Source organism: Polypterus senegalus, chromosome 8 (genome assembly GCF_016835505.1).
Source record: "Polypterus senegalus isolate Bchr_013 chromosome 8, ASM1683550v1, whole genome shotgun sequence".
Lineage (NCBI taxonomy): Eukaryota > Metazoa > Chordata > Cladistia > Polypteriformes > Polypteridae > Polypterus > Polypterus senegalus.
This window is the reverse complement of record NC_053161.1, coordinates 56,968,588-57,530,119: the sequence shown is the minus strand read 5'-3', so window position 1 is coordinate 57,530,119 and position 561,532 is coordinate 56,968,588. Positions and strand designations below refer to the sequence as shown.

The following is a 561,532-nucleotide window of genomic DNA, read 5'->3' as shown; positions in this document are numbered from 1 at the left end:
AGATAACTACTTTCCTTTGAATATAGAAAACAAACAAAACTGTTATTAATTGGTGGAAACATGCAAACAGCAAAAAAGTCCCGACACTTTTTCATTCAGTTTTACTAACCCAGCATGTAATTTAGCCATTAAGCAGAAGACACCTGTCCATGTTTTAAAGTACTTGTTACAACTAAACCATCAAAAATGACTTTTTTCAGCTAAAAATATAAGATAATTAAAACAATTAGTCTGTAAGTAGGATTTGAGAGAAATTAACTCATGCTTTTATTTCCAGCAGAACTGATCAGTGTTAGTCCCAGGCAGTTCAAAATGTTCTGTTTGTAGCCCTCAGTTAATTCAAAATGCTACAACAATAAATAAAAGCAGAATTAGGAAGTATGACCAAATAATTTCATTCCTTTAGTCAATAATACCCCTAGCTTCCATGTAAATTTAGACCTGATTTTCCTCTCACATTTCAGATACTCCCACTTTAGGTTGATCGGTGACCTTACGTAAATGAGAGTGGTTGTACGCGACTGCCTTGTGATGAATGGACTACTCGTTTAAGGTTCATTCCTTCCTTTCATCCAGTATTGTCAGAATATTTTCTGTCTCCTCCAGCCCCATTAAAATTATTAGATCTGGAAAATTAGTAAATTTGCATAGCTGCACAATGTGGTATCTACATTTACAGTATAAATGAAAAGTAGAGTTCACAATTTAAAAACTCTTCTTTGTAACTTTCCTGGACAAGACACTAGTGTTCGGTAAACTGAAGCATTCCACCTAGTGGAAGTGTTGAAGTACAATCAGGGTCTTGTCAATTAATTAGGAACTATTGGATTGGGCAAGAGCTACAGGACAGTTGTATTGGACCACAGTAAATGAAATGGAGTTCAAGTTATTAATAATTGACATACCAATCTTTAAATATGGTCATGTGGTTGGTAACAAAACAAATAAGACTGTATGTCTCTTCTTCATATGGTTGCCGTGTTTACTTCATCCATTCAGCCATCCATTTTCCAACACTTATCTGAAGCCAGGTTGCAGGGGAAACAGAATTAGCAGTGAAGCCCATATGTCCTTTTCCCCAGTCACACTTGCCAACTCACAGTGTAGTATCCCAAGGCATTCTCAGGCCATCTGGCAATATAATCCTCCCAGCAAGTCCTGGGTCTTCCCTGGGGTCTCCGTCCAGCTGGCCGTGCCCAAAAAAACACTACATGGAGGCATCCATAACAGATACAAAAGCCACCTCATCCTTTGGGTCAATACCCAAAGCTCATGACCATATGGGAGAGCAGGTACGTAGATCGACTGGTAAATATACTGCTTTGGCTTCTGTCTCAGCTCCTTCTTCCCCACTACAGATTGGTGTAGTGACCACATAACTGTGCTCTCCACCCCAATCCATCTGTCAATCTCACCATTCTTTTGTTCCTCATTTTTGAACAAGACCCCAAAGTACTTAAACTCATCCACTTGAGATGGTAACTCATCTCCCACTCTGAGAGGACAATCCACCTTTTTCCAACTGAGGACCATGACTTCAGATGTAGATGCTGATTCTCATCCCTGCTCCTTCAAACCGTGTCAGTGTATGCTGGATTTCACAGCTCAATAAAGCCAATAGGATCACATCATCTGCAACCAGCAGTGACATGATTCTAAGGCGAATGAACTGGATTATTTTCCCACCACGACCGTGCACCAATATCTTGTAGACAAAGCACGTGTTTACTGGTATTGTGACCCATCACATGATCACTGTCTAATTAATTCTTTTTTTGTTTTGGTAAAATCTCCTTCTTAGTTCGAAAGGTAGCTTTGCCTTTTTGTTAATGACCTTAACCTGCCATTTGACCTCAGTTTAGCTTTCCCCCCATTAACAATTCATCTGCAAGTCGATATCCTCCTTATGCATGTGTACACATTTTCCATCCATAGTATTCACAAAATAAAAAACTAGAGTACAAATGGATTTATTTATTTTTTAAGGGGTGAGTTTGTTAACGACTGATCCAAAAGAGTAGTCAGGCAGAATAATCAGAAAATGTTACATTTATGAAAAGAGATAACCAGAAAAAACAAATTCTTTAGGAAGCAATTTAGCGAAACCAAGAGAAAACCTGAAAACAAATGAAATTGTATAAGAAGCTAAGCTGCTAGTTCCAATAAAGGTCATGTTACATTATGTGACTTTTCTAGTGATTTTTAATCATAACTTTCATTTAAATAATCCTAGTGAGTCGAAGGGAGATGGCAGTGCACTTCCATGAAACCTGTTGTAATGATATATTATGTTACTCTGTACTTGATTATGTCACTTACGAGTTTGGTCTCGTCCGATGCGAGTGATGGACGTCTGAAGTGGAGCTCCGCTAGCAGCGGTGTTATTTTTCATATTATTTACTTATTATCCTGAGATATCCTATATTTATTCAACCCGAGAGGGACTGCTACAGTATATGTAAGCACATATAAACATGGCCAACAAGAAGGGGGGTCCGAAAGAATCAAAAACTAAAGCCACACCCAAGCTAAGATCAGCAAGCCCTAGTTCAAGATACAGCCTTTCAGAGACAGACCTGGATCAGACGGGGGAAAGTACAGACTCCTCGGGACCACGGTCTGCTACATCGTCGCCGGCTGAGAGTGAAAAGGGGAGCAAAGGTACGATTGTGAGTGCAGATCTCGATAGCTTGCCAATTGGAGAAGATCACCTGAAACTGGAAAAGGCCTTGAAGTTCGCGGCTTCAATTACTCCATGCAAGCCGGGAGCAGCGGGAACACCGGCTACAGTAGAGTCTGCTGCTTCATCTACGATACAAGAAAGCACAATTGAAATGTCTAAACTGCAGGTGATGCTCGCTGAGCTCATGCAAGAAATAAAGAAAAACGGGAAGGCTAATGAGAAAGCAAGGGTAAAGGCAAATGGAAAAAATGAGACAGGAGGTGAGACAAGAGTTGAAACAGGCAAATGAATGGCTGCGACAGGAATTTCAACAGGCGATGCAACTTGAGCTGCGACAGGTGCTGGGTAAAATTGAAACGCTTACTGATCAATTGGAGGATCTCAAGGAGACATTCACGACTCGGATTGAAATAGCTGAAAATTTAGCTGCCAGTGCCGAGGAAAAAGCAGTAAATGTCAGCTCCGAATGCAAAAAACTCGGAGAAAGACTGGCTGCTTTGGAAGATGGAAGCAGAAGGTATAATTTAAGAATTGAAGGTCTGCCTGAGAATCGAGAAAGTTCAAACCCTGTGAAATTCGCAGCTGAACTTTTTTCTAAAATAATCAGGGACGACTTTAAAGCAGAATCTGAGATAGCAGCGGCTTACCGCGTATGCGGATCAAACACCGTTAGACCCAGACCCAGATCTTTTATAATTCGTTTTGAAAGATTATCATTTAAGCTAGAGGTGATGGCACTCCTCAGAAACAAGGAAGATATTATATACGAAAATAACCACATTCGTATCTTCCCTGACTTCTCTCCAGCAACAGCTACTAAACACGCAGCCTTCTACAACATAAACAGCGGTTACGGCAAGCCAGCGTCAAATACAGCCTCTTGTATCCGGCAAAACTGAAAGTGGAATGGCAGGGTAAATTCTATGTCTTCACTAACAAGGAAGAAGCAGAAAAGGAATTAAGAAAGCTGATCCCGGGACTAATCTGATACATAATAGTGAGTCATGCTGGTTAATGATAAAGCAAGGATTAATAATCTACTGTCTGATCTATTTGTTTTAAAATACGGGTTTTTATCAGTATATATTCACATATATTCTCATTATTACTTAGTATTACTAGGGCGCTATCTGTTTATGTTTTATTGTGCTTAATTACTTTTTCTTTTTTTTCTTTTCTTTTTTTTTTAGCTAATTATTTCATCTCTACCCTAAACGAGACTGTTCAATATCATACCCTTGGTTTATTGTTATTGCTATTACTGCATTAAGACTTGTTATGCTTATTCTGGACACATTTTTAACACCATCCCCTGGGTTTATTATCTGGGTGTATCATCTTAATGAACTAAAATTGCTGAAGACTATATATATATTTTAAGTGCAAAATTCTTTTTTTTTTTTTGACTATATTGGTAATAGATATCTCTATCTTTTAACCCTAAAATGCCGCTACATGGGGGCTTGTTTTGCTTTGGACGTGCTCTGTCTCTGGGTATGTCAGAGGACTGGGACTGTGTGAAGTGGGCTTTAGCCTCACTTGGGGAGGCAAAAAAGGAGGGTGGGGTTTGTTTGGAAACAGAGCAGGCCTGATCTATACCTAATCTATCCTGTCAATCTTAGGGGAAATAGGAAATTAAGACCTAAACTATCTCACTTCCAGTTAAGACTTTAAAATGACATCAAAAACTCAGAATCAGTGTCTCCATGATGGGACAGTTAACTTCGTAAGCTGGAATGTTAAAGGCCTGAATCACGAATTAAAGAGAAAGTACTCTCTCACCTAACAGGTCTAAATGCTAAAATAGTATTTTTACAGGAGACCCACTTACTAAGCAAGGATCAGTTCTGGCTGCAAAAAGACTGGAATGGCCAAAGAAAACTAGAGGTGTGGGAATTCTCATACATAGAACAGTACCATTTATAGCATCAGATGTAGTATTGGATCCTGAAGGGAGATATGTAATGGTCATGGGAGACTTATCTAACTGTAAAATGATTTTGATAAATGTTTATGCACCTAATGTTGATGATATGGAATTTATACAAAATTTATTTGCATCCATTCCCAATCTGAACACTCATAAAGTTATAATGGCTGGGGACTTTAATTGTGTTCTAAATCCACTTTTAGATAGGACTTCCTCCACAGGGGGAATTGCATCTAACACCGCAAAGATAATTACAAAGTTTATAACTGATCACAACTTATCAGACCCTGGAGGTTTTTAAACCCAAATTCAAGAACATATTCTTTCTACTCACCAGTACATCATTGCTACTCAAGGATTGATTACTTCTTTATAGACAATAACTTCTTGCCTATGATTAAATCTTGCAAATACGATGCTATTGTTATTTTGACCATGCACCTATGATCTTGGAGCTAAAATTACTAAGCCCCATACAATCACCCCGCAGATGGCGCCTCAACCCGCTTCTATTAGCTGATAAGAATTGTACAGAATTTATATCCAAACAAATCAAATTCTATCTAGAGACAAATACATCCCCCGAGATCTCTGCAGGAATACTCTGGGAAACTCTTAAGGCCTTCTTAAGAGGACAGATTATCTCATATCTTTCCCACAGAAATAAATCTGAAGCCAAGAAAGTAGCAGAGATAAAAGCGAAATTACTAAAATAGATGAAGAACGCCAGACTACCAAGCGAGACTCTACATAGGAGGAGGCAGGCTCTACATTCGGAATTAAACCTCTTGACAACTAAAGAAACTGAACAACTAATCTACAAATCCAGACATCATTACTATGAACATGGAGAGAAAGCTAATAAGCTTTTAGCTCAACAAATTCACAAGCAAGAAGTGTGCAACGCAATCTCGTAATCACCAACGCGAACGGAGATAAAATCGTCAAACACAAAAATATAATGCACTCTTTCAGAGACTACTATAAATCCCTATATACTACTGAGTTTAAAGAAGACAATGCACAATCTAATGCATTTCTGGATACATTACAGATACCACAAATAGACACTTTTAGTGCGGAGGAACTTGATAAACCTCTGCCGTTATCAGAATTACTAGATGCTATAAAGTCACTCCAAGGTGGAAAGCAGCAGGCCCTGATGGCTACCCTGCAGAATTTTACAAGAAATTCTCCGCTCAGCTAGCTCCCTCCTATTAGCAACATTTACAGAAGCCAGAGATAACCAATCTCTTCCACAAACCTTTCACCAAGCACTAATCACCGTTTTTCCAAAACAAAATAAGGACTTATTACAATGTGCATCATACAGACCAATTTCACTTCTGAATAACACGTTAAAATACTTCTAAAATCATAGCTAGAAGGATGGAGAAAGTTCTCCTTGGTAATATCACAAGACCAAACTGGATTTATTAGGGGCTGACACTTATCTTCAAATCTTCGACACCTGTTTAATGTAATATACTCACCAACTAAATCAAACACCCCAGAAATATTATTATCATTGGATGCAGAAAAAGCATTCAACATGATTGAATGGAAATACCTTTTACTACATTGGAGAAGTTTGGGTTTGACCCGAACATTTGTGCATGGAATTAATTACTGTATACTAACCCAGAAGCTTCAGTTTGCATCAACATCATTTGCTCAGACTACTTTAAACTAGAACGTGGCACTAGGCAAGGATGCCCCTTGTCACCGCTGCTGTTTGCGATTGCCATTGAACCACTGGCAATACATTGTGGAAATACTGATCAGATAAAGCGGATTAGCAGAGAAGGACTGGAACAGAAAATCTCATTATATGCAGATGATATGGTACTGTATATATCGGACCCAGAAAATTCTGTGCCTGCAGTCTTAGCAGCACTCACAGAATTTCAAAAGATCTCTGGTCTCAGAATTAATCTGAATAAAAGTGTACTCTTTCCAGTGAATTCTCAAGCATATAATATTAGAGCAGATACCCTACCTTTTATCATTGCAGAACAGTTTAAATACCTCGGGGTAAACATCACAAGTAAACATAAAGCTCTTTATCAACAAAATTTCGCCGTCTGCATGGAAAAAGTTAAGCAAGACTTGCATAGATGGTCAACCCTTCATCTCACACTAGCTGGAAAAATTAACACAAAAGGCAGAAGGCGGCATGGCTCTACCTAACTTCCAGTTTTATTACTGGGCAGCAAATATACAGGCGATAAGAACCTGGACACAAATAGAAGAACATACACAGGCTTGGACAGCAATAGAAGTAAAATCCTACAGTACTTCTTTGTATTCCTTGCTCTGCGCTCCAATAAACACACGTTATCGGCAATACACTGATAACCCAATTGTGCTCCACTCACTTAGAATCTGGAACCAATGTAGAAAGCATTTTAAGATGGAGAAGCATCTATCTGTGGCAACTCTGCAAGAGAACCACCTCTTTCAACCTTCACAAACATATGCAGTTTTTAATATCTGGAAAAAATTTGAAATTAACTTGCTTAGAGATCTTTATATAGACAACGTTTTTGCATCCTATGAACAATTACATTACAAATTTAACATTCCAGCTACACATTTTTTTCACTATCTTCAAATCAGGAACTTTGTTAAACAGAACCTTCCAGATTTTCCTCATCTTGCACCCTCATCCACGCTGGATAAAATATTGCTCAATCTGAAGGACTTAGACTCCATCTCTACAATATATAAAATCATTTTACAATCCCTCCCTTTCAAAGATCCAAGAGGACACTGGGAAAAAGATCTCTCAATTAATATATCAGAAGAGGAGTGGAAAGTAGCAATGCAGAGAATTCACTCGATGTTGCTCTGTGAATCAATTTCTATACAGGAAGTGGTAGTAGGAATTAGAATGTTTGCAGAAGTTGTTCAACAAAATGTGTCTATGATGGTTCGAGTAAAGAGTTACGAGTTTTCCAAACAAAGTGTTGCTGAGTTGTTTGAGCCAATGATAAAAACAATACACTGGTCACCTAACATGACACACCCAGCGACTCATTCCAACAAGCCTATGACTCATTCTGATAAAAATCAAACAGTTCTGATTTTGTGTTTAATTGCTGGGGTGGACAACCAATGAATGTTCATCTATACTAATAAAAGGCAAAGCCCTCACTCACTCACTCACTGACTCACTCACTGACTCATCACTAATTCTCCAACTTCCCGTGTGGGTGGAAGGCTGAAATTTGGCAGGTTCATTCCTTACAGCTTCCTTACAAAAGTTGGGCAGGTTTTATATCGAAATTCTACACGTAATGGTCATAACTGGAAGCAGTTTTTCTCCATTTACTGTAATGGAGATGAGCTTCAACGCCGTGGGGGCGGAGTTTCGTGTGACATCATCACGCCTCCCACATAATCACGCAGTACATAGAAAGCTCTTAAGAAAACACGCATTATATAATTGAGAAGGCAGCGAAACAATAAGAAGCAAGCGAGTGACATATACAACCATATTCATGAGTTCTGCTACTTCGGAAACAAAGCATGATGTAAACCTACACTTTAAATTAAGTTCATAGACAGGCTGCCGCTGGCATTTGTAATTTAGTGCCCACCCATATAAGGCCGTCCGTCAGCGGCAATCCAATAGCAAACTGCCACGGGTAAATATTCACGGGTGAAGGACTGTGCTTATGGAGAGGAAGATGAGATGGTCAGGGTGGTGTTTGGCACAAACTCAGCGAAACTGCGAGAGAAAGTTTTAAGTGCCAGGACTAAGGTAACATTAAATACAGCCATGGACATAGCATGAGATGGCACCAGCACAGCTGGGAACCTTCGATGCATGTACACCGAGTGGCTCACGTGAACTGACGCAGTGCACAGATAAAAAGCAACAGTTCCAAAGAGCTGAACAAAACCGAATTACACAATTGAAAAGGCAGCAAAAATATGAAGCGTTTGATACATACAAGCATATTCATAAATCCAACTACTGCGGAAACAAAGCACACGTTGGAAAAAGTCAATGTCCTGCTAAAGGAAGACAGTGTAAAAAAAACCCGTGCATGCAGTTTGTCACATCTCAGATAAAGAGGAAGACGAGCTGTTTATTGATGCAGTAAGAAACTAATCGATGAATGAAACCTCTTATCTTTACAACGATTGACAAACACGGAATGTAACTTGAACACAACACATCGTACAAATACGACCCTGATTGAAACAAATAATGATAATCAAATCCTTGATGACAGCAACATTCAATAACACTCACAAAACAATTACTGTATATTGACAATCATGTTACGTTATTTTTAAAATGTTCCCTTTTTCATAACTTCTACTTCTCCTCCTATACGCTGGTATATATATAAATGTATATATATACCCGATCTACAGTACATACTCGATAGACAAGCCACATGTTGTGGCAATTGTAGAGTCTTAAGCCTCTAATGCCGACATTCGAGGTTCGATTCCCGAGAGGGATGCACTGAGTATATACGCTACCGATTCATTTTACCTTCGCATCTCCTTGGTTTGGGACGTATGAAAAAATATTCGGTTAATGCAGAATCATGTTACGTTATTTTTAAAATGTTTCCCTTTATTAGCACAAGCACAGCTGAGAAGCTTCGATGCATGTACTCCATAACGCGTTAAAAATAACGATTTAATCACACTTTCAATTCCAAGCAAACGGGAACTTTTGTCAATGCATGATTTCCTGGTACATCCATTACACTGATGCACACATCACAGCTACAAAAATGTTAGAGTCGGAATAAAGCGCGTTCTTACGACTGATCATTTCGACTTCCAGCGAAGCCTTGATAAAAGCATGGTTTTGTGCACACTGAAAAGCAAGCAAAATTAGATGCATTACAGAAAGCGGACTTTGTGGCTCTTACTGGGGATCATTGGACTTCCGTGACCGTTAGTAATTCTAATTACATCTAATTACAAAATGTTCAATGATCACACGGTTTTAGCCTAATGTACAAAATAATTTTGGCTAAGGTTACTCAGAGTTTAAAGATTAAGTTGGTCAAATTACCTTTTATGTTTCTGACTTATTTTTTTAAGAAGAAAAACTGCACTTTATGTTGAAATTTTGGTTATTATTATTTAAAGACAATACTATTCTGAAAATCTACTTAAAGTACTTAAACTACCACTTTATTTTTAAGTCTGCCCAATTTTAACCAGGGATGATATTTTTGTTTCTGTTTTGAATTCAAATGCAATTGAAAGGCTTTTTTTTTTTTCAGAAATTAAAACAGCTTCAGTTTACAATATTCATGTACATGTCTATTATTTGATTCTGTCGCCCACTAAAACACTTTTAAATTAAAAAAAATTTGCGATTTGGGGCAAATTTACGTGTCGATTACATACGGTTAATCAAGATTAATTCTTACACAGCCTCTAATTAATTGGATTAATTTTTTTAATCGAGTCCCACCCCTAATATATATATATGTGTATAGATGTATATATATATATATATATATATATATATATATATGTATAGATATGTTTATATATGTGTCTGTGTGTGTATATTTATACATACATATATATACATATATATATATGTATATATATATATATATATATATATACATATATATATATATATATATATATATGCCAGCAACACTCATGACAATGACAAAACAATTACATTGTCAATCATGTTACGTTATTATTAAAATGTTTCCTTTTCTTTTTACTTCTCCGCTGCCAATCGCAGGTATTTTGCTATATATATATATATATATATATATATAATATAAATAGATAGATATGACAACAACACTCATATCAATAACAAAACAATTACATTAACAATCATCTTACGTTATTTTTAAAATATTTGCTTTTCTTTTTCATAACTTCTTTAACACACTACTTCTCCGCTGCAAAGCGCGGGTATTTTGCTAGTCTATACTAATAAAAGGCAAAGCCCTCACTGACTGACTGACTGAGTCACTCATCACTATTTCTCCAACTTCCCGTGTAGGTAGAAGACTGAAATTTGGCAGGCTCATTCCTTACAGGCCGTTTCATTTCTAAAATCTACGCATAACGGTCATAATGGTTGACAACATCCGCCATGTTGAACTTTCTTATTTATGGCCCCATCTTCACGAAATTTGGTAGGCGGCTTCCCTGCGCTAAACGAAACCAATGTACGTACTTATTTCGGTTATAGGACGCCACTGTCGGCCGCCGTATTGAACTTTCCAACGGTCTTTGTTACTTATGGGCCCATCTTCAAGAAATTTGGTACGCGGGTTCTCAACGCTAACTGAATCCTACTTATGGGCCCATCTTCAAGAAATTTGGTACGCGGGTTCTCAACGCTAACTGAATCCTACTTACGTACATATATACGTCCATAACCTGCAGCTCAGTCACCATGTGAGGTGGCATTAGGTCCCCCATCCCAACACCTCCCACATTGTTGGCTGCCTGCCTATATAAGGACGTCCGTCGCTCCAGTCTCTTCATTCCCTTCCTTGCTTCGCCACGGGATTCACGTCTCCCTGCTGATAACTATAGCCTTTTTATTTAATCCACGGCTTCTCCGCTGTTTTATTGTTTGTTTATTACGATTATAGTTATTGTGTAGGTCAGTGGTGTCCAAACTTTTTTCAAAGAGGGCCAGACTTGATGAAGTGAACATGCGTGAGGGCCGACCATTTTGCCTGACATTTAAAATTAAGTACAAATGAACTATTTTATGTAAACTTTATTGCAAACGATTTGAATTACAATTCTAAACAGTAGTAAAATCACTCTGCCTTTCATATTTAAAGGCCAGATGAAAAAAAACAACACAGGATGCTGAAATATATGCCAGGAACACAACTAACATTAACTGAGATTTTTTTATCATGTATTCATCTCTATTGAAAAAAATGGCCTCCACTAATGTGAAGGGTGAAACTGAGATCAGAGGGGTATTGCACAAAAGTAGAATTAAGAAAGCCAGGATAACAGAACAGTCGCGGCTTGACCTAGTTTAATCAGTGCATCCTGGCTTAATCCGTTGCACGTTTGCTGAGCCAGGATGAGAACGCGCGGATATGTTAAGCCAGGTGTATATAGTTTGGATAAATGCGCGTTCATGGTATTCTTAAAAGATCACGAAATCGATCACAGAATCACCGATGCAAAATGGACAAAACCCGTGCGGCATACTTTTCGCCTAATGAGCAACAGCTTCTTATGGAAACGTATGAAGAAGTGAAACATATAATATGTAAAAAAGGCAATACAGCTGCTGTAATAAAGCAAAGAGAGAATGCCTGGCAAACAATAGCGGACCGATTGAATGCGTAAGTAGTCCAAATAACCAGTGCTCCACTGAAACCCTCATAATTACAATTCAAGGAGTTACTTGTCATTTTCAAAAATAATTGTATACTTTGCCTTAAATGTGTCCAGTGGACATGCATTTAACATGAAGAATAATTGCAAACACTTACCCACTATATGCATCTATTTGATATATTTAGTTTATTTTATGTCTCTAATGTGTTTAATCCTTTTACTCTTATCTATTTGTATGTAGGTTTTGTTTCTAATTAATTTGATGTAATCTATAATCAGATAATTTGCTCTATTTTTATCCATCTAATCTATTTTATCATTTGTATCTTTCTATTCCTCTTAAAGAACAAACATGTCTGGCCAAAAAAGGACTTGGCAGCAAGTCAAGATTAAATACAAGAATATTTTGCAGGCTGGTAAGTGACTTGTTTGCTGAGAACATAGGTGACATGTTTGCTGACATTTTATTATCTGTGCTGTTTTAGCCATAAAAAGAAAAGTCATATTACTGGTACGGTGTGGCCCTCCAACCCAAGACTTCACCCCAGCAGAGGAGCTGGCCCTGGACTCAAATAAAGGGAAGCCAGTGATTGAAGGGATCCAGGGAGGGACAGCCACTGACTCTGGCCCAGCAAGGGATACTGGCCTCTTCATACAATGTACATTATTGCCATACTACTGCGCATGGAAAATATTAAAATCCATTTATATTTTGTTATGTGGACTGTGTGACTTTGCTTTACCTTGCAGTGGCTGGTAACACTCTTACACTTTTGGATCCCCCAGACTATGATTTGCCGGTGAGTATTCTTTATTAAATCATTGGCTTTGCGTGTTCTGTCAAAAATATCAATACCAGTAATGAATATGGCAGAGGGAAGCCACATCTACAGCAGTGGAGTGCACTTCTGCCGATGATGAGACCGTGTCGTTGGACTCTAGAAGGCTCGAGGTATCATGTCAATTTTGTGGAAATGGACACATTTTTAAGTTTATAATAGATAAGAAGTCAGGAAGTGGTACTAATAGAAAATATCATTTGTCAAAGGATCCTGACATTGGGCAGTCTGATAAGCAGCCTGGTAACATAGTGAGTATTGCCTAAAGTAAATTTACATTATGCAAAAATTGTGCTATGCTAACAAAAAGGTGTTCACAGAATTCACAAACTGTCAGACATCTCTACACAACACATCTTAAGAGACAGATCGAGCTTTCAGAAGTCAAGATTGATGTGAACAAAAGAAAGCTGCAGGACATGGACCTTGACATGCAAATTAAACGCAAGACACTGAGGAAACTAGAACTGGAAATCCAGAAACTACAAACAGAAGTAAGTGACTTCAGTTCATACTGTAACCATGACTGTAACCCAATGTATTAATCATCATAATTTGTTCTGTCCACAGCTCCAAGCTGACAAGTGATAACAGCAAAATAATAAAAGAAAAATATTCCAAAACCATTGTGGTCTTCTACAATTTTTTTATGACTGTCAGGTACACTTTATAGTGATCGATCCAGTGAAGTGGAACTAGAATTTGGGAAGATAACCACAGTGTGTGCTACTGATGCCAAATAAAATGCATGTACACATGAAAAGTTATATAGCCTACATTATCCTTTATTAAGGGATGGGCTAAATCAAAACTAAATTAACTGAAATAATTTGCAATGTATTGTTCTCTAACAAGTCTACCATTTCTGTTATCTGGGAATATGGCAGCATTGTCCCAATCAACATCCAAAGCAACTCTGGGAGCCCTTTCTTTTCTTAGGCTGGCAATATTGTGCAGCACTGTGCAGGCAACAGTCACGTCGCATGCTCTGTCTGGGAAGACCCTCAGGTGGTGCAGGCACTGAAATCGGGATTTCAGGAGGCCGAAGGTCATTTCAATTCGAGCCCTGGTTTTGGCATGGGCATGGTTGTAAGCTTGCTGTGCTGGGGTTTGGGGGTCTGTAAGGGGAGTCATCAGAAATGTCTCACAGGCATAACCTTTGTCCCCCAGCAGCACACCAGAGAACTCACCTGTGAATACAAAACATAATTCTTACAAGTACTGTACTCTTGCTGTTCAAGGTGCTTAAAAAAAATGGGGTGGTTTACCTAGAGAGAGTCTCTGGTAAATTCTACTGGCCCGAAAGATTCTGGAGTCGTGGACTGAGCCAGGCCACTTTGCCTCTAAATTTGTGATAAGGCAGTCAGCATCACAGATCATCTGTAACAATATATAGCCTATTAAGGTAATTTAATGCACAGAATAATTATGTAGCTGACAGTAACCATTACTTATTCTTACCTGAACATTGACACTGTGGAAGGATTTCCTGTTCACATAATCTCCCTCATGTGCCCCTGAGGGCGTTGGATACTGAATATGGGTGCAATCCACTGTACCAATTACATTAGGAAAAGCTATAACACAAAACAATGACTGTCATACTGTGACTGTGCTAATGTAACATTTTGTAGTAATCTGTTATTATTCATGTTACCTGCAATCTTGTAGAACTCCTCCTTGATGTGGATGAATCTTCTGTGGCCAGGGAAGGTGATAAATATGTGCACAAGAGATTTCAATGCCAGACTTACTTTTCTTATTGTGCGGCAAATAGTGGCTTTATTGAGGTTTTCTGCATCACCGACAGAATACAGAAACATGCCACTTGCAAAGAATCGCAGTGCTATGCAGACCATCTGTGGGACAGTGAGAGCATGGCTCCGTGCGGTCCTGTGCTGTATGTTTGGACCCAGCAGCCTACACAAATATCTGATGCCATCACTTGAGAATCTGTACCTCTCAGTCAGATATTCGTCTGAAAAGGCCAATGGGTCTGCCCTATCTCTGAAGACTCTTTCATGCCTGAATGCTCGTCTGAGTATTAAAACTTCCTCATCAACTACATCATTCAACAAAGGGCAAGCCATTGTGGATAGGAAACACACAAATCTTTAGTCTATATATACTACGTATTGACCTCGTTACGGACTTAATTGAAACCACATTTGCAAATTGAGGAGCCATTTCTTATTATCTCATCAACTGCAATAAAATATAATATATTGATATTTTTTATCATTCAACAATACATTTCTACTGTATACTTGCATATATAGATATACATAGTCTATATTCTATTTCTCATATTGTATAGTATAGTTCTTTTGCACTGTGTTGGCATTCATTGTGGACAGCAAAGTAATAATTGCTCAGGAAAATGTGCTTTCCTCACTGGGTGTTTTAAATCTCTTTAAATCTCGAATAATATATATTTTCATCAAACCTCTGACAGTGAAATGAACAGCAGTTTTCAATAATAACTAAAATGACAGTACGCATAAATAGATGAATGACAGTATATCTAGTTTTTTAATGCAGGACCATGAAATGACTAAAACACATTAATATCTAGTAGGATTTAGGGAGGAACTAGCCGATAAATCACTAAGATTAATCTTAGCCTGGTTGTTAGCCTGCTCTGGAGCAGGCTAGCTGCAAAGTGTAAATCTCCATAGTAACTTAATGTAGATTAATTTAGCCTCCCTTCATGCAACCGAGTCAGGGCTAAATTCAGCCCGGATAACCAGAAAATCCCAGCTTAATTCCTTATCTTGGTTTTGTGCAATACCCCCCTGGACTTCAGCACATAGGCTAGGTCTGTTTCAAAGGCAGTGGTTTTGATACGCAAAATGTCACGCAGGTGAGAGTCACTTAGTCTTGTCCTCACGTGGTTCTTGTTAAAGTTCATAGCAGAGAATGTCTTCTCACACAAATATGTTGAACCAAACAAGCTCAGCATTTTCTTAGCAAATGTTCGAATCTCTGGAAACCGGCTCTTATCCAGTTGGTGGTAAAAGTTCACAAGAGAGAGCTGTTGGTGACAACTGCGTAACTCGCTGTCGCAATGCAGCTCAATGAGCTCGAGCTGCAGCTGATCTGGAGCATCATTGGGGTCAACAGAGAATGGAGAGGAGAAAAGGCTGAGTTCTTTTTCAATAGCTTCAAAATCCTGAAAGCGCCTATTAAACTCCCCAGCCAGAGATGTGATGTCTGCTGCATATCTGCTCATTTGCGCACTGATGTTATCCTGTGAAAAACTGTTCATTATTTCCTGCAACGCTGAAAAATGTATGGTAATGGGCTGTGTTTGTGACAACTGCCTTATGAAAAGTTGCAGCTTTGTTCCAAAGGCTTTGAGGTGTGAATAGAGCTGGTTCACCGCTGCATCTTTCCCCTGAAGACTTGTGTTCAGTACATTCAGATGCTTTGTTGTGTCAACTAGAAACCCCAAATCAGCCAGCCAAATAGGATCAGATAGTTCTTGCATCGGTTGTCCCTTTGTGTCTAAGAATTCTTTAATTTCCTTCCTGAGAGAGTAGAAACGCTGAAGTGCAGACCCCCGACTGACCCATCTTACATCGTTGTGATATAAAACATCTTCGTATTCAGCCTGGATGTCCAGAAGAAACTGTTTAAACTGGCGGTGGCACAGGGATTTAGAGCGAATAAAATGAATAGTCTTTAGCATCGGTTTCATAACATGATCATATTTGAGATGTTTAGCACAGAGAACTTGTTGATGAATGATACAATGGAGTTTAATAGCTTTGCCTCCTTCTTCCATCACTTTGTTACAGATTAGGGTTGATAATCCACTTCGTTCACCAGCCATGGCAGGTGCCCCATCAGTAGTAATCCCAGTAACTTTGTTCCAAGGCAGTTTCATGTCATCTATGGCAGAACTAACAGAAACAAATAAATCTATTCCTCTTGTTTGGCCCGTAAGGCTCTGAAGGTCAAGTAGCTCTTCAGTCACATTCATTTCATCGTCAACCCCTCTCATGAAAATCAGCAACTGGGCTGTGTCAAATAGATCCGTGCTTTCATCACAGGCTATTGAAAAGAAGTCAAAATCCACTCCTTTGGACGTCAACTGTCTCATAATATCTGATGAAATATCTTCAATTCTCCGTGCTACAGTGTTACGAGCCAGGCAAATGTTGGCAAACTCTTGCTTCTTCTCAGGACAGATATTCTCAACCATTTTCATAATGCATTCTTTGATAAATGCACCCTCAAGAAAAGATTTGCCATTTTTAGCAATTAACGTTGCAACCTCATAGCTCGCCCTTGTGGCATTTTCATTTGACTCACGGGCTCTTGTAAAAAATCGCTGTTGCGATATTAAAACAGCTTCAAGTTGCTTACACTTTTCAGCGGTCACGCCCTTTTAGCTTGTCATATGTGCTATGTCTCGACTGGTAGTGTCTCTTGACATTAAATTCCTTATAAACAGCCACAGTCTCTTGGCATATCAGACAAACGCAGTAATTCCGTATTTCAGTGAAGAAATATTCTACTTTCCATCTATCTTGGAAACGTCGGCCCTCACTGTCAACTTTTCTTCTCTTATTTACAGTCGCCATTTTAGAAATTGGCCAGAAGGGGGAGAAATTATGAGCGCAGTGCCAGAGGTTTTGGTTCAAGTATGTTCACCCAAGCCCTAAGTGTGTTTGCCCGAGCACTAATAGATGTGCGCAATGAGGACGCAGCACAAGGAGAAGTGACGCTTCTATGTTGCAACAAAGACGAATAAAAAGGGAAATCAAGGTCATGTCTCGCTGTGCATACAGAATTGCTTCCTCACAGTGGATTCAACACCATACAGGTGGCTGTAATAAAGGAAAAAAAAACAATCCGCGCATACAAAGTGATCAAATAAATAAGAATTGCAGTGCCATTCTCCAGCGCCATTGATATTATCCAAATCACTTTTAAAAAAGTCCAGGAAACAGCAGCGAGAGGTAGAAGGGGGCGGGGCAGAGGATAAGGAAGGACGCACTGTTATCGGAGGTCCCGGCGCCGCCCCTCCCCTTCTACCTCTCGGCGCTGCTTTCTGCACTTTTTTTATTACATTATATACATATATATGGAATTATATGAAGCAACAGGGCTTTACGGATAAAATTGCACTTACTAAAACAGGAAGTAGACCTCCTCGGTCAACTCTACATGGGGCTACAGGTGGCTGCGTGGTAAGAGAAGGAATGCAGATTTCAAATCCTTCTGCATTCCCGCGTCGTAGGCGGCGCCAGGCACAAAGAAAAGAGCGGGGGCGGGGATGTGCGATGGCTCAGACACAGAGAAAGACATTGCTCAGCCGTGTCTCTGGGGGCCGTATGGAAGTAAAGGACGGGCCGCAACTGGCCCGCGGGCCGGACTTTGGACATTACTGGTGTAGGTATTTTAGACTTACTTTACATTGTTCAGGTACCCATTTCCTTTATCATTCCAACCGTACCCCAATTAATATGTCTATCGAGGTGATCACCATCGATCAAAGAACTGCCACTTACCAAGTGGTTTCCATGCCCGGAGATGGCACCTACCTTTTCCTTTCTCTTTGTTACATATTGCACGGCCATATCAGGCTCCCTCTTGATATTTGGAGGAACATTGTGTCTTATGTATTGAATGACTGGGACAGGTTCAAGGTGTGGACTGATGACGGTACAGGAGATAATTATACTACACAGGAGCACTATAAGAGTGAAATGTTTAAGCCCTTCACCTATGGTTCTGCATGTGAGTTGATGGCTGCTGCTGAATTGTTTCTTTCTCGCTTTCAAGTGTACCGAAATGGCCAAATATTTTACACCTTTCGACAACCGCCAATGCCTCTTAAACATCTTAGATTCACAGGTGACGATTTCAGTAGTGGACACTTTGATGTTTATGAATGTTTAAACTCTCAAAAGCTGGATGCGAAGTTATCGATGAAACCGGTTGTATGCTTACAATGCTTGACAGATGCCGAATGTCTCTTCAACACAAGTCCTAAAAATACTGTCGTAATTGAAACAAACCATGAAACTCAAACCGATTATGACAGCAGATTTGAGATTTGAGACAAGATTACTGTTCACATGGCCAACTGTACATTGCATGCTCAAGAGTAAGCTCAGAGCACAGCTTGGTCATATTACAACCGGAGGGCCAAACCGACAACGTGGTATACAAAGAGATCCTTAACAAATAATTATTGGTATATTTTCCCTCAGTTTAAAAAGGTTTACCTTTCTTCTTAATAAAAATTTTAAGGCAGTACTTCGCCGCTGCGAATTGCGGGTATTTTACTAGTCAATTCATATAATGCAGCAATGAGGAATAAGAAACTCAGGTGTTTTGGACCTCACAAACAGGAAAGAGACTTGTCCCTTTGATGCCTTGTGTTTACCACGCCAAAATGGAAAAGGAAAATAAAAGGAGCTGAGATTGTAGCTAAACTTGCTATTCCATTTATCCCTTCATACAACACCACCTTCATCAGGCAGTACATCATTGGCTCTCACAGAAATGGGTGAGCATGACTGCGCTGAAAGGTCAGAATGCAATCACTAAACATGACATGCCTGACGATTTCCAGTTATGTATATTGACATGGTCCATTAATGAGATCAGCAACTGGAATCGGTACATCTGACATATCCTGCGACTAAAATTAACAAAATGTGACATTGGCTCAGGTTGTCTTCATTGCAGAAGGCCAGTGTAGACACTTTTTGAGTACATGACCCAGTTCATGAAGAGGTTTGCCATGACCACGTAACACATATATGTAGGCCACAACCTCTAATGACATGTGGCATAACACAAAATTTGTGGTGAAGATATCATTTACCACAGCACCCCAAAAAAAATTATTTCATTCTTGGCAGTATTAATAAAAAAAATATTTATCTATTTGAATAATTGCATTCATGCAATTTATACTCTATTTTGTACTTGTTACAAGTACATGTAAAGCTAAATAAGAACATTTCTTTGGAGCTGCTTTAACCTCCTTAGTATTAGTCCCTAGCGTCATTTGGGCAACTGTATAGACACATCTTGCATAAGCAAACAGTAGCTCAAAGTGCTTTACATATTAAAGAATAGAAAAATGAAAGACACAATTATAAAACAAAATAAATCAACATTAACATCGAATAACAGTAAGGTTCAATGGCCAGGGGGGACAGAAAACAGTGTTTGTGAAGCTCGGGAAGCGATGTATGTGTGTCTTGCATAAGCGACAGGCCTGAGCTTTACCCAGGCATTAGTGTAGACATGACTTCTCCTAACATCATCATGGCATCTCGTAAGAAATGTTTTTCAGCAGCCCAGGTATTGCAAGCTCTTGTCAGTGATACGAGCAGTGATGAAGAAGTGAATCTCTCTTCAGGCAGTAAAATTGAAATGGTAAAGTGAAACACAAAATGATTCGGATGAATATGAAAGTTAACGCTCGTGTCAATTGCACTTGTGTAGTGTGCTGTTGAAAAGCTGATCAGTTTGGAAAGAAAATCCACAAAGAATCATTTTTATTATTATTAATCATTGTTATTATTTGCGTCATTATTATACTTTCTATGTTTTGTATGAGATTTAAAAAAGGTGTAATTTTTCAAGCCAAAAAAATGCAATGCTAAGGTGGTTAATTTACACCTAACTCATTTCAGATGACTTAACTTGGCTCTCACTTTCACTTTCGCCTACTAGGTTTCCACAGTCACAGTTTTGTGCTCTCTGCCACACGCCACCGTGCCCCCTCGTTAAGCTGCAGTTGCAGTGATTATTTATTTTAAAAGTGGCATTTTTGACGTGAGCTGTGGACCTGCTACACCACAGACCACTGATTTGAACTGAGAGTTTATCTTTTGAGGTGAACAGGAATGAATTTTGGACATCCTCAAAAAGGTTTCGCTGTAACATTCAATGACTTAGGTAGGGTAGGATTTGGAATATAAATTTCAACTTAATCATGAACTTGATATTACTATGAAATGGTGTAGAACATTCAGTATCAACAGTGGATATCTTTGGGAGGAGTAAAGAAGCATTTTAAAGAACTCCTAAACCTGGTGGTAAACACTGATTGGAGCAGGCTGTACCAGAAAATTGGTTGGGGTGTGTTGAGTCTACCTCCATGGCTGTGGGAAGGCCTTAGGGGTATATGAAATACGAAAAGCAATGTAATTATGAGAATATTTTGACTAACATGCTTTTCCAGTATTGGCTGGAACAGGTGGCGACAGTGCTTGTGGGCTGCCATAATGGAAAAGGCACAAGTGGTTTTGTTCCAGCCATCGAGTGATTGCACCACTCGATCTATCTAGGTAAACAAGTGCTGGGGTACTGGAAAGTACACATCTGACTGTATTTAGCCTGTACAATGTTTGTTTTTAATAGACAATATTTTCTCATCTCCCATAAAACAAGTCAAAGTTATCATGCTACTAAGTAACAACAAAAGGTTCCAAACTCAAATATCACTTAGTTTACGTTAAGCACCTAAACATTAACTAATTCGGCATTTCTTAAACTTTATAGGACTGTGGAGTTGCATACAAAAATGTTTGACCCAAGGAGCTACTATGAAAATATAAAATAAAATAAAAAACAGAAAATAGGCAGTTATGAGAATATTTTTGTGCTCTCACCTTGTCGTTCTCTCTTTTACACTTTCCTAACAGAATGTCCTAACAGTTCAGCATCCTGTCACACTTGTAGGTATACCGAGTTTAGTAAATAGAAACCTAATAATGACTAATTGAGAAAAATATGTATTTATTGTATGTTGGTTGCCATTAGTATGTCATTGGATTATGGCTGTGCTGTTTTTTATATCAGAATATTGATAATGAATCTGAGGATCAAATTTTTACCTGTTGCCTTTATCTGTTGCTGTTTTGCCCTTGTAAGAATTGTAACTGCTTTTACCACAGGTATTTTGAAAATGATATGTTTTTAAGGATCATTTTACTATCCTGAAGGTTGTTGTCTTTTGTGGTTAAAATTGAGAATGTATTGTTTATTTTGGGGTTCTCCTGTAACACATTGAGTGGTTTTATTTGGTTGTTGTTTTGCAGTTTCTAATGGCAAAGTCAGAAGTTACAAATTACGTGATTTTGGAGGTCCTGGTTTTTGACTTTGGCTTTGGTGTCTTGACTTCCATTTATCTCCCACTTCTTTCACTCTTTCTGAAATGGAAGGCTTGCTTTTTTGTTTTATGTTTTGACTAATATTTTTTTGATTATGAAATTATAAAGATTTTTTCATTTGAAGTTTCAGTTTTTCCTCTTCTTTATTTCTGTGACTTTCTGGTTATTTTGACCTTTTAACAACTTTAGCCTCAATTCTAGAGCTATACAGGCCAAAGCCTTCATTTTGAGCAGCGGTTAGGCTGCCTAGGGTGAAGCCTAATCCAATTGGTCAGCCTGAATTAAGGACAGTTCTGATGTTTCATGTGGGTTTTTGGTGGCCTGCTCCCCTTATTGTGCTTTGTTGTGACAGGAATTAACAACAGGAGATACGTGGAAAACTATGATTAAAAGAAACAGCCTGCTTGTTCTGAATCCGAGGGGTGAACTGTTTGTGGATTTCTGTGGTAGACAGGGATAATCCACAACTAACACCATGTTGGAACAAAAGCTTTCTCGTATGTATACCTGGTTCCTTAGTTCGAAGGCTAATGACTATTGTGACAGATAGGGGAAGTATCGCTCCCTTGAACCCTTGTCCAAGATGCCAGACACAAGATAAAAGTGCAAAAGTTGACTTTATTTATAATCCCCAGTGCACAAAGCACCCGCTCCACCACAATACTCATCCAATAATACACAATACTCATTAATAAACTCTCCACCACTCCCAGACGCGTTGCCACCCTTCCACCCAGCTCAGCTCGCCATCTGGGAGCTGCCACAGTCCTTTTATAGTGCATGATCCGGAAGTGCTTCTGAACCCTCAGTCCATGTGACTTCTTAGCACTTCCGTGTCAGATCAAAACTCTTCTTTTTCTTCACCCTGGAAACACATCATTCCCCTTGTCCATGTGACTTGGACGTACTTCCGGGTCGTAGGGCAAATAATATTCTTGGCTCCTCCCTGCAGCTTCCTCTAGCGGCCCCTGTGTTATCCAACAGGGCTGTGGAAGAAAACTCCATTGTCCATGATTCCCTGATGGTCTTCAGGGCACCTCCATGCTGCAGGAAGGGTGCCATCTGGTGGCCTGGGGGTATTACCCAGGATGACAAGCCAGCCATAGACCACACTATCTTTAAAGATGTGTTATCTGATTTGAAGCTATATGGTCAGGATGTTTGCGCAGATGACTGGGTCACCCAGTAGACGGACCTAGAAGACCCAAGGTAGTAGTGAGAAATTATGGAAATGGCTAGCATATGTGTCTGATTAAGTAGAGATTAACCCACAGTTTTGGAAGAACTTTGGAAGAGCTTTTTCTATGATTTGGTAGACGTCAGGGCAGCCAGTGTGGTGTAGTGGTTAAGGCTGTGGACTTCAAATCCTGAGGGATGGGGCTCGAATCCCGCTGCTGACACTGTGTGACCATGTGCAAGTCACTTGACCTGCCTGTGCTCCAATTAAAAAACCAAAAGAAATGTAACCAATTGTATCATAAATGTCATAAGTCACCTTGGATAAAGGTGTCAGAGAAATAAGTAAATGTCAGAGACACAAAATCTAAGTGGACTCTGAGCTGTGACCAAAATGTTGTTAGCGCCTAAGATGAAAACGACCTCTAGAACCTGTTTTTGAATATGTGGACTAAAAGCAGGTATCCAACTGAAAAGGTTTTCCATGGAATATTTTCAGGAGGTCCATGTGACGATGCGGGTTTACTCAATTCTCCCATCTCGCTTTTGGGAGCCCTTGAACCCGACACCGTCGGTAATAGCACGGACGATTTTGGCATTGAGGATCAACAATGAAACAAGGGGATGGTGTAAAAGTGCCAAGTGCTTTTATTTTAAAACCAATAAAACAGTGTCCAAATAAATAGTGCAGTGCATCAATTCCTTAAATAAATAATTCATAAAAACAGAGGTGAAAAGTGGAGGTTAAAATCCAATAGAAAAAAGCCTTTAAAAAAACAACAACAAAGTTAAAACAATGGCTGGAAGCAGTCTCTTTAAAAACACAAAGCCCGGTGCCATCTATTACTGGTGACTCCCCCGTTTCTCCAATCTAGGCTATGCACCAGGGGAGTCACCATAAATGCAGCTGACCTTCTTTGCTGTACTGGTCTGGTGGCCTTCCAATCCCTGGCTCCAGTTCTACTCACCTAGACCGAGACTTGGGCTTCTCAGCGACCAGGACGGTCACACTGGGGCTTCTATTCCAGATCTCTGACTCCCTCTGCCTTCGCTGTGGCGAGCCAACCTTCTCCTGGTCACTCCTGCTCCAAACAATTGCTCAGCAAGAGCAACCACTACCGTTGGCCCTCGGGTGCCAGCCAAACACCCCACTCGGACTCGCCTTTCCCAGCTGCTTGTTATCAGTGCGAGCCTGAGCTCACTCTTTCTCCTTCTCTCCTGCACCTGCTTTCTCCCTCCTGCTTCCTGCCGTCTTCTCCTCCCTCACCTACGTCTGTCTTTTCTTTCTTTATCCTCTCCTACTAGCCGCCTCTCGCTTCTATATATCACAGGGACGTGAATCAGCTGTGGCAGTCAGCAGCTCCCGGGAACAATTACAGATGCGGACAACTCCTCACCTGTGCACTTAAGTGAGAACCGCCCGCATCACGAATTCCCCGGGAACCGCTCGGCCACACGCCACCATGCCACCACACCCCCCCACTAAGATGCAATTGCAGTGATTATTTATTTTAAAAGTAGCCTTTCTGACATGAGCTGTGGATCCGATACACCACAGACCACTGATTTGAACTGAGAGTTTATCTTTTGAGGTGAACAGGAATGAATTTTGGACATCCTCAAAAAGGTTTCACTGTAACGTTCAATGACTTAGGAAAGCTAGGATTTGGACTATAAGTTTCAACTTAATCATGAACTTGATATTACTATGAAATGGTGTAGAACATTCAGTATCAACAGTGGATATCTTTGGGAGGAGTAAAGAAGCATTTTAAGGAACTCCTAAACCTGCTGGTAAACACTGATTGGAGTAGGCTGTACCAGAAAATTGGTTGGGGTGTGTTGAGTCTACCTCCATGGCTGTGGGAAGGCCTTAGGGGTATATGAAATACAAAAAGCAATGTAATTATGAGAATATTTTGACTAACATGCTTTTCCAGTATTGGCTGGAACAGGTGGCGACAGTGCTTGTGGGCTGCCAGAATGGAAAAGGCACAAGTGGTTTTGTTCCAGCCATTGAGGGATTGCACCACTCGATCTATCTAGTGTGGTCCCCGGCTGGGGCTGGAGCCCGGCCTGGACGCCCAGGAGGACCAGAGGAGGGCTTGTGCCTCCTCCAGACCGAGAGGGGGCGTCCGTCCTGGTTATGCTGGAGGCCTCGGGTAGAGGGCTTGGAAGCCCAGCCCTGTAAGGGCCCATGGCCACCGCGAGGCGGCGCCCCAGTGCCTTATTATCCCAGGAGCCCGGCACTTCCGCCACACCAGGAAGTGCGGGGGGGAAGACGACAGGGGACACCCGGACAGCTTCTGGGTGCGCAGCCGGCACTTCCGCCACACGGGGGTGTGTCTGCGGGAGATTGCCGGGAAGCAGCTGGAGCCCATCCGGGTTCCTATAAAAGGGGCCGCCTCCCTCCAGTCAGCAGTGGAAGTCGGGTGGAAGAGGACGGAGCTGGAGTGAGGACTGGAGGCAGCCAGGAGGAAAAGGAGGCACAGGACTGTGTGGCCTGGACATTGGGGGAATCGGTGCAAGAGGCACTGGGGTTTGTGCACGTGACTTGTTTGGAAATAATAGTTGTAAATAAACAGTGTGTGGTGAAAATATGATGTCCGTCTGCCTGTGTCCGGGTCAAAGTTCACACTAGGTAAACAAGTGCTGGGGTACTGGAAAGTACACATCTGACTGTATTTAGCCTGTACAATGTTTGTTTTTAGTAGACAATATTTTCTCATCTCCCATAAAACAAGTCAAAGTTATCATGCTACTAAGTAACAACAAAAGGTTTCAAACTCAAATATCACTTAGTTTACATTAAGATCCTAAACATTACCTAATTCAGCATTTCTTAAACTTTATAGGACTGAGGAGCTGCATACAAAAATGTTTGACCCAAGGAGCTATTATGAAAATATAAAATAAAAAAAAACCCAGAAAATAGGCAGTGATGAGAATATTTTAATCAAGAATATATTTCTTAACATCCACCCATTTTCCAACCTGCTGAATCCGAACACAGGGTCACAGGGGTCTGCTGGAGCCAATCCCAGCCAACACAGGGCACAAGGCAGGAACCAATCCCGGGCAGGGTGCCAACCCACCGCAGGACACACACAAACACACAAAGCACACACTAGGGCTAATTTAGAATCGCCAATCCACCTAACCTGCATGTCTTTGGACTGTGGGAGGAAACCGGAGCGCCCAGAGGAAACCTACGCAGACACGGGGAGAACATGCAAACTTCATGCAGGGAGGACCCAGGAAGCGAACCCGGGTCTCCTAACTGCGAGGTAGCAGCGCTACCACTGTGCCACCGTGCCGGCCTATTTCTAAACATACAGCATACATATTGTGGCCAGCAGTAAGGAGGCAGTGAGTGGCAGGAAAAAAGTTAGGGTACCACCCCAGTAACCCCATTTAATTGAAATGAAAGTCCAACAAAAAGCAAAACAATTGTAAACTAAAGTGGGAAAAATACAACTGAAAAGAAGCTGAAAACCATCTCAGGCTGCTGCCGATCCTGTCTTTTCTCATTCAATCAGTCACAACATCCTGTGCTCAGGATCAGTTTGAGAGAAAAGAAAAAGAAAAATAAACACCATCTTTCTGGCTCACCGCTTTTTATGGTGAACGGACGAGAAGGACAGTGACTTGTCTGTGTCGTCACAGGCGTTTGTGCACGTCCACACGGTGGGGGGGTCGGTGTCTTCCCTGGGCAGTAGAAAAAGAAGAGGATACTGTTAGTGACAGCACCCCCTCTTGCCCCTGAGTGATAGTGCTTACCTCAGTTGAGCTTGTCAGGGGATACATGTGTGACAATATTTATACAAAAAGACATAAAGACAAAAAACTATTAATGTAAATGAGAAGGATGTACTGCTATTGTATGGCAGAAATCTTCAATATGTGGTGTAAGGTTTGTTAAAGATAACCTTAACGGAAGTGTCCTATTTTGATATCTTTTTCTTCTTATTGCAGTGCCAGTCAAAAATGTTTCATATAAGCATTAAGAACCTAAATGCTTACTTACTTATTTAAAATGCACATTCACTGTATTTTTATCTAGAATTTATCAAGAAGTAAACTAGTCTTCAAACTTTTTAGTATAACATATGATGACAGATCATTCAACAGATCTGCTTCAGTTGTAGGCAGATCCCTCTTTACTTGTTCACAAAGATTAAACGAATCTAGAATTCACAAAAAAACTTCTCTTGAGTCCTGGTTTTAGGAAAACAGTCTTCTAATGTAACAAATGACATTATGTAAATGATTGATCACTAAGTTTTAGGTGCTTATAATTATAATCTTCGTTTACCTTTGCTATCTCATTCATTTGTTCAGTTAAATTAAGACAATATTAATTAAGTTGTTTTAAATTCTTTGTGTGCATAGTTTAATCTTTTTCTTTGGGCTGCACACAAAATAGTTTCTCCCCAAAAAAATAATAAATTGCACCATGTCCCCTCAGGGGCACTGTAAAATTTTATTATAACTGGAAAATGGATGGATGGATGATAAATATTCTTTTATGCTTTTCAAAGCAGAAGAATGTCTGCAGACTAACATAACTTTGTGTTCCAATCTGTATCTTTCAAGAATTGCACAAGGTCACAGTTTTTGTTGGATAGGAAAATGATTATTTCTTTTCTGATACCATCACAAAGCCTTTTCTTTTTAAATATGACCTCACAAAAAACGGCAAACATCTGCATATATTAATAAAAATTGTAACTTGAGTTGTTGAAGTGGATCAGTAATAAAATTTAAAGAAATAATAGCCACAGTAATATTAATACAGTATGTTCAGCTACGTTAATACGCTCATCTATATGCAGTTGACAAAAGCAACTCAGCATGTATCTAATAACAGAGACATTTTCAAACTAATTTGTTTTTCTAGGTTGGGTCAGATCAGATTAGTGTGACCAGAGATGTAATCAGTGTTGCGTTAAATGCAGACTATTCATTGCTCATCTCTAATTTTTCCAGTAGCTGCAGCTGCATTATGGTGGATGCTTCATGGAACTTCTACATGTTTTTGTGGAACCCCAGGATAACACAGCACTAATGTAATTCTTGCGACTTATGTTAATACTGTAATGTCTCAGCCCTTCTAAAAAAAATCTAATAGCTGCAAGCAGGATTACTTACTGTATATGATAAAGCACTTACTTATGAGGCTCTCCTCGGCAGCATCTCTTTGTGTGGCTTTCTGGTGGGACTGATCCTCACTTGGATTGGCAGTTCACAGAGATGAGAAAACAAGTGGACTGTGCAATGCACTCTCAAACAGAGAGGGGCAGCAGAGCTGACTTGCACCTGAGGAGATAGGCGGCAGGTTCTGAGAATTTTGTTTCTCGTGGTCTGAGAGTCCTTCAGGTGGGCTGCCATGTGCCTTTTACTAAGGAGTGGCTTCTGTCTGGCCACTCTACCATACAGGCCTGATTGGTGCTGCAGAGATGGTGTCCTTCTGGAAGGTTCTCCTCTCTCCACAGAGGACCTCTGGAGCTCTGACAGAGTGACCATCGGGTTCTTGGTCACCTCCCCGACTAAGGGCCTTCTCCCCCAATTGCTCAGTTTAGATGGCCAGCCAGCTCTAGGAAGAGTCCTGGTGGTTTCGAACTTCTTCCACTTACGGATGATGGAGGCCACTGTGCTCATTGGGACCTTCAAAGCAGCAGATATTTTTCTGTAACCTTCCCCACATTTGTGCCTCGAGATAATCCTGTCTTGGAGGTCTACAGACAATTCTTTTGACTTCATGCTTGGTTTGTGCTCTGACATGAACTATCAACTGTGGGACCTTATATAGACAGGTGTGTGCCTTTCCAAATCATGTCCAATCAACTGAATTTACCACAGGTGGACTCCAAATAAATCTGCAGAAACATCTCAAGGATGATCAGGGGAAACAGGATGCACCTGAGCTCAATTTTGAGCTTCATGGCAAAGGCTGTGAATACTTATGTGCATGTGCTTTCTCAATTTTTTTATTTTTAATAAATTTCCAAAAATCTCAAGTAAACTTTTTTCATTTTGTCATTATGGGGTGTTGTGTGTAGAATTCTGAGAAAAAAAATGAATTTAAACCATTATGGAATAAGGCCGTAACATAACAAAATGTGGTAAAAGTGATGCGCTGTCAATACTTTCCGGATGAACTGTACAGAGGTAACAACAGTATTTTACATTCTAGTACTGCGGGTGACATAGCAGTACAGTACTGTACAGTATGCAGGTTTATCTTTACATTCTTTTTTTTTAGGTTATGTATTAAGCTAAGTTTGAAATTAAATAAAAGTGTTTTGGGGGCATATTTAGGGTTTAAACAATAAAAATAGGCATTTTTTAACCACATCCAAAATTCACGGTTTTTCACAATTCGCAGATGCTCTGGTAACGTAACCCACACAAATTATGGGGGTCTACTGTATGTCAGACCGAATCTCTAACAAGCATAACTGTCTTTATTTATGTTGAACTTATGTAATTTGAAGATGTCGTTGCCATGTCTGTGATTTTTGACCCTCAGATCTTGCAGATGAGCATTCCATTCTTTGCATTGTAGTCTGCAATAAATTAAAAGTATTCAAAATTGATCATGGTGTTGATCCCTCAATTTCTGTTGCCCTCCAATACACTGATTAGTCCTGATGACTTATGCAGTTATGGAGAGATTAGAGTATATTAGCAGAATGTAAATTAAAGGAATTCAATTTGAAAAATAATGAGTATGATTCTATAATTTGAGACTAAATAAGTTATTTATCTTAAATCACTAGTTACTAAAATTAAGACTAGAGACCGACTCCAGTCAAGACATTTTGAGAACAGAGGTGACTGACAAATTAGCACATTGGCAGAAGCTTTATTCTGTATATGTTCTATGTTGTCCATGATAGTGAAGTGACTGCTAAGCCCTTGGGCAAAGCTTTAACATATTTTCACAAGCATTGAGTAATGACCAAAAAAACGAGTTTATGCCCAAGATTATTCATCTCACTCTCTGTTATAGGATGAGGCGCTCAGCAGGAACTGCTGCTTCTCCAGACTGAAAGTAACCAGTTAAAGTTAACTGAAAAAGAAACTGGGATACCCACTGGGCCCCTCCCATGGGTTGTGTAAAAAGTACCACCCACTGGAAAGAAGAATTTAAGGCAAACCCAGGATATCCTGGTAGGACGGTATTTTCTGACTTGTCAGGAAATGTGTGGAAATTCCCCAGAAGGACTTGGAGCACGTTGTTGTGGGTAAGGGAACCTGCTAGTCCTGTTCAGGCCACCAAAGTAGGAGAGCAGAAATAATTTAATAGGGCACAGGAAATGAGAACAGCTCACGAAATAAACAAGGGTCAAAACAAGAAAAAAAGCTAATCTTTCGTCAAGCCAAATAAAGACATCAAGAATTCAAAGTCTAAAGAATATTAGTCTGTTTGACAGATGACCATTTAGAAAAGATGCACAAAATATACACTACTCATCCACAAACTTTGACAATGAGATCCACATTGTGTTGGCTTATAAACAACCCCCATAGCAATGCCGACTTACATCTTAGCAAAGAAACCCCAGAATGGTGGCATCTACAAAAACAAAATGGTGTTTTCACCATTTCAATTACCAGAAAAGCAACTTTAAAACAAGAAAAGCACGTTATTCCCTCATGTTTAAAATATAAGTAAACCCAAGAAATCAGTTAGAAATTTTTACTAAGCCCAGAAAAAAAATTAAATGCAGCAAAAGCATAATATAAGTTATCTGTGCTTGTTACCACCATTAGTCTCACCAGGAGTGGTGAAATGAACATAAGGGTGTAAAAGCCAACCTAGAAAGTAATGCTTTAAATTAAGTTAAATTCTCAATAGTGTTTGCTTAGTCGTAGCCATAAACAATATAATGGTGTAGTCTTTTGCCCCGGTAAGTTAATAAGAGAGAGAACTTTCTTGCTATAACTGAGATACAGTGTGTTAACCGAGTTGAGTTGTTGTTTAGGACAAGTCCCAGTATACGGGGACTTATAAAACCCATTTTCAACATAGAAATAGGATAGGCGTACAGTTTTACAGTAATTTTGTAAAGATTAGAAATGTAACAAGGTTTAAACGTTGAACCGAACTTTTCTTAATAAGCATTTTTCTTTTTTTTTTCTACTTTCATTTTATTTTTTGTGTGAACTGTTTTACTTTGAATTTTAACTAAAACTTTTAAAAAAGAAGATATTTTGTCTGTGGGATCATTTCAGCACGTCAGGCTTTTGTTGAATCCCATGTTTATGGTTAGAGCTGCTGAACTTTGGTAATTTTTGGAAAACGCAGCTACAAAGGATATTACTGATGGAGAATATCTATCGAGATAGCATTATTAAGCATTGCCTCACATTCTTTTGTTGCAACAGTTTAATTAATTGTACTTAACAAGATAACTGGGGTAATTAATTACCCAATGAAAATGTCTTACAAATCCAAAAAACAGGAACCTCACACTGCCATTGCATGTCAAGATACAGGTGCTTTCCAGATCTAGATTTCATTTTTGTAAATAATCTTGTTCTGTTTAGCTTGTGTCACTGCTAAGATTTAGGGAAGCAGGTAGAGAAATAGATCTTGTAGATAAAAGCTGACATTTTTGATTTACATCTTGGAAAGAAACAAGTAAGTGACAGCATTTCTATAGTCTCCCTGATGAAGAGATTTTCAGTCTTGTGATGCACCAACTGGAGAACACACAGAGTGTTCACATCACAATAGCTGCAAAATTTAATCTCCACTGAAATTCTAAAGATTCATGTTTTACCTTCACGACATTCATTATCTACTTGACAGATGGGACTGGAGGCAAATCTTGCTAAGGAGGAATTGAAAAGAGACATATTTATTTCTGTTAGAAACTAGACACCAGAAAAACTTGATTATCCACAATTAAAACAATGCATATCACAAAATGAACAACTGTCATATAATTAATTCATGCTGCAAGGTCAGGAGCACCTTCAGAAGTTGTTGAGATATTACATGAAAGTGCACTTGGGCAAAGAGTTCATACTGCAAAGATTACGTAGAGTAAGCTGTCAAAGTGTGTATTAGATGGCGTGCCTACACACAGTTTAACGAGGTAGCTAATTTACTGTGGAATTCACTTTTGTTTCGCAATGATATGAATGAAAACCTATTGTCTGAATATAGAGCACAAAAGAATCATTTTTCTTAAGTAATTTTCTTTCTAGTTGTGTTATTTTAAATGGAAGATTATAATGTGCTATTTACTTTATGCTTCAGGTCACTGCATTGGCTCCCTGTAGCAGGACACGTTAAGTTCAAACCCTTGATGCTTGCTTAAAGATTAGTCAGTGGGTCAGTACTTGTGTATATGGAAACACTGGTAAGGCCCTATGCTCTTGCTAGCCCGCTCATGTCTGCCAGTGAACAACATCTGGTGATGCCACCTCTGTGTAGTATCAAGTCTTAATCTAGAATCTTTTCATATGTAGCTCCTAGTTAGTGGAACGAGCTGCCTGCGTCCATCTGAACTGCTGACTTCCCTCAATGTGTTTAAAAAGTGATTGAAAACCCTACTGTTCTGTGAATATCTGTCAAATTGTTAAAGATAGATAGATAGATAGATAGATAGATAGATAGATAGATAGATAGATAGATAGATAGATAGATAGATAGATAGATAGATACTTTATTAATCCCAAGGGGAAATTCACATAATCCAGATGAATGTTTTTGCTCTATGGATATCTCTCATATGGTCAATTGATATTTTTTGTTATGCTTGTTTTATAGATCTTCACTTCACGCTGTCCTGCTATGAGCACATGTTCAAAAAAGTCCCTAGGTTGATGTTACACGATTATGTTTACCTCCTTTGTAAGTCAGTTTGGATAAAAGCATTTGCTAAGCAAATAAATGTAAATTCAGTTTAACTGCTTATAAATTAAAATGATGCAAGGTCATCAGGGAAGACTGTAATTTTACTACTCTTTAATATACTAGTAGTACATCTTACACCAATGTTACCTGGAAACTCGTTTGCTTGTTTGGACATGGCCCCGGGAGCTCTTTGTATACCTGCTGCAAGCTGTTTAACCTGTTGGGTGTTTTTGATTTTTGATTTTGTACTAAATGAAGCAGTTTTTTTTTCACTCACCCTTCTGCATGAAGGTTGGAACAAATGCAGAAGCCAAATATGTGATTTTCTTCATCAAAACACATTCCAAACTCTGTTAGAGACTAGACATTGTAAACTCCAATATACTGAAATGTCTGTCTACAATATGAATCTCTTACAAAGATGGCAGATCATAAGGAAATGGGTTTTTTTGTTTTTTTTTAAAAAGCTTTGCAAAATCAATTATTTCAATGGGTAGATTTTAAATTGTTCATAATCTTAAAGACACTGCAATAAGAATGCCACGGATAAAAAAATGCCAGAATGCAATTCTAGAGAGAATTAATATACTGATATTTAAGGTGTTTAAGTACCTACTGTGTTTAATACTTGTGTTTCCCAAAGTGGAATCCAATATCTAAGACACTGAAGTCCTGGAAGGGACATGTGAATGTATCCACTAAGCAGAGCTCAATGAAACATTAACGAAAACACAAGGGACATTATTTAACAAGCCAGCACACCAGATTTACAAGTTTGTTCATATATATCGAAATCTGATGCTGTTAAGTGTGCCTTCCAATTATTTCAGTGCCCTATTGTTCTATTGTCTGCACTTCTTCTACAGTACGTTGTTTGGAATTTAACAACCAACCCGTGGTTAAATATCTTATTACTTTTCTAAGCATCACACTTAAGGATTCGATAATGACTTCTAGTCAGAGTGGGTGTCAAATATATTGGCCGTTGTTCCTTAATCTTGTTTCCTCTGTGGGTGTCCTATCTTATAACCAGGAATTGCTGGGAGGAACTGATTACCCAATTCCCTCTCAACATTTTCGCAAGTCTCCTTCTGTGTGACAAAAATACTGCGAGGTCACTTCATTTTGGCAGCTAAATGATATGGGACACATTGGACTAAGAAGAAAAAGTATTGCATTGAAGTCAACATGAAATTATTAACAGACATCTTTGGTGGCTCCAAAATTCAACAAGATTCTCCTCCATTTGCACAGTCCAAAATACTTGGACTGGGATTCAAATGTCAAATTTTTGCTTATTTTGTTAATTGTTTATGCCAATATTGTTGATTATTCACCCTCTGTATATTTATACATCTTTTACTATGTGCCATGTGTTTTGTGGGTGCTTCCTTAAGGGGTGGGGCCATATGCCTGTGACTGTCGAGGGACTGCCCTCATCCCGTTAAAAGACTGAAGAAAACCTGCAGTCCCTTGCGGTTCATTGAGAAAGTTTCTTTTGAATTATTTTGCGCTTTGCTGAATGTCTACATTTTTTTTACATAGTTTTATGGAGATTGGTTCAGGTTTAGACCTCTGCATCTCCGTGATTCGGTAGCTGCACTAGACAGCCAATTGGATTACAGGATTTTGTCACTTGGTTTACGTGACTTGAGTCAGATATCCCTCCGCTGACCCTAATCTTAATCATAGAGTAACCCAGGCATTATCATTGGCGTCTGATATAAAGCGACAACCTCTTCAATGAACTGAAGCTCTGGAGGTCTTCACCCGGAGTCTATTTTTTTTGACTTTTAACTCTCACATACACAAGAAGCCATCCCAATGCCTTGTGACTTACCATGGGAAGATGAGACCAGTTTGATTTTGCTGTGGGAGCTGTTAAGAATGCGATGACTAAGGAGACTGAACTATGGAACCAACGGCAACAGGCACACACTATGCCTGCCTGTGACTTGCAGTGATTAATGAAAATCATTGAAAAAGACATATAGTGTGATGCTGGGCTAAACTACTATTTTTCTATTTATTTTTTAAACTCTTAATGTTTTCTGTGTCATGCAACTGTTGACATGGACAACAAAACTATTCATTCAGTGCATTGATTTTATTTTGTTTTATTTTGATTCTTTACGTAGTTTCAACAATACTCCACGTCTGCTTGTAATAAAATTTTTATTGTCATTTTATAGCAGTTTATAATTATATTTTGTTATAATTACTGTAATTTTGTGTTCCTTGTAAAACACCTTGTAATGGCGTTTATCGTAAAAATAGTTCACTAAGTAATAATGACTAAGTTAAATTCAAAGTCCAGTATCCAACCCGCTATATCCTAACTACAGGGTCACGGGAGTCTGCTGGAGCCAATCCCAGCCAACACAGAGCGCAAGGCAGGAAACAAACCCCGGGCAGGGTGCAAGCCCACCGCAGTAAATTCAAAGAGAATTCTTTAATTACAAACAATGCAAAATATAAACGTATTCTGTATAAAATATTGTGGTGTTAAGGACATATATAATATTTTGCTACTGGGAAATAAATTATATAAATGGAAACAATTATTTTATGAAACGCATGGCATAATCACACACACACCCAACAATTTACATTTAATTGACGCCCATACAGTTCATTACCAGAGTTCATAAACAAAATTTCGCTAAACACTGAGACATCATGATGTTTTCTAAAAGGCAGTTACCATGCCAAGAATTCAACTCATCTACTTACCTGCTTTGCCCATTAGGTTCTTCATCCCAATGATACACGCCATCCCGTGACTTAGAGCTGCACACCAGATGTTACTGATGCCGTTGGTAATGCTCCAGGTGTAATTAATTATAAAAGCAGGTGTTTTAATTGCTACAAAGCATATGATAACTTTTTACTTATGCCAAAAAATCTGCACTGCAAGGTTAGCCAAAAATGCGGAAATGAGATACTGTATTAAAAGTGTAAAATTGCTTAACATTTAGCAGCAGGGATACATTTTTACAGAAAATAAGAAAAAAACTCTCTGATTTTAAATATGCAGTCTTCTCCCCAATTATATACCCAAATTTGTCACACTTGATTATATAAAACAAAACCTCTGAAAGCTGGTGTTAATTATGCGAGTAAACACAAGGCAGTAACCGACACCACTGATGCTGCTAGTTAGTGCATATTAACACTGGGACAATTCACCAGCATCTGACTTGCAAACATATAAAGAACAGCAAACACACACACACACACACCACCTATAATACTGGAAGAATATGTATACAATGCATAGATGATGCCACGTGTTGGAATTAAACTAGAGGTGAAGCACTATAATTAAGCAATGAAACCCACTGCACCTCTGTTCCACTATAGTACCATCATTAAGACATTTTTTTAATTTCTGGGAGACATCATCAACGTGTAAACTTTCTTCAGGTTATCAGCAGAATCACAAAAGAAGAACTTCTGTAGTGTCCCTTTTTTCTCAAATTCTAAAGAAATGTATCTTTGCCAGATTTTGAATATTTTTTCAGATAATAAAACATAGAGAAGAAGAAGGGTCCAAGACTACAACTGATTTACTTTGTTTGTTCTATATTACCATTTACTGACATCTGTTGAAACAAAGTGAGCTAATGTTAAATAGAAAAGGCAGGTTAACTGAAAACTAGCATAAGAACATAAGCAAAATTAACACACATCCTCCGTTAAAATTTTAATCTTTTTTCCCCAGTGTCCCTTTGTTGTGTTGTGTTTTTCAAAAATACATCTTACATTGCAAAATATGATGGAATGGAGGTAGAGAAATGGAGTAAACATGATCTATTTCTGACTACCTTACAGGAAGTAGATTTACCCAGGGCTGTTTCTGGTCATAGGCGGTCTAGGCAAGTGCCTCATGTAGAGATTCCTATCTTTATTTTGTTTAAAAAAATTTGTCCAGACCAGACGAGAACACAAAGAAATGTATATATGGTGTGTGCCTCAGCAGCACCTGCACTGCCTGCACTATGCACAGCACAATCAGTTACCTGGAAAAGAGCCTGGGAGACGCAACATTTTTTTTAAACAATGCAGACCTAAGAACACTCGGACTCAAAGTGAATGTCTGATTATGTTGTTTTAAATTCACATACTACCAATGTTTGTTTTTAACGTCTGATGATCAATAATGAGGATGATGATGCTAATAATAATAATCCCCAAAATGTAGCATAGAAGTGACAGACATGGCAATATAAAATTAAATGATCAAAATACAACAGGAGTCTGTAGCTCATAAGTTAATTGCTAAAAGCTGATTTAACCCAAACTATGATTGTCTCCCAAATAGACATACATTAAAACTTGTTCTAAAACTTAGCAAATATCATCCTCTGTTGCTCACCGCCATTGGCGAGACTCTCTCTGGGCACGTTAAAGCAGTTGTGCATTTTTTTGGAGTGGCACATTGTATCATTTGCGTTCACGAGCATATGGTAAATACGGAATTGTGGGCAAAGATTCCTATTTAAAGAGATTCATTATCTTCTCAGTTTCAATAAATGTTGTCATCATGCTAAGTTTTCAATTAATTACATTAATTTAAACAACATGTATATGTTACGGTAATGTCTTTGTTTAAAAAAAAAAAAATTACATGTAGAATGTCACCATCATAAAGAGGCAGATGTTTATCTGGTGGTTTAAATAGATAACTACAGACATTGCACGATATTTTTAGCAATAGCTTAAGTGTTTCTTAATTTTCCTCAGAGAAACATTAACAGTATTAAATAAAGATTACTAATACAGTACGATTCCTACTTATTTTCTGAGATGGCGTATTTTTCTGAGACAGTGTCGTAAACAGACGTTGCTACAACTCGACATTCTCAAATTATGAATTCAAGGTCCTAAATTCTTTGCTCTCCCAGTCCTGTCTCCAGGTCTCAATGTACAGTTCTGGCAGTGACGATTCCTCTCAAAGCAAAGGGGGTGGCAGGGTGCCATTTACAGCTTTGCCTAGGGCAGCACAAATCCTAGAAAAGGCTCTGGATTTACCCAACGATGTATCTCTTCTGAACGTTGTGAAAAGAGCTAAAATACACTGAATGTGATCCCAAAATTGAGGTGTAAATGACAGCAGTGATTACAATACGCTGAACTACTTCCCCGAAAGAGTCAGTTTGTGTACTGAACTGTAGAGAAGAGACTTGCAGGATATTGTATCGCAGTTCAGTTCACTGATGATATATGTATGGCAGATTGCATCAGAAAAGACAGGATATAAAAGGACATTGCAGGGGATCAATCCAAAACTGAAAGCAATTTTATTTAGGCATTTTTCAATGTTCTCACAGTTTTATTGTGATGTGTGCACAATCATTTAATAGACAGATTAGGAGTGTTTACAAGACAACATCATAGTCAGAAGATTTCTCTTTAATTTATTTTCCAAACTGCACTATGCTTTATTTTACAATGATGCCAACATTCAAACATGTGGAGTGGAGCTGACATTAGCTAAAAGACACAAACAGATGTTTACTTAGGACTAAAACCTCAATTTGTCCACAATTGACCCTTCACATGTTAATGTCAAATGCAGCATCTGCAATGGAGCACAGCTCCTTGTTTTGTATCAGTCCAGAAATTACAAGCTGGTTATGCAAAATTTTTACTGTATGATGAAAAAACTGAAGTGGTAGATGCATAGAAATTATTTTTATTATTATTATTATTTTGCTTTATAACTTTTTGGGCATTTAATCCAGTTTTTGCTAATAAGGAGCCAAGAGGGTAATGCTGAAATAGCTGCTGTCCTTTGCCATTTATTGTTTGGGGCCCTGCTGTGCTTATCATCAGTTCTTAGTATATGGATACAATTAAGAGAGCAAGCACACAACGTTAAAAAGAAAATAACAAAACAAAGCTTAAACATTTAAAGGACATGGCAAAAATACAGATGTTTCTTTGTTGCTCATACATGTAAAGGGTAGTCCAGATCTAATTATGCAATTTTCATTATGCTATAACTTATTAAGTTTATTACATAGAAAATCACCCGAAAAATCCTGGACCATCGAGAAGTGTGCGAACTGACGACATGAAGAATCGTCTTCACGCCGAACTGGAATCGTCCCCGCATAAATCATAAGTCATCCAGACGATCAGGATCTGCATAATTAGATCTGGACCACCCTGTACCTATGACATTACTGCACTTTAATCAATACTAAAAAGAGAAGAAATACAGGTCAGATAATTAAAAAAATAAGATCAATAAAAAGTAAAAATGCTTTGTTGATGGTGAATTTTCCTGAAACAAAAACCTGTAGCACTGGGGAGTGGTTTGTAGGACTGAACCTGAGTGTGCTACATGACTGAACTTATAAATCAATAGAGAATAACATGTGGACTGAAGTGTGCTCGAATAACAGTAGTCTGGCCATTTGTGGCGTGCTAATCTGGACAAAGGTTCAGGGCCATTTTTTGATGCCAGTTCATCTCTGATTACTTGTCACTAATGCCAATGAAGAGTACACTTTATTTTATGCCATAGCATGCTTTGAAAAACTACAGGAAAGACTCAATGGTCTGACACTGATACCCTTCAAGAGTGAGATCCTTCAGCAAAGGGAGCCTGCAGGACTTTTTATAAAGGATTTTGCTGCTGCAAACAACACTATAATAAAAAGCTTATGAGAGTAGGAACATTTATTTGGCTGATGTTCTATTTTGTGTTACGTATTCCTCTGAGGTTTCTACATGTTGCTGGTTGAATGGCTAAAGAGCATTAGGCCTCAGTGTTCACTAGCAGAACTGACCTTTTTGTTCATATTGTGTTGTTTGTAAGTGATTCTCAATGCTTATTCCTTCAATCACTGTTGCTGATATCATACGGTTGGTCTAAAAGCTGCCTTGCTGTTTCATAGACCTTATTTCTGAGGCCCATAATATGTTGTCACACTAGTATGTTAAAATAGATGTGTGATTCAAACAGCACACAGTCATTTGTATTTCATGCTTTCTACAGGTTCCTACCTGAAGTCAAGGCACAGAGAGTTGTTTGTATTATTAGGCCCCAAAGTTAGTTCATGTGCCCCTGCTTCTGATCTAAACAGACTCATCAATGCCAATAAACTGTACCAGTGTATTTAGGACTCTAAATACTGTATAAACAGAACATTTTCTATCTGACCCCTTTAAAATGAAATGCAGAGATTTGTAATTGATTCCAGTACTAGGGTGTTGTACCGTGTTAGCCATTATGAATGTAGAGAAAAGCCAAGCAAAATGACACCTTTTATCGGCTCACTAAAAAGATTACAATATGCAAACTTTCGAGGCAACTCAGTACATCTTGCCTGAAGAAGGGACCTGAGTTGCAGTGAAAGCTTGCATATTGTAATCTTTTTAGTTAGCCAATAAAAGGTGCCATTTTGCTTGGCTTTTCACTACATTCAATTGACTCTAGAAACCTCTTTCATTTTCTAAATCAGGACAGGAGAAAGCAAGAACCATTCCGGCAGAATTAAGCATGATCAAAAAAAAAAAAGTTCTCAGGATGAGCTGGCTGTTCGTTGCAGTCATGCACACCTCACCTACTGGACCAGTTTAAAGTCAGCAAAAAGCCAGACTTGCATGTCTTTAACATGTGAGAGAAATACCAGAGGACTAGGATAAGAACTGGCAGACACCACAAAAACGGCGTTCTAGTCAAGGTTTGAATCCTCGACTCAAGAACTGAAGGGCATCTACCCTAACTACTGGGCCACTTTGCTTAAGTAAACTCAGCAAAGCGAGAATCGATTAACTTTTATGCCAGAATATTCAAACACATCCATTCATGTAGTAAATGTCAAACACTAGCAATAGCTAAGCAGCCTACTTATATCTCTCTGTTGCTGATAACAACATGCAGTTGCAGCAGGAAACGTGTCAGGGCAGAAAGTCTTGTTCTTTACACCATGCAATCAGGCGTAACAACATAAGGAACACTTAACTTAAAAATGTTTGGGATGTTGAAGGAAACTAGCGTATCCAAGGTACCCACGTGAATAGTAAGGAAATGTGCAGACTCCACCAAAGCCGTGTCCAGGATTTGAATGGACATAAATTCCATATACAGTATAGAGTCCCAGTACTCGATTAACAGTTAATGGTAATGGGCTGTTAATATGGAAGAAGGTCTGTTGGTGCTCATCTGGTGTAGTTCTAATGCAATGTGGTCTACAACGTAAAATTTAAGGAAGACAGGAACCACACTGAAATCACTTTCACTGTTGTGGGTTTCTTCAGACTTAAAGTGTGAGTGTTACTCCAACCATTGAATAATCCAGTAAAATAAGCTTACTTATCACTGCCTTATATTCATCCAGGTTTCTGCCCTGGTTATCCTGCTCATGGCCTAGAGGTGACATCAAGAAGCTTGCAAACGCAAACACAATAAACTCATTTTGGATCTGGAGGCCCGGGTAATAACTTTCTATGTGGTCTGGTATTAAAGAATCTATAAAAGGTGTATTTTACTTAACCCCTTTCATTAGTGTATTTTACACTTTAAACATAATTTCCCGTTAGAATTTTAATCTCATCTTTTACTACAGGGTTTATATATTCACCAGTTTGTTCTCTGTTATTTTTTCAGACGCTCAAATTTCCTTTCCCATTTGAAGGAAATGCTTTTAAATTCCTCCACTGAATGGTGTAACTGTGTTACCTATTTGCACTATAATCCTTTTAAATGTCGTGTAATTCACTTTTTGATGGTGTGTACTAAAAAGAGATTAGATGAAACAAAAGGGTGATTGACTGATGTGCCACCTAAGCTGGCACAAGTCCCATTCAGGTTCTTGCCTCGTGGCAATTGCTTAACTTCCCAGACATCTCAAATATAGTCTACACATGGATGTCTGACTTCAAAAATTCTATTTATTCCTCCAATTTCTGAAGCAGCTTTTTCATTAGAACACAAAAACATAAGATGTTTGAGAAATGAGAGGAGACGTTCAGTCCATCAAGCTTGTTTGATTACCTAATAGCTAAGCTGTCCCAGTATCTCACCCAGATACCTTTTCTGCTTCAAGTACATGATGATGAAATTTACTCCAGATCTCCATGACTCTTTGTGTGAAGGAGTGCATTCTCTCTTAAATTTTGATGATGTCCTCAAATATTTCATTCCCTATTGAAAGAATTCTGCTGGATTGACTTTATCACCAGCGTTGTGAATTTTCAACATGTTCATTAAGTCTAAATACAAACTTCTTGGTTCAAGACCAAAGAGCACAACTTTAATTGCTTAGCCTGTTAGAGTGGTCCTGGAATGCCCTCAGTTGCTGTCGTCTGTGCAGTTTCTAGTGTTGCTGTGTCTTTCTTTTTGTGTGTTTGGGCCAGAACTGCACACAATACCCAGCATGAGGTTTCACTGCTCATTACAGTCTGAGCATAATGTCCATTGAATCACTTTCAGCATTTTTACAATATAAACGTGATATTCTGTTAACCTTTTTTAATTGCTTGTGTACATTGCCTTGATGGTAAGAATGATGCAGCAACATAAACTCCTCTTTTATGGAGGTTGTTTCCTGTAAGACAGTATCTCCCATCATATGATTATTAATATTAATGTTTCTTTTGCCTGCATGTAGCACTTTACACCTTTTTTTTTTTTTTTACAGTAAACTGCATTTTTATCTGCCCTGTTTTATGTTTGTTCAGGGTTTTTAATTTTTTGCTGCCTCCTCAGTATCTGTTACCCCTCCAATATCAGAGTCATGTGTAACTACGTCATAACTTTGCTAACTATACCAGAATAAATGTCATTGATATAAATTAGAAAAAGAAACAGTCCAAGGACAGACCCTGATATACTCCACTGGGGACCTCACCCCACATGGAGAATTCTCCTCTACATTCTACATCAATGGCCAATTAACCAACTTGAAATCTCACTTTGTAAGTTACCTCAGGTGCCAACTGCTCCTATTTTTACAATTAATAATCTGTGGTGTAATACTGCATCAGAGGGCTTTTTGAAAGTCTAAGTCAATGATGTTGAATATTTTTCTTCTGGCAACTACTGTATTCCGGGAGACCTCTTGGGGACAGCCATCGGTAGTGTGTCTGTGTGTGGAGAGAATGTCAGCCTTGTCGAGAGCTTTACTTACCCTGGCCACAATATTAATGTCTCTTCCACTGAAGTCAGTAGACAGTTTGAGAGAGCACTGTGGTTCATGAGGTCGCTGGAAAGGGGTTGCGAGACATGGACACTATCCAGTGACCTGAGATGAAGACTAGACTCCTTTGGTACTGTGTCTCTCCTGAAAATCCTTGGGTACCGTTGGTTTGACTTTGTGTCGAATGAGCGGTTGCTCATGGAGTCCCGAATGAGGCACACTACCTGCATTGTGAGGGTGCGTCAGTTACGGCACTATGGCCATCTGGCACGTTTCCCCGAGGGTGATCCAGCTCACAGGATTCTCATTGTTGAAGATCTGAGCAGCTGGACCAGGCCAAGGGGATGCACACATAACACCTGACTGCAGCAGACAGACGGTCATTTCTGGAGGGTGGGACTGGACTGCATGTCTGCCTGGGGGGTTTCCAACCAGGATCCCAAGCTGTTTCGTTGTATGGTGGGTGCGGCAACAAACTGTACCAGTGCTTGTTCCCCAACCTGACCTGACCTGATTATTCCAATTCAAAAAAATCTAACAATGACCAGGCAAATATCTGAATTCAAAATTGGCAGCCAAGGGGTCAAAGAAATACCACAGTCTTGGCCTAGAACTGTATACTAGTCATTCTTAAATAAATCAGTCGAAGTGTTAGTTTCATTTCTAGCTTCATAATCTATTTACACATCTGTTTTCTCCTGGGTCAATTGGCACGAGCATGCATAACAAACATAAGGCAGGAAAACCAAAACAGGATGATCATTATTAAATAAATGTAAGTCATTTTTAAATTAGCCTGCACAATCTCCAACACATTATTTCTTGTTTATTAAGTCAAAACCAAACAAATAAATCTCTCAAATGTGGCACGTCGCCACTTTCAGCCTGCATACAACTAACATGCTACCTGCCTCTGAAACATTTGCTTGAAGCACAAATTTTATGTACGACATACCTGTAGGTTTCTGGCACACCCTGCTGTTTCAAACTGCCCCAAACACGAATTACACTGCAAAAAATCCAAGGACATCAACTCTTAAAGAACTTCTGATCCACTTTGATGAACTGTGTCTTCTACCGGTGCTGTAAGTGGTATCAGATATGGGGATTTTCAAAGATGGGAAAGATGAACATTTTTAACAGTTACTATAGTAACTGATGAAAAAGTACAATCTAATCTAATCTAATTATGCAACTGTTCGACTGACAACCGTCTCCCCGCCATTTTGGAATGCAGGGCAGGTGCTGCTATCTATCGGCAACAAAAAGAATTTTAAGTGAAATCTCTATGTGCAGGGCAGGTGCTTTGAATTCTCTCTGTAATAAACTTAATAAGTTATGGTGTAATGAAAATTGCATAATTAGATTTGGACCACCCTATACTTATTTGTCACATGAAATTGTTCTAAGGGGAAGCATTTTTCACAAACTTTCAAAAATGCCTAGTCTGTTCTTGCATTTTACAGTGGGGTTTAAAGTGTCTAGAGGTGAAAAAACACCAAACGTATCCTTTAATCAGATTTTAAGGTCTCAACAAAACAGCAGAAGTCCTTTTATCTGACCATATATCTGATATCATATTTTGAGTCACAGGGGCAGGTTCCAACAGCAGTGGCCATAACCCAGGACCCAGCCATGGACGAGGTGTCTGTCCAATGCAGTGTACACTCACTGGAGTGAACTTTAATATTTCACCCAAATGACTATGAATTGCAGTTTGTCACTGTTGCATTTCAACATCTTTCCTGGCATTTTTCTATCTTCAAAACTTGACTTTGCAGAACTGGGTGGTGTTAGAGTAGCAATGTATCTGAGCTGCAAAAGCACAATGCAGGGATCAACTATATGGGATACCAGCTGTTACATAGTATTACTAGCAGCAGCACCTGCCATTGCCCAGATAAGAAAAGTTTGAGGAAAAACAATCTTACTTCTATAAATGGAGTTCCTAAATTGTCCCCTCCAAGAGACAAATTAAATGTAACCTTTTTCAGGGTTCAAAATTTTGAAAAAGGCATATTCCCTAAAACTAAGAAAAAAGGACCCCTCAAAGGTGCCCCCAGAGCCAAACATTTGGGTTCCATACTAGTCTATTGTCTCTTCCTAACAAAGTGGGATATGTGTGCAAATTGTGTTTAGATTGGACCAAGGGTGTGGAATTGTATAGCGAATAAAAACCTAGATGTTACATTTTGGCCATGGATACTCCCCTGGCTAAGCCATGTCTTGCATCCTTTTTGTTCATCATTAAGCTGCTTATTTATGTCAGTGCTACTTTTCTAAGCTGTCTGGTGTATTTTCTTGGCCTGTGTTACGTTCCATGTCTTTTGTGTGTGGTCCTCCAAGAGGCGTAGTCACCAGCCAATATAACGAGAGGGTCTCCCACAGTTCCTGGCCATTCATTGTGAATGCAGTCTGAAGTTGTCAGGTTCTTGTGGTTGCTATGCTTGTATGATTTACTGGATTTTGACTTCATGCCCTGTTTTTGACTTCATGTTTGGATTCTGTATTGGGATGCTGTTTGCCTTGGATTGTCTTACTGTCTTTAGGCAAGTCTTTTTTGCCTGTTGTGCTCCATGGAGCTTCTTTTATGCGACTAAGCATTAGGAGAAAATAAATCTTTTAATTTTTATAAAGATTCCATGTTTGCTCTTATTCTAGCTGGAGTTTGGTAGGCATTGTGGGAAGTGTTTTTAAAAGATTTAGGACTATGTGCTTTGGGACTCCTAGTTCATAACAATTGAACTTTATATATTAGATATGGTGGGTCAGTTTAGATTAAACAATTCATTCTTCACACAGAAATATTGTGTGAAGAGTCAAGCTGTACATGAAGGACACACCATCCATATTATATATAGTGTCAATCTTATATATATATATATATATATATATATATATATATATATATATATATATACATGCACATATATATACACAGACATATATATTATATATATATATATAAAATATACATATATATATATATTAAGATTGATGCTATATAGCGCCTGACCTGACACAGATTGGTGTGAGTAAAATAAAATAAATACTTTAATAATAAATAATAAAAAAAATAATTTTCTTTGTCTGTGGGATACGCCTTCCTCATACCCACAGACACAACACAGTCCCAAGCACAAACACACCGCTAAATCACTGCACCTTCTCTTCCTCCTTTGTACCATCACTCCTTCCCAGCAACCTGTCCTCCTACACCTGACTCTGGCCACTGAGTGGTGATCGCTGGCTCCCTTTTTTCAGGCACCCGGAAATGCTAAAGGTGGTTGATTGCCGACATCTGGCTGCACTTCCAGGTAAAGCGAAACCAGTGCCCAAAAGGGGCCAGCCACTCTTGCAGCAGCACCCCCTGGTGGCGCCTGTGGATTCCCACAGAGATGCACAGAACTCAAACCCCCATGAAGCCCTGGGGGAGTCTGAGGCACAGCTGCAACCCAGGGAGGCTGCCATCTAGCATCCAGGGGGGAGATACTGGGTTTCCCACCCTTGTCCCCCAGGCAGATGTGGTGAAGGGGTGTCCTGGAAAGGCATGGGCCCCGGCCATCCGTCACAATATATTGTGGCCACAAGGGTGCGTTCTAGCTCCTCAAACACCTGCCACAACAGATACAGGCACAAGTCCAGTAACACACAAGGATATATTTTCAAGGGGGAAATGTTTTTTCTTCATTCCCCACCAATGCACAGCATAAAGCACACAGCACTTTATCTTCATTCTTTGTCTTCCTCTTTTCTGTCCCTCCTCCCAGAAAGCATTGTTTTCTCCCTCCCAGCTCCTTTTATATAGAGCACCTGAAGTGTCCCATGATCTCCTTCTGGCAGCACTTCAGTGCACTGCAAAAAAGGGCTCAGCAGTTCTCCATGATTCCCCTCGCAGTAACCACGCACCCCGACAGGGCCCATGGCATTGTACTAAGCTAGGTGGGGCAGCCCTCTGCCATTCAGGGGAAGGTATTTCTCCATACAAGATCACCCCCATGTCCTTCCATCACCTTGTAACAAAAAAATGCACGTGTCAGGTTACAGGACATTGCATTCTTTTGGTTTTTTTGTAAATATGTAGTCTACATTTCTACATGGCCTTTGCAGGCATGTTTTTCAGGATTTCTTTTTGACAGCTTTTTCCACATCTTTGAAATTAAAATGTTAGCAAACAGAACACAAACAATACTGCTAACTAAGAATGGATTAACATTCTAGCCTCCTTCAATCAGTGCCTGATATGGCACTAAAACTGTTATTTAAACAGATATACATGAAAGAAGAGTATATTCTTTGAATGTTTAAATGACATTCATATTGTGACAAAAAAGGCCTTTGGCAAAGTTTTGCCCTTTAAAAGTACATTCTACAACGGTAAAGAGTTTTTATTCATCTCCAGAGAGACCTGTTTAACTCTTTGCCTGCACATTATGTTTTTCTACTAATTCCAGTGTTACTCTCACATGTTAAAAATAAGCTGCTTAGGTTAACTGGTAACTCAAAATTAACATAATCACTATAGTAATAACAACAGTATGCACTACCATCCCAGAATCTATTTAATGATAACATGGTTTTCACTTAAATTAGATCTATTAGATATCTGGTTCTCAAATTATGTTTCAACATCTTCATAACTGCAAGTTTTTATTGCTAAATTGCGATATTGTTACTATTATATAATAAAAATGTACATCTGATCTTGGTCTCTAACAAATCAATGAAACAAGTGTGCTTTTATTCATGAATAAAACTGAACAGAAATCCTATAAAAAAATCAAACATAAAAGCACACTTGTTTTGTTATATCACGTCTTTATTTGAAAACTAACAGCGTCTGATCGGAGGGAGCGTGAATGTGACTCAATGAAAAAAGTGAGTAAAAAAACACTAACTTTTACAAGTACCAAAACTTTACACATGCTGTTAAGAATCTAACTTATGTGCGATTTTTTCATCACGACACGGGCCACGATTTTCAGTTGTTCAAGTCGACATGTTCTGGCGATGGGGTCAGAGGCTATGTGACATTTCCCATGACTAGCAGTATAGTGTGACATCAGCTTTAATTGAAGAAGCAGTGAGCTGTCCTTCATCTTTATCAGACTCCTCCTATACTACTTTAGGAACGCATGACCACAAGGGGCTGGTACTCTGACCTAGTCTTAGACCTTCCTTGGCCAGGCTTGTTCTTCATCAATTTCAGTCATCCTTCTTGGGGTTTCCAAAATCACATGCTTCCAGTTCCAACCTGAAAAGAGAGCAGAAAAATCTCCAAAGGTCTCTCTTAATGTCTCATAAACCTATTCTATGGCTCCACAAGGAAGTACATAAAATTACGACACTGATTTGAACTGCTATCTGTGGCCTGCAGAAGGTGCACCAGCTACTCAATCTTAACACAAACAGAAACCAGGACACATGTTTATTTCGTAGGGAAGGACTTTCCTTTCACTCCCCACAACAGCACAGTACAATAAACAAAAAGAAAGTACTTCTTCTTCCTCTTTCTCTCTCCCATTCCTCTTCTCCTCCACTCCTCCTCCAGCAAGATTTGTCTTCTATCTCCCGACTCTGGCTCACAAAGTAGTGGTAGCTAGCTCCTTTTACGGAACACCCGGAAGTGCCCCAGGTGTCCAGTGATATCATTCCACTTCCCAGCACTTCCCAGTTGTGGTGGCATTCCTGAAATAAAGGGTTCTGCCATTTTCACAGAATCCAACAGGGCTGCAGTGAGCTCCAACTCCAAGCGTGCCCTGTGGGAATCTGTGGAGCCACAGCAACCCAGGGGGCTACCCTCTAGTGTCACAGGGGAGATAATGCCCTAACCACACTCTGTCCCCTGGTCCTTCCATCAAGCCGGAGTTCTGGTCGGGCACGGCCCCTGGCTGTACATGACATATTATAACAACTGCTTGTGTGATATGCACATGGAGATAAATGAATTTCACTTTCTCTTACTTCTTTTAAAATGTTCAAGCGGTTGTGGTTGTCATCCATTTTTAGTATTTGTTATTGTTTGAGCTAATATTTGCAAACAGTTTTTGTTAATTGTCAAGAATTGAATGCAGTAACATAAAAAATTAGATAATGAGTGTTAAAGGTAGTATTGAGAAGCACCACTTCTTGTCAGTTTCTTTCAGAAGTAAATCGCACAGAGTTTCTATAGCAGCATATTACATAGAGGAACAGGAGAGCTTTTTAAGATGATAAAATGAACATTTTTGAGATAGTTAAGGTAAACTTTAGCAGTCAATGCCCCCTAATTAATTTATTAATGTGATAAAAATAAAATATTGGTAACTACTTACTGACACTTGCAGGCAACGCTTAATTATAGTAATTTAGCAAATACCCTGAAGTCATCAGAATCCCAGCAGAAAGGACTATAAAGACTTCACACTTGGACAGATACTGTATGTGTTATGCAGTTTGATGTAAATAAATGTAAGATTTCACACAAAGGAAACAAAATATTTGATGTTGGGGAATAGAAAAGTCGCACGTTACAAAAAGGACCTAAGAGTCACCATTCACACTAGGACAGTGTACAGAAGCGACAGGACATTAGGTTAGAGTTCCTGATGTGTGGAGTACAAGTCAAGTGAGGTTAAGATGGCACCTGGAGAACTGCGTTCAGTTTTAGTCTCCATCTTAAAAGAAAGGTGTAACAGCTCAAGACAAGAGCAACTCCAGAGAAGATTCCAAGACTACAGAGGATGAGTTATGAGCGAAGATTGATGCAGCTAATTCTCTTTAAAATGATGAAGAGAATTAGTGCAGTGGAACTCAGTTGTTACTTTAAAATGAGTTCATTGACAGAGACACAGATGGAAAATGCTTAACAGTAATTTTTGCTAGCAAATATTTAGTTTCACAGAGAACCACACCTTAAAAGCGGCATCTTGAAGGCTTTTAATTCCTCAATAAATGACATGTTTGTAACATTAAAGGAGCAGAAAAAAACAGGCATTGTAAGGATGATTGGACTACTGAAAAATCTGCTTTAATTGTTAGATTTTGAACATAAAGCAAAGAGGAGTCACTGATTAAAAAATCAGTTTCAAACAAATCTGTGCAGGCTCAGTCACACGCAGCAATGGGCCTGAGAAGCGGGGGTTCAGATGTTTTTTAACAGATTAATTAGATGAATATAAATTGTAGTAAATTATTAAAATGATGCAAATAGCCAAAATAACGTGTGTGTGACATTAAAAAGAGCACAGGCCAACAAGAAAGCTTGAGATCTGGACTGAAATCTGAAAATCCGGAAATTATGACTTTTTTAACTACATTATTTCAAATGTGTCATCTTCTGACCTGGAGGTTGTCACGTATCTTAAATGTGTTGTGAAATGCTCTTACAGGTGATGATGCGGAAAACCATTATCATCCTAAGATATTTGCATTTGATGATTAAGAGCACAAAGAAAAAGTACTCAGCCTTTGTATTTCACAATTCTTTCCTGGTGTTAGATGATACATCACGACTTGCATTATTACTTGAAGACAGATTGATTGTCTGATAGGAATGATATTTTCTTTCACTTTTTCCATTTTACACTAGTTATTAATGGTTAAACAAGGACAAAAGCTTTGAATAATTTATAAATCCAGCAATAGAAATTAGAATAATGGTTGAAGCTAACTAAGCTCATGCACACTCCTACAGTTGTCAATGCAAAAAATAACTGGCAAAAACAACTGCTGCTATTAAAGAAAATTTTAAGTGTTCCAGTGTGAAGAACTGATTTCAATTTCAAAAAGAGTGATTCTCCTGACCTTTATATAAATGGAAAAAAACAAAAATGAATTTCAAGGTTACTAGGCTCTGTATCATATTTACTATATGAGGGATTCTGCTCAAATAGTTTGCCTTTTAAATGATTTTGCAGTCTCAGTGGCATATAATTTAACACTAGAATTACCAGAGCCTATGAAGAAACTCGTAGATCTGACCCACCTTAAACCCATTTGCACCTCTCCATCAGCATCTTTTGTCCTGTAAATGTGCCAATAAAGACAAGCATTAAGTAGCCTGCTACTCCATCCCCGCACCGACTTAGAATGTGCACGAAGTTCTCCCAGCTCGTGCCTTGATCGATTATCTGGTAGTGAAGTGGCGGTTTAGAGTGGAAATAACAGATTGTTATTTGGAACACATGCATTTCATGTGTGTTTCGTTTCTACAGTAATCTGAGTAAACACATTGTTAAAACAGAAACGTTTTCATATTTTAGTAATACATGAAAAAATGTACAAATAAACTATATAATGTGTGAAGCCTGAAGTCCAAAGATCAAATAAACACTTTCACAAAAGGTTCAAGGACAATACAACAGCTTCTGTGGCGTAATGGTAAGATTTGCTGACTTGTAATCAAGGGGCCACCAGTTCAATCCCCACTGCCTCCTATATTTGCCATTTTCAGTAGTGAGCTGCTCTTATTGTTAATATTATACAGTACACACATACATTTGGTTTGTGTCTGTAACAGACCGTGTACATTTATAGTACCGTACTTGTAAAAGTTACCTTTTTTTTCCACTTTTATTCTCTCACTCACGATCATGATACATACTACCACCCCACCACTCAGGGATCTGACGCTGTTAGTTTTTATTTAAAACTGGGAATAACTATTGATGTGAGTGGTGTTCTGAGGCAATGGAACTGGACATTCTCTGATCTGGAGGGATAAAAGCTGACACACAAATGCTGGTGAATCTGCCTTCTTCGTATCTCACCATCGCTTTATTATTTTTTTTTATTCAGTTTTATTGAGTGTTCCTGCTCACGCAGAATTAGTATACACCTTATGGTTTATGATGTCAAAAAAACAAAACAAAAAAAACAAAAAACAGAGACATAGGTATATAGGATATTTGGAGTTATTCATTTAGAGAGGTCAGTTCAGCACTATATGCAATCATCAGATCCAAATGTTAACAGTTCACACACACTCAAGGACTGAACTTCCTACATTTACGACATGTGTAGCTCACGCCTTCTGGTGCACGATGTCACCACAGCATGGAGAAAAAAGAAAGAGACCAATTTAGCTTTTTTCAGTTTTACTCTCAATCATGATCACACTGTACTCCCCCTAGACACCCCCCCAAAAAAAACACTCACACACCCAACCCCCTGCCCCTTCTGATCTGACTCTAACTAAGAGTGCCAGTATAAATTCACACCCGATCTGACACTGTTCATTTTCAAATAATATTGCATTAGTGCGATGATGTTTTCTGATTGGTAATATTCAGGTCATAAAATGATTTCTTCAAAATGTCACCTATATTATCTCTTTCTTTCAGGTGTGTAATAGAAACCATAGCATAGAGAGAAATGTGCGTATTGCAACAGGTACACACGTCGTAAATGTAGGAAGTTCAGTCCTTGAGTGTGTGTGAACTGTTAACATTTGGATCTGATGACTGCATATAGTGCTGAACTGACCTCTCTGAATGAATAATTCCAAATATCATATATACCTATGTCTCTGTTTTTTTGTTTGACATCATAAACCATAAGGTGCATACTAATTCAGTGTGATCAGTGTGAAAGTTACCTTTTTTTCACTTTTATTCTCTCACTGACGATCACGATACATACTACCGCCTAGGGATCTAACACTGTTAGTTTTTCTTTGAAACTGGGAATAACTGTAGATGTGAGTGGTGTTTTGAGGCAATGGACATTCTGTGATCTGGAAGGATAAAAGCTGACACACAAATGCTGGAGAATCTGCCTTCTTCGTATCTCACCGTCACTTTACATTTTTTTTAATCCAGTTTTATTGAGTGTTCCTGCTCTCGCAGAATTAGTATGCACCTTATGGACATAGGTTGGATCTACGAGTTTTTTCATAGGCTCTGGTAATTCTAATGTTAAGAGATGCAGAATCCATTGTTTAACATATTTTGCAATGTCTTTTAATTTGAGGATTGTCATTTTGTATTTAGTTTTTTCCCCATGATGCTTTGTGCGCTTTATTGACAGTCACCACCATATTGCTGTTGATAACATTGCTCTAGTTCTACCACACGGTGATGGGACGCTGGAGTGCATGATGCCCTTACTTAAAATAGAGGGGTGCTGTCAGCGATGTCCATAGGGCATTAAGACTGAATCTGGTTCATGGTTAATGGTTTACCTATGACTAGTGCTTTTCACTTCTTGCCAAGTATTGTGAATTACAAGCACTCTCTGATCCCCTGGTGCTTCTGCTAAACACGGTCATTGTGACTTCACCTCACTCTGACCTCATACGCTGACTGGAGGATGAAGATTAGGGAAATAAATGAGAGAAATAATGAATGGATTAAACTGAATTGAAGAGCTCAAGCATTCAAATCTGTCTGTTTATTGTTCAAGAAAGAAAATTATTAAAATTTTTAAACATAAAAAATCACCAAGAGTAGACCAACATGTTTAATGCTGCTTTCTTTTTGTTTTAATTTTACAATTTTTTCAGCACAAAGATATGTAAAATAAACACACATTTACAAAGTCACATTGCATGATAAAAACTCACAATGAACAGAGATACAAAAACTAAATAAATAAATCAAAGATAAACAATATGGTTAATCTTATTCCTCAAGCATCATAAGGCAATGGACTCAATACAAAACCAGTAAGCACCATTCCTTTACACTGCCATACTTACAAATAACACCACTCGTTTTAGGTTTCTTTAACTTGATATTGGTAATGCGCAGGAGTGTCTCTGATGTATTGACCAGAATGGGTAACAGGTGGGCAGACTGCGAAAGAAAACTAGTAAAAATATTTGGGGTGCCAACCTGGCTACCCTATTTAATTGTTGGTGTTGCTAGAAACTAAAAAGGAAACAAAGGTGCTTCAGTGCTTTTGCGCTCATAAGCAGACAAAACAACAGCCCAAATTGGCCAAGTTAAGCAGTTAAGGAGGAGAAATAAAAACCACTCAAGCCTGTTTCCATTGTGCGGTTCCATCTCAAAATGGCTGTGCACCGACGCTTCCCATCCAACCTGATGGAGCTTGAGAGGTGCTGCAAAGAGGAATGGGCGAAACTGGCCAAGGATAGGTGTGCCAAGCTTGTGGCATCATATTCAAAAAGACTTGAGGCTGTAATTGCTGCCAAAGGTGCATCGACAAAGTATTGAGCAAAGGCTGTAAATACTTATGTACATGTGATTTCTCAGTTTTTTTATTTTTAATAAATTTGCAAAAACCTCAAGTAAACATTTTTTCATGTTGTCATTATGGGGTGTTGTGTGTAGAATTCTGAAGAAAAAAATGAATTTAATCCATTTTGGAATAAGGCTGTAACATAACAAAATGTGGAAAAAGTAATGTATATATATATACAAATCGGATTCAAAAAAAGTTGGGACACTATACAAATCGTGAATAAAAACAGAATAGAACATAAATCAAGGAACAAAAGTTTAAACTGAGAAAATGTATCGTTTTAAGGGAAAAATATGTTGATTCATAATTTCATGGTGTCAACAAATCCCAAAAAAGTTGGGACAAGGCCATTTTCACCACTGTGTGGCATCTCCCCTTCTTCTTACAACACTCAACAGACGTCTGGGGACCGAGGAGACCAGTTTCTCAAGTTTAGAAATAGGAATGCTCTCCCATTCTTGTCTAATACAGGCCTCTAACTGTTCAATCGTCTTGGGCCTTCTTTGTCGCACCTTCCTCTTTATGATGCGCCAAATGTTCTCTATAGGTGAAAGATCTGGACTGCAGACTGGCCATTTCAGTACCCAGATCCTTCTCCTACATAGCCATGATGTTGTGATTGATGCAGAATGTGGTCTGGCATTATCTTGTTGAAAAATGCAGGGTCTTCGCTGAAAGAGATGACGTCTGGATGGGAGCATATGTTGTTCTAGAACCTGAATATATTTTTCTGCATTGATGGTGCCTTTCCAGACATGCAAGCTGCCCATGCCACACGCACTCATGCAACCCCATACCATCAGAGATGCAGGCTTCTGAAGTGAGCGTTGATAACAACTTGGGTTGTCCTTGTCCTCTTTGGTCCGGATGACATGGCGTCCCAGATTTCCAAAAAGAACTTCAAATCGTGACTCGTCTGACCACAGAACAGTCTTCCATTTTGCCACACTCCATTTTAAATGATCCCTGGCCCAGTGACAACGCCTGAGCTTGTGGATCTTGCTTAGAAATGGCTTCTTCTTTGCACTGTAGAGTTTCAGCTGGCAACGGCGGATGGCACGGTGGATTGTGTTCACTGACAATGGTTTCTGGAAGTATTCCTGAGCCCATTCTGTGATTTCCTTTACAGTAGCATTCCTGTTTGTGGTGCAGTGTCATTTAAGGGCCGGAGATCACGGGCATCCAGTATGGTTTTACGGCCTTGACCCTTACGCACAGAGATTGTTCCAGATTCTCTGAATCTTCGGATGATGTTATGCACAGTTGATGATGATAGATGCAAAGTCTTTGCAATTTTTCGCTGGGTAACACCTTTCTGATATTGCTCCACTATCTTTCTGCAACATTGTGGGAATTGGTGATCCTCTACCCATCTTGGCTTCTGAGAGACACTGCCACTCTGAGAAGCTCTTTTTATACCCAATCATGTTGCCAATTGACCTAATTAGTGTTTATTGGTCTTACAGCTCTTCGTTATGCTCAAATTTACTTTTTCCAGCCTCTTATTGCTACTTGTCCCAACTTTTTGGGATTTGTTGACACCGTGAAATTTTGAATCAACATATTTTTCCTTTAAAATGATACATTTACTCGGATTAAACGTTTGATCTGTCATCTACGTTCTATTACAAATAAAATATTGACATTTGCCATCTCCATATCATTGCATTCAGTTTTTATTCACAATTTGTTTAGTGTCCCAACTTTTTTGGAATCCGGTTTGTATATATATATATATATATATACAAGTGACAAATACTACCAAATTCATGAGTGCTGCTACTTCGGAAAGAAAGCATGGTGTAAACTTAAAGTTTAAATTAACTTCATAGACAGGCTGCCGCTGGCGTTTGTAATTTAGTGCCTGCCCATATAAGGCTGTCCGTCAGCGGCAATCCAATAGAAACACTGCCGCTAAATATTCACGGGTGAAGGACTGTGCTTATGCAAACGAAGATGAGATGGTCTGGGATACACTAGTGTTTGGCACAAACTCAGCGAAAGTGCGAGAAAAATGTTTAAGTGCCGGGTCGTGGAAGACACGCACAGGAGTGGAGGACCGACAGTGCCATCCCGGCCGGTTAATGGCAGAGCTGTCTCTCCAGTCTACACGAGACCCGCCGCAACGCTCCCCAAAAGGCACTCATATCGTCAGCGAAGACATCTCTACACTTTGTAAAAGAAAAAGGCAAGTTTCCTTTCTTTACACCTTTTTTCCTTTTATCCCAAATCAAAGCCTTTCTCTCTTAACACTTCAGAGGACACAAAAATGATTTTCTTTTAATTGCTGGTAATGCCGGTAAGGTACATTACCAGAGGCAGAAATGTGAACGTTCACATAGAAAATGTAATTTCTATACCACAGCCGTCGTGTAGCGCCTTTCAAAAGGGATCTACTACCGAGAGATGATCCATATACATTTTAGCTGCTGTTACTTACTTACCTGTTGTGTTACACAGTCTTTAAAATGTAGTTTAGCCGGCAAGCGCGTGTGGCTGTGCCGGCCTTTGAGACGCTGACTGCGCTTCTGCCTTAAGTCAAAGTGAGCACTTTTAATTTTTTACTCCTTCCCCTGAGCTATAGCCCAGATAACTGCAAACACGGGATCCCTTTTCTAGACTGAGGCAAACTAATATTATTACTACAGGCAGAAATTTGGACGTTCACATAGAAAATGTAATTTCTATACCACAGCCGTCGTGTAGCGCCTTTCAAAAGGGATCTACTACGGAGAGATGATCCATATATATTTTAGCTGCTGTTAGTTACTTACCTGTTGTGTTACACCGTCTTTAAAATGTAGTTTACCCGAAACCACTCCAGTAGTGCTCAATGTACCTGTACTTTTTAAAACGTTAATGTTTTACTGTTTAATAACTCATAGACTACATTTTATTTTTTTCCCTTGCATTTAGTGAGTGAAGCCAATTGGTAATCAGCTATATATATATATATATATATATATATATATATATATATGTGGCCCCGGCCGGCTCCAGCCAGGAGGACATGAGGAGGGCTTGTGCCTCCTCCAGACCGCCAGGCGTCCGTCCTGGTTCTATTGGGAGCCACGGGTCGAGGGCATGGAAGCCCTACCCTGTAGGGGCCCGTGGTTACCGCCAGGCGGCGCCCCGATGCCGGTTCATCCCGTGTGGCCCTCGGCCGGGGATGGAGCCCGGCCGGGACGCCTTAGAGGACCGGAGGAGGGCGTGTGCCTCCTCCAGACCGAGTGGGGGCGTCCGTCCTGGTTAGACAGGGGCCTCGGTTACAGGGCTTTGAAGCCCAGCCCTGTAGGGACCCGTGGCCACCGCCAGGCGGCGCCCCGGTGCCTAATTATCCCGGGAGCGGCACTTCCGCCACACCAGGAAGTGCCGGGGGGAAGACTTATTGTGGCGACCGGAGAGCTGCGGGAGGACAGCCGGCACTTCCGCCACACTGGGGCGTGGCCAAGGAATGGATGCCGGAAACACCTGGTGCTCATCCGGGAGCACTATATAAGGGGCCGTCTCCATTCATTCGGAGCGGAAGTCGGGTGGAAGAGGACGGAGCTAGTGGGAGGACTGGAGGCGGCCAGAAGAGAGAGAGAGAGAGGCATTGTAAGGCCTGAGAAGAGAAAGAGAGGCATTGTAAGGCCTGGATTTGGGGAATTGGTGCAAGAGGCACTGCGGACTTGAGCGCGGGACTGTTTGTAAATACTGTAAATAAACGAGTGTGTGGTGCAAACAACGATGTCTGTCTGCCTGTGTCCGGGTTCAAGTTCACAATGGCGCCCAACGTGGGGCCATCCGTCTGGTGCAAGACGGGGGCCCCATAACGATAAATATTTTGTGAATAACCCGGCACAGCAGGGGACTCCACGCTTGTTGCAGGTGTGGCCTGCAAAACCGCGGGTGCGTTTTGCTCCGGAAACCGCCGCCAGACCGCTGCATGGATATCCCCGGGTGCGGAGGAGGAATAGACATCGCCGGAGCGCAGCGGCTTCGAAAGTCGCGCTGTCGACACGGACAGCCAGGCGGCGTGCGGCGCAAAGGCCACACCGAGGTGGGGCCTCGGCAAGACGGGATCCGGGAGGTGAGTACCCTGCCCTGCAATAGTCGGCCCTTCGGGGTCGGTCATACCTTGTTTTCCACAGGGAGGGACAGACCGGATCCGCGTCTGTGGCAGGAGCGCGCCGGGCCACGGGCTGTCGGCAGTGCGGCTACGGAGGCAGCAAAGGAGGCTGCGGAATCGAGCCGCTGCGGCTCGAGGAATTGCTGCAGCTACAGCGCTGTGAGGAGGCACGTCTCCGTACCCAGCGCAGGGGAGACAAGATGGCCGCGGGCCGGTGGTCCCGCCCGCTGACAGGCACGGGATTGGCCGGTGTGTCTTGCGTGCCCGCCGATGATTGGAGAGAGGCGGTCCCAAGGAATGCCAGTCCGGCGGAGAAGAGACCCGATTGGGCCAGGAGGAGTGGCCCACAGGAGGCAGGCGTTGAGTGCAGCTGATCGACAGGTAGGCTCACCGGCGTCTGTCTCTTTGTTCCCCACCAGCGCTCGGCGTGTCGGGGAATCCTCGGCCCGCCGAGTCGTCTATGATGCAGATGCTGAGTGCTATCGCCGCTCCGTTGGAGGAGCTGATGGGGAAGGCGGTCGCGCCGGGAGAGCGCCGGGTGAGACGGAGGATCGGGCGGGTGCTGGAACCGGAGGCCGGCGGAGCACTGCGGGGGTGGTGAGTGTTGCCGTCCCCGTAAAGCAAGTAGGGGGGTTCGCCGAACACGGCCGTGACCGTTTACGGGAAGACCGGCTCCAAGTAGGCAACTTCCCAACAGCGGGCGCGGTGGTGCAGATGGCTGGCGAGGCGAGGAGGTCGTGCGCAGGGGCTGGTAGGATCAGGGCTGCAAGGTGCCCCGGGTCCTAGCGCCCTGCGCTCCAAGCCCGCAGCTGTTTCCCGTCGCTCTGCAGGGACGCAGACGGGGCTGGGTTTGAGCTATTGCCATGCTCAGACCCAGACCGTCAAGGCGTCCAAGAAGAGAGGGAGGAACCGAGGGGTGAATGCCGGTTCCTCGGACAGGGGGGGACGCTGCGCTGGGTGCGCGTCCGGAAAAAGGCCGTCCTCTGTGAGGGCAGAGGAAGTCCCCTGGGCGGCTGGGCGAGCTGCCTGTGAGAGCGGTGCCTCGGACAGGCGGACGGGCATGGAACCTGCGACGGAGGACTTCAGCAGGCAAGTCAGGGGCTCTCGGAGGGGGGCAGGAGCACTGCGGAGGTCGGAGACCGGCAGGGCACTCGGGCTGAGTGTCCTGGCAGTGCTTCTGGCCCTCTTTTCCTTTTCCACAGGCCCAGGCCCCGACGAGTGCTGAGGGCGACGCCGTCAGGGACCTGCCCTCCTGAAATGGGCCCGCCGCGGGGGCTCCACGAGAGGCCAATAGTGTCCCAGCTGCGGGGAACAGCGGGGCGAAGCGCGAGACCACAGGGCGCGTTTGCCGGGCGGGGTGCCGAAGACGGATGTCCCAGGGTGCCGTGTTGGACCCTGGGGCATAGTAGGACCCTCACCGGGACGTGCTGCCCTTCGGGTTGTGCCGTTCGACCCGTGTCCTCGCTAGCGGTGGGGCACTGGGCCCCGGCCGGGCTGGAGCCCGCCGGGGCCAGGAGGACATGAGGAGGGCTTGTGCCTCCTCCAGACCGCGAGGCGTCCGTCCCTGGTTCTATTGGGAGCCACGGGTCGAGGGCATGGAAGCCCTACCCTGTAGGGGCCCGTGGTTACCGCCAGGTGGCGCCCCGATGCCGGTTCATCCCGTGTGGCCCTCGGCCGGGGGTGGAGCCCGCCGGACGCTTAGAGGACCGGAGGAGGCGTGTGCCTCCTCCAGACCGAGTGGGGCGCCCGTCCTGGTTAGACAGGGGCCTCGGTACAGGGCTTTGAAGCCCAGCCCTGTAGGGACCCGTGGCCACCGCCAGGCGGCGCCCGTGCCTAATTATCCCGGGAGCCCGGCACTTTCGCCACACCAGGAAGTGCCGGGGGGAAGACTTATTGTGGCGACCGGAGAGCTGCCGGGAGGACAGCCGGCACTTCCGCCACGCTGGGCGTGGCCAAGAATGGATGCCGGAAACACCTGGTGCTCATCCGGGAGCACTATATAAGGGGCCGTCTCCATTCATTCGGAGCGGAAGTCGGGTGGAAGAGGACGGAGCTAGTGGGAGGACTGGAGGCGGCCAGAAGAGAGAGAGAGAGAGGCATTGTAAGGCCTGAGAAGAGAAAGAGAGGCATTGTAAGGCCTGGATTTGGGGAATTGGTGCAAGAGGCACTGCGGACTTGAGCGGGACTGTTTGTAAATACTGTAAATAAACGAGTGTGTGGTGCAAACAACGATGTCTGTCTGCCTGTGTCCGGGTTCAAGTTCACAATATATATATATATATATATGACAGCAACACTCATAACAGTGACAAAACACTTACATTGACAATCATGTTACATTTTTTTTTAAATGTTTCCTTTTCTTTTTCATAACTTCTTTAACACACTACTTCTCATCTGCGAAGCGCGGGTATTTTGCTAGTATACATATATACTGTGGTGGATTGCCGGCATTTTACTCCGGCCCTCACCCCCAGGCCGCCAGGAGGAGCTCTCCTGACAGCATGATCATGCCCCGAGTTCCAGCAGGGCATCATGGACTTTGTAGTGTTTATACACAGCCCTGCTGAATACCTTGGGGGCCACCAGGTGTCGCTGTAGGGAGTACGTCATAGTCATGTGACAGGAAGAAATGACGTGCTCCCGGGGTGAAGAAAAGGACTGTTTGCCCTGACCCCGAAGGAATAAGGAACTGTGGACTGATTGGGCAGGAACACCTCCGGGTCAGGGGCCATAAAAGGACTATGGGCCAGTCCAGACACTGAGCTGAACTGGAAGGTAGGAGGGCGAAGTGTCTGGGCAAGGAGGAAAGAGAATAGTGTTGTTGTGGTTAATTTATTTGTGGTTTATGAGTGTAGAGTGGAGTGTGCTTTGTGTACTGTATAATAATAAAAAGAATAGTTATTATACTTTCACCTGGTGTTCAGAGTGGTACCTGAGGGTGTTAGAAGTGGACCACGCCTCTATCTGCTACAATACACACATACATATATACACACACACACATATATATATATATATACACACACACACAGACACATACAGTATATATATACACATATACATATAGATACATATATATATATATATATATATATACACATATATATATAAATTAAGTCTAGCATTATTGTACAGAAGCAATGACGTTTATTCATGTGTAAAACTTGAACAAGTATCTTGTATCATGATGAAAAACAAATTAAGTGATTTTTGAAGGTTTACTCCTCAATTTGTTCTAGTCGTTCCTAAATCTTAGCACCACTGAATCACAGCTCCTCTTTGTTAAATGCCAATGAAGTGCACTGTAAAGCTCCTTCAGGTTTTTAGCTTTATTAATATTCATACAGCTTTCAGGGTCAGGATCTACTGTATTTGCACAGGATCTGTATCAGTGTGCCCTGAGGCAAAATGAAACTCTAGTAGGTTTTTCATCTTACATGTAGCTATTTGTTTATTGTACTCATTCAGCTGTTAATCTAAATGAGGAGATTAAGAAGATATGTCAATATACTGCCATGTACAGTACAACTAAAAAGGAATTAAAGCAAATAATAACAAACCTTTAAACAGATAATTACATATTGTAAATACTGTGTATAAATATACAGACATTATAAAGTTATGTCTTTAGAGATAGAGTATACAGTAAATGCAAAGTCTGTCAGCATACACATAAAGTTACAAATATGACTATTTTAAAAAAAGAAAGAAAAAAGCAAACTTAGGCTCACTGAAGGGTTTAGCCTTCTAAATGTCATTACCTTCCAAATTTAAAAATAGCGCAAGCCTTGTGACCCTATAACTGGATTCCTCACCTTTAAAAACATGGAGGTGCAGGGGTTATGGGTGCTGCTTTCCATTTTCAGGCGAATGGACTTGTCTAGTTGTGTTTGCCAGTGACTTCTCTGTGTACTCTTGTTTGCTTCTACATATGAACATGTTCATGTTATGTTATTTTTTTCTGGTTCAAACCTCAGCACTGACTAGTTCTTTGACCTAGAGGAAGTCACTTAAGCCAAGGGTGTCAAATTCTGGGCCTGGAGTGCCGCAGTGGCTACAGGTTTTCATTCTAACCCTTTCCTAATCAGTGACCAGTTTTCACTGCTAATTAACTTCTCCCCATCACTTTAATAGCCCTGTTAGAAGAGTTCAGCCCTCTGAATTGATTCATTTCTGCATTAAATGACAGCCAAGAAGAAATGAGATGTGAAATGAGCTAACAGATAACCAGCTAAACTGGGTCTTCAAACTCCAACCAACTTCCCTCCAATTACTTTCTTGATGAGAAGCCAATTCTTGCTGTTAGTTAAACCCGTTATTAAATTCCACGGTTTATTGCTGCTTTTATTTTGGCACAGCACGCATTTTGAAAACTTTTGTTTTTCTGTTCTTTCCAAGAGCACTGTCAAAATTTTTTGGTGACCTGAGAGATCAACCTTACCAAGACCATCACCTCTCTTTAATTTCAAATATTGTGTAATGGGCACAGAGGAGCTGGTCATGTGGTGGCTTGTTTTGTGTCTCATTATTGTTTGGCTGCTAATTAAGGAAAAAGAAACAACTATGGGACCTGAGTCAAGTGAATTAGAACTAAAGAAAAAGGAGTTCATTAGCAGCCAAAACTGGTCACTGATGAAGAAGATGGTCAGAATGAAAACCTGCAGCCACTGCAGCCCTCCAGGACGGGAGTTTGACACCCGTGACTTAAGCCATCTGTACTCAAATTGTAAAAAAAGGATGTACATAAGTGTGCTGTATTCTGATCTTGTAAATCAACTTGCATAAAGATGTCAACTAGCTAAATCTTAAAAATAATACATGTGCCCTGCAATTGACTAATTGACCTAAGAATTGATACTTTGTTGTGATTAAAGGCTTACATCCCTCAATGACTCCAAAGGCTATGCCATAGGAGCGCCGTCTCCCAGCAGGGTAACCAAGCTGGATAGCTGAAAGATCCATTCTAAGTATGGAGTGCGGTGAGACAGGGCTGGCTTCTGTCACTGGTGATTTTTTACTCAGTGTTTACTGGATAATGAGAAACCCAGGAACTCAAAAGCCCAAGTTAGAAATACAAATATACACAGTGGACCTTCTCCAAGCAGATAGAGGATGTTGACTACACAAATGACATGCAGATACCAATATTAAGGTATTGTTAAGGGTAAATTTCGAACAAGCATTAGGAAGTTTTTCTTTACACAAAGAACAATAGACACTTAGAGTAAGCTACCAAATAGTGTGGTAGACAGTAAGACGTTAGGGACTTTCAAAACTCAACTTGATGTTTTCTTGGAGGAAACAAGTGGATAGGACTGGCGAGCTTTGTTGGGCTGAATGGCCTGTTCTCGTCTAGCCCAGGGGTCCTCAATCCCAGTCCTGGAGAGCCGCAGTGGCTGCAGGTTTTTGTTCTGACCTGGTTGCTTAATTAGAAAGCAATTCTTGCCAATAAAGCACTAACAAGCTATGAAATTAAATTAACTCTGCTATGTCAGGTCATTCTCATATCCTAGATTTTCTTTCCCTTTCTATCATGCAAAATGATTTGAAGGCTAAAATGGACGAGTAATTCTCAGTCCTTCACTTTTTTCTCTTCATTTTTCTTCTAAGTATTTAATTAAACCCAATAGTGCAGATAAATACACACAGGTGTAAATGTAAATAAGCTAAATGGAGAAATGCTGCTCTCTCTTGTCATTTGCATGTTATTGATAATAAGGAGCAATTAAAATAGCTGTTTAAGACAAAATTAAGCAATAAGGGCTCAAAATCACTAAAGTGAAGCAGAAGTGTTACTTTAGCAATAAGTGCTTTTTATTAAGCAACTGGGCTGGAGCAAAAACCTGCAGCCACTGCGGCTCTCCAGGACCGTGATTGAGGACCCCTGGTCTAGAGTGTTCTAATGTTCTAATATTCACAAAAAAATTCAATCAATTGCTTATGCAAGCAGGAAAAAAAATGTCTGAAAATGAACATCAAGAAGACTGATATAAAGAAGATAAACAATAAACCCAGTTCAGAAATGAGGGGATCAGAGACAGCCAACGATCTGTCTAAGCAGTGTAATCAGCAAAGACAGAGACATCAAAAGCAGAAGTAACAAAGAAAGACATGTAATGCTAGAGACTATTTGGAATTCTGCAGTCCTGTCCTGTCAAAGGAAGATGACAATCATTAACACGAATGTCAAGTCTGTCCTTCTTTATGAATCAGAAACATGGAAAATTAAATATCCATAAACTCCAGACCTTTATCAACAAATGGTACCTCTACAGTCTCAACATCAGATAGCCAGTATTCTGCTAAAATGCAAAAAATAGCAGGCCACAAGGATAAGGAATGACACATCAGAAGACGGAACACAAGTAAGAAAAGAGGGAAGTCAAAATGTCATCAGAGACAGATAAGCAGGGGCCTTAGTTCATATATTAGCAATCAATACTAAGAATCACAGTAAAATTAAGGAATAATCCACAAACTTGGACGTCGTGTTACCCACAATCAAGGCCTTAATGCATGGGCAGTTGCCTGGGGGGCCCCATGCTAATCTATGTATGTCGTGACTTGCTGAGTGGATGTATAGGTAGAGGCCCCAGTGCACTGCTTTGCCTGGGGGGCTATAATGAGGTAAAGACCACCTTGTCCACAATGCTGGTTTAAATATGGTCATGGTGACGATGTTACATGATGTGACTTCTGGGATACTATCCTCTAGCAACCTGAAATTATGTCCTAGCAAAGGTTGCTCAAAATGTTGGTTTCTGTTATAAAGAAAATGATGTCAAAGTAAATAATTTGAAATTATGCAAAAAGTTTTACTTAGATGATATTTTTAGAATCTTTGTGGTTCAAAGCATAAAGAAAAATACAGTAGTTTGGACAAAAAATAATGTATAAAATAACTGTTATAACAGCCAAAAATTAGATCAAATGCCAGCCTATAGGAGATATCAAACCAAACTCCTATTAACAAAGAATTCAAAAAAAGCGGATGGGACTTCATAGACCACACCTGAGTGAGTCCCACAGTAATATCAGCAGATAAGTCCTAGGCTGAAATGTCCAGGGGAAACAGTAAGCTGGGCAGACCGAAACAAACCTAGAAAAGGCAGTTTGAGGGCAAACTGGAGCCAGCAAGCTGGACGTGGACCCAGCTGAAGAGAACAGTCATGAACTGATTCTTATTGAAGAGGGCAATTGTATAGACAACATTTAACACTCTTGTAGCATAAAAGCTTGCCACCAAACTAACCCTGTTTATTACCCCACCTTCAGCATGTGCAGCATCATCACATCATCACATCCTCCCACACGGATCCTTAACTCAGGCACTCCACCGGGTATTGTGCTGAGCTCCCTTCTCTATGCCTTGTTCACCTATGACTGCATGACCTGACACAGTTCCAACTCAGTTACTAAATTTGCACATGACACCACCATCATATGCCTGATTACCAACAATGATGAGAACGTTTACAGTATCAAAAACAAGTCAAACAGAAGGGTGACCACAATTATATCTAAATAAGAGGGGATGCTGTTCAGAAGTTGAGCAACATCTCTTGCTAAGAAGGCTCACCTGTATGAAGACAGCTCAGATTTCGGCATCTATTCATATGAAATTCTACAGGTGCACAGTGGAGTTCATTGTTTCTGGCTGAATCACATCCTGGTATGACACCTATTCAACTCATGACTGTAATGCAGGGCAGAGGGTGGTAAAGGCAGCACAGAATATTACTGATACTAGCAGCTTTTTGTTCAAGACATATATAACACCTGCTGTCTTATATAGGCAAACATGATCACCAAAGACCATAGCCATCCTACACTCCTCTCTTGTGGCCAACAGTACTGAACCATTGACACTCACATCACCATATTCCGGGACAGTTTGCAGCCATCCATCCATCTTCTGCCACTTATGCATGTCTGGGTTGTGAGCAAAGCAGTCAGAGCAACAATGTCCAGATATCCCTTTTCCACTTCCTTCAACTTCTATGGGGGGGATACCAAGGCATTTCCAGGCCACCTGAGAGATAAAAGTCTATGTCTGCCTCAAGGCTTCCTCCCAGCTGGACATGCCGAAAACAGCTCCCTAGGGAATCACTGAGGAGGCAGTCCAATTCGATGCTCAAACCATCCTCAACTGGTTCCTTTCAAATTAGAGGAGCAGTGGAGCTCCTCCTGAATGTCTGCTCTTCTCACCCTCTCTCTAAGGCTGAGCCCAGACATCCTGCTAATTTCTGAAGGTTGTATCTATAATCTAGTTCTTTCAGTCTCAACCCAAAGCTGTTGGGCATATGTGAGGACAGGAATGTGTATTGATCAGTAAATCAAGAGCTTTGTTTTTCAGTTCAACTCTCTCCTCACCATGACTAATGGTACAACATCTATATGATTGCAGACATTGCTCTCATTCGCCGATCAGTCTCCTGCTCATTTTTTTCTTTCACTCATGAACAAGACTCTGAGATACTCACTTCAGGCAGCACCTTATTCCTAGCCTGGAAAGACCTGGAGGTGCAGGTTCTTATACTAGCCAGTTCACACTTAGCTGCAAACCACCCCACTGCGCATCTGAGGTTAAGCCAGATGAAACCAACAGGACCGCATCATCTGCAAAAAAGCAGACATCTGATCCTGTGGTCACAATGTTTTACTTTAATGACAAAATAATCTACAAGATTAAACTTTAATGTTCCACTTTAATCACAAAATAGACCAATTTTTCATCACTGTGTTCCTAATTTTTTTTCTCTGTGGCTTCAGTATATTCTAATGCTGTTGCACAGAGGATAGTATGTGAGACATTTAAAATGTATTGTGTCATTACAATGGGGAATATGTGATGCCTGTGTGGGAAATAAATGAAGAAAACCACCATAAATACATTTGTATGTGAGCATTTAGGTTTGATGATTTGCTTCACTGCATCTAACCATTCATCAACATTGAAGCACACGCATTGATCCCTTAGGATCTGCAAAGCGGCTTGCTGTCACGTGTTGATAGTAAACAGAATGTCACATTCCAACTTGAACACACTGTTTTTTTTTTTTACTGGTACTGCAACTTGCATGCATGTCACGTTAATTTCTGAGAACATGCCCACAGAATGCGTCAAATGAATGCTGGGAACGTATGGCAGCCATGATCGTGCACGTATGCATTCTTGGCATGAAGTATAAACCCGGCCTAACTCAGAAGGCACCAAGTTATATCCTACGAGCAGGTCACCAGGTCAGGGTAAACTTTCAGTACTACCATCCATCCATCATGTCAATGATCATTAGAAGATGTCATCCGATCCCAGAGCAGTGCGACTCTTCACACAAAAGTCATGTCAAACAAGCTTGTCTGTTTTTTCTTCCATTTTTGAGGCAGAGTTCAGGGATCAAGTCTTTAAGATGTAATGAAAAGTGAGGTTGAAAATCTTACCATTTCTCCAAAATTGTGTGACCAGTTACAGGATTTTTTGCAACTTCTGTAATAAAGACAGAACTCCAACAGCCTACCTGAGGCCAATGTTAAGTACAGAGATAGTCTGAATTTGCTACCTTATTACTATTATTCTTTCCTCCTATATGTGTTTGTTCATTACCTTTTGAACACATTTTACCGGATTAAATAAATAAATGACACTTTTTTAATTTATAACTACAGTATAGTATACTGTTCCCTCTGGCACGAACAATTATTTCTAATGTAAGAGGTAAATATTTAGACAACAGTAAGGCAATGACAGGTGTCAGGTTCTGTTTTCTGTGTGACCTATCCCCTGACACCCACTGTCTAATTTTGCAAGTATTTTTAATAATAGGATATCCTTGATGAAAAGTTGCTAAGCAGGATAAGGTTAGTTTGTGGTGTAAAATATGCACAAGATGGAATGAAAACAGCCTTAAAGAACAATTGATGGCTTATTTCCTTGTGGCTGTATCAAAATAACCGAGCATACTTCCTTTTAACCACAAAAGTGAGAAAAGCAAAAGCAAGAATAAACCAGCCAGCTAAGCACACAAAACAAGCAGATCTATGCGTGAGAGCGTCCCATTCACAGTGCATCTCATTATTGTGCACATGTGCCCTAAAATGGAGTCACACTTGGCATGGAAGTGTGCAATTTGTTAGGTGTCACCCAGCAAAGTGCGGTGTAGTGGGTAGCATGGTGGCCTCACAACTTCGGAATTTAGGGTTGGAGTTCTGTTCTGGTCCAAGTCTCTATGAACTTGTGTGTTCTTGTGGCTTTGCTTCTTGGTGCACAGGTTTGCCTTTGTCTTGCCTATTCTACATTAGTCTGGTGTAAATTGCGTGCCCTAATGGATTGACCAGCACTGAGACATTGACATTCTCCTACAGAGAGTATTCGCACATCTGTGAAACAATCCCTGAAGGCCACAGGATTTACACATTATAAACTACTACTATAAACTGTAGTGACCAATAAATTATTTGCCTTATATGCATGTATGCTGCATTCAAACTGTGCAAAACGTAATTTAGATGCACACAGGTAAGCAACAAAACAAGTGCCATAGAAAGCAACACCAGTATGTTAGAATATGGTTTTCTTCTGTCAAGGCTGACCAATCAGGGAGAGAGATGTTGTAATGAGTAGGGTCCAATCAGGGAAGGGTCACATGAAGAGCACAAACAGATGCAAGCTCCATCAGAGTCTACATTTTCAAAACTACAATATACGTTTTTGTCTGTGCACACTAAAATGTCGAACTAGCATTTTCAGAAGTACAGTGCTTTCAAAAGTATCTGTTTCTGGAGGTTAAAAACACTGACATAGTGTGGATGGAAAATAAAAATGAAGACTGATGTCTGCATTTGTAAATGAAAATGTAGTGGTCTGGACGTAACCTAAAGGGCAGCAGGCTAGCCATTACTTGGCCCCCGCTGCCATCTTCATGGGACTTGCATGTTCTGCCAACAACATGTTTGAGAACCCACATAGCAGGAATGGCAAGAAATGTGAGGATCACAGCCCCTAGCTGCATCTTTCCCCTTATCAAAACAGGTCTAGAAACAGAAGCTTTGTACACTGTCAGAAATATGACCGTTGCATTTTTAAAACTGGATAAGGTTGAGGAAGAGGAGCACCATATCTGCATAAACCTCCTTCAAGGGCTGGGGTCACCAACCCAGAACAGAAGAAAGAAGAATAAGAAGGGTTTTAATCCTAATGAGCCAGGAGGATGACTGGGAAAACTGGAAAAAGAGATTAAGAAGAAGAAACCCTAGTGACTGTGTATTAAGCAGATTGCAACTGTCAAAAAAGATGAATTCAACAAGGTTTTTTTCTTAGCTGGAACCCCAAATTGTATCTGTTTCTTTCCCACAACAGACTTCCAAAGAAATAAAACTGAATGCATAATCAGGACATTAGCGGTCTGTGTGGAGTTCTTAATTAACTCCTGTTAATTTTCCCACGTCTTAAAGATATAAGCCGAGTTACCTGATGATATTAAAATGGCTACGTGTGAGTGGTTTGGAGCTCAAATATGCCTTGTGGATGTTACGGAGCCATGTGATTATTGTTGCAACGTCTGACTGGTGAAACAGTCCTGCAGTAGATCCACTGGCAGCTTCTCTCTGGCAAAAATATAGCGTATCTAATGGAAAAAAAAGTAACGATTTGAGTGTTGCCCAATGTTGCGGAGTAAGAGTAGTGTTTCTTCTTCACAAATGTACTCAAGTAAAAGTAAAAAATATGGTGCAGTAAAACCACTCTTAGAGGTACAATTTTTTTAAAAAGGTAATCACGTAAATGTAACGGAGTAAATGTAACTCGTTACTACCCACCTCTGCTTGCAATGGACTGTTGTTGCAGGTTTGGTTTCTACCTCACATCCAGTGCTGTCATCCCTGGTGTTTATAGTTGGATGAGTTACTGAAATAGGTTAATGGGGTCATTATTGTTATGTGTGATGTACAGGAAATTTCTTACTTGCACGTGCTAACATATACAATATGTCACCATGGTTTGTCAAATGATGGTTGGAGTTTAAGAATGCTGAGTAGCCTAGTCTCTACCTGTTCAGAAGGTGAATTTCTACCAGAGCACCTACTTTAGGGAATCCCACCAGCAAATTTTCCACAAAGATTAATTTGACTGAATGTAAACCCAAGAGCTGGAAAAGTACATCAGAGGAGTTGCCTGGTATTTGCGACAGCTTGTGATGTGACATACTGATAACCAACAGGCATGGCAGGTTTCTTAGCAGATAGTTTCTGAACAAACAAGCGGATTGTGTTGTGCAGAAATTCTTTGAGGTGTTAGGATGGTAAAAAAAAAAGAACATAGTACAAATTAGAAAGTTTTAAGATTTGTTGTTTCCTTTAGAAAACAGTTCATTATGTAACAGGAATATTCAACACAAGAACTGGCAGAGTGATAATTAAAGCCAAATACCAGTAGTCACTTTCCCCCAGCAGCCAAGTCTAAGGCTGGGTTGTCCTATCTGGCACTGCCATCCCAATGTCAGCTTGATGAACCTTGTTTGGGTCAAGAAGCTTAAGGAGATGAAACTTGAATGAATAAGAAAGTTGTACAACAGAATACAATATGGTATATCAAATTAACTCACTTTTTATATCTAAAATGTCATTATAATGCATTTTTACAGAAGCAGCATAGCTCTTGTAATTAATCCACTAATGTCTTTGGGCAAAAAATAAGTCCCAACCAGGATATCCTGGTTTACATTTAAAATGAGAAAAACTGGAATAAACTAGAATCTGAAAGAATGCAACAATTTTGCACATTCAGCCATATTAACAATACCTCATTCTTTTTCTTTTTTTTTTATCAGCCCATCTTGAAAGAAACTATAAAGCAACTTCCAAGTTTTTACCATTAAAGTGTGTGGCCACAACTGAGTGAATATTAAAAGCTTCACTTAAATTGGTGATAATGAAACTAAAGCACCTAACTGTAGTGACTGCTTTCACACTTTTACTTTTAAGACAGGATCTCCCCTTACTAATAGAATTATTTTCATTCTTACATCATAATAATCATGTTTTAAATGGCAGGCTACAAATTGCTCCAAGTCATTTGGGAAGCCCGGCTGACACACAGAGGTGATTTAATGTCATTTAATAATACAGTGTGTTGTGTTGGCATAGAGGACTGTGTCAGAGCAGCATGTCATGTTTCACAAAATCATTTCGCTTCATTAAGAGAAACAGTTTTTAGTTTAGAAGATGAAGCGACTATCACCATCTGATAAAATAAGGTACAATTTTAATTTATTTATCCATCCACTCACTGTCCAATCCCATTTATCCAGGACTGGGTTACCTGGAAGCTGAAGCCTACCCAGCAATCATCAGGTACAAGACAGAAACAATCCCTGGACAGGGCGCCACATCATCACAGGGCGATCACACACTCGCATGCCCAAATACACTTTACAGCCACTTTAGCAATGCCAATTCACCTACTCTGCATGCTTTTAGAGGGAAAACATACAAACTCCCCGCCAGAAGCATCCAAGACTGAACCTTGGTCTCCTTGTTGCAGTTTAGACAAGAAAACCTGCTGCGTGAAGCCTTCATTTTTTTCATACTTGTCTTACAGGATGGCTGCATAACTTCCACATTGTCATAAAAATGAAAAAAAAATATATAGGGGTTGGCACTGAGCACCAAACCACAGACACAATGTCACCCAACACAACTCAGGGTGCAAATAAAGTTTTGTTTTTGTTTTTTTTTTAAATTATTTGTCACCAACCTTCTCAAGTGAACACAGCTAATAAGTACACAGCACAATGCTCTTCTACTGACCTTCGCCCACTGCCTCCTTATGCTGCTTCACCAAGACGATGTGGTGGGCTTCTTTTAAACCAGAGCTGGGAATTTTTTCCATGTAGCAGAAGTGGTTATCTGGAGAGCTTATGGAAACCAGGGAAGGCTCCCCAGACAGCTCCCTCTTGTGGCACCCAAGGACCCTGACCAGGCTGCACTCTTGCACTCTTTTTCACTTTTACACTCCAACTCCTATGCAGCCCTGCGGGAGCCCTAACTAAGATCAGCCTGGACAGACATTGCCATCTAGCATGTAGGGAAATAATCTGCCTATGACATCCATGTTTGCCCATTCTAATCATTAGCAACCCGGGCAAATGGTCACTGTCCATCGGGATACCAGTTCATTCACCTTGCCACCTACTGTATAATCTTTATATATAAAACTGTAAGGTGACTGACTGACTAATAGATCAATGCACATGCGTAAAAACCGCTAGAGCTAGAAACGTGAAAATTGGACAGTAGATACCTTTGGTGATGTAGGCATCAACTAAGAAGGGATTTTTCGAAATTCAACCCCTGAGGGGGTGAAAAGGGGGGTTAAACTTTTTTAAGGTGAGACCCATGAACCAGAAACTACTTAAATGAGACACACAAAAATTGGCATACAGACACTTCAGGGAAAAAAAATAAATAAACATATTTTTGGATTTTTTGAAATTCAATCCCTGCAGGGGTGATACAGGATGTGCCAGTTTATATGCAAAAAAATGAAAATAGGAATGTTGTCTTCAAACCTGATATGCTCTACAAAAGCAACAAATGAGGGGGTGAAAAGGAATGTTAAACATTTTTAAATTAACACCCGTATATCAGAAACAACTTGACTGAGTTATGACAATGCCCGGCCTCATGTGGCGAGAGTATGCAGGCAGCTCCTGGAGGATGAAAAAATTGACACCATTGACTGGTCCCCATGCTCACCTGACCAAAATCCAATATAACACCTCTGGTCATTATGCTTTGGTTCATCTGACGCCACCAGGTTGCACCTCAGACTGTCCAGGAGCTCAGTGATGCCCTGGTCCAGATCTTGGAGAAGAGCCCCCAGGACACCATCTGTCATCTCATTAGGAGCATGCACCGACGTTGTCAGGCATGCATACAAGAACGTGGGGGCCATACAAACTACTGAGTACAATTCTGAGTTGCTGCAATGAAATTTTAGCAAAATGGACTAACCTGCCGCATCATTTTTTCACTATGATTTTTGGGGTGTCTTTGAATTCAACCCTCTATAGGTTGATAATTTTCATTTCCATCAAAAGATGTGGTATCCTAAAACATTACCCAATCCTTATCAGTATAGATTATCCGTGCGCTTCAGTTCCATCAAAAGGTCCCTTTCTATCGCCATCAAAGCTAATGCTGAAAGTCGAACCTGCCCTGTCGTATTTCTGGCACAAGTTTTAATTCGCTTTAGGGCTGAAATTGTCCACTCGACAGAAGCAGTGGACACGGGAATGGTCACCGCCAAATATACCAATGTGAACAGCAGCCCCATGGTCTCATTCAGATTTTTCTGATGAAGGAAGTCAAGGAGATCAGTGGGAAATTTTCCTGCAAAATCATCCTTGGCAAACATTACAGTTAGTTCTGTAATGGAAGGATGAAATTTGGCAGGCTCGTTCCTTACAGCTTACTTACAAAAGATCGGCAGGTTTCATTTCGAAATTCTACGCATAATGGTCATAACTGGAACCTATTTTTTCGTCCATATACTATAATAGACTTCTGCTTGATGACCGTGGGAGGCGTAACTAATTTAGTGCCTGCCCATATAAGGCCGTCTGTCAGCGGCAATCCAATAGAAACACTGCCGCTAAATATTCACGGGTGAAGGACTGTGCTTATGCAGAGGAAGATGAGATGGTCAGGGTGGTGTTTGGCACAAACTCAGCGAAACTGTGAGAGAAACTTTTAAGTGCCGGGTCTTAGCTAACATTAAATACAGCCATGGACATCGCACGAGATGGCACCAGTACAGCTAAGAACCTTTGATGCATGTACACCGAGCGGCTCACGTGAACTGACGCAGTGCACAGACAAAAAACGAATTACACAATTGAGAAGGCAGCAAAAAAATATGAAGCGTCTGACACATACAAGCATATTCATAAGTGCAGCTACTGCGGAAACAAAGCACACGGTGGAAAAAGTCAATGTCCCGCTAAACGAAGACAGTGTAAAAAAAAACCTGTGCATGCAGTGTGTCACGTCTCAGATAAAGAGGAAGACGAGCTGTTTATTGATGCAGTAAGAAACGAATCGATGAATGAAACCTGTTATCTTTACAACGATTGACAAACACGGAATGTAACTTGAACACACCACATCCTACAAATACGAACCTGATTGAAAGAAATAATGATAATCAAATCCTTGATGACAGCAACACTCATAACACTCACAAAACAATTACTGTATATTGACAATCATGTTACGTTATTTTTAAAATGTTCCCTTTTCTTTTCATAACTTCTTTAACACACTACTTCGTCTGCGGCGCGCGGTATATATATATATATATATATATATATATATATATATACACCCCGATCTAAATACTCTGAAATAGACAAACCACACACCGTGGCGCAATGGAAGAGGCTTTGCCTGTAGCGCCGACGACCGAGGTTTGATTCCCGAGACGGGGTGCACTGAGTATGTACGCCTGATGACCCCAAAATTAGAGCGAAACACGTGTCACGTACTCTTTGCATTATTTCACAGTAAAACTATTTCAATATATATATATATATACATACTGTGAATAAGGCGTTATATAAAGCGCCCGACCTGGCACAGATTCACAATGAGGCACGTGTAAATTGAACTCCACAGGTATAACACAGTCCCAAAGCACCTTACTTTACACACAGCAATCCTTCCGCTGGCACCACTACTCCTCCTCTCAGGCAACCTCGTCCTTTTCCTCCCGATTCTGGCCCAGAGTGGTGGTTGCTGGCTTCTTTATGGCCCTCCCGGGAGTGCTCCTGTTGCTTGTTCACCTGTTCCCAATTGCACTCCCGTGTGGGCCTTATGATTAAACCAGCTGGGCTTAATTATCTCTGTCTTGTTCCCTGGCGGCCATCCTGGGTCCCCACAGGGTTGGGGAGAACTCAATTTCCCATGAAACCCTGTGGGAAACTGAGGCATCATCAACCAGGGAGGCTGCCACCAAGCGTCCCGGGGGAGGTACTGAGAAGTCCATGGCTGCTCCCCCGGACCATATACAGCAGGATCATTCCGACCGGGCATGGGACCCGGCTGTCCATTACAATACATATATATATACACACACACATACATATATATCAGCGCTTCCCGATTCATTTTACCCTCGCACCCCCTTGGTTTGAGAAGAAGTATGAAAAAATATGCGGTTAACGCAGAAAGACAGATCACCAATTGAAGCTTTATGAATAATGGATACTTTATTCGCCATCAATGATTGTTTTCGTAAAGCCATACTCAGTGTAATCATTAGATGAACGGTAAAAAAGTAAGAGCAAGGGGAGGGTGACTTATTGAGGCACGCAGGCTTAAAGCACAATAGCACGTAAGCTCGATGTAGTGCTGGCGTCAACTCGATCTGAATTGCGATCACATTGAAAAAATATATCTTTTCGAGTTCTATTTAGTCGACACAAATATCTTTGGTTGGAATGTAAGGCGAATTTACTCTTTACATTTCTATGGTAAAGAAAAAATTATGCAATGATGCCTACATTTAACTTACATTCCTACAAAAGATATTTTTGTCGACTAAATAAAAATTCCTTCTATTTAAAATTTAAATAGAACTTGAACAGATACGATAGTTCATAATATCCACGCAGACTTGCACGTAAGAGCGGGAGTCATCCATTTTAACAAGCAGCGTATTGCACTGATACGAAATAGCCTGCTCATTTAATTATTTAGGAATGGATAAATAAATTAAGATTTTGTAGAAATAATGTTTTTCATTTTTCTTTCTTGATGGATTCTGGCACCCCCAGCAACAGTTGCTCACACCCCAAAGAGTATATATATATATATATATATATATATAATATATATATATATATGTATATATGTAGATATGTATGTATATGTATATATACGTGTGTGTATATGTATATATGTAGATATGTATGTATATGTATATATACGTCAGTTATGTGTGCGTGTCTTCATAATCCACCTAGAGCTGGCGACCTTATGTGTGTGTGTATGTTTGTATGTATATGTATGTGTGTATATGTAGATATGTGTCTATATGTATATATAGACGTCCCCGCCATTAATCGGTTGTGATGGCACTGTCAGTCCTCCACTCGTGTGCGTGTCTTCATAATCCGAGCTGACGACCTTATAATCGTATACGTGCAAAAGAAAGTGCAAATCGCCTTAATATTAGTTTCCCGCGGTGTAGAAAAGGGGTCCTGTGTTTGCACTTGTCTGGGCTATAGCGCAGGGGGAGGAGGAAAAAAATTAAAAGTGCTCACTTTGACTTAAGGCAGAAGCGCAGTCAGCGCCTCAAAGGCCGGCACAGCTACGCACGTGCACACGCGCGCCGGCTGCCCGACTTTTGTAGTATTTTTGAAGTGCAGGAAACGCCACTTTTTGCAGACACGTTCACGTGATCAAAAGTCTCTGCGCTCTTTAGAGGTCTTGCTTTCTCTGCGTACTGCATTCATAGTCAGTTCACGTGGGCCGCTCGGAGTACATGCATCAAAGCTTCTGAGCTGTGCCTGTGCTATCTCGTGCGATCTCGCGATGTCCACGGCTTTATTTAATGTTAGCTAAGACCCGGCACTTAAAAGTTTCTCGCTACAGCAATTTTAACTCCGTTACAAAGTGATCCAAAGTCTCATTTATACCTCGTGTCTTCTCATTAAACTTGTACCTCGTGAATAAAGTATTCTGCGTTTTTCTTCAGCGCTGTTTGGGAGCTCTTCCTTCTTTTCTACGTACTGCAGTCACAGTCAGTTCACGTGATTACGTGGGAGGCGTGATGATGTCACACGCAGCTCCGACCCCCACAGCCATCGAGCTAACGTCCATTACAGTATATGGAGAAAAATAGGTCCCAGTTATGACCATTACGCATAGAATTTCGAAATGAAACCTGCCCAACTTTTCTAAGTAAGCTGTAAGGAATGAGTCTGCCAAATTTCAGCCTCCTACCTACATGGGAAGTTGGAGAATTAGTGATGAGTGAGTGAGTCAGTGAGTGAGTGAGGGCTTTGCCTTTTATTAGTATAGACTAGCAAAATACCCGCGCTTCGCAGCAGCGACGTACTGCCTTAAAATTTTTATTAAGAAGAAAATTAAACCTTTTTAAACTGAGGGAAAATGTACCAATAATTATTTGTTAAGGATCTCTTTGTATACCACATTCTGAGTTCGGCCCTCCGGTTGTAATATGACGAAGCTGTGTGCTCAGCTTACTCTTGAGCATGCAATGTACAGTTGGCCATGTGAACAGTAATCTTGTCTCAAATCTCACAGCTTGGATTGCTGCTATCATAATCGGTTTGAGTTTCATGGTTTGTTTCAATTACGTTAGTATTTGTAGGACTTGTGCTGAAGAGACATTCGGCATCTGTCAAGCGTTGTAAGTATACAACGGTTTCATCGATAACGTCACATCCAGCTTTTGAGAGTTTAAACATTCATAAACATCAAAGTGTCCACTACTGAAATCGTCACCTGTGAATCGAAGATGTTTAAGAAGCATTGGCGGTTGTCGAAAGGTCGTCGAAAGCGACAACCGAACAATTCAGCGGCAGCCATCAACTCATATGCAGATGCATAGGTGAAGGGCTTAAGCATTTCACTCTTCTAGTGCTCCTGTGTAGTATAATCATCTCCTGTAACGTCATTAGTCCACACCTTGAACCTGTCCCAGTCATTCAATACATAAGACACAATGTTCCTCCAGAAATCAAGAGTGAGCCTGATACGGCCGTGCAATATGTAACAAAGAGAATGGAAAAGGTAGGTGCCATCTCCGGACATGGAAACCACTCGTTAAGTGACAGTTCTTTGATCAATGGTGATCACCTCGAAAGACATGTTAATGGTGGTACGATTGAGACGATAAAGGAAATGGGTACCTGAACAATGTAAAGTAAGTCTAAAATACCTACACAATAACTATAATCGTAATAAATGAACAATAAAAAAACGGAGAAGCCGTGGATTAAATAAAAAGGCTGTACTTATCAGCAGGGAGACGTGAATCCCGTGGCGAAGCAAGGAAGGGAATGTAGAGATTGGAGCGACGGATGGCCTTATACAGGCAGGCAGCCAACAACATGGGAGGCGTTGGGATCGGGGACCCAACGCCGCCTCACACGGTGACCGAGCTGCAGGCTATGGACGTATATTTGTACGTAAGTAGGATTCAGTTAGCGTTAGGAACCTGTGTACAAAATTTCTTGAAGATGGGCCCATAAGTAACAAAGACCGTTGAAAAGTTCAAAATGGCTGCCGACAGTGGTATCATACCAATGAAATATGTACCAAATTTCAGCCTTCTACCTACACGGAAAGTTGGAGAATTAGTGACATTGTAAACTTCAATATGGTGGCCGACAGTGGCATCATACCACTGAAATAAGTACGTACATCGGTTTTGGTTAGCGCAGGGAAGCCACCTACCAAATTTCGTGAAGATGGGGCCATAAATAAGAAAGTTAAACATGGTGAACGTTGTCAACCGTTATGACCGTTACGCGTAGAATTTCGAAATGAAACCTTCTTAACTCTTGTAAGTAAGCTGTAAGGAATGAGCCTGCCAAATTTCAGCCTTCTACCTACACGGGAAGTTGGAGAATTAGTGACGTTTGAAAAATTCAATATGGCGGCCGACAGTGGCGTCATACCACGAAATAAAATACGTACATCGGTTTTGGTTAGCGCAGGGAAGCCACCTACCAAATTTCGTGAAGATGGGGTCAGCTTTCTACCTACACGGGAAGTTGGAAAATTAGTAACGTTGGAAAGTTCAATATGGCGGCCGACAGAGGCGTCATACCATCAAAATAAGTACGTACATCAGTATTGGTTAGCGCAGGGAAGCCGCCTACCAAATTTCATGAAGATGGGGCCATAAATAAGAAAGTTCAACATGGCGGACGTTGTCAACCGTTATGACCGTTACGCGTAGAATTTCAAAATGACACCTGCTTAACTTTTGTAAGTAAGCTGTAAGGAATAAGCCTGCCAAATTTCAGCCTTCTACCTACACGGGAAGTTGGAGAATTAGTGACGCTGGAAAGTTCAATATGGCGGCCGACAGTGGCGTCATACCATCGAAATAAGTACGTACATCGGTTTCGGTTAGTGCAGGGAAGCCGCCTACCAAATTTCGTGAAGATGGGGCCATAAATAAGAAAGTTAAACATGGCGGACGTTGTTGACTGTTATCAACCGTTATGACCGTTACGTGTAGAATTTCAAAACCTGCTTAACTTTTGTAAGTGAGCTGTAAGGAATAAGCCTGCAAAATTTCAGCCTTCTACCTACACGGGAAGTTGGAGAATTAGTGATGAGTCAGTGAGTGAGTGAGTTAGTGAGTGAGGGCTTTGCCTTTTATTAGTATAGATATAATATATATATATATATATATTAAAATATACCAAGCAGTTATATGGGAATTATGTATTTTTTTCTTTTTAACAATATTTTCATATTGATTTTCATTCTGCTTTTCCAGGTGTTCTAATTGTTTAATTAATCCATTATTTACTAATTAGTGGGTCTGACGCTAAAGTAGTTGCAGCCTTTAATTATTGTGTTGTTTGCCAGCGTGTCTGCTCTGCCCATTTTGTCATTAATAAGACACAAGGAAGGGGAAAACTGCACAGAGAAAAGGCAAAATATAATGAAATCAATAAAAGAGAGTTAAGCATTTAAATCTACAGTAAAAGCAGAAATATTTCTAAATGTCTTATAAATGTAAAAATCATGCTGCTGTGCTTTTCTGAACATAGAATAAGAGAAAATAATCCCAGCTAATTAAATGAGATCAGTGCTATTATCAGGTGTTGTCACTGATTAGGAATCTGGTTGGAACAAAAACTTGCAGTCACAAGGGGTCTCCTGGACTGAGGTTGGGAAACACTGAACTACTTCAACCTGCATGTGGCCCCATTATCTCCTCTACTGAAGTCGGCGAAAAATTCTTCCACTTTTTCCGCAATAAAATGAAAGATCTAAATAATTCAACTAACATAAGTCCATCATCCATTTATATCCTTCCGTCTTCCCACTCCAACCAGTTCCTTTTCTAAAATTTCACCAGACATATCGCCATTTCTTAATGACTTGCTTTGTCAGATAAGGCCAACTACTTGTGTACTGGACCCCATCCCCACCACACTTCTTAAATCCTGCCTTCATGCCATAATCCCGACTGTTACAATAATCAATACATCCCTCGACACTGGGTTTGTGGCAGCCACTTTTAAAATCACTTCTGTAACCCCATGTTAAAAAAGTCTGGTCTTGATGGTGACGATCTTAACAATTTTCGCCTATTTTCCCACTTACCTTTCCTGTCAAAAGCTCTTGAGTGTGTTGTAGCCTTCCAGCTCACCAATTACTTAACCACTAATAATTTGACGGAACCCTTTCAGTCTGGCTTCAAGGCGCAGCACAGCTGTGAAACTGCTCTTCTTCGGGTAACGAATGATTTGCTTATGGCAGCAGACTCTGGACAAACCAGCATATTAATTCTATTAGACCTCAGTGCAGCATTTGACACTCAGGTCAGACATGACATTCTACTGTCCAGAATGGAGAACATGCTGGGTGCACTGCCCTCCACTGTTTCAAGTCCTATCTGACTGATAGGCAAGAGTTTGTTAGTCTAGGCAACAGCAGATCCAGGAGTTCCTCAGGGCTCTGTACTCGGCCCTCTTCTCTTCTGTATTTACCGTATTTCACCGAAAATAAAACCTACTCCGAAAATAAGCCCTAGCATGATTTTCAGGCTGCTCTGTAATATAAGCCCTACCCCAAAAAATAAGCCCAATCGGCAGCTGAAAAATAAGGCAGGTTTATACATAATGTGATGCAACGCATGTGCCCGGAACATCCATTAAATTCCGAGGACACCTTGCCACAATACCTCTGAAAAGAATGTCTAATGATTACATCCATCAATTCGGGGATGGACCCATTCTAGCAGCATTTGCTCAAGGACAGAAACAAAATCCCTGGACAGAGCATCAGCTCATCGCAAGGTGAACACAAGCACACTCATACACTAACATCATTGTAGCTTCACCAAATCCCCAAACCTTCATGTCTTTGGATGGAAAACTGAGCGCACTGTGGAAACCGACCAGAAATACAAGCAAACTCCAGGCAGGGAATACCAGCGACATGACTCCCTGCAAGACAGCAGCGCTACCGCTCTGCCACCGTGCCACCCCATATGTGTAACTATTAACAGTATTCATTATTTAAACAAAGTTAACGATTTATCTGTAAAATGTAACATACATATTTTAATGTATTTCATCATGAAAGTGATATCAGGTATAAATCTAAGAACTCTAAATGTGCAGAGAGCTGGAATATCATAAATGTAATGTGTTCTGTGTGGTGATGCTGCTTGCCACTGCTGTCACGTCAGGAGGAAGCCCCAGAAGCAAATAGCGATTTAACAGCTGGGTAAGTTTTAAGGTGACGTCTGCTTTAATGATAAAGTAAACTGCAAGGTTAATGTGACCATTTCGAGGTTAAAGCCCAAATTTTTTAGTTAATCACAAAATTATGACCTTTTTTTTTCTCGGTGGCGCAAATACACTGTCGTAGATTCTGATGGTACAAGGTGCAAAAAAAAAAAAAAAAAAGACAGCAAAGATGGTATGTGAGACTTTTAAAATATATCGTGTCATTACTTTGGGGAGTATGTGATGCTTGAATATAAAAGCACCACAAATGCATTTGTATGTCGCCATTTTGCTGCATCACATTGAACCATTCATCAAACGCACATCGATCCTGGAGGATCCTAAAAGTGGCTGGTGTAGCAAGAAATTCAGGCTGGAATTCAAGGTTTGAATGTTGAGAGTTATGACGATATTCCAGAAGAAGATGACATGACTGTATTTGGATAAATGTATATTGTTATACATGAATAAATATAAGAAATCCCCTGAAAATAAGTCATAGTACATCTTTTGGAGCAAAAATTAATATAAGACCCTGTCTTATTTTGGGGGAAACATGGTATATGCCATATCATGCCATATCACTCACAGCTATGGACTGGGTTATCAGGTGTATGCAGATGATAGTCACCTCTATTTCAGTGTTAAAAGTGGAACTTCATCAGGGCTTTCTCAGCTCACAACCTGTCTCAGTGAAATTAAAACATGGATGAAAGAGAACTCCTTAAAATTAAATTGTAACAAAATGGAACTCCTGCAAATTGGCACTAAAGTGCTACTTAAGATAATAAGCTCCTTCTCAGTCACTCTTGACAATGATCTCATCAGACCTTCTTCTGATGCAAGGAATCTTGGTGTCATTTTTAATTCCTCCCTTTCTTATTCCACCCACATAAACCACATTAAGAAACTTTCCTACTTCCACCGCCGTAACATATCCAATGTTTGTTTATTCCTCTCCTTTTCTAATGCTCAGAAACTTGTCCATGTTTTGTTCACATCCTGCATCAATTATTGTAACTCCCTACTGGCAGGTACCGCTTCTAATCTTGTATCACAGCTCCAGCTGATTCAAAATTCAGCTGCAAGAGTCCTTATACAAACCAGCAACAGCGAGCACATCACACCCATCCTGCCTCACCTGCACTGGCTCCCTGTGTCTTACAGGATCGAATATAACATTCTGTTATTAACCTACAAAGCTTTAAATGGCCCTGCACCAGAGTACATCAGTGACCTTCTCCATCACTCTGCTCCCGTTCACCCTCTAAGGTCCTCTGATTCTGGCAAACTTGCTGTGCTCCACATTAACCTGCACTACATGGGTGACAGGGACCAGCTCCATAACACTCAGACTTTGGAATGACATCCCAAAATTAATTAGATCAGCTGTCTCCATTCATTCTTCTAAAAAACAACTTAAAACTCATCAATTTAGTGGAAAGTAGCAATGCAGAGACTTCACGCGAGCTCCATATGCGCAAAGCATACAATTATACAACTCAAAATTATATATCGAGCACATCTGTCTCGCTTAAAACTGTCCAAAATGTTTCCAGGTCATGATCCAACCTGCGAACGCTGCAGTCAAGTCCCAGCCTCACTGGGTGACATTTTCTGGGCCTGCTCCAAATTAACATTATTTTGGGCCAAATTTTTAAATGCCTTTCAGACAGCCTTGGTGTCACAATCACTTCTAACCCATTAACAGTTGTGTTTGGTGTACTTCCAGATGGGTTTAAAGTGGAGAAGGACAAACAAATTGTGATTGCATTCACTACATGTCTGGCACATAGACTTATGTGTATTTTGCTAAACTGGAAGAAATCTAAACTCATCAATTTAGGTATGTTTACAAGCCTTAAGTTTTACTCCGTTGGTAATAATCTCTCTCTCAGGAGTGGGGGTCGATTTGTTTTCAATCCTATTTTTTGTAAAAATTAATTTATTCATATGGAATGATTACAATAAAATTAACAAAATTAAAAAAAACAACAAAACTCATCTATTTAGGAAGGCTTTTAAGTTAACTTAACATTCTGCCCTTTCTTTCAGTTTACCTCTCTATCCAGGTGCTCAGGATAATTTGAGTGTCTGTCCTATCACAAATTAGGTTATTTTTTAGGTTTTTCTTTCAGTACTGAATTTAGTATTTTACTTTGGTTTATTGTCCTTTATTCTATTTAGTGCTGTGTTGTCTGTTTCATTGTTCTATTCAGGAAAATGTTTCTATCCAATGTTACATATACCCTGCTGTTTTTTTCTAAGACTCTGTGAAGCACCTTGAGCATGGGAAAGGCACTATATAAATAAAATGCATTATTATTATGTACATATATATACATACAGTATACACATATTCATATTTACAATATATACATATTCATACATACATATACATATATACATACATATGTGTGCAATAAATTATTAAAATACACATATAAAAAGAACAAAATAACAAAAAAGGCCAAATTAATTTAATTAATCAATTTAACCTATACAGTTAATGATCTTCAAATGGGCTCAAAATGTGAATTACATGCAAAAAAGAACCATAATGAGGAGGGATAGGAAGAGGAAGTGACACTTTATCAAACAGAAATTAAAACAACTCTTTGAGGAGGTGGGAAAAACAAGTTTTGCTTTCCAAGGTTCATGGAAGGCCTACCAACACTGAGTTGGAAAAAATGGGATTAAATTGCAGAAAGGATAAGTGCGTGTAGTCTTCAAAGAAGGCCTGGCATTGAAATCAGGAAGGAATTATATAATTTTGCTAGTGTCACAAAAGGAATGGGAGCTGAGGTGACAAGACCAAAGCTGGTGGTGGCAGTTTCACTCACCTCAGGAGGAGGAGCAGGTCCTAGGCATACTAAGGTCAACTATAACTGAAGGAATATCTAATGTGGTGAAGGTATGTTCAAATGAATTTCCATCCACCTCACCCAAACCTCCCTGCTCCAGTGCTGGTCCATCTCCAGGGTTCTCTCACATTGGGTCAAGTCTCAGGGCTACTCCAGCAAGTATTCCATTTAATGCATATGTGCGTGCAGTCACTTTCCAATTTGTCCTGCACTAGGCCAAGGAGTGTCATAATTTCATCCCTGGGTAGCCTGTATTTTTCTATTAATTGTTAGTTACTAAGATGGTTCTAGGGGTTCATGTCTAACCGTAAAACAGCATTTACAGTAGACCAGAAAGTTGATTTCTTGGATAGTCCCATCTCAAACAGCATCTCCAGTTGAGCTGCAGCATTCTCTGGATGGCTGCCATTATTATTGCTGGTTCTAAGGGGTGATTCACATTTCGACTTTAAAGGATGTGACTGAAGACATGGAGAGTTTGACTGGTTAACTCATTAATTCTCTACAAGTTTTGAAGGTTAAAAAGTGACTCTTTTGCATTGCTTTATAGCTTAGAAATTACATAATTGTCTAATTATTGTTTTATTGTTTATATATTTTTTTATTTTATTCTTACATTTTCCTAATGTTTTTTGTGTTTCACTTGGGATGACATCTAAGCCTGTGTGATAGAATTGCAGATAAAAAGCCAAATAAAGAATAGCATTAAAAACAACGAGTAGGTCGGATTACTTATTAATTAACAAGTGAGATTAAGAACTACTTTAATTAGGAAGGGTTTTGGGAAACACTCTTTAATTAATGATTAATCTTAAGTAACGAGATAACAACCTAAGCTTTATGAAACATTTGCAAAATGAACCCGAGCATTTGTGGACAGCTTCATATTTATGACAACATCAGTTCCAGGCAGTTCTCCTTAGCAGCTGCCCAAAGGCTGATGGAGAAGGCTGATACTATTGGTGCCACAACCCGATGCTGAAGGCAGTTGCTGATAGATTAACTACTACAATAAACACCAGCAGGCAAATTCATCCACTGTAGAAGAATATCTTCTTCATTAAGACAGGGAAGAAAGCCATGCTCCACCAAAATCTAGGAATGGTCTTCTTACGACAGTTTCTGACTGGCAGATCAGAGTAGATTTGGTGAAGCAGCTAAAATTTCCAGAACACACACAAACAACACTCTGACCAGTGCCTGGAAGGACTAGGAGAGGGATTATACCTCCCCTGGGCCATGAGATGGCAGCCTCCCTGGTCTGTATGGTGACACGGGAACCGAGCATGGAAGCTCAATCCTATTGGGGCCCGTGGCCACCACAAGGGGGTGCCCAGAGGATTGAGGAGCCCTGGATGGCAGCAATTCCGCCACACCCGGAAGTGCTGCTGGAAGGAATGCCAGGGACACCCGGAGTGTTTCCGGGTGCTCATGCGTAGGGCTGCAATGATTAGTCGACGTAATCGACAATGTCGACTACAAAAAATTGCTGACGCAGATTTTTTTTTTTTATTGTCGACACATCATAAACAGAACCTTCAATAGAGACTCCACTCACAAAGAACCACCTTGTATTTTGTAACTGCAATGCACTTCATGAACATCTGGGGGCAGTATCATTTGTCAAGACTGCACACAGTCCTACCAACGAAGAAGAATGTCTGAGAAGAGAAAGAATGTAGTGGAACATAAATGGGTAGATAGAGGAAGGGGAAGGAAATGGAAAAAAATTTGAGACAGAAGCTTTCTAAAGTGTGGGAGCACTTAACCGAAAAAGAAAAAACTGTTGAATGCAGAATATGCAAAGTGGAGCTTCTTTTCACGGCAGCACCTCCGCGATGCATGAGTATCTGAAACACAAGCATCGTCAAGCTGTGATACTGCCGTCTCTTGGGAGGTAAGTTTTAGTAAGTAAAGTTAGTGTCAAGTGTTAGGGTTGATGTTTGTACTATAATGTGTATATCAAGGTTTCGACCGAGCTAACTGCGCTTGAACTGGCTGCATGCAAACATACAGAGGTAAATGCTGATGATTGCAGGCTTGTCTAGTGCAGAGGATGAATCCCAGAGCCAATGGTGCTGTAGTTCTGCCTGGGCCAGCAGTGGCCTTGAGCTGGCTGCTCAACAAATGTACGGCACTGACTGATCAGCTCCGGCGTGCAGGCAAATTGCTCTGTAAAGCAAATATAGCCGGTTGTGGGGTTCAATGAATGTACATTGCCGAATATACTCGCCCCCTGCTCGCTGGCAAATTGCACTGAGGCACGACTACAGCCGGTTGCAGGATTCAATGAATATACATCGCCGCATATACTCGGCTCCGGCATTCTGGTAAATTGCACTGAGAAACAACTTTAGCCAGTTGTGGAGTTCAATGAATGTACATCACCGAATGTACTGTATGTCGCCATATATACTTGACATCGCCGTGCTTCCAAATTGTACTGGAAACCGACTCTAGCCAGTTGCAGCGGTTTAAAGGTTAAATGAATATAATTTCAGTTATGTTTGCTAACGTGATTGGAGCTATAGTACACGAGTGAATAATTGTAGCTGAGCCGTCCCAGTTTTTTTTCTTCTTTTAACATATAATATTTGAGTTCATATGAATAGTAAACCATCTCTAACTAACGGTAGGTAACTTGTGTTTTGGAGTATATCAGTAATTAGCTTGTTACATATTTTAGTCCATTATTTTTTTACTTTGGCATAATATAGTACATGATGTGATAAACTACAACACTTTTCCTTCAGAGTGTAATGATTAAAACATCTTTCTCTGTCTACAAAATCATTCTTGTGTATTCCTGCTACCTCTACTCCCACTGAGCGTCTCTTCTCAGCAGCAGGGAACATTGTCTCAAAGACGAGAGCCAGCCTCACACCAAAGCATGTCAAAATGCTCACATTCCTGCACTGCAATCAGGAATATATGAACTGAATCTTTTTAAAACAGTACATTGTTTTATTTTATTTGTATTGAAGCTTTTTTTTTAACTTTTGAACTTTAAGACACACCAGTGGCCATTTTTGATTAAGTTAAATGCACTTTACACCCTACCTTTTATCATTGCAGAACAGTTTAAATACCTCGGGGTAAACATCACAAGTAAACATAAAGCTCTTTATCAACAAAATTTCGCCGTCAACATGGAAAAAATCAAGCAAGACTTGCACAGATGGTCAACTCTTCATCTCACACTAGCTGGAAGAATTAACACTGTTAAGATGAATATTCTTCCTAAGCTCCTTTTTTATTTCAAAATATTCCAATATACATTAATAAATAATTCTTTAAGCAATTAGATTCAACAATAACCTCATTTATTTGGAATTCAAAACATCTACGCATCCAAAGAGCGACCCTACAAAGACAAAAGGCAGAAGGCGGCATGGACAGAGACAGTGGTGCTGTGAGAATTATGTTTTTGGACTTCTCTAGCACCTTTAACACCATCCAACATCTGCTCCTTAGGGACAGGCTGACAAAGATGGGAGTAGACTCACACCTGGTGGCATGGATCGTGGACTATCTTACAGACAGACCTCAATATGTGCGTCTTGGGAAATGCAGGACTGACATTGTGGTCAGCAACACAGGAGCGCTGCAAGGGACTGTACTTTCTCCGGTCCTGTTCAGCCTTATACATCAGACTTCCAATACGATTCGGAGTCCTGCCACGTGCAAAAGTTTGCTGATGACACTGCTATTGTAGGCTGCATCAGGAGTGGGCAGGAGCCGGAGTACAGAAAGTTAATCAAAGACTTTGTTAAATGGTGCGACTCAAACCACTTACACCTTAACACCAGCAAGACCAAGGAGCTGGTAGTGGATTTTAGGAGGCCCAGGCCCCTCATGGACTATGTGATCATCAGAGGTGACTGTGTGCAGAGGGTGAAGACCTATAAATATCTGGGAGTGCAGCTGGATGACAAATTGGACTGCACTGCCAATACTGATGCTCTATGTAAGAAAGGTCAGAGCAGACTATACTTTCTGAGAAGGTTGGCATCCTTCAACATCTGCAGTAAGATGCTGCAGATGTTCTACCAGACGGTTGTGGCGAGTGCCCTCTTCTACGCGTTGGTGTCCTGGGGAGGCAGCATAAAGATGAAGGACGCCTCATGCCTGGACAAACTTGTTAGGAAGGCAGGCTCTATTGTAGGAGTAAAGTTGGACAGTTTAACATCTGTGGCAGAGCGACGGGCATTAAGCAAACTCCTGTCAATCATGAAGAATCCAGTGCATCCACTGAGCAGTGTCATCTCCAGGCAGAGGAGTAGCTTCAGTGACAGACTAAGGAGATTGTTCCTCTCCCACACTATGAGACTCTTCAATTCCACTCGGGGGAGTAAATGCTAACATTACTCAAAGTTATTGTCTGCTTTTTTTATTTTTATTTTTTCATTTTTATTACTATTTAATGTAATATTGTTTCTTTGTATCAGTATACTGCTGCTGGATTATGTGAATTTCCCCTTGGGATTAATAAAGTATCTATCTATCTATCTATCTATCTAACTTCCAGTTTTATTATTGGGCAGCAAATATACAGGCGATAAGAACCTGGACACAAATAGAAGAACATATACAGGCATGGACCGCAATAGAAGTAAAATCCTGCAGTACTTCTTTGTATTCCTTGCTCTGCGCTCCAATAAACACACGTTATCGGCAATATACAAATAACCCAATTGTGCTCCACTCACTTAAAATCTGGAACCAATGTAGAAAGCATTTTAAGACAGAGAAGCTTCTATCTGTGGCACCTCTGCAAGAGAACCACCTCTTTCAACCTTCACAAACATACGCAGTTTTTAATATCTGGAAAAAATTTGGAATTAACTTGTTTAGAGATCTTTATATAGACAACGTCTTTGCATCCTATAAACAATTATATTCCAAATTTAACATTCCAGCTACACATTTCTTTCACTATCTTCAAATCAGGAACTTTGTTAAACAGAACCTTCCAGATTTTCTTCATCTTGCACCATCATCCATGCTGGAAAAAATATTGCTCAATCTCAAGAACTCAGACACCATCTCTGCAATATATAAAATCATTTTACAGTCCCTCCCTTTCAAAGATCCAAGAGGACACTGGGAAAAAGATCTCTCAATTAATATATCAGAAAAGGAGTGGAAAGTAGCAATGCAGAGAATTCACTCGAGCTCCATATGCGCAAAGCATACAATTATACAACTTAAAATTATACATCGAACACATTTGTCTCGACTAAAACTCTCCAAAATGTTTCCAGGGCATGATCCAACCTGCGAACGTTGCAACCAAGTCCCAGCCTCACTAGGTCACATGTTCTGGGCCTGCACCAAATTAACATTATTCTGGACAAAAATTTTTAATTACCTTTCAGGCAGCCTTGGACTCACAATCCCTCCTAACCCATTAACAGCTATGTTTGGGGTTCTTCCAGAGGGGCTTAAAGTGGAGAAGGACAAACAAATTGTGATTGCATTCACTACACTCTTGGCACGCAGACTTATTCTGATAAACTGGAAGAACCCAAACTCTCCTCTTCTAAGTCAGTGGGAAACTGATGTGTTATACTATTTAAAATTGGAAAAAATCAAATACTCAGTTAGAGGATCTGTGCAGACTTTTTTCAAAACATGGCAGGATCTAATCAGTAATATTTAAAAATAATCTCATAAAGCACAGAGAATTTATTAATTTAGGTATGTTTACAGGTCTTAAATTCCATGCCGTTTGGCTTGCTCTCTCTCCCGGGAAGGGGATTGATTTGTCCTTAGCTCAGTTTTTCCTTATGTAAAAAATTGATTGATTTGTATAGACTGCAATAAAATTATTAAAAAGGAAAAAAAAAAAGTTAAATGCACTTTTTTTGTTTAAAGACTATGTGCATATGTATTTCTTTTTTATTGTGATGGTCACACTAATGTAAAACATCTTATTATTTTCAAATTCATAAGTTTCACTGGTTGTTATTTTAATTTGATTATGATTAATTTTAATCATGTTAATACGGAGACATCAGGGTGACATTCACAGGTGGACAGACGTGAGCAGGTGAGGTAAGACATGTACTGGAGCCCAAAACAGAATGTCCAACAACAGGTCGCAGTCATCAGAATTGTCAGGCATGAAATAATCGTGACTAATCGGAAGTAAAATTGAACAATTAGTCGACTACGAAAATAATCATTAGTTGCAGCCCTACTCATGCTGCACTTCCGTCACACCAGGAAATGCCACAGGGAGATTGTCAGAGGGCACCTGGAGCTGGGCGGATATATAAGAGGCTGCCTTCCTTCAGTCATTAGCCAGAGTCAGGAAGAAGAAGACAAAGCTCAGCGGAGAGGAGTTGCGGCAGTGGAAGAAGGACCAGAAAGAGGTCCGGACTTTGAAGGGGTGTTTTGTGCAGGGACACTGTGTTGTGTGCGGTGTCTATCAGTCATTCACTCAGGCGCCGCCGCGAGTGGCAACTTTGTGTATGACTTTATCTTTTTACCTTTTTCTTTATTTTTGTCCATTTCACTGATCCTACCACCTTCTTTTATGTGGACTCTCTCCCTGAACACTTTTAACTACTTGGACATCGATTTTTACACGCCGAGACTCATCTATTCAGGTAGTCAACTTCAAGTGCTGAGAACGAATTCCTGCGCCGGTATGGTTCCCTATTTACCTGACGAGGTAAAAAGGAGGTATCGTGGCAGCAGAGCTGGTGCCAAGTTAAAAGCCAAGCATTTAGCTAGAAAGTGGCGCTACAAACCTTTGGTGCCTTCTGTAATCCTGAGAAATGTGAATTTATGTGAATTTCCCCTTGGGATTAATAAAGTATCTATTTATCTATCTTGGGATTTATTTATTGCTTCTGGTATTTTAAAATGTGCAGCATAAATTATAAATTTACAAATCTTACATTTATTAAACTGTAAAAGATAATGCTTTATTTAATGAATACTGTCCACAACAACACTCCTCTCCCAAACCCATTGACATAAAGTATCTAATCTGCACATTTCCTGATCTCTTACCCTATGGCTAAGCTCTTCTTGGTTGCAGTGTTCTCAAACTAAAAATTGAGTTGAAAGACAGAAATAAGAAATGAGGCACCAGCCAAAAGAAGCTTTATTCAAGTGTTATGAAGCTGGGCAGATCAATTTATAAATGGGGGTGCACCTTCTAGTTGCCAGCTGAACTCCCAGCAGCCACCACAAATTAAAAAATAAATGCTTATCCAAAAAAACCTAATAAAAGGTTTTATTTTTCTATCAAAATTACACATTCAGTGTCCTTAAATTTTAAAGGAATTAGGACTACTTTACATTGTATCAAAGTGTCATATCTTCAGTGTTGTCCCATTAAAAGATATAATAAAATATTTACAAAAATGTGAGGAGTGTACTCACTTTTGTGAGATACTGTATATACACAGTGGAAACCCTTAAACATATGACCCACACGGGAAAAAATGCATATGCGAAAACTAGCCTAAAAAAAACTTGAAATGGGAGTTTTGTTTTTATTTAGCAAAAAAAAAAAAAAAAACAGCCAAATGAAGTAGGCAAAATTTACTTGACAATATTTCGTAATTGTAAACGCAAATTTTTTGATAAGGCAATATCTCTTACAATAAGGAAAACAAGATTTAATTACATGATATAAATACTTTTCCAATTGCTTAGATTTCATTTTTTGCAGTGCACATGACATAACCTAACGTACTGTCCCATCAAACTTTCCACTATACCGTCACTCTTACTGTAATATGCTCACACTGATAGATTGGTTTAGGACTAAAACTTGTCTTTAAATGCTGGGTCAGTCAGCTCAAGGTAAAACTGTCAAAACTGCTCTTGCTTCACCTTGGGGAAAATGAGAAATCTGATACCAGGAGGTTTCAGTTGTTCCTGGAACAACATCAAAGTTATTGTGACATCATGGTAGCCTTTGAGCATAAAGTGCCTCCTTAATTATGGCAGAAGCAAACTTTAAAGGAGAACGACAGTCCTAAAATACTTATTTTGAAGAACAACATAAACCTTATGATATCAGATCAACCAGGACAGGATAAGCAGTTGCAACTGTGGATGTGCTCTAGTTCCTTTCTACAGATAGCCCCAGCTACGACTGAGATGCTAAGTGTGATTTTCATATACCCATAATAAGAGGATAGAGCACTGCAGTTCACGTTTATTATTATTACAAAGAAAATTCCTCTCATTACAAAAACACATAAGGACAATATTTGCAATTTGAGACAGAAAGATCAAAAAGTTACTTTTACCATGCACTTACACATAAATATCATTGTACAAAGCAAAAATACATATGTCTTGTCACATTTATGAAGGGAAAGAAATAAATTAACAAAAGAAAATTTTCAAAAGCAAAGTGAAAAGAATTTTAAAATCATAAGAGTCAACACTTTTGGAACACTTGTTTATTTCAATTTTTGCTTTTTACATTAATATCTCTTTTATCAATTCATACATACATATAGGGGTAGCTCATGCACAAGTACCGCCACAAGTTCAGACAAAAGCATTTTGGGAGCAAACTGAAGTCCATGTAGTGAACCACACATACAAAAGTAGAATGGGAAAACAGAAGGGGTCAGGTGTTCAACTTGGAGTTCAAATTCAATAAAGTTAAAGTTAATTCTTTCTTTTTCATTTTGTTACGAATAATCCTTCATAACATCGATATTGACACTCTGTATATATCAACAGCCCAAGTTAGGAAAAGACATCCCAATTTTGATAGATTCTGGTATTGGGCCAAATTTCTCAAATGTCCTAGCTTGTACAAATGTTGAAAGCAGCTTACATTTTAGTACTGAGATGAAAACAACTCCTAAAAAACATTTCAGAATGAAACTTTAAGGATATAAAAATAAATATTGAGAAAAAATAATTTCAGTAAAAAGTCCTGTGCCACATAATTCACTAATATTTATTAATTATTATATTACATACATTACCCAATTAAGAGTTCCTAAGGACCAGTAGCCTATCCATGCAACTTGTCTAAGATTGGGTCCCCTCTCCACGGCAAGCCAAAGTAGTACAGAAATACCAGCAGATGTATCAGGTTGTTTTCAAATGTGAAATCTAAGACATCCGTTAATGTTTTCAAATCTTACAAAAATCAATTTCAATTTGAAATAAATAACAGCATAGCAATTATCATTGATCTCCCAAATGAGAAAATGTTCTTCAAAGATAAATTTTAATTTGTCCCCTCAGTCAGTGTTTATTGTACTTTGAAGGAAAATAATGTACAATAAATATATAAATATTTTTTCAGACGAGATTTGGAATCCAAGAAGTTATTCTATCTGAAAAATACAACAACATAGATCATAAAAATATCCACAACATGAGAATAAAAAAACTCCTCTAAGTAACTGTTGCATGTCAACTCCATATCCAAACTTAAATGAGAATAATGTCTTCCAGATCTCATACATAATGAAACTAACCATTCACTTTTACTTGATGATTTATCCAATGTAATTAATGCCGCTGTGGGTGATCATAGATATCTATGATATCTGAGAAGACAGAAGAAAGTAGAAGATATCTTAGCATCCCTTGCTCCTGCAGCATCTTCAAACAGAAGTCTGGATTCTAAACCCAAACTGAATTAAATGGCAAATCTCAGCAAATGTAGCCATCTGTTTAAACTTCTGTCTGTTGATGCTCACTTTTTTCAATCAAAAAAGACATAGTCCACATTCACTACAGTATTAAAAGCAAGCATCAATAGACAAAATCAAAATCCACCTAGATCATACCTGCTGCTAATAAGCAATACTGACACTTCCTATGGGAAAGCTTAAAAAGAATCATTTCTGTTTTAGCTTATTGGCATAAAACACAGAAAAATGAAAGAGACTTATTTTTTGTAATTTACTATACAAATTATGGGATGCACACCCCCAAAGTTAAAGGGAAACACAGAAAAGTAATCAAAAAATAAAAACTGTGAGTCAGTTTATTAAACGTAAATTAGCTCTGTGGTACCTATAAAAATCAGAGTCAGTTTTAATGTGTGGAAATTTCTTGAGGCTCTAAGTTTCTACTACATATGGTATAGACTCCTCCAAATGAATTGGACAAAGTTGTTACCAAAGATGAGTGGAGAGCTGTTTACACATGCATGTAATTCGCCTTTTGCATGGTTTACTTTATAGTCAACGTAATCAATGCCCAGTCATATTTCTGCAAAACTTGTTTGCAGAGGTTTCTGTTTATAAACATATAATTACTTCACAAATTTAACTCCTGTTTACAGACCTCTCTCTTCTTTATTCATTTTTCAGCTCCTTTGAAGAAAGTGAGAACTGGCCTTAAATCTAAGTGTTGTGATAGCAAGCACATCATCTGTTTATTAGTTCACAGAATTTTTTTGTTTGGATTTTGGGTGATATTGTGCTATAGCTATGATTTAGTGGAATAGTTCTCTCTGTGTGCAAGTCATCGATAGAAGGACAAGGTATTTGAAAAGTAATTGGGAGCGGGTTAAAAACTATCAGTCCCTCATTTTTTACTATATATACTGTGGTCAATGGCCGGCTTGTCATCCTGGCCAATACCCCCAGGCCACCAGATGGAGCTCTCCCAGTAGCATGGGGGGGGCCCCAGATACCAGCAGGGAATCATGAACAATGGTGCTTTCCTCTACAGCCCTGCTGGATACCACAGGGGCCAACAGAGGACGCTACAGGGAGACCCAGAGAGTCACATGTGCCTTATAACCCAGTACTTCCAGGATGAAGAGGATTTTATCTGACCCAGAAGTGATAAGGAGTCACATGGACTGAAGGATGAGAAACACTTCCGGGTCAGGGACTATAAAAGAGACTGAGGAACACCAGAGCATTGAGCTGAGCTGGGTGGAAGGGTGGCAATGCGTCTGGGAGTGGTGGATTGTGATTATTGATTAGTGTATTGTTATTTATATTGTTATTGTGGAGAGGAGGGTGTTTTGTGCACTGTGCAGTTCAAATAAAATAATAATTTGGACTTTTATCTGGTGTCTGGCATATAGTCTGAGGGTTCAAGGGAGCGATATCGCCCCCTATCTGTCACAATATGAATTTTCAACAACAAAAGTATCTGTCAATAAACTATTTATTTTGTTCATAAAAGAGATTAAGAGAACTTAAATAAACAAGCATAAAAAGCTACCCCTTTCTATTTCTTCTTTGCTTAATCAGATTGAGGTAAAATCATTTTTACCTAAGTTGATGTAAGAAGTGTTTATATAAGAAAGAGAAATGAATGGAAAACTGTGTTTATCACTTCTAATCGGCTCTGATCAGGTGTGAATTTATACTGGTGCTGTTTGTTAGAGTCAGATCGAGAGAATAAAACTGAAAAATAACCTTTTAAAAAATATAACTTTTAGAAATACCATACATTTACAGCTGATGCTGTTTGTTTTTAAATAATAGTGCATCAGTGCGACAATGTTTTCTGATTGGTACTATTCAGATCATAAAATGATTTCTTCAAAATGTCACATATATTTGTCTCTATCTTTTTTTGTTTGGTGCTGTGTTGACATTGTGCACCAGAAGGCGTGAGCTTATTCAGTGCGAGCAGGAGCACGCAGGTGGCTGGTTGCTGTGTGCTATAACACACTTGACCTGGCAGCGATCAGCATGTACTGTACAAGACATGCACGAGGGCCACTGAGAAAATAAGAGCGTTAATGGCTTACATTGTAGTCGCTTCGTACAAGAAAAGGCAATGGATAAAGCAAAAGAGGATGCAACATCGAAAAGCTTCTGTTCCAAGACCAAAGCGTCCCCAGCCCCTTCAGTGTAATAGTAACCACAGCACAGAGAGAAGTGTGTACATTGCAATAGACGTGGGAAAGACAGTCCTTGGGTGTGTGGGGACTGTTAACATTTGAATCTGATGATTCCATATAACGTGGAACTGATCTCTTTGCACTATTCTTTCCTCTGCATGTCCTGGAGCACAAAAGAAACAGCACTGTGCACCAAAATGTGGAGACTGCATGGGCAAGATCGAAGAAAAAATGCAGTCACTGATTATTAGCGCATAAAGGCATGCAAATGAATATGAATGATATGAATAATGTTGCATCAGTGCCACAATGTTTTCCGAAATGTACTATACAGGTCATAAACTCTATTCCAAATATCACATATACCTATGTCTCCGTTTTTTTTGTCATTGCGGCTTTGACATCATGGACCGTAAGGTGCAAACTAATTCAGCGTGAGCAGGAACACTCAATAAAACTGAACAAAAAAATTTCAAGTGATGGGGAGATATGAAGCAGGAAGATTCACCAGCGTCTGTGTGTCAGCTTTTATCCCTCTTGATCAGAGAATTTCCATTTCCATTCTCTCAGACCACCAGTCACATATACAGTTATTCCCAGTTTCAGATAAAAAGTAACCACGTCAGATCTGGGGTGGGGGGTGGGTGTTGTATCGTGATCGTGACTGAGAGAATAAAAGTGAAAAACAAAAAAAAAAAGCTAACTTTTACAAGTGCTATAAATTTCCACAGGCAGTTACAGATTCAAATCAAATGCATGTTTTTATTGTATAATATTAACAATAAGTGTAGCTCACTACTTATAACAGTAAATTTGCAGGGGAAAGGGTTTCAAACTCAGGACCTCTGGATTATAAGTCGGCAGATCTAACCGCTACACCATGGAAGTTGTATTATACTTGCACCTTTTGTGAAACTGTTTGATATTTGGCCATCAGCCTTCATACATTATACAATTCATGTCTACATTTTGTCATTTATTACTAAAACATGAAAAACGTTTCAATGTGTTTACATAGATTGTTGTAGACACAAAACATACATCAAATTAATCCAATTCTGGGTAGCCCACTCCCAGATAATCAATCAAGGCAGGAACTGGGAGAACTTCTTGCTCGTTCTGAGGCGGTGGGGGGGATGGTATAGAAGGCTGCTTGCTGCTTGGGTGTATCGACACATTTACAAGACAAAAGAGGCTGACGGAGAGGTGCGAAAATATTTAAGGTGGGCCAGATTTGAGAGTTTTTTCATTGGCTCTGGTAATTCTAATGTTAAAAAGATAATTCAGGATAAACTAACTCATCCCAGTGCAGTGGGACAGAGAGCAACAGAATGTAATTTTAATCTAATGAACATTTATGAAATACCTTAAAAGTCAAGTAATTTAAGAAACAACATTGGTTACCTTAAATTTGTTCAATGGAACCTAGCTTCATTTTAATTGCAATTTGCTCTCTTGTTTCAACATGCTTCTTCAAGTTTTGCACTTCAAGTGGAAGGGCACAGTTCCAGGCAGACAAAAGAAAATTTCTTTCTATTGAAAAAGTGAAAAATAATGAATTTAACAGATTATATAATAGGCATACTCGAATGACACAACTGTATGCATCTGTACACATAATACTTACTAAGGATAAGTGATGAATTTTATTTCTAGGAATATACAGTGCATCCGGAAAGTATTCACAGCACATCACTTTTTTCCACATTTTGTTATGTTACAGCCTTATTCCAAAATGGATCAAATTAATTTTTTCCTCAGAATTCTACACACGACACCCCATAATGACAATGTGAAAAATGTTTACTTGAGATTTTTGCAAATTTATTAAAAATAAAAAAATTGAGAAAGCACATGTACATAAGTATTCACAGCCTTTGCCATGAACCTCAAAATTGAGCTCAGGTGCATCCTGTTTCCCCTGATCATCCTTGAGATGTTTCTGCAGCTTAACTGGAGTCCACCTGTGGTAAATTCAATTGATTGGACATGATTTGGAAAGGCACACACCTGTCTATATAAGGTCCCACAGTTGACAGTGCATGTCAGAGCACAAAACAAGCATGAAGTCAAAGGAATTGTCTGTAGACCTCTGAGACAGGATTGTGTCGAGACACAAATCTGGGGAAGGTTACAGAAAATTTCTGCTGCTTTGAAGGTCCCAATGAGCACAGTGGCCTCCATCATCTGTAAGTGGAAGAAGTTTGAAACCACCAGGACTCTTTCTAGAGCTGGTCGGCCATCTAAACAGAGCGATCGGGGGAGAAGGGCTGTGGCTATGGTTTTCTCTAAGGCATTTTTAAATAGTCATGAATGTGTGTAAAGTTGCAGAACTTTTATCCACAAAGAGCTGGCATCCTAGCTGGGGCTGGTTTCCATCTTTTGTCTGACTGTTTCTGACTTACCTTGGGGGTGACCACATCTACTTCCATATTTTGTATACAGTATTTTCCTCATTTACTTGCAAGATAGCCGCTCCTGTCAGCAAACAGATCCTCAGTAGTCAGTCTGAGCTATTAAAATGGCCGTAGAGTTGTGCATGTGTTCCTGTGTCACATGCCTAAATAAGCTGCCTCTACAAATAGCGGTCTGAGCAAACCTCTATAACACATAACAAACCACCTTGACAAAATATTCAATAAGCAAAAGTAAACTAGAAACTTTCCCATATATCATGCTATATATATCATACACCCATGTAACAGTGTGGATATTTGGGAATTGATTTCTAAACACTGTAGTTAGCAGTAGTGCTTCAGTAACTATCAGACCCCGAATCAGTAACATTTTTGGAAAAAGAAAATGAACAGGGATAGGCAATCTACATTAAGTTGAATTGCCTGTTTTTACTAAAACCTGTCTTTATTATGTTCTTTTAATATTAAATTGCTTCTCCAAAGTGAAAAAATGGCAAATTTACAGAGAGAAGAACCAAACATAAATTTTAACATATACCCAGCTGCCCCTAGTTACCACAATTGCTTTTTCTGTGAAAAAAAAACCCACTATATTTCTTAATGTATTTCACATGAGAAATTGCTCATGAAGCACATATACTCTCTTTGTGTATTATAAGGACTATTACCATATTTTAATCTAAAAAAAGTTAAAACTATAAATTATAAAATACTTTATACTTTTAAAAGTAATAATTTAGGAATGTTTCTATGTGAATGTTTTTATGTTTGGTGAGAACTTCTCAATAATTAAGAACACAATGCATAACCAATTCAGAATTTGATCATGATTCATAGATAACCAGTATCAATCTCAACAAATATCTGATTATCTATCTTTTACAGACTGAGAAATCTACTGCACAGATATACAAGTATTAATTATCTTCTTCTAGCTGTTTATAGATCAGTGGAAGGTTTGAATCGTCATTTGGCATTGCACTTAATAAACTGTACAAAAAAAAGGAAAAAGAAAATGCAATACAAATAAATACGTCTAGTATATTTTGAGGCTTACCCTGTTCATGTAGACGATGACAATGATTACCTAGTATGACCACAACATTTTTCGGGCCATATCGCTCTGAAAAATAAATAAAATGGTAAGGATTTATAAAAATGAAAATATGTAGCTATTGTTCATACTTTTTCCACATAACATATAATATAGGGTGAACAATAGCTTCAACAGATTGCATGTTTACTATATTTCATCTACAAAGAACACATGGTTGTTGAAGAAATGCATATACAGTATAAATGTAATGATTTATTATTATTCTTACAAAAATTGCTGAGTGCATTTACTACGATATGTTTGTGACACAACAAAATCAAACAAGTAAGAAAATATATTACAGAAAAACTGCAGTTCCAAATATAGTCATGTGCCGATTTATGGTTGATCGAGTTGAGGCCATTTGCACGTACAGTGGATCCGGAAAGTATTCACAGCGCATCACTTTTTCCACATTTTGATATGTTACAGCCTTATTCCAAAATGGATTAAATTCATTTTTTTCCTCAGAATTCTACACACAACACCCCATAATGACAACGTGAAAAAGGTTCACTTGAGGTTTTTGTAAATTTATTTTGTAAATTTATTAAAAATAAAAAAACTAAGAAATCACATGTATGTAAGTATTCACAGTCTTTGCTCAATACTTTGTCGATGCACATTTGGCAGCAATTAGAGCCTCAAGACTTTTTGAATATGATGCCACAAGCTTGGCACACCTATCATTGGCCAGTTTCGCCCATTCCTCTTTGCAGCACCTCTCAAGCTCCATCAGGTTGGATGGGAAGCGTCGGTGCACAGCCATTTTGAGATGGAACCGCACAATGGAAACAGGCTTGAGTGGTTTTTATTTTTCTTCCTTAACTGGTTAACTTGGCCAATTTGGGCTGTTGTTTTGTCTGCTTATGAGCGCAAAAGCACTGAAGCACCTTTGTTTCCTTTTTAGTTTCTGGCAACACCAACAATTAAATAGGGTAGCCAGGTTGGCACCCCAAATATTTTTACTAGTTTTCTTTCGCAGTCTGCCCATCTGCTACCCATTCTGGTCAATAAAACAGAGACACCTCTTTGCAGCACCTCTCAAGCTCCATCAGGTTGGATGGGAAGCGTCGGTGCACAGCCATTTTAAGATCTCTCCAGAGATGTTCACAATCGGATTCAAGTCTGGGCGCTGGCTGGGCCACTCAAGGACATTCACAGAGTTGTCCTGAAGCCACTCCTTTGACATCTTGACTGTGTGCTTAGGGTTGTTGTCCTGCTGAAAGATGAACTGTCGCCCCAGTCAGAGGTCAAGAGTGCTCTGGAGCAGGTTTTCATCCAAGATGTCTGTGTACATTGCTGCAGTCATCTTTCCCTTTATCCTGACTAGTCTCCCAGTTCCTGCCGCTGAAAAACATCCCCACAGCATGATGCTGCCACTACCATGCTTCACTGTAGGGATGGTATTGGCCTGGTGATGAGTGGCGCCTGGTTTCCTCCAAACGTGATGCCTGGCATTCACACCAAATAGTTCAATCTTTGTCTCATCAGACCAGACAATTTTGGTTCTCATGGTCGGAGAGTCCTTCAGGTGCCTTTTGGCAAACTCCAGGCAGGCTGCCATGTGCCTTTTACTAAGGAGTGGCTTCCGTCTGGCCACTCTACCATACAGGCCTGATTGGTGGATTGCTGCAGAGATGGTTGTCTTTCTGGAAGGTTCTCCTCTCTCCACAGAGGACCTCTGGAGCTCTGACAGAGTGACCATCGGGTTTTTGGTCACCGCCCTGACTAAGACCCTTCTCCCCCGATCGCTCCGTTTAGATGGCCGGCCAGCTCTAGGAAGAGTCCTGGTGGTTTTGAACTTCTTCCACTTACAGATGATGGAGGCCACTGTGCTCATTGGGACCTTCAAAGCAGTGGAAATTTTCTGTAACCTTCCCCAGATTTGTGCCTCGAGACAATCCTGTCTCGGAGGTCTATAGACAATTCCTTTGACTTCATGCTTGTTTTGTGCTCTGACATGAACTGTCAACTGTGGGACCTTATATAGACAGGTGTGTGCCTTTCCAAATCATGTCTAATCAACTGAATTTACCACAGGTGGACTCCAATTAAGCTGCAGAAACATCTCAAGAATGATCAGGGGAAACAGGATGTACCTGAGCTCAATTTTGAGGTTCATGGCAAAGGCTATGAATACTTATGTAGATATGCATTCTCAATTTTTTTATTTTTAATAAATTTGCAAAAACCTCAAGTAAACATTTTTCACGTCATCATTATAGGGTGTTGTGTATAGAATTCTGAGGAAAAAATTAATTTGATCCATTTTGGAATAAGGCTGTAACATAACAAAATGTGGAAAAAGTGATGCGCTGTGAATAATTTCCGGATGCACTGTATGTTCTAGAAATTGCCAAAACCAGCTGCTACAAGCTGCAAAGGCTGTATGTCTTTTTGTTTCTCATGTACTTCAACATAAAAGTATAATTCAAGAAATACACTACATAAAAAAGAACATGACAGACAGATTGATATGAAGACAACACACTGCAAGTCAGCAGCCAAAGTTCAGAATATCAGTTTTTGCGTTCTTAAAATCACAGAGATGTGTTCCACACTCTTACGTCATGACTTCCTTCATACTCTGCTGTCCATGTTGTAACTGTCCTGTTTACGACAAGAGTGATCAATGTCAGTCCTGAAAGGCCACAGTGACTGCAGATTTATTTTCCAACACAGTTGCTTAATTAGAAAACAATCCTTACCAATAACAGGTCTTATTTAACATAATGACTTGTTAGTGTTTTAACTGTGCAATGTCAGGTAATTCTTAAATTACAGATTTTGTTACCTTTCTAATGATATCACCCAAATGAACAGAGGAGTAATTTTCAGTCACTCACTTCATTCTCTTCAGTTTCCTTCTAAGTACTTTATTATACTAAATATTGCATGATGAAATACACATATGTAAACGGAAATAAGCTAGATGGAGAACTGCTGGCTCTGTTGTCATTTACATCTTATTGATAATTAAGACCAATTAAAAACGGTGAGTGCAGCCATTTAAGACCAAGATAAGAAATTAAGGGGGCAAAATTTCAATAAGTGAAAAAAATAAAATAAAGCAGAAAATTGTCACTTGAGCAATAAGTGCTTTATCAGCAATAAATAACTTCTCCTGAAGCAACTGGGTTGGAACAAAAACTTGCAGCCTCTGCAGCCCTCCAAGACAGATGTTTCTCACCCCTGATTTAAACAGCCTGAGTCTCAAAAGCAAATCAATAAAATTAAGTTAAAGAGCAGAAAAACTGGTCACTAATTAGGGAAATGGTTAGAATGAAAAACTGTAGCCAATGTGGCCCTCTAGGTTCAGATTTGAGCAATCCGCTTTACATACTATGTTATTCTTATTCTGAAAACTGATTGTATGAGGGACGTTCAAAAATTTTATGCACTTTAGATTTTTGTTGGAAACGGTGAAGGCAGGAGGAGTAGTAATTGGGCATTAAAAAGTTGGTATGACGTTGGGAAAATTGCATCACAAACGATGGTGACTATGTAGAAAAATTATGTAATTTGTGTTTGAAAGTCTTAATAAATAGAGTTAAAAACAGTGCAGAAACGTTTTGAATGTCCTTCGTAGTTGGGTCACAGTAATTTATTTTAAACTAAATTACATTATAAATCACACACCACCTTGACAAAACACACTAAAAAAATTTAAAAAACACACTAAAAATGAAGTTGTACAGAATCTTCAGTCTCAACATTTAGACATACTTCAAAGAATTATTTTAGCAAAAAAAAATTCAAAATATGTTATTATAAAGTAAATGTAATATCACAAGCTGGACATAACCCTCCATTAATTATTCATATCAAACAGGCTGTTGTTTCTATAAAAGGCGAAATGCAACTTTGTACATCTGAGTGTACGTCAGTTGCAAAAGTTATTCCAAAGGAAAACAAATTGACATTATGGTTACAGTATATTCCAGTGATAGATGAGATCATTCAAAGAAATATATGGCATGCAAGGTTACATAGAAAATAATTCTGCAAAAATAAGTTAATGTTTCCTTAAGAAGTAGGCTTCAAATAAACCCATCTTCAGTATGTTTGTCTCTATTGCCTTAAATCTTTTGAGTCCCACAAGCATTTCTGTCTAATACAGAATAATAAGGACTATAAATGTAGTAAATAAACATAAAATAAATTTATTTTACAGCTCCTGACTGAGTCAAGTAAAAGTTCTGTGTGAAGAAAAAATCTTGCATTTACTAAACATTCTTTGTTATTAGGTTAATTTACAATTCAACAACGCACTAGGCAGCGAAGATATACTATATACACAAGATACAAGTGTCTCATAATTCTACACATACAAAATTTTCATAAAAGCTGCAATTGGAAGGATATTCAAGAGGTATTAAACAGCATATTAGCATTTAGGAAAGACAAATAACAAGGTTGGGGGAGTAGTAAAGTACCTCTTTGACAACAAACTGTTCAGCATGTACTGTTGCTCATCTTAGTGCTAAAAATAAACATTTTCCTCCTGTATTTAAAAGTAGTTCCTGGAACGTTTTCCTGTAGCAAAACAATCTGCACTCTAACATTGTTAAGAAGTCAACAGAGTTCACATCAATCTATGTAATAAGCAGGGTATCCTACAGACAATGCCATATACACATACATACACACACACACACACACGTACGCACACACACACACACACACATATATATACCCATATATATACCCTATATATATATATATATATATATATATATATATATATATAAATGAAATCCAACGTTTGTCTGTATGTCTGTCCACTTTTCACAAGAGAACTACTTATACAGATTTAGGTCATTTTTTTTACACTTTCCTTGAACATTCTAGTTGATTTTGCGACTTCTCTCACTGCGTATCACAGTTTGCTTGCGGCAACAATTTATTTGTGCAAATCTAAGAGATGTCTACTGATTTTTAATATTTGTCCTTTTTCACTACTACATGGGTACAGCCATGGTGTACAGCTAGTTTTAAATAAAAGTTACAGCAAAAGGCAGAAATGGCTTCCTGGTTGTTTAATTCAGGTTAGCTGCTGTCAAGAACCACATGACAATACACACGGCAAAACCATATGTGATCCTATAGGGAAATAAATGCGCTACACTTTTATATTCAAATCATAAGAAAAAAAAGAGAGAGAGTGACAACTTATTTACAGGAAAGAGGTGCAGTTTTCTTAAAGAACTGCACCGAAGTAGTCAATAAAGATGTATGGTCAGTAATTCCAACACAAAAATGTACTGTGCCAGTCGATAGAGCCCAAAAAGGGTCTGCTAAACTGCTACAGCCCCAACAAATTCTATCTTCTTTTTTTAGTCATGATGTTAACTGGACCAGGGGCCTCATGTATAACGCCGTGCGTAGAACTCGCACTATAACATGGCGTAAGCACAAAAGCCGAAATGTGCTTACGCACAGAAAAATCCAGATGCAGGAATCTGTGCGTACTCCAACTTCCATGTTCTTCCGCTACATAAATCCCAATCAGCGTGAAAACTAACGGTCGTGCACGCGCTTTATGTAACGCCCCAACTCCTCCCAGAATCACGCCTCTTTGAATATGCAAAATAATATAAATCACCCTTAAGCGCAGCCTTCTGTGAAAAGACAATGGGAAAAGCACGGGGGAAATATAAGAATTTTAGTAAATACCAAGTGGAGGCAAATGAAAAACATACTATTTGTTCAAATAAACCGTGGTATAATCAACAAAAGGAAGTTGATCGAGTGACATAGCGTGTTGGAGAAACTTGAAAGCTCACGTTCACAAAATCGCACAGTGCCGGAAATAAAAAAGAAGTCACATATCAAAGTCGCCGTGAAAAGCCGAGTTGTACCCCTACTATTTGAGTGTCATATGAAAGCTTATTAGGGTACAGAGAAAAAAAGGCACACAGTGGGGAAAAAGCACGAAATGTCAACTTCAATCTCGACATTTCCACTTTAATCACGTAGTTTATTTTGTAATTAAAGTAGAATATCATAAACTTCATCTTAAAATCGTTTAATTAACCAGTTTCTCAAATCACATCGTAATTAAAGTAGCACGTTAAATGCTTTGTTTTGTATTTGATTTTCTATGTGCTCTGTGTGTGTGAATCACTACTTGCTTCTTAAACCGGCTCTCTTCCTCCAACTGGACACAGAATCCATTACATTCGTGATATTACATCTCTCTGAATAACTAAAATACTGAGATGTATACGTGATGTCATTTTCATGATGATAGGAGTTAAAGCACGTTATTAAACATGTGTTTCACTTCGATGAAATAATTTATTGCAGCAGTACTCAGGGCGCTCTAGGCTTGTGGTGGCACTGGGCAGAGGAAGAATCGGTGGCTCCTTAGCCCGCCAATGTCATGCACGGTGGATGGCCACGTCCGTTGCAGACACTGCATAGCCGCCTTGTGCTCATGACACAAGCATTTAACTTTTGCCGAAATTTGTCGCTGCGTTTTTTGCTGTGTTGTTATTTTCTCTTTTTGTTTTATGTTCAATATATATTGGCGTAGCTGTCACTGCAGTCAGTGCTTTTCTTTCTCCAAGTAACCGATCGCCATACAATCAGCTCTGTAATAGACGTTAAGCCTTCTGTAAGCTTAGCGCCGATTCTTCAAAACGCGTTTAAAGAACATTGAAATATCTTCGTAGTACATGTTTAATTATTCTATCCTTAACGACACTCCCAGTGAAGAATATAGATTATTTAAATGAAGTTAAAGTTTTATCTGTATAATTTAACAAACATATTTTGCTGCATTTCACCTTAAAAATGATATCGTCATCATATGTAAATACGTGCTTTATAAAGTGGCTCAGGTTGTGCGATATTATAACTGTAGTGCAAGTTTACAGTGGGGTGATTGTACTTATAAGTACAAACAGTTCTACAAGGAGCACTTGATTGACTGCATTTAAAGTTCTTGGGATTAAACTGTTTCTGAACCGCGAGGTCTGTACAGGAAAGGCTTTAAAACGTTTTGCCGTGGCTGAGACAGCGTGTCCTTGAAGCTGTATACCGATAATTCTCTTTCCGATCAGCTGCTGCTGTGATTCACACTCAGATACAGTGATATAAATACTCTGCGTGGTGCAGTGAGAGTAATATGGAAAAAGATGATCCACTGTGGCAACTCCTAACGGGAGGAGCTGAAAGAAGAAGAAGAAAAATAATAAGAAGAGGAAGGTGCAGTGAGAGTAACAACGCTAAAGCAGTTATGGTATTTGGAATACTATGGCTGTTCCCTGGACCATTATATTGTTACGAGTTAATTACAATCAGATGCATTACACTAATAAACAATATGCGGTTAGTTTCGGTGTATTTATAAAGCCGCGTCATGAAAATAATGAGTAATCACACAGGAACAGTACCATTGCTTTGACGCTGGGTGCCGTCAGTCTGTAAAACCGAGCGGAGAACTTGTGTATGACAAGGCATGAGGTACTGTGGAAAAGTGCGTGGCTTTACGCCAAGTGTAGGTTTTGTACATTCGTGATTTGAACGTGGAAAAGTTCTTACGCAACAATTCTGTGCGTACGCACCGTTTATACATGAGGCCCAAGGAGATGCTTGTGCATTTGAGAAACTGAGAGTCAATGACTAAGACTATGAGAGAGGAATGGCCCAAAAACCAAAAAGCTAAACTGTAAGTGATGTCAAAACAAAAATTGCCAGGAGCCATTAACTGAAAGTCATACTGTCACCAAACCTACATCCTAAAATCATAAACAAAAGTCTAGAGATGGAGTGCTATGAGCTATTACCCAAGAGACATAAAATACTATGAGCACAAAGACTGAAGTAGTTTGTGAGATGAATCCATAATCTAGGACATTGCATTGAATGTCATGAGCTACGAAATGACAGAGTTAAAATTAAATATTAAAAGTGTTTATACTGGTTCACATGTATATTATGAATACACAACACATAAAATTGCCTTAGGTTAAAACCTTCCAAAGACCCTCAAACAGAGAAACAGAAAAAAGCATTTAAAACAAGTAAAAGTTGTCCCAATTTGGTTTCCCTATTTGTACCATCCCAATTTGTATCAAAATGGATCTGTAATTATTTATCCAACACCTACCATAACACTTGAAGAGTCAGAAAAAATCGGAGGTCAAGATTTAAACACATATTTGCCTGTGTATTTAGTATAATGGTGCAATGTTAAACACTATTCTTTGAGATTCTATATATTATTTTCAAGAAAATGTTCAGGACATATCTTGCCACATAATATGTTTTCTATATAGCATACCATCGCTAAGCTTGCTATTTTCAATTAATTTAGTCAAGCTGATATATACAGTGGAACCTTGGTTTGCGAGCATAATTCGTTCCGGAAACGTGCTCGCAGTCCAAAGAACTCGTATATCAAAGTGAATTTCCCCATAAGAAATAATGAATTAATACAAAATATAAAGTAAAAATACATAAAACAAATTAACCTGCACTTTCCCTTTAAAAAGAATCATGGCTGGTGTGATTGAGTTTCTAAACTCTTGTGGGATTCCACCCAACGGGAAGACACGCGGATGAGTGTCCCAAAGCAATCGCAGTCTCCCAGCGCTATAGCAGTTCGCCGTAAAAGCGTATCCAAAAAGATTGCGGGCATGCTATAAGCGCCTGCCGACGATGGTTAATACAAGGAACATTATAAAGATCCAGCTACAAAAAATAACCGCGCTGTTGGTGTTTCAAGCTGAATAAAGCTGGTGTTGTTAAAGTACTGAGACTCAGCTTTGTGTTTTGGGGCAAGGCGGGACTCGCTTCACAGCACACACGTGCGCGCGCACACACACACAGTCACAATGCCGTAGTAAACAGTATACGCTCGTACGGATGTTGACTGATATGAGTGAGGTACGCACACTCAAGACGGAAAATAGGAAACGATTATCCTCAAGAGAAGAGAGTTAGAGAGAGAGAGACGTGAGAGAGAGAGAGAGACGCGCGTGCGAGCAAGCGAGATAAGGAGAGAGAGAGACACGTGCGAGCGAGAGAGATAAGGAAAGAGAGAGATGCACTCGCGAGAGAGATAAGGATAGAGAGAGAGAGAGACGTGCGTGCAAGCGAGAGATAAGGAGAGAGAGATGCGCGCGAGAGAGAAAAGAACCATAAGCTCAAATGTGATCACATGACGCTCAGCAGACAAAGTGTATCCATACTACTCGTATTGCAAGACATTGCTCGTTTATCAACTCAAAATTTATTACAAAATTTAGCTCGTCTTACAAAACACTCGTAAACCAAGTTTCCACTGTACTATGAATTATGAAAACATTAAAATATAAACTAATTCAAAACTGAATTAAGTTAGCACTTTAAATATAAAGATGATTTTTTGAGAAAAAAAACTAGTATACAGTGCATCCGGAAAGTATTCACAGCGCATCACTTTTTCCACATTTTGTTATGTTACAGCCTTATGGATTAAAGAGTGGCCAGACGGAAGCCACTTCTTAGTAAAAGGCACATGGCAGCCTGCCTGGAGTTTGCCAATAGGCACCTGAAGGACTCTCAGACCATGAAAAAACAAAATTCTCTGGTCTGATGAGACAAAGACTGAACTCTGGTGTGAATGCCAGTGGTCACGTTTGGAGGAAACCAGGCACCGCTCATCACCAGGCCAATACCATCCCAACAGTGAAGCATGGTGGTGGCAGCATCATGCTGTGGGGATGTTTTTCAGCGGCAGGAACTGGGAGACTAGTCAGGATAAAGGGAAAGATGACTGCAGCAATGTACAGAGACATCCTGGATGAAAACCTGCTCCAGAGCGATCTTGACCTCAGACTGGGGCGATTGTTCATCTTTCAGCAGGACAATGACCCTAAGCACACAGCCAAGATATCAAAGTAGTGGCTTCAGGACAACTCTGTGAATGTCCTTGAGTAGCCCAGTCAGAGCCTAGACTTGAATCTGATTGAACATCTCTGGAGAGATCTTAAAATGGCTGTGCACCGATGCTTCCCAAACAACCTGATGGAATTTGAGAGGTGCTGCAAAGAGGAATGGGCGAAACTGGCTAAGGATAGGTGTGCCAGGCTTGTGGCATCATATTCAAAAAGACTTGAGGCTGTAATTACTCCCAAAGGTGCATCGACAAAGTATTGAGGAAAGGCTATGAATACTTATGTACATGTGATTTCTCAGTTAAAAACCTCAAGTAAACTTTTTTCACGTTGTCATTATGGGGTGTTGTGTGTAGAATTCTGAGAAAAAAAATGTATTTAATCCATTTTGGAATAGGGCTGTAACATAGTAAAATGTGGAAAAAGTGATGTGTTGTGAATACTTTCCATATGCACCGTAAATCCAAGATGCGCAGTAACATGATGTGTAATAATGACACAATGCAAGGATCTACAAATAGAAGAGAAAATAAAATCTAATTGAGGAGTGTCTGTAAGCACATTCTTCTGCCAAAATCCAAACACAAATGAAACTAGCACAATACAGTATAGCTGATAGAAAAACTGGTACCCATGAGAAACTATTTGCCAGCATGATAACATGAGTTAACCTTACCCATCTGTGAAACTGTGATGGAGATGACTGAAGTCCAAAAGCCAGAAATGACTTTGATATGCTGGCGAGTAGCTAAATCTATCAATATTATATGTCCTCTTTCTGTCCCAATCCAAAGAGTAACGTTTTGCTGAAGGTGTAGTGATGTAACTCTGGAAACTTGGTCATCAGCCGCCAGAAAAAGTTTGGGGGTTCTTTTTGACTCATCTCTAAGTAGTATAAGAGCATATATTCAACATTAGAAAAAAAGACATTAATTAACATAGAAATAAATTCAAAGCAAGAGAATGCACATAGAAGCTGAAAATCATTTTTTTTTATTTGTATACTGTGTATACAGTACAACTACACAAATCATTAACAGATGTAATGAAAGGTAAAAAGGTATTATTTCTGGAGATGTATTCTGATGATGCAATTGTCATTCTTTCACTTTAAAACACATCTGCATGTGTCTTCCTTACTTAAGTTCTCCTCAACTTAATTTTTATTAAGCTCTCTCTGGGGCCCCAGATTTTTCATGTGGTACTGGTTATTCTAAATTATGGTATAATTAGATAATGAGGTATGGAAATCTTGATATTGTTGCCTTATTTATGAGTGGATATGCTGAAGCAGTAATATAAATTGGCACATGCTAGCAAATTGCTTAAGAAATGGTCATAGAAAATAATCTTCAGCATTTCTTAGAAGCATGCCTGCTAGTATATTTTATTAGTTTAAATGAATTAATAATATTAATATAATAAGCAAGGTAACTGTGACAGACAATCTTTAGAACAACTCTAATTTAGTCATACGTAAGCATACAATTAAAGAAATATATATATTTTTTCTTCATTATGTTGCAATTTTGGTGACAATTATATACAGTAAAGTATTCATCCATTTCTTTCTCCATCCAGGGTTATCTGCAACATATATAGTATATTTTTTATCAAACCTTTTCTTACAACTTTACATGTATTTTTTATATTTACAGGTACATAGATTATTTAAATTAGTCTGAAGCAGTAGCATGTTTAAAACTGTTAAATCCTCTTTGTATTTGCTTTTTTTTTCAGTTTTATTTAAGATAAAGATCCTATAATACTAAAAATAAAATGGTCAACCAAAAAGTCTGACAGACTTCCTCAACTTAGGTTTATTGCCTATCATCCTATTATTGACTAAATAATAGTCAAAAGTTTCATTTCACTCTTAGAAAGTCTTTCAATGTCAAAGCACATTAATAATAAATTGTCACTCTTACTTTATTATACCAGAACAGTTGATAAGTCCAGACATTTTTTCTGTTTTCTTGTCCCATATTTCCACAATGTGACTTCCTTGTTTGCTTAAGTAGATGTATTTATCAATCACCATTGTGGTTATATTTGCTTCACTAAAAGATCTATGCTGAAGCCTGAGGATTAAAACAAAGTGTCAATAGATTATATACTAATCTAGGGCTACTAAAAAGAAACACATTCTTAATATAAGTAATGTCATCCCACAAAGGACATGCATTCCCTTATTCATTCGCAAGCAATTAAAATTCACCAATCCCGCCGGAAGTGGAATGTATACACACGCACAGTTGAAATTAAGGAGGAATGAAAAAAATTAAAATAAAAGGGCGTCATGATGAAGTAAGCTGGCAGAGAATTTAGGCTGTTAAAAATCTGAGATTCTACATTAGGAAATGCTATTGTAATAAGACTATCACTGTGTTCATAAAAAGAAAAAATATAAGGTATTTATAGAACCTTAGAGTGCAGTCCCTTATCCTCTGGAATGAAAGGAAAGGGTGCCCCACTAATGGCTGCCCATGTAGCTGCTCTGGTTACATCACAATTGGCAGAGACACTGTGGCAGATCTAGTATTCACTTGGGGGATTATCTCTCTCATCTGGCATGAAAACGCCTGGAAATTCTCTTTGAAAAGCTCAAATCTGTAGCTGGGGACAGGAAAGTCTGGGCTGACCTGCTTGGCCTGCTGCTCCAGTGACCGTCACCTGGGAAAGCAGTTTCAAAAAATGAGAAGACCTGAGATGACATGAGATGAGATTAGACTATGTTTTTTAAACTGGCTTTTTCCATTACAAGGTTAGCTACCTTCATTGCATCAAGCCCTAGGCAGGAAGCATGTATTAGTTGTGATCGTTAAGGACAATGCATATTTGAAATATTATTTACACATGTGTTGTTCAAAACAATCTATGTCATTTGTTGTTTTATGTAGCCAATTTAAATAAACTGGGTGTGTTATTTTCTATCTAACAAAAGCATTGTATGAAGTCAACAATGGTGTTGTTCTCCAATATGAGCGAGTATAGCAAATATTTTTAGGTGGTCAGGAGAGATTGTTTTCATTGGGTGGTGAACAGGTTTTAAGCAAGGTATTGAATTGTGCGGATATTGTAACTGGCTAAGATTAGCACCTGTGTCCTAAAACATGTTATTTACAAGCATTTGTGGTGTATAAACTAAACAGACCCCCGTGACCCTGTGGTTGGATTCAACAGGTTGGGAAATGGATGGATATTCCAGCGCTGACATTGTATATTCCGACGCTGACTTTATATATTCAAGATTTGTCTTTATATATTCCAGCGCTGAGTTTATATATTCCGACGCTGACTTTATATATTTAAGTTTTGACTTTATATATTGTAGCGCTTACTTTACATATTCCGAAATATTCCAACACAGTCTTTATATACTCAGGTTTTGACTTTATATATACCGACGCTGACTTTATATATTCAAGTTTTGACTTTATTTATTCCGACAGTGACTTTATATAATCAAGTTTTGACTTTATATATTCGGGAAGGACTTTATATAGTTAGATTTAGTCATCATTGCATAACTTTTTCTTTACCATAGAAATTTAAAGACTAAATTCAACTTCCATTCCTACCAAAGATATTTCTGGGGACTAAATAGATTCTACTTATATCCAAATTTGAGCTATTGAGCTGTCGCCTGCCTGCCTGCCTGAATAAGTCACCCTCGCTTCGCTCTTACTTTTTTACCGTTCATTTAATCATGGCTAGTGGCGGAAAATTTATAAAATGGAAGGAGGATTACACTAAGTATGGCTTTACTAAAACAATTATTGATGGCGAATCGATTATTCATAAAGATTCAACTGGTGATCTGTTTTACTGTGTTAACCTATCAAACCAATGGGGTGCGAGGGTAAAATGAATCGGGAAGCACTGATCAATGTAATCGGTGTACCAGGAAATCATGCATTGACAGATGTTCCCCTTTGCTTGGAATTGAAAGTGTGATTAAATGCATTATTTTTTAACACGTTATGGAGCACATGCATCGAAGCTTCTCAGCTGTGCTTGTGCTAAGAAAAGGAAACATTTTAAAAATAACGTAACACGATTGTCAATGTAACCTTTTGTAAGTAGTGCCTGGAGGATTCAGTGTAGAGAAACTCTACAGACAGCGTGTGTATTAACTTGTGGATTTTTCTGTGAGTATTTGGTAGCAGCGTCACAAAGTCACTTCTGTAAGACCGCGTTAGCTGCGGAGCTCAGCTCAGAGCGAAATGAGGTGAATGGGAGGGGAGATAATGACGTGACTCCCCCACCCGCCTTAACTGTCAATCCCCCACAAACACAGTCTCTCGGAATTTGCATAAGCACAGCCTTTTACCTGCAATTTTAACTTAGTTACAAAGTGATCAAATTTATATTAAGAATGAAGAGGATTACTGTATGCTATGAGATACAGTATCATATATTATTTGATTAATTATGTGTCAGTTCAATCGATTCTTCATGAACTATTAAATATGAGTAAGGCCAGTGCACACTAGGTGTTCAGAATGTTGACTCCAATGAAATTAAACAGTCATATAGTCAATATTCCAAGAAGAATCTGAAGATAATGGATTCAGATAGGGAGAAATTTAAGATTAATTTCATAACTGGGAATAAAACTTCGTCACAATAACCTAGAGTCTAAACAACAACTGAAACAAGTGAAGCATACTAAATCTTCACTGGCAATGAAATTGGAGGTCAGTAACAATATACCCTTAACTAAAATTACTGCTATTACAAGGTTAAGACACACCTGTAAGGCCCATTTCCTCCCTGCTTTCGAGTTGTCCCTTAGTATCTCTTGGTGTCATTAACACTAGAATTACCAGAGCCTACGAAAAAACTAGTAGATCCGTCCCACCTTAAATCGCTTCTTAAATCCGTCCTCAACTCTCCGCCAGCATCTTTTGTCCTGTTAATGTGCAGATTTAAAGCAGCAAGCAGCCAGCTATTCCAACCCCCAAAGTCGCAGAACATGCACAAACTTCTCCCAGCTCATCCCTTGATTGATTATCTGGGAGTGAAGTGGAGTTTTAGACTGGAAATAATAGATCGTTTTTGGAACACACGCATTTCATGTGTGTTCCGTTTCTACAGTAATCTGTATAAACACATTGTTGAAAAAGAACCTTTTTCATATTTTAGTAATAAATGTTACAAAATGTAGGTATAAACTATAGAATGTGTGAAGCATGAAGTCCAAACTTCAAATAAACACTTTCACAAAAGGTTCAAGACCAATACAACAGCTTTCGTGGCTTAGCGGTATGATTTGCAGACTTGGAAGGCAGTAGGTTTGTTGTGCGACAAAGACTTGAGTTCGATTCCCCGTTGGAGGGAAAAATTGCTCTTTTTTTTCTTTTTAACCTCAAACGGACATACAATTTATAAACTGGTATGCACTGTCAGTTAATATATTATATATATATAATATGTATAATATGTGGGATGCTCCTTTTAAAATATTTTTTTAACAACTGAGACTGCAATTAACATGAACAAATGTCCTTATAACTGTTATTTTTAAGATCCATAACACACAGACAGACAGAGCACTGCGTAATAGAGAGACAGACAGACAGTAACAGTTTCTCACCAATGGGGAATCGAACTCAAGCTTCTAAGGCACAGTAGACATCTACGACAGTAAATCTTAGCGCTTCACCACGGGAGCGCTTCACCACGGGAACTGCTGTGTTGTTCTTGAACCTTTTGTGAAAGTTTTTATTTGATCTTTGGAAATCAGCCCTCACATATTCTATAGTTTATGCCTACACTGTGTAACATTTATTACTAGAATGTGAAAAAGTTTCTATGTTAACAATGTGTTTACACAGATTACTGTAGAAACGGAACACATATGAAATGCGTGTGTTCCAAATAACGATCTATTGTTTCCACTCTAAAACTCCACTTCACTCCCAGATAATCAACCAAGGCATGAGCTGTGAGAAGTTTGTGCATGTTCTGCGACGGTGGGGGATGGAATAGCTGCTTGCTGCTCTTAATCTGCACATTAACAGGACAAAAGACGCTAGGAGAGGTGCGGACGGATATAAGTATAGATTTAAGGTGGGACGGATCTACGAGTTTTTCGTAGGCTCTGGTAATTCTAGTGTTAATAACCATTTGGATTTTGCACTATTTTATGAATTACTGACTTTCCTCAGTAGAACAAACTCTATGTCCATTTATATTGTATTAAATTCTCACCAAGAACCTCAAAACATGAATGTACTGCATATAATATAGACAGATCACTTATAACTCCTGCCACTACTCTTTAGACTGCCCACTGGCCTAAATGACATTAAAATTAACACCAATATTTTAAGTTTTATTACTTACTGGTAATTTGGTTTCGTATCAACAGTTTTCCAGATTTCAAAATCACTAGTAAGTGAAACAATCTTTGATCCACAGCCAGCCCAGATGGTATTTTTATCTTGAGAATAAGCAAATTCACTCAGACACACCACAGGTGTGTTGACGTTTCCTATATGGAAAATCTTTTGTGGTCTTCCTTCAGTGCACTGTTGAAACAATCAGTTAAATTTTCAAATTGAAGACAAATATAGTGAGTAAACACAAAAAGCCAGTAACATGGTGCTATCCCAAAGGTGAGAATCTAACTACAGATATTGGGTCTGCACCAGATACTGCATTATTATAATAAATAAATAAAGATGGAAACACAATTGCAAATGGAATTTTATAAGCTTCTCCATTAAGTAAGATTGTGGTGTTTTGAAACAGCCATTTAAGTATGTCTGTCTCTGTTAATCTAATTTAGATTAAAGAGCCAATATCCAGTGATGCTAGTATACTGCACAGTGCACTTTTCTTATCTTCTGTGTACACAACAAAACATTTATTTAACCATTCTAAAAAGGAAAATCTAACTTAAGTGTACAATCACTGCTTTATTAACTGAAAAATATTTCACACAAGGTAGCTGCCCGAGAACAGCAGAGTGGTCCCTGGTTTTACTTTAAAACAATTTAGAGAGAGCAGTAGTAATACTTCTGTAATAATGAAAAAAATCAGTGCTTCTAAAAATAAAGCTATTTTGTGGACGAAATTAAATGCACACTTCGACAATATATATATATATATATATATATATATATATATATATATATATATACATATATATATATATATATATATATGCAGTGGAACCTCGAGATATGTATCACCTCTGTATACGAGAAATTCAAGATAAGAGGAAAGTATGAGCGAAAATTCAGATCTAAATTCAGCATTGCCTGCGTAAAGCTAGCCACGAGCCAGGCTGTGGGTATGCGTGAGCGTTCTCGATCCAGGCTGTGGGTATTCACGTTTCTCGGCTGGCGCTGCCAGCCCGTCAACTCACTCAGTGTTCCTTGTTCTCCCGTAGCATGAGGATCTACGTGTTTGTGCGCTTGTGATTTCATTGTTTCACTGTAGCAGTTCGCCGTATAAGCGTATCCAAATGGAGAATAGGAGACGATTGCCCTCAAGAGGAGAGAGAGAGAGGCGCGCGCAAGCAAGCGAGCAAGAGAGATAAGGAGAGAGAGAGGCGAGCGAGTGAGAGAGATAAGGAGAGAGAGGCGAGAGAGATAAGGAGAGAGAGAGAGAGACGCATGCACGAGCGAGAGAGATAAGGAGAGAGAGACGTGCACGAGAGAGAAGAACCATCAGCTCAGTTATGATCACATGACGCTCAGCAGACAAAGTGTATCCATACTACTTGTATTGCAAGACATCGCTCGTTTTATCAAGTCAAAATTAATTTAAAAATTTAACTCGTCTTGTAAAACACTCGTAAACCTGGTTACTTGCAAACCGAGGTTCCACTTGTATATATTATTTACCAATGTTATTTGTTAGGAAAATTGATTTTTATGTTGATATTTTTGGGGGTGTGGAACGGATTAACTGGATTTCCATTATTTTCAATGGTTTGTTCTAGATATGAGAAATTCGCTATATGAGCTCAGTGCTGGAACGAATTAAACTCGTATGTCGAGGTTCCAGTGTAATATACATATATACTAGCAAAATACCCGCGCTTCGCTGAGTGAGGAGAAGTAGTGTGTTAAAGAAGCAATGAAAAGAAAAGGAAACAAAAATAACGAACCTGATTGTCAATGTAATTGTTTTGTCACTGGAAACATTTTGAAAATAACGTAACCTTCAGATTGTCAATGTAATTGTTTTGTCACTGTTGTGAGTGATGAGTGTTGTTGTCATATATATATATATATATATATATATATATTTACACACACATTGACATAAACATATATATATACATATCTATACATATACATATATAAATACATATATATCTACATATATACACACACATTACGGACACTTGGTGAGGCATATATACACACATATACATACATACACACATATATACACACAAATACATATATATATATATATATACATACATACACACACACATATATAAACATATATATACATATACATACATATCTACATATATACACACACAGCTATTTCAGATCAGTGCAATACGCTGTTTGTTCAAAACGTTGACTCCGTCTCTTACGCAATAACAAATCTAATCATTCAGTTGTCTTTGCTCATATGTCATTTTAGAGCTGGACGCCTGGCATCTTTTTGGCCACAAGTTCGTTTCTGTTTGGTGTGAGGTTCTGTGTTGTGGAGATTCTCAGGATGGACTGCAGGTGCTCATCAGTGAGGCGACTCCTGTGTGCTGTTTTGTTAGTCTTTATCACTGAGAAGAGCTTCTCACACAGATATGTGCTACCAAACATGCACAAGGTTCGAGCCGCATGTAGACGGACTTTTTTTGTTCTTCAAAGTCACCAAAGCGCCGTGCAAACTCAGTGCGCATAACTCTAGCTTCGCAATAACTTGCAGCATCATAAGGTAGACTTGATTAACGTGGTAAGTGTTAGGCAAGGCAGCTGAAGCGCTGCATTATGGGATCTGTAGTTTATTGTGTTACCAGCGCTTCATATACCCGGGCTTTAATAACAATAATACAGTATATAAAATGATCTCGCCCTTGAGTTTGACACATATGGACTAAATAGAACTTGAAAAGATATATTTTTCAAATGTGATCGCGCAATTCAGATAGAGTTGACGCAAGACTACAGCCTGCATGCCTCAATGAGTCATCCTCCCTCGCTCTTACTTTTTACCGTTCATCTAATGAATACACTGAGTATGGCTTTACCAAAACAATCATTGATGGCGAATAAAGTATCCATTATTCGAGTATGTAGAGCGGGATATATATATATACATATATATATACCCGCGTATCGCAGCGAGAAGTAGTGTGTTAAAAAGGTAGAAAAGAAAAAGGGAACATTTTAAAAATAACGTAACATGACTGTCAATATACAGTATTTGTTTTGTGAGTGTTACTGAGTGTTGCTGTCATCAAGGATTTCATTATCATTATTTCTTTCAATCAGGTTCGTATTTGTAGGATGTGTTGTGTTCAAGTTACATTCCGTGTTTGTCAATCGTTGTAAAGATGACAGGTTTCATTCATCGATTCGTTTCTTACTGCATCAATAAACAGCTCGTCTTCTTCTTTATCTGAGACCTGACACACTGCATGCACATTTTTTTACACTGTCTTCCTTTAGCGGGACATTGACTTTTTCCACCGTGCTTTGTTTCCACAGTAGCTGCATTTATGAATATGCTTATCAGGCGCTTCATATTTTTGCTGCCTTTTCAATTGTGTAATTCGGTTTTGTTCAGCGCTCTTTGGAACTGTTGCTTTTATCTGTGCACTGCGGCAGTTCACGTGAGCCACTCGGTGTACATGCATCGAAGGTTCCCAGCTGTGCTGGTGCCATCTCGTGCTATGTCCATGGCTGTATTTAATGTTACCTTAGTCCTGGCACTTAAAACTTTCTCTCGCAGTGTTTGTGTCAAACACCACCCTGACCATCTCATCTTCCTCTCCATAAGCACAGTCCTTCACCCGTGAATATTTACCCGTGGCAGTTTGCTATTGGATTGCCGCTGACGGACGGCCTTATATGGGCAGGCACTAAATTACAAACGCCAGCGCAGCCTGTCTATGAACTTAATTTAAAGTGTAGGTTTACATCGTGCTTTGTTTCAGTAGCAGAACTCATGAATATGGTTGTATATGTCACTCGCTCGCTTCTTATTGTTTCGCTGCCTTCTCAATTATATAATGCATGTTTTCTTCAGCGCTTTTTTGAGGTCTTCCTGGTTTTCTATGTACTGCGTGATTACGTGGGAGGCGTGATGATGTCACACGAAACTCCCCCCACGGCGTTGAAGCTCATCTCCATTACAGTAAATGGAGAAAAACTGCTTCCAGTTATGACCATTACGCGTAGAATTTCGATATAAAACCTGCCCAACTTTTGTAAGGAAGCTGTAAGGAATGAACCTTGCCAAATTTCAGCCTTCCACCCACACGGGAAGTTGGAGAATTAGTGATGAGTCAGTGAGTGAGTCAGTGAGTGAGTGAGTGAGTGAGGGCTTTGCCTTTTATTAGTATATAGATATATCTATACTAATAAAAGGCAAAGCCCTCACTCACTCACTGACTCACTCACTGACTCATCACTAATTCTCCAACCTAATGGCCCGGGTATATGAAGCGCTGGTAACACAATAAACTACAGATCCCATAATGCAGCGCTTCAGCTGCCTTGCCGAACACTTACCGCGTTAATCAAGTGTAGCTTATGATGCTGCAAGTTATTGCGGCTAGCTCACACGATGCTGAAGAGAAAAGTTGATTCTGAAATAGAGCCTTTAAAAACCGATGGGAGGCTGAGTATATGTTTACTGAACCCGTGTGTCTCATTTGTGGCTGTAATTACAGAATTTAATCTAAGACGGCACTATGAGACAAAACATCAGGGTAACCTGAATGCAATGCAGAAGATACAGAAAGCAGAAGAATTAAATAAGAATCTGACACTTCAGCGGACGTTTTACCCGTGCACAATCACAAAGTGATTTCAAGTGAAGCTGCTTTTATGGGAGACACAAATGCACCCTTGCACTTTGCCCCACTTTCCCTGTTGCCAAGTAATGTTAAACCAAGTCGTCACTACGGTGTTCCCAAATACGCACTTTGCTGATAAACTGAGCGTACTGAGTTTGCACGGCGCTTTGGTGACTTTGAAGAACAAAAAAAGTCTGTCTACATGCTGCTCGAACCTTGTGCATGTTTGGTACCACATATCTGTGTGAGAAGCTCTTCTCAGTGATAAAGACTAAGAAAACAGCACACAGGAGTCGCCTCACTGATGAGCACCTGCAATCCATCCTGAGAATCTCCACAACACAGAACCTCACACCAAACAGAAACGAACTTGTTGCCAAAAAAAGATGCCAGGCGTCCAGCTCTAAAATGACATATGAGCAAAGACAACTGAATGATTTGATTTGTTATTGCTGAAAGGAACACATTTTATTTATATTTCTAGGTTTTGTTATGCAGCATGTTCATATTTGAATTTGTATAATTTTGACAGGATATATTTTTATGGAGAGCAAAATCTTTTGGGATATTTAAAATCTAAGTTTATTGTTTATATAAAATTACATAAGAGTAAAGAAATTTGAATGTTTGTTCTTTTAACGTTTACTTTATTTCTAACTTGTATAGTTTAGACAGGATATATTTTATGGAGAGCAAAATATTATAAGTTGTTTAAGGTTTGAGTTGATTTATTCACAAATAATATTCCTGTCTGTTTTTACCATTCCTACCAAAGATATTTCTGTCGACTAAATAAAAATTCCTTCTATTTAAAATTTAAATAGAACTTGAACAAATACTGATAGTTCATAATATCCACGCAGACTTGCACGTAAGAGCGGGAGTTATCCGTTTTAACAAGCAGCGTATTGCACTGATACGAAATAGCTGTGTGTGTATATATGTAGATATGTATGTATATGTATATATATATGTTTATATATGTGTGTGTGTATGTATATATATATATATGTATTTGTGTGTATATATGTAGATATATATATGTATGTATATATGTGTGTGTGTATATTTATGTGTATATGTATAGATATGTATATATATATGTTTATGTGTGTGTGTGTGTGTGTGTGTGTAAATATATATATATAGATATATATATAGATATATATAGATATATATATACTGTATATGACAGCAACACTCATCACTCACAACAGTGACAAAACAATTACAATGACAATCATGTTACGTTATTTTCAAAATGTTTCCTTTTCTTTTTCATTGCTTCTTTAACACACTACTTCTCCGCTGCGAAGCGCGGGTATTTTGCTATATACTAATAAAAGGCAAAGCCCTGACTGACTCACTCACTCACTCACTGACTCATCACTAATTCTCCAACTTCCCGTGTAGGTAGAAGGCTGAAATTTGGCAGGCTCATTCCTTACAGCTTACTTACAAAAGTTAAGCAGGTTTCATTTCGAAATTCTACACGTAATGGTCATAATGGTCAACAACATCCGCCATGTTGAACTTTCTTATTTATGGCCCCACCTTCTCGAAATTTGGTAGGCGGCTTCCCTGCACTAACCAAAACCAATGTACATACTTATTTCGGTGGTATGATGCCACTGTTGGCCGCCATATTGAACTTTTCAACAGTCTTTGTTACTTATGGGCCCATCTTCAAGAAATTTGGTACACGGGTTCCCAACTCTAACTGAATCCTACTTACGTACATATATACGTCCATATGCCTGCAGCTCGGCCACCGTGTGAGGTGGCGTTGGGTCCCCCATCCCAACGCCTCCCACGTTGTTGGCTGCCTGCCTATATAAGACCGTCCGTCAATCCGGTCTCTACATTCCCATCCTTGCTTCGCCACGGGATTCACGTCTCCCTACTGATAACTACAGCATTTTTGTTTAATCCACGGCTTCTCCGCTGTTTTATTGTTTGTTTATTACAATAATAGTTATTGTATAGGTATTTTAGACTTACTTTACATTTCTCAGGTACCCATTTCCTTTATCATTCCAACCCCCATTACCATGTCTATCGAGTTGATCACTATCGATCAAAGAACTGTCACTTACCGAGTGGTTTCCATGCCCGGAGATGGCACCTACCTTTTCCATTCTCTTTGTTACATATTGCACGGCCATATCAGGCTCACTCTTGATATCCGGAGGAACATTGTGTCTTATGTATTGAATGACTGGGACAGGTTCAAGGTGTGGACTGATGACGGTACAGGAGATAATTATACTACACAGGAGCACTATAAGAGTGAAATGCTTAAGCCCTTCACCTATGGTTCTGCATGTGAGTTGATGGCTGCCGCTGAATTGTTCGGTTGTCGCTTTCAAGTGTACCGAAATGGCCAAATATTTTACACCTTTCGACAACCGTCAATGCCTCTTAAACATCTTAGATTCACAGGTGACGATTTCAGTAGTGGACACTTTGATGTTTATGAATGTTTAAACTCTCAAAAGCTGGATGTGATTTTATCGATGAAACCGGTTGTGTGCTTACAACGCTTGACAGATGCCGAATGTTTCTTCAACACAAGTCCTACAAATACTGTCGTAATTGAAACAAACCATGAAACTCAAACCGATTATGACAGCAGCAATCCAAGCTGGGAGATTTGAAACAAGATTACTGTTCACATGGCCAACTGTAGGTTGCATGCGAAAGAGTAAGCTCAGCGCACAGTTTGGTCATATTACAACGGGAGGGCCGAACTCACAATGTGGTATACAAAGAGATCCTTAACAAATAATTATTGGTATATTTTCCCTCAGTTTAAAAAGGTTTAATTTTCTTCTTAATAAAAATTTTAAGGCAGTACTTCGCCGCTGCGAAGCGCTGGTATTTTGCTAGTATATATATATACACACACACACACACACACACACACACACACACACACACACACACACACACACAAATACAAAAGAGTTAAGATTAGCATAAAATGTTTTATCCTGAAAAATTGCATCTTACTTTCTACCTTAAAATATAATGATATACATATGTATACAGTGGAACCTCGGTTCACAAACGTCTCAGAACACGTACACATTGGTTTATGACCAAAAAAATTGCCACCTGTTCACGACCACAGACTCGGTATACGAACAAGCCAGTTTCCCTTTCGGTTTGTGCGCGCCGATGATTTCCACACATGTTCAGTCTCTCTCTGTGCATTCCCTGAGTAGCAACCAAGAGAGAGAGAGAGCACGACACACACACACACACAGGTGTGCGGGAGAGAGATACACACACACACACAGGAGCGCGGGAGAGAGAGAGACACACACACACACACACACACAGGCACAAGTGCACGCGCGTGCTAGAGAGAGCGAGAGAGGGAGAGACACACACACACACACACACACACATAGGCGCACCTGCGTGCGAGAGAGAGAGAGAGAGACACACACACACACAGGTAATTTTTAGGCAGTGCCTCCTTTTTTACTTCAGTGGTGATTGCATGGGTAAGTGGCATGTAGTTAATGCAAAAGAATAACATAAGCAGAATAGTGCCACTGCTCAAGCTGACACCATAATTGCACAGAGAAATGGGATTTGCAGAGAGTGAAATATAGCACAGGAAAATGAAATATGAAGTGATGAAGGTAAGTTAAGAGAAACTCAATAGAAGAAATAGTTAGCAAATGCCCTTCTTGGTAACTCGTAGCACTCCAAATTCTGTCAGTTTCTTAATCCTCACAATGCAGTAAAACACAGCCATGTGCCAGCTTACAGCTTCATTTGTCAAATTGTCTGTATGTCATTTATAAAGTGTACAGGTCATTGCAACTGAGGCTGTCTGGTATGCATACTTTAACTGCCAGTACGGAGTACCAAAAACTGATATACATGCCTTGGCAGCTGCTCAGCTGTTATCATGCCACTCATTCCCCTTTTCATGCAGCAGCATATAAAGTGCTGCACAGCTGTGCTTATGAAAGTCCTCTTGCCCAAGGAAACCGTTGCCTGTTCACTTGTTGGTGCAGTGCAGCAATAAGTTGTTAACTTCATGAGGGACACTTCCCATGCTTATCATACACGTGTTGGGGCTTTAAGGTGTTCATTACATCATGGGGAAAACTTGTCATTCATTTGTTGATGTTTTGTGGTGATCAATCAATATTTCACAAGGGAAAGCTCATGTAGTGTAAAAGGACTGAAGAAATCGGTCACAAAAGAGCTTATCAGCTTATCATTATTCACACCCGCTCATCAGTAAAATAAATAAATATATAAATAAATTAGAAGGAACACTGGCCGTAAGTATGAATGGCCTCAAATTGGTCAGCTGTAAACCAATGTATGACTGATCATACAAAATGAATGCCAGATTGTATTGTTGAGCGTTCTTATATACATATACTGGAGTGTCCCCTTCAAAGTCAGACTATGATGTACCAGTATGCTCCAGTTCGTAAAGCAAAAACTGGGAACTGCCAGTAAAGCTTTTAGGCCCACTTCAAGGCCTGCGTACAACACAAGTCAGTAGCGATGGCACACCTTCGCTTGTTAAATGCTTGCACAGCAGCTCACAAAAGGAGTTCCTCATGGACAGAATATAGAGGAGGTGGACATTATAATATTTGCTTTAGGGATTACTATGTTAATCTGGAATTTCTTGGGAATGTGCATTGCTTGAGGTCTTCAGGCAGACCCTATAAATGGTCATATTATACATGCATGTGTGGATAAACAAAAGACTTTTTGAACATGTTATAACTCCTGATTCTTTAATTAAAATTCTCTCTGCTGAAACAGAACAGAATAATATTAACCCTGGCTTTGGGGGTAGGAGGGGGGTTTGAAACAAACATTGTATACAAAAAGACCTAATGTCTTAAGAACACAGCAATAAATTACCTTGATTGCAGCGTCATTAAAAACAGCTAGACTTCCATCTGCTATGCCAGCTAAAAGAAAATTCATCTCTTTGCTAAAAATAAAAGCATAAAGAAAAAGAAATATAAGACAAAAATATTTAATTGAAACAAGCCACCAGTGGATAGTAATTTAATGCTAGTAGTTTATTGTAAACTCATATTCTTTATTTTAACAGAATTTAACTATTCACTGTTATTTAACACTGAAACAGTTTGTCATGTAGCAGGAAATTTATTTTAAAATAAAAATTTTAAATCAATACAGTTATCTTAATAAATCATTTACCACATTTACATGCGCTTCAACAACCCAATTATTCACAGAAACATTATTTCTGAAATGCCATGCATACTTTTATTCCAATTACAGAAATCAGGTTATTGGCCTCTGAGAAACCTGATTATGTGACTATGTAAACCCTTAACCAGAATTTTGTAGTCAGAGCATATCCATTGAACTCTGTCAGCCTGCACAAGTATTTGAAATGCACACATTTTCAGTAGTTACAGGTAGAAGCGCCCACTAAATACATTTCCAGAGGGAAATGTTTAACCATTTGCATTATTCCTTCCCCTGGCAGAAATAAAATGTCTCGATGTTACAGAAATAGCTACATTTATGTTGATGACCTGAATGTACAGTGCTAAACTCAACAACACAATCTTGAGAGCAGTTGGGTATTAAAAGAAACGTGCATTACGTTATCCGATTACCTTTTAAAGTAACAATCTAACACAATATTTATCTTACTGAAGTAAAAATACCTGTGTTATTATTATTCCAGCAGTACTAAGTATAAGGCAAGAAGCTCACATTTCAGCTCCTTTGCAGGGCTCAGTCGCACAGCCAAGCAGAAAAGAGTGTGCTGTGTGTAACAGAAACCTATAAGTAAACCATCAATTTGTCTAAACATATTTACTAAACATAAAAAAATTACCATAGACATCATGCTTATGTTCAAATACAGAATGGCCATTGATGACGTTCAATCCTTTGTTGTGCAGTTTAATGACGTAAGTGCGTTTTGCCAAAGAACTCCAGAATGATTATTTGCCTAAAAATCAGGTTTCTGTCTTAATCAGGTTATTCACCTTAACATGTGCTACATGTGCTTGTAAACACAATGATTGTGAACTACCTATTTATTTTACTTTCTTGATGTTGTCAAGTCAATGTTATATATTGCTCTTGTTTTGCTTTCTAGCTTAAAAAAAAAAATTAGCTAAATGTAGGACATTACTGGAAGGAAGCAGGAATGTAAAAATAATTCAAGCAAAAATAAATTCTCTCAACGTAACAATTACACAAAGCATGTGTCCCACACGTCCGATTGGAAGGCAGCCAGAGGGTCTGAATATTCCATGGAATATGTAAAAAGTTGAAGGACTTTTTACATTAACTTAGAGCAATGGACAACAGTGTTATACTTAGTAACACAGGAACATATATATATGCCACATAGTCCCACAATATAGTAGAATCCCTGTATCTGAGGATTCGGTTTCCACTGATTCAGTTATTTGCGGTTTATCGTGGCCCGAAAATATTAAATGGAAAATTCCAGAAATGAACAATTCATAACTTTTGAAAACTAAGAGCGTGCCAGCACATGCAGGTGTACCACTGTGTCTAACATTATTTTCACCACTCTGACAGACAGAGAGAGGGAGCTCAAGTATATATAATTTTAGTAATGTTTTATTATGCATAATTTATCAATTAAACTTTATCATAGGTATGTACGTAAATGAAAAACAGCTCATATATAGAGTTCGCGAATACCCGTGGTTTCAGACATTGGCAGTAGGTCTTGGAATGCATCATCTGAGGATATGAGGGGACTGCTGCAGTTTATAAAGGTAATTCTAAATTGAAATTTCTGAAGTTTAAATATAACTTAAAAATGATATCTTTAGTTAATGTGTTCATGGAGTAATAAATGCTACTGGACCTTCACAATATTGTAACTCCCAGTGACAATACCAGTCAAGAATATAATGAAAACTAAACAAAATTGTTTAAATAAGTTTTTAGGGGTGAAAGACAGAAGTATCTTGCAAACTAAAGTATATTAACATGAAAAGGCTTACCTGTGTTTTGGTTGAGAGTAAAAAAGCAGAGAAGTGATGGCACTCGACATTTCTTGCAATTCATGTTTAGCCGCAGAGTTAGCTGCACTGAAGACCAGGAGCCTCCCAGACTCTGTACCAGAGACAAGCCAGTCTGATTCCTCATCAGGAAGATGGACAAGTGTGAGGCATGTAATCAGACAGTCAGGAGCAGGCTAAAAGAATGATTATAGGTTAAAAGTGCAAATCAAACCAACAGAATAATTACATAACTATTGACATTTAAATAATAATGCAAGAATTTGATACAACTATGTGTGAAAATTAGTTTCAAAAATGTAAAACACAGCCTGTGATTCATCTAATTTTCAACCTGCTTAGAGCCGAAAGAAGCCAGAACTACCAGCATCAGAGGATAGTAAAGTTGTGACAAAAACAGGCCATTCAGTCCTATTCACCTAATTTCTCCAAAGTAACAAGCCACGTTTTGAATGTCCCTTGAGGCCTACTGTCTACCACATTACTTGATAATTAATTCTATGCATCTACTGTTATTTGTGTGTAGAAAAACTTTCAGATATTTGTGCGAAATTTACCCTCAATGAATCATAGGGGACCAAAAATTATTGATAGATGCGCCTGTCGATTGTTGAGCAGACTAGTACACAAACAGCTACCCTGTTAGGAACATTAAATACTTTGCACATAATATGGTCAGTTTTGGGATACCCGAATATCCAAATAAAACCCCTGCAGACTCAGAGAAAGCACAAGCTCCACATTTTCAGTTACCCAATTATTTGGACACTACACTGTGCGAGCAGCGAAATCGCCCCCCTCCAGCCACCACTTGCAGCATCCCCAGGCTGAAGATGACGGAGCGGCAGTTACTGAGGCACATGCATCATAGCTGTGTCCTCGTTCGTAAGTCGTACATTGGATGTCCGTAACCTGGGGACTACTTGTAGTTTATTTTGTAATCAAAGTGGAAATTTCAAGATTAAATTTAACATTTTGAATTTACTGTAATCTCAACATAGAATTTTTTTTCTTCACTGTGTCCCTATTTTTTCTACTCTGTAGCCACAATATGCTTCCGTAAGACACTCAGACACTCGCCTTTTCACATCAACTTTGATATCTGACCACTTCTTTTTTTTATTTTGGGCACTATGCGACTTTCTGAATTTGAACTTCTGAGTGACTTACATGCTGTAACACTCAATCAGTCTTCTTTTGTTGTTTATGCCACTGTCTAAGCCACCAAATAGTATGTTTTCCTTGCCTCCACTTCACTGAGCAGGCCCTCCATTTCGAATTCGCTGAAATTCTTCTTCTATACACATCACTTCGCCTTTGTCTTTTAACAAAACATGGAACGGAAGGGGCTATTTATATTGATTCACATATTCGAATATGCAAAATCTGGGGACAAGTCATGGTGGGGCTGTAGGCGTGTGTATATGCATTAAGATTCACATTCATTGGGATTTCTAAATAGAAAGTGCGTGGAATTTTGCTTACAGACAGTTTTATGCATCTGACTTTTTTTGGGTGTACGCACATTTCTTGTTTTGTCCATACACTATGTTATAGTATGAACTCTATGAAAGGTGTTACACATAAGGCCCGCTCATCACAGAGATACTAGCACGATGGGGATCAAGGCAGAAAATAACTGAGAGGGTTCTAGAAAATTACAGAGCACTCTCAAAGTCCTGTCCTCCGACAAAAAGTCCAGGCATCTTGTCCCTACTTGGCAAGATTTAGAAAAACTTGAAGTGGTCCAAAAAGCTCTGAATCCTCTTCAGGAATTCATAGATGCTTTGTCTGGAGAGGACCATGTCAATCTTTCATGTGTCTAACCAGTGCTTAAAGTTGAAATTCAATTCTACCATCCTGGTACACAATGAAGGAGACAGTGAGCTTAGCAAATCCATCAAATCTACCATTGTGGGCTACCTGAAAGAAAAGTATGCTGACCCATCACCTACTGACCTGTTGGACATAGCATCATTTGTTGATTCATGATTTAAATCCACTTACTGTTAGCAACACTGAGTCTAAGCCTGCAGACCAACCAACAGGGGCACCACTTAAAAAGAAAAAAACTCTTGCAAGCTTTTTCACGCAGACAATGACCCCCACCTGCCCAACAGCATCAAAGAGGCAAAAAATTGAGAATGAACTGTCCAACTGCATAGTGTCAGGGCCAGCAGAGCACAAAGCAGATCCCCTTGCATGGTGGAGGGAAAATGCACTCATCTTCCCCACTTTAAGCTGCCTTGCACAAAAATACCTTTGTGTTCCTGCCAACAGTTCACCATCACAGAGGATGTTTATTTGCAGTAGCAGTATTGCCTGAGACAGTTGACAGGCTAGTATTTCCATCTCAACATCTTCAGGCAATGATGAAATGCAGAAGTCAGCATTTACCTTTGTATCATATTTGCCAGTTTCCATGTCCAACCGCAAAATTCTTCCTTTATGTTTATTGCCACTTCCTATCCATGCTGTTTCTCCACTGCATATTAGACAGGAGGCTACATCATTTTCATTAAGTGCTTCAGTAGGAACTTTGACTTCCTTTATAAGACAAAGCAGCTCTGCTGAGTTAAGAATATTAAATATCTGCAAAATAAAATACATCATTAGTCAGTCAGTCATTCATTTTCCAACCCTCCATATCCTAACACAGGGTTACGGGGGTCTGCTGGAGCCAATCCCAGCCAATACAGGGTAAAAGAAAGGAACAAACCCGGGCAGGGCGCCAGCCCATCGCAGGACACACACACACCCAACACATACTAGGGACAATTTAGGATCGCCAATACACCTAACCTTCATGTCTTTGGACTATGGAAGGAACCTAGAGCACCCGGAGGAAACCCATGCAGACACAGGTAGAACATGCAAACTCCACGTAGGAAGGACCCGGGAAACAAACCCAGGTCTCCTTACTGCGAGGCAGCAGTGCTACCACTGTGCCACCGTGCTGCCCTCAAATACATTATTACTTGATTTAAAATAAAGCAAAGAAAATAACTACTGCATATATACGCACAAGTCTTGAAACCAGAAAAATCATTCATAAAATTAGACCCTGACTTATACGCCCGCTCAAAAATGTGACACTTATTTTATTTTTTTTTTTTCACATTCTTGTCTCAATCCAGTCTCGCATCAGTTTCTCATCCATCCATTCCATCCATCCATCCATCTTCTGCTTATCCGGGGTCGGGTCGCGGAGGTAGCAGCTTAAGCAGAGAGGCCCAGACTTCCCTCTCCCCGGCCACTTCTTCCAGCTCTTCCGGGAGAATCCCAAGGCGTTCCCAGGCCAGCCGGGAGACATAGTCCCTCCAGCATGTCCTGGGTCTTCCCCGGGGGCCTCCTCCCGGTTGGACGTGCCCGGAACACCTCACCAGGGAGGCGTCTAGGAGGCATCCTGATCAGATGCACGAGCCACCTCATCTGACTCCTCTCGATGCGGAGGAGCAATGGCTCTACTCTGAGCCCCTCCCGGATGACTGAGCTTCTCACCCTATCTTTAAGGGAAAGCCCAGACACCCTGCGAAGGAAACTCATTTCAGCCACTTGTATTCGCGATCTCGTTCTTTCGGTCATTACCCACAGCTCATGACCATAGGTGAGGGTAGGAACGTAGATCGACTGGTAAATTGAGAGCTTTGCCTTAGGGCTCAGCTCTTTTTTCACCACGACAGACCGATGCAGAGCCCGCATCACTGCGGATGCCGCACCAATCTGCCTGTCAATCTCACGGTCCATTCTTCCCTCACTCGTGAACAAGACCCCGAGATACTTGAACTCCTCCACTTGGGGCAGGATCTCTCCCCCAACCCTGAGAGGGCACTCCACCCTTTTCTGGCTGAGGACCATGGTCTCAGATTTGGAGGTGCTGATTCTCATCCCAGCCGCTTCACACTCAGCCTCGAACCGCTTCAGAGAGAGCTGAAGATCACGGCCTGATGAAGCAAACAGGACAACATCATCTGCAAAAAGCAGTGACCCAATCCTGAGTCCACCAAACCGGACCCCTTCAACACCCTGGCTGCTTCTAGAAATTCTGTCCATAAAAGTTATGAACAGAATTGGAGACAAAGGGCAGCCCTGGCGGAGTCCAACTGAGTCCAACTCTCACTGGAAACGGGCTTGACTTACTGACGGCAATGCGGACCAAGCTCTGACACCGGTTGTACAGGGACCGAACAGCCCTTGTCAGGAGGTCCGGTACCCCATACTCCCGGAGCACCCCCCACAGGATTCCCCAAGGGACATGGTCCACAAGTCCACAAAACACAAGTAGACTGGTTGGGCAAACTCCCACGCACCCTCCAGGATTCTGCTAAGGGGTTAGAGCTGGTCCACTGTTCCGCAACCAGGACGAAAACCACACTGTTCCTCCTGAATCCGAGGTTCGACTATCCGACGGACTCTCCACTCCAGAACCCTCGAATAGACTTTTCCAGGAAGGCTGAGGAGTGTGATCCCTCTGTAGTTGGAACACACCCTCCGGTCCCCCTTTTTAAAGAGGGGGACCACCACCCCGGTCTGCCAATCCAGAGGCACTGTCCCCGATGTCCATGCGATGTTGCAGAGACGTGTCAACCAAGACAGTCCTACAACATCCAGAGCCTTGAGGAACTCCGGGCTTATCTCATTCACCCCCGGGGCCCTGCCACCAAGGAGTTTTTTTGACCACCTCGGTGACCTCAGTCCCAGAGATGGGAGAGCCCACCTCAGAGTCCCCAGGCTCTGCTTCCTCATTGGAAGGCATGTTAGTTTGATTGAGGAGGTCTTCGAAGTACTCCCCCCACTGACCCACAAGTCAGATTCTCAGACGCATCGAATTTTATTGCAGCAGTGCAGTTACCAATTTCTTTCACTAATTTAACAACGTTTAATTTAAAACCAAATTTTCTTCTGATCAAATGCTCCATCGTAGATAAGGGATGCTCTTACGATAAAGGTGTATAAGGGTATGAGATACAAAAAACACAAATCAGTGCAAACGTTGCTTAGGAATAGTTTGGGTATTACAGTGTGGTTACATGGGCACAATAGAGAGAGAGAGAGAGGGGTTAGGAGCATGCTCTGATACAGCGCATTGCCGTACCCACATAGGAAAAAAAAGGCACTGTGCTCCTTGTTACTCTCTCAGGTGGGCGTTGGTCATATAAGTCGAATGCTGACATTATAAAATACCAGAAATTATACAATAAAATCAAGTCCCGACTTATCTGTGGGAGAACTTATCTGTGAGTATATACGGTAGTTAAAATTTATAAAGGCAATGACTCTGTACAAATTAATGTATGATTGCCCCCAAAGCAATTATTTAAATTTAGTAAAGAAACAAATACATACAGTATAAATATAGTTGAAAACAGCAATTGAGGTTATTATACCATGACAGTCAATGCCTTGGCTTCTTTCAATTATATTGCAATTGGTTATGCCTAGACAATTAACTGAACAAAGAATTCAAGAAAAAGTAAGAATTAGTTACTGAACATTGGTTATGATTTAAAAGTGAATTATCTAACCTATGATCAAATACATATTGTGGTCCATGGCTGGCTTTTCATCCTGGCCAATACCCCCAGGCCGCCAGATGGAGCTCTCCCTGCAGCATGGAGGTGCCCCGTATACTAGCAGGGAATCATGGACTATGGAGTTTCCCCTTACAAACCTGCTGGATACACCAGGGGCCAACAGAGGACACTGCAGGGAGGTTTAGAGAGTCATATATGCCCTATAACCCGGAAGGGCGTCATAGGCAAAGTGACAGCAGAAGTGACGTACTTCCGGGATGAAGAAAAGGACTTTTTATCAGACCCTGAAGTGATAAGGAATCACATGGACTGGGGATTGGAAAACTTCCGGGTCAGGGACTATAAAAGGACTGTGACAGCTCCCAGACAGCGAGCTGAGCTGGGTGGAAGGGTGGCAACATGTCTGGGAGTGGTGGTGTGTATTATTGATTATTATTAAAAGTGAGTATTGTGGAGAGGAGGGTGCTTTGTGCACTGTACAATTGTCCAAATAAAGGATTATTGAACTTTTACTAGGTGACTTGAGTTGGACCGAAGGGTTCAAGAGGATGGCAAAGCCTCAATCTGTCACAATATGTAATTTCTATGAACTGTGCAGAATCTTGGATGTATTCCCCAGATTTTATCAAATATATGGGACATTGGGTATAAATTTATGGTACTTGCAATAGTTAGCTTTTTTCAGTTTTATTCTCTCAATCACGATCACGATCTAAAACCCCCAAACACCTCTCCTGATCTGACTCTAAATATCAGTGCCAGCGTAAATTCACACCCGATCTGACGCTGTTCGGTTTCAAATAATATTGCATTAGTGAGATGATGTTTTCTGATCAATACTATTCAGGCCATAAAATGATTTCTTCAAAATGTCACATATAATGTCTCTTTCTTTCAGGTGTATAATAGAAACCAGAGCATAGAGAGGAAGGACTGTCCTTGCATGTGTGAGAACTGTTAACATTTGAATTTGATGATTGCATGTAGTGCTGAACTGACCTGATAATAGGTCATAAAATGAATAATTCCAAATATGACATATACCTACGTCTGTTTTTTTTTTAACATCATAAACCATAATGTGCATACTAAATCTGCCTGAGCAGGAACACTCAGTTCAAAAATAAACTGACAGTGAGATACGAAGAAGGCAGATTCACCAGCGTTTGTGTGTCAGCTTTTATCCCTCCAGATCAGAGAATGTCCAGTTCCATTGCCTCAGAACACCACTCACATCTACAGTTACTCCCAATTTCAAATAAAAACTAACAGCATCAGATCCCTAGGGCGGTAGTATGTATCGTGAAGTGAAGTGAAGTGAAAAAAAAGGTAACTTTTACAAGTACAGTACTATAAATGTACACGGTCTGTTACAGACACAAACCAAATGTATGTGTGTACTGTATAATATTAACAATAAGAGCAGCTCACTACTGAAAACGGCAAATATAGGAGGCAGTGGGGATCGAACCGGTGGCCTCTTGATTACAAGTCAGCAAATCTTACCGCTACGCCATGGAAGCTGTTGTATTGTCCTTGCACCTTTTGTGAAAGTGTTTTTTATTTGATCTTTGGACTTCAGGCTTCACACATTCTATAGTTTATGCCCACATTTCGTAACATTTATTACTAAAATATGAAAAAGTTTCTGTTTTAACAATGTGTTTACATAGATTACCGTAGAAACGGAACACACATGAAATGAATGTGTTCCAAATAATGATCTATTATTTCCACTCTAAAACTCCAGCAGTTAACTCCCAGATAATCAAACAAGGCATGAGCTGGGAGATGTCTGTGCACGTTCTAAGTAAGTGGGTGACGGAATAGCAGGCTGCTTGCTGCTTGTCTTAATCGGCATATTTACAGGACAAAAGTCGCTGATGGAGAAGTGCGAACGGATTTAAAGTGGGCTGGATTTACGACTTTTCTCGTGGGCTCTGGTAAATCTAGTGTTAACTAACTGCATGATGGCCTGGTACAACAGCTGCACCAAGGCTGCTAAAGGAGCCCTGCAGCGGGACGTAAAAACAGCAGAAGTAATTAATGGGACTGAACTGTCATTACTCGAACTCTTGTATAAGACTCGCTGTGTGAGTAGGGCCAAAAACATTCTCAAGGATAAAACTCATCCTGGAAATTCTTTGTTTGAGCTCCTCCCGTCACGCAGACGTTTTACGTCAATCCGCGTACGCAAAAAAATAGCTATTTCTCATATGACTATAAACTTTTTGAACTCTGAATCTCCTCAGTCTGAGATAATTTTTAATTGAACATGTGCAATATTGGTAATGTGCAATATACTAATGTAATACAATATATAATATGTAATGTACTACTTATTAACAGGTGCAATAACAATTTATATTGCTGTACTTTGAACAATAATAATTTGCTCTGGTTACTTGATCACTTAACACTGTATACAACATATTTGGAATTATTTTAATTTGTTACTTTTATTCAATTCTTTAAATGCACCTTCGGGCTGCCACAAAAAGTAATTTTGTTGTGTTACACAATGACAACATTTTTCTGAAGTAGAGGCCTGGATTGATACGCTTTCTGAAGGAAACTGTCAGAGTCAGTCATAATTGCAGGACTTTGGCAATAAGAATGAAAAACTGACAACGATTTACATTTCTGTATCTATACTAATAAAAGGCAAAGCCCTGACTGACTGACTCACTCTCTCATCACTAATTCTCCAACTTCCCGTGTATGTAGGAGGTTGAAATTTGGCAGGCTCATTCCTTACAGCTTACTTACAAAAGCTGGGCAGGTTTCATTTCGAAATTCTACACATAATGGTCATAAATGGAACCTAGTCCATATACTATAATAGACTTCTGCTCGATGCACACACTGAGGAGAGGCAAGACACATAACAGCCCGCATGGAGTTTGCTAAAAGACACCTGAAGGACTCTGAGATGGTGAGAAATAAGATTCTCTGGTCCGATGAGACCAAGATAGAACTTTTTGGCCTTAATTCTAAGCGGTATGTGTGGAGACAACCAGGCACTGCTCATCACTTGTCCAATACATTCCCCACAGTGAAGCATGGCGGTGGCAGCATCATGCTGTGGGGGTGTTTTTCAGCTGCAGGGACAGGACGACTGGTTGCAATCGAGGGAATGATGAATGCAGCCAAGTACAGGGATATCCTGGACAAAAACCTTCTTCAGAGTGCTAATGACCTCAGACTGGGACTAAATACTGAGAAAAGGGTCTGAATACTTAGGACCATGTGATATTTCAGTTTTTCTTTTTTAATAATTCTGCAACAATTTCAAAAAATTTTTTTTTTGTCTGTCAATATGGGGTGCTGTGTGTATATTAATGAGGGAAAAAATTAATTTAAATGATTTTAGCAAATGGCTGCAATATAATACAACAAAGAGTGAAAAATTGAAGGGGGTCTGAATACTTTCCGTACCCACTGTGTATATATATATATATATATATATATATATATAGATATATATATAGATATGTATTTATATATGTGTATATGTATATTTATGACAGCAACACTAAGTGACAAAATAATTACATTGATTACATTGACAATCATGTTACGTTATTTTCAAAATGTTTCCTGTTCTTCTTCATTACTTCTTTAACACACTACTTCTCCGCTGAGAAGCTATTTTGCTAGTAAACTATAAATGGTTACCCGGTTCTCACCAAACTATCCAAAAATGTTTCTTTTAAAACCTGAGCACAAGTTAAACACGCAAAATATGCCCACACGTTTTTCAAGACATTTTACTTTCATAGTAACTAAATGAATACGAAGAATCAGACATTGTTATCACGTTTTTTTGTCATGTCATCACAGCACCGGTTTTCTCCCCACATTTCACATAATACACGTAGAATTCATACATGTTTAAAATCAATGCAACTTTTACATTAAACTTGGTAGAATAAAAAGACCACCTGAAAACTAATTTCTGATTTGAGCTACCTACCTGAGCAGAGGTAGGTCTTTCATCAGGGTTTTCTTTCATACAATCATTAATTAGACTTTCAAATTGAGGCCACGGAGAACAGTTATAATGCTTCACGGGATCTAAAAATACAGAAGAAATTCATACATGTATTTTAAATGTTAAGATTCTATATCATAAATAAAAAATGAAATAAATATATTTCAGTTTACTCAACGTGGACAGTTAAACACAGTAAAGAACAATACTGTTCAGCTGATAAAAGACCAGCATTATTATATTATTTAAAGTAATTTAAAGGGTATACATTGCTTTCCCTAAAGCACCTCTTCTCCATCTGGTGCCTTCTTCTACTACCAATAACAATTTATAGAAAATATATTTTCTGTGGAAATAGATAATAAGGGAACAGTATCTTAATCCAAAACATTAGAGACAATTATAACTACTGCTGGTTGAAATGACTGATTTCTAATTTATTTTTCACATATGGCTATGTAGCCCCATTTTCAATAGCCATTTCTTCAGTGCCCTAATGGTCAGCTCTCTTTGCTTATCCTTAATTAGTCATGTTTACATGCTAATTGGTTATTAGGAAAACCTTTTAACTGGCATTAGCACCTGTGAAAACTGTTATTCTGTTCACTTGTGCTGCAAGGTACTGGCATTCCAAAAGTTCATGTCAGGAATTAAAAATGGCCAAAATGAAAATGGTTTAACAAGAAACATGCTAGTCTTTTTTTTTTTACAGAAAGAAGGTGATTCCCTGCAGAATATTGCAAAGATATGGCAGGTTTTATAAAAAAATGAGTCTATTACTGGCATGAGAGACCTAACCAGGACAGAAAAAAGGGGAAGGCCCAGATTCACAACTGTACAAAAAGATAAGGAAATCAGAGTCTGTTTGAGATACAAATGCCTTAGTGGTCCTTAGATGGCTTCTTCCTTAAATACACCTCGAACACCTGTGTCATCAGCGATGAACTAAAAAGTCAGTGCAAAATGCTATTCCCATATACAGATATGCCAGATAAATTCATGAAGATGAGAAATGTTGGGTTATAGGTTGTTAATGGTACATCACACCTAAAAAGTTATTTTGGTCCTGGAGCAAGCCAGGAACCACGCCAATCTGGTGACCAACATCATAACATGAATTAATGCTACTTTTAGTTAACCACTTAAATGCTTTTGGTGCCTAAAATCATGTCTTTCCCTGCCTCTGCATTACTAAAGTTACTTAGTGTATTTTTTAATTCCAAGTTGGATTGTTTTAGTTTAAATACAGTTATACTTCCCATGCTGCTGACTTTTTGGTTTCTAAAAATAATTGAACCTAGACAATCCTTTTAATATGGGCCATCTACATTATAAAAACTTGGTTTAAATAGACCAACATTTAAAAAAAATCATATAAACAAAACAGATATAAATAAAGAAGAACAAGTAGACATATTCCAAGATTCTGGGATACGAGCTATGAGAAGTAGAAAGAGTTTCATCTCTTCAGTATAAGCAAACAATTACTAAGAGGTGATATAAAAAATGTGTATAGATTTATAAATTGGGTTAATGTCAACTACTAGTTTGAAATGTACTCTTCAGTTAAAGCATGTGACATAAATTGAAGCTACTCAAGGAAAAAGTTATTTCATATCTTTTGGTATTTGGTACATTTTATTAATTCCTCACGTGAAACATACGCAAACATTTTTGTTTCTTTTTTCATAGACTAAAACACACAAACAGAATGAAATACCCAGCACTGTGGTAGACAGTAGTACTTCCGAGACTGTCACACACGTGCAAGCAAGAGGCAGCTAAAGTGTCTGAATAAGTATAATGAAACATCTGACCAGGGGGCGGCGGAGTGCGCTGACTGTCTTTCTTAGTTCCCTACAGACCTTTCCTGGGAAATCCTGCAAGGTTCCGGCGCCTCAGAAGACATAATTTCCAAAGCCAGCCCCTTTCATGATGCTACTTCTGAAGCCCGCCCCTTTGATGACGTCACTTCTGGTTCCGGCCCTTTTGCTGACATCAGTTCCTCTCCAGACCTTTAAAGCCTCCATCTTGGGCTACTATAGCCAGGTCTGTTGTGGACTCTGTTCTATGCACATCATGCTTCAAAAAACAAACTTTTGCAGCTGGGAAAAACAATATATGGGTGGATGCCCCAAACCTTTATGATGTCTTTGGTGTATTATTATCACATGCTAACAATCTGAAAAAAATAGGTGATCAGGGATTGCTGAGATTCGTTGGACTGAATGACAAGTTCTCCTCAAAATTATTCTTATGTTCTCATACTTTGCAGTCTTAATGTGATGAAGGCTATGCAGCTGAAAAGGGTGTGCCTTCATCCTTGTTTTCTGTTTTTTTTTACACTGTGGGAATGACCTTTACCTTACCTTCATAATATTAACTGGATCTACTCCAGCACTTACCTGCTATGAATTTTGTACGTTGTGCACCAACACACTTGCACAAAAGAGCTGATTCCCTAATATGAAGACTTCCTTCATTCTGTCATTGGTCTAGTGGTAGCCTGATTAGACTTTTTAGCTTTGCCTATCAAGCCACATGCACTGGGACCTCTACACTGTCCTGCATATCTTTCTCTTGTGTACTGTTCCTTCCCTTGGCTATGATCTTTACTCTCAGAACAGGTATCTTCTCCCATGTAACTGATGGGGTGTCCAAAAATAAATAATACAGGCAAGTTCCACCACTTCTCTGAAGCACAAACTAACATTATCCACCTACAGATTTTATCCATTATGCTGAACTCTTCTGTAAACCTGTTTGGATACTAACTTTTGCTATGTGAATAAATGTAAATCTGATTTTGAGGTAATGAGGAATAGGAAACTTTTTACAAATGAAGATTCCTTAAAAGGGAACTTTTGTGAACTCAAACATCCAGAAAATCTGATATTGATTAATCTTTAAGTAAAGCATTCCAAATCAGTCAATTTTAATATAAAATCTTGAGTCCCAAAATCCAACCTTGTTGCATATGCATAAAGAAAAGCAGCAACTTTGTTGGGTGTGCCAGTCAATTGCACAGTTACAAACACCCTTGTTCTTTCACACTGGGCCAGTTTAGACTTGTCAATCAACTTGGCGTGCATGTGCTTTGGGAAAGAGGAAGCAGAGTAACATCAGAGATAAAGCATAAGAACATGGCGATTAATTCTACGAAGATAATGATCCGGTCACGAAATGAACCAAGAGCATGGGTGTTTAGAACCAGCACCATTCAGCCATATATCTTTTATCAATTTAAATCTATAAAACCTAGAGAAAAAAAAAACACTATCAGTTTTGGGTCTAATATTCATCTCTGACAATAAATCTTCAGTTAAATTTGCATTAGCATGAAATTCAGTATAACCCAAAGTAATCAACAGAACAGCTATAAACACACTTTTTCTTTTAATTCTTCTTTAAAAATCAAAAATGCATATTTTGAAAAAACAGTTGAAGGAAACAATACATGCTGTTCAAAAACAAAATATTTTTGTTTCATTTGATAGAATATTATTACACAAGATTTTGCACTTCTGTTACTTTCAGTTTCTTGCCATTATTCATTCCAACCTTTTTAAGATCCCAATTTAATTGTCATTTGCTCTTAGTAGCATGCAGTCTTTTAGTATACAGTGCTCCACTGAAGATGCAAATATTAAAAAAAAAATCATGCATTAATGCCCCCGGATTGCACGATATTTTCATTCTCAGGCTTCTTTTAAATGGCAAAAAGCCACAATGGTAAGCAATACCACACTTGACTCTCAGCTGTTAACAAAGCCTCCGTATTGTAGGGCCACATTGCCCTCTGCTGGTGCTTAATTGTACTGTACCAATGGACAATTCCTTTTTATTTTAAAGAAGCAGGAATCCTAGCCATAATTACTTTTCGGCTGCCTGTTCTCTACTATAGGCAGCAGGATATCATATGGACCTCACTGGGTTTACTTGTGTTCATGTGGTAAGTTAACACAGACATTGTGACATTTACCCACCCATTTTAAACTGATAGCCTGCTTCTAGGAGTTGCTATAAGTGAAACACTATATCACGTTTAATTAAAAGTAATTAATGCTGAGTGTTAGTTAATACTTTTGTTTTTATAATAATAACTGTACAATTCCTAAATGTGGTGATAAACTTATAATATATATGTTATCTTTATCTCATACAAGCACAAAAAATAGCATGATGAGGAAAATCCTTAAGACTCACTTAAACACATTCAAGTATGGACCTTGAGTTTGAGGATTACTTATAATACAAGTAAGTAATAATTAATATTACACAGTTCAAATGGGAAACTGTGTGCTGTCTGTTTGGTCCAGAGATGATATGCATAAGGTGGTTGATGATTTGACCACCAATGATACAGTAGTTAAACATTGTGATGTGTGACATAACTAGTTGCATAATTATTTGCTTTTATTTAATTTATCATAATTGTACAAAACAACCTTACAAATTAAAATGCATAGCCTGAATGAACTACACAGCAAAATGTTAAAAATGTGAAAATATTAAGGAGAAAAGGTTGATTATTTTAACAACTTAATTTCATTCTGTGGTTCTACCAGCTATTGTTAAATAGCCTTGTCCTGACACCAACTGCTTGGTTCTTCAGCTAGAATCTTTAGCCAAGACTTCATTTACTATTTTTTCCTTATTGCAAATGTATATTTATACATTAATATTTTTAACTACTTCTCAGGCTTTTAATGCTTGTGGATGCTGTGATGTCCCTGGCAGAAATAAATGGAAATGCCTGTTGACTCAAATCTTCAAATTCCATGAAAAGCTAAATTTTCCTCTTGTGACAAATAAATACTATCTATCTGTATGTCTACGTCTACCTTGATACAGTAGTAAAAATATCCACTTTTTATTGCAAAGAGAGCCAACAATAGCATTTGACAAAAACTTAACATCTGGAATAGACTCAATGACTGATGATTATTGCTTCTGAAATTCAAGGTTAAAAAATGTTATGTAAATACAAACAAGAGTCTGATTTAGGAGCTAAACTAAAACCATACCAGAGGAATCTACACTATACAACTGGAATACAACAGACTAAATTTCAGTAAAAATGTTGAGTATGTCAAATAAAAAACAAAGACACCAATTCACTTCTTAGCAACATTTCCACTCTGTTATACAGCAAAAAAGCATGCTAAAACAAGACACACACAGATTTAAAGGCACATCAACATGTTTCATGTCAGTCAGATATGCAAGTACGAACTTCCTTGCTCTCTGTAATTTGAACTTGAAGTTTCCAAAATGTTTACAAGGAAGCTGGCATATACTGAGAAAGCTACTGAAAGCATAGCTGAAAAATATAATCTCTCAAGCGTGTCCTGGGTCTGCCCCATGGACATGCCCAAAACACTATCCCAGGGAAGCATCCAGGAAGCATCCTAAACAGATGCCTGAACCACTTCAAATGGCTCCTTTCAATGCAGAGGCTCTACTTTGAGCTCCTTTCCGAATATCTGTGCCCGTCATCCTATCACTAAGGATAAGCCTAAACACCCTGTAACGGAAATTCACTTCTGCTGCTTGTACCTGCGATCTACTTCTTTTGTTCACTACTCACAATCTACTTTGTGACGATAGATGATAGTAGTTATGGCTCACTTCTCTCTTTACCAGAACTGACCAATACAATGGCTACATGACTGTGGACATTCTTTCAATCTGTCTGTCGAATCTCCTCTTCCTTATTCCCTTATTTGTAAACCCAATCCAAAGATATGTTAAACTACTCCAGTTTAGGCAACATGTCATCCCTAACCCAGAGAACCATAGCCTTTGTCTTGATGGTGCTGATCCTCATTCAAGCCGTGTCACACGAGGCTGAACGATCCACAAGTACGTGCCTAAGCTCACAACCTGATGTAGCCAACTGGACCACATCATCTGCAAAAAGAACAGATGTGATCCTGAGGTCACCAAACTAGACACCCTCCACTCCATGGATGTGCATAGAAATTCTTTCCACAAATATTATGAACAGAATCAGGTGACACAAAGTAATCATGGCAGAGTCACGAATATACTGGGAATGAGTCTGGCTTACTCCTGGCAATGCAAAAAGCTTTTGCTAAAGTTATCACAGGGTCCAAATAGCTTGCAAAAACACAGCCTGGTGCATCATACTTCTGAAACACCCCTCCAACAAGACACCCCAAGGGCTGAGGTCCTATGCCTTCCCCAAGGGCTGAGGTCCTATGCCTTTTCCAAGTCCACAAAACACATGTAGACTGGCTGGGCATACTCCCACGAATCCCCAGAATCCTTGTGAAGGTAAAAAGCTGGTGCAGTGTTCTGTTACTAGGTGGAAATCTGCATTGTTCCTGCTAAATCCAAAGCTCAACCAATCACCAGATCCCCCTTTCCAGAACCCTGGCACAGTATTTTTATGTCATTCTGTTCCTACCATTTCATATAAGACTTTTGAACTTCAGATTGTTAAAGTTGGGCATGTAACCCAAGTCCTTTTCTTATTGATTTTCAAGATTTTGTATCCACCATTATTAAGCTGGATAGAATAATAATGCTTGGTGACTTTAACATCCAATCGGATGATATTTTATGCAGTGCGACTTCTGAATTTCTGTGCATCACTGACTCTTTTAATTTTGTACAACATGTTGTTGGCCCTACCCATAGTGGGGGGCATACATTGGATTTGTTTTTTTCTTATGGAGTTGGCTTGAATGATGTTACAATTTGTAATGTAACCTTTAGAGATCATAAGTGTGTTTTGTTTGACTTGTCTTCAAATTTAGAGCTGTCACCCTGTGTTAACTCTAGGCGTACTAGTTTTATTAATGAGTCAGTGATCAATCAGTTTGTTGATTTATTTGTGGCATCTGATGCCGGCAGTACTATTGATAATGTTGAGTTAGCAGTTCAATGTTTTAATGACTATTGTACTGATATTTTGGATAAGATTAAGATCAGGCAGCGTTCTGTTACCCACTCAGTTCCTTGGATGAATGACTCCATTCGTAATCTTAGCAGCGTTCTTGTGGGGAGGGCTTCTGTTTTCTCCGATCTGAGTTCACTTCTGTCTAGCTCGTGTTTATTTGAAAGCAGCCGTGTCAGATCAGGGCGAGCGTGAACGCAACTGAGAGAATAAAACTGAATAAAAAAAACGCTACCTTTGACATAAATCAAATGTATGTTTTTATTGTATAATATTAACAATACTAGCAGCTCTCTACTCAAACCGGTAAACTTGAGAAGCTGCCAGCATCAAACCCAGAAGCTCTTGATTGGGAGTCAGCAGTTCTTAGCGTTGCACTACGCCTGGTGTCGCATCAACCGCCTACCGTAACCTGCTTTTTTTTCTTTGGTTATAAAAGCACACATGTTTTGTTATACTTGTACTTTTGTGGAAGTGTTTATTTGATATTTAGGCTTCAGGCTTCATAACTTATACACATGTTGTAAAGACGGGCCTTGGGTGTGTGTGGGAAATGTTAACATTTGAATCTGATGATTGTATATAGCGCAGAACTGAACTCTCTATACTATTCTGTTCTCCGCATCTCCTGGAGTTCAAAAGAAATACCAACATGCAGCAACATGTGGACACTGGCCAAGATCAGAACAAAAAACTAAACGCAGTCACTAACTACAACCGCATGAAGGTATGCAAATTAATATAATATTGCATTAGTGCAACAACGTTTTCCGAAATGTACAATGCAGGTCATAAAATGAATTATTCCAAATGTCATATATACCTAGGTCTTTCTTTTTTGTCAGCGCGACTTTGACATCATGGATCAGAAGGTGCATACTAATTCAGCGTGAGCAGAAGCACTCAAGAATAAAACTGAATAAAAGCAAATTGATATCCACAGTCATTCTCAGTCACACACACCACTCACATCCACGTCCACAGTTTTTCATGTCCCAGTCTCGTTTGCACACAAGATCTAACACGGTTTTCAAATAAAGAGGGGGCATAATAAAATAAGTTTGTTTGTCATACCACGTCTTTATCTGAAAATGGCGTCAGATCCAGGGGGTGTATGGGAGCTTGAACGTGAGAGACAGAATAAAACTGAAAAAAATCCCCACTAACTTTAACTAAATTTACAGACGCATATCAAATGTATGCTTTTATTGTATGATATTAACAATAACAGCAGCTCACAACTGAAAATGGCAAATTTGGGAAGCAGCTGATATTGAAACCGCAACCTCTTAATTGGAAGACAGCAGTTCTTAGCATTGCACCACGCAAGCTGTCGTATCAACCGCCTACCGTAAGCTGCTTTCTTTTTTCTTCGGTTAAATTCTTGAATAAAAGTGCACTTGTTTTATTATACTTGTACCTTTTGTAAAAGTGTTTATTTCGTATTTGTATTTCACGCTTCACACATTATACATTTCATGTCTACATTTTTTCAATTATTACTAAAACATGAAAAACTTTTTTGTGTTAACTACGTTTTAAATAGATTGTTGTTGACACGGAACACATATGAAATGTATGTATTCCAAATGATGATGTACTATTTAACCCTATAAACCTCCAACACTTCACTCGAAGATAAACACTGAGCACTGAGAAACTTCTTTGCGAAATGAGCTGCAGTGGTGGGCGGGGGATGAGATACCAGGCTTCTTGCTGTTAATTGTCACATTTACAGGACAAAAGACGCTGACGGAGAGGTGAGAATGGATTTAAGGTGGGCCAGACTTATGAGCTTTCTCGTAGGCTCTGGTAATTCTAGTGTTAAGAACTCTGGACAAATATTATCCACCTCTGGAGCATTGCCAGCAAGGAGTTTTAATTACCTCAGAGTCCTCAGTTCCAGTGATGGGTGAGCCCTCCAAGTCCCCTGACTCTGCTTCTTGAATATATCCCTAGATAAGGCCAGCAGCACTCCATCCCTTCTATAAAATGCATGGGCGAAACACTGATTCTCCCTCCTGAGTCACCAGATAGTTTGCCAGAATCACTTCGAGGCCAACTGCAAGTCATTTTTCATGGTCTCGCTGAATTCCTCCCACACCCAAGTTTTTTGGTTTTTTTTTAAAACAACTGCCACTACTGCACTTCACTTGGCCTGTTGGTACCTGTCAACTGACCTCTGAAGTGCCACAAGCAACCCAGGTTTCAAAGACCTCCTTCTTGAGTCTGACAAGCTCCCTTTACCATTGGCATTCCACCATAGGGTTCTGGGATTGCCACCATGACCAGCACCAATGACATTACAGACACAGATATGGAATCAAAGAACATGGCTATTTTGGGTTCACAGGGTTTGAATTTCAAGTCCAGTTGTTGCCTATGTGCAGTTTGCACATTCTCCTTATTCCAACTTCAAATAATCTAAACTTCCTCTCACAATTTGCAGTTGTAAATCGGTTCTTTGTGAAAATTAGGGAGGGTTTGCCCATGTGTTGACCCTATGATGAACTGGTAACTTTTCTTAGTGCTGCTGGCATAAGCTCTGGCTGCCAGAGATACCTGTGTGGATCAGGAGTTTAAGAATGTTTTAACATTAACATACAGTAGCTGTTGTGTCATGAAAGCACCCCAAAATCTACTTCAGCTTGCACATTTTGAATTATGGTAGCTGCCAGTGGTCGGCCATAAACCTGTGATGCCTGTATCTCAAAGGCCCTCAGAAGCAGCTTCCCTAAAACATTAGCTAAAGAAGGAATTCATTAACTGTTCCCGCATGGACAGGCTGTGAACACTGCAAAGCAGAGCACTTCCTGGTAATGTTCTCTCTTCTCTGTCAAGATGCTGACAGGTAAGATTCAAGATACCTCAACTACTGTGATGGAAAAAGCATGCTTGGAAAAAAAAAAAAATGGACAGATATATTTGGCAACTCTGAAGGTGAAAAAAAACTATTTTTTCCCTTTGCTGAATAACAATAATTTTTTAGTTTTCTGTTTTTTCCATTATTTTTTGTTTTTTAATGGTTATGAAATTTCTAATCGTCTTCTGGTGTTTTAGGGTACATGAGGTATGTATTTTGCTGTGAAGTACTTTATTACAACCTGTACTGAGATTGCCACTACAAAATGAACATAAAATATTGTAAATACAAAATTACTGCCTAGATGCAGTATGTTTACTCGGTCTTAACAAAAAAAGACATTGACAATGTGCAGGCAATCTATGCATTGCATGATTTACTAATTGATCAGTCCATTTGGTTGGCAGTTAAACCAAAATGGGACAGCAGTCTTTTACTAAGTCTATACAAACACAGAATCACACTGGGTTGTTTAGAGGCACAAGTTCAAAGGTAAAACATTTCAGAAATTTGCATGAGGATTCCCATTACCTGGTAAGTTTCCTTGCACTGCTATCTCATCAAACTCGCTGGGGAATCTCAAACCATCCAAAATCCTTTCACCACATGTTAAGATATCATATAAAAGAAGCCCAAAGGAATACACATCTGCCTGCTTGTTGTAGATAACATTTCCACGAGCAACCTCAGGTGCACGGAAGCCTACAAGAGAAATATGAATTAGGACTACTTTTCTATTGGCAAGATTTTCTTTAAGGTCAAGTAGTATTCCAATACTGCATGTGTTTCATTTATGGAGTATTGACATAAAATAGTTACTTCCTGTTTGTGTTTCTATAGTCTAAAACTTGCAATATAAAGTAGAGTCCATAATTACTTAAATTTCTCTAACAGAATAGCTGATACCGATTATGGGGTTAAGTTTATTTTGAACTGTCACAGTTTATTGCCTTACTACTGTTTAAATGCTTTCCAACCTATTTGTAATATTGATGCAATAAAGAACTGTAGGACACACGGGCATCACCCATGTTGTCCTTAGCTTAAGGGGCAGCTGTCAGACACCCTTAACTTCAGCTCCTCTGTCAGTGATCCTCACTTTAGTCCATCGTTGGACACCTGTTAGCTAGAGTTTGGCCATGAAAAAGGCTGGAATGATGCCTTTCACCCTGAAGGGCAACTTGGTGCTGGACTGGAAGAGTGAAAGACTGTCTGCGATGGAGTTGGATGATAATACTATAATTCCAAACCAAGCTAAAGTAATGTAAGTTATCTTTAGAAAAACAGACCATACTTGAAGCCACATGTTCGTCTTGCTAAAGATGGGAGTCAACTGATCGACAACTACCCAGCACATGTATGTCATATGCTAGGAAATGAGGTCAATGTGTTTGAAACCTATGAGAAAACTGCAGTATTGCCTGTAACAAGGAGTGAATAAGAACCAAACTGTAACTACACCTACTTTGATTCTTAGAACTCTTAGAACTATTAATTATAACTTAGTAGTTAGGATAAAGTAATCTAATGTATTCTGGTTATTGGCATCACTGTAACTGAAAAGTAATAACCTATGTGAAGGATAAGTTTATAGCTGTTCTACTCTAAGGTTAATTTCCTAGCAACTTCACATAGTAACTCTGTGTGTGTGTGTGTGTGTGTGTTTGGGGTAAACCATTGTAGACTAGCAAAGAGCAAATCAATACCTCCACCACTTTGTGGAAGCTACAAACTTAATAACTAGCTAAAGAATTTATCCATCTTGACCACATCATTTGAAAGATCAGAATTGATTAGTTATGTGTCTTTTTCTATAGAACAGGAAAAGTTCAAACTAAGTGAAAGTAAATCTATATTCTTTGTCGTTTGTTATTGTCCTTCATCTCTTTATCTACACACATATACTGTATATCTAGAAACACTTGCACATATCCATCTTCTATTATTCTATGATCCTTATGGTATGAATAAATTGTATTATTTGGTTTATTATAGCAAGCGTGTTTGAATTATTTGTTGAAAAATAGTCTATCACCATGTCAGAACTACAAAAAGTAAAAGTTGTTCAATGTAGGCTTTTGCCAATTTATGAACTATGTTCATAAACTGTACAGATCTCTTCAAAGTTCTGTCATTTTGGGAGGATGGGTAAACAGAGATCACCCACACATCCCACAGAATTCATACAATGCACAGTGCTTAACACAGAAAATTTTTTTTTTTTTTTAACAGCCACTTGCTTCAGATTAAGCTACATGCAAAGACATCAGCTTTAAATTGGGAAAGCTTGCAGAATGGCATACTCCCAAAACCGAAAATAACAATTCTGAAGATTTGTCTGGAAAAATAAAACCTCACTGGTGGTCACAATCTGTTTTTAAACAGGTATGGAATGAAGGAAAGGGAGACACAATAGTCAATTACCCTTATACTGCATCATTTAATTTTTGTACATTTTGCACAAGAATCTATCAATAATAGTGGAAAGGTTATCATCCCTCAAAGAACATTTCTGAAACTCATGTAAGCAAACAAGCAGATCAAAAACAATTTGCTTTGTTTTTGGACCTATTTGATCTGCGTTACTTGTAAAAATTAAAAAGTAAATCTGAAACACCTGCTGCCAAAATTATTTTGGCTCATATTCCAAACACTGTGCAGGCTTAAAGGCATTTAAAGAACCTAAAATAGCAGAAGTAGCCCTGAATAAGTATTTAGATATGAATTAAAATGAGCAATGAGCAGCAATCAAATGTGTAAATGATTGCAAAAAGCCCTGAAAGTGAAAAAAATAATTACTCAAATAAAATGTAATACAAAATACATTTATTAATGAACTTCCCAAAACATAAAGATTGATGTTGGAAATACCTGGTGTGCCCTCTGATGTCTTAATGCCCATGCTGCAGCAGTACTGAGAAATACCATAATCAGAAATTTTTGCAATGATCTCAGAATTGGTCTTAAAGTTAAAAAGGAGGATATTGTGAGGTTTTAGATCTCTGTATATTATCATTGATGAATGAAGATACCTGTTAATAAGAGAAAAACGTTTTAATTAAATTAATTTTAATGAAGTATAACAAATACTTTTTCTGAATAGTTGACACATCATACATTCTCGATAAAACCAAACATCATCAAAAACAGCAACAGTTTTAAGATGTTTATGCATGTGAGAAAGAATACACCAAACTAAAATATACCAGTGAATGTGGTGCAAACAAAGAAGAGAGGAAGGAGGATCTTTCTTTTGGTGGTATACTATTTTAAGCAATGACTCAATGCATGTCAAAAAAAGTTGTTATAAACAAAGCTGTGAAAGACTGAAGTGAACGCTGGCTATATTATCACTAAGAGTTTAATGTGACTTTGACAGGTGTATCACAAAGTAGAATACTGCTACGCAGGGAGCCCTAAAATACCACTTTTAAGTTCATTCTAGCTTTACATGAAAACTTCATTAATATAGTAACTAATGTAGTTTATTTAGCAGGTGTTGATGCAATGAATACATACATTTTAAAATACAATTTATTCTTTTTAAATGTTTTCTGTTTTCTTTTAATTTACTAATTAGTAAATACAGCGAGGTCCACATATACTATTTCCTCCACAATTATATACACCCTTGATAAATCCATCCATCCATCCATTTTCTAACCCACTGGATCTGAACACAGGGTCACGGGGGTCTGCTGGAGCCAATCCCAGCCAACACAGGGCACAAGGCAGAAACCAATCTTGGGCAGGGTGCCAACCCATTGCAGACCCTTGATAAAGAGGAGTAAAAAAGAATTATAAAAAAATTCAGGTTTTGATAAAGTACCTTAATCTCACATTAAAAAAATTAACAAAACGATGCCTCTAACTGAACTAAATTTATTCTGAGAAGAAATAATCCTGTATCAAGAAATAACTTTTAACAAAACCACAAGTGCTGTAACTATGCAACAGCCTTGCATTTAAAACTTTGTACAACCACCTTTTGCCAATAAAACAACACTGAGTATTTTCTTATTATAACATAAAGAACACACAGCAGGGAATCTGGGAGTATTCCATCTCTCCAGATCATCCCAAATCCTCTCTTGTTCACGCTCCTCTTCAGCTTACCCCACAGGTTTTCAATGGGGTATAGGTACAGGGACTGAGACAGCAATGGTAAAAATTTGATTTTGTGTTCCTTTAACCATTTCTGTGCTGATTTGGATTATATGTTTTGGATTATTGTCCTGATGGAACATCCAACCACAATTCAGGTTTAGCTTCTTAGCAGAGGCAGCCATGTTTAAATTTAAAATCTCTTGGTATTTCATTTAGTCTGAGATGCCATGTACCCTTACAAGGTTCCCATGGTGTTTAGAAGTAAAACAGCCCGACAGCATCACAGAGCCTCTACAATACTTGACAATAGGTATCATGTTCTTTTTGGGATAGCCATCCTCCTTTTTTTGCCAAAAAGCTCAATTTATGCTTTGTCTAATCACAGTAGATGGTTCCAGTTAAAGTTCCAGTAATGTTTAGCCAACTCCAGTTGCTTACATTTCCAGTTAAATAACAGGAAAGGCTTTTTTTCTGGTACGCCTTCCAAATAATCTCTTGGCATAGAGGTGGCATCTGATGGTAGTTATGGAGACATGTTAACCCCATTTCTGTACTTCTTCAACAGAATCATTGATCCTTGGGAATTTTTTTACCTTTCATATCCTCCTCCTCACTGTGCGTAGAGCAAAATAAATTTGGGTCCTCCTCCAGGCAGGTCAGTAACAGTTGCAGTTGCTCTGAACATATTTATTTGTGCCTTGTATATATGGGCATTTTCAGGTGAGTAGTTATCTATATGTATAATTCACTAAGGCAAGACAACCATGGAAAGCACGCCGGAAGAGGTGTGGATTCACTAAGCCGCTGACAAGTGAGACACCTATGGCGCACGCAGGAAGAAGCCACGCCCACCAACTCCAAGACCATTGGATACGACGACAACTCACAGAGCCACGCCCACCAATCGGACGCAACGAAACAGAAAAACCGGCGTCATTTACATTCGTCTGTTGTAGAGGTCACATGCAGCTCCGACCCACGTTGACTGTTAATAGAGGCATGTTTCTCGGAGGTGAATCGCCATATGCGGCGTGTAAAACTGTTTGCGAGGGGTATCCCATGGGATCCTTAAAACGTTCCTTTACAACTGAGGTTAAAACACAATGAAGTGAGCAATCTTTAAAAAATGAGTTTTCGGTTACGACGCACAACCGCGTGCACTATAGCAAACTCTTTTACACGCTACATACAGCAATTCGCATCCGCGACAAACATGCGTTTTCTTAGATACTCCTGCACTTTGTACACACCCCCCACCCACCGTGGTCAGGTGTCTTGGTGGATTATATATAGAAAAGCAGCCAAAACCGCACAGAGCAATAAAAAGTCTACGTGAGTCACAGGTGCATCTGGACTGTACAAAGACTCGAGTGACGAGTTGGAGGTGGGCACATGAGTAGGCAGTGTATACTGAACGAGAAACCAGCAGACTAGCACGGCAGAGGGAGCGGAGTGGATGTCCTTCTCCCGTTCCACCCTGAGCGCTGCACGGACGATTGTGTGTTGGTTCGTTCCGTGCATTGGTTAAAACCCAATGAAGGAAGCAGTCTTTAAAAACCAATAAGCCCTGTCCCTCTGTTTCATTACCATCTCACCTGCTTCACCAATGCAGGCCCCGCAACAGCGATCCGGGGCGTCATTCCCATGACCCGCCGGGCAGCCAACCAGGTAACCAAAGTCTTTGGGTTCAGGGGGGAGTATGGTTACAAAGCTGAAACTTAAAGGAACTGACGGAAGGGCACCACCAGGTGTGGAGCCTTTCGCTTCATTTGACTCAACACAGGAAACCTCACCCGGCCCGGACACGGACAGGATTGATAGATTGATAGCTCTTTCTCGATTCTGTGGGTGGTGGTGCATGGCAGTTCTTAGTTGGTGGAGCGATTTGGCTGGTTATTTCCGAAAATGAACAAGGCTCCCGCCTGCTAAATAGTTACATGACCCAACAGCGGTCAGCGTCCAAATTCTTAGAGGGACAAGTGGCTTTTAGCCACGTGAGATTGAGCATTAACAGGTCTGTGATGCACTTGTATGTCCAGTACTGCACGCGCGCTACACTGAATGGATCAACGTGTGTCTACCCGGCGTGGGTAAGCCATTGAACCCCATTCGTGATGGAGACCGTGGCTTCCAATTGTTCCCCACGAATGAGAAATTCGCAGTACATGCAGGTCAAAGGCTCGCACTGATTACGTCCCTGCCCTTTGTAAAGCCCCCCATGGTCGGGTGACTTGGTGGATTATATATAAAAAAAAAAGCAGTCGGAACCGCAAAGAACAATGAAAAATAAACGTGGAAACCGACTGAGGCGGTGTTTGGAAAATTAACAGTCAACGTGACTCACAGGTGCGTGTGGACTGTACACAGACGAAAGCGACTCAGGTAGAGAGTTGGGGGGGCACATAAGCGGCAGTGCGTACTGAACAAGCGCCGTTCAACCGCGTCCTTCGCTTTGGAAGAAGAAAGCGCGACGGTGCTCCTCCGGTTTTCAGTCACGGACAATTGTATGTTGGTTTGTAGCATGCATTGTTGCAATGTTACTTTTCTTGGTGGTTTATTAAATTACGGATTTTTCAAATGTTTATTTTTTCCTCTGTGCTTAAAAATAATTTAAAAAGCAGCCTGATTATGCGGCGTATGCTACGTCGCGGGTTGGCTAGTTTTTTATAACAGTTCATTGACTTATAAAGGTCAAAAAACACTTCTCTCATTTGAAATGTGTGTTCTCTTATCTTTCCCATGTTGATAAATGAAAGTGGTAATTTAGTCTATGTGCCACCTCATATTTAAACCCCAGTGAAACAGGAAGTCACTGCTTCCAACACACACTGATCAACTTAAAAAGACATAGAATTAAAAGTGCTTCAGTTACTCTTTGTTCATAAGGATTTTATAGGGGTGCCAATAATTGTGCCACATGTGGTTTTGTTAAAAACATTATTTCTTGATAAGGGATTATTTTTTGTCATAAATAAATTTGCTACAATTAAAGGTTGAATTTCTCTCATAGTTTCAGTGTTAGATTAAAGTTAACCCAAAGGTGATTTTTTTATTACTCTTTATATTCATCATTCCCAGGGTGCCAATAACTGTAGACGGTACTGTATTTGGACAGTGGAACAATGTACATAATTTAATAAAATGTACATAATTTAATCTTTGTACACCACCACAATTTGGATTTGAAATGAAGCAGTCAGATTTGATTGACATGTATACTTTTGGCTTTAATTCAAAGGGTTTAACAAAAATATCCTATGAGCTATTTACAAATGACAGTTATTTTTAAACATACAGTGGGGGAAATAAATATTTGATCCCCTGCTGAATTTGTAAGTTTGCTTACTTACAGTACAAAGAAATACACAGTCTCTAATTTTTATGGTAGTTTCATTTTAATGGAGAGAGACAGAATATCAACAAAAATCCAAAAAAAAAAAATCTAGAAAAAACACATTATATAAAAGTTATAAATTGATTTGCAAGTCATTGAGAGAAATAAGTATTTGATCTCCTACAACCCAGCCAGAATTCTGGCTCCCACAGACTAGCTGTGTGCCACAATCAACTGATCAATTACAGATACTCCTGATCACAGAATCAATTCCCTCTGCTCAAGAAGTGTGGGTACAACAAATAGTTCTGAACAGGCATCAGCCACAGTGCTGCTCTTGTGAAAAGAATGGAAATAAATGCCATCAAATCAAAGAGGGAGAGGCAAGTTTGTTCTACCACGTGAAGATCACTGAGAGAATAAAACTGAATAATTACAAACCAACTGATAATGTTTACAAGTAGCAAAAATTTAAAGTGGGTGTTACAGACTTAAATCAAATGTATGTTTTTTATTATACTGTAAAAATTATAATAATAATAATAATAATAATAAAAGCAGCCATTAATCAAAACGCGGAGCGTGAAAATAAAAAATGAGTGGAATTGATAATGAAGATTGCAAACTATAGAATAGTAATAAATAGGACAAGATTTATGAGGTTTTGTAGAGTTTATGGAACATTTTATGGAATGGATGTATATACCTTAAAAATAAAAAGTTTATGAACAGAGCCGTGTACCCATGCAAGCCTTCGGGCAAATATCCCCTACCCTAAGCCTAACCCTGTGATCTTTGGGTTATAAGAAAGCATTTCTTACCTCTGCACCATTCAAGAATACGCATAAACTTTCTGTCGATTAACATTTGAGCTTGAGTTTTTAATTCATTGACAACCACATGTAAATCAAATGCTTTTTTTTCTTTGGTTATATTCTTTAATAAAAGCACATGTGTTTCTTTGATATTTGGACTTCAGTCTTCATTCATTATAGACTTCATGTCATTATTACTATAACATGGAAAAAGTTTCTGCTTTAGGTATGTGTTCAGCATTTCTTGCCTTGCATTTGCTTTCTTCTTACACTTATCGAGATCTTTGTAGACACGGATCACACATGAAATGCATGTATTCCAAATAACGATATACTGTAATATTTGCCCTATACAACTTCAGGAACCTCACCTCACATGCAAATAAGGAGCCTTGGCTTAAGCTGGGAGAACTTTTTACCCGAGCTGAGCTCCATCAAGGTGGGAGATGGGACAGCAGGCTGCTTGGTGCTTGTGTTGATTGACACAGTGACAAAACAAAAGACTCTGAAGGAGAGGGACAAAGGGATTTAAGGTGGGCCAGGTTTATGAGTTTCTCGTAGGCTTCAGGGGTCCTAGTGTTAAACCAAAAATTAATTCTATAACTTCAACTCCAATATTTTTTTTAGTAAAAAGCTAAAATAACAATAGCTTTTTAAATATCTAAAAACTTATGGACCTAACTGTAGATTTTACAACCATCAACATGAAATTAAATTTTTTTCTAACTAACCTCTTATGGTCTCTGATCTATCGGAAATCTTTGTCACTGTCATCATTTGACTTACTTCTGTTCTTTTCTGAAGATTACTTTGGGCCATGGAAAATGGATTTATTGTACACTCTGTGCACTGTAAGATGTCTGCCTGTAAACAATCAACTACAAAAAAAAACAAAAAAACATGGCAAACGGAGAGATTGCTTCATGTCTGTTTCATGCCAGGGAAAGAAGTCTATAAGCACTTGGCATAAGATATGCAGGACAACAGAAAGGTCATACTCCCATTTATAAAAAGGAGCACTACACAAACATCACATAAGATAGTGCTGCCTATGATATGTATTAATTAAGTTTTTGGAACAGCTAACTACAGGGCAAGATGAAGGACCTCTCCTAATGTCAACCCACTGTCAAGAATGCTGGGATACAGGGGTGTAATGAAGTCAAGGAAGCAAGTGAGATAGTGACCATAGTAGCATAGATGTGACTTCTGACCCTAGAAATGACCCCAGGATAACAAACAAATGGATAAAAAAAAGTATGAATGGAGGCTCTTTGAGTCATAAGGTAAGTGAGATAAGGGATAAGTGGAAAGGTAGTTTAAATGTATTTCAAGACAGAGGTGAGCAAATGAAAGCTGCTTCTCCTCACAAAGATTGTGTTTATTGTCTACTAAAACATTTATTATGCAATCAGTCTTTATTTTTTACTAACTGTTGTTTTGACTTCTTTTATATTCATTTTGCCACTTATAAATATGTTTAACTCACACATCAAAAAGGGCAATAATAGGCAGAAGAGTTGCATTACTAATAATTTATTAAGGGTTTGTTGTGACATCTAGAGAAATACTTCTTTTAACACAAATAATTTATGACAGGGCTAATCAGCATAAGATCACATCCTGTTTCATTTTTCATTACTTTAATTTTTTTTTCTTTTTCGCTAATTAAATGTTCCTTTGTGTGCATTTTTTATGTCTGACCCCTATTAAATTACTTCTCAGTGGATAACTTCAGTTGACTATAGCAGGAATAAGTTTGTCGTTAGGCATCCGATTGTCTTATACTATATTATCTGGTAACGATAATAAATTAATAAAAATTGTTTACCAGAAAGGTTGGCATTTATATTTACATCAATAATGTAAAAGTACCTTCATCATTATTTATTTGAATTGGAAATCAGATCACATAATCACATAGCAGTATATTTGATTATTTAGCAAGCACAGACCTTGAAAGAGATGTTCTTCTGAAATGAAATGCTTAGTAAAATAATTCTGAAACAAGCAAAATGTGCTAATGCCATCAGACAAATTCCACATAACATGTCTGAGACCTTAGCAACTCAGGCACATCCCTGCATTCAGAAATGACAACTGTTCTTCACAAAAATTAGATTCAGACATACGTATACCTTAGTCCATCAGCTACATGCAGTGCTATTCTGTGTTGAAGGGTTTTATTTAAGTTGCTTTTTTTCTGGTTGAAAAGTGTATCAAGGGAGCCTTTAGGTGCCAATTCCATGACGAGCATACGTGGTTGATAACCAACTGCTAAAAGAGAAATAAGGCTAGGATGGTGCAGATGACTTAGAACTGCCAACTCCTGTGCAAAGAAAAAAAATGATAATAACGCAGAATGACAAGTAATATTATTATATTACTCCTAAAAGCTTAATTAATTTAACATCATGTTATTAGTTCTATGATTATCCTGGATTTTATAATGATCCAAGGAATTTTATAATGTGTTGAAATAATCTAATTCATTTTTGAATTTCTGAAATTACAAGCTACGTCCAATAAAGTGAAACCATGTTTTTTTTTTTTTTACTTTTTGAAAACTGTGGACATCAGTCCAGTGCAAAGTTAGTTTAACTAGTGATAAATGTTTTGAATTGTCTCAACACAAACTTTTTCCCCATATCATATTATGCAATCTAATTTGAAATATCTCAAGCTGTATAAGTAAAACTATTGCGTAACACAGTAGGACAAGAGGCAAAGCTGCCACTTCACTACTCTTGAATTCCTGGCTTCACTCTGGTGTCTCACACATTCTGTCCTCATCTGTCTGTATACACCTCCCATGTCTGAATGGATTTACCTCAGGCACTCTGGATTTCTTCTGATGTCCAAAGGTTGTTTCTAGGTCAACTGTCAACATTAAATTGCCCAACTGGATGTGTGTCTATCTTAACATCTGTTGCTACTTGCATACCCAGGCAGGGATGGATATGCAGATTGTGAAAAAGCAGAATAACTTCATTTTACATCTGTGTTTACATCTAATCTAATATTTAGCTATCCCATACCAGTTCACTGCACAGCCTAGTCACTGATGTTAGTTAGTTGCACTTACTGTATTTTAATGTTTTAAAGAATTTAGTCAAAATAATGTGTATTTTATATTTATGCATTTTAAAATCAAACACATGTTGTTAATCCAATATTTTCCAAAACTAGAGATTAACTGCAAATAATTAACTTATTAAGTAAATGCCAAATCATCACTTCATGTCAGCAGGAACATATTACTTATAATAATTAATGCCACAATAAGAAAATAAAGGGCATCATTACCAGTGTACCAAGTAAAATTTCATTTTCCTCTCTTTTATACTGTATGTTGGTAGAGTTTACACAAGATGAATAGCTTCACACAAATAAGCAAACAGTCTGACAGTGGAAATTCAATTCCTTTACATATTTTGCATAGCTTTGACTTGTTTTTCTTGAAAATACTCACTAAAAAAACAAATGCTTCGCTGAGTTATTTTTTACAAACAAAATCTAAGAGTTCAAAATAATAATAATACAGTACAATTCCTGATGTTCTGACTGACAAATGAGTTACAGTATCTTTTCAGTCATCAGAAATATGAATTTTACCAATGCATAGTTCACACAAAATGTCATTATTTAAAATGCGTGTTGTATGATGAAAATATTTTACATTTGCGACATCTGCTTGACAAGTGAATTTATTGCAGTTTTATGTTATGTATACTTTCTTTACTGGTAATGGAGGTTCAACTAGTTATTGTTTAAATACATTATGAAAATCCAGGGTTAATATTACGAAGAAAAAGCAAAGAATGATATAAATATAAAATCAACTTAAATTGTTGTGTATATGGTATCTCATTTTAATCTTCAAACTAGAAGATAATATTTTTGATGTGCAATTGGTTTCTTTGTTCTTTGTAGTTAAACAAAAATCAATCATTGATAATCTTTTCTATTAACATTGGGGTCACATTCCTGTACCACATATGCATCACTGACTAAATAAAACAACAATGATAAAACTAAGCCCTCAATTTATGATACCAGTATTAAAAACATATAGTTTTATTTTTATAATTACTAAAAAATGATTAACCAAATAAAACACAAATCAACTCTTTGCACAGATGATGTCTGAAGCAACTTACTGCTTCCATAGAACTTAACATTATGCTTTACTCCACCCAGTGGTTAAAAGGCAAAGTGAAGTGTACACAAAAGTATACCTGTCTTAGCAGTCTGTGTAGATACATTTCTGATGCATGTTTGTTAAATATTTTCACCGCAACATCTTCATTTTTATACACAGCATGGTACACTGATCCAAATCCTCCATCACCTTCAAGCCAGAAATAAAATGTAACGCTAATACTGGTTCTCAAAATAAAACACAAGGCGTAAACTAATAAAACCAAAGAAGAAAATGCATACTTACCAAGGAGGTATTCTGCAGTTAGGTCCATTTCTAGCTGGTCACTGATGAGCATAATGTTTTCAGGTAAATCCGCAAGAATTAAATCTGGAGCTATCTGAGATATGGGAATTGTGGATCTTGAATCTTCTGGATTAACTAAAAGGCAATCTGAAATTTTATATTTTCAATCATTAAATTTAGAATTGAAATAACAAGCTGGTACACTTAACAAAAAATAAAAATCATCAGTACAATGAAAACATTTTAATTGCTTTCTAGTGTCCCTTAATTCTTTACTTTAGTAGTATTCTCAGGTGTGTATATAGTACATTGAAATTCTTACATGCAACAGATCTATTCAGTGTCATCATAAACAAGATTACATTGAACTATAAATATATTTTATTTAAATGAAATTACAAATCAGTTTAACCAAGAAGATACCATAACAGATGTATATTTACAAATTATTGTTACAAATATCTCATGTTACACCAGAGTAGTATTAAGGTGTTAGAGTGAAATTAGATCTCTTTAGAAAGGCAAGAAAGAGAAATCAAAGAATCCGTTGAAAAGGTTTGTTGGCAATTTATTCTTGACCATAAATACACTTAAAAGTAAAAAGATAAATCAATGGATATATTTTAGTTAAAGTGAAAATACAACAGGCCCTCCATAAATCCAAAGAAACTGCAGGTGGTATAACACTACTGCGCTTCCTTTGTGGAGTGTGTTTCTGGTATTGGATTCTGGCAGTTAACTGGAAATTGACCTTTTTCTACAAGTACAAACTACGATTTAAGAAATATTGTCCCTGTCCAGGACTATTTTCACCCCTTCTCCCTGTGCTGCCAAGATAGACTCTGGCCCCAAAAACCCTGAATTGGAGTAAGCAAGTTTGAGAACGTTACAGAATATTATGTTAAGCTGAATGGGTAGAAATGTATTCACTTTAAGAGAGAATCTAAACTGAACTAATGTCAACTGTATCCAAAATCTAATAAAGTGAGGCTTTTAAGCTACTTGTATATTTAAACTATAAAAAGTGTTTAATTACAGTGCATCTGGAAAGTATTGACAGCGTATCACTTTTTCCACATTTTGTTATGTTACAGCCTTATTTCAAAACGGATTAAATTCATTTTTTACCTCAGAATTCTACACACAACACCCCATAATGACAACGTGAAAAAAGCTTACTTGATGTTTTTGCTAATTTATTAAAAATAAAAAAAACTGAGAAATCACATGTACATAAGTATTCACAGCCTTTGCTCAATACTTTGTCGATGCACCTTTGACAGCAATGACAGCCTCAAGTCTTTTTGAATATGATGCCACAAGCTTGGCACACTTATCCTTGGCCAGTTTTGCCCATTCCTCTTTGCAGCACCTCTCAAGCTCCATCAGGTTGGATGGGAAGCGTCGGTGCACAGCAATTTTAAGATCTCTCCAGAGATGTTTAATCGGATTCAAGCCTGGGTTCTGGCTGGGCCACTCAAGGACATTCACAGAGTTGTCCTGAAGCCACTCCTTTGATATCTTGGTTGTGTGCTTAGGGTCGTTGTCCTGCTGAAAGATGAACCGTCGCCCCAGTCTGAGGGCAAGAGCGCTCTGGAGCAGGTTTTTATCCAAGATGTCTCTTTACATTGCTGCAGTCATCTTTCCCTTTATACTGACTAGTCTCCCAGTTTCTCCCACTGAAAAACATCCCCACAACATGATGCTGCCACCACCATGCTTCACTGTAGGGATGGTATTGGCCTGGTGATGAGCGGTGCCTGGTTTCCTCCAAACGTAACGCCTGGCATTCACACCAAATAATTCAATCTTTGTCTCATCAGACCAGAAAATTTTGTTTCTCATGGGCTAAGAGTCCTTCAGGTGCCTTTTGGCAAACTCCAGGCAGGCTGCCATGTGCCTTTTACTAAAGAGTGGCTTCCACCTGGCCACTCTACCATACAGGCCTGATTGGTGGATTGCTGCAGAGATGGTTGTCCTTTTGGAAAGTTCTCCTCTCTCCAAAGAGGACCTCTGCAGCTCTCATAAAGTGACCATCAGGTTCTCCGTCACCTCCCTGACTAAGGCCCTTCTCCCCCGATCGCTCTGTTTAGATGGCCGGCCAACTCTAGGAAGAGTCCTGGTGGTTTCGAACTTCTTCCACTTACGGATGATGGAGGTCACTGTGCTCATTGGGACCTTCAAAGCAGCAGATATTTTTCTGTAACCTTCCCCAGATTTGTGCCTCAAGACAATCCTGTCTCGGAGATTTACAGACAATTCCTTTGACTTCATGCTTGGTTTGTGCTCTGACATGAACTGTCAACTGTGGGACCTTATATAGACAGGTGTGTGCCTTTCCAAATCATGACCAATCAACTAAATTTACCACAGGTGGACTCCAATTAAGCTGCAGAAACATCTCAAGGATGATCAGGGGAAACAGGATGCACCTGAGCTCAATTTTGAGCTTCATGGCAAAGGCTGTGAATACTTACGTACATGTGCTTTCTCAATTTTTTTATTTTTAATCAATTTGCAAAAACCTCAAGTAAACGTTTTTCACATTGTCATTATGGGGTGTTGTGTGTAGAATTCTGAGGAAAAAATGAATTTAATCCATTTTGGAATAAGGCTGTAACATAACAAAATGCGGAAAAAGTGATGCGCTGTGAATACTTTCCTGTATTTAAAATTCAGCTAATGATATATCTAATTTAAAATAAACAATTTGCAGCATATTCTAATTAATGATAACTGATAGATGTCTGTTTTAATTAGGCAACGGTAAATGATTTTTAACTGATATTCTGTCATTTTTTTATATTATGTTTCATCTGATTACGTACATATTTAAATACTTTATGCAGTTGCATCACTCAGCTCTGTTTGAAAAAGAACCTCTTAGACCCGCATTTCAAAATGGTTTCCTACCCGATTTAACCAGAAACTGATATACAGTATCATCAAAAAAGGCCATGTTTCACATGATTATGTACATATTTAAATATTTCATATTGCTGCATCACTCAGTTCTGTTTGAAAAAGAACCTCTTAAACCAGCACTTTAGATCATCTTCCCAGCTGATTCAGCTTAACCAGTAACTGATATACAGTATGTCAAAAAAGTCAATTTTCTTATGTTGGGGAAGAGAAGGTGAAAGTAAAGCTCCGGTTAGCTAAAGGACAAGCACAGAGTGAAGAAAATTAATGATGTAGTTGATCAAGGATGGCGGATTTTTTTAGGGCTTGTAAAGAATAACCACTGGATATTCTGCAGCAGCTACAGACTAGATGATTTCTTTACTTACCAGGAGTAGCTTTAGCTGCATCCTTCACCCCAGAAAAAATGGCACTTAAAAAAGATAGCAATATAATCAGATTTTTTTTTCCCAAATAATGCAGCCCACCTAGAAACATTCCATAAAGTAGTAATTTGAGGACTACATGAAGTATCAAAGTATACAAAGTTGTATAGTCCATTTTGTGTAAATTTTTAATACATTTCATTATTTAGTTGTTTTTTTCTCTTATTTGAATTATAACATGGAATTGGAATATCTACCATTATGTGTACACAATACCTTTCGACCAAGCACAGAACCTGTCAACATAAATTAAAAGAGTATGCATTATACCTTTATCAGCACAGTCAAGGAGATCATCAAGAAGAATTTTCTGACATCTCTGGTCATCCCCAAAACTATATACAGCCCATTTCTTCAAAAGTGTCCCTCCTTCCCTACATATGTCTGTAGCTAGAAGTCCAGGAAACCATTCTTCTAGAAGAGAATCAATGTGATCCACAATCTGCCCCAGCAAAATTCGACCTATATGAAAATGATTTGGGAAATACAATAAATGAAAGTCAGCAGAGCAAAAATGTAATGTGCAGGCATAATAAAAACAGTAATATATTGAGTAAGTAATTAATTTCATGTAGGTAGTAAAACAAAAATACAATACATATAAGAGTGAAAAACTGAACATTGGCTTTATTGTTTTTTATTACAAACTACAGACTCAGCAATAATGTTAATAAATATTCAATGCTGAGGTCTTGTGACAAGGACTTGTGCTTATATACAAATAAGGTATATTAATACTAACTCTTTTTAAAAAAAAAAACATAGTATTACATATAAGGCAACACTTTAATTGCCTTACGCCCCCGGTAACCCGTAGGTTGGACCTGTTATGTTTCAACCAGGATTACATTCGTAGCTCAAGGACGTGTTCTGTTGTTTTTCAAATATATTGTTTGGTACATTGTTAATTTTGTATTGGTTTGTTAATACTGTATTTATATATTGATTATTGTGTATATTATTTTGCTATTGTTTATGTTTTTGTTGTCTGCCCTGTCTCCGTTATATAGTGCCTAATGAGGATGGGCCACCTAATCATGCAGTTTTGGGCCTGTATAATCTGGAAGCCCACCATTTGAGTTTAGGGCTGCTTTTAGTGGTGAGACATGCTCTGTGAAACCAGAAATGGGTGAAGAGCTATTCTGGTTTTTGCTTTTTTTTTGAGGGATGTGCTTCTTTTTGACATTTTTATATGGTAGAATAATAACAGGAAGGGGCTGCATCCAACCCAGAGAGAGAGATTCATTGGAAAAACACACTGCCGAGAGAGATACTGGATGAACTGAAATACATACAGGACTTCTGGATCACCCATCAGGCAAACTACTACACCAGTCCTTCACTAGGACGTGAACCACTCCAGCCAGCTAAGGATGATGGGGCAGAAGGATAGGAATCCTGCAGGATGGTTGATAATGGGGACGAGTCATTAAAAATCATCAGACCTGTGCCTGAGTTGAGTAGAGAAAAGGACATGCTCTGAGAAATCCGGAGTTCCTCATCTGTTTCCCCAGGTTTTCCTTGTGCTCCCAGCTCACATGCTATGAAAAAGATTAGCAAACTGGGACAGTTGCTATACACTTTTTTATCAGGGACTACTGTAGAGACTGGAATTGGTTAATTACAATTGAAACGAGTCATCAAATTATAAATTACCAATTTGTCCATAAAATATATTATGTCATCAGTATTTTAAAAATAATGCTTGCACGTGAAATGTCAACTGAACTAAAGTCAATGAAGAATTTATAATGTGCAACAAGGTTTAGTTGGGTTAAGAAGCTGGATGGATTGATGGTTGGATGGATGGATGAAAATAACATTTTCATTCATCAGGCCAAATTTGCTTCTACAATTTCTGCCAAAGAATTTTTAAAAAATTACAATATAATCACCTAATAAATGTATTCACATGAGATGTAGTCAATTATTTAAAGTGATAGTTGGCACTGCTAGAAAATGTATACATGAGTTTTATTAAATGTTAGTGTTAAACATGTTAATGCATGATCAATGCCCATTATTATACTATTTATCATCACTTCAGAGAGGGAATTAAAACATGAAATACATTTTAAATACCTCTTTGGGCTGAAGGCACTGTGATTCTGAGGAAACTCTCAGTTTCATTATCCAGTATATCTGACTCAACTAGGCAATATGCTTCTGGTGACCAGTTTAGGTATATGCCTTGTCTCCAGTACATCCTATTGAGGCGAAGAGCTTTTTCTAAAATAAAAAAAAAGTTGGCTTTATCCTAATGGTTGTAAAATACATAAGAAGTCGCCATTGTTGATTTTCTTGAAATTCCACAGGTATTTCAACTGTATAACATGCACAAATGTACAGGTATAAGATGGCAAGCACTGCAAATTCTTGTAGGATTCCCTGAACATTTACTGGGTTTGTGCTCTCAAAAAGCTACAGAATCTTCCAGTTGAAAGGTACTCCTCAGGCAAATTATATAAAGAACCTTGAATTTACACATCATGGAACAATGAAAAGTATATTATTAAAGGATAAGTTTGGTATTTTTCAAGTCAAAGTTATTTCTTCACAATCATGGTGTATATATTAGTTTGCCACATAAAACTGTACCCGAAAGTGAAGCATATTTTATACATTTTTAAAAATAAATAGCTGATTCTTGCATTTATATTTGAACTAAATACAATGTACATGCCATTTCTCAAATGTACCAATTCTTTAACTTTCTATCCCACTGATCCAGTTCTTGGTTGCAGGGGAGCTGGTTGCTCTTCTGGCAGCACTGAGTGCCAGTCCATCAAAGGATATATACTGTACATCCACATACATTCCAAATATAGAGGGTAATATTTAACACTGTCATGTAAATAGAACATTTAAAGCATGGCATACTAACAATGCCTCAAAAGTTATTTACTTAGCAGGAATCCAGTGGTACATGTAAACAAAAGTGCTAGTGATTTCTGTGTTGTCAGTAACATTAAGAAAAGTAAAACTGTAAATTTAAATATGTTAAAGTGTACTACCAGATGGGCTTAAAGGGGAGAAGGAGATATTGACTGTAATTGCCAATACCACACTACTAGCACACAGACCTATCTTGCTCAACTGGAAGAATGGCAGCCCACCTATTATAACTCAGTGGGTAACTCACTTAGAGGATCTGTTCTTTTTAAAATATGGCAAGATCTAACTGATAAAATCTTAGAATAAGCTTTTATATCAGGGAATATGACATTCTCTCTTCTTTGTTATTTTTAAAGATTTGCTCTTGTTGTTGGCTCTTATGTCTTTCTCTCAGGCAAATGTTGAATTCTGGCTTGTTAAGTTTGACTTGATGTTATTTTCTTTGTTGTCTTGATTATATGTAATCTTATTTTCTTCCAATTAAATCAATAAAAAAATGAAATATGTTAAAGTCAAGTAATATTAATCAAAATATTACCATTCTATCTGAAATGTTATATTTATTTTTAATTATTTGCATTATCATTTCAACTGGGCATTGCATTATTTTCTAGCACCATTCTGTTTTGTTACAGCCTATTGTCAGATGAGTGTGTCATAGGAAGGATTCCACAGGGGAAATCTTTACAGGCTAAACATTTACTTATCCATTTTCCCTCTTTATTCTCATAAAGGAAGACTGTCATTCATTGACCAGCACTTGAGGGAGACACTTTCCTGGCCCTTTCGTATTTCTGGCAGACTAAACAAACTTGCAATGGCTACTGAATGGAGCTTTTAGCCACTGATTCCCAAACCTGAATGTGTCTTTTTACTCTCTTTATAATAAAAATGATTCTTACATATTTTAAATATCTAATATACTGAGATTAAATAGCAGTTTAAATCACCTACCTCTTCCTGCAAAGAAGAAAGAAGAAACTTCAAGCAGACGGTTGATTAGCCTGGACCAGAATCCCATAGGAAAGTAGGGCATCTCATAAAGCCTCACTATGATCTCTGAATTTTCACAATGGGGAAGCTCTATTACTGGCTTCTGGTCAGACAAGCTGTGAAAAGAATAAAAAAGCTAAATTTTAATATTTATGGAAATTAATGTTCAAAAGTATACCTTAAAATGCAACTGTTCCTCTTTAATATATTATGATTTACAATTACATAATTACCTGCTGGGAATAAGAAGCTGTTCTTCTCCCAAAGGCAATGCAATCTGAAACCTTTCAAGCAGCTTGAAATATTGTGATATGTAATTTTTTGGAAAGTTCTTGTGTTGAAGAATACATTTTTCCACATCTGAACGCTGAATAATTCCTTTGGGGAACTTAGAATTTGAACCACCTTTAATGGTTAGTATCTTAGATTAAAAATAAATAGAAAGAATCATGTGAACTCTACAGAATTAGCAAGGCATACAATAATTTAACAGTTTTAAACATTTATACGACCGGATAGAAAAAGGAAAATATTTATTTAGTAATTACTAAAATTATTGATATATTTTCTAAAAATTAGTCAATGAGATCTGATAAACAAGAATGAAACCTTCCATTTATTTTCTGTGGCAGTTTGTCCTTAAAGCTAGTGTGTCTTATTCTAAACAGTTCACCAATTTCATTTTCTCCTTTGACTCACAATTCGTTTAACCTGCCTGTACTCCAGTTGTTAAAAAAAAGTTCACACCACATAAACTAATGGTGCAATACGTCTTGCATAAGGGGGTTATCAATGAAACAATCATAAATATATTTCTAAGATTTTAAAATTTCAAATTTTAAAAGTAAAACTTTTCTTATAATTAATACCTGTGAAATTATGTTACATAACCACTGGGGATCCACAAAATAAAGATCCCTAAACTGCAGTGCTGGGTCTTCAAAGTGGAGGAGAACACCTGAAAAAAGCAAATGTAGGCTTTTTAACGTTGTGCCTTTTTAGTATAACTGTATTTTATATAAATGTATACCCTTAATATTGCACTTAAAGAGTACTATACTTCATTATGATGAAAAAATCTAGCTGAAAATTTAAAGACCTGCTTATCCTGAGAAAATGTGTAACATTTTATAATTTCAGTTTTAAGTGAAATACAAACATATAAAAATTACAACATTAATAAATGTTTACAGGTTATGGTGTTTCTTTTGTTTTCATTGATTTTTCCTGGAAAAAAGTGTCCTCATTATTGTTCCTATGTATTACTGATCTTGTATATTTATGATCCACCTGAAAGTGTTTTATTTACTTGACACATACCTCTTTCTGATATTCCTAATGGTGTTATCTCAGGTTACAACGTGAGTTACCACAGCTATGCTGATGACACACAGCTGTACTTATCTATAGCACCTGATGACTCTGACTCTTTTGATACACTAACACAATGTCTTACTGGTATTTTTGAATGGATGAATAGTAATTTTCTCAAACTAAATAAAAAGAAAACTGAAATTTTAGTAATTGGCAATAATGGATTCAATGAGGTTATCAGAAATAAACTTGATGAACTAGGGTTGTAAGTTAAGACGGAAGTAAAAAATGTAGGGGTAACCGTTGACTGTAATCTGAATTTTAAATCGCATATTCATCAGACCACTAGGACAGCATTTTTTCACTTAAGAAACATAGCAAAAGTTAGACCTCTTATATCATTGAAAGATGCTGAGAAATTAGTTCACGCTTTTGTTTTCAGTAGACTAGATTACTGTAACGCACTCCTCTCAGGACTACCCAAAAAAGACATAAATCACTTGCAACGAGTGCAGAACGCAGCTGCTAGAATCCTAACTGGGAAAAGAAAATCCGAACACATTTCTCCAGTTTTGATGTCACTACACTGGTTGTCTGTGTCATTCAGGATTGACTTTAAAATACTGCTTATAGTTTATAAAGCCTTAAAATAATCTCGCTCCATCTTATATATCAGAATGCCTGACACGTTATATTCCAAATCGTAACCTTAGATCTTCAAATGAGTGTCTCCTTATAATTCCAAAAGCTAAACTTAAAAGAAGTGGTGAGGCGGCCTTCTGCTGTTATGCACCTAAAATCTGGAATAGCCTGCCAATAGGAATTCGCCAGGCAAATACAGTAGAGCACTTTAAAACACTGCTGAAAACACATTACTTTAACATGGCATTTTAATAACTTCACTTTAACTTAATACTGATACTCTGTATGTTCAATTCATCATAATAACTATTCATAGTGGCTCTAAAATCCGTACTGACCCCAACTCTCTCTTCTGTTTCTTTTTCCGGTTTCTTTGTGGTGGCGGCCTGCGCCACCACCACCTACTCAAAGCATCATGATGTACCAACATTGATGGACTGAAAGCCAGAAATCTACGTGACCATCATCATCAGGTCCTTCCATGAAAACCCTAAATACAAAGAGGACTGTTTGATTTATGTTAGGTAGATTGCCAGAGGGGACTGGGCAGTCTCGTGGTCTGGAACCCCTACAGATTTTATTTTTTTTCTCAAGCCTTTGGAGGTTTTTTTTTGTTTTTTCTGTCCACCCTGGCCATCGGACCTTACTTATTCTATGTTAATTAATGTTGACTTATGTTTATTTTTTATTGTGTCTTCTATTTTTCTATTCATTTTGTAAAGCACTTTGAGCTACATTTTTTTGTATGAATATGTGCTATATAAATAAATGTTGATTGATTGATTGATTGATTATAAATCAAATACATATTAAATTTGTTTGAAGAAATTTAATCTTCACCCTGTTCTTAAATAATTCAGTAAATAATGTTTATACACTGCGGTGGGTTGGCACCCTGCCCGGGATTGGTTCGTGCATTGTGCCCTGTGTTGGCTGGGATTGGCTCCAGCAGACCCTTGTGACCCTGTGTTCGGATTCAGCGGGATGGAAAATGAATGGATGGATGTTTATACAGTAGGACCTTGGTTCACGACCATAATTCGTTCCAAAAGTCTGGTCGTAAACCGATTTGGTCGTGAAGCGAAGCAACTTCCCCCATAGGACTGTATGTAAATACAATTAATCTGCTCCAGACTATACAAACTGTATGTAAATATATATATTTAAGTTTTTAAGCACAAATATAGTTAATTAAACCATAGAATGCACAGCATAATAGTAAACTAAATGTAAAAACATTAAATAACACTGAGAAAACCTTGAACAACAGAGAAAACTAACAGTGCAATAGTTTGCGCTATAGCGCTACCAACCGCCGGCTAAAAGCACTTTTTAAATGAGTTGTAAGCACAGAGAAAATAACGAACATTTGAAAAAATCTGTAATTTAATAAACCACCAAGAAAAATAACATTGCAACAATGCACGCTACGAACAGATCGCTGGAAACAGAAGTGAAAACAAAATCAAGCCCAGTGCATTCTTTAACTGCCTTCCTACCTTAATGCGTCCAGCTCTCTCACGCTGCCTGTGTGTCTGCATCTCGGGCTGCCTCTGTGTGTGTGTGTGGGCGTCTCTCTCGCACTGCCTGTGTGTGCGCGTGCGCGCACCTCTCTGCGCTGCCTGTGTGTGTGCGGCGTGCGCCTCTCTGCGCTGCCTGTGTGTGTGCGTGCGCCTCTCTCTCGCTGCCTGTGTGTGCCTCTCTCGGGCTGCCTGTGTGTGTGCGTGCTGCCTCTATGTGTGTGTGTGTGTGTGTGTGTGTGTGTGTGTGTGTGTGTGTGTCACGCTCTCTCGCTCTCTCTCTTTCTGGCTCGCTGCACAGGAAATGCACAGGGAGAGACTAAACATGTACAAACTGAAAGGGAAACTGGCTTGTTCGTATACCGAGTGTGTGTTCGTGAACCGAGGCAAAAGTTTGGCGAACTTTTTGGTCGTAAACCGAGTTGTACATGTACCGGGACGTTTGTGAACCGAGGTTCTACTGTATATACCAACAGTCTACCTAGTCGTTTCTTACCTCCCAAAAAAACAATCAAAATAAATGTTTTTTAAAGCTTCAGAAGCTGGGTTGACTTTTTTGAGTATGTTTTGTTTAAGATTAAATTGTGTATGTTATTTGTCCATGTAGACACAAATACAGTATGCATTCAACCAGTTTTCTTGTATGTGCATTGTTTTTGTTTAAATTCAGCTTGAAATGCATAAGTCAAACTTCATGTTTACATGTGATGCATTGCCTTATTTGTTCATAAAGCATAATGTTTATGAAGAAGACATTGGTAACTAGACTGCTATATACATCCTTCAATTTTTAACCAAAAGAAAATAAGAAAGAATATAAATGTGTGAACATCACAACACAACCTGCTTACTGCTCTGGAAATAACAAACTTCTGTTACGTTTTGAAATACATTAAAAAATAACAGACATAAACTTCTTAATGACTGTAACTTATAAATTAGGAATAAGTCCACCTGTATACCAAAATACAGTATTATTACAAAACAAATATATAAGGATTTGTACCAGACTCATTCAGGAAGTGAACAGCATGAGAAAGTTCATTCTCCTCTAGTAAAATCTGGTTCTCCACAACTATGTCCAGTAAGCGACTGTGGCAAATGACTGGAAACTCGGCAGCCACTTTCTTCCGTTCCTGCAGAATTCTTTTTTCAAGTTCCAAATAACTATATGGGATCAGCTGGCCCATTACTGGTTGGTCTCGAATCTGTAATAGGACAAGAATGAATTTGGAAAAGTTCTGCTCCTAGTAAGAGAAAGCTAAAATCAAAAATGAAAACAAACTATGGTCGAACTAAATGGCTATTATTATTTATGAAAGTTAAATAATCAATGACAATTTTTTAAGGTCAATACAGCAAAAAATTAAAATCATTACCAAACTCTAAATTGTAATATCCCTAGTTTAAGCAACCATCACTACAACAATTGAAATTTATGACAAGGCACAGATTTGCAGGTGGATTGAGAGAAAATGTTTCCCATTTAAATGTGTTTACACTTTTTTTTACTAAATTATAGCATATTAGTAAATCATTTTTATCTCCATAAAGAATTTCATCTGGTATTCCAGATCAACTGGCTTATTGCCAACTCCAAAAAATAATTATTGTTTATAGTTTAGTGGTCCCCACTGAAAAGAATAGGAAAGACCATTAGCTAAAACAGCAGCTCCTTGATATCTATATATATAATTCACTAAGGCAAGACACCCATGGAAAGCACGCCGGATGGTGCGTAGATTCACTAAGCAGCCGACAAGTAAGACACCTATGGCGCACGCAGGAAGGAGCCACACCCACCAACTCCAAGACCATTGGATATGACAACAACTCGCAGAGCCACGCCCACCAACTCCAAGACCATTGGATACGACGACAACTCGCAGAGCCTCACCCACCAACTCGGACACGACAACACAGAAAAAATGGCGTCATTTATATTCGTTTGTCGTGGAGGCCACATGCACCTCCGAGCCACATTGACTGTTCATACAGGCATGTTTCTCGCGGAGGTGAATTGCCATATGCAGCGTGTAAAATGGTTTGCGAGGGGTATCCCATGGGATCCTTAAAACAATCCTTTACAACTGAGGTTAAAGCACAATGAAGTAAGCAAACTTTAAAAACAGAGTTTTCGGTTACGACGCACGACTGGGTGCACCATAGCAAACTGTTTTACACATTACATACAGCAATTCGCATCCGCGACAAACATGCGTTTTCTTAGATGCTCCTGCGGGAACACGGAAGACGTTTCCCTGTCCATCAACACTCCTTTTTGACCGGCCCGCATCTACCCTCGCTCTCTAGGCATTCACACTGCCTGCCCATGTGCCCGGATGGAAAAACTCACCGACCACCCAGTTAGTCCCTTTCGTCTGTGCTTGGAGTCCACATGCACGTCTGAGCCACGTTGACTTTTCATTATTCTTTTCAGTTTTGACACCCGACCGCGTCCACCATGAAAAACCATGCAAAAGGAACAACGAAGCCCCGCCCAGAAACTCTACCCCTCCTCCCACGTGCTCAGGAACGCACCTCAGATCACTGCCCGCCAACTCAAACAGCTCATCAAACACATACTCACTCACTTTTGTCTGTACTGCGGTCCGAATCCAGCTGTGAGCCACGTTGACTATTCTTTTGCCCTCCATGGCTATCGCTTCAAATGTATTTCATGGAAACAACACTTCTTTCAGTATTATAGAAATTCCTGCTTCAGGTAACTGTTTGTTTCTGTCAGTCGGGTTTTTTGGGAAAAATGTCATTGACGAAACTGTTGGTCTCAAACTTTGGAACATGGCTGTTAGCTTTGTTTGCCAACATTGGGATAACTTCGGTGACGTGGTGTCCGTTGTTAGTCACAGTGGCATTGTTATACAGTTTGCTCAACAATACGCTGACTACATAAGTACGTCCGGAGTCTATGGTGGCGAGGCAGAAATTGTGGCAATGTCCCAAATCCTTCCAGCTACTATCAGCATTTACTTCCAAGAACGTCCTCATGCCTCTCCTCGAGTTTATAATCCGGCCCAACGTCTCTTCATATCCCTGCTCTTTAGCGGTCCTTTGGATCATGGGCATTACAAGGTTCTCATGCCTCTCAAATACCCACGTGATAACCTTCTGGTGACATCTTTTGACTGTCGGTATGTGCACACAGGGTGCACACTAACTTGCTCGCCACACTAATGTGACGTCACCTGCCCACTCTCCTCTTCCTGAAAAACATTTAAAGACACACTCCCCTGAACACATGCATTCCACACAGGACTTTCAATGCACCTTTGTTCCAAAAGCTTCAGAGTGCACAGATATCTGAACACACATTTAAAAAAACACAACACTAACCGAATGATGCAATGTGGACATTACCAACAATGCTTCAAAACAACTCGCGCTCTCAAGAAACACTTACAAACTCATTCCACTCTCACCTTCAATTGCACATTTTGTAACGAGGACTTGACAGGTGAGATGTATCTCCACAACCATATGCAGATCCATTCAACACAAAGATTTGTATGCAAAATTTGCGACAAACACTTTCAAGAAAGCAGATACCTTACTAACCATCTCAAAACACATTCCCTGATGAATTCTTTTCAGTGTCAACACTGCTCCAAAACCTTCACACGCCAAAAATATCTCAAAGCACATTTAAGCACCCACTCCACTGAACAAACGCATTCCAAACAGATCTTTGAATGCACGATTTGTTCAAAAACGTTCCGAGTGCAGAGATTTCTCAACATGCATTTAAAAACACCCTCCACTGAACAAATTATGCAATGTGAACATTGCCAGCAATGCTTCGACTCAACTCATTCCAATTCGCTTCAGAAAAAACACAACACTAACCGAATGATGCAATGTGGACATTGCCAACAATGCTTCAAAACAACTCGCGCTCTCAAGAAACACTTACAAACTCATTCCACTCTCACCTTCAATTGCACATTTTGTAACAAGGACTTCACAAGTGAGATCGATCTCCACAACCTTATTCAGATCCATTCAACACAAAGATTTGTATGCAGAATTTGCAACAAACACTTTCACGCAGGCAGATACCTTACTAAACATCTCAAAACACATTCCCTGATGAATTCTTTTCAGTGTCAACACTGCTCCAAAACCTACACACGCCAGAAATATCTCAAAGCACATTTAAACACCCACTCCACTGAACAAACGCATTCCACGATTTGTTCAAAAACATTCCGAGTACAGAGATTTCTCAACATGCATTTAAAAACACACTCCACTGAACGAATTATGCAATGTGAACATTGCCAGCAATGTTTTGACACAACTCATTCCAATTCCCTTCAGTGTCAACACAGCACTAAATCGTTCATGCACAAACATCGCATTCACTTTTCTGCAGCTTTTCAAGAAGATACCGCCATTCACGTCCAAGAACATAACATTGGCCTACCTACCGCACTATGTGCTTCTTGCAATGCTCTTAATTGGCCAGCAGAGGTCAACAAATCCGGACATTACACAAAGTGTTGTCATGCCGGCAAGGTGTCTTTGCCACTGCTATCCAAACCCCTTCTTTTATTAGAAGACCTATTGACTGGCAAGAACCCGCTGTCCCGAAATTACTGTGATCATATCAGGGAATACAACTCTGCTTTAGCTTTCGCGTCAATGGGCGCACACATCGCTCAACCATCTGGACAAGGACCGTATGCTTTCAGAATCCACGGTCAACTTTATCACCAGGTCTCTCCTTTATATAACAATCCTGACGCGTCACCACAATACGGTCAGCTATATATCTTCGATTCTGCTGAGGCTACCAGTCAACGTTTGCAAAAGGAATGTAATAGCACTTGCAGTGACATTTTGTTGCTTCAACTAGACAACATGTTACGACAGGATAATCCCTTCGCAAAGTCTTACATGCAAATGCATGACATTATCACTCACGGTAACCCTGTTACTGCTGTACAAATGGTGTTCATGGAAAATCCAGGTCTGGATATGAGAAGTTATAACGCCCCGTCCTGTCAAACTGATGTTGCTGCTATCTTTGTAGGTGAAGATGAGGAACCTCCTGCACAAGGTGACATTTGCATATATCCAACGGGAGATGCTTGCAAGCGTATCTCTGTTCTTAATATGAACTGAGACCCCATGGTTTATCCACTGCTATTCCCTTACGGAGATCCAGGCTGGCACATACAATTAACCCATGTTGAGGAAAAGCGAACCGCGAAAAGAACGTGAGTCACACATCTCCAACTGTATGCTTTTCAGTCACGGATGATTGTGTGTTGGTTTGTTCCGTGCATTGTTACAATGTTGCTTTTCTTGCTGATTTATTACATTACCAATTTTTCAAATGTTAATTTTCTCCCTGTGCTTAAAAATCATTAAAAAAACGGCCTGATTATGCGGCGTATGGTAGTCGCGGGTTGGCTAGTTGGCACTAATTTAGAATGGCCCCCATCTTGAAGACAGAAAAATATAATTCTGTTTCTAAAATTAGAAGAATAGCAAAACAAACAAGGTAGTATTCCTTGAATTAATACCATCTGAGTGAAGGAGTGAGGCATATGAGTGATACAGTAGGACAATGGTTACCAGTGCTTTCATACAGCTCCAAAAAACTATAGTGCATCCGGAAAGTATTCACAGCGCATCACGTTTTCCACATTTTGTTATGTTACAGCCTTATTCCAAAATGGATTAAATTCATTTTTTCCTCAGAATTCTACACACAACACCTCATCATGACAACATGAAAAAAAGGTTTACTTGAGATTTTTGCTAATTTATTAAAAATAAAAAAAATTGAGAAAGCACATGTACATAAGTGGCGGCACGATGGCGCAGTGGTAGCGCTACTGCCTCGCAGTTAGGAGACCTGGGTTTGCTTCCCGGATCCTCCCTGTGTGGAATTTGCATGTTCTCCCCGTGTCTGCGTGGGTTTTCTCCGGGTGCTCCAGTTTCCTCCCACAGTCCAAAGACATGCAGGTTAGGTGGTGATTCTAAATTGGCCTTAGTGCGTGGTTGTGTTTGTGTGTGTCCTGCGGTGGGTTGACACCCTGCCCGGGATTGGTTCCTGCCTTGTGCCTGGTGTTGGCTGGGATAGGCTCCAGCAGACCCCCATGACCCTGTGTTCGGATTTAGCAGGTTGGAAAATGGATGGATGTACATAAGTATACAGCCATGAAGCTCAAAATTGAATTCAAAATTGCATCCTGTTTCCCCTGATCATCCTTGAGATGTTTCTGCAACTTAATTGGAGTCCACCTGTGGTAAATTCAGTTGATTGGACATGATTTGGAAAGGCACACACCTGTCTATATAAGGTCCCACAGTTGACAGTTCATGTCAGAGCACAAAACAAGCATGAAGTCAAAGGAATTGTCTCGAGGCGCAAATCTGGGGAAGTTTACAGAAAAATTTCTGCTGCTTTGAGCACAGTGGCCTCCATCATCCGTAAGTGGAAGAAGATCGAAACCACCAGGACTCTTCCTAGAGCTGGCCGGCCATTTAAACTGAGCGATCCGGGGAGAAGAGCCTTAGTCAGGGAGGTGACCCGATGGTCACTCTGTCAGAGCTCCAGAGGTCCTCTGTGGAGAGAGAGGAGAACCTTCCAGAAGGACAACCATCTCTGCAGCATTCCACTAATCAGGCCTGTATGGTAGAGTGGCCAGACGGAAGCCACTCCTTAGTAAAAGGCACATGGCAGCCCACCTGGAGTTTGCCAAAAGGCACCTGAAGAACTCTCAGATTCATGAGAAACAAAATTCTCTGGTCTGATGAGACAAAGATTGAACTCTTTGGGGTGAATGCCAGGCATCACGTTTGGAGGAAACCAGGCACCGCTCATCACCAGGCCAATACTATCCCTACAGTGAAGCATGGTGCTGGCAGCATCATGCTGTGAGAATGTTTTTCAGCGGCAGGAACTGGGAGACTGGCCAGGATAAAGGGAAAGATGACTGCAGCAATGTACAGAGACATCCTGGATGAAAACCTGCTCCAGAGCACTCCTGACCTCAGACTGGGGTGACGGTTCATCTTTCAGCAGGACAACGACCCTGAGCACACAGCCAAGATATCAAAGGAGTGGCTTCAGGACAACTCTGTGAATATCCTTGAGTGGCCCAGCCAGAGCCCAGACTTGAATCCGATTGAACACCTCTGGAGAGATCTTAAAATGGCTGTGCACCGGTGCTTCCCATCCAACCTGATGGAGCTTGAGAAGTGTGGCAAAGAGGAATGGGCGAAACTGGACAAGGATAGGTGTGCCAAGCTTGTGGTATCATATTCAAAAAGACTTGAGGCTGTAATTGCTGCCAAAGGTGCATCGACAAAGTATTGAGCAAAGGCTGTGAATACTTATGTACATGTGATTTCTCAGTTTTTATTTTAATAAATTTGCAAAAACCTCAAGTAAACTTTTTTCACGTTGTCATTATGGGGTGTTGTGTGTAGAATTCTGAGGAAAAAATGAATTTAATCCATTTTGGAATAAGGCTGTAACATAACAAAATGTGGAAAACGTGATGCGCTGTGAATACTTTCCAGATGCACTGTATGTTTGAACAATGGCCTGTTCATTGTTTGTTAAGAGAGCAACTTTCCATGATGTGTTTGTATGGATTTCCCTAGAGGTGCTCCCATTTTGTTCTTCCATTCAAAGAACGGGTATTTTACATTTACTGACAACTTTAAGTTATATACTGTACTATACTTATAACGATATAGCTGATTGTGCAGGTCCATGAATATGCTGTGAAAGAGACTGATGCACCATTTCTGCTTTACACCTTATAATTCCATGATATCTATTGGCTCTCCATGACTCTAAACTGAAGTGTGTTCTATAAACTGAAAGACTGCTGTCTTAATCAGCAGTCCTGTGAGAGCCAATTGCACGGTCAATTAAAAAAAAGTCTGGATAAGTTATTTTCATCTGTTCTTTTAATTTTTAACATATATTATTAATTTTAAGAGCTGTATTACAATCAAAGTTGTTGTTGCACCAAAAATGACACAAACATTATTAGAATATGCAATATACAGTGGTGTGAAAAACTATTTGCCCCCTTCCTGATTTCTTATTCTTTTGCATGTTTATCACACAAAATGTTTCTGATCATCAAACACATGTAACCATTAGTCAAATATAACACAAGTAAACACAAAATGCAGTTCTTAAATGATGGTTTTTATTATTTAGGGAGAAAAAAAATCCAAACCTACAAAGCCCTGTGTGAAAAAGTAATTGCCCCCTGAACCTAATAACTGGTTGGGCCACCCTTAGCAGCAATAACTGCAATCAAGCGTTTGCGATAATATGCAATGAGTCTTTTACAGCGCTCTGGAGGAATTTTGGCCCACTCATCTTTGCAGAATTGTTGTAATTCAGCTTTATTTGTGGGTTTTCTAGCATGAATCGCCTTTTTAAGGTCATGCCATAGCATCTCAATTGAATTCAGGTCAGGACTTTGATTAGGCCACTCCAAAGTCTTCATTTTGTTTTTCTTCAGCCATTCAGAGGTGGATTTGCTGGTGTGTTTTGGGTCATTGTCCTGTTGCAGCACCCAAGATCGCTTCAGCTTGAATTGACGAACAGATGGCCGGACATTCTCCTTCAGGATTTTTTGGTAGACAGTAGAATTCATGGTTCCATCTATCACAGCAAGCCTTCTAGGTCCTGAAGCAGCAAAACAACCCCAGACCATCACACTACCACCACCATATTTTACTGTTGGTATGATGTTCTTTTTCTGAAATGCTGTGTTCCTTTTATGCCAGATGTAACGGACATTTGCCTTCCAAAAGTTCAACTTTTGTCTCATCAGTCCACAAGGTATTTTCCCAAAAGTCTTGGCAATCATTGAGATATTTCTTAGCAAAATTGAGATGAGCCCTAATGTTCTTTTGCTTAACAGTGGTTTTGCGTCTTGGAAATCTGCCATGCAGGCCATTTTTGCCCAGTCTCTTTCTTATGGTGGAGTCGTGAACACTGACCTTAATTGAGGCAAGTGAGGCCTGCAGTTCTTTAGACGTTGTCCTGGGGTCTTTTGTGACCTCTCGGATGAGTCGTCTCTGCGCTCTTGGGGTAATTTTGGTCGGCCGCCACTCCTGGGAAGGTTCACCACTGTTCCATGTTTTTACCATTTGTGGATAATGGCTCTCACTGTGGTTCGCTGGAGTCCCAAAGCTTTAGAAACGGCCTTATAATCTTTACCAGACTGATAGATCTCAATTACTTCTGTTCTCATTTGTTCCTGAATTTCTTTGGATCTTGGCATGCTGTCTAGCTTTTGAGGTGCTTTTGGTCTACTTCTCTGTGTCAGGCAGCTCCTATTTAAGTGATTTCTTGATTGAAACAGGTGTAGCAGTAATCAGGCCTGGGGGTGGCTACGGAAATTGAACTCAGGTGTGATACACCACAGTTAGGTTACTTTTTAACAAGGGGGCGATTACTTTTTCACACACGGCCATGTAGGTTTGGATTTTTTTTTCTCCCTAAATAATAAAACCATCATTTAAAAACTGCATTTTGTGTTTACTTGTGTTATATTTGACTAATGGTTAAATGTGTTTGATGATCAGAAACATTTTGTGTGACAAACATGCAAAAGAATAAGAAATCAGGAAGGGGGCAAATAGTTTTTCACACCACTGTAATTAGGTAACAGAGATTGAAAATGCAATGCAATTTACACACAGATTACTCAGGATACTATGAACACATATACTGCTTTTAATAATGCTTTTTAACTCTGTAAGTAAAATTTACTCAGCAATTATTTAGGAGAAAAAAATAGCACCTTAAAGTTCATGATCTCTTTAACTATGGCCTTCCGAAGCTTCCCTATGGAGTCGGACTCATCTTTCGCATTTATAAGATGATGCTCTCGGATAATGGGAAAACCAAAATTATTCAGTAGCTCACTTGATATTTTCCATGTACATGCTTCCTGATGCTTTTCATCACTCACATCTGCGTGAGTGCCAATTAGTATAACTGGAGATGATGGGGCTCTAGCCTGAAATATAAAAGTTAAAGTACAACAGGATTCGTGACATTTCTCAAACCTTTATGCAGTTAAATGAAACTGCCAAATAAATTATCAAGATTTTATGCATAAATAAAAGACATGTTCTCCTTACACCAATGTGATCCTTATATGGACTTGTTCTTAATCAGCATTATAATTTCTTTATAATATAACATACAAGCTATAAAACCAACTGGAATTTCTTGTTGAGAATTATGGGCCATGGTAAACAGTCAAAATCATTCAAGCAATACCAAAATCCGGGCCTCACTGAATGATCACTTAAATTACAAATGAGTGTGATGGTCTGTAAAAAGCTAGTGCATAGTTAATGCAATGATCATATTAAGGCAGATTAGCTTTTGCTTAAAAAAATAGCAAAGAGAACTCAAATAAAGTTAAAAAGCACAGGAACCACAAGAATAAAACAGTAACATTTCACAGGTTAGAAGTCTAAGTAAAAACACCTCAGATAATGTTCTTGTTTAGCAAATGAAACTACCCGTGAGGTCAGTAAGATACTTAATACCTGGCAATTCTTGTGGAAAAGGAGTTTTATTAAGGAAAGAAGAGAGGTAAAGTGCAAGGCACAGAAGGTATACCTTAATGTTAAACAGCCAGGGCTTAATTGCATCCACTTCAGTTACACCTTTACTCACATCATAAACAACAAGATACAAAGCACGCTGTGTCATGAAGTGAGGATGAGAACTGTAAAACTCTTCTCGACCTTCAACCAAGAAAAAAAAAAAAAAAAGAGAGAGAAGCTGACATATTATTGAAAAATGTTATTGAAATATGTTGAAATTGAATATCTTATCATTTGAAGTAAATCTGCTGATACTATAAACCTTCTGTCTTAGCAGGAAGAAAACATTTTTTACTCTACATCTCTAATATTTTCGTACTGAACTGAAATAAGCACTACAGATGAATATTTGAAAGTGAACTGAAAATTTTACAAAGCCTCCAGTTAATACTATTTAATATTGTTATGTAACACTACAAGATTTATCACTATCTTGTACTAAAACATCAACAGCTTACTCCTAATTTTTGTTTTTTTCTGTTTCTCTTCTATGAAACAGATAATACTCTACCCAGTAACATAAGAGTATCCCTTGGTGAATTTCCCCTTGGGATTAATAAAGTATCTATCTATCTATCTTTTTGTTTCATATGCAGGGTTCCTATTGAGCCTTTCTTTCAACTGAAGACGTTGAGCTGTAGATGGGTCTCCTCCTTAAGTTGATATCAAAGTGAGTCAGAAAATCATTTTCTTTGTATTGTAAGTCACATTGTGCCTGCTGCACACAGTATGGCTGCTGGAATTTTCATCAAGAAAACAAGATTGCTCATGGCCAAAAACAAAAAATAATAATAAATGTACCCCAGTTCTTTCTAAGCTCCCTAGAAATAGAATCACCAACAGTTTTATAGCAGTTCAAAATTAACTTATATTTTATTATTTATATTTCAAAATATAGGACATAATTGAATATCAGTGCATTCCAAGGATCATGATTAAAGACTTCCCCTTAAGCACTAACATGAAAAAAAACTTTGTAGTGTACATTATCTTGCATTCCATTAGTGTGCGTACTCATATATGGTATATAAAGCAAGTATAAAAAACTATGAGGTGCTGCTACCTTAAATTACCTGCCTCCACTGCTTCAATGCAGATCCTGCCCATTTATCTCAGTACAAAAAGCAATGCAGGTACTCTATTTAAGCAGGCAAACTAGAAACAGAAGCTAATATGGGAAGAAATATATGCAAACTGTGTAATACAAGAATAATATGTTGTAACAAATATGAAAAAGGATGAAACATTTAGAAATGCCCAATATAAAGAGTGGTGTCAGCTAATTCTCTCTAAATACTATACTCAGCAAAAAAAGAAACGTCCTCTGACTTTCAACTGTTTTTACTTTCAGTAAACTTAATGTGTAAATATTTGTATGAACACTAAAAGAGTCAACACCATAAGACATAAACTAAAAATGTTTCACAATGTGTCCCTGAATGAAGGGAGGCTCAAAATCAAAAGTACCAGTCAGTATCTGGTGTGGCCACCAGCTGCTTGAAGTACTGCAGTGCATCTCCTCCTCATGGACTGGACCAGATTTGTCAGTTCTTGCTGTGAGATGTTACCCCACTCTTCCACCAAGGCACCTGCAAGTTCCTGGACATTTCTGGGGTGAATGGCCCTAGCCCTCACCCTGCGATCCAACAGGTCCCAGACGTGCTTAATTCCTTCGACGATAAACACGAATCCGTCCATCACCCCTGGTGAGACAAAACCGCGACTCATCAGTGAAGAGCACTTTTGCCACTCCTGTCTGGTCCAGCGAAGGTGGGTTTGTGCCCCTAGGCGGCGTTGTTGCTGGTGATGTCTGGTAAGGACCTGCCTTACAACAGACCTACAAGCCCTCAGTCCAGCCTCTCTCAGCCTATTGCGGACAGTCTGAGCACTGATGGTGGGATTGTGTGTTCCTGGTGTGACTCGGGCAGTTGTTGTGGCCATCCTGTACCTGTCACGCAGGTGTGATATTCGGATGTACCGATCCTGTGCAGGTGTTGTTACACGTGGTCTTCCACTGCGAGGATGATCAGCTGTCCTTCCTGTCTCCCTGTAGCTGTCTTAGGCATCTCACAGTGCGGACATGGCAATTTATTGCCCTAGCCACATCAGCAGTCCTCATGCCTCCCTGCAGCATGCCTAATGCACGTTCACGCAGATGAGCAGGGACCCTGGGCATCTTTCTTTGGATGTTTTTCACAGTCATTAGACAAGTCTCTTTAGTGTCCTGCGTTTTTAGAACTGTGACCTTAAATGCCTACTTTCTGTAAGCTGTTAAGGTCTTAACGACCATTCCACAGGTGCATGTTAATTAATTGATTATGGTTAATTGAACATGCATGGAAATCATTGTTTAAACCCTTTACAATGAAGATCTGTGAAGTTATTTGGATTTTTAAAACATTATTGTTGAAATACACAGTCCTGAAAAAGGGACGTTTCTTTTTTTGCTGAGTATATTTATTTCACAACTATAGCAAATTTTTGAGGTTACTGTATCTGTCACTTATCTGAATACATCTGTAAATGTGGCATGCTGAGGCATGATTAAGTATAGCATTTGCCACACTATTATAGAGAGATCATGTGGTTCCACAACATACCGATCTGAAGCTATACTAACTCATGAAAAGGATAAATTTAATCAAGGTGGTTATCTTTTGAATTCTGTACTGGAAATTGGCTAATATGAAGTACCTGCCTGCCAAATTTATTACTTTATTTTATAAACAGCATTTACACACTTTTAAACAGTTGGAGCACAGGTGTGTTATTTTATTTGCTCATGACCACACAGTGAGATGAAGTTAGGAACTGAGCCAGCAACTTATGGTTTAAAGTCCAGATACTTAGTCACTACAACATATTGCCTACTTAAGGAACAAAAACAAGTATCAAGTTCACATTGAAAGTACTGCATATATATATATAGAGCCATGTGAAAAAGTATGTGCTGTGTTTCAGTCTTCATCTATTATTAGAAATGTTTGACACTTAATGTTTCCAGGCTATCCACTAAAATCTCATTTTAGATAGAGGACATTTAAGTGAACAAGAAACACTTTAAGCTTAAGCTACTTCTATATCTACTGTGATAAAAAGCAATTACTTCCTACTTAAATCAACCTAAATAAAGAAGTCATAGCTGAATGAACACAACCAGGCTTGATTACAGCCAACCCTGGCCTGCTCAATATAAACCTCACTCATTTGACCCTTACTTATTAGAGTCGAGTTGCCAGTTCAAAAAATTACGTGAAAGCAACATAACATAATCAAAGAAAATTCCTGAAGAGATAAGAAAAAGTTTTTGGAATGGTCTACAAAGTCTATTGTAAGGCCTCCGAATGCCTACAAACTACAGTACGAGTCAAAACCTTTAAATTGAAAATACTTCAACAGTACTGAATTCTCATCAGGAGTGGCAAACCTGTCAACATTACTAAATCGGCACATTTAGGATGCTAACATATCCAACTAACTGCAGGTTTCTCTTGACTCAGCAAAGTTCAGTGTTTATGACTCCACAGTAACAAAGCCACTGGACAAAAATAGGCTTCATTCTACAGAAGTGAGGAAGAATCCACTGCTAACCAAGTAGAACGCAAATACTCTCTCATTTGCCAGGATCCACCTAGATGTCCCAAGCCTTCTGAGAGAATGTCTTATGGAACTTTCTGGATGACATAGGTCCCATTATATTTGATGTAAAGCAAACAAAGCATTCCAAAGTAAGAATATCATAAGAGTAAAAAATGATATTTCCAAGAAGGTAATATATTTCTCTTAAAATATCCAACAGTTAAACACTTAAGCACATTTATACTTTCTTCACAGTCTCATGATATTTAAGACTGATTTTCTTCACTTCATGTTAGCAAAGGGGAGAGATAAAAACAAAAACCAACTGCCATTATGAGCAATGCTGCACAATCCTCTCTCTGACACTGAGGACTTTCAGCCAATGAATTATTCAGCAGAAGTGTGTCAAGAAATGCTACTGGAGAATCTATCTATTCCCTCATTTCAAATGAAAGCAATTAATTGACCAAAATATATAAAATAATTTAAAACGGCCTGAGAAACTACACTATTTTTAAAACTTGGTATAATGTTTAAATGTTACTTGTTCTACCTGTGTTTTTATATATTTACACTTTCAAAATTTGATAAAACTACATGTTTTTTAATATCTATTGCTACTGTTTAGATAAATAATCTCTGTGCACAACACCATGTTGTTGTACTGTCTGCAGTATTATCACTGCTTGTGCTTGACACGTCTCTGTTCCAACAGTAACAGTAGCAAATACTTTTCACAGTACTACAGGGTGTGAAAACCATAAATTAAAATGAACAGAAAATAAAATGCATATTAAACATAATATTTGAGGATACCTGAAAAATCCCAGACATTTAAAACAATATTCGTTTTTCCTTTGTCTTGAATTTTCCAGTCCTTTACATCAATCCCAACTGTAGTCCTTTCTGAGCGAGAACGCAAGCGTTTTAGCTTCATTAATCGATGTAATAGGGTTGTTTTTCCACTTCCTGTGTTTCCCACTAGCATTAACTTCATGCGATAGTAGGGTACAGCCTTCTTCAGACGCTGCTGAAGGAACCTAAAAAATAAGTATCATTTAAAGAAATAAAGTGAAAGAGGGGACAAAGAAAAAAATCTTGGTCTCAAAACAACATCACAGCAATGGCAAATGGAGATAATCTAAACTAAGTTACAAACAGTGTGTTACACTAAAGATACAGTAACCTTTTCTTCTGTTTCAGTTCATCCATCCATCTTCCATATCTATTTTTAGATGGGTCAGTTCAGTTTCAGTTATTTTTTATGTTTAAGCTTATTGTTAGGTGTACACAGTACAATGAAAATCTGTTTAATGTCTCATCAATAGACTGCAGGCAATAATAGAATAATGAAACCTTGTAACATTGAGCCAACCTTATTATATCTTTTGTTTTACTTCCAATGTGCTTCAAGTCCAAATCAAGCTGTAAACCATCAAGAGGTAAGTCCCAAAGACGTTCTAGCTTTCCCATTTCATCTGGGAAACATTTTAAATCAGAGTTGTTGCTGACATCAAAAGATGATAAATTTTCTAAAAGTCCAATTTGCGGAGGAATCTACAAAACAAAGCATAGAATGCTGACATTTTCATTTTAAAAACACTATAATACTTTTATTTGTGTTGGGGTCAATTTACAGTCCACCTGCTTGAGTAAGTGTGTCTGGCATTCTTCATAAAGTTATATGATTTGGCCAGCCATCAAGCCATTTTTCAAACATTCATCAATGACAGACATTTTGTAGAACTAATTAAAGCATTTTTTTCAATTGTTGTGGAATCGTCACCCAATTTTAATACTTCCATGAGGGTGAAGAATGCCACTTGGTGAATTCTGTGCACTCGTCTGAGCTGGTGGAATGGGTTGTCTCCTACAGTGAATCAAGTGTAATCATCAAAGCAGGGGGTTGGGACCATGGGGCTTCCCCCCTTTTTATTTGTGCCTCTTTAGTCCCCATTTAAGTGTAAAGAGAGCATCAGCATTCAACAGAAAATGACTCGGTCAGGTTATATCTCCCCAATTCAAATGGCTGACTGGCAGTAAAAACTTTATTCAGAAATTAACATTTGCACCTAACTCCGCTGCCTCCAGAAATACATTCTCTTTCAAAACGATGTAAGTAAAAGTCTTACCTCCTTCAGTTTATTTTTACACAGATGCAGTTTTTCAAGTCTTGACCATTTGAATACACCTTCTTCAAGATTCAGAACACTAATTTGGTTATAACTGAAAATCAGTTCTCTTAAGTTGACTGACTCCCATTGTGAAGGTCCAGGAAGTAAACTTATATCGTTGTTTCTCATATCCACTGATCTCAGGCTGAAGTTTAAAGGCAAAATACAAGTTACCATTACTAGTATACCTAATTTTGTTTAATTAATTATAAAATAAATTAAGTTTAAATATTATTTTTGGGTTAATTAAGCATGTAAAGGGCAGTCAATGAATATACATGCATGTTTAATTATGGTTATAAGTGTTGGTTAACCTCTTTGTGGTTATAACCCTAGTTTTAAGTATTATCTAGAGAAACAATCACAACAACCCAATTAAAGCAATATTTTTGAAAAAAGATTCAGAAGCCCAATGGTGTAGGTTCAGTTCCTGGAGATTCACAACCTTCAGCAGTTACAGAATGAAACTCTTTCATGAGAAATAAACTTTGATGTACAATCAACTGAATAAAGTACTTTGTCTTAAAAATGCAAGAAGATTGTCACAGTATTTGGTTTTCTATGCACTACTACTATTCTTAGCTTTAAGTTTAGGTAACTTACTAGGGAAGATGAAGAACAACATCTGGAACACATGTGAACTTGTTGTAAGACAGATTTAAAGTTGTTAGTTTTAGTGGTAACCTTGGGGAAGAACCTATGAAGGCAAAACCAATATGAAACAGAACTTTATTTTTCTTTATTTAAATATAATGCAGTTAAATAATGATATGCTTGTGGAAAATACTAGAACTTACACAGTGTGTTTCTGGAAGCGTTGAGCATTTCCAGTCTGAGGCAATCGGAAAGCACATTATCAGAAATCACAGAAATATTATTTTTACTAATATCCAGGAGTTTGAGCTCTGACAAGAACAGGTGAATGTTTAGGTCTGTCAAGTTGTTCCTTAAAGTTAAAAAAAGGGTTCCTTAATTATATGTTACATTTGCCAAAAATTGTCACAAAAAGTGGTAAAACAAAAATACAAAACATTTATTAATGATTTTGCTTTATTTTAAGGCAGTATGAAAGAAGGTGAACTTGATTTCTAATTAGAAATTGTAAGCATCTTTCAAGCCCAGACAGTAGCTAATAACTTTTCTAATGGTCACAGTAGCTGCAGGCATTCACTGCAGTTAGCTGGCCATTTTAATAATTAGAAGACATAAGAAGAAAACTGAAGCTTTTGAAGAGCAGTGCTGGAATACTTTACAAAATATACCCATGGTACAAATATAGCAGTTTTTTAAAATTTATTTTTAATATTTACTCAACTGCACAAAAACATTGTCCATAGTCAAACTGAGGCTAAAGTGTTTAGGTCATACTATGAGCTAGAGCTAAGCGTGTAACAGAAAGCACTGATGCTCAGAGGATAGATGGCTTTCATCATGGAAGATGCTAAAAATTTAAATTGAAGACTCAGAAACATCTATATGGATAACTAGTGGGCTTTGCTCGCCAACCCCCCTGGCCTGCGCTACACGCCAGCCACTTTGTGTCACTTGCACCGAACAACAAATCTTTTAATTCTCATGGATACGCCTCTTCATTGGGAAGAAGCACTACTTTTCCCTAATGGCAATACGAATTAGACAATCAACAAGTCTCTGACTTAAAGATTAAATCTGAACAATATATTCAATCTCTTTTCGCTGTTCTGTTATTTCACAGTGTAATAATTTCCATTTGTTTACGCTAATTAAATCTTTACTATCATTTTTTTGAGACTTTAGAATATTAGTACTTTCTTTATCTCTAACCTGCTCTGCATTTGTATCACGGCAACATTTTTTAATTCTTTACGATGTTCTACTTTGTCATCTATTTTTTGTCTTTTATTTCTGACCCCGGGCATGGTTAAATCAGTTGGCACAAAGTCTTGTCTGGTGGGACATGAAAGTATCTTTCTGAAAAAGTCACGTCTCATCCCAGGCTAAAAAGTCTTGTCCCAGGATTTTTTTTTATTATAATAGAGAGTGTGGTCCCCGGCCGGGACGCCCAGGAGGACCAGAGGAGGGCTTGTGCCTCCTCCAGACCGCAAGGGGGCGATCGCCCTGGTTGTATTGGGGACCACAGGTAGAGGGCTTGGAAGCCCAACCTTGTAGGGGCCCGTGGCCACCACCAGGCGGAGCCCAGGTGCCTGAGGAACCCTGGAGCCCAGCACTTCCGCCACACCAGGAAGTGCTGGGGGGAAGAGAACAGGAGACACCTGGACGGCTTCCGGGTGCACAGCCGGCACTTTCGCCACACTGGGGTGTGTCCAAAGGAGAGTGCCGTGAAGCAGCTGGAGCCCATCCGGGTTCCCATTTAAGGGGCCGCCTCAGTCCAGTCATTAGTGGATGTCGGGTGGAAGAGGACAGAGCTGGAGAGAGGACGGGAGGCGGCCAAAAGAGACTCACTATGCTAAATGGCAAAAATATTTTTAAAGGAACTTATTCTCAGGTTTTTCTATTTCCCCAAATTTTTGGTTGAAATGGAAAAAAGAAAACTATTGTATTACAGTGCCCAAACTCAGATGTTAAACGTATGGAGGCAAGACATTAACACAATGCACAAAAAATTGTACTATATGTTTTTAGGTGATCATAACATAAATTGAAATAAAAAATAAAATAGCATGGGTCTGAAAATCTTTTACAGAAAAAGAACGAAACCTTCTGCCCCTGCTGAACATTACCTGCCCAAGCCCATTATTATTCATACATAGAGAAGAAAACAAGCTATCATAAGTTATACTATATAGCTTACAAACTACAGAACAATTTGCAGCCTTTAGAAATGATGGTGTATAAAGAATTAAATGGGGGCTTCCAATTGATTTAGCAAAATAAAATATTCTCCACATATTGATACCACCCTGCTGCATTTAATGGAAGTAGTTCACTTTATGCCATCTATACTAATAAAAGGCAAAGCCCTCACTCACTCACTCACTCACTGACTCATCACTAATTCTCCAACTTCCCGTGTGGGTGGAAGGCTGAAATTTGGCAGGTTCATTCCTTACAGCTTCCTTACAAAAGTTGGGCAGGTTTTATATCGAAATTCTACGCGTAATGGTCATAACTGGAAGCAGTTTTTCTCCATTTACTGTAATGGAGATGAGCTTCAACGCCGTGGGGGCGGAGTTTCGTGTGACATCATCACGCCTCCCACGTAATCACGCAGTACATAGAAAACCAGGAAGACCTCAAAAAAGCGCTCAAGAAAACATGCATTATATAATTGAGAAGGCAGCGAAACAATAAGAAGCGAGCGAGTGACATATACAACCATATTCATGAGTTCTGCTACTTCGGAAACAAAGCACGATGTAAACCTACACTTTAAATTAAGTTCATAGACAGGCTGCCGCTGGCGTTTGTAATTTAGTGCCTGCCCATATAAGGCCGTCCGTCAGCGGCAATCCAATAGCAAACTACCACGGGTAAATATTCACGGGTGAAGGACTGTGCTTATGGAGAGGAAGATGAGATGGTCAGGGTGGTGTTTGACACAAAACTCAGCGAAACTGCGAGAGAAAGTTTTAAGTGCCAGGACTAAGGTAACCTTAAATACAGCCATGGACATAGCACGAGATGGTACCAGCACAGCTGGGAACCTTCGATGCATGTAAAAAGTGGCTCACGTGAACTGACGCAGTGCACAGATAAAAGCAACAGTTCCAAAGAGCTGAACAAAACCAATTACACAATTGAAAAGGCAGCAAAAATATGAAGCGTCCTGATACATACAAGCATATTCATAAATCCAACTACTGCGGAAACAAAGCACACGTTGGAAAAAGTCAATGTCCCGCTAAAGGAAGACAGTGTAAAAAACCCGTGCATGCAGTGTGTCAGGTCTCAGATAAAGAAGAAGACGAGCTGTTTATTGATGCAGTAAGAAACGAATCGATGAATGAAACCTGTCATCTTTACAACGATTGACAAACACGGAATGTAACTTGAACACAACACATCCTACAAATACGAACCTGATTGAAAGAAATAATGATAATCAAATCCTTGATGACAGCAACACTCAGTAACACTCACAAAACAAATACTGTATATTGACAGTCATGTTACGTTATTTTTAAAATGTTCCCTTTTCTTTTCTAGCTTTTTAACACACTACTTCTCGCTGCGATACGCGGGTATATATATATATATATATATCCCGATCTACATACTCGAATAATGGATACTTTATTAGCCATCAATGATTGTTTTGGTAAAGCCATACTCAGTGTATTCATTAGATGAGCGGTAAAAAGTAAGAGCGAGGGAGGATGACTTATTGAGGCATGCAGGCTGTAGTGCGTCAACTCTATCTGAATTGCGATCACATTTGAAAAATATATCTTTTCAAGTTCTATTTAGTCCATATGTGTCAAACTCAAGGGCAGGGGCCACATCCGCCCGGCGTGTAATTATATCCGCCCCAGATCATTTTATATACTGTATTATTGTTATTAATGGCCCGGTATATGAAGCGCTGGTAACACAATAAACTACAGATCCCATAATGCAGCGCTTCAGCTGCCTTGCCGAACACTTACGCGTTAATCAAGTCTAGCTTATGATGCTGCAAGTTATTGCGAAGCTAGCTCACACGATGCTGAAGAGAAAAGTTGATTCTGAAAATAGAGCCTTTAAAACCGATGGGAGGCTGAGTATATGTTTACTGAACCCGTGTGTCTCATTTGTGGAGCTAATGTGGCTGTAATTACAGAATTTAATCTAAGACGGCACTATGAGACAAAACATCAGGGTAACCTGAATGCAATGCAGAAGATACAGAAAGCAGAAGAATTAAATAAGAATCTGACACTTCAGCGGACGTTTTACCCGTGCACAATCACAAAGTGATTTCAAGTGAAGCTGCTTTTATGGGAGACACAAATGCACCAGTGCAATTTGCCCCACTTTCCCTGTTGCCAAGTAATGTTAAACCAAGTCGTCACTACGGTGTTCCCAAATCGCACTTTGCTGATAAACTGAGCGCACTGAGTTTGCACGGCGCTTTGGTGACTTTGAAGAACAAAAAAAGTCCGTCTACATGCGGCTCGAACCTTGTGCATGTTTGGTAGCACATATCTGTGTGAGAAGCTCTTCTCAGTGATAAAGACTAACAAAACAGCACACAGGAGTCGCCTCACTGATGAGCACCTGCAATCCATCCTGAGAATCTCCACAACACAGAACCTCACACCAAACAGAAACGAACCTGTGCCAAAAAAGATGCCAGGCGTCCAGCTCTAAAATGACATATGAGCAAAGACAACTGAATGATTTGATTTGTTATTGCTGAAAGGAACACATTTTATTTATATTTCCAGGTTTTGTTATGCAGCATGTTCATATTTGAATTTGTATAATTTTGACAGGATATATTTTTATGGAGAGCAAAATCTTTTGGGATATTTAAAATCTAAGTTTATTTTTATATAAAATTACATAAGAGTAAAGAAATTTGAATGTTTGTTCTTTTAACGCTTACTTTATTTCTAACTTGTATAATTTAGACAGGATATATTTTTATGGAGAGCAAAATATTATAAGTTGTTTAAGGTTTGAGTTGATTTATTCACTAATAATATTCCTGTCTGTTTTACCATTCCTACCAAAGATATTTCTGTCGACTAAATAAAAATTCCTTCTATTTAAAATTTAAATAGAACTTGAACAAATACGATAGTTCATAATATCCACGCAGACTTGCACGTAAGAGCGGGAGTTATCCGTTTTAACAAGCAGCGTATTGCACTGATCCGAAATAGCTGTGTGTGTATATATGTAGATATGTATGTATATGTATATATGTTTATATATGTGTGTGTGTATGTATATATATATATATACTAGCAAAATACCAGCAGAAGAGGAGAAGTAGTGTGTTAAAGAAGCAATGAAAAGAAAAGGAAACATTTTGAAAATAACGTAACATGATTGTCAATGTAATTGTTTTGTCACTGTTGTGAGTGATGAATGTTGTATATATATATATATATATATATATATATATATATATTACACACACAGACATAAACATATATATATATATACATATCTATACATATATACATACATATATATCTACATATATACACATACATATACACACACACATATATAAACATATATACATATACATACATATCTACATATATACACACACAGCTATTTCGTATCAGTGCAATACGCTGCATTTGTTAAAACGGATAACTCCCGCTCTTACGTGCAAGTCTGCGTGGATATTATGAACTATGGTATTGTTCAAGTTCTATTTAAATTTTAAATAGAAGGAATTTTTATTTAGTCAACAGAAATATCTTTGGTAGGAATGGTAAAAACAGACAGGAATATTATTCGTGAATAAATCAACTCAAACCTTAAACAACTTATAATATTTTGCTCTCCATAAAAATATATCCTGTCTAAATTATACAAGTTAGAAATAAAGTAAACGTTAAAAGAACGAACATTCAAATTTCTTTACTCTTATGTAATTTTATATAAAAATAAACTTAGATTTTAAATATCCCAAAAGATTTTGTTCTCCATAAAAATATATCCTGTCAAAATTATACAAATTCAAATATGAACATGCTGCATAACAAAACCTGGAAATATAAATAAAATGTGTTCCTTTCAGCAATAACAAATCAAATCATTCAGTTGTCTTTGCTCATATGTCATTTTAGAGCTGGACGTCTGGCATCTTTTTGGCCACAGGTTCGTTTCTGTTTGCTGTGAGGTTCTGTGTTGTGGAGATTCTCAGGATGGATTGCAGGTGCTCATCAGTGAGGCGACTCCTGTGTGCTGTTTTGTTAGTCTTTATCACTGAGAAGAGCTTCTCACACAGATATGTGCTACCAAACATGCACAAGGTTCGAGCCGCATGTAGACGGACTTTTTGTTCTTCAAAGTCACCAAAGCGCCGTGCAAACTCAGTGCGCAGTGCGCCAGTTTATCAGCAAAGTGCGATTTGGGAACACCGTAGTGACGACTTGGTTTAACATTACTTGGCAACAGGGAAAGTGGGGCAAGGTGCACTGGTGCATTTGTGTCTCCCATAAAAGCAGCTTCACTTGAAATCACTTTGTGATTGTGCACGGTTAAAACGTCCGCTGAAGTGTCAGATTCTTATTTAATTATGCTGCTTTCTGTATCTTCTGCATTGCATTCAGGTTACCCTGATGTTTTATCTCATAGTGCCGTCTTAGATTAAATTCTGTAATTACAGCCACATTAGCTCCACAAATGAGACACACGGGTTCAGTAAACATATACTCAGCCTCCCATCGGTTTTTAAAGGCTCTATTTTCAGAATCAACTTTTCTCTTCAGCATCGTGTGAGCTAGCTTTGCAATAACTTGTTCGGCAAGGCGGCTGAAGCGCTGCATTATGGGATCTGTAGTTTATTGTGTTACCAGCGCTTCATATACCCGGCTTTAATAACAATAATACAGTATATAAAATGATCTCGGGGCGGATATAATTACACGCGGGCGGATGTGGCCCGCGCCCTTGAGTTTGACACATATGGACTAAATAGAACTTGAAAAGATATATTTTTCAAATGTGATCGCAATTCAGATAGAGTTGACGCAAGACTACAGCCTGCATGCCTCAATAGTCATCCTCCTCGCTCTTACTTTTTACCGTTCATCTAATGAGTACACTGAGTATGGCTTTACCAAAACAATCATTGATGGCGAATAAAGTATCCATTATTCGAGTATGTAGATCGGGATATATATATATACATATATATATACCAGCGTATCGAGCGAGAAGTAGTGTGTTAAAAAGCTAGAAAAGAAAAGGGAACATTTTAAAAATAACGTAACATGACTGTCAATATACAGTATTTGTTTTGTGAGTGTTACTGAGTGTTGCTGTCATCAAGGATTTGATTATCATTATTTCTTTCAATCAGGTTCGTATTTGTAGGATGTGTTGTGTTCAAGTTACATTCCGTGTTTGTCAATCGTTGTAAAGATGACAGGTTTCATCGATTCGCTTTCTTACTGCATCAATAAACAGCTCGTCTTCTTCTTTATCTGAGACCTGACACACTGCATGCACGGGTTTTTACACTGTCTTCCTTTAGCGGGACATTGACTTTTTCCACCGTGTGCTTTGTTTCCACAGTAGCTGCATTTATGAATATGCTTATCAGACGCTTCATATTTTTGCTGCCTTTTCAATTGTGTAATTCGGTTTTGTTCAGCTCTTTGGAACTGTTGCTTTTATCTGTGCACTGCGCCAGTTCACGTGAGCCACTCGGTGTACATGCATCGAAGGTTCCCAGCTGTGCTGGTGCCATCTCGTGCTATGTCCATGGCTGTATTTAATGTTACCTTAGTCCTGGCACTTAAAACTTTCTCTCGCAGTTTCGCTGAGTTTGTGCCAAACACCACCCTGACCATCTCATCTTCCTCTCCATAAGCACAGTCCTTAACCCGTGAATATTTAGTGGAGTTTGCTATTGGATTGCCGCTGACGGACGACCTTATATGGGCAGGCACTAAATTACAAACGCCAGCGCAGCCTGTCTATGAACTTAATTTAAAGTGTAGGTTTACATCGTGCTTTGTTTCAAGTAGCAGAACTCATGAATATGGTTGTATATGTCACTCGCCGCTTCTTATTGTTTCGCTGCCTTCTCAATTATATATGCATGTTTTCTTCAGCGCTTTTTGAGGTCTTCCTGATTTTCTATGTACTGCGTGATTACGTGGGAGGCGTGATGATGTCACAAAAACTCCGCCCCACGGCGTTGAAGCTCATCTCCATTACAGTAAATGGAGAAAACTGCTTCCAGTTATGACCATTACGCGTAGAATTTCGATATAAAACCTGCCCAACTTTTGTAAGGAAGCTGTAAGGAATGAACCTGCCAAATTTCAGCCTTCCACCCACACGGGAAGTTGGAGAATTAGTGATGAGTCAGTGAGTGAGTGAGTGAGTGAGTGAGGGCTTTGCCTTTTATTAGTATAGATATATATATATATGTATTTGTGTGTATATATGTAGATATATATGTATGTATATATGTGTGTGTGTATATTTATGTGTATATGTATAGATATGTATATATATATATATATATATATATGTGTGTATAATATATATATATATATATATATATATGACAGCAACACTCATCACTCACAACAGTGACAAAACAATTACATTGACAATCATGTTACGTTATTTTCAAAATGTTTCCTTTTCTTTTTCATTGCTTCTTTAACACACTACTTCTCCGCTGCGAAGCGTGGGTATTTTGCTAGTTTATCATAAGCCCCAAGAACTTAGTTAGGCAGGTCCCTGGCCAATAAAGCTTAATTCAGTTGGCAGGCAGTAGGCAAATTATAACATGAATATACAGATGACTAAGTTCCCTTAATTTTAAAAATTAGTGGGATATTGTAATACTTTACCCTTCCAGTTGTAGCTCTTCGAGGCTTTCCAAAACTCTGCCAAGATTGTCAGGCAAAAATGAAATACTGTTAAATGACAGAACCAGCTGTTTTAAACTTGAAGATCTTATCTTAGAATCCAGGGTCAAAGACGCAATTTCATTTCTTGAAATATTCAAATAGATAAGGCATGGCATTTTCATCATGTAAAATGGAAATATTGTAAATCTGTTGCTGTGAAGATCAAGATGTGTCAAATGCTTCATAACCTAAAAAAAAATCAAAAATTTAAGAAGTAGATTTACAGGGTGTGTCAGTTGTAAATATCTGCAAGTTCAAGAAATGTGACTCTATAAGATTAACAGAGTCAAGGATGTACTTTTGTCATTGAGGTAATGAATAAATGTCATTTTATTAATACATTGTCTCTTCTTCAGAAAGCTGTAGAAAACCTCAACAAAGTATTACAAAAGTACATCATGTACTAGAATGTGCAGACTGAGGATAATGCTTTTAAAAAAGTGCAGTGAACATCATGTTTTACCAGATTGTTTTTCCCTGGACAATGTAAAGACAAGATTACATGTTTACTTAACAATAGAATTACCACAGTCTACGAAAAAACTTGTAGATTCGGCCCACTTTAAAACCGTTTGCACCTCTCCGCCAGCGTCTTTTGTCCTCTAAATGTGCCAATAAAGACAAGCTGTAAGCAGCTGGCTATTCCATCCCCCCACCAACTTAGAACGTGCACAAACTTCTCCCAGCTCATGCCTTGATTGATTATCTGGGAGTGAAATGGAGTTTTAGAGTGGAAATAACAGATTGTTATTTGGAACACACACATTTCATGTGTGCTCCGTTTCTACAGTAATCAGTCTAAACTTATTGTTAAAACAGAAACGTTTTCATATTTTAGTAATAAATGTTACAAAATGTAGGCATAAACTATAGAATATGTGAAGCCTGAAGCCCAAAGATCAAATAAGCACTTTCAAAAAAGGTTCAAGAATGATACAACAGCTTTGGTAGCGTAGCTGTAAGATTTGCTGATTCAAAGTGTAACAGGCCTGCTGTGCCTCAGAGACCCGAGTTTCATTCCCCTCGTTGGGGAGAAAGTGTTTTTTTTTTTTCTTTTTAACCTCAAACGGACATAAAATTTATAAATTGGTATGCACTGTAAATCGTTAAGTTTAAAAAAAAATTTCGATCACGGTGATTTCTGTTAATTAATTCATGCTTTCATTGATTATAGCTAATACTTTTGTCAAGTGGTCTCTGTTTTTGCCTGTTGTATACAGTCTATCTAGAGTCTTTCACATCTGTCTCCACTCTCACTGCCCGCTTGCCTGCGTGCAGTGTGTGTCAATTGATTTTTGATTTAATACATTTCTTTTTGACAATTCTCTGAGTTGTAAAATACATATACATTATACTGTATATAAAACAAAACTACTATATAGCTAATGCTGTTATTTATCTGTCTAGTGCCTTCTCTGTCTGCCTATTATATAAGTGCCTTTCCTATCTATCCATTTATCTAGTGCCTTTCACATGTGAATGTACTCTCACTGACTGCTTGCCTTTTTGCAGCACCTGTTTTACAGTGCCTTTCAAATCTATCTATCTATCTATCTATCTATCTATCTATCTATCTATCTATCTATCAACTTCTGTCTGTGCATTATTCAGTGATCTGTCTGACAGTGTCTGTCTTACAGAACTTAAAAATAAGAACAGTTATAAGGACACTTGTTCATGTTAATAGCAGTCTCAATTTTTTATTTTTTTAAAAAAAGCATCCCACATTTATTATACAGTGACTTTCCAATTTATCTGTCTATCTAGTGCCTTTCAGATCTATATGTACTCTAAGGGCCTTCTTGCTTTCCTGCAGCATGTGTTGAATAATATCTTCTATCTATACTAATAAAAGGCAAAGCCCTCACTCACTCACGCACTGACTCACTCACTCATCACTAATTCTCCAACTTCCCGTGAAGGCTGAAATTTGGCAGGCTTATTTCCTTACAGCTTACTTACAAAAGTTAAGCAAATTCTACACGTAACGGTCATAACGGTCGATAACGGTCAACAACGTCCGCCATGTTGAACTTTCTTATTTATGGCCCCATCTTCACGAAATTTGGTAGGTGGCTTCCATGCGCTAACCGAAACCAATGTACGTACTTATTTCGATGGTATGACGCCACTGTCGGCCGCCATATTGAACTTTCCAACGTCACTAATTTTCCAACTTCCCATGTAGGTAGAAGGCTGACCCCAACCTCACGAAATTTGGTAGGTGGCTTCCCTGCGCTAACCAAAATCGATGTACGTACTTATTTCGGTGGTATGACACCACTGTCGGCCGCCATATTGAACTTTCCAACGTCACTAATTCTCCACCTTCCCGTGTAGGTAGAAGGCTGAAATTTGGCAGGCTCATTCCTTACAGCTTACTTACAAAAGTTAAGCAGGTTTCATTTAGAAATTCTATGTGTAACGGTCATAGCAGTCAACAACGTCCACCATGTTAAACTTTCATATTCATGGCCCCATCTTCACGAAATTTAGTAGGCGGCTTCCCTGCGCTAACCAAAACCAATGTACATACGTATTTCAGTGGTATGATGCCACTGTCGGCTGACATATTGAAGTTTCCAATGTAACTAATTACCCAACTTCCCATATAGGTAGAAGGCTGAAATTTGGCAGGCTCATTCCTTACAGCTTACTTACAAAAGTTAAGCAGGTTTCATTTCGAAATTCTACGCGTAACGGTCATAACGGTCAACAACGTTCGCCATGTTAAACTTTCTTATTCATGGTCCCAGCTTCACGCAATCTGGTAGGCGGCTTCCCTACGCTAACCGAAACCAATGTACGTACTTATTTCGGTGGTATGATGCCACTGTCGGCCGCCATATTAAACTTTTCAACGGTCTTACGTGTTACTTATGGGCCATCTTCAAGAAATTTGGTAAGCGGGTTCCCAACGCTAACTGAATCCTACTTACGTACATAGATACGTCCATAGCCTGCAGCTCGGTCACCCATCCCAACGCCTCCCACGTTGTTGGCTGCCTGCCTATATAAAGCCGTCCGTCGCTCCAGTCTCTACATTCCCTTCCTTGCTTCGCCACGGAATTCACGTCTCCCTGCTGATAACTACAGCCTTTTTATTTAATACACGGCTTCTCCGTTGTTTTATTTTTCATTTATTACAATTATAGTTATTGTGTAGGTATTTTAGACTTACTTTACATTGTTCAGGTACCCATTTCCTTTATCATTCCAACCGTACCCCCATTAACATGTCTATCGAGGTGATCACCATCGATCAAAGAACTGTCACTTACCGATTGTTTTTAATGCCCGGAGATGGCACCTGCCTTTTCCATTCTCTTTGTTACATATTGCACGGCCATATCAGGCTCACTCTTGATATCCGGAGGAACATTGTGTCTTATGTATTGAATGACTGGGACAGGTTCAAGGTGTGGACTGATGACAGTACAGGAGATAATTATTCTACACAGGAGCACTAGAAGAGTGAAATGCTTAAGCCCTTCACCTATGCATCTGCATGTGAGTTGATGGCTGCCGGTGAATTGTTCGGTTGTCGCTTTCAAGTGTACCGAAATGGCCAAATATTTTACACCTTTTCACAACCGCCAATGCCTCTTAAACATCTTAGATTGACAGGTGACGATTTCAGTAGTGGACACTTTGATGTTTATAAATGGTTAAACTCTCAAAAGCTGGATGTAAAGTTATCGATGAAACCGGTTGTATACTTACAACTCTTGACAGATGCCGAATGTCTCTTCAACACAAGTCTTACAAATACTGTCGTAATTGAAACAAACCATGAAGCTCAAACCGATTATGACAGCAGCAATCCAAGCTGTGAGATTTGAAACTGTTTGATTACTGTTCACATGGCCAACTGTACGTTGCATACTTAAGAGTAAGCTCAGCGCACAGCTTGGTCATATTACAACCGGAGGGCCGAACTCACAATGTGGTATACAAAGAGATCTTTAACAAATAATTATTGGTATATTTTCCCTCAGTTTAAAAAGGTTTAATTTTCTTCTTAATAAAAATTTTAAGGCAGTACTTCGCCGCTGCAAAGCACGGGTATACTGCTAGTATAAAATAAAACTAATATATTGCTAATGCTGAGATCTATTTGTCTAGTGTGTTCTCTGTATGTTTTCTTATTTAGTGCCTTCGCTGTCTGCCTATTATACAGTGTATTCCCTGTCTATCTGTCATTGTAGTAATAATAGTATTATTACTTTTTGGTTTCCCTTTCTGACTAGTATATATCTGTCTTATATAATGCCTTTCATGTCTGTCTATTTATCTACCTATCTTGTGGCTTCTCTGACTGTATATAATTTACTGTATACTCTGTTTTTTTCTGACAGTTTTGAATCTGTGCCTTCCGTATCTATCTGTCTGCATAGTGATTTTCACATCTACATGTACTCTCACTATCTGCTTGCCTTCCTAAAGTATCTGTTGATTAATAAAAAGGCTGTACCATTTTTCATTTAGTAGAGCTTTCTCTGTCTGTCTTTTATACAGTGAACTCCCTGTCTATCTATATAGTAATAATAGTAATTTTATTATTATATAGCAGCTTCCCTGTCTGCCTATGATATAGTGCCTTTCCTTCCTATCTTCCGATATATCGATCCCCTTAGCTGTTTTTTATATATCTATTATACAGTGCCTTCCCTGTTTATTTATATATCTAGTGACTTCTCTGCCTGACTGTCTGTCTGTCTCTCTATTACGCAGTGCTCTGTGTGTCTGTGTGTTATGGATCTTAACAGTTATGACACTTGTTCATGTTAATTGCAGTCTCAATTGTTAAAAATTATTTTAAAAGGAGCATCCCACATGAAAATATAACTGACAGTGCATACCAATTTATAAATTTTATGTCCGTTTGAGGTTAAGAAAAAAAAAAACAACACTTTCTCCCTAGCGGGGAATCAAACTCAGGTCTCTGAGGCACAGCAGACCTGCTGCACTTTGAACCAGCAAACCTTACCGCTCCACCACGGAAGCTGTTGTATCATTCTTGAGCCTTTTATGAAAGTGTGTCATTCTTGAGCCTTTTATGAAAGTGTGTATTTCATCTTTGGACTTCATACTTCACACATTCTATATGAAAAAGTTTCTGTTTTAACAATGTGTTTACACAGATTACTGTAGAAACGGAACACACATGAAATGCGTGTTCTCCAAATAATGATCTATTATTTCCACTTTAAAACTCCACTTCACTCCCAGATAATCAATCAAGGGATGAGTTGGGAGAAGTTTGTGCACGTTCTAAGTCAGTGGAGGGATGGAATAGCCGGCTGCTTGCAGCTTGTCTTTATTGGCACATTTAGAGGACAAAAGACGCTGGCGGAGAGGACCGAACGGTTTTAAGGTGGGCTGGATCTACGAGTTTTTTCAGAGACTGGTAATTCTAGCTTTAACTGTGCACACATAAACCAATGGAAATGATTACACAGTAATACTGATTTTATTTACGTCAGAAAATGTTTACCATAGGATGGAGACATGGTAGTATTGTCTATATTTTACTTGTAGCACAGCTGCTTCATCAAGCTTAATGATTTTCTGTTCGACTGTGGGTACTCTACAGTAAATGCAAGCCTCTAACCCTTCAGCCATTCACTTTCTGAAACTATTTTTTCCATTACGCATTTTTAGAGTTTGGGCTCATATGATGGGTTAAACAGGAAGAAGACACATAAAGTTGCCTATAATCACTTATTCAAAGTGAATTCTGAGTTACCAATTAGCCAATGATATGAATTTACTGTTGTATGTTCAGTTTAGAAGTGGCGGTTGCACAGTTGATTGCGTTCGTACAAAACAGCTTTAGGAGACAACTTAGGAATCCTGGCTCGGCCACTGCCTGTGTGGAGCACATTCTGCATGTGTCTACATGGGTACTTTATGTGTGGATGTGGACATGATTGTGCCTTACACACTATGTGTGGTGTGTGTTTGTTGTTATTTTTTCTGTGAGGGTCATCATTTTTCCCCAAATATCCCAATGATCTGTATGTTAAGTTAATTGGCAGCTGTAAATCAACTTGTTGGGGCCTAATGAGACTAGCATGGAGCATTCTTGAAATGTTTGCTTGTTTTAAAGTATACTAGGAGTTCATGCTGGTAATAAACTGAGGTCACTATTTGCAACAAAAACAGCTTTGATTAAAAAAAAATTAATGGTTATACAGTGATCCCTCGCTATATCACGCTTCGACTTTCGCGGCTTCACTCCATCACGGATTTTAAATGTAAGCATATCTAAATATATATCACAGATTTTTCGCTGGTTCACGGATTTCTGCGGACAATGGGTCTTTTAATTTATGGTACATGCTTCCTCAGTTTGTTTGCCCAGTTGACTTCATACAAGGGACGATATTGGCGGATGGCTGAGAAGGTACCCAATCAGAGCATGCATTACGTATTAAATAAAACTCCTCAATGATATATGATATGCTTCCCGTGCGGTGCTTCGCAATCTTAAAAGCTCTAGCAGCACGTATTGATTTTTGATTGTTTACTTTTCTCTGTCTCTCTCACTCTCTCTGACATTCTCTGCTCCTGACGGAGGGTGTGTGAGCAGAGGGGCTGTTTGCACAGAGGCTGTTTGCCTAGAGGATACGGATGCTCCTCTCAAAAATGCTGAAAGACTACCTTCACATTCCTCCCTTCTTCTTGCAGCTGCTTTATCGCGGTGCTTCGCATACTTAAAAGCCCAACAGCTCGTATTGATTTTTGATTGTTTGCTTTTCTCTCTCTGTCTCTCTCTCTCTCTCTCTCTCTGACATTCTCTGCTCCTGACACGCATTCCTTTGAAGAGATATGTTTTCATTCTTTTAATTGTGATAAAGAACTGTCATCTCTGTCTTGTCATGGAGCACAGTTTAAACTTTTGACTAAAGGGTGTTCTTTCATGTCTAGAGGGCTCTAATAATGTTTAAAAACGTATTTAGAAGGTAAACAGGTTTTCTATGCTCTAACTGAGAAAATATTAGATTTATAAATAAAGAATCCTACTTTGTGGAAATTCATTTATCGAGGTACAGTTTGGAACGGATTAACTGCGATAAACGAGGGATTACTGTATTTACAATATTGATTTAAAAGAGAAGACTGGTGCTTTACTCATACTGTCAGATAAACAGTTATCCTACTAAACCATATTTGTTACATCTGTTGAGTCATCTAATTTTATTAGAGATATTGGTCTTATATCATCTGTAAAAGCAGAAGAAATAAATTAATAGTCTGATTTTCCCCAGCTGCAATTTCACTTAATTCATCTTAGCAAATGTCAGTAGCACAATGAAAAATAACCTATTCTAGAATACCGAGGAGGATTTTAATGCACACAATACCTTCAGCAATAAGATAGTTTGATTTAATTGTACCTTTCTTATTTGTTTAAATTGTATAGGGATAAGGATTCTAGTGTTAACCAACTAATAGTTGTTGATTTTGGAATTATGACACAGAAATGTGGAAAACTGAACTGCATACAAATATTGCATAAATAAATCACAATGATCTCTGCTTTATCTCAGAAAGCCTTTACTAAATTAATTTCCCATAAAAAAAACACAGTGTTTAAGAGCAGAGTGCATGTAAGGGTAATGTAGAAGATTCTAGAACTATGAAGGCCTTTGACCTAAAAGGCACTGGAATATACAGGTGCATCTCAATAAATTAGAATATCATTGAAAAGTTAATTTATTTCAGTAACATCCATGTTCTCTTTAGCGAGCAAAGCCCCAGAAAGATTAAACTATACTAGTCACTTTACGTTAAGCACAGAATCGCTTGTTGCTTCATAAAAGTTACTTCAAACATTATTTTAAGTAAAGCACTTACAATTTTGTCTCATGTCCCAATGAAAAATAAAATATATAAACTTTACTAAAAATATATATGAATGTATTATAAATAATACATATTTTCACATACTTCACAAATCTTTTCTGGAAACTCTAATAAGTTGTTATGGTGTAGCTCCAGTCTTTGTACTTGTTCAAGATAGCAATTCAAGGTTGTCTTCCCACAAAAAGCATTCACGTTGTCCAAGTCATTTCCAGAAAGGTCAAGCAATTTTATACACTCCTTCTCTATTCCTAATAACGATGACAGTTCAGGCGATCTAGATGGTGAAGTATACTTGCCTTTAAAATAAATAAAAAAATGTAAAAAAAAAGTAAAGCAAATACTACTTTCAGTAAGTAACAATTTGCTGGGAATTCTGTTGTTGACTGTTGAAAATCAGAATTATATATATAAAAAAAAATATATTGCATGTTTATTTTAACTTGCACAATTATAAGGTTGACTGGGACAGAAAAATGTTCATGTGTAAAATAATAGCCATTGATCCATGAATTTCATTTTCAGTTTTCACAAAAAAGAATTTAAGATTTAGTAAGTTTTTTTTTTTTTTTTATAAATTTCTCTTTACTTTTGTTTAACATAAGTATGGGAACTTATGGATCCTATTCTTTATATAAGACATATTTGTAGCATATCTAAATTTTTCATGCATACTTTCTTATACTTAGATTACACCTAAATTTACAAAGTCAAACTGGTGTTTAAACATGGGTCTTTAATTACCAAAGGATTATTTCAATTGTCTATGAGACAGCATTCTTGCTTACCATAATAATATTAATGCTCCTCTCCTTCCTAACCAATATTATTTTCCAATTCCAGTGAACTGCACATACACACGTGGACAAAATTGTTGGTACCCTTCAGTCAATGAAAGAAAAACTCAAAATGGTCACAGAAATAACTTTAAACTGACAAAAGTAATAATAAATAAAAATTCTATGAAATTTAACCAATGAAAGTCAGACATTGATTTTCAACCATGCTTCAACAGAATTATTTAAAAAAATAAACTCATGAAACAGGCCTGGACAAAAATGATGGTACCCCTAGAAAAGACTGAAAATAATGTGACCAAAGGGACATGTTAATCCAAGGTGTGTCCACTAATTAGCATCATAGGTGTCTACAATCTTGTAATCAGTCAGTGGACCTATATATAGGGCTCCAGGTAGTCACTGTGTTGTTTGGTGACATGGTGTGTACCACACTCAACATGGACCAGAGGAAGCGAAGGAAAGAGTTGTCTTAGGAGATTAGAAAGAAAATTATAGACAAGCATGTCAAAGGTAAAGGCTATAAGACCATCTCGAAGCAGCTTGATGTTCCTGTGACTATAGTTGCTCATATTATTCAGAAATTTAAGATCCATGGGACTGTAGCCAACCTCCCTGGACGTGGACGCAGGAGGAAAATTGATGACAAATCAAAGAGACGGATAATATGAATGGTAACAAAAGAGCCCAGAAAAACTTCTAAAGAGATCCAAGGTGAACTTCAAGCTCAAGGAACATCAGTGTCAGATCGCACCATCCGTCATTGTTTGAGCCAAAGTGGACTTCATGGGAGACGATCAAGGAGGACACCATTGTTGAAAACAAATCATAAAAAAGCCAGACTGGGATTTGCCAAACTACATGTGGACAAGCCACAAAGATTCGGGGAAAATGTCCTATGGACAGATGAGACAAAAATTGAACTTTTTGCCAAGGCACATCAGCTCTATGTTCACAGACGGAAAAATGAAGCATATCAAGAAAAGAACACTGTCCCTTCTGTGAAACATGGAGGAGGCTCTGTTATGTTCTGGGGCTGCTTTGCTGCATCTGGCACAGGGTGTCATGAATATGTGCAGGGTACAATGAAATCTCAAGACTATCAAGGGATTCTAGAGAGAAATGTGCTGGCCAGTGTCAGAAAGCTTGGTCTCAGTCGCAGGTCATGGGTCTTGCAACAGGACAATGACCCAAAACACACAGCTAAAAACACCCAAGAATGGCTAAGAGGAAAACATTGGACTATTCTAAAGTGGCCTTCTATGAGCCCTGACCTCAATCCTATTGAGCATCTTTGGAAAGAGCTGAAACATGCCGTCTGGAAAAGGCACCCTTCAAACCTGAGACAACTGGAGCAGTTTGCTCATGAGGAGTGGGCCAAAATACCTGCTGAGAAGTGCAGAAGTCTCATTGACAGTTACAGGAATCGTTTGATTGCAGTGATTGCCTCAAAAGGTTGTGCACCAAAATATTAAGTTAGGGGTACCATCATTTTTGTCCAGGCCTGTTTCATGAGTTTATTTTTTTAAATAATTCTGTTGAAGCATGGTTGAAAATCAATGTCTGACTTTCATTGGTTAAATTTCATAGAATTTTTATTTATTATTACTTTTGTCAGATTAGAGTTATTTCTGTGACCATTTTGAGTTTTTCTTTCATTGACTGAAGGGTACTAACAATTTTGTCCACGTGTGTAAATGAACTGTGGCCATTAAATTGCTCCTTGCCTTGAATCCCCACATATTTTTAAGTCTTCTTTTTACATTCCTTATAGTTCCAAAAACAAACCGCAATAGTGAATTGCAACTTCTGAAAACTCAACATAATAACTTGCAAAGTTTTTTGAGGTGAAATTTACTATTGTTATTTTAAAGAGGCTGCATGCTCTTACCATTCAAAAAATATTGAAGTTTATCCATCCATCCATTTTCTAACCCGCTGAATCTGAATACAGGGTCATGGGGGTCTGCTGCAGCCAATCCCAGCCAACACTGGGCACAAGGCAGGAACCAATCCTGGGCAGGGCGCCAACCCACCACAGGACACACACAAACACACCCAGCACACACTAGGGCCAATTTAGAATCACCAATCAACCTAACCTGCATGTCTTTGGATTGTGGGAGGAAACCGGAGCGCCCGGAGGAAACCCAGGCAGACACGGGGAGAACATGCAAACTCCACGCAGGGAGGACCCAGGAAGCGAACCCGGGTCTCCTAACTGCGAGGTAGCAGTGCTACCACTGCGCCACCGTGCCGCCCTTGAAGTTTATTATTTTGCAAATTTGACCAAGTTCAGAAATGTACAGCTTTATAACATCATTCGGGCATAGGCTTTTTTCTTCTACATATAGGTAAAACTGATTCATGAGAATTGTTACCACCAATACAGTTTCAGCAATCTGTATATTTATATAAGGTACATGTACTTCTATTCCAAACAAAAGGGAAAATATCCAGTGAGAAGCAGTTCTCTGGGCAAAAATGCCTTGTTGATGCCTGAGGTCAGAGGAGAATGGCCAGACTGGTTCAAGCTGATAGAAAAGCAACAGAAACTCAAATAACCTCTCATTACAATTGAGGTATGCAGAAGATCATCTATGAATGCACAACACGTCAAACCTTGAAGCAGATGGGCTATTGCAGCAGTAGACCACACTGGGTGCCACTCCTGTTAGCTAAGAACAGGCAACTGAGGTTATAATTTGCACTGGCTCACCAAAATTGGATAATAGAAAACTGGAAAAACCTTGTCTCCATTCTGTGGCACAATTTAGATGGTATGGTCAGAATTTGGCATCAACAACATGAAAGCATGAATCCATTCTACCTTGCATCAACAATACAGGCTGCTGGTGGTGGAGTATTGGTGTGAGGGATATTTCCTTGGCATACTTTATACCCCTTAGTACAAAATGAACATAATTTAAATGGCACAGTCTGAGTATTGTTACTGACCATGTCCATTCCTCTATGACCACAGTGAACCCACCTTCTGATGGCTACTTCCAGCAGTATAACGTGCCAGGTCACAAAGCTCAAATCGTCTGAAACTGGTTTTTTGAACATGACAATAAGTTCACTGTACTCAAATGGCCTCCACAGTTACCAGATCTCAATCTGATAGAGAACCTTTGGAATGTGGTTAAACAGATTCGGATCATGGATATGCAGCTGATAAATCTTCAGCAAATGTTTGATGCTATCATGTCAATATGGATCTAAATCCATAAGGAATGTTTCCAGCACCTTGATGAATCTATGCCACAAAGAATGACGTCTGTTCTGAAGGCAAATGGGGTCCAACCCGGTAATAGCAAGGTGTACCTAATAAAGTAGCTGGTAAGTGTGAGTGTGTACTGTATGTGTCTACACACACACAAAAACAACATTTCTTGATTAGTTAAGAGTCTGGTTTTTGAAAGCATGGTACATCAAAAGCACTAGGTATCCACTAGGAAAGGACATTTCAAAATATCAATATTTAGGGATAACTCCTCCCAACAGAAAAATTAAATACCCAATAATTTCAAAGTGCCTTGACGGATTTGAATGGAATTTGGAGACATTTTAGGAAAATGAAAATTAGCAACAATGTTTAATTGTTTGTCGATGTTTATTAATATTATGCTAACTTACAGGATCTGCACTGAGAGAGTGTTTTATGTAAATGAAGAACATAGCAGAAGTAATTGACAGCCTATTCAAATAGCAGCACTAACCAATAGGGTGGACAGATGACTGAGGATGGGGAGCAGCATTCTAAAGTGAAGTGATCATGTTTTGAAATGAGAAGAGAAAGTTCAGCAAAGCTCAAAGAAGATGCAAAGCTCATTGGTTAGCAAGTACTGCTTTTGCTGTTGACTAACATCACTCTTAGATATGCAGATGTTCAGTTCGGTCAACCTCCTGGTACATAGTGCCAAGCTTCTTAAAGCACTCTCGCACAAGTGAAGAGTGATTGGGGGGGGTTTGGCATGATAACTGCTGCATGGCTGTTTAAAAAGGAACATAGCACAGCTTACAGGGAACACAGCTGATTACTGGTTTCAGTTAAAAGGAATACACTTTCTAGTAAAGTTGTGTTTTGCAATGATAATCAACAAAAGCCAGGTCACTAGGAAAAACAGGAAAAAGCAGAAATTGACCTAATGCAGGAGTGTTTTACTTGGCATGTTCAAGATTAAACAGCTCCAGGGATCAAATAATATTATTATTACTTATTATTTGACTGATGTCTTTATCCAAGATGGCTTACAACATTTGAGTCACTAACAGCAATTAAACAGTACATCTGCAAAATAATGCAATTGTTTTTGGCAATTAAGGCAATTAATTGTTTTCAATATTCATATTTCAGGTAAACGTGCTCTATAATAGGCAGGTGCACTATGCAGAGTTGTCTCCTGCCTTGTGACCAATGCTGCCAACATTGTAAACAGCTACACCTCTTGTTTTTGTGTACTTAAATTATATTTCTTGGAACAATTAATAATAATTTAACATCAAGTCAAAAAGTTGTTTTTTTTAACAGATTCATCCATTTTCTGGTTTTACTGAGTCCAATACAAGGCTGCAAAGGGCAAAAGCCTTTCCAGGCAGCACAGGACAGAAAACAGGGCCCCACACTAACTCAAACCATGCTACTTCATTGACACCACTATAAAATTCCAATAAGTCAAAATTATAACATTTTTACACCTAATCCAATTAAAACATCCAATTTACGGTTACAGGGAGTTTGAGCTTATTCTTGCAGCACTTGGGACAAAGCAGAAATCAGCTCTGAACAAGAAGCCAGTCCATCACTGGGCCCACGCACATATGCCCACATTCACACTCACATGCTATTTTTTTAAAACAATATCATTGGGTTCAAGGTGGGAATTAATTACTTTTTAGTTTAATATGCTTCTCAAGTCCCACAATGTCCTATGAGTAACCCATTTGCATAAACTAGTTGAATCTGTTAACAACTTCATACAAGATTAAAGGGAGAAAAAACAAAAGAAATATTTTTTAAGACAAAGCATATATATATGATTAACAAGATTCCATGACCTCTTAAATATTTAGGAAAGAACAAAGTGATAGTTCACTGTTCCAAGGCCAGGAGATCCAGTAGCAGGTCACCATTCAAAGTAAGTCAGGTAAGATGTTACTTCCAATCACACCCTTACTGGTGCTTCTGTCATATCCCACATCAGATCTGAAGTTTCTTGATGATACTGCAAAATCGGTATATCTTAACTATTTATTCACCTAACCCAATGTCATTAAAAAGTTCACATATTCTGAATTAATGTTTGATGCATTCAAATAAACAGCACCTCAGAGTTTCATTCAGATGACCATCTCATACAGAGAACAAAATTTAGCTGTATAGCCCTTAATATTCCCACACCTATCTATTGCCTCTCCTGTGGGGCAACAGCAGAGTAGGAGAAAAAGACCACCCTTGATTTGATACTGTAGTCAACTGAGGTATGTTTATCTAAGTTAAGCCAATATTTTTCGACAGAAGTTCTGGTTAAATCTCAGTCAGAGAAGTTATACTCCACATCCCAAGAAACAATTTTCATTGCCAGAGTCAAGAAAGTGTGGACCCATCCCATTCTTGCCTATGCTACAGCTGCATCTCACACAAGACCCTTACAATTAATTTTGATGTTGGTGAACCCACCCTGCAGTCCCACGCAGATTTTTCAGATTGAGCCTACCTAGAGTATTTAGGTCAGTAGCCACTAGGAGCTTGCTGCTGAAAATTGGGTTCATATCAGACTCTGAGAATCGTTCTTGGCCTCTCTGCTTTAGGCAAAGAGCTCTTGGATTTAATTGGGATTTTCACAAGTGCCACTTATAGATTGCACTTTGACAGGCTCCTCACATTAGACCAGTTTGTAATTAGTAATGTTGTCAGAAGAACGCATTTTGAGATAAGCCCTCCTACCATGCCATGGTCACAACTCTAGGAAGTATTTTCAGAATGTCATCAAGTAATTCCTTGCTCCATACTACAGCACATACAGTTATGACTGGGTAGTTTCATTATCATTATTAAAATTATACACTCAAAGTCTAAAAGCGACACAATAAGTCAGTTTTATAAATAAATATAAATATCCTTGTCATGTCTTGGCTGAATACATAAAAAGCTTTACAAGTAAAGAAATATGCTGAAACAATGAAGCTGAACAAGCAAAATAGTGACAAATTTAAATTTAACAGCTTACTTCTTTGGCTGGTTGAGGCCTTTAAGTATTTCATCTGAAACAATGGATTCGGTTCAGACTCTGCAATTTCGACCTTTACAAAGAAAATAAACAGTAATTTAGAAGAGCTATGGTAATTCACATTTGAAGTCAGATTCTTTAAAAGTCCTTAGTTCTTTGTCGAGGCTGACAATTTTCATTAAAAAACAATTGCTTTCTTTATTCAGCTCCTGCTAGAAACATCAACTGTTAGACTTATGCCATTTAAAATTTCCAAATATTATGTTGCCATAGTTTCTAGTTGATAGAAATGCTCTTATTTTTCTGTTCCTATTTAAATTTAATGAATTACTAAAATCAATTCATCATTTCATTTTCTATTTAATTGCTTAATAATAGAACAGGAGGAGACAAAAGATCAAGTGAAGAAATTCTTACATTTTGTTAGGCACACAAAAAAAGTATTCTTAAGAGAAAGGATCTCATATGTTCATGCATGTTTTCATCATTAAGAGAATTTCAAAATAAATCAAGTGCGGGAATGATTTACTACCTTTGATTTTAGAAATGTATGCACTATGGTATATTTTTATTTGTGCAGTCAAGAGAGCAAAAGCAAGCTGTTCAGTTAATAAAATAGCTCTGCTGAAACTGGCTTTAAGGCTTTGGCATAAATAAAACTGGCTGCAATGGAAAGAAGCCACCAGGGGCCTCATGTATAAACGGTGTGCACCCACAAAGATATTGCGTATGCCCATTTTCACGCTCACAAGGTTGTGGTGCATAAAAACTAAATTAGGCATAAAGCCACGTTCATTTTCACGCCAGCTCGATCCCTTGAGTATACAAGTTCTCCGCTCGGTTTTGCAAACTGGCAGCACCCAGTGTCAAAGCAGTGGTACTGTTCCTGTGTGGTTTCCCTTTATTTTTTAGTTTCACATCCCTGACACAGTTTTATCAATTATCAGCATATCATTCATAAATTTAAGGCAATTGATAGTAATCAACCTGTAACAAAATAATGGTTCACGGATTGCCCAAACTACTCCAAATACCATAGCTGCTTTAGCATTGTTACTCTTAGTGACCATTCAGAGAATTTTACCCCATTGTACCGAGTGTGGAATCACAACTTACAGCAGCTGATCAGAAAGAAGATTATTGGGATACAGCATTTAGCACACACCTCAGCCATGCGCACAGTCTATTTCAACTTCTTCCATCTAGCAAATACTTCAGGGCGTTTTCTGCATGAACCTCGAGGTTCAAAAACAGCTTCATCCCAAGAGCTACAAACACACTCAATTAGTCCATCAAATGCTCCCAGTAGAACTGTTTGTAATTAGAATTACAATTACCTCACTGTAAACTTGCACTACAGTTGTGCTATCTGCACTATATGTACATGTATATTGTACTTATGTTTTCATATTGTATAATGTTCTTTTTTTTATCTTACGATTATTATTATTTTTTTACAGGAACATAAATGTATGGAGGATCTGCATTATTGCATCTCATTGTACCATATAACAACAATAACTTCTCAGTCGATTTAGATTTTCAAGCACTATCTTCTTGGAGCTCTTGATATCATTTTTAAGATGAAATGCAGTGAAGTATGTATATTACATTATACAGATACATTGTAAACTTCATTTAAATAATGTATACAATATGCTTGCTGGGACTGGGGCGACCTTGGATGCATATATGGATGGAATAATTAAACATGTACTATGAAGATATTTCAATGTTTCTTAAAAGTTTTGAAAATTCATTGTTCTAAGCTTAGAGATGTCTGGACATTAATTACATAGCTGATTGTGTGACAATTAGTTACTTGGAGAAAGAAAAGGGAGGACAGGAACTGGATTAGAACGTTTGAAAGAGACAGTGCTGCTGCAATAAATTATTTTATAGAGGGTCGCACAACACAGCAAGCATCTTGCGGGGGGAAGGAACAATCTCTGGAAGGGGCGCCAGCTCAATCACTACCACTGTGCCAACGTGCCCTCATGTTTAATACATGCTTTAATCATGAAAATTATATCAAGTATACATATTAGTATTTAAATTGTTCAGAGAGCTGTAATATCATGAATGTAATGTATTCTGTGACCTATTGGTGTAAGAGAAAGCAAGTTTAAGAATCACGCTGTGATACACACAAAGAATACATAGAAAAACACATTGAATACGAATTATTTAACATGATTCTTTAGTTACAATGGAATTTGAGAAACTAGTAAATTAAACTATTTTAAGATGAAGTTTATAACGTTCTACTTTAAAGAAAAAATAAACTACATAAATAAATTGGAAATTTCAAGATTAAAGTTGACATTTGGATATTTTTTCCATTATGTGCCTATTTTTTTTTTTCGGTTTTCTGTACCCTAATACGCTTCCATATGACACTCCAACAGCAACTTTGATATTTGAGCACTTCTTAATTATTTTGGGCACTGTGTGACTTTCTGAACTTGAACTTTCGAGTTTCTCCACCACACTGTCACTTGATCAACTTCCTTTTGTTGTTTATATCACTGCTTAAAGCAACAAATAGTAAGTTTTTCCTTGCCTCTACTTTGTATTCACTGAAATTCTTCTCTACCCTCCCCCACCCCCGTGTTTCTGCCATTGTCTTTTCACAGAAGGCAAAACTTAAGGGGCTATTTATATTGATTTGCATATTCAAAGAGGTGTAATTATGGGAGGAGTCAGGGTGGGGCGGTAGGTGTGTGCACGAGTATTACTTTTCATGCTGACCGGGATTTATAGAGCAAAAGAAGCTAGCATATGCATAGATTTATTCATCTGGATTTTTTTGTGTGTACGCACATTTCTGCTTTTGTCTGTACGCCATGTTTTAGTGTGAATTCTACACATGCCATTATGCATGAGGTCCCAGATGGGGACACCATTATATTATCAGAAAGCATGTGTTTTGGATCAAAAGACAATCTATCAAATTGCAAAGCAAAAAGCAAAATGCCTATTAGTAAGAGCAATGTATTTTTATTGATGAGATAATCATACACTGGAAAAACATACACTTAACACAGACCCAAAGATGTAATAGTCTTTGAAATATTGCAGAATCTCAGTGGCTAAAGCATCAGATTGTACTATGAAAGCAGGATCCCAAGCTAAGCTCCACAAAGTGAAACTTGTTTATCTAGCAGTCATTTCATATATACCAAAATCTAGGATGAATAGATGAAATTATTATTGAACTGAATATATGCTTTCAGAAATCAACTACTAAGGTAAATATATATACCAATAATTATTTTATCTTATTATGAAGAACTTCTTTAATTGGAGGAACTGTTTATATTAAAGTAACTTCTGGAAAAATTGTAAATGTACAACTTCAAAAATCTGCATTAAAATAGGATTTTCTATAATAGTCTTACCTCAGAAGAAGGCCGCCTACTCCTCCGATGCCGCAGGGAGGATGATTCAGTTACAGAGTCAGACTGGATTTTTTTGAGGCGATAGAATATTCCACTACTCTCTGTCCAAAAAAAAAATCTCAGCTATGAAAACATGAATTAGAATACAAAATTAAACAGATATTTGCACAAGTCAAAGGCACCAAACTGCTTTGGCATTACATACAGTTTTTCAGGTGTGTTCTCTTCTTTATCCTGCCCTATTAGGAATGATTTAGCAAAGGAAATTGTAACCTTTTTGAAAGTAGTATTGTGATACATAAACTCATCCTATGCTTTTTCTGCAGCTTGATCACATATTCACAATATATGTAACTTAAAACGCAAATAGTATTTAAGAATTTGGGAACCCTTCTCAACCGTTGTATTGGGGCATGTGTGTGTGTGTGTGTGTGTCACTGCCTTAAGGGAATGGAGAGCAAAGCCTGAATGAGCAAGAATACAGAGTAAAGTAGTGACAAACTCTAACTAAAAATACTGGTATAAATTATAAAGGTATATAAAAAGGAACAAGATCTGAAAAGACATTCAGATGTCTCCAAATATGCAAATAAAAAAAGCAATAAAAAGGACAAAGAATCTGGTATCTCAATTTACAGTATAACTCATTTTTCTTTGATGCACAAACTGTAAACGTCGATGCTTGATGCAAAGTCCCTGTCCAGACATTTCAGACACTTGTAGCTTCACACCTTTTAGCTGGTTCACCAGTTTTCTTTCCACAGAACACTTTTGGTAGGTATTTAACTACTGTATATCAGGAAAACCACACAAGACCTGCCATTCTGGAGTTGTTCCCAGTTGTCTATCCATTACAATCTGGAGTTTGCCAAAGTTGCTCAGATCCTTACACAACAATTTTTCTTGCTTCCAGTGCATCAGCTAAAAGAACTGACTATTCACTTGCTGCCTAATATATCCTACCACTTGATAGGTGCTAACAAGTTTATCAATGATACTTCACCTGTCAGTGATTTTAATGTTATGGCTGATTGGTACAAATATGGAAACAAATGTACACAATACCAAGCAGGTGGCAGGAAAAGTTTATTGTGATTTTGTCTTTTGGGAGGAAACCACACACTGGGTGTGAACGGTTGTTGCAGTGCAAGACTAAAACTGAGTTGATGCACACAGCTGATCTTCTTTTAAAATATGCCAAATTTTAAAATTACTGGAGTTTCTCTGATAACTTTCCTGACTTGAAAAATGGATGTATTCGACAAGCTTTTAAGTGTTTGTTTTCTGGTGGTGCTAGATGCCTCATAGCTTCCATTAGAGAACACCAGGACAGGAAATGTACTTTTTAAAATTTAAAACATGTAACATACTCAACTACTTCAAATGAAAACTCTTCATTCGGAGAAGCAATGTGTACTCTCTTGGGTCCTCACATAGTGCTAATCTATTTTTTATTATCACAATCCCATGCAGATTTACAAATTTTCTTTTTAGTGGCGAACTATTTTAATAAAGAAACTTTAATTTATCAATCCTATTGGAGGTCTTTTTACCAGTTGCTGTTATACTGTATGTTACAACATATCCTCGGTATAGTTTTCATTCTATTTTAATAGGTTTACTTTAAACTAGCAAAATACCCGCGCTTTGCAGCGGCAAAGTACTGCCTTAAAATTTTTATTAAGAAGAAAATAAAACCTTTTTAAATTGAGGGAAAATATACCAATAATTATTTATTAAGGATCTCTTTGTATACCACATTGTCAGTTCGGCCCTCCGGTTGTAATATGACCAAGCTGTGCACTGAGCTTACTCTTGAGCATGCAACGTTCAGTTAGCCATGTGAAAAGTAATCTTGTCTCAAATCTCACAGCTTGGATTGCTGCTGTCATAATCGGTTTGAGTTTCATAGTTTGTTTCAATTATGACAGTATTTGCAGAACTTGTGTTGAAGTGACATTCAGCATCTGTCAAGCATTGTAAGCATACAACCGGTTTCATCGATAACTTCACATCCAGCTTTGAGAGTTTAAACATTCCTAAGCATCAAAGTGTCCACTACTGAAATCGTCACCTGTGAATCTATGTTTAAGAGGCATTGGCGGTTGTCCAAATGTGTAAAATATTTGACCACTTCGGTACACTTGAAAGCGATAACCGAACAATTCAGCAGCAGCCATCAACTCACATGCAGAACCATAGGTGAAGGGCTTAAGCATTTCACCCTTATAGTGCTCCTGTGTAGTATAATTATCTCCTGTACAGTCCACACCTTGAACCTGTACCAGTCATTCAATACATAAGACACAATGTTCCTCTGGATATCAAGAGTGAGCCTGATATGGCTGTGCAATATGTAACAAAGAGAATGGAAAAGGCAGGTGCCATCTCCAGGCATGGAAACCACTTGGTAAGTGACAGTTCTTTGATCGATGGCGATCACCTCGATAGACATGTTAATGGGGGTACGGTTGGAACGATAAAGGAAATGGGTACCTGAACCATGTAAAGTAAGTCTAAAATACCTACACAATAACTCTAATTGTAATAAACGAACAATAAAACAGCGGAGAAGCCGTGGATTAAATAAAAAGGCTGTAGTTATCAGCAGGGAGACGTGAATCCCTTGGCGAAGCAAGGAAGGGAATGTAGAGACCGGAGCGACGGACGGCCTTATATAGGCAGGCAGCCAACAACGTGGGAGGCTTTGGAATGTGGGACCCAATGCCGCCTCACACCATGACCGAGCTGCAGGCTATGGACGTATATATGTACGTAAGTAGGATTCAGTTAGTGTTGGGAACCCGCGTACCAAATTTCTTGAAGATGGGCCCATAAGTAACAAAGACTGTTGGAAAGTTCAATATGGCGGCCAACAGTGGTGTCATACCACCGAAATAAGTATGTACATTGGTTTCGGTTAGCGCAGGGAAGCAGCCTACCAAATTTCGTGAAGATGGGGCCATAAATAAGAAAGTTCAACATGGCGGACGTTGTCGACCATTATGACCGTTACGCGTAGAATTTCGCAATGAAACCTGCTTAACTTTTGTAAGTAAGCTGTAAGGAATGAGCCTGCCAAATTTCAGCCTTCTACCTACACAGGAAGTTGGAGAAGAATGAGCCTGCCAAATTTCAGCCTTCTACCTACATGGGAAGTTGGAGAATTAGTGACATTAGAAAGTTCAATATGGAGGCCGACAGTGGCGTCATACCACTGAAATAAGTACGTACATTGGTTTCAGTTAGCGCAGGGAAGCCGCCTACCAAATTTCGTGAAGATGGGGCCATAAATAAGAAAGTTCAACATGGCGGATGTTGTCGACCATTATGACCGTTACACGTAGAAATTTGAAATTAAACCTGCTTAACTTTTGTAAGTAAGCTGTAGGGAATGAGCCTGCCAAATTTCAGCCTTCTACCTACGTGGGAAGTTGGAGAAGAATGAGCCTGCCAAATTTCAGCCTTCTACCTACACGGGAAGTTGGAGAATTAGTGATGTTAGAAAGTTCAATATGGAGGCCGACAGTGGCGTCATACCACTGAAATAAGTACGTACATCGGTTTCGGTTAGCGCAGGGAAGCCGTCTACCAAATTTCATGAAGATGGGGTCAGCCTTCTACCTACACGGGAAGTTGGAGAATTAGTGATGAGTGAGTGAGTGAGTGAGTGAGTGAGTCAGTCAGTCAGTCAGTCAGTCAGTCAGTCAGTCAGTCAGTCAGTGAGGGCTTTGCCTTTTATTAGTATAGATAAATTATTTCTATTTACTGTTTAGACTACATTCTGTATTTTTGGGTGTTTACTGCAGTAATATTTCAATCTCAACTTATCGCTAAAGTATCTGTAGGCATCTATTTATTTTCAGGACATTTCTTATTTATAATAGGTTTGTGATGAGCCAAAACCAAAACTATCACCACTGAGTACAGGATTCAAACCAGTACTGGATAAGATGCTAGCCCATTACAGAGATAAACAAGTCCATTTAAGAGCTGCCAGTCTACCTTAAGTTTCCTGGCACTGTAACATGGCACCCTCTGTGGCAGATGTGTTTGCTGGCTCTGCTCCATGCCGTGTTTTGTTTTGTGTTTTTGTTTTTCACCCTCTCTACAGTGCACAAATGCTTTGCACTACTATCATACAGCAGACAGGCATTGCTGGACATTGCTAACTCTCACAGTCCCCTGGAATTTACCGGTTTTATACCATTTGAGCTACAATTCATTGTTCACTCCTGCAGCCAAAACCACAACCACAAACAGTAAGACCCCGTAGCACCGAGCTCAAGTGACGAAGCTGACCCCAGAAGAGTGCTCCACAGACAGTCTGCCGGAACACTTTCTACAACCGCTTTGAGACATCCAGCAACAGCACAGAGTGGAGAAACAGACACACCTGGACCACACAACCCCCCTCCCCTCCCCCAATGGTCTCGTCAGGTCAGGTACACAAAGCACTAAGGAAGATCAACAACTCCGTAAGGCAGCTGGACCAGACAACATCCCTGGGTGGGCTCTCAGAGCATGTGCCAACAAGCTGGCTGATGTTCTCTCCTCCATCTTCAACCTTTCCTTCAGTCAGAGCATCGTTCCATCTTGCTTTAAGACTACGATCATCATTCCCCTTGCTAAAAAAAGCCCACCCACCTGCCTGAATGATTGCAGGTAGCACTCACATCAATCATCATGAAGTGTTTTGACAGTAGTGCTGGCCCACATTCAGAACAGCATACCAGATACCCTGGACCCCCTGCAGTATGCCTAACGGACCACCCCTGATGCCAATTGCGGCCACACTAAATTATTCCCTCTCCCATCTGGAGAACAATGACTCCTACATCAGGATGCTCTGTGTTGACTACAGTTCCGCCTTTAACATGCTTATCCCCCATAAACTCACCCATAAACTGTGTGCACTTGGCCTGCACCCCATCTTTTGTGACTGGCTCCTTGACTTTCTGACTGGCAGGTGCCAGTCTGTCAGGATTGGTAATAGGATTTCAGCAAGCATTATCACAAACACAGGCACTCCACAGAGATAGGACGCATCACTGGTGGGGATGAGGTGGCCTACAGGAGGGAGGTGGCCAGTCTAGTGTCATGGTGTGAGGACAACAACCTCACCCTTAACACAGACAAGACAAGGAGATGATATAGGACATGAGTAAGGAGAGGGGACCTCACCGGCCACTGTTCATCTGAGGGCTTGAAGTGGAGAGGGTGAGCAGCATTAAGTACCTGGGTGTTTACATCAGTGAGGACCTCACTTGGACACTTAACACCACACAGCTGGTCAAGAGGTCAACAGCGGCTGTACTTTATGAGGAGGCTGATGAAGTTGGGTATGTCGACTAAGATCTTAGGCAACTTTTACAGCTGCATTGTTGAGAGCATTTTGACCAGCTGCATCACCGTGTGGTACGGCAACACTACTGCTATGGACCGCAAACCCCCTGCAGAACGTGGTAAAGACTGCTGAGAAGATCACCAGGACTCCACTGCCCTCTCTGCAGAGCATCTACAACTGCAGAGTCCGAAGGAGAACTGCCTCGATCGTCAGGGACCCCGCCCACAATACAAACTGTTTACACTTCTACCCTCAGGCAGGAGGTATAGAAGTATGAAATGCAGGACTTTCAGGCTAAAGCACTATTTCTTTCCCAAGGCCATTAGACTTTGTTGAGAGATTTACTTACCTTGGCAGTGACTTTCATGTCTCTGGTGACTCTTCCTATGAAGTCATTAGACGGACTGGGAGAGCATGGGGGGGTCATGAGGTCGCTGGAAAGGGGTGTATGGTGCTCCTGTCTTGGTACAGGGTTGCGAGACATGGACGCTATCCAGTGACCTGAGACGAAGACTGGACTCCTTTGGTACTGTGTCACTCCGGAAAATCATTGGGTACCTTTGATTTGACTTTGTGTTGAATGAGCGGTTGCTCATGAAGTCCTGAATGAGGCACATTACCTGCACTGTGAGGGAGCGTCAGTTACGGCACTATGGCCATGTGGCGCATTTCCCCGAGGGTGATCCAGCTCGTAAGATCCTCATTATTGGGGACCCGAGTGGGTGAACCAGGCCAAGGGGTCGACCACGTAACACCTGGGTGCAGCAGATAACAGTGTCATTTCCAGTGGGTGGGAGTGTACCGCTGGTCTGCCTTGGGGGGTTTACAAACCAGGATCCCGAGTTATTTCATCGTGTAGTGGGTGTGGCAATGCACTGTACCACTGCATGCTCCCAAATTTGACCTGACTTGACTTACCATTAGACTCCTAAATAACTGACTAGAGTTTATATCCATGGTTCACCTCATTCTGTCTACCTCACACAACTGTATTTGACTTGTCCAACACACACCTACCTGCACATTATACTTTATACTTCTATTCTGTTTTTATACTGTATGCTGCCTCTGTTACTTATTATCTGTTTTCTACTTATTATTTATGTTTATCTTTATACATAAATTTGTTAACCATTGGCTTTTGGTGTGGACAGCAAACAGAATTTCATTGTACAGGGAAAAGTCTTTCCTTACTGTGCACATGACATTAAACTTTGAACTTGTACCTGATGTAAATGACTGTGTCAGAGGAAACTACACTGTGTTAATAACATATAGTAAAATGTATACATTTAAAAAGTAACAAACCAAACAGAATGCACTTTTGAATTCCACTCACCCCATGTAGTGCATTCTTCTCTTATACACAGAGATGGGGACAAGTCGCATATGATCAAGTCCAAGCAAGTTTCAAGTGTTAACCATCAAGTCTCGAGTCAAGTCTCAAGTCACAGTTAAGACAAATCAAGCAAGTCAAGTCAAGTCAAGGGTTCACCCTAAGCAAGTCAAGTCGAGTCCTGATAAGTTTCAAGCCAAGTCAAGTCAAGTTGCAGTACTAAAACAAACAGAGGTTAAATTTTCGATACGTTTATTTTTGCACAGAAAAATTTTTACAGAAAAGATGAACTTATATACATATATTATGTATCTTATTTGCATTGCTATATTTAAATTATATGCATATCTGTACTACATTAATATCTGAAAATAAAATTGTGTTGCTTACACAAAATGTTTAAAACTAAGAAATCCAGTCTAAAATGTATAATGCAATTCAATCTGAAAGGATTAGTTTACTTTGACAACAACAATGTACAGATAATGTACTCACCCCCTTGTCATCCAATATGTTCATGTCTTTTTTTCCTCAGTCATAAAGAAATTGTTTTTTTTTTGTTTTCAGGAAAACATTTCAGGACTTCTGTCTATATATAATGGATATGTATGGCGCCCCGAAGTTTGAACTTCCAAAATGCAGTTTAAATGCAGCTTCAGAAAGCCCGAAATGATTGGTTATTTTCCAAACAAATTAATGTATATACTTTTTAGCCTCAAATGCTGGTCTTGTCTCCTCTCTGTGCAGTCTGTGTGATTCGGGTAAATACAGTTAATAGATGTCAAAAAACAACAATCACTTTTATATCTTTAATGTCAAAAATTCTGCAATGCTGTTTTTACCTTTTTTTTGTAAAGGGCATTTGAGCTTCTATACATGTTAACTGTGTAAGCACTGTGTCTGCACTTTTGCTGCAATCTAAGACTGTATTTACCCGAATCACACAGACTGCGCAGAGACAACACAAGACCAGCATTTGAGGTTAAAAGTAAATAAATTGTCCATTTGTTTAGAAAATAACCGATTGTTTCGCTAGATAAGACTCCTCCTCCTCGGCTGGAATCGTTTAGAGTCTTCTGAAGCTGCATTTAAACTGCATTTTGGAAATTCAAACTTCGGGGTGCCATACATATCCATTATATAGAGAGAAATCCTGAAATGTTTTCCTCAAAAACAATTTCTTAATGATATGTACTATATGTACTGACAGAATGTAAGACTTAAGTATTTATACAGGCTATGAACCTTATAAATTAAAGTATTGTGACTGAAGATTTATCTAGTATGTTTTATATATGATGCTTTAATACTTATGCTGTCCATTATAAGGCACAGTAGGGGATTTATCCACTCTTTTTAATCTAACGTTAGTGATGAATCTCGTTAATTAAAATGAACGGATCTTTTTCATTTCAGCAGAATATAAATATAATGTACAAAGTATGTTAATATAGCCCAGTGATGAAGTTATGAAGCTTAATCGTCATCTCTACGGTGGACGCAATATACACGTTTCATACATAATATATATTCTGATATATTTGTTTTCTATTTGAACTGGTTTCATTGTTATACAGCACACAACATTTTGTTGTTATTGTGAGTGTACACAAAAAAATTATAGGCACTTAACGTAACCGATTCGAACGATGAAATTATTCTTGTCTGTATGACCAAAAAGTTTTGAACGAGTTATTGAAGGAGAAGTGATTGCACCGACGCTTTCATCTTAGATTTTCATGCAGTATAACGTTACACGAGCTGCCATCCAACTAACCACACACAGTCAGTCCATACAAATGCTTGAAAATGCACACATTTAATATAGACATTATAGTTTACATATAATATCGAGAAGCCCTTTCATTTCAAGTTGCACTCAACATTAAAATGTGGCTACGCCACTGGTAACGTTATAGCGTTTTATTTATGAGATGATTATCACATTTCTGATAAAAAAACATGCAACCAAGGCTAAATTATGACAAACAGAAAAGATTAATTTAATTAATTAGTAATCGTTTTATTAAATTGACTATGAAGAATTCGACTTTCTTACCTTTCCTTGTGGTTTTTGAAGTGCCGGATGAAATTTGATGTTGTGGTTGTCGTGTCTGATACTCTCGCGTTGCATTCTCTGCATCTGGCAAATCTTTTTTTGTTAGTATGGTCTAGTTCAAAGTCCTTATAGCCAAATGTGACTATATGAGGAGCTCGACTATTGTCTGCCATGTTTGGCGCGGTTTGAGTTGTGCAGCGTTCTTCTTCTTCTTCTTCTTGGTAACGTTAAGAGTTGTGCAGCGTTAAGGGCGCAGGTGCCAATTATGGTGCTGCTGAGTCATAATTATTTTATTAAATTATTTTATTTTATTAAACGAATTATATTTAATTATATTTAAAAGTTCAAGTCATTGTCGAGTCTTCCACTTTAAGTCAAGTCAAGTCTCAAGTCACTTACTCTCAAGTCAAAGTCAAGTCAAGTCATTTTCTTACTTCAATCAAGCAAGTCTCAAGTCCTGAAAATTGTGACTCGAGTCTGACTCGAGTCAAGTCATGTGACTCGAGTCCCCCATCTCTGCTTATACATACTCTTTATTTCAGCCAATTACCATCTTATAAAGTACAGTAAGTACTACTTACCATCACTTTCAATATCTTCATTCATAAATACACTGCTGCCCTCTGTCACAAAGCCACTGTCATCAGCTTCATCTGACATGTATCCGGAGCCAAAGGTATCAAGATTGCTTGTCACAGACTTAGACAAGTTTCTCTGTTTTTGATATTTCATAATTACACGAACTAAAGACATTCCTTTGCCTACAGAAAAATAATGTTTAGTTTAAGTAGCTTGCAAAAAAGCTATGTTGACACAGGTGATGATCTCTTGGCAGCAACTATATTTAAACAGTGAAAAATTGCATGAGCAAGGGGACAAATGCACTAAAAGCTGGTGATGGCAATAAGCATGCCACAAGTGACCTACTGGTACAGCATGTTCTTAGTAATTTGATTTATTTATTTTAAAATAATTTTGTTTCCCTTCCCTTACGGGCACATAAGCAATGGCATCAACAGTAAATAAACTGAGGTACTAAAGCTCAACAGAGAGGACTATCAGTTTAAGACATTATCCGGGGCACTTTGTTTTTTAAATGCATCTACCCATGACTACTGAGGAGTTAGCACAAGAAAAGACCATCTAATGAGGGGACAGCCATGGCAATGCCAGAGAACCAAGCATTGCTTAAAACAATACAACAGATATACAAAGACGGTTACAGACAGATTCAAGAAATGTGAAATTAGCAGCTGATACCAGAGTAAAAGCAAAGAGCAGGAATAAGGACAACAATGCAAACAAGGAAAATGGCAAAGTTTTAAAAACGTGGAATCATTATCCAAAATGAAGAAATAGCTGGATTTCACACAAATTTGCTAAAAATTAGCAATAAAAAAATGTAAGAAACATACCCTGTAGTAGAAAATACATAAAATGTCCACCTCACTAAAACAAAACAGTGTTAAAAAGATAAGGGTTTATTCTGCTCAAATATACACAATCAACTCGCCTAATCAAAAAAAAGGCTTTTAGCAACAATTACAGAGGGATAGGGCTAGAGGAGAGATTAACAGAAGGCTAATGCAATGCAAACAAGCTGCTCCAGAATTAAATCTAATGTGTCAGAATGCATTCCAAAGGGTTTTCCTTGCAAAGTATTGAACAACCAGCAACCTTCTTGTTTGTTACTAGAGAAAACATGCTGCCTCATTCTTGATTGTAATATATGGAATGAATACCATCTTGTTATTCTAAGTGCTATATATCTTTCATTTATAAAATGTCTGTATTTATGAGTCCTAATGTTACATAATATTGTAAACTTTATTCTGAAATTTTTCAGGTAAGGAAGAGGAAAGCTTTGAAATAAGGCAGTTCTATTCACTCACTAATCATGGCAATGGAAAATGGCCATATGTTGTATATTGAATAACAAATGCAAGCAAGAAATTCACAGTCTTCTATACACATGACAAATATGAAGAGTCAGTACCTCAGAAATACATTTATTGCAGCCAAGAATTTAGAACTTAGAAATCTCAGCAAAGACAATGTCTCAATGTGCACTGAATATGCAGATAGGAGAAATACAAAATTAATCTTACACTAAGATTTTAATTTCACTTGTGACAGATGGACTTGTTTGAACTCTCAGCCTCATGTGCTGGCTCCAGTATGTATCAGGGCAAGGTTCCAAACACTGTTCTAAACCCACCAAGCAAATTAAACTGAAAAGGTATTGGAAAACCAATAACATAGTGGCCTGCAGTAAATACACTCCCAAGCAGCAAAAGTAAACATGCCTCCAATGAATCAATATGTTCCACTATTAAACTGGTAGTCCACTCAGTGCAGATTTGAAAGATGTCGAAGTTCAGATATGGATGATGCACTAAAACATAATAGTGCATAATATTGACAAAATGTCCAATTTCCAATCCAACATAAAGTTTTTATTGAAAGAATATCAAATGATAACGCCAACATAGAGTAAAAGGTTTAGAATAAATTGTACTTTTAGATATAAACACTAGTTTTCACCTAGTCCAGTGCTTCCCTTTCATCAAGGGGTTGGCATCATTGTTATAAGGTTCCTTTTATTCAATAAATGAAGCAAGAGTTACAGGGAAAACAAACTCAGGTAGGTAAAATAAAACAGAAGAAAGTGTATTTTAGAAGATTTAAAAGTGACAAAAAAATTAACCTTGCAGCATAAAAAGCTACTCTAGAGCTTATAAAAAAGAAAGACACTTGATAATGCTCAGTAAAAAAAAATAAACACAGTATGAATCTTATTATCAATGAATAGAAAGAGCTGAGAAACCAGTCAGGAAAGCTCCAGTTAAGTATTTATAAATAAAGCTACACCAAAAGGTGTGTAAACACAGCAGAAATTTTCAAGTATAACTGCTTCCAGAAGTGCTATCAGCATATATTTTCACATCCTAATACTTTTTTTTTTGTTTTGCATTTTTATAGTACAATACCACTGACTGCAGTTTGAGAATGTAAAATTAAAAGCATATATAACAGAAAAATGCTGAAACTCAAATCAGTTATGACCTAAATTTAAATAAAAAAAAAATCACTCACTTGTTTGCTGTCTGAAATTAAGTGTCTTGCGCTCAGAAAATAAGGGATTTAGCCAGGATGACTCGAGATGTCCCAGTCGAAAGCCACCTAAACAAATTGCACTGTTTGCTTGATCAAGGCCAAGTTTCCTCAGTATTAAGCTAATAATTAGATTATTGCGCTTCTTAACACTGATGAATAGAGCCTTTCGAATGTCCTGTTCATGTGTCCCACTGTTTAAAAGTAACTCTACTAATTCTGAACTACACTCTTTTTCACAAACCTGTTAAAAGAAAAAGAAAATATGAAATTGATACTTAACCTGCAAATGTCACAATTTCAGCTGACATAAATACTTGGGTAAAGATATAATAAACAAACACTGTTACATCTGAAGAAGTGCAATTAAAATCTACTGATTTGCAGATCTAATGATTAGACATTAATTGAAGCTGAAGAAAGTGAAACGTGCAAATGTGTTGCAATAATGTTACCAAGACAATTTGATATCAACTAAACCATCATACACTGCATAGTAAAGTGAAATTCCATTTTTTTACGCAGTACATTTTGTCACACTCTCTCCTAAAGACATTTAGCAAGTTTAAAATTCATTGTTTCTGGCTATATCACAGGTGAATATTACACTATGAAGCTATCAATTGTAGTATGAATACCATCAAAAGTAATTTGTTAAAAACTCTACACAGGTTTACTAAAAATATGAAATACCCCAAAAATGAATAACACTAATATGCAAATGTGCTTAGCTGGTACGTAGCCCAATAATAGTGAGAGTGGTTGTGTACATGCTCTGTGATAGGCTGCAGACATGTCCAAGTATGCTTCCTGTATTGTTGCCAGCGTTGCTGCAAAACTCTCTAGTCTCCCCATGACCCTGCATTGAATTAAATGGGCTACAGGATGGATGTACATACGGCAATATGAGGAAGTATTCAAACCCCTTCACCTTCCCATACTTTGTGTTGTACAGTAGATTTCATTTTAAATTGCTACATTTGCCCTTTTTGCCCATCAGTCTACACTCAATAACCCACAATGACAAAGTGAAACCATGTTTTCGTAAAGTTTTGCAAATTTTTTTAAAAACAAAATACTGAAATATCTTATTAGGCATTGTAAATTTTGGTTAGGTGTACCGTGTTTACTTTAATAGTCATTGAGATGTGTATAGAACTTGACTGGAGTCCACCTGTGGCAAAGTAAATTGTTTGGACGTAGTTTAGAAAGAAACACACACCGCACTTTTTAAGGTACCATAATTTACACTGCATATTAGATGATAAACTAAAGTATAGAGTCGAAGGAACACTCTGATAGACCTCCATGATCAAATTGTGATGAGGCATTGATCAGTAAAAGAGTACAAAGACATTCTAAAGATCTGAGCATTCCCAAGAGAACAGTGGCCTCTGTAATTGTGAAATGAAAGAAGTATGGAACCAACATGAGCTTCTGTTCAAACTGAGAAACAAAGTAGCAAAAGGGGCATTGGTCAGGGAGGCGACCAGGAACCCTACGGTTACCCGAACAAAGCTTCAGAAGTCCTCTGCTGAGATGAGAGAATCTGTTGGAAGGATGACCGATCTCAGGTCCACTCCATCAATCAGGCGTTTATGGTTGAGTGACTAAGTCCAGCTTGGAGTTTGCAAAACGACATTTAAAGTACTTTGAGAGCATGACGAAAAAGATTCTCTGGTCCACTGAGACAAAAATTGAACTCTTTCAGCAGAACTCCAAGAACTATGTCTTACAAAGACCAGGAACTTCTTATCACTTACTTAATACTGGTAGTGCAGTGCTTCTAAGTGGCAGGGACAGGGAGATTGGTTTGAAGTAAAGATGAAGGCTGCCAAATACAGAGAGGTCCTTCAAGAATAAAATGGTTATACTGGGGTGACAGTTCTCCTATCAACACAACAATGACTCGAAGCATACAGCCAAGACACCATTGAAGTGGCTTTGGGAGAAGTCTGACTATCCTTGACTGGTCCAGCAAAAATTAAGACCTAAAACCCAAGGAACTCTCTGCCCTATGGAGAGACCTGAAGATGGCTGTTTTCAGATTTTTCCTACCCAATCTAATGAAACTGTGATAGGTATAATGGGATACAGTGCAAAGCTTGTGGAGACTTATTCCATTAAGATTTAAAGCTGTAATTTCTGCCAAAGGGGATTCTACAAAGAACTGGACTAAGAAACGTAATGCTTATATGAACAAGATTTCTGTTTTTGATTTTTAACAAATTTGCAAGCATTTCTGAAAACATGTTTTCACTTCATAATTATAGGTTATTGAGTATACAGTATCTACAACACAACAAAATGTACAAAAAGAGAAGCGGTCTGAATACTTTCAAATTCCACTTCATGTAACAAACAAAATTCTGCAAAACTCTTACATTCCACTAGGACTATAGTAGTTTGTTTTTTCAAGCATTTGTAAAGCAGTACAGTGATCCCTCGCTATATCACGCTTCGACTTTCGCGGCTTCACTCTATCACAATTTTTTTCTCATACACGCTTATGTCACTACGCATGCGCTTTCTGAGAACTTTTATCTAAGCCCTACGGTGGCTCTTAAACGTGCTGCTTTTTCTAAGCCTTCTGACAATAAAACTAAGCGCCGGTGGAAGATGCTAACTATCCAGGAGAAGGTGAAACTCTTGAATGTGATTAAAGATGGCAATACCCTACAAAAGCCTCCTCACTCATATGCGCACCCAGACACCCACTGCATACTCCTAGTACTTCTTCACTGAAGACAACAACTCACCTGCTGAAGATACTGCACCACCTCTGAAGACTCTCCTACTGAGGTCGTGCCTTCATAGGTTAGTGGTTGCGTGCAATTAAATGTACAGTACAATAATCTATTATATAAAAGCGTTCGGGATTGTCCTTCCATCCTGTGAGTGCAAAGCGTAGCAGTATTCCACTTATCACAGACTTACTACTTGCGGCTTGAGGTACGAAGCGACGCGATGTGAGCAGAGTTCTGGTGCTCTCATCGTTCCCTTGCTTTTGTGCGATCGCTGGAAAAATAGACAAAATTATGTCTCTGGAAATAATTAATGTTGATGGAGTACAAATGCCTCACCGGGTAGTAAATATCAGGGGAGATGGTGCTTGCTTATTTTCATATATAGCTTATTTAGTGCATGAAACTCCGTCTTTAGCGGTACAGATTCAGGCTGACATTGTACGACTTTGGACAGGCACTTTAGGGGATAAAAAAAACGTAGGTTTTCGGGAGATGTTATGAATGGGCACTTTGATGTTCTCATTCCCTACACTTACATGCCTGATGTACACATGGAGCGCACAAAAATTGAGGATAAAAGTCGGGTCGCCTTAAAAAAGTATATTTGTAACGTCTAATATGTCTTATTTTCTCTTATTTTGTCTAATATATTGGGTAATACGAGTGTAATGGTGACTAAAGAGTGCTATTTCATGTCTAGAGGGCTCTAATAATGTTAAAAAACGTATTTAGAAGGTCATAAACAGGTTTTCTATACTCTAACTGCGAAAATATTCAATTTCCTAAAGAATCCTACTTCACGAAAATTCATTTATCACAGTAGAGTCTGGAACGGATTAACCGTGATAAACGAGGGTTCACTGTATACCTTTTTCAAATGTGTAAATCACCCTTTCCACAAAAATCCATTGTTCATATGTTAGAGACTCATTTTCATATTATTTGATTTTTTATACTAGCAGCTAGAAAAATGGCTAATAAATACCTGCCTTTTATATCCATTTGAACAAAAACCAAATTTCCTAGGTACACAGCAGAAAGATTCAAAAGTTACATTAAACCAGAATACATGGTTAAGAGTTGTATGTAAGGATTTCCAATACTGTTTTACAAATAACCTCCAACACTGTGAAATTCAACCTTTTTATTTTTGCATAAATTTAAGGTGTGATTCACATTTTCCCAGGAAAGATTTCTCCAATTTCGTTAGTCTGTAGAACCCTGCTGCAAAGAGCACATATTAATCCCACTGCTCTATAAAGACTGATATTAATTTCCTTCTCCCTTTTTATTTTATTATATTCCTTTGAAACTTTTTTATGTGCTCAACACTATTTTACAATTTTGATATTATCTTTTCCAAACATCTGTATTGATAAGCAAATCTAAATGATCAAATAATGCATTTTACTTGCCTTTTATATAGATGTTACCTCAATTTATTTGCATAATGTCTGATTTGAACGTATCTGTAGAAATCTTTTTTTTCCTAACCTATATTGTTGTGTCAAGTCTTCAAAGTGTATCAAGAGGTTTTGTCTAAATGGTATGCAAATTGCTGAGATCACTTTCATTACCCAATTTCTAAATTGTATATTTGATGTCCGTGATAGGAACTCCAGGTTTGAAATTATCCACCTTAGTATTTAATGTCTATCTCCATATTGTAAACTTTTTTATTATTTTAAACCAAATGTGTGACACAATTAAGCAGGGTGTATTTTTTTATATATAAATTCTGCCAATGACACGCCTTCTAAAGATGTAGTCAGATACCATATTAAAACAAGGTGGGCTGTTATTGGAGCTTTTAAACAAAAGTGATATATGTGTTTTATTTTGAATTACAATGCACCTCCAAAATTCGCAGGGGTTATGTTCCCAGAGCACCCGCAAATTGTGAAAAACCTCAAATTTTGGATGTGGTTAAAAAATGCCTATTTTGAAAGTTTAAACCCTAAATATGCCCAAAAACACTTTAATTTAATTTAATACATTACCTAAAAAAAGAATGTAAAGTTAAACCTGCATATTGTACGGTACTGTACTGATGTGTCACCTGCAGTGCTAGAATGTAAAATACCGATGTTACCTCTATATGTACTGTAATTCATGCAAGCGCGTTTTTCATTGCCAGAAGCCTTAGAAGGTGCAGGACGTTTCAACGGCATCTTGGGGCTTTAACCCTTAAACTGCCACATACTTGGGGGGTTAATGCATCCCAGGATGCCAAATACTTTTTTTGCTGCACTTTAAGTAAACGTCACAATTCACAAAGAAAAAGTGAAATTTTAATGGAACACATTTTTTTCATACAAAGAGCATCACAATTACTGCATCACTAATCATTTTACACACTGCTAGTGAACTGTAAAAACTATTTAAAAAACTACTGGAACAATATGTACAAAGTGCAACTAACGCCATGGATATAAAACACAGAGCCAACTGCGCTTGAACTGGCTACACTCAAGCACACAGAGGTAAGCACTTATGCTGGCAGGCTAGTCTAGTGCAGCGGCTCAATACCAGAGATAGTGAGGCTGCAGTGCTGCAGAGTGTCACGCTTGGGTCACAGAATTTCACAGAAACACAGGAGATTGCAGAGACAGGAACTTTATTCAAACACTTCAAGCAAACATGTCACTTTCAGAGGAAAAACTAGCTCAGTATGCAGTTAGTTCTCAATTAAAGAATAGACAAACATCATAGGGGAGCACAACAGGAGCAGAGGATGTCTGGGGGAGGAGAGAGAAACAAAACAATCAGCCAAAAAGGACAGGTGCTGCTCATGCTTGTAAGTATGTGTAGCGTCGCGCGAGAAGCATTATCACGCGACAGAGCAGCCGCAAGTTGCAGCGTTTTTTAAGAGGGTTTCTTTGAGGAGCGTCCGTGTCTTCTAGGGGTACGTTCAGCCCTCCTGCTTACAAGGGTTTGGCAGTGGTCATGAGCTGGCTACTCAATGAATGAACGGCACTGACTGATCAGCTCCTGCGTGCTCACAAATGGCACTGGGAAACGAATATAGCCGGGTGTGGTGGATTAAGGGTTAAGAGCAACAAAACGGAAAACACAAGAACACTCATCTGGGGATGCATCACAGTCAATCAGCAGGAAAAAGATGGTGATTTATTTATTTTTATAGTTTACATTATGTCTGATAGGCTGCTAGACTGAATTTTTCTGTGATTGTTGTTTGCATAATCTTATTGCTAATAAGTTCATTGATTTAGCTCCTGTTATATAGAACATTTTTGTAAAATCTTCAGCTGTAATGCATGCATTTCTTCTCTACTTTTCCACAGTAATTATAGCAATATATTAGGTAAGTGTTTTGTTTTTTTTTATACTTTTGTCCTACAGATTTGAATTCATCTTGTAGCTCTCTCAGTTTAGTTAATTTTGCTTTCTTTTTACATGAACAGTTAGAAATTAGTTTCCCCGTAAGCACTGCTTTAGTTGCATCCCATAGTGTTGCAGGGGAAATCTAACCATTATCATTGTTTGCAGAAAAAAAATCAATTTCAAGTGCAGTTTGTTCCTTAACCTCATTATCATTTAGGATACGACTGTTCATCTTCCAGTAAGTGTTCTTACTTACAATTAAATCTAATGTCAAATAAATTGTCAAATGATCAGACTAATCTGTTATTCCAATTTCACACTCATTTACTCTTAAAACTACAGTAAAACCTTGACTATCAGTCACTCTATTAACCATCAGTGTCCATTAATCGTCAGGGAAAAAAAAAACATAGCACAGACCAGCATCTACCTATTACTACTACTGCACGATACGCTGCGAGCTCTGCACATTGAAACAACTTTCCCTTCTGCTAATGCGTACTGTTTTTCCCCAGCAAAACGTGTCATGCTGCATTTTGAAATCACAGTGTAAGTTACATACCTTCAACTTTAATAGTGTTTCATAGCTTTTCTCTTTTGTTATAATTAAAATACTATACATTGTTATGGCCCATAAACATATGCATGTGGTGTTGGAATTGTCACAAAAAAATTGAAATTATTAAACATTTATGAAACGGCAAAAGCACTTCAAGTATTGCTTCATTTTACAGAGTAGGAAAAACAGCAGCAAACGATATAAAGTGTAATACCGACAAAACTGACAAACGTGTCGTAAATGGAAACCACTGACGGTAATGTTATTCTGTATTAATGTTCTTCTGCATTGTAATTTTCATTTTAAATTCAGTTATACAGTAATCCCTCCTCGATCGCGGGAGTTGCGTTCCAGAGCCCCCCGCGATAGGTGAAAATCCGCGAAGTAAAAACCATATGTTTGTATGGTTATTTTTATATATTTTAAGCCCTTATAAACTCTCCCACACTGATAACATTATTAGAGGCTTCTAGACATGAAATAGCACCCTTTAGTCAAAAGTTTAAACTGGGCTCCATGACAAGACAGAGATGACAGTTCTTTCTCACAATTAAAAGAATGCAAACATATCTTCTCTTCAAACGAGCGCCGTCAGGAGCAGAGAATGTCAGAGAGATAGAGAGAGCGTGACAGAAAAACAAATAATCAAAAAATCAATATGTGCTGTTGGGCTTTTAAGTATGAGCACTGCGATAAAGCAGCCGCAAAGAATGGAGCATTGTGAAGGTAGTCTTTGAGCATTTTTTAGAGTGGCCTCCGTATTTTCTAAACAAACAGCCTCTGTGCAAACAGTCCCTCTGCTCACACCCCCTCCGTCAGGAGCAGAGAATGTCAGAGAGAGAGAGAGCGCGCGAGATTAAAGCAAACAATCAAAAAATCAATACGTGCTTTTGGGCCACCGTGATAAAGCGGCATTTCTTAAAGGAGCGTCCATATCCTCTAGGCAAACAGCCTCTGTGCATACAGCCCCTCTGCTCACATCCCCTCCGTCAGGCGCAGAGAATGTCAGAGAAATACCGAGAAAAGCAAACAATCCACTCGGGAAGCACATCGTATATCATAGAGGAATTTTAGTTAATATGTAATACATGCTCTGATTGGGTAGCTTCTAAGCCATCTGCCAATAGCGTCCCTTGTATGAAATCAACTGGGCAAACAAACTGAGGAAGCATGTACTTTAAATTAAAAGACCCATTGTCCGCAGAAATCCGCGAACCAGCGAGAAATCCATGATATATATTTAGATATGCTTACATTTAAAATCCGCGATGGAGTGAAGCCACGAAAGTTGAAGCGCGATATAGCGAGGGATCACTGTATTATGTTTTGTTAATATAATGTGACGTGCAGGCAGCTTGTGATGCACTGTGCGGAAGCAGAAAGGGCGGAATACTGTGTAAGTGATAGGACTGAGTGAAGGGCTTCTGTTCTGTTAAGGGCGGACACGCCTCTTAGGATAGGAGATGAGTGACAGGAGAAGTTAGGAGAAAAGGAAGGAGCAGCAAAAGCAAGTTTTAGGAAGTATAGTGCACCTTAAAAACAACGAATCAGATTTATGCAAATGACATTTCAAAATACTCAAATTATTTTCATCTCCTATTTTATTATTTGACTCCCCATTCCCACCCACAGCAATAAAATTAAATCCTGTGTCACAGAGAATTAAGTTGGATCTTACGGGACTACCACAATGATAAAAGTTTTTGTAACAGAACAAGGAAGCACTATAAAAAACTAACTAAAGCACAGTAATAATGTTTAGGGAAACTGGAAGAGCACCTGACAAGGAAAACAAAAAGTAGTCACAGAGACTATATATACTGAGAAAAGCCATGTTGGTAAAACAGATTCAACCATCATGTAATACTACAACTTGCCACACTGAATATCTGTAATGGGGCATGGCAGAGAAGCAACAGTAGAACTCTTTTAGGGTCATTCAAGCTGGAAACAGAAAGTGAGAGTTGTTTAAATTAATGTTTAGTTATAAGTTCTAACATGACAAAACACTGACATGGTGAAACAATGTTCAGGAGTTCGGCTAGCTTGAATATTTTACTAAAAAGAACAGATTTATTCCTGACAAGAAACTTATTTTGCAGTTTACTCCATTACACTCTCTGGTAAATATATTTAGACATGGTTGTGGTAAAGTGAGGTCTGCAGCTGTATGGCGTTTTTAATAAATAAATTGCTGCATTTGCGTTTTCGTGTGCTGGGGGTATGGTAGCGTGGTGAGCGTTTCCCAGGTGCAATATAGGAGTGGACGGCCCTGCACATAGTGCACAGGTATAGGATCGTCTGTGACCCTAATTGACGCCAGGAGCTTCTTGACTGCCCAACTGTACCACATCCCCTTTTTAAAAAGGAAGTGTGAGTGCAAGAGGGGAGAATCATGAACTGAGAAAAAGAAAGACGGAGGTTAAAGGAAGAAAGAAGGGTATGTCGACTACTTGAGTAAAAAGACTCAGAGCACCATTATAATAGGCAGCAACCCCCTACCATATTATGGACCTTGGCTCACTATTGCAAATTATATTTTGAATTTTGCGCAGCCCTAATCACTAAAATAGTGAACAGTATTATTCAGGAAAAGTGAAATATACAACAACAAAAAAAAAAGAAATACAATCTTAGTACCTTATAAATTAATGATTCATTCTTTGTTTTCTTATTGACGTCAGCACCCAGATGTATTAAACATTCAGCCATAACAAAGTTATCTTCTGCACAAGCCTTTTCAAGCATGCGATGTCTAATCTCTCCATCAGTTGCTAATATTGAAAGACACATACAATACAACTTCTGCATCTATAAATGTAATGAGATATAAAAATTTCTACTCAGGTATTAACAAAACAACAAATAATATCCATCCATCAAGTTTCTGACACAGTTGTAGAGGATCTGTATATGAATGAATAAATACCTGGTTAAATCTTTCTTCTAAGGGACTGAAGTTCACTTGTTGAAAGATAAACAAATCAAATGATTCTCTTTCTAGCTGCTCAGCAGATGCTGGTGATGTTTCAAGCAAAGCTAGTACTGCTCTAAATCCCTGAAAGAGATAGTGAATGGGTGTTTTAAATAACCTTTAGGTAACAAAAACTTAACATACTGTAAATTACTATTTTCAAACCTGCTTAAATAACTCAGAATCATGAGTGGCTAAAGGCAATCCATGGCAGAAAGCAACTCTGGAGGGGGACCAAGTTAACACTAGAATCCCTGAAGCCTATCAAAAAAAAAAGTCACAATTCTAGGCCACCTTAAATTCCTTCGTACCTCCTCATTGTTTTGCAAATGTGTCGATGGGCGCCTGCTTACTCATTCCCCCACTGAGGCAGCTAAAGTCAATTCAGACGCTGAAGTCTCTATTTGGCAGTGAGGTGTTTGGAATTGTACAGGGTAATAATATATCATTATTTGGAATAATACATTTCATGGGTGTTCCATGTCTAAAACAATCTGGAAATGTAGGATGACAGGACATGCGAGGCAAAAAATGTTGAATCCATAACTAAAACAGAATCTTTTTTCATCCATCCATTATCCAACCTGCTATATCCTAACTACAGGGACACAGGGGTCTGTTGGAGCCAATCCCAGCCAACACAGGGCACAAGGCAGGAAACAAACCCTGGGCAGAGCGCCAGCCCACCGCAGTGCACGCACACACACACCAAGCACACACTAGAAACAATTTAGGATCGGCAACGTTTTTCATCCTATAGGAATTAATGACAAAATGTTGACGCGAAGTGTATAACGTGTAAACACTTTCACAAAAGGTATAACAAAAGAAGTGTGCATTTATTCAAGAATTTAAACAAAGAAAAAGAAATAATTCTATTTACATGGTGCTGTTAATGAGTAAAAACCAAAGTCCAAATATAAATCTATGCAAAACCGATATGTTGGCTCGGCTGGTGCAGATGTAAGAACTGCTGCCTCATGACATTTCCTGTCATCCTACATTTACTCAGATCGTTGTAGACACGGAACACACGTGTTTATGTGTAACGATACATTATTTACCCTATACAATTCCAAATGCCTCACTGCTATATAAAGAGACTTCAGCATCTCAGTTGACTTCATCTACTTCCGTGGGAGGATGAGTGAGTAAGCTGCCTGCTGTCAGTGCTGATCAAAACATCTGCAAGACAAAGATGTTGATGTGGAGGTGTGAAGGAATTTAACGTGGTCCGGCATTATGATTTTTTTTGTAGGTTTCAGGGATTCTAGTGTTAATCACAGGACCCAGAAAAGCATTTATTCATACTAACATTCAAGCACAGCTAGCCATGAGCTGCAGAGAGTTGTTAGTTAAGACTAACTACCACATTTTGGGGATGTGCAAAGAGGAAAAAAGTACCCAGAGGAAACTTACACACACACAGACACAGGAAGAACATGCAATCTCAACATGAACAATCAGTGGGCCTGGGATTCAGGCCCATTACTCTGGATAAGTGAAGCTTCCTCTACACCATCATGCTGCCAAACACTGAGTTATAGACTAATGCAAAATACAGGTAAAAGTTTTCTTGTAGATATATTTTACACTTTAGAATGAAAACATACCCATAGCTGCACCTCTAATACTTCTCTGAATCGAAGTAATGACTTAACCAAAACTGAACACAAGATAGCAATCGTTCCCAGGGAGAGCTTCTTCTTCGGAAAAAGACAACAGAGGAGATTAAGACCTAACCAGTTGATTTCTGAAGGAAAAATAAATAACAAGTTTTATTAAATACATGATGAACAATCAGTTCTTACAGATATATTTACATTCACCTACACATTTTTTGAATTACTTTTAAACATTCTTAGTTAAGTTTCTTACATTTATTACATATTTGGCCACACGTGTAAAGACAGATATAATAATCTATAAATATAATAAACATTGAATTGTATAATCAATTTAATTTCACAGAGTGAGCTTTAAATACAATAATATGAAGTGCTCTATAATTATAAAAATACAAATCATAGAAAGTGAAAAGTTTTTTTTCTTGACTTCATCTTTGCCAATTTAAAAACTTTTTTTTTTTAAATTTATTGTTTGGGCGAGTTCATTTTAACTGAAAAAGATAAATCAACTACGTGTACATATTTCCTACAAAAGACTCTTGGAAAGTCTTTCTGGTATATAAAGACCAATAATTGTTAATGAATTACTGCAGTAAAAATTGTATATATACTGTATGTACTGTACCTGTAAAAACAAGAGACTGGTATGCTTTCTTTTTAATACTTAACACTAATTTCACAAATCGTTCATATCAAGGCCAATATAGAATAATAATAATTATAGTTATACTCTATATTAACATTGATGTTATAAATTATGCTTATAAAGTAGACATATACCTTTAATACTCAGACAATTCTAATCATGCTGCAGAATAGCATATATATATATATATATATATATATATATATATATATATATATATAATTAACTAAGTGGTGTGTATGCTGTTTACTAGAACACATACAGTTATTTTGCGCTAAGTACAGTAATCCCTCGCTATATCGCGCTTCGACTTTCTCGGCTTCACTCTATCGCGGATTTTATATGTAAGCATATCTAAATATATAACGCGGATTTTTCGCAGCTTTGAGGGTTCTGTGGACAAGGGGTCTTTTTACTTCCTGTACATGCTTCCTCAGTTGGTTTGCCCAGTTGATTTCATACAAGGGACGCTATTGGCGGATGAATCAGTTCCTGTATGCTGAATGGCTCAGCGATGGAGCCCTGAATTCAATTCTGCGGCGTTAACCAGGAAGTCTCGTCTTGCTCATTCAGCATCCAACGTGTTTCGCTGTGTAAAGAGTTAACTTTTGTGCTCTTTTGTGTTTATCTTTGTGCATAGTCAAGCCCTTCATTATGGCTCCAAAACGATCTGCTCCTGCTACTGCTTCAGGGGCCATGCCCAAGCACCAACGGAAGATGTTAATGATTGCCGAAAAGGTAAATGTTTTAGTTATGTTGAAGGAAGGGAAAAGCTACACTGCTGTAGGACGCCATTACAAAATCAATGAGGCTATGATTCTTTTTATTTAAAAAGTAGCAAAGGAATATAAGATCTACGGCCGCAGTGTCCTTTTAACCAGGGTGCAAAACGAGTTGTAAGTGGATGTAATAAGGCAGTAGTCTGGATGGAATCTGCTTTAGGGATTTGGATTGAAGAAGAACAACGGCAGTGCTACACAGTCGCCTGAACAGGCTTCTTTAGAAGAGCTGTAACGCTCTCCTTTGTTATGCAGTAAAACTAAACTCATCGTTATTGGACAAGTCATCGTGTCATTGTTGGCGAGTAACCATAATTAATTTTCTACTTAAAGTACTTAGTACATGTACGTACGTTTAGTGTCACTGTACACACATTTACTGTATACAATTTATTGCTGGTGTCCTGTCTATCGTAATAGCTGTAACATATGTGATATCGGAGACACTCAGTATCTTTAAAATAATATTTAGGTTTTACTGTATATAAACAGTGTGTTTACATACATAATTTCAATTAATCTTACCTAATAACTAGGAGAATACAAAGGGTTTATGCTGCATAACTGTGCGGGGAATATTTAATAAACAGTTTGGGAGAGTTTATAAGGGCTTATAATATATAAAAATAACTATACAAACATATGGTTTCTACTTCGTGGATTTTCACCTATAGCGGGGGGGTCTGGAACCTGTATATAAACATTTCCCTTTGCAATATTTCCAAATATTTATTTTTACCTACTTCAAATTAATTAAATGTGAGCATCAACTAGAATATATTACTTCCCAAATGTTATAAATACATACAAACACAAGGCTGTGCACTATTATTTATTCATTCTTATTGCACTTTCATTTTTATTGTATCCCTTTTGATTATCTGTGCAGCCGTCTCAGACCATAGTAAAGGTGCTAAATAAGGAAGTGAAATGCATTATTATTTGTTATAATTATTTCAATAGAATGGGCAGGCAGTTTGCTTATGTATGATTTTTAAATATGCTTGTTGTCCATGTTTCCTTGACAAATCATTCACTAAACATTTTCGTTTATTCGAAAAAGAAAAATAAACAACTATATCTGCAATGTAGGATTCAAAGCACCGTTTGTTGAAGAGAAAGTTTTTCTTTTTCCATACGGCAATGTGCCTTGAGCGGGATTCAAACTCGGGTCCCTGCAAAAATTTCTGGTAGATCGTCTACAAAGCCTCGACTAATGCGCAATATCCTTGGCACAAGACAAAACTTATAGGTTGTGCTGATGACAACATGCATTGCACATTCCTGTGGAACTCTGGGAGTACTGCCTTGGCAACAGCTGACATTCTTACCTCAAAATAAAAGTACCTTAGGGAAGAAAATAAAAAATAAGTTTTACAGGAAGTCCGATAGAGACAAACTAATATCAAAATTGAATTCTCAGAGAATAAAACCTCAAGTGTGGCCACATAGATCACCAGGAAATAGCAAGAGAAAAGGAACAAAAAAATTAATAAAATGTAACAATCATAACAGGTTTAGTTGATTCTCCAACATGGGTATATTTCCTTGCAGATAATAACCATCTCCCATGACAATTATTTAATTTTTGCTGACCACAGCTCATATGTTGCCATCTTATGAGATTATGCTTTGTGACCTGCTGTGAAGTAACAATTGTGCACCCTAAATTTTACATCATAGATACTATATATATATATATATATATATATATATATATATATATATATATATATATATATATATATATATACTGCTCAAAAGAATTAAAGGAACACTTTTAATCAGAGTATAGCATAAAGTCAATGAAACTTATGGGATATTAATCTGGTCAGTTAAGTAGCAGAGGGGTTGTTAATCAGTTTCAGCTGCTGTGGTGTTAATGAAATTAACAACAGATGCACTAGAGGGGCAACAATGAGATGACCCCCAAAACAGGAATGGTTTAACAGGTGGAGGCCACTGACATTTTTCCCTCCTCATCTTTTCTGACTGTTTCTTCACTAGTTTTGCATTTGGCTAACGTCAGTGTCACTACTGGTAGCATGAGGCGATACCTGGACCCTACAGAGGTTGCACAGGTTGTCCAACTTCTCCAGGATGGCACATCAATACGTGTCATTGCCAGAAGGTTTGCTGCGTCTCCCTGCACAGTCTCAAGGGCATGGAGGAGATTCTAGGAGACAAGCAGTTACTCTAGGAGAGCTGGAGAGGGCCATAGAAGGTCCATAACCCATCAGCAGGACCAGTATCTGCTCCTTTGGGCAAGGAGGAACAGGATGAGCACTGCCAGAGCCCTACAAAATGACCTCCAGCAGGCCACTGGTGTGAATGTCTCTGACCAAACAACCAGAAAGACTTCATGAGGGTGACCCATGTCCTCTAATGGGCCCTGAGCTCACTGCCCAGCAGCATGCAGCTCGATTGGCATTCGCCATAGAATACCAGAATTGGCAGATGCACCACTGGTGCCCTGTGCTTTACAGATGAGAGCAGGTTCACCCTGAGCACGTGACAGAAGTGAAAGGGTCTGGAGAAGCCATGGAGAACATTATGCTGCCTGTAACATCATACAGCATGAGCAGTTTGGTGGTGGGTTAATGATTGTCTGGGGAGGCATACCCATGGAGGGTCACACAGACCGCTACAGGCTTGACAAAGGCACCTTGGCTGCCATTAGGTATCAGGATGAAATCCTTGGACCCATTGTCAGACCCTATGCTGGTACAGTGGCTCCTGGTGCACGACAATTCCTGGCCTCATGTGGTGAGAGGTATGCAGGCAGTTCCTGAAAGATGAAGGAATTGATACCATTGACTGGCCACCACACTTTCCTGACCTAAATCCAATAGAACACCTCTGGGACATTATGTTTTGGTCCATCCAATGCCACCAGGTTGCACCTCAGACTGTCCAAGAGCTCAGTGATGCCCTGGTCCAGATCTGGGAGGAGATCCCCACAACACCATCTGTCATCTCATTAGAAGCATGCACCGATGTTGTCAGGCATGTATACAAGAACACAGGGGCCATACAAAGTGCTGCGTACAATTTTGAGTTGCTGCAATTAAATTTTGGCAAAATGGACTAGCCTGCCACATAATTTTTTCACTCTGATTTTTGGGGCGTCTTTGAATTCAGGGCTCTGTAGGTTGATCATTTTCATTTCCATCAAACAATGTGGCATCCTTTCGTTCCTAACACATTACCCAGTCTATATCAGTATAGATATCCAGGAGGATTTCTTTTTCCCATTGAGATCTGATGTGTTTTCAAAGTGTTCCTTTAATTTTTTTTGAGCAGTTTATATATATATATATATATTGTGGTCGATAGGGGGCGCTCTCACTCCCTTGAACCCCTGTCCACGACTCCAAACACCAGGTAAAAGTCCAACAGTTGACGTTATTAATACACATATACAGTAATCCCTCCTCGATCGCATGGGTTACATTCCAGAACCCCCTGCGATAGATGAAAATCCGCAAAGTACAAACCATATGTTTGTATGGTTATTTTTATATATTTTAAGCCCTTATAAACTCTCCCACACTGATAACATTATTAGAGGCTTCTAGACATGAAATAGCACCCTTTAGTCAAAAGTTTAAACTGTGCTCCATGACAAGACAAAGATGACAGTTCTTTCTCATAATTAAAAGAATGCAAACATATCTTCCTCTTCAAAGAGTGTGTGTCAGGAGCAGAGTATGTCAGAGAGAGAGAGCGAGAGTTTAAATTAAGTTTATAGACACGCTCCCTCTGCCGTTTGTCATGCCTTCGACGAATACTTCATTCGCGAGATACAAGTTTAACAAGAAGACACGAGGTATAAACGAGCCTTTGGATCACTTTGTAACGGAGTTAAAATTGCTGTAGCGAGAAACTTTTAAGTGCTGGGTCTTAGCTAACATTAAATAAAACCGTGGACATCGCAACATCACACAAGAGAGCAGCTCATGTCAACTGACTGAACGCAGTACGAGTGATCACTTCCATGCATCAAACCTGTTCAAAAAACACATTACACAATTGACAAGGTAGGAAAGGAATATGCTCCGAGCTGAGCTCCACATCTAACGCAGTCTTGCGGAAGCAACTTCGTCACACTGCCACCAAATACTCACAGAAAAATCCACAAGTTAATACACACGCTGTCTCTAGAGTTTCTCCACACTCAATGTATTCCTCACATCCCCGTTATACCCTCTGATCTCCCATTTCAATTCAAATGCCTCCAATTTCCAGTAAGGCTTGCTTCACGATGACAAGTAATAAGTCTCAGGGACAGACCCTACAAAAGGTTGGCATTGATTTGAGGCAAGATTGCTTTTCTCCTGGACAACTATACGTTGCATTCTCAAGAGTGAGCTCGCGCAGCTTCGTCATATTACAACCAGAGTGCTGAACTGACAACGTGCTATATAAAGAGAACTATAACAATAGTAATAAACGAACAATAAAACAGCGGAGAACCCATGGATAAAAAAAAAAAGCAGCTTCCTTGGCGAAACAAGGAAAAAGGATGGCCTTATATGTCGTTCGTTTATAAAACAGCGGAGAAGCTGTGTAAAGGCTGCTTCACAAAAAACCAGCGGAGCGCCTTATATGGGCAGGCAGTCAGCTATAGAAGGGAATCTAATAAATACCTATAATCATAATAAATGAACAAAAAATAGCGTTGAAGCCGCGGATTAAATAAAGGAGATGGGTACCTGAACAGTAAAGTAAGTCTCAAATAGGTGCACAATAACTATAACAACCATAATAAACGAACAATAAAACAGTACAGAACCGCGAAGCAAGAACAGAGGACGGCCTTATAAAGCAGCGGAGAAGCTGTGTGAAGGCAGCTACACAAAAAAACAACAGAGCGCCACACTCTGAATGCATTCCTCGCATCACTGTTGTACCCTCTGATCTCGCATTTCAATTCAAATGCCTCCAATTTCCAATAAAGCTCTGCTTCGTGGTGACAAGTAATAAGTCTCAGGGACAGACCCTACAAAATGTTGCCATTGATTTGAGGCAACATTGCTTTTTTCCTGGACAACTATACGTTGCATTCTCAACAGTAAGCTAGCACAGCTTGGTCATATTACAACCGGAGTGCTGAACTGACAACGTGGTATACAAAGAGATCCTTAACAGATAGTTATTGGTATATTTTCCCTTAGTTTAAAAAGGTTTTCTTTTCTTCTTAATAAAAATTTAAGAGCAGTACTTGGTTGATGCGAAGCGCCGGGATTAGGGTTGAAGATATGTATATACTAGCAAAATACCGCACTTCGCAGCTGCGAAGTACTGCCTTAAAATTTTTATTAAGAAGAAAATTAAACCTTTTTAAACTGAGGGAAAATATACCAACAATTATTTGTTAAGGATCTCTTTGTATACCGCAATGTCAGTTTGGCCCTCCGGTTGTAATATGACCAAGCTGTGCGCTGAGCTTACTCTTGAGCATGCAAGGTACAGTTGGCTATGTGAAAAGTAATCTTGTTTCCAATCTCACAGCTTGGATTGCTGCTGTCATAATCGGTTTGAGTTTCATGGTTTATTTCAATTACGACAGTATTTGCAGGACTTGTGTAGAAGTGACATTCGGCATCTGTCAAGCGTTGTAAGCACACAACCGGTTTCATCGATAACTTCACTTCCAGCTTTTGATAGTTTAAACATTCATAAACATCAAAGTGTCCACTACTAAATTTGTCACCTGTGAATATAAGATGTTTAAGAGGCATTGGCGGTTATCGAAAGGTGTAAAATATTTGGCCATTTCGGTACACTTGAAAGCGACAACCGAACAATTCACCGGCAGCCATCAACTCACATGCAGAACCATAGGTGAAGGGCTTAAGCATTTCACTCTTATAGTGCTCCTGTGTAGTGTCATCTCCTGTACCGTCATCAGTCCACACCTTGAAACTGTCCCAGTCATTCAATACATAAGACACAATGTTCCTCTGGATATCAAGAGTGAGCCTGATATGGCCGTGCAATATGTAACAAAGAGAATGGAAAAGGTAGGTGCCATCTCCAGGCATGGAAACCACTCGGTAAGTGACAGTTATTTGATCGATGGTGATCACCTCGATAGACATGTTAATTGGGGTACGGTTGGAATGATAAAGGAAATGTGTACCTGAACAATGTAAAGTAAGTCTAAAATACCTACACAATAACTATAATCATAATAAATGAACAATAAAACAGCGGAGAAGCCGTGTATTAAATAAAAAGGCTGTAGTTATCAGCAGGGAGACGTGAATCCGTGGCGAAGCAAGGAAGGGAACGTAGAGACTGGAGCGACGGACGGACTTATATAGGCAGGCAGCCAACAACGTGGGAGGTGTTGGGATGGGGGACCCAACGCCGCCTCACACGGTGACCGAGCTGCAGGCTATGGACGTATATATATACGTAAATAGGATTCAGTTAGCGTTGGGAACCTGCGTACCAAATTTCTTGAAGTAACAAAGACTGTTGAAAAGTTTAATTTGGCGGCCGACAGTGGCATCATACCACCGAAATAAGTATGTACATTGGTTTCGGTTAGCGCAGGGAAGCTGTCTACCAAATTTTGTGAAGATGGGGCCATAAATAAGAAAGTTCAACATGGCGTACGTTGTCGACCGTTATGACCGTTAAGCGTAGAATTTCGAAACGAAACCTGCTTAACCTTTGTAAGTAAGCGATAAGGAATGAGCCTGCCAAATTTTAGCCTTCTACCTACACGGGAAGTTGGAGAATTAGCGACGTTGGAAAGTTCAACATGGCGGCTGACAGTGGCGTCATACCACCAAAATAAGTACGTACATCGGTTTTGGTTAGCACAGGGAAGCCACCTACCAAATTTCGTGAAGATGGGGTCAGCCTTCTACCTACACGGGAAGTTGGAGAATTAGTGACGTTGGAAAGTTCAATATGGCGGCCGACAGTGGCGTCATACTATCGAAATAAGTATGTACATTGGTTTTGGTTAGCGCAGGTTACACTGTACCGGAAATGCCTGTTAAACATCTTAGATTCATGAGTAGCGATTTGGGTGGTGAGATGTCTATCGAGGTGATCACTGTAATATTTATATGTCATTGAAATGTATTATTATCAGGAATGGTTTAGGCACCTATGTCATCAGGAAGGCACCAGAAAAAGGGACCTTAAGGTTACTATTATAGAAGTTAATTTAGAGCACAGATGCCGTGAATGACGAGCTGTAATAGATAAAGTTCCCCTGCATACTTTAAAAGAAAGTCTTGCCACAATTTCATTTTTCACAATTTGTGAAAACAAGACATGGTGTCAGAATAGAGGACAGTGATGGATTTTGTTGGAGTTCCCACGCCACGAATTGACTGAGATTCTCTTAGCCTGCCGGGAGAATGAAAAAAGTTCCAACAGCACGTGGAGCTGATGTTTTCAGGCCCGCTAAAAGGCAAAGACGAGAGTGAGAAATGCAGCTACCTGCTCCTATGGACTGGGGAAAAAGGAAAATACATTTTTAACACATTGACTCTCACCCAGGAGGAAGCCAAGGTACTGAAAACTTATTATGACCGCTTTGAGGCGTTTGTCATGCCTAAGACGAATATGATATTTGCGAGATACAAGTTTAATAAGAAGACACAGGGTATAAATAAGACTTTTGATCACTTTGTAACAGAGTTAAAATTGCTGGTGAAGGACTGTGCTTATGCAAACGAAGATGAGAAGGTCGGGGATAGAATAGTGTTTGGTATATTCATAAGTGCAGCTACTGCGGAAACAAAGCACACGGTGGAAAAAGTCAATGTCCAGCTAAAGGAAGACAGTGTAAAAAATGTGGTAAATTGAACCACTTCGCTAAAGTTTACAGGACTGGGAAAGGTAAACCTGTGCATGCAGTGTGTGGTCTCAGATAAAGAGGAAGACGATCTGTTTACTGATGCAGTAAGAAAGGAACAACCCTCTGAAGCTGAACAAGCCTTTGTTGACATATCAATAGGAAAGCAAGGTGTAAAGCTTAAGTTTAAATTAAGTTCATAGACACGCTGCTGCTAAATATTCACAGGGAGATCCACAACTTAATATTAGGAATGCCTGTTAAACATCTTAGATTCACGAGTACCGATTTGGATAGTGAACACTTCGATGAATGAAATCTGTTATCTTTACAATGGTTGACAAACACGGAATATAACTTGAACACAACATATCCTCCAAATACGAACCTGATTGAAAGAAATAATGATAATCAAATCTTTGATGACAGCAACACTCATAACAGTCACAAAACAGTTATATTGACAATCATGTTACGTTATTTTTAAAATGTTTCTTTTCTTTTTCATAACTTCTTTAACACACTACTTCTCCGCTGCGAAGCGCGGGTATTTTGCTATTTCACACATACAGATACAGACCGAGGCAGTGATAGATAAGAGAAAAGAAAGATAACAAAACAACTACTTTAAAAATGATATACAATAGATTAGTTTAATGAACAGTTGTATTTATTTACAAAACAAAATATCGTATTAACAAAATTAATTAATTCATATAATATTGTAACAAACTTTTCTAAGTCCTCATTCCGCAACAAACGGTGCCCTGTCTTATACTCAGTTATCTGGGTTAAAAATTTGGAGCACACCTCCAAACCAATAAGTTTATCTCTACCATTTTATCTTCTGCCACTCACATTCTGTCTTTCTCTATACCTCAAACACTCCTGTTTATTGTCCTGACTCCCTAGTCAAAACTTCCTTTTGCCACACCTTACTTTTTCTCATTAATTCTTCTATCTGCTCCTTACAGAACAGAAGCCCTTCACCCAGTTCCATCACTTACACAGTATTCCACACTTCCTGCTACCCCATAGCACATCACAATTTATCACAGTTCTTTTTAACAAAACATAACAGAACTTAAAAAGAAAATTACAATAGAAAAGAAAATGAACATTAATATATTAACATTAATACAGAATAACATTACCATCCATGTTGTCCATTTTCAACATGTTTTTCAATTTTGTCGGCATCATGCTTTATATAGTCCACTGTTGTTCTTTCTCCTCCATGACTTGAAACAATACTTGAAGCACTTTAGGTGTTTCCTAAATGTTTAATGCTTTCATTTTTTTTGTGACAATTCAAATACCACACGCTTACGTTTATCAGCCAAAACAATGTATGGTAGATTAATTATAACAGAAGAGAAAAGCTACGAAATGCTATTAAAATTGATCGTATATATCTGACAGCATGATTTCAAAATGTAGCATGACATGTGGTGCTGGGGAAAATCACTTCATGGTAGGACAAGGGAGAGTTTATCCAATGTGCATAGATCGCAACGTCCCTGTTGTGGTGTGAAATTTTTCAAATAAGTGGATAAATATTTTGTATGTCTTTATTTGTAACTTAGACAAATCTCTCTTACCAAATGATGAAAGAGCACCTCACACCATGAACTGAAAAGGACAACACAATGAAAAGCACAGCTCGGCAGACATATTGAGACAGGTATGTGGCCTGTTCTGGAGAAAGCTGACTAAAAATGAGGACTTAACTTGAGACATTTTAAGTAACTAACTAGTCTGTGTGCCACCTGAAACTACACATAACCATTTATCTGGTTGTATGGTTGCCAATATTCAAAATGTACTTTGCATATTGTTATTACTCCTTACTGGTGGAGGGGTTTGCGTGTCCCAATGATCCTAGGAGCTATGTTGTCCGGGGCTTTATGCCCCTGGTAGAACCACCAAGGCAAACTGGTCCTAGGTGAGGGATGAGACAAAGAGCGGTTCAATAAACCTCCAATGAAAATAAAACTTGGACGCGTTTTCCCTTGCCCGACGCTGGTCACCGGGGCCCCCCTCTGGAGCCAGGCTTGGAGGTGGGGCTCGATGGCGAGCGCCTGGTGGCCGGGCCTGCACCCATGGGGCTCGGCCGGGCACAGCCGAAGAGGTAACGTGGGTCCTCCTCCCCATGGGCTCACCACCTATGGGAGGGGCCAAGGAGGTTGGGTGCAGTGTGAGTTGGGTGGTGGCCGAAGGCGGGGACCTTGGCGGTCTGATCCTCGGCTACAGAAACTGGCAATTGGGACGTGGAATGTCACCTCTCTATAGGGGAAGGAGCCTGAGCTAGTGCGCGAGGTCGAGAGGTTCGGCTAGATATAGTCGGACTCACCTCGACGCACAGCTTGGACTCTGGAACCAATCTCCTTGAGAGGGGCTGGACTCTCTACCACTCTGGAGTTGCCCCCGGTGAGAGGCGCCGAGCAGGTGTGGACATACTTATTGCCCCGACTGGAGCCTGTGCATTGGGGTTTACCCGGTGGGCGAGAGGGTGGCCTCCCTCCGCCTTCGGGTGGGGAAGGGTCCTGACTGTTGTTTGTGCGTATGCACCAACAGCAGTTTGGAGTATCCACCCTTTTGGAGTCTCTGGAGGGTTGCTAGAGGGCATACCTTCTGGGGATTCCCTCGTTTTGCTGGGAGACTTCAATGCTCACGGGCAATGACAGTGAGACCTGGAAGGGCGTGATTGGGAGGAATGGCCCCGATCTGAACCCGGCGGTGTTTTGTTATTGGACTTCTGTGCTCATCACGGATTGTCCATAACGAACACCATGTTCAAGCATAAGGGTGTTCATATGTGCACTTGGCACCAGGACACCCTAGGCCTCAGGTCGATGATCGACTTTGTGGTGTGTCGCCGGACTTGCGCCATATGTCTTGGACACTTTCGGGTGAAGAGAGGGGCGGAGCTGTCAACTGATCACCACCTGGTGGTGAGTTGGCTTCATGGTGGGGAAGATGCGGTCAGACCTGGTAGGCCCAAGCGTGTTGTGAGGGTCTGCTGGGAGCGGCTGGCAGAGTCCCCTGTCAGAAGTAGCTTCAACTCCCACCTCCGGCAGAACTTCAACCCGTCCCGAGGGAGGTGGGGACATTGAGTCGAATGGGCCATGTTCCGTGCCTCTATTGTTGAGGCGGCTGACGGAGCTGTGGCCGCAAGGTGGTCGGTGCCTGTCGTGGCGGCAATCCCGAACCCGTTGGTGGACACCGGCGTGAGGGATGCCGTCAAGCTGAAGAAGGAGTCCTATAGGACTTTTTTGTCCTGTGGGTCTCTGGAGGCAGCTGATAGGTACCGGCAGGCCAAGCGGAACGGCTTCGTTGTTGCTGAGGCAAAACTTCGGGCATGGGAGGAGTTTGGAGAGGCCATGGAGAGCGACTTTGGACGGCTTCGAGGAGATTCTGGTCCACCGTCCGGCGTCTCAGGAGGGAAGCAGTGCAGTGTCAACACCGTATATGGTGGGGATGGTGCGCTGCTGACCTCGACTTCGGGCGTTAGGGTCGGTGGGAGGAGTACTTGAAGACCTCCTCAATCCCACTAACATGCCTTCCAATGAGGAAGCAGAGCCTGGGGACTCTGAGGTGGGCTCACCTGAGGTGGTCAAAAACTCCTTGGTGGCAGGGCCCGGGGTGGATGAGATCGCCCGAGTTCCTTAAGGCTCTGGATGTTGTAGGACTGTCTTGGTTGACACGTCTCTGCAACATCGCATGGACATCGGGACAGTGCCTCTGGATTGGCAGACGGGGTGGTGGTCCCCTCTTTAAAAGGGGACGGAGGGTGTGTTCCAACTATAGAGGGATCACACTCCTCAGCCTCCCTGGAAAAGTCTATTCGGGGTTCTGGAGAGGAGGGTCCGTCGGATAGTGAACCTCGGATTCAGGAGGAACAGTGTGGTTTTAGTCCTGGTCGCGAACAGTGGACCAGCTCTTCACCCTTAGCAGAGTCCTGGAGGGTGCATGGGAGTTTGCCCGACCGGTCTACATGTGTTTTGTGGACTTGGAAAAGGCATTCGACCGTGTCCCTCGGGGAATCCTGTGGGGGTGCTCGGGAGTATGGGGTACCGGACCCCTGATAAGAGCTGTTCGGTCTCTGTACAACCGGTGTCAGAGCTTGGTCCGCATTGCGGCAGTAAGTCAGCCCGTTTCCAGTGAGAGTTGGACTCCGCCAGGGCTGCCCTTTGTCACCATTCTGTTCATAACTTTTATGGACAGAATTTCTAGGCGCAGCCAGGGTGTTGAAGGGGTCGGTTTGGTGGACTCAGGATTGGGTCACTGCTTTTGCAGATGATGTTGTCCTGTTTGCTTCATCAGGCCGTGATCTTCAGCTCTCTCTGGATCGGTTCAGCTGAGTGTGAAGCGGCTGGGATGAGAATCAGCACCTCCAAATCCGAGCATGGTCCTCAGCCGGAAAAGGGTGGAGTGCCCTCTCAGGGTTGGGGAGAGATCCTGCCCCAAGTGGAGGAGTTCAAGTATCTCGGGGTCTTGTTCACGAGTGAGGGAAGAATGGAGCGTGAGATCGACAGGCGGATCGGTGCGGCATCCGCAGTGATGCGGGCTCTGCATCGGTCTGTCGTGGTGAAAAAGGAGCTGAGCCGTAAGGCAAAGCTGTCAATTTACCAGTCGATCTACGCTCCTACCCTCACCTATGGTCATGAGCTATGGGTAGTGACCGAAAGAACGAGATCGCGAATACAAGCGGCTGAAATGAGTTTCCTCCGCAGGGTGTCTGGGCTTTCCTTTAAAGATAGGGTGAGAAGCTCAGTCATCCGGGAGGGGCTCAGAGTAGAGCCGCTGCTCCTCCGCATCGAGAGGAGTCAGATGAGGTGGCTCGGGCATCTGATCAGGATGCCTCCTGGACGCCTCCCTGGTGAGGTGTTCCGGCACGTCCAACGGGAGGAGGCCCGGGGAAGACCCAGGACACGCTGGAGGGACTATGTCTCCGGCTGGCCTGGGAACGCATTGGGATTCTCCGGAAGAGCTGGATGAAGTGGACGGGGAGAGGGAAGTCTGGGCCTCTCTGCTTAAGCTGCTGCCCCCGCGACCCGACCTCGGATAAGCGGAAGAGGATGGATGGATATTGTTATTACTTATGAATATTATCAATAACACATTATTTAAATAGTAACTTAACTCCTGCTTGTCTTTTACTGCACAAAATTGCCTCAGGTAATAAATGTAAAAGGGAAGGTGGGGCTGCGGTGGGCTGGCACCCTGCCCGGGGTTTGTTTCCTGATGCACCCTGTGTTGTCTGGGATTGGCTCCAGCAGACCCCCATGACCCTGTAGTTAGGATTTAGCGGGTTGGATAATGGATGGATGGATGTGATGGTAGGGAGAAGTTATATGGTACAATACCTTATAAACAGTGGTAAGTCTGTGAGATCTGAGTCATTCTGACAAAGGCTACATATTAATAACACAAAAGGGGAGAAGAGTAATATACTGTATTACTCTACCAAAACAAAAGAGTACCTCACGGCAGATATAGTTAACAGAGACTGACGGTTAATTGAGTGCTGGGATGCCCGAAGGACAGGGAAAGACAATTAATGCAGGCACAGTCTACCACAAAACCCTCCCTGGGTTATGATATCACCATGGATTCCCACAGGGCACATTGGGAACTGGAATTCATTGGCTCAGCCTTGTTGGCTTCTGTGGGAGTCACCAGTGGGCATTAAGTGGACTACTGAGCCCTGCTTTATCGGGCTCCAACCTCACCAGGAAGTACTCCCAAGCTGCAGTCTTGGGAAACAGGAAGTATTTCCGGGTTTTGTAGAAGAGCCGCTGTTGGCCTCAACTCAGAGAGCCTAAGCTGGGAGAAGGAGGAGGAAACTTGCTGAGAGGAGCAGAGGAAGAAACGACAGAGTTACATAAAAACAGGGCTGTATATATTTTATATATACAGTATCTTAGAAAAGTGAGTACCCCCCTCACATTTTTGTAAATATTTTATTATATCTTTTCATGGGACAACACTGAATATATGAAACTTTGATACAATGTAAAGTATTCAGTGTACAGCTTGTATAACAGTGTAAATTTGCTGTCCCCTCAAAATAAATCAACACACAGCCATTAATGTCTAAACCGCTGGCACCAAAAGTGAGTAAACCCCTAAGTGAAAAATGTCCAAATTGTGCCCAATTAGCCATTTTCCCTCCCCAGTGTCATGTGACTCATTAGTGTTACAAGGTCTCAGGTGTGAATGGGTAGCCGGTGTGTTAAATTTGGTGTTAATCGCTCTCACACTCTCTCATACTGGTCACTGGAAGTTCAAAATGGCACCTCATGGCAAAGAACTCTCTGAGGATCTGAAAAAAAAGAATTGTTGCTCTACGTAAAGATAGCCTAGGCTATAAGATGATTGCCAACACCCTGAATCTGAGCTGCAGCACGGTGGCCAAGACCATACAGCGGCAGGTTCCACTCAGAACAGGCTTCGCCATGGCCGACCAAAGAAGTTGAGTGCACATGCTCAATGTCATATCCAGAGGTTGTCTTTTGAAAATAGAAATATGAGTGCTGCCAGCATTGCTGCAGAAGTTGAAGTGGTGGGGGGTCAGCCTGTCAGTGCTCACACCATACGCTGCATCACATTGGTCTGCATGGCTATAGTCCCATAAGGATGCCTCTTCTAAAGATGATGCACAAGAAAGCCTGCAGTTTGCTGAAGACAAGCAGACTAAGGACATGGATTACTGGAATCATGTCCTGTGGTCTGATGAGACCAAGATAAACTTATTTGGTTCAGATGGCATCAAGCGTGTGTGGCAGCAACCAGGTTAGTAGTGCAGTAAAGCATGGTGGTGGGAGTGTGATGGTTTGGGCCTGCATGAGTGCAGCCGGCACTGGGCAGCTACAGTTCATTGAGGGAACCATGAATGCCAACGTGTACTGTGACATACCGAAGCAGAAACTGGGCCGCAGGGCAGTATTCCAACATGATAACGACCCCAAACACACCTCCAAGACGACCACTGCCTTGCTAAAGAAACTGAGGGTAAAGGTGCTGGACTGGCCAAGCATGTCTCCAGACCTAAACCCTATTGAGCATCTGTAGGGCGTCCGCAAACAGAAGGTGGAGGAGCACAAGGTTTCTAACATCCACCAACTCCGTGATATAGACGAGTGGAAGAGGATTCCAGTAGCAACCTGTGAAACACTAGTGAACTCCATGCTAAAGAGAGTTAAGGCAGTGCTGGAAAATAATGGTGGCCACACAAAATATTGACACTTTGGGGGCAATTTTGACATTTTTTGTTAATTTCCCCCTTGAGTTAATAAAGTATCTATATACCTATCTTTTTCACTTAGGGGTGTACTCACTTTTGTTGTCAGCGGTTTAGTCATTAATGGCTGTGTGTTGAGTTATTTTGAGGGGACAGCAAATTTACACTCTTATACAAGCTACAGTATACACTACAGTAACTACATTGTATCAAAGTGTCATATTTTCAGTGTTGTCCCATGAAAAGATGTGAGGGGTGTACTCACTTTGTGACTTTGTGTGAGATATATATATATATATATATATATATATATATATATATATATATATATATATATATATATATATACACACACACACACACACACACACACACACACACAGTATCACACTTTTGCATTCATTGGATAGAACTTCGGACATGACAGTACACACAGGTGCATACACCTGACAAGCCCATATAAGGACAAAACACGTATTGTGTACTTTTGGTATTATTATGCAGGTACTGTATTGCATATCTATGATCTGCTTCTCGCAACGGAGAGGACATGGTGGATGTTTGCTGACTGGCCAACCAACCACAATCGTTACTTGGTAGGTAAGCACCCAAAATAAAACACAAAAACTGTATATAAGTATATGCATAGCAGTACCATTAGTATTAACGCAATTTTGATTCACCCTGTATATATACACCCCCATACACACACAGAGAGAGAAAGAGAAAAATAGATACACACATACAGCAGCAGACATACAGTAAAATATGATCAGCAGCAATTTACAGGCAAATAACTTATGAATTTGAAATTTTGACAGTGGCCATATTCAACACATTTATCAGAGAACAAAATACTACTTCTTATCTATGTTTTATAATATATTTCTGAACAAATTCATACAAATTAAGCTTTGCTCTTCCTTTGAAAAGAACAGTTTCACTCAAGTAATAGTTAAGACAATCACTTTAAGTTAGCTTTAATTTCTTACTCACCTTTTTCATCTGGGTACATCTGCAAAGTATGTAGAATGGTGTCTATTGCCCCCTGCTGAGACATTAGCTCCAGTGCTCCAGAACAATCAACTAATGAACAAAGAACACGCAACCCACAGTCCTGAATGACTGGGCTCCCAATAAACTAAAAAGAAAAAGAGAAATATCTTTGATGCATGTGCAATTATAGCATAATTGTGGTTTTTCTATATGAAATTCTAAATGTTTAAACAGACTTACACTTTTGATATATCAGGACAAACACTACCTAATATCAAACTACATATACATGTATAATGCCATATGAGTTCCTTAAAAGGTTCCACTGGATACTTGCTAATTTAACATATAAACAAGGGTTTTAATATTAAATTAACAGTAATGTAACAGAATAAAAAGTACTCAATAACAGAAATCCTTAAATTGTATTTTTGGAGGACTTACCAAAATGCTTCAACTATGGGCTTAATTACATTAACAATGTTGCTGTCACTCTAACCACAAAGGTACAATACACACAGCACATATCAACAATGTCAATAATAAAGAACTCTAGCTCTAAGCAGCAAAGATCAATGGCCAGTTCTCCACAAAGAAACATGTTCTCGGTCCATTTAAGAAGTATTATATTCACTTTTCTTGACCAACTACAAAAGAAACTTAGAGGAAGTATGTAATGGAGAATTGGAATTATAAATAATCACTAATTACTATTAGCTGCTGTCCTTTATGGCCATTCTTCAAAAACTGAACGTATGTCTTTTAGGCAATAAAAATTTGAGAAAAATACAGTCCAAACACACTTATGAAATCCAACCATATCCCTCATTGTCACTTCGGGTTTGAAGGATTTTTCATTCAATTTCTGTTTTCAATATTTTAGCATTGGTGAGATCTTCATTTTAGAAAAATTAATTAAATAATACCATCCAGGCACAAGGTTGGAACTTCCCATGGAAAGGAATCCAGTCCATTACAGTATTACAGTGCACACACATGCAGAAACCCACACTCACTTGTGGGTGCGTGAAGTCACAACAACCGTTGTTTCCCCCTTTTGAACAAAATGACAATGTTGACCTCATCAACAAGCCAAACACTATCAATTATGATCACTAAGATTAAAATGAGCTGGTGTGGTCAACAGATAAATCACTAGGCTGAACAGACAAAAAAAAGAAGAAACAAAGTAGTTTCTGTACTGAAGTCGTCATGGGAGCAAACTGTCAACTTCCTCTATGCTAAAGAAAGGAAAATAACTAGGAGGCCAGAAGAGAACAGCAAGAGTCCTGAGACAGGAAAGAGACTAGAAATCCTTGAAGTCAGAAAACTAAACAAAGCTAAAATCAAGGCAAACAAGCAAAACAAAGGTCTTTTAACTAGCTTGTTCTTCATTGAGGACATGCAGGTGGTAGGTGTAAGGTCGGGGTTATACTTCACGTGACGCGACGCATGTTGCAGCGGACGCTCCTGCTACGCAAGCCTTGTACTGTTTATACTTGCGCATGTACTTTACATAAATCTGGAGAAATCCACCAGGTGGCACTGCAAGATATTATCATGATGAGAACATGTTTGGCTTCTCTGTGTTGTGAATTGCCTAGAACACCCATTAAATTCAGATGACACCTTACCGCAATATCTCTGAAAATTATGCTTATTGATTAAATCCATCAATCCAGGGATGTGTCCATTTCAGCAAGCATTGGGAACAAGTGAGAAACAATCCTTGGATGAGGCCTTAGCTCATCGCAAGGTGAATACAAGCACACACATACACTAGCATCATTTTAGCGGCACCAAATCCCCAAATCTGCATATCTTCGGAAGGAAACTGGAGCACAGTGTGGAATCCAAGCAGGGAATACCAGCGACATGACTCCCTGCGATACAGCAGTGCTACCGCTCCGCCACTGTGTCACCCCCATATGTGTAATTATTAACAGTATTTATTATTTAAATGAAATTAACGATTTACCTGTAAAAACATGCACACTTTAATGCATTACATCATGAAAGTGATATCAAGTACAAATCTAAAGATTCTAAAATGGCAGAGAGTTGGAATATCATACATTTAATGTGTTCTGTGTGGTAATCTATTGCTGCTTGCCGTAGCGATTAAAAACTGGGATGACGTTTACGATGGTCTGCTTTAATGATAAACTATGAGGTTAAAGTGGACATTTCGAGATTAAAGCCGAAATATCCATTTTAATCACAAAATACACGTTTTCACCAAGTCCTTAATGTTTTGTCTCAGTGGCTAAAATACAGCGCTGTACATTATATTGTTGTTGTGAAGTTGCAAAAAAAAAAAAGAAAAAAAAAACAAGGCACAGAAGACGGCATGTAAGACTTTTAAAATGTATCGTGTCATTACGTTCGAAAATATGCGACGCTTGAATATAAAAGCACCATGAATACATCTGTATATCTGCATTTTGCTTCACCACGTTGAACCATTCATCAAACATCGAAGCGCGCACTCCAAACTCGTAGGATCCGCAAAGTTTTCTGTCACATGTAGATAGTAAACAGAGACTCTGACGTCACATTCCAACTTTTAGAACACTGCGCCCCCCTGACTTTTTGCTGGTACTGCAACTCGCACACGTGTTGCATTAATTTCTGAGGACCTGCTCAGAGGATGCATCAAATGAACGCTAAGAACACGTGGCAGCCATGATGCAGGTGCGTACACGTTCTGAGCGTGAAGCATAAACGAGCCCTAACACACCAAGATGCAGAAGACAGGACAATATGGAAGAAGATGATCTGCTGTGGCAAACCCTAACAGGAGCAGCCGAAAGAAGAAGAAGTTCTTGTTCTTCACTGCCCCTAACTAAAATCCTAAAAACATTTGGTTTTTAAAACAATGATATTTCAGTATACAGAGGAGAGTAAAAGGGTGCCATAATCCTTTATAGATGGGTAATGATAACTCAGTATGGCGTATCCACCATGGTAAGTAACCAGCAACAATAACAGCAATAGTAACCAACATGGCCAGCACCATGCAGCACACATTGTGAATTTTTGATTTTCACTTCCAGGGCAAAAAATCAAGAATGGAATTAATGGATTATAACGTGTTGGTGCCCTTTATACCTACATTCATGCACTTGGGGTCCCATATTGTGAGTATGCATGACATGACAAGGGCACACTGTAATGACTTAAGAAAAGAAATAGTTTGATACAAGAGACAGCACAAGCCAGAAAAAACATTCAGTGTTAACACTAGAATTACCAAAGCCTATGAAAAAACTTGTAAAATCGTCCCATCTTAAATCCCTTCGCACCTCTTTGCCAGCATCTTTTGTCTTGTAAATATGTCGATAAGCAGCAAGCAGTTTTCTCAGCTCAAGTCTGTTTACCTGTGTGTCAGTTGCTTAGAGTTGTATAGAGTAAATACTATATCATTATTTGGAACACATGCATTTTATGTGTGTTCCGTGTCTACAACAATCTATGTAAGCACATTGTTAAAACAGAAACGTTTTTAATGTTTTAGTAATAATTGACAAAATGTAGACATGAAGCGTATAATGTGTGAAGACTTAAGTCTAAATATCAAATAAACACTTTCACAAAAGGTACATGTATAACAAAATAAGTGCGCTTTTATTCAAGAATATAACTGCAGAAAAAGAACCCGTGTTAGGATGCGACATTGACGCGTCTTTAATATGACTGCTTTGGTGGTGCAACGGTAACAACTGCTGACTGGTAATCAAAAGGTCATGAGTTCGAGCTTGGACAAATCCATTTTGAGAAGTGAGCTACTCTTATTCTTATTATTTTACAATAAAACATACATTTGATTTGAGTCTGCAACAGCCGGTGTAAATTTATGGTACAGTGGAACCTCGGTTCACAAAAGTCTCGGTTCATGTACAACTCGGTTCACGACCAAAAAGTTTGCCAAACTTTTGCCTCGGTTCACAACCACACACACGGTATACGAACAAGCCAGTTTCCCTTTCGGTTTGTACATGTTCAGTCTCTCCCTGTGCAGCGAGCGAGCAAGAGAAAGAGAGAGACAGAAATAGAGCTAGCCAAGTGCCTGCTGGGGAGGGGGAGCGGGAGATTCCTGCAGTGTTTGCCTGCCTATCTGCCTGCCTGTGCGGGGGTGGTGGAGTTGGGGGGAGGGGATGGTTTGGGTGCACGTACTGCCTGCCTTCTGCATAGGGGGAGGGGGGGTACAGGTGAGACTCTCTCTCTGAGAAGCAGGCAGTACATGCACAGGAACCATCCCCCCAACTCCACCCCCCCGCACAGGCAGGCTGAGAGAGAAAGAGAGAGAGAGCGAGCAAGCCGCGTGCCTGCCTGGCTTTTTCATTTAACCTGTTCATTGTTCTCAGTCAGACGTTCACTCTCTTTGTGCTCTACAGTATTCCGTGTGCTTTTGCAGTTAACTATGGCTTCTAAACAAGTGAAGAGTGGTGAGAAGAAAGTTTTGAAGAAAATTGAAATCGAAGTAAAGAAAGAAATTACAAGAGGTGGAAAAACTCTTTACCAGTTTACTCATTTACCAATTTGAGAACCCTTGTGCTTTCAAGCAGCATAATGTAAACAAAGCCAGACTGCCAGTAATGTGGAGGGCAAACATGAAGGGTTGGGTCACAAGAACCTTCTTTTTGGAATGGCTGCATGAGGCTTTCGCTCCCACCAGCTAAACAGCTAAAAACACCAGAAACCCAAGAAATCACAAGAGAGAAAACCCCTGAAGAAAAACACTTAATGCCAGAACTCAACTCATGCAAGGTTAGTTTTCTTGATGGTTTTTGTATTACGGATTTTTCAAAAGTTAATTTTTCAGTTCGTAGCTTGAATTGTTGCACTCTTACTTTTCTCTTTTTTCAAATGTTCGCTTTTTTCCCTGTGCTTAAAACTCATTCAAGTGTTTACAGATGGAGTTGTTCATAGCGCGATTAGTTGCAATGTTACTTTTCTCTTTTTTCAAATGTTCCTTTTTTTCCGCTGTGCTTAAAACTCATTTTATAAAAAGTGTTTACAGCGATCGGATTGTAAGGTTAAAATAGCGTGATCTTGTTACTTTTTTGGTTGCTTGTAGTTGGTTTTTAAATATACTTCGGATTTGTTCTAATGTTACTTTTTTGTTCCGCTGTGCTTAAAACTCATTTTAAAAAAAGTGTTTACAGCGATCGGGCTTTAAGGTTAATATTGTGATCTCCTGAAATCTTACTTTTTTGGATGCTTGTGATTGGTTTTTAAATACATGTCAGATTTCTTCTAATGTTCCTTTTTTTTTTTCTCTGTGCTTAAAACTCATTATAAAAAAAGTGCTGCATATGCTGCTGACAGTTGGCATATGCTGCTGACAGTTGGTGTGTGTGTGTGTGCTACAGAGAGAGAGAGAGAGTGCGAGCGAGGCAGCTCGTGTAGCTGAGCAGGGAGTCTGGGTGTTTAGTGTCAGTGTTATTCAATGTTTTTACATTAGTTTACTATTACACTGTGCATTCTATGGTGTAATTAACTATATTTGTGCTTAATCTTTACATATATTTACATATTTACATACAGTTCCTACGGTCTGGAACGGATTAATTGTATTTACATACAATCCTATGGGGGAAACTGCTTCAGTTCACGACCAACTCGGTTTACGACCAAAGTTCTGGAAGAAATTATGGTCGTGAACCGAGGTTCCACTGTACTTCTAAAGGTTAGCTTTGTTTATTTTTATTCAGTTTTATTCTCCCAGTCATGTTCACACCCCCCACCTGATCTGACACTGCTGTTTTCATATAAAGACACGCTATAGCAGGGGTGAAATTGGGTGATGATGAGGGTTCTACATTGGAGAAAGAATGCACGCCACACTTTTGCCGTCTCTGTACTTTGTATATGTACACGGGAAGCTCTGCAATCTGCTAGTGACTTTACACTGTAGGAAGATAAGTAAATAAATCAAGGTAAATAGGTAAATAACATTCGATCTGGCTTTTATATACAAAGTACAGCAGTGTCAGATCGAGGGTGGGGGTCATGAACGTGACTGGGAGAATAAAACTGAATAAAAAAAAACAAAGCTAACCTTTAGAAGTACCATAAATTTATACCAGCTGTTATAGACTCAAATCTTATGTATGTTTTTATTGTAAAATAGTAAGAATAAGAGCAGCTCACTTCTTAAAATGGAGTCACCTGGGATTGAACTCATGACCTTTTGATTACCAGTCAGCAGTTGTTACCACTGTGCCACCAAAGCAGTCATATTAAAGACTAGCAAAATACCCGCACTTCGCAGAGGAGAAGTAGTGTGTTAAAGAAGCAATGAAAAAGAAAAGGAAACATTTTGAAAATAACGTAACATGATTGTCAATGTAATTGTTTTGTCACTGTTTTGAGTGATGAGTGTTGTTGTCATATATAAACATATATATATATATCTATACATATACACATATATATACACACACACATATATACATACATATATATATCTACATATATGCACATACATATACATACATACACACATATATATACACACAAATACATATATATACAGAAATCCCTCCTCGATCGCGGGGGTTGCGTTCCAGACCCCCAGCGATAGGTGAAAATCCTCGAAGTAGAAACCATATGTTTGTATGGTTATTTTTGTATATTTTAAGCCCTTATAAACTCTCCCACACTGTTAACATTATTAGAGCCCTCTAGACATGAAATAACACCCTTTAGTCAAACGCGTTTAAACTGTGCTTCATTACAAGACAGAGATGGCAGTTCTTTCTCACAATTAAAAGAATGCAAACATATCTTATCTTCAAAGGAGCACCGTGAAGAGCAGATAATGTCAGAGAGAGCGCTAAGAAAAGCAAACAATCAAAAAATCAATACCTGCTTTTAAGTATACAGAAGCACCGGATAAAGCGGCATTTTGTAGAGGAGCGTCCTATCTTCTAGGCAAACAGCCCCCTCTGGTCACACCCCCTCCGTCAGGCAGAGAGAATGAGAGACAGAGAGAAGCAAACAAAACAAAGCGCCACGCTGGAAGCATGTCTTATAGCATTGAGGAGTTTTAGTTAATATGTAATACATGCTCTGATTGGGTAGCTTCTAAGCCATCCGCCAATAGCGTCCCTTGTATGAAATCAACTGGGCAATCAAACTGAGGAAGCATGTAACCTAAATTAAAAGACCCATTGTCCGCAGAAAGCGGCGAATCAGCGAAAAATCCGTGATATATATTTAGATGTGCTTACATTTAAAATCAGCGATAGAGTGAAACCGCGAAAGTCAAAGCGATATAGCGAGGGATTACTGTATATATATATACATACACACACACATATATAAACATATATATACATATACATACATATCTACATAAATACACACACAGCTATTTCGTATCAGTGCAATACGCTGCATGTTAAAACGGATAACTCCCGCTCTTACGTGCAAGTCTGTGTGGATATTATGAACTATCGTATTTGTTCAAGTTCTATTTAAATTTTAAATAGAAGGAATTTTTATTTAGTCGACAGAAATATCTTTGGTAGGAATGGTAAAAACAGACAGGAATATTATTCGTGAATAAATCAACTCAAACCTTAAACAACTTATAATATTTTGCTCTCCATAAAAATATATCCTGTCAAAATTATACAAATTCAAATATGAACATGCTGCATAACAAAACCTGGAAATATAAATAAAATGTGTTCCTTTCAGCAATAACAAATCAAATCATTCAGTTGTCTTTGCTCATATGTCATTTTAGAGCTGGACGCCTGGCATCTTTTTTTGGCAACAGGTTCGTTTATGTTTGGTGTGAGGTTCTGTGTTGTGGAGATTCTCAGGATGGATTGCAGGTGCTCATCAGTGAGGCGACTCCTGTGTGCTGTTTTGTTAGTCTTTATCACTGAGAAGAGCTTCTCACACAGATATGTGCTACCAAACATGCACAAGGTTCGAGCCGCATGTAGACGGACTTTTTTTGTTCTTCAAAGTCACCAAAGCGCCGTGCAAACTCAGTGCGCAGTGCGCTCAGTTTATCAGCAAAGTGCGTATTTGGGAACACCGTAGTGACGACTTGGTTTAGCATTACTTGGCAACAGGGAAAGTGGGGCAAGGTGCACTGGTGCATTTGTGTCTCCCATAAAAGCAGCTTCACTTGAAATCACTTTGTGATTGTGCACGGGTAAAACGTCCGCTGAAGTGTCAGATTCTTATTTAATTATTCTGCTTTCTGTATCTTCTGCATTGCATTCAGGTTACCCTAATGTTTTGTCTCATAGTGCCGTAATTACAGCCACATTAGCTCCACAAATGAGACACACGGGTTCAGTAAACATATACTCAGCCTCCCATCGGTTTTTAAAGGCTCTATTTTCAGAATCAACTTTTCTCTCCAGCATCGTGTGAGCTAGCTTCGCAATAACTTGCAGCATCATAAGCTAGACTTGATTAACGCAGTAAGTGTTCGGCAAGGCAGCTGAAGCGCTGCATTATGGGATCTGTAGTTTATTGTGTTACCAGCGCTTCATATACCCGGCCATTAATAACAATAATACAGTATATAAAATGATCTGCGGGCGGATATAATTACACGCCGGGCGGATGTGGCCCGTGGCCCTTGAGTTTGACACATATGGACTAAATAGAACTTGAAAAGATATATTTTTTCAAATGTGATCGCGCAATTCAGATAGAGTTGACGCGCACTACAGCCTGCATGCCTCAATAAGTCATCCTCCCCTCGCTCTTACTTTTTTACCGTTCATCTAATGAATACACTGAGTATGGCTTTACCAAAACAATCATTGATGGCGAATAAAGTATCCATTATTCGAGTATGTAGATCGGGATATATATATACATATATATATACCAGCGTATCGCAGCGGAAAAGTAGTGTGTTAAAAAGCTAGAAAAGAAAAGGGAACATTTTAAAAATAACGTAACATGACTGTCAATATACAGTATTTGTTTTGTGAGTGTTACTGAGTGTTGCTGTCATCAAGGATTTGATTATCATTATTTCTTTCAATCAGGTTCGTATTTGTAGGATGTGTTGTGTTCAAGTTACATTCCGTGTTTGTCAATCGTTGTAAAGATGACAGGTTTCTTTCATCGATTTGTTTCTTACTGCATCAATAAACAGCTCGTCTTCTTCTTTATCTGAGACCTGACACACTGCATGCACGGGTTTTTTTTACACTGTCTTCCTTTAGTGGGACATTGACTTTTTCCAACGTGTGCTTTGTTTCCGCAGTAGTTGGATTTATGAATATGCTTGTATGTATCAGACGCTTCATATTTTTTGCTGCCTTTTCAATTGTGTAATTGGTTTTGTTCAGCGGTCTTTGGAACTGTTGCTTTTTATCTGTGCACTGCGTCAGTTCACGTGAGCCGCTCGGTGTACATGCATCGAAGGTTCCCAGCTGTGCTGGTGCCATCTCGTGCTATGTCCATGGCTGTATTTAATGTTACCTTAGTCCTGGCACTTAAAACTTTCTCTCGCAGTTTCGCTGAGTTTGTGTCAAACACCACCCTGACCATCTCATCTTCCTCTCCATAAACACAGTCCTTCACCCGTGAATATTTAGTGGGAGTTTGCTATTGGATTGCCGCTGACGGACGGCCTTATATGGGCAGGCACTAAATTACGCCAGTGGCAGCCTGTCTATGAACTTAATTTAAAGTGTAGGTTTACGTCGTGCTTTGTTTCGAAGTAGCAGAACTCATGAATATGGTTGTATATGTCACTCGCTCGCTTCTTATTGTTTAGCTGCCTTCTCAATTATATAATGCATGTTTTCTTCAGCGCTTTTTGGAGGTCTTCCTGGTTTTCTATGTACTGCGTGATTACGTGGGAGGCGTGATGATGTCACACGAAACTCCGCCCCCACGGCGTTCAAGCTCATCTCCATTACAGTAAATGGAGAAAAACAGCTTCCAGTTATGACCATTACGCGTAGAATTTCGATATAAAACCTGCCCAACTTTTGTAAGGAAGCTGTAAGGAATGAACCTGCCAAATTTCAGCCTTCCACCCACACGGGAAGTTGGAGAATTAGTGATGAGTCAGTGAGTGAGTGAGTGAGTGAGTGAAGGCTTTGCCTTTTATTAGTATAGATGTGTTAATGTCCCATCCTAACATGGATTCTTTTTCTGCACTTATATTCTTGAATAAAAGTGTACTTGTTTTGCTATATTTGTGAAAGTGTTTATTTGATATTTTGACTTCAGGCTTCAATATGATACGCTTCATGTCTACATTTTAACAGTTATTACTAAAACACGAAAAACGTTTCTGTTTTAACGATGTGTGTACATAGATTGTTGTAGACACGGAACACACATGAAATGAATGTGTTCCAAATAATGATAATAGTATTTACTCTATACAACTCTAAACAACTGACATGCAGGTAAAAAGACTTGAGCTGAGAAAACTTTGTGCGGTGGGGGGGAGAGTGTGTTAGCATCCTGCTTGCTGCTTATCGACACATTTACAAGACAAAAGACGCTGACGGAGAGGTGCGAGAGGTGGGACGGATTTACAAGTTTTTTCTTAGATTTTGGTAATTCTAGTGTTAAGTAATTATTAAATATATTATGTCTTTGATATTGGTTAAATTAGTAGGCAAAATGTAGGATTGCACATTATTTGAAAAACAATCCCTCTGCTGTGATAGGAACCTTTACTGTGTTTGTCTCATTCTGTTACTTAGCAAAGAGCCACAACTACATTTACAGGCATGAATTAAAAAGTGTAGAGATTTCTACTGACAATCTTGAACAGAGAGTATCCATGTTTAAACAAAATGTGAATGTTTTAAGTTCAGCTCTGAAAAAAAGAAGGTAAAATGATTTCTGAATAGATCAACAGAGGTATAAGTTACAGGAAGAAAATAACAGAATTAGAGAAAAGGCCACAAAAACGAAAATGAGTATAAGTAAAGAATGCAAATCTACAGTAATGACCCAAATTTTGTCAAAAGTAATATGAACTGCAACAATCAACTGGAATGTACTGTTTTTGAAAAGCAAAAGTTTATGATAGCTCAAAACTGTATCTTAGTTTGCAATTAACCTTCTTAACTCTTTTAGTGTGGATGTCAACTTTTGTCGACAGGAGGGGTTGAGGGCGCATGTCGACTAAAGTCGACATCCAGGGATAGAGGGCGATAATCAGCTGTTAATGGCGACAAATCTCACTGTCACGTCACAGGCATTCCCTCTGTGCTTGGAGGAATGCTAGACTCATTGACTCGGCAACTAATCCTTGCGTGTGCGTGAGTTTCGAAATGTAAACAATGGCAAGATGGCATCGACATGTGACAAGGGAGCGAAGCGAGTGCAGAAAAGAAAACACTCGGCAGACAATGTTTTAGCATTAGCGTGGAGTCGAACTCTGATTTTTCAGAATCTGATTTTATTGACAGTGATCAGATCGAACAAGAGAGTGAGAAGCCGGCATCAGCTGATCAAACACCAGCCGATGCCGCGCCAGCGGATCTGCTGCCAGTTGACGCCTTCGCGCAGCCGATGCATCTACGGCAAGGTTCGCGTGGGATAAATACACAGACATTGATCCGTTGAGAGCCGATCTGGCTACTGGACTTCACAAGACGGCATTGCTTGATGTTGGACACGACAGATCACCAGCTGCTGTACTTCAGGCTGCTTTCTCCAGATGCTGCTTTTCAGCTACCGTCAGACGAGACAAACAGGTAGGCGGAGAAATTTTTTGAATCGCGGGCTGCGTTTGCATCGCTTTCTCGTTTTTCAAAGTGTAAACCCACAACAAAAGAGGAGATGAAGCGTGCTGTGGTATTACAAATAGAGATGGGACAGAACTGGTGATATAATGTTGGGAGCATTGGTCCAAACGTGCTTTGTTCCCTGGTGGCTTTGGACAGGTTATGCAGCATGGTGATAGGTACGTGCTGCTGCAAAGTTTTATTCACTTCTGTAATAAACAGAAGCAAATCCCATGAGGTGAGCCAGGCTATAATGCCATGCATAAAGTTCATAAAGTTTCAGAAGAGAAAGAGGTAACAATATGGTTTTCATGCGGGCAGAAAACTTGGTGGCAGTGGAATGGCACAATGGCAAAAGGGTGACTTGTCTCTCTACAGTACACACTAATAATACATGTGAGTGCAGCAACAGACAATTGAAAAGTAGGCAACAAAGCAACACGTATTGTAAGTAGTGCAATGTGGCAATGACTGAAATTGGCTGCTTTGAGTGATATCAGACTTTGCAGGACTTTGCTGTGTAAAATGTATGTGATATGTATGTGAAATAATAGAGTATGTAGGCTCATACAACATGCAAGACAGTAAAATTTGTCAAAAGTAAATATTTTTGTTGATTTGATATGTAAAACAATTGCTTTGTGTTCTTTTTTAAAAAATGTTAGTTTTTGGAAAAATATTCAGCCCTGGGAGATAAAAAGAAAAAAAAATTAGCCCTAAAAGAGTTAAGCATGAACTTAAAACTAAAGTACAGAACTGCAGCACTGAGTGAGTGAAGACTGAAGTCCAAATATCAAATAAACACTTTCACAAAAGGTACAAATATAATAAAACAAGTGCACTTTTATTGAAGAATATAACCGTAGAAAAAGAAATCGGGATAGAGTGTGACACTGACACAACTGCTTAGGTGGTGCACCAGTAAGAACTGCTGATTCGTATTCAAGAGGTTCCCGGTTCAATTCTGAGTGCCTTCCGTTTTGAGTACAAAACAGACATGATGGAGAGATGCAAAGGAATTTAAGGTGGGTCAGGATTACGTTTTTTCATAGGTTTCAGGGATTCTAGTGTTGAGCACCACTCTTGCTAGGTCATTACTTTGTCAAATATTTTTGGATTCACATTTACTCTGATGTTTTAGTAGCATTATTCAAACTAAATAAAAATGATAATAGTAATAATACCAGATGAATTAGTAGTCAGCAAAAAACTATGTGATTTCTTACACTAAACAACTCACTCAACATCTTACTTTTACTCAGCATAAAGAATTTTAATCCATCCTCCACAATACAGTGATAAAGGACAATAAAATTAGAAAAAAAATCCAATTGTCTCTATTGAGAAAGGTCCAACACTTTTTTCACAACTAAGCAGTGGTGCAGTCATAGCGCTGCTGGCTTGTAGCAAGCCAGGTCCTCTCTGCATGGAGTTTGTATTATTTGCAGGATTCAGTGGGTTAGATGATGACTGATTTACTGAAAGCAATAATATTGTGCACAGGAGTTCACAGTTACATATTTTCTACAGTACAGTACTTTAAAAACACCAAAGGAAAAAAGAACAAAGTTTGCTGTGAATTCTTCAGTGTTTACTACTACATGTGGGTTATAAATTGGGATTTGCATTTTTTTTATTACAAGGAGTATGTAAAGTCACAAAAAAAGTGCATTTCTATTATAAATATTAATTAAATTTAGTATTACCTTGTTAAGAGTATCAAGGACAAGGGTATGTGCTCCTTCTAAAACACATTGGTTTTTAATCACTTTTAAGGTAACATTGATCATATCAGATTCTTCTATGTCACACTGCAATGACATCTTTGTTTTTCCACTTTTGTCTAAAGCAAATAAAAACAAAAAAGACACACCACACTTCAAATAAGTTAACAAACAACAAAAAGGTTAACCTGTCAATTTCTTCATCTTTGGTCTAACTAACATGTACTACCAAAATGATCTGGAATGTATACTTTATTAATGTATTCCATTCAATTAGCCTTAAAGAAAAGATAATTTAACATGAGGAATATTGTAAAACAGTTTCATAATACAAACAATCACTTTTATGTCCTCAATTCTTCTTTCACCTGTAGTTAAATATCTTGTTTTGGGATCTATACACTGCCAGATTAGCAAATACACACGCCAGACCTTCCATCTCAAACCCAAAACATTCTTATCTCAATTCAGGATAAACGACCTTGCATCCATTTATGAATATTTCAAACTACTTATCTAACAGAGAAGCCTAGAGCACAAACCAGTAGCACTGGAGTTTAAACAATAAATAATGCTTATTGATGAGTCATACTCATGCATACACCTGCATTCACTTACACTTGGAACAGTTCAGAATTACCAACTAATCATACACAGCTTTTAGATAATAATGGGGAACCAAACTATCCAGAGAATATCCATTAGACTAGGATGTGAGCCTAAGATTGTGGGGCAGTAATAAGACAGAAAAAAATAATTAATTAATTAATTAATTAATGAAAAACTACAAGGCTATATGAGTACATATGTAGGTTCTAAATTGCATTTGGTTGACTAAATATTCTGCACAGTGAAAAGTGCTTTATAAAAGAGATAATTAACAAAAAGACCTGCTTGTGTCTAAGTGAACAATTAAAAAATGTGATCTCAGCTTCTCAAATGGGCCATGCTATGGGTGTATATGCTGAACAGGGTTTAAATCAGGAAAAAGTTGAGGAACTCTATTTTACAGCATCAACAGTGAACTTCTTGATCATGCTCTTTGTTTGGAAACATGATTATTAAATATATTACTCCCAACTAAACACACATAAATATTATATAGGAAATGCATACTCTTCTCTTTATTATTTAATTCTTTTCTACTAGCTTGCTTTCCACATTTCATATTATATGAAAGAACAGTTTGCAAACAAGCCAAAACATTTCAAATTCACTATATTAGATTTCCCTTCAAAAAACTATAATAGGAATTCAAATAAGGAATGACTTTCTTTTAATCGGTTTAGAATTTAAGTAATCTGATAGCTTAATTAAGGTTAATCTAACTGAGATCCAGTACCAACCAGAACTGACAAAGAGCAAGGCAGCACGAAGGGCTTCAAGCTGAACTGAAGGAGAACACTTATGGACTTTCATAGCATTCAGAATCTCAGCCATGGCCATGGTAGCCACATCAAGGCATGCCACACTAAAAAGCAAGAGGTGAGAAATATGTATCAGGAACTGCAGTAATTACTTTAGGTATTATGACTTTCCTGAAGCCAGTTACTTAAAATAATTAATTGTATATATAATAGCATTAAGCAGATTAAGGAAAAAAAAATAGCTTTAGGAAGCAAATTTTGGAATGGTCTGAAGACAATAATCCCACATTTGATTAATACCTTTTTGTTATGACATACAAATTGAAGTGTATTGAAAGAAGCTCAGCATATGCTATTGAAATTAAACCTTTACTTTGGTTAACACTAGAATCCCAGAAGCCTACGAAAAAAGTCATAATGCCGGGCCACCTGAAATTCTTCACACCTCTCCATCAGTGTCTTTGTTTTGCAAATGTGTCAATCAGCACAAGCAGCAAGCAGCCTGCTATCCCATCCCCCACTGACACAGCTGAAGTTCTCCTTGCTCAAGTCTGTTTAACTGGATGTGAGGAACCAATGTGTATTGTGTGAAGACTGAAGTCCAAATATCAAATTATTTATTAATAATTAATTATTATTATTTAATTTACACGTTGCTGTCAATAAGTAAAAACTGACGTCCAGATATCAATTGCAAGGTTGGTGTTGAGGTAAGAACATCTGTGGCAAACTCAAAGTAAATGTATGTTATTATTATATTAATGTAATAATAACAGCAGCTCACTACTCATAATGGTAAATGCGGGGAAGACCTGGGATCAAACCAGCAACCTCTTGATGTAAAAGCAGCCATTCAATTGATATTTGGACTTCAGTTTTTACTTATTGACAGCAACATATAAACTGAATAACTTCTTTTTCTTCAGTTATATTCTTGAATAAAGGCACACTTGTTTTGATATACCTTTTGTGAAAGTATTTATTTTTGGAATTCAGCCTTCATACATTATACATTTCATGTCAACATTTCATTAATTTTTACAATAACATGAAAAAAGTTTGTTTCAGTCATGTGTTCAACATTTCTTGTCTCACGTTTTATTATCCTATATTTACCTAGATTGTTGTAGACATGGAACACACATGAAATGTATGTATTCCAAATATCAATATATTACTTACCCTATACAACTCCAGGCACCTCACACCCAGATAAACAGACTCGAGCAAGGAGAACTTCAACTGCATTGGTGGGGGATGGAATACAGGCTGCTTGCTGCTTGTGCTGACTGACACTTTTGCAAAACAAAGACGTTGATGAAGAGGTGAGAAGGAATTTAAGGTGGCCTAACATTACAACTTTTTTCGTAGGCTTCTAAAATTCTAGTGTTACTCTTTTTTCATATCACATATTTAAGCAGTGTTAATAACGTAATGAATACTAAACATTTAAATATTAACTGTCCAGGCAAAACAAAGACTTAATCTAAATATGATGTTAACTGAACACATTATTAAATGAGACTTTACCATTTCTGTTCAGTAAAATGCATAAAGAATTTAACTGTAATTATGTAACATTAATACAGCATGACAGGGAAGTGGTTGGTGCTAAAATATCTTTACTCTCGAGTTTTGGGAATAAATCCCATATCTTGTTTTTCATGTGTAATTCTCTTTCAATTATCCTCCACATCCACAAAGACCTGTGGTGATTTTAAATTGAGCCTATGTAAGCGTGAGTGTGTGAGGGATAAGGGAGATGCCTTTTCCTGACTCTTATCCTCCCTGGATCCCAGAATTGGATTACGTTGGTTTAAAAATGTAGTTTTGTATTATTCAGAATGTTATCTGCTGTATATTAAAAAAATACTACACATAAACTCAAAAAACATTTAAGTGGCACTATTTAAAATGATCACTTAAGGTTTGCTTCTCCAGGCATGACTGAGAGCTGCCTAGAACATCTTATCCATAGCTCCAGGGACCTTATTTCATTTCCTGCCTCAAATAGGATTAAGAAATGAAAAGATTTTTATCCCCAACACAAATAATTAGATGCTAGTAAAGTGGGTGGGCAAAATGTAATGCTCTTCTCTGAAGAAAAACAGAGTTCATGGAAAAAAGTTCATTCATATCAAAGACCATTAAGACAGGTCTCCCAGTTCAATAACATTCCAATAATGAAAGTATTGTACATTATTTGAGCCCTTCTAATTATAGGGACATGAAAGCAGTTTAGGTATGTTTGTTTTTTTATTGACTTTTTCTTTAAACTTTTTTCAGGTGTATTCTGTTAATATCATTAGTAGCATATTTATTAGTTACACAATGTGCTCTCTGTAATCACAGTACATTGTAATTGTAGCCAATGTATTATAGGTCCATATGTTATGACTCAATAATACCTATGCATTATCTGCTTAAAATGTATTTGCTGGTTATTACTTGTAATACTGTATGTGTTACACAGATGCTACCAATAAATGGTTCATGCTGGTAATGCACTTTCTGCTTTGACCTGGCCAAGAATGGAGGACAAATCTTCAATGTGCAAGTGTTACAGTGAGATGACACAGCACTAAATGTTTACTTAAAAAAAAAAAAAATCACACACACTATAAAATATTGCCCTTCACAAATCCAAAGTTCAGGAAATGTTAAGACAGGCCATCAAGGCCACCTTGAACACTGGTCATAATGTAAGGAACACTGTTGGTCTTGTAGAGCATCAGCTATATATTCAATATTTTCTATTTTTCTTTTCAAAATACATGCATTACAATAAAAGAGTTATAACCAACCACACAATTCTATAAAATCACATTACAATATATAAAATATACAAAGCCATGAGAAACTGGCCAAGAGCAAGATTGAAAACATTCAAAATGTATTATACATCTTGTTATATTTTCAACTAAATGAACTGCAAAAAAAATAAGAGAAAAAGGCTCGAGTCTCAAGGATTTTGCAAGTCAACAAGCAACTCTGGTATAATGTAGATGTAACAGACAGGCCATTATGGCTTGCAACTTGGAGTATAAAGAGAGCAGGGCTGTCCGGAGGAGGGATCGATCCCTCTCCTTCCACGGTTTCAGCAGGTTTACATGATATATTCGCCAGCTGGTCGGCGATTGGGCTGTTTCACCAAATAGTCGACCAATCCCTTCCTCTCCTTAATTTCAGTAGGGGCCTAGCCAATGTGCGAGCAGTTTAGAGTGTGAAGTAGGAACCAATACCATGACGCATCCCCGGTTGGAACTCCCGGAGAGTCGTACACGGTCATACAGGCGGCCTGTGCTGATTGTGCCTCCTCGATATGATTTTTAGTATAGGTCTTATTACATCAAATCTATCGCGCAATTGGGCGATATACTCCAAAATGTTAGTGGAGGGCTGTGCCTCCCCTTCCCAGCCCTCTTTTAAAATATCTAATAAGCCCCGGGGCTGTCTTCCGTATAGTAATTCAAAGGGAGAGAACCCCGTAGAGGCTTGAGGACTTCCCGTAGGCAAAGAGGACAAGGGGAGGAGTTGGTCCCAATTCCTCCCATCCTTGCTGACTACCTTACGTAGCATTTGCTTGAGAGTTTGATTGAATCTCTCCACTAGCCCATCGGTTTGAGGATGATACACCGAGGTTTTTAAATGCTTTATTTTCAGTAACTTGGCAGTCTCCTTGAACGCTTCCGAGGTGAAAGGCGCTCCTTGGTCCGTCAGGACTTCTAGGAATGCCCACCGTGAAAAGACTCCTACTAGTTCCCGGCAATATTTTTAGTGGTAGCCGAGCAATGGAACGGCTTCAGGGAATCGGGTTGCATAATCCACGAGGACGAGTATATATTTATATCCTCGGCTGAGGGCTCCAGGGTCCTACTATATCCACCCCAATCCTGTCAAAGGAACGCCAATAAGGGGAAGGGGAATCAGAGGAGCACGGTCCTTCCTAGGAATTTGCCGCAGTTGACACTCCGGCAGGAAATGCAAAAGCGCTAACCTCCTCATTAATCCCCGCCAAAAACGGAGCTTAATGCGCTCTAATGTTTTATCGGAGCCGAGATGGCCTCCAAGAAGGTGAGAGTGGGCTAACTTCGCAAACCTGCCGCCGTAGGTCCGCTGGACTAGCAACAACTTCCGGACCTTCCCCTCATGTTCAGCAACCCGATACAATAATTCATTATCCATGACAAAGTGAGGTCCCTGTGGCATGGGCAAATGCGTGCTGGCGTTAACGAGAACCACTGCATTCTTTATGTGCTTCAGAGAGTCGTCATTCCACTGTTCTCTCTTGAAAGAAGCCGGAGTCGCTCTAAACTGAAAGTGCAACTCAGAGAGCGGGTCCGGTCTGACCTCAAGGGGCGGAGAATCCTCCCTCGCTGCGGGGCGCTAGTGGATGACGTAGTAGCCCGCGACGGTCCGGGAGTATCTTCGTCACTCTCTTGGCCTACCGCCCCACTCCCTGTCGGCTGATTACACGGTGCTTCTTGCCGGAATCAAACAGCGCTGTTACCATATGTCCATTAATAATAAGCTCTCCCGTATGTTTATCCGCCAGGGATTGCTAAGGGCACACAAACAACCCCGCCATTGTCCCCTACGGTCCGCCTTGTTCCTCGACCACTTTCTTTTTGCATGTTGTAATAGATGAGGAGCCCTCATGGCATTCCTCTGCACCAAGGAAAATATTGAGGAGGCAAAAAGTAAATAAAAATGGTGTCTTTATTAACACAATAACTACAGGGTAGTAGATATAAAAAGAACAAGGCAAAGTACAAACAAACCTAAAATATATTAAGACCTACTGCTTCTCCAAACTGCAGTGATAGTCCACTCATCTGCTTACAACAGCAGCAGTAGTAATAGTAGTTGTAGTTGAAGTAGCACACAAAGACCTTCAAAAAAATCTACCTCCAGATAAACCAATTCCTTTATCAATCCGGCAATAGCACTGGATTGGTAATAAAATTTTGACTTTGGTATCAATACCAGCTTTTCAGACAGTACCAACACCAAATTAGTTAAGAAGCAACTGAGTCCCCCAGGAAGTTGTGGATAAGTTGAAGCAAAAAGCAATAAGTGGGGGTAGAGTCCCCGTGAACTCCAAATCACACCATACTTGATACACTGTGCCATGTACCGTATTGATTCAATAAATCCCTGTGAAGTTGTGATTTCTTTGAAGCAAAATGAGGGAGGGGTACCCATGAAGTGGCAAGCACGTTGAAGGAATAACGGGATTGGGAGGAGGTCTCCTGTGAACCCAAAATCGCACAACACTTCGTACCACATCATATTATGTCCTGAGCATGTTGAAGCAAAAAAAAACAGACATTTACTTCCTGTATCAAAAATACCAAATTGCTGGTACTGTACCATTTTTAACTTGGGTTTGTTTGGTACCTTTCCAGGACACTTACTTAAAATTTTACTTGCTTTTTTATTTAATGCTTCTGTTTCCTAGATTTTCAACTTGTACTGATTTACATGCCATTTTAAAGGTATGATGATGCGTTAGTTACTGTTTAGAAGTGATCCTTCTGTGCATTTTCACTACTTCAACACACATCAGGTCACAGTGGTGCCAGATGAAGGCCTACCCGTACTCTGAACTGTTCAGAGTACAATGAAAACCACACAAAAACTCAACTGATGTACTCTTTACTCAAATACCACACAAAAGCACTACCTTTCTTACCCATCATGTTTCTTAACCCACTTCGAAGTGAGTGTTTGCCCCCTTTCCTTCAGGTTCTGAATTTAACTAACTACTAGCATGGAGGTGGCTTTAAAGCTCCTTCCAGGGTTACCTCTGGCCAAGGTCCAGAATCACTTCCAGGGTCAGAGACTACCTTCTATTTCCTCTAAGGTCGCCAGGTTAAAATTGCTATTAGATGGAACTGGTTTCCCTGAAACTCTAAAAATACAATAGGACCATTTCTCCTGGGCAGCTCCTCTGCTGCATGCACTCTTCAGAGGACAAAATGGGACCATACTTACCCTACTAAAACTGTGTGCCTCTATCTGCAATGACATTTTGCTACATCTGGCATTAGTGGCATCTCTATACTGTATGTTTCTCTCAAATTGAGACCTTGAAATGAGAGTAGAGGAGCTCAAAAAAATACCTAGATGGATATAATACAATTGGATGTACAAGTTAAAATCCAACCCTCATTCAATAGTATTTGTAAGCTATTAAATTATTATTAAATAATTTTAACTTTGTAAAGGCCTGTAAACTTCAATTTCTTATAAACTTCCAACTGTCTGTTTTTTGACATTATAAGAGGATGTGCATGTGCAGCAGCTGCTAACTCTGAACTAATTTCTGGTTTCTGCTGTAAGACACCTTAGTTCTATTATTATGATTTTTAATTAGCTCCTTAAAAATATTGTTTTTTTAAATGTTGTGAGGAGGATATTAACAAAGTGACACAGGGCAGCGCTAATCTTTCAGGTAACTTTCAAGGAAAAGATGGAGTAGAAGAAGTCTTGCATTTGCCAGTGCAAAACTCTAAGGACTGCTATAGGGCTAAACATCCTGCATGAATGCTTAGTATCCAAAGAAGGCAAAAGACAGAGGTACCTGTATATATATGAGAAACAGTGAGAGAGAAAGAGAGAGGGAGGGAAAGAGAGGCAGACTGGATGCAAACATAATATATTTCTGAGGATGCTAGTTGCCAGATGATCCAAAGGAAGGGGGTTTCCTTGGTTACCAGACTATTTTCAAGCATAGAGACCACAGAGAAAACACCAGAACAGACAACACCTCCAGGCTGCTAAAAGACACACAGTTAAAGAAGAGACTGTGTAGGTTTTGTTGTCCCTCTGTTAAAGCAGGTACCAGGGGAACTGCCTTGGAGGCCTTGCACTGTAAGAGCAATGTAAAGTCCAGAAGCTGCTAGAAGAGGCTCTAGTCTGGTGTCTCTGGAGAATAACTGATGGCAATCCCTGCAGAAAAAACTGATTACAGAGTCTGGCTGAAAGCAATCTCCAGGTGCAGCTTAAAGTGTGTCTGTTGAGTACAGATTTTGAAGTAAAGGTCATTGGACAGTGAAATGAATGAAGAAAGACTAAGGCCTAGAGCAAGAAAGAGTGAAAAACAGGAGGTGTGAAAGAGGGAACTTTGCTGTGGCACTTTTATTACCCTGTTTATGAACTGACTTTTGTTCAAATAACATCTCCCTCTGTTCTAAGGCTGAATGCTAATTTCAAACAAAAACAAAATGCGAAGAAGTAGACAAAATTAGTCTAACACCCTCACAAATAAGTTCATAAATAATCTGAACATGAATATCTCAAACTGAAATACAGATTATTCCCAATAACACAAGACAACATATCTAGAGTTTTTATTTGAATCAACACTCAGAAATGCATAGTGGGGGAAGGAGGCCTGATCAGAGCCGAGACTGTGGATGCACACACTTGGTTCAGGATTGAGTTGGACTGTAAAAGCACCCAAGTAAAGACTAGACCAATGGTGGATACTTGCCTGGACATCTTGGTGTAGCTAAACCAGTGCAACATACAAACGGATATATAATAGACATTTTCTTGCATGAAGAATTTTGTTGCAGCTATGGCTATATTTATATGTAGCAGTAACACATTTTGGGTTTGCACATTGGGGGGTGCAAAGGAAGGACCAACCATACACTTGAGAACACTGCTGAAAACAACAAGCAATTTCAGCAGAGGTTTCTTATACAATAGTAGCAGTGCACCAACTAGGGAAACACATAAGCAATGTATGCGAGAATCAATAAAATGTATTGCTTCTGTACACCCAAGGATGAAACAAAATTTTTTTTGTAATGTGTAACTGAAAAACTGCACAAATATCACAGTACTATACTGTATTTATTTTTTTCTCCCATTGCTAATGTCTACCTGTCTTCCTCCTTTCTCATTTGTCTTCATCCAATTCTTTTTCTATTCTAAAAGAATTAAATGTATATTAAAAACCACTCAGGATGAAGCACACACAGTGTCAGAGGTAGGTCCTAGAACCATTATGTCAGTATGGTCTAGCAGATCAGGTCCATAATACGTCTATGAACCCTAACCGATCATTTTGAAGGATCTGACTTGAACAGTAGCTTCTGAGCTACCCTCTCTCTCTCTCTCTCTCTCTCTCTCTCTCGCTCTCGCTCTCTCTCTCTCTCTCTCTCTCTCTCTCTCTCTCCTTTTAAGCACCAAGGTCTGACTTTCCTCAGTTTCAGTTTTCTCAGAAGTTATGTTGTCTCCATATAAGAGTACTCCAATCAACCTAACCCCTACCTCTCCATCTCACATATACATAACAAAGTACTTTAGAGACAGGACTTACTGTAGTATGGTGGAAGCTGTCTGCCCATACTGATATGTATGAAGTATCACCACGGACAGCATGGGTTGCTCATTCCCTATCCTGTGCCCCAGCACTTCTTGTACAATTATATTAAACAAAATGTTCCTAATGTGTAGGTGTACAGAAGGACACTCTTCTGGTTCAAAAGGAAAATAGCTATTTATGTGAACAACTGAAGCCATCTGTTAAAATTAATTGTATAACAGCTAGAGACATTGCTGAACTATAGTGATTTTCTTTAACCTTCTCCCCAAGGCTTACATAATTCTTGAATTGTGGCTACCATGGCAACCAGTATTGCACCATCAAAAAAATACTGATTCACCTTGAATCTAATGTTAATCAAAGTCAGCCTGTGGAACACTGAGTAGAATCCTTTTAAAGAAAGACATTAGTTTTAAATTTTAATGGTCAATCCAGGTAAAGAACAACTCATAAAGCAGTATTCATCTCAGAAGAGGATCAAAAAACTGTTTTTATATATTTTTTTACCTCTTGCTTAAAATTTAAGCTACTATCTCTCGGGTTTTAATATTCTACTCAGACAATCCTTTGCACACATGAATATTTCTACAAAATTGAGAGAAAATACATAACAAATGAAAATATTACTTACTTCACTTGGAACAGATTGTACAAAAGCCGACACGCACTCTCTGCCACTTCTGGAAAGCCAATGTGCTTCTTCATTAGTTCAAAAATGTTAATGTGTATCCCACTGGATAAAAGTACTGATCTGATTTTAACTACAAGGCACACAAAATAAGATTTACCAAGACATTTAAACTACTGTGTCACACATTTAGAAAAAAATCCAGTATGTTAAATGTGACCAAAACTGTAATTATACATTTTCCAGTCTATAAAACAATGCACATATATTAATTTCACAAGGCTTTAAGTTGTATGTATATATTACCATTTTGTCCTGCCATGGTCGCCAGAGTGTTTGCTGTAGCCTGAAACACTTCTTTTGAAGATGAATGTAAAAGCATAGCAGCCATCACCTGCAGATGCACAGGATACCTACAATGAAGAGAATTTAAGCAACAAACTGTATAAATAAATGTTCAGGGCATCTGTTAGTACTGCTCCCTTACAGTTTCTGTTCCTGTCTTCAAATCCTAGCCCATGCTGTTGGCATGGAGAGTTATGTTCTCCTCATGCCTGTGTGGGTTTTTCTCTTTTGCATTCCAATTTTCTACCCACATGGCAAAGACAGATGTGTTAGGTAAATGGGCATCTTTAAATTTGTTCCATTTAAATGACTCTGGATGTATGTTTAACATGATGCCCCATTCAGGACTGGTCCACACCTTGAGGCAAATGCTGTCAGGATAGGCTTAATTTCCCAAAATTTTGAAACAGATTTGTCAGATTTGATAATAAATGGAAGGACTGGAAATTTACGGCAAGACTTGTGCATCAGTTTGATATACAGTATGTGTTGTCCATGAATAAAACTCTCTGCATAGCACCTGGTGATCTATCAGATAAACTAAATGTGTCACCAGTGCTGCGTGTAGCTATAAATAGTGTACATAATCATCATTAATATGAAAGACTTCTCATTGTTTAAGGATTGGAAAAGAACTGCAAAAGGAATGTATGTTTATGTACACAAGAATGAACAAAACCAAAATAAAATCATAGCTTTAAGAGATAATTTGAGAAAGTGAACAAAAACAATCTGTCAATTAGCAAACAGAACAGATGGTGTTGTCAAGTAAATTATTAGCATTCAACAAACTCTCTTTAACATTCCATAATTTGGAGACAGCCAATCCAAGTGATTAAGATGCATTTGGGATTAAATGTGGATAAAGAATAATTTTCAAACTTGGAAACCAAGTAAATCTTAGCCAGTACCCGTGAGGCAATAATACAAATGGTGGTTCTTAACTTGAGGTGGAATGGCTGGTAAGGGTAAAGGTAATGCCAAATATTTTTGAAGGTAAATAAACGCACAAAACCTGTGCACCTAAATACCAAGTACGTCTACTTTTACTTCACAATCACACATGGGAGCAATGCCACTTCTAAGTACCTTCTGCCAGGAATTTGCCTACAAAAGTGAAAAAATAATCTGCCTACTTCAGTGAGTGCTAAGCAATTCATTGCCTGTTTACTGCTTTTTAATGAAGCAAATTTCACTGTTTATCTTTTCTGTATTGAAGAGACTCCCTCTTGAAAAAAAATGTCCATTATAAGTTTGAAATATACAAAGAAATAACTATGCTTTAGTCCAGGGATGGATCGTTAAATAATGAAGCCTGAGACAAGGCAATTTTTTTCTGTTTCCAGCATATACTGTATGCTTCCAGGGCATGAGATGATACACTTAATCTCCACACAATACTGTAACTTCCTGGGTCTGAATCTAAGAGAAACAGGTTTCTCAGGAGGCCAAAGACTGTCAGAATGGGTGGGAGGACCTGGAAAAGCCACCAATAAAAACAACTCATGAGAGTGTGGAAACCGGGTGTGAAGATGAAGAGAAGCATTTACAGAATGTCAAACTTTAGCTGCTAACTCTCTTTCAGCGTTGGCTATCATCCTGGCATCGAACAGACTTTTGAAGCTAGGTAAGGTGTGGCAGATGGTAATGCCACTGACCAGTCTGAAGTAAAGATGACGGTGTGTATGTGCAGGCTAGGGATGAAGCTGTTGGCAGTATGTGAAGTCATCAGACATTGTAATGGCACTGCAGAAAAGCCAATGCGGAAGGTAATAAGTTTGAATGTGAAAGCACCAATGATACTTTTAAGGGACAAAAATTTTCTGAAAAGTTGAAAATCATTAGTTTTAAATAATAAAACACACAAAACAGGCATTAACAACAAGAAAAATGTACTCATTGTTTTATCGTTACTGCTTGATCCCCCAAAATGGCTGTTGCAAGATTGAAGGCAACATTTAACTTTTGCTCATCCTGAACACTTCTTTTAATGTTATGACTTTTTATTTATGGTTAAATTTCGGTCTCAACTGTAACACTAAATACCTTGGCAGTTTTCGACTGCCCTGCAAGCTAAAAGTTTTCTGCCCTTTTTAACTAAACATGAGTGGGGCAAACTTAAGAGGCATTTGGCAGAAATTGTACATGTGGCAGACTCACGAATAACATTCTAGAAATTAGGTACTTTTTTCAAAATCACTTAATCAATATGTGCACATCACATAATAAGATACAGTATATGAAAATCAGGAAAATTAACAGTATTACAATTGAATATTAAATATTTCCTAGCCTATCATAGTACAATTCTACAGGGCCATAAATTAAAAATGTGATCACATTCTCCATTATTACTTAGGATGAATTAGCAATGGGCCACTCCAAAAATGATTTACAGCATTATGTGAGGTCTGCTGAGAAAATAATTGGACGTGCTTTTCCAAACCTGTATGCATCTAGTGTCCTGAACCACATCAAAAGGATCACCACAACTCATTACACCCAGGTTATCACTTGCTCCAATACCTTCACTCTAATAAATGCTTTAGGTCAATTACAACTGATATTAATACACACCTAAACAGTTTCTTTCCCAGAGCCACAACTCTCACAAACCAGTAATGTAGGCTATTTTTCTTGCTTATTCATGTTTTCTCTCATATGCTGCATGAAGCTGTAAATGTGTGTGTGTGCGCGTGTGTATGTACAACTCAATACAAACACACACTCTCATTTGCACATTTCCTTTATAACTGTACTGTTTTGCAACTGATTATAATGTATGTTGTTTAACTTATTTATGTTATTTGTAAGTGATGTTGTTATAAGAAGCTCCAAAGTTATCAAGTTAAATTTCTGTACATAAAGTACTGGAAAAAAAAAGGCACTCTGATTCTACTGACACCCTGCCACAATAAAAATACATTTCTGATAAACTCCTAAACAAGGAATTTTTGATATCTATTACTCTGAGAATTTTCTAAAGTCATTTCTAAAGCACAAAACTGCAATCACTGCCATTTAGGAGAATGCTTCAGGTAACGGTTACTTGTCATAAAATACAGTGGGATGCAAAAGTTTGGGCAACCTTGTTAATAGTCATTATTTTCCTGTATAAATCATTGGTTGTTACGATAAAAAATGTCAGTTAAATATATCATATAGGAGACACAAACAGTGATATTTGAGAAGTGAAATGAAGTTTTTTGGATTTACAGAAAGTGTGCAATAATTGTTCAAACAAAATCAGGCAGGTGCATAAATTTGGGCACCACAAAAAAGAAATGAAATCAATATTTAGTAGATCCGCCTTTTGCAGAAATTACAGCCTCTATAAATGCTTCCTGTAGGTTCCAATGAGAGTCTGGATTGTGGTTGAAGGTATTTTGGACCATTCCTCTTTACAAAACATCTCTAGTTCATTCAGGTTTGATGGCTTCCGAGCATGGACAGCTCTCTTTAACTCACACCACAGATTTTCAATTATATTCAGGTCTGGGGACTGAGATGGCCATTCCAGAACGTTGTACTTGTTCCTCTGCATGAATGCCTTAGTGGATTTTGAGCAGTGTTTTGGGTCGTTGTCTTGTTGAAAGATCCAGCCCCGGCGCAGCTTCAGCTTTGTCACTGATTCCTGGACATTGGTCTCCAGAATCTGCTGATACTGAGTGGAATCCATGCGTCCCTCAACTTTGACAAGATTCCCAGTCCCTGCACTGGCCACACAGCATGATGGAATCACCATCATATTTTACTGTAGGTAGCAGGTGTTTTTCTTGGAATGCTGTGTTCTTTTTCCTCCATGCATAACGCCCTTTGTTATGCCCAAATAACTTAATTTTAGTTTCATCAGTCCACAGCACCTTATTCCTGTTTGTGCTGTGGGCGGAGAAAAGGCTTCCTCGGCATCACTCTCGCATACAGCATCTCCTTGTGTAAAGTGCGCCGAATTTTTGAACGATGCACAGTAACTCCATCTGCTGCAAGATGATGTTGTAGGTCTTTGGTGCTGGTCTGTGCGTTGACTCTGACTGTTCTCACCATTCGTCGCTTCTGTCTATCCGAAATCTTTCTTGGTCTGCCACCGAGCCTTAACTTGAACTGAGCCTGTGGTCTTCCATTTCCTCAATATGTTCCTAACTGTGGAAACTGACAGCTTAAATCTCTGGGACAGCTTTCTGTATCCTTCCCCTAAACCATGATGGTGAACAATCTTTGTCTTCAGGTCATTTGAGAGTTGTTTTGTGACCCCCATGTTGCTACTCTTCAGAGAAAATTAAAGGAGGAGGGAAACTTACAATTGACCCCCTTAAATACTCTTTCTCATTATAGGATTCACCTGTGTATGTAGGTCAGGGGTCACTGAGTTTACCAAGCCAAATTGAGTTCCAATAATTAGTTCTAAAAGTTTTAGAACTTCTTATATAGATACTATAACAAGATCTGTAATCAGCATTTGAGGAGTGTCATCTGGGACATTTCGGTTAAAAAAAATAAAAATAATGAAAAAAAAAAGATTGTTTTGTGTTCAAAGTGGATTTGTTTCTTTAGCAAACAAATTTTAAGTTAATCAGAAGTAAGTAACTTGAACCAACTATCAATTCATGTGGAGAAAGTAATGTAATGACAATTTTCCATGGGCAATTTACATTATTTGGTATTATACTGTATCAAATGGTCATATTTTGATATACATTTTTACATTTGGTAAGTAAATTAAGCATACTCATAAAATAATAATCTTGAAAAAAATCTGTTTATATTTCCTAATATGAATAGCTCTGAATTCTAACTACACTTAAAAAGATCATAAACAGCTGCTTTGTTGTGTTCTTCTTTACCTTTCTTAATGCCTTACTGTTAAATTTTTTTCTGTTTTGATCTCTTTTCTGTTCATTAACATATTATTCTTAAAAACTGCACTTTTCTAGGTTTGTGATTTTTCTTTGCCTTAAAAGCACAAGGCTTTCTGGGACCTTTTCAAAGGAATGGAAAGTGCTGTTGATGAATTCCATTGTCACCATTCCTTCAACTACAATCTTTCGAATAATAATGTGATCAACCTGCCTCAATAAGTAGCCTCAGTTGCCTTGAAAGCTTGCATATTGTAATCAGTTCAGTTAGCCAATAAAAGGTGTCTGTCACTTTGCTTGACTCCTCATTGCATCCATAATGGCAAACAATGTACAACACCCTACTACTAAACACAAACTCTAATAAAACATTTTTCTTTCAATAAGCACTATTTAATAAAGTTGTATGCCTATACTTTAGCATTTTCAGTTTCATACTCTAACAATGGCTTTTTGATCCTTCTTGTACTTTTCTAAATATTCCACAATTTTTTTGGCACCTTGTTACAAGAAAACGCTGGAAAACACATATGTTGTATTACTGCAAAAATTGTGATCCCATATTCTTCTTCTTGATCCCCATTTCATTTTCAAAGGCTCTTCAGACTAATAAGAATTTTATTTAACAAACATGTCTAAGGAGCATATTATGCAAGGATTAGTCCTGCACTGCCAATCACAGATATGCTAACAATTCTTTGTTCTGGCAAAAACATTATAAATATGAAAATACAAGAACATCTTTAGTATATACAGTAGCTGACAGCATGCAACTCTTCCACAAGCAAAGTTCTTAAGGAGTAAAGTAGGATGATCTAAACATTAATAATGGGATATATTCATAGTGTTCAGACTCAAAGTAAGGGGCTGCACTCTAGAGAAGTGCCAGCATACTTTAAAACAGACAGACAAAAGTCACTATAATACCTTTTTTAGATTAGCAATCATTTAGTACTCTTTCAAGGATACATTTAGGACAGCTGCATCCTTTAGAACAACAGTCATTCATTTAAAAGATCTATAAGACCTGCTAAGCCTAAGAGTTTAAGATATTAAAGTGTTCTAAAAATGATTTTCAGCAATAATGATCAAAAGAAGCGACAAGCTTACTGATCCACAGTACTTGAATGTAGCATGTGGTTTTACAATGAGTGAGGCTAGGACTGCTCCTCCTCAATATCCAATCATGCCCCATACCTTCAGCCCCACTTTGGTCCACAGACCACAGTAAGGTGTATGACTGCAAAGATGTTTGCGTGTTTGCACTAGCAGCTCACAGTTGAAAATCAACCAAGACACATGCAGGACTTAGTGTTTTAGCACATAGTAGATTCCAAAATTGTAATGATGAAAACAATTTTTTGTATAATGCTTTTGAATAACTTTTAGTTGAATAACATGTTCTATTTTTTCAGATTTGTTCTATTTGTGTTTCTGGAATAATCTATTTTTTCAGATTTTTTTTTATGTGTGTTTATGGAATAATAAAAACTGTATACTTTTTTTCCTTAACAGATCATAATCATCATGTAATGATTATGTGACACCACTGAGTAGATAAAGAAACTAAAACTCTCACAACTGGGTGATGACTAACCTGAAGGGAAACATACAAGGATGATCAATATACTGGATGGCAAACATATAAAGCAGAGCAACACCTCAACAAATTCTTATTGCAAAAACATTAAGTGTCAAAAGGCAGATCATTAGCCACCATCTTTGGGAGGTTAACATGCAAATTTTAATTGAAATGTAATGTTTATAATTGACACTTTAGAATTAACTGCAAAGACCTGTTTGGCATCAAGAAGGATTCACCTACAAAACAACAAATCACCATTTTATTCCTTCTTCTTCAGTGATCAGCCTCATTACTGTTGGGGACAAAGTGATCAATGACAAGGAGTGTGCAGAATGCTTCGAAAATGCCTCTTGTAAAGACCACTATCAAAAGGCATAATTTCTAATACCTGGCAGCATGATTTAGGGAGCTAAAGCAATTTGTTAGTTGTTCCCATCTGGTAAGGATTAATTATTGTGATGTACTATTCAAGTTTGTTGGCAGAAGCACAAACAAAAAGGCAAGGTTAAGGAATGGAAATGCAGTGGTCAACCATGCAAACTGAGAGCAACAAACAAGACATACATCAAACTTGCTTCATTTTGATATCTGAAAGATGCCCAGCACTGTTATCAGTTAACTGGCAGAAACCACTAGGTTACTGACACAGTTGAAGCCAAAGGTCTTCATCTAATTAGGCCAATAACTTTCAAAGTCTGTTTCAAAACTTCACACGTCATGTTGCCAAACATGTTGAGAATTAAGGTATTAGAAGAGGTCTTCATGAAAGAGCCAAAAAGCCATTCCCCTGAGATGGAAATAAAGCCAGATGAGTTGCCTATCCATGAAAACCTAAGGAGTATGGTGTAGAAAAATGCTATTGACTAATGAGTGAAAATGTGAATTTGTTTTCTCTAACAGAGGGCAGCTCATGTGCCACAGGACTGAAAAATGGTAAATGGATGAATGTTTTCCAGTATCGGTAAATCAAGGTGGAGGCTACCTGCAGGTTTGTGGCTACAATTCCACAAAATTAGTGATTTGATCAAAATAGTGGTTTCCGCATTGTTGAGAAGTACAGATAAGATTCATACACATCATTGTGATAAGAATGGCATAATAAAATTAAGATAAAATATTTGCTTACAAAAATGCTTTAGAACAAACAGTATTACTGCAGTTTTAAAGTAGTATAGCTAAAAAAAATCTCCAAAATTCTGACCATCTGGCCTGAAGGAATACAAGAGGGCTAAAATGAAATGGCCATTGACAGGTTGGTGAAACCTGGAATGAAAGGGATACGTTGGTAGAATTTATGACGTCCCTTTTTCAGGAGGAAAACTTGTACTAGAATGGGGGCAGGACCGGAGGACTGAAATGTGCCTGAATAGAGCTGCTATGAAGCAGGGTGATGCTTATTCTGGATAGTGACAAGGTAGGATTGGTCACTGAATCAAGAGGGCCACTATATATCAGGGTTTTAAGTGACTCACCTTTCAAAGACAGTTTATGCAGTAATGGCCATCAATTAGTTTTGCAGACTGTGTAAATATGCTCATTAATTGCATGTCTTTCTGTGACATTTACTCCTTTTCTTCAGTTACACTCCTGATGTAACATTTCTTCAGTTTCCATTACTGATACAGTGATCCCTTGCTATATTGTGCTTTGACTTTCGCGGCTTCACTCCATCGCGGATTTTAAATGTAAGCATATCTAAATATATATCGTAGATTCTCTCTCTCTGTCTCTCTCTGACATTCTCTGCTCCTGACGTGCACTCCTTTAAAGAGGAAGATATGTTTGCACTCTTTTAATTGTGAGATGGAACTGTCATCTCTGTCTTGTCATGGAGCACAGTTTAAACTTGACTAAAGGGTGTTATTTCCTGTCTAGAGGGCTCTAATAATGTTCAGAAACATATTTAGAAGGTCGTAAACAGGTTTTCTATGCTCTAACTGTGAAAATATTTGATTTATAAATAAAGAATCCTACTTCGCGGAAATTCATTTATCGTGTTGAGTCTGGAACGGATTAACCGTGATAAACGAGGGTTTACTGTACACAATTAATTGTATGTTTTGATAACGTTCCCTTTCTTTTAGAAATCCGTTGATCACCCATCCAAACACAATTTTCACAGCACACTGACCATCAGCTGTACTGTGTATGACTTTCCAAGGCTCCAGTGATTTAGGGATGTTGGCACCTAGGAACGATTCCGCTTCTGCTTCTATATGGGGTAGATACACAAATCTGAGGTAAGGCCATCTTTAATATATTTCAACTGCGAACTGTTCTCCTTCTACATTGGGATAAAGCTCAGTGTATATTGTATGGACCTTTGGCAATTCAATAAATACTTTTTCTCCCACTCCACAGACTTGTAAGTTGAACAATATGGAACATTTGATTAGTTTCTGTTTATTGATTGTATCTCTTTATACCATGCTGATGTCAATCTGAGTTATTCTTCCTTAGACATTTAACTGTCTTTGAAGATCTTCTCTGTAAAATTTTGCTGTATTGCAAGGATCTATTAAAGCATAAGATTTTTTTGCATACCTTTCACTCATCTTAGACTTGACTTTGGTTAGGACTATGGCTAGTTCACATTTCTTGCTGGCCCCAGTAGCTGTACATGTCTCTGCTTCCACAGAGACACCAACAAGAGAAGACTTTCGTTCCAGTACCATTTTCTTCTTTTTTAGTAGAAAAACCATTTTTTTTCTTTATTGTAATATGCAAGATATCTGGGTGTAACTGAGAACATATCTACCATTTAATTCTGCCTCCACGGACTTGAATAAGGCGTTATTGTTTAAGGTACTTAAAACATAAACGTTTGGATTTCAAAAATTCAGTCCTACCTTAATTTGCTGTTCTATTTGACCATGGTGTCTTGAGTCTCCTTTTCAACAACAATAGTAATGCTTGTAGCAAAACCGCTTCGCTTTTCAGGGGAGACTTCCTTCATTGTTCTTTTTTTGTTTCTTTCTTAGCTTTCTTAGGTGTACAGTATAGCTTTGATAGGTTTTTCCATAGATAGGAGACAACAATTTTTTTAGCCTGCCAATGTAGGAAGTCAACTAGATCTGCAAGTTGTGCCCTTCTTATTTCATTTTCCTCAATATCATAAGCTATAATCTCCCACTTGTCTCGCATTTGGCAAGTTGGGAAACAAGTATGAATGTTTGTATTACTGCCTATACTTTAGATTAGACATTGCAATCACGCAGCTACCAAGAAAAGTGTGTAATCTCTCAACACTGCTCCATCATCTGCCCTGATTGAAGGCCACTTTAATGCTTTATCTAAAAATGCAAAAACAATCAGTATTTGGTTTCTTTAATAACTCTCAAGCAGCTTTCTTGCTTGTGTATAACTATGTTCCATTGGCAAGTGTTTAAAGCCTCTCAAAATGGCTTACCATGTGGGATTTACCATTACAAGCTTCCTACTGCATAGTTAAATGCCCTGATAAAATTTGTGCAAGCCAATGGGTCGCCTTCAAATACTGGAATATATGGTACATTGTTTTTTGGGTTATATACAACTTCAGTAAGCGTCCTCTGATTCGTTATCATCTGGCAAAATACATGTTTACTTCCACTGCTCTCCAAAGACCTGGTGCTGCTTGAGTAATTAGGCAAGGTTGAAATGCCTTATTTTTATTTTTTTTTTGACTCCATATGTTTGAGCATTATACAGTAGACCCCCCGAGAAGTCGTGGTTGAGAGTTCGTGGTCTCAGTCATTCGCAGATTTTTTTCCTTAGAACCTAACTAATAATTGTTAGTGGAAACCGCAAATATCCTTTGCAATTTTTATGGCTTTTTTCATGGCAACACTGTACTGTAGAGAGAAGAGGAAGCAACTGTAGAGGAAAACGCAGCTTGGGATGGTGAAAGTAGCCAACAGAATTTGAAACTGCAACACCCAGCAGTCCCTGCAGTGGCTCTGATTGGTCTTCTGCTGATGGTGCAGGTGCTGTTGGGGTCAAAGGATGACAGTGTAGCTTTTAAAATGGGGGCTGGTGACCAAAAGCAAAAAAAAAGTTTTTGTAATTTGTGCTTCAAGTTCCTGTTTGTCCGCCTTCTATTGGGTTACCTGTACTTAATCGTTTTGTCCTGGATCGTTTTGTGGTTGGCATCTGGATTATCTGCCGTCTGCCTGTGTACATGAGGACTGTAAGTGGATTCATGGCCATCCTGCGAAGAAAGGAGCGCTCCTGAACTCGTCCACCTGTCTTCACCATTTCAGGAACTATTGGCAGGACTATATTTACATTCCCATTCAATGTGCAGATCTCTGGACTATCTATTTTCATCATTACCATTTTTCATGATTTACTGTGTGTGTTTTGTTTGTGCTTTGTTGTATTTAATGTGTAATCGCCATAAGGGGAACAGGGGTGGTATCATTGTTTTCATTTATTTTATTTGTTTTCATTACATTCTTTATTTTCTGTGTGATTACCGGTTTCCTTTGTTTTTGTCTCTGTTTGTGAGTGTATGTGAGTCTGGCCAAATCTGGGTGCGTCCCTGGAATCTCCACCATAAAAATAAACAAATCACCGTCTTCTCGATGGTGTGAATCTTAGCGGCACCGGACCGCTATAGCATTATTCATTTCTCCTTGCTGCTGATTGACAGTAACACATCTCCAGCTGAATGTTCTTGTATTTTCTGTTTTGTTCTTCTTAACCCTTAAAAAGCCGCAACCGGCTATAGTCGTTTCCCAGTGCCATTTGCAAGCACACAGCAGCCGAGTGTATTTGGCTACGTACAATCATTGAACGCCACAACCAGCTATAGTCGGTTCCCAGTGCAATTTACCAGCACGCCGGAGCTGATCAGTCAGTGCCGTACACTTGTTGTTGTTTTGCAGCCAGCTCATGACCACTGACACCACCTGCAGCTTCAATGTCTCTGGGATTCACCTGCTGTACTAGACTAGCCTGCAAGCATTAGCGTTTACCTCTGTGTGCTTGAGTGTAGCCAGTTTATGTGCAGTTGGCCCGGTGATTGACTGAATTTCATCAATGGCGTCAGTTGTACCTTGTACATTGTTCCAGTAGTTTTTTGAAATAGTGTTTAATAGTGTTAAATATGTTAAAAAACATATTTAGAAGGTCGTAAACAGGTTTTCTATACTCTAACTGCGAAAATATTCGATTTATAAATAAAGAATCCTACTTAGCGAAAATTCATTTATCACGGTAGAGTCTGGAACGGATTAACCGTGATAAACGAGGGTTCATTGTATATGGGTTTACCATGTATTAAGCTGAGTTTGAAATTAAAGTGTTTTGGGGGCACATTTTGGGTTTAAATTATAAGAAAAAGCATTGTTTTAACCACATTCAAAATTTGTGGTTTTTCACAATTCGCGAATGCTCTAGGAATGTAATCCCTGCCAATTTCGGTGAACTGTAATTATTCAAGTCACTTTGAATATTATTGTGCCTTTTAAGAGCTTGTCAACTGATCTCTTATGGCTTTCAGCTATGCCTCTTCCTGCTCGAGAGCCTGCTGCTTTTTTAAAGCTTCAGCACGAGTAATCAGCACTGTATGTTCCACCTCCTGCATCGTGAGAGCATTAACTGAGAATATTGATGATAGTTTTGTTTTCACTTTCACTCATGAAAGCTGAGAGGGTGTGTGTTTTAATTGGTGAATTGTCAGTACATATAACAAACCTTAGACAATTGAAAGCCATATTTACAGCTGACACTTCAGATGCAAGCTCCTAATGATGAATTTGTAATTTATATCATTAAAGTAGCTGCTCCACATTGTAATCCTGGGCAACATTTTCCTGCACTCATCTCGACATGCACAGTCACAACTCTGAGCATGCACATGTGCCATAAGGTTCCCGTGTCAAGCAAAGCACATACTTCCCCTCTGCATACAATTCACCAGACAAAAAACAGTACTGCTAAAGCCCGACCTCTAGGTTTTGAAGAGCAAAGTTCTTCTTCTTTCGGCTGCTCCCGTTAGGGGTTGCCACAGCGGATCATCTTCCATATCTTTCTGTCCTCTGCATCTTGTTTTGTTACACCCATCACCTGTATGTCTTCTCTCACCACATCCATAAACCTTCTCTTAGGCCTTCCTCTGTTCCTCTTCCCTGGCAGCTCTATCCTTAGTACCCTTCTCTCAGTATATAGCACATGTTCAAACCAATGCAACCTCGCCTCTCTGACTTTGTCTCCCAACCGTCCAACCCGAGGTAACCCTCTAATGTACTCATTTCTAATCCTATCCATGTCACACCCAATGCAGTAGAACAGTGAGTGCCCTCCAGAATTGTAAGAGCTGTTACTAGTTTAATGCATCCTTCTGAGATAAAGGTTAACTTCACTTTTAGGGTCTAAGGCAGAGGTGACTATGTTCAGTGAGGTACCCTTCTGATTCAAAGAAGCTATTCCACCTGGTGTTTCCTGTCTTGGGGGGTTCCTGGCAGGCTTCTTGAAAAAGGCAAACTTTACCCAAATCACTAGTGATACTGCCTCACTGAAGTAACTCCCAGCAAACTGATGACACTACACAAGCAGGCTGAATGTACTTTGTTGGGCATAACCCCTTTTAAAACTTCCTGGTATGCTTTCAGACAGTATGATACATTGTCTGTAACCACCGCTAAAACTTCATTAAGTACTGGTCTTCAGTACCTGTAATTATAATTATGTAAATTATTTCTAATGATTCGTAAACCTTAAATGTTTACAGATTGAAAACATCTATCATTACATCTTCATCTACTGCATACCTTAAAATAATTCACTACAAAGCAAAAGCAAAGTAATCTGCAAGACGATAAACCCCAGAATTAAACAGGAAAAAAAGAAACAGAGACCCACTTTTTAAGGGATCGTTGCATCTGAGGAGACGCCTGCTCTTCTGCCCTGGTTTGTAGGTGCCGAGATTATAACGGAACAGTCAAATATGGACCTCATCACCGCGAGACAAGACATTTATCAAATCCAGAAACATTGTTCTTAATTTTTAAAAGGGAACCCATTAACAACCAGTGTCATTTGCTAATAACATTTTTAAGACTGTTCTTCTTCTTCTTTTGGCAGCTCCCGTTAGGGTTTGCCACAGTGGATCATCTGCTTCCATGTCTTTCTGTCCTCTGCATCTTGTTCTGTTACAGCCATCACCTGCATGTCCTCTCTTAACACATCCATAAACCTTTGCTTAGGCCTTCCTCTTTTCCTCTTCACTGGCAGCTCTATCCTTAGTATTCTTCTCCCAATATACCCAGCATCTCTCCTCTACATATGTCCAAACCAACGCAACCTCGCCTCCCTGACTTTGTCTCCCAACCGTCCAACTTGTGCCGACCCTCTAATGTACTCATTTCTAATCCTATCCATCCTCATCACACCCAGTGCAAATCTTAGCATCTTTAACTCTGCCACCTACAGCTCTATCTCCTGCTTTCTGGTCAGTGCCACCATCTCCAACCCATATAACATAGCTGGTCTCACTACCGTCCTGTAGTTCTTCCCTTTCACTCTTGCTGATACCCGTCTGTTACAAATTACTCCTGACATTCTTCTCCACCCATTCCACCCTGCCTGCACTCTCTTTTTCACCTCTCTTCCACAATCCCTATTACTCTGTACTGTTGATCCCAAGTATTCAAACTCATCCACCTTCGCCAACTCTGCTCCTTACATCCTCACCGTTCCACTGACCTTCCCCTATTTCACACACGTAGTCTGTCTTGTTCCTACTGACCTTCATTCCTCTCCTCTCTAGAGCATATCTCCACCTCTCCAGGGTCACCTCAACCTGCTCCCTACTATCACTACAGATCACAATGTCATCAGCATACATCATAGTCCACAGGAACTCCTGTCTAATCTCGTCTGTCAACCTGTCCATCACCATTGCAAATAAGAAAGGACTCCGAGCCGATCCCTGATGTAATCCCCCCTCCAACTTTAATGCATCCATTGCTCCTACCGCAGACCTCACCACGGTCACACTTCCCTCGTACATATCCTGTACAACTCTTACGTACTTCTCTGGCACTCCCAACTTCCTCATACAATACCACAGCTCCTCTCGAGGCACCCTGTCATATGCTTTCTCCAGGTCTACAAAGACACAATGCATCTCCTTCTGGCCTTCTCTAAACTTCTCCATCAACAACCTCTTTCTTGGCATAAAACCATACTACTGCTCACTAATTATCACCTCATTTCTTAACCAAGCTTCCACTACTCTTTCCCATAACTTCATGCTGTGGCTCATCAATTTTATTCCCCTGTAGTTACTGCAGTCCTGCACATCCCCCTTATTCTTAAATACCGGCGCCAGTACAGTTCTTCACCACTCCTCAGGCATCCTCTCACTCTCCAAGATTACATTAAACAATATGTTTAAAAACTCCACTGCCACCTCTCCTAAACACCTCCATGCTTCCATAGGTATGTCATCTGGACCAATGGCCTTTCCATTTTTCATCCTCTTCATAGCTGCCCTTACTTCCTCCTTGCTAATCCATTGTACTTCCTAATTCACTATCACACTAATTCACTATCATCCAACCTCTTCTCTCAGTTGTTCTCTTCATTCATCAGCCTCTCAAAGTACTCTTTCCATTTGCTCAACACACTCTCCTCGCATGTGAGTACGTTTGCATCTTTATCCTTTATAACCCTAACCTGCTGCACATCTTTCCCATCTCGGTCCCTCTGTCTAGCCAATTGGTACAGGTCATTTTCTCCCTCCTTAGTGTCCTCATGCAGTGTACCTCTCGTACAACTCATCATATGCCTTTTCTTTAGCCTTCGCCACCTCTCTCGTCACCTTGCGCCTTATATCCTTGTACTCTTTTCCTTTTGGCAAAATCCACTATCCTCTGACCTTCCTTGACACCATACCTACCCATCACCTCCTCGTCGCCACTGTTCCCTTCACCAACATGCCCACTGAAATCCGCTCCAATCACCACTTTCTGTCCCTTGGGTACACTGTTCATCACTTCATCCAACTCACTCCAAAAATCTTCTTTCTCATCCATTGCACACCCAACTTGTGGTGCATATGCACTAACAACATTCATCCTCACACCACCAATTTCCAGCTTCATAATCATTACTCTGCCTGACACTTTTTTCACCTCCAAAACACTCTTGCCATACAGTTCCTTCAGAATAGCTCCTACCCATTTCTCCTCTCATCCACACCATGATAGAATAATTTGAATCCACCTCCAATCCACCTGGCCTTACTCCCCTTCCATTTAGTCTCTTGCATGCACAATATATCAACCTTCCTTCTCTCCATCATACCTGCTAACTCTGTTTTGAAAAGTAAAGTTACAGTTTTAAATTCAAGCTGTATTTCATGTTGCCTTATGTTGAAATATTATGGACAAACAAATAAGCAACAAAAAATATTCTGTGACACATTTATTTATGTATGCTCATGTTATCTGTCTTAATTCATTGTCACAGTTCACAGAACTTTTATTTTATTTATTTGCACATCTAATGTCTGAAATATTCCTCCATACTGAGCATGATGCAGTCGTTTCATTGATGCACTAGGATTATCACCAACTTCTACTAATAGCCCCTTTCACAGTACATAAATTGTACAGACTTGAGAATGTAAGCCAAGCTTATTTTTCTTATTTAAGTTACACAAAGGAGTGTTTATGCTTTCTATCTCTATTTCAAAAGAAAAACACTAATCAGCTAATTCTAGAATTCTAACACTACTGCGCTGGTTGTGTCTTTCAATATTAGTTTTGCTGTCACTGATTTTTTTCATCATGAGCTAGCTTTAAATTTACACATGTGGTTTCCCACTAGAAAGTGTAGCTCTATCTTTTCCATGTTCCAAAAATTAAGTAGCTACTGAGTAGGCAATGTAGAATCCAGATTAAGTGAAGTCAATAGCATAACAAATGAAAATCCACAGTGCAATAAAGTTTGCTTTGAAAAGCTTTGATGAAAATTCAAAAAAAGAACAAATCACAAACATTCAGGAAAATGAGATTATACACACAAAATAAAAAGTAGAAAAATTACGAAAAATTGTTCCATTTCATTACAATGGTAGCTTTCCCATGTTAGACTTCTGTTACTTTCAACGGCGTTTGTTAATAAAATTAACTATGTTAAACTATGCAGAATACAGAAAGACTAAACTAATGTAGCATACTAGAATAAAAAAATATGCCAGAATGTTCCATTTGCATGACAGCTTGTACAGGTTAAAGTACAACCTTCCACTATCGATGCAGTAATAAATAGTGAAATATTTTAACATAATTACATAAGTACTTAAAAAAATGTAACATAATGGTCACTAACTAAAAATGACTCTTAAACACTGGTTATCATATGTTTTATGTATCAGTGTCATCTAAAATACCAAATTTGGAAGAAATCTAAAGATGCCTGCTTAAATTTCCAATTTCAATACAGTATATATTGAGAAAAAAACAAAGTAAAATGAAAACAAAAAAAATGTACTGCCTGTTTAGGCTATCTGAACTTGTAGTTGCCCTATCTATCAGGCACATTTGCTAACCAAGTAGTCATCCTCCCAAATAATGAAATAATTACATTTATATATCAAATATAGTTTTCTAACTACTCAACACACGTTACATAGAGAGTGGGGAACTACTTCAGCCACCACCAATGTGCAGCGTCTACATGGATGATGCGACAGCAGACATTTTTGCACCAATACACTCACCACATATTAGTCATTAGGTGGTGAAGGGATGAGAGAGCGATAATCAGTAAAACACAAGACATCCATTAGGGGGCCAGGAAGGATGAGACCATGATGGGATAATTTAGCCAGGTCAATAGAGCAGACACTACTTTTTTGAAAGATGCCCAAGGATATTTTATGATCACAAAAAATCAGGCCCTCCAGTTTATGTCTCATCCAAAGGACAGCAAAATTTTTTTTCGATACAGTGTTCACATCATTGCGCAGGGGTATTGGGGTCCACACACAAACCACGGGATTGCACCACCTGCTGACCTCAGCAACACCTCTTCAGCAGCAACCCAAGCTTTCCTGATCAAACTCTGTCCTATCACTTGTTTATGTCAAGCCAGTATTAAGGCTATAGAAATGTAACAACTTACACACTTACAAGTGCTTATCACTTAATCTGTTTTAATGCCAGACCTTAATAACTTCTCATACCATATATTATTAAATGAATTAATTTTGTAAAATTGATATTTCAGGCTTACCTTCCATCTTCATCTCCAAACATTTCATGAAGCTTACTTTCATAAACAAGAAGGTTATTCAGTGCCCAGCAAGTAGCAGCCTGATTTGAAAGAGACACAAATTTTCACTTATTCAGACTGAGATTTTTCCTTTTTGGCAGCAGTAAGAGTAGTAGGAACATTTATTAAAATATACACACCTGGACCTCTTTACTGCCAATGTGTAAATCCAATGCTCTGCAACATACATCAATCCAGCACAAGTCATCCTCCTCTTTGTACTCATTCAAATCTTTGTTTAAAACTATTGTTTCAGCTCGAGAGAGAGAAATTCATTTTATTATAACTGTTTCTTATAATATGATACAATATGATAATAAAATAAACCCGTTTACTATACCTACATTACTATTAAAACTGCATTTATATACAACATACCAATCCAAAGTGTAAACAGAACAAAGTAAACTATCTCTACCTGTCTTAAAGCAGATGTATTTTGTGATACAACTTACAGTATATACTGATTTAAAAATGCAATATCTTTCTCTTTCATAAACCTCTTGTTTTTTTCCTAATTTGAAGTCTTCAAAGAACTCTGTCATACATTGGCCTCTTGTAAATGGGTTTGGGATTAATTTCTGTGGCTGAAGTTATTTCTAGAGGTCTAGAGACAAGTCCAAAAAGACAGTGTAAAACAGATAAGGAATGACAGTAGTCATTAAGCCCTTTAGGTGTATTATGTACCGTAGTAGTAAAATGACAAGCAGCACTGGTAGAATGCTGCTCCAGAATGGCAACATAAGCATCCTGTCTTGCCCAGATGGACTTGACTGCTTAACATAAAAAGCAAACAGTCCAACAAATCTGCCATTGGGGCATGACTGTTTTACAGGGCATGTCCATTTACAGGAATGAAATGGCCTCCGAGGCCATTAATGTAATATATATCTAGCAATTTCCTGAAAATAAACACCCTGCAAAGTTTAAAAGTTGCTCAGCGGCAGGAGGGTATTGGGGTTAACCAGGCAAAGGTTCATATGGCAAGTGGGTGAGTCACCCAACCTGGAGATCTTTAATTTTTTACTGTTGGATATAATTATATTTTCCTTGCCTTCATATTACTATTCTTATTATTTTATGTTTTTGGATAAATCCCTTATTAGAGCAAAATGTGTGGAGCGTTATTTTGGGGGTACATGTATCTTGACAATGTTTTTATCCCTTTCACTCTTTTAAAATAAGCTTAATAGATGGGAGTAATACAGATATTATGGAGGGAAAGACATAATTTAAACTAGATTGTCAAAGACCTGATCACACAATGTACCATTACCATGAATATAAAGGAGTTTACATGAACTTACTGAGAGAAGCCAGGCACATGAGAGCTGATGCTTGCAGTTTTGCATTAGTCTGGTACATCATGGCCGCTTTGATAATAAATTTATGAACTCCATTAAGTACAAGAATGTTGTGAAAACTTTCTGAAATCATAAAATACAATACAGATCATTTAACTTCTAAATATTTTATGTAACATTTTAACTAAAACAACTTTAGCTTGAGTGTAAAGAATAACTTGCAGATAACCTTAAACAAGAAAACTGTGGCAAATGATCAACAAATGTGAGACAGTCTTACAAAAAATAACAATATGTTAAAATTTAAATGTAACTGGGTAAATATAACACTGCATTTCAAACATGTGCAGCAAACTCAAGGCATGTTTTTCACTGCCATGTTCGGAATGCTAAACACATTAAAAATTAGAAGTGACCGGATAACATATTTAAGGTTCAGCATTTCATTTTAAAATTACAGTGCTATAATTCTATTATGTGTTTCTGTCTTAACTGCTTTCTTAAATAGTAACCAACACAATTTTTTGCTTTGATTTTAAATTAATTGTTTTTTAAAAGTCAACATCTTAATTGTATATTTTTCCATAATAAGCAGTGTGGCTACCGATAACCTACTAACTCAGGGATCTCAAACTCAGTTCCCACAGGGCCACCATTTTTGTTCCAATCAGTTTAACTATAGGTCAGTTTTTACTGCTAATAAAACACACCATTGAATTTGATGGCTTCTTATTGCTCTTAGGCTATCACACTATACATTGCCAAAACTGTTAATTTTTTTTCTTTCTGAGAGAACTAACCAAATGTTTTATGGGCCAGTACAGATAGATACTTATTCAAATTTTACTTTCCCTTTTTTGCATATTTTATTTAAATACTGCATGATGGACAGAGAATGACACATGAGATCAAATTAGCTGGTCATCTATTAGCTCGCTTTGTAACTCATTGTTGTTCAGCTGCTAGAATCTATTTTGATTGCTCTGGTTTTTAAAGACAATAGAAGTATGTGTTTTTTTCCTGATTAAGAAAATAGTTGGAATTAAATCCTGCAGGCACCAAACATCTCCAGGATTGTAATACCCCTGCTCTGCAATATTTTCTGCCTTACACTCTGCTTTTAACCATGCTAAACGATTTATATTCACATGCCAATTAATTATTGAAATAGTATTTTTTGTCTACTTCAGGGCTGGGAGAAAAAAAGAATTGATCCTGGAGCCAGCCCATGATGAAACACAAGCCAAGTTATGAAAAGGGTTGTTCAAATACCATGTAGTCTACAGACACTAATACAAACACAATTGAATTTCTGTAATCCATGTAACAAAATATACATTACAGTATGTGCACAGAGGAAAGTGGAGTCCTGGGGAAAAAACACATGCATGTGGAGGAACAAGGCTTTTGTTTTCCTCTCCTTCATCGAAAACAGAGTACAACAATCAATTTAAGACAAATATTGTTGGCTTTTATATATATCGATTAGTTTCTACTTTGTTTTTTGTGTGTTTTAACAAATCTGTGTCTTTACATGTTTATAAAATGTATACCTACATTTTATTTAAGAATTAATCACAGCACTCTACACCTACATTCAGTGAAGTGTACTAAATAAAAATAACTTGAATTTAACCGAAGGACATTGTGAACAAAACCTGGTCTGGTATGTTGTAATAAAGCAGACCAGCCTTAAATATTGTAATACAGCAGTCCCAGTCTCTGTGCCATTGTGATAGCCAGTTATATATTGGTCAGATATATTCCGAAGAATATTCCAAGTATAGGCAAAAAAAAGAAATGTGGAAAAGAAGTAAATCAGCAACCACAATGGCAAACTATGTGATTTTCTGCTAACAAAGCACATCCTTATGTGCTTTATTATCAGTTCAGGTTGGGAAGTATGCACTGGTACAGCACATTGCTGCCTGCACCACAAAACAAAACACACTGGGATCCTTGCTGGCAAACCCCAGGAAGACACAGGTCTAGTCCTACGCTCTAAAAATGACCATCTATCAGCCACATCCAGGTGCTGTGTGGGCATCCCCTTGGCCTGGTCCAACCACTCAGGTGAGATTGAGCAATGAGGATCCTGTGAGTCGAATAACCCTTGGGGAATCGTGATACATGGCCGTAGTGCTGTAACTGACGCTCCCTCACAATGCAGATAATGTGCCTCATTCAGAACTCCATGATCAACCACTCATTCGACAAAATGTCAAACCAGGGGAACTGAAGGATACTCAGGTCACTGTATAGTGTCTATTTCTCACACCCATACAGCAAAATAGGAAGCAAAAAGGAATCTAAAGACTTGGACCTTTCTCTTTTTGCAGAGATATTGGGATCACCACACAACACTTTCGAGCAACCTCATGAACCACCATGCTCTCTCAATCCATCTACTGACTTCATAGGAAGACTCACCAGAGACATACATGTTGCTGCCAACATTCCCTCTGCATACAGACACACTGCTGATGACTGTACCCAAGAGGACATTAAACTCCTGGTTCTTGGTTTTTACCCAGGATACTTGCAAGACCAGACACTCAGACTCCTCGCTTGTCTTTCAAGAGCCTGATCAGAAATGCGGAGATCACAGCATCATCAGCAAAGTCAAGATCAGCAAATCTCTCTTCACCAACAGATGGCTCACTTCCACTGGACCCCAAGACCCTGCCCAACAACCAGTCCATGCAAGCACTGAACAGAGAACAAGCAAGAACACACTCCTAATGAACCCCAAAATCTAAAGGGAAAAACACAGCGTTTCCAACCTCCACTCTGAACAGCACTCATATTACCAGTGTTCAGACTGGCCATTGTATCCAGCAACTTCGGAAAGATCCTGCGAAGTCTCAGGATGTCACACAGGGCACCTCAATCAACTGAGTCAAACACTTTACAAAAATCGACAAAGGCTGCAAAGAAACTCTGCCTATATTCAATTTGTGCTCCATGAGAACCCTCAGTGCCAGGATGCGGTCAATAGTAGACTTCTTAGGTGTAAAACCAGACTGCTCCGGTCACTGGTAGGTGAGCTAGTGATCATGGATCCTATTAAGAATGACCCTAGCAAGGACCTAATCAAGCAAAGAGCAGTATCCCCCTGTAGTTGCCGCAAACCAGGTTATCACCCTTCCCTTTGCTGATAGGGATGACAAGTTCCGTTTTCCAGTCAGTTGAGGAGACACCTATGTCCCAAATAGAACCAAAGATTGTTTGCAATGCCAGGAGGATCATGGAGAAGTTCGCCCTGGATACCACGGATCCCTGCAGCCTTCCATACCCTTAACTGCTTTAACAACTATGCAATCTCTGTTAGACTGGGTGGTTCACAACTAAATGGAGGATCACCTTCAAGATCCATGGACCTGGAGATGTCCAATGTCCTAGCTGGAGGATCAGCTTTAAATAGGATTATTCTGTTTGATCAAGTCAGTTGTCAATGTCAGCAATTTAGAACTGTAATAATTTATGGTGAGATTGTTCAAATTGTTCATTTACTAATTGTCTTAAATAACTAATATTAGAGAAGCCCTATCAGTCTCATCATTTACTTGGTTGAAGACATGTTACTTTGCACTGCATACTCTTGCTAGCTTATACTTTAAAGCTCCTCAAAACTGGGATGAGGCACTGTAATGCATTGGATAGCAAGACTGCATTATATAACAATTGCCTAGTTTTGACCCATGTTGTCTGTGCATTTTTTACCAGCATCTACGTAGATTTTCCTCCACCACCTCCACACACTTATAGATTAGGTTAACTGGTGACTCTAACCCAGTGTGACAGCAAGTTTAAGTGTGTGCATGACAGAACACTTTAATAGACTGTTTCTTGTCTTACACACAATGCTTCTTGAATACAGATGTGAGAAGGCAAAAACCAGAAAAAGATTATCCAAGTATGAGAATATTATTTTCTGATTGTATGTTAGTCAGACATTTAGTCAGCCCTGTCAGGTGGGACTTGGTCTGCCTTGGAGTGAATGTGTTATTAGTACTGATGGCTTATTTTAGACTTAATTCTCACTCTTTGCTTTAGAAATGATGCATTTCATAACAGGTAGAAAATTGACTTAAAATTGAGTTATTGTATGTGTATGCATGAATAATATATATAAAATATATATAAAATGGCATATATATAAAAAATATATATCTACAGTATATCTCTCCATCTACAGCATCTATATCTATCTAAATAGATAGATAGATAGATAGATAGAGATATATCTATCTATCTATCTGTCTCTCTCTCTCTCTATATATATATATATATATATATATATATACATATAATATACACATACACACACACACACATATATACATACACTAGGGGGTTCACCCCTGCTCGCTCAGCTCGCCAGCCGGTTCGCGTCTCTGCCACTTGTGTTGTGAAGAGGGGGCCTGAACGCACCCCAAGGAGATGCTGTCGCTCCTCTGAAACCACCTTAAATCATGATACAATGGGAAACAAATCATTTTTTTTCCTCCTCCTCTTGCTGCTGCTCTTCCAACATTTAAAAGCCTGCACAGCAGCTGTCCTACTCTTTGTCTTTTATTTCCGGCCTGGGCATGGTTAAATCTTTTGGAACAAAGTCTTGTCTCATGGGCCGCAAGTTCTTGATATTTTTTGTTTATAATTTAAAAATTGAATAAGAATCTGAAAATCTAACAACATCACATTAAAGTTCAATAAATTCTGAAAAGAATAATACCAAACACATATATGTAGTTTTAAAATAAGTCAGACTTAAAGTGTAACAAAAAACATGACATAAAAATGTCACTGTTGCACTTTTAGGCTTAGGATTTTATAAAGTAGATATATATATATATACACACACACACACACACACAGATTGCATAATGTTTACATCTGTTTATGCTGCAAAATTATGTTTAATGAGTATGTTGTTTGTCTTTTGTGTAAGCCACTGAGATCTTAGCTTGAACTGATCTGATAGCTAAATTGATAAATACAAGGACCTCAGTACTATAAACTGTATGTGGCAGAAATTAAATGCATGTGTAATTGTGTGGGATGGCTCCATGCTCCTGTTGCACCCAGGAGTCTTGCAAACCCACTGTCAATAGACATGAAACAGAGACAAGCCGGGCAAATGAGGACACAAACATCCAAACAATGGGTAAGGGAAGATAAAGTGTTCAGTGCTTTTATTAAAACAAAGAAAACAGTGCTCAAATCCATGTGTAGTGCATCATCATTGTCAATAAATGAATAAATAATCCATAAAAATGAGCATTTGTCAATAAACAATTCCTAAAAACAAGGAAAAATTGTAAGGCAAGGAACTGTCCTTTAAAATCACGTCCCCGCTGATAATACTGTATGTGCCATTAACATATGTGTCGGTACGGGCTCCCCTTGCATATCCCTGAGCCGCTTAAAGGCTGGTTTATATCTCGTGCTGGATGTGAGGGAGTTGTGGTGAAAATGATGTCAGCCGTGGAGATGCACACAGCGAAATTTCTAATTACAAGTCGCTGCTGAGGGGACGGCCGTGAATTTCAACTATAGGATGGTTACACTTGTGCCGGAATAATGACCTGAGGGCTAAATATAATACAACCGGCCATCAAAACAAAAGGTAAGCATGCAAAACATTTGAAATTCCTCTGCCCATCATATAGGTCCCCTGTTATGAAGATATCTTTGCCCAGTGGATTTCAGGTGTCCCTTCTGATTTCACGCAGGCACACTAAGGTGTGATCTTCACCAACCTCCTTGTGTTAGCTCGTCTTTTCATGCTGATTATCTTTTGATTTAAGGCACACCCCATGCAAAATGCCTGCCTGTCCATCAGTAAACATGTACAAGCAGTCGATTGCCCGCTGTTTCGTCATACACAGAGGGGACTGGGCGGTCTCTTGGTCTGGAAACTCTACAGATTTTATTTTTTTCTCCAGCCTTTGGAGGTTTTTTTTGTTTTTTCTGTCCACCCTGGCCATCGGACCTTACTCTTATTCTATGTTAATTAATGTTGACTTATGTTTATTTTTTTATTGTGTCTTCTATTTTTCTATTCATTTTGTAAAGCACTTTGAGCTACATTTTTTTTGTATGAATATGTGCTATATAAATAAATGTTGATTGATTGATTGATACACAGAGATGTGATGAAGTCTGTGTTTTAAGGTTGCAGGTGTATTACTGTCGCTTTACTTGGCTGCTCTGTGATTGACAGCGGTCAGTAAACTTTGTTAAAATAGTATCAAAAAATTCCTCTTCTTTAGTTGTTACTTCAGTTATTTGGGTGTGTGAACAAAAGGTTCTGTTACCAATAAATTCATCAGCTGGAGCTTATCAACAAACAAACATGGAGAATGATTTAGTAAAATTAATAAATTGTGATTCATTACTTGACACCAAAGAACTCTGTACAAAGACATTTTAAAATAAATGCATTAATCCACTTTCACGACATACATGCGCCTTGCTATTAAAAATTTACTCAGGTTGTTTTTTTTCTGGAAAAAAAAATTCTATAGGAAAGGCATTGGTACGGAACTCAAATTTAACCTCTGTCATACTGTATGAGTGATTAAAACCATGTGAAATAAATAGTTTAAGTTCTATGAAAAAAAAAATCCCTTGCCCTGTCATGACCACCCCCTTTAAATTGAGAGTCGATCTCATATTTCAAAATGGTAACAAATGTTACTGTTAAAACGGTGCACTTTTTTGATCTTTATGCACTTTGAGATGGGCCTGGTTCAGATATGACCAAAATGTTTATTTTTTTAATTCAAAAGTGGAAAAAAAATATTGCTACTACCTCAGATTCTGTTCAGTTATAGCTTTTTGTTGTTTTTTTATACATTTTTTGATGTGCCAGTCTCAGATTTGACAAAATTTAAAAGGGAAACAATAAATAAACATTACTTGTTTATAAATACATTCATCTTGATTTAAAATTTGTCATTACCTGCTGCTTATCGCCACTGAAAATGTCTGGAACAGATAAATTTCTTGGTGTAAAAATCTAGGCAAAAACGAATTTGTATTGGACTAGGCCTGCCCTAGGGACACCCTCCCGGCTGCCTGCCTTCTCATTCACTAACTTGCACCGGCTCTATCCGCCTCCTGCCCTCTCTCTGTTCTCCAACATCCATCTACAATCTTTTTCTTTTCTTTCATTTTGTTCTTCCAATCCCCTTCTGCCATGCCGGCTCCCCTTTATATGCCTCCACGGGCAAAGCAGCTCAATCGTAAGTGGCACAAAGCCAATGAAGCATTTAATACAGACCACAACCTCACATGCAGGTGTGCTCTGTTTTAACTACCCCACTAACCTACCACAACCACACAAGCACATACACCTATGGAGACTGAGCTGGCTTTTTAATTGTTTATTTATTTATAAACTGACCATTATCTGATAAGCCACAGCTCCATATCACAGTAATTCAATAACGTGTTGCTTGAATTTATAACAAATTCTCAACGAGTTAATAAATACTGGGTTTTCTCAATAGTTTCCATGGTTTATGGAGTAGTGTGCATAAAGAGAGGGAAAGGTATCAGAGCCCCTGTCAAAACTTAATTCATGCTGGTACAGACAAACTAATACAAGATTAATTTCTAAATACCAGAAAACAGCCCAGCAACACCAGGCCCATTATTTTTCAGTTTTGTGAAGCAGCAAGTTTTTCCCTCAGTTGAGGGTCATTTCTTATACAGCAATACAACACTGGTTTTACAGAAATATTCCCTAATTATTAGTATTTATTACAGTTATTTTAGGTAGTCAAGTGTTAGAGTTTTTTATTTAGAAAACATATACAGTAGCTGGACAGTCTTGAATAATGCACAGTGTGACAATAAAGAGCCCAAGACATCATAAAGATTTGGGGCAGCCACCCATATATTGTTTTTTCCAGCTGCAAAAGTCGAATAAGTAGCACAATGTGCATAGAACGGAGTCCAAAACAGGAGCTTTTAATATTGGTGCTGAAGTAAGAGCCTGTTTTAAGTCACAGAATGTAGCGTCCGTCTTATCAGTCCATACCACATGATTAGGAGCCCTCTTCTTTGTTAGAACAGTCAAGGGCGCCGCTCTCTCGGAAAACCTAGGTACGAACCGGCGGTAGTACCCGGCCAATCCAAAAAATGCTTGGACTTGCCTCTTGGTTTGCGGACGGGACCATTTTAAAATTGCATCTATTTTTGAACACTGTGGTTTCATGGTACCCTGGCCCAACAGGTAGCCCAAATATTTAGCCTATTTCAGTCCAAAGAAACATTTCTTCGGATTGATATGAAGCCCGGCTTCTCCTAGCGCCCGCAATACCACATGACCTGCTGTATGTGTTACTTCCACGTGCTGGAATAGATGACAACGTCATCCAGATAGGCAGCACTATACGCATTATGGAGGCGGAGCACTTTGTCCACCAGATGCTGGAAAGTCGCAGGAGCCTTATGTAACCCGAATAGAAGGACCTGATACTGCCAGTGTCTGCTAGGGATGCTAAACACTGTCTTGACCTTCAATGAGTCCGTTAAAAGAATCTGCCAGTACCTTTTCGTCATGTCAAGTGTGGTCAAAGATTTTGTTTGGCCAACCCTTTCGAGGAGGTCGTCCACGCGAGGCATGGGATAAGCATCAAATAGGGAGACCTGGCTTTCCTCTCCTTAATTTCATAAGGGCCTTGCCAATTGGCGAGTAATTTAGAATGGGAGGTGGGAATTAAAACCATGACACGATCCCCCAGATGGAATTCTCGAAGTGTCGTGCCGTGGTCATAATAGCAAGCCTGTGCGGATTGTGCCTCTTCCATATGATTTTTTAAAATAGGTCGGATTTTTCTAAATCTATCGCGTAATTGCGTAATATATTCCAAAATATTTGGAGAGGGAAGAGCCTCTCCTTCCCAGCATTCTTTCAAAATATCCAATATACCTCGGGGATGTCGTCTGTATAATAATTCAAAAGGTGAGAGCCTCGTAGAGACTTGTGGGACTTACTGATAGGCAAAGAGAACACCTGAAAATATCCAAGCTGTAAGGGCATCAATTTTGAAGTTTCCTAGATGTTAAGTGCGCAAACATGCTTCTCCCTTAGGCATTTCCAAAATGTCTTTGAGGAGGAGTTTGCATGTGGAGCTTGATTTCCATTCATACAAAATGATGGTAGTGCAGGAACTCACTGAGAGAGTCTGGGAGAGCCGTAGAGAGTTGTGTGCAAACATTCTGAAAACTGTTCATTGAGATGCCATCGTTGTGCAGTGACAAGCACATTTCCATTTTAATGGTTGCAAAAACAAGCAAATTGGGCAGAAACTAATCCTTGTGAATTTCATCAGAGACTCCTGCATTGTCAGCGTGTTACAGTTTGATGCGCCGTTGCAGAATTTGGCATTGTAGGCCATTACTTTTTGAGGAGGGGGGGGAATAACTGTCACCATCACTCCAGAACATTATACTGAAATGCTAGAGAACTTTTTACAATCTCCTACTAGAAGAAAAGGATATGGTGAATGCCTAGTTTCAACAGGATGGAGCAACAGCTCATATGGCTCGGAGATCAATACAAGTTTTGTGGGAGATGTTTCCGGGGAAGCTAATCTCCCTGAGTGGCGATGTCGGGTGGCCTTCACACTCGCTTGATCTCGCTCCGTGTGATTTCTTACTGTGGAGATATCTCAAGTCAAAGGTATACAAACATCGACCTCAAAAACTTAAAGCCCACAAAGACACTATTTTCCACGAAATGGCCGAATGAATCATGCGATTGTTCAGAAATCATCTCTAAGAGCATATCGCTAATGATGCCCACCACCTTGAAGACACCATTTTTAAAACACAGTGAAAAAAATCAATTTTGTATTTTTTTTCTTGTGTCATAATGAAATGTATTTTATCATGTAGCGTCTTTGTAGAATAAATGTTTCAAATGTGGTACTTCTTTTTGGCTCACTCTGTATGTATATATGTACTGTATGTATGTATATTTTAGTTTTTGAGATTAAAAAAACAAATGCAAATGACCTGCAGTAGAAATGATGCTTAGTCAACTGAAGATATTTCACCAAGAATGAAAAATGTGTCATACTTTATATGCTTTTAAGAAGTTGTGGATTACTGAAGTTAATTACAAATAGATGTTAATGGTGATGAGGACGCATCTATGTCTGGATTAAGGATGCAATTAAAATCATAACCAAGTACAAAATTAGGAGGTTTAGAAAAGTTTAGAAAAGAAACTCTTGCAAGCCTGTTTCTTAGTAATTGATGACGGCAATGTATGCTTGTTTGAAAATAAAAAGCTTTATTTCTTTAAAGAAACTATAAATGCAAGTACCACAGAGTTTTTGTTTTTATTTTCAGTGATTTGATAGTCTAGAAACAAGGAATACATATAGGTTTCCTTCACAAATGATGTTAAACCACAACTGAAAAAGTAATAATTAAAATCTGAGGGTAGGTTTAAATGTAAAAGTCAACATCTATATCTAAAAAATAAAAGAGAAATTGTAGCATTTAAGTGACATAACTGTTATTTGCATTTTCATATGTGCATTTTTGCAAAACCCTGAAATTTGTAGACTTTCTTTGAAAAATATTTACCCACTATAAAGGATACATAATACATACAGATTTAGAAGGGCAACATATAATATTCAAGACGTCAGTCACTCTGCAAAGGAATTTTTCTTTCTCTTTCATTCTGATAAATTGTAGAGAACCATTACCACTTGCACCAGCACACAGTTTTATGCATAGGCCATTAGGCTTCTGAAATACCACTTTTATGGACATTGTTTCTTGTGTATATCATCTGATACTGTACTTAATTTATGATGAATATGGCTATTTGTAGTAGTGTATCACTCTCATTAGGTTGTTGGAAATTTGCAAGTAGGATTTTAATTTAGTAAGTATACATTAAATAAAATATGAACCTGAACTTTTTAATCTATTAAAAATTCAAAATAAGCACTAAATGTTATTTGGCTATAGTCAGTTCCCTCACATTTCGCATATCAATTTAAGAATACAAAACACTGACAATGTTAATGAATCTTTTATCAAACACAGATTAAAAACAAACCTGATGTAAATTTCTGGAACAAACAGCAACCAATTTCCTGTACTTTTTCATTTTTTGAGAAAGATTCCATTGCGCTCATTATCAAGCTGTAGCATCTTTCATTTCCGGACATCAGAACTTCTACATTGCTAACTAAAATAAAAGAATGAAAATGGATTATAAATAGTGATTAAATTGATATAATTTATAGAAATAGCATGAATAGAATTCTACATCCATCTGCTGCATACTCGTTTTAATTAGAAGAAATTCATAAAGACCATGCAGTGATATTTATTCAAATGTTCTTGTGTGAAAAGGATTCTGTTTCTGCTAAAATGAAACAAAAGGTACATTTGGATTTTTTTAAACATGCATGAAATTAATTTAATTTACCTACTAAATATTTATAATGATCAAATATTCTGCTGTTAAAAATATAAAATCCATTTAGAAAAGTTTTGTAGGTCACTACCAAAACTTGTATTTCTACAAAAATGTTTCAGTAAATTTGGATTCACGCAATCTCTTACCATCAACCTGAATGCACATGTAATACCTTTTTTAAAGTCCAAAGCTCCCAATCCATACTTTTCTAATTAAATACAATGCTATCTTGGACTAGTCTGTGTCCGTTTCCACTGCTGTCTATATTATGTAAATGATCTGTTCCGTGGGACAATGAGTTTAAAATGGAGCAATCAAGCTGTGACTAAGGTGCAGACTTTTCAACAAACTAACGATCATAAATGTTTTTTAATAATTGGTTGGTAATCATTTGTGGTAAATGAATGCATTAAATCTAAAACCCATGCACATCATTAAAGTGCTAGGTTTACTCCCTAGAAAAGTGTTGTCAGTCCTTTCCTGCAGTTGTCTTCAGTTGCTGCATGTTTGTTGGTTTTTCTGCCTTCAGTTTTGTCTTCAGCAAGTAAAATGCATGTTCAGTTTGGTCGAGCTCCAGTGACTGATCCTGTCATTAAAAATGTTCCACTTGTTGACCTTTATAAAGCACTTGGGCTGCTTTCACAGGTTGGTTCATTGTCTATCTTTAACATGTAGCACCAACTTGTCAATTTTTGCAGCATTTGGATGAATCTGAGCAGACAGTATAGCCCTATACAATTCAGAATTCATCCTGCTGCTTCTTTCAGCTGTCATATCTATACTAATAAAAGGCAAAGCCTTCACTCACTGATTGACTCACTCACTCACTCACTGACTCATCACTAATTCTCCAACTTCCCATGTGGGTGGAAGTCTGAAATTTGGCAGGCTCATTCCTTACAGCTTCCTTACAAAAGTTGGGCAGGTTTCATTTCGAAATTCTACGTGTAACAGTCATAACTGGAAGCTATATTTCTCTATATACTGTAATGGAGTGGAGCTCGAAAGTCGTGGGGGGGCGGAGTTTCATGTGACATCATCACGCCTCCCACGTAATCACGTGAACTGACTGTCAACGCACTACGTAGAAAACAAGGAAGAGCTCCAAAAAGCGCTGAAGAAAACATGCATTATATAATTGAGAAGGCAGCGAAACAATAAGAAGCGAGCGAGTGACATATACAACCATATTCATGAGTGCTGCTACTTCGGAAACAAAGCACGGTGTAAACCTAAAGTTTAAATTAAGTTCATAGACAGGCTGCCGCTGGCGTTTGTCATGCCCACGGGTAATGCGGGATACAAGTTTAATAAGAGGACGCAGGATATAAACGAGAGTTTTGATCACTTTGTAACTAAGTTAAAATTGCAGGTGAAGGCTGTGCTTATGCAAATTCCGAGAGACTGTGTTTGTGGGGAATTGTCATTTAAGGAAGGTGGGGGAGTCACGTCATCATCTCCCCTCCCATTCACCTCATTTCGCTCTGAGCTGAGCTCCGCAGCTAACGCAGTCTTATGGAAGCGACTTTGTGATGCTGTCACCAAATACTCACAGAAAAATCCACAAGTTAATACACACGCTGTCTCTAGAGTTTCTCCATACTGAATCCTCCAGGCACTACTTACAAAAAGTTACAGTGACAATCGTGTTACGTTATTTTTAAAATGTTTCCTTTTCTTAGCACAAGCACAGCTGAGAAGCTTCGATGCATGTGCTCCATAACTCGTTAAAAAATAATGCATTTAATCACACTTTCAATTCCAAGCAATGGGGAACTTCTGTCAATGCATGATTTCCTGGTACACCGATTACATTGATCAGCGCTTCCCGATTCATTTTACCCTTGCACCCCCTTGGTTTGAGAAGAAGTATGAAAAAATATGAGGTTAACATACAGATCACCAATTGAATATTTATGAATAATCGATTCGCCATCAATAATTGTTTTGGTAAAGCCATACTCGGTGTAATCCTCTTTCCATTTTATAAATTTTCCGCCACTAGCCATGATTAAATGAACGGTAAAAAAGTAAGAGCGAAGCGAGGGTGACTTATTCAGGCAGGCAGGCAACAGCTCAATAGCTCGAATTTGGATATAAGTGGGTTCTATTTAGTCGCCAGAAATATCTTTGGTAGGAATGGAAGTTGACTTTAGTCTTTAAATTTCTATTGTGAAGAAAAATTTATGAAATGATGACTAAATTTAACTATATAAAGTCAAAACTTGTATATATAAAGTCATTTCTGAATATATAAAGTCAAAACTTGAATATATAAAGTCAGCGCTGGAATATATAAAGTCAAAACTTGAATATATAAAGTAATTCCCAAATATATAAAGTCAAAACCTGAGTATATAAAGACGGCGTTGGAATATGTAAAGTTAAAACTTGAATATATAAAGTCAGCGTCGAAATATATAATGACAGCGCTGGAATATTGTTGTGATGTGAGATTTTACATATAACTTGATAAATGTTTTGTATATCTTTATTTAGGCAAACCAATGTAATTTAGTGGTACCTTGGTGAGAGGCATTCTTGTTTATCCCCCCCATGTTTGTGACTTTTCTTTGGGGGATGTGTCTTAAACCAGTTTGATGAGCATTTCTTTACTAAAGTCTTTTCCCCCATCCCCCACACAAAGCCAGGTTAGTGTAATATATGGTCTGGGGGGGGGGGCAGGAGATAAGATGTTCTATTTCACCCATTGGTCTGAGGTATGGCTGTTTGGAATTGGCTTGTCTCAGAGGCCTTCAAGTACCATGATATCCTATTCGCTGTAGGGAGTTGGACAGAAAACCTATAAATTTGCTTGCTCAACCACATTCTCTCTCTCTGACTGACATATGATGAAGAAGCATCTCTCTCTCTAACCAACATATGATGGAAGAAGCATCTCTCTTGCTAACCTGTGATGATGAAGACAACAGAATGAAGAGCACAGCGCAGCAGCCATATTGAACAGACATGTGGCTGAAAGCTGAGCACCAATGATGCCTTAACTAGAGACATTTTAAGTAACTGCAAGTCTGTGTGCCACCTGAATTACACATCACCATTTTATCAGGTTGTATGGTTGCCAATATTCAAATGTACTTTGCATTTTGTTATTATTTATGAATATTATCAGTAATACATTATTTTATGTGTAACTTAACTCCTGCTTGTCTTTTTACTACATCTAATTGCCTGAGGTTATAGATATAGAAGGGAAGGTGGGGATGTTATATATAGTGGTAAGTCTGTGAGATTAGGCATTCTAAGGCTACATATTAATAATACAATAGAGGAAAGTAGAGCAATAAATATTACTCTACCAAGATAAAACAAATATATAAAGTCAAACCTTGAATATATAAAGTCAGCGTCGGAATATACAAAGTCAGCGCTGGAATATCCATCCATTTCAAAACATTAACCGAACAGTGTTTTTTTAATTTATTTTTCTGAATACGTTTTTGTTAACTTAGTTCAGTTCGGAGTCGTTTCAATCAATATATTTTGACTTTGACTTTATATATTCAGGAATGAGTTTACAGTAATCCCTCGCTATATTGCGCTTCGACTTTCACGGCTTCACTCTATCGCGGATTTTATATGAAAGCATAACTAAATATATAATGTGAATTTTTCGCTGCTTCGCAGGTTCTGCGGACAATGGGTCTTTTTACTTCCTGCAGATGCTTCCTCAGTTGGTTTGCCCAGTTGATTTCATACAAGGGACGCTATTGGCGGATGACTGAGAAGCTAACCAATCAGAGCACGCAGTTAAGTTCCTGTGTGCTGAATGCAGTGCTAACCAGGAAGTCTCATCTCACTCATTCAGCATCAACGTGTTTCGCTGTGTAAAGAGTTAACTTTTGTGCATAGTCAAGCCCTTCATTATGGCTTCAAAACGATCTGCTCCTGCTACTGCTTCAATGAGGCTATGATTCTTTTTATTTAAAAAGTAGGAAAGGAATACAAGATCTATGGCCGCAGTGTCCTTTTAACCAGGGTGCAAAATGAGTTGTAAGTGGATGTAATAAGGCAGTACTCTAGATGGAATCTGCTTTAGGGATTTGGATTGAAGTCTACCGGAAGAAGAACGGCGGCGGTGATATACAGTTGCCCAAAGAGGCTCCTTTAGAAGAGCTGTAACGCTCTCCTTTGTTGTGCAGTAAAACTAAACTCATCGTTATTGGACAAGTCGTCGTGTCATTGTTGGTGAGTAACTATATATTCAAGTTTTGACTTTATATATTCCAGTGCTGACTTTATATATTCAAGTTTTGACTATATATTCTGAGGCCGACTTTATATATTCAGAAAATCAATGTATTTGCCTGTTTGGCACCCCATAGTATATGTGTGTGTGTATATATTTTTAAAATCTTTCCTTTTCTTTTTCATAATTTCTTTAACACACTACTTCTCCGCTGCAAAGCACGGGTATTCTGCTAGTCATCAATAAAACCACTTCCGTTGTTTGCCATACATGCTGTAACACTGAATCTAACCTGTTTTCACAGATGATACATGATGTTGGCATAGCATAGTATGCTTCGGATCATGAGCCTTTCCTTCCCTTCTCCATACTCTTCTTTTCCCATCATTCTGGTACATGTTTAACTTTGTTTCAGCTGTCCAAAGAATATTGTTCCACAACTGGGCAGGATTTTTTAGATGTTTTCTGGCAAAGTCTAATATGGACTTCCTATTCATGATGCTTCTTGTTGTGTTATATCTTGTGGTAAATTCGATTTGCTTTCATGAAGTCTTCTCTTGATTATAGACTTTGACAATGACACGCTTACTGGAGTGTTCTTAACTTGACTACATGTTGTGAAGAGGTATTTCTTCACTAAGGATAGAATTCTGTTATCATCCAGCACAGTTGTCTTCTATGGTTGTACAGGCTTTTTGGTGTTGCTGAGGTCACCACTGCATTCATTCTTTTTAAGCATGTGCCAAAATAACTGATTTGACAATTCCAAATAGGAGGATAAATCCAAAAGTAAAGGCAATTTGAAAATTATGAGGAACCACAAAAGACAAAATACAACATATTTGCAATGGCTTATGAGTTCTTTGAACATGTGCAGTGCTCTGCCATTAGTCGGCCATTAGTCTGGTTAAAAAAAAGGATAAATGAATACAGATGATCTGCTGTGGGATTTCGCCATTTTTAAACAATGTGCCATAGTGAGATTTCTTTGGGCAACGGGGAGAAACCTGTTGAAATTCAGCAAAGAATAATTGCTTATGTAGATCAGTAAGATGTTTGGGTACCCAGCTTGCGCAAACTTTATAGTACCTCAAGTCATTATGCACTACGGCATGTGCATATCCACAGTAGATATCCAAATGTGCTATAACAGCAGACAACACAATCCATCGTTCTTCTCGGATGAAGGCTTTTGCCATGATGATTTGGGCTTCATCAGTTACACTTGTTCTTCCCACTTTAAACCTTTCTACACATCCATAAACATTTTAAATTGAGTCACACTGTTTTCACTTCTGAACTGAGCCAGAAAACTAAATATGGTCCACTGTTCAACAATGGTGCAATCCTGCAGTGGAGCGTCCATGTTCATCTGACCTAAGCTTCAACTAGACTAACAGCTCTGCACCGTGCATTTTCGAACATCTCAAATGTTTTATTGCATCAGGTTCTATCTGTTGTGGTTACTGCTCAATTTTGAAATTGCCTTAAGTTTTCAATTTATCCTCATATTTAAACATTCTTTGTGATGGACTGTTTTGTTTTTTCAGCCTAACGATGATGGCCTGCTTTACTTTCATTGACAGCTCTTACACTGAGAGTTCACAGAAACAGCTTCCAAAAGGAAATTTCACACTTATAACTGCTTAATTATTAATAACATGATAAGGGAACTTCCTACACCTGGCTGTGGAACAGATTGCCAGTCAATTGTCTAATTACTTTTGATAAGGGGGTTTGAGGGGGCAACACATTAAGAAGTGTTGTAATTCTTATAGCATTCGTCCAATTTAAATGTAAATATCATCAAGTTAAAGCTGACAATTTGAAGTTTCAGCGCAAATTCATTATATAGCTTCAACTCAAGTATGTTTTGTTGAAAAGCAAAAATAACTATATGTTTAAATACTAATGCACAAATATGCACGTCAAGACTGCTGAGTTACATGCATTTATCTCTTAAAGTAGAAAAATGTAATGATCTGAATATAATTTACAGCCTAAATGACAGTACAATTTTAATAAGTTGCATAATCATTGTTTCTAAAACAACACAGCTCTCTCATGAATGTGCTCATATTTACTCAAATACACTCTGCTTAGAATAAAAAGCAAATATTAAATATACCCTTCAAGTCTGGGAGATGACATAATGGCAAGAAATAACAATGTGTGAATACAAACTAACTCAAAGCTGTACCAGAAATTTAAAATATATAACCATATTTATCTGGAAACTATACTATTAGTAGTAGTGGTAGTAGTAGTATTAATAAAAGTAATAATAATAATGCCTTATAAGACAAATGTTTAACAATAAAATATAGCTATAGGATTTCTTTCTCATCAATTAGAAGGTCAATTTAAAAGTAAATATATTCCAATCTTAATTGTAGCTTTGGTTGAATATAATAACAGTTTTAAACATCTAACATATACTAACTTAAAATAAGTTTTTATCATTTTTCTATTAACATCGGCCAACTCTTAGTGGACCTTTAGTATAAAACAATCATTTTCTGTGAAGGTAATGTATCTTTCTTCAGAGAGGTTTACCATTGTTCAAATAATGTCATATTTCTAATTTAAAATTTATGGCATCTGGCCATGTAGAGCCAGATTAGTAAAGTAAACCTTCAGTAGTGGCAGGTACACAAAGAAGCAAAAACAAAAAAAGTTTGAATGGTATTTCCTTTCCATGGCCATCTATCTACAACTTTAGGATTATCCATCATGGCACTGTTTGGGGCAGCCACAGTTGTTTGGTCTCTGCTTATGTGTTTACTGTTTTTGTTATTAACTTTGATTCTTGTAATAAAACAAGTAATACATACATCCAAAATCAAGTACTGACTATTTGGAATGGTCTGCAAACACCCACAACTGAAAAAAGCATACTTGCATGCAGAATTACTATATCTGAACCCTCTGGCTGCAAATGTGCAGTATAGACCCGGTAATGCACACCTGAAGCAGAGGAGGGCTAAGGGTATAGGATCTCTCATGCACTTCAGGAGCCACAATATCGAGCACCTTTTCCCATCTGCTTTTATATAAAGCCACGATCACTGTTTAGCACTGTTGCTCTCTCACATGTGATGAAGACCATGGAGCGGCTGCTGCTTCGAGACCTGAGGCCACAGGTCCGCCACGCCCTCGACCCTCTACAGTTTGCATACCAGGTGAAGGTGGGAGCGGAGGATGCCATCATCTACAGTGGGTACGGAAAGTATTCAGACCCCCTTCAATTTTTCACTCTTTGTTATATTGCAGCCATTTGCTAAAATCATTTAAATTAACTTTTTCCCTCATTAATGTACACACAGCACCCCATATTGACAGACAAAAAAAAAGAATTTTTGAAATTGTTGCAGATTTATTAAAAAAGAAAAACTGAAATATCACATGGTCCTAAGTATTCAGACCCTTTGCTCAGTAATTAGTAGAAGCACCCTTTTGAGCTAATATAGCCATGAGTCTTCTTGGAAAAGATGCAACAAGTTTTTCACACCTGGATTTGGGGATCCTCTGCTATTCCTCCTTGCAGATCCTCTTCGGTTCCTTCAGGTTGGATGGTAAACGTTGGTGGAGATGCTCAATTGGGTTTAAGTCAGGGCTCTGGCTGGGCCATTCAAGAACAGTTACAGAGTTGTTGTGAAGCCACTCCTTCATTATTTTAGCTGTGTGCTTAGGGTCATTGTCTTGTTGGAAGGTAAACCTTCGGCCCAGTCTGAGGTCCTTAACACTCTGGAGAAGGTTTTTGTCCAGGATATCCCTGTACTTGGACGCATTCATCTTTCCCTCGATTGCAACCAGTCCTCCTATCCCTGCAGCTGAAAAACACCCCCACAGCATGATGCTGCCACCGCCATGCTTCACTGTGGGGACTGTATTGGAGATGAGCAGTGCCTGGTTGTCTCCACACATACCGTTTAGAATTAAGGCCAAAAAATTCTATCTTGGTCTCATCAGACCACAGAATCTTATTTCTCACCATCTCAGAGTCCTTCAGATGTCTTTTAGCAAACTCCAAGTCCCTGACTTGCACCCCAAAACACAAGGCTTGTCTGAGTACTTTAGCAAAACCAGCTTTATTCAGCTTGAAACAGGAACAGCACGGTTATCAATTGTAGCAGGAACTGCCACTCTCCTATACTCAGACACAACAGTAAGGTAGGGTTGTGCCCAAGTTAATGGCCAAGTAATACTGTTCTCTGCATCACCAATTGAGATCTTTTCTGTTTGCTTCGGTAAAGAGCTGCCACAGCTCTGTGAGCCTACTGTTGCCCCAGAAGGGCAATGATCGCACTTCAGGATGCTCTTCGGTGTGTGTTCAGTTGGAGGAGGTCCCAAGAGAGTTAAAAAACCTCACATTTTCGTGAATGAGTGCCGCATTAATAGGAATGTTTCTTGAACGAGCATCACTGAACCACACAAAAATGGCATTTTTTGTGCCTTCAAATGCAACAGTTCGCATACATTTGCAAACCAAGATTTTTCTTCTTTTTTTGCTCGGTCTTTCAAGAAAGTCGACAGTGTCACTGGCGAAACTCCAAATTCACTGGCAAGGTCTTTTTTCTTTTTGCCGCAATCGGGAGCTGCAAAAATTTGAAGTTCTTGTTTCTAATATAAACTGTTATCGTTTCTTCATATCTGCCGTTTCAATAGGAGAGTGACAATGAGTTACATTCCGACGGATGTTTTTCAAATGTTGATGAGCAATAAGCAAAAGGTATTACTGAAAACCATCAAAAACAAAAACAGCAAAAAACAGTACGAGGAAAGTCCAAAGAAAGAAAAAAAAAAATTAGGATGTTTCTGTTTGGGGATCATTGTGCACAACTGAGCTGCGACCACAGAACTAACTGCTCTATGGATGATTTATTCAACCATTTCAAGGTTAATTCGTTGTAATAAAAGTATCTGCTGAATGTACTTTGTAGTAACGACATTTCTATAGACTCGTGTCATATGGGGAAACTGTCGTGACCATCAAATACTTCATTGTAATGAAAATTTAATTGTAAAGATATTCATTGTAACGGTATTTAACCTGTAATAATAAATACAACAGCATTGGTGACTACTGGCTGGCTCCTCATTCTAAAGCAAAACTACTTTATAAGAAACTAGCAAAATACCCGCGCTTCGCAGCGGCGAAGTACTGCCTTAAAATTTTTATTAAGAAGAAAATTAAACCTTTTAAAACTAAGGGAAAATATACCAATAATAATTTGTTAAGGATTTCTCTATATACCACAACGTCAGTTTGACCCTCCGGTTGTAATATGACCAAGCTGTGCGCTGAGCTTACTCTTGAGCATGCAATGTGTACGCCATGTGAAAAGAATCTTGTCTCAAATCTCACAGCTTGGATTGCTGCTGTCATAATCGGTTTGAGTTTCATGGTTTGTTTCAATTATGACAGTATTTGCAGGACTTGTGTTGAAGTGACATTCGGCATCTATCAAGCGTTGTAAGCATGCAACCGGTTTCATCGATAACTTCACATCCAGCTTTTGAGAGTTTAAAGATTCATAAACATCAAAGTGTGCGCTACTGAAATCGTCACCTGTGAATCTAAGATGTTTAAAAGGCACTGGCGGTTGTCGAAAGGTGTAAAATATTTGGCCATTTCGATACAATTGAAAGCGACAACCAAACAATTCAGCGGCAGCCATCAACTCACATGCAGATGCATAGGTGAAGGGCTTAAGCATTTCACTCTTATAGTGCTCCTGTGTAGTATAATTATCTCCTGTACCGTCATCAGTCCACACCATGAACCTGTCCCAGTCATTCAATACATAAGACACAATGTTCCTCCAGATATCAAGAGTGAGCCTGATATGGCCGTGCAATATGTAACTAAGAGAATGGAAAAGGCAGGTGCCATCTCTGGGCATGGAAACCACTCGGTAATTGACAGTTCTTTGATCGATGGTGATCACCTCGATAGACATGTTAATGGGGGTATGGCTGGAATGATAAAGGAAATGGGTACCTGAACAATGTAAAGTAAGTCTAAAATACCTACACAATAACTATAATCATTATAAACAAACAATAAAACAGTGGAGAAGCCGTGGATTAAATAAAAAGGCTGTAGTTATCAGCAGGGAGACATGAATCCCGTGGCGAAGCAAGGAAGGGAATGTAGAGACTGGAGCGACGGATGGCCTTATATAGGCAGGCAGCCAACAACATGGGAGGTGTTGGGATGGGGAACCCAACGCTGCCTCACGCGGTGACCGAGCTGTAGGTTATGGACGTATATATGTACGTAAGTAGGATTCAGTTAGCGCTGAGAACCCGTGTACCAAATTTCTTGAAGATGGGCCCATAAGTAACAAAGACAGTTGAAAAGTTCAATATGGCGGCCGACAGAGGCATCATACCACCAAAATAAGTACCATATTTCAGCCTTCTACCTACACGGGAAGTTGGAGAATTAGTGACATTGGAAACGTCAATATGGCGGCCGACAGTGACATCATACCACTGAAATAAGTACGTACATCGGTTTTGGTTAGCACAGGGAAGCCACCTACCAAATTTCGTGAAGATGGGGCCATAAATAAGCAAGTTCAACATGGCGAACATTGTCAACCGTTATGACCGTTACGCGTAGAATTTCAAAATGAAACCTGCTTAACTTTTGTAAGTCAGCTGTAAGGAATGAGCCTGCCAAATTTCAGCCTTCTTCCTACACGGGAAGTTGGAGAATTTGTGACGTTAGAAAGTTCAATACGGCAGCCGACAGTGGTGTCATACCACCGAAATAAGTACGTACATTGGTTTTGGTTAGCGCAGGGAAGCCACCTACCAAATTTCGTGAAGATGTGGTCAGCTTTCTACCTACACAGGAAGTTGGAGAATTAGTGATGAGTGAGTGAGTGAGTCAGTGAGTGATTGAGTCAGTGAATGAGTGAATCAGTGAGGACTTTGCCATTTATTAGTATAGATACACATATATACATATAGTAAAATACCCGTGCTTTGCAGCAGAAAAGTAGTGTGTTGAAGAAGTAATGAAAAAGAAAAGGAAACATTTTGAAAATAACGTAACATGATTGTCAATGTAATCAATGTAATTGTTTTGTCACTGTTATGAATGTTGCTGTCGTATATATATACACATCTATCTATCTATCTCTATATATATATATATATATATATATATATATATATATATATATATATATATATATATATAATAAATAAATATATATATATATATATATATAAATATATATATATATATATAAATATATATATATATATATACTAGAGAATACCAGGCCAGGAGAAGTAGTGTTTTAAAGAAGGTACTAAAAAGAAAAGGAAAAATTTCAAAAATAACGTAACATGATTGTTAATGTAATTGTTTTGTCATTGATATGAGTGTTGTTCTCATATCTATCTATCTATCTATCTATGTTGTTCTCATATCTATCTATATATATATATATCTATATATATATACCTCTATCTATCTATGTATATATATCTCTATCTATCTATCTATCTATATATATATCTCTATCTATATATATCTCTATCTATCTATATATATATAGCAGAATACCAAGCAGAGCCGGAGAAGTAGTGTGTTAAAGAAGGTACAAAAAGAAAAGGAAAAATTTTAAAACTAACGTAACATGGTTGATAATGTAATTGTTTTGTCATTGATATGAGTGTTGTTCTCATATCTATCTATATATATATTTCTCTATCTATCTATATATATATATATATATACCCGCGCTTGGCAGCGGAGAAGTAGTGTGTTAAAGAAGGAAAGAGAAAGAAAAGGAAACATTTTAAAAATAATGTAACATGATTGTCAAAGTAATTGTTTTGTGTATTTGGCGGCAGCGTCACAAAGTTGTTTTCGTAGCTGCATCAGAAAATGTACTACGACGTCTGAAACGCCTCCTTTTTACTGTTTTCTCACAGCTTGGATTGCTGCTGTCATATATATATACACACACACACACACACACACACACATACATACATATATATATATATATATATATATATATATATATACACATAAATATATATATATATCTTCATATCTACATATCTATATACATATCTACATATACACACACTCGCACATACATACCTATCTACATCATATATACACACACATACATACATACACACACACAAATTATATACATGTGTGTATGTATGTATGTATGTATGTATGTGTGTGTGTGTGTGTGTGTGTGTGTGTGTGTGTGTGTGTGTGTATATATACACATACATATACTTGTGTGTATGTTTGTATGTGTCTATATGTGTGTGTATAGGTTTGGTCACTGAGTGCAAGGGAAAAATAAATTATAGTCTATAAGTTATTAAACAGTAAAACATTAACGTTTTAAGAAGTACAGGTACATTGAAATTACATTTTCTATGTGAACATTCAAATTTGTGCCTCTGGTAATGTGCCTTACCGGCATTTAAAGAAAATTAGTTTTGTGTCCTCTGCAGTGTTAAGAGAGAAAGGCTTTGGTTTGGGATAAAAGGAAAAAAGGTGTAAAGAAAGGAAAGTTGCCTTTTTCTTTTATATAGTATAGCAAAATACCCGCGCTTCGCAGAAGTAGTGTGTTAAAGAAGCAATGAAAAGAAAAGGAAACATTTTGAAAATAACGTAACCTGATTGTCAATGTAATTGTTTTGTCACTGTTGTGAGTGTTGAGTGTTGTTGTCATATATATATATATATATATATATATATATATATATATATATATATATATATATATATATATATATATATATATATATATATATATTACACACACATAAACATATATATATATATACATACATACACACACACATATATAAGCATATATATACATATACATACATATCTACATATATACACACACAGCTATTTCAGATCAGTGCAATACGCTGTTTGTTAAAACGGTTGACTCCGCTCTTACGTGCAATAACAAATCAAATCATTCAGTTGTCTTTGCTCATATGTCATTTTAGAGCTGGACGCCTGGCATCTTTTTGGCCACAAGTTCGTTTCTGTTTGGTGTGAGGTTCTGTGTTGTGGAGATTCTCAGGATGGATTGCAGGTGCTCATCAGTGAGGCGACTCCTGTGTGCTGTTTTGTTAGTCTTTATCACTGAGAAGAGCTTCTCACACAGATATGTGCTACCAAACATGCACAAGGTTCGAGCCGCATGTAGACGGACTTTTTTTGTTCTTCAAAGTCACCAAAGCGCCGTGCAAACTCAGTGCGCAATAACTCTAGCTTCGCAATAACTTGCAGCATCAAAGGTAGACTTGGTAAAATACCCGTGCTTTGCAGCAGAAAAGTAGTGTGTTGAAGAAGTAATGAAAAAGAAAAGGAAACATTTTGAAAATAACGTAACATGATTGTCAATGTAATCAATGTAATTGTTTTGTCACTGTTATGAATGTTGCTGTCGTATATATATACACATCTATCTATCTATCTCTATATATATATATATATATATATATATATATATATATAAATAAATATATATATATAAATATATATATATATATATACTAGCAGAATACCAGCCTTGGAGAAGTAGTGTTTTAAAGAAGGTACGAAAAGAAAAGGAAAAATTTCAAAATAACGTAACATGATTGTTAATGTAATTGTTTTGTCATTGATATGAGTGTTGTTCTCATATCTATCTATCTATCTATCTATCTATCTATGTTGTTCTCATATCTATCTATGTATATATATCTCTATCTATCTATCTATCTATATATATATCTCTATCTATATATATCTCTATCTATCTATATATATATAGCAGAATACCAGGCTTACATGGAGAAGTAGTGTGTTAAAGAAGGTACAAAAAGAAAAGGAAAAATTTTAAAACTAACGTAACATGGTTGATAATGTAATTGTTTTGTCATTGATATGAGTGTTGTTCTCATATCTATCTATATATATATTTCTCTATCTATCTATATATATATATATATATACCCAGCGGCGGAAGAAGTAGTGTGTTAAAGAAGGAAAGAGAAAGAAAAGGAAACATTTTAAAAATAATGTAACATGATTGTCAAAGTAATTGTTTTGTGTATTTGGCAGCGTCACAAAGTTGTTTTGGTAGCTGCATCAGAAAATGTACTCTGACGTCTGACACGCCTCCTTTTACTGTTTTCTCACAGCTTGGATTGCTGCTGTCATATATATATACACACACACACACACACACACACACACATACATACATATATATATATATATACATATATATACATATATATATATATATACACATAAATATATATATATATCTTCATATCTACATATCTATATACATATCTACATATACACACACTCACATACATACCTATCTACATCATATATACACACAATACATACATACACACACACAAATTATATACATGTGTGTGTGTATGTATGTATGTATGTGTGTGTGTGTGTGTGTGTGTGTGTGTGTGTGTGTGTGTGTATATATACACATACATATACTTGTGTGTATGTTTGTATGTGTCTATATGTGTGTGTATAGGTTTGGTCACTGAGTGCAAGGGAAAAATAAATTATAGTCTATAAGTTATTAAACAGTAAAACATTAACGTTTTAAGAAGTACAGGTACATTGAAATTACATTTTCTATGTGAACATTCAAATTTGTGCCTCTGGTAATGTGCCTTACCGGCATTTAAAGAAAATTAGTTTTGTGTCCTCTGCAGTGTTAAGAGAGAAAGGCTTTGGTTTGGGATAAAAGGAAAAAGGTGTAAAGAAAGGAAAGTTGCCTTTTTTCTTTTATATAGTATAAAAAATACCAGCGCTTACATGGCGGAGTAGTGTGTTAAAGAAGCAATGAAAAGAAAAGGAAACATTTTGAAAATAACGTAACCTAATGGTCAATGTAATTGTTTTGTCACTGTTGTGAGTGTTGAGTGTTGTTGTCATATATATATATATATATACTGTATATACACAGTGATCCCTCGCTATATCACGCTTCGACTTTCGCGGCTTCACTCTATCGCGATTTTTTTCTCATACACACTTACGTCACTACGCATGCGCTTTCTGAGAACTTTTATCTAAGCCCTACGATGGCTCCTAAACGTGCTGCTTTTTCTAAGCCCTCTGACAATAAAACTAAGCGCCGGAGGAAGATGCTTACTATCCAGGAGAAGGTGAAACTCTTGGATATGATTAAAGATGGCAATACCCTACAAAAGCCTCCTCACGCATATGAACAGACAACACCAGCAACTGCCTATCAAGATGTTCTTCAGCCGCGCACCCAGACACCCACTGCCTACTCCTAGTACTCCTTCAGCGGAAGAAGACAACAACGCACCTGCTGAAGATACTGCACCACCTCTGAAGACTCTCCTGCTGAGGTCGTGCCTTCATAGGTTAGTGGTTGTGTGTAAGAACTGTGTGTGTTTGTGTTCAATTAAATGTACAGTACAATAATCTATTATATAAAAGCATTCGTGATTGTCCTTCCGTCTCGTGAGTGCAAAGTGTAGCGGTATTCCGCTTATTACAGACTTACTACTTGTGGCTTGAGGTACGAAGTGACACGATGTGAGCAGAGTTCTGGTGCTCTCATCGTTCCCTTGCTTTTCTGCGCGATGCGCTGGAAAAATAGACAAAATTATGTCTCTGGAAATAATTAATGTTGATGGAGTACAAATGCCTCACCGCATAGTAAATTTCAGGGGAGATGGTGCTTGCTTATTCTCATCTATAGCTTATTTAGTGCATGAAACTCTGTCTTTAGCGGTACAGATTCGGGCTGACATTGTACGACTTTGGACAGGCACTTGAGGGGATAAAAAAAAACTTAAGTTTTCGGGAGATGTTATGAATGGGCACTTTGATGTTCTCATTCCCTACACTTACATGCCTGATGTACACATAGAGCACACAAAAATTGAGGATAAAAGTCGGTCGCCTTAAAAGGCGAGTGTGCCTAGCAATATGATATTTGTAATGTCCAATATGTCTTATTTTCTCTTATTTTGTCTAATATATTGGGTAATACGAGTGTAATGGTGACTAAAGGGTGTTATTTAATGTCTAGAGGGCTCTAATAATGTTAAAAAACTTATTTAGAAGGTCATAAACAGGTTTTCTATACTTTAACTGCGAAAATATTCGATTTATAAATAAAGAATCCTACTTCGCGAAAATTCATTTATCACGGTAGAGTCTGGAACGGATTAACCGTGATAAACAAGGGTTCACTGTATACTAATAAAAGGCAAAGCCCTCACTGACTGACTCATTCACTCACTCACTCACTCATCACTAATTCTCCAGCTTCCCATGTAGGTAGAAGGCTGAAATGTGGCAGGCTCATTCCTTAGAGCTTACTTACAAAAGTTAACCACGTTTCATTTCGAAATTCTACACGTAACGGTCATAACGGTCAACAACGTCCGCCATGTTGAACTTTCTTATTTATGGCCCCATCTTCACGAAATTTGGTAGGCGGCTTCCCTGCGCTAACCGAAACCAATGTACGTACTTATTTCGGTGGTATGATGCCACTGTCGGCCGCCATATTGAACTTTTCAACAGTCTTTGTTACTTATGGGCCCATCTTCAAGAAATTCTATCGATCAAAGAACTGTCACTTACCGAGTGGTTTCCATGCCTGGAGATACCACCTACCTTTTCCATTCTCTTTGTTACATATTGCACGGCCATATCAGGCTCACTCTTGATATCCGGAGGAACATTCTGTCTTATGTTTTGAATGACTGGGACAGGTTCAAGGTGTGGACTGATGATGGTCCAGGAGATAATTATACTACACAGGAGCACTAGAAGAGTGAAACGCTTAAGCCCTTCACCTATGGTTCTGCATGTCAGTTGATGGCTGCCGGTGAATTGTTCGGTTGTCACTTTCAAGTGTACCGAAATGGCCAAATATTTTACACCTTTCGACAACCGCCAATGCCTCTTAAACATCTTAGATTCACAGGTGACGATTTCAGCAGTGGACACTTTGATGTTTATGAATGTTTAAACTCTCAAAAGCTGGATGTGATTTTATCGATGAAACCGGTTGTGTGCTTACAACGCTTGACAGATGCCAAATGTCACTTCAACACAACAAATCCTGCAAATACTGTCGTAATTGAAACAAACCATGAAACTCAAACCGATTATGACAGCAGCAATCCAAGCTGTGAGATTTAAAACAAGATTACTGTTCACATGGCCAACTGTAAGTTACATGCTCAAGAGTAAGCTCAGCGCACAGCTTGGTCATGTTACAACAGGAGGGCCGAACTGACAACATGGTATACAAAGAGATCCTTAACAAATAATCATTGGCATATTGTCACACAGTAGCGCGAAGCGCGGGTATTTTGCTGGTATATATATATATATATATATATATATATATACTGCTCAAAAGAATTAAAGGAACACTTTTTAATCAGAGTATAGCATAAAGTCAATGAAACTTATGGGATATTAATCTGGTCAGTTAAGTAGCAGAGGGGTTGTTAATCAGTTTCAGCTGCTGTGGTGTTAATGAAATTAACAACAGATGCACTAGAGGGGCAACAATGAGATGACCCCCAAAACAGGAATGGTTTAACAGGTGGAGGCCACTGACATTTTCCTTCCTCATCTTTTCTGACTGTTTCTTCACTAGTTTTGCATTTGGCTACAGTCAGTGTCACTACTGGTACCATGAGGTGATACCTGGACCCTACAGAGGTTGCACAGGTAGTCCAACTTCTCCAGGATGGCACATCAATACGTGTCATTGCCAGAAGGTTTGCTGTGTCTCCCTGCACAGTCACAAGGACATGGAGGCGTTTCTAGGAGACAAGCAGTTACTCTAGGAGAGCTGGAGAGGGCCATAGAAGGTCCATAACCCATCAGCAGGACCAGAATCTGCTCCTTTGGGCAAGGAGGAACAGGATGAGCACTGCCAGAGCCCTACAAAATGACCTCCAGCAGGCCACTGGTGTGAATGTCTCTGACCAAACAACCAGAAAGACTTCATGAGGGTGACCCAAGGCCCCCATGTCCTCTAATGGGCCCTGAGCTCACTGCCCAGCAGCATGCAGCTCGATTGGCATTCACCATAGAATACCAGAATTGGCAGATGCACCACTGGTGCCCTGTGCTTTTTACAGATGAGAGCAGGTTCACCCTGAGCACGTGACAGAAATGAAAGGGTCTGGAGCTGCCCCATGCTCTCATTCAGATTTTTCTGATGAAGGAAGTCAAGGAGATCAGTGGGGGATTTTCCTGCAAAATCATCCATGGCATACATTACAGTCAGTGCTGTTTTTAGCCGAGACAGATCAAAAAGCGCTCCGTAGTTCTTGTATTAAAGTGGAGAAGGCAGCATGCGTGAAATTTCTCTTGTATTCCCAAAACTTCTGGGGCTCGAGGAGCGTGACAAACATCAGGTTTTCGGGGTCTTGAAATCTGGTCTGTGCCTGGCAAATAATATTGTCCACAATCCTGCCATGGAGTTGGCCGTAGTGCACGTGATGATCTTTTCGCGGTGCATTCAGTGGCCTCGGAGAGTTCCTCATATCGGCTTCTATCCAATCAATGGGTCTGAATACGGTGACGTTGCCGTATGCCTGCTAGAGGCTGCCCAGCAGCATGCAGCTCGATTGGCATTCACCATAGAATACCAGAATTGGCAGATGCACCACTGGTCCTGCACCATGTTAAACTGCCTAGAGCTGGGGGCTATACTGACCCTCTCTATCACATTGTACTTTTCACAGCCTCTTTACTATACAAAAGTAAATACAACTAAAAGGTTACAGGTCTCACTCAGGAGAGGATGTATATGGTACTTAATCGCAGGTGTATTTTAATAAAATGACATACCCTAGGAAAGTTATGCTATAATAAAATGTGAAATATAAATCTTATATATATCATGTCATAATTTTAGTTTACTTTTTAATATATCTTGAATAAAACAAAAGAGATAAAAGGATTGATACATGTTTCATAATTATTTTCTTTTTAAAGAGATAAATAAAAAGGACTGTTACATACTTCATAATCATTTTCTTTTTGTATGTAGCTGTATCTTTTGTCAAAGATTTAACCAAAGAACTTGTAACATAGCATTTGTTTCTTAATGTAATTGTAAGCTCCATTTAGCTATAATTGGTGGTTAGATGCATATATTCCTAGACATTAAAGACAATACCTGTACTAAACCACATACAGGACTATCAATAAGATCACATTTAATTTACAACCTATCCAATCCAGTCTCATTTTCATGAAAAAGATTTTTTTTGTTTTAACTCTATCCACTCTACAAACATCTGCACCTGTGTACACAATACACTTCTCCAGGATGCAGTATTCTTTTAATCCATAAACGATAGAACATCAAATAATTCCAATTTGATATAATGTAAATTTTTGGCAGCAACTTACTTGGACCAGCCAGAGGAAGTAAGGCTTTCAATGCTTGCAGCACAGTGTCTTCATTATTTTGGAACTGTTTTATAGTATTCAGAATTGCCATATGATCCCCCGTTTCAACAAATTCAATTAAATGCTCATCTGCAACTGTATGTAAAAACATCAAAAAGAGTTATTTATTTATAAAGTATTCAATAAAAATAAATTATAGTTGTAAAAAAAAAATCAGAAAAGAACAAACTGAATAAGAGTGTGCTGAAAAAAAGAAAGGGAGGGGAGAATACACTTCCTCATGACGCATGTTGTGTTGCTGCTATTCACAACTGATCACATTACTCAGTACTCACATTTGGTATACTCATTAGTTATTATTATTCCTGGCCACTGCAGTGTGAAAAGTATATCCTAATTAAAATGAACTATGATCTGTAACATAAAATGTCGTTTTTGTTACTTTTGATTTGAGATATTAGAGAACAGCAAAATAAATTAAAAATTGACAGAAAGCAAGAAGTTTATTATGCTTAAGCTAAAGTTAGCATAAAAACAGCCTTTTTCTAATAAAAGGAAAAATATTTCATAAATGTTAAGTATGAAGGAAAACCTTTAATAAGATTTTTAAGCAAAGTTATGAAAATTGTATGATCAATGTTTCTCATTTATGTTGTGTTTGCTATATTAAGTCAACCTTTTAATGACGAAATGTATGTACTGCTTAGCACTCTCTGAGGAAATGCCTATGCTTATGATTATTGTTATTAAGTATTAAGATTTCTATGTGCTTTGACATAACTGTCAAACTCCATTCCTCACCCAGCATGACCCAAAAGGGCATTAAATAAAGGCTCTAACAAACATCTGAAGAAAAGGACACACCACATAATGAATCTGCATGTGTGCTGCACTTCTTTTAAATCACACCAGTTGCACTGAATGCCTGGGTATCTCTGTTCTTCTGCCCAACCAGTCACATCATTTTGGCAGGTGTATTAAAGACTTGTACATAGTTTCACCAGGATCCCTGTAAAGATTATGATGATCTTCACTGATACAAACAGTTGTCTGTGTCAGTGCTCAACCTATCTGTCACATGTGAACCTGGGTGCTGTTCTTCCCTAACAGTATTATAGAAATCAATACTGAAGGACTACGGAAGAGCAAATGCTTTCATCATTTAAGAATCAATATAATTTATGCTATATTTTTGAACAGCAAAAATCATTAACTAACATCAATGAGGTAAGCATAACAATAGATGTAGAGTTAAAAAAAATCAAAAAACCAATGATCATAATAAAGTTAGAAAAACATTTTACCATTGCACACCATATATTCAGACAAGTACCACACATTTTAATACAGGATTTGGAAAAAATATCATCTGATCACAAATTAAGAACAAAATCACCTGATTATAGCCTCAAAGAGACCAATACATTCATTTCTACAAAACAGACATTATCCTTTTTTTCCCCCAATATTTAAAACTTTGGCATTTAAGTCAGAAGTACAGCACTAACTGGATTAAAGACAGAGGTAAATGGTGAAAAATGAAGCAACAACTAAATTAATTTTACTTATATAATATGCTACCATGGCTGTCCGTTTGTCTGTCCAGGATTTTAAATCATCTGTGGCTCGCAAACCAATTGACCTGAAATTTGGTACACATATCTTACGTGACCTCAACTGTCCGCTATCAAGGTGATTATTTTTATTACTCTTTTTATTTTTATTTTATTTTATTGTAGAATCAACTCTCAGGAGCAGACTACAGGGAGGACGTGTGGAGCATAGGTACAGGCGTCGTTCTCATCACTACCACTTTCACCGTCACTTCCTTCCACTTCTTCATATCTTAAATCATTCTTGAGGGAGATTGAACACTTAAGTGCCAGGTTAAGTGAAAAATTAAGAAAAATGTACTAAGTAATTGCAATACAAAAACTGACTTAATCAGTTTTAATGCGAAAAGATGTCGACGTAAGAAGAGAAGAAGTGGGCCACTAGAGTGGAGAAAACGAGCTGCTCACGAAGCAGCAAGTGCATCAACCTCTGAGCAAACGAATGCTAAACGTACACAGAAAGAGTATGAAAACTGTAAGTGTATTCACTGCACGTTATCGTTCAGTCCGCCGTTACTGTTATGTTATCTATACTAATAAAAGGCAAAGCCCTCACTGACTGACTGACTCACTCACTCATCACTAATTCTCCAACTTCCCGTGAAGGTAGAAGGCTGAAATTTGGCAGGCTCATTCCTTACGGCTTACTTACAAAAGTTAGGCAGGTTTCATTTAGAAATTCTACACTTAACGGTCATAACTGGAACCTACTTTCATCCCTATATTGTATATGGCCATAGCCTGGAGGTCGGTCGCCGTGTGAGGCGGAGTTGCGTCCCACGTCATCACGCCTCCCACATAATTGAGTGCCTGTCGATATAAGGTAAATATTCGCGGGTGAAGGACTGTGCTTAGCATATTCATAAGTGCACCTACTGCAGAAATCGGCACGCCTCCCACATAATTGACTGCCTGCCTGCGAGCGAGAGAGAGAGAGAGAGAGAGCGAGCGATACACACACACACAGGCAGCACGACAGAGAGACAGACGCACACACACATTCTGAAGTGATGGTGACCATTGCTCCCCCCTCCTCAAAAAAGTAAGGGCCTACAATGCCAAATTCTGCAACGCCGCACCAAAATGTAACACGCTGACTGTGCAGGGGTCTCTGATGAAGCTCACGAGGATTGGTTTCAGCACAATAGCGAACGTTTTGCTTATTTGCGCGACCATTCAAATGGAAATGTGCCTCGCCACTGCACATGATGATGGCATCTTGATGAACAGTTTGCAGAATGTTTGTGTACAACTCTGAACAGCTCTCTTAGTGAGTTCTTTCACTACCAAAAACTTTGTATGGATTGAAATTAAGGTCCTCATGCAAAATCCTCCTCAAAGAAAACATGTTGGAAATGCCTAAGGCAGAAGTATGTTTGCATATTGAACATCTAGGAGACTGCAAAATTGATCCCCTTACAGCTTGGATGTTTTCCGGCGATATTATAGTCCAAGGGCGGTCTGGAGATTTTCTGTTCAATGTTGTACCCATCTGACTAAATTTAGCCACCCACTGAAGAATTGTTTTCCAATTTGGAACATTACTATTAGAAGGAATGCTGAAGTGCATTCGGAAGACACATTGCGCAGTGATAATGGACTCTTGTCTTTGAATAACGCTTCAACAACAAAAGCATGGTGCGCAATGGACCAAGGCATGTTGCATTTTGTCCCAAGAAAAACTTTTGGTGAGCTAACTATGCTCTCAGGCAGAAATGTCACAGTAGGACAGAAAACTATAAATTGTGTTGTGTGAATGTACTGAATAAACACTGACCAGGAGTGCAAAAATACGCCAAACAAAACAGACTGATAGCAGCAGCAAAATGAAAGGTCACTCTAGTCAAGCCAATAAGTGAGAAGAGGCAATAACAGAGTCAAGTGGACAAGAATTAGGAGCCACCAGCCAAATTAAGGTATGTATATAGTTATATAGGCTTGGAGAGCAGAACCATATCTGTCCTCATGCACTACGCATGTTTGTCTTATCATACTACCATCTGACTAGCAGTTCACTCCTCTAACTTATTTGTAAGACCCATTGTCCTTAAACTTTGCTGATATTTGCACAAACTGTCATCAAATTAAGACAAATTCAGAACTGGATGCCTGTTCACCTCATCCTCTATCTGATGAGGCACATTTAGATATTTTGTGTCTTGGTATATATGCAGCCTTAATGACAGTAAAGATGACTTTACTTAAAAAATGTTTAGTTAAATTTCAGTTGATGGAAAAGTTGTGTTTGGAAAGACCATATTAGGAAATTATTAGGCAAGTTGAAGATTTGATTGATTGTTTGTTTATATAACTCAACAATTGTATGATTTATCTAATATTCTCTCCAGGTAAAATTGTAGTCAGGTCAGTAAGATGCTTTCAGGATGCCAAGCTTTCTTACAAAAATGAAGTATCAGCCTTGTTTGTGCATGTTAGCACTCATGATACTGGTTTAGAGCAATTTACAGTAATAAAGATTCACATATGTGTGTACCAAAGCTTAATTTAAATAAAAATGCATCCTTTACGAACAATTGGAGCAATTTTTAAAAGGTTTAGAGTTTGCAAAAAAATGGCCTTCTTTCTAACCAGAGGGGAATCTTACATTATCCTATTCCAAAACATGGCTGCAGAATTAGAAGAATTGACTGATCACAGTACCATTAAGGATGTAGCTTTAAATTGTGGGCTGATTTTTGTTATACTTGCTGTTCATAATTAGCAGCTAATAGATTTATATAAAGGAACTAACGGATTGACAACCAAATGACATTGTAATTATATCTAGAGAAAATGTGTTCTCCCACTATGGGTGCGTATCCTTTTTAATAAAAGCCCTGTGTGCGTCCAGGTGTCCGTGTGTGTGTCTTCTGGTGAAGTGCGCATGTGCAGGGCCGCAACGCACATCGCACCGTGCACCACCCATGTGCACGGCACCTTGGTCGCACACACACTGAAAGCTGGGCACACACTGAATGGCCTTGCTGCGGCAGCGCATGATAAATAAATGAAAGACATAATTGCTGGGAGAGTGCTGATTAGGATGTCGCAGCTGCGCACATAAAATTCGTTGTTGGGGAGACACCACATATACAATAATCAGCTACACGCCAGCACAGATTAAAATACTTGCTGGGGAACTGCACAGTACTTGCTGGGGAGACGACACAGTCACGATTATCAACTGCACTCCACACATTACATCAGTTGCTGGGGACACTCTGATTGCCCACTGTTGTGACAGAAAATTAAAGTCATATTACGGACATCAAAGCTAGTATTACTGTCAGAGCAAATTACAGGCATTTTACGGAAATACAAACCAGCAATCCTGCGAGAGAAATTTAAAGGCACACAATACACTCACGCATATTACAGCCACATACAAGCCAGTATTACTGTAAGAGAAAATATTACGGACATATCTACTAACAACATGCCACCCAAAAAAAAAGGACACATCAAGTAGGACAAAAGACACAGACAATCAAATCCTATATAAGTAGCATCTCCTGGAAGAACGGTCAGCTCAACAAGTAAACATCAACAAAAGAGAGGCTGAAAGACAAAATAATATAAAATACGAACAAATAGATCGATTGAAGAAAAAGAAAATGAGCGTCAGAAAAACGCTAAAAGAGAGAGACTCAGAAGAGCAAACCTTACAAAAAGTTGGCATTTACTTGCCAGAACCAGTATTCAGCCACGGTCAGTTATATGTTGCATTATCAAGAGTTAGAAGTTATCCAGATGTTGTTGTCAACGTTGTAGATGGTCCTGAACAAGGCAAACTCTTGCCAAACTCAGACAGAATATTTACAAGAAATGTTGTCTATAATGAAATTGTATAGAAGCATTTCATGAGGTAAAAAAACAGAAAATTTTTCCTAAATATCTTCTTCAGATATTGTGTATTACAGATTGTTGCAAAGGTTTACACAAAGGCAATATTAATTATACTTACTGTATTGTCATACGTTTCTATTTTTATTATTATTTTACTTAAGGCTTCTTGCAAAAATATTTTTGACAAAAAAAAATTAACACAAGAAACAGAATGAGGTCAAGGTCCTTGCCATTTAATATAGACTGTTCCTACTAATGTTTATGCACTACTGTTTTAGCCCCGTTATTGTAACAGGCTTAATGTCTAGTATGAGTATATTTCTGACCTCCCTGGCCATCAGGCCTTACTTTTATTATAGGTTAATTAGTATTTCCCAATTGTATTTTCAATTTTGCTTTTTATCTCTTTCTTCATCCTGTAAAGCACTCTGAGCTACATTATTTGTATGAAAATGTGCTATATAAATAAATGTTGTTGTAACATTTGTTCACATTAAAAGGTGCATAAAAATATATAAAAAATGTTTTTGGCTAAACTCTTGTTTACTTGGAAATAAAACTGATTTTAGTAACATATACTAATTATACAGTCAGATCGATTTATTTACATTTACTTACTGAAACATGACTTAATGATACAGTATTCTAGAGTTGAGGCTGAACCAGATGGTTTTATCTTCCTTCAAAATGTAAAAATATTGATTAAGTATGTGACTTTGGAATAGTTTGATGCATATTATTTCTAAAATAACTGACTTTTTTGATGAGCTCATATTAATAAAGAATCAAGCAAAACTGTAGTATTTAATTACTAATAAATGGTCTAGGCCACATTCACTATTTATAACTAAATGTATTGGCTTTTACCAAGCCTAGATATTAAATGTGATCATGTAGTGTTAGTGGATGATTTAAATATTTTAATATGGTACCCTTAGCTTATCCATATTGAACACAGTATGATTTTCTCATATTGTTAAAGGTCTGTTTCCACTAACAATTATAAATTAGATGTTAATTATCACAATTTAAGCATTATTCCATCCAATTAAATGAACTCTGGTCACTACTTAATTGCATTTGACTGTCCTTTGCCTTGTCAGTACAATTGCAGGTTAACACTACAACAATGTTGCATCTAGATTAAATTGCTCTATCAAAAGTAAATGATACTGTAAGAAACTCAAACATAAATCTGTTAAATAATAATCACTAGATAATATAGGACTACCATATACCGTGTCTATGAAAAGAGACCTTAGATAAAGGAGTATTTCCTTAAAGGTCTTGAAATTAAAACACAATGATACTTCCCTTGCACCATTAATAATCCTTAGACCAGTGAGAATAACACATTTATAGGTATTCCAGCCAGTCAGTTGGTTCAGGTTAGCATGAACTAACAGTATAGATAGATATAAAAGGTTACTTTCAGCTATTAAAATGGAACAGAAAAGTAAAATTAACCCATATATCTACTCTATTTATATAAAATCCTAACCCTGTTTTATACTATTTGAAATTGGAAAAAATCAAATACTCAGTTAGAGGATCTATACAGATTTTTTTTCAAAACATGGCAGGATCTAATCAGTAATATTTTAAAATAAGCTCTTAAAGCACAGAGGAAGCAATTACTTCTGTATTTCTTTTTCTTCTCCATTCATCTCTATTGGCTTATCAAACTTTCAATTTAGGTATGTTTATATTTTACTCTGTTGGCCTTGCTCTCTCTCTCTCAGGGGTGGGGGTCAACTTGTTTTCAATTATACTTTTTGTAAAAATTGATTGATTTGTATGGAATTATTGTAATAAAATTAATAAAAACTCAAAAAAAAAAAAAAATCCTAACCCTCAAAGTGCAGCGATTTTATGTCATGTTTTAAATGGCCTTATTTTAAAACCTACATATATATGTTTGGTACCATTCTTTTCAGAATTTATCAAACTTTAATGTGATGTTGTTAGATTTTCAGATTCTAATTCCATTTTTAAATTATAAACTAAAATATCAAGAACTTGCGTCTCGTGAGACAACACTTAATGCCAAAAGATTTAACCACGCCCGGGGCCAGAAATAAAAGACAAAGAGTAGATGAGTAGATGCTGTACAGGCTTTTAAATGTTTGAAGCGATCATGCGGCACCACAGCAGCAGCAAACCTGCAGTTGATCGAGCAAAGATGGAAAAAAAAAAAAATTTGCTTCGAAGAAATGACTGCATCTCCTTGGGGTGCATTCATCCCCCCTCTTCACAACGCGAGCAGCAGAGACGCGAAGTGGCTGGCATGTAGTGCAGGCCATTGGGGTTGGCAAGCAAAGCAAGCAGGGTGTAAGCCCCCTAGTACGGTATAGAATAATTGCTCATTTGACAACATATTTCAGATTCCAAAAGAGGTCTTGAAAACCTAGTAAGGGAGAGTCAAACCCTGCCTTTTTTACCTTTATGTAACTTACCTGGAAACCCTAATTATACAATCAAACATACCACCTGTCCCTAAGACCCAATTTCAAAAAAAAATACTGGTACAATCAAATGTTGTTCTTGCAGCAACCATTCTATCATAAAAAGTGTACAAAATGTGTTCATTTTCAGACCATTATTGAAAAATATCAGTTGAAGATCTAAATATGCCTAGTAATAGTATGTTAGTTTACATATGACAAATGGTGTACATTTGAAATAAACTACATTCTAAAAATGTGTGTTTACAGACCATAATTTTTTATCACAAATATGATCATATTAGGTATATGTTTTAACTTGGCATTCAACAATATGACTCCATAGTATACTGAAAAGACAAATGCTAGAAATTCTCTGATTTTAAATTATATTTTGCAAACAAAACCAAATATAAACAAAGAAAGACAGACATGTTTAAATATATACTAACCTCTTTCTAAAAGAAGCTGCAAAGACTTACATCCATATAACTGAACTTCTTCATTGAAGCAGAAAGTGTTCATTGCACTCACAATCAGATAGAAAACATCCACCTCATCATCTAAAGTCAGTAAAACAATAGCATCTGGGGAAAGCAAAAATCTGTTCAAGATACAAGTGATGAATCTTTCTCCTAGAAGGCACAAATCCTACAGACAAAATGAATGTTATCCTTCTGTTTAATTAAACATTCCTTAAAGTTAAACTGAAATGATATTGCAGAGAAATTAATTTTTACACCTTACAAATCATTACTTATATGACAACCACTTAAACTGCACACATAGGTTGTTAAAGAGCAAGATATTATTATTTATCCAGTATAACTAAGGCACATAGCTACAAATACAAAATGCAAATATTTTACCAAAATATCTTAATTACTGAATACTGTATAAATCAAACCTGAATACAGAAGAAGAGATAACGCTCTTAGGCCAATCATCATCAGTTTAACATGGCCACTGTGCACAGCTAATATCCTGAGAATCTGCCTGTAAGAAAAAAATGTACATTTTTGTTTTGCTGATATTGCAATTGACTCACAAAAAACGAGGATATTGATATTGCTATTGCTATTATAGTAATTTCAGATATATTTTGGATTATTTTATTTTGACAATTTGTGTATTAATTTTATCTGAATTACTGATGTTTTGTACATATTTAAGAAGAATGAATATTATAAAATGATCAAATTCCACTCCTTGCCTGAGATTTTGATAGTGAGGTTTCTTTTCCTGGAATTGCCAAAGGCAGTCTAGTGGTGGAATATTAAACTATTGTGAGTGTTGATGGAGGATTAAGGAAGGTACATAAATTCTTTTTAAACAAAGTTTTTAACTTGTAAATTCGAATATAAGGTGTGTTAAAGGAAATTGCATATTTGAAACTAAGCTGACCAAAAGATGCTAAAATATTATCAAAGTTCTCTGAAGCTTGAGCTGTTATAGACATTCAATATGACAATGAACAAATCATTTAAACTGCAACAGGTCCGTCTGCAGAAACATATTGGAAGGGCTGTACTGACTAAGCACACATAGTAACGCATTTCTTGAAAAACATGAATGCAAACGTAACTTGGATTTTACTTACATGTGTATACTGGATACATTCTTTGAGGCACTCAATTTGTCAAGAGTTGATGGACAAATTTCAATCAGTCTGCAAAGTAAAGACCATCCAACCTGAAAAAGTAACAAACAATAATCTTAAACTGAAAGAGGAGGAGGTTGGGACGTTGTCAAATGAAACATTGCATTGATACATCCACTTAAACTAAAGCAGTAACCTTTTTACCTCTTTTGGAACCAACAATATTTCAAATGCAACATTCCGCTGAACAACCGAAGTACATCTGTGCATAAATGATAACACTTGACGCATACAAAAATGAACAGAAGGAAAATTAAACCAAGAATTCTCCCAGATAGCCAAGAGGGAAAACATCCTGCGTGCATTAGCTGCTATTTACCTGTTGAACTCCCGCATTATCGATGAAGGTCTTCAGCACTGTTGATAGAGGATCGTGGAGTTGTTTGTCTGCAAAATGTTCTTCAACTGTTTGAAACAAAAAGGGAAAATAAGTTCACCCGCATAGCACTAATCTCTCCTCCATCTGCACAACTTACCACGGTCCTCGGCAAAAGTGAGAAAAAGCAAGTCTTCAAGGATCTGAATGAGAGTTTCTATCGGTTTATCTTCCTGTGTGTTTTTAAGTCTTACGATGAGCTTTTTTAACTGTTCCTCTCGATTATCCTTACAAGCCATCCTCTTCATATGATTGTGTCGACAGGAAACAATGCCTGTCAGTTTTAAACTGGCGTAGAAATTACTGATTTATTCATTTCCCACAGCCTTTTCTTTAACCTGAGTTCTTTCCGTAACAACGTATTGCTTATTTGATCACTCCCATGCTATAATTGTCGATCATATGACTGAGTGCAGCTCTGGTGGTAGTCCTCCCGGAGTGCTGCACACGAGGAAAGGCGGCGACGCGGTGGTTAAGGGAATGTTTTTCCTTCACCGGTTAAGCAGAAGCACGAACGATGGATCCTGTTTCGGTTCAACGAAGCGATTTCAATCTGTTCCGGCCAAAAAATCGATCAGTATGATTATAAGCGCACTGCTTTACGGCAGTATAAGAAAAATGTTGCTGGAATGTAAAAGAGTGGCCGGCTAGATGCAGTGCAGATAGCGCTGTATCGCGAGGCGGAACTGTGGGCTCTCCCTGCGACGCAGCGCACTGTAAAATACCCCCTTCCGTTTAGTTCTGTTGACAGTTACTGACCCGTCTTAATAATGTGTTGCTGGAGTTCCAACTGAGTTGTGTCTATTAAACAGGCTTATAGTCAGCCCTGCGGTATGTCTAGCTAAATTTGTATTCCCATATAGCAGCGATGCACTTTTCTATCGTGAGTAAGTTTAGTGATTGTATTGTAAAACTTGCACCGTATTCGTCTTACAGTCCGTTCAGTTTGCTGTATTTTTCAGCTGTTGACATGACCATGTAATGTTTTCCCATATTTTAGATGAATCATTTACAGGAATGCAGTGAGTTTACATTTATTACAGACTAATTCTTGCTAGAAAGCAGTTGTAAATAAAAAGATACATCTAGGATGTCTGTAACCAGTCTGACTGCTTTTGTTGTATATGGTGCCACATGATAGTTTTGGCATCAAACTAAATTGTGAGTTCAGGGTGGTGTTATTAGATGCATGCAAAATTGGCTTGGACACAGGAAGCAGAGGATTATGGTGTGAGAAACTTTTTCAGAATTGACTGATGTTAGAACAATGGTCAGGGCTAGGGCCACTGCTGTTTTGTATATATATAAACGATTTGAATAGGAATATATTTAACAAGTTGGTTTAGTTTGCAGATGATAACCAAGGTAGGTGGATTGGCAGATAATCTTGAATCCAATGGATCATTACAGAGGGACTTGGTCAGCATACAGGCTTGGGCAGATTTGTGGTAGATGAAATTTAATGTCAGTAAATGTAAAGTATTACACAAAGGAATTAAAGGTGTCAGGTTTGAATACACAATGGGAAGACTGAAAATCGAGAGTAGACCTTATGAGATGGATTTCGGTGTTGTGGTGGATGCTAAGTTACTGACTTTCCGACAGTGTTCAGAAGCCATTAAGAAGGCTAACAGAATGTTAGGATATATAACACGATATGTGGAGTACAGGTCCAAGGAGGTTATGCTCAAGCTTTATAATGCACTGGTGAGGCCTCATCTTGAGTACTGTGTGCAGTTTTGGTCTCCAGGCTACAAAAAGGACATAGCAGCACTAGAAAAGGTACAGAGAAGAGCGACTAGGCTGATTCCAGGGCTACAGGGGATGAATTATGAAGAAAGATTAAAAGAGCTGAACCTTTTCAATTTAAGCAACAGAAGATTAGGAGGATACAAGATTGAAGCATTTAAAATTATGAAGGGAATTAATACAGTGGATCAAAACTGATATTTAAAAATAAGTTCATCAACAACATGGGAACACAGTTAGAAACTCATTAAGGTTAAATTTCTCACAAACATTTGGAAGTTTTTCTATACACACAGAATATGCTACCAAGTAATGTAGAATGCTAGACAAGGACTTACTGTTAAATTAATTACATATAGGGATATGCATACAAAATATGAATTAAGTTTCCCTAGTGGTAATTATTTTTCTTGCTTTTTGTTTATTCTTCTCCAATATTTTTCATATTAGCATCCCTCTTTTCTCATAACTTACTGAAATTTCTAATGTTGAACTTTGACATAAATACTGGCACATTTTTTTATTGCTTAGAGCAGGTGTACTTCTATTCTGCACAATACAAAAACATGTAAAAAGTACTTTTAAAAATGATACTCAAAAAAACAGTACTTTCACCACAGTCATGTGATATGTTTGCTGACATGGGCTAAAACCATCCTACACATAAGGAGCAAGAACCATGCTGCCTTTACACACAATTTGGAATAAGGCCAGCTCCCCTGCTTCCAGACGTTTATCTATTACGAAAAAGAACTGTAAGAAGGGTGACACTTGTATATTCACGAAACACAAGTAGGGCATTGTACAAAATAAGGGCCACCAGCTCCTCTGGTTTCTCAGATGTCTGAGGTTAGTTTGCTTTGTTGTATTTCACTTCACAAATTTCTGTAGGTAAACAGTTTTGTCCATCATCACTTGCTGTGTCACCCACTGGTACAACACCTCCTTAGCTGAAGAATGGTAAATAAAGGTGTCTCAGAATATTACCAGCAGTCAGCTGTCTTCTGTCCAGGAAATATATAACATTCACCGTCCTACAAAAAGGCAAACAATATTATTAAAAACCCCACCCATCCTACACAATTCATTATTTTACTTCTCCCTTCTAGCAAATGATACAGGCCCATTTGCACTCAAAACTATAAAGTCATAAAGTTGTCAAACAGTTAATCATAAGAAATATATATATATATATATATATATATATATATATATATATATATATATATATATATATATATATAGATGCCAACCAGTTATCACAGAAATTTGCATGTGGGTTGCTGTTGTTCAAACATAAAATACAGGCTATACAGCATTTCACAAAATATAATCAGGAATAGTGGTTGTAATGGAGGTGAGGCAAAAAATGCATCACTCCAAAACTCCTGAGTAGAACGTCTTGCAATTTTGCATGCATATTGTGTTCATAAGAATTTCTTATTGATACTTTGAGATCACCTCATATTTTTATTTAACCACAGCCAAAGTATAACCATCACAGATGATTTAAACTTCTTTCTCTCTCCCGTGACTCCTCCCACTGAGATTCATCCTCTGCCTACCAATTCTGACTCCCCAAGGTGAGGCAGAATGGTCCTCTTGAGTCAGACCTCGGAGTACTTCCAGTGCCATGAGGAAAGCACTTCCAAGTCAAAAGGAAACTGCAGAAAACAGGAAGTCAGCTCCCCACAGTGCACCCGGCAGCACCCAAGGACCTTGACAGGGTTGCCCTTCTGCATTACATGTCCCAGGCAACACTGCAGGTGTCCAAGTGGGCAAGACCAAGCCAGGGAAACACAGCTACCACTCGTGCTAGGGTGCTGGGGAAGAATCAGTTTTAATAGAGCATCCCCAATCCATCCATTATGGCATTCACACGATATATACTGCTCAAAAAATTAAGAGAACACTAAGTCAATTAAGCATGAGGGTTATCAATCTGTCTGGTTAGGAAGCATAAGTTATTGTGAATTGCTTTGGTGCAAATGAAAGTGACAACAGCTGCACTGGAAAGGGAACAGCAAGACAACACCCAAAAAGGGAATGGTTTTGCAAGTGTTGGCCACAGACAATTGCTTTCTCCTTATCCTTCCTGACTGATTCTTCTTTAGTTTTGAATTTTGAGTTACACTGGTGCAGTGGCCCTAGGGTTACTCCTGATGCAAGACAAAGCCTGACCTAATGTTGCCAGAGGGTGCAGGCAGTTCTTGGATGACTATGGCATTAATGCCATTGACTGGCCTGCACGTCCTCCAGCTCTCCTCATGTAATGACCCATCTTCTGGTATCTCCTCCTTGGTCTTGAGACTGTGCTGCGAGACATAGGAAATCTTCTTGTGATGGCACATAGAGATGTGCCATCCTAGAGGAGCTGGATTACTTCTGCAACTGGAATCGCCTGCCAGAACCACCTCATGCTACCAGTAGTGTCAAGGACACTAGCTAAACTTGGTGGTTTATTAGCTTGTAGCCATTTGCTTTTGATGTCTGCCACCGTCCCATTCTTGCGCACAGCAATGCTGATGTTCTCTCACGTCTGGCTGAACTTGGCTTAGGCAGTTGTTTTGTCCACACTGATGTGACCAAAGATAAGGGGGGTGGGGGGGTGAGATTTTTGAGCTCTTTTGAAACCTTTACCAATGTTGCTGCACGCTGAAACGCGATTGACACATTTGTCAAGGGTTGCTTGTCTGTCACCAAGGCAACTGCAAGTTCACAGCCTCCCCACGTAACATGTCTGTCACCCGATGGGTGATGCAGGGAACAGTATAACCTGACCACTGACCTGGCCCCATCCCTGCTTGATTGCTGTGTCTGTGTGTATTGAAGTGGTAGCTCCCTGTTTTGATTGGAATAAAGCTGGTTTTCTTGAAGTCTTTGGACTCAGCGTCTTCTCTCAGGTGCAGGACAGTGACTTACACGTTACTATATATATATATTTATATATGCTATATTACACGTTACTATATATATATATATATATATATATATTTATATATACTGTATATACACATATATTATATATATATGGTAGGCAAAAGTAGGTTTACAGTTGTTCATATGGAAAAAGACTCATAAGTGCTAATCTCTGTGTTCACGTACTTACAACTATACACCTACTTTTTTCCAGTCCTGTATATATCCCAAGCACCTCTTTACAGTCTTCCCAATAATAAGCCACAAATATAATTACAACCATGATAATTAAATGAATCTTCATCCATCTTTCCTCCAGTTGAATGTTGCCCACTTCTTTCTGACTTTGAATACAAGAACTATGGAAGTACGCTCCTTTTCAGGTGAACCCAGGAGTACTTCCCGTAACATTAAGTGAACAGTTGGAAACACTTCCAGGCTACAAGAAAGCCAGGGAGATTCTCCCCTGCCAGTACCCTCTACCGTCCCCAAGGGAACACTACTGGGCTATACTTCCGGACTCCAACTCCCATGCAGCTCTGTGGGTATACAGATTGGGACCCTATATGAGGGACACTGCTACCTAGAATGGTGGGGAATGAATTGCTCTCCTGCTGGGTCCTGACGTCTTTTCAGACATTCCACTCAGGACGGGAATCATAAAGCATTCCAGCTGGGCATTGTCCCTACTTATTCCATCCTTTCGTTATGGCATCTTGGCCGGGTAAACAATTCAGTTTCATCCTTGGCGGGACACCCAGTTATTCTTCGGGGCATCTACTATATACAGTGCATCCAGAAAGTATTCACAGCGCATCACTTTTTCCACATTTTGTTATGTTACAGCCTTATTCCAAAATTGATTAAATTCAGTTTTTTCCTCAGAATTCTACACACAACACCCCATAATGACAACGTGAAAAAGGTTTACTTGAGGTTTTTGCAAATTTATTAAAAATAAAAAAACTGAGAAAGCACATGTACATAAGTATTCACAGCCTTTGCCATGAAGCTCAAAATTGACCTCAGGTGCATCCTGTTTCCCCTGATCATCCTTGAGGTTTCTGTAGCTTAATTGGAGTCCACCTGTGGTAAATTCAGTTGATTGGACATGATTTGGAAAGGCACACACCTGTCTATATAAGGTCCCAGAGTTGACAGTTCATGTCAGAGCACAAACCAAGCAAGAAGTCAAAGGAATTGTCTGTAGACCTCCGAGACAGGATTGTCTCAAGGCACAAATCTGGGGAAGGTTACAGAAAAAATTCTGCTGCTTTGAAGGTCCCAATGAGGACAGTGGCCTCCATCATCCGTAAGTGGAAGAAGTTCAAAACCACCAGGACTCTTTCTAGAGCTGGCCAGCCATCTAAACTGAGCGATCGAGGGAGAAGGGCCTTAATCAGGGAGGTGACCTAGAACCCGATGGTCACTCTGTCAGTGCTCCAGAGGTCCTCTGTGGAGAGAGGAGAACCTTCCAGAAGGACAACCATCTCTGCAACAATCCACCAATCAGGCCTGTATGGTAGAGTGGCCAGACGGAAGCCACTCCTTAGTAAAAGGCACAAGGCAGCCTGCCTGGAGTTTGCCAAAAGGCACCTGAAGGACTCTCAGACCATGAGAAACAAAATTCTCTGGTCTGATGAGACAAAGATTGAACTATTTGGTGTGAATGCCAGGCGTCACGTTTGGAGGAAACCAGGCACCGCTCATCACCAGGCCAATAATATCCCTACAGTGAAGCATGGTGGTGGCAGCATCATGCTGTGGTGATGTTTTTCAGTGGTAGGTACTGGGAGACTAGTCAGGATAAAGGGAAAGATGATTGACTAGTCAGGATAAAGGGAAAGATGATTGAATCAATGTACAGAGACATTTTGGATGAAAACCTGCTCCAGAGCGCTCTTGACCTCATACTGGGGCAACGGTTCATCTTTCAGCAGGACAACGACCCTGAGCACACAGCCAAGATATCAAAGGAGTGGCTTCAGGACAACTCTGTGAATATCCTTGAGTGGCCCAGCCAGAGCCCAGGCTTGAATCCGATTGAACATCTCTGTAGAGATCTTAAAATGGCTGTGCACCGACGCTTCCCATCCAACCTGATGGAGCGTGAGAGGTGCTGCAAAGAGGAATGGGAGAAACAGGCCAAGGATAGGTGTGCCAAGCTTGTGGCATCATATTCAAAAAGACTTGAGGCTGTAATTGCTGCCAAAGGTGCATCGACAAAGTATTGAGCAAAGGATGTGAATACTTATGTACATGTGATTTCTCAGTTTTTTTATTTTTAAAAAATTTGCAAAAATCTCAAGTAAACTTTTTTCACGTCATTATGGGGTGTTGTATGTAGAATTCTGAGGAAAAAAATGAATTTAATCCATTTTGGAATAAGGCTATAACATAAAAAAATGTGGAAAAAGTGATGCACTGTGAATACTTTCCGGATGCACTGTATATATACATGTTTTGAGGAGACATGTACAGTAAGTAAGAATTTCATGGAACCATGGACATGTGAAAATAAACTTAACAAAACAAAATCAAACAAAGTGAGTTTTCACACAAAGAACAGACAGAGGATTAAATTTCAGGTCATGACTTGTCATCTACTTGATTTTACAAGCTATAACATATCAGTGACAGTAGAGTACCCAAGGCCATTCTAAAGTATTATAAGGTCAGCATTGGTCTCACATATGGAGCAGAATCTGACTGTGAGTTGTTTCACATTTAATCTGGAGAAATTTAATGGTCTGACTTCAGGTTGTTATTCAGCAAATGGCACAAGTGAGTTATAAAACTTAATCAGTAGATTGATGAATCCTAGAAAATAAAAGTAGTGGGAATAAAGCTAATCATACTTAGTTAATTCTGTGTCCTATATACCTACTGTACATATGTAGGCTTACAGTAAACTAAGTTTTAATGTGCACCTGAATGTTTGTCCTTGATATGCCTGGTAGTTTTGTGAGTAGAAAGAAAAAAGGGTGTTGCTGTCTATGGAGTAAGTGTGGAATTACCTAAAAAGTGTGTCCACAATAAGTGTCTCTATAATAAGCCCTACATTAGACATGATTTAAATACATTAAAAATATGTTGTTGTGTACACCTTCACACAATCAAGAGATGTAGGTTACAACTGGCTAACAGATGGCATCACTTGTGGTTAAAACCCCTTATCAAGCAGGGTCATTTTTGCTAAATCGCTTGTAATTTGACCTCTCCAAATTAGAATCATTGCTGTTATTGAACTGGAGTATAAACACATGTTTGGTCTCTTTGTAAAGCTAACATTCTCTAGTTTCACCCTTAGTAGTCAGAATCAATGTAGGTGTGACTGATCAAAAGTTATGCACATTAGAACTCACAGAAAAAATGAATTTTTTTGTTCTCGCCTAAGTTTTTTTGTGAAAATGAAGGCCTCTATAGCTGCAGTAGGTAGGTGTGGACAGAAACACACTATGTACCAACAGAATAACTTGTTGACTACTCACATTTCAAATTTGAAAAGAATACCTGTAAAATGACATTTTACACCAGTTTTATGTGGGCATGTCCAGGTGCTTTTTAGAGGGACCTATGGTTTATCCATTATCCACATTTTGGAACGTATGGAAAACGGGTAATAACTTTTGAATGCTTCAACCCACAGATATCAATGAGGGCTCTACTGAAAGCTTACACCTAAAGGAAACTATATCTACACACAGTGTCACTCTATTAGTTATGGAAATTCATATTCCATAATAAAAACAATAAAAATACACATTTCAATATAAAAATAATCAAAACAAGTCTTATGGGCCAAAAAAATATATATATATTTTATTTTTTACTTATTTTTAATAAAATGCACACAAACTATATACATTTTTTTACAAACTGTTACAACACAGCTCAGCGTTTTTCCATGTGCCACTGATTGTAGCAATCCCTAGCAGGCAGAAAGCACAAGGGCGTGTCACATGTCGCTCTCTGCCATTAGACGTCTCCTGGTCCGATTGATCACTGTCAAGCTGCGTACATGCCTCTACTACTTAATCGAGAGTGTATTTAAAATGTCGGAGCTAGTCTCAAGTTAAGAAACGTTTTCTGGAGTTTTTGTCCCTGAGGATCTATCGTGTGTTTTGGACCTAATCGTTTTACTGGATTATATTCCCTGGAGCCTTACGGACAGAATGAGATCAATATTGCTCGGAAATATTGATGTTTGACTTGCAGAGAGCCTTCAAAGGTAGTCAAAGGTCGGAAAAGTCATCTCTTAAAAGTATTTACTTCTCTGTAAAAAAGGATTTAGTTTCAGTGCTGTGGTTGTTGTGTGTCAAAATGGTTTATATCATCGGAAAGACGAGACTCTGAATTTTCATTTGATGTGTAGTATGTCGAGGTGCATGACAGAGGGGCATGCACACATGGCTGTGACATGATTGTGACGTTGTCCAATCGTCGTTATGTACCGGGACCGGTACGTGTGCATGTTAAGCAAATATATCTTCCATCTTTAGATATCTTGCCCTGCCAAAACTTTACTGCCCAAATCTTGATGAACATTTGTGAGAACAAAAAAAGTTTCACAAACAAAACCACAACGTTCCCCTGTCAGTTGTCCCAATGTCTTATCTAGAGTTCAGCAGGGACTCCACCCACATGACTGGATAGTGTGTTCTAGGCTACTGCACCCCTTATAGTGCTTCTTAGGTTTTGTCTTCTATGAACTTAAAAATGTAATTGAAACTGCTATTCTCAAAAATGTAATTCAGTACTGTTTAGCTTGAAGTATTGAACTGATTTGCTTTATTGATTACTTTGAGAAGGTTGAAGAGCCTTTAAGGTAACCTTGCATAATCTCCCTTTAAAGATAGAAGAAAACCATTTTATTTAGTGCAGTATGCACTCTACATAATTGGTAAATGTTTTTCCTACACAATGTCAGCAGACACTTTGTGTTTTAAGTATCTTGATGACTAGAACTTCATACAAAATTATTCATGCTTAGTAGCGTGTAAGCATTAATATTTCACTTGTAGTAGTAGGGGCAAGATTATAAGATTACATCTCACCTGAAGAGTGGGCCTATACTGCCTAGAAAGCTTGCATATTCTAATCTTTTTAGTTTGCCAATATAATGTGTTATTTTGCTTGAGTTCTCACTATGTTTCACTTGGAAATTGTAATTTAATATGCAAAAGCATAAAAGAAATAATTATACCTACACGATTAACTACCAGAATTAAACCCTGAAGACAGTTTAAGCATATGCAGTACATTAATATGACAATCTCTTCCTCTGTAGAAATGTTGCACCAAACAATTTGGTACATAGTTATACAATATCATAAAAGCTGCTGAATAAAACAAAAAATCAAGAGATATTATGGATGCTTCACGTCCTCTCTCTGACACTACACTAATACTACACTTCATCCAACAAAACATTCAACAGAACTGTGTCATGAAACACTACTGGGGCTCCTTTATACCAACAGCAATATGTCTGCATAAAGCTTGTCACATACGGCAGGGGGTGGAGCCCAGCTGGGACACCCAGGAGGACTGGAGGAGGGCTTGCACCTCCTCCAGACCACGAGGGGTCAACCGCCCTGGTTGTATTGGTGGCCTCGGGTAGGGGGCTTGGAAGCCCACCCCTGCAGGGGCCTGTGGCCACTGCTAGGCGGCGCCCCGGTGCCTGAAGAACACTGGAGCCCAGCACTTCCGCCACATGGGGGCGCGTCTATGGAGGAGTGCCGGGAAGCAGCTGGAGCCCATCCGGTTTGGTATAAAAGGGGCCGCCTCCCTGCATTTGAGAGCGGAAGTCGGGTGGAAGAAGTACGGAACTGGAGAGAGGACTGGAGGCGGCCAAAAAGGAAGGCATTGAAAGACTGTAAAAGGCCCGGACTTTGGGGGATCGGTGCTGGAGGCACTGGGTTTGTGCACTGAACAAATTGTAAATATTGTAAATAAACGTGTGTGTTGGGTGCAAAACCATGTCCGTCTGTCTGTGACTGTGACTGCCAAGACAGAAATATCTATACTAATAAAAGGCAAAGCCCTCACTGACTCACTCACTCACTCACTGACTCACTGACTCACTCACTCATCACTAATTCTCCAGCTTCCCGTGTAGGTAGAAGGCTGAAATTTGGCAGGCTTATTCCTTACAGCTTACTTACAAAAGTTAAGCAGGTTTCATTTTGAAATTCTACACATAACGATAACAGTCGACAACATCTGCCATGTTGAACTTTCTTATTTATGGCCCCATCTTCACGAAATTTGGTAGGCGGCTTCCCTGCACTAACCGAAACCGATGTATGTACTTATTTCGATGGTATGACGCCACTGTCGGCCGCTATATTGAACTTTCCAACGTCACTAATTTTCCAACTTCCTGTGTAGGTAGAAGGCTGACCCCATCTTCACGAAATTTGGTAGGTGGCTTCCCTGCGTTAACCAAAACCAATGTACATACTTATTTCGGTGGTATGACGCCACTGTCGGCCACCATGTTGAACTTTCCAACGTCACTAATTCTCTAACTTCCCATGTAGGTAGAAGGCTGATATTTGGCAGGCTCATTCCTTACAGCTTACTTACAAAAGTTAAGCAGGTTTCATTTCGAAAATCTACGTGTAACGGTCATAACGGTCAACAATGTCCACCATGTTGAACTTTCTTATTCATGGCCCCATCTTCATGGAATTTGGTAGGCTGCTTCTCTGCGCTAACCGAAACCAATGTACGTACTTATTTCGGTGGTATGACGCCACTGTCAGCCTCTATATTGAACTTTCCAACGTCACTAATTCTCCAACTTCCCGTGTAGGTAGAAGGCTGAAATTTGGTACTTATTTTGGTGGTATGATGCCACTGTCGGCCCCATTATTGAATTTTTCAACGGTCTTTGTTACTTATGGGCCCATCTTCAAGAAATTTGGTACGCGGGTTCCCAACACTAACTGAATCCTACTTACGTACATATATACATCCATAGCTTGCAGCTCGGTCACCGTGTGAGGCGGCGTTGGGTCCCCCATCCCAACGCCTCCCACGTTCTTGGCTGCCTGCCTATATAAGGCCGTCCGTCGCTCCAGTCTCTACATTCCCTTCCTTGCTTCGCCACGGGATTCACATCTTCCTGCTGATAACTACAACCTTTTTATTTAATCCACGGCTTCTCCGCTGTTTTATTGTTCGTTTATTACGATTATAGTTATTGTTTAGGTATTTTAGACTTACTTTACATTGTTTAGGTACCCATTTCCTTTATCATTCCAACCGTACCATTAACATGTCTATCGAGGTGATCACCATCGATCAAAGAACTGTCACTTACCGAGTGGTTTCCATGCCCAGAGATACCACCTGCCTTTTCCATTCTCTTTGTTACATATTGCATGGCCATATCAGGCTCACTCTTGATATCCAGAGGAACATTGTGTCTTATGTATTGAATGACTGGGACAGGTTCAAGGTGTGGACTCATGACGGTACAGGAGATAATTATACTACACAGGAGCACTATAAGAGTGAAATGCTTAAGCCCTTGACCTATGCATCTGCATGTGAGTTGATGGCTGCCGCTGAATTGTTCGGTTGTCACTTTTAAGTGTACCGAAATGGCCAAATATTTTACACCTTTCGACAACCGCCAATGCCTCTTAAACATCTTAGATTGACAGGTGACGATTTCAGTAGTGGACACTTTGATGTTTATGAATGTTTAAACTCTCAAAAGCTGGATGTGAAGTTATCGATGAAACCGGTTGTATACTTACAACGCTTGATAGATGCCGAATGTCTCTTCAACACAAGTCCTACAAATACTTTCGTAATTGAAACAAACCATGAAACTCAAACCGATTATGACAGCAGCAATCCAAGCTGTGAGATTTGAAACAAGATTACTGTTCACATGGCCAACTGTACGTTGCATGCTCAAGAGTAAGCTCAGCGTACAGGTTGGTCATATTACAACTGGAGGGCCGAACTCACAATGTGGTATACAAAGAGATCCTTAACAAATAATTATTGGTATATTTTCCCACAGTTTAATAAGGTTTAATTTACTTCTTAATAAAAATTTTAAGGCAGTACTTCGCCGCTGCAAAGCGCGGGTATTTTGCTAGACTATATATATAATTCACTAAGGCAAGACACCCATGGAAAGCACGCCGGAAGGGGCGTGGATTCACTGAGCCGCCGACAAGTAAGACACCTATGGCGCACGCAGGAAGGAGCCACGCCCACCAACTCCTGGCACCTCTGAGCCACGTTGACTGTTCATAGAGGCATGTTTCTCACGGAGGTGAATCGCCATATGCAGCGTGTAAAACAGTTTGCGAGGGGTATCCCATGGGATCCTTAAAACAATCTTTTACAACTGAGGTTAAAACACAATGAAGTAAGCAGTCTTTAAAAACCGAGTTTTCTGTTACGACACACGGCCGCGTGCACCATAGCAAACTGTTTTACACGCTACATACAGCAATTCGCATCTGCGACAGACATAAGTCTTCTTAGATACTCCTGCAGGAACACGGAAAGTGTACGTGAGTCACAGGTGCATCTGGACTGTGCAAAGACGACAACGACTCAAGTGACGAGTTGGAGGTGGGCACATGAGCGATGGCGGTCCGCCAGTTTTCAGTCACGGACGATTGTGTGTTGGTTCGTTCCGTGCATTGTTACAATGTTGCTTTTCTTGTTGATTTATTTCATTCCGGATTTTTCAAATGTTAATTTTCTCCCTGTGCTTAAAAATCATTAAAAAACCGGCCTGATTATGCGGTGTATGGTACGCCGCAGGTTGGCTATTTCTTTTTAATTTTCTTGCTTTTTAGTCATTCTGATATGCGTTTAAACTTTAGTGTGTGTTTGTGTGTGTCTATCTATCTGTCTCTCTATCTATCATATTAGAACATTAGAACATTAGAACAAGAAAACATCAAGTCGAGTTTTGAAAGTCACTAACGTCTTACTGTCTACCACACTACTTGGTACCTTATTCCAAGTGTCTATCGTTCATTTCTTTATCTATCTATCTATCTATCTATCTATCTATCTATCTATCTATCTATCTATCTATCTATCTATCTATCTATCTATCTATCTATCTATGCTCAAACTCTGTTATAAAACATTATAAGACGAAATGCTGTTTAGAGAAATTAAGTGTATAACTGGACTAGCTGGGGGGCACGGTGGTGCAGTCGTAGTGCTACTTCCTCGCAGTAAGGAGACCTGGGTTCGCTTCCCAGGTCCTCCCTGCGTGGAGTTTGCATGTTATCCCCATGCCTGCGTGGGTATCCTCCGGGTGCTCTGGCTTCTTCCCACAGTCCAAAGACATGCAGGTTTAGATACATTGGCGATCTTAAATTGTCCCTACTGTGTGCTTTGTGTATGGGTGTGTGTGTGCCCTGTGGTGGGCTGGTGCCCTGCCTGGCATTTTTTGCTGCCTTGCGCCCTGTGTTGGCTGAGATCGGCTCCAGCAGACCCCCGTGACTCTGTGTTAGGATATAGCAGGTTGGTTAATGACTGACTGACAGACTGGAATAGCTGTCACCACCATCTGACAGAATAAGAAAAACTAACATCTTTATGTTAATTAGTGAAAGCTACATAGAGTCCAGATGTTCAGACTTCTCAAAGACATCAATACAATTTATCAATCCGAACATTTGTTCATTTTAGTAGTGAATTCAAAATGGAAAGCATTTCACAAAAAGTCATGGAAAAAATCTAGTCATGTTGCTAAAGTAGTATCCCTACTTTACTTGGATGAAGTAATAATAGATAAAGTATGTTTCTACTTCTGTTTATTTTAAATTTTGGCAGTAAGTATCACCTCCATGAAGGTAAAATTTTGAAACAAATATTCTAGCATACTCCTTTATAATCTTACTTACCTTTCTTTTTTCTCTTTTGGTATACAGTTTGTGGCGAGTGGCTGGGAGTGCTACCTAGCCGGGACGCCCAGGAGGACCGGAAGAGTGCTTATGCCTCCTCCAGACCACGCGAGGGCAACCACCCTGGTGGCTTTGGGGACCTCGGGAACTGAGCTTGGAAGCTCAACCATATAGGGGCCCGTGGTCACGGCCAGGGGGCACCCCAATGCCTGAGGAGCCATGGCCCTCAGCACTTCTGCCACACCTGGAAGTGCTGGGGGAAAGAAGACCAGAGACACCCGGAGTGCTTCCGGGTGTGCAGCCAGTACTTCTGCCACACTGGGGAGTCCCGGCGGAAGATTATTGGGAGGCACCTGGCTGTAGTCGGGAAAGGAGAAGGACAGAGCTCGGGAGGAGAGGAAAAGAGGCGGCCTGAAGAGAGTGAGGCATATTGTTGAGGCCTGGACTTTGGGGGAGTTTGGGGTTGTGTGTGAGCACTTTACTTGTAAATAGTGTACAATAAACATGTCAGGGGTGAATTAACGATGTCTGCCTGTCTGTGTCCGGGCCAGCCTCCACAAGTTCTTGAAGTACTAATTGTAATATTCAATACAGAGTAGACTCCAAATGGATTATTTTCCTAAGTTTATTTTTCTTAGTCACAGGCTGATGTGTTTTCCATTGTTAAGTTATTAAGCTGTGATTTATCATATTTTCATTTTTATTTTATTGCACATTATTATCCAATTGTTTTAAATTACATGTGTGCAGGTTTTGTAAAGGATAAAGTATATGACATCCATTTATATAAAATGCTTATTTTATATTGCATATAATTTGAATGGGCAAAGAAGCAAGTGCTGCTGTCTCCCTGCTCATGTAAACAGGGTTTAAACGGCCTGATCAAGATCTGTGTGGAGTTTCTACTGTACATTCTACCTATTTCTGTGGGGCTTTTCTCCAGGTAACCTGGTTTTCTTCCAACATTCAAAAGACAAACAGCTTAAGCTGATTGATAACTCTAACTTGGCAGAAAGTAAATAATTGCGGGTAAATGAGTGTGCCATTCAATAAGTTGTTCCTTCCTTACACCCAGTACTGCTAGAAAAGGCTAAACTTCATGTGATACTGAACTTGTATATAAGGATGGAAGAAAGTTAATGGTAAAAGACTTTTGAAACCAAATTAAGGACTTTAAAACAAAATTTTTATATGAATTATTATTCTGTATCTCACAGTGGCTTTTACCATGTTTAGAATGACATGCTCTGTTCCTGGGAATTATGCATGGAGCTAAGCCAAACTTAATTGTATTGTTACAAGGGATAATTAAAAAGGTGTGGCAAAGTTTTCTGTCAAAATATTTAGTTAAATCTCTTCCATTCTCAATCTATATTCATCCTTATACTTAGCCACATTCTATTTTAATGCATATCATCCATCCATTATCCAACCCGCTATATCCCAACCACAGGGTCACAGGGGTCTGCTGAAGCCAGTCCCAGCCAACACAGGGTGCAAGGCAGGAAACAAACCCCGGGCAGGGCGCCAGTCCACCGCAGGGCGCACAATTTAGAATTGCCAATGCACCTAATCTGCATGTCTTTGGACAGTGGAAGGAAACCAGAGCACCCAGAGGAAACCCATGCAGACACGGGGAGAACATGCAAACTCCATGCAGGGAAGACCCGGGAAGCACACCCGGGTCTCCAACTGCAAGGCAGAAGCGCTACCCACTGTGCCACCCTTAATGCATATCACCTAGGCCTTTAATGTCTTCATTTTAAATATATTTCTGCTGGCTCTCTGAATTCAATTGGTATTTTTCTATTGAGTCACATGATTTTCATTTCATTCCTTTTGTTAAACATGATATGCCTGATACATGTCTTTGTTTTTGGTCAGTTGAAGACCTTTTTTCCTCTAAATCTTCCATCTGCTATCTTAGATTTTCAATTAGTAATACCATTGACAACTCTTATCACCTGCTTGTTAGTACAAGCCATCAATACTCATTCAAACTTGAACATCTATATAAAGAGTGAGTGCTGAAGGGAAGGTGAAGACCCAGCACAAAATAACATATTCTTATGATGACTGGAAAGTGTGCAATTTGCTAGACTCCTTAAAATATATACTATACTTAACTTTCTGACAATTAGATATGTGCTATACTAACCAGTACATTAAGCATTAAATGGAGATTTTAATGTATTCCATCCATTCAGTTTTTTGAAACCACCTGTTTTTATTACATGATCACTGGTGTCAGAGCTAGAGCGATCCCAGTAACACCAAAAAGAAATACTAGCCAGGCCATTGCAGGACACATTCATTAAATATAGGTTCAACCCCAGAAGTTTTGATGTCTCCAGATTTCAATCACACTGCAGTTGCTTTCCTCTCCTCCATTGTCATTTACTGTTAAGCATTTTTAAGAAGGTGCAGTGTACCATATGGTGTAAAATTTTGCCAAATCAATATGCGGACAACACAAACTTCCATACTGGATTGGTCGAGCCCTGGGTTAACAACAACCACCACCAGTACTGTTAGCCAACAGGGTGATGGGAGAAATTGGGCTACTGTTGGCCGGAGAAGAAGAACAAAAAGGAGAAGAAGAGAGGGAGATGTATCCGGAGGTATGAGAAGAGGAGGAAGGTAAAGAGAGTGGAACTGAGGGTAGTAACTTTGAATTTGGCAGTATGACTGGTAAGGAGAGAGAGTTAGCAGATATGATGGAGAAAAGGAGTGTTGATATATTGTGTGTGCAAGAGACTAAATGGAAGGGGAGTAAGGCCAGGTGGATCAGAGGTAGATTCAAATTGTTCTACCATAGTGTGGATAGGAGGAGAAATGGAGTAAGGGTTACTCTAAAGGAACAGTATGTGAAGAGTGTTTTGGAGGTGAAAGAGTGTGAGACAGAGTAATGATTATGAAGCTGGAAATTGGAGGTGTGATGATGAATGTTGGCCCGGAAGTTGGGTGTGCAATGGATGAGAAAGAAGATTTTTGGAGTGAGTTGGATGAAGTGAAAGGCAGTGTACCCAAGGGACAGAAAGTGGTGATTGGAGCGGATTTCAATGGACATGTTGGTGAAGGAAACAGAAGAGATGAGGAGTTGATGGGTAGGTATGGTGTCAAGGAGAGGAATGAAGAAGGTCAGAGGATAGTGGATTTTGCCAAAAGGATGGACATGGCTGTGGTGAATACGTATTTTAAGAAGAGGGAGGAACATAGGGTTACATACAAGAGTGGAGGAAGATGCACATATGTAGATTACATCCTATGCAGAAGAGTCAATCTGAAGAAAATTGAAGAATACAAAGTGGTGGTAGGGGAAAATGTAGTTAAGCAGCATAGGATGGTGGTCTGTAGGATGATGTTGGAGATCAAGAAGAGGAAGAGAGTGAGGGCAGAGCCAAGGATCAAATGGTGGAAGTTGAAAAAGGAAGACTGCAAGGTTGAGTTTAGGGAGAAGGTGAGACAGGCACTGGGTGGTAGTGAAGAATTACCAGACAGTTGGGAAACTACAGCAGATGTAGTAAGGGTGACAGCAAGAAGGGTGCTTGGCGTGACATCTGGACAGAGGAAGGAGGAAAAGGAAACCTGGTGGTGGAATGGGGAAGTACAGGAGAGTATACAGAGGAAGAGGATGGCAAAGAAGAAGTGGGATAGTCAGAGAGATGCAGAAAGTAGACAAGAGTACAAGGAGATAAGGCACAGGCTGAAGAGAGAGGTGACGAAGGCTAAAGAAAAGGTGTATGATGAGTTGTATGAGAGGTTGGACACTAAGGAGGGAGAAAAGGACCTTACCATTTGGCTAGACAGAGGGACCGAGCTGGGAAAGATGTGCAGCAGGTTAGGGTATAAAGGATAAAGATGGAAATGTACTTACAAGCGAGGAGAGTGTGTTGAGCAGATGGAAAGAGTACTTTGAGAGGCTGATGAATGAAGAGAACAAGAGAGAGAAGAGGTTGGATGATGTGGAGATAGCGAATCAGGAAGTGCAACAGATTAACAAAAAGGAAGTAAGGATAGCTATGAAGAGGATGAAGAATGGAAAGCCGTTGGTCCAGATGACATACCTATGGAAGCATGGAGGTGTTTAGGAGAGATGGCAGTGGAGTTTTTAACCAGATTGTTTAATGGAATCTTGGAAAGTGAGAGGATGCCTGAGGAGTGGAGAAGAAGTGTACTGGTGCCGATATTTAAGAATAAGGGGGATGTGCAGGACTGCAGTAAACAGAGGGATAAAATTTATAAGCCACAGCATGAAGTTATGGGAAAGAGTAGTGGAAGCTAGGTTAAGAAGTGATGTGATGATTAGTGAGCAGCAGTGTGGTTTCATGCCAAGAAAGTACACCATAGATGTGATATTTGCTCTAGGGTGTTGATGGAGAAGTATGGAGAAGGCCAAACAGAGTTGCATTGCGTCTTTGTAGACCTGGAGAAAGCATATGACAGGGTACCTCGAGAGGAGTTGTGGTATTGTATGAGGAAGTTGGGAGTGGCAGAGAAGTATGTAAGAGTTGTACAGGATATGTACAAGGGAAGTGTGACTGTGGTGAGGTCTGCGGTAGGAGTGACGAATGCATTCAAGGTGGAGGTGGGATTACATCAGGGATCAGCTCTGAGCCCTTTCTTGTTTGCAATGGTAATGGACAGTTTGTCAGACGAGATTAGGCACAAGTTCCCATGGACTATGATGTTTGCTGATGACATTGTGATCTGTAGCAATAGTAGGGAGCAGGTTGAGGAGACCCTGGAGAGGTGGAGATATGCTCTAGAGAGGAGAGGAATGAAGGTCAGTAGGAACAAGACAGAATACATGTGTGTAAATGAGAGGGAGGTCAGTGGAATGGTGAGGATGCAAGGAGTAGAGTTGGTGAAGGTGGATGAGTTTAAATACTTGGGATCAACAGTACATACCAATGGGGATTGTGGAAGAGAGGTAAAAAAGAGAGTGCAGGCAGGGTGGAATGGGTGGAGTAGAATGTCAGGAGTGATTTGTGACAGACGGATATCAGCAAGAGTGAAAGGGAAGGTCTACAGGACGGTAGTGAGACCAGCTGTTATATGGGTTGGAGATGGTGGCACTGACCAGAAAGCAGGAGACAGAGCTGGAGATGGCAGAGTTAAAGATACTAAGATTTGCATTGGGTGTGACAAGGATGGATAGAATTAAAAATGAGTACATTAGAGGGTCAGCTCAAGTTGGACAGTTTGGAGACAAAGTCAGAGAGACGAGATTGCATTGGTTTGGACATGTACAGAGGAGAGATGCTGGGTATATTGGGAGAAGGATGCTAAAGATAGAGCTTCCAGGGAATAGGAAAAGAGGAAGGCCTAAGAGAAGGTTTATGGATGTGGTGAGAGAGGACATGCAGGTGATGGGTGTAACAAAACAAGATACAAAGGACAGAAAGATATGGAAGAAGATGATCCGCTGTGGCGACCCCTAGCAGGAGTAGCTGAAAGAAGAAATAGTGTACTATATGGTACTGCTGTACATGTACATACAGTGTATTTGTTTGTGTTATTTCAGTCTTTCAGATAATCTCTGACCAGCTGCATATTTGCCAATGTGTTTAGCTCTTGGAAGCAACCTACTGTAAAAGGTGCTATGCAAAAAACCTTATTTTGTAAAAGTTACACAGAATTTTAACCAAAAAAATTTAAAATATTGCAGTGACCCATATGAATTACTGATATAATAAAGAAACTGGTAATTATTTCTGTTCAAGAGGTTAGGAGGGTAATTGTTATGTGAATAAATGCATTTCAGATACAGGGCTGAACCCTAGACAGTGATCCTTCCAGTGCCACTCGTGATTAATTTGCAAAACATTTCATAGTGTGTGTCTCTTTTGGACCTTATGAGTTCCCCTTAGTAGTCAAAAGACAGGTACTTAAAGAGAAAAGGAAAAAATGTAGAGTGTACAATGATTCCATTCTTCCCAAGCATTATGCTTTGGGAGTCAGACAGATATGGGATACAGAGTATGTTACATAAAAAAAAAAATCATGTACAATTGCACATTTACTTTTTTGCATTGTCGCCTTACAACTTAATGCCAAGTGAATGGGAAAAGTAGACACAAAATTCAAACAGGCACAATAATACAAATAACAACTTCTCTCTTATTTAGTGGCTTTCAATAGTGAACAACATCCCCAAGAGTTTTATAGTTATAGCTATAGTATTATTGTTTATGTTTACAAGTGGAATACAGGGAGGCTAAGTGGCTTGCTCAGGGTCATATTGTGATTCAGCAGTGGGGATCAATCAGGCAACTGTTGGGTTTGAAGTGGCTTGTCTTAATCGTTGTGTGTCACTGTCAGTACTGATACTACAGAAACTCTACTAATAAAAATGGGATGTTTTAATGAAACATTTCTCTTACTTCAGACTTACTACTATCCTTGACATATTGTGAGCAACTTTGGTTAGTGCTAATTTGCAACAGACACAGCACCTTGTGTTTGAAGTTCTTCCTCCTTCATTCTCTATGTGGAGTTTACATGTTGTGTCTGCATTGGTATTCCACAAAGTACTTTGGTTTTCTACAAATATGTGTAGTTTTGACATTCTACATTAACACAGCTGGCATCCAGTCCAATGCTGGTTCCTGCCAAGTGCTACTGGGTTAGCCTCTGCCCCTGCCCTCGGCGACCCTAAAATATATTAAGTGGGTTTGAAAATGTAATGTAATGTTATTGTAATAGTATGGTGGAATTAAGTGTTTTGTTAAAAAAGACACATTGTTTTATAATTATATCTATTTTCAGTTACTTACTTATACCATCCATTTATACATTCATCTGTCTTCCTGACCCACTTTTCCAGGGCAAGGGCACGGTGCTTACTTATACCTAGTGTTGTAAAGAGAAACTCAGAGAACAGCTGTGTTAAAACTGGTTGATTTGTTCAAAATAGGTCAATAGTTCAATACAATCACATATACAGTGGTGTGAAAAACTATTTGCCCCCTTCCTGATTTCTTATTCTTTTGCATGTTTGTCACACAAAATGTTTCTGATCATCAAACACATTTAACCATTAGTCAAATATAACACAAGTAAACACAAAATGCAGTTTTTAAATGATGGTTTTTATTATTTAAGGAGAAAAAAAAATCCAAACCTACATGGCCCTGTGTGAAAAAGTAATTGCCCCCTGAACCTAATAACTGGTTGGGCCACCCTTAGCAGCAATAACTGCAATCAAGCGTTTGCGATAACTTGCAATGAGTCTTTTACAGCTCTGGAGGAATTTTGGCCCACTCATCTTTGCAGAATTGTTGTAATTCAGCTTTATTTGAGGGTTTTCTAGCATGAACCGCCTTTTTAAGATCATGCCATAGCATCTCAATTGGATTCAGGTCAGGACTTTGACTAGGCCACTCAAGTCTTCATTTTGTTTTTCTTCAGCCATTCAGAGGTGGATTTGCTGGTGTGTTTTGGGTCATTGTCCTATTGCAGCACCCAAGATCGCTTCAGCTTGAGTTGACAAACAGATGGCCGGACATTCTCCTTCAGGATTTTTTGTTGGCAGATAGTAGAATTCATGGTTCCATCTATCACAGCAAGCCTTCCAGGTCCTGAAGCAGCAAAACAACCCCAGACCATCACACTACCACCACCATATTTTACTGTTGGTATGATGTTCTTTTTCTGAAATGCTGTGTTCCTTTTACACCAGATGTAACGGGACATTTGCCTTCCAAAACGTTCAACTTTTGTCTCATCAGTCCAAAAGGTATTTTCCCCAAAGTCTTGGCAATCATTGAGATGTTTCTTAGCAAAATTGAGACGAGCCCTAATGTTCTTTTTGCTTAGCAGTGGTTTGCGTCTTGGAAATCTGCCATGCAGGCCATTTTTGCCCAGTCTCTTTCTTATGGTGGAGTCGTGAACACTGACCTTAATTGAGGCAAGTGAGGCCTGCAGTTCTTTAGACGTTGTCCTGGGGTCTTTTGTGACCTCTCGGATGAGTCGTCTCTGCACTCTTGGGGTAATTTTGGTTGGCCGGCCACTCCTGGGAAGGTTCACCACTGTTCCATGTTTTTGCCATTTGTGGATAATGGCTCTCACTGTGGTTCGCTGGAGTCCCAAAGCTTTAGAAATGGCTTTATAACCTTTACCAGACTGATAGATCTCAATTACTTCTGTTCTCATTTGTTCCTGAATTTCTTTGGATCTTGGCATGATGTCTAGCTTTTGAGGTGCTTTTGGTCTACTTCTCAGTGTCAGGCCGCTCCTATTTAAGTGATTTCTTGATTGAAACAGGTGTGGCAGTAATCAGGCCTGGGGGTGGCTACGGAAATTGAATTCAGGTGTGATACATAACAGTTAGGTTATTTTTTAACAAGGGGGCAATTACTTTTTCACACAGGGCCATGTAGGTTTGGATTTTTTTCTCCCTAAATAATAAAAACCATCATTTAAAAACTGCATTTTGTGTTTACTTGTGTTATATTTGACTAATGGTTAAATGTGTTTGATGATCAGAAACATTTTGTGTGACAAACATGAAAAAGAATAAGAAATCAGGAAGGGGGCAAATAGTTTTTCACACCACTGTATATGCATTCTTTGGATATCATTGATTTAGAATTAAACCATGATGCATAGGCAACAGCTTAAGCCGAGATGCCCAGACTTCCCTCTCCTTGGCCACTTCTTCTAGCTCTTTCTGGGGAATCCCGAGGTGTTCCCAGGCAAGCCGGGAGACATAGTCCCTCCAGCATGTCCTGGGTCTTCCACGGGGTCTCCTGCAAGTTGGACGTGCCCGGAACACCTGACCAGGGAGGCGTCCAGGAGGCATCCTGATTAGAATCCCGAGCCACCTCATCTGACTCTTCTCGATGCGGAAGAGCACTGGCTCTACTCTGAGCCCCTCCCAGATGACTGAGCTTCTCTCCTTATCTTTAAGGGAAAGCCCCGACACCCGGCGGAGGAAACTCATTTCAGCCGCTTGTATTCGCGACCTCATTCTTTCGGTCACTACCCCATAGCTCATGACCATAGGTGAGGGTAGGAATATAGATCGACTGGTAAATTGAGAGATTTGCCTTACAGCTCAGCTCCTTTTTTACCATGACAGACCAATGCAGAGCCCGCATCACTGCGGATGCCGCACTGATCCACCTGTCGATCTCACGCTCCATTCTTCCCTCACTCGTGAACAAGACCTCAAGATACTTGAACTCCTCCACTTGGGGCAGGATCTCGCTACCAACCCTGAGAGGGCACTCCACCTTTTTTTGGCTGAGGACCATGGTCTCAGATTCCCATCCCAAACGCTTCACACTCAGCTGCGAACCAATCCAAAGAGTGCTGAAGATCACGGCCTGATGAAGCAAACAGGACAACCTCATCTGCAAAAAGCAGTGACCCAATCATGAGTCCACCAAACCAGACGCCTTCAACGCCCTGGCTGCGCCTAGAAATTCTGTCCATAAAAGTTATGAACAGAATCGGTGAGAAAGGGCAGCCCTGGTGGAGTCTACCTCTCACTGGAAACAGGTTTGACTTATTGCCGGCAATGCGGACCAAGCTATGACAACCCTTATCAGGGGGTCCGGTCCCCCATACTCCTGGAGCACCCCTCACAGGATTCCCCGAGGGACACAGTTGAACGCCTTTTCCAAGTCAACAAAACACATGTAGACTGATTGGGCAAACTCCCATGCACCCTCCAACAAGGACCCTGTTAAGGGTGTAGAGTTTGTCCACTGTTCCACGAACAGGACAAAAACAACACTGTTCCTCCTGAATCTGAGGTTCGACTATCCGACGGACCCTCCTCTCCAGAACCCCTGAATAGACTTTTCCAGGAAGGCTGAAGAGTGTGATCTCTCTGTAGTTGAAACAGATAGATAGATAGATAGATAGATAGATAGATAGATAGATAGATAGATAGATAGATAGATAGATAGATAGATACTATTTTATTTGTCCCCAAGGTGAAATTAAAACTTCACAGCCACTGAAGAAAAATATAAACATTTGAGATAACTACCAGTCAGCAATCATGCTATGGTAACTATTAAGTGCTTCCTCTGGAATTCCACTGGTGGGAAAGCTGTCTACTGTTGCTCATCCCCTTCATTATTGCAGTGTCTGATTTAAAGCATTATCGTTTTTCCAAATTTATCAATGTTAAGTTTTAAAAATGTTCATGATATCTCAATTACTGTACATTTAAATAGATGTATTATGTATTCATGTAAAAATGTAGGTATAGCTCTTTCAGTTGCATGATTTTACATATCAGAAAATAACTATCAATCATTTAATCCGCATCAAGTCCTGAAAATGGGCAATTCAAGCTTTTATTGACAGACAACACTCAAGGGTTTTTACTCTGTTTTTATTTATTTAAAAAGCAAAAGCTTACATTCAGATGGATTGTGTCAGAAATTAAGAACATCCCATTAATCTTTAGGTTGCAGAATCAACTTTTAGCAGCAGTAATTTTATTTGTTTTCTGCAAGAGTTTTAATATAATGTATTGGAAGAATTTTTTTCTTCCTCCTACTTTCTGCATTACTTCAGTTCATTGATGTTTGAGGGCAGTCGCCTATGCATGTAAAAGCTGCATGGCTATATAAATCTATGTACATAAATGATCTGAATCTATCTTCATTAAGGTGCACTATTCTATGATATACTGAATAGAAAATAATTAACAATAAATATCTAACCATTGATTTATTGAACTACTGTAATTGTCAGTCTAGAACCTTTTGAGTCTTTCTTTTCAGGAGTTTACTCAAGTCAGGAATCAGCTCAGTGTGGAAAACTACAACAAAACAATACTAAACTTTTTTTTTTAAGAAATATAAATGTTACACTGATGAGAGCAGGCACAAGTGGCCTCAATAGTCAATGTAAGGTAGTGGCAATAATTGGTCAATTATTAATACTTTTACTTAAGTATGTAGTTGTATAAGTTTTAATTAAACATCCTTACCAGCTGAACAATGCCAAATTCTTCTGTTTTTTAATGCTACCCCACCCAGACAGTCAGGTATAATGTTATTTGTTGGATTTTTAGGACTTCATGCCCCACTTAGTATTTCAGAGTCCTCTTTTACTTTTTTGATCTGAAGCTGGGTCTATGCCAAATACAGTTCTCATATGCAAGGCTACATTTAACGAAAAAGAAAAAAGGTAAGTTGTTTCCAATCTATTCTGCTTGGCATCTCTAATTCAGTACTCCGTTTATCTAAACCTGAATTTTGGCCCAGTCATTTTCTGTGTCAAACTTGTACATTCTCCACTATGGTGGTGAGAGTTTCCTTACTTAATAGTTAATACTGCCTTTAAAATTCTGATTTATATAAATTCTTATTATAGAAATGTGGCGAATCAAATTGAATATCTTTCTGCATTTTAAGGCACTGATAACTGTACCAGGTTTCACTGAGTAATTCATTCTTTAGTTAACATGTCCACAGGCTCATAAACTGACACACTACTCCGAAAGTAGTCAGATCGTGTTCAAGATTGAATAAAACGTGAAAGTTTGTTTAAAAATCGTAACTGAAATTTACATGGTAGTAGAAACAATACACATGCTACCCTCATGACACCAAGGTTTAAATCTATTGAACATAACGGCTTTAGAGGATGCATTGTTATCAAGTATACAAGTACTACAATTGCACGGTAATGTCTATTGCACGGCAAAGTTTTGATTCTTATGATTAAGTTAAAATTACTTACGTAAAAGGATGCTACTGTATATTCTTATTACGTTAAAATTCCTTACATAAAAAAGATGCTACTGTATTTGAAAATGATGTCATTAAAAATAAAATACCTACAGAGGGCGCGTGTTGCAAATGTGTTTTCAAAAGGCACCCCCATACAAACTCCACGGTTGACCGAAAAACAATTTTTGTTTCTGTTTTAGCCCCTTTGGAGTAAGCAGTACCGAGAATGGAAGTTCTTTATTCATTAATTATTATTATTAATATTACGTGAAATTGAATAAACTCAATCTGGAAAGTCACTGTAACAAGAAATCGCACAATCTAAAGTTATTGTCAATAAGGCTGAGCAGAACGTATTGGCGCCCAGAAATTAGCTGTATTTCTCACCCAAAATATCTTAGCTATAGAACGTCGCCACAATCACCATTCAGTTTATTCGGCACAGCGTGCACACGACCGTTCAAATTAAAGGAAATGCTGGTAGCCTAATTTTACATCTTGTGCGGCTGTTACACCTAATCTCACAGAGTAGTACTTATCGACGTGGCATTTTAATGTATAAGAATACAGAATAATATCAGGGTATTATTTCCTGTTTCGACTGGTAATTTAGTCTTATGTGACGACTTTACAGATAATGCAGGTTTGCGAAACATTGGACATTTTTTTTTACAACGAAAACCTATACAACACAATTTAATATTGTTTCTTGATACAACGGGTACTTAGAAAGAAAATAATAGTTACCACGCCGCGCTATGCCAATGATATATTGTAATAACAGCTGTGTTGTTGGAATGTGTCAAAGCTTTTAAGTACTGTAGCCCGAAGTATACTGAGCAGAACATGTTTACTCCACAGAGAGTGATCGGACCGTGATTTGAACCCAGCACTCCGAATCAGTAGGTGCACAATCAACACAGCCTAAAGGACTTCCGCCTACTTTAGTATATAGGCTACGAAGTTAATCACTTATAAAACAAATCTTTGAGAGCATTTTATTATTTTTCTTAGTTACTCTTTGTATATACAGTACTCCTTTAGGACTGCTCTCTTTTATGGATGCAGCCAAAGTGACTTGTCTGCCAAATGAAACGGGCTAGTTTGCAAGACAGACGTATTTATATATAGTTTAAACGAGTGGAAGAAACCTGATGTTTACCTCACTGAAGGATATGTTAATTACTTGCTGAGTAAAACAATCTTCATGTGGCAGGAAAGAAACGTGCTGCGTATTCCACTACAGGTAATAGTAAAGTCTTATGTGAGGTACACGCCAAGCAGCATTTTGGATATGACATAAGTACATAATCTAGGCTTTTATCGTTTATTAAAACTGTATGTCGATGTAGTTGTACGATCAGTCTTTTTTTAAAAAAAGCAAGAGAATAACGCGTACATATGACATGCCTTTCTTTCATCTTTCCTTGCAATCACAGGTTTCACGCCTGCGAATGTTTTTCAGATGTGAAGCTGCCACGACAGGAAAGCATGAATCTTTTTTTTTAATGATCCATTCAAGATTGCCTATTTAGGTGGGAAGAGACACAGAGAAGAAGGAAGTAAGAAAACGAAAATAATCATATGACAGCGTATGTTCACGTGACAGGCGGGCACTGGCCCCGCCTGCTTCAGAGGTGAGAGCGGAACAGAGCGGCAGTCACTCCTTCTTCTAGTCCGTATTCGTAGCCGCTGTGTGGGTTGTCAGTTGGAGCGTCGCTGCTTAGTACTCAAGTGCGGAGTTGGCCAAAGAAGTACGAGACTCTTGTAACTTTTACAAAGTGGGAATTTCCAGGCACTGCACTTAGTCGCTGGTACTTATTAAAGCTCTCGGAGCGCCTGTCATATTTTTGTAAAGGTCTTCGGCGCAATACGTGTGAATCAAGCTGCACCCGATCTTGCTCCCGCATCCCAACTCTAAACTAGTGAGAATTGTATGTTTGTTTCCTTATGTCCCGCAAATCCAGTGACAATGAATACACCCTTCGGAGCCTGAGCAACCTCATGGGAGAGAAGAGACGAAACGCGAAAGATGACAGCGGCGAGAGAAGTCTTATCAAGGCTGCGTCCAGCTCCAGCATCAACAGTCAGGGTCCCGCGCCTCCTGTCGCTTCTACCTGTGATTTGGAGCGGGCAGCCCGCAAGCAATTCCAGGAAGATGTCACACCGGCCTTCGTATTTGTCTTGGCAGGCTTTTCTGCATTGGGGGGCTTTCTCTTCGGCTATGATACCGGAGTGGTCTCGGGAGCGATGTTGCTACTCAAAAAGGAGATGAATTTAAGCGCCTTGTGGCAAGAGTTGCTTGTCTCTAGTACAGTGGGTTCGGCAGCGCTGTCTGCCTTGGCTGGCGGGGTCTTGAATGGACTGTTCGGGCGCCGACCCTGCATCCTTCTGGCGAGCTTTCTGTTCTCCCTTGGTGCTATAGTGCTTATGGTTGCACCAAATAAAGAGGTTCTACTTGTGGGACGAATTATAGTTGGACTTGGAATAGGTAAGTCTGATCGCCCAGTTTATGTTTCCTGTCATGATTATATCTCCACTTCGTTAAACAGCCGAAGTGCTCAATCATCTGTCACTGTGAACGTATATATTTTGGCCATGTTTCATGTACCAACGTCGATTATGTAGCAAGGTTTATGTGCAGGTGATACTGTTCATCGGGTGTAGTTGTTACGGCATAAAGCTACAAGTGGTGGATATACAGCGCAAGCATCAACCGGAGAAGCGTCACCAAAAACATTACAACGACAGAATATGACATAAACCACTTTTATTTTACTACCTTTATGTCTCCCACGTCAAAGAAAGGTGAAGTGAAATAAAGCCCGATCTTTTTGAATTCATTTTTAAATGAAGTCTTCTTGTATCGATTCGATGGTGCAGTTGATTTTTAAACTTAAAACAAATTAGGGTTAAGAGTGTAGGTTACCACTTTAGGCGACCTTGATTACCATTTTATTGTATTTCGCTTTGGAGCTGTCATCTCAGTGATTTCTATATAGAGTAAGTGAAATGAAAGCGATGGAGACGAGACAGGTCTTTTGCACGCACCAAAGCGTCACATTTACACCTGTGTATGTGGAGATTGTTTTCAGGTCAGTAAAGAAATCATTGCCAATTTCCATGAATGTCTTTAATATTAAATGAGTACTGTCTCATAAGTGTAAAAGAAGTCATGTTAAAATTAAAGAGACACCACCAATAAAGTGACAATGATGACTAAATTGCAGCCAAAGGCGTACGAGGTTTTTAAAACGATAGGATAAAGAAGTATGGTATAATGTTAACAAGGCCGATTCATCAGATGAACTTTAAAAATTTTGCAAGTCAGCCCAGCCCCTCAGACTCATTTGGTTTTGTTGTTCCAATATACGAACTAGTTTATTCTCAAATGCTCTCGGGATATCTCCTTCACTTACGTAACTGTAAGTTGTGCCAGATTTCCATAACCTTTTTTGCATCAAGATTATTTTGGTTTACCCTTTAAACACACTTTACCTCAATTTTACTCAGTTTTTTTCTCTGAAATTTTGAGCCGAGGTGCATGTGTTCATGAGACTGTATCAACTGTAACCTTTTTAAGTTGAGAGTGAATATCCAAAATATTAGTCATTCTTGCTTTATAACACTATTCTCACAACATTATGTTTCTGTAATAAGCTGCACTTTATCAAACTATTACAGAGGCTCTCCTGGTATCTTGCCCATTTCAGGCACCTCCTAGTATATTGCTAGTGCTGTATTAATTTTGTCTAAAAATATATTTGTATTCAATGTATAGCATCTTCACTTACTGTAGATACATTATTGTACTGTTGCTTGTGTTGTTAAGTATCTAGTGATATTAAGAGCTTGAACTGGTGCTTTATGCAGTAAGTACTGGTTGCTTAAAGCTTTTAATGATACTATGATAAAATAAGAATTGTTAAAAATGTATAAAACCAGTGCATTGTGCATTTTTATAATTTTATAACTTTTGATTTTCAGCAGTTGTTTTAATGATTTAACCATACATCTTAATGGAGTTGAAAATTTGCCAGGTGATAAGGATGTTGTTTTCACAGTCCTTTTTTGTAGTTTGCTTCTTTTTGATAATGTTGATAATCAATGCAAATGAAAATGTCAGTTTATGAATGGATTAGAAAAGTACAGCTACTTTATGGATCTATCACCCTGATTTTGGTTTCATGCTTTTGTCAATGTGGAGTTTGCATGTTCTGACTGTGTCTGACTGGATTTTCATCTGGGTATTCCAGTTTTCCTCCCATATTTCCCAGAGATGTGCAGCACAGGTTAGGTTTTCTGGCAAATCTGAAATGGGCCCATTGTGATTGTCAGTGTGTGAGTGAGTGTGCCTGTAATGTATTGGCATACTGCCTAAGGATGGATTTTGACTTACTCCAAATATTGACCGTGTTGGGTCTGGCATACTAGGATGCAGTATTTGATTAAGTAGGTTTAAGAATACTGTTGTGTGGGTAAGTAGAAATCAGGTAACTGCATTTGCTTTTCTGTGTTAAACATCATAAATTAATAAATGTGAAGTGTGCCAATAAATTAAAAAATTATGATGCCCTTAAGTAAAGACTGTTTAAATAGTAGTAAATTAAGATACTCTGTTCATTAAAAGGTTACACTTTTTCAATTGAGTTTTCTTTTATAACTTGTGCAGAAGGAGTGGTGTCAAATGTCAGTGTTTATTAAAAAATATTGCTTTTTTAAATCTTGACTGTCTGATTATTCAGACTGTTCAATATGACTGAAATCCATAATCACTACTGCACATACTGGTTCAGTTCTCCAGTTGTCATTCCATGAATTGAATTCAAATAATTTATGAGCGTTTGTGGATTACCAATGTGCCAGTTACTTAATGCAGATTCATTTTTAATTGTTCTACAAGCAACACTATTAAAAGATGGTATAAGGTCAATGGTTGGATAAACTGGATAAACTAAACTAATTTTGTTTACCACACCTTTGAGGTGTATATAGATATCCAAAATGTACATAAACTTATTGAAGTTTCAGTGGAAAGTGATGTAAAGGCTAAAATTAGACAAATCATGCCAGAATGTTTTCACCTTTAATAAGACTTTGTAAACATCAACATTTAAATGAAAAATTATTTATTTTCTGGAAAAAATGAAAAAAATATTATTTTTGGTTGCTTAAAGTACGTACCCCGTTTAACTGATACTTTGTGGAAACAACTTTAAGTTTAATTGCTACAGGAAGTCTGTTGGGCAGTTTTTTTTTCTCTTCACACTTCAGCTTCATTTTTAATTTTGTGTATTTGCCCATTCCTAAAAGACTGAATCTAGTCAAATTCTGAGGATGTCTGCTGAGTATAGCTCTCTTTAGTTGACATTGCAACCCTTCTATAGGTTTTAAGTCAGAGTTCTGAATGAGTCTTTCCAAAACATTGAGCTTCCTTTTTTATACCATTCCTATGAATTGGATGTGTGCTTCAGATTATTATCCCATTTAAAAGTGAAATTCTTATTTACCTTCAATTCTCTGACAAAGAGAAATAGGCATTGAAATAGCTTGATATTTGGAGCTGTTTACTTTCCTCTCTTTCCTGACCAGGGCCCCTGTCTGCACAGAAGAGAAGCATTTCCATAGCATGATGTCGCCACCACCATGCTTGACAGCAGGTACTATGTTTCTGTTTTAGTGATGAGATGTGTTGGTTTTGTGCCACACAAATCTATTCCAATTAGGGCCAAAACATTCTACTTTGGTCTCTTAAGGCCATAGAACTTTTTGTCAGTGCTTTTGGGAGATTGAGTGTGGCTTTCTACAAAATTCGTATTCGCTTGGATGATCCTTTTTTGTCAGATTTTGTCTGTTTCCTTTATGCCACCTTACCCCCTCAGAAGCGAGCCAACATGGTGATAATATGCAATGTACAGGCAATTATTGCCATAAATTCCTGCATCTCTCTCTTTTGAGTTTGTCATTGGCCTTTTGGGAGCTTCCGGGTTGAGATTTCTCCTTGCCTTATCACCAGGTTTTGGAGTGACATCCTGATCTTTGCTGTCTCCTGGTGGTATCTTATCTTTTCCATATCTTAATCCTGTGATATCTATAGAGCTTTTTTACTCATTGTTAACCATTGATATCAATAAGCTGTTCAGTTGAGAGAAATTCAGAAAAGTGCTACAAAACCACATTTTATTTTGGGCTTTTCAGAATCACCAAGAGGTCAAGGCAAATTTTTTGAGTCATAATTTGAAATGTGATTGGTTATATTTGAACACAGTCACATACCAAGTTAATAATGGGTCTGTACACTTACACAACCAAGACTCTGTTTAAATTATTTTTACTTAAAGTGAAGAGTTTGTTTTTCAGTTAAATGTTGTTGGTTTCTAATTAAAGGAGGTTGAAAAGTCAGGCATGATTTATTTTTAGCAATTACTTCCACAAAATCTAATTTCAGTAAGGTTATGTGCATTTATGCAGAAAAGTGTTTTAAACATTTTAATTTTTTCTGTTGCCATTTCTATGGCTTTGCAGTCATTTTAAGTAATACTTGAAGGAATTGGTTATTTAAAATTTAATGCAATCTAATATTTTTTAAGTGTATTTGTATTTATGATTGATGCTTGCATTAGGTATTGTAAAGTGGTCTTGAAGATCAATAAAACTTAAAGAAAACTACAACATTCATTTCTATATTTTAATATAGAGGATCTAGTTCAAAATGCTTTACAACATGTCAAAGAAGTAGTTTCAAGCAAAGAAAAACATATTTAGATTAAAAATACTTTTTTCTCCAGAGCAGGTAAAACATAAAACAAAAATACCGACCCCTGAGAGTCTAAGCCCTATTTGATTTTAGTTCTAATTATGCATATGATTTTTTTCATTTGGAAAAGTGGAGGACCAAAAAGTGAAACTAAAGACGGTCCTAGTCAGCAAAGCAGCGTGCTGATATGTGTCCTATGGGTTGAATGCTTGGGGTACAATATGGACAGTTAAACAGATAAGATGTTACAGGTAATAGTTGTATAGCTGGTGGTAACATTTCTTCATATTCAGCCCTAAGAAAAACACCTAAGAGGGAAGTTGGTACCATTCATGCTAGGTGCATGTTACATATGATATGGTAATGTCTCCCAGTGATTTGGATTGAAACAGGTGTTCAGATCATTAATAATGCTCAGAATGAAGTTATATTTTAAGTCATTTAATAGATGCAACATTTGTACCTGATGTTTGTGTTGTTTTATTCAAATATTGTTTACAAGTTGCCCAGTTAATGTTCCGTTTATTCTGTACATCCTGTCTCTTTCTGTAAGCACACAGAATATTCTAGCAAGTTGAAACTATTACAGTCTAAATGATCTAATGTGTCTCTTTTTGGGTGTTTACATTTTAGAGGATCTTGTCTTATAGCTTAAAAGTCACACATTTCCTTATTTCATATATTATCTGATGTAGAGTAGAAACGTTTTGCCTAGTTCAGTCCAAATAGTTTTTAGTGTTTACATAGAAAACTCTTTTTTTGTTGGGGTCTGGGAGTTTGGCTGTCACCTCTCTAAGAAGGAACCCTAAAGTACAAAAATATATATATATATATATATAAATTTACATGATATAAAATGTGAGGCAATTTAGGCATTGCCCATTTTGCAAGGCTTTTAGTGGCACACAAGGCCTGTTAAGACAGCAGATTTAACAGGGATGTAGAAGTTCATGCTTCTGACAAAAAGGGCCCAAATCAACATTCATTTTAGGCTTGTAACTGCAAGTTGAACCCTGGCTGGATGTGATGGACAAAATAAGGAACCTATTAGCAAGCACTAGATCTGTAAGTAGAAGTAACTTTGATCATTCAGTCAAGTGAGGTTACACCTGTGTTCATCTCTTCTGTCTCCTTTTAGGAGAAGCTAAGTGCTGACGATCCACACTCTTTGGGGTAGCTGAAAGATGATGATCTGTACTCTCTAAGGAGGAAAAAGCTCAACAACTTTCTTTAGCCTGGAAGATACTCTCAGTAGCCAGGGGTGGGCAATTATTTTTTATGGGGGGCTAGATGAAAAAAAAACAGCTTGTTGAGGAGGGCCAAACACATTGTGTCAACTGTTACATTACGGTAAACATGCTATATTTCTTTTTTCATTATATTAATATTAATATAGACCACATATTCACAGATTGTGTTTGCTTTATTGAACTATGGAACATATACACACTATAGTATGCTTTCTAACACAATCTTCTATTCCTGAAGTGTGTAAAACAAAGAAACAAAACAAGAAATACATTTTACTCCATTAATCATTGATAAAGTATTTTACTGCCTCTGTACCTTTGCCAACTTAGTGGGAAGAATTAAGTCTTTGATGATCTTTTACTAGTGCACTGGTCAGATGTAATTTCTGATGTGATTGCAGTACAGAAGGCACATGGTCATCATTGAGAGAAGATTTGTATCTGTATTTGTTGAATTTCTGTACTGAGAATGTCTTTTCACATCTTTCTGTTGATCTAAAGAGGATAAGCATTCTCTGAGCTAATCTTCTCAAATGTTGGAAATTCTCCTTTTTGAAAGAATTATAGAATGTCAGTAATGGCACTGACTTGAAGTGTTCTGCCAGAAATGCACCAGACTGCAAGTCTATAAGCTCCAGTTGAACTTACTGGGGGCACTCTCCATTGTCATACTTAAAAAGAGAGGAGATGGTGAACATTTCCGTTTCCACTGTTTTGAAGTCTTCAAATCACCTGGAAAACTCACCATGCTCACCAAGTAGTGCTTGGAACATGGCTGCATATCTGTTAAGCTGATCAGCAGATAGATTTCTCCCTCTCAGTATGGAAGGTATGTGAATGTGTTCCTCTCTATTTGTTGAGAGAGAAGCAGCAGCTTCCTCACAAAGGCCTTGACTAGGCTGTGCATAACATTTACAAAAAAGACCTTTGCCTTACAATTTTGTATTCAGTTCATTCATAAGTGCAGTCGCATCAACAGCAAATGCTAATTCTGATAACCACTCTGTGTTGCTTAGTTCGGGGATGGGTTTTCCTTTCATTTCACAAAACTCTTGAATCTCAGATTTCAGAGCCCAGACCTGTTTGAGCACTTTTTCCAAGCTTAGCCACCTAACATCTGTGTGATAGGCCAGATCAGTGTGATCGGTCAAATGCCCCTCCAGCAATGCAACTGTGATTTAATGCCCTAGCCCTGTTGAAATTTACAGTATTTATTAAAACATCAACCACATGATTATTTTTCAGCACTGACTTACATAACACTTGCTGCTGAATAATACAATGTAAAAATATGAGTTTTGGGCTGGGTTAATCTCTGCCTCTTTTTCATGTATCCTTTCTAAAAGTCTGACATTTTTACTTGTTAAATTAGGAGAACCATCAGTTGTTGCACCAACTGACTTGTCCCGTTGCAGTCCTAACTTTTGCATGCACATACTGACTTCAGTAAATAAATCTTTACCAGTTGTTGTCCCTTTCACTGACTGCATAGAAGCCAGTTCCTCTGTCATTCCAATGTCTTTTGTTATTCCTTTCACAAAAATCAGCAGCTGCAGTGTGTCATGAAGTTCACAGTTCTCATCCAAGGTAAAAGAGAAGAAGATGACATTTTCCACTGTGCGTTTCATCCATAGTACCAAATTCTCTGCAGTTTCCTCAATCCGTTTTGTAACCGTTGACCGTGATAGGGCCAGATGTTCAAACTCATCAGTTTTCTTTGGGCAGATGATTGCTGCTGACTCCAATAAGCACTCTTTAACAAATTCTCCATCAGAAAATGGTTTGCTTCTTTTGGCAGTATTGTGAGGTAATGTACAGTATAGGTGTTCGTTCCTTTGCTGTAAGAAGCTCTTTGTAAAAAGAGTTTGTTTTTTTGAAGTTTAGCAAACAATTCCTCTGCAGTCCTCACCTTCTCCTCTTCAGAATAAAGATAAATATCTGTGTTTTTTGGCGTGCTTGGTCTTGAGGTGATGGTTCAAGTTGGAGTCTTTAGATGCAGGGATGTGCTGTTTGCATGACAACACAGAATGAATGCTTTATCACTAACCACCATGAAAATATATGTAAGAGTCCAGGATTTCTTGAATGATCTGTTTTTTGCATCAACTTTTTATTTTTTACCACTCATTTTTGTTGTGTCTTTTCACACAAAGCAGATGGGATGCTGATTAACAACAGGTGTCTTCTTCCTTTATTCAATATAACATGAACAATCTCTGTTCCCTTTCTCTGATGAAGTCTCCTGCAGTTTCCCTCTGCTATACCCCATCCTTTCCCGCAATTTTCCATACATATGAATTTTAATCTGTGTGTGCATGGTCATATCTAACTGTGATGCAGAATGATACGCCGAGGTAGGCACTTGCCGTTTGCATCTTCCATGGGCCAGACAAAACCAGACAAAGGGCCGCATTTGTCATGTGGGCTGTACAATGCTCAGGTGTGCTCCATAGAGCCTTGGAGCTGGACACCCTGACCTAGCTCATATATCCACTCTGTGAAGCCAAGCTCTATGCCACAGACTGAGTCCAGACTCATAAGCAGTATTACTTCAGTAAGGGAACCAGGGTTCACTGTTGTGCCAGAAATGCTTTTTTATGAAGTTACAGAGGATATAGTATATAACCTAGCAGCGAGGTGCAAAAAAAAAAAAATCATGCCTCACCACAGACAAAGTACCATGTAGGAAAGCCAAATAGTGCACTTCAGTGCAAGAAGAATCTTCCACTTGAACTCAGAACAAGGATCTCATCCTTAAAGATTTGGTATCATTAAATAATTTATCTGTGCCAAGATAAGTTAGAACTCTAAAAAGCCAGTAAACATCCAACCTCTTCTTTGCTACATGTTTGAGTGTCTCTTCTGTCTCGCCTTCTGTTGTCAATGTCAGTAGATATGCAGTTGTTATATTTCTGTATGGGCGGCATCGTGGTAGCACTGCTGCCTTGCAGTTAGGAGACCCGTGTTTGCTTCCCGGGTCCTCCCTGCATGGAGTTTGCATGTTCTCCCCATGTCTCAGTGGGTTTCCTCCGGGTGCTCTGGTTTCCTCCCACAGTCCAAAGACATGCAGGTTAGGTGCATTGGTGATCTTAAAAATTGTTTATTCAAGGGTTTATTCCTGCCTTGTGCCCTGTGTTTGCTGGGATTGGCTCCAGCAGACCCCATTGACCCTGTATTAGGATATAGCGGGTTGGATGAGGAGGACCCTGGAAGTGAACCCAGGTCTCCTTACTGCAAGGCAGTAACATTAATCAGTTCTTTTTTTCTCATCAGTACACAGTTTCCTACATTTATTTGGCATCTCTGGGTGAGGCAAGAAACACAGATCCCTCAATTGTTACAAAAATAATTTAACAACAAAAAAGGAATGCATTCAGATTTTTTAATTGAATTACAATAAAAACCTACCCACAAAAAGGCATACATACAATTTTTGCTTTACATTTACAAAAGACATGCCCACAAAAAGGATAAAATATCCATCCATCCATCCATCCTCTTCCGCTTATCCGGGGTCGGGTCGTGGGGGCAGCAGCTTAAGCAGAGAGGCCCAGACTTCCCTCTCCCTGGCCACTTCTTTCAGCTTTTCTGGGAGAATCCCTAGGTGTTCCCAGGCCAGCCGGGAGACATAGTCCCTCCAGCGTGTCCTGGGTCTTCCTCGGGGCCTCCTCCCGGTTGGACGTGCCCGGAACCCCTCACCAGGGAGATGTCCAGGAGGCATCCTGATCAGATGCCCGAGCCACCTCATCTGACTCCTCTCGATGCGGAGGAGTAGCGGCTCTACTTTGAGCCCCTCCTGGATGACAGAGCTTCTCACCCTATCTTTAAGGGAAAGCCCAGACACCCTGCGGAGAAAACTCATTTCAGCCGCTTGTATTCGCAGTCTCGTTCTTTCGGTCACTATTCAGGGGCGTGGAAGTCAAATTTGTTTCTACTTGTCCACGGATAAGTAAACTTAGAAAATCCACTTGTCCGCCAGTTAAATTGACTTGCCCATAAACAAATAACAAAAGTGAAAAATAGTTTATTTTTTCTGATCTCTTTTATTGTTACCAAAACTGCCTTCCATTTTAAAACTGAAAAAAGTTCTTTCAGGGAGTAGTATTTTGCCATCTTGCTCTAGGACATTATATTAACGATTCCCTTATTTAAACTGGCTAATAAACAATGCTTTCATTATAGCTACACTAGTTCTTTTTTCATATATTACAGTTACATAACAGAACACTGTCCTGATTCATTTTCTGGCATGTTCTTCAGCTTTTGTCTTGCAACATCTTCTCCCCCAAGAATCTTTACTATCTCAGCATGGGCTTAATGCTGTTCATTTCTGCTTGAGATGAACTGCATGGTTCCTGGAATGATGGTCCTGCAGAAGTGAATGCTGACGACTTTTCAGGTTTTTTATGAGTGATGTGCCTGTTAGCAGGTTACAGCCAGAATTCCACAGCTGGTCGTGGGTCAAATTCTTCTAAAGAAGCAGTATTGAACAGCCTAGCATAACGCTCAACCTCCAAGTGTTCAGCTTTAGAAAACGCTTTTTCAATTGAATCAACTTTTTTCTTCCTTTTAGACTCCTGTCTCAATCTGACGTACTAAACCCCCAGTTCCTATCCTTTTTCTTTCTGCACATATCCAATCATTTCTTTCTGCACATATCCAATCACCACACGATAAACGTCTTTGTGAAACTGGGGGTTTAGTACGTAAGATAGACGCAGCAAACATGCAATAAAGAAAGCCTGCTCAGAAAAACAACCATTGAATTCTGCGTTTGCATCTAAACCTCCAGAACACGAACCCAACATTTACACAATATTTCAGTTAAACCTGTGCGATACCCATTCAAATATCCAGTTTTTTGGAGCCTCGTCACACTTCTACTGATAAAATAAACTACGAGAATAAAGTGGAAATGTCGACTTTAATCTCGATGTAAATGTCGAGAATAAAGTGGAAATGTCGAGAATAAAGTCAACATGTCCACTTTAATCTCGACGTTTACATTTTTTTTTTGTCTTCACTGTGTCCGTATTTTTTTCACCGTGGCCTAAATACGCTTCCATAGGTTTTTCAGGGCCTGTTGTGCCAGTTTTAATCAAGAAATGATCCATTTCTCTTCCGCGATGCTACTTGTTTCAGTTTCAGCAGCACGCATATAGCGAGAACAACGTGCTTACCGCAGAGCATTATGAGTTACGTATGTAATTCCTAATGACGTATTCAAAATTCCGCAAGATGGTATATTTCCAAAGAAGTAAATATTACTGATGTTGTAGGGAAAAAATAATCGTGTTTAAGTGACAATTTTTCTTGATATTTTATAACATTTGGAAACCGTTAGAATGTTTTCTTCTTTATTTTTAATAAACTGACAGCGTGAAATCAACTTGTTTTATATGAAAAATTCTTTAATCAAAAATGATCTATAGACAGCTCATCAAAATTGATGTCACGCAATAAATTTCTTAACTCCTCAATATATCACAACCTACACGAAATCGCAAATTTCAGGAAAGATTAACTGCCTAACAAGCTTTATGTGACGAAAACAATTGCATTGTAGGTGAAATGACCGCATTTTTATGTAGAAAAAATGAATTTTATCAATAATATATAGAAGTTATCGATATAATGAAAAATCATCAAATTACATCATAATGTCGGCATGAAAAAAATGACCGCATCTCCAAGCATGTAAATAGTAGGGTAAAATACTTCTGTAAGACCATAAGAGTGATTCCCCTTTGAAAAATCAGCCGTCATTTTGTAAACAATATTGAATACCAATTTGAGACATAAAGAACATGCCTAAGTAGACTGTTTCCGCACGAAGTTTGTAACCAAATGTTTAAAATTTGAAAGTAGTGGTAAAAATGTGCCCTGCACAGCACATACAATTCCTTTTTCTCCAGAAAATTGCACTTGTCCGCAGACAATGGAAACCAGAAAAACACGCTTGTCCGACGGTCAATTTACCTGAGTCGGGCGTTGGATTTCCGCACCCCTGCTACCCATAGCTCATGACCATAGGTGAGGGTAGGAACGTAGATCAACTGGACCCCCTGGACAAAACACACTGTTCCTCCTGAATCCGAGGTTTGACATTCCGATGGACCCTCCTCTCCAGATCCCCCGAATAGACTTTTCCAGGGAGGCTGAGGAGTGTGATCCCTCTGTAGTTGGAACACACCCTCCGGTCCCCCTTTTTAAAGAGGGGGACCACCACCCCGGTCTGCCAATCCAGAGGCATTGTCCCTGATGTCCATGCGATGTTGCAGAGACGTGTCAACCAAGACAGTCCTACAGCATCCAGAGCCTTGAGGAACTCTGGGCATATCTCATCCACCCCCGGGGCCCTGCCACCAAGGAGTTTTTTGACCACCTCGCTGACTTCAGTCTCAGAGGTGGGAGAGCCCACCTCAGAGTCCCCAGGCTCTGCTTCCTCATTGGAAGGCATGTTAGTGGGATTGAGGAGGTCTTCGAAGTACTCCCCTCACCGACCCACAACGTCCCAAGTCGAGTTCAGCAGCGCACCATCCCTACCATATACGGTGTTGACACTGCACTGCTTCCCCCTCCTGAGATGCCGGACGGTGGACCAGAATCTGCTCAAAGCCGTCCGAAAGTCGTTCTCCATGGCCTCTCCAAACTCCTCCCATGCCTGAGTTTTTGCCTTAGCAACCACCGAAGCTGCATTCAGCTTGGCCTGCCAGTACCTATCAGCTGCCTCCAGAGACCCACAGGACAAAAAGGTCCTATAGGACTCCTTCTTCAGCTTGACGGCATCCCTCACCGCCGTTGTCCACCAACGGGTTCGGGGATTGCCGCCACGACAGGTACCGACCACCTTACAGCCACAGCTCCAGTCAGCAGCTTCAACAATAGAGGCACAGAACATGGCCCATTCGGACTCCATGTCCCCCACCTCCCTCAGGATGTGGTCGAAGTTCTGCTGAAGGTGTAAGTTGAAGCTACTTCTGACAGGGGACTCTGCCAGTCGTTCCCAGCAGACTCTCACAACATGGTATTTATTTGAATTGTATTTCCAACTTGTTCTATTAACTTGGAGTTCAGAACACATTTGTTTATTTTGCATTACAAGTTAAATTATTAAAATGCACCTGGGTGTGTGAGGGACCATGTTATTGCCTAAAGACATTGTCACATTATGTCTTGAAACAACTTGCAGCAAGTTTTAGATGGAAGGTATGTCACATACCTAAGATCTTGACACTCCTCATTTGGCAGAGCTTTCATCTTATGTAAGTCATAATGTGTGACTCATAACATGATTATTTACAAATGTCCATGATGATTCCAAGTTGTGTATTGTATGTAGTGCAAACTGAGGGTCATTTAGCATCCAAATGATATAAAGGACATTGGAATAATAACAGGAGCATTGTTAGTAAGTAAACAATACCATAGACAGTATGGTTATAGTGTGTTCCTTTTTGAACATTCACAGAAATGTAGTAAACTAATTCAATTTGCTTGAAGATTGTATGCAGTAATGTTTTTATCGCCTTCACCCAACCCATTACCAAACCATCACTGTCTATATGGTAAGTTACTGGCCAAGTGATTGACATTATTAGATGCCCCACCCGCTAATTTAAGGAGCTGATATGCTTATGATTTGTTCAGAGTTAGCCATCTGGGCCATTTGGGAAGCAACATTTTCCTTGTTTAGTGTTAAGTTCACTATTATGTCTTGGGGGGTGTGCTGTCCCTGAAAGCTGCCTCTTTCATGACAACTACAATGTATACATGGATGGATTAAGAAGTATTTTAAACAAAATGGGTTAGATTGCCACATTGTATCTTAGGAAAAATAAAACACTCTAAAACCCTAATTATTTGCCATTGTGAATAATAAGTCAAGGAAAAGATTAAAATAATGCCTAAGATGAACAACCTGCTTTAGTTCAAAGGATTTATCAGCTTGACACTCCCATTTTATTTGTATTCCTTATATAACCATATTGTTGCATCCAATTAGTTATAAGGTACTGCATTTCCTTAGTTATGCACCAAAATGGAAATTTTTGACCAAAGTCATATTTTAGAAATCCCTGGGTCAATTGCCAAATACCTTTTTTTATTCTTTTTATTTATTGCCTGTTTGTTTTTAGGGCATTTTATAAGGTCGAAAGTTACTTTGGTTTCACTTTTAATATATGCCTTTCAGAGAAACTGAACTGTAAAACTGAAAGTTTAAGTTTAAGTTGCTAAACAACCTATTAAGTGATTTCATATTGATTGTTTTTAATTTGCATGAACCAGCTGATTTGTAACAAGGTTGCGAAATGATGGTTTTGACAAATGTGACCGGTTATTTCTCTTTAAAGGTGAGAACCATTTCCAGATGGACTTTTTAATACAGTTACAAAAATAAAACCACATTGGTTATTGAGAAAAAAGAAAACCCAGCTGCAGACGAGACAGGCTGGGGCAAAGTTAGATCCATTAGAACAGTGGTTAGAAAATGTGATTGTGCAAGGATAGCTCAGGCATTTATGGTGTGGTGCTGTGCTTGCCAAAAGTATGTGGAACAGCCTAAATATTGCAGAAAAGTTTCATTGTGTGTCCGTTGTGGATCGGGGTGTGGTCCCACCAAGTACAGATCTCCTCCACGGTAGACCTCTCTCAGTGTAGAGCCTGTTGTATAGTGAAGTATAGTTCTTTTGATCTACCCATTTAAGTGAATTGAATCTTTTGCTTCATTTAATTCATCAGGATCCGATGCCAGTTCACATTGAAAATATATAAGTAAAAAAATTCATGCATTACTAAATATAATAAATGATATATTTAACATACATAACACTGGGCTGCTAAAGATTTTCTTTATAGACAAGAGGGTGCTGAATCCAAGTTTGGAAACAGAATTGCTCTATCACATTCAGTTTTTGAGAGAAGATTTAAAATGATAAAAAAACACTACACAATAATTCTTACAAAAAGTAGTCACACTGTATTTTTTTCCTCTTATAATCTCATAATAAAGAAGGTGTTGCACTGTGGAATGACCAACAGATGTATGCTAGCATAGACTTGGTCATCTTTCCACTATGATGTCTTTCCATTGAGGCTATGCCCTGGGGGAATCTCTCTCCTTACTGATCTTAGGAAAAAACTCCAAATGAGTATGTAGGAAATGGACTTTTAAAGACATGTTGTACCCAAGTGCTAGCTTCTCAATACTTTGCAATTGAAATAAAAATGAGAACCAACATACTTATTCTCAGTAGTGATTCAGTTTGATAATCAAATGAGTGAAAATGGTGAGACACATTCTAGGGCAGTGATTCAGTTCAAATTTGAAAGAATGAGTGAATGGCACATGCCAGTGCAGTTACTGAATGGTAAAAAAAGTGCTTTTAAAGTAAGGTTGAAAGTAAAAACAAATCTGGTAACAAATTGTACAAAATAAACAATTGATACAGTCAAGCATAAATGTTTGGTTGTTGTATTGTACTTGTATGATGAATGAGAGAATTATATTTGGTTTTAATGATTAATTTTAACATTGACAGAATCATAGGTAAATGAGAATCAGAAATCAGATGGATGGTACTTATAGATGCGCTTTAAAAATCTACCTTTGCTCATGCTTGCGGATTGACTGATATGACTCACTGAAAAGAGTTGTTCAAAAAATAACTGTTTGAATATCGCCCATTACTACTGTTATAGAACACTGTCTATGAATGTGCCGCATGAAACATGTACATGTGCATACATGTAGTCACAGCCACAGTACATGGTGAGAAAAATTCTGTAAGTTGTTTTGTTAATATAAAATCCATACACACATACTGGGTCTAATTTGGGATTGTCAGTTAACCTACCCTGCATGTTTTTGGAGATATAAAATGAATACCCAGAGACGCTAGGACGCTGCATGCATGAGGCAGAAATGCTATTAGGTTGTCCTCCTTCAGAATACACACAATGAATTAAAACATAAATAGGGTAGTAACTAAACATTTGTTCAACTAAAACACCACATCTGTTGTAATATTTTGATTAAAAAATGATTTTTAGGCTAAATGTGACTGTATTTTGTGATTTCATAATAATTTCATCTCTGGTGGTTTTTGGTTGCTTGACAATTATTGATCCAAAGTTAATATGTTGTGACAGATTAGGGCTTTCTCACACCCTTGTACCCTCGGACCACACGTCAGACACCAGATAAAAGTCCAAATAATTATTTATTATAATAATAAAGTGCACAAAGCACGCTCCTGTCCACAATTCTCCAATAAACCAATAACAATAATCAATAAACCAATCCTTCACTCCCAGATGCTTAGCCACCCTGCCTCCCAACTCAACTCGCCGTCTGGGAGCTCCCACAGTCTTTCATATCTCCTGACCCGGAAGTGTTCCTAATCCCCAGTCCATTTGGCTCTCAATCACTTCTGGGTCAGGTACAAGTTCTTTTCTTCACCCCGGCGTAGGGAAAATATCCATTACTCCTCACCGCAGCGTCCCCTAGTGGCCCCCATGGCATCCAGCAGGGCTGTGCATAAAAACTCCATTGTCCATAATGCCCTGCTGGTCTACTGGGGATCTCCATGCTGTAAGGAGGGCTCCACCTGGCGGCTTGGGGGTATTGGCCGGGATAAACGGCTGGCCATTCTCCACAATGTATATAGTGGATTCAGAAAATATTCAGACCACTTCACTTTCTGCACACTTTATTGTGTTGCAGATGTAATTTTAAATGTATAAATTTGACATTTTTGTTCAACAGTCTACACTCAATAATCCATAATGACATAGTGAAAATATGTTTTCAGAAAGGTTTGCGAATTTCTTCAAAATAAAACACTGAACTCTTCTCTTTATATAGATATTTAGACCCTTTGGTGTGGCAGGCTAAACTGTGATCAGTTACATCTTGTTTGCTTTCATTATGATTGAGATATTTTTAGAACTTGATTTAACTGAACCTGTGGCAAATTGTATTGGGCATAGTTTAGAAAAACACATCTTTGTCTTTAAGGTCTCATAATTCACAAAGAATGTGAAGAATTGTATATCAGAATAGAGGGAAGTATTAATGCAGACAAATACAGAAAGGATCTTGAAGAAAACCTGCTCCAGAGTCCATGTGACTTCAGACTGGCACAAGAGTTCAACATTCTCTACTATAATGACAAAGCATACTGTCAGTACAGTGTTGGAGTGACTTCGGGACAAGTCTCTGACTGCTCTTGAATGGCAAAGGCCATACTTAAACCCCATGGAACATGTGTGGAGAGACCTAAAGATGATAGTTTTCAGACATTTCCCATCTATTCTAACAGAACTTGAGAGAAACTGCCAGGGTAAACTGACCAAATCTAAAGCTTGAAGAGAAGATGCAAGGTTATAATTGCTACCAAAGTGGGTTCTGCAAAGTACTGAATTAAGTACACACATGAAATGCAAGTGTTCCAAGTAATGATATAGTATTTATAAAAGGTGTCATTTTGCTTGACTTCTCACTCTATACAACTCTAGGAAACTGACACTCAGTTAAACAGACTTGAGCTGAGAAAACTGTGCGGGGTGGGGGATGTGATAGCAGACTGCTTGCAGCTTATCAACACATTTAAAGGACAAAAGACAGAAGTGTTTTAAGGTGAGACAGATCTACGAGTTTTTTTGTAGGCTCTGGTAATTCTAGTGTTAATGGATCCACCTTGTGTGTTGTTAACAATGCAGAGCAGTGAATGTAGTTTAAATGCTTGATGTGTTCTTTAGTGGCACACGTTGTGACACTTAATGAAACAGGATACCTACGTGTTGCAGAAAACCATCATTGGGATAATGTGTTTTTCCCATAAATATCATATGTTATCACTTTTCTCCCATCCATTTTCTGAACCCAAATTTTCCATTACAGTTTTGTAGGTAACTACAGTATACTTTGGCAACATTGTGTTCAAGGTATTAACAATTACAGGATGGGGTTCTAGCCTATAGAATTGCATATTGTGTAATTTAATGCACCCATACTCACCGTGCCAATTTGTAGAAAACAATTAACCTGACCTGAACATCAGTGAGTCGAAATGTGATATGTCTGGATATTGTGAAAATGTGATTGCTCTACATAGTGTCTGGGTTCCTGGAGCTGTTTGGCAGCAATGCTATTTAACACATTGCTGTGCCATCCATCCATTATCTAACCCGCTATATTCTAACTTCAGGGTCACAGGTCTGTTGGAGCCAATCCCAGCCAACACAGGGTGCAAGGCAGGAAATTAACCCCAGGCGGGGTTCCAGTCCACCACAGCTGTGCCATCCTAATTTCTTAAATTTGCTTGAGAAACAGATATGTTTATGATTTCATGTTTTCATTCTTACTAAAAGCAAGTTAGTTTCATGGTTGTAGACCCTAAATAATAATATTAATTATTTTATTTATTTACTATAGCATTTTTATAACCTACTCAAAGTGCTTTACATAGACTGCAGGGAACCACTTTTATCACCACCAGTTTGTAGCATCCACTTGAAAGATGCAATGGCAGCCAGACAGACAATAAAGGATGGTTTGATTAGGCGGCCAGTATGACAAAGGCATGGTGGGCAGTTTAGCCAGTTCATTGGGAGACACCCTACTTTTTTGAAAGATGCCACAGAGAGTCAGGGCCTCAGTTTTATGTCTTATCCAAAGGATGTGGACAATATTTACAGCACAATGTCCCAGTCATTGCACTGTGGCTTTGGAATCCACATACACACCACAGGGTAAGCACCTCCTGATGGCTTCTCCAGCACCTCTTCCAGCACCAATCCAAGCTATTAATTGAACATAATATAATGTTTTTTAATCCCACTGAATGCAGTTTGAGGTTGTGGGTTGCCAGACTTGTCCAAGCAGCACAAAGTTCAAAGTAGGAAACCACCCAGGACAACACGACAGGTAATCACAATACCCACTCACAAACACACTTTCACAGTCATACTGGAAATTTGGAACAGTTTACCTAACTTGCACATATTCAATGTTGGAAGAAAGCAAGGGTAACCAGAGAAAAACCCTTGCAGATATTGTGCAAACTTATAAACTTTGCTTGGGTAACATATGACACAGGATCAGCAAAGCAGCACCACTAAGACACTGTGCAGCAACCCCAGTGAGACAATTTTTTAAAATCTATTTATAGATTATAAAATATGTTATAACTTGAAGCTTAGAAAATGACAATGATTTCTCCACACCCACTGCTTTTCTATTTCTCTTGTTATCTAATTCTTGCTGGTTTGGTATGATCATTTGTTCCCTGTTGATGATAAATTTTAATATAGGAAAGAAGCCACAAATAATTTATGCTTAAAGCTTAATATACCCATTTTATAAGCTGAAGTGTTTTTTTTTTGTTAATGTGATGCTGTAAGTCCTGATCTGTGGGGTACGTAAATTCTGATGCATTAAGCATGTGTACTTGTGCAAGATTGTTCCTTTTTTAATTGTGTGTAGGTGGACTGGTTAACATCTTTATATAGTATCCAATCATAATAAAATACATTAAGTGTCCCTGCAGTAAATGATGCTGAAAAAAAGAAATCAGCATCTGTAAGAAATATAAATATGTATCTTTGTGCTTTTTTTTATAATCTTATATCAACCATTCTGTAAGTAAATACCAGATTTAAGCCTTTTCCTCAGAAACTGAGGTCCTGGGCCTTACTACCTTACCAGCATGTTTCTTGAGTGCAGGCGATATCGACATGTCGGTGCTTGAGAATTTCAGCCAACTCTCAGTTGACGGCCTGTAAAAATGCTATCGTTTAGGCTTGTGTGCTGGATCTGGGGTGGTTAACCTTGGACTAGCTTCTTTGGCCAACTCCATCCATGAGTGAGTCACCCTTTCCCACATCTCATGCTGCTTGGGTGAGGTTGATGCACATTGCTAACTTTGGGGGATGCCCTGACCTTAAACAATATCAGCATGTGTGATGCCATTTAAGTTTGATACGACAGGAGCCATCCGACGTGTTGTATTCGTCTGACGTTGGTGAGATGGTAGCCATCACCGTTAGCTGAGGTCAGCCATTCATTGACTTGATCCTCGTTGCCAGGGCAGCACCACATGGAGGAGGAGATGGTCTTACCATCCAACATGTGCCATTTATGTATTGAGCCAAAAATTATTTGGTTATTTCAACCACATTGTAACCTATTCATATTGATTGAGATGTGAAAACCTTTAGTTTCTTTGCTGTCTCTTCCTAGAAGTTCAAAGACCAGAGGAGGCTTTATTTGTTCTTGAGGTAGATTGTACAAGAAGAAAACAATTATAATATACTAGTTCCCAACAGTGGACTTTTAGTTGCTTAGAGGTTTTTCCATCTTGATGCCAGTATCACTTTAACAGCAGTGGTGCCCAATGAGACAATTCTAATTTTTTAGTAAGATAGGTAGAGAGACAGTATATCCATGGGCATAAATACTGTATAATGAGAGAGTGAGGAAGATGAACTTTCGTTAAAGTGGATAAAATAAGAGCAATAGATGACCAAAAGAAGAAATTTGGAGCAGGACAAAACATAAGTCAAAAAGTACCAGGGACCTTATATTCTACGGAGTTTAAAGAAGACCGGACACAATCTAATACATTTCTGGATGCATTACATATACCACAAATAGATAATCTCAGTTTTGGGGAATTGGATAAACCTCTGGCACTATCAGAATAATTAAATGCTATAAACTCGCTTTAGAGTGGGAAAGGTCCTGATGGCTACCCTGCCGGATTTTATAAAAAATTCTCAATTAAGCTAGCTCACCTTTTATTAGAAACATTTACAAAAGCTAGAGACAGTTGTAATGGACAGCCGGGTCTCATGCCCGGTCGGGACGACCCTGCTGTATATGGTCCGGGGGAGCAGCCATGGACTTCTCAGTACCTCCCCCGGGATGCTTCGTGGCAGCCTCCCTGGTTGATGATGCCTCAGTTTCCCGCAGGGTTTCATGGGAAATGGAGTTCTCCCCAACCCTGTGGGGACCCGGGATGGCCGCCAGAGAACGAGACAGATAATTAAGCCCAGCTGGTTTAATCATCAGGCCCACACGGGAGTGCAATTGGGAACAGGTGAACAGGCAACAGGAGCACTCCCGGGAGGGCCATAAAGGAGCCAGCAACCACCACTCTGGGCCAGAATCGGGAGGAAGAGGGCGAGGTTGCCTGAGAGGAGGAGTAGTGGTGCCAGCAGAAGGATTGCTGTGTGTAAAGTAAGGTGCTTTGGGACTGTGTTATACCTATGGGGTTCACGGGGAAGATGTGCCCCACAGGGGAAGAGTGTTTGGTACCGTGTTGGGCCTGTGGGACACGGGGAAGACGTGCGCCCACAGGTGAAAAGAAAAATAAAAAAGATTTCTATTCAATTTACACGTGCCTCAATGTGAATCTGTGCCGGGTCAGGCGCTTTTATATAGCGCCTTATTCACACAGTTAAATCTTACCTCAAACTTTTTGCCAAGCATTAATTACCATCTTTCCTAAGCAAAATAAGGACTTATTACAATGTGCATCATACAGACCAATTTCACTTCTGAGTAATGATCTTAAGGTACTCTCAAGTCCTAGCTAGAAGGATTAAGAAAGTGCTTCCTTCAATAGTATCACAAGACCAAACTGTATTAATTAAAGGCAGACTCTTAGCTTCTAATCTTCATTGCCTGTTGAATGTAATATATTCACTCACGAAGTCCAACACGCCAGAGATATTATCGTTAGATGCAGAAAAAGCATTTGATATGGTTGAATGGAACTATCTTTTCACTACATTGGAGAAATTTGGGTTTGGCCTGAAATTTGTGCATGGATCAAACTATTGTATACCAGTTCAGAAGCTTCAGTTTGTATTAACAACATTAATTCAGATTACTTCAAACTATAATGTGGTACTAGACAAGGATGCCCCTTGTCACGACTGCTTTTAGCATTCGCAATTGAGCCACTGGCAGTTCACTGTCGAAATGCTTATGAGATAAAGGGGATTATCAGAGAAGGACTTGAACAGAACATTGCCCTATATGCAGATGATATGGTACTGTATATATCAGATCCACAAAATACTTTTCCTACAGTCCTAATAGCACTAACAGAATTTCAAAAGATTTCTGGTCTCAGAATTAATTTGAATAAAAGCGTGCTCTTTCCAGTGAATTCTCAAGCACACTATATTAGATTGGACACCTTCCCTTTTATCATCGCAAATTAGTTTAAATACCTAAGGGTAAACATCTAGAGTAAACATAAAGCTCTTTATCAACAAAATTTTGCCGTCTGTATGGAAAAATTTAAGCAAAACTGGCAGAGATGGTCTACCATTCATCTCACTTTAGCTGAAGAATTAACACTGTCAACATGAATATGCTTTCTAAGCTTCTTTTTCTATTTCAAAACATTCCAATATATATCAATAAATCATTTTTTAAGAAATTAGATTCAACCCTAATCTCATTTATTTGGAATTCAAAACATCCACGTATCTAAAGGGCGACTACAAGTTATCGCCAATATACAAACAACCCAATTGTGTTTCACTCACTCAGAATATGGAACCAATGTAGGAAGTATTTTAAGAAAGGGAAGCTTTTCTCTGTGGCACTTCTGCACAAGAGCCACCTTTTTCAACCATCTCAAACATATGCAGTTTTTAATGTCTGGAAAACATTTAGGATTAAATCACTTAGAGATCTGTGCATAGACAACGTCTTTGCATCCTTTGCACAATTACACTCAAAATTTAACTAGAAACTTCATTAAACAAAACCTGCCACCTCCCACCTACCTCTATGCTGGAAAAAATATTGATCAGTCTTGAGGACTCAAGACAGAATCTCTGTAATATATAAAAACATTTTACAGTCACTCCCTTTCAAAGATCCAAGAGTTCTTTGGGAAAAGGATCTCTCACTCAACATCTAAGAAAAGGAATGGAAGGTATCTTCATTTGTGCAAGTATGTAATTATTTAACTTAAAATCATATTTCGAGCACATCTGTCTTGTTCGCTCTCATGCTTTGAGTTTTAAACTCTGTTGTCATCTCAACCATATACAAGTGTACAGATGAAATTGTGACGCTCAGGGTCCACAGTGTAACAACATAAAGTGCAAATAATAAATTAAAAATAGAATTAAAATTAAAATTTAAAGTTTAAACACAAACCAAACAAGACATTGTACAAAGACAAGACAAAGAAGTAGCAGTAATATTGATGTGTAGTAAACAATATGAACATTGATGCAATGTATAGCATTTGCAATCTAGATACATATAGTCAATAGATATGTAATATAATAAATAATAGATATAGATAATACAGAAATTATCAGTGCATGATAATAGTTTTTTAAGACATGCGTAAACAATGACAGGTCAGAATGTTTCACAGCAGAAGGATATCAAGAATGTCAAAATACTTAAAGGTCAGTATGAGATTTTCAGTTCTTTTCTACATGCCCACTCGTCTTTGCAGGAAAGTGGCTTGCATGTATAAAAGTTCTTTTTTTAGAAGTGGTTGAGGCAGTCTGGAAGATCCCAGGGGGCAGCATGTTGTTAAGGAGTCTGCCAGCTTGGGAGTAAAAACTATCCTGCAGCCTCGCAGATCTGGCTCTGATGCTGCAGTATCTTCTCTTGGGTGGCAGAAGTGTGAAAAGACCATGTGAGGGGTGTAAGGGGTCCTGCACAATGCTGCAGGCCTTGCAGACACTGTGTTTGCAAAATATGTCCTGTAGTGAAGGGAGAGGCACCCTAATAATGTTCTCTGCTGTCTTCACTATCCTTTGCAGGCGCTTGCGGTCGGATATGTTGCAGTTGCCATACCAGACAGTGATGCAGCTGGTCAGAACACTCTCAATGGTGCCTCTGTAGAACATGGTGGGGATGGAAGGGGGAAGACTTGCTCTCTTCAGCCGCCTCAGGAAGTGTAGCCTGTGCTGGGCTTTCTTGAATAGTGATGAGGTGTTATGCGTCCACGTAAGTTCCTCAGTTATTTGCACACCGAGGGACTTGGTACTCATAACAGCCTCCACATCTAAACTGTTGATGCTGAGGGGGATGTGGGCAGGATGTGACTTTCTGAAGTCCACGATTATCTCTTTTGTCTTGTCGACATTGAGAGAGAGATTGTTTTCTTCACACCATGCGGACAGCCATTCCACCTCATCTCTGTATGCTGTTTCATCATCCTTGCTTATCAGTCCCATTACCATCGTATCATCCGCAAACTTGATAATGTGGTTGGTGTTGTGCGTGGTTGTACAGTCGTGAGTCAGCAGGGTGAAGAGCAGTGGACTAAGCACGCAGCCTTGCGGCGCTTCAGTGCTCAGTGTAATAATTCTGAAAGTGTTGCAGCCCATCCAAAACAATAATAAAATCTGTAGGAATTCCAGACCATTAGACTGCCCAGTCCCATTCTACCTAACATAAGTGAAACAGTCCTCTTTGGATTTAAGATTCTCATGGAAGGACTTGATTATGATGGTCACGTAGACTTCTGCCTTTTAATCCATCCATCATTGTTGGAGCATCATGAAGCTTTGAGTAGGTGGAGGTGGCGCAGGCCACCACCACAAAGTAAACGGAAAAAGAAACAGAAGAGAGAGTAGGGGTCTCTCTTGAGTAGCTTGCACACTTTCCTTGTCATCCAGGGCTTTTGGTTGGCTCTTGTGGTAACATCCTTGGTAACAGTAATATCCTCAATGCATTTGGAGATGTAGCCAGTCACAGAGTCTGTGTACTCCTCCAGATTGATGGAGTCACCATCCATAGCAGCCTCCCTGAAAATGTCCCAGTCTGTCAATTCGAAGCAGTCTTGTAGAGCTGAAACAGCACCAACCTGCCACACTCTGATGTTCTTGCGGGTTGGTTTAGTGCGCTTCAGCAGGGACTTATATGCATGAACCATAAACACACTAATATGGTCTGAGTAGCCTAGCTGGGGGTGGGGTAGGGCCTTGTAGGCATCAGGAGCGCTCGTGTAAACATTTTCCAGACAGCCTCCTCCTCTAGTAGCAAAGTTCACATTCGGGAAGAATTTTGGGAGAACTGACTTCAAGTTGGCATCATTGAAGTCTCCAGCAATAATGGAAAAATGCCTCGGGGTGCTTTGTTTGCAGTTTGCTGATGCTCTCGTAGAGTTCTGCTAGCGCCTGGTTAGCATTTGCGCTAGGTGGGAGGTAGACGGCAACCACCAGCATGTAACTGTATTCCCTTGGCAGGTAGAAAGGCTGGCACCTTACCGATAAAACCTCTATCAGCAGGGAACAGTGTTGCGCAACTGCAGAAAATTGTCCAAAATGTTTCCAGGGCAAGATCCAAACTGCGAACGTTGCAATCAAGTTCCAGCCTCATTGGGCCTTATGTTTTGGGCAGTACCAAATCAACATCATTCTGCACCAAAATCTTTAAATGCCTTTCAGACAGTCTAGGTGTCACTATCCCACCTAATCCATTAACATATGTGCTTGGTGTACTTCCAGATGGTCTTAAAGTGGAGAAGGACAAACAAACTGTGATTGCCTGTTTACTTATTTTCACTAGTTTAAAGTTTTACTCTGCTGGCCTAGCTCTCTTTATCATGGGATGGGTTTCATTTGTTTTGTAGCTAGTTTTGTTAAACTTGACTTACCTGTATGGAATGTTATTTGATTTTAATAAAATCAACTAAAAAAAAGTACCAGGGACATTTATTGAACATAGCTGCTACAATGGATCAGGAGGTAGTCCCGTGGTAAAGTGCCTATGAGGAGTTAAATAGAGTCTATGCACTTGGTGAAACTGTGTGTACCGGTTGTTAGGATTCTTAGAATTTTTTTAAAAATATTTTGAGGATAGTATTTCAGCATAATTGGGAGCCCTCCTGAAGACCAACCATTTGAAACAACATAAACACAAGGTTAGGGCACAGGTCATTTTGTGCAGTAATTAGAAAGCAGAACAGCATGTATAGGGAGTGACAGTAAAGAACTATTTGGCAAAATAGGTTTTAAGTAAGAAGTAGAGATGCAGATAAACTCGATCAAGGAAGATGGTATTTGATAAGCTGCACATACATCTTGGAATGAATGCAGACCAGGTAAATCAATGAAATCAACTAATTACTGTATTCCTTGATTAATTCTTTAAGGACATTTACACAGGACAGAAACATTTACCAATCAGCAGCACCTGATTATGTACAGTAATCCCTCGCTATATCGCGCTTCGACTTTCGCGGCTTCACTCTATCGCGGATTTTAAATGTAAGCACATCTAAATATATATCACAGATTTTTCGCTGGTTCGCCGCTTTCTGTGGACAGTGGGTCTTTTAATTTAGGTTACATGCTTCCTCAGTTTGATTGCCCAGTTGATTTCATACAAGGGATGCTATTGGCGGTTGGCTTAGAAGCTACCCAATCAGAACATGTATTACATATTAACTAAAACTCCTCAATGCTATAAGATATGCTTCCCGCGCGGTGCTTGTTTGCTTCTCTCTATCTTTCTCACTCTCTCTGCCTGACGGAGGGGGTGTGAGCAGAGGGGCTGTTTGCACAGAGGACACAGACGCTCCCCTACAAAATGCCGCTTTATCGCGGTGCTTCTGTATACTTAAAAGCACGTATTGATTTTTGATTGTTTGCTTTTCTTTGGAAGCTCTCTCTGACATTCTCTGCTCCTGACGGCGCTCCTTTATGACGGCACTCCTTTGAAGATGATATGTTTGCTTTCTTTTAATTGTGAGAAAGAACTGTCATCTCTGTCTTGTAATTGAGCACAGTTTAAACGATTGACTAAAGGGTGTTATTTCATGTCTAGAGGGCTAATTATTAATAATTAGTTAATAATGTTAACAGGGTGGGAGAGTTTATAAGGGCTTAAAATATATAAAAATAACCATACAAACATATGGTTTCTACTTTGCGGATTTTCACCTATTGCGGGGGGGTCTGGAACGCAACCCCCGCGATCGAGGAGGGATTACTGTATTTACTTTTTACTGCATTTGACGTTAGCATCAAGCTGTTTTTCTTCCAGTCTCCACATGGAGACACTGTAAGGAAGAATAGCATCTATACAGTACACCCCGAAAATTTGCGGGGGGTTACGTTCCTAGAGCACCCGTGAATTGTGAAAAACCATAACTTTTGTATGTGGGTTAAAAAATGCCTTTTAAATGCCTATTTTTATAGTTTAAACCGTAAATACAGTATGTCCCTAAAGCACTTTAATTTCGTTGCAAATTCAGCTTAATACATTAATACATTACCTAAAAAATTTCCTTACTGTAATACATTACCTGAAAACAGAATGTAAAGGTAAACCTGCTGTGTCTGCCCTGGTGCTAGAATGTAAAATACCGATGTTACCGCTATACATACTGTAATTCATGCAAGCGTGTTTTCTTTGTTATGCACTGTCATTTTCTTTTTTATAAGTAGAGTAAATACATAATTTTATTTAATTAAAATACAATAAAATGTACAGGTACTCACCAAGGATGAATAATATTGATGATGAAGTAGCTGTGCAGTATGATGCAGAGGATTTAAAACTCCTCAGGTGGTGCCTCTTCTTCAGGGGCTTCAGGATGAGTCATATCTTTGGACAGGTCTTCTTCTGGTGGGGTTTCGTTCTGGCTTTTTTTTATAGGTTTCAGGAACATTGTGATTGGAAGTTGCTACATTGTCTCCTGTAGCAAACTGCTGGTACAATTTTCATGCTTTCTCATGGATGATATTACCATCCAAGGGAACGTTCTTCTTCCTGCAGTTGGTGATCCACAATGCCAATGCAGATTCCATCCTGACAATATTTTTATTCCTTACAGTTGTTACCTTTTTGGCACTATCATAGAAACTTACAGATTGCTGCTTTGTTTTTCTTTATGTAGCGTACCGTGCTTTCATTAATGCCATAGTGGCGCGCTACTGCAGCATAATTTTTAGTTCCCGGAGCAAATCCAGTAGTTCAACCTTCTCCTGGAGTGTTTTAAACTTCTTCTGGAGCTTAGGCTCAGTGCCAGAAGCCTTAGAAGGTGCAGGTTGTTTCTGCGACATCTTGTGCATTTAAGAATAACAAAATGAATACAATAACAAAATGGAAAACACTAGGACACTCAACTGGAGATGCGTCACAGGGCAACAGTCAATCAGCAGCAAGGAGAAATGAATAACGCTCTCGGATTGGCCACTTTCACCATCCCAAACCGTGTTTCCCTCAGCGGTTGCTTCTTGTTCTCTCTACAGCACAGTATTGCCATGAATAAAGCCATAAAAATTGCGGAGGATATTTGTGCTTACCGCTAACAATTAATAGTTAGGCTCTAAGGAAAAATCCGTGAATGACTGAGTCCGCGAATCCTGAACCGTGACTTTGCGAGGGTCTACTATATATAATTTCAGAGATGTTTAATTTTTAAGAACGGAATGTCTTTCAAAGCAATTGGATGAAATAGGGACTTTTCACTGTGGAACAAGGGATGAAATACTGATGGATTTAGCCATGCAGAAAAGAGGGTGAAGATTAAATGTTGAAAGATATAGTCTGAGATCAGATAGTGAGAGGCCGCCATTTTCCCTGCCATGGATAAGGACATTAGTTTGGGTTTCTGGCCATTCCAGATAAACTGTGATATTTGATTTTGTGAGTCTGACCAATAGGGTGTTCATGGCGAACAAAGGGTGGTATTTTAGGGTTAATAAAGTTGAACCCTGGAACAACATTCATCTTAATAACAGCAAATGTGCTTGTAAAGACAGAGGAAGCTTATTCCAAGACAACAGTGATTTTTTTAAACCTGATTAATGATCTTAAAATAATCTGATGTTACTATTTTGTTTAACAAAGGAAAAGATGTCTACGCCTAAGCAGATAAACTGCTTAGTCACAGAAATTACTGGGGGAACACTTAAATTTTGAGAATAAAGGGGGAAGAAAGCTGATTTAGTCTAGTTAATTTTGTATCCTATAATATGTGCAAATGTTGCAAATAACTCAAGTACTTCAAGGAGATCAGAAGGAGCCTTTCCAAGGAACAGGAGCGCATCATCTCCATACAGGAAGATGTAGTCTGGTGAATTGTGTGCTGCTATGTCGAGATTTAAGAGATAACGCAAAAAGAATGGGAGACAGTGGGTAGCCCTGTCTGGAACCTGTTTGAATTTGGAAAAGGGGAGAAATAACTTGGGGAAAAAATGATGCTGTTGTAGGGATAGTTTATATAATTGGGACCATCCTGATGAATTCAGTTCGAAAGCCAATATACTTTTCATATTAAGACATGTTCAGACTCTTAAATGGTCTATCTATGTTCACATTCATACTTACTGGCTGACTAATAAATAGCATACAGATTTATAGTGTGTTTTGCCAAAGTTTAGAGCATTTGAAATAATACATATACAAAAAAGTATGTAGTCCTCAACATTACTATGAAAAAAAACTGTTCTGAGTGGATTAAACTGGTTCACTGGTAATAGATAGATGGACAAACAACAATATCTATAAAAAGAAAAAAAAAATACATTTATTCTGGCTAGTACACAATTATTTGGGCCAATATGTGTCAAGAAACGTAACATGACAAAAACATGCTGACAAAACCACTTAATGCTAAATTTGTTTAGGAAAAAGGCTTGTAGCAGGTAATGCCCACAGCTCTTAAACTCTTCCTTGGTGTTTTTATTTACTGTAAAATTATTATTTGTTAATGAAATGAAACTAAATTAAAATGTGGCAAAACAAACACACATGCAAACAAACCTCAAAGCCATGTGAAAAAAGGTGTCCAATATTGTGCAACTTATTGTGGCACCTTGCAACAACTCTAAAAGCAGCATCCATATGTTAGTATTAATTGCAGTAGAGACTGGATACACTGTGTCGTAATTTTGAGATCGTAGTGAATAGTATGGCCAAAAATATTTATCACATTATAATTAAAAATTCTAACAATTGAGGTAGATACCAGTATAATGTAGGTGTGTTTTATTTTTCTACTAACTTTTTTTAATAAATGCTATATATATAAATGATTGTGCAATGTGCACACGAAAATGAACTTTGTAGCAGGTATTCACCTCTCCAGCCTGAACCAATGAAAATGTAGTTCATTTCTCCCTCTGCCACTCTCTGACTCATCCTGTCCTCTTTCACTGTTTCAAATTACTGGTTTTAATATATTTATTTATACTTTGGCAAATCCTCTTAATTCAATGCTGTGTCTTCCAGAGCCAGTTCAGTCATGTTTAAACTCAACATCACTTTGGATAAACATTTATGGTAGGATGTGTTTTACTTAAGAGTGTTTTATTGTTATTACAGTTAACGAAAACTAAAATCAAACCTAAAACTTTTAATAAAAAACATTTTCACAAACTGAAATAAAACAATTAACAAAACCAAAATGAAAAACTAAATGTAAATTAAACTACTGTATTAAAGTAGCTGGAAAGACTAACTGAAATAAAATAGTAATTTACTAAAAATAGTTTTAGTTTTCGTCACAACTGGACTTACACAAGGGCTAATCTGGGCTGTGGGGGTCCCTAAATTAATCACAATTTATTAATAAGAATTTCATATTTGGGTTTTGAATAAATATTCCTGCCATTAAATCTTTAACCCTTGTAACTTTAAACTCTTAAACAGAAAGTGATCCACCACATGCAGCCGGCATATATTCATCCCGTGAATATGGCAGCTGTTTACAGATGGCAGGTGTTCACTCATTTACAGTGGTAGTGCAAGAGAAATGCGGGTGCATAAAACAAACTGTGTAATAACAGTGACAGTTTTTCTGGAGCTGATAGTGATTGCATGATAGATTCTCTTTAATTTGTTATTGAAGCATACCAAGTTGATGATTTTGTTTGAATGTGCTGGGTAACTTTCAAAGCAGCCATTCACTGGATCTCCGTGGCTGAAGAGAGAAGTATTAGATACAGATAATCCCTTAGAGAATTTCAGTCTGTTAATAAATGATGTTAAGTTAGTGGTAATTGTGAATGAGCTCAAGATATTGTATGTAAACAGCAATTAATACGGCAGCACACACTAAGCCAAATTCCAGTCTGATGTCCATTATGATGAGCTGCCGCATTTCTTTGCACGTCTTGTATATCAAGATGTGATTCAAACACCTGAAGTCAGAATGTGCCGGTCAACCAAACCTTTACCATACAGACGAAAAAATCACGAACGAGTAACATTTCAGTTTATTTTTCAGGTGTCTGCATTTTGTTGACAATAATTCATCTTCCACCTAAGGAGAAGTCCTTTTTGAAAATAAAAGGACACTAATCGAGACTGACTGTCAACATGCAAGATCAGCGTATTCTTGTTGACCAATCACTTTTGCTTTAAAAAGGTTATTTAACAATGCAGCAATACAAACCTTGTAAAATTCCTGAGTTGGCAATGTCTCTGCTGAACTACAGGTCCGCTCTACAGGTGAAGAGAACCTGGCAACTAGTAAAAAATTAAACCAACTAATGTATTTTTGTATTTATTCTGTATTTATTAATTTATCTTTTTTCTAGTTTTACATTCACAGCTAAAAATATCTGATATTGTGAAAATAATCTGGTGGCAGAATAATGTTTTAAAATATTTGTCCCTCTCTTTTCAATCTTTATTTCTCAAAATAGATAATTGAAATATTATACTCTATGAAGTTTTTCCTAAGCCCCCATGATTTTCGTGATCATACCTGTCAGAACACAGTAGAATATATTTTCTGATTTTTGATATGTTTTCATGCCTGCATGTGGCAAAGCTCTGTCTATAAATTTTAAGTGCCTGAGATGGAATCAGAGATCAATATGGCTAGTAGAAAATAAAGCCCAGTATTGAAGGAATTAATTGTAACCACAATGTCTTGGAGCAGGATATGTTGTGAGCTGACACTGCTGTTTTCAAATAAAGACACGCTATAACAGAGGTGAACTCAGACTGGAGAAAACAGAAGCCCTCTCCACAAGAAACGTCCACTCGCATATAAGAACAACGCAGCTGCACCAGATGTAAAGGCAAAAGTCCGGTGTCATCCTGCCAATCACCTGTCCTTCAAAGAAACAGCACGGCTTACAGAGCTCGCCAATGCTAGCTACACCGTCCAGATCTAAACACTAAAGTACTAAAGTGTCAGCAGGTATTTTTCATGTCATTACACGTGCAATTTGTGAGCATGCCCTTGACGATCAAACAGAGGAAGCTCCGCAGTATACTTGTGGCTTTATGCTGTAGGAAGATAAGTAAATAAAGTAAAACTAAAAAAAAAGACGCTAACTTTGACAAGTACTATACATTTACAGTGGCTGTTACAGAAGCAAATCAAATGTATGCTTTATTGTATAATATTAACAAAAAGAACAGCTCACCACGGAAAACATTTATTTTGGGAGATGTTAAGACTTGAACCCAGAACCTTCTGAATTGGTGTCAGCAGCTCTAACCAGTATACTTCCCAAGAAGTCAGGACATCAAGCAACACTAAGCTGATTTCTTTTTCTTTGGTTATAGTATTAGAAAAAAGTGCATTTGTTCTGTTATACTTGTATCTTTTTTGAAAGAGTTTCTTTGATATTTGAAATTCAGGCTTAACACATTATACACTTCATGTCTACATTTTGTCAATTACTAAAACATGAAAAACGTTTTTGTTTTAACAATGTGTTTACTGTGCATAGATTGTTGTAGACACGGAGCACACATGAAATGCAAGTGTTCCAAATAACGATATAGTATTTATTAAAAAAGGTGTCATTTTGCTTGACTTCTCACTCTTTACAACTCTAAGCAACTGACAGGTAAACAGACTTGAGCTCAGAAAACTGTGATAGCAGACTGTTTGCTGTTTGCTGCTTATGAACACATTTAAAGGACAAAAAACGCTGACGGAGAGGTGTGAAGTGTTTTAAGGTTGGATGGATCTACAAGTTTTTTCGTAGGCTCTGGTAATTCTAGTGTTAAAGGACAGCTGCTGTACAGGCTTTTAAATGATCATTGTGCAGCGCAACATGCAGATCACGCAGCACAGCAGCAGCAGCTGCTGAACAGGCTTTTAAATGATCATCGTGCAGCGCGACATGCAGATCATGCAGCTCGGTAGCAGCTAGCAGCAAGCCAGCAGCTAATCCGTCCGCATCTCCTTAGCGTGCGTACAGCCCCCTCCCTCCCCCTTCACAATGTGAGTGGCAGAGGCATGAAGTGGCTAATGTGAAGCATGCCCGCGGGGGTGGGGATTGTGGGGTGGGTGAGCGAAGTGAGTAGCCCCCTAGCATAATAATAAAATAGAAATGTCATTGTGAAATAAAAACTAAATTAACACTATAAATAGACGATTAAGGAAAACTAAAACTAAACTGAATTTCCAAGTAAGATCAGAGATAATATAGAAATAAAAACTAATATAAAAAGGCAAAACTATAATAACCTTGGTGTGTTGTAAATTTACTACAGATTAGAAGCATACTGTTAAAACATTTTTTAAGAACATCACAATGGAGAATTTCATCTGGTATACAAAGTCGTCAAGTAGTTTATTTACAATGTCTATTTAGATAACTCTAGCTCTTCAAAAGCAATGGGCATGGCATCACAAAACAGAGGAATTAGCTAATAACATTTTAACAAGCAGACAAATCTTTCTTGTCATTTCAGCGATGCCTGAAAAAGGGGCCAGAGTTGACTTGAAAGCTTGTATATTTTAATCTATTTAGTTAGCCAGTAAAAAGTGCCATTTTGCTAGACTTCTCATAGCAAGTGTCTAATAAATTAAATTTCTTTAATTAAATTTCTTCATAGTAGCTGTCCAAGATGGAAGAAGCAATTCACTAGCTGCAGGGATTTGTTGATGCACACATTTGTCACTGTGTAACTTTTATAGGGACACTTTTGCCCATGGACTGAGTAGACAATTCTGTTGTCATATTTTGATGTCAAAATAGAGTCATTTTAGACTGTTATTCAAAAGTATTTACTGTGCCTATGGAAAACATAACACCACCTTGGACATTTTCACATTTTACTGTTATACAACATTGAATCACTTTGGATTTAATTTGACTTTTTCAACACTGATCAACAGAAAAAGACTGTAACACACCTCTGTAAAATAAGCAACAATTAATTCCGAATATAAAACACAAAATAATTGACAGTATAAGTATTCACCCCCTTTAATGAGACATATCTAAATCATTACTGCTGTAGCCAAATGGTTTTATAACTCACATTATTAGTTCAATGGAGATTACCTGCTTGTAATCAAGGGGATTCAGTACATTGTAGTATAAACACACCTGTATCTGGAAGTGGTGAGTCAGTATCATTGCCTTAAATAAAAAAGAAGAGAACAGACATAAAGCAACTCAGTGTAAAGATGATTGAGCAGCACAGGTTAGGGGATGCATACAAGAATAAAATCCAATTTGCTGAATATCCCTTGGAGTACAATTAAGTCAATCATTTAGAAATGGAAAGAGTATGGCATAGCTGTAAATCTGCCTAGCGCAAGTTGTCCACAAAAAACTGAGTGATCATTCAAGAAGAAGACAAGTAAAGGACGCCAACAAGAGACCTGTGATAACATTTAAATATTTGTAAGTTATAGTGTCTGAAAAGAAGGAGACTGTGTATACAACAACTGTTTCCCAGGTGCTTCACAAGTCACAGCTTCTGGGGAGAGCAGCAAAGAGAAACCTGCTGTTTAAAAAAAAAAAATACAAAAAAGAAAATGCACATGACATCTCATGTGTGAAACTCTGAAGTTTGCTTGAATATGGTCTATGGTCTTGTGAGGCCAAAATTAAGCTAACTGGACATCAGCCTAAATACCATTATTGCATACTAGCCAATCAGGCCGGTTTTTTAATGATTTTTAAGCACAGGGAGAAAATTAACATTTGAAAAATCGGTAATGTAATACTGTAAATCAGCAAGAAAAGCAATATTGTAACAGTGCACGGATCGAACCAACATACAATCGTCCGTGACTGAAAACTGGCGGACCGTCCTCGCGCCTTCTCCTGCCAGACGGAGGGATGGGCGTGCATGGCGCAGAGGTTGGAACGGGAGGAGAGGAGAAGGATGTCCATTCAGCTCCGTCCATTATGCTAGTCTGCTGATTTCTCGTTCAGTATGCACTGCCCGCTCATGTGCCCACCTCCAACTCGTCACTTGAATTGTCGTCTTTATACAGTCCAAGGGCCTCATGTATAACTCCGTGCGTTGAACTCGCACTATAACATGGCATAAGCACAAAAGCCGAAATGTGCTTACTCCAACTTCCACGTTCTTCCGCTACATAAATCCTGATCAGCGTGAAAAGTAATGCTCGTGCACGCGCTTTATGTAACACAGAATTACGCCTCTTTGAATATGCAAATGAATATAAATCGCCCTTAAGCTCAGCCTTCTCTGAAAAGACAATGGGAAAAGCACGGGGAAAAATATTAGAATTTCAGCGAATACTAAGTGGAGGCAAAGGAAAAACATACTATTTGTTCAAATAAACCGTGGTATAATCAACAAAAGGAAGTTGATCGAGTGACATAGCGTGTTGGAGAAACTTGAAAGCTCATGTTCACAAAATCGCACAGTGCCGGAAATAAAAAAAGAAGTCACATATCAAAGTCGCCGTGAAAAGGCGAGTTGTAGCCCACTGTCTGAGTGTCATATGAAAGCTTATTAGGATACAGAGAAAAAAAGGCACACGGTGGGGAAAAAGCACGAAATGTCAACTTCAATCTCGACCTTTCCACTTTAATCACGTAGTTTATTTTATCATTAAAGTAGAACATCATAAACTTCATTTTAAAATTGTGTAATTAACCAGTTTCTCAAATCGCATCGTAATTAAAGTAGCACGATAAATGCTTTGTTTTGTATCTTCTGATCTTCTATGTGCTCTATGTGTGTGAATCACTACTTGCTTCTTAAACCGGCTCTCTTCCTCCAACTGGACACAGAATCCATTACATTCGTGATATTACAGTTCTCTGAATAACTAAAATACTGAGATGTATACGTGATATCATTTTCATGATGACAGGAGTTAAAGCACGTTATTAAACATGAGTTTCACGGCTCAGTGATTGTGTGCGACCTTCGATGAAATAATTTATTGCAGCAGTACTCAAGGGCGGCTCTAGGGTTGTGGTGGCACTGGGCAGAGGAAGAATCAGTGGCCCCTTTGCCCGCCAATGTCAGTAAGGTAGCTTATGCACGGTGGATGGCCACGTCTGTTGCAGACACTGCATAGCCACCTCGTGCTCATGACACAAGCATTTAACTTTTGCCGATATTTGTCGCTGCGTTTTTAGCTGTGTTGTTATTTTCTCTTTCTGTTTTATATTCAATATATGTATATTGGCGTAGCCGCCACTGCAGTCCTTGCTTTTCTTTCCCCAAATACCCAATCGCCACACAATCAGCTCTGTAATAGAAGTTAAGCCATCTGTAAGCTTAGAGCTCCGATTCTTCAAAACGCTTAAGGAACATTGAAATATCTTCGTAGTACATGTTTAATTATTCTATCCTTCACGACACTCCCAGTGAAGAATATAGATTATTTAAATGAAGTTAAAGTTTTATCTGTATAATATAATAAACATATTTTGCTGCATTTCACCTTAAAAATAATATCGTCATCATATGTAAATATGCGCTTTATAAAGTGGCTCAGGTTGTGCGATATTATAACTGTAGTGCAAGTTTACAGTGGGGTGATTGTACTTATAAGTACAAACAGTTCTACAAGTTGATTGAGTGCGTGTATAGTTCTTGGGATAAAACTGTTTCTGAACCGCGAGGTCCGTATAAGAAAGGCTTTGAAACGTTTTGCCGTGGCTGAGACAGCGTGTACTTGAAGCTGTATACCGATAATTCTCTTTCCAATCAGCTGCTGCTGTGATTCACACTTGGATACAGTGATATAAATACTCTGAGTGGTGCAGTGAGAGTAATATGGCTTTACGCTAGGTGCCGCCAGTCTGCAAAACCGAGCGGAGAACTTGCGTATGACAAGGTATGAGGTACCATGGAAAAGTGCGTGGCTTTACGCCAAGTGTAGGTTTTATACATCGCGATTTGAATGTGGAAAAGTTCTTACTCAACATTTCTGTGCGTACGCACCGTTTATACATGGGGCCCCAGATGTATGTGTGACTTACCTAGACTTTTCATTGCTCTTTGTGGATCTGGCTACTTTTCTATATATAATCCACTAAGACACCAGGCCACGGTAGTAGCGAGGTGGGAGGGGGGTGTGTACAAAGGGTTGGGACGTAAGCAGTGGGAGCGTATGAGTCGCACTTAATGGGAATTCCACGGTTTGCAGCCAAAATGGGGTTCAACGGCTTACCCACGCCGGGTAGACACACGCTCAATGTCATGCATAATTATTTATTGAATGCTAAACACTTCTGGAAAGACGCGGTTGTCTAAAACGGGTTGATGTGAGAATACAACAGTAAGGGAATGAAGAGATGGAACTCTGGAGAGAGCAAAATACAACACAATAGTGAACCCGCGGCATAACAAACGCCGCATAATTATTTATTGATGGTTGAAAGTTCTGGAAAGACACAGTTGTCTAAAAAGGGAGGGTTTGAGGATACAACAGAAAGTGAATGAAAAGATGGAACTCTAGACTTTTCATTGCTCTGTGCGGTTTTGGCTGCCTTTGTATATATAATCCACCAAGACACCCGACCAGTAGAGTAGTGAGGTGGGAGGGGGGTGTGAACAAAGTGGAGGAGCATCTAAGAAGACGAATGTTTGTCGCGGATGCGAATTGCTGTATGTAGCGTGTAAAACAGTTTGGTATGGTACACGTGGTCGTGCGTCGTAACGAAAATTCGGTTTTTAAAGACTGCTTACTTCATTGTGTTTTAACCTCAGTTGTAAAGAAATGTTTTAAGGACCCTATGGGATACCCCTCGGTTTCGGCTGCTTTTCTATATATAATCCACCAAGATACCCGACCACGGTAGGAGGGGGGTGTGCACAAAGGGTAGGGACGTAATGAGTGGGAGCGTATGAGTCACAATTATTGGGAATTCCACGGCTTGCAGCCCGAATGGGGTTCAACGGCTTACCCATGCCTCTCTGTGCTGGTAGACACATGGTCAATCTCATGCATAATTATTTATTGAATGCTAAACAGTTCTGGAAAGACACGGATATCTAAAACGGGTTGGTGAGAGAATACAACAGTAAATGAATGAAAAGATGGAACTCTGGAGAGAGCAGAATACATGGCTCAGACGTGCATGTGGACTCTTACCACAGACGAAAGGGACTAACTTGGTGGTCAGTGAGTTTTTGCGTCCGGACAAATGGCAGGCAGTGCTAATGCCTAGAGAGCGAGGGTAGACGCCGGCCGGTGAAAAAGGAGTGTTGGTGGGCAGGAAAACGTCTTCCGTGTTCCTGCAGGAGCATCTAAGAAGACGCATGTTTGTTGCGGATGCGAATAGCTGTATGTAGCGTGTAAAACAGTTTGCTATGGTGCACGCGGTCGTGCGTCGTAACCGAAAAGTCGGTTTTTAAAGACTGCTTATTTCATTGTGCTTTAACTTCAGTCGTAAAGGATTTTTTTAAGGATCCCATGGGATACCCATCGCAAACCGTTTCACACACTGCATATGGCGATTCACCTCCGCGAGAAACATGCCTCTATAATATCTAACAGTCAACGTAGCTCGGAGGTTCATGACATGCACATGACATTAACCTGACCTGCACTGCATGTGGCCTCTACGACATACGAATATAAATGATGCCATTTTTTCTGTGTCGTCGCGTCCGAGTTGGTTGGGGTGGCCCTGCGAGTTGTCGTCGTATCCAATGGTCTTGGAGTTGGTGGGCGTGGCTCCTTCATTCGTGCGTTATAGGTGTCTCACTTGTCGCCGGCTTAGTGAATCCATGCCCCTTCCGGCGTGCTTTGCATGTTTGTCTTGCCTTAGTGAATTATATATATATAGATTATCAAAAACAAACCACCACCACATTGTGAAGCATGATGGTGGCAGCATCATGCTGTGGGGATACCTCTCTGCAGCAGGTCGTTTAATGATGAATGCATCAAAATACTGGGAAATGGTGGAAGAAAATCTGATTCAATTAGCATGAAACCTAAGTGAAGATTTGGTTTCCAGCAAGACAATGACCCCAAGCATATAGCCAAATCAACACAGAAATGACTTATCAGCTTTATTTTCCTGGAGTAGCAGAATCAGAGTCCAGATCTGGAAGCCTCCAGTGGCTGAATTTTTCATTCCAGATGGTAATTAGAAGCCAGGTCTAACAGAAAATGAAACTTGATGCTTAATTAAATGATTTGTTTCATTCTTCCAAGACAAAATTGTATATTTTTTGTTTTCTGAGAATGTTATCCATATGTCTTATGTCCCTTCCCTTCTCTCTCTTTCATTTATTTCAAAATATTTTATCAACTGATACTTCAATATGTATGTACACAGGTTTAAATGGAAGCGTGTTAGCTGGAAAGCTGGTGGTTTCTTTGTTATTTGCACACCATTATTAACTGACAGCTGGTTAAGAAAACCAGCAACAATTAAAACCCAAATGTAGCAGTTTAAAACTAAAACAGGCAATTAAAGGTTCTGAATTGTAATAAACAAGTTAACTAAAACTGATCTCCCAAAAATATTGCTTTATTAGTAAATAAGAGGTTTCTAATTAAGAAACAGGTTAAAGCAAAACCTGCACGCCTATGCGAACCTACAGGCCCGTAACTGTGTACCCCTATTTTAAACTGTTACAATCTTCATAAAATTAATGATCACAAGCTTCAGGTGATGTACGTTTCATTGGGGATGTAATAACAGTATTTGCATCCCTTTCCTTCATATACCATTTTTGATTGAATAATGTGAAATGTTAATATTATGTATATAATGTAAAATATACTTGTACAAATATAGTGCATTTTATATATGGCAGTATTCCTCATTTTAATTAATACGGTTCACGCATTAAGTTCACCATTACCACATTGTCAACATTGTGAGTGAATAACAATAACTAACATATAACCATTTACTACATAAGAGGAATACATACTTTACTTTATAAATATAGTCAGAAGAATGATGATGCAGTTTTCACATTGGTTTGTGTAATAGAAGACTGTTTGCATATAATTTTCACATTCTAATTGTACCCAGTGATGGACTAGCACCCTTTCATGTTAAGACAGGTTTTTTTTTGCTTAGGTGTTCCTTTACACATTTGCATAACCCATATATATCTGTCTTGGAAAACAAATAGCGTGCATATGATAATACAAACAGAAATCAACCAATGTATTTGTGAAGTAATGCAATACATTTTGTGAAATAAAATGTCATTTTTTGTGTTAAGAATAAACTTCCATACAGAATAAATGCCCCACATTAATTGTGTTTTAAAGTTCTGTAGTCTGAATTGTGTAAAATGGTTCCTGAATAACTTACAGCATTTAGTCTACTATATATTGTGTGGTCCAGGTTGAACGAAACAAAAGCAGTATGCATTAAAGTTTTAGAGCTACTACTATAATTACAGATTATGCTTCTGTTGTATGAGTGCTGATGGGTGGTTACAACTGCTCCCTAGTGCTCCCCTCTTTGTCCGATGTAATGTGATGAGAAGAATTTTTATTCATCCCCAGTGTTTCTGAATTCGCATAATGCAATGTAATGTTAAGGGGAGAAGCAACATCATGAGGTAGAATGTTCTAGATATACCTTTGGGTGATGTGTAAGAGTTTCTCCTTCATTCTTTCAGTCTGGCCATGTTTTTCTGCTGCCACAGTAAAAGTATAAAAAATTTAAATTTTATTATGTCATGACTCAGGCATTATGATAATATCGTATCACAAAGTGATCGCAATTACCACCTCTAGAAATTACCCTTTTATTTGTTATACAAAGTTCAGAAAGGATAGCATAATTAAATTTTGTTCTTACAACGTGTTTGAAAATTTGAAGATTTGCTTCATATCTAAAATGAATTAATCTAATTATTTTTTTTATAAGAAAAGGCCTATACTGGTAGGGAATGTTGTTGTGTTCATGTTTTCTAATGTAATTTAGGTTATTTTGTTATAAATTACATTTATAAGGAAAGCTTTATCTGAGCAATATTGTAGCAATATAGTTGTTTTTTTTCTTGACAAATGTGCCATCTGAATTGGAATTAAAAACATTGGTAATACTTGGGTATTTAGGTAATGCAAAAATGCATCCATTATAGATTTTCTCTTATAGTATGTAACAAGATCTAAGCACAGGCTTCTTGGTCTTAATTACACTTATAAAGCATCAGTAAACAGATGCTTCACTCCACAGAGATTAATAATTTTATATGCTGGTAAAAGTACTTGTGAATTCTAAGGATTCACTGGTCTTCTACTGAAGTATGCAATATTAAGAGAAATACAGTATGTCTCACTTAAGCCACCTCTAACTATTCCAAAGTGAGGATATTTTAGTAGACATTGGACAGTTAAATAACCTTTTCAATGATGCTATTCTACGTGTTATTAACTACAAAAGAAGCCTTTGTTAATGCTATGCATACTATAAGAGTAAATGACTAACAGATGCTTTTTTGCAGTACCTAAAGTGTTACCAAACATTTTTATTTTATTTGTTTTTAGAAATGTTTAATTAAAAAATATGAAAAGCCACAATGCAAAATATGCTAAATAATGCAGATAATTATATTGTTTTTGTATACATTTCTTAGCCCTAGTTTCTAGTCAAGATCCATTAAATATTATGTGCAATAACATTCTATGGCTGTTAAAGTTTGTGCTAAATGCTGAAAGCAGTTTTCATATTTAAAAAGGAAATTGCAGTGTTTCAAATCCTAATTTACCGGTATCACTAATTTTAGTAAATGAGAGTAGACACAGTAAAGATTTACTTTCTTGCAGTAACTCCTCTTATTCCGTGATGTTCATATCAGGCTGCCTTAGGAATATTGTTTTAAATTTAAATGGAGAAATGGTATTGCTAAGTTATTATATCCAATCTGCACATATCACGTCCAATATAAATTCCATATACAATGTATGCTACCTGTGATCATAGTTTGGTTTTAAAGCATCTTAAAATTTAGAACTGTTAACACCAAACACAATGAGAACTTACAGTGCTTCTATCTATCTATCTATCTTAAGGACATATATACACTTCTGATACTTATTTTGTGAAAAGATCTGCACACAGGTGCAATTTCTAAGGACTAGAGGCTAACAGATATTATTCTGTTGTAAAAAAAAAAAAAAAGCTCAACCAATTACCTTTGGCCCAGTAAGCTTAAAACACAGGTAAAATAAATGTAACAAATTATTAAGGAACAGTTTAAGCATTACAAATGTCAAAAAAGGTATACTGTATTAGCAAATAGCATGGATTCAGATGATGGCGATCATGTGTCATAACTATGGTGGAATTTAAAAACATATGGTATTTTTTTTTTGATTTTCAGAAGGGCTTTTATAAGGTACCACATGAGAGGCTAGTCCTCAAACCAAAGAAAGTGGGAATTCAGGGTGCTATATATACTGTGAATACATAATTTGCTTAAATACCGGGAACAAAGGGTGATGATGAGAGGGGAAGTTTTACTGAATTAGACAATGTTATAAGTAGGTTTCCACGGGGATCACTGCAGGGGCTGCTGCTTATTTGCATATAATGTAAATGATAAATCTGGATTGAAATATAAGCAACAAACAAGTCAAGTTTGCAGATGATACTAAACTAGGAGGAACGACAAATAATTTAGAATTAGCTGAATCATTATAGAGGCCTCTGGAAAAAGGGCGCAGGAAATGTTTATTTTAAAATTTGAATGAGTTTTAACCTTTCATTTTAATCAAATGAAAATTAAGAAGATTTTATAATTATGAAGGGAATAAACTCTTCAACAATAACATGAGGACACAGTGGGAAAGTTATTAGGGGAAAATTTTGCACAAATGTTTGTTTGGTAGAGAGTAGGACTCAGTGTTATTTTGGAGAATTATTTTGAAGAGGATTGATGGGCTTGTTTGGCTAAATGACCTGTGCTTTTCAAAATTGTTCTAATGTTTTAACTCTTTTCATTGTACGGCTTACCAGGATGGTGATTCTTTTTGACCAAAGGTTTTGCAAATATAACAATATGTTATTTCTTTCTTTGAATTTTTCAGTTTTATGTTAAGAGATACATTGTTTAAAAGCAGCGCTACCACTGCGCCACCGTGCCGCCCGTTTGAATTTTTCAGTTTTATGTTAAGAGATACATTGTTTAAAAACCTTTAGGTATAAATTACAAGGTGATGAAGTGATTAAAGCTACTGCCTGTCAACTCTAGAGCTTTGGTTTCAAGTCCTGGTCGAGCTCATGCTATGGAAGTTGCATATTGACTCCATGTTGTTGTTGTTTTAATAGTAGTAGTAGAAGAGTAATAGTTCTCGTTTTACAAAGTAGAGTGAAACAGATTACAAGTCTCTATAATTAGTTGTCTGGGTATTCCTGTTATTCTCCTAGATCAAAAACCAGCGTGTTAAGATATTTTTTTCACTTCATTTCCCATAAGCAGAGAAAATAACCTAGTTTATGCCAGATGCAGTTACAATAGGATAGAACATTCGTATGACCCTTTGTCAGTGTAATTATCTTTAGAAAGAATGGATCAATGTCAGTTTATTGAACTAATACATTAATAGGTTATAGGGTCAATATTGTACAATATTGTCTTCTTTATCTATTAAATCTCGGAACTTATTTGTATATTTTTAAATAATAGCACAGACTTTCAGTAACATTTTTCAATGAAAAAGGCTTTTTTTATCCATTGTACAGAGAGGATATAAATAGCTCTTTATGTTTGATACCAGTATTTCAAAATTAAATTTAGCTATTGTTATATAAGAGTAGAGTGTCATTGACAAACATTGTTTACGAAGAGGTGTTTATTGATGTTGATTGTCATGGTTTAGCAGTTAAAGATCAGTTGAGTAAGATATCAGATGAAAATAGTTGTTAAGATTGAAAAAGGCAATATTTCAACCTCACTGCTACATATCATTTGCTTAGTGCTCAGCTTCTTTTACAGTATACGTTCCTTATTCACACTGCCAGAATTACCAGAATAGACCCTCAATTTGTAAATATATTTATTGGTTTATAAATTCATGTCTAAAGTATAAATGTAAGGCATCTGAAATTAATGTTGATGCCTTTACATTTGTTTCCACAGTTGAGTGCTCAACTACAAGTACATCTCATATTGCACAATAATGTACATACACCTATTAACATACACAGAAAGCAGATTTAATTTGTTTTCATAATAAGGCTGGTCATATCTGATAATAATTTTATGATTTTTAACATTAATAAATAAATTACTTGATTTAACTGAAATAAATAATCCATCTTAACATTATTTTTTATGACTGGTCATAATAGGTTCAGTTTTGCTTAACCTCCTTGTTCTACGACATAATTATTAGTAGTCAAAATTAATTGTAAGGTTTACCCACATTTAATTAGTCTGATGCCTATGTTATGGATGGTTAAAGAAACTGTTCTCCCCAGAGAAATACCTGGACAGAACTTGACCCTCCACACATACTTTCATCAAGTGTATTTTAAACCTTGACACCTAGAGCTTAAGGGCAGCAGTATTAACCACCACATCACCGTGTTTCTCACTTTTTGTGAGGCCCACTTTCTCCTTCTGTTCACATATGCAAATACTCATTTTTGTGTGCTTGTCAAACATGTTGTGCTTTGTAAGTTAAGTACTGAGCGCAACACAATCTTGATTAGTTAATTATAATATCCTTGCTAAAAACAGACAATAAAAGACAGTGAATGTAACACAAATTTACTGGTACGTGTGCTAATGGTTCTTTTTGGCCAGAAAGTAGGACCATGAAAACTGACTGCGCTGGCTGAGGTCTTTAATAACACTGTTGCTCTTTTTAAGACAACCTGAGATAAACATTACAGTATGCCGAAACAGAAGGCAGCTATGTGTCATTAATATACTGTGCTGAATTTGCCACTTTGTTCAGTGCTTTACTCTTTTGAGCTAAATATGTGCTGTGTGTTATGTAGTCAATGAGGATAATCTCCACAGTGCACCTGTAGAAGTTTAACAGAGATGGAGACATTTAGGCCGCCCTGAAACATCTAAAGAGTTTATGCAAAACTTTTGATGCATTATTACTTGCTGTCAATCAAAAGAGTATGGCACAAAATATATACAGTATACCATATATTGACATACTGCTGTAAGGTTAATAATAGCATGAATGCACTTATTTATCGTGTTATCTTAATAGCTGTACTGCAGCAATAATCGGTTATTCAGTGTTTGTCATGCAACTGCAGTGCCCCTAGCTAAAACGGTTTTCGGTTGTTAAGTTAATTTTTTTTTCTCAAAAGGCAGAGCAGTTTTATGTGTTAAGTAAAAAGAACAAGTGTTAATGTCTACATTCACATTTTAGAAACTCCTATTAAGAATTTTCAGAGATAAAAACACATTTGTCAACATTGTGTATTTAAGGACTCATCATTGAGTGATCCTACACAAATGGGAAGGAAGATATTTTCCTTTCACTAACAAAACAGTGCTTTAAATCCCGACAGTAGTTTAATAGAAAATGAGCCAGTATCTTACATTGTTTTATTGGCGAAGATGATGTTATATTATGTGCAACTAACTGTGTTACCTAGCTTTGTACAGGTCATTTTCTAAAACAACGGACCTCAGTTATAGTGCCATCAGTTAATAAGATGTATCAGAAGTACAATGTAACTAACTTAATACTTTTCTGTATACAATATTTATATTTTTTATACCAGAAGCTAATATTATTAGTTCACTGGAGCTCGTCAACATGTACAAAATTACCTTGGAGTAATACATTCCTGCCATCGGTTAATTCCTGCTTTTCATAGTGACTGACCTTGGCTTTTGTTGATGATAATTGGAAAACACATTTTTCTTTTTTCTTTGATGGTTTGTATCCTTATTTCTTTATTATTTCTTTGCTTCTGTTACAACTTTTTCCTATAGCCTGCTAATATATGATTTATGTTCTGTTTCCAAAAGGACTTCTTTCACATAGTGATTAGGCAGGCATTCATGAGAGAGGAGAAGAAGAAATTTCTTCTGGAATCTGATTACAAGTTTTATCAGTAGTGGCTGATGGCTTTTGGTAAAGAACTATAAATCTTGAAGAAGAATGGATTTGCTAACAAACTATTCCTGGTGAGACTTAATTATGCCAGAATCACAGAGAAGGGGGGATAATGCCACTGAGAAGAAATACGAACGTTCTTGAGTCTCACAGTCCAGGCTCTCATCATTTCACACAGACATTAACAACTTTTCATAAGGATTATAGGATAATTCAATATTAATATAAGTTTGAAGGGACTAAGTGCACAATTTGGAAGACATTTATTGATGTTTTTAAATTAAGCAGAGGCATAGAGTAATATACTGTGGTTGTAGCAGAATATCTTTGGTGTTTTCATCTTCTGGAGATGTTAAATCCTTAAGAGTCCAAAGTACCATTGTTTCAGTTGTTTTGCTGTAGCACCTGTTCTCTTAATTCCTTTGTCTAAATTTACATTGCTGTCTTTTTCTGTGGTTATCAGTTAAGAAGTATGGTAAAACACTTTATTTCTGTCTATATTTTATGTTTAAACAAACTTTGAAATGAATATGACATTATGTACTTATTTAAAACTTGGTGGATAAGGTAGTGTTTTAGAAACTAGTCATTTCTGATTATGTGTTGGAACATTAAAGAAATTCTGAAATAAGCTTGACATTTACTTCCTTTTTCTAACTTTAATGTTGTTTCCATTTATTTTGGCCACAGTAAATGAATACCAACTGTGTAAAATAGCTTTGATCTGATGTATTGGTTGTGACTACCTTCTTCTATGACACAGTGCCTTTAAGCTCTTGAGAATAAATATACATATAATCAAATTTCACCCACAACTTAGCCAATGAAAAAAGCTGTCTATTGCGAAAGACTTGCTTCATGAAAGAAGCTAACCGAGACCTTCTCCTTTTTTCTAAAAATGCCCCATTTAGTTTTAAAAATAACTTTCAAAATTTGAGGAATCTTCTGCTCAGCCTTTAACATTGTTAAAAAGAGAGGCAATTTAGATCACTTGCAATGAATGCTTCATGTAAATGTTATATAGCATAGAATAAGTACCAGTCAATGTGAATATTTTACAGCATTTACAGCTTTATCATATACAGTAGAATACACATTTAGTCAGGACAGCATGCTGAGACACCTTTTGTACTCCTTGTTAACTTCTGACTTTGAGGCCAGACACAGGTCCAAGTCCATCAATAAATTTGCTGAAGCCACCACCATCAGTCAGTCATGGCTGTCCGTCTTTCCAACAATAATATTGTCCATCCCTGTCACTCCCCCTCCTGTTTATATGCTGGAGGGAAACCAGACCAATATGGGAAAGGCAGACCTGGGGGCACGATGGGCAAGAGAATTGCCTTCCATGTGCAGTTGGTTGGTTTTGATGGTGATGCCTTGCCATTCTCTTCTCCTTCTCCTCTTATTGATAGGTCTGTTGTTGTCCAAAGTATGTGGTGCCCAGCGAGTGTCTCAAGTTGCACATGTGGACTGGAGCAAGCCGTGAGAGAATGCTTCAAGTAGTCCTTTCAGCATTTATTTGGTCCTCCTTGGGATTAAATTCCTTCAGCGAGTTTATCATATAGGACCATCCAGGGAATTCGAAACTCATCCATCTGAATAATTTGCCCAGTCCAGAGTAAGACACTGCTGAGCAGCATGGTCGCAGTGCTGGGTGATGAGCAATGTTGTAGAATTTTAGTGTGTGGAAACCTGTCCTCCCACGTGATGCCCAGGATCTTCTGGAGGCAGCAGATGTGGAACACTTCTAGTGTGTGGATTTGCACACTAGAAGAGTGTTGATATATACATACTGTCTGATAATCCACAACCTTAGTTGCCAGGCGGAGATTTTGATTACAGAAGACACACTTGCATAGGTGGGAGAATGTAGAGGAAACAGTTTGCAATCTTCTCAATTGCAGAGGCATCACTTGATATTATGTTTTCGAAGAAGGGGAAAAATGATATGTTCTCCAATGTCTTATTGCCAGTCTTGATGTCCATTGGAGGATCTATGTGCTGGAAGACAATCCGACGGTTCAGTGTCTTGGAGGTGCTGATTTCCTGGCCCATCCAGGAATAGACTGAGTGTTTGGACCCAGTGGTCCTCTGAAAGATTTCCAGGTGAAGAGTTATGCTGACAACATTGTCAACATACTGTAGCTCATAGATGACTGCTGAGGAGATTTTCGAGTGGGCTGACGATCTTTGGAGGTGGAACATATTGCCATCCAGTTGATACCAGATCTTCACTCCATTTGTGGTGTCCCAAGCATTTCTGGAGAGAAAAGTGACAGCAACAAGGTAAATGTTTAAAAGCATCGAAACTAAGACACAGCCTTACTTGACCCCAACAATGATTTAGAAGTGATCAGATGTTTACCCGCCAACAAGGACCTTCACCCTCATTCTCTCATGGAAAAGACGGAGCATAGTGAGGAATTTTGGTGGATATCCAAACTTATGGAGTGCCTTCCAAAGCATCTCATGGTTGATGGTATCAGATGCTTTCTGCAGATCGATGAAGGCAAAGCTGATGTGTTGCTGATATTCCCAAGCCGCCTTAATGTCAATTGTGCTGCATTTGGGACAAAAGCCAGCTTGCAACTTTGGATGTACTCTGTCTGCAATGTGACAGAGTAACCGGAGAAGCATGACACAGCCAAGGACTTTCCCAGCAACATCTGGCAGTGAAATACCATGGCTGTTGCTACATTTCGATCAGTACCCTATCTTCTTGTAGATGCCGGCAATGGTAGCATGTTTCAGGAATTTTGCCAAGCTTCCAACACAGAGTGAAGAAATAGATTTTCTTAACAAGAAGATCAAGTCCCTCATACTTATATATTTCGTCAGGTACAGTGTCTTCACGATGAGCCGCCTTGTTCTTCAGGGTTTGGATGGCAGTTTGGACTTTGTGGAGAGTTGGACATTTGTGTGGGAGTGAGGGGATCTTCTCAGGGATTGAAGGATTCATTTAGTTTAATGGCTCCCGAAGTGGTCTGCCCAACATTTCAAGATCTGCTGCTTGCCTTTAAGGAGTGTCACACCATCTGCGGTCTGGACTGGAGCTATTTTATGTCGAGAAGGACCATATATTCTTTTTATGGCACTGTAGAACTCATACTCTAGGTCTTGTTCTCATCAGCATAGCTATGTCATTGGCCTGGTTAATCCAACAGTGATTTTGGATTTCATGGAGCCTGCTTTTTGTAATTAATATAATTTTTTCCCCACTTTTGCAAGAGGCAGACAGATGATAGATTCACAAGATAAGCTTGGAATGCTGTGCTCTTGGCCTCCAGGATGGGGAGAATCTTGTCTGTAGCCTCATCAAAACAGTATGGATTGTTCCTCAACTTTTGGAGAATCCAAGGGCTTTCTTGGAGGATAACTGCAGGGTTATGAGCAGTGAGGTCCAAAGTTCATCATCATCTGGATTGGTAGTTGTAATATCACCATCTGTGGTTGGGATCTAGATGTGTTCAAGCTGAGTGCCAAGATAAGAATTGCAAGGGATGCAATGTTGAGGCATAGTTTGGGAGGGTTGTCTTCTAGTAGGTGGTCTGGGTGCAGCTAGGAGAATGGAGCGGACAAGTCTATGGTCTGTCTAGCTTTCTGTTCCTCCCATTGCTTGTGTGATCAGGACATCCTGGAGATTATAATGACGGACAATTGTATAGTCCAGGAGATGCCAGTTCTTTAATCGAGGATGGGTCCAAGTCACCTTGCGTTTGTTTGAGAGCTGAAACATTGTGTTGGTAATAGACAGTTGTTGCTCCTTGCAAAATGGTAAGAGACATAGCCCGTTAATGTTCTTTTTTCTAATTCCATGTTTATCTATAACATCAGTGCAAAAGATCCTTCAAATTCTTGCGTTGAAGTCTCCAAGTAAGGTTATCTTGTCTTAAGAAGGAATATTCTAGACTGCTTTGTCAAGGGAAGCATAGCCGTTGTCCTTGTCTTCCTCTGTTGAATCCAGGAGCATATTCACCTTTGTTGTCAATCGAAACCTTTGGTTAATGACTTTTTATCACTATTGGACTCATTTGATTTTATCCAGCATATTAATACACCAACTCACTCTCTCGGTCACACCCTTGATCTCGTTCTTACACGTGATATTTCAGTTAATAATTTTGATTTATGCGATATTTCTTTTACTGATCACTTTTCTATAATGATGGATTTGAATATTACTGTAGATGTCCCTACTACTAATTGTGCTCCACGCTGCTCTCTCTTTTTAAATTTTTCTATTAAATCTGATTTTAAAACCATATTCTGTAGTCTTGATGTGCATGTCCAATATTATGGTATTGATGATCCTGTCTTAGAACTTAATTCTTCTTGAAAATCTGTTTTAGACTCAATTGCTCCGCTCAAAATATGCTGTAATAAGGGAAGACCTGCTCCCTGGCTGAATGAAACTACGCGATTGCTGTGCAGTGCCTGTCGAACTGCGCAACGGTGTTGGAAAAAAGAGGGACTGATTGTTTCTAAGCAGATTTTTAGGACTTCTCTATTCAACTTCCAGGTTTCAGTTAAGAAAGCTAAACATTATTTCTTTGCTGATTTAGTATCCCCTCATTCTAAGAATCCTAAGGTCTTATTTAATTCAATTAATGCGGCCATTCTCCCTCATTCTGTGATGGGATTAAATAGCACTGTTGTTTCATGTGAGCAGTTTGTTTCATTCTTTGTCAGTAAAATTGATCAAATTTGCTGTGGTATTGTTCCAACTGGCTATGCACTTCCTACTGTTAATCATGGTATTGTCTTAGAATCTTTTGATCTTGTCTCACTTTCACAATTAAAAAGAACTATTGGCACCCTTAAACCAGCTCTAAGTCCTCTTGATATTGTACCACCATGCCTCATAGTGGAAGCCTTTGATGTTTTGGGTCCATCTTTACTAGCCATTATCAAAGCTTCTATTATTAAGGGAGTTGTGCCCTCATTTTTTAAACATGCTGCGGTATGTCCCTGTCTAAAAAAGGCAGAATTAGATCCTGGCGTTTTAGCCAGTTTTCGCCCGATTTCCCAATTGCCATTTCTGACTAAAATATTAGAAAGAATTATTTATAATCAATTGGTTGATCACCTTAACTCCAATAATTTATTTGAGATCTACCAATCTGACTTTAGGTGTTATCATGGTGTTGAGATGGCCCTCCTTAAAGTATTCAATGATATCTCTATTATTACTGACTCAGGTGGCGCTGCAGTCTTGTCCTCTTGGACCTGTCTGATGCCTTTGACACTATTGACCATAAGATATTGCAATTGCGGCTTGAACGTCTTGTTGGGCTTAAAGGGGCTGCTCTAAACTGGTTCAGGTCATATCTAACTGGTAGACACTTTTCAGTGACTTTAAATTCCTCTTTTTCGTCTACTGCTCCTCTTAAATGTGGTGTTATTCAGTGCTCCATTTTGGGTCCTTTGTTCTCTATATACCTTCACCCTATTGGAGCTATTTTTAGGAAGTTTAACATTTCTTTTCACTGCTATGCTGATGATACACAGGTTTATATTCCAGTCTGCAACTCTGCAATAAATCAACTGCACAACTGTCTTTCTGAACTAAGATCCTGAATGGCTAATTATTTTCTTGATCTGAATCAAAATAAAACTGAGGTGCTTATAGTGGGTCCATCAGCTAAATTGGTCTTGGACTTCTCGGCTCTTTCTCTGTCTTTTGCAAACCTCAAGTCCGCAATCTTGGTGTTATCTTTGACAGTAACCTCTCTTTTGAGAAACAGGTTAATTCTGTAGTCAAGAGTTGCTTTTTCCAGCTTTGTCTATAAGATCAAGCCTTTTTTATCTTCAAAGGATCTTGAGAAAGTTATTCGTGCTTTTATCTTCTCTCACCTTGATTACTGCAACTTGCTGTATTCTGGGATTAGCAAATCCGTTATACGCAGGTTACAGTTGGTCCAGAATGCTGCCACTCGCTTTCTGGTTGGGGCAAGAAAGTCTGATTCTGTTTCTCCAATATTATCTTCTTTACACTGGCTGTCAGTTTTCAAATTGATTTTAAAATCTTGCTAGTTTTTAAATCTTTACATGGGCTTGCTCCTGCCTATTTATCCAAATTGTGTGTTTTACACCAGCCATCTAGAGTGCTTAGATCTTCTAGTCAGTTGTCTCTTGTTGTCCCTCGTACTAAATGTAAAACTAAGGGGGGCAGGGCTTTTGCAGCTGGTGCTCCTCGCCTGTGGAACTCTTTACCTCATTACATAAAGGAGTTGTCTACAATTGAAATATTCAAAACAAGATTAAAGACTCATTTCTATTTACTTGCATTCAGTAATACTGATGATTTCCTCATTGTGATTATGGAACATTACTTATATTTATTACTAGCAGAATACCAAGCTTCAAGCGAGAAGTAGTGTGTTAAAAAAGTTATGAAAAAGAAAAGGAAATATTTTAAAAATAACGTAAGATGATTGTTAATGTAATTGTTTTGTCATTGATATGAGTGTTGTTGTCATATATATATATATATATTGTGACGCACGCGCGACTAGGAGGCCGCGGACGGATCTTAAACCACTTCGAAAGACGTTCGCCGGCGGGCGACACTCATGACAGCAACACTCATCACTCACAACAGTGACAAAACAATTACATTAACAATCATGTTACGTTATTTTCAAAATGTTTCCTTTTCTTTTCATTGCTTCTTTAACACACTACTTCTCAAGCTGTATATTTTGTAGTATATATATATATATATATATATATATATATATATATATATACATATATATATATATATATATATATATATATATATATATATATATATATATATATATATATATATATATACTTAAATATATATATATATCTACATACATACTGTGTATACACATATATATACAAATCTACATATATATATTAGGGGTGGGACTCGATTAAAAAATTAAAATTAAAATTAATCCAATTAATTAGAGGCTGTGTAAGAATTAATCTTGATTAATCGTATGTAATCGCACACGTAAATTTGCCCCAAATCGAAAATGTTTTTTTTAATTTAAAAGGGTTTTAGTGGGCGACAGAATCAAATAATAGACATGGACATGAATATTGTAAACTCAAGCTCTTTTAATTTCTGAAAAAAAAAATGCTTTTAAACTGTATTTGAATTTAAAACAGAAACAAAAATATCATCCCTGGTTAAAATTGGGCAGACTTAAAAATAAAGTGATAGTTTAAGTACTTTAAGTACATTTTCAGAATGGTATTGTCTTTAAATAAGAACCAAAATTTCAACATAAAGTGCAGTTTTTCTTCTTAAACAAATAAGTCAAAAACATAAAAGGTAATTTGACCAACTTAATCTTTAAACTCTGAGTAACCTTAGCCAAAATTATTTTATACATTAGGCTAAAACCGTGTGATCATTGAACATTTTGTAATTAGATGTAATTACAATTACTAACGGTCACTGAAGTCCAATGATCCCCAGTAAGTCCGCTTTCTGTAATGCATCTAATTTTGCTTGCTTTTCAGTGTGCACAAAACCATGCTTTTATCAAGGCTTCGCTCAGGTAGTTTTTTGAAATGAAATTCTCCTCCAATCAGTCGTAGGAACGCGCTTCATTCCGACTCTTAACATTTTTGTACCTGTAATGTGTCCATCAGTGTAATTGATGTACCAGGAAATCATGCATTGACAAAAGTTCCCCTTTACTTGGAATTGAAAGTGTGATTAAATGCGTTATTTTTTGTTGTGGAGTACATGCATCGAAGCTTCTCAGCTGTGCTTGTGCTAAGAAAAGGAAAGATTTTAAAAATAATGTAACATGATTCTGCGTTAACCGCATATTTTTTCATACGTCCCAAACCAAGGAGATGCGAGGTTAAAATGAATCGGGAAGCGCGCGTACATACTCAGTACATCCCCTCTCGGGAATCGAACCTCGTGTGTGGCTTGTCTATTTGAGAGTATGTAGATCGGGGCATATATATATATATTCGCAGCGGAGAAGTAGTGTGTTAAAGAAGTTATGAAAAAGAAAAGGGAATATTTTAAAAATAATGTAACATGATTGTCAATATACAGTAATTGTTTTGTGAGTGTTATTGAGTGTTGCTGTCATCAAGGATTTGATTATCATTATTTGTTTCAATCAGGGTCGTATTTGTACGATGTGTTGTGTTCTAGTTAAATTCCGTGTTTGTCAATCGTTGTAAAGATAAGAGGTTTCATTCATCGATTTGTTTCTTACTGCATCAATAAACAGCTCGTCTTCCTCTTTATCTGAGATGTGACACACTGCATGCATGCGGGACATTCACTTTTTCCACCGTGTGCTTTGTTTCCGCAGTAGCTGCACTTATGAATATGCTTGTATGTATCAGACGCTTCATATTTTTTTGCTTCCTTCTCAATTGTGTAATTCGGTTTTTGTTCAGCACTCTTTGGAACTGTTGCTTTTTGTCTGTGCACTGCGTCAGTTCACGGAGCCGCTTGGTGTTCTTGCATCGAAGGTTCCCAGCTGTGCTGGTGCCATCTCGTGTGATGTCCACGGCTGTATGTAATGTCAGCTAAGACCCGGCACTTAAAAGTTTCTCTCGCAGTTTCGCTGAATTTGTGCCAAACACCACCCTGACCATCTCATCTTCCTCTGCATAAGCACAGTCCTTCACCCGTGAATATTTAGCGGCAGTGTTTCTATTGGATTGCCGCTGACGGACGGCCTTATATGGGCAGGCACTAAATTACAAACACCAGCGGCAGCCTGTCTATGAACTTAATTTAAACTTTAGGTTTACACCGCGCTTTGTTTCCGAAGTAGTAGCACTCATGAATATGGTTGTATATGTCAGTCGCTCGCTTCTTATTGTTTCGCTGCCTTCTCAATTATATAATGCATGTTTTCTTCAGCGCTTTTTTGAGCTCTTCCTGGTTTTCTACGTACTGCGTTGATAGTCAGTTCACGTGATTACGGGAGGCGTGATGACGTCACACGAAACTCCGCCCCCCACGGCCATCCAGCTCAACTCCATTACAGTATATGGAGAAAAATAGCTTCCAGTTATGACCATTACGCGTAGAATTTCGAAATGAAACCTGCCCCTGCCCAACTTTTGTAAGTAAGCTGTAAGGAATGAGCCTGCCAAATTTCAGCCTTCTACCTACACGGGAACTTGGAGAAGTAGTGATGAGTCAGTCAGTGAGTCAGTCAGTCAGTCAGTCAGTGAGGGCTTTGCCTTTTATTAGTATAGATTTATTTTATTTATGTTCATTTGTTTTATTTCTGTTTATGTTATTCAAGTTAATTGTATGTTTTTCTTTTATTCTACTATTGTAAAGCACTTTGGCCACAGCATTCCTATGTTGTTTTAAATGTGCTATATAAATAAATTTGACATTGACATATGCAGTGGTTTGTCATATGGTATCCTTTCTCCAGTGTCATTAAGTGAAAGCTGATGCCATTCCAAGAAGCTAGGGTGAGGGACTTTGATGTTTTATGATTTCCTGGCTGAGTACAAATGGGACAAACTTGGTTTATGATGCCATTTAATGTTCCTTCCCTATCAAGAGTAGGCAGTGCTATCCTTGAAAATTGCTGCCTAGTCATGCTGGCAGGACACAGACGAGGCATTTGGATCATTAACTTAATCCTTAACACACAGAATGGTACATGGAGAAAACGGAATCCATACTGTCATTTAAATGGAGACATATTTAATGATGACTGAAGCAGAATATTCAGTTCTGTTCAATCATCTTGTTGAGATTTTACTGTACAACATAAATATTTCTCCAGATCTTGATTTATTCTTTCAGTTTGCCCATTGGCTTCACAAAATGCTTTCTGAATCTTGGAAATAAACTTCGGACCCCTGCCCAACACAATAGACGATGGGAACCCATGAAAGTACACTACTCTTTGTAAAAAGATGTCTGCCAGTAATTTGCCTGATGGTAGCCCCATTTGAGGATCAAAGTGGACACTTTTATAAAATCTGCTTAGTATAACCACAATAGTGGTATAGCCCATTAGCCATTGTTTTTGATTGTTGTTTTGTTGATGTTAATAAAAGCACTTGGCACTTTTTGCACCATCCGATTGCTTCATTGTAGTGCCTCACTTTGGTGCTCATCTGTAACATTACCGATAGTGACGGGTTTAAGGGCTCCCGGAAGCGAGATGGGAGCATGCACGAACCCGCATCATCACAGACTTTACCTCAAAACTGTAATCTACTCTCCACCCAGTTCCTCCTCACTTCCTTCATGCCAGAACTTGACTCATGCAAGGTTAGTTTTCTTGGTTGTTTATGGTTAGTTTTTGTATAAATTATGGATTTTTCAAATGTTCATTTTTTTCCCTGTGCTTAAAACTCATAAAAAAAGTATTTACAGAGAGCAGTTCGTAAAGGCTATAGTGTGAACTCTTGCAGTGTTAGTTTTCTCTGTTCAAGGTTTTCTCAGTGTTATTCAATGTTTTTACATTTAGTTTACTATTACACTGTGCATTCTATGGTATAATTAACTATTTTTCTACTTAAAAATCTTTAAAAAAAATATATTTACATACAGCTCGTACAGTCTGGAACGGATTAATTGTATTTACATACAATCCTATGGAGGAAATTACTTCGGGTCACAACCAAATCGAGTTGCGACCGGAGTTTTGGAACGAATTACGGTCATGACCCGAGGTTCCATTGTATATATAATGTGTGTGTGTGTGTGTGTGTGTGTGTATTTCCACATATTACAGCTCTACTGAAGAGCTACTATACTACAGTAGTTCTAACTGTAATTATAAATAATTCATTTTTCATACTTACAGTAGTTCCATTGTTGCATTTTTTAATGATTTGTAGCATTCGATACAACACATTTTACATTTAATAAAAATGTACAAAAACTAAAAAGTGTAATAACTTTATTTTCATGCTATATAATGTAATTTAGAAAAGAGGAGTCTTTCTGTTGCTTTTTTTGCACAACTCAGGTCTGCAAGGTTTAGACACAAACTTTCTTTTCTAAATGTTAATATTATAGCTGTATTTCTAATTTATTGCTCTATGCATCACTTTCATATTTAAAATTATTCAATCAATTCAGTGTATTTATGCATATAAAAACACAATTGTTTTATCAAAATCATTTAGATATGCTTATTTACATAATACAGTATAAGGAATTGTCAAAATGCAAAACTGGTGACATGTGAAATATGGCGAGATATGGCATTATGAAATCCCATTTAAAACTCTATTGGTAAAGCTAAATTGTTTTTTGCACGAAAAATCACAATTAAATGTTTTTTAAATATTGTGTTTGTAAGTTATATATTAGATTTAATGTTGTAATGGAATTATTTACTAAATTGTATGCTTAATTTCAATTTAAAAAGATTGAATTAAATGTAACATGCATGTATTCTCATACCTTACTGTAGATATTGCACTTAGAAACAGGTATCATTTGATACAATCATGTGAACAATATAAAACCAATCTCATTAAGGGAAAACTGCGTGAATCAATCATTTTAAGTATACAGATGCATAGTGAAAAATATGAATCTTAACCGTAACCCTGCAAATGGACCGTGTTGCAGATGCAAGACCAAGAGAGTTAATTGCATAACTGCTGATTGTATGCATCTTCATCTGTAGTTCAGCTAATAGATTTTAGGATTCAAATTTAAGGTGTTATGTGAGGACTTGGTAGGTCCTGAAAACAGATTAAAAAAATACAATAATTCTCAGTTTTTTTGGAGCCCAATTTAAGTGTTAAAAACTGTGGTGGTGGGACTTCTCCTTGGGACTTCCAATATCCATCAATGTTTGTCTATTGTAAACAATGCACAGGCATTCTGAAGAAACAAAGTCACAATAACAAAAGTCAGCATTCATGAGTGAAACAGAAATGATATTCACCATGAGAGTTGCCATGTTGCCTGTCTTTTAAAATGAGGGAATGACATAATTACCATTGATAACACAGGCCAACATCAAAACTGTTTCTTTTTCAGTTTAGGGTTTGAAAAGAACTGAACATTTTTGGCGGAATTTCTATTTCGGCTAAATTTATGTGTAAAAACCTTTTTATCTGCAAAAATTACATTTTAAATAGGATTTTAACAGCTACTATAATTACAGGAAGAAACCAAAAATTGTTTTAGATTTTTTTAATGCTTTCTATTTTAACACAATTCAATATAATATTACTTACTTATATTCTATGCTTAATGTCCTCATTCTGTATTTTTCTGTGTTGCAGTAGCTGTCTTAGTATCCCATTTATCCATCAGTTTACAAGTAGTTATATTAATTTTCTAAAATATCTGCTGCACAGTGTAGATATTGAACTTGACATTGTAAACCTGTATTACAGAAACAAATAATTACTGCACGAGTTGCGATTAGAAAGTTTTGAAAGTGATTTTTTTTATTGTTTTGTAATGAGATGCAACATACTACCGGATGTAACTAATGTTGGTTGCTGTTGATAACTTGCTCATGAATGCTTCAATGATGAATATGAAGTGAAGTGAAAATGGGCATTGTTATGATGGTTCTAGACTGCATTATTTTATTTCTTTTTTTATGTTGCAGCTTATTGACTACATTACACATTTCTGTGCTAAGAATTGTTCTCCTGCATCCTGCATGGCTACTGCTTCACAGCTTATTCATTCTCTCATTATTCTTCAAAATCATTTCTGATACTACACCAAAACTATTCATCCTTAAATAATTTGACAGCAAAACACAAATGTACTTTATGTGCACATTTAAGTGAGCATTGTTTTTCGGTAACCACATAATAGTTTCTAAACATTATATAATTATTTTATTCCTTACTGTCATACTTAGTCATATGTGGAGATGCAATGTGAACTCAGAATATTAGGCAAATGACTAAACCTAGATGGATGAATTCTACTTTGCAAGACTTAAACATGGAGATAATACAGATCTGTAATTCAGTCTTGTTAATATATAATTTGTATAATTTAGTACACAGTCAGTTTGGAAGTTGATTTTAAACCTAACATTAATTTTAATAATTATTCCTTCACCAAGGAGCATTATTTAAATCCTCTGAGATTAATCTATACACAAAGCCACCTATGGTGTATAATCATTATGATTTCATTTTACAGTACCACAGAGACAGGATTGATTCTTCACTGTGCTTTTTGTGGCACAGAGTTAATATTATGTTGAGTTTTCGATCTGCTAACTGAGTGCATGCAGGAATTTATCAGAGAATTACAAAATTTGCTTTAATTATTTATGCTAGTATTGAGATTATAAAAATGCCAAATATATTGATAATCTGCGAAAAATGACTTTTTTCCTTCTGTGAAAGAATGAAAAAGAAATATCCAAAGTTAGAGTTACAATATATCCTGAAAACAGATTCCTTAAGATTATTTTTTTTTAATTCTGCAGTCTCATACAGAAAGTCCTTTACTCAATCAACCATTGCATAAGAGAAAGTATAATTTCCTTGAATAACTGACAGGTATTTTGTGCTAATTTAAGAATAGCAAGCATGCTGGTTTCATACTGTATACTTCATTCCGCTCTATGCGTAATGATTATCTCGATATGTTGTTTTTGGAATGCTGCTGTCGTAATATACTACATAAAAGCTTTCAATTGGCTTAATCTTGTTTAATTGGTGCTTTAGTTTGTTACAAAATCATTTCAAGCAACTGCTTTGTTAAATGTAAATGCAAATAACAAAACTCAAAATTGAAATATAATTTTGATGTTTGAGTTACTTGTGAAATAAGAATGCAGTTGTTCTGAATCTACTTGAATAGTGATTATGTAAATTAAATACTTTATCATCCATGATGTACACATTTCACTCATTGCCACTAACTTGAAGAACAAACAAGGCATTTATGTTTCATAATTGACATAAAGCACTTTTTGTTGAATTTTGCTAAATTATTTTTGGTGTAAACCAAAAAAACATACTCTGCCTTGTTATAACATAGGGAGGTTATTAATACAAGTAACCTCTAGTTTTGTTTTGCATTCAGTGATGCAGTCAACAGCAAACATCTGTAGATGTGACAATTAATAATAAACTTATATGTGGATAATCTGGTCACAAATAAAGTGCCAAAAGAGTACAGACTCATATGTTTGTATGCCTCAGGCCAGTTAAAGGAACTCCTTATTATCTGGCCAAATGAGGGGGTAGCAGTAGCACTTACTAATGCCCCACCAAAAAAAAATTTGAGAAATTTTAGATTTTTCTTCCTTACAAAACTGTAAATTTATTTTTATTTCTGGGAATCCTTGTATTGTATCAAGTGTGATGAGTGCATTTCTACCAAAAAGTACAACTTTTGTCCCATCCGTCTACAGAACATTTCTCTGGAAACATGGTGGAGCATGCAGAAGGTGTTTGGCAATTTTGACGTGTGCAGAAATGTTTCTTTTTAAGAAAAGTGTCTTCATTTTGTACTGAACAGAGTAATGGCAAATGCCCTATATAAATAAAATGTATTATTATTATTAGTGATCATAAGGCAGTTTGGATTTGTTTTTGGAAAAACTGATGTAGTCAGAGTAACTGCTCAAAGATTGATAAACAAGGAAATCTAAATAAATCATATAAAAACAAACATATAACGAGAGCCTTTAACTGTTAATCTTTAACAATGAAACAGGCATGGAAGGTCTTTTATGTAATCCACAATTTTAGATGACTCGGAAGGACACAGTATTAACCTTAATACCATTGCAACGGTGATGTCACATGCTGCACATTTCTTGTCATTTCCTTTTACCAACACCATGGCAACCATGACTGAAATGTGAAATGTGGGAAAACAAAATGGCATTAAAAAGGGTGCAATTTCATTTTAACTACTTCAAAACTTCAAACTAAAAAAATACCAGAAGTGGATTTAAAAAAACTATAAATAAGATTGAAGAAATAATCTAGCATGCATTAGAAAAAAATTATTTGTCTCCAGTTTGTAACACCTTCTAGGTGTTCTTCTATAAACAACACTCTTGTTCAGTGTTTTTCTTATAGTGGGCAAATAAACAGAGACTGAGGTATGCTCAAGAAATTTCTTTGTGTCCTTTGCTGTTACCCTTTCTCTCCTACCCTTTTTACCTTCAGAATTGTGTGCTGTACTTTTACAGTGATCTTGGCAAAGTGCCCACCCCTAGGGAGAGTAGTAAGAGTAATGCATTTCCTCCATGTATAATTTGTGTGGCATCTGCTTGTGGATTGATAAACAACCAGTGCTACAGAAGACCTTTTGTGGCCTTCCTAGCATTATGCATCTCTACAATTTTAAGGGCCTCTATTGTTTCTTTTGATTGTGACATGGTTCCCATGATCAGATGTTTTTTTCATAGAGCAGGATTTCTTCAACATTTCCAGACTTATCAAAGTGATTTGGGACACTTAACTATAGTTTTGGGAGAAATCTTTAGCCTAGAAGTTCACATACCTTTCTAGACTGTGATTGTTTAAATTGTATATTCAGTATGGACAGGAACTATAATCATTTGAATATTATTAGGTTAAGCACTGTATGTCAATTATTTTGACGTAGTTGGTGATGATACTGAATTGTTATGAATAACTAATACTGAAATCCAGGTAATTCCAAACAGTTCACATTTTTTTTCTTTTAACATAGTATTAATTACAAGGATTTGGCCTTGGCATATGTTGTATAGGTGGGGAGGTAGTGTTGTTTCCCAAAATGAAGCATGAAGCATTCAGTCTAAAGAAGCTACAGTGTTTTTACTGCCCGTTCGTCCTTTAAAATATTTTAAGGGCCAAGGAGTCTAAGCATAACAGAGGCCAGTAAGAAGCACTATACCCTGGTCACCCTGTAACTGTCAAAGGAAGAACCCCATGAGGGAATCCCAAATGGGGTTTAAAATAACCCATCCATTCCAGACCTGATGAACCTCAGTAATAATAATTAAAAAATTACATATTCTGTATTACCTAGGGGTTAAGGTATGTTTTCTTTTTTTCCTTTATTTTTTTAATTTGTTTACTTTTCAAAGTTCAATAGAGCCTACTCCCATTTGGACAAAGCTAACACCACAGTAAGGATAATCTTCTTTGACGTTTATGGTGATTTTAACACCAAGAAGATGAATTTACTGACCAGCAGACAGCACTTTGTGAGGCTGAGGGACTGTGTCAGAAATTGTGGTGTGTAATAAATAGTGGAACACCACAGAGAACTGTCCTGTCTCCCTTCTGTTTAAACCGCTACACAAATGAATTCCAGCACAATACCAGCGCTTGCCATCTACAGAAATTTTCAGATGACTCATCTATCATAGGCCGCATTAATAGTGGAGACGAGTTGGAGTACAGGAAGTCTGTACAGGACTTCTTGTGGTGCAGGGACAACAACCTGCAACTCAGCATCAGCAAGTCAAAAGAGTTAGTAGTAGACTTCCAGCATGGCAAAAAGCCTCTGCGACCAGTCATCATTCAGGGGGAAGACATGGAAGTGGAGCAGATCTTCAAGTACCTGGGGGTTCACATAAACAACAAATTGGACTGGTTTGACACTACAGTAGTGCTGTACAAGAAGGAGATGAGCAGACTTTACATGTTAAGGAAAAGGTCTTTTGATGTGTGCAGCAATTGCTGCAAATGTTAAATCCATGGTGGCCATTCTGCTGTTCTATGCTGCAACCTGACTCCAAAAGAAGCACAATGCCTGAACAAACTTGTCAGAAAAGCCTGCTCCATCACAGGGTGAACTGTGGACATGCTTGAAGCTGATGTGGAAAAGAGGGTGATGGCAAAATTTGATGCCATCATGAAAAATCACCTTCATCCCATCCAGGAGGTGCTTCCTTGGAGTACTTTTAGCCACAGGTTCATTCTGCCATGGTGTGTTAAGAAGCATCTCTAGAGGCCTTTTCTGCCCACCTCTATCGGGCAATTCAATGCTTGCACCTTATCTGCCTGTCAACCAGTCAATTGATTGGCTGTATTATTTGTCCTGAGAGTCTGTATCCTTGTTTTTTATGTTTCTGCTGTTGTATGCATCTGAAATCATCCCCAGGATTAGTAAAGTTTATCTGATCTAATCAAATCAAAGCTAATAACATAATGAAAATCACAGATACCCTTTTATGTGTGCACTTGTGTGTCCAAGACTGTCAGTGCTCATTCATGTACCAGGGCTCTAGACTAACTTTTTGCACTGGTGCGCCTAACTTTTTTTTCTTGGGTGCACCAGCACAAAAGTTAGGTGCACCCAAATTTTCAACCGCATCATATTTAACACCACAGTTTTACACGTTCACTTTATTTATTTATATATTTTTTTTTAATCGCTGTCCATATAGGCAATATTGACTTGTAAATGATTAACTAACATTCTGGTCAATATAAAGTTCTTTATTTGAAGGCAAGCACAATTCTACAAGAAAGGTAACTTACTGAAGAAGTGTTGGTGCTTAAAGTGCTTTACTGAGCTGAAATTTAAACTTAAAAAATCTCCAAATAAATTAACTAAAAAGAAAATCTAAATTAAGTGTTTTAAGGGCTTCAAACTGAACATCTCATGGCTCAATGTCTTATGGACTATCCTCCATTGCAGTCACATGCCCCTCGGATGGCCAACTCCTGTAGTTTGGCCTTCTTGATCTTTGGTCTTGACTAAACCAGCTGGCCACACTCTCTCTAGCATCAAAATCTTCCAGACTTGGGCATGAGCATGCTCGACCTCAATGTGTCCAATAAGTATATTCACCGGTCTTCCTCTCCGCAAGATAGGACCGTACACAATGACGCATTCCTTTGTGGCGATATCTGTGTCTCCGTCGATCAGGAATGCCATGTACGCACTGTTCGCAATTTGCACAGACGTCTTTTTTTTCAATGTATCTGCGATGACTCCTATAAATTGGCGACGCGACATCATTGCTGTACGTCGGGTTTACGTTCAAGCCATTTTTCTTCATAAGAATTATTTTGGACTTGAATTTAGTGAAGGGAAGTTCATCTTTTGCAATATTGTAGGCAACGTTAAACTTAATTATCATCTCGGCCTCGTCTGATCTTCTGTTTGCTGCTGCCTGCCGCTGAAAGGCAGCAGGGAGAGAGGACACTTGAGCAGTGCATTTATCGCGGCATGTAATGTGTTTTATAGATGCATTGTGCTTTTTCAGCGTTTCAATTCTAAATGTATTAGAACCAGTCACAAATGCACTACTGCCGGCCATGGTCTTCCCACACTCTTTACAGTAAATACAGTGCATTATATTATCGGCTTTACTGTATCTTAGCCAGGGAAACTGGTCAAGCCACTCTTTTCGAAATGTATACACTTTACCCCTTTTAATTTCAGTGGGCTCGGACTCGATCGTATGTGGTTCATTATCTAATGCCGTCTCAGGACCAGGGCTTGCTATGACTTGGGAGGTTGATGGCTCCGTGTCAGAGCATTGGTTATGATTTTCGGATGGATCAGGCCCTAACTTAACATTCTTAACGAAAAAGCTGTCAATCGTTCTTTTCATCTTCTCTCATAATCCGCGGCTACATCCACTGTTTACCTGATGGGCTACTCACCTCTCTCTGTCTGACTGCATCACATGCATTTTCAAACGTACACACACGTACAGGAATATCTGGACCACCGCCAATCAGAGGGGGGGCGGGATCCGCCCTTCACTATCTCTGATTGGTTTAGACCTCAGTATGTGCCTAATGTGTGTCTGTTGTTGAACAACAGGGAGACTTTAAGAGTCACAGAGTTTCGTTTTTTTTTTCCCCCTCGAACGGCTGGTCGCACCGGTGCAACCTTTGATTTTTTTTAGTCGCACCATTGAGAAATTAGGTCGCACGTGTGACCAAATTGGTTGCACTTTAGAGCCCTGTGTACACCCAAACACTTCTCACTATTGCATATGCCAGGCTCAGGTTGAAACAATGACAGACAGATGCTACTGATGGATTATTCATCAGCATATGGAATAACTACATACAAGTCAATGCATTAGCTTAACGGTGTCTTGCAAAGTATTCAAATGTTTAAAGGTATAATCCAAAAAGATAGGAGCCAAAGAAGACAGAGGTACCCAGGAACACTGAGAAAGAAATCCTTTTTATTTTGGGTCCTGCTCCCTAAGACTGTTTGTCAAGTCCATTAGGGAAACTAATATGACCTCGGATCAACTGTTGAAGCTTGATAGTTGTTTCTTACTGTTGTTCTTAGGTCACTTTGTAATGTACGTGAAGCAACAAGGTCGGACTGCTTTGCTTATTTAGACAACACTACAGATGCTTAAGATATATACATAGTGGTCGTTCACTGGAAGCAAGATTAAAGACAAAAAAATAAATAAAATGAGAAAAGCACTAGAGATATGGGGAAGTTGTGAAATAAGGTACAAGTAGATTAGTTATACCTTTAGACAGATAAGATTCCTCAAATGTTTTAGGTAGGCCTGTACAGCATGCACCTGGGCTTGTGGTGTTTGAGGAAATAGGCCTTCATTTTCTGCCGGTATGTGAATATAATGATGGGGTCAGCAGATGAGGCTAGGCTAAATGTGAGGATATTTGTAGAGATTTTACTTTCTAAAAGCTGGCAGAATAGACCAGAAGCTCAGAGGTGAGTTTTTACATTTTTACACTTGCCTCTAAAGCGCCCCCTCCTTTAGACACCTACAGCAACTTGAAAGCGTCCCCTCCTGGGGACACTGGCAGCAACTCGAAAGCTCCTGCTCCACTTGGAAGTGGCTTACACGCATCTGTAACCTGATTTTCTCGTGGAGCAGGCCGTTTCATGCTTTTATTTTCTCTTAGGAGCTTTTCGGAACTACCAGCAGATTTTGGCGTCACATATGGGACTCTGCAGTTATCAAAATCAAATTAAATCTCATCCAGTCAAACCCACGCATAAAAGCTATTGACTTGAATAAGAGAGCAGCTGCTGTCAATCACAGCCTTGTGGAGCAGTAAGAAGGTCAGATCTGATCAGCTGTACTGCAGGTTTTCATTTAAAGGCATTGACATTAGAATAGAGCAAGTCCATCTTGTTGTGTCCACAAATGGAACATGCTAACTAAAGTTAGTTTGTTCCATTGTCCCCATGGTAAGTCACCTGCATTCTGGAGTCAGAATGTTTCGCTCATTGGAATATTAGCGCATAGTGAATCACTTCTGTGCCTGAAACATTAATCACGCTGATGTTACTTAACTCCGTAGGTAGTAATGTGGATGAATTCAATCAGTATTTCAATGGCTGGATACAAATTTTAGTTTTAATTTTAATGTGCATGTTTTTAACTATTACTCATTCACTAATTTATAGGCTCACTGTTGCCTTTTCCACTCTGCCTGATTGTATCAAATGAAACCCATCCAGCATTAAATTAGTGTCTGAAATAAAAAGTTTAAACTCACGGTGACTCTCCATGAGATTTAAAAAGGACAGAATATTCCACAATTACAGAGAAAAAAACAGTTCTGATTCCTTTTCACCTAACTTTTTTCCTTGCTCTAGATCTTCACTATTTCCATGTTTGGATGAGCTGCTCCTGCTATAAGATGCAGCAGACGGTGGTAATCGCAGTGCTGCCTGATGAGTACTGAAACATTTAATATGTACCACTTTACGTTCTCAGAGTCTCTTGCAGTCTCAGATGTTCTAGATATCAATAGCCTTCATATCCTTCCAATCTTCTTTGCTTCCTCTGTGACAGCTTTCAAGTTCACAACTTGTCCAGATAGCAGTTGAGATGGGCCACATACTCAGGTTTGCTTCTGCAATGGCCACATACTCAGGTTTGCTTCTGCAATGACAGTAGCCTATCTTCGATGTAAAAAATTTTTCACACTTATAGTAAAAATCCAGAGGCCATATCTTAATAATAATAATAAATAAATTGATTCATAATCATAAAAAAGATGTAGAGAGAGAGAACATTCATGTCCCTAGCCAATCCATACCCTTTTGGCCACAGACCTATTCCTACTTTCAGAGTAATACAATGAAAATATGAGAAAACGAGAGCAAGAAGATTGGCCCAAAACCACTTCCACCTGTCGATCCTCACTTTCACCCTCATAATTAAAGAAAAGGAGTAAATTATAGTAAGCACAATATGCAGAACAATTAAGTTATAGAAGATAAAATGCTGGAGGCAGAGGATTAACTGTGGTACCTGGTGACCCATGGTGATGCTAAAGACACCATCAATCCCCCACACCCCCACCTCTCTGAAACGTGACAAAACATTACACAGTTTAACACCAGTGTACTTTAATAAATCATAACACCAACATTGTATAAAGAATATAGAAGACAGTTCAAAAGTGGATTCTTGGTAGTAGTAAAAGTTCTTTGACAAGTCAGTAACCTGAAAAATTCTTTACTTGAAGTAGAACTTGATCAATAATGTACTGAATACAAACAGTGCAATTTAAGATAAACAAAGAGATCTTCACAGTGAGAATATGCCAGTTATAATGAAGTTGTCAATAGCTGAAAGTGCTTTAAAAGGTGAATCAAATGAGGAGTGTACTCTTCTGAGACTTATTTTCACTTTTGTAGGATAAAGCAAATATGGCTGAAGCCCAATGTAAAATGCTTTTTGAGCATCTGGCACCATGGCCTTTTTTGTGCTGCACTGTAAATGAACTAAAATCTGTGAAAAAGTGGCTCCAGGAGCTTTTAAAACTTGAATTCTGAACACGAAAGTGTCTCCTTCAAAATTAGTTTGCAGTCACAAAACCCCAAAATTTTAATTCTAAGAGGCCAAAGACCTGCAGCATCTGCACAGCCAGTGTACAACCAGTAAGCCTGCATATTCTTGGAGGGCAAATGTTGAGTGATCTGCAAACAATTTAGACCACATTTGGGTGAAAAAATCTTTACGCAGTGCATTCATCTCCAGATTGTGACAGGATACAGTGGGCTTTTTAACATGGACATCATCATTCAGTTTCACCTGCTCCTCTTTAATAGTCTTCAGTCTGGCACAATTATTAGTTGAATTGTTCTGTATTTGGTCTGCATTGTAATATTCAGTGTGGTGGTGTGTTCGAGAAGGAGATTTCACATCAAGTCCATGTAAGCATCCATATTGTCAATGGATTCCAATGATTGCTTCAGGTTTTTTTTTTAGCAAATTAAAAGCTGAGGAATGGGGTCCTCAGCCTGAAGAATACATCTGTTGTGACAGTAAGTAGCACTATATAGTCTTGCAGGTAGATTTTAAATAGTATAATGGTGCAAAAAGTGAAATAATGGACTCTATTGGGGCGGGTGGATGGAGCCCAAGCTCTAGGCAAATATCACAGTGAAGTGGTGTAAATGATCCATCAAAAAGAAAACAAAATTGCAGAAACCATGTCTATTACCCATATATAGCCATACCCACTAGTGTTTAAAAGTAATAGGCATTCATGTGTTTACAAATTATAATTTTAATTATAATGAAGACACTACCATAATGGAGAGTAAAGCTACCTACATAAAGCCAAACCATTTATGTTATTAAAACCACAATTTTGAATGTGTATGAAGCCATGCCCATTGCCTCTTGTAAAGCAACACTCACTTCTGATTTAAGAGATGAAATGCTTTGGATGCAGTAGACACCAGACAAGAGGTCTCTCTATTGGCCTGCAGTGTACCTTTACCAATGAACTTTAAGAGCCTTTAAAGGAGCAGGGTCATCATGTATACAACATATCTATGCTTATAAATGTGGTTAAGCCATTTCTTACACAAAAGTTAGGTTTTATAAAACATGAATTGGCAAGAAAATTGATTAAATCTTATGGCATATTTTGACCATTTGTAAGTCATGCGCAGACTTTTTTATTGTTTGGCATTTTAGTGACTCCAGCTGGCAGGACAATGAAGTGAGCAGAAAATCTTGTTTTGTCCCATTCCAATGTTCTTGAACTAATTATATCACAGTTAACTGAGGTGTTCTGTCAGTACAGCTGTCGTTTGTGTCGGCAATACCACCCTAATACATACACTTAATTTTATATACCTTAGCATTTAGCTTATTTATTTTGTCTATAAAAAGAGTGTGCAATTGCATCATTACCAAGAAGCCAACTGTCATACACAACAGGACACAGACGTTTGCTTCCCAATAAAGGAATCGTGGGTTCAGCTGGGCCACCTTACAACAACATTAGTCAGACACTTCTGAGCATCACATATTAGTTGTACATGTGCTGGTCATAAAATTAGAATATCATGACAAAGTTGATTTATTTCAGTAATTCCATTCAAAAAGTGAAACTTGTATATTAGATGCATTCATTACACACAGACTGATGTATTTCAAATGTTTCTTTCTTTTAATTGTGATGATAATAACTGACAACTAATGAAAGTCCCAAATTCAGTATCTCGGAAAATTAGAATATCAATTAAGACCAATGCAAAAAAGGATTTTTAGAAATGTTGGCCAACTGAAAGGTATGAACATGAAAAGTATGAGCATGTACAGCACTCAATATTTAGTTGGGGCTCCTTTGGCCTGGATTACTGCAGCAATGCGGCATGGCATGAAGTCGATCAGTCTGTGGCACTGCTCAGGTGTTATGAGAACCCATGTTGGTCTGATAGTGGCCTTCAGCACTTCTGAATTGTTGGGTCTGGCGTATTGCATCTTCCTCTTCACAATACCCCATAGATTTTCTATGGGGTTAAGGTCAGGCGTGTTTGCTGGCCAATCAAGAACAGGGATACCATGGTCCTTTAAACCAGGTACTGGTAGCTTTGGCACTGTGTGCAGGTGCCAGGTCCTGTTGGAAAATGAAATCTGCATCTCCATAAAGTTCGTCAGCAGCAGGAAGCATGAAGTGCTCTAAAACTTCCTGGTAGACGGCTGCGTTGACCTTGGACCTCAGAAAACACAATGGACCAACACCAGCAGATGACATGGCACCCCAAACCATCACTGACTGTGGAAACTTTTACCCTGGACCTCAAGCAACGTGGATTCTGTGCCTCTCTCTCTTCCTCCAGACTCAGGGACCTTGAATTCCAAAGGAAATGCAAAATTTACTTTCATCAGAGAACATAACTTTGGACCACTCAGCAGCAGTCCAGACCTTCTTGTCTTTAGCCCAGACGAGACGCTTCTGACACTGTCTCTTGTTCAAGAGTGGCTTGACACAAGGAATGCGACAGCTGAAACCCATGTCTTGCATATCTCTGTGCATGGTGGTTCTTGAAGCACTGACTCCAGCTGCAGTCCACTCTTTGTGAATCACCCCCACAGTTTTGAATGGGTTTTGTTTCACAATCCTCTCCAGGGTGCGGTTATCCCTATTGTTTGTACACTTTTTTCTACCACATCTTGTCCTTCCCTTCGCCTCTCTATTAATGTGCTTGGACACAGAGCTCTGTGAACAGCCAGCTTCTTTAGCAATGACCTTTTGTGTCTTGCCCTCCTTGTGCAAGGAGTCAATGGTCGTCTTTTGGACAACTGTCAAGTCAGCAGTCTTCCCCATGATTGTGTAGTCTACAGAACAAGACTGAGAGACCATTTAAAGGCTTTTGCAGGTGTTTTGAGTTAATTAGCTGATTAGAGTGTGGCACCAGGTGTCTTCAATATTGAACCTTTTCACAATATTCTAATTTTCCGAGATACTGAATTTGGGACTTTCATTAGTTGTCAGTTATAATCATCAAAATTAAAATAAATAAACATTTGAAATACATCAGTCTGTGTGTAATGAATGAATCGAATATACAAGTTTCACTTTTTGAATGGAATTACTGAAATAAATCAACTTTGTCATGATATTCTAATTTTATGACCAGCACCTGTATAATAATTAATTAAAGGTGCTTTCTGTTTTCAAAAGCAAATTCATTCTGTTATGGTGCCTCTATTACAACATGAGTGCAGTCACTTGTTGTGATTACACTAGGAAACTAACCAACCACTGCAAGTTGCCTTCTGATCTCTGCTTACTCATCCTAACCATAAGAAAATTGGATGTATCTGAGTAGCATCTTAATTATACCATCCCATACTAAAGGCATGATGCATGCAGCTCATGGAGGACTGTGAGATTAACTGGTATGCTAGTTCACACTGAATAGCACCTTTTGCCAAATACCCTGCAGTAGTGGAACAGGGATTGTGTGATTTCTGCAAAATGGTCTCAGTAATATAGGATCTAGTTCTGCACACAACTCCAAGAAGTTAGCCTCAGGGAGTCTAAATTGTCTTATTATAAGTCAGTCAACATTATGAGCCAAAAAATCTTTTTGATCCATGAAAAATCGTGTAGCTTGCCATTGGCAATATCCTTCAAATCAGCTAACAATGCAATTGCCATATGTGTTGTACAACACACACAGAACAACTTGTATAATCGTCTTTCAGTTGAAAGTGGGTACTTCCTCAGAGCCTGGCTTCTCACATCCAACCAACCCACAAACATCTTAAGAGATGCGATATAATGAAAGGCTCACTACACACGTTAGTAATAGAACAGACCATTAGTTCATTATAGGGTTGATGGCTGTGTCTGAACTCGTCCGGAAGTACAATAGTGTAAAGCCCCTACAAATATTTGCCATGTTGTGTTGGTTTGTGCAGTACTGCAGAAACATGCACTTCTTCTGCCATTTGAGATGGGCCAAGGTGATTGCATAGATGACCCAGACAATTGAATGATGTTTGGATGTTGTACACTGAATGTTAAAGAGACTTTTATGTATCACCATGTTGACATTTACATGGCAAAATAATTTTTTTTTTTTTACCAGTTCAGTTACAATGTTCTTAATGTGTCACAGTTCTGCACATACCATCTGTGTCAATTCATGTTGCGTTTCCTTTTGTGCCTGCTGCATGATGGTACATTGCTATTGCTTTCTCTATTCAGATGCTGTCAGTTGCACCTTTTATTTTTTCTTTTATTCATAACTCCTCCAGAGAGACCAGAAAAAATAATGTTTTTGCGGTTCTCCACTTCATTCAGTAATACTTTAGGTTCACATTCACGGAATTTTAGTTTTCTGCATTCTCCAATAGTTTGTAGCAAAGATATAACTCAGGAAAATGACTACATTTGTATGGTGATTAGATCCTGAATATTCAAAAAAGGCATTTTAAAGTGAGACATGGTTATTGACGGAGGTCACAAGAGAGCATCTAAACAATTGTGCACACAAACACAGTTTTAAGTTGATTTTAGATTTAGATAGGAACTTGGCAAGGCACGTGGCAAGTATAATATTATGTGTCTGTTTTTAGTATGCATATACCGTTGTTGCCTTTCAAGCCTAAGAAGAATTTTAGTATGGAATCTAAGCAAGACTTTGTACATGAGGCCCAGGTCTCATTTGAAGATTCTAAGCTCCTTGCCTTTTAAAGGCTATAAACCCATCATAGTTATGAACGGACATCTTACAGGCTAGCATAGTATCAGATGTCACCGTTAAAATTATAACAGGTATAACATATAGTGAGACATAAAAATTAGGGTTTGGGTGCTGTGGGCTACCCCAATGTAATGATAGAGAATGTGAAAAACATTGATGGCACAGGGATTGATGACACTAGTGTGTATTTCTCCTGTGATTTGGGATTTAAATGTAGCATACAGGAAGGGATGAGCCAGAGGTGAAGCTTGTAGAGATATTACTGGTCCTCTGATTGGTTGGTATTGTCTTCACTTAGGGCATAGGGGAAAAACAGCACCCAGAACCTTCCCTTATGTGCCCAGAAAACTAGACCTCATAAAATCACCCTAACTGCTTTGATATGAGACACATCTACATCTATATTTGTCCTGAATTGGAAGAATGTGCTGCTACTCCATTTACCTGCACTTGTATGTAGATTTTTATTCTCAGGTTTTGCTCTGTGTCTCGCTGTCTCATTCTGTCAAGGCTGACCCTATTCTCTACCCCACTGGTGCCAGTTCAATGCTGGTAAACTATTAGTAGGATTTATAATTTGCAGTATTACCCCCTGGACCAAACTAAATAAGTGGATTTCAATAATGGATGACAGAATGCATTATTCTGGCATCTGTATATACTCCATATTTAGCCTCATTCATTCTGATCATAACAATATTACATTCTTGGGAGATCTCAGTTACTAAAATTTTACCCTTATATCCACATGTTGTCTTAATTTCCTTGGACTTGTAAATGCATTTTTTTAATTTACACTTCTTTAAAAATGTTGATTTTGTCTTTCTGACATGTGCATACAAATATATTTTCAAATTCAGTATTAGAAACAGAGGCTATTGGCTAACTTTAGGCAGGGCTTCAGCTTACATTAATGTTACTTTACACTGGTCATTAACTTTTCTAATTATAGAATTCTTAATCAATAGTAATTTATGAAGGAAAAAAAAGATTTTCACTAAAAGAAACACAGTATATTGGATTGTTCTTGTAATCTGCTCCATTCTGTGTTTCTGAATTGTAATTATATTGTAAGCTGTTTTCCCAGTTTCTATATAACAGAAACTAAGGATTCTTTGTAGGATTTTAAAAGAGATGCTTGTTAGCTTTTTAAGGTGTGAAAAGTAATTTTAAAGTTGTGAACAAACAAAATTACAAGGAGAAATGCTACTACTTGCTGTCTTTCACTTTAGAATTATTTTATTGATCTTCTTTCTTTTTTCCTAGTAAAGCAAAAAGATAAATAAAGCCGTAGATAAAACCTCATTGATCTGTTATAGTTCTACATGTTCCTTCATATTTTACTGTATTACTTTAAAAAAATGAAATACAATGTATTCAAAGAAATTGCATATTTACTGCAAAAAAAGATTGTGTTTTCTTAAAAGCTGCATCATTACAGTTCAGATAGTTTTTCATGTTTGCTACTCATGTTTCTTCGAGTGTAACAAAATAACATTGCCTTTGTAGCAAACTGTAATTTCTCTAATTTCACCATTTTGATGCTAGTATTGTTGGACCACACAAGCTTTGGCTAGTTGTCTTTTACAGTGGCTTTAAATAAAGCCACTGTAATCATAAAGAAAAAGTCATTTTAAACAGATGTGTTTTAAGTTTACATTTAAAGGTTGAAAATGATTCGATATTTCTGAGCTCAGTAGGTATTGAATTCCAGAGCTTGGGAGCAGAACAGCTGAATGCTCTGCTCCCCATGGAGGTTAGACGGGCAAAAGGGACGGTCAGGTGGATGGAGGAAGAGGATCTAAGGTTAAGGGAGGGAATGGCAACATGAAGAAGGTCAGACAGATATGGAGGGGCGAGGTTATGAATGGCATTAAATGTAGCAGAATTTTAAAATCCATTCGAAACTTAATCGGGAGCCAATGAAGCTGCTGCAAGACCGGATATGGTGAATAGATGAGGTTCGAGTAATGATATGAGCTGCAGAATTCTGGACTAGCTGAAGCTTATGAAGATATTTATTAGAGAGACCAAAGAGGAGTGAATTGTAGTAGTCCAGACGAGAAGTAACAAGACTGTGAACAAGAATGGCAGTGGTATGGGGAGTGAAAGAGGGGCGGATGCGATTAATATTACGTAGGTGGAAATAAGCAGACCGGGTGATGTTATTAATGTGAGATTGGAAAGATAGAGTCTTAACCTGAGGTGATGGGGCAACAATGGAGTTATCAATCACAAGAGAAAGATTATCGGCTTTGGATAATGATGATTTTGAGCCAATGAGGAGAACCTCAGTTTTGTCACTGTTTAATTTAAGAAAATTCAAAGAAAATCAGGATTTGATTTCAGTAATACAGTCAATAAGCAAAGATGGTGGAAAAGAAGAAGTGGGTTTACTAGCAAGGAAGAGCTGGGTGTCATCAGCATAACAGTGAAAATTAATGTAATGTTTTAAGAAAGATATTGCCAAGGGGAAGAAGGTAAATAATAAAAAGTAAATCATAAACATATAGATCAGTATGTGGCTACTGTAATGCTCTCCCCTTCGTGGACTGATCTCTGCCTTATGCCCAATGCTTCCAGGCTATGTTTTGGCCTACTCTGTGACCCTGACTTGAATTAAGTAGGTTTGAAAATGTTATATTTTGTGTTATATTATACTTATGGGAACTCATGAAATGGATAAGGATTCAATAGAAAAGGTCCTTGACTTTCTTTATAATTTTATGGTACCAACATATGAGGTTGTCTGCTTCTTACTTTTCTATACCTTGCCTTTTGCTGAGCCTGCATTTTATTTTGAAAGGGATTTTTGGTATTTGACATGTGAAGTAAAATATAGCCTATAACAGAATTGACATTGGGTTCAGCATAGGGTAGCAACATGGAAGGAAATTTTAAATGTAGAGAGTGGAGAGAATATACAGTATATAATTACAAAACACATTATCTCTAGAACGAATGACTTTACTGATCTCTAACTGCCAGCAGACCATTTTCTCCCAGAGAAAGAGGATTGATTTTTGAGATTTATAAAGAAGTGCAGGATCTAGAGATTCTAGAGCCCAAAATGGGTCTCTCACAAGAAGCTTGTACACTTGGATAATAGAATGCACTCATCTTCCACATGTACTGGTAAGATCTCTGTTTTGAACCTAGAAAAAGTAAGGGCAAAGTGTCACCTCCTACACTTGTGTTAACAAAAACTATCATATCTTCTGTGCTTTATACATCGAATGTATCAGTTAATCTAATATGGTAAAATAAGGAAGTATTAGTAAATTTGTTTTGATAATGATGTTAAAATGGAAAACAGTAACTTGTAAATAAATCAGTTATACTAGAACTAAAGGAAATTTATAATTTTAAAGAAGTTGTATGGTTTAGCAGAGAAAAGGAAATATCTAGTTGCATCAGATTTTAATTTGTCTTCTGTATTGCCTCTTTACTTTTGCATATATATATATATATATATATATATATATATATATATATATATATATATATATATATATATATATATATATATATATATATAATAAACTCAGCAAAAAAGAAACGTCCCTTTTCAGGACTGTGTATTTCAACAATAATGTTTTAAAAATCCAAATAACTTTACAGATCTTCATTGTAAAGGGTTTAAACAATGATTTCCATGCATGTTCAATTAACCATAATCAATTAATTAACATGCACCTGTGGAATGGTCGTTAAGACCTTAACAGCTTACAGAAAGTAGGCATTTAAGGTCATAGTTCTAAAAACGCAGGACACTAAAGAGACTTGTCTACCGACTGTGAAAAACACCCAAAGAAAGATGCCCAGGGTCCCTGTTCATCTGCGTGAACGTGCATTAGGCATGCTGCAGGGAGGCATGAGGACTGCTGATGTGGCTAGGGGAATAAATTGCCATGTCCGCACTGTGAGACGCCTAAGACAGCGCTACAGGGAGACAGGAAGGACAGCTGATCATCCTCGCAGTGGAAGACCACGTGTAACAACACCTGCACAGGATCGGTACATCCGAATATCACACCTGCGTGACAGGTACAGGATGGCCACAACAACTGCCCGAGTCACACCAGGAACACACAATCCCACCATCAGTGCTCAGACTGTCCGCAATAGGCTGAGAGAGGCTGGACTGAGGGCTTGTAGGCCTGTTGTAAGGCAGGTCCTTACCAGACATCACCAGCAACAACGCCGCCTAGGGGCACAAACCCACCTTCGCTGGACCAGACAGGAGTGGCAAAAAGTGCTCTTCACTGATGAGTCACGGTTTTGTCTCACCAGGGGTGATGGACGGATTCGTGTTTATCGTCGAAGGAATTAAGCACGTCTGGGACCTGTTGGATCGCAGGGTGAGGGCTAGGGCCATTCCCCCCAGAAATGTCCAGGAACTTGCAGGTGCCTTGGTATAAGAGTGGGGTAACATCTCACAGCAAGAACTGACAAATCTGGTCCAGTCCATGAGGAGGAGATGCACTGCAGTACTTCAAGCAGCTGGTGGCCACACCAGATACTGACTGGTACTTTTGATTTTGAGCCTCCCTTCATTCAGGGACACATTGTGAAATATTTTTAATTTATGTCTTATGGTGTTGACTCTTTTAGTGTTCATACAAATATTTACACATTAAGTTTGCTGAAAGTAAAAACAGTTGAAAGTCAGAGGACGTTTCTTTTTGCTGAGTATATATATATATATATATATATATATATATCTATATCTTTTTTCAACCCTTTTTTACTTTATGAAATTGAAAAAGAGGGTCTTGACCACACTTGGAGATGGACAGATGACGAGCTAATGACATGGAAGTTAGTTAATGTCAAGACACCAGATGAGGTGAAAGAGGTAAAGCGCTGACCAATGATGCTTTTGGTCTTTACTCTGACCATGTACTTTAAGTTTTAGAGGTTAAGGAATATGGTTATCTCATTGGTTTTTGATCTGCCTGCCTGCCTTGAGTCAATTATTTGTCTTATGAGACTTTGTTTTTTTGTTTCTGCTGTTGTATGCAGCTAAATTTCCCCTTGGATTTAATAACATTTTTCTAATGTAATCTAAAGTTGCACTGTTATATTGCATTAAGGATTACTTGTGTTCTGTGTATTGTATTGTTATTTACCCCCTTTTTATTGACACCCACTGCACTCCCAACCTACCTGGAAAGAGGTCTCTTTTTGAACTGTATTTCCGAAGGTTTCTTCTATTTTTTTCCCTACAAGGGATTTTTTGGGAGTTTTTCTTTGTCTTCTTAGAGAGTCAAGGCTGGGGGGCGGTCAGAAGGCAGGGCCTGTTAAAGCCCATTGCAGTACTTCTTGTGTGATTTTGGGCTATATAAAAATAAACTGTATTCTAAGCTGTATTGTATAAAGTCACCATTTGGGACATACGCAGTTAGGAACTGTATCACTGTTGTTTTTGAGTATTTCCACAAATCACCATGACACTATTGTTAATGTACAATTGGCCTTGCTATTAAAATTACTAACCAGGCATGCGTATACATTCTTGTCTGAATGGATGAAGCTCAAGTCATGTTCTGTTAACAGATGGGAGGGTCTGTTCGTAAAAACTTGTCTTATAGGGCATGGACTTACAATTTGCCTGTCCTACATCTGACTTCTTTTGGCGGAAATGTAGTGTAGAGATGGGAGAAAGCCAGACCACAAAGCTGATGAAGTTAGTCTAGAGGAGGACTGTACAGATTAGGATATTATCTGTGAAAAGTCCATGAATATATTGTATGCATACAGTTTGGTTTGATCAGAGAAGGAACAAAGAGTGGTCATTTGCAAGCTATGCCTTAAAAAAGATTAATACCAAAGCTAGCGATACTACAAATCCCTTCTACCATCTCAGACAACAACATGCAATTCAGTACAAAGAGTGCATAAAAACTGATACTGAACAGGATTCCTCTAGCTCTGACATACACCAACCTATCATCTTAAAAAGCTACATTAGCAGCTTCATTTTTTCATTGTGTGTTTTACAATAAAGACAGTGATGAAAAATTACTACTGCTCTAGCTTATCATATAGTGAAGGACATGGTCTCTATTAGTGTATTTAAATTAATGGATTTAAGTGGGTGGTTGAACGGTATATCCTAAATATTTTTTTTTTCTGCCCGAGCATTATCAAGTCATACGCTGAAGTTTGGGACAAAATTTACTAAAATTAATTTCCAAAATTGTATCCTTTGTGACCACCACATATTTGTGGTCTAACAGAACATGTGAGCCTTACCTGAACCTGGTTCCACTGTACATTTTATAGAAAATTACCAGTTAAAAAGTGTATGTCTACAAACATTGTACTTTCTGGAAGATCACACCAGCAAGATCATTACAGAGGGCCTTAAAAATGCACTTAAGGCTTGGAATTTAAGTTATCAAGGCTAATGTCAGCAATGTAATCAAAGTGCTCAGCTTAAATAAATAGTTGAGGCTGCAATGATTTGGACACTGCCTTCTCCTCAGATTGGGTTTTAATTTTGAATATTATACCCAATAGTATGTGTAACGATGGAATTAATTCGAGTGTATGAGAGAGAGTCTGTGAATTGATAGATGTAACTCAATGCTAAAAAATATCTTTTAAAATTCTGTATAAGAGATTTGTGTTTTTGTGTGTGAGAGATAAATAGTGAAGAGACCGAATCTACCAATACCAAAATATTTATATACCATATAATTAATATATCACTGGTATATTGTGTGTGTTGTCTTTTCTGCTCACAGAGAAAAGTGTGAGTGACCCCAGAGTTGATTGAGCTGTTGGGGTCTACAAGAAGAATGTGAGCAGTAATTCACATTGCTGGAAAATTAGGAAAAAAGTTGCCAGTGAATGTTCCTATACACCAACTCATCATTGAGTCTTCCACAAGGTGGGGATTTAGGCATAAGATGATTGAGTGCAACTTCCACTACCTTGCTGGCAAAGAGAAACCATTGAACCTGAAGCATCAATCTACTTACATTGTGCTGGTGCAGACAGCAAGTCAAATCCACTGAACTGGTGGAAAGAGCACAAAAACGTTTTCTCAAAATTTAGCATTCTTGCCAAGAAATACATGTGTATAGCTGCAACTAGTTCCTCTTCTGATAGGTTATATAGTGTCAGTTGCAAAATTGGCTCTTGCACAGGGCATACCTAAATTGAGATTCTGTAGACAGGTTTGTGCTCTTGTCACAAAACTTGTAAGAGCATTTTGTTTACAATTTCAGGCACTTCAGATATTAGGTCAATTTGTTTTTCATTATGTTTTAGTTATTAGTCCTACAAAGAAGTAAAAATGTTCTTTCTTTATTTGGAATACAAATGTTAATTGGTAGAGTTACTTTAGAAGTCAGTTGTTCACTTTTAAATTATTTTTTCATTTTCAGGCAGTCACATATTTTGTCAGCTTATTTTTTTTCTTTAATAAGGACTAAAGTATTGAGTCTATATTTACTTTTATATCTTTGTATGCAAAGATACAATGTGCTGAAGCAAATTACTTTTTATGTTTCTCATTTGGGAAACAAATATTGATTTGACAAATAAAAGTATTGTTCATTTTGACATGGTCCTGACTATAAATTAAATTGATACCACAATATGTTTGTGAAAATAAAAGATTGATATTAGGATTTATACAAAAACCAACTTTTGAAAAAAACAGTTTTCAGATACCAGTAATGGTTAAATCCGTTTTCGAATTTTTACAAAATAAATAAATTAATTATCTATAACTATATTTAAAACGGTAAAAAATAGTTATACTTATTTTAAAATTTTTCAGTTTATACATCTTAAACCCTAAGGGGCCCAGTACTGGGCAGACAAAGGTTCAAAAAATGTTTTAAAACAGCTTTTGCTGCATCATACAGATGAACTATGCCACACACAGATACAAATAAACCTCATTTGAAAGTCATGGGTATCAACTAGATAGATAGATAGATAGATACTTTATTAATCCCAAGGGGAAATTCACATAATCCAGCAGCAGTATACTGATACAAAGAAACAATATTAAATTAAATAGTAATAAAAATGAAAAAAAAATTAAAATAAAATTAATTTTCGCATTTACTCCCCCGGGTAGAATTGAAGAGTCTAAACATTCACAGTGATCACATTGTTACAGTATGTACAGTTGACTATTCTGGCATGAAATCATACTTGTGCTGCGTCATACAAAGTCATCAAAAAAATTAAAACCAGCCTAGTAATTATTCTCAACAAGAAATACCCAAGTGTTATACATCAATCGAAAGGTCTCAAGCAATAGATTTTAAATGATGTCTTCAGCAATCGCTTTGACTGAACACACAGCCTCCGCAGACAAAAAATAATTTTGTACTATTTATTTTAGTTTCTGAAACTCTTGTTGCATTTCTCTATTTATGATCCCTGTCTCACTCCCTGGGGTATGATTTATAATTCTTGCATGACTTTTTTGACCTTGGCTATTTATTATTTTACGTTACATTTTCAGATTCAATCTCTGTCTAAAGGGACTGCTGCCCTGTGCAGTCAGTATAGATACAGCATTTTCACTGTATTTAAGAAGGTCAACAGAGGTACCAGGTTTTTGAAAACAGTTGAATGAACTCTGTGAAGAGAGAGATAGACAAGTGTGAGAGAGTGGGATCATTCTTCCATCAAAGCTTTTCTCAACCTGATTGACTAGCCAAGACTTTAGACTTAAGAGATGTCAAATGACCATGTCCGCTCTTTGTTCATGAGTTGTTTTTGTCTTTATTCACTAGTACACTAGTAAATATACCTTTGAAAAGACTATTTAAACATTTGAATGCTATTGTAAGACATCTTTAAATTAATGCAACAGATTGTGGCTATTTTATATACTGATTAAGTTACCTGTATTCTTGCAATACCTACAAAATGTGTAATAAGAGAGAAATCAGCATTAATAATAAAAATATGTCTTTGAGTGGTGCTGGTTCTTATACTCCCAGGCTAATATACAGTACAATTTATTAGGTCCTATCCAAACCCAGTATGAACTCCTAAGAAGACTGATTTATGGTGAGGTTGATGACTTGGCAGGATATTTGAAGTTCACTTTGGTTATCCTCATATCCTCCTCCCTGAAATTCATTCCAAATTTGCAGTTTCTTGTGGTTAATTTCTTGACATTACACTTTCCTTTTTCGTTTTATTTCACTTTTTGGCTCCATTTTGCTTAGTACTTTTGTCCTTGTCTTTTAGATTCTGTTTCAGCTTCTCACTGTAACTGTCTTGGTTTTGTGTGGTCTCCATGTCATTGTTTGCTTTCTTGCCAACTCTTATAACATCTTTGCTTTCATCTTTGCTAACATCAGTGGTGTCTTAACATTTTTTCAGCACCCCAATAAATATATATGCCTAATTGTTAAACGGTTTGCCAACTCATTAACAATCCTGTCTTGTTTGTCATATAGAATACTTTACATAAGAAGGGAGTTTCTAGTCTAGTTTGTAGTCTCAAATAATGTCTGATTATTTGTGTGTTGTGTTGGACAACTGGGGATTGTACCCTGTTGGGAAGCCTGGGAGAGCGGGGGACCATGGAAAGGGCAAGCCATTCCCAGGGACGTGAAAGGACAGCCACCCTGGGTTACATTGGGGCCACGAGTATGGGACTGTAAAGCTCAAGTCTGTTGGCCACCATTAGGGGGCTCTGAGATAATTCTGGAGCCATGATCTACAGCACTTCCACCTCAACAGGAAGTGCTCCCAAAAGAAGAGGCAGATTTAAAACACAGCACTTACACCACACCCAGAAGTGCTGCCAGAACTTAAATGAGGAACATCTGAATTACTTCCAGGTGAGGTATAAAAGGGGCCGCCTCACTCCACTCGGCGAGCTGGAATCAGGTGGAAGTGGACGGAGCTTGCAGGAGAGGAGTGGAAGTGGTGAAGAAAAGAAAAGAAAGACAGAAAGATAACGACCGAGTTATTGAGAAGAATTGTGTTTGCATTGTGTGTTGCAGGAAAAAGAAAATAAAACGTGTGTGTTTTGGGGACATTCGGAGTCTGTCTGTCTGTGTCCAGTTGGAGCAAAACTCCAGTGTTTAAAGGAAACTCTTAAGAACTTCATCCAGTTTAGTTTTGAGAGTCACAAAAGCACTTGTATCGTACTAACAGTAGCAATTCATTGCACATAAGACTACCTAACAGATTATCATGGACCTCATTCAGAGACAGGCAAACTAACTGAACTAAGAGACCAGAGATGCCACTTACTCATCTTATTGTTGTTTTTATTCACTTAGTCACTTGAGTACCTGGACCCAATACACGAGTAGAGAATGCCTGATAGCCTTCTTTTTATCCTAAACAATATCGAGTTTAAAAATATAATACAACAGCAAATTAAAAAAAAGATATTTTCAGCCACTTTTAAACACAGAATATATATATATATATATATATATATATATATATATATATATATATATATATATATATATATTTTGTGCTTGTTATGTACATTTTTTTTTCACAATCGGATTTTCCTTAATGTACAAGTAATGAATGGTGAAAGGAAGTTATGTTTAATCTGTTGCAACTTCCTGACACAATAGAATATATAATTGCATAATTGGTTATAAATGTTAAATAAATATTTATTGTTGTAGTAAATGCAAATAATTTATTTTAAGTGCTGCTGAACTGGATCTAATTAAATATAATTCTGTAACAAATGTACTGCTAAATTAACTTTGTAATTTTTTTTAAATCAGTCAACTGCTTACATAAGCATAATTAAAGGAAAAGGCAATAAAATGATTTGTACAAACCACTCTTCGGGGAAGTAATAATTGTTTTTTGCAGTTTTTTCTTTTAAGAACAGGCTGTTGTTTAGATTGAAATACTTCGTTATATATCTTGCTTTCCTCATCTGATCAGAAAAATACACTGATTACTCTTGTAGTGCTGGGTTTCTAATTATTGTGGTTCTACTAATTATTTACTTAGTCTATTTTTGTGTCAACCAGCCATCATTTTCATTTGTCCTACCATTTGGCAATTGAAATAGGTCTAAGATAATGGCATTGCAGTATTTTATTATAGTATTTACCTACAGGATATAAAATGCATGAACTTGCCATCTACACTTGTTTGAATAAGTCTGTGATATATTACACTGTTTGTTTGTTGTGTAATGACAATTAATCTTTCCCTTATTTATTATAGCATAATGATATTTTATTTGTACAAGCTTCACCAAATCAGATTTCATATAATGGGATTAGGGTGTATATCATAAGTATAATCTTACTCAGTTAATACCTACTCCAAAGCAAGATGTGGATTTGCAGATACCTGAGGCAGTTTGTAATACTTACCGTTGATAGACAGAAAACAACTAATGTGTTAAAAAAATGCAGATTTTCACTTTTGAAGCGGCTATATCTTTTTGCAGGTCACACATAAGTTCTTAAAATATAAACTTGTGTTCTGAGAATTATCTAATTCATAGGAATAAGCTACATATGTTTCTGAACAGAAACCTGAGCAATGTCTGCTAGCAGTGACACTTTTGCTATGAAAATTCCTGTTTATAAAAAAAAAAGCAAACAATGGGATGGAAATGCCTGTGCTGCCTCCATCTGCATCAAATCACTGTGGTACCCTTTCGATTGTCATCATCTTGACAAAATAAAGCCATATGCATTTATTGTAAATGCTAAGTAAAGTAAGGGTCTCATAATCAAATAGCATCCAGGAAAATATACTGTATTGACTGTGAGCTGCCTATATTAACAAAGGAGCTCTTCAAATTTAAATTCACACAGCTTTGAGTTGAATCAGGGCAAGCTACAATAACACAGACACAGCAAGCAGACTGCACACACTTCATGACTTGAAAACAAGACTTTGGGGCCATCTGGTAGTTATGCATTAATGTGTGGCCATGTGCTTACTGGGCAGTGTAAGGGCAGCAAACATTTGAAAGGAAATGATTGTGTATAAACCTGTTATTACATATCAAGGACTCTGTGTTTTTTTGTGACAGTGGCACCATACTGCTAGCTTAATTTCCAAAAAGTGAAAGAAGGACATGTTCCTTGCAGTCTTATATATTTGGTACCACCATGCAGTCCTCCTCAATTCTGGGTTAAGATCAAAATTCCACTTTGGTTCATTTTGATCAACATAATGTCTTGTTCTCAATGCATTCCTAATTTTGAACTACTTGCTTTTTTTTCAAATTACTGTGGCTAACTTCAAGTGAGAAGATGGTGCTGGACTTTTGTAAATCTTCACTGGCTTTTGCTGCATAGTCTGTACTGGGAAATATTAAACTGGAGGTGCTAATGAAAGATTAAAAAAAAATAGTGATCTTCATTTTAATGCCATGAATAAGGGACTGTAGACTTCAGGTTCCATTGCAAAACTGGAAAGTTCAGGTTGCTCATGAACAGAAACACAAGGATAAACTTAGATCACTGAGCTAACCAATAGACCTAACCTGTCAACAGAAACCAGGCTTTTAACACCTAGCACAGTGACGGTTCCACATTTTACTGTCACAGGCAATCTGTTTCTAGATATGAAACTACAATAAACATACTGTATGGTGGACAATTGGACAAATACTTAAAGTTAAAAATGCTTAAGATAGAGTCGAGGATTTAATAAACATTTCTATAGTATGTCAAATTACAGAGAGACCCATATTACTTATTTTGCACAACATCTGGTGAGGCTGTGCTTCACTGGCCCTTAATGCAGAAAGCCACTGCCTGGTACCATCAATGATATGCAGAGTGATGAGTAACAAGAATTTTTTCAGTACTCGCTATCCTTGTTTATATATAACAGAACTTATAATACATATTACAACATATTATTTTAATCAGTGTTTCCCAAATTCAACATACAGTATGTGTAAAAGTAGCTGCTGCTTTTTCTTCTGGTTAGTTTCTTAATCAAAAGAAAAGTTTGGGGAGTGGGTAGTATCCTACTAGGACATTTAGTAGTCTTGTTTCCTTACCATTGTAGAGTAAGGCCGAGATTATACTTCACGCAATTCACGCAACGCAATGTGTGTGCTTGCGGACGCTACTGCTGCTCAAGCAGTGTACTGTCCATACTTGCGCACATACTTTATGTAAATCTGGAGGATTCCACCAGGTGGCAGTGCAAGATATTATCATGATGAGAAAACGACATTCAGCTTCTCTGTGTTGTGAATTGCCTGAAAAATCCACTAAATTCAGGACATCTTGCCACAATATCTCTGAAAAGGATGGATGTTTAATGATTACATTCATCAATCCCGATAAACGCCTATTCCATCAAGCATCTGGTGAAACAAATAATCCCTCGCAAGGTCAATACAAGCACACAGATACACTAGCATCATTTTAGCACCAAATCTCCAAACCTGGATGTCCTTGGAAGGAAATCGGAACACATGTGGAAACCCACCAGGAAAACATACAAACTCCAGGCAGGAAACACCAGGGAAATGACTCCTTGCGAGGCAGCAGCACCACCGCTCCGCCACCATGCTGCCCTCATATGTGTAATTATTAACAGTATTCATTATTTAAATGAAGTTAAAGATTTATCTGTAAAATGCAATATATATACTTTAATGAGTTTCATCATGAAAGTGATATCAAGTATACATCTAAAGATTCTAAATGTGCAGAGAGAGGGAATATCATACATTTAATGTGTTCTGTGTGGAAATTTTTGCCTGCCGCTGCTGTCAATGCAGGAGGAATCCCCAGAAGCACATAGTGATTAACAACAGGGTCGGTTTTAAGATGACATTTACGACGGTCTACTCTAATGACAAAATAAACTACGGAATTAAAGTGGAAATTTTTAGATTAAAGCCAAAATTTCCACTTTACTCACAAAATAGATCTTTTCACTGTGTTCCTAATTTTTTTTCCTCTGTGGCTCAAATATGCTTCCATTTATTCTGAGACTGTTGTGAAGGTGCCAAAAAAAGAAAAAGAAGGCACAGAAGATGGTATGTGAGACCTTTAAAATGTATCGCGTCATTACAATGGGGAATATGCAATGCTTGAAAAGAAAAGCACCACGAATGCATTTGTATGTTAGGATTTTGCATCACTACATTGAACCATTCATCAAACATTGAAGCATGCACATTGATTCTGTAGGATCTGCAGAGTGGTTTTCTGTTGCATGTTGATAGTAAACAGAGACTCTGACATCATGTTCCAAGTTGAACAATCTGCTGTACCCCAACCCCCCTGATTTTTTGTTGGTACTGCTACTTGTGAATGCGTCACCTTAATTTCTGAGGATGTGCTCAGCGGATGAAGATGTATCAAATGAACCTTGGGAATGTGTGGCAGTCATGATACATTTGCATAAGTGTACTGAGTGTGAAGTACAGTATAAACCGGGCCTAAAGAGCTGAGTTGCATATTTTCATTTGTTTGCTTAAAAAAAATTAAGTCTTGTGTTGCAATTATTCACTCAAAGCGTAGTGCAAATTCTTTAGTTTCTAAGCACAGGCGGGCAAGGTCAGTGATGTGGCTTAGTGAGAAAATAAAGGTGTTAAATAAATTTCATCCTGGAATGTCAGTTGCTGCTGTTGGTTGTGAGTTTGTTAAGAAATCTCATCATCAATCGCAGTCTCAAGGCTAAAGATTAACTCACCTCTGCTATGCTGCTATACACAACACTCTTAAGGATTTCAAGCGGCACACAAAGCAGGTGTTACTGACATTTTATTTCAAGCCGGTACGTCTTTAATGATCTCCAGTGCCATCCACCAGGTGTGAAGGACAGAGTGTCATGTTGATGGTCAGACGTCGCCAGTCTCCTCATCTTCCAACTGCATGAAGTTTTTCTTTTTTGTTTTTTAATTGAAATACTAGAACAAAAGATCACATAATTATAGTGAATGACTAACAAGAAATATAGTTGTTTGCATGTTACCAATTGTATTTTGTGTACTGTATTATTTGGGTTATATCATGGTTACTGTGTTATAAAGAATTTTATGCATTTTTGAGGAATCTCTTGCACTTGATTACAATTTTTGGTGGTCCTAACACCCTGTTCCCCATTGGTTCATTATATTAACATTTGTGTCTTTCACTTTTGTGTCATTTCCTTGAAATGTTACCCCGCGAAAGTTGAGGATTTACTGTACCTCTATAACAACTTCTTTAATTTTTTCAGTCTTTCAGAATTTTGTATTGGTTAAAATGTTAAGTGTAAAAATGTAGCTTTATATTCCTTCACTTTCAATAGTCCACCTGTCTCAATATTGAGATTTTTGTAATGCAAAGCACTTGGTCTGGTTGATGCTAAAAGAGTACACTTAAAACTTGAAGTATCTGTAACAAAATATGAGTGTTAAGACTTTGGAAGGCCTGTGTTGGAAGTTATAATGTCTACATTTTGAGTGATTTTTTTTTTGCATCAATTAGGATTGTTGTAGACCAAGACTAATGTGAATGTAATTATTTTATAAAAGACTTCATTGAATTTTAAATGCCTTGAATACGCTGGCAGTCGCAAGTAGAGTCAGTTATTGGAGTTCATTTACTCTTATATTGTCATTTATAATTGGAGCCAGATTGTATATTCCTTCACTTCAACTGTGATTAGTCACGATTGTTGAAGTACAAACTGTGCCTTTATTTATTTATTTTTTAAAATTCTGACTGACTCTCAATAGATTTTAAATAAAATGAAAACAGGTTGAGCAATGGTAATTCTGGTGACTTTTTTTCTTTTTTGGGCTTTCATCATCTGGCTGACAGAATTGACCTTCTTTTTGGGAACCATAATTCACGCATCTCCGGGTTATCTGCTTCTGACAGCTTGGAATTATAAAGGCTGACATTTTCTCCTCAGGGTTTTAATAGCTAGTTATCGATATTTTCATTCAGCCAAGAAATGTTCAGCTAGACTGTTATTTGCAGAATAATACACCTTTATGTCATGGAGGAATTCTTTCATTTAACTATGCTTAATACCATTCTGAAAGTGTTTTGTGCATGCAAGATGCATTAGCATAGAAAAGTTTTCTAATACACTGCCTCTTGTAGTTCTATAAACTGTAAATAATAACATAAAAATGTGTACAGCTTTTAAAAAAAATGCTTATAAGAATAAATAGTACTTTATTGTATAAGCACTAAATTCATAAATGCATGTACATATTTATAGTTCTTTCTGTTTTTTAGCTCACATGTGCTGAGGCCCTACTACATCCTGTGTGTTCCCTCACTACATTCAGGGTTTACTTTCCAGAATTACACCCCATCCTGCTGGAAAAGGCTTTGGTTCCATGAAACCCCTAATCAGGTTAAAGAAATGGATTAATGGTTGGACATATCCAAACTTGAACAAGGAAGTCTCCTTTTTTTCTATGCCCCATAAATGTATTCCTGGTTTTCTTGGTCATAGCCAGCTTTAATATACAGTACAACTTATTTTTCCTGGTTTCACCTTAGGATATGCTAACCTACTGTAACTAAGCCAACTCAACAGACTTTGGTTTATTAAATAGAGCAGCTATTATGTTCCAGGGTCATCTAGGATTCTCAAGCACCATATTCCATCTTAGACAGTAAGGGTAGCAGAATTTCTGAGAACCCTAATTTCTTTGCTTTGTGATTTTCTAATTTTGGTTAATCCCTGCATGGTGTGAAGGACACAGAAGAAAGTAAATAGAATGATTGATAAAGTACTTCTTCACTGCCACAGACTGGTAGAGTAACCACAGCACTGCAGATACAGTCCAAAATCACTGTAGATTTACTGTAGATATTTCAATATATTTGTTCTTCTTTAAGTGTAGTGTCTCCTTTTAATTAACCTTGCTCTTAAATATGGTAAAATTACTGTTATTGGTTTAATCTCTTCCTTCCATGGTACTGTCCTTGTGCCATTTGTGCATGTGTGAGTTTTATTTGGGGTATATTTGTTTACTTTCACTGTCTAAAGATTTATATCTATGTTAAACTGTAAGAAGGAAAAATGCAAGGATAAATAATAAGCTTGAAGGTTATAAAAAAAATATTTTGAAATTATACTGAAAGAACAATCAGAAAGAATCTGCTTTTGGCATATCGTTGTGCTATACTAATAAAATCCTTTAAACATGTCACAGTGTTGCAGTTGTGTGAAGCGCTGCTTCATACCTTCCTCTTCTTTCCACTATAAGATCACAGTGCTTCATTGGTGTTAGGTCCTTGTGTTGTTTTCCTGGTCCCTTTTCCCATTATTGTTCCCTATTTACACTCCATTTGGTTTATGGTCCTTGGGTGCTGTTGTCACCTCAGGGAAATGAAAGCAACTTACCAGGCTTCAACAGTTTTGCCTTCCACCTTCTGCTCTTGCTTATTAGAAATTCAAAAATTCATTACTGTATTTGGATGGTGTATTTGGTATTTATGACTTTGGCTACTTTTATAGTTGTTCTTTGGCTTAGTGCTCCAGCTTTTCCAAGAAAAGAATGTAGAATTTATAGCATATTGTTCTTGGTGATTCTTTTCTTTGGCTTTAAGAATTCCTTTTGGTTTATTACTTTGGCCTTGTTAATTGAGTTTTTTTTTGTTATTTATTATCTCTTATTAGTTCTGTTTCTCAAGATCTATAGCTTTTAATTTACTAATAGTATATACTCCTGCTTTATTTGCTTTTAAATAGTGTGATGTACGGCCAGCAGCTGAACCCGGCCGACACATAGCAGCATAGCAGTGCCCCGGATTCCCGCAGGGCACTATGGGATATGGAGTTTGGCTTCACAGCCTTGCAGGGAGACACGGGGATTTCTGCTTCCCATATAGCCCGGAAAATACAATTCTCCATCTGATTCAGAGTCCGGACTATATAAAGGACTGATGGAAACCCAGCAAGCGAGCTGGATTTGGGAGGGAGTGTGACAGAGCTTGCTGGGAGGAGAGGAGGAAAATTATTGTGTTGATGTATTGTGTGTTTGGTGGATGTGGTGCTTTGGAGGCACTATTGAAAAGAAAAAAAATTAAAAAGCTGCTAAGTGCTTTTAAACCTGTGTCCGGGGTATCTGTCTGTGTCCACAATAGGTAAACCTAATTTAAATCTTTATGGGTGGTTTTGGGTAGAAGTTATGTACATCTTGCCTGAAGAAGGGTCTGAGTTGGCTGAAAAGCTTGTATATTGTAATCTTTTTAGTTAGCCAATAAAAGGTGTCATTTTACTTAACTTCTCACTACAGCTAATTTGAACTGAAAATCATCTTATTCACCATATTGGGTTAATTTTAGGACACTTTTATATAGATTGGACAAAAGTTAAAAAGTGACAGTGTACATGTAGTTGCTTTTGTACATATCAATAGAAAAGTGGGGCGTTATCTCTGCATTTTTCACATGAGCTCAGGAAATCATCAACAACATGCACATAAGTTAGTCAAGCATTCAACTGCAAAGTGTATGTGAGTGACAGTCCTGATGCAGATATGACAGTTTTGTTTCTCTGTGTGTTTATGAGTAGGGATGTAACTGGTAGGGTCACTCCTATAGGAGGAGAACCTGGGCATGCTAGCATAATTCTGTGTGCAGATAAACCTGTCAAAGACCAGTAATACATGCTCTGTTATGTATATATCAATCAACTGCTTTGTCTTGCAATTTTAAGTTTTGCTGTTGTCTTTCTGTTGTTTTCATTTCTTGTCTGTTTTGTAATTTATCCACACTCCACACTTCTTTGTTGCTGCTCAGTTTTTGTTTTTTTCTTATGTTAATAATTTTGCTCTAGTCCCTCAAATATTTTCTTTTACAGTCAAAACTGTTGGGCAGTTAAGGCACTCGGGTACTGTTGTTACAGTAACTTAACAGTCATATATATTTCACCTTCTGGTTAACCACAATGTGGTGGCATTAGCTTTATTAAGCAAAGCTGATTGGTCCCCCATTTCTTTCCCTTACGTTGTAAAGGTTAGCCTTTTTTGTTATTGGATTTTGACCAAGTTTGAATTGTTAGACTTTAATTTTGTGTAATTTGAATTTGTCATTTTTGTGAAATTGTGAATATTTTTAAGTTCTTTGATTTTGTTTCTTGAAGCTTTATTTAATTTAATAAAATTTATCAATTACTTAATAGTTTTGTTTATTTGGGACATTGGTTTTGATGGTTTTGGTTTCTTGGTTTCCCTTTTTGAAATTTTAGGCCTATCTCTTTATAATACAGTAGTTTGGCTGTAAATGTTGTAAGTGTTCAGAGCAATTTGATGCTTGTAGACCTGAAATACACTACAACGGCCAAATGATGCATTTGTGTGAATTACTTTTGTATCAGCTTTATAGTTTGACATTCTTCATTGGCTCAGTCTTCATTTTTTTATCACTTAGCTTTTTGGTCAAATAGTACTGATTGTAATGACAGTATCAGTTTTTCCATGAAATTTACTGTTAAAAACAAGCACTAATTACAAACATTTTACACTAAAAGATTTTCTTGTTAGCCCTTTAATTCAAAGCAAAGTTTGAATGCTTTTTAATGCACATGGGCATTTTTGTTATACCATGATTTACTGTACATGGTGTCATGGGTCACATGGCATGTGAATCACATACCTAGCAACCATGTAGTATTAGTGTGATGAGACACACAAAACATGCAAAATAGTGGTGTCTGTACAAAAAGGTGTACGGTGATCCGTCGCTATATCGCACTTCAACTTTCGCGGCTTCACTCCATCGCGGATTTTAAATGTAAGCATATCTAAATATATATCACGGATTTTTCGCTGGTTCACGGATTTCTGCAATGGGTCTTTTAATTTAAAGTACATGCTTCCTCAGTTTGTTTGCCCAGTTGATTTCATACAAGGGGCGCTATTGGCGGATGGCTTAGAAGCTACCCAATCAGAGCATGTATTACGTATTAAATAAAACTCCTCAATGATATACGATATGCTTCCCGCGCGGTGCTTGATTGTTTGCTTTTCTCTGTCTCTCTCACTCTCTCTGACATTCTCTGCTCCTGACGGAGGGGGTGTGAGCAGAGAGGCTGTTTGCACAGAGGCTGTTTGCCTAGAGCAGGGGTCATCAACTATATTTGTCAGAGGGCCAGAGTTTTACCAGACAGTCTCCTTGGGGGCCGGACCCCCAAGAAGAAAATCTAATAAATATCTAAATTTGGTTTAACATTATGTTTAATGTTTATACTTTTTCCATTGCATTACAAAACTCAAGGCTCCCATCACCTATACCACAGTCAACCACTAGGAGTGATAGATATTTTGCATCATTTCCATTAGGCCAAGTCAACTTTATAATAGAGCACTTGAAAAACAAACACGGAGGAAGTGACAGGAAAGGGTCTCCTAAAAGAGGTAAAATGGCACTCTCAAAGACCATGAAACGCAAAGTTGATGTAGAAAACAGGTCCTTCAATGATGACTGGACTGAAAAGTACGCATTTATCATGCCAGCCTTCCGAAATGCGTCACCAGTATGCCTAATTTGCAGCTTAAACTGTTGCTGTTGCAAAAGAATACAATCTGCGCCGTCACCACAACACAAAACATTCTAATTTCAAGGTTTCATATCCTGAACAGTCAGAGGCTCGTCAGAGAAAAATCGCCACATTGAAATCTGCCTACTCCCGTGCAAGTGGCATTATTACTCAAACTTGAACTGATCAAGAGAGAGCGACGTGTGCATCCCTGCAGGCTGCTTGGGTGCTTTGCAGACATAACCGGCCTTTCGCGGAAAGTGATGTTTTAAAGGAGTGCATGATCACCGTTTGGAGGAACTTGCCCCGACAAATCAATAGACAGAATTATTGCATCTGTCAAACAAGTACCTCTATCTGCCTCAACGAATGCACGCGTGTGCACGCTTTGGCAGAGCAAGTGCAGAAAGCTATCATTGACGGGTTAAGGAAGCCAAATACTTTTCGCTAGCTATTGATGAGTCCACTGACAACACCGATATTTCACAGTTGTGCGTTTTTGTCAGATACTTTGATGGCAAAGATTTCCGAGAAGAGCTGCTGGCATTGCTTCCACTGGAGGACAACACCACTGCTGACATCATCTTTGGAAAACTGGAGGATTTTTTTAAAAGCCATGGATTGCCCCTGGATAAAATCAACCTGACAGTGACAGATGGTGCACCTGCCATGATTGGAAAAACAAGGGTCTGGTGAGCAGAATAAAGACTGTTGCTCCTAAAACTAACGCACTCCACTGTATCATCCATCAGAGCGTGCAGCGCAAAGCTAAGTGGGGAGCTCAAAGAGGTGATGGAGAAAACGATGAAAATTATCAACCACATCAGAGGAACTTCAAGCACGCAGCACCGCCTGTTCCGCAAATTTGTGCTTGAATCCCAGGCTTCTCATGATGACCTGTTACTCCACAATGACGTCGCGCTGGCTTAGTAAGGGCAAAGCACTGGAGCGCTTTGTTGAACTCCGTGCACAAGTAGTGGATTTTTAAAACAAAGTAAATCCAAAGCGCAGCTGACCATCTCCGCATCATGCAAGACACATTATACATGTGCAACGCTATGCTTTTAACAGACATCTTCTCCCATTTGAATACACTTAATCTCCAGCTGCAAGGAAAAGGAAAATCAGTGGTGGATTTGGTGGAAAAACTTGATGCCTTTGGGAACAAACTCGATCTTTTCCACGCAGATTTGTTGTCAGGGAGGCTGCTGCACTTTAACACACTGAAGACGGTGGGAGAAGGCAACGTAACAGACAAGATGAAGACATTCATCACACAATTAAAAGACAACTTTTCTGCTAGATTTGATGACTTTTTCATTTCCAGGGATGTCATTGGATTTGTGCGTGACCCATTCACCATCAGCCCAAGCGAGAATTCTCCACAAACGCGTGAAAATGTTGCCATTAGGCGAAGTCGGCCATTCAGAGCCAGCTGGCTGAAATTCAGGCCGCAGGCGACATGAAGTCGGCTCTCCGTGGTGCTGAAAGCCTGAGCGCATTTTGGGTATCTTGTCCCGAGACCTATGACACATTGAAAACGCTGGCTATGTATGTGCTCACCATGTTCGGTTCAACCTACACCTGCGAGGCTGCATTCTCCAAGATGAATTCGATAAAAACACAAGAGAGGAACCGACTGTCAACCCAGTCTTTGGAGGACTGTTTGCGATAAGTCTGACAGCGCCAAGCCTGATGTGAAAAAGTTGGTGTCAGAGGGGAAATGTAACTTTAGCCATTGATTAAGCACTGTGAGTAGCCCGTTTTAGCATTGTGATTTGAATTCAAGCCCACTTAACGTTTCATTTGATGTGCGAACATTATTTGTGACCTGTTTTGTTCTGGTACCAGGTTATTTATTTACAATGCTATTTGAAGTTTTTATACCTGAGGATTCTGCTAGTTTCAAGCATGTTGTTGAGACTTAGTAATAAAAAAAAACATATGTTATGTAAGGGCACGAGGAAAAGTTACGCGTTCGTTGTTTTTGTTTTTTTTTTTTAAACCTGTTTGAAACAATAAATGCTTAACGCCGCAGTCTGTCTGAGTCTGTCCTCATTTTGGAGTGTAGCCTAAATATAGTCAAATGGTGGTTAGTCTGACAAGAGACTCAGTTGTTGTTATTTTTTGTTGCTTTAATACTATTTGGACAACCATTTTCTTTTTGATCCTCACAATTTTGGAATCCGGTCGCGGGCCAGATTGAATGGCTCAGCGGGCCGGATTCGTCCCGCGGGCCGCCAGTTGATGATCAGTGGCCTAGAGGATACGGACGCTCCTCTACAAAATGGCGCTTTATCGCGGTGCTTCTGTATACTTAAAAGCACGTATTGATTTTTTGATTGTTTGCTTTTCTCTCGCGCTCGCTCTCTGTCTGACATTCTCTGCTCCTGACACGCATTCTTTGAAGAGGAAGATATGTTTTCATTCTTTGTCTTGTCATGGAGTACAGTTTAAACTTTTGACTAAAGGGTGTTATTTCATGTCTAGAGGGCTCTAATAATGTTAACAGTGTAGGAGAGTTTATAAGGGCTTAAAATATATAAAAATAACCATACAAACATATGGTTTCTACTTCGCGGATTTTCACCTATCGCGGGGGGTTCTGGAACGCAACCCCCGCGATCGAGGAGGGATTACTGTACGATGAAAAGTGACAATGAAAAAAAATTAAAAACTAGCAACACAATATCACCAGAATAACAGTAAAAACAATAAATATAAAACAAAAATGAAATGTTATTTTTGCAGTCCACACACTGATTATTGCAAGTAAGAAGTATACAATAAATCAAAAGCTAGTGTTGTTTAACATGTTATTAAAAGATTAAATTTGTTATTTCACATGTACTTTGTCAGCATGCTTATGTTGATCAAACACAGGAAGCTCTGCAGTGTACTTGTGACTTTACACTGTAAGAAGATAAGTAAATAAATATAGGTAAACAACATTCGATGTGGCTTTTATATAATTGACATATAAATATTTTTTTGTATACAAAGACCATCAAAAAACATAATTACAAACAGAACTTTGCACAATACCTTGGCAAGCTGTGTAGGCCATACTGCTTTGTTGAAGGACATATGTGCGGCAGATTCACTGGCAGGATGATGCTCAACCTCTTGCTGCATCCAAACGGTGCCATCTTTCGTCTTTCGCCTTGTGCAGCTGTGTTGTTTTTATGTGTGACTGAAAGTGTCCTGCAGGGAGGTCTTCTGTTCTCTTTCTCTGATGTAGAACCTTCATCCTTATCTGAGTTCATGTCTGTTATAGCAGATCTTTATTTGAAAACTAACAGTGTCAGATCAGGGGGAGCGTAAACAATCCTGAGAAAATAAAACTGAATAATAAAAAAAAACCCAGACCCAGAATCGAACTGGCAACCTCTTGATTATGAATCAGCCGTTCTTACCTCTGCATCAGCCAACCCCTAACCCAATTTCTTTTTCTATGGTTATATTATCGAATAAAAGTGCACTTGTTTTGTTATATATATATATATATATATATATATATATATATATATATATTTGTACTTTTTGTGAAAGTGTTTATTTGATATTTGGACTTCAGTCTTCACACATTATATACTTCATGTCAAAATGTTGTCATTAGTACTATAATATGCAAAAAGTTTCTGTTTTAGTTAAGTGTTCAACATTTCTTGCCTCACATTTCCTGTCATCCTACATTTACCCAGATTGTTGTAGACACTGTAAGGTTCCTAAACTCTTTTGGGACTCCCCTCTGTGGGACAGCATGCTAAAGAGTGTTCTGAAGCACAATCGCCGTATCTGTGGAAGACAGCTTATCCATCGCCAGGGCAAACGCAGGCTCCAAGCACTGCAGTGGCTTGTCGCAAAAGCAAATGCGATGCGACCACGGTCACACTATACATACCTGTCATTGTCAGTTGTTGCATGGAAAATTATAAATGCAGGGATCACTTGACCATTAACCTGGCCATGACCCTCCCTGATTGCTGTGTCTATGTACAGTATAGGAGAGTGGTAGATCTGGCTACAATAAATAACCATGCTGTTCCTGTTTCAAGCTGAATAAAAGCTGGTTTTGCTAAAGTACTGAGACTCAGCCTCGTATTTTGGGGTGCAAGACAGGGACTCACCCATCACAATATAGATCATTTAATTTTGGCACTAAGATTTGCTTTTTTGTTTTTTGCATCTTACCAAAATTTAAAACTTATTTACTTTTTACTGCGTAAAGACTATCACTTCTAGTTTTTCCTGGTTAACAAATCCTTGCTATTGTCTTTTTTGACTTTGAATTTTTCTGGAGTTTTGGTTTTGATGAAATACTTTTTTTGTCTTGCTGATTTCTAATGATGAGCAAACACTAATGAGTTTACTTCACAGTGAGTTCCCCGAAATCATGGAAATGTTGGCGATATTTGCCGAACTTGGCAAACTGTATTAAAGTCACTGAGGAAGGACTAACTGAATTAGATTTGACTGGATTATAATGGTGCAGTCATATTTAAAGTGTCCCTGAGGGCTAGGGAAACATCTGCCAAAGATACTTGAGCAATTATTGTAGTCAAAACGGTTACCTGAGCTGTGTTGCTGCAGTGCTAACCACTGTACTAGTGTGCCTCCTAGATATCAAAGAACAAAGTAAGCAGTCAGTGACACACAATCAAAGATTTCATCCAAACAAAATGGAAATGCCAAAATCTAGTCAGAAGTCAGAAAATATAGGTAGAACTTTTAAAGTCAGAAAATTCAAAGTGGCATGTCATGATTGAAGCTGCTGGCTCATTCTATTTTTTGAAGTTGCACTGAAGGCTCTCCAAAACTGTCTGAGCTGATGTTTTGTACTTTTTCTTCTGTCAAAAAGATAAAAAAATCCTGTAAATAATAGTAAACCTTTTGTTATTATTTCATAGGATCTCCTGTGTTTGGGGGTTTGTTAGGCTCCTTCAAGGTTTGTTTATTATCTGCATCATTATTTTGCATGCATAGGTCACACACCTCCTTCTCTTATACTGACTTGCTGCTCGAAGATCAACCTGCACATTGGCGATAAACCTTGAACAAATTTTCTGGTTAATGACTCTTTAACAACAACAACAACATTTATTTATATAGCACATTTTCATACAAAAAAGTAGCTCAAAGTGCTTTACATAATGGAGAAAAATAAAAGACAAAATAAGAAATTAAAATAAGACAACATTAGTTAACATAGAAAAAGAGTAAGGTCTGATGGCCAGGGAGGAAAGAAAAAACAAAAGAAAACTCCAGACGGCTGGAGAAAAAAATTAAAATCTGCAGATGTTTCAGGCAATGAGACCGCCCAGTCCCATCTGGGCATTCTACCTAACATAAATGAAATAGTCCTCTTTGTATTTAGGGTTCTCATGGACGCTCTTGATGATGATGGTCATGCAGACTTCTGGCTCTTAATCCATCACTGTTGGAACATCACGGTGCTTTGTGCCACCACCAAAAAGACACCGGAAAAAGAAACAGAAGAGAAAGTAGGGGTTAGTACAGATTTTAAAGCCACCATGAATAGTTATTATAATAAATTGGATATATAGAGTATCAGGATTAAATCACAGTGAGGTTATGAGAAGGCCATGTTAAAATAATGTGTTTTCAGCAGTTTTTTTGAAGTGCTCCACTGTATTAGCCTGGTGAATTCCTATAGGAAGGCTATTCCAGATTTTAGGTGAATAACAGCAGAAGGCCGCCTCACCACTTCTTTTTGTTTTGCTCTTGGAATTCTAAGGAGACACTCATTTGAGGATCTGAGGTAACGATTTGGAATATAAGATGTCAGACATTCCGATATGTAAGATGGGGCGAGATTATTTAAGGCTTTATAAACCATAAGCAGAATTTTAAAGTCAATCCTGAATGACACAGGTAACCAGTGTAGTGACATCAAAATTGGAGAAATGTGCTCGTATTTTCTTTTCCTAGTTAGGATTCTAGCAGCTGCATTCTGCACTAGTTGCAAATGACTTATGTCTTTTTTGGGTAGTCCTGAGAGGAGTGCGTTACAGTAATCTAGTCGACTGAAAACAAACGCATGAACTAATTTCTCAGCATCTTTCAGTGATATAAGAGGTCTAACTTTTGCTATGTTTCTTAAGTGAAAAAATGCTGTCCTAGTGATCTGATTAATATGCGATTTAAAATTCATATTACAGTCAACAATTACCCCTAAGCTTTTTACCTCCGTCTTGACTTTTAATCCTAATGTATCCAGTTTATTTCTAATAGCCTCATTGTATCCGTTATTGCCAATCACTAAGATTTCAGTTTTCTCTTTATTTAGCTTGAGAAAATTACTATTCATCCATTCAGAAATACAAGTAAGATATTGTGTTAGTGAATCAAGAGAATCGGGGTCATCAGGTGTTATTGATAAATACAGCTGTGTGTCATCAGCATAGCTGTGGTAACTCACGTTATGCCCTGTGATAATCTGACCTAACGGAAGAGAGGCCCACCCATTGACTAAGGCGATTTCTAAGAATATTATGATCAATGGTGTCAAATGCGGCACTCAGATCTAAGAGGATGAGAACAGATAAATGGCCTCTGTCTGCATTTACCCGCAAGTCATTTACTACTTTAACAAGTGCAGTTTCTGTGCTGTGATTTGTTCTAAAGCCTGACTGAAACTTATCAAGAATAGCATGTTTATTTAGGTGGTCATTTAACTGCATAATGACTGCCTTCTCTAGAATTTTACTTAAGAAAGGCAGGTTAGAGATGGGTCTAAAATTTTCAAAAGCAGAGGGGTCAAGATTATTTTTCTTAGGTAGAGGTTTAACTACAGCAGTCTTAAGACAGTCTGGAAAGACTCCCGTATCTAATGATGAATTTACTATGTCAAGAATATTGTCAACTAGCAAAATACCTGCGCTTCGCAGCGGAGAACTAGTGTGTTAAAGAAGTAATGAAAAAGAAAAGGAAACATTTTGAAAATAACGTAACATGATTGTCAGTGTAATTGTTTTGTCACTGTTGTAAGTGATGAGTGTTGCTGTCATATATATATATATATATATATATATATATATATATATATATATATATATATATATATATATATATGTATATATATATATATATATATATACACACACATATAAACATATATATATATATATACATATCCATGCATATCTACATATATACATATACACATATATATAAACTGCTCAAAAAAATTAAAGGAACACTTTGAAAACACATCAGATCTCAATGCGAAAAAGAAATCCTCCTGGATATCTATACTGATATAGACTGGGTAATGTGTTAGGAACGAAAGGATGCCACATCGTTTGATGGAAATGAAAATGATCAACCTACAGAGCCCTGAATTCAAAGGCGCCCCAAAAATCAGAGTGAAAAATTATGTGGCAGGCTAATCCATTTTGCCAAAATTTAATTGCAGCAACTCAAAATTGTATGCAGCACTTTGTATGGCCCCTGTGTTCTTGTATACATGCCTGACAACATCGGTGCATGCTTCTAATGAGATGACAGATGGTGTTGTGGGGGATCTCCTCCCAGATCTGGACCAGGGCATTACTGAGCTCCTGGACAGTCTGAGGTGCAACTTGGTGGCATTGGATGGACCAAAACATAATGTTCCAGAGGTGTTCTATTGGATTTAGGTCAGGAAAGTGTGGTGGCCAGTCAATGGTATCAATTCCTTCATCCTCCAGGAACTGCCTGCATACTCTCACCACATGAGGCCAGGAATTGTCGTGCACCAGGAGCCACTGTACCAGCATAGGGTCTGACAATGGGTCCAAGGATTTCATCCTGATACCTAATGGCAGCCAAGGTGCCTTTGTCAAGCCTGTAGCGGTCTGTGTGACCCTCCATGGATATGCCTCCCCAGACAATCATTAACCCACCACCAAACTGCTCATGCTGAATGATGTTACAGGCAGCATAATGTTCTCCATGGCTTCTCCAAACCCTTTCACTTCTGTCACGTGCTCAGGGTGAACCTGCTCTCATCTGTAAAAAGCACAGGGCACCAGTGGTGCATCTGCCAATTCTGGTATTCTATGGCGAATGCCAATCGAGCTGCATGCTGCTGGGCAGTGAGCTCAGGGCCCATTAGAGGACATGGGGCTCTTGGGTCACCCTCATGAAGTCTTTCTGGTTGTTTGGTCAGAGACATTCACACCAGTGGCCTGCTGGAGGTCATTTTGTAGGGCTCTGGCAGTGCTCATCCTGTTCCTCCTTGCCCAAAGGAGCAGATACTGGTCCTGCTGATGGGTTATGGACCTTCTATGGCCCTCTCCAGCTCTCCTAGAGTAACTGCTTGTCTCCTGGAATCTCCTCCATGCCCTTGAGACTGTGCTGGGAGACACAGCAAACCTTCTGGCAATGACACGTATTGATGTGCCATCCTGGAGAAGTTGGACTACCTGTGCAACCTCTGTAGGGTCCAGGTATCACCTCATGCTACCAGTCTTGACACTGACTGTAGCCAAATGCAAAACTAGTGAAGAAACAGTCAGAAAAGATGAGGAGGGAAAAATGTCAGTGGCCTCCACCTGTTAAACCATTCCTGTTTTGGGGGTCATCTCATTGTTGCCCCTCTAGTGCATCTGTTGTTAATGTCATTAACACCACAGCAGCTGAAACTGATTAACAACCCCCTCTGCTACTTAACTGACCAGATTAATATCCCATAAGTTTCATTGACTTTATGCTATACTCTGATTAAAAAGTGTTCCTTTAATTCTTTTGAACAGTATATATATATATATATATATATATATATATATATATATATATATACCTCGATCTAGACAAACATAGACAAACCACACGCCGTGGCGCAATGGAAGAGGCTTTGCCTCTAGCGCTGACGTCCGAGGTTCGATTCCAGAGAGGGGGTGCAGTGAGTGTGTACACCTGATGACCCACGAAACACGTGTCGCGTACTCTTTGCATTATTTCACAGTAAAACTATTTCAATATATACATATATATATATACATATATACTGTATATATATATATATATATATATATATATATATATATATATATATATATATATATATATATATATATATATATATATATACATACATACATATATATACACACACACACACACACATACATACATATATATCAGCACTTCCCGATTCATTTTACCCTCGCACCACCTTGGTTTGAGACGTATGAAAAAATATGCGGTTAACGCAGAAAGACAGATCACCAATTGAAGCTTTATGAATAATGGATACTTTATTAGCCATCAATGATTGTTTTCGTAAAGCCATACTCAGTGTAATCATTAGATGAACGGTAAAAAAGTAAGAGCGAGGGGAGAGTGACTTATTGAGGCACACAGGCAAAAGCACAATAGCACGCGTACTCGATGTAGTGCGCGTCAACTCGATCTGAATTACACGATCACATTCTAAAAAATATATATTTTCAAGTTCTATTTGGTCGACACAAATATCTTTGGTTGGAATGTAAGGCGAATTTACTCTTTACATTTCTATGGTGAAGAAAAATTTATGCAATGATGCCTACATTTAACTTATTATTCCTACCAAAGATATTTCTGTCGACTAAATAAAAATTCCTTCTATTTAAAATTTAAATAGAACTTGAACAGATACGATAGTTCATAATATCCACGCAGACCTGCACGTAACAGCGGGAGTCATCCGTTTTAACAAGCAGCGTATTGCACTGATACGAAATAGCCTGCCCATTTAATTATTTAGGAATGGATAAATAAAGATTTTGTACAAATAATGTTTTTGATTTTTCTTCCTTGATGGATTCTGGCACCCCCAGCAACAGTTGCTCGCACCCCAAAGAGTGTATATATATTTATGTGTGTGTAATATATGTGTGTGTATGTATATATATGTATTTGTGTGTATATATATATATGTGTGTGTGTGTGTGTGTGTGTGTGTGTGTGTGTGTATATGTAGATATGTATATATACAGTATATATGTATATATATGTGGATGTATGTGTATATATGTGTGTGTGTATATATACTGCTCAAAAGAATTAAAGGAACACTTTTTAATCAGAGTATAGCATAAAGTCAATGAAACTTATGGGATATTAATCTGGTCAGTTAAGTAGCAGAGGGGGTTGTTAATCAGTTTCAGCTGCTGTGGTGTTAATGAAATTAACAACAGATGCACTAGAGGGGCAACAATGAGATGACCCCCAAAACAGGAATGGTTTAACAGGTGGAGGCCACTGACATTTTTCCCTCCTCATCTTTTCTGACTGTTTCTTCACTAGTTTTGCATTTGGCTACAGTCAGTGTCACTACTGGTAGTATGAGGCGATACCTGGACCCTACAGAGGTTGCACAGGTAGTCCAACTTCTCCAGGATGGCACATCAATACGTGTCATTGCCAGAAGGTTTGCTGTGTCTTCCTGCACAGTCTCAAGGGCATGGAGGAGATTCTAGGAGACAAGCAGTTACTCTAGGAGAGCTGGAGAGGGCCATAGAAGGTCCATAACCCATCAGCAGGACCAGTATCTGCTCCTTTGGGCAAGGAGGAACAGGATGAGCACTGCCAGAGCCCTACAAAATGACCTCCAGCAGGCCACTGGTGTGAATGTTTCTGACCAAAACCAGAAAGACTTCATGAGGGTGACCCAAGGGCCCCATGTCCTCTAATGGGCCCTGAGCTCACTGCCCAGCAGCATGTAGCTCGATTGGCATTCGCCATAGAATACCAGAATTGGCAGATGCACCACTGGTGCCCTGTGCTTTTTACAGATGAGAGCAGGTTCACCCTGAGCACGTGACAGAAGTGAAAGGGTCTGGAGAAGCCATGGAGAACATTATGCTGCCTGTAACATCATTCAGCATGAGCAGTTTGGTGGTGGGTTAATGATTGTCTGGGGAGGCATATCCATGGAGGGTCACACAGACCGCTAAAGGCTTGACAAAGGCACCTTGGCTGCCATTAGGTATCAGGATGAAATCCTTGGACCCATTGTCAGACCCTATGCTGGTACAGTGGCTCCTGGTGCACGACAATTCCTGGCCTCATGTGGTGAGAGTATGCAGGCAGTTCCTGGAGGATGAAGGAATTGATACCATTGACTGGCCACCACACTTTCCTGACCTAAATCCAATGCCACCAGGTTGCACCTCAGACTGTCCAGGAGCTCAGTGATGCCCTGGTCCAGATCTGGGAGGAGATCCCCCACAACACCATCTGTCATTTCATTAGAAGCATGCACCGATGTTGTCAGGCATGTATACAAGAATACAGGGGCCATACAAAGTGCTGCGTACAATTTTGAGTTGCTGCAATTAAATTTTGGCAAAATGGACTAGCCTGCCTCATAATTTTTTCACTCTGATTTTTGGGGCGTCTTTGAATTCAGGGCTCTGTAGGTTGATCATTTTCATTTCCATCAAGCGATGTGGCATCCTTTCGCTCCTAACACATTACCCAGTCTATATCAGTATAGATATCCAGGAGGATTTCTTTTTCGCATTGAGATCTGATGTGTTTTCAAAGTGTTCCTTTAATTTTTTGAGCAGTTTATATATATATATATATATATATATATATATATATATATATATATATATATATATATATATATATATATATACCTACCAGCGCAAGAACGGAGAAGTAGTGTGTTAAAGAAGTTATGAAAAAGAAAAGGGAACATTTTAAAAATAACGTAACATGATTGTCAATATACAGTAATTTGTTTTGTGAGTGTTATGAGTGTTGCTGTCATCAAGGATTTGATTATCATTATTTCTTTCAATCAGGTTCGTATTTGTAGGATGTGTTCATTCCGTGTTTGTCAATCGTTGTAAAGATAACAGGTTTCATTAATCGATTTGTTTCTTACTGCATCAATAAACAGCTCGTCTTCCTCTTTATCTGAGACGTGACACACTGCATGCACAGGTTTTTTTTTTTACACTGTCTTGCTTTAGCGGGACATTGGACTTTTTCCACCGTGTGCTTTGTTTCCGCAGTAGCTGCACTTATGAATATGCTTGTATGGTCAGATGCTTCATATTTTTTTGCTGCCTTCTCAATTGTGTAATTCGGTTTTTGCTCAGCACTCTTTGGAACTGTTTCTTTTTGTCAGTGCACTGCGTCAGTTCACGTGAGCCTCTCGGTGTACATGCATCGAAGGTTCCCAGCTGTGCTGGTGCCATCTCGTGTGATGTCCACAGCTGTATTTAATGTTAGCTAAGACCCGGCACTTAAAAGTTTCTCTCGCAGTTTCGCTGAGTTTGTGCCAGACACCACCCTGACCATCTCATCTTCGTCTGCATAAGCACAGTCCTTCACCCGTGAATATTTTGCGGCAGTGTTTCTATTGGATTGCCGCTGACGGACGGCCTTATATGGGCAGGCACTAAGTTACGCCTCCCATGGCCATCGAGCAGAAGTCTATTATAGTATATGGATGAAAAAATAGGTGCCAGTTATGACCATCGAAATGAAACCTGCCCAACTTTTGTAAGTAAGCTGTAAGGAATGAGCCTGCCAAATTTCAGCCTTCTACCTACACGGGTAGTTGGAGAACTAGTGATGGATGAGTGAGTGAGTAAAGGAGTCAGTCAGTCAGTCAGTCAGTGAGGGCTTTGCCTTTTATTAGTATAGATTAGCACGCCCGATACTTCTTTGAAAAAATTTATTGGTATTGGGTCAAGGATGCAGGTGGAGGGTTTCAGTTGATCAATTATTTTATGTAAATCAGGTAAATCTATCCTAGAGAAAGAGTTTAATTTGTTTATAATGGAGTACTGGGGTTTAGTAGGGTCCTTAGTGTTGGGGAGATATACTATGTTATTTCTAATATCATTAATTTTTTGATTGAAAAATACAGCAATAGCCTCACAGGTTTTACTGGAAGTACTTAGGAGGCATTCCTTTGAGTTACCTGGGTTTAGAGACAATGAAATTACCAAAACTGACATCTTTACACTTTAACCGGCTCGAGTAAATGTTTGCCAAGCCTAAGCCCTTCTTTCCCTGCCGGTCAGCACGAGTAAAACTGTAATTTGGAGGCACAGATTCGATTAAAACAGCTGTGCCATCTGAGCTAAGCCACATTTCACTAATAAGATTGTTGATAAAAAACGTCTTTTTAGTTAAAGCTCTAACATTTAATAGTGCCATATTTAATGTTTCGGAGGGGCAGAGATGAATACTACGTGTGTTATTGATAACTGGAACAGGAAGTAAGTTATTTTTGTTAGCGCTGCTCTGTGTGTATTTTTTGTTTAATCTATAGTCTGTTTTAATAGTGTTAATACATTGTTCATCTAAAGTAGTAATTATAATTAAATTATTGGTGTTTTTGCCGTATTGCCTACATTTTCTACGTACATTGAGATTGGTTATTAATGTTGTGCACTTTTACGGAAGATTTTATTAAATAATTATCATGTCCTAGCACAGCAATAGCATTTTGGACGGGGTTAAGAGTAGAGATAGATAGTCAAGATAAATGAATTAACTTAGATATGTTTTCTGAGAGGACACGGGCGCTGAAACTGTTCGGAAGCAGGCCATCTCACTTGAAGAAACAAGGACTTTCCAAAAAGAGGTCCCAGTTGTTGATAAATCCAATGTCTTGATTCTTGCAGAAGCCATGCAGCCAGTTGTTTAATCCAAGCAGACGACTGTAGTACTCATTTGATCGTCTGACAAAAGGTAGTGGACCCAAAATGAAAATCTTTGCCGATGGGCCCCTCTCCTTCGTGTTTTTAATTAGTGCCGCGAAGTCAGCCTTGAGGATTTCCGATTGACGGTACCTTATATCATTCACGCCGGTGTGCAATACAACCGCTCCAACTGCCCTCTCCTTGTGCTTCTCGTAGATTGCAGGCACACGTCTCATCACATCTCATACACGAGCACCGGGAAAACAAGAAACAAAAGATTTTTGATTAGGACATGCGATATTGAGGTTTCTAACAATCAAATCACCTACCACTATTACATCACCAGGGGATGAAGGCAAACTGTTGACGCGGATAGGGTCGAACCAGTTCTGAGTCGAGATGATCGCCTGTGCCGATGGAGGTGTTCTAGCCTTGAGCCCCCGCCTGCATAGCTGAAATACGCCGAGGTCTTTATCTATGTCGTCGTCACTCCTACGAAGCGCGGGGGTGAAGTTTACTTGTGCGGCACAATGCAGGGTTGATGTTACGCTGATTTTAGATGGTGAGGATGGTTTATCTAGCAGCCGAGCCTTCAAATCTCTAAGGTAAATTTGTCTGGACAGGAGTTTTTGAATTTGTTTATCGAGTGCCTGGATTTCTTCTACGACGGCGGCAACGCGATTCATCTCACTGTCGGCCATTGCTTACTTCCACTTCGTACCCAGATAGACGTCCAGGACACACGTTTAAAAGCACCAAGAATAATCTATACTAATAAAAGGCAAAGCCCTCACTGACTCACTCACTCACTCACTCACTCACTGACTCATCACTAATTCTCCAACTTCCCGTGTAGGTAGAAGGCTGAAATTTGGCAGGCTCATTCCTTACAGCTTACTTACAAAAGTTGGGCAGTTTTTTCATTTCGAAATTCTACGCGTATTGGTCATAACTCGAAGGTATTTTTCTCCATTTACTGTAATGGAGTTGAGCTTGATGGCCGTGGGGGGGGCGGAGTTTCGTGTGACATCATCACGCCTCCCACGTAATCACATGAACTGACTTTTAACGCAGTACGTAGAAAACCAGGAAGCGCTCCAAATGGCGCTGAAGAAAACATGCATTATATAATTGAGAAGGCAGCGAAACAATAAGAAGCGAGCGAGTGACATAGACAACCATATTCATGAGTGCTGCTACTTCGGAAACAAAGCACAGTGTAAATGCGGGCTCGATGTAGTGCACGTCAACTCGATCTGAATTGCGCGATCTATTTAGTCCATATGTGTCAAACTCAAGGCCCGCGGGCCACATCCGCGAGATCATTTTATACATTATTGTTATTAATGGCCCAGGGATATGAAGCGCTGGTAACACAATAAACTACAGATCCCATAATGCAGCGCTTCAGCTGCGTTGCCGAATACATATCGCGTTTATCAACTCTAGCTTATGATGCTGCAAGTTATTGCGAAGCTAGCCCACACGATGCCGAAGAGAAAAGTTGATTCTGAAAATAGAGCCCTTAAAAACCGATGGTAGGCTGAGTATATGTTTACTGACATTGTAAACCTGTGTGTCTCATTTGTGGAGCTAATGTGGCTGTAATTATAGAATTTAATCTAAGACGGCACTATGACACAAAACATCAGGATAACCTGAAAGACCTGAATGCAATGCAGAACATACAGAAAGCAGAAGAGTTAAAGAAGAATCTGACACAATGTGATTTGCGAATTTACTCTTTACATTTCTATGGTGAAGAAAAATTTATGCAATGATGCCTACATTTAACTTATTATTCCTACCAAAGATATTTCTGTCGACTAAATTAAAATTCCTTCTATTTAAAATTTAAATAGAACTTGAACAGATATGATAGTTTATAATATCCACACAGACTTGCACGTAAGAGCGGGAGTCATCCGTTTTAACAAACAGCGTATTGCACTGATACGAAATAGCCTGCCCATTTAATTATTTAGGAATGGATAAATAAATTAACATTTTGTACAAATAATGTTTTTCATTTTTCTTCCTTGATGGATTCTGCCACCCCCAGCAACAGTTGCTCGCACCCCAAAGAGTGTATGTATGTATATGTATATATATGTTTATATATATGTGTGTGTGTGTGTATGTATATATATATATATGTATTTGTGTGTACATATGTGTGTGTATGTATATGTATGTGTATATATGTTTATATATATATATGTATGTATATATGTGTGTGTGTGTGTGTGTGTGTGTGTATATATATGACAGCAACACTCATCACTCACAACAGTGATAAAACAATTACATTGACAATCATGTTACGTTATTTTCAAAATGTTTCCTTTTCTTTTTCTTTCCTTCTTTAACACACTACTTCTCCGCTGCGAAGCGCGGGTATTTTGCTAGTATTTAATAATTCTTTTGAATAAAGTGCACAAAGCACTACACAGTCCACAATTCTCCAATAAACAATTCTCTTTAGCATACTATTTATCAGCTTGAGTTATAGTTTTAGCATTTTGATTCTGGTAACAACTTGTATTTGATTAATGGCTTTTAACATTTCTCAGTTAGACAGTTTTACTGTCTAGTATTTGATAATGTCGGGCCCATTTATAACAATCTTCACAGTTGTTCACAAACACTGTTGACGGCTGGCAATTCCAAGACGTCAGCTGCAACTAAAATAGTAGGTGGACCTGCTCCTTGCAGCTTTCTAGCCAAGCACTTTGGATACTTGCAATTGACACTATTAACATTTTAAAATCAAAACTATTTATTATAATACATTACAACTTCGCAAGCAGAGATAACTCATTATTAATTGTGTATATGTTTCATTATTGTGGCCAAAAAGGTGATTTGAGCTGTGTGGCAGCAATACTAACCACTGCACCACCATGAGATCAAAGAAAAAAGAATGTAGTCAGAGATTTTTGTCAAAACAAAGCAGAAATACTGAAATTGTAGTCAAAAGTTTGTGTTTTGCTTTTTGGAACTTTCTGGATTTTTATCCCCACAAATATTTTCAGTGGGTTGATTCTGCAAATGCTGAACCTGCAGGTGCAAATGACTTTGTACCACCACCAGCTCATAAGATATTCAAAGAAAAACAGAAGCAGGAAAAGCACGCCTGTGTTTACAAAGTTTTTCACTGAGACAGATGGACAGAGATAGGAACAATTTCACTGATTTGCAGCAGTGTTTTGAGAAAATATGGCAACCAAAACTGCAAACAGTACTGTACATGAGCCCTCACTAGATATATTGCTTATGTTTAACCTCCCTTGACTTGTACTCTACACATCAGGTTACATAACTTTACATCTTATTAGCTTTATAATTTTCTTCTGTAAACTACCTGGATGTTGATAACAACAGGTTCACTATGATTCTTTGGTCCTTTTCAGGTTTTCTTAGCTCCCATGGTATATTTAAATGTTAAATTTTTAACATGTAATGTATAATACTTAAGTAAAATGTCATCTTCCACAAAATTGCCTAGCTCATAATTCTGTTCAGGTATATCTATAATGAATTTGCTGCTTCCAGTTTATGCAACATTCCACCTAGTATCATATAGTCTTTAACTTAAGCAGCTTGTTATTTATCATTTTGCTTTCTATGTTTAATACAATTTTACACAATATGCCTTTAACTTCTACTTCTTTTGGTTTGATTTTAAATTTCTCATGTTTTGCCTTATCAAATACTTTTTGGAAAATTCACCTTTATCCCCTGTGAAACTATCTTTAATGTCTTACTATTACACCTTTGAAAATATAATTTTGTTAAAAGGTTGAGTAGCAGCACAGTGATGAGGTGGTACACACTTGGAAGCTAGAGCTTAATTGCCATCTAGGTCACTGCCTGTGTGGAGTTCTGTCTAGGTATTCCAGTTTCCACCTATATTCTAAAAATGTGCATTCTGGAATAAAGTTTAGAAGTCTAAATTTGTCTGGTGCATGTAAATTTGAAGGTGTGTGTGTGTACAGGTGCTGGTCATAAAATTAGAATATCATGACAAAGTTGATTTATTTCAGTAATTCCTTTCAAAAAGTGAAACTTGTATATTAGATTCATTCATTTAATCATCAAAATTAAAAGAAATAAACATTTGAAATACATCAGTCTGTGTGTAATAAAAGAAATAAACATTTGAAATACATCATCAGAATTAAAAGAAATAAACATTTGAAATACATCAGTCTGTGTGTAATAAAAGAAATAAACATTTGAAATACATCAGTCTGTGTTTAATGAATGAATCTAATATACAAGTTTCACTTTTTGAATTGAATTACTGAAATGCATCAACTTTGTCATGATATTCTAATTTTATGACCGGCACCTGTAAGTGTTGGCTAACCATATAACCTGATATTGCTAGATGTGTAGTTTCAGGCAGCATATAAAATTATAGTTGCACTCAATTCTTCTTCTTAGATCATTTCTGGTCAGCTCTCTTTAGGTCATCATCTTTAAAAGATGAAGCATCCTGTCTGAATATATCCAGTTAGAAAAATGTCTTCTCAAAATAGAGAATGGAAGAGAGAGAGAAAGACCAAACTTATACTAGCTACTGTAACACATCATGGCCCAATTGTGCATTATTGTACATAGTGACCCTTCTAATTCAATCTTAACCAGCCATGCCTCAGTTTCAGTTACCAATAGAATAAGTCCAGTCCAGTAACTACAACATAAGACAGTATTTTTAAAAGCCAAGTCAGTTATATGTATCTTATAGTACGATTATAATGTTAATGTGTGGATGTTGAGTAGTCTTGTGACCTGAGAATAAAAATTGCCTTGTGTTTTGTGCCATGAATAGTGATGGTCCTGTGCTGTTAGACAACACCAAGAAAAGAGACAAGAAAAGTAATTGTGTGGGACAGCAAATATTTTCCAATACTGCACATGATACATAGAGTATGTTGTAGGAGTAGTGTTCCCTTTTTATGTGTCTTAACTTCTCCACCATTTGTACGTCTTTGTGTTCTTGAGCTGATTATGTACTGTTCCAAGATGTCATGTGTTTCACTGTGCTCCTATAGAAATTGTTTAGCATAAACGAAGACATCCAGATATTCTGCAGAAATCTTAAGAAAGTAACAACAACAACAACAACAACATTTATTTATATAGCACATTTTCATACAAACAGTAGCTCAAAGTGCTTTACATATTAAAGAACAGAAAAATGAAAGACACAATTATAAAACAAAATAAATCAACATTAACATCGAATAAGAGTAAGGTTCAATGGCCAGGGGGGACAGAAAAAACAAAAAAAACTCCAGACGGCTGGAGAAAAAATAAAATCTGTAGGGATTCCAGAGTAAGTAAAAGTGTTTGTGAATCTTCATGAATATATCTGACATGTGTTGATCCCTCTTTGTTGGTTGCTCTTAGAAATTTAACACTAGAATCCCTGAAGCCTATGAAAAAAGTCGTAATCCCAAGCCACCATTTGTTTTGCAAATGTGTCGATTGGCACTGGCAGCAAGCAGGCTGTTCACTCATCCCCCCATGGAGCTGCTGAAGTCTCTTTATGTGGTAGGGAGGTGTTTGAAATTGAATCGGTGAATAATATATAGTTATTTAGAATACTTATATTTCATGTGTGTTTCGTGTTGTGACGTGTGAGTCCCTGTCTTGCGCCCCAAAACACAAGGCTGAGTCTCAGTTCTTTAGGAAAACCAGCTTTATTCAGCTTGAAACAGGAACAGCATTGTTATTTATTGTAGCGGGATCTACCACTCTCCTATACACAGATACAGCAATCAAGCGTTGATGGCACTTATAGCATGACTGTGGTCGACTCAGATTTGCTCTTGTGATAAGCTGCTGCAGCGCTGGGAGCCTGTAGTTGTTGTGGTGATGAATAAGATGTCTTTCACAGAAATGGCGATTGTGCTTTTGGGACGCTCTTCAGCGTGCTGTCCCAATGGAGGAAGTCCCAAAAGAGTTTAGAAACCTTGCATCTACCCCCTCAGCTTTGTCCACACTGGTGGGGGCAAAGTGACCATCCAAGCCGGGCTTGGCTCGGTGGGAGAGAACATCAACATTGGTATGTGCATGTGAACATCAAAAGCAAAAGCCTACAAACTGATAGACCACCAAGTGAGCTGGGTGTTCTTATCTTTCTGTTTGTACAGCCATTGTAGTGGGGCATGGTAAGTCATCAGGGTAAACCGTCGTCCCCAGAGATAGTAATGGAGGGCTTCCACTTCCCACTTAATTGCTAAGCACTCCTTTTCAAATGTCAAATAATTACACTCCTTGGGAAGCAACTTTCTGCTGAGAAATGTGATGGGGTGTTCTTCCCTCTCAAATCATTGTGATAGCACTGCCCCTAAACTAAAAGCACTAGCATGTGTTTGTAGAATAAATTTTTTAGAAAAGTCTGGATGGCGCAGACTTTGCCATTCACTTTTGCTAGGCCGAATAACGCCTAATTGGAGGATCTGTTTGACTTCCTTGTGTACCTGTATAACACCGGGTGGAGTGACAATCTTGTGTTATACAATCGACGTCTAACCAGGCGTTGCCAAAAAGATGTCCGACTTCCCCATGATCAATGATAGCAATTCCGCTTTGTGGGTGTCAGTTAAATCATCCCCAATAGCGACTTCAGTTTGGGGGACCGCTGCGGCTGTGACCAGGACTTTGTGATGGTCGTGCTACTCCTTTAAAAGATTAACATGTAAAATTTGTACGGGTTTTCCCCCGCCTGGGAATTCTGACTTTATATTTCACTGGGGACATTCGCTCTTCTGTCACTGCCAGCTCTTGCCATTCGACTTAAAATGTATGTGGATCGGATGGGATCAACACCAGCGCACAATCCCCATTCTTAAACTAGCTGAGTGTACTCACCTTGTCATTATTATGTTTTTGTGCTTCCTGCTTCCGCTGGTGATGTTCCACTGCAAAAGAGGATAATCTGGCAATCTGTTCTTTTAGCGAAAAATATGGTGTTTTAAAATTTGGGTCCTCTATCTCTAGAGTGTAAGAATCATTTGAGATGTGGGCTTTTCTGAATGCAACATCCAAGTTGTTATCGACTTGTTGTAGGTGAGCAAATTCCGCCTGGATGGCAGTGTCTGCATCCTCTGTGTATGATGCAGAATCACACTCGCCTCCCACTGCTACCATGTCCGATGCAGCATCGCACTCACCTCCCACTGCTATTTCATTTTCGTCCGGCTCTGTATTGAGTATCTGGTCTGTAGAGGATGTACCACTGTCCTATACACAGACACAGCAATCAGGCAGAGTAGTGGCCAGGTTAGTGGCCAAGTAATACTGTTCCCTGTATTTATAATGTTCGTTGCATCACCCATCAACAATAGGCACTTATAGTGTGACCATGATCTTTTTCAGATTTGCTTTCGTGGCGAGCTGCTACTGTGCATGGAGTCTGCGGTTGCCCCGGCAACAAATAGGCTGTCTTCCACAGATTAGGTGATCGCGCTTTGGGACGCTCTTTGCGTGTTGTCCCGTTAGGGGGTGTCCCAAAAGAGTTTAAAAATCTTACAATATTAAATTAACTGCAACCTCTGTTGAATTTACACAATACATTTTTGAAAATTAGAGCTCATAACACAAATGAGATGGTACATTGTGGATAAAGCAAGATGTAAGTGAAGCGACATGCTTTAAGAGTTTTTACAGATGCAGACCCAATGATGCGAGCAAACGTCAGAATTAGCAGCAGACTTTCTTGCTGTACATAGAAAAACAAATGAAACTTGGTACTCATTAGTGAAAGATCTGCCTTTTAGAAAATATATGATTACATCCAACATTGTTGTCTTACTCTATTACAGAAAGGAAAAGGAAAGATTAAAAGAGCTAAGCCTATACAAACAAAAGAAGATTAAGAGGTACCATGATTGAAGTGTTTAAAATTATGAAGGGAATTAATACAGTGGATCGAGACTGTTATTTTAAAATAAGTTCATCAAGAACACGGGGACACAGTTGGAAACTTGTTAAGGGTAAATTTTGCACAAACATTAGGAAGTTTTTCTTTACACAAAGAACGATAGACCATTGGAATAAGCTACCAAGTAGTGTGGTAGACAGTAGGACTTTGGGGACTTTTAAAACTAGACTTGAAGTTTGTTTGGAAGAAATAATTGGATGGGGTGATAAGCTTTGTTGGGCTGAATGGCCTGTTCTCATCTAGATTGTTCTAATGTTCTAATATATAAAGATAGAGATAGATAGATAGATAAAATAGATAGATAGATACTTTATTAATCTCATGGGGAAATTCACATACTCCAGAAACAGCATACTGATAAAGAACAATATTAAATTAAAGAGTGATAACAATGAAGGTATAACAGACAGACAATAATTTTGTATAATATTAATGTTTACCCCGCCGGGTGGAATTGAAGAGTCGCATAGTGTGGGAGAGGAACGATCTCCTCAGTCTGTCAGTGGAGCAGGACAGTGACAGCAGTCTGTCGCTGAAGCTGCTACTCTGTCTGGAGATGATCCTATTCAGTGGATGCAGTGGATTTTCCATTATTGACAGGAGCCTGCTCAGTGCCTGTCACTCTGCCCCGGATGTCAAACTGTCCCGTTCTGTGTCTACAATAGAGCCTGCCTTCCTCACCAGTTTGTCCAGACGTGAGACATCCCTCTTCTTTTTCAAATTTTCATTTTTTTCCCTGTGCTTAAAACTCATTAAAAAAAGTGCTTTTAGCCAGCGGTTGGTAGGCTATAGCGCTAACTATTGTAGTGTTAGTTTTCTCTGTCGTTCAAGGTTTTCTCAGTGTTATTCAATGTTTTTACATTTAGTTTACTATTACGCTGTGCATTCTATGGTTTAATTAACTATATTTGTGCTTAAAAACTTAAAAAATATATATTTACATACAGTTTGTATGGTCTGGAACGGATTAATTGTATTTACATACAATCCTATGGGTGAAATTGCTTCGGTTCATGACCAAATCGGTTTACGACCAGAGTTTTGGAACGAATTATGGTTGTGAACCAAGGTTCCACTGTACCTATAATTGCACTGCAATGTTTTCACAGAACTTGGAATACAAAGTACACTGCCAACATCAATTTGTGGGGCCTGGGGGGCGGGGGACACAAGGTGACACATTGGGAATGGTGTGACATACGTACAAAAAGTATAATGCTAGAAGGATGCCCGCTGTTTCCACAGACATCCTCCTGCAATGTGTAGGAGATATGAAAAAGTTTGGGAACCCCTCTTAATTCTTTGGATTTTTGTTTATCATTGCCTGAGCTTTCATAGTAGCAACTTCCTTTTAATATATGACATGCCTTATGAAAACAGTAATTCAGCAGTGACATTAAGTTTATTGGATTAACAGAAAATATTCAATATGCATCATAACAAAATTAGACAGGTGCTTAAATTTGGGTACCCCAACCGAGATATTACATCAATACTTAGTTGAGCCTCCTTTTGCAAATATAACAGCCTCTAGCCACCTCCTATAACCTTTGATGAGTGTCTGGATTCTGGATGGAGGTATTTTTGACCATTCTTCCATAAAAAATCTCTCCAGTTCAGTTAAATTTGATGGCGGCCGAGCATGGACAGCCTGCTTTAAATCTTCCCATAGATTTTCGATGATATTCAAGTCAGGGGACTGTGACGGCCTTTCCACAACATTGTACTTCTCCCTCTATATGAATGCCTCTGTAGATTTTGAACTGTGTTTTGGGTCATTGTCTTGTTGGAATATCCTACACCTGCATAACTTCAACTTTGTGACTGATTCTTGAACATTAACCTGAAGAATTTGTTGATATTGGTTTGAATTCCGAACCTCGACTTTAACAAGGGCCCCAGTCCTTGAACTAGCCACACAGCCCCACCAAATTTGACAGTAGGTAGCAGGCATTTTTTTTGGAATGCTGTGTTCTTCTTCAGCCATGGAAAGCACTTTTTGTTATGACCAAATAACTCAATTTTTATCTCATCAATCCAAAGCATTTTTTTCCAAAATGAATGTGGCTTGTTGTCTAAATGAGCATTTGTATACAACAAGCGACGCTGTTTGTGGTGTGAGTGCAGAAAGGGTTTCTTTCTCATCATCCTGCCATACAGATGTTCTTTGGGCAAATTTCGCTAAATTGTAGAGCAATGTACAGATACACCATCTGCAGCAAGATGTTCCTGCAGGTTTTTGGAGGTGATCTGTGGGTTGTCTGTAACCATTCTCAGAATCCTGCATATATGCCGCTCCTGTATTTTTCTTGGCCTGCCAGACCTGGGTTTAACAGCAACTGTGCCTGTGGCCTTCCATATCCTGATTACATTCCTTACAGTTGAAACTGACAGTTTAAACCTCTGAGATAGCTTTTTGTAGCATTCCCCTAAACCATGAGACTGAAATATCTTTGTTTTTAGATCTTTTGAGAGTTGCTTTGAGGATCCCATGCTGTCACTGTTCAGAGGAGTCAAAGGGAAGCAAAACTTGCAATTGACCACCTTAAATACAGTGGAACCTTGGTTTGCGAGCATAATTTGTTCCGGAAACGTGCTCGCAATCCAAAGCACTCGTATATCAAAGCGAATTTCCCCATAAGAAATAATGGAAACTCAGATGATTCGTTCCACAACCCAGAACTATTCATATAAAAATGATTAATACAAAATATAAAGTAAAATACATAATACAACTTAACCTGCACTTTATATTTAAAAAGAATCATGGCTGGTGTGAGTTTATAAACTCATGTTGGATTCCACTCAACGGGACGACACGTAGAAGAGCGTCCTAAAGTAATCGCAGTCTCCCAGTGCTGTAGCAGTTCGCCTTATAAGCGCATGTAAAAAGATCGCAGACATGCTATAAGCGCCTGTCGTCAATGGGTCATACAAGGAACATTATAAAGATCCCGCTACAATAAATAACAGCGCTGTTGCTGTTTCAAGATGAATAAAGCTGGTGTTAAAGTACTGAGACTCAGCTTCGTGTTTTGGGGAGCAAGATGGGGACTCGCACTTCACAGCGCACACACACAGTCACAATGCTGTAGTAAACAGTATACGCTTGTACGGATGTTGACTATATGAGTGAGGCACACAGACTCAGACGGAGAATAGGAGACGATTGCCAGAGAGAGAGAGAGAGAGAGACGTGCTGGGCGTGCGAGATAAGGAGAGAGAGAGAGAGCTGGGCGGCGGCGAGATAAGGAGAGAGAGAGAGAGAGAGGCTGGTGGAGCAAGCGAGATAAGGAGAGAGAGAGAAGAACCATCAGCTCAGTTGTGATCACATGACGCTCAGCAGACAAAGTGTATCCATACTACTCGTATTTCAAGACATTGCTCGTTTATCAAGTCAAAATTTATTAAAAACTTTTGCTCATCTTTCAAAACACTCGTAAACCAAGTTACTCGTAAACCGAGGTTCCACTGTACATTTTCTCATGATTGGACACGCCTGTCTATGAAGTTCAAGGCTTAACGAGCTAATCCAACCAATATGGTGTTGCAAGTAATTAGTATTGAACAGTTACATGCATTCAAATCAGTTGTCACGCACACGCGCATAGGGAGCCGCAGAAAGACCCGACGAGCAGCGTATCACATCGGACAAGGGGATCAAGGCGAGGCAGTGACCTTTCTTTCTTTTGTTCCCGTAGAAAGACAGACTCATCGCTGTCATAAAATCCTGGACAACAACATGTAACCACTTCCGTATTTCGTCCCTTCCTGGTTTCCCTACGATGACGTCATTCCTCCCACACACCACTACGGTTCCCTCTCAGCATGCCATTCAATTTCCGGTCCCTCCTTATTTAAGTTCCCCTCTACAAACGGAGACTGTGTGATGCTATGACCTGCTGTCAAAGTATAGCGCCTGTGCAGATTGTTAAAAAAATATTTTGTTTCTTGTTTTTTAAAGTATACAGGGCCGGAAACCCCAAACCTTGACCTGTCTTTGTGTTCTTATTACACAGCAAAATTACAAGGGGACCCAAATTTTTGCATAGCCAGTTTTTTACATTTGAATTCATTTCATACAACTAAATACTGCTTCACTAAAAATCTTTGTTCAAAAAACATCCCAATACTCAGATGTTCCTATGAAATGAAAGACATACCACTGTTATCTTTTTTGTTGAAAGTAGAGTAAATTATTATGCAGGCTGAGAGGGGTTCCCATCCTTTTTCATATGATTGTACATATGAGAATGAACAATGGACTTTCATTCTGAACAAGGAAGGATCAAACAAACACAAAAAATACTACAGTTTGAATACAGCTATATGAAAATGCTAGCTTATGTACTGAATCACATACACACACACACATATGGAAACACATACACCCATGGGCCGACAGAGAAAATCGACTGTTTACTCTTGCTTTTGCATACATGGTTGGGTAGGCAGTGTTTGTGCATTGTAACTATGAGTGAGTATAAAGAATATGTAAATTCAGTAAGAGGAGAGAGTTAACTGTTAACATCTGGGTATCAGTGTTCAGTGGCGTGACTTGTACTGGTAAAAAAAATCAAAGAAAAATAGAATTTCAGAGGTACAACAACATGAGCATTTGCAGTGCAGAAAAAAATGCATAGGAGCGTGACATGCACACTGAGAAAATAATTAAAGATGTAGAATCTCAGTCGGCATCAACTATGGCAGCTGTAGTAACAACATAATTACAACTAGTAAGTGGATGTAGCTCCCTTTTCTAGCCAGGTAACAAAAATATTTTTATAAACATATCCATCTACCACCTACCCCGTCCCTTCACAGACCCTTCCAGTTAACCATATCTGTAATAGTGACCAGGAACAACTTGGGTGCACTGCATTTCAATGAATAAAAGAAGACAACCAGGTGGCAATCTCCATTGAGGACAGACTTTTCTTAAAAATAATCGAGCAGGTGCTAGTGAAATATACTGTAGTTTGAACAGCTGGGTCACACCTCTTCCCTTTAGACCCCAGAGCCTCAGCATATACTTAAATGTTTTTCTGCCCTTAGATGCAAACTTTAAAGAAAGTTAGAAATGAGAGAAAACTTATTTTTTAATGGAGAAAATATTTGAGTAGTAGCTCCTATCTTTGTAGACTCTGAGGAATCCTGGTACCTACCAATGTTTGCATAGTGCAATCTCAAGAAACCTGGTGATATTAGGGTAGTGTTCAAGTCCTACCAAATATGAGTGTGTCTCCTTAAGTATTGTCCTCTTGACAAGTCCAGATCTAAATAAAAAAAAAATTTTGGGAGTACTGTTTTTGCAAATGCTCTTATTTCTTTCATTGATGGAATTTAGCAAATGGCAATTCCAGAAAAAAAATGGCTAGGAAGTAAAGCCATAACTTTTATTTTAAGGGCAGATATTCTGTCCACTACACCACATCTTGTTATTGATTCTTTGAGATAGATCACATCTTACTAATTCTTTTCAGGCACAGTCTAGCCTCCACCTGCCCTCTTAATAGAGCAAAAATGAGTTTAAGAACTCCAAATAAAAGAGGTAAAGTTAGTTACCAACCATTCATCCAGCAAGCATGAATTGAGTTCTCAGACTAGAAGTTCAACTTTTTGTTTAGTAAAGTATTTTATTCAATATATTTGTCATGACTCCATGCCACTCCTTGTGGGTTTTTCCATGATGCATACTTAGCTGCATAAGTGTCACTTGAATAAGCCTCATTTTCCAGTTAAGATCCAATCAGTTCTACAAATGCAAATTGTTTCTCATTAACTCAAGACAGGCCTAGGCAATCCACAATTATGTGCACATTCATGATATTTACAGTGAGCAGCCCCAAGAACCAGTCATCAGTAACATTTATCATAGTTCAAAATGCATAGAGGTGAGTGCCAGATATGCAGATTGGGTACCTGTGACTTTTCAGTGTGAAAATGATGGGATTCTTCTTGTATTACAGCACAACTTAGAACCATTTATAGCTTTATTTAATTGTAATTAGATATAAGAACATATTTCAGAGACAGTGGCATTTTTTTCACCAGTTAATCAAGAAATAGAAACACAAAAAAGACCTCCATTTACTATTTTCTAAATACTCATTTCTTATGGTAAAAGGACACTTGTTACAGAGCACTGTAATCATTTGCTACGAGGCAGTGGTTTTTTTTTTTACAAAAATGTCTCTAGTGGAAACAGTGCTTTAAAAAAAGATCCCTCACCTATTAAATGGAAATACTGCAGATCTTAAATATTTCTTAACATAGAGGCACTGAGTAAACTTTTTTTCTTTTTCTAAAACCACATTTCCATTTTAACTTTGCATGGTGTTACTATCAGGTACATGGCAAGAAATAAGGCAGGCCTGCAAGACATACTTTCTGCAAGTTAAGAAGCAATTTACACAGGGTGCCTCCCATCTTCATCCATCCAATGAACATTTTAACACGCTATTTTAATTAAAAATTGCTCCTAGGCTGTCTCTATGTACTTGTAATGTTTGTTCACAGCAATTTGTTTAATTTTAATATATATTTTTATAATTGCAGAGTGGTTATAAACAAGAAATATAAAAAAAACGCCAAACATTCATTTTGTAGAACAAGAGCAAATTTTAGATTTCCAAATATTCAATTTGCAAAAATTTAAATGTGCCTGAGATTTTTAGTTTTTTTCCCCCAAACAAATAAAGTATCATTTTAAGTAATGGTCCACTTTTCAAGCCCTCAGCCATATAGATCAGAAGTTAAGTGTGAGAATGATATGTATGGTATGTGAAACTGGCAGCAATACTCTGAGTGGTCTGCAGGGGCAGTGTGGAATAAAAGATTCACACACTTGAGACCTCAAAGGTCACCACTTGGCAAAACTTTTAAAATCTTATTAAAATTACTCCTGAACAATTGTACATGATTTTTGTTTTATTAAAATAAATTGACACAATTTAAAAAAAATGTTATCCACAAGGTTTTAACACTGGTTTTAAATGATTTAAAGGTTTTATTAGGTGAAGACCAAGAATTTGTCCCCACTTTGCCCACACTTGGTGAATGTATAACCACACCAGAGTCAGCATACGGATAGGTAAGTGAAAACACACCCAAAGCCATACACACACACAAAAACACACATACACATTCAACGGCCTGACCCTTATATACGAAGTACAGCAACAGCAGCTTTCACCTTCAGCTATAGACTCTCCACTCTAGTGTTTAGATCTGGATGGTGCATATGCCCAAAACATTAACATTTATATGTTACTTACATAAAAGCCAGATCGAATAATATTTACCTTTATTTATTTACTTACTTTCTACAGCGTAAAGTCACAAGTAGACTGCAACCCTTCCTGTGTTTGATCAACATGCTCAAAAAATATGTGTAATGCCATGAAAAGTTCCTGCTGGCACTTTAGTATGCAAGCAATGGTACGAGAATGCAGTTAGACTTTTTTTGGGGCACATACACCGTCCAGATCTAAACACTAGCGTGGAGAGTCACTTGTGTACCGAAAAGTCTATAGCTGCAGGTGGAAGCTGCCGTCACTGTACTTTGTATATAAGTGCCAGATCGAATGTTATTTACTTATTTACCTTTATTTGTTTACTTACTTCCTACAGCGTAAAGTCACAAGTAGACTGCAGAGCTTCCCATGTTCATATATAAAGTACAGCGACGGCAAAAGTGCATTCTTTCTCTGATGTATAACCGTCGTCATGATCTGAGTTTACCTCTGTTATAGCACGTCTTTATGTGAAAACAGCAGTGTCAGATGGGGAGGGGGTGTAGGATCATGAACGTGACAAAGAGAATAAAACTGAATAAAAAAAAAACACAGTTAACCATTACAAGTATGATACATTTACACTGGCTATTACAGACTGAAATCAAATGTATTTTTTATTCTAAGATAGTAAGAATAAGAGCAACTCACTTCTCAAAACGAACTCATCCAGTCTCAAACCCATGAAGTTTTGATTATTATCAGTGAACAGTTGACACCGTTGTGCCACTGAAGCGGTCGTAGCAAATGTGTGTCGATGTCGCCCCCTAACGCAGGTTCTTTTTCTGCAGTTATGTATATTCTTGAATAGAAGCGCATTTGTCCTGTTATTTTTGTACTTTTTGTTAAAGTGTTTACTTGATATTTGGACTTCAGGTTTCACACATTATACACTTCATGTCTACATTTTGTCAATTATTACTAAAACATGAAAAACGTATCTTTTAACAATGTGTTTACTTAGAATGTTGTAGACACGGAGCACACATAAAATGCATGTGTTCCAAATAACGATATAGTATTTATAAAAGGTGTCATTTTGCTTAACTTCTCACTCTATACAACTCTAAGCAACTGATGCGCAGGTAAACAGACTTGAGCTGAGAAAACTGGTGGGGGGGATGTGATAGGAGGCTGCTTGCTGCTTATCGAGACATTTACAGGACAAAAGACACTGATGGAGAGCTGCAAAGCGATTTAAGGTGGGATGCATCTCCAAGTTTTTTCGTAGACTCTGGTAATTCTAGTGTTAATAAGCTGGTAAAACCATGATTTAAATAGTACATTACAATGAAACACACTCTGAAGTGAGTCATAGCTCACCTGGAGGTTTTCCTATTAGATACCGCTAAATGTGTTTACATGTTTGTTTACAGTTATGGCACACAATTGCATTGTATTATAAAATGCTTCCAAACCACTGTCTGATGGATTTTACTAGTAAATACAGAAGGTTTATACACATTATGTTTTTATGAAATAAAGTTGTATTGCATTTTACCATTCACCATTAAAAGGTAAGTTTTTAAAATTGATTTTAACAGCACAGTGTGCACAATTTTTAACTTACTTTATTTCCTTGATTGCTAATTAAGTCATTGCTAAGTATGATTACTATCCTGGCTCAGTATTAGAAAACTAGAGATGAAGACTTCAGTGTGGTCTCATTTTCTTGATTAACGGGACTTATGGTACTTAACTCTTGATTTAATATGAGATGAATGGAATTCTAAAGTTACATTAACTGATATAGTATATTTTAGTTGCTGTTTTATTGTCAAGCAATTCTTTTCTGCCTTGTTCAATTACACATGTATACTCATTACTGTTAAAAGCTAAAGGCGTTCTAAGTGGGGTATGTATATTTTATGTAATTGCAATATTATTATAAATATTATGATAACACATTTGAAGGGTTTTACTCAATGTTTCCTGATTCTGTAGGTGTGGGATTATCAAAAATACATGGTTTTAAATAAACATGTAAAACAAAAGGTTTTTTGTCACTTTCTTAAATACTTGGGCTGATGTGAAAGTGTTTAATATGGTTTGTTAAAAAATTCTCACAAATGTACATCAAATACCTCATCTACAAATAACAAAGCAGTGTGACACCCATGGCTTTTTGGTCAGCATTTTGTATTCTTTTACATGATAAAAAATGAAAAATATGTATTCTTTACTGCTGCTGTACTTTTATTTCCTCTCCTTGTCAGAGTTTGGTTCTTTAAGCAATGTGTCTGACTCACCAAAAGAAATCTTTTGCATTTGCTTACTGAGGTATTAATGAGAAACTGCATTATAAGATTATTATGTCATTCTGCATGTGTACTGTCATTTCTCCAAAAATTACAGCAAAATATAAACAGCAGATATTTAAATTAGGTCCCTGAAGGAATGGACAGTGGAAAAGTGGTCTCTTGACATAAGTGATTTTAGGACAGAGGATTAGTTTTGTTTCAGTTTTAATTTTTAACTTGGCACTTTCTCAAATTATTAAAGAGAGTAAGAACATAATGAGATTAGATGAGGTACTGACTAATAAAAGCAGAATATTGTCTGATTACAGGATAATCTTATGGTGAATATTGTGAATGGCTGGCAAAGGGCAAGAGCCAGTGGGTGTGGAGAGACATTAAAAAGTAAACAGGGAAAAGGACAAGCATTTGTAGTGTGTTTGTATAAGCAAAGAGATGGGGATATATTTCCATTTTTTAGGAGAATGGTGAGGTAGGATTCCAACTTGAGCACAACAGTCTTGTGGTAAAGCTTATAGTAAAATCGCATATGACACCCTTGATAGCCATCTAGGCAAATTCTGGATCATCAGCTGCACCAATGTTAGAAGAATCTAAGTCCTCTAATATGGAGGATATCTGTCCTAGTAGCTTGGTTATATTAAAGACTAGTTGTGTTACCTGGCTTCACCCAAGAAATTTTGCTAAGGGAATGGGTCTCAGTTATAACACTGCTGTGGCTTAATCGGATGTATCAGAAGTATTGTGTGATTAACTACTTTTTTGTATACAGTAATCCCTCCTCGATCACGGGGGTTGCGTTCCAGAACCTCCTGCGATAGGTGAAAATCCGCGAAGTAGAAACAATATGTTTGTATGGTTATTTTTATATATTTTAAGCCCTTATAAACTCTTCTACACTGTTAACATTATTAGAGCCCTCTAGACATGAAATAACACCCTTTAGTCAAAAGTTTAAACTGTGCTCCATGACAAGACAGAGGTGACAGTTCTTTATCACAATTAAAAGAATGCAAACATATCTTCCTTTTCAAAGAATGCGTGTCAGGAGCAGAGAATGTCAGAGAGAGAGAGAGAGAGAGAGCGAGAGAAAAGCAAACAATCAAAAAATCAATATGTGCTTTTGGGCTTTTAAGTATGCCGAAGCACCGCGATAAAGCGGCATTTTTTAGAGGAGCGTCCTTATCCTCTAGGCAAACAGCCTCTGTGCAAACAGCCCCTCTGCTCACACCCCCTCCGTCAGGCAGAGAGAGTGAGAGAGACAAGCAAACAATCAAGCACCCCTTGTATGAAATCAACTGGGCAAACAAACTGAGGAAGCATGTAGCATAAATTAAAAGACCCATTGTCCGCAGAAATCCGTGAACCAGCGAAAAATCCGTGATATATATTTAGATATGCTTACATTTAAAATCCGCGATAGAGTGAAGCCGCGAAAGTCGAAGCGCGATATAGCGAGGGATTACTGTATATGTGTGTGTGTATGTATATATATATATGTAGATATGTATATATATGTTTATATATATGTGTGTGTGTGTGTGTATGTATATATATATGTATTTGTGTGTATATATGTGTGTGTGTATATGTATGGATATATATATTGTAACAGATTAAGATGCTTCTCGCACCCTTGCACCTTCAGACACCACGTCAGACACCAGGTAAAAGTCCAAAGATGATATTTATTTTATAATAAAGTGCACAAAGCACCCTCTACTCCCAAATATTCCAATAAACAATAACCAATAACAAATCCTCCACTCCCAGACGCTTAGCCACCCTGCCTCCCAACTCAGCTCATCGTCTGGGAGCTCCCATAGTCCTTTTATGTTCCCTGACCCGGAGGTGTTCCTTCCCAACAGTCCACAAGTCCTTATTCCTTCCGGGTCAGGGTAAATAATGTTTCTCACCCCGGAAGCCCGTCGCTCTTCCTATGACGAACTTCCGGGTCATAGGGCATGAAGAATTCTTCGGTCCTCCCTGCAGCTCCCTCTCGTGGCCCCCATGGCATCCAGCAGGGCGGTGCACAAAACTACATGGTCCATAATGCCCTGCTGGTCTTCTGGGGACCTCCATGCTGCAAGGAGGGCTCCACCTGGCGGCTTGGGGTATTGGCGGGGTACATGGCGGCCATATCTTACAGTACTCCCCAGCGACAATTATAAAGATTCGGAGCGGCCTGCCCCGAGGGAAGTCTTCCTCAAGAGGACGCGTCATCCGGGCTCTGACTGCGTTGTCCCTGTCCTCGAGCAAACCTTGGGGGAACGGTGTACCTCCTGTCTCCCCGGGGACATTGGCGCCACTCGTGACCCGGTCGCTGGCAATTGTAGCAGCGACGAAGTCCTCCTGGTTGGCTCTTTTCCCGAGACCTGAAACATCTCGGGAACTCGGTCAGCTCCACCCTTTCCCCCGCCAAGGAGGGTTTTCTGGCCGCCTGCTGCTCTCCGCCCTTTTTCCCACCTTGTCAGGAGACCCACGGTGTATTTCGGGGATCTCCTGCTTACTCTGGGGTCGGCGCACAGCTTGAGTCTCTATTAGAGAAAGAGAGCCTCTTTGCTGTTTGCATGCCCGTTGACTTTAAAGAAACCAGAGGCGGCGTCTTCAGCACCGCGCCGCTCGAGACAGCACTTTTCAGCTGCTCTGGTACGATCAGTGCTTCCACCGCCCCTTCTGTCATCACACCACACTCGTTTGTAGGGCTCGTAGTGACTTGGCACCGCTACTAATTAACCGCGGGCCCGCGTCACTCTGTGTCCCCTTATTCTGTACGGTACCGGTAAAACTCACCTGTACCGCCAAATCAATCATAATGGGAGACTCCTGACCAAATCGCCGTAGGAATTCATCCACCCTCCTTAAAGGCGCTTCGGCTGCTGCTCCCAGATCCCCAGTGATCTTCTTTATTGTCTCCACCACCTGTAAAAATTTGTGCACGGGCTGAAGCAACTTTTCCAGCTCGTGCACGTCCAAAAAGTTACTTGATTCACCCGGAGGCATGCTCGAGCCATCATTAGCCTTACCCTCCGGGTGGGAGCCAATAAACACGGCCGCTCCTGGCACGTGCTCAGACAGGTCCCAAGGGAGCCTGGGATTTGGAGTTCTTTTCGGAGGACCGCGGTGCCGCTTTTGGCTGACTGTGATCCGTCTGTATCAATTTATCGACGGACCGATCAATCATTTCCCGGACCTCCTTACCTTTTTGTAGGGAGAGCGGTACTTCGATCGCCTCCCCTTTCCCCTTCGAAAAACTCAAGTCCGTCTTTTCTTGGCGAAGCCACAAACAGCTGGATACGGACGTCTCCTTCCTGGAATCCCTTGTGGTAGGTCACGTGTCCCTCGCCGGCACCCGTAATGCGGAAGTGCTTCGGGTTACTCGTTTGCCTGAATGAGAGCGCGCCATCGCCTTCGGGTCGGTCTTCTGCCTCCGCAGAGCCTTGGATGGACATCTGGGAGGTATGTACATGGGACATCATGTGTTAATTTAAAAAGATTATTCAGTACATTCCCGTAATACCTGCGTCGGTGACGTCCTCCTCGAAATCTCTCCCGAAATGCGTAGCCGCTCCATAGCTCCTCTTGGCGCAGGCAATGCCGAGCGCTAGACCTCCGCTGTTGCTGGCGCTCTGCTTTGTCTTCTTCTTCCCCATGACGGACTTGATAAAGATGAGGTTTCTGGCGATTTTTCTGTGTGTGTCGTGACGCTGTCTTCCGGGATATTCTGTCCACAATAAATTTTTTAAATTCAGGTCCTCTGCCAAACTGACGGCCAGAGAATCCTGCCGGAGCTACGCCAATTGTAACAGATTAAGATGCTTCTCGCACCCTTGCACCTTCAGACACCACGTCAGACACCAGGTAAAAGTCCAAAGATGATATTTATTTTATAATAAAGTGCACAAAGCACCCTCTACTCCCAAATATTCCAATAAACAATAACCAATAACAAATCCTCCACTCCCAGACGCTTAGCCACCCTGCCTCCCAACTCAGCTCATCGTCTGGGAGCTCCCATAGTCCTTTTATGTTCCCTGACCCGGAGGTGTTCCTTCCCAACAGTCCACAAGTCCTTATTCCTTCCGGGTCAGGGTAAATAATGTTTCTCACCCCGGAAGCCCGTCGCTCTTCCTATGACGAACTTCCGGGTCATAGGGCATGAAGAATTCTTGGTCCCTCCCTGCAGCTCCTCTCGTGGCCCCATGGCATCCAGCAGGGCGGTGCACAAAAACTACATGGTCCATAATGCCCTGCTGGTCTTCTGGGACCTCCATGCTGCAAGGAGGGCTCCACCTGGCGGCTTGGGGGTATTGGCCGGGGTACATGGCCGGCCATATCTTACAATATATATATATGTTTATATGTTAGCAAGGGTTGGGGTTTTCCGGCCCGTCAGAAAAAAAAACAGGTCAAAATCATAAACTAAACAGTTCATAATGCGCGACCGACTCCTGGCGTCCCATTTATTGGGGAGGAGCGGACCGTCAGGGCAAGATGGCGGAGGAAGGGCGGAAGTATCGCTGCGGTCAAGGCGGCGTGGTTTCCCAGGTGCTGTCGAATCAATCCGCGGCCTCCTACTGCTCGTGCGTGACACGATCCCCCCCTTAGCCCAGGACCGTCAGGTCGTGAATACGAGAGAGAGCATCGGCATTGGCTTGAAGGGTGCCCGCCGATAAGTGACAGTGAACTTATACGGCTGTAAGTCCAGGAACCACCTGGTGACCGCGGATTCGACTCTTTGTGCAGGGACATCCACTGAAGTGCAGCGTGATCAGTCACCAGAGCGAACTTCGCGACCCAGCAGGTAGTACGGAGGTGGGTCACTGCCCACTTAATGGCCAAGGCCTCCCTCTCCACTCCAGTTTCCGGCTAAGGTACATCACAGGGTGCTCGACACCATCGGCGCTTTGGCTCAGCACGGCACCCAGGCCTGTGTCCGGCGTCGGTCTGGAGAATAAGCGGGAGCCCAAAATCGGAGCGCGTGTTCTGCTTTGTCGGTCCACACCACGTATAGGGGCGCCCTTTTTGTCAGGTCAGTCAAGGGTGCTGCTCTTTGGAGAAACGGGAACAAACCGGCGGTAGTAACCCGCAAGCCCCAAGAAAGCCTGCACCTGTTTCTTGGTACTCGGACGGGCCATTCTAAGATGTCTTTCACTTTGGAGCTCTGTGGCCGCACCTGTCCTTGTCCCACGAGGTAGCCTAAATATTTGGCCTCCTTTAATCCAAAAACACTTCCGGGGTTTATGCGGAGGCGGCTTTAGCCAGTGTTAGGAGGACAGCTGCGACCTGCAGTAGATGCTCCTCCCAGGTGCGGAATAGATGACAACGTATCCAGGTATGGTGGGGCGTCAGCACTCTATCTACCAGGCGTAAGGTCGCGGGCCCGTGCAGCCCAAATGGGAGGACCTTGTACTGCCAGTGCCCGCTAGGGGTGCTAAAGGCCGTATGCCGTTAAAGGAATTTGCCAATACCCTTTTGTCATGTCAAGGGTAGTCAGATGTCGAGCCGTACCCAGCCGCTCAAGGAGGTCGTCAATGCGGGGCATGGGGTAGGCATCGAACTTGGAGATCTGATTCAGGCGTCTAAAGTCATTACAGAACCTCCAGGAGCCGTCTGGCTTGGAGACGAGGACAATAGGGCTGGACCAGGGACTATGGCTCTCTTCAATTATGTCCATGTCAACATACGTTTCACCTCCAGTTCGACCTCTCGCGTTTTGCCTCCGGAGTCGGTAGGGCCTCTCGGACGATTACCCGGGCTCCGTGACTATATCGTGCTCAATCAGCGGTCCGGCCGGGTGACTCGCTCACTACCTCGGGGATGGCTCGGAGTGTTTGGGCTAACTCCTGCCGCTGCTTGGGGGTCAGCTCTTCGCCGAGGTTAAGGGCAGTTGTGCTTGTAAAAGGGAGAGTGACCTACGGGGCTGGGAGCTCCTCTCTATCTCTCAGGGCTTTAACAGGTTGACATGATAGATCCTCTCACTTTCGGTCGACGTTGGGCTGTTTACCAAATAGTCGGCGAGTCCTTTCTCTCCTTAACCTCGTAAGGCCCTTGCCAGTGGCGAGCAGCTTCGAGTGGGAGGTGGGGCGAGCACCATAACTTCGGTCCCGGGCGGAACTCCCTGAGGACGGAGTTGCGGTTGTAACACCGGGCCTGCGCTGCTTGCGCCGAGTCACGTGCTCTTTTAGGAGGGGCCTGATCTTTGTGAGTCGGCGCAGTTGCGCCACGTGAGGAGGGAAGAGCCTCGGCCTCCCAGCCTCTTTTAGGATGTCGAGGATTCCCGGGGTTGTCGCCCGTATAGTAATTCAAAGGGGAGAAGCCCGTAGAGGCCTGGGGTACCTCCCGTAGGCAAAAGCACGGCGGGAGGAGCTGGTCAGTTCCTGCCGTCAGCGCACTACCTTGCGGAGCATCTGCTTAAGCGTGATTAAATCGCTCACAACCCGTCAGTTTGCGGGTGATAGACTGGCGCATGCTTTATCTGCAGTAATTTGGCCACCTCCTTGAATCCGCGTACCTGGTCTGAGGACCTCCTTGGGTATGCCCACGCGTGAAAACAAGTTAACCAGTTCCGTGCGACTTTTAGTATTAGCGGGCGCAGGGGAACCGCCTCTGGGTACCGGGTGGCATAGTCCACCATGACTAGGATATACTTGTGGCCACGGGTTGAGGGCTCCAGGGTCCCACCAAATCGACCCCTATCCTTTCAAAGGGGATGTCCACGAGGGGAATAGGGACTAGAGGAGCACGGTCCCTCCTAGGAATCTGGCGGGTCTGGCACTCGGACAGGATTGACAGAACCGGGACCTCCTCATTGATCCCAGGCCAGTAAAAGCGGGCTTAATCCTCTCCAGTGTTTTTGGCCCCGAGGTGGCCTAGGAGGTGAGCATGTGCCAACTTCGCATATCTCCCGCCCGGAAGGTAGCGGAATTAGCAACAACTTCCGCACCTCGCCCTCATGGGTAGCCACTTTCGGTACAACAGATCATTTCAAGGACAAAGAAGGGTTCCCGCGTGTGGATCCGTCCGCTGTCGAGCTGTTAGGCAGAACAATGCGTTCGGGCAAAGCGCGGGAGTCATCATTCCACTGCTCCCTCTTAAAGGAGGCGGCGTGGACGAAATTGATGGTCCAGGCGCCGAGAGGGTCTTGGGGCCTGGGCCGGGGAGTTCCTGGCTAGTCCCTTCTCCGGCGGAATCTTCGGGTCAAGGTCCGTAGCCACGGAAGGTCCCCGAGACACCAGCGCCCATAGGGCCTGCCCTTGTGCACGGCGTGGAGGCGCGGGAGGGTGCCTTTTCCCCTCATGACAAGATCCAACGAGGCCCGGGAGCGCTAATGGCTTACCGCTGATTCTTTTAGACCAGTCTTGTCCCAGAATCACTGGGAAGGGGGTCAGGTAACACAGCGACCGTCATTTGGATTGGTTCCCCTTCCAGGTAAGATAGCAGTGAGCGGAACGATATGACCTAGTCCCCCATGTACACAGGTAACCAACAAATGTTGCTTTAACCACTGTTGCGGTAAGGCAAGCGGCGAGCAACAATGGTAATGTTGCTGCGGAATCAAACAAAGCCACCACGGCGTGCCCATTTAGCAACACCACTCCCGTGATTCGACTCGCCAAGGGATGCGGCGGGTACAATACCTCTCCGTTGATGTCCAGCTGCAGTCCATAGGCTCCGGGGCGATGTGATGGGGGCAGTTTGGCAGCAGGTGGCCGGTCTCGCCACACTTGAAACAGCGCGGCGGACCCGGCCTCTCTTTGGCTCTGGCTGGCGCTTCTGCAGCGTCGAGGGGCTCGGGGTGGCCGCCCGTCCCTGCGGTTCCCGCGAGCAGGCTTTTCTGACCCCAAGTCGGAGGACCGCCAACTGGCGCTCCAGGGCGCCGAGGAGGCCCGACATGTTTGATAGGCGTGCCCGGACCTGCTGGGCGAGGGAACTGGGCATTGCGTTGACCAGGCCTTCACAGGCCACCCGCTCGGCGACTTTCCGCCCGTCGGGCTCTCTGGCCGTAGCCAGCGGCCCATCTTGCCCCAGAACTTCGAACGCCTGGGCGCGAAGGGCTTTTCGGGTCAAAGACCCAGTTCCGCCATTCGACCGCCTGCTGGCCGGGCTAATGCCGTAGCGGGCCAATATTTGGGCTTGAGGAGGTCGTAATGCGCGCCTCCTCCTCAGGGAGGTCATAATAGGCCAGCGCTGGTCCCTTTAGGTATGGCGCCAAGATGGGCGCCCACTTTGGACCGCTGCCACTGTTCGGGTGGCCGTCCTCTCAAACATGCCCAGGTAGGCATCGGCGTCCTCGAAGGCCCCATCGGCACCATAGGATGAGGCGGCTGCCTGGGCGGGTCTGGTCTCGCCCGTTGGGCTTCCACTAACCTGGCCTTTGTGGCCTCCAGCTCCCGGTTGGTAGCGGCTTGCGCTTGCTGCAGGGCCTGGAGCTGGGCGTTCATTCCCTGCAGCACGGTGTTCAGGTCCTGTCCCTCCGTCATTCCGGGATCTCTGTATCCTGCCGACTACGCCACTTGTAAAAGACCGAGAGAGACAGTAGCAAGGGTTGGGGTTTTCCGGCCCCGTATATTGTACAGAAAAAAAACAGGTCAAAATCATAAACAAACAGTTCATAATCGCGCCGACTCCTGGCGTCGCGCCATTTTATTGGGGAGGAGCCGGAAGTGGAGGAATGTATGGGAAGGATGGCGTCAGGGCAAGATGGCGGAGGAAGGGCGGAAGTATCGCGACTGCGGTCATCCAGGCCTATGGTGCAGGAGGTCTTTTTCCTATGAGGAAGCAGAGGGAGAAAGTTAATACCCACCATTCCCTGGCGAGTGGTTTCCCAGGTGCTGTCGAATCAATCCAGCGACCTCCTACTATATATATAATATATATATATATATATATATATATATATATATATATATATAAAATATGACAGCAACACTCATCACTCACAACAGTGACAAAACAATTACATTGACAATCATGTTACGTTATTTTCAAAATGTTTCCTTTTCTTTTTCATTGCTTCTTTAACACACTACTTCTCCGCTTTGAAGCGTGGGTATTTTGCTAGTATCAAATAAATACTTTCACAGAAGATACAAATGTAGCACAACAATTGTGCTTTAATTTAAAAATATAACTGCAGAAACAAAAAGCCACCTTAACATGCGACATTGACACCTGTTATTATGACTGCCTCTGTGGCGCAATAGAATCAGCTGCCGACTGGGAATTTAAAAGGTCTAGAGTTCGATCCAACACCCCTTCGTTTTGAGAATTAAATTGCCCTTAGTCTTACTATTTTAGAATAAAAACATACATTTGAATTCAGTCTGTAACAGCCGGTGTAATTTATGATACTTGTAAAGGTTAGCTTTTTTATTTTTATTTTTTATTAGTCAGTTTTATTATCTTAGCCACGTTCACGAGCCCAAACACACCCCACCCGCGCATCTGACACTGTTGTTTTCACATAGACGCGCTATAACAGAGGTAAACTCAGCTCCCTTCTATATCGGAGCAAGAATGCAACATACCATTGCTTGCATACTAAAGTGTCAGCAGGCACTTTTCGTGGCATTACACACATTTTTCAGCATGCCCTCTGCACACTACTTGTGACTTTAGGCTTTAGGAAGTAAGTAAATAAATAAAGTTAAACCATGTCATAAAATGATTTCTTCAAAACGTCACATATATTTGTCTCTTTCTTTTTTAAAATATGCGTTGATCACCGTCAGCATGTTGTAGCACACAGCATCTGGCCACCTGCATGTTCTTGCGTGCACTGAATAAGAGACAAATTTACAGTCTGACTGAGAGAATCAGACTGAAAAAAAGCAAACATTTAGAAATGCCATACTTATACAGCTGATTGGACGCTGTTCGTTTTCAAATAATATTGCATTTGTGCGATGATGTTTTCACATATATTGTCTCTTTCTTTCAGGTGTATAATAGAAACCACAGCATAGAGAGAAATGCAATATTATTTATCCGATGTAGAAGGGAGCTGAGTTTACCTCTGTTATAGCGTGTCTATGTGAAAACAGCAGTGTCAGATGCAGGGGTGGGGTGTGTTTGGGCTCGTGAACGCGGCTGAGATAATAAAACTGACTAAAAAAAAAAAACAAAGCTAACCTTTACAAGTATCATAAATTACACTGGCTGTTACAGACTGAAATCAAATGTATGTTTTTATTCAAAAATAGTAAGAATAAGAGCAGTTTACTTCTCAAAACAGAGGAGTGTAGGATTGAACTCGTGACCTTTTGATTCCCAGTCGGCAGCTGATTCTATTGTGCCACGGGAGCCGGTCATAATAAACAGGTGTCAATGTCGCATGTTAAGGCGGCTTTTTGTTTCTGCAGTTATATTTTTGAATGAAAGCACAATTGTTGTGTTAGATTTGTACCTTCTGTGAAAGTATTTCTTTGATATTTGGACTTCAGGTTTCATACATTATATAGTTTATGCCTACATTTTGTCATCTATTACTAGAATATAAAAAACGTTTCTGTTTTAACAATGTGTTAACACAGATTACTGTAGAAACGGAACAGACATGAAATGTGTGCGTTCCAAACAACGATCTATTATTTCCACTCTAAAACTCCACTTCACTCCCAGAAAATCAATCAAGGCATGAGCTGGGAGAAGTTTGTGCACGTTCTAAGTCAGTAGGGGGATGGAATAGCCAGCTGCTTGCAGCCTGATTTTATCAGCACATTTAGATGACAAAGGACGCTGGTGGAGAGCTGCGAACGATTTTAAGAAGCGATTTAAGGTGGGACGGATTTACGAGTTTTTTCGTAGGCTCTGGTAATTCTAGTGTTAAATGTGGAGACAGTCGAGCAGCAGTGGAACAGGTTTAAAATGTTTTACAGTACATGTAATGCAGGACAGATACATACCTAAATTTGGAATTAATAGGAAACTATTAATAAATTAATAAAGATTTAAAAAAGAAGTTGCAAAGGAAAAAAATACTGTATAAGGCATATAAGACTAATGACTGCAAAGTGAATCATAGAGCGTATGAGAACATGAGGACAACTGTTAAGAAGGATATCAGGGAGGCTAAAAGACAGTTGGAGAGGAATATAGCAGGTAAGGCAAAAGAAGACCCTAAGAGATTCTTTCAGTATTTTAGTAGTAAAAGAACAGTTAAGGAGGAAGTCAAATGCATCAGAATAGTAAAAGGGAATTAATCCCATTATATAAAAAGGGTGACAGGGCAGATCCAAGCAACTTTAGGCCAGTAAGCTTAACATGCATCACAGGAAAATTAATGGAAGGAATTATTAAGGATAAGATTGAGAAACACATGGCAAGGACAGGAGTTATTCTGAACAGTCAGCATGGGTTCAGATGTGGGAGGTCGTGTTTTAGTAACATGCTGGAGTTCTAAGAGAAGGCAACAAAAGGATATGATCAAAGTGGAGCTTATGATATTATTTATCTGGACTTTCAGAAAGCATTTGATAAGGTGCCACATGAGAGGCTGGGTATCAAATTAAAAGAAGTGGGAGTTCAGGGTGTGATGTTTTTAGATGGGTGCAGAATTTGCTCAGACACAGGAAGCAGAGGGTGATGGTGCGAGGAACCGCTTCAGAAATGGCCGATGTTAAGAGTGGTGTTCCACAGGGGTCAGTGCTAGGGCCACTGCTATTTTTAATATATATAAATGATTTGGATAGGAATATAAGTAACAAGCTGGTTAAGTTTGCAGATGATACCAAGATAGGTGGATTAGCAGATAATTTGGAATCCGTTATATTATTACAGAAGGATTTACAGGCTTGGGCAGATTTGTGGCAGATGAAATTTAATGTGTTGGCTGGGATTGGCTCCAGCAGACCCCCGTGACCCTGTATTCGGATTCAGCGGGTTAGAAAATGGATGGATGGATGAAATTTAATGTCATTAGATGTAAAGTATTACTCATAGGAAGTAAAAATGTCAGAAAATCAAGATTACACCTTATGAGAAGGATTTAGGAGTCATAGTGGACTCTACGTTATCAACTTCCCGACAGTGTTCAGAAGTCATTAAGAAGGTTAACAGAATGTTAGGTTATATAGCTTGATGTGTGGAGTACAAGTCCAAGGAGGTTATGCTCAACCTTTATAATGCACTGGAGGGGCCTCATCTTGAGTACTGTGTGCAGTTTTGGTCTCCAGGCTACAAAAAGGACATAGCAGTGCTAGAAAAGGTACAGAGAGTCTATACATTTTAAGCAAAAGAAGATTAAGGGGTGACATGATTGAAGTGTTTAAAATTATGAGGGGAATTAGTACAGTGGATCAAGACTGTTATTTTAAAATTAGTTCATCAAGAACACGGGGACACAGTTGGAAACTTGTTAAGGGTAAATTTCACACAAACTTTGGGAAGTTTTTCTTTACACAAAGAACGATAGACAGATAGACAGGAATAAGCTACCAAGTAGTGTGGTAGACAGTAAGACGTTAGGGACTTTCAAAACTCGACTTGATATTTTCTTGGAGGAAATAAGTGGATAGGACTGGCGAGCTTTGTTGGACTGAATGGCCTGTTCTCATCTAGAATGTTGTAATGTTTTAATGTTCTAATGCTACATATAATTGACGTTCAGTAAAATTCCTGCTATTTCTTTAAATTGTTCACTCAAGCATTATTTTGCATGTTTTTCATCAGTTGTATGTTCAAGCTTCATTATTTTGTGAGTGTGTCAGTCATCTATATATATATATATATATATATATATATATATATACAGTGGTGTGAAAAACTGTTTGCCCCCTTCCTGATTTCTTATTCTTTTGCATGTTTGTCACACAAAATGTTTCTGATCATCAAACACATTTAACCATCAGTCAAATATAACACAAGTAAACACAAAATGCAGTTTGTAAATGGTGGTTTTTATTATTTAGGGAGAAAAAAAAATCCAAACCTACATGGCCCTGTGTGAAAAAGTAATTGCCCCCTGAACCTAATAACTGGTTGGGCCACCCTTAGCAGCAATAACTACAATCAAGCGTTTGCGATAACTTGCAATGAGTCTTTTACAGCGCTCTGGAGGAATTTTGGCCCACTCATCTTTGCAGAATTGTTGTAATTCAGCTTTATTTGAGGGTTTTCTAGCATGAACCGCCTTTTTAAGGTCATGCCATAGCATCTCAATTGGATTCAGGTCAGGACTTTGACTAGGCCACTCCAAAGTCTTCATTTTGTTTTTCTTCAGCCATTCAGAGGTGGATTTGCTGGTGTGTTTTGGGTCATTGTCCTGTTGCAGCACCCAAGATCGCTTCAGCTTGAGTTGATGAACAGATGGCCGGACATTCTCCTTCAGGATTTTTTGGTAGACAGTAGAATTCATGGTTCCATCTATCACAGCAAGCCTTCCAGGTCCTAAGCAGCAAAACAACCCCAGACCATCACACTACCACCCACATATTTTACTGTTGGTATGATGTTCTTTTTCTGAAATGCTGTGTTCCTTTTACGCCAGATGTAACGGGACATTTGCCTTCCAAAAAGTTCAACTTTTGTCTCATCAGTCCACAAGGTATTTTCCCAAAAGTCTTGGCAATCATTAAGATGTTTCTTAGCAAAATTGAGACAAGCCCTAATGTTCTTTTTGCTTAAAGTGGTTTGCGTTCTGGAAATCTGCCATGCAGGCCGTTTTTGCCCAGTCTCTTTTTTATGGTGGAGTCGTGAACACTGACCTTAATTGAGGCAAGTGAGGCCTGCAGTTCTTAGACGTTGTCCTGGGGTCTTTTGTGACCTCTCGGATGAGTCGTCTCTGCGCTCTTGGGGTAATTTTGGTCGGCCGACCACTCCTGGGATGGTTCACCACTGTTCCATGTTTTTACCATTTGTGGATAATGGCTCTCACTGTGGTTCGCTGGAGTCCCAAAGCTTTAGAAATGGTTTTATAACCTTTACCAGACTGATAGATCTCAATTACTTCTGTTCTCATTTGTTCCTGAATTTCTTTGGATCTTGGCATGATGTCTAGCTTTTGAGGTGCTTTTGGTCTACTTCTCTGTGTCAGGCAGCTCCTATTTAAGTGATTTCTTGATTGAAACTGGTGTGGCAGTAATCAGGCCTGGGGGTGGCTACGGAAATTGAACTCAGGTGTGATACACAACAGTTAGGTTATTTTTAATAAGGGGGCAATTACTTTTTCACACAGGGCCATGTAGGTTTGGATTTTTTTTCTCCCTAAATAATAAAAACCATCATTTAAAAACTGCATTTTGTGTTTACTTGTGTTATATTTGACTAATGGTTAAATGTGTTTGATGATCAGAAACATTTTGTGTGACAAACATGCAAAAGAATAAGAAATCAGGAAGGGGCAAATAGTTTTTCACACCACTGTTTATATATATATATATATATATATATATATATATATATATATATATATATATATATATATATATATATATATATATATATATATATATATATATATATATAAACACAAAGGGGGGGCTCACTTCGCTCGCCAGCCCCCAGGCTTGGGTAACTGGATGTATAGTTTAAAGAGATGGTTACTTTCATGGGAACTGTTACATATGCATTATAGAACTATGTATTTTAGATTTCAGTGAGTAATTAACCATAGCTAAAATAGTAAAATGTAATAAATTGAAAGAAAATTATGTTTCATGTTGCATTATAGGTATTCGTTGCATTATACGTTTAGGTTCTGTTTGTCTTTGATATTAACACGCAAATACTTTTAAAAATTTAATTTTTGCTTTAAAGCTTCATTAAAAACAATATTTGGAATTAACTTTTCTTCAATATCGCATTGAATTTTGATTCTGTGTTTACTGCCCGTGAGTGAATATCGTTTCTTTCTCTCTAATAAATAAACCGACTTTTCTTTAAACACTTTTTTTCTTTTGAGTCCCAACATACTGAATCTTTTAAATGAGGTCCTTGAAACATGTGTTTAATGACTTTGTACCATAATTCAAAATAGGCTTCTCTGTTTGTAATTTTAGCACATACAAACTGATCTAAATCATCAGTAGTTAATTTATTTTGCAAAGTAACCAATTAATACATGTGAGGTAAACCCTGTTTTTGAAATTCGATCGTGTAAATGTATCGTTTCGAGTTCTTTCAATAAAACTAAGACTTTTTGATTAAACAATCTACTTATGAAGGTCGGGATATCCAGAGCTGATGTAGCCAGTGGCATTGTTCTCAAGAATCAATGAGTTTTTGGCCACTGTGGATTGCAAGTCATTGTAAAAAATAAATCTGGCTGACCGATAGTTCTGGAGATTTTGCCATTGCATCATGATATAACTGTTGCAATTCTCTTGGACTACCTTTATATGATCATGGTAATATTACTGCTTTGCCTATTTTGAATTTGTTGGAACTATTGATATTTGAATTTTGAATGTTGATCAATGAGACCTTGCATATGTTCAGCTCTAAGTTTAGCTTGATTAGATTTAATAAAGAAGAGGTGATTAGCTTCGACTTTTTGATACAAATTAATAATGTAATGTTGCGATTGACTTTCAGATGACAGAAGTAGGTTAAATACATTGGGACGTACTGTATTGCTTTTTTTGACGAAATATTGTGTGGGTGTTATTTGTTTATCCAATTTCGTGTGTTTCATATTATATGACCATCTTATTTCGCCATGAGAGAAAAGCAAAGGAAAGAGTAAAGGATCGGAATGAGGTGATTTATTTGACAGAAATGACGAATCGTGCTTTGCTTTTGGATAAACACGAATACGAACTCTTTCTATGATATCTCTGTCTTTAAAAACTATTATCGCTGACAATTTGTCACATGTTGGTTTATTATGAGTTTGGCGTGATCTTTCGGATATATAGAAATCCAAGAAAACTTCTTTGTCCATGTTTTGCAGGTAAATTTTGTGTAAAGTGCGATACTTTTGGACATATGGATTTGTATCCATTATTGACTGTATAATTTCTTATAAGTCCGATCGTCTAACGCTTTCGATCCTATGTTGCATTGCTACTCTGTGATCATAAATATACACCTGACCGAATTTTGGTTTCTTTGAAATTGAACTTGGTTGTAGCTTTAATTGTTGTGGGACCACAGAGTTGAGAGGACCGTGGTCTTGTCTGAAAATGTTTGAGAGGAGGGCGTTTATTTGAATAAATCTCAAGACAAAAGTCTTGTCTCACACAACTTGAAAAAATCTCTTTTACAAAAAGTCTTGTCGCATTGAAGGATTTTTTAAATTAATATATATGTATATATAATATACTGCTCAAAAAATTTAAAAAACACTTTTTAATCAGAGTATAGCAGCAAGTCAATGAAACTTATTTGATCTGGTTAGTTAAGTAGCAGAGGGGGTTGTTAATCAGTTGCAGCTGTTTTGGTGTTAATGAAATTAACAACAGGTGCACTAGAGGGGCAACAATGAGATGACCCCCAAAACAGGAATGTTTTAACAGGTGGAGGTCCACTGACATTTTTACCTCTTCATCTTTTCTGCACTTATAGCATGTGATACCTGGACCCTACAGAGGTTCCACAGGTAGTCCAAAGTTAAGCTGCCTGTAACATTGTTCAGCATGACTGGTTTGGTGGTGGGTCAATTATGGTCTTGGGGGGGCATATCCATGGAGGGATGCACAGACCTCTACAAGCTAGGCAACGACACCTTGACTGGCATTAGGTATCAGGAGGAAATCTATGGATTTTCGGGGTGTCATTGAATTTAGCCCTCTGTAGGTTGATAATTTTCATTTCCATCAAACAATGTGACCTCCTTTCGTTCCTAACACATTACCCAGTTCATATCAGTATAGATATCCAGCATGATTTTTTTCCTATTGAGATCTGATGTTTTTTTAAAATGCATTCCTTTAATTTTTTTGAGTAGTATATATATATACAGTATAGGCCAAAAGTTTGAACACACCTCCTCATTCAATGTGTTTTCTTTATTTTCATGACCATTTACAATGGTAGATTCTCACTGAAGGCATCAAAACTATGAACACATTTGGAGTTATGTACTTAACAAAAAAAGGTGAAATAACTGAAAACATGTTATATATTCTAGTTTCTTCAAAATAGCCACCCTTTGCTCTGATTACTGCTTTGCACACTCTTGGCATTCTCTCGATGAGCTTCAACAGGTAGTCACCTGAAATGGTTTTCACTTCACAGGTGTGCATTATCATGGTTATTTAGTGGAATTTCTTGCTTTATCAATGGGGTTGGGACCAGCAGTTGTTTTGTGCAGAAGTCAGGTTAGTTGGACGATCATTTATTTTTCAACAGGACAATGACCCCAAACACGCCTCCAGGCTGTGTAAGGGCTATTTGACCAAGAAGAAGAGTGATGGAGTGCTGTAAATGGTCATGAAAATAAAGAAACCACATTGAATGAGGAGGTGTGTCCAAACTTTTGGCCTGTACTGTGTGTGTATATATATATATATATATATATATATATATATATATATATATATATATATATATATATATACATACATACAGTGGAACCTTGGTTCACGAACGTCCCGGTTCACATACAACTCGGTTCACAACCAAAAAGCTCGCCGAACTTTTGCCTCGGTTCACAACCACACACTCGGTATACGAAGAAGCCAGTTTCCCTTGCCTGCCTGAGCTGAGCTGAGAGAGAGAGAGAGAGAGCAAGAGCGAGCGAGCACGTACCTGCTGGGGAGGGGGAGGAGGAGATTGCTGCACGTGTTTGCCTGCCTATCTGTAGGCTGTACGTGCTAGCGCACCATCCCCCCCCACCATAGGCAGCCTGAGAGAGAAAGCGAGCGAGCTGCTGCAAGAGCTCTATTCATTGTTCTCCTTCCATTGGCTTCTAAGCAATTGAAGACTGGTGAGAAGAAAGTTTTGAAGAAAATTGAAATCGAAGTAAAGAAAGAAATTACAAGAGGTGGAAAAACTGTTTACCAGTTTACTCATTTACCAATCGGAGAACACTCGTGCTTTCAAGCAGCATAATGTAAACAAAGCCAGACTGCCAGTAATGTGGAGGGTCACAAGAACTTTGTTTTTGGAATGGCTGCATGAGGCTTTCACTCCCACCAGCTAAACAGCTAAAAGCACCAGAAACCTAAGAAATCTCAAGAGAGAAAACACCTGAAGGAAAACACCTCATGCCAGAGCTCGACTCATGCAAGGTTAGTTTTCTTGGTGGTTTTTGTATTACGGATTTTTCAAAAGTTAATTTTTCAGTTCATAATGCGATTTGTTGCAAATGTTCGCTTTTTTCCTTGTGCTTAAAACTCATGAAAGTGTTTACAAATGGAGGTTTTCATAGCGCGATTAGGTGCAATGTTACCTTTCTCTTTTTTCAAATGTTCCTTTTTTTCCCGCTGTGCTTAAAACTCATTTTATAAAAAGTGTTTACAGCGATCAGGCTTTAAGTTTAATAGCGTGATCTCCTGCAATGTTACTTTTTTGATTGCTTGTGAGTTGGTTTTTAAATGCACTTCGGATTTGGTCGATGTTCCTTTTTTTCTGCTGTGCTTAAAACTCATTTTTTAAAAAAAAATGCTGCGCGAGCACCTGCTACAGAGAGATTAGAGAGCACGAGCGAGCAATCGCAGAGAGAGAGCGCGCAGCTGACAGGGAAGGGATGGGGGGGATAGGGGTGTGTGTGTGCTTGTGTGCGTGTGTGTGTGTGTGTGTGTGTGCGTGCTCGTGCTACAGAGAGAGAGAGAGCGCTAGGGCTGTGCGATATGACCAAAATCTTATATCCCGATATTTCATTTCATATCACGATATAGTACATTTTCTTTGTATTCAGTGAATAGTTTATATAATCACCACTCCTTTTTTTTCATTTAAATTAAAAAAATCAAAAATGAGAAGTACTCAACTTGTAATTATTTCTGTTCTTTTATTTAGAACATTTGAGCAAATGTTTGACTTAGAATGTTAATGTATCAAATATAAAACACTTTTCAAAAACAAATTACTAAAGGCCCAATATAAAATACTGCTATATAAAATGCCTGACATAAACAAAATGTGAACTGTAGCAGCAATAACTCTCACAACATATATTAAATATAAAAGGATCAAAGCACTAACAACTAAACTATATAAGGCCAATAAACCCTTTAAACAAAATAAATACAAGTCTAACATTAACTGTCAAAACCAAATGTAAACATTGTACTTCAAACTGTAGCAGCAATAAGGCTTACGACAAAAATATATTAAATATATAATATTAAATATAATATTTTTAGGCTACATTCTAGTAAAATGTTAATTTGCACATTGTAGTGTGGCAAATCTCCGTTAATGAGTTACAGCTGATCGCCCCGTGCGTGGGACTGGACGGCGCTAACGTGTTGATGCCGTCCAGCCCCAAGCACGGGGCGATCCGTGGTAACTCGTTAACGGAGATTTGCCGTGTTAATGCAGTTGTGGTAAAGCGTAATGTAGCGTTCTGTTCTTTATTGTAGAGTTCTGTTCTGCAGTTTGTGTTCTGTGATTTACATCCCTCTCAGTTATTTATTCTGTTGTCCCTGTTAATTCTGATGGACTGTAATAGAGTGGAAGGTAAAGGAGGGTTCGGAGGGATGGGGGTGGAGCCGAGGGGGGTTTTGGGGGAAAGCGCTGTGAAAAAGGAGGAGTGGACGACGATCTTGTCGCCCCTAGCTAAGAGAGTTTGTTTTGGATTGCTGTCTGTTCGGCGTGGTTGTGGCCAACAGCAACCATTTTTTTTTGTTTGTGTTTAATAAAGAGGGAACTAACCAAGTGACTGTATCGGATCGTCATTACGTCTGGAAGACGCTACAGTAATTTTAACAAGATTAACGCTGACAGCAAACACTGCAGGGAAAATTATGCCTTAAGCAAATTGTTTTGGTAGCAATTAATCTTCCAAGCTTTTAACATGCTCGTTTAAATAGTACCTTTACAACTGTAATATCCTACGTGGCCTGCCTCTCAGTTGTAAATTCTCTGCATGCTCGCTCACGTGCTTTTTGCGGAGGCGGTAGAAGAGGTTTGTCGTGTTGGAGTCTGTGGTAGCGATCGGTTTGCAGCATAATTTGCACAGTACCGTTTTCTGGTCCGTGTCAGACTCTTCAAATCCAAACCATCTCCATACTACAGAGGTAGCCGCTCGTTTAGGAACAAGGTCCTTCTGTGTGGAGCTACCTGGTGTTGCCTCGTCTTCATCAGCCATGCTAGTGTGTCTGCATCCACGTGGTGGCCATCAAAACAATGAAAAAAATATTGCTGTAAACAGTTTATTTTGCGACACCACGAAACAAACGATAGCGTAATGTGCAGCGATAGACGTTTTCATATTGTCATCCGATATATATCATTATATCGAACAGCCCTAGAGAGCGCGTGAGCCAGGCTGCTCCTGTAGCTGGGGGAGGAAGGGAGGGGCTTTGTTGGTGTGTGTGCTACAGAGAGATACCGCGTGAGCGAGCCAGCTCCTGTAGCTGATCAGGGAGCCAGGGTGTTTTGTGTCAGTGTTATTCAATGTTTTTACATTAGTTTACTATTACACTGTGCATTCTATGGTGTAATTAACTATATTTGTGCTTAATCTTTACATATTTTTACATATTTACATACAGTTTGTACGGTCTGGAACGGATTAATTGTATTTACATACAATCCTATGGGGAACTGCTTCGGTTCACGACCAACTCGGTTTACGACCAAAGTTCTGGAACGAATTATGGTCGTGAACCAAGGTTCCACTGTATATATATATATATATATATATATATATATATATATATATATATATATATATATATATATAAACCTATGGAATGTATATGTGAGTGTGCTATTCTGACCCCTAAAAATGATCAAGCAAGCGTCATCAACTACATCTTATTAAATTCTTTTGAAGGGGCCTTAATGGAATACAAATCGGTAGATTCGGTGCTAAATATGGATGATGCTACAAACTATCCTGTTGAATTTCTTAATACGCTTAAAGCACCGGGCCTCCCAACCTATAGGCTTATTTTGAAGTGGGTGCTTCTGACTTTGTGATGGAACCAGGCTGCAGGTATCAGGATTAAAAATAGTGAGGTGACAATATTGAGCCAGTGTGCTCGAGGGGAGTCAGTGCTAATACTGTGCATAACCTTAATACCCTCTGATTTCCCCTTTGAATTCAAGAGATTGCAGTTACCCCTTAAAGTCTGTTTTGCCATGACCATGAATAAGTTTCAAGATCAGATAAGTTTCGCCACAGTGGACTTGAAGGAAGACTGCTTCTCACACGGTCAGTTTTATGTTGGATGCTTTAGAGTCAGCTCACCCAGCAGTCTGGTCATTTTGGCACAATAAAAAATGATTAGAAATATGGTTTATAAGGAAGTGTTCTAGCCGTAATATGTAAAGGGTTAAACTGGTAAACTGTTTTTTGATGATCTGCTGACCTTTATCGAATTCAACTTGCAGGCAAAATATATATTGTCACACACGTGCGAGTAGGAGGCAGCTAAAGGGTCTGAGTAAGTGTAATAAAACTTCTGACCGGGGGGCAGCGAAGTGCGATGACTGTCTTTCTCAGTTCCCTACAGACCTTTCCCAGGATATCCTGCAAGGTTCCGGCGCCTCAGAAGATGTCACTTCTGAAGCCGCCCCTTTGCTGACGTCACTTCCGAAGCCGGACCCTTTGCTGACGTCATTTCCAAAGCCGGCCCCTTTGCTGACGTCACTTCTGGTTCCGGCCATTCTGATGACATCATTTCCTCTCCAGACCTTTAAAGCCTCCATCTTGGGTTACTATAGTCAGTTCTGTTTTGGACTCTGTGATATGCACATTGTGCTTTTGATACAAAAAACCCTTTTGCAGCTGGGAAAAACAATATACAGGTGGCTGCCCCAAACCTTTATAATGTCTTGGACTCTTATTTATCACTATATATATATATATATATATATATATATATATATATAAACACAAAGTATATATAAAATATATATATATATCAAATACTATAATCATAATCATATAATATCATATTCTAATCAAATCAAAATTAATACAGGGTTTTTTTCATATTTCAACTATGAATAGCCCAGACAAGCCGGGTAATCCAGCCAGTATATATCCATATACTAAATAGCATATATATATATATATATATATATATATATATATATTGTGGTAGATTAGGGGTTTTCTCACACCCTTGCACCCTCGGACAACACGTCAGACACCAGGTAAAAGTCCAATAATTATTTATTATAATAATTACTGTATGTGCACAAAGCACGCTCCTCTCCACAATACTCAATAAACAATCACAAATAACCAATAACAATCCTCCTAACTCCCAGACGCTTAGCCACCCTTCCTCCCAACTCAGCTCCCCGTCTGGGAGCTCCCACAGTCCTTTTATATTCCCTGACCGGAAGTGTTCCCTATCTCCAGTCCATGTGATTCTCAATCACTTCCAGGTCAGGTAAAAGTTCTTTTCTTCAACCCGGAAGTCCGTCGCTCTTCCTATGACGAACCTCCGGGTCACAGGGCACGAAGAAGCCCTCGGTCCTCCCTGCAGCTCCCTCCTGTGGCCCCCATGGCATCCAGCAGGGCTGTGCATAAAAACCACATTGTCCATGATGCCCTGCTGGTCTTCTGGGGACCTCCATGCTGCAAGGAGGGTTCCACCTGGCAGCTTGGGGTACTGGCTGGGTTGAGCGGACAGCCATATCTTTATATATATATATATATATATATATATATATATATATATATATATATATGTACACACACATATATATGTTGCCTATCCTTTAACACTATCTTGATATTAGTTTACAATTGAAAAGTCTGCATAATCAGTTAATGTGTAAACTACAGTGTCTTTGATTATTGAGTGTGCTTAATTCACACTAAAATAAGGAACTGCTAGTAAGATCAAGGAAACACAAAGAAATAATTATAAAAGCGCACAAAAGATTTCAGAAGACACATTTAGCCAACTTTGAAACCAAACACTGATCAAATTAGCCTTTGCAATAACAACCCATAGGGCTTGTTGACTAATTTTCTTCAATGTGTATTTATTATTTATGGTGTTGCATGCTCTTCTATGTCTCCAAATTCTCCTATTTTACTCCTAAGTTTCAAAGACTTTCATGTTGCTTTAATTGGCAAATCTTGGAGCTTGTGATGGTAACTTAGTTTCCGGAAACATGGATAGATGGATGGTTATTTATAACAAGGTTTCATATAGATAACAATAATGTTTTGAAATAAAAATCCTAGAGTATGTATTTGATTTTCAGCATGTTTGCTGTCTGTGTGACATTTACCCATTCTCCCAATATGTACTTGGGTTTTTTTTTTTCTGGGTAGTCTGGTTTTCCTACCATATCTCAAAGTCATGTTTGTTCGAATAACTAACAGCCCTACATTAGCCAGCAGTGGGAGTTGTGCACGTTTCCTGTAATGGGCTTGTGTCTCGTCCAACCAGGTCTCTTAATTGGCTGATGTGGAGGTGTATGTAAGTGTGCCCATTGATTAAATTATGTCTCATCCATGCTTCCTTTGAGCCTAATTCTGTCTCGTCGGCACCAGTTCTGTTTAATCTGGAAAAGGTTAAGAGGTTTGGAAGGTTATTAATATGTTTCCTCAAATTAGAATGACATGTCCTACATATGCATTGTATGAGGCAATTTCACGCTAGCAACATACTGGAAATTTTGTATATTTCACTGATATTCATCCATCCATCCATTTTATAACCCACTATATCCTAACTACAGGGTCATGGGGGTCTGCTGGAGCCAATCCCAGCCAACACAGGGCGCAAGGCAGGAAGAAATCCCAGGCAGGGTGCCAGCCCTCCGCAGGGCACACGCATACACACACCCACATACCAAGTACACACTTAGGACAATTTAAGATCGCCAATGTACCTAACCTGCATGTCTTTGGACTGTGGGAGGAAACCAGAGCGCACGGAGGAAACCCACACAGACACAGGGAGAACATGCAAACTCCACACAGGGAAGGCCCGGGAAGCAAACCTAGGTCTCCTAACTGCAAGGCAGCAGCGCTACCACTGCACCACTGTGCCACCCTTTAATGATATCCGATATGTTAATTACCATGCCATCTAATAAGGTTTTAGTTACACTGGTGAACTTACAAAATATTTTTCTATTTAGATTTTATCTCTGTATCCATTCCTTGTGTTTACAAATTAACAAATCATATTTAAACAAATAAGCTAATATCAATCGACAAAGGAGTGCCCTTTCCTAGTTATTGAAACTTAATTTCTGGTACTATTACTTTGGGTACATTATTACTTGTCTCTGTTCTTTCCCAAGTCAGCACGTACTTTGTTAAATATTATTTTACTACTATAGGATTGATATTTTGCAGTAAATTATTCATCAACATTTTTTTTTTTTTTGTTTTTTTTTTACATAGCCATCCCCAAAGTTTAAACTAGCTTGCACATCCCTGTAACTTAGTTCACTTTTCATCATATTTATTTAATTTAAAAACAAGTGTATTAGAAGAACCACCTGTACTGCAGAGAGGATAACATGAGAACAAATTATATCTGGCTTAAAATTTGATCTGAGGGTCCTTGAACAATTAAAAGCTAGATAATTAGATCAAAGATCCTTAGTCAAAGGAAATACAGATAATTTTTGGAGATGCTCTATAAGAAAATACAACTCCGCCTATTTTGCTGTTACACACTATCACAAACATTAATTTTTCTGTTATTAGTTTTGTTTATTTTTTCTTTTCTACAATAACAAAAGAGAGTGTTTTATAATATAACAAAGCAAAAATAATAGCTTTTAAGTTAAGATAATTAGAAATAGAATTGAAATACTTTTTTTAGTTTTCTTGATTGAGTCTGAACTAGTTTTTGACATGTAAATTCCTTGAGATCTTGTTTGAGCATCTGTTTTTATTAAAAGATTTGAAATGCAAGTATTTATAGATCTGGGCTAAAATATAATCCAATATGTATTTCATCTGTTCTTTTCATTTTGCGACATAAATCTAACTATAAAGCTGTAATTTTTTTTTTCCTTAGGAATTGCTTCCATGACTGTACCTGTGTATATTGCTGAGTCTGCCCCTCCACAGTTAAGAGGAAGATTAGTAACTATCAATACATTATTTATTACTGGAGGACAATTTTTTGCCAGTGTCATTGATGGGGCCTTCAGCTATCTTCCTAAGGATGGATGGAGGTATGTGTTATTTTTATTTTTCTAAAGGACTTTATTTTCTAAGCAGAGCAGTAATTCTGGAATTTTGGGCTATTTTGAGTTAATATGTTTCTCATTTTATGAGCAAGTGATGTGAGTCAAAAGATGTACATATGGTTCAGACATGATACACACAACCCCTTTGGAAGGCCTACAATGTTCTCTTCTGTTCACATGCATCAGGAAATTGCAAACCAGATGTAGTATGCAGTAAAACGTGTATGCTCCAACTCTTCTGATTCTGGAAAGATAGTGCTACTCAATGTTAGAGGGAAAATATAACCCTTCAAATTCTAATTAAGTGAACATTGGTGAGATGCCTATTGCATGTATTGTTTTGGTAAACACATTTCAGACAACTGACTGTTTTTAACAGTGTATGGCTTGGGAGGCTAAGGGTTCGGACAAAGAATGCATAAATTCAGTTGCTTTACCACTCCCTATCGCTGTTACAACCATCAACATGAAGAAGCATCCCTCTGTCACACAATTGCCATGAGGAGCACAACTTGGCAGCCATATTGAAAAAGGCATGCAGGCTTTTCTGATGAAAGTAGACCAAAATGATGCCTTAACTGGAGACATTTTAAGTAACAAACAAGTCTGTGTGCTGCCTGAAACTACATATCAGCATTTTTCAGGTTGTATGGTTGCCAGTATTCACTTGTACTTTGCTTATTGTTATTATTTATGAATATTATCAATAATAAATTATTTAAAGCGTAACTTAACTCCTGCTTGTCTTTTACTACACCTAATTGCCTAAGGTTATAAATGTAGAAGGTAAGGTGGGGAGGAATTATAAACTACAATACCTTATAAACCGTGGTAAATCTGTGAGATCTGAGGCATTCTGACAAAGGCTACACATTAATAATACAAAAGGGGAAAGTAGAGTAATATAGAACTCTACCAAGACAAAACAGCCAGTCTTCCTCCAACTCAACATACTTTTCTTTCTTATGCTCATGGGCTTCCTCCATCCTATCCTCCCAAGGAACTGCAAGTTCCAGCATAACCACCTGCTTGGATGTTTCTGAAAACAAGACGATGTCTGGGCTCAAGGTGGTCTCTACTGCCTTCACCTGCCAATCTGTTGCTGTTCCCAAGAGCCTTAGTGCTACACTTGTCTGATGTCTGGGCTTTTCTCCCGCTTTGACAAAAGCAGTCCTCGGTCTCAGTGGTCTGGTACACTTGATCTGGTCTCTGGCACTTGAAATGGTTCCTGTAATCACCTTCAATACTTTGTCATGCCTCCAGCAATTTTGAAGCTCACCCAGTGCTTTCAGGCAACTGCTAAGGATATGCTCAAGTTCCCCTCCTCTGTGGCACAGGGGTGTTCTGCAGAGTCACCCTTGCCCCAGCAGAAGAGGTTGAATAGACTTGGCAGGACGTCATAGACTGCGGTGGGTTGGCACCCTGCCTGGGATTGGTTCCTGCCTTGTGCCCTGTGTTGGCTGGGATTGGCTCCAGCAGATCCCCGTGACCCTGTGTTTGGATTCACTGGGTTGGAAAATGGATGGATGGATGGACGTCATAGACAGCTTGGAAACCTGATCCAGAAGGGCTCGGCCTGCCAGAGCTCAGACTAGGAGATCTTGCAGTCCATAGCCTTTCCCATTCATCGCCTTGCTGCCACATTCCTACCACTTGACTCCCCCGAAGTTCCTTGACCCCTGCTCTCACTTAATCTTTTACCAGGTGGTACAGGCCCTATCATATCTGGTTGTTGGAATGCTCCCAATCCCTGCTCGGCCAGATGTCACTGGCCCCACCAGAATCCTGTGGCATAGCTCTGTCTCTGCCCTATCCACTGCATCCTCCTTCCTCCACTTCCTTCCAGTCCTTACCTCAATGCATGCCTTGGAGACTGTAGGGTTGCTAAGACTCCCTATTTTGAAGCAGCTCTCTTGTGCTGATCACCATAGACTACTCATTCAGACTACTCAAAGGGAGTCTTAGTTTGTTTTTCTCCCATACAGAGCAATGCTGCTCAGTCTTTGTGGGAGGCCCAACCATTAACGGAGATGGTGGTTGTTTCTTCCCTCATAGCCCTCTGCAGTTGACAGTGAAACCTCATACATAAGCAGTGGCCACAAGGTCCTGGGAAGTACACTATGCTGGTAAATCTAGGCTTTAAAACACTATGGCAGGGCTGACCTATCCACCGTTACCAACCAAGCCTTCAGCTACTGGTTTGTGGCCTTGATAGATTTAGAGTTCTTCAGGGTGTTGTCAAAGGTCTTGCCAAGGCTCTTGATCAGTTTCTAAGAAATAGATGGAACTTGTATACCATCCAGAGTGAAGCGAAACCAATCAGTCACCTTCTCTTTCTTTAATACTGGAGACCTGGAATTATCTGTCTTGAAGCACATCCTAGCCCAAATGATGAGTCACTGTAAGCCCAGTAGGATCCATCAACATCGTGGCACAGACATTGTTATTATCAGGTAATACATAAAGGCTCTAATGGGACTTGGTCAGCTGGCCTCAACTCTTTTCCTCAACTGACTTAACCAGGACATTCATTGCCAAAGTAAAGAGAATCACTGAAATGGTACATCCAATAATAATAATAAATGTTTTATTTATGTAGCACCCTTCATACACTCAAGGACACTCTACAATTCAATAAACACATTATCAAGACAATAGAAATTACATACAAGAAAATTAATAATACTCATTGAAGAGATGTGTTTTTAACATGATTTTGAAATGAATAATGGGTTTTTCCTGAGAGGAAGAGCATTCCAAATTTTATCGGCTATCACACTGAAAGCTCTGCCATCCATAGTTATTAACCTGCATTTAGGTATAATGAGTAAGTTAGCGTCCGATGATCCTAATACATGAGCAGTTGTGTAAGGAAGCAGCATCTCAGACTGATAATGAGGGGCTAAACCATGAAGGGCTTTAAAGGTGAGAAGAATAATTTTATACTTGATTCTTGAAAAAACTGGTAACCAATGGAAATCATAAAGGACAGGAGTGATGTGAGCAGAGTTTTTAGTGTGTGTAAGTAGACAAGCAGCAGAATTTTGAACATATTGTAATCTATTGGTATATTTAGTTGGGAGGCCATAAAACAGTACATTGCAATAGTCCACGGGTAGTGATGAAAGCATGAATCAGTGTTTCAGTATCCTTCACACTGAGGAAAGAAAGCAGATGAGCAATGTTGTGGAGATGAAAAAAAGCTGTTTGTACTATTGAGCTAATGTGTGGTTGAAAAGTAAGAAGCTGATCAAAGATGACACCCAAATTACGGACTGATGCTGAGAGTTCCCATCAACGTAAATTTTTATCCCACAAAGGGTAGAGAGGACAGAGATCAGGATTAAGTTGTAAAAATGATCTGTTATCCAATGATTGATTTCCCGAACGCAATCAGTCAGTGCAACAGATGAAGATGTTGCAGTTGCATCAACACTTATATGAAGTTTGTGTCATCGGCATACCAGTGGAAGCTTAGACCATACCAATGAATAATCTCACCAAATGGGCAGCATAGATGTTGTTAATGAGAATTGGACCTAGATTAAACCCTTGAGGGATACCTTGTGTGAATGAAGTAGTGGCAGATTTGTTTTCTCTAAAGAAGACATAACACTGGTGATCACTGAGGTATGATGTGAACCAAGAAAGAGAAGCACCAGAGACACCAGTAGCAGAAAATCGGGACAGTAAAATGTCATGGTTAACTGTATCAAATGCTGTGCTTAAGTCAATGAGAACTAGAATAGCGGCCATCCCAGAATCTGCGGTTATAAGTAAGTCATTGGTTACCTGAAGTAAAGCAGTTTCAGTGCTATGTAGGGCTCTGAGTCCAGATTCAAATGGTGCAAGCAAGTCATGCAAGTTTAAATAATCATTAAGCTGAGCAGCAACAACCTTTTCTAAGGTCTTAGCCATAAATGGAAGATTAGAGATTGGGCGATACAATTTTAGCTGTAACGGATCTAAGCCAGGTTTTTTTAAAACCGGGGTTACAGCAGCAGTTTGTAAATCACTTGGAACAACACAGGTGTGGAAACTACAGTTGTTAAAGTGAGAAATGGGAGTGGAATGTTTATCAGCACAACCCTTAATCAATAAAGTATGGGCAGGGTCTAAGTGGCACGTAGATTGATTTAATTTAGATATTTCTTCAGCAATATAAGTTGATGTAGTGGGGTTAAATTTGGATAAATAAACTGAAGATTTAGAAGTAGAAATGGCCAACGGAGATGAGGAATGGTTGGTAGAAAAACCTTGATATATGGTCATAATTGTTGACTGAAAATAGTCCAAAAATAGATTACAGTGCTCAACAGAGGAATAAGGATTTTTAACAGCAGGTTGACAAAGTCTGTTAACTGTATTAAAAAGAGATCTAGTACCAAATGTCAATAGAGGTAGATAAGGCACATCTGTATTCCTTCAGGTGTTCAGTGTAAGCCAGGGTGTGAACAGCCAGACCAGTCTTCTTCCAGAGCTTTTCCAAGTGGCAACCAGTTTGTTTCATGGTATGCAATTTTGCTGTAAACCATGGAGGTCCAGGTAGTAGGAACAATCAAGGATTTAATAGGTGCATAATGGTCCAAAATTTGTGACAATATGGAATTATATAAAGACAAATCTGCAGAGGGCAAAACAACCTGCAAACATTATGGAGACAGGAAGCACTGACAGACATAGAAAAGGATAACTGATCTATATTCTTGATATTATGATAGGTTATTTTAGATTTTAGACTTATTTCAGGCAGGGGATAAGTGAAACTAAATTCAGTCAGCTTGTGATCTCAGATACCAGTGACAGAACCAGATGTACAGACATTCTGCGGAGCAGTTGAACATACAAGATCCAGAATATGGCCTTTAGCATAGGCTGAAAAACCAACATGATGTACAAAACTGAAACAATCTAGTGTTGAACGCAGCTCACAAGCAAATGGACAATCAGTATTCACATGAATATTAAAGTCACCAAGCAAAATAACAGCAGTAGACATGCCACAGACAAGAGTAAGCATTTCATAAAGATGAGAGAAAAAAATCTGTCTGAAGCTTTGGAGGCCTGTAAATTGATATAATGTGCAGCGAAGCCTTTCCAGTGATTTCAACAACCAGGTATTCAAAAGGCGTAATGTTGTGAAAATCAACGATGGTTGCTTTAAGACAGTCACGCTGAATCACCGCCAATTTACCACCTCGGCCTATCAGACAGGGTTTAGACAAGAAACTATAACCAGCTTGAGTAAGCAGATTTAGTTGTAAATAATCAACTAGATTTTACCATGTTTCTCAAGGAACAGCATGACCAGTGTTTTAGAAGTAGATAAGTCGTTGAAGAAAGTAGTTTTATTCTATAAAGATCTGCACTTCAGGTGTGCAAACTGAAGATTTTAATTAAGATTATAATCCTTGTATTCTCTAGTCCGGTAACTGTGTGAGATGTCTCAGCTAATTCGTCTGCCTACTCCATCGTCCTGCAGATAATCTTTTTGAAAAAACAGGTCTAACAAAGCAAATCATGGAGATAGTGTCGGTGGATGCAGAGGTAATATTAAAATGACGCCGAGAGGAGCGGTGTATATACCGCGGGCGAGCAATGTCAAGCTCCAAGCATAAACTGTATGACACCGCATCTAGTCTGGAGTGCATATGGTAAGCGCATAATTGTATTGAAGAGTAGGTAATCATCATCAGAAAAAACAATATCAGCCACCACCATGTTAGCCAGAACCCATAAATACAGTGTAGGGCCATTAAGCCGCGGGCCAGTAATCTGCGAATTCGCTTAAGCCGCGCAAAAAGCTTGGATCCCAATTTTTTGACACTATGGATCATACAGACCAAAACATGGCCTCTCAAACACTCGAGACAGGTGTTGACAGCTGTCATTTTGGCATTTCGAATGTCCGTGATTGACATGCTACGCACTATCACGGATTAAATATTTAAATGCTGTTTTATAACTTCAAAGAGGTATTTATAGAAGATTAGTCTTTTATTTATCAATAAACAATAAAATAACTTACAATGAAATTCAAATATTAAACTGTTTTATCCACGCTAAGTGTCAGCGTTATGGAGGCCGCCATTGTAACTGATTCACACCTTAGTGTGAAGTTAATCCGCGGTAAATCCGCAAAAAATTGACTCGTATTTAAAGTATTTTTAATTTGATAATCAGATAAAACTTGAAATTGTATAAATATGAGTCACAAACCCAACATAAATCACTTCAGTTTCTGAATCTATAGAGAGCACATCATATTTGCTTTAAAAATTTTTACGCCATGAGTAATAAACGTAAACACGCTTCATATGATGTTCAGCAAAAGCTGGATGTCATCGAAAGAATACGAAATGGTGAAACTCGCATTAAAGAAAGCAGAGAGTTAGGGGTACCTGAGTCAACACTACGCGGATGGATCAAAGATGAAAACAAATTAAGAACATTTCTTGATGAGCATGATGAAGGTGGTTTAAGACGCAAGAGAGCCAGAACAGCAAAAGATCCAGAATTAGACAAAGCAACTTTTAATGCATTTTGTGAAGCTAGAAACAATGGTATCCCTATTTCTGGTCTAGTCATCCAAGCGCAGGCAGAAAAATTATACAAGGAAATTCATTGTCCTGATGCAGATCCTGAGTTTACAGTTTCAAGTGGCTGGTTGAAAAGGTGGAAACAGCAACACAGCATTTCACAAGTAAAGATCAATGGCGAGATTAAGTCAGCAGACACTGTAGCAGCAGAAGAGTTCATTCCCAAATTTCAACAATTCATAGAAGAACAGCAGCTAACAGAAGAGATGATTTACAATCCTGATGAAACGGTCCTTTACTACAAAATACTGCCTGATAGGACTTTAGCCATGAAGAAAGACAAGACCAGCAAAGAAGGTTATAAACAGATCAAAGACAGGGTGACAATGTTATTTTGCTGTAACTGGACGGGTCATCACAAGCTAACACCTCTTTGTATTGGCAAGTTTGGATCCCCAAGATGTTTCCACAACGTCAACATGTCATCATTACCACTGGACTACGATCACAGCAAGAATGCCTGGATGAAAGCAGCAATTTTTGATAAGTGGTTTCACCAGACATTCATCCCTGATGTCCGTAGACAACTTAGAAGCAAGGGAATGGAACCACGAGCATGCCTACTTCTAGACAACTGTCCAGCCCACCCCCCTGCAGAGATGTTGGAAGTCCAGAGATCGCAAGATTTTCATTTATTACCTTCCAAAGAATACAACGTCCAAGATTCAGCCCCTAGATCAAGGCATCATTTCTGTGTTCAAGGCCAATTATAGATGGGAGATGATAAAGTCCATGGTTGAAGAAGATAAGAGTGTCCCTATGTTCCTGAAGACTGTAAGAATTAAAGAAGCACTGTATTTGTCTGAGTCAACCTGGGGAGCAATCAAGTCTTAAACAATTCAAAATTGTTGGACTGAAGCCCTTGGAGGTCCCATCACAGAGAACCCCACTACTGTTGAAGAAGACGAAGATGAAGACTTCCTAGGTTTCAGTGAGAAGTACAGGAAGCAGAACAGAAGTTGATGTCGGCTGTCCACTGAAGTGTACCATTACAAGAAATCCTTGCAGCATGCTCCACCATAGATGATGACGTCCCAATAGCATCCTCCATTTTAGCTGAAGAAAACCACAATGAAGACGAAGAAGAAGATCCTGTCCCAGTACCTCCAACTAGAATCGCTGATGATGCAGTTAAAGGACTTGAAGTGGCCTTAGAGTACTACGAGTGTGTGGGGGATAAAGTAAAGACACTACAGCTGAAGTCTGTCATTAGAGATGCCAAGATGAGAGCTTCTAGGAACAAGAAGCAAGCTGACATCATCTCGTATTTTACTAAAAAATAAAGACTTTGTAACTTGTTATTGTGTAATAACATCTATTATATTACTGTATGTTTAATTTTATATTGGAAATAAAAAAAAATGTAAATGTTTATAACATTGTTAATGTATTAATGTGTGAGGTAATAAAAGTGCTTGCATGTGATTTCGTTTATATGTCAAATAATTACTATTTTAACACTGTATTGTGTCATGCAATGTTAAGAATAAATATTTAGTAATTTTAATGAAAAGATGTGAAATAAAATGTTTTAAATGTATTTGATATGTTTTGTTATTCTTAAATAATAATTTATTAATTTCAAGTCCGTTAATCATGATTTAATATGCAGCACGCAATATCGCGATCGTGAGACTACGGCGCTACTTTCAAAATGGCAACTCTCGGGTCAACACGTGAGAAAGGATTGTGATCAAAAAACATTTATTTTTTCATTATTTATTGTAATTTATGCATTATCAAAAAATATTTAAGCTGCGGACCACCTAAGCCGCGGTTAAGCAGTTTGGACCCTATTCACCGCGGCTTAATGGCCCTACACTGTAACTCCAACTGAGCAATAAACATAGTCAGCTAAGAAAGTCTTAATCCTAGTAAACTAAGAAAGTAAGGACTTACTTATCATCCATGCTGGCTAAGGGAGAGTACAGAGGAGAGGGCTTGTGGAATATAGGCAGGGAATGGAATAAAACATTACAAAAACTCAAGCATGAATCCTGTGAGAATCTGTCCATAAAACATAAACAGCACGAGCAAGGCAGGGGACGTAGTAACAGCAACAAAGCAAAACGGAGCAAAAAGATACCGGTGATAAGCCGCAACCAGATCGTGCACGCATTCACTCATCTGGAACCGGAAAACTGTAATAATTCCTATCCCCAGCCAGTGCCAATTTGATGTAATAAACCCAGCTGTGACTCAGATTGAAATTGCTGTAATAGTCTGAAATGAGGTCCCTGATCTTATCTGAGACATAGTGCCATTGTAGTGTACTCCTGGGCATTCCTGGAATTCCCTTTCTGTACTGATGTGTCGATGTACTGGTTCTTCCGGAGATATTCACTCAGATGTTGTGTGACAATACTGAAAAATATCTTCCCCTCAAAATTCAGCAGCAAGATTGTCCTAAACTGATCAAATGTCCTTGAGTTTTCCTCTTTAGTAACGGAGACACCTTCTGCTACTGTCCACTGATGTGCTACCTTGCCCCTGCAGATCACCTTCAGCATTTTCCACAGTCGGTGCAACAGCCTGGGGCACCTTTTTTACACATTATATGGCACTCCGCTGGGCCCAGGGGCTGAACCGGCTCTAGCAGCCTTCAATACCTCCTTGATCTGTTTCCAACTGGTCCCCTTGCTATCAAAATCAGTTGTGGATCTAAGTTATTTGATCATAACTCTGCACTCTCCTAGCTCCTCTTCCCTTGCTACATCACTAATAGTGTTGTAGAGATAATTGTCCATCTCCTCTTGGGACCAAACAAGATGACCAGTTCCTTTCTGGTCCAACAACTGCATGGTGAGTCTGAAGGGATTTGAGATAAAAACACCTGTTTCCTGGCCCTCTCTTTTGTCCTCCTTCTGTGTCATTCAGCTTTGCAGAGAGTGATGACCTCCTTCCTGAGGATGCTGCGAAGTTGTCTTAGAGCATCTCTCTCTTCTTCACTAGCCTCCTTAAACTGCAGTCTAAGTGTCCGTTGCTTCTGCCTTAGCTGGCTAATCTTTAAAGCCCTACGATTCTTCACCTACGGTAGTGTTGCACCCTTCTCCTACACTCTACCAGTCCTCTGGGCAGCCATACTGATAATGATGGTGTCATCATTTGAAGTTTCCTATCAGCATTGCCCTTCATAGTTGCTTCTGGGATGTTATCGACATCACTGTCAAACTGGAGCCACTCTTTCTCCTTATTTGCTGAAGGCCACTTTACCCGTCGTTGTTGAAGTACTCTGTCTAGAACTGGAGCTAAAGGTCGCATGGAGGTTCCAGGCACTGTGGGGTGCCAAACTGTATTCTACCCCCTGCAAAATGTTCTCAGTTAAAATTGTAGAAAATTATTTAACTAGAAGAATTTCTACCATCACAACTACTCCCTAGCAATCTAACTTACATGATGCCCTTTGTCCCCAAAGAATTTAGAGGGGATATCTTAATATGCCCACACCAGTATATGTTATATGCCATTTTGGTATTATCCAAACAAAGGATGATTGCAATGGTATTTCTTGTAGCAATTCTTGTACCATATTGTTTGTGATAATGACTTAAGTTTTACTCTAGCATAAACGTCAAAACCTATTAAGGGTCTTCCTACATAGCGGTTGCAGCCAATTGATTTTGGTACTAGGCCAAGGGAAGTTATTAGTGTAGATTTTATTATGGAGTTTGTATGCAAATTGTGTGCACATTTCATTCTATTAAAGAATTTACCCACCACTAAAGAGTAGGTCAATATATTTACTGTGGAAATTTTTCATCTTCATAGTTTTCATCATTCAATCATTTCAGATAGGGTTGTATGCTTAATATTACCTCTGGATGTGACCTAGAATCTGATGGACAGATGGAGAGAGGCAACTGAGATCCAGAGAATTTCCATCGATGCATTGTCACATTCCAAGACAATTGAAAGGTTATGTTACGTTTGGTAGAATTTGCTTGCAATGCTTTACATGACTCTTTTCAGCTTTTTAATGCTTGTATGGAAATAAACATTTTCTTTAGGCATTGTGCTCTGTCTTTTCAGTGATACCTAGTTTGAGTACTTTTGTTGAATATGCAAGTTATTGTTGGTTATGCAATATGTGGAAGATTGTTTAAAAAAATCTGAACGTGGCAAAACCTCTGTTAAACAGATGATGGACCACAAATGTGATTAGGCCCTAGATGTTTGGGTTGGTCAAAGAGTGTGGTTTGCTATGTGAGACTTCTGCAGTATATGAGTGCTCCTTTCATCTATTTGTTTGAACAGTCTATTAGCCCATATTCTCTTATCAAATCAATCAATCAACATTTATTTATATAGCACATATTCATACAAAAAATGTAGCTCAAAGTGCTTTACAAAAATAATAGAAAAATAGAAGACACAATAAAAAATAAACATAAGTCAACATTAATTAACGTAGAATAAGTAAGGTCCGATGGCCAGGGTGGACAGAAAAAACAAAAAAAAAACTCCAAGAGCTGGAGAAAAAATAAAATCTGTAGGGGTTCCAGACCACGAGACCGCCCAGTCCCCACTGGGCAGTCTACCTAACATAAGTCAAACAGTCCTCTTTGTATTTAGGGTTTTCATGGAAGGATCTGATGATGATGGTCACGTAGACTTCTGGCTTTCAGTCCATCAATGTTGGTGCATCATGATGCTTTGAGTAGGTGGTGGTGGCGCAGGCCGCCACCACAAAGAAATCAGAAAAAGAAACAGAAGAGAGAGTTGGGGTCAGTATGGATTTTGGAGCCACTGTGAATAGTTATTATGAAGAATTGAACATACAGAGTATCAGTATTAAGTTAAAGTGAAGTTATAAAAAGGCCATGTTAAAGTAATGTGTTTTCAGCAGTGTTTTAAAGTGCTCTACTGTATTTGCCTGGCGAATTCCTATTGGCAGGCTATTCCAGATTTTAGGTGCATAACAGCAGAAGGCCGCCTCACCACTTCTTTTAAGTTTAGCTTTTGGAATTATAAGGAGACACTCATTTGAGGATCTAAGGTTACGATTTGGAATATAGGGTGTCAGGCATTCCAATATATAAGATGGAGTGAGATTATCTAAGGCTTTATAAACCATAAGCAGTATTTTAAAGTCAATCCTGAATGACACAGGCAACCAGTGTAGTGACATCAAAACTGGAGAAATGTGTTCAGATTTTCTTTTCCCAGTTAGGATTCTAGCAGCTGCATTCTGCACTCGTTGCAAGTGATTTATGTCTTTTTGGGTAGTCCTGAGAGGAGTGCGTTACAGTAATCTAGTCTACTGAAAACAAAAGCGTGAATTAATTTCTCAGCATCTTTCAATGATATAAGAGGTCTAACTTTTGCTATGTTTCTTAAGTGAAAAAATGCTGTCCTAGTGGTCTGATGAATATGCGATTTAAAATTCAGATTACAGTCAACGGTTACCCCTAAATTTTTTACTTCCGTCTTAACTTTAATCCTAGTGCATCAAGTTTATTTCTGATAACCTCATTGAATCCATTATTGCCAATTACTAAAATTTCAGTTTTCTCTTTATTTAGTTTGAGAAAATTACTATTCATCCATTCAGAAATACCAGTAAGACATTGTGTTAGTGAATCGAGAGTCGGTGTCATCAGGTGCTATTGATAAGTACAGCTGTGTGTCATCAGCATAGCTGTGGTAACTCACGTTGTAACCTGAGATAATCTGACCTAACGGAAGCATGTAGATTGAGAAAAGCAGCGGACCCAGGATAGAGCCTTGTGGAACACCATATCGGATATCATGTGTCTTTGAGATTTGATTACCACAACTCACAAAGAATTTTCTACCTGCCAGGTAGGATTCAAACCAATTTAAGACACTGCCAGAGAGGCCCACCCATTGACTAAGGCGATTTCTAAGAATATTGTGATCAATGGTGTCAAATGCAGCACTCAGATCTAAGAGGATGAGAACAGATAAATGGCCTCTGTCTGCATTTACCCGCAAGTCATTTACTACTTTAACGAGTGCAGTTTCTGTACTGTGATTTGTTCTGAAGCCTGACTGAAATGTATCAAGAATAGCATGTTTATTGAGGTGGTCATTTAATTGCAAAATGACTGCCTTCTCTAGAATTTTACTTAAGAAGGGCAGGTTAGAGATGGGTCTAAAATTTTCAAAGGCAGAGGGGTCAAGATTATTTTTCTTGAGCAGGGGTTTAACTACAGCAGTCTTAAGACAGTCTGGAAAGACCCCCGTATCTAATGACGAATTAACTATGTCCAGAATATTGTCAATTAGCAAGTCTGATATTTCTTTGAAAAACCTGGTTGGTATTGGGTCAAGGACGCAGGTGGAGGGTTTCAGTTGAGAGATTATACTATGTAATTCAGGTAAATTTATCCTGGTAAAAGCATTTAATTTGTTTATAATGTAGTACCGGGGCTTTGGAGGTTCTGCAGTGTTGGGGAGATATACTATGTTATCTCTAATATTAATTTTTTGATTGAAAAATACAGCAATGTTCTCACAGGTTTCACTGGAAGTATTCTGAGGGCATTCCTTTGAGTTACCTGGGTTTAACAGACAATCAATTGTAGAAAATAAGACTCTGGGATTACTAGCATTGTTATTTATAATATTAGGGAAATAGCAGCGCCTCTCAAGATGGACAGTGTTATTGTATTCTGTTATTTTAACCTTCAATATCTCATAATGGATAGTTAGATTAGTTTTCCTCCATTTATGCTCAGCTCTACGACATGTTCTCTTTAATTCAGACACTCTTTGGGTCTTCCAAGGTATAACAATGCTAGAAGATTTTTTAATTGTCTTTTCAGGTGCAACTATGTCAACAGCAGCTCTTACTTTAGAATTAAAGTTTTCCACTTTATTATTTACATTATCCTCGCTATTAGCTCTGAGTCTGAGTTTGTAGTATTGTTTGTCGTGGATTTTACGCATTTTTATCAAATTTTTGTTGTCTATTCACCTGTTGTCTGGACATACTGTTTTTATTGTTTGCCATGGATTCTACGGATTTTATCAAGTTTTATCAAGATTTTGTGTCTACTCACCTGCCGTCGGGATATACTGCTTTACCATTTGTTGTGGATTGTGCGGCATTATCTGGATGGTATCTTTTTCTCCCTCTTCAGTTGAAATGGTGCTCAGCTATTCCAGTTTACAACTTCGCCGACTAAATCCTGTAACCACTCCTGGAATTAACATCCACATCATTAAAGAACTTGGACTTCTTCGCCGTCCTCGTTACATTCATAGAGGCTCTGGTCGGAAGTTCATTTTCAATAAACAGCAAAAGTGCTCTGCTACTAACATTCCATCTTTTTGGTCACCTGTCGCACGTGAGATGCGTCATCAGAGCACCGTTGTTTCAAATACTATAAACATTAGAAGTATCGCGAGATCTATGCACTCTAGCGTGGGAAACAACCGAGCCACTGTGAGAAATACCGCAAGATCCTTATATCCCCGGCTGGATTTATTTTGTGGAGCGGATTCCAAGCTGCGTAAAGTAGATTTTAATGTTTTGAGACCTGTACTGAGATTTACTCCACAATCGATGGTCAAATTTGAAATGTTTAATACTCAATCCGTCAGCAATAAATCCACACTGATTGAAGAACACATCAGGGAGAAGGGACTTGACTTCATGTGTCAAACAGAAACCTGGCACCAGTCAGAGGCTTACTCTGCCTTAAATGAAGCATGTCCATCTGGCTACAGTTATTTGGAAGCAGCTCGCAGCACTGGGCGTGGTGGTGGTTTAGCCATCATCTATCGTCAGGTAATGGGGGTGTCCCTTATTTCGTTACCAGTAACATTTTCCTGCGAGTGTCTTGCATTTAAATGCAAGCCCCCTTTTCGCATGACTGTTCTTCTTATCTATCGACCTTCAAAACCTAACTCTGCTTTTATTCCGGAAATGACTGATCTTCTCACAACACTGTGTACCACCTCTGCCAACATCATAATCCTGGGAGATATAAATATTCATATTGATAATCCTAAAGGTTATCTCACTGTTGATTTTCTTGAGTTGTTAGATTCCTTCAACTTACAACAATATGTTGATGTCCCCACACACTCTAGGGGTCATACACTTGACTTGGTTATTTCAAACTTTGCTTTAATTAGTAATTTACAGGTTTATGATCTTGGTATTTCAGACCACAAAGTAGTGTCAATGGAGCTACCCTTTTCTCCCTCGTACCAAACCAAAACGGCAGATTCATTTTAGAAATTTGAAGAACATCAATGTGGATGCCTTGGCCCTGGACCTTAAACTTCTTTCTACTGATCTTACCAGTTCCAGCTCTGTTGCTGACCTCGTTGATCTCTACAACCAGTCTCTGAGCAGTCTCCTTGACTTTCATGCCCCTTTAACGTCTAGGTCCGTCTCATTTTCGTGCTCAGCACCATGGTACACCTGCGAGCTGCGAAAAATGAAGGCGGCTGGGTGTGTCCTTGAGCGGCGGCTCAAGGCTTCTGGGTTGACTGTTCACAAACAGGCCTATAGGGAACATAGGAGGGCGTATGCAGAAGCTTTGAAGGTTGCACGGTCCAGATTCTATTCTACCATCATTACAAATAGCTCCAGGGATCTAAAAAAACTTTTTTCTACTATAAATCATCATCTTAAACCTCCCTCATGTGCTCATTCCGAGGCCACTGATGAGAAGTGTAATCTGCATATCAATTTTTTCAGACAAAAGGTTTATAACATTCGCTTAAACCTCTCTACCATGGATATTCTGTTATCCTCAACTGTCGACCTGCTGCCTGAGACTGTCCAGCCCCTTTGCTCCTTCTCTGTTGCCACACGGGAAGAGGTGGAGGACGTCATCAGGAAAATGAAACTGTCTACCAGTTCCCTGGACCCTTTTCCCTCAGCCTTGCTGAAGGCCAACATTTCTGCTATTTCTACACTTATCACCAGGATTATAAACCAATCCCTTTTGGTTGGCCATATTCCTTCAGCACTAAAACTGCTGTCATCAGACCTCTACTAAAAAAACCCACCCTGGATCCTGAAGTTCTGTCTAACTATAGACCCATCTCTAATCTTCCATTTCTTTCTAAAGTTCTGGAAAAAATAGTTGCAGTACAACTTCGTGATCATCTCAAACTGAATAATCTGTTTGAAAAGTTTCAGTCTGGTTTTCGCCCTGGCCATAGCACCGAAACAGCCCTGGTCAGGGTCACAAATGACCTTCTGATGTCAGCAGATACTGGTTCTCCTTCTTTACTCATTCTCCTTGACCTGACAGCTGCTTTTGATACAATTGATCATAATATTCTTCTTCACCGTCTGCAATACACCCTTGGACTTTCAGGAACTGTTCAAAATTGGTTTACATCTTATTTGACCGGTAGAACTGAGTATGTCGCACTTGGCAGCGCAAAATCTCACACCCATAATGTTACCTGTAGTGTTCCACAGGGCTCTGTGTTGGGCCCCATCCTTTTCATCATTTATATGCTCCCCCTTGGAAATGTCATTAGCAGACATGGTTTTTCTTTTCATTGTTATGCCGATGACACTCAGCTTTATCTTAGGACTACTCCCACCTCCTCTACTGCTCCTCTGCCAACATCTACACTGACTATTTGTTTGGAGGAAATAGAGGCATGGATGAGGCTCAACTTCCTTCAGCTAAACAGATCTAAAACAGAAGCCATTTTAGTTGGCACACCACACCAGCTTCGTTTCACTACCATCACCAGTATCACTTTTTCTGGAAAAAGATACCTCTTTCTACATTTGTTACAAACTTGGGTGTTAAAATGGATTCTCAACTAACTTTTGACACCCACATTAAACATCTCTGTAAGTCATCTTTTCACCATCTCAGGAACATTGCTAAACTCCGTCCAACAATTACTCTAGCAGATGCAGAGAGGCTTGTCCATGCCTTTGTCTCGTCCAGGCTGGATTACTGTAATGCGCTCCTCATTGGGATTCCTGGCAAGAGTATCCAGAGACTCCAGTACATTCAGAACAGCTGCCAGGATCCTGATGAGGGTGCAAAGCATAACCACATCACTCCTATCTTGAAAACCCTTCACTGGCTCCCTGTACCACTTAGAATTGAGTACAAGGTTTCCTCCTTACCCATCAGTGCATTTATGGATCTGCTCCCTGTATTTACAGGAACTCCTTATCCCTCATACTTCCTCACGCACCCTCCGCTCTGTGCATACCAACACTCTTCAAGTTCCCAGAACTAAACTTAGCAGTATGGGTGATAGAGCCTTTTCATCGGTGGCGCCGAGGCTGTGGAATTCCCTCCCCGACTACTTGAGAGCCCCACAGTCGATCGATACCTTCAAATGAAACCTAAAAACTTATCTTTTTAGAAAGGCTTTTTGTTAAATTATTTCTATAGATTTTTTGTTTGTTAATTTTATTCTTATTTTGTAGCACTTTGAGATTGTTAAATATAAAGCGCGATATAAATAAAATCTATTATTATTATTATTTTTATTATAACAACATATATATTACATTATATTATATATTATATTACAACACTTAACCTACCTTGCCTGCTGGTGGTGGTCGGAAGGATTGGTGGCGCCAGTGTTCGGCAGCCTCACTTCTGTCAGTGTGCCCCAGAGCAGCTGTGGCTACATAGTAGCTTATCATCACCAGCGTATGAATGTGTGTGTGAATGGGTGAATGACTGTTGTGTTGTAAAGCGCCTAGGGAGGTTCTTGAACTCTAGTTAGGCGCTATATCAAATACAGGCCATTTACCATTTTACCATTTACCATTATTATAGTTGGCACTATAAACAGACTGATTGCTTAGAATAGTTGTAAGCTTTAAAGCTGCTGATGAGTCAAAGAAGCATTTTTTAACAAAATGCTTCTCATGAGTGTTTTCTATCTTTATTTTAATATTAAATAGTAGAAGGAAATGGTCTGATAGACCAATATCAATGACATGCTTTAAATCGACTTTAAGTCCTTTAGCAATCACTAAGTCTAACGTATGACCTGCTTTATGTGTAGGCTGATTAACGAGCTGCCTCAAATCAAAAGAGTCCAGGAGGTTCATAAATTCTTTTACTTTTTGGTCACACTGATTGTCGACATGAAAGTTAAAGTCGACGACTATTAAGAGTGCGTCATAGTTTGTAACTAAAATTGACATTAAGTCAGAGAATTCCTCAAAGAAAGACGCGTTATATTTAGGAGGTCTATACACGGAAAATACTAGAACGTGAGAATCTCCATGAATAACTACGGCGAGATACTCAAAGGACTTAAATTTACCAAATCTAACATCTTTACATTTTAATCGGCTCGAGTAAATGTTTGCCAATCCGCCCCCCTTTTTCCCCTGGCGGTCTGCACGAGTAAAACTGTAATCCGGAGGCGCAGATTCGATTAAAACAACCGCGCCATTTGAGTTAAGCCATGTTTCATTTAGTGCAATTAAATCAATCTTTTTATCACTAATAAGATTGTTTATAAAAAATGTCTTGTTAGTTAAAGCTCTAACATTTAATAGTGCCATATTTAATGTTTCTGAAGGGCAGAGCTGAATTTTATGCGTGTTATTGGTAATCGGAACAAAAATTAAGTTATTTTTGTTAACACCACTCTGTGTGTACTTTTTATGTAATCTACAATCCGTTTTTATAGTCTTAATGCAGTGTTGATCTGAAGTAGTAATTTTAATTAAATTATTGGTGTTTATGCCGCACTGCCTAGATTTTTTACGTGCATTAAGATTTGTTATTAGATTATTAATGTTGTGCACTTTAACGGAAGACTCTGTTAAGCCATTATGTCCTATCAAAGCAGTAGCATTACGTAAGGGGTTAAAAGTAGAAGTAGACAGTCAAGATAGACGAATTACCTTAGCGATGTTTTCGGAGAGGACCCGGGCGCCAAATCTATTCGGATGCAGTCCATCCCGCTTGAAGAGGCGCGGCCTTTCCCAAAAAAGATCCCAATATGCTAACCCTGTCACCTAAAAAAGTTGTCTGTCTTGGTTCATTTCAGAATTCATCCAGTTTCATATTTCCTTACTTAAACTGGCTAATTTCAGTTATTATAGTGAGAATATCTTTCTAGCCCCTCAGCTCCAACCCCAGTGGATGTTGAACGGAAGTTTAAAGTTCTGCTTATTTTGGGTTCTCATTGTAAATCACATTAGAATAGTTCCAATCTGGAGGAATTTTCTGTTTCCTTTTTATGTTGTTTTCATGCACATCATCCACGGAGAGCCTAATGGGCACTTACCACACGGCTAAGTTATGAATGCCAGTAACTTTGTTGATTTTTCTGTGGTTTAAGAAATGTTTTTGTCCAATCTGATATTTATTTAGGTTTTGAACTATGCAGAACACATTTTAACTTTTGTTTTGTTTTGGGACATGTTATTTTATTCTTTTTTCATGTTTTTAATTTACCATTTTGAGTGCCCATTTCCAGTTTAAATTGATATTCAAAACCACATTTTGAGGAATTTTATTTCCTGTTTTATTTATGGCTCCATGGTTTGGATTTATGAATTTAATTTACATATAGTAATGGTTGAGATTATATCGTGGTTGGTACATAGCATTTTAATCAGTTTTCTTAATTGTTATAATGATAAAAAATGATATGAAGAAAAGCTAAAGAAAATCAGTATTGTTTCCTGAATCTACACTAACTTCTGTGGGCCTACAATGGTGGGCCTGCTGACTAGATGCATCATGGTATGGTTCTGAAACAGGTGCATAAAGTAGTTCAATCATCTCATCCATAGACAAACAGAACAGCTATGGAAAAAGATGCCTAAGGAAATTCCTTCCCATTTTTGACAATCTCCACACAGACCCACCTTTTTTCTATTTTGGAATATTAACCGGCATATATTTAAGTAAAGTCAAGGTCACCCTGGAGCTATGTGCTATATTAAGTGAGCTTCATATATTTACTTTCCTTTGTTTGTTTATAAGCAAATTTAAAAATACATCAGTTTATATTAAGTATTAACTGTTTTGCCTGATTATTATTTATTTTTAGATTAGTTTTATTATATATTGATTACATCAAGTACCATTAGACCAACAAATGTAGAAAGGTTAAGGGACATTTAGATGCTTCTAATACTGGTTTGTTTAATATTCAAATGAAGTCCACCACTTATACAAATAAGCACTGTCAGTTTAATGTGTTGTTTTTATGACATTCATCATTTTTACAGTGCTTGTGGGCGGAAGTGTCAAAATTAGTCAGTCCCTGAAAATGTGAAAACAAAGAAGAATGAAATCAAAGCAGTGATCAATAACTAGAAAAAAAATGTTACAGAAGGGCATGAATGCATCACTGTTGAGACCATAATTATAGTATAGTAATAAAAATAAAGTTTAACAAAAGGGAAATAAACAAATTTGACATGTAAATTAATCAAATAGAAAAATAGGTAGAAAATTAATTTAATTAATTAATTAATTAATTGGGGGAATTTACAATGTTATATGTTTGCATTTTTAATCATTTATGTTAGTGAGTCTGAATTGAGAAATTTAGCAACAATGTCATATGACATAAAATGTGCTGTTCATAGAAAAAGCTGAAGATACAAACAACAACAGATAAAACATGGATTAGAAAACGAGAATAGCAGCATCCTCTCAATTAAGCACTATACTATATATTGCATCCAAATGAGCTACAATATGATGTTCTTAATATAAAACATCCCTAAATATAGCAAATGTTTAACGTATATTTAGCAAAAAAGATTATTTTTATGCACTGGCAGTTTAATATATCTAAATTAATTTTAGTAATACATTTGGCTCAGTGAACTGCTTCTTAGCATCTCTGCCTCAAAGCCCTTGGGTTCTGTTTTGAATTTGATGAATACTTTATTGGTATTGGATGATTGCCATTATTTTATGTATGCCAAATTTAGTAATGATTTCAAATTTTACTTTTTTTTCAAAATGTATTAAACTATTAGAGTTTGGTCTGCCGTGAATAACTTTAAGCATAACATGACACTTGAAGTTGTAGTATAACACCTGAGATTGCTTTAATGTTTTATCAGAGAACTTACATGCCCCAGGTGGAAGTTCAACTTGTTGTATATCAATAATTATAAGGGTGCCATGTACTAAAAATCTAATTGTTTTTTATTCTGTTACTGTTATTTGTGTCAATCACTTCCCATCCTAATGAGTTATTTCATTCAAGCCTTCAAGTTGCACTTACTTACAAAAGCTTGTGTGATGTATAGCTTTTATCAGTTGGTTTGATAGGAAGGAAGACATTTTCTAGTTAACCTATTTCTGACAGTATCAAGTCCTTACCTTTTGACTTTGTTGTCACAAACTTAGTTAATGCCCGCATTTCAAATGAAAGCTATACGTCTTTCAGGAGAAATCAATTTATCCTGCTAATATGTAATTTGGGAACTATGATCTATTCCAATAATGTCGGGTTCAGGAGCCAGCCCCAGAGGTTTTGGAAAAAAATTTAATGATTTGAAAAAAGTGGCATTGTTGATAAAGCATCACCTTTAGAAAATATATTTTGTTTGCACACTTATGAGCTCAGTATGCTGTACAATAATTACAAATGTAATATTAAAAAATGCAACAAAGGTGTCAACATTGCTTTGAGTTTATGAGAAATATTGTAAAATTTATACAAAGGTATATAAGTATACATTGTACAATAAACACATTATCAAGGTGACTTTTACTAAATCAACTCTGAACAGTGCTGGTGCCAAGGTAGTAAAAACCTAGAAGTTGTTTCTGTGCTGTAAATAGGGTGAAAATAAGAGCAAAATTTCTCATAGTGTTTTTTTCTTTAAGATAAGTTTAAAGCTATATACAGTTTTCTCCAGACCTTCAGAAACAAAGGGTAAATTGGAAATTGACATTCAATTTAAGTAATACATCTGCAATTGCTGGCTACCTGAAAATATACTTTGCTTTAAATGATGATATGTCTTCAGGCTGTGTTGGAATTTAAGACAGAGGTGACCAATAGACCTAAACCTTTTTTTTTTTTTTTCCTTTTTGGCCAAAGCTTAGACATATATTTGTTTTTTTTGGTGAAGTTATTTGTATATGTATCTTAACAGTACTTACATTTGAAATTGCTGGAAAATAATCTTCTCTCTGACATGTTCTCTTATTAAGTATGCCATTTCAAGTGTAAAAACTACTAAAAACCACATTGCCTCTGCGTTTCTTTTTTGTAAAGTAAATACATCATTATTGCACAAACTGACCAGATGTGCATTGGACATCATTGTCTGACAAGGCCAAGAAGACGATATCATCTGCAGTTGGCACAAGAATTATCACCTCCATATTTGAAATAGTAATTCTTTTTCCAGAAAACAATGTCTTCCCTGCAGGTACTGCGTGAGCAGCAGTTGTAGTACCTGGGGGTCAAGTTGCTGAATTAGGATGAAAGTGATTGTGAGACTGACCAACAGAGTTGCAGTAGCAGTAGTTTTGTGACTGTTCTACTGGGTTTTGCTTTATTTACTGGCCAGTCTATATCCACATTCTCACCTCTGATCATGAGCACTAGGTAGCGACTGAAAGAAATAGATGGAAAGGTTTCTGAGCTTAGGTGATGAATTTGGCAATATAAGAGGACCTCAGAATAGAACTCTTGCTTCTGTGGATCATGAGGAGCCAGGTAGGGTGGTTTTATTATGTAGTTAGGAAGCTCAGTAGAAGATGACAAGGGGCAGACCCAAGACTTGCAGAAGGAATTTTATCTGTGGACTTTCCTTTTTTGTATCTGTGTATTCCCAAGAAGAGAAGAAGGAAGTTGCTGGATATAGTTAGGCCTGGTCAGACCACCTCAGCCTGTTGCTACCACCACTCTCATTATGAAAAATGGTGATTGACCAGCAAGAGATCAGTACTGGAAGATCATTGTGGGGCTGCCAGTATGCATGATGGCATTAGTTTAGCACTCCAGCCTTCCGCTCTGTATACATATTTAAAAAAAAGTAAATAAAGAAACTGACCATAACGAGAATATTATCAGTACTACCACTAGACATATAACACCTGGCCGCCAGCTGCACATGGCTAGTTATGCATGCTAGTTACCCATGTGCCCATCTGCAATCTCAAAAGAAGCCTTGAAGGAGCTCTGCCCCATCCGAGTAAGAAAACAATTGTGTCCTGGGAAATAATAATAGTAGTCTTGGAGAAAAAACATGCAAAGTCTCTGCACTGTGATTAGAAATAAAAAAAGCCGTTTGAGTGACAACCAGTAATGGAAACTATAGCCTCTGCATTGTTACCTGGCTAATGCTTTCCCCAAAATTGGAACTCTGTGAGCACAGTGATACATATTTGTTTGCTTAACTCTAGTTTATGGCCACTTGTAGTATTTTGTTTGTGGTTCTCATTTCATTTGCACTGCGGTGGGTTGGCACCCTGCCCAGGATTGGTTCCTGCCTTGTGCCCTGTGTTGGCTGGGATTGGCTCCAGCAGACCCCCGTGACCCTGTGTTCGGATTTAGCGGGTTAGTAAATGGATGGATGGATGGATTTCATTTGCATCTTTTCATTGTTTGAGGCATTGTGATGCAGTAGCTAGCACTGTTGTACACAGCTCAGATAACATTTGTGACCACAATAATCAGTCCAACAGACTTTGTAGATGCTTTCCTAGCTGGAAGGGATGCTTAAAACACAACTATACCATTATAAGCAACTCAAAGAGAGTTTTGTTCTTCCTTCCCCGTTGATTTAATGCATTTCGCAGAGTTAATAAAAGTTTACAAACATGTCTGTGATTTTGCCAAACTCACAGTGAAGCTAACTCTGCAGGGTTCAGTCATCACATATTAGACTGTTTTTTCCTTATTAATGTTAATTTTCACATAGTGAAAGATTTGCAACAAGTTTAATATGGTATGTTAAACAAGATGAACTGTCTTCAGTTTATTCAAAAATACATACATTATGCCATTTTTTCAGATTGTAGTAGTCAAAATTTCGGGAGTCTGAATATTGTGCTTTCCAGAACTCTGTAAATAAATGGCTTGTCATTTACAGTAATGCAGAAACAGGAAATGTAGGCTTCATCATCTTTCAGTGGTCTTATATGTCTTATAAGTTACACAGTAAAAATAATGGAGATTCATAAGTATATATAAAAAAAATCCTGGGACGAGATGTGAGTTTTTCAGAGAGATACTTTCAAACCCCACGAGATGAGACTTTGTACCAAGAGATTTAACCAAACCCGGGGTTGGAAATAAAAGACAAAATGTAGATGATAATGATGAATGTATTAAAATTCGAAACAAATGGAAATTTTTACTCTGTGAAATAACAGAACATCGAAAGAGATTGAATATATTGTTTGGATTTCAACTTTTAAGTCGGAGATTTGTAGATTGTCTAATTCATGTTGCCATCAACGAAAAGTAGTGTTTCTTCCCAATGAAGAGGCATATCCATGAGAATTAAAAGATTTGTTTTTTGGTGAAAGTGAAATCCACATACGCGAACGGCAGAGACTTGAAGTGGCTGGCGCTTAGCGCAGCCCCAGGGGGGTTTGTGAGCGAAGCTCCCTAGAAAATATATAGGGAGACACTCTAAATTACATTGATTTAAGCCCTTAAACTATACTAAATATACATTTATTTGATTATCATGGCTCATTACAAAAATATTAATAAAACCAGGCACATTGATCAGATTTTGGAGGGCTTCTAAGCTTCTCTTTAAGGTGGAGAACACCATATTTTTTCTCTTTTACTTTCCTTTTCCGCATTACACCTTACCTGTTCTTAATTACCTAAATTTTTCATTTATTAGACAAACCATTTCAACTGTGACAAGGTTTTTCTGCAGTGCTCTCCATGTGAAAAAAACCCTCTGTGTTCACTTCTATTTACCTTCCTGTTATAGTCCTTTTGTATTGCTCTCTTACAGGTATACAGCATAATATGGTCGTGTTTAAAATATTATATCATTATTAAGAATAAATTTGTGGTGGGCCATTTTATTAAAGTGTGTTTGTGTAATCTTCTTTCCAGGTGAATGTGCAGGCCTGATTGTTTTTTATTTAAATAACAATTCAGTTTGCATTGCATCGAGGAGGAGAAGAATATTGGCAGCATTTCCAGACTTTTATCTCTTCATCAATATCTCAGACAAGGAGTGGAAATGGATAATGCACAACATTCTGTAACTGAGTTTAAAATAATACTTTTGATACACCTGTCCTAATTAAAACTGTCTAGAATATACTGTTATCACGGATTAGACCATAATATGTAACAATGCCAGGTATTAAAGGTATACCAGACGGCATATCAGGTCAGCTCTTAAAGTCTTGCTCTAAGCAGCTCTCTTCAGTTTTTCATTTGCTTTTCAACTGGTCTCTGACCTGTGGTATTGTACCCAATCTGTGGAAACAATCAATCATTACCCCGTATCTAATGTTTCTAGGCCAAGCTGTTTAAATGACTACAGACGAGTGGCACTTACATCTATTCCAATGAAATGCTTTGAACATTTAGTGAAAAACATTTTAATGACAGAGACAGAGTCTTTTCAACACAACAATCAATTTGCTTATTGTGCAAACAGAAGTGTGGAAGATGCTCTGCTTGTTATCTTATGTCAAATCTACACATTTCTTGATCAGCCTGGTTCATATGTCAGAGCACTATTTTTTGGATTTTTCTTCAGTGTTCAATACTATACAGCCTAATATACTGATTGGGAAATTGAACAGTATGAATGTAAACCCATTTAATACACTATGGATTCAGAACTTTCTTTTAAACCGTTCACAGATAGTTAAAGTTCAGGACACTTTTTCAGTAGTCATTTATTCAAACACAGGAAGTCCGCAGGGGTGTGTCTTATCACCATTACTGTTTACTCAGTACACAAGTGACTTGAGACAGAACAATGACCACTGCTCCATTATCAAGTATAGCAAAATACCCGCGCTTCGCAGTGGAGAAGTAGTGTGTTAAAGAAGTTATGAAAAAGAAAAGGAAACATTTTAAAAATAACGTAACATGATTGTCAATGTAATTGTTTTGTCACTGTTATGAGTGTTGCTGTCATATATATATATATTTATATATATATATACACACACACACAGACACACACACATATAAACATATATACATATACATATAAACATCTACATATACACATATCTACACATATCTACATATATATATATATATATATATATATATATATATATATATACTCAGCAAAAAGAAACGTCCTCTGACTTTCAACTGTGTTTACTTTCAGTAAACTTAATGTGTAAATATTTGTATGAACAGTAAAAGAGTCAACACCATAAGACATAAACTAAAAATGTTTCACAATGTGTCCCTGAATGAAGGGAGGCTCAAAATCAAAAGTACCAGTCAGTATCTGGTGTGGCCACCAGCTGCTTGAAGTACTGCAGTGCATCTCCTCCTCATGGACTGGACCAGATTTGTCAGTTCTTGCTGTGAGATGTTACCCCACTCTTCCACCAAGGCACCTGCAAGTTCCTGGGCATTTCTGGGGGGAATGGCCCTAGCCCTCACCCTGCGATCCAACAGGTCCCAGACGTGCTCAATTCCTTCGACGATATATATATTGTCACGCTTGGGTCACAGATTTGCACAGAGACACAGGAGGTCGTAGAAACAAGAAGGATTTTTATTCAAACACTGCAAACACATGAGCTTAAACGTGCTCCATGACAAGTCAGAGATGACAGTTCCGGTAGGAGCAGAGAGAGACAGAGAGAGAGAAAATCAAACAATCAATTCCAAAACTGACAGGCGCTGTGCAAGGCTTATAAGTTGGCGGAGAACCGCGCGAGGCTTGTATTATGCGTTATAGTGCAAGGATAAGGAGCAATGTGATGGTAGTCAGTGTTTCAGGGTTTGTGGTTTTCCCAGGGGCGTCTGTCTCTATTTGGGGTGCGATCAGCCCTCCAGCTCACAATATATACATATACACATCTACATATATATACATATATACACATATCAACATATATACACACATACATTGTCACAAAAACGAGACATAAACAGATAAAGGTTTGGGGCAGCCACCCGTGTAATATGGTATCCTGGCTGCAAAAGTCGTTTTTATCACAATGACCAGCACTGAAGTGAATACAACTGAGTCCAAAACAAGACTGAGGGAAAAGGGAAAAGGGGCAGGTTTTTAAAGAGGGAGACATGAAGTGAGGTCATAAGGATTGAGCACGTGGTCTTTCTACCATTGGATCACAGCCGGACGTGACATCAGAGGTTGCCGGAGCTGGTGAGGTCGACTTCCATTGGCTCGGCCCCGGAAGTGATGTCAAGAGAGCCAGGTGGAATCCCCCGGGAATGGTCTACAGGCAAGGGAGAAAAAGAGTCAGTGTACTCTGCCACATCCCGGCATGCCTCCGAACTGCCTTCACTCAAGCCCTTTAGCTGCCTCCCATGCGCACGTGTGTGACAACATATACATACATACACATACACACACACATATACATATACCTGTATACATACATACACATACATATATATAATACACATACATACAACACAGACACACATATATATATATATATATATATATATATATATATATATATATATATATATATATATATATACACTCACCTAAAGGATTATTCGAACACCATACTAATACGGTGTTTGACCCCTTTCGCCTTCAGAACTGCCTTAATTCTACGTGGCATTGATTCAACAAGGTGCTGAAAGCATTCTTTAGAAATGTTGGCCCATATTGATAGGATAGCATCTTGCAGTTGATGGAGATTTGTGGGATGCACATTCAGGGCACGAAGCTCCCGTTCCACCACATCCCAAAGATGCTCTATTAGTTTGAGATCTGGTGACTGTGGGGGCCATTTTAGTACAGTGAACTCATTGTCATGTTCAAGAAACCAATTTGAAATTATTCGAGCTTTGTGACATGGTGCATTATCCTGCTGGAAGTAGCCATCAGAGGATGGGTACATGGTGGTCATGAAGGGATGGACATGGTCAGAAACAATGCTCAGGTAGCCCGTGGCATTTAAACGATGCCCAATTGGCACTAAGGGGCCTAAAGTGTGCCAAGAAAACATCCCCTACACCATTACACCACCACCACCAGCCTGCACAGTGGTAACAAGGCATGATGGATCCATGTTCTCATTCTGTTTACGCCAAATTCTGACTCTAACATTTGAATGTCTCAACAGAAATCGAGACTCATCAGACCAGGCAACATTTTTCCAGTCTTCAACTGTCCAATTTTGGTGAGCTTGTGCAAATTGAAGCCTCTTTTTCCCATTTGTAGTGGAGATGAGTGGTACCCGGTGGGGTCTTCTGCTGTTGTAGCCCATCTGCCTCAAGGTTGTGCGTGTTGTGGCTTCACAAGTGCTTTGCTGCATACCTCGGTTGTAACGAGTGGTTATTTCAGTCAAAGTTGCTCTTCTATCAGCTTGAATCAGTCGGCCCATTCTCCTCTGACCTCTAGCATCAACAAGGCATTTTCGCCCACAGGACTGCCGCATACTGGATGTTTTTCCCTTTTCACACCATTCTTTGTAAACCCTAGAAATGGTTGTGCGTGAAAATCCCAGTAACTGAGCAGATTGTGAAATACTCAGACCGGCCTGTCTGGCACCAACAACCATGCCACGCTCAAAATTGCTTAAATCACCTTAAAATTGCTTAAATCACCTTTCTTTCCCATTCTGAGAAATTGAACAGGTGTTCCTAATAATCCTTTAGGTGAGTGTGTATATATATATATATATATATATATATGTGTGTATATATGTATATATATATATATATATATATATATATATATATATATATATATACACAAAGACACATATATATACAGATCTAAACACATATATAAATATATATATATATATATATATATATATATACTATATATATATATATATATATATATATATGTGTATATATATATATATATATATATATATATATAATATACTGTATATAGCAAAATCAGCTTTGCACGAAGAACTGCTTTTAAATTTTTATTAAGAAGAAAAGAAAACCTTTATAAACTGAGGGAAAATATACCAATAACTATCTGTTAAGGATCTCTTTGTATACCACGTTGTCAGTTCAGCAGTCCGGTTGTAATATGACCAAGCTGTGCACTGAGATTACATTTGAGAATGCTTCTCCGCTGTTTTATAAACGAACGACATATAAAGCCATCACCTTGTCAATTGTGTAATGCGGCACTTAAAAATTTCTGGCTGCACTCCGGTTGTAATATGACGAATCTGCGCAAGCTCACTCTTGAGAATACAACGTATAGTTGTCCAGGAGAAAAGCAATCTTGCCTGAAATCAATGGCATCGTTTTGTATGGTCTGTCCCTGAGACTTATTACTTGTCATCACGCAGCAGAGCCTTACTGGAAATTGGAGGCATCTGAATTGAAATGGGAGATCAGAGGGTATAAAGGGGATGCGAGGAATACATTGAGTGTGGAGAAACTCTAGAGACAGCGTGTGTATTAACTTGTGGATTTTTCTGTATTTGGTGGCAGCTTGACGAAGTTGCTTCCGCAAGACCGTGTTAGCTGTGGAGCTCAACTCGGAGCATATTCTTTTCCTACCTTGTCAATTGTGTAATGCGTTTTTTTAACAGGTTTGATGCATGGAAGTGATCACTCGTACTGCGTTCAGTCAGTTCACGTGAGCTGCTCTCTTGTGTGATGTTGCGATGTCCACAGCTTTATTTAATGTTAGCTAAGACCCGGCACTTAAAAGTTTCTCGCTACAGCAATTTTAACTCTGTTACAAAGTGATCCAAAGTCTCGTTTATACCTCGTGTCTTCTCATTAAATTTTTATCTTGCGAATAAAATTTTTCTTCAGCGCTCTTTGGGAGCTCTTCCTTCCTCCTGCAGATTTTATTTTTTTCTCCAGCCATCTGGAGTTTTTTTTTTTTTTTCTGTCCACCCTGGCCATCTGACCGTACTTATTCTATGTTAATTAATGTTGACTTACTTTATTTTTTACTGTGTCTTTTATTTTTCTATTCTTCATTTTGTAAAGCACTTTGAGCTACATTTTTTGTATGAAAATGTGCTATATAAATAAATGTTGTTGTGGTTTTCTACGTACTGCGGTCACAGTCAGTTCACGTGAGTACGTGGGAGGCGTGATGATGTCACACCCAGCTCCGCCCCCCACGGCCGTCGAGCTAACGTCCATTACAGTATATGGAGAATAATAGGTTCCAGTTATGACCATTACGTGTAGAAAATGAAACCTGCCCATCTTTTGTAAGTAAGCTGTAAGGAATGAGCCTGCCAAATTTCAGCCTTCTACCTACACGGGAAGTTGGAGAATTATTGATGAGTCAGTGAGTGAGTGAGTCAGTCAGTCAGTCAGTCAGTGAGGGCTTTGCCTTTTATTATTATAGATGCAGATGACACCATGCTAATAGGATGCATATCTGGGGAGGATGAAAGCCACTATCTAATTCAAGTGGACTGGATGGTAAACTGGTGCAATAAAAACTCTCTCACTCTGAATGTAATAAAGACCAAAGAAGTGATATTTGATTTTAAGAGACAGAAATCTGTATGTTCACCTATTGTATTTCTGGGAGAGGAGGTAGAAATAGTGATTGAATATAAATACTTAGGAACTTACCTAGATAACAATCTTAACTGGAATACAAATACAAAAAAATTATTCTCTAAATGCAACCAGTGCTTATTTCTCCTCCAGAAACTCAAACTATTTAAAGTAGACAAGGACCTCATGTTGTCCTTCTATCGCAGTCTGATCCAGTCTGTGATCACTTTCAGTTTCATTGCCTGGATAGTCTGACAAACTAAAACTCAAAAAAGCTCTAGCAGATTGCGAAGTATGCAGCTAAAGTTATTGGGGTTGATGTAGATGATTTGACTAGTGTATGGCAGAGGGCAATGTTAAAGAAACTTGAAGTCATCTCAACTGATGACAGTCATCCTTTACATGTAGAACTAAAGTTCAGTAAATCAGGAAGGATAGTCACTTTGAAAACCCAAATTGCTCCACAAACTCCTTTCTTCCTAGGGCCATATGACTTTTCAATAAGAAATATCAGGGATAATGATTAAGGTTTTTGATATATATCCTGTAACCTTTTTTTTTGGTGTAAATATGTATTATCAAACTGCTTTACTTTAACCTTTCTTGTTTCATTCTGTCTGTTATTAGATGCAACTGAGAAGGCAAATTTCATGTTTTCTTGTGTAAACATGACTAAATAAAGAAACCTTAAACCTTATTTTTAGCCTCACCCCAGCAAGTGTTTTTGGAGGCACAGGGTTTGTGGGAGATTAGTATGGTTACTGTGATATATGGGATCAATTGTGTGACTCCTATAATTCTTGTGGGTTGGGTATACTGAAAGTTATGTTTGATTGTTATTTTATATAACTTCTTCTGTAATGAAATGATTTGTTTCAAATTTAATTTTTGTAAAAATAAATAATAATTAAATAACAGACTTAAGTCATAGTTCAAGGTTCTTATAACCCCACAAGCTGAATTGAGTTGGTATATTCTAGTTCTTGTCACTTTGACTACAGATTAGGCTCAGTAAGTGACCTGCCTTGCTGAAAGTAAGCTGTGGAGGGAACGCAGTTTCAAATCATGCCTTAACACGCTCATTTGTATGCACAGACCCGTGTGTTTAGAATATAATGAATGAGAAGTGAAGCATAGCGAAATAATTCATCTTTAAGTATAGAAACAATTGAAGTTTAACAAGAAGAAACATTTTCCCCCTTTTTTTGCTTTTTATTCTACATGTTTAACAACCTTTTTATTTATTCCTGTTTGGACTGTTTGCTTTGAATTTTCACTAAATCTTTTAAAATGAAGTTTTGGACTGAAGTTTCTTTCGGCACACATTTGGCCAATGCTTGATCCTGCCTTACCTTCCAGCAGCTACAATCACAAATATGGGATACTCAGCATAATCAGAAGCAGATTGAATCCTTTTATTTTCCAAACTTCTCACTTCCCGGGAGTGGAAGTATTTGCTTGGCAATATAGCAGTAGTATCAATTACCACACCAGGAAAACAGAAAATAGTAGTATTCAAGAACAATTTTATTTTTGAGCAAATGCCTGACAAAAATAGTTAAAGTTTAAAGTACAAACAAGCAGTTCTAATTAGGGTTTGCTAGATGAATATAATCAGTATTTAGCCTGGATGTACAGCAAATGCTGAGACTGATAAGGAAACTCTTGCTCCGACTGTCAAATTTATTCCAGTTAGTAGTGTTGAGTAGTTGTGAACTATAACAATGAAAACAAGTTTCCAACAATTATTAGTTTATTTCATCCAGCAGTGAGTTTTCAGTTTGGATATAATTATGAGTTTTGTACGAATCTGACAAAATATACTTCTGTTTTTCTGTTAAAACTTGTGGCCATCAAACTTGACTATGTATAGTATGCTCCTGTTTAAATTTTTGTGTAGCAAAAAGTTTTAGGAACCTTTCACATTTATGCCTCATTTAGGGTTTTTTTGTGCATTCATTGTGTAGTAGTATTCTTCCTACTGGGGTAAATTACACGCCTCCATGACCCCTTAATTGGTTTAAATGAGTTCAGAAGTACAGTACACCCCCAAAATTAGCAGGGGTTACGTTCCTAGCGTACCCGTGAATTGTGAAAACCGCAAATTTTTGATGTGGTTAAAATGTGCCTATTTTCATAGTTTAAACCCTAAATATGCCCCCAAAACACTTTCATTTAATTTAAAAGTCAGCTTAATACATTACCTAAAAATAAAGAATGTAAAGGTAAACCTGTATACCGTACTGCTATGCCTCCCGCAGTGCTAGAATGTAAAATACCGATGTCACCGCTAAATGTACTGTAATTCATGCAAGCACATTGTCATTGCCAGAAGCCTTAGACAGTGCAGCTCATTTCAGCGTCATTTTGGGGATTTAACCCTTAAACTGCCACATACTTGGGGGTTAATGCATCCCAGGACGCCAAATACTTTTTTGCTGCACTTTAAGTAAATGTCACAATTCACAAAGAAGAAGCGAAATTTTAATGGAATACATTTTTTCATGCGAAGAGCATCACAATTACTACAACACTAATCATTATACACACTACTAATGAACTGTAAAAACGATTTTAAAAACTACTGGAACAATATGTATAAAGTGCAACTGATACCATGGATGTAAATCACCGAGCCAACTGCGCTTAAACTGGCTGCACTCAAGCACACAGAGGCCAACGCTGACGCTTACCAGGCTAGTCTAGTGGAGCAGCTTAATCCCAGGGCAGTGCTGCAGGGTATCACGCTTGGGTCACAGAATTGTACAGAAACACAGGAGATTGTAGAGACAAGAACTTTATTCAAACACTTCAAACAAACATGTCTCTTTCAGAGGTAAAAGGAGCTCAGTATGCAGTTAGTTACCGATTAAAGAATAGATAGATACTTTATTAATCCCAAGGGGAAATTCACATAATCCAGAATAGACAAACATCATAGGGGAGCACAACCCCCAACAGGTGCAGAGAATGTCTGGGGGAGATGAGAGAAACAAAGCAATCAGCCAAAAAGGACAGGTACGGTTCAGGCTTAAGTAAGTGTAGCGTCGCGCAAGAAGCCGCAATCAAGAAGACGGTGATTTATTTATTTTTATGGTGCAGATTCCAAGGACGCACCCGACCCGCGTGCAGTCACAAACAGAGACAAAATCAAAGCAAACTGGTAATCAATGAGCAAATAAAGAATGTAATGAAAATAAATGAAATAAGAAAACAACGATACCACCCCTGTTCCCCATATGGCGATTACATATTAAGTACAACAAAGCACAAACAAAACACACACAGTAAATCATGAAAACGTTCATGAAAAACGACAACAGATGAAATGTAATGATGAAAATAGATAGTCCAGAGATCCGCACGTTGAATGGGAATGTAAAGATAGTCCTACCTAGTTCCTGAAATGGTGAAGACGGGTGGATGGGTTCAGGAGCGCTCCTTTCTTTGCAGGATGGCCATGAATCCACTTACAGTCTTCATGTACACAGGTAGACGGCAGACAATCCAGACACACAAAACGATCCAGGACAAAATTAATAAGTACAGGTAACCCAACAGAAGGCAGACAGACAGGAACTTGAAACACAAATTACAAAAAGTATTTTTTTTTTTTTTTGCTTTTGGTCACCAGTCCCCTTTTTAAAAGCTGCGCTGACATCCTTTGACCTCAACAGCCCCAGCACCCTCAGCAGAAGACCAATCAGAGCCACGGCAGGGACTGCTGGGAGTTGCAGTTTCAAATTCTATTGGCTACTTTCACCATCCCAAGTTGCGGTTTTCTCTACAGTTGCTTCCTGTTCTCTCTACAGTACAGTGTTGCCGTGAAAAAAAACATAAAAATTGCGGAGGATATTTGTGGTTTCCGTTAACAATTATTAGTTAGGTTCTAAGGAAAAATCCGTGAATGACTGAGGCTGCGAACTCTGAACTGCGACTTTGCGGGGGTCTACTGTATATAGATTGACTTAAGTTTTCCTTAAGTATTAGCTATAGATCCTTTTAAATTAAACTCAGTTATGAAAAGAATGGTTTAAGCTGTAATTTAAACCAACCTAAATGTGTAACCTTTGCATGTAATTGTGCAGTAAACGAGGAAGTTTCTTTTTTGAATAATAAAATGCTCATTTACTATTTATTGTCCAAGTTTTTGTTAGAATATCCATTATTCTATTCAAATCTCTTTCCTTTTAATGTAACAGAGGGATTATACCTGTGAGCGTGACCATGAAAAGCATTTCTTTTTTTATTCACAGATACATGCTGGGACTTTCAATTGCCCCGGGTGTCATTCAGTTCCTGGGGTTCTTATTTCTTCCTGAAAGTCCAAGGTGGCTCATTCAAAAGGGAAAAACACAAAAAGCTCGCCGAGTGCTCAGTCAGATCCGTGGCAATCAAAACATTGATGAAGAGTATGAGAGCATCAAAACAAGCATTGAGGAGGAGGAAAAAGAAGTAGCAGGAGGTGAGTTTTTTCACCCTTCACTTGCATCAGAGACATTTATAATAATAGAAATCATAATAATTCTTTATTGTCATTTGTTAAGACAGTCTTAATGTTATAGTCCTGCTGTGCAAAAGCAAAGTTGGTCACAAATGGAATTGATTTGTTCTTTGATAATTAAATTCTAAAATTAGCTGGAGCTGTTAAGATTTGTTATTTTAAGATTGCACCCTAGGGCAAAGTATAGTACCATTGCTTTGTATCATTCATCCCTAATTATATGGTATTTTGGGGGATTATAAAAATATTTATTTTTGCATAGCCAACATTCACAGAAGATATGTTTCTCTTTATTTACACATTACTGCTTAAGGCATTTCATTGTACGTTTAAAGTTTACTTCTAATAGTTGTTTGATATTTGTTCCTGATTTTCACCTAAATTCATGAGGGAGCACTTGAAAATGACGAGCCAGTGGAAATGTTAGTGATTGTTATTATGGTGAAGGTAGGTTTTAAAAATATAGATTAGTGACAATTATCTTGTATTTATTAGGTAAACTCCAATACAGTTTTTATTCTTGTATATTATAACACATTAATATAATTAATAATGTGAAATTATTCTGTAATAATACATACAAATTAAACAATAATGAAGAGACATTTTTTGCTTAGTTGCAAATCTTTGAATAAGTACTAATAATTAGTTCCAACACATTAGGCTTTTTTTTTATTTTTATAAGTTTTCACCCTTCTTTTTCTTGATGGTAAGTTACCCTTATAGCTAATTGTCAGCCTCATCAAGTTTGTAAAAGTTGTGCCTTCTCTTAGCAGCAAAGCATATTGCACATCAGATCAGCCATGCCATTTGTACCCAGCAGCTTCTGATTTTATTATTTATGCTGACTGTATGATTTCCCCACATCAGATAACCTAACAATATCTATTTATTAGCATTATCATTTAACTGTGTCCATTTGACAAAGGAATATAGAATAATAAAATTCCTGTCAACAGCTTCCTGGGAGTTATGGGGTTCACAGTCATTTATTACCTAAAAAGTAGAAACAGTCACAGTTCCGGAGATCTAGGCCAACTAAAAAGTTTCCTCCTGCTTCCTAGGAATTCTGCGTTAAAGTCTGTGCGGGACTGTATAATCTGCAAATAGGATCTTTCCAATAGTCAATTCTGAGGCTCCCAGTATTATATATGACTTTTGCAGAACAGTAAAATAGCTTGAAAGTATAGCAGTGGTACTAAGTAATAACAGCAGGACACCCAGAAGAGAAACAGAATAGAAGAGGGTTAGTAATGGTTCATAATTATTGTATTACTGATAATTTTATACAAAACATTAACAAACCGATGCATTATGCCCAGTAGCTGTAATCAGGGAATCTTAGACTAATATAGTTAGTCAGCCTAGATTTTAAAATTGACCTAGAGTTTAAAGCTGAAACTGAAGGTGCATCTTTTATGTTAGTAAGCAGATTGTACCACAGCGTTGAGGCCCTGTGGCTAAAAGCATTTCCTTTGTTAGGATGATTAGGATTATTTTGTTAATCCTAATGATAAATTCAGATAGGTAAGCAGAGCCTTTGGGGCTTTACATGCAAGGAGGAGGATTTTGAAATCAACCCTAAACTTATCTTGAAGCCAGTACAATAACTTAACAGCAGTAATGTGGCTACATAAAGAACAACTGGAACAGCTACTGCATAATATAATGTATTGCATTAGTCAATCCTCCTAGAACAAAATGTCTCAATTAATTTTTCTGCATCCTCCATTTTCTGAAACTGTCATAAATTTCCAATACTTTTAAGCTGCACAAGTAATGTGTCTTTCAAAGATATACTGGTGCCAGTAATACCTAATTTCTGTGCGGATTAAGCAAAACTAATTTTTAGGCCAACTGAGTTAAAAGGTGATAGAATATTGTTGCATTCTGTGTCACTTCTGCCCAAGAATGACATTTGTTTTTTTCTATATTCAGAGACAAGTAGTTATCATCCATTAACTCCTTTAACTCCCTAACAGTTAATTAAAGACTGTGGGGGACAGCCCGGACACAGACAGGTAGACATTGTTTAAATGCACCCCACACATTTATTTACATTATTATTTAAAATAACATGAAGCACAACCCAGTGCCACAGCACTAATCACCCTCAGTCCAGGCCCTCAACAATGCCTCTCTTCACCACCTCCACTCCTCTCCTCCGAGCTCCGTCCTCTTCCACCTGACTCCAGCCCCGTGTGGTATTAGCGCTTTATTGGTGCTGACCCGACACAGACTGACATCAGAGGCATGTATAAAACAAACAAAAACTTTTATTTTCTTCGCCTGTGGGGCACATCTTCCCCGTGAACCCCACAGGCACAATACAGTCCCAACACAAATAAAGCACGCAAATCACCACACTCTTCTCCTCCACTCCTCTCAGGGCAGCTTCATTCACCTCCTCCCGACTCTGGCGCCCTGAATAGTGGCTGCAGGCTCCTCTTATATCCCACCCGGAAGTGCTTCAGGTGCTCGTTGACCTACTTCTTGCTACACCTATGGGTGTGGCTGCGCTCCCGTCCAGAAAGGCTTGTTCAGCCATGCAGCTCTATGCAACTCCCCCTGGCAGAGGCCACGGAGTCCAACCAAGATGAGCTTTGGTGTTCAAAGTGGCCCCGATGCAACCCAGGGAGGCTGCCACCAAGTGTTCCGGGGGACGTAGCAGCGTGCATCCCATGGCTGCTCCCCGGGTCCAGTGTTGAAGGTGCATCCCGGCCGGGCATGGGCCCCGGCCGTCTGCCACAAGACACAATTGAAAAAATGTCATTTTACCCCAAAAGAAGTAACTGTATAGCTGGGTATTGACTGTGCTATGATTAACAGTCTGAGCCATGGCGAAAAGGGTTTAAGGTCTCCAAAAGCAGGCCAGGACCTCACAAGCCAGGCCAGCAGAGGCTCATTCAGTCCCGGAAACTATCAACTACTATAGTAGGCTTTGGCCTAACTGTGGTAATTCACCTACCAGGCATTACCACTTTTGCAGAATAAAAGTTAAAGCACTTGCCTGTTTAAATTGTTAATTAAATGGCGAGGATGTGCTTTCGCTGTCATATTTTTAACTTTGGCTTTGACAGGTTCATGCAGTGGGATGCCGGCAACAGCTCAGGCACATCTCCAGGTCAGGCTTGCTGGGGGACACTGCGCGTACTCCGTCATAAAGGCAAGCGTCTATTTAGCCCCTGCAGTTAGCAAAAGAAAAGGTGTGAAGTGTTAAGTTTGTGCATGTATTGATATGAGAAGGGGATCCCTAAGAAAAAGTAACTTACTTTTGTAGTATTAGCTCTTTCGTGGGGCGCATGATGTTATGCACTCAAGTTCACGCTTGTGCTCGCTTGCACGTACGTGAGACTGCTAACTCTATTTAGTACATGCCTTGCAAGCACTGAGAGGAGCACCTCTGCAGAAGGCACCTGTGTCAGTCAGGATTGGTGTAAGGGAGCAGTGTTGTTGCAGGATTGGTTGAAGATTTGTTTCCTGATTATAAGAGGCACTTCCTTTAGACTTGGTGGTGTGGTGGTATAGCTCATTCTTAAGTATACCAAACAGCAGTTTGTACTTTAATTGTGTATATATGTTCTTGTTGTAGAGAAGTGTAGATATCTCCTTGGTGAAATATTGTTTTGGTGGAGGTATTTATATACATTTTGGGATTGTGGTGCACTTTTTGTTTTTCTTGTATATACCCTTTTTTTCCCTTGTAAATATTTTTTATGAATTCTTTGGTTTTCATTGTGTGTAGTTTCTTCCTGCTTGTTTTTTTCTTAAGGAAGACTACAATTTTATGTATATACATTTTTGTTTTTATTTTTCATTTTTGGGACTGACAGCTTCACTGTAAATATAATTCACTGTTTTCATTGGGACATTATTTTTGTATTTTAGTGCACCTGTAAATAAGACCCACTTATATTTTGGAAATACCACGTGTATGTGTCTCAATGTCTGACTTCTCTCAAGGCTGATCCTTGTCGGACTAAAACTACAAGACGCCAACTGTGTAGTCTGGTACCAAGCTTGACTCTACGCGGGGTGTCACACTAACTAGGCCCAAAATATAGGAAAACTGGATTAAAGTTCAAAAATAAGATTACATTTTCCAAAATGCCTCACAAGAAAGAGAAATCATGGAGAGTCTGGCTTGTGGCAATGAGGATTCCACCTTTGTCCTATTATAGAGTTAGCTGAGAAATATATTTTACGTGTGCTTTGAGAGTGTGGTAATGTCACTGATCAGATTTTGTGGTTTGTTTAACTTCTATATAAATATAATGAATTATTATTATTATTTTAGTGTCATGAATTTGAAGGAGGGAGATAAATTGTTAGATAGATTGGTAATTGCACCTTCAACTGCAATCTTTGATCCATAGGCAAACTGCAGTGGGTCCAGGTGGTATTTCACAAGTGGACTTGTATAGTCCGTCCTGCTTCTTGAAGGTCTTCATGAAGTGAGATGTAAGTGCCACTGGCCTGTAGTCATTAAGTAAAGAGGCACCTTCTGTATTTATTAATGGAGCAAAGCAGGGTTTTTTTCCACAGCAGCAACACTTTTTGTAGTGTTAGTGATTGAATGAACAGGTGACATGGGACAGCACAAACTTGGTTAGCATAGACCTCAAGACTTTTCTGTTTTGCATTTAAAATTAATAAAGTGGTATGCACAAGGAGAGACAAGGCTTGAAAATGCAATATTTAGTTTGTGAGGTGATGTTGAAATCTGCAAGCTTACCTTGTCAATTTTATCATTAAAGATCATGGAATTTGCACTGCTATTGTTTGTAGGTATTTTGCATTACCATTCAGAATTCTCATTTGTTAGATTAGCAACTGTTCTAAAGAATATACACTGGTTGTTTCTGTTTTATCCAATAATCTAGAATTATAGTCTTAACCATTTTTTAAGAGTTTTTTAAATACCTTTTAATACTGTAAGTCTATGTAGTTTGGAAGAACTGTAGTTTCGCTGTTCTCTGCCTATGCTCCAGTTTTCAGCATTCTAATTTAGGAGTGCGAGTACTCTTATTAAATTAGGGATAAACTCTGAGCGAGTCAATAAATGGTTATTGTGCTTACCAACTGAACTTACTTACTTACTGTGTTTCCAATTTCTTTCAAGATATTCTCATAATGTTTTAAACAAGAAAAAAAATACTTGAGATCAAATGAGAGAAAAGCAATGACTGTAGGATACAATAGGTCAAGTAACCCCTGAGCACTTTATGTAAAAGCTTACCCATGCCCAAAAAGCTTGCATGATATGATATTGTTTGTACCCATAACATTTAAAAATTATGCTACAAAGTACTGATGAGGCATTGTAAAATGTTTTGATAAACTGATTTGACAGATACATTATGAAAGGATTGTGAGCTTTTACATATAATCTGTTTTTGAACTTCCACTAAATATAAACATGTAGAGGAATGACCAATACAGATGATATGTGATTGCTTATCAGTAGCTTTAAAGAGGTTGTGTGTGCTGTATGTCCTGGTGATTTGAGTCACAAGCTGAGAACTAATGCATCAAACTGACTCCTGTTGTTTACTTCTTGACAGTTTTTTTTCTTTTTTTTTGAGAGGGATTGTGTTTAATTGTGTTTTTGTGGTCCCACTGTAGAATGTAAATGACCATATATAGCCATCAAGATGCTTATAAAGTGCAAGTCTACTGTTTTGTGAATTTCCCCTTGGGATTAATAAACCTATCTATCTATCTATCTATCTATCTATCTATCTATCTATCTATCTATCTATCTATCTATCTATCTATCTATCTATCTATCTATCTATCTATCTATCTATCTATCTATCTATCTATCTATCTATCTATCTATCTATCTATCTATCTATCTATCTATCTATCTATCTATCTATCTATCTATCTTATGTTTAAGTTTGGCATTTGTATTAGAGCAAAGATCCATTCCAGTATGTACTATTACTACTACTGATCAAAATAGCTTACTTCATACTTCTAGCCCACCAAAACCATTCAAAATCTTCCATTTTCTCATCTGTTTTAGTTATGGGTAGCTGCTCAGATCAATAGTATTTTATTAGTTTGGATAAAGATATATTAACTTCCAACAAAGCATGTGTTCATAGAAAATGGATAAGTACAGCTTTCAAATGTGTGTTTTGTTATTACAATAAAGAGGAAGCCTTCATTCAACAGAAGAATAGGGTGTGATCTTAACTATTCATGTCACATTTAACATATTATTCTAAAACATACTGTATATTAACTATGAACTCTAGCTTCTCTGAAACAACAGTTTTTGTTTTGTCCTGGGATAAGAGTGTTTAGTGAACCTTATATGAACCTCTTCCCCTCATTTCAGACTATAACTGCTAAAATCGCTAGCCCTCAACATTGAGCTTGGTTACTTTGTAGCTGCTGTACAAATTTACTGAAAGGTAATAAAATCATAACCACACAAGGTTCCATCACTCTGACTCAAGCTCCAGTTGTAGTTCTGATGACATTGTTTATTTGCTATAATGTCATTGGCTGTTAATCTGGCTACTAACGTACTTACAGGAAATAGTGAGAAAAAGGTACAGTAACTACCTGTTTTAGGTGTATTTAATATTATCAGGCTACTAGTTTCATCTTTGAATTAACTATGCTTAAGAAGCTGACTACTTTTATAGCAGTATACAAGTATAGTATAGCTTAGATAGATTGATAGATAGATACTTTATTAATCACAAAATTAAAAAATTTTTCCAAGGATCGCAGAAGGGACCGATGGTTTATAACGCCATTTTCTCGCAAGCTGCTTGGCTTTTATCTTATCTTTTATCTTTGCGCCGGCTCGGCTGCCCCAATATCATCTTCTTACCTCGTCAGGTAAATAGGGAACCACACCGGCATGGGCATTTCATCTCAGTGCTTTAAGTTGACTACTTGAATAGGTGAGTCTCGGAGTGTAAAAATCCATGTCAAGTAGTAAAAATAATAAAAAGTGTCCAGGTAGCGATTGAGAGAGAAAGTGGTAGAAGTGATCATTAAAATAGAGAAAGATAGGAAAAAAAAAGGTAAAAAGATACACGGACACGGAGCTGTTGGAATAGCTGCCACTCGCTGTGGCTCCGGAAATCAAGCTTGCTGGTTTTAGTGGTGCTGTAAGGTAAAAATAGTATTTGTTATATATTTTATGATTATATGCATCTTAGCCCCCACAACCAGCAGTGTCAGCAGACAAAACAAAACACTCAACTGTTATTTAATGGCAGGACTGGTCAATTCCAGTCTTCCTTTCATGGTGGTTTAAATACATATGTTGTACTTCCTTTATGTGCCACATTGTATTTATGAATATTGCCCATGTTACATGACATATTTCTCTACTAATTATCAGTGGTGCATAAACCATATCTGTAAAACGAAAATACATATCAGATATGAATGGAGTATTTCTGAAACTCTTTTGGGCACTTCCTTCTGCACTTTCTGTTGCAGATTTTCAAATTTTGAACTTTGAACAATTTTTTTAACAATGTATGAAAATAATATTTATAGTTTCACAATTCTGATCCAATTTAGTTTCATCTGTACAGTATCACTGTAACTTATTTAGCATGAAAATGGAGCTGTGAATGATGTGTATTTTTTTTTTTTGAGTAATACTTGTGCATTTGTTTTTTGACATGTTGCAATTATCCTTCTGCAAACTGAAATGAAGAAGAATGAGGTGTTCTATGAGCAGGACAACACTATATTTCAAAGTTGTTTGTGTATGTTACAAAAAAGCACAAGTTATTCAAAAACAATGATGCAATTTTTACATACAATACATTCATGGTGTCTTCTTTCAAATAAATCAGAAGTTACCATGTTGTTTGCTCTCTTTCATCAGTAAAATATTTGGTTTGCACACATATATACTGATGAGAGCTACATGTCACAGCTGAGTGAATCTGTTTTTATCAAGGATCCCACCTGTGTCAAGCCACATACATTGAAAGGCTTATTACCATTGGATATCTACATACTTCTGTCATATCACCTATATACTGTGTGTGTGTGTGTATATATATATACAGGTGTACAAAGAAGGCTTAAAGCATCAGAGAATATGTTGTAATTAGCTAGCCTGGTTGACAGTAAATTGTGGATTGTTGGTCTAGCATTTACAAGTGCAAAAGTATAATCGAGTTTCTCTTCTGCAAAGTTTATTTAGTATTTCAAAAGAGGCCTGTGGCACCACAGTAGTGCTGTGAAATAATTTCTTCATTTGTAAATGCCGGTTCTGCTAGATTTTTTAGTTTCTTCAGTCTCTGTTGAAAGAGGCCTGCATTCGCAATTGATAACTGACACCTCGTTATAATTTTTTTAACTCTGTTTGAATGGCCTTCTGCATGTTTTTCTTGTGGCGCCTGTCTCAAGTGCAAGAATTCTTGCTTCTTCAGATTCATTTGATCGTTGTATTTTACATGATGCTGTTTCACTTCTTTATCTACTTCTTTATCAGTTGCATTTGTTCTTCTTGTATGCTTTTCTGCATCTTCTTTTTCTAATCTTAGCTTTTGCTGGTCAAGTGCTTTATCTTGTATTGCTTGGGGTACTCTCTCAGAAGTGTTTTTGCATATCTTTTTCCATATTTGACATCATTGATTGCTTCCATGTTCTCTTTACATTTAATTTTAAATTAAAATTGTTGTTTATTAAGCTATAGTGTCATTTTGTCTGTTGTCTCATTTATATATATTAATATTTTTTACTGTATAGAATTCTTATTTGCAGTGCACCATCTGTTGGAATTAAAAATACAATGTATTTATTACTATGTGCATTACATAATACGCTACAATAAAATGAGAAACACATCCATTAACCCTGCATTTGCTCAACGGAGTGTAACTGCAGGACTAACATAGATTAAGCTATATAGATAATAATCAGAACCTGAGTTATAATAATAAGCTCAAACAGCACTAAATATTCATCTGCTTACATTATCAATATTCATTATACTTGGCAATGACAAATGAGCTTTGAATTGTTGCAACTGTGAAAAGGAAAATGCCCATTTTTTAAGAAGATTATCAACTTTTTTGTTCTTTGTTCCTATATAGGAAGTGTTAACTTTATTAAATGTTATCTGTCTGTTTATTAGATGTTAATTGTAGCACTGTACCACCCATTAGCAATTTTAAGGATGAAGTGAAGTGATGGCAGCTTTTGAACTGGAAATAACTCTCTCCTGCTACGTGCTGCATGCATGTTCTTTTGCGGAATT

General features: G+C 38.7%; 2 protein-coding genes across 5 annotated transcripts in view; one reads left to right on the top strand and one right to left on the bottom strand.

Annotated features, from left to right (window-relative positions):
- Positions 1–92,965: 92,965 nt before the first annotated feature.
- lrrk2 (leucine-rich repeat kinase 2) lies at positions 92,966–340,670 on the bottom strand. 3 transcript variants are annotated; one of them, XM_039761109.1, is made up of 52 exons: positions 339,951–340,670; positions 339,794–339,879; positions 339,415–339,506; positions 338,722–338,810; positions 338,267–338,401; positions 329,912–330,046; positions 309,864–309,995; positions 298,772–298,891; positions 297,605–297,720; positions 297,426–297,505; positions 279,720–279,826; positions 279,417–279,546; positions 270,424–270,548; positions 269,060–269,196; positions 255,607–255,751; positions 238,100–238,239; positions 236,442–236,570; positions 236,153–236,323; positions 226,844–227,105; positions 224,329–224,508; positions 215,006–215,106; positions 211,605–211,677; positions 204,662–204,873; positions 196,646–196,893; positions 187,964–188,112; positions 187,770–187,863; positions 187,125–187,311; positions 186,368–186,549; positions 185,809–186,032; positions 181,427–181,554; positions 180,594–180,812; positions 171,788–171,989; positions 168,175–168,263; positions 167,539–167,726; positions 167,267–167,421; positions 165,500–165,646; positions 163,688–163,879; positions 160,071–160,217; positions 159,862–159,974; positions 157,762–157,952; positions 150,239–150,399; positions 147,899–148,069; positions 137,562–137,662; positions 130,449–130,643; positions 128,034–128,227; positions 125,923–125,995; positions 116,367–116,551; positions 111,944–112,096; positions 110,692–110,900; positions 100,087–100,152; positions 98,017–98,145; positions 92,966–94,129 (listed from the first exon to the last, which is right to left on the bottom strand). In XM_039761109.1, exons 1-51 carry the CDS (start codon positions 340,096–340,098, stop codon positions 98,018–98,020), a joined length of 7,536 nt encoding a protein of 2,511 aa, XP_039617043.1. In that variant the 5' UTR covers positions 340,099–340,670; the 3' UTR covers positions 92,966–94,129; position 98,017. The 3 variants fall into 3 exon arrangements, with proteins under 3 accessions (XP_039617043.1, XP_039617044.1, XP_039617045.1); XM_039761110.1 differs by having other exon boundaries at positions 92,966–94,125; XM_039761111.1 differs by having other exon boundaries at positions 339,954–340,670.
- A 26,461-nt stretch (positions 340,671–367,131) lies between these two features.
- Positions 367,132–561,532, top strand: part of LOC120533955 (proton myo-inositol cotransporter) — a 480,413-nt gene continuing 286,012 nt past the window's right edge. For both annotated transcript variants that reach the window (XM_039761108.1, XM_039761107.1), the window contains exons 1-4: positions 367,132–367,368; positions 367,562–368,613; positions 517,416–517,575; positions 552,032–552,240. In XM_039761108.1, coding sequence (XP_039617042.1) covers positions 368,073–368,613; positions 517,416–517,575; positions 552,032–552,240 — 910 coding nt within the window. In that variant the 5' untranslated portion in view covers positions 367,132–367,368; positions 367,562–368,072. The remainder of the gene's footprint in view (positions 367,369–367,561; positions 368,614–517,415; positions 517,576–552,031; positions 552,241–561,532) is intronic.

What these genes read in the sequence shown, in the direction of transcription:
- lrrk2 (XM_039761109.1), bottom strand. Translation starts at nt 340,098, where the DNA reads ATGAAGAGGATGGCTTGTAAGGATAATCGAGAGGAACAGTTAAAAAAG. An exon ending in GTTCCAGAAATTTACATCAG is followed by an intron (nt 298,892 to 309,863) that starts GTTTGTTTTTAA and finishes TTATGATTTCAG; the next exon opens with AAAGTTTTCACAACATTCTT. An exon ending in TACAATCTGTTCCAAGTGAA is followed by an intron (nt 270,549 to 279,416) that starts GTAAGTAATATT and finishes CTTGCTTTTTAG; the next exon opens with TGTGGCATGCCTTGATGTGG.